The sequence below is a fragment of the Pezoporus wallicus genome, unplaced genomic scaffold (assembly GCF_028554395.1).
Source record: "Pezoporus wallicus isolate ANWC-B61680 ecotype Strahan unplaced genomic scaffold, APGP_CSIRO_Pwel_v1 contig_227, whole genome shotgun sequence".
In the NCBI taxonomy this organism is placed as follows: domain Eukaryota; kingdom Metazoa; phylum Chordata; class Aves; order Psittaciformes; family Psittacidae; genus Pezoporus; species Pezoporus wallicus.
The window spans coordinates 6,488,137-7,024,629 of NW_026635704.1; the positions used below are offsets into that span (position 1 = coordinate 6,488,137).

Here is a 536,493-nt window from a genome sequence, read left to right on the forward strand (position 1 = left end):
TAAAGAACTGGCTGGATGGCCACATGCAAAGTATTGTGGTCAATGGTTCAATGTCCAGCTGGAGTAACGAGTGGTGTCCCTCAGGGATCCGTGCAGGGACTGATGTTGTTCAACATCTTTGTTGCTGACATGGACAGTGGGATTGAGTGTGCCCTCAGCAAGTTTGCCGATGACACCAAGCTGTGTGGTTCCGTTGATATGCTGGAGGGAAGGAATGCCATCCAGAGGGACCTCGACATGCTTGTGAGGTGGGCTGATGCCATCCTTATGAAGTTTAACCATGCCAAGTGCAAGGTCCTACACCTGGGTTAGAGCAATCCCAGGCACAGCTACAGGTTGGGCAGAGAAGAGATTCAGAGCAGCCCTGCAGAGAAGGACTTGGGGGTGTTGGTCGATGGGAAAATGAACATGAGCCAGCTTCAGTGTGTGCTTGCAGCCCAGAAAGCCAACCGTATCCTGGGCTGCATCAAAACGAGCGTGACCAGCAGGTAGAAGGATGTGATCCTGCCCCTCTACTCTGTTCTCGTGAGACCTCACCTGGAGTATTGTGGGCAGTTCCAGTGTCCTCAACATAAAAAGGACATGGAACTGTTGGAACAAGTCCAGAGGAGGGCCACGAGGATGATCAGGGGACTGGAGCACCTCCCATATGAAGTGAGGCTGAGAAAGTTGGGGCTGTTCAGCCTGGAGAAGAGAAGGCTGTGTGGAGACCTCATAGCAGCCTTCCAGTATCTGAAGGGGGACTATAGGGATGCTGGGGAGGGACTCTTCCTTAGGGACTGTAGTGATAGGACAAGGGTTACCAGGTTAAAACTTAAACAGGGGAAGTTTAGATTGGATATAAGGAGGAAATTCTTTCCTGTTAGGGAGGTGAGGCACTGGAATGGGTTGCCCAGGGAGGTTGTGTATGCTCCATCCCTGGCAGTGTTCAAGACCAGGTTGGACGTGGCCTTGGGTGAGATGGTTTAGTGTGAGGTGTCCCTGCCCACGGCAGGGGGATTGGAACGCGATGATCTTAAGGTCCTTTCCAACCCTAACTATTCTATGATTCTATGATTCTCAGATAGCAAGAATGGGTAAACAAAGCTTATTTAGAAGAAAACTGTGCCTACTATGCTCTGGTAAGTCAGAGAAACAGCAATTCTCTATCAAGTAATATTTCTTCATGTCCAGAAGTATGGCATTGTAATACCTTTTTCTAAAATGATTGTTGTTAAAATATGCTTAAAATAAACATGAGCCGAAGTGAAGGCACTTTCATTTCTGGCAAGCTACAGAAAGATATTTTGTCCCTTTGTCTAGGTTTTATGTCATATTGCATTAATTCTTGATTTGTGTCAAAATCTAGTATCAGATATTTTCTAATTTTCCATGTGCACGTTAGGTTCACTGTCTTCATCAAGCATTTTTGGTTTTCCAAACACCAGTATTTTCCATATTGTGGTTCTCTAATGTCTTCAGTGCAGGTTTGAACCTTTAAATTACAGGCTGGTTTAAGCCTTACTTTGGAGTTGGACTTTTTAGTGTTATTGGGCACAATCATTCTAATGTAGTCATTCATGGTGAACTAAAAATAGGATATATCAGTGGTCATCATAAGTAGTTCTATTCCAACATGTGGGATACCTCATGGAGATTCTTGTTTAAAATATCGGTGCCATTTCTAGGTTTCATTAAGGTAGGCCACACATTTACATGGTGATTTTTACGCTTACAGAGCAAAAATACTATTCCGCAATTCAATGTGACTAGATAAAATGCAGTACATAACATAGTTTAGGAAGAATGGAGTTTTTTACAGAAAAAAAAACCAAACCACACACCCCCCCCACACACACACAAAAGAAAGAAACTAAACCATTTCCTTATCTATATTTTCAAAAGAAATAGTATTCTTGCAGTAGCACTGTTTTTCAAGAAACTCATCTTCAGTCTCCCTTTTCACCATCTTAATTAGAATGACTCAAAATGAAATCTGTTGAAATTAGCTAATTAAGCATGTTAACACCTTTGGTTCCATATGCTAAATTGAAGGTCTTCTTGCCCTTGTCTTTGCTAGTCAGGAGGTTTGTTATTATACTTTGCAACCATGAAATGTTTTTCTAACTATTTTTATTTCTTCAAGACTTTGTAGATGCTATTGTCAGTTATGCACATATATTTAACAAAATAATTTTTTTTGGTGGTTTTTTTCAACTAAACACCTCATTTTTTCAATCAACAGGTCAATGTTTTTTATGGGTTAACTTCTCTTCTGCATTGCTCACTCATCTGTTTGTGAGTTTTTAGACTTTCAAGGATATAAAATAGATTTGATCAGCTGGGCTTGTATTTCTAATCTACCAGTTTGCACTTACCCCTTGTATACAGCTAAATGTTACCAAAACCCATCTAAATTTAAATCAACTTTATGTTTTCTCTGAGTTACCCAGTCACGTATCAGCTTCTTCAAAATATTTATGAGCTTTAAAAGAAGGGCGTATAAAGTACTCAGGTGACATAATTTGTTGGGTTGAAGTGTAAAACACTTTCATAATGCAGATCTTAACCCAGAGGGCTTCACTGACTATTGCATAGCATCCTCTTACAAAAGTAGTTTAAGTAGAAAAGGTAATACTGAGAAAACACTTATTTCCAAGCCCTTAACTTCTCTGTTTGTGCTTTTAATCCAATCTCCTATTGGCTACAAACCTTCTTCACTTCTCCCTGTGTTCCTTTTCTTGTTGCCTCCTGAACTCTTCCCTTCATCCTAGATTGTATAATTTAATCTGTGCATCCTTTTCTAAATTTACTCCTGTTTCCAGCTATTGATGCATGGCTCTAAGTTCCAAGTGCTTATTGACAGTTGTTACTTCAAATACCTCTCTCCTAAACCCACTCTGGATACCCTTACCTTTTGCACCTTTCCTTCAAATCAGTGGAATTCTTTTCCTTCTACAAAGAAAAATGCACAAATCATCAGTTCTGTTATCTCCTTTGACCTGCTTCTCTTCTGTGCTTGCATAAGTGAGCATTGTCATGAAACTGTACTTTCCTGGGGTTTTCAGCCTTCTTTAATACACTATTCTCTCTTCTGAAGTTCTTGTTCTGAAGTGCCAGGAAGACACATGCTGTCTTTTCTAAACAGAACTGTCACAAGCTGCCCTTATCTAGGGGAACCACATGGCCTGAGCATTTTGGCTGTTGATGGGTTATGCCATGATCTGCATGTCTTCCAGGTTACAAAAGTTTTCCAGAATTACCACCTAGCCAGGGCTTTCCTAAATCAGGATGAAAAAGAAGGGGGGCTTTTCGTGGGAAATGTTTTGTCTGAGATGCATTGAATGGCCAGAAGTCTATATGAAAATTAATGAAAGCAGTAGAATTTCGAGTGGCAGTTTCTCTCTCTTTGCCTTTGCTTCCAAGCATTTTTCCTGTTTTAAAAATACACTGTGTGAGTCATTGGAAACATTAATGACTACATGATTTACCGTACAGGGAAGATACTCTTGCTCTTTTATGGTGCTATGACTTGGACCCAACAGAGGGAACATTTTTGTTGTCCTTAATAATTAAAAAATGCATTTTAAAAGGTATTATGAAGCTGCCCATAATATCACATCTTTAATATGTTTCAGTACTTTGAATGTGTATATTTTATCAATAATTTCAAATCTGCTAACAAAGTTACTTTTATAAGTCTCCACGCAGCCTTCTAGTATCCGAAGGGGGCCTATAAGGATGCTGGGGAGGGACTCTTCATTAGGGACTGTAGTGATAGGAGAAGGGGTAATGGGTTCAGACTTAGACAGGGGAAGCTTAGATTGGATATAAGGAGGAAGTTCTTTACTGTAAGGGCACTGGAATGGGGTGCCCAAGGAAGTTGTGAATGCTCCATCCCTGGCAGTCTTCAAGGCCAGGCTTGGTTGGGTGACATGGTTTGGTGTGAGGTGTCCCTGCCCATGGCAGGGGTGTTGGAACTAGATGATCTTAAGGTCCTTTCCAACCCTAACTATTCTATGGGTTTATGTTTCTATGATAATTAGCTGATTAAGCTTAGTACAGGGAATTTTTAACATTTAATTATACCTTTCCTAAAATATACCTCCCAAGATAAATGTGATCACAGGTTTCAATTTTTCATAACTCCTTTACCTATTTTCTTACCTTTTAATGCAACACTTTAAGGTACCTGTAACTCAAGGGTTTTGGGTTGTCAGGTACTGATTTTAAGGTTAATTTCCCAAACAAATACATGACTTAATATTGTACAGTAAGAGTCTCCACTAATCCTCTTAGTCATTCAGACAATCTAATCTTTGCCAGAACTCTGCAACAGCACATATAAGAAGAAGAAAGTATTACGTAGGTTGTAAATGACAAGTATTACAAGGAATAAGGAAGAGTAACAGATCACTGAGGAGATTAAGGGATAGCCATTCCAAGCCTCAAATCTATCTTACAGGTGAATTCTAATTCTTTTTCTGACCCAAATATTTATCAACAGAAGTGCGTTAGATAATATGAAACAAAAAAATAAATTGAAGATTAATTTAAACACATTTCCTTTGCTGGAAAATAGAAAGAATGCACATTGCTAGGTACATCTTTCATTTCTAACAAAAGGCTAAGCTTTTCTGTAGGTATTTTGCTTCAGAAAATTCACTAATGTCTTTGATTTCACTCTTGCAAATATGAGCAAAAGCTCATAATATAGCTAATTTTCACATTAGAAATGTGTTCAAACCAGAAAAGGAGTTATGGTCCAATGAAAAATGCTTGCTATTTACAATATTCAGGAGATCTACCTTAAGATATCAGCCATAGCAATTTCAATAGGGAACGTGACTGGAATTTGAGTCAGCTGCATGACTTAATATTTAAATAATAACTCACACTATTGGCATACGCAAGAGAACAAAATACCCTACTATCTCTACACATGAAATATAAAGGAATTTGTGATTATGTCTACTCAGGTATAGAAAATTAGATTATTGTCCAGTAACAGTAGAGAACCTGTGCAGTTCCTATCCACTTTCATGGGATTATCAGCACTTTGTTCCCCACAGAGGAAATCCCAAATGTGACTCTAGATTTCAGGTTCCTTGTGAAATATACGGGAACAGTTTGGGAGAAATCCTTGCATCTTGTGCTTAGATCATGTAAATTAGTCTGACATGTATCAACAGAAATGTTTGAAATCATAAATGGTGTGATGTTTTCAGAATCTAGTTTAAAATTGTAATTGGCAGAACCAATCCTGGTTGCGAAACTCCTAGGCTTAAGTATCATGGATCCAAACTATACCAAGACTGATTATATATAAAATTGAAAATAGCAAGGGAAACTTTACAAAGTTTGAAGGACTACTGGCAGCAGTCTGTGATCCCCAAAGGAAGCCTATTGCTAATAACTAGAACTCACCTGGCACATTCCAGATGTAATACTGATGTAAGTCACCTGCTGGTGTTGTCAGGCCATTTTAAGTAATGTACTAGGCAATATACTTTCAATAGAAGGTGAATGTCAGCTTAAAGACATTTACTTGGGTTCTCAACAGAAAACTTCTCAAATATCTGGAAAACATATTCATTGCACTTTTAAATTAGTTCCCTCTACTTTTCACTATTTTCCATGTTGGCAGAATTCAGAAACAATTCTCTGTGGAAACACATGCAAACAGTACAGGTATACAAGATAAATGGAGTAATGACAAAAATTAAGCACTTTGAAGGTACAGATTTAAGGCAGGTATAGCTTTGCCCCTGTTGCTGCAGCTGCTGCTTCCTTCACCAGCACCACCAACTGACATCACAGGGGGCAGGAGACAGCAAAAGAGGATCTGCAGTTCTGAAAAAGGAGTATCCAAAAGGTATGTGACTGTTTTCTGCTGGGGGCTCTCAAACCTGGGCATTTCTCATTGCTATCAGCCAGTGCTGTGTGTGAACAAGATTCATATGGCAGGTACCTTTACAGAAGCAGAAAAAGTCAGACCCGTATGATAGTGTAAAAGAGAAACCAATGAGTAATTGAGAAACCAGTGAGTAACTAAGTACATACTGAGCTTTAAATATACAAATAGCTTTGATTATTTTTTTTAAATTAATCTAATCACATGTGTGTTTGCAATAGTATGTTTTAAAATAGATATTATGTTTTACTGCTACCTTTGAACATTGGCATGGTATTTATAGTTGCCTTTTAAAATAGAAGCTCTCTAGGATTTAACAAGTGTTAATAGCCAAGTATATAATTAAGGTGATATATGGAACAACACCATCAAGTAGGAGAAGAAACTGTAAATCAAGGAGTGAATTACACAGTATACACTGGACCAACTGAAATCTAATTTTACCAGTTCACAGTCAAACTGAGTCACTGTGAACCTAGAAACGTTGAGTAAGATTTGTACTTCTCAATAAGCAGTTTGATTACAACTAAGAATTTAAAAAACAAGCGAAAAAAATTACCTTTCTGAAACACTTATGGCATTACCTCTCTAAATCAACTTTTGAACTATGGCATTTAATGTTTCTGTTAATGATATGAAAAAAAAAACACAAAAAGTCATTACTGAAGGAGGTGAAAATCACAGTAAGGACAGATCACTAATATAAAGCATACAGGTAACTTGATTCATAGATGCAGGAAACCACTATGTGCTTCAACAGGGGACATATGGTGCAGACAACCGTATATGACAGGAGGCTCTACCCCAGGGAGCAATGACTCTAAATAAGGTATAATGATGATGGTGAGAGCTAACTGTAATTCCAAAGAGAAACTTGGACTAATGTGGATCTTCAGGATGTAAGTTTATGCTACTAATGTAAATGTTACTGAAATATCTTTTGCAATTTGGGTGTCCGTATTTCAAGAAGGATGTTGAGAAATTAAACTACATTTGGAAAAGAGCCCATGCATCATGGAAGAGATGAAAGCTATACCTTACAGGTACAGATTTGAGAATCTCAATCAATTCAGCTTATCAAACAGAAGATTGAGAAGTAGTATTATCAATCTTTTAAGTGTTGCAAATCAGACAAAGGATAATTCTGTTTAGAAAAGAAAAAGCAATAAATAAAATAAATATCTGGAAGTGAGCTTAAACATAATGATCTAGAAATTTCTGCCATAAAACTGACATGAAACTAATGTGCCAATTTCCTAATTCACAGATGTTCCATTGTTTGTGTTCATTAATTAATGCTTGGTGCTGAAGTTAAACTTTTATGCTCTAGAATTTATGAGTCTATGGATATATGGTGTTGTGGTTTAAGCTCAGCCAGTAACTCAGTACTACGCAGGCATTAGCTCACTTCCCCACTTCCTCCACCTGCTCCCAGAGGAATGGGGAGGAGAATTGAAAGAATGTAACTCCCATGGGTTGAGATAAGAACAGTTCAGTAACCGAGGTATAACACAAACCACTACTGCTACCACCAATAATAATAATGATAAGGGAAATAACAAGGGAAGAGAATACAATTGCTCACCACCCACCGACCGATACCTAGCCCAACCGAGTGGTGATCTAACCCTTCTGGGTAACTGCCCCCAGTTTATATAGTGGGCATGATGTGCTGTGGTATGGAATACCTCTTTGGCTAGTTTGGGTCAGGTGTCCTGTCTCTGCTTCCTCCCAGCTTCCCCTCCTCTCTGGCAGAGCACAAGACTCACAAAGTCCTTGGTTAGAATAAACATGACTTAGCAACAACTAAAAACATCGGTGTTATCAGTGCTGTTCTCAGGCCAAAAGTCAAAACCACAGCACTGCACCAGCTACTAAGAAGGAGAAAAACGACTGCTACTGCTGAACCCAGGACATATGGATATATGATCTACTTCTAAAATCTGTGATTCTATTTCCTGAGACTTGTAACTGAGGCCTGTGATGGGCACAGTACAAACAGTAGTTCTGATATCAATATGAGGAGCTTTCCTGGAAGGTTTAACTTCAGATTCAAGCATTAACTAATGAATACGAACAATGGTATATCTGTGAATCAGGAATTTGGAGATTAACTACATTCTCTCAGCCAGTCTTAAAATCAGTGAAAACTGTCATCTTCATTGCTGGTGAGTTGAATCACCCAAACAAATAATAAAATAGAGGGAGAGCTAAAAAAAGACGCAATATGAATTGAAAAAAAACACCTCTTTAAAAGAAACTTTAATTTAGTTTCTGATAAATATAGCACACTAGTTGAATTCTGATTCTTCAGAGGAATGATTCATCAGTGTTCTTCAGTTTGGGGGGGGGGAATAAAAAATTTACCAAGAAGTATGTAATGTCTTTCTGTTTGGACAGAAAACTACATAAAACTTTTGAAAATTTTTCTTCTTAGTTTTCATGAAAAACGATTACAGAAAATTAATGAAATTACTAAATCAGTCTATATGTTTGATTTCTCTGCCCTATTTTTAATCATTAAAAAGAAAAGAATCAGTTAAACTACCTTTTACTGTTGTTTTGTGAAAGCCTATTGTTTTCATTAATTTAATTTGCAATCAAGCTGCCTTCTTTAAGCTGTTGTATTGTAGAATGGAAGTATTCTTAATATAGATATAAACCAGTATGCCAAAACTTATTTTAGATATATAGACGTTAACTCTTGACTTCTCCTGTCCTAATTCTATTATCAATTTATTACATTCCTTTCCCATTTATAAAATGGTGAAGTGAAGTGAAGCAAACAAATGGGTTGACCTAGAAATTCTAGAGTGATTAGTTTCATGCTTGTGTGTATTACTGCATTATTAGACTTTGTTTCAGTTAGTTGCAAACAATTAAAAACACTTGTTGAAAAAAAGCCTTTTTAGAACTCTCCTTGTTGGCTCCTCTATTACTTGCAGAAGGAAGTTGTCTTCCACACATTCGAGGAACCTCCTGGATTGCTTGTGCCGGGCTGTACCGTTCCTGCAACAGATGTCAGGATGGTTGAAGTCCCCTGTGAGAACAGGGGCCTGTGAGCATGAGGCTTTTCCTATCTGTCTGTAGAGTGCTTCATCCACAGATTCTTCTTGATCAGGCAGCCTGTAACAGATCCCCACAGTAATGTGTCCCATCACTGTTGTCCCTTTAACCCTGACCCTCAAACTCTCTGTTGACTGCTCACCTGTCCCCAGACAGAGTTCCATACTCTCCAGCCTATCCCTAACGTAAATAGCAACACCTCCTCCCCACCTGCTGGGCATGTCTTTCTAAAGAGCCTGTAACCTTCCATATGATGGCTAGTCATAGGAGCCATCCCACCATGTTTCTGCGATGCCTATTATATCATACCCCCGTAGATGTGCACACAACTCTAATTCCTCTTGTTTGTTTCCCATGCTACGGGTGTTTGTATAGAGGCATCTGAGCCGAGCTCCAAATGAATCCATCTCATTGGCTGGAGCAGGTGGAATATCATGGGAATACCCATGAGATCAGTGTTGAACAAGGACTGATTTGTTTGTTTCACTTTTTTTTCTAAAAGACCAACAACAAAATGTTCTTGGTCAAAATAATATTCATTATATAGGATGTCATTCAACACACCCTTCCTCTATCACTGTTGCTTTAATCCTGTGTCTGGATGTCAGGATCTAGAATCTCAGTAGAAAGCTATATATATACATTCGTGACATACCCAGCACAAAGTTATCTCTAAAGCTTGCATGGCACTTAGTTATTTAACTGGGATTTGCCCCAGGTATTTTGATTCAGTTAACTCCTGTATGAAGACCTAGAAAACAGACTTGCATATAGACATTCAGAGCAGAAGGTAAAGGCAATTCTTTTTGCCACTGCCACCTAAGGACTTTAGAGCAAATATATCACAGGTATCTCACCTATGAGCTTACTGGCATATTTCCTTTTCAGTAAATGTCCACATTTTTACTGCCTCAAATACCTTCTTTTTCCATGGATGCAGAAGAGATCAAAATTTTGTTTTGCTTTTTTTTTGGGGGGGAGGGGGGGAGGCTTGAGGGTTTGTTTTTTTTTTTTTAATCTGGTCTGAATAATTTATTTCAGAGCTCTTTCTCTCCATGCTTTCTCCCAGAACACAGGGTGGTGTTCACTTTTGGAATAAGGCTAGCTCAGTATGAAACTATCCCTGTTATATTTACATCATGAAATGGTGCCTTATTAAGATACTGATCCAGATCTGGACAACCTAAAACCAAAATATTATTATTAGTCAGAATAGTAGTTGCTATTATTATCATTAATGTTGTTGTTGTTACTGCAAAGACCCCTAACCCAGCAAACTTAATTTTTTTTTTTTTTTTGCTTGCACTCATATTATAGAATTTTGTATGTTACTACATATTGAAATCAGAAAATGGTTTACGTTCTCTCCTTTGAACTTTCTTACTACCTGGAAAAAATAAAGAATAAAAATTCAGATATTTTCAACGCAGGTGAGATGAGTTAGGTTTGGTTGGATACTCAACATTTCTAGGAAAAGTGCAGCTATTTCAAATGCTAACATTGTGTCAAAATGCATTTTAAATAACTTCAGTGTGAAGGGAAACTCCAACTTTTTATTCACTGCCATGAACTACGTTTGCTCAAATCTTTTTCAGATAAGAGCTCTTCAGTGCTCTCTAACTAGGTAAAGACCACCATTGTGCCTGGAAAAATCTTGGAGCAGATTCTCCTGGAAGGCATGCTAAGGCACATGAAAAACAACAAGGTGCTTGGTGACAGCCAGCATGGCTTCACTAAGGGGAAATCCTGCCTGACCAATTTGGTGGCCTTCTATGATGGGGCTACAGAACTGATGGACAGGGGTAGAGCAGTTGATGTCATCTACCTGGACTTGTGTAAAGTGTTCGACACTGTCCCACACAACATCCTTGTCTCTAAATTGGAGAGACATCAATTTGATAGGTGGAGCACTCGGTGGATAAAGAACTGGCTGGATAGCCTCATGCAAAGAGCTGTGGTCAATGGCTCAATGTCTGGCTGGAGACCAGTAACGAGTGGTGTCCCTCAGGGATCGGTGTAGGGACTGATGTTGTTTAACATCTTTGTTGCTGACATGGACAGTGGGATTGAGTGCGCCCTCAGCAAGTTTGCCGATGACACCAAGCTCTGTGGTTCGGTTGATATGCTGGAGGGAAGGAATGCCATCCAGAGGGACCTTGACACACTTGTGAGGTGGGCTGATGCCATCCTTATGAAGTTTAACCGTGCCAGATGCAAGGTCCTACACCTGGGTCAGAGCAATCCCAGGCACAGCTACAGGTTGGGCAGAGAAGAGATTCAGAGCAGCCCTGCAGAGAAGGACTTGGGGGTGTTGGTCGATGGGAAAATGAACATGAGCTGGCTTCAGTGTGCGCTCGCAGTCCAGAAAGCCAACCGTATCCTGGGCTGCATCAAAAGGAGTGTGACCAGCAGGTCGAAGGAGGTGGTCCTGCCCCTCTACTCTGCTCTTGTGAGACCTCACCTGCAGCATTGTGTGCAGTTCTGGTGTCCTCAGCATAAAAAGGACATAGAACTGTGGGAACAAGTCCAGAGAAGGGCCACGAGGAGGATCAGGGGACTGGAGCACCTCCTGTATGAAGACAGGCTGAGAAAGTTGGGGCTGTTCAGCCTGGAGAAGAGAAGGCTGCGTGGAGACCTCATAGCAGCCTTCCAGTATCTGAAGGGGGCCTATGGGGATGCTGGGGATGGACTGTTCCTTAGGGACTGTAGTGACAGGACAAGGGTTACCAGGTTAAAACTTAAACAGGGGAAGTTTAGATTGGATATAAGGAAGAAATTCTTTCCTGTTAGGGTGGTGAGGCACTGGAATGGGTTGCCCAGGGAGGTTGTGAATGCTCCATCCCTGGCAGTGTTTAAGGCCAGTCTGGACAAAGGCTTGGGTGAGATGGTTTAATGTTAGTTGTCCCTGCCCATGGCAGGGGGTTGGAACTAGATGATCTTAAGGTCCTTTCCAACCCTAACGATTCTATGATTCTATGAAAACTTTCTGGTTCACTGAGCAAGCCATCCAGGTCCCAGATACATTGATGTGTTCATTGTACTCATAGACAGGTGACGTTATAAGAACTGATCTGTTTCTCAGAATACTTTACTCAGAACATCTTTTCCTATTCATAACTTGCACATCATCTAGACTCATACATCATGCTATAGTTAATACTATCCAAGTTGAAATTATTTAAGTTCACAGCCATTACATTGAGTAAATCTGCACTTACAAAAATATCTGCTGGAGGCCATCATTAGTTGAACTCTTATAGGCAGAAAGATCATATACAGAATGCCATAATGTTGTGTACGTCAGAGAAATAAGGTGGAGGAATTGTACACCCTGAAATCCAAGAATGGCATAAACAGATGTCAATTTTGTTGGGTTTGTTTGGGCTTTTTTTGGATAGTGGTGGGGTGGGAGTTGGTGGTGCAGATAGCGTTCTTAATTATAGGCAGATAAAGTGAGCAAATGTGAACCTCAGTGTGCCAGAAAATTGCTTTTACAGTAGATATTCTTTCTAAGTATTTCTTCCATTATTGCTATATTTATTAGATAAAAGTTTCTTTTTACCTATATTCTTTCAAATGGACACCTATTGTTCAAATCCCCTAAGAGTCTATGAAAAGCTAAATGTAATTTCAAATATGTTCTGCTACCAGCTTGGGATATATTAATACAACATTTTGATCTAGTAAGTTTAAAAATTAATAAATGTTCAATATGATACTTCCCATTCATTGCATATTTATTTTCCAGTCTAGTTTTTCATACCATGTAAATTTTAGTTTATTAACTATTAGCAACCTTCCTAGTCAATGAATAGTCTGGAAATCATCCTCACATGATTTGTACTAATTCATAACCTTTCAATGTGAAAATGCACTTCTAAAATGTGTGCACATGTAGATCTACTAGCAGAAAATATAGTTAGATGTACTAAGTACACATATAGATGTACTAACAGTGTACTGGAGGTGTATGGGACCTGTTACTCTGTAGCTTCCCCATGCTCTTCTATTGCATGGTTTTAATATGCTTTTTGTAAGTAGTGTGCAGTTAAACTTTAATTTTCTTTCATTTCTAATTTTCTTTCATTGCACAGCTCATTTTTCCCATTGAGTCACTGCTGAATATTCTAATGGTAAAACTGAGAATGGTAACTCCGCATTTTGACTGTAGAGGAAATGCTGTACAGAAGCGCAATTGCACATTTCGTCTTTCCCCTGCAGAGTAGCAACTTTCTAATTTATTCTGCCGTATGGTGGTGGGTGGCTTGGATTTTTTTCCAGATTTAGCAAAAATGCTAATGATGCTTTGCAATGGTATCTTTGTATTTAAATTATAAACTTAGAATAATCTTCCTTATGAGATACCATTAGCTGAAACATTTCTGCAAAGTCAAAAAGCCTACTTCCTGTGCTTGGTTTAAAAAAAAAAAGTAAATTGCATACCTTTTTGTAGCTGTTTACAGACTCAGAGAAAGCTATTCCTCTCTGAATGATTTAAGCTGTTGGGTTTAGCCTACTGGTTTTCAGTACCTGGTGAATATGCATCACTGATCTAGTTTGAATAGAGGTCTGAATAAACTACATAAATGAGCTTTGATGACTCTTCTAAATTATCCCTGATTGCCCTTGTTTCTATTTGCATGGATCTACCACATTTGCTTTCAAACACAGTCTACTAGGGCTTATACTACTGCCTGAATGACAAAACCGTTCTAAAGAAAATGTCTTTTTGACATTAGCAGTGTGAATTTCTCAAATACAAACCAATCGGAAAGATAGATCTTTGCTACATAAACACAAAGACAGTTTTAACATACACCTTTCCTCTGTGTTTGTTAAATACCACTTAAACAAATTACTGAATAATTCTTGCCTGTTTATTTTATACATTGCAAAGACCACTGTAATATTTTAGCACTCCTTGTTCAGTAGAACAAGGAATTGCAGAATTATTACACACAGGATGATTTGTTAAATAATTTTATAATAGGACTCCCCTGTTTAGCCTCCATGCCCCTGTTAGTTATAAAACAAAACTGTTAGAGGTCACTGGCATTAGGAATCATGTCTTTCACAGGAGTGAAAAAATAAATCTGTCTGTGAGGAAACATGTTCATGATATTGTTTCTCTTTCTGCATCTCCCTTTCTTAATTTCAATTGTAACTTTTTTTTTCTGAATAGAATGTTTTTGACATGCTCAAATTCAAGCATTATTATCTCCATCCTAATCATGCAGAACTGTTCTCCACCTTTGCTGCTCCACATGCAGTGGAATGAATGACCCAGAATTTAACAGAGACTGAGATTTGGGTGAAAGCTATCTGGTAGGGCTAAAAATGAAAAACATTAGAATGGAGCCTGAAGTTGAAGAAGGCCACTAGAAGTATGGTATGAGTTATAACATTAGCTTTCCTGAGGATGCAGATTCTTTCTAAAACAGCTAAATAAGTCAGGAGTTCAAAATTTTGTACCAAAGTGCTCTGTTTCAGATAAAGGTATGGAATTTTGTGAGGGACTTCATGTGTTTGTATAGAGTTTTAGGGCTTCACATTACTCTAGTACAGTAGGATTTAGAGTTTTGGTACTAAAGACCTAGAAAGCCATTTACAGTCTAAGTGAATGGAGCATGAGATATGTTGCAAGATTTCAAAGCAGAAGCCATTATTTTCTCCTCTTTCAGTATTGGCTTACTGCAAGAAAGGCCAGTTTAATTTTTTTCTTGGCCCTGGTGGTGTTCATATGGGTATGGAGAAGCAGACCTTGCAGTCTTCACATCAGTTATTGCCAGTAAAAAGAACAGCATTTCTTCCCTCCATCCAATTCAGCACCTTTCAACAGCTCCCTGGAGCAAACATCCTCATGTTTGCTCAAATTGTCACCTTGCTTCCATGGAGGTGACAGCTCCAGTCACCTCCTGAGTTCCTCTGGAATGAGATGTTCTGCACTGCAGATCTAGCCCTGGCCACAGGCACAAGATTTTGGAGGTTCAAAAATACATATTAAGCCTTATGGATAAGTTGCTTAGGTGAGGAGAGGAAATAAGTGTAAAGGTAGCTAAGTATCAAGGAACTCTAGTTATAAGCTAGGATCGTGGAGTATTAGTTATTGTCTAAACATGTGGTAAAAAGACTGTCCTGTTATATTTTTTAAAGTATCTGCATGTGTCCAGAATTACTTAAAAATATGGATTTATCTTCCTACTTTCATTTTATTTCACCTACTTGTTCACCACATGAAAGTTGAATAACATCCATAAAAATTGAAGTGTTAAAAGTGTAAGGGTTAGCACTTCAAAGGTTATTTATTCTCCTCTTTTGACACAGCCTTTTGATATACAGATACACATTTTTGTCTAAGAGAAAATAGAGCTAACAAAGCATCAATGAAGCCAGCTAGGGAATGGCAAGTTGATGAACTATGTTTCGAACAGTGGTGCAAGGATCTTCTCAGAGGGCAGTATTTAAAACCGCAAATACTAAATTGAGAGTGTATGCTCCAGCATAAAGAATAAAAATGTAATTCTATAAACATTTATGTGCATGTTCCATCCTATCCTTCCTATCCTTATGAGTAACCTTGCTAGCTGTCACTGCGCTAGCAGTGTTCCCTTCATCTGGAACACACTGAGCACTGGGTGCTCAGAGCTTCAAACTCTCAGAGAAATAATGGTACTTTATGGGTTGTATTCCTCTTGTATCCACCTAGGAGGGAGACTTGTTTGTGCTTCAGTGTATAACCAAAACATTCTTTTATTGCACAGGAAAATGCTTTTATCACTTTAAAGTAGTGGTATGAAGAAAGCACCTCAGCTTAGGGTAATAAGGTTACATCTAAAATCTTACACAACTTTCTCCCTATCCTGCTACCTCCTGCCTATGTGTCCTCCTCTTGAGCATACACACTATATAGTTTTTACTTTCACCATCACACTTATTATGTGTTATTGACACATTTGAAGATATAGAGAGTTCCCTCCCCAAATATGTGAGTCCCTTTGGGAAAACCTTTCCAGAGAAGGATAAATTTGGCCATATATACCACTTTCTGTTTGCTTTATACTTGATTAATGTGATGCCTGTAAGAGCGTATGCAACCATTAATTCTGATTAATTTTTATTGCACTGCTAGCACATCCTTAACTTTCAAAACTAATTGGCCTCGTTCTTGCATTTACGTGTGTTTTACAAAGCATGGCTGTCCATGACTCTCATTTTAGCCTTTTCAGATGCACGGATGATGTAAAATATTCAGAACAATCAACTAGTCACTTCCCCAGACCAAATTCTTGTTCAACTAGAGAAAATTCTAAGATGCACAGGTTTTTGACACCTTTCCATATAATGCATTTTGTAAATGCATTTTCTAAGCAAATTTTGGATAGTTTCACCCATATTTAGAATCTGGAATGGATGCCCTGAACCTGGTTAACAAATTCTCAATTATAATATTAATAACATGTCTAATATGAAAAGACTCTTCTATTAGTTCAGTGAATAAGTTGGCTTTAAGCCTGCCATCTTTCCACTTAGGTATACAGCTAGTTGCAGAGTTAGGCTGTTGTTGCCTTGGCTAGCTTCAACTTCATTCTTTCCTTGCACTCTCCTACTTGTCTGTGTGCATCTTCTGTTTCTTGTTCTCAGTTTATTAGCTCTCTGAAAGACAGTCTTTTGTTCTGTATTTGCAAAGCACTTGGCAGAGGAGAACTGATGATCCTGAACATGGTTCCTAGGCATTAAAGCAATATGAATATTAAAATCTCTTTTCTTGAAAGTCATCTACTATACTGGGGTGCACTCTATCTGTGCAGAGAGCTGTTCTGATTACACTGGATGCAGAGGGATGAAATTTGCAATATATAGTCCATATTATGTTCACAGAAATGTTAGAAAATAAGCAGGCACAGTATCACAAGCAATTGAGAATATATTTCTCAGGATTCATGCTACCCTAAAGTGGCACTTGTTATCTTATCTTATGGTGTGTAATTCCAGGAGGATGAGAGTGTATGTGTTTTTACTGTCTGCTGACAGCAGGAGATAATTCATCATCCAGTAAAGCTCTTTCCATCCTAGGTCTTGGCCTAAATCCAGATTGTCCTAGGTCCAGAATACACTGGCTTTAGCTAGATCAGCTTGTAATTGGCCTTTGGCTAACTCCTCTATGAGCCCAGTCTGATACTGGGTTGTAACTATTCAAAGCTGGTTTACTTGATGCTGGTTAGGTTAGTTTGTTTTCATGGAAAAGGAGAATAATCATTCATTTCCTAAGCAAGTTTCAAGTGATGTTGATCTTCTTAAAAACTAAATCAAGGTATTAGACCTTGTATAGAAGAAAAAAAAACGTGATAAATAGGAGACCACCTTAACAGCTCTTTTTATCTGTATAACTTTCATCCCTGAATGAAACTCCGTCTACTTCAAATAAGCACTACTTGTTTCTGTCAGTGAAGGTGAGAATATGGTTGCTGTTCCTGGGTTCAGAGTCACCCAAGGGATTTAGAACAGCTCATCTATGATGAACAGTTTAAAGACAGCCTGCTGTTGGTCCTTACAGTCTGCTACTTTTCATTAAAGAATACTGGATAATAATCAGACTACAGGGAGAAAACAAAGTACTAAATTGTGTTGAAGGAGTAACATCATGCCCATCTGCCACAAAAATATTGATAATAGCATTTTACAATCTCTCGAATTTCAGCTTTATTTTAAGGCTGCAAATTTATCCATTTAAATATGAGTGAAAATCAATACCAAAATAATCTTTGTGTATGAATAGGCCAATTTAGCTACTTGGCAAAACAATATAATCTTGAGTGTTTTCTCCAAAAGAGTATTTAAAGATGAAGAAAGGGGACTCTTAGTTTCCCTCAGGAATCTGTTCCAGAGACTAACAGAAACCCAGTACAGGTGAACTAACAGGTCAGATTGGTAACTTTCTTATTTCATCTATTTCCATGTAAACCTTCCTCCCTTCCTTTCCCAGGCCTTTTTTCTGCAGCATTTGTGGCAGAAAATGACATATGATGCAATTAAAACTGTGCCACTTTCTTACAAAAGAATTCATTCTTCAAAACTATGACTCTTATCCTTTTTAAAGACAAAAGCATATATTACCACTTTTTATTCTTGTTAACCCTGCAGAAGCAATGTATCAGTGACAGATAGAAGTGGTTTATGTCTGGCTCAAAGAGCAATATTATTAAATACTAAGTCAGTGACATACTCCTGAGACTTCCTATTCCTCGGTGAAGCAGAAATAACAGCTGGGCACCTGGGTTTCAACCCCAGCTTCAGTTTTTAAAGGAAGGCTGTTCAAAAACTCTTTGAATAAATAAATGGAGAAAGTATTGAGAAGAAATTAACGCAGTACCCTACAATGTTATTGGTAGGAATGTATTTTGACATTTTACCTGTGCTTTGAATATTCTGACCCCATTATTGATCGCTGGTCATGCTGGTGGATTTTGAATCCTCTTGATCACAGCAGTACATCTAATTATCAAATATTTCATGATGTAATTCCTTTATGAACAAATTCAAAACGGCACTTTTTCTTGCCTTCAGTTTTCCCCTGTGGTAGTCAATTTTACCACCTCTCTGGCTGTTCTGTGACACTGAAGCAGTACAGAGAAGCTATACAGCAGAAGGTCCTCCCCAGGGTCCAACTAATCACCAAATTGCTTACTAAGCTGTACTGTGTCACTTTTCGTAAGCTGAGGAATCTTGACTGCTAGTCATCAGCCAAACCCTTTTTCCTTAGAACATGGAGTTGGACACCATGCAATTTGCTAGTCTTGGCTTTGCCAAGGGTTTCTTTCTTCGGAAATGCTGCATTCTGTATGCATAGTGATTTATTTATGGTCGTTTGCTGTCCTTTACTGAATGTCACTTTAACGTTAAAGTGAAATTTAATGGGTATTAAAAAAGGAGCAAATTGGGCTTTTCATTTTTATTTACAAGCTTCTAGAAATGAAATGTCATCAGGTCAGATCAAAGCTTTCAGTGTTGGTGCTCTTTTGTGCAGGAATGATTTATATAAGAATGCTGTCAGTTACACTTTATTGCGGCCTCCAAACAACTTCATAAAACATGCTGAGCTGCACAGCACTTTACAGGCACTTGCAGATTTCCAAGACTGTGCAAGCTCAGCTGAAGACTAATTACAGACTGGTTTGCTGCTTATTAGAAAACAAATTTCTGGATAGCTGGTAGCCTGAATTCTGGAATTGAAGAAGCTCGTAAAGACGACGAGAGGGCTGGAGCACCTCTCCTATGAAGACAGGCGGAGAGAGCTGGGTTTGTTCAGCCTGGAGAAGAGAAAGCTCCAGGCAGACCTTATAGCAGCCTTCCAGTACCTGAAGGGAGCCTACAAGAGAGATGGAGAGGGACTTTTTTACCAGGGCATGGAGTGACAGAACGAGGAGGAATAGCTTTAATAGGAAAGAGGGTAGATTTAGACTAGATATCAGGAAGAAATTCTTTCCTCTGGAAGATATTGGCACAGGTTGCCCAGAGATGTTGTGGCTGATCCATCACTGGCAATGTTCAAGGCCAGGTTAGATGGGGCTTTGAGCAACCTAATCTAGTGGAAGGTGTCCCTGCCCATGGCAGAGGGGTTGGCACTACATGATCTTTAAGGCTGCTTCAAACCCAGACCATTCCATGATTCTATAATTTGCTCTTACAGGAGTTATAAAATTTGTATCTTCCCACACATATTAAAAGTCTATGGGTTTTGTGAATTCCAAAGGCTGCTTCACCTGTTTGGAAATAAGCACGCAGTATCAGAAAAGTACTGACAAAAATAACATTGGATGGCTGCTAGGAATGCGAAAGGATGCTGCCAACAGAATACTGTTCATGGGGACAGCAGCAGTGCCATTCAACAGCTGCTGTCTTTCTGATGAGGAGTAAAATCTCTTTGAGGAGCTTTTATTCAAGCACATTGCATCAGCTGTCCTCCTTGCTTTTGAGGGGTAAACACCACCACCCCAAATACCTGTCAAGAAACTGCCACAGAGAATGCAGAAGAGAGTCACTTGTTGTTAATACATACTTCTTTCCATATTCAGTAATAGAGAACTTTTGAAAGAGGGGTGCATGATCTTTCATAATGCCTGTAGTAACTGCAACTATATATGTATACTTCAACAAAAAAGGACTTTTCTGGAATAGCGCAGGTAGAATTCAATTGATGAAACTCAAAAGTGCGGGGATTTCAAGAGATCTGACAAGTCATCACTTCTTAAATTGCTAATACTAACCCAAAACTTTTATCACAGCCTTCCATACCAGGACCCTGTTTTATGAACTGTTGAATTTTACCACTACCTGAAAACTTTTTTCTACTTGAGAAAGAAGTATGTTGGAATATGTTCTCATACATTTTTTAAAAATATCATGAGTAGCTTCTTCCTGTGTAGTCCTTCATTTGTCTTTATTTTAACTGCAGACCTTCCATAAAAGATGATGCTTAATTATAATTACATTGTAACTGTTATATGCATGCAGTACTTTACAGATCACAAATGGAAAACAGGAAATAGTATTTCCTATAATCTGAGGAGATATCTTATTATCCTACTCTGCTGCTACATCATAACACTCCTGTTGACTTCCATGGGAGGAGAAACAAGCCTGAAATACCCATGTATGCTACCTTCATTGACGTTATCAGCTCTTTATAGTGCCTTAAAATAATTAAAATAATTCCCTTCCCATACTTGACTGACACCTTTATTGATGTAAGTCTTAATTATCAGTCTTTCTGGAATCTAACTGTTAGAAGTTCCTGTTAAAAGCTGTTCTCAGGAACACCCTGTGAGACAGCAGCAGATCTTCCAGGCACAAAGCAAAAAAGAACTGAACACGTTGTAAAAACGTGAGTTTAATCTTGAATTTTGGGACCTTTTGGAAGTTGTGTAGTGCTTACTACTTATTTATTTGGATTTACATGAAAGGATAGTGAAAAAGAGTTAACAAATGAAACTGTTGCCTCTTTTTTCCATAAAGTAAAAAAAAAACAAAAACCAAACCTCACAACAACCACAACAAAAAACACACACAAAAAAAGCCCAAAACAACAACAACAGCAAAACCCTAACAAAAAAAACTCCAAATCTCAGTAAAATTAATAGTTCCATCTCTAAAGCTTTGGCTGTCTTCCCTTTTGCTTTAATGCACATTTTATGCTCAATTCCTCTCACCCTGGGATAGGCTTAATAAGAATGCAGACAACTGCTATCACCCCACCTCTTACCATATAAATTACAAGATTATTGCACATTAAATCTAGAAAAATCTAGCTATCACTCCTTTATATCCAGCCATTGAAGGAGTGAGAGTTGAGCTGTCACATCAGAAAGCCCTGTTGAATGCTTTTAGAACTTCTCTCCAGGACACCAGTGCTTCATGTGAAGGCCTTCATTTTAAAAATCTTTTGGTCACTAAAACGGACCACGCTAGATACAAATGATAACCTTACTGTTAAAATCAAAACCCAGAATATAAGAGTCCAGCTCTTGTTTCTGCTTCTATTGTTACCCAACTTTCCACCTGCAATACAGAAGTGATAAGTTTTCTTTTTTTATCATGCTTCATGCTGTACATTATTAAATCATTAATGAACTTATTTATTAAGAATATTGCTTTCACTAGTCTTTTATCCTCAACAATGTTTGAACTGATAGCGTCATTAGGAAAATGAAGTCATGGTCTCAGTTTTGATCTCAGTTGATTGCTGTGGGCTTTTTGATGTGCAGTTGGTCTGAGTAGAGCAGAGTATCTTCTCCTATTACCTGTTGTAAGAAAGGAGTTCTTACCTGGTTCACATGGTAGAGATTTGTGGTTTCTGTACAAACTAGTTATGGTAGTTTTCAGCTGGCTCTGATTTCTTTGTGCTATTTGTGCTGCCTCTTCAGGAATTAATGCAATTAATAATAATTTTTTATCTAAAAATACCTCACTTAAAATCCTGAGTGAGAGACAGTTTTCTACATAATTACTAGTCTTCTCATTCATATAAAGTTCTTAAAAAGCCTTCCCTGTTTCCCCACTTTTCTGTCAAAAGGAGCAAAAATTCTCCCATGGTTGAATTGCACTCCACTTTAGAACTATACGCTTGTATTTAAAAAACGTGATATCCTAAGTTATTATAACCCTCCTTACTTAACAAATTGAATGTACTTTCTTGATGCAGATGTTTACAAACTGATTTGCACTTTGCTCAGGGCTTTTCTGTATCTCAATGTCTGGAAAAGCATTCTCATTCAACTGAAGGAATTTCATTGGTTTATTGGTTTGAAATATTTTTTTCCTCCTCTCTCTTTATGCTTATCCAGAATACTGCTGTTTATACCAGAAAAATACATCCTGATACCTGAAAATCACAGCTTGTTTCTCATATCAAACAAAGATTTGGCGTGTGGCAGGGAAGATGTCTTCTATTTTACATCTTCTAAAACAGAGTCCCCTTTGAGAAGCCTCCCAAGACTTCTGACTTATTTCCTGATACAGGTTGAAAGTCAAGAGTTTTGTGGAATTGTATTTGATAGCCTAAAGGTCACAAGAATAACCATTAACAAAGTACTTATTTTACTTCGAAATTATAGAAGAATATGTATTAATTGTAAACCCATGAGAATCTTGAAGGGTTTTTTCCTCTGTAGTAAGTAGTTATTCTGGACTTACACTGTATTTGGATTACTTGCTACTCTTTTCCAATTTTTCTGGATGAGTAACCAGTGGCTCTCCAGGCTTTCTTACCATCCATCTTTAAGTGACCAGTCAATAGTCGATGCGGTTATACAAGGTGAGCCTGTTTACATTTTCCTTGGCATACATCTGTCATTTAGGAGTTACTCACTGGGAACAACTCCACTCCATGCCCTATTAATTCCACCATGTTATCCATTAGGCCAGGGAATGGAATTTGCTGCTGTGCTTTTTATAGCAAATAATTAGGCAACATGAAATGAGGCAACCCACACAATTCATCCACCTAGGACATTACTGCTTTCAGTACAACACGATAAAATACTACAAACAGACCTCCAATGGTTGTGGTGGACACTAACCCTTTTCAGTGAAAGACGTTTATAGTATTAGGAAAGCTGAAATATTTTAAATAAAATTTTATAGGCAGATGTCTGCTTTGGGGTACTCCAAGGGGGAGGAAAAAGCACAGGTTAAATGGCTCTGCCATTAATCAGATTAAGGGTAGAAACCACCAAACCTATTATTTGGCCATGCTGAAGATACCCTTACAGTCACATTCAGAATGCTACCTTGAAGCACTAGCTGATGCCACAAGTGAATGAGAAGAGCACTCATTTTACAAGAGTAAATTTGACCTAGATGTGTAGTTAAAAATTAGCATAGAAACTACTGGCACCTACAGCGTAGAAGGCATATTTTGAGTTAGATACCGAAACTTTCTTTACTGTACACTCTGATCAGGCCTGTGCCTTGGCAATATGCGTGCCCGCCCAGCTGGAAAACTCACTGTGTTCCAACAGAAACTGCTCTTGATGTGCATGAGTTGTTGTGGCAGTAGGTGGAGGAAATGGCACATGGGGGAACTGGGAGAATATCACTGCTGTGCTCTCCTTGTTTCAGTTGTTCTGCTGCTGCCCATACTGAGGAAAATGCAAATAAAACAACCCATATATGATAGTCTGGCAGTATTGATATAGACAGTGAAAGGTAAGTAGAGAGGCATGAAAGGCCAGAGTAGGAAAAGGGATGGAGAAAATCTTGTTGCAATGCAATGGAGAATGAACCAAAGGATTTAGATACGAAACTTGATGAGGTTATCTACAAAGTTACAGTCAAATACTATCAAAACAGCACTGCTCAAGATTTTCAGCATATCTGCAATGCCTCTTCCCCAGAAGTTAATGGAAGACATATATTTTAAAATCTTAACCATTGCTCAGTCATCAGTTTTCCTGGGTCAACTGCAGACAGCAGATTGTACGATCAATTATTTGAATTCCCAGAGAAAAAAGAAATTTTCTTATGGACGCTGGCCTTCCACACCTTCACACTTGTAAAGCTCATTCATAGAAAGACGATTCACCAACAAATGAGGACAACTCTAAGTACGTACTAAGACCTCATGGAGCGGTTCTGACCTGCTCTCCAGCAGAGGGCAGTGAGACACAAAACTAACCGAATTTTCAAACTTAAATAAAGGTGGCAAGGTGGTAAATACCAGCATGTGTTAGAAGTTCATGTAAGCATGCATATAGTTTAATTATGTATTAATGACAGACCATATCGTGACCTCTTTCACCATCAGTCAAAGCAAAGAGAACTTCCTCCAACAAGAAAGAGACCAAAGTGTGAGTATAGCATATAATAAGGACATTTGCATTTGGGGCAATTTGATAAATTGCAGATAGTTGAAGATTTTAGTACTGAACCTCATCTCCACTGTTTAAAATGTTCCTTTCTGATTCCTACTTTTCTGATCTAAAACCTATTTTGGAACATTTTTCTTCCAGGCTTTGGCATCTTCTTTATTTCTGGTTCACCTGCATCTGTTTACTGTCCTTACTGAAATCCCCTGCTTCTCAGCCTCCTCTAAGTTTCGATTGTGCCATCTCTCACAGAGGCCATGAAGAATATTTGCTCCCACCCTGGAAATCTCCTCTCCAAGTTGCATGTCTTCTGAAACACCCACAAGTACTAGGACTAACATTACAGACAAGTACTAAGCCTAAGATCAAAATACTTATGGCCCACAAAGACCATCTACGTCATTATGTAAAGCAGCTTGAATTTCTTATTCCTCCAAGATGCAGTTTCCTCCAGATCAGCTGAGAAGAGAATTTATAACGACTTCCCTCTTTTACCCTTGCAGCCCAGTCAGACTGAAGTCAGACAAACAAGGACCGTGCAAGAAAGTGATTAAATGCTTTAGATTTTATTTTGAGGTTGGCTAATTTTATGCACAAATGTCTCATCTTTCCTTCTTATTCTTCAATCTTCAAAGGAAATTCGGTCTACTTCATATTATGGAAGTTTGTATGAAGCCCAAAAAAATACATGTTACATCTTTTCTTTACTATCTTGTTCTACTAAGTAATGTAATCAACCTATTTGGTAAAAATATTTTCACAGAACTATCACAATGACTAAATCTGCTTTACGACTTCACAGGCCTACGGAGGGCAGGCTAAATCTTCACATAATTACATTGGAAAGATTACATAAATTCTAGATGAGGTTTTCACAGATCATCGTATTTTAAACAGCAGATTATACCAGATTTGAAACTAGTTTGAAAGTACAGTTCATGATGACAAATCAAAAAATTCTTGCTAAGAGACAAAGTAATATGCTGCATAGAATAGTGCTGTATATGTAAACACCAGAAAGAATAATAAGCCCTGTACTCTTTAGCTTCTTTACTTGAGTTAGCTGAGATTCAGCATCTCTATTTCAGTTGAAGAACTAAAAGGGTATGTGTATCTTTATTTTATATAAACAAAACAAACATGATATGGCTTTGGGGTGCAGTTTGGTTTTTTTAATGATGTCATGCTGACTTGATTTATACAACTCAGTAGCAACAAATTTGGTCTTTCTGATTTTATGGCAGGACTTTTGGGAAGTCTCAAAATATTTTATCATGAACTGCTAAATCTCAACAAGATGAGCAATCCTTTCAGCTATTTTCCTCTCTACCCTGCCTTTCTAGTTTACAGCTAGAAAAAACTCCCAACAATTATTTTTTAAACAGATTGACCATTTTTTTTCTCCCACTCAATTGGTTGCTTGCTTGCTAATTAATGCAATTATCAGTCATCAGAATTTGCTAGCCTACCTAGCCTGTAGATGTGACCTACATTTGTCATTAAAATGTCAACACTTCCTCTCCTCCTTGTTTTACTCCTGAGACATTAGGTTTACATTGTCCACTACAAAGTAACAAAAATTTAGTATAAGCAGTATACCTGATGTCCCCACTAAAGCTTTTTCCAGCCTTGTCATTTAATAAACCTTTTTCCACTACTAAGAGTAACTTTTGGTCCATAGAGATTATGCATTTTCTACAAAGAGTAAAATATCAAGGGCATCTCACACAAACTTTTGCTGGCTTGGGGCTTAAAGAAATCACATCCTGAAACTTGCTGGCACGGCCTACTAGTTAAATTTAGGACTATAACAGTAATTTGCTCATTTTATTTTAGCTCGTTCATGACTTGTATGTCAAAATCTCATTTATATGCATAGATGTGGCCATATATCCAAAAGTTGGATATAATATTTACTATGTAGCAAATAATTGATTAGAACGTATCACCAAGGCTTAAATACCTTTTAGTCAGTCATATACCGCCATTGAAATTTGAATGTACCTGACTGGACACGCGAGTACCAGGGCATCTGCACTGTGGCACGGCTCAGCACAACCTTTCCCCGCGTTAGCAGTCCCAGTGCCCGCAAACACACTTATTTACAGTTACATCTACAGCTCCCGCAAACCCCCTCCAGACTCACAGCCGTGCTGCCGGGCACCCCCCTCGGACGAGAACAGACCCACGGTCTTTTTGGGGGGATCCGCTCGTCACCTCTCTGCCTCCGGCTGCAGCTGCATCCCCGGGGACACACCGCGTCCCCCCCGCGGTGCTGCCGGCAGCCCCTGTCCCTTCGGGAGGCACGGCTCGGCCTGCCTCCCCCTCGGGATGTGCCGCAGCCCTGGCCCCCTCGGAGGCTGCGGAGACGCGCCGGGCGGTATTTTGAGGGCAGAAACAGGGGGATGTTTTTCTTTCTAACTGCTTCCCGCTTGTCTCGGGCAGCGCGGGTTGCAGAGGGACCCCGGGGACAGAGGCCCTGAGGGGTTTCTCCCGTAGGCACGTCCTTGCTAGCAGGAGGGGAAGGGCAGGCGTGCGGAGCCGGCTCTCTGCGGGGCCCTGCCGCCGCCGTAGTAGCAAGCGGCTCCAGTGGCGGTTGGGCTGGGGAGCACTGGGCTCCTCCTCCTCCCCTCCAGCAGCGCACAGCCGGGCGTGTGACTGACTGACTGACTGGTCTCCCCCCGTCTCCCTTTTTTTTTCTTCCCTGCTCCATGGGTACACACACCGAGATACGCACATGACAGTACTTCGGTGCAAGAGCCGGTGCATCGCCAGGAGGGCTGCGCTTCCACTCCGGGCACACACACACATGCACGCTGCTGCTGCTGCTGGAAGTCTTTCTACACGGGGATTAGCAGCCGCCTCTCGCTCTCTAGATTCCTCTGTCTCTTTCTCCTCCTTTCCTTTCCTGTCTTTTCTTCTCTCCCGCAAGCGCCTGACTGACGGACAGCGGGCATAAAAAGGTAAATGCTTGCGTGCTGTCTGCTGACAATGCCGGTGGGTGATGGTGTTTTGGCAGCGTGCTGCGCCGTACGCCCTCCGCTTGCCAGGCAGGCAGCCTGCCCTCCCGCCGCGTCGGCGGCTGCCGCTCCCCGCGGCTCCCGGGACTGCTCGTCCTCGGAGATCGGGTTCTACCGCGGGAGGTTTGGCTCTCTTCCCCCTCACTTCCCCTTGAGAGGCAGAGAGGTTCCCGTTATTGTGCTCCCAGCAGTTGCCACCGCGGGCTGCGAGCATGTGGGAGCGCTTGGCGAAGGTTTCGCGGGATGAAGGTTGCTATTAATTGCTCTGTGCGCGGAAGAGAGAGAGCGTTCCGCTTCGGCAGGGAACCTGTACAGTGTTAATCAGGGCTGGAGAGTGGCAACCGGAGGACTAGACGCCACCATAAACCCCCCAGCACAGACACAGACACACCGTTGTTTGCTGCATCATTGAAATGAGTAATTTCTAGCTGGCCTGGCATCGTGGGGGCTTTTATCTCCCCCTTCGCTGGTGTTTCAGCAGCCTCCGAGGACTGCGATCCTTCTTCTCCGCCCCGGGGGGCGCCCCGTCTCCGAGGAGCAGGCGAGCGAGCCCTGGGCCCTGCTCCGCGGCCGCCGGCTACCCGGACCGGAGTGAGGAGCGGATTCGCGTTCCGCAGCCTTATGCAGGCTCTGTAACTAGATGTCGCCTGTTGTTCAGGGCGAGTTCGTCCCGTGTCTCTCCTCGGCAGGACAAGAGAAGCGGGGTGAATGTTTGCCCCCTTCATCTCCCCTTCCAGCAAAGCCCGAGTGGCGCGGGGATCCCCGGGAACAGGGAGAAGGTACCGCACCGGGCAGCCTCGCCGAACGGGCCAAGTCCCGCGGGGCTCGCCCAGACCCCTGGCCCAGACTTTCCCCGGAGGCGCGGTGCCTGGGGAAGCGTTTCAGGCCAGCAGCGGATGAGAGGAAGGCGGCATTGCGGAGCCGGGCCCCGGGAGGACGGCTGAGCCTGCCCGGGGCCCAGAGCGGCACAGGTGCGGCCGTTTAGCGGCGAGGTGTCCCGGGGATCGCCTGGGCCAACGGGGGTTTAGGGCGCATCCCGGGAGGTGCAGGCCTCCCCTACCGCGCCGATGCGCAGCGTTTCCCGTGCAGGCGGCCGTGTGTGTGCGGGCGGCCGAGCGGCTGCTGGGTGCGGGGCCGCCGTCCCCACCGTCCCGTTCTCCCTTCCGCTGGGAAGCCGGGAATTTGGCTAGGTCCCTTAGGTAATTGCGACTTTCCTGCTTCTTTCTTGCTGCTGTTACTAAACCCGGCTCAGGATGCCAGCGATGAAGCTGTCACACCACGCTAGTTTCCAAAGGGGGTTGATGGTTTCATTTGATGTCGGAGAAAAATTATGGAGTAATCAATATTTAACAGGGAGCACTTGATTGATTTGGGGTAATCCCGTTTCATGTTGTTTTATACATCTGCCAGAGACATATGTAAATATACTGTTAATCCAGGAAGAAAAAAAAAAAAAAAACAAAAAAACCCACCCCCAAACCCAATCAAAAAACCAACCCCCCAAAAAAAAACAACCAACCAAAGAAAAATAGTAACAGAAGCAAAAAATGGTGAGATATGTAGTGGACAGTATATGAAATTCGTTACTTTTTAAACAAAAAGTAGTTGTTTAACTTATGTAGTCTACTTTCAAATAAAAGGTAGGTGTGCTGGTAGGCATAGTGTATGCTTAGCCGGTTGTGTTGGATTGTATTTCAATGTTAATACACCTTTTAAAAAGGCAACACTAGTTTCTGCTGGTATGTGGGTCCGGTGTGTACAGTTCATGTATTTCCCCTCAGTTAAAAGATGTTTCAAGTTTGGTCTGTGTTCACTGATCCAGAGGATCCAAAAGTCTAAAGGATATATACTTAAAGATAAATTTATCACTGATAATAATGATCACAGGAAAAATGGAAATTGTTAATGGCAACAGTGTAGTTCCTTGTCTTCTGTATAGCTTGTCTATCCGATACTGTGTATTTCAGAGTTTAAGATTAGATAGCATAAATTGCTGAAAGCCTATGGGAAAAAATTATGCTTGGGAGGAAATTACACTGTTTATTAGAGAGGTAATGAAATAGGTCTGAAATCAAGGATTTCAAAATAAAGCTTACAGTAGTGTTCAATTAGATGCATATACACGCTCCTAAATTAAAGTTTTCTTTTTCCTCTTTTTTTTTTTTTTCCACTCTGAATTTTTTTCATCAGAACTGTTAAATATGCTTGTTCAATTCAAGGCTTATTCTGGTCTATGTCTCATGGGATTAATGCTTGCAAGTGTATCAATATAATCTCTTTGCGTTAGATTTTGCAATGTCCATCCTGTAAAGGTGCTGCATCTCTGTACTGTAGAGCTTGGCTAGTGATGTTGCCTCCTGGAAATAGAAAAAGAACTGCATGAATAATTAATAAAATGGTGTAATAAATAAGGGCAATCCTGTACCAAGGAACAGTAGTATGCAGCCTCCATGCAGGGTTTTTTTCTGTTTTAATTTTCACTCCAGTCTTATACCATACAGGATCTCAAGTTCTCACCCAAATTGTAATTGGCAGGTGTAACACCCTCAGGCTGGCATTGCCGTTTTAAGAAGATGGAGCTCAAGGCACTTTAACACGAGATAGTTTATTCAGCCCTTAATCTCTGTAACCAAACTTAATTTTTACCGCCTCTGTTGTATTATCTCTTGAGATTTAATAAGGCTATTTTTGTCCGGAGCACATAATTAATACTTGTTCTCCTCTTATGCCAAATTTTACACTTGTGCACAAAGCTTATCCAAAGAAACCTGAAAAGGGGATCACCATGGTAACGAGAGGGAGAGGATTTTCTCCCTCACCATAGGTCAAGACTAGACGCCTACCCATTCCTTAACTTGTAGCAGCATTTGTTGGCACCTTCCTCTTGGTGGTAATTTTGTCTACTGGGGCGTGCTTTTACTGTTGTCGCATGCTTCCAGAAAGCTGCTATTGAGAATGAGGCTACACTGGATGAGCACAGCCTCTGCGTTTGTCCCCGCTAGCATCCTCCCTTCCGCCTGCATCGTATTTCAGCATTTCTGTACTTACCTGATTTGACTGTGGGATTTCAGGAGATAACTTGTTTTCCACATCAGACTTTTTATTTGAAGACCTCTCTTAGCTCTAACTGTGTGTAAGACCTGACAGAACCTTACTCCTTAATCCATTTCAGACAAGGGTGGTCACTCTTTTCTCTCCCTTTCTTTTATTTGTCTGCACTCTTTTTGGACAATTTCTGTATGGTTTCCCAGAGGTTCTGTAGCAGTAAAAGCTGTGTAGCTTTTCTTGCCAGGGAGCAGCACTTAATTTTTGGGGTCAGTATGTGATACCTAGATTAATGTTTGGAGATGTTAATGATAAAAAGGGTTGTTTTTTTTTTTTTGTCCTGGTTGTGTGATCACAAAGTAGTAACATAGAGCACTGTTCTCTGGGGTAATTGTTGGGTTGTTTGGCTTGGGTTTTTTTTTCCCCTTTCTTTGAAGGCCTGGACGGTATCTCTATCCAAGTTAAGTTGAAGTGAGCACATTTTATTCCAGATGATCCTGTAGTCAGAAACTTAAAACTTCCACTGAGGAATAGAACATATTCCCCTTTTCCTTTCTGTATTCATTTTTTGTAGCTAAGTTTTCATGAGAGTATAGCAAATAGCTTTTAAAATGTCTCCCTTAGGCTGCTGGTGCACCAGCTCTCTCTGGGCGTATTTCCAGTTCTTTTGCCTTTCCCTGTGACATAGCTTGGGATAATTTGAAAACATCTGCTAGAGCAACCATCTTAATATAAGACAGCAGTCATCATTTGTCACTGAGCAGTATGTCATTTGTGACTCTATAATTGGAAGACAGATGCTAATACTGACTTTGGCCTTCTTAACTTGTTGGCAGGTTGTCTATAGAAACATTTTGCAGTGCTTTGAAATCACACAGTGTATTTCTACCTTTCTGTATGTTCATAATCTGGCATACCAAGTGAGCTGGACTTTATGCATTTCTTCAGTGTCTTCTGCTAGATGAGAACCATTTTGAATAGTCACCTGTGAAGCTTTTCCTTTAACCTTTATATATAACAAATTTCTGGTCTCTTCCCACATGATGCCCTGTCCCTATATTGGTATTGTTTCAATCAATCTCCCTCATCTCAGTCGTTTCCCTCCCTTTGAAAATTTTGCCGTCACCTTTAACTAACAAGAGGTTCTTCATCTTCTGGTTTCTCATACCAAGGAAACTAGGGATTTAAGAAATGAAATTCTAACTGTGTGAAAGAAATGCACACTTCTGGATATCTAGGTCCAGGTTTCAGATCTCAGTGGCTGTGGTTCAGATGACAAAAGTGTGTGGCATCAACTCATAACCAAAGATCTCAGTTGCAGGTGATGTCTCATGTCTAGAAGGTGTTTTATTCAAGCTTTGCAGGATGCAGTAGTTTGAGTTGACTTGCAAGAGCTTACAGGTTTCAGCTTCTTAACAGCCTGATGCTGGATCCAGTCAAAGATTCTGTGAGTTTTTCTTCCTTTTGGTGAAAGGAGAGATGAAGGAATGAGGATCTTCCAACATTTTGTCCAAGAATGGTGCTTGAAATCCCATTTCATTTTCTGTGCATAAATCCCCATTGAAGGTAACTTGCGGGGCACGCTGGTAGAATGGTGGCTGAGTTACATTTTCAAATGAAAGGGAGCATTTTTTATTTTTTTTCAGCCAGCTTCCTGAGTGTGACTTCTGTTGCTACTTCTATGCTTGTACACACTTTCTTCCCATATGTCTGTTTAGTTTTGCAGACAAAACAGGATAATATATCTGTCTGACTGGAGATCAATAACAGGAAGAGACAGATTAGTATTCTTGCTCACCTTCACTGAGGTAGCTTCAGTTTTAGAAGTGTACATTCAACATGGAAAGTCAACATTGGGAATTAGTGTCTCACTACTGTCTTGTTTTGTTTTTTCATTAGAAAAAAAAGAAGAAAAATTAAAGAGAAATGGATATGAAACCCAGGCTTCTTAGTTTTTGGTAGTGGTCTAAACTGTATGTATTCATGCAAAACTAGACAACAGGCAGCATGCAGATGCTGTTGTGCAGCCAGAAATATTGAGAGTCAGTGTGCTGTATGGACACACAGTGTCTCACAGATACCCAGAATACCCGAGAATCTCCATCTTCTTTGCATCCTGCAGCTGACAGAATTTCAGAGTCCTTGTGGTATAACATGCAGATAGGGTGAGCTTCGTTCCATGGGTTGTAGGAGGATGCAGCTTCTGGTTTTGTGGTGCTGGAAATGCATTGGTGCAAATGTTTCACAGGTATTCACAAGGAGATTCCTTGTTCTCTTCAGTCTGTGTCTTCTGGCTATGTGTTCATAGGGCATAATGCTTAGGTATGTTTTTGGTCCTTTAAAGTTGTCAATAGCTCTGAATCTGGTTTACCTCCATGATGTTTTGGGGTTTTGTTTTTCTTTTTTTTTGTGACTGTCATGTGGGATGTCACTAAGCTCTATTATTGAATCCCATTTTGTGAGAACATATCATTGGAGATCATCTACCTAGCCATTTTATGCAGTTTTGTAAATGATGAATATCAAAACGTAGCTTTTTAGTGTCAAGGGGGTGACAAAGTAGAATAAGCATGGTGGAAATCACCACAATAAGGAATGAAGGAGGTAGAATTAGGAGAAATTTATTGTTATTTCGCACAAAAGAAGTATTGCAAGGATCATAATGTCAGAACAATATAACATAAAATTGAAAGTTGACTTTTTAATTGTGTTCATGGAAGAACTTTGCAACCTTAAAATGAAATATTTGGGGAGACTATTCAGATGATTTTCTGAGAAAGATAATCACAAATACATGGATTGTGTATGCCATCTAATAGCTACAGTGAAATAGAGGTAGCAATTACAGTATTAGTGGTGCTTTGGAAAGTATGTTACGTACCATCACTGTGTCAAATGAAAGGCTCTAGTGTAAGAGCTAAAGTGTTTATTTGGGAAGCACAGTAACTTTTAGTGAAAAAAAAGAATTTCTTAAAAAGCATAATACAGATATCTACATGAGAAAATAACCTTGAGAGGAATTATAAATTGAAGATGAAAACTTCTGTCTTACACATTTGGGTCTTCACCCTACCTTGGAAAAAGGGGCAATGCAGGACTTTTTCTAGAAAAAAAAAAAAAAGACCCCAAGATACTGATATTGCACTCAGGACAGGCTGCTAATTAGTGTTCAAACCACCTGTCCTTATCTCAGAGAAAAAGTATTTATGGTTTTAGTTCCTTGAAATATTACCAACTTATTAATGTCACAACTATGGGTACCTCTTCCACTTTGTTTTGGTTTAGGGTTTGTTTGGTTTGGGTTTCTTTTTGTTCATTAGTTCATAAAAGCTACTTCAGAGGTAATATTATTTGTAGAGCTGTTTCAATGCTCATGTAATGTCATTTATGGAATTGAAGTGGCATGGTATTTGAACAGCATTCATTTCACCCTGAGTAGAAGTCTGAGTTGATTTTTGTATATAAAATTTAAATTTTTCATTTTTTTTCAACTTGCAAATCTTATGTGGTGTTTCTTACTATACTGTGATGGTGTGTAGTCTGACTTCCAGAATACTTGTTTGATGTTTTATGTGTCTAGAGCATGATATAAATTGCCCACTGGGAATCTTCATGATGTATTTTGCAGAGAGAGTTGTAAAACAGAATTGTATATGAGTAGAAGTATTTATGCATGAAAAAGGATTGGTTGTTTGCTGTGTCATGATAATAATTTTTCAGTCAAGGTGCAAAACCAACAGCATGAAGTATGTGAGACTACTTGCATGTCACAGAAATTCTAATGAGCTCAATATGTGCTATTTATATGTATGGTTAAGTTCTTGCATACTGTTTTTCTTCAAGTAAAGTGTATTTTCAGAAAAATGGGTATCTTCAGAAATCAGGATCAGAACAGATATTAAAAAAAAAAAAAGAATAATAATTTGCACATTTCTAAAACCAGATTTTAATAATTAGCAGCAGTAGATTTAGACAAAGATCAGGAAATGCCATTCTCATTTTTATGAATTCATGCAGAAAAAGCCTTAAACAGTTATCAATGAAATCTTAAATACAGAGAGAGAAAAGCTAAACACAAGGAAGTTCTGCAGTATTAAAGTACTTTGGTCATTTACTAAGCAGATACTATGTAAGATACTTCTAAAATCAGTGCAGTGTGCTGCAAAATAATTAGTCACTCATGTTAAATTGCTTTCTGGAAGTTGTTTTTGACAGATCCAAATCAAAATACAAGAGTATGCTAAAGTTCTTGACCTGATCTTTTGCTCGTTGTGCTGCCTGGCATTTTGAACATGAACTGCATGAGCAGGTTGCCTGCCCTGTAAAAGCCATATGAGTTTTTTAATGTTGAGCACCAACTGGTCAGGGCCATACTGAAGTGGGGGTGTTTATAAGAAGAAATGTTGAAATGCAGTAGCAACACTTTTGCGTCTTACACTTTAATGCTCTTCTGAAGATAAAAATATTTTCTAAGAGATTACTCAAGGATCACAGTATTTCTACAGGGTCTATGAGAAATTAATCACATTGCATGGCTTTATTCTAAATTTCTGGTGCCTCCATGACAATACACAGCAGAACATGATGAGCGAAAGATGAAGGTGCCCGTTTCAGTTTATTTTGGAACTAAAAGGAAAAAATTTACATGCAATTAGAAGGAATTGGAGACTTCAGTTGTGTGTGTCCAATAATATTTTGTTTTTAAGCAGACTTTACAAATCTGCAGAAACTATATCTTTCTGCAGAAACTATAACTTTCCACTATAAAACTTGCCTGTAGTTTGCTTCCTGAAGTACTGTAGAACCCAGAGTAATTAGATCATTTTCACAAGGACTTACAGTCTGTCTAAGAGCAGAGAAACTAGTATGTAAGAAAGCCCATAGATGTAAATCTGATTAGTTAAAAGCTGCAGTGTTATTAATCCGCAATGATGTCATGCTGAAGTTCATCTTCATGTTTAAGATAGTGCATTATTTAGAACAAATCCTGCCAATGTTCTGTGTGCAGCTCCCCATGACCTCTGTGCCAGATATGTCCTTGATGCAGGAAACAGTGCTTGAACCTGAAGCTATTGCAGAAAAGCCCAGTGGTTTTTTATTTTTGCAAATTAAGAGATGCCAATTAATAAATTTGGTGTGGATTTTTACTTGGTTCAACTGTCATTTTTCTTAGTTTATTTGCTTTTATATAGAACTTAATTATTTGTGGCATATTTAATTATTTGATGAGTTTGCCAGATCTAGTTTATCCTCTCTGGCTTCCTTTGGTTTACGGGCTCTAGTCTATTATGCAGAGCCCTTGCAGATGATTTAGACACTGGTTTGAGCAGTTGCTGAACAAAGCACTGTCCTGATCTTGAGCGTTTGGGTTTGGTTTTGGTTTGGATTTTATTGCTTTGTATTAAAAAAGAACATAATGTTGGCTCCAGCATTGTGTGTACATGAGGGCCTTGTGTTATCATAGGATGTAAATTATTTCAATTTCAGATGTGTCTACTGGTTTTGCCTTAACATTCAGTCTAACTGAACACTGCTGCTGTACTCATCTTTCCTTCCATATCCACTTCCTGGTGGCTATTGCCCATGTTAGCAATATGCTTGATAAACATGGAGTACCCCTTCAGGTTTACGGATGCTTTGAATTTACATGTAAGTCAGGACCGATCTTTTGATAGGGATTTTTTTTTTTTTTCCTTAACAACAGGGAGAATAAAAGTAAGAAAGTGAGTTCCCTTTGAACTGGCTTATTCTTGATGCTAATCTCTCCCTACTTCTTGGTCTTGTAAAAGAGGCTGAAGAGAAGTTTAAGATTATCTGTTCAGGTACACAAGGCACTTTAAACAGCTTTTCTTGTCTTTATGGTGGAAGCAGTGAGGAACTTGAAGGAGAACCCTGAATTCTTTTCTAGAAGGTGTTGAAGGCAGCAAGCTCACACCTCAGGGCTGAAACTGCCACTTTAGTTATAGCCATCATGGCCTTGAGAACATGAATTTGTAGAGCTGCTATCTCAAATAAATAGTGGACTCCACCACCCCTAGGTCCTACCTACAGCACACACTGACTTAGCTGCATGCATGTGGTAGAACCGACTAGCCACAAGTCTGCTTCTCAGGAACAATTCACTCAGTGGGTGTAGTATTAGTTCTGCATAGTCAAGGTGACTGTCTGAATTTGTGGATACCAGTAGCACAGTTACACTTCACTCATTTTTTTTTTTTTTTTATTATAATAAACACCCTTTACTGATGGTAAAGGAAACTTATTTTTGAACAATTTGATCTAGGTAGATGTGTGCTCTCACAGATTGTAAATAGTCAATATGTTTAGTATACCATGAAGTATGGCTGAATAAATAAATAGATGACTTCAATAGAGCTGTACTGTAAATTATAATATGATAAAGCTTTTTTCCACTACTAGTGGAGCTCAGTAATTTATTACTACAATTTGGTATTATGTGTATGATTCATTCTGTTTTAGTGGATACGAACAAATTACTTTCCATTTGTGTAGCTGGTTATTACTCAAAGCTGAATGCATACTTTGTATGATACTGAGATACTTGAAATTTTTCAAAATAAGATTTATTTATTTATATGTATTTTTTTTTGGGGGGGGGGGAGTGAATAGTTCAGCACATACTATTTAAACAATTATCAGCCAACATTTAATTTAGCCATCAAGAGAACAGTTCTTGATCCAATTGAATTTCACTGGGAAGTTATCCTGGAGCCAAAGTGGTCCACCTGATATGATGTACTGAAACTTGCATGTAACCTAAATGATCAGGCACTTTCCAGGTTATTTACCTGTAATACGATTTTTTTTTTTCTAAGGTAAGCTGCCTGCTGTGTGTTTTGTGGAAGAAAAGTAAAGCTACAGTATCAGAAAGAAAATGTTTAAATACATTGATCATTATGTGTGCAACACATCTTATCTGTTTAAAGCTAAATAAAGAAAAAAAAATCATTTTGCTTCCCCCTTAGAATTTGCAGATTAGTCATGGATTGTTGCCCACAGTTTTATGGAACCTAATTGTGTAGTCCTTTCTTAATAGATTCCATTATTATCTTTATAATATAACAGCTAAAGTAAGTACATTAATTCAGTGGAGACTCTCTAGAGCTAAGTTTGTGTATGTGCTGGAAAATTAAGCGTGACAAATGTAGTATTAATGGTTGTTTTATTAAGCATTTTTTTAGAGTTTACATGGAGATTTTTTCAAGAAGTAAGATTAAATTAGTTGGATCTATTGTGAGGTCAAATACTTTTTGAAAGTAGGACAAAATTAGTCATGTTTTGTATAATAACTACTTTTAACTAATTCTGCTTGTGTCTAATAAATAAATGTGAAATTAAACCAAAAGTATGCTAAAGAAAATACTCTGGGAAAAAAATCTCAAACCCATATATTTTATCAAAATAGACCAGATCCCATTCCCTTCTGCACACCAACTGGATAGCATTAACAGGAAGCAGAAATGTATTTGCAGTATAGTTTATCTTGATAGATGCAAAATGCAAGAGACTGGCTTTGTGATTGGTGTGTTTACAATGAGGTAAATGGGTTAGAAAGCAGGAATGGATTTGACTTAATTCTTAGTTTCAAGTATGTGTAAATGCAAATACATAAAGCCAAATGAAAACCTGGTTTTGTTATGTAATTAGCATTTTTCAGCTTCTAGTATTTAAAGAGTTCTAAATTGTACCTCACCCTGGACTTTTCTGTTAGAAAAAGAAGATTAAAATTTTATCATTTGGATAATGGAATATATGGCAACTGGAGGGGGTGGATAAAACCTCACAATCAAAGAAAACACCCAAACCAAGAAAAAAAAACCCTAAGGTCACCAGTTACAACAGTTTCCATAGCTAATTAAGGAATGAATTTGAAGACCTTAAGGTTTAGGGCATATGGTGTTGTCTCAGCATAGTCTTTAGATAAAGCAAGAGCAGAATGTGTGGACTTACAGAGTGAATATCACAAGTGGCAAATCATTTGTGTGGTACTGGCCACAGTACTAAATGTGTTCATTGCATCCTCCTCAGTGACTAATGCAATATTGCCATCCTTCTTGTGGTAAAAACATGGTCACTGTTTATTTGGTAGGATGTTGTTGTCAAGGTAGTGAATTTGAAATAAGTCTGTGTTTAGACTCAAGAAGAAAGGAGTTTATACAAAAATTACTGTTTTCAACAGCAGAAAATCGCATCAAACTGAAGTACTACAGATAGTTTCTGAGTTTTCTTTGTCAGCTTAGTTAGAAGTGAACACATAGTTTAAATGACTTTTATAACATAAAGTAATGAAAATGAATTACCAAGGACAAATTTTAAACAATTTAAAATTATGCTTTTAGAGTTTTAGAGTTTTATTTATGACATCAGTTCCAAATGAATTTCCTGTTTCAGAGGTGATAAACAATCCTTTCCTACACTGTAAGACTACATCTGATAATATAAGTGAAAATAACACAGTAATTTGTAATGGTAACATAAGAAAATTACAGTGCCAAACGAATCATAACACTCTTTATATTGCCTAAAGAATTATCTGATAGATGAAGTCAACAGAGCTTAAAATATGCTCATAGTTCTAAATTACAACTAATTCTCCACTATATTTTTTCAACAGTCTGAATTTCAATTTGTTTATGTTAACTTTGCCAAGTATCCCATAAGGTCAAACAGTATTATAGTTACTTTTAATGATAGGATGATTATCTTTTGTGCCTGTCAGAGTTCAGGGAGTGTCTGGATGATGTTCTTACTCATATGATTTAGTCTTTGGTAATCCTGGAAGGAGCAAGGAGTTGAACTTGATGATCCCTATGGGTCCCTTCCAACTTGAGATATTATAATTCAATGATTTTATATTCTGTACCCTTTGAAATAAATAGCAAAAGTCATTGTGACTTAAATAGCTCCAGATTTCAAGATCTTCAGCAACACGTATGTAAAGAAGCATGTCCATAAGCCAGCATAGCCTGGTGAAGCCTCTAACATGTACACATACATTTTTGATTGATATGACATGAGACGTTTAAGAATGTCTGATGGCTTAGCATAGCTAGGATAATCCATAGGAGGCTGATCTGATACTCACTGAAATCTGTGGCTCACACTGTGAGTGTAATAGTTATCATTGCCTTAAGCAGTCATTGGATTGTGTCAGTATATAAGCACAAAGATCACATCTCTCTCTGGGGTTTTTTTGTGTTTTTTTTTTTAAAGGAGGCCTGCTGGGGCACTTAAAAATAGCATTCCCAAAATGCTTTTATTTTCTCTGTGAATTCTTTGAAAGGCAGACTTTATACTGCTACCTGGTCTCATTTGTATTTGGTTAATATCTGTGGGTTTCTTGACATTGTGTATGCACAAAAATGACACTCTCGAAGGGACCAAAAAAGTTATACAGGTTCAGAAGGGTGTGTGTGCCTGTGGATAACTGAAATCCCAGTTCATGCTTGACTTTGTACATTCTAGACAGATACTGCAGGTTTCTTTCAAAGAAAAGCTTAATCCCCACTCAGTAAACCTGCACACAGACTATGTATTATCTTTGCCTCATATTAGATGTATGTTTAGTACTTGACAGAGGTTGAAGTAGTACATGAGTACATAAGTTGACTGCAATTTTACTCAAAGAGAACGGAAACTGGCTGTTAAGCTAAATACTGGAAGATTAAGACACTATTTCTCCCACTAAGGATTTATAGTCGTTAAGACTATCAAATTCATTTGTGTGTCAATTGCAGTTCCAGGGGTGAAAAGTCAGACTGTCTTTCAAGACAAGTTTTTCTAATTAGAGTAATGAGTGATTGATTAATATTCCATTAGTAATATATGATAATTGTACACTGATGGGCTGTCACTTTCACCACATACAGAATAAGATCACAGATAATATTTTTATGTTGTTATGCCTTTGTCAGCTTTTGTTCCTGTCAACAGACAGCTTTATGCAGATGCATGCTGTAATATTTCACAAACACATTTTGTCCATAAGCCCGTTAAATGGTGCTACATGTCTGCTTTGTGGGTCAGTGCCTCTCTCTTGTTTTGTTTAACATTTCATCAGGGTTTTACACTTTGACATTCCCTAGGTTGCAATTGCTGGCAGTAACTTTATTATTTAGGAAGTATAATGTGTGGGGAAAATCCAGATTTGTTGATGGTGAATAAATACAAATCAGGAAATACAGTACCTTAGAATCATAGAATCGTTAGGGTTGGAAAGGACCTTAAGATCATCTAGTTCCAACCCCCTGCTATGGGCAGGGACACCCTACGCTAAATCATATCGCCTCATCCAACCTGGTCTTGAACACTGCCAGGGATGGAGCATTCACAACCTCCCTGGGCAACCCATTCCAGTGCCTCACCACCCTAACAGGAAAGAATTTCCTTCTTATATCCAACCTAAACTTCCCCTGTTTAAGTTTTAACCCGTTACCCCTTGTCCTGTTACTACAGTCTCTAATGAAGAGTCCCTCTCCAGCATCCCTATAGGCCGCCTTCAGATACTGGAAGGCTGCTATGAGGTCTCCACGCAGCCTTCTCTTCTCCAGGCTGAACAGCTCCAACTTTCTCAGCCTGTCTTCATACAGGAGGTGCTCCTGTCCCCTGATCATCCTCGTGGCCCTTCTCTGGACTTGTTCCAACAGTTCCATGTCCTTTTTATGTTGAGGACACCAGAACTGCACACAATACTCCAGGTGAGGTCTCACAAGAGCAGAGTAGAGGGGCAGGATTACCTCCTCCAACCTGCTGGTCACGCTCCTTTTGATGCAGCCCAGGATATGGTTGGCTTTCTGGGCTGCGAGAGCACACTGAAGCCGGCTCATGTTCATTTTCTCATCTACCAGCACCCCCAAGTCCTTCTCTGCAGGGCTGCTCTGAATCTCTTCTCTGCCCAACCTGTAGCTGTGCCTGGGATTGCTCCAACCCAGGTGTAGGACCTTGCACTTGGCATGGTTAAACTTCATGAGGTTGGCATCAGCCCACCTCACAAGTGTGTCAAGGTCCCTCTGGATGGCATTCCTTCCCTGCAGGGTATCAACCAAACCACAGAGCTTGGTGTCATCGGCAAACTTGCTGAGGGCGCACTCAATCCCACTGTCCATGTGTCCTGGGTTCAGCAGTAGCAGTCATGTTTCTCCTCCTTGGTAGCTGGTGCAGTGCAGTGTTTTGACTTTCGGCTCGGGAACAGAGCTGATAGAGATGTTTTGGTTTGGCCAAGGACTTTGTGAGCCTCATGCTCTGCCAGGGAGGAGGGGAAGCCAGGAGGAAGCAGAGACAGGACACCTGACCCAAACTGACCAAAGAGCTATTCCATACCACAGCACGTCATGCCCAGGATGTAACTGGGAGTTAGCCGGAAGGGCTGGGAGACTGCAGGGTTGGAGGAGGTATCGGTCGGAGCTTGGTCGGGCTTGGGGGGCGAGTTATCGGTCAGTGGGTGGTGAGGTGTTGTATTCTGTTCCCTTGTTATTTCCTTTATCATTATTATCATTGGTGGTAGCAGTAGTGATTTGTGTTATACCTTAGTTACTAAACTGTTCTTATCTCAACCCGTGGGAGTTGCATTCTTTTGATTCTCCTCTCCGTCCCTCCGAGAGCAGGGGGAGGGCAAGAAAGGGGGGGAAGTGAGCGAACGAATTACCTGACTGGGTTTAAACCACGACACCATGTCAGTGACAAAGATGTTAAACAAGACCGGTCCCATCACCGATCCCTGAGGGACACCACTCATTACTGGTCTCCAGCCGGACATTGAGCCATTGACCACAACTCTTTGCGTGGACCTTCATAGAACTACAGTGAAAAATGTGCATCTTTTGACTTCTGGAAGTTAAAAATATTTCCTTGGAATAATAGGTATTGTAGAGATCTGCACAATTAACACTCAGAATCCCTGAGGTAATATATCTCCCTGAGAGCTGTTGTTGCATTCAGCTTAGTTTCACGGTTTGAGAGCTTACAGTGTTTTCCAGTGAACGTCATGGTCTTCACCTTCTAAAGCAGTTCTGGAACTTGCTGTTGACTTTGAACATCCTGGTACATAAGGCATATGAAAAGGGATGGGGGAAAAAAATTGTAAGGATTGCATGCATAGCAGAATGGTAGAACAGCAGCCAGGGACTGCCTGGATGCACATTTGACCAGACCTTCCATTTTTTTTCCTTGCACTGTTTTCTGTTCACACTAGCCCAGAAGACAACTTTCTTTGCATTGTAACCTTTACATATGGCAGAAACCATTTGTCAGAATCAGAATGAAGTTTAACTCGCAGTTGGAGAAAGGAAGCATAATTGATGCTGGCATACATGTTTATGTGGGCCATGTGTTAATTACCTGTGATTGCAAAAGAAAAGAGATGTGTGCCAGTTGTGGGTGTGTATGCTACAGTGTATATAGGAACGATTTCAGTATTTGCATATTAATTAATTCTACACTGATTTTTTTTCCCACCTGACACTTTTAATCTTGGAACATTTTTATGGTATTAAATACCATGCTTTTAAACAAAACACAGTTCCTTTTCTGTTTGATAGTATCATATATGTATACCAGGAAGTTATGAACTGTAGCACTAAAGCTATCTGCCTCTTGGCATAGCAAAGGGACAAGTAGCTGTAGAGGACTATTACCCTTTGTGTCCAGCTGTAAATCTGAGAGAAGAGCTTTGCAATTAGCTTTTGTAAATACTAGCTGACAGCAGAGGAGGATTTTGAGACTTCAGTTTTCTGGGCTCCACTCCAAGTTCTGGAATGAAATATACTTCAGTGACTGTGTATCTCCCTGCCCCTGTCTCATCTGTCTCCCCTAGCCTGACTACTTTGCCTCCTCATCTTGACTCATGTTCCTTCTGTGTGCACCACGCTTCTTTCTCCCCTTTTCCTGTGTTACAGTGAGCACCACCTCAGCCTTCTCTTCCATGCTTTCCATAAAATATGGATGGAGGATAGAAGGTACTAGAAACAGTGTTTGTCTCATTTTAAGTATTCATGCCTTTGTGCCCCACTGAACATTAATAAGCAATGACAGAAAGGCTCGTGCTTACCTGCAGGTTGAGGTGTGTTCAGTGGCTGGTGCTGGGGGAGTGTGTTCTGTGGGACTTAGGTACAGAGTGGAGTTTTCTCACAGCTTCTTATGTGCTCTGAGTGAGATGAAATGGCAGTTTGCTAAGGCCATTTCCTGATGACTTTCATGGCTTTCAAGCCAGAATAACCCTGTTGCACTATTTTTAAGAAGGGGAAGAGGTAGCTTTTCAATGAAATAGTTTAAGGAGTTTAACTTAAGCAGAAGTGTTTGTTTTGTTGTTTTTGGGGGTTGGTTTTTTTTTTTTAGTTGATATGATCAGAAGTATCTCAGATGCTCTTGTCACAAAGTTTAAGAACTCTGAACAATTTGGGCATTTTCACTGTTTGTAACTCAGATTATTTAATGTCTTTTATGTGAACAAAGTTAGTTGAATCATTAAATCACATCTAAGATATAGGTTGTCTGTGGCAGTAGCTGGGACTGAAGAAATGAGGGCGGTTGCCATTTAAGGTGGACTTGCTGTTGGTAGGAGAGATTGTTGTACCAGGAACCCTTTGGCAGGATATCATGGATGATGATAAGACACAGTGCCATGCAGTGTCTGCTACTCATGTGGACCTGCTTTCAAAGCCATTCTGCAGAGTCCGTAATTCAGGAGTGGATGGTGCTAACTAGAGCAAACCTTGAATCCAGAGATACTGCTGAAAAAGTGCTTTGATGGGTATGGTAAGAGAAGGAACTGGGCCAGGAAGAGCAAAAGTTTTCAGGTTATTGTTAATGAGAGCTACCAGGATTTTTGATACAAAAACATCCTATGGCAGTGAGTCAAGAAATGAGATCATAACACAAAAGTAATTAATTAGGATTGGTTTTGAGAAAGGATTACATAGTTGTTTTGGAAAGGGCTCTTACAAAGATGAAGATGGCCTGAGAAATCAACTGATGTGCTCAGTTGCATTTCCCAATAAATATAGCTGACAACAGAGATGTTGCTTTAGACATGATAGGTACAATGTATACTCCATGAGATACCAGAAGACTGTACTAGGTATTTACACACTGTTAAGAGTAAATTGACCTGTGATGGAAAGCATTTGTAATTCAAGAGAGGGTTCCATGGACGAATTCTCTCTTTAAAAGATGAAAGAGCTGAACCCTGAATCCCCTCTTGAATTACAAATGCTTCTCTCTTTAAAAGAGAGAACAAATGTTACTAAATACTGCCATTTCTTGGTGGAACCGGTTAGGAAAGACTGCAATAATGCCCAAAACTGTAAAGAAGCAATTGCTTTCAGGTTGTGATACATGCTGGACTTGAATATGATGAATATATTCATCATGGAGTGATATTGCAGCTTCTACATTTTCTTTTTTGGTGCAAGATAATATTTTTGTTTTAATTCCTTCTGAAACACTAGTAATATTTAAACAGTGCTATCTTAAGATTGTTGCAGTAGCTTCATCTCCTGATATATCTCCTAAATTTTCCAGTTTAAAATACCTTTTATATTATAGTTAATTTTCAGAATTTTTGTCCTAATAAATACGTACTTGCAATCTGCTTGAAAATCGGTTTTAAAGAATTTGAAGTCCTCTTTTTTCTTTAATCATCATTAGTAGTTGGACAGGAGCATTCATTAACTCGATTTGGTCGATTGTTGCTCCCTAATGCAATGAAATCAAATATGATATAGCATCAGCTTCTTTATACAGGGTGGGTAATGATATTCAGAGATTGTTTTCACCTGAAGAGAACATAATTTTTTTTACTGTTTTAGCTTCTACTTTCCCATTGGAATTCTTTGTAAAATAATTATGTAAGGTAGTCACGTTTTAGAGACCTCTTGATAGAGAGTACAGTTAATTCTGTTGCTAATAATAAGCTATCTTTTCCTTCCCATCTGCACTATAAAAATGTAATTAATCTTCAGTATCACACCCATACTTCTTAAATTGTGTTCACAATTAAAATACTGTTGTAATGGTGACACCAAACAGTGTTTGTATTTTAGTAACTAAGATAATACTAATGCTATCCGTATGATATTTCCCATGTTCTCAGTTGACTATAGCTCTGGAACTTTGTGTGTTGTGGGGGGGAAACTATTTGTGCTTACAGATATTTTTAATGCTTATCTCTTTATTCTTCATTAGTGCTGCATCTTAAAGACAACAGCTTCAGAAAGAATGCTCCTGCTCGGTTTATAATTCAGGAAGTACGGCTGTCCCTCAGAGACAAGATTAAATTAGGTCTTCTTGTTTAGGCTTTACTTGCATTTCTGTTTTCTGTGGTGCAGGAGAGGATATGGGTATTTTGCTTCTGCGGCAGACAACCCATTAAATGCACCTGATATGATTGAAATAGATGTTCCAAAGAAGAACTAGTTCCTGTCCAGTTAATTAGAGCTTTTTAATGTGTCATTTACTGAAGTGTCTTGCTGCAGCTTCTTGTTTTCTGCAGAGCTCAGAGGTTACCTCTTAATTTGTCTGGTTTTATTAACTGTGGGCGTGGTACATTGCAACAGAGGGAAATCAGTACTCTTTGTTTTCCTTGATGTTAAAAATGTCGCATTACTAACTTCATATTTAAAGAGTATTATCTGGCTATGAACAGATTTTATAGAGGATTAAACTACATTCTTGCTGAGAATAAATGGATTTTAAGCTTTAGCAATTAACATAAAACTAATGCAATTTGACAGACCATAACATGGGTTTCAAACAGACCCAAATCAAGTACCTCTGTGATCATTTTGGTGATTCCTTTGATGGCATTAAAACTATTGTTCTTTGATAATCATAACTTGTTAAAGATCATAAACAAGTTAACACTGATCATTTTATATCACAATAAACTTCAAATATTTAATATTCCTGTGTCTCTTGTGTAGAATCATAGAATAGTTAGGGTTGGAAAAGACCTTAAGATAGTTACTGGAGACTTCTGCAAAAATACTGGGTGAAAGTTCCTGTATTTTAAACAATGGAATTTATGACCTATTTTCATATCCTTTTAAGAGAGATGATAAGATGGGACAAATGTTTTTGGAACTAGTGTAGGAAAGTAGTTTATTAGTTTATCATTGCAGTAGCTGTATAATGCTAAGGCTTGAGGAAAAATCAGTATATGAAAACTTCAGAGATTTGCTGAAATTCAGTGGTTCCCAACTTGTCTGCCATTTTCAGTGATTATATCTTGAACATTCAGGAATGCTTCAATAAGAATAATGGCTTGGAGTTCACATCTGTTATGTGCAGAATCACACCAAGAAAATATGTTGGTTTTTTTTTTTCTACAAATGTATGTTATCAAACATCTGAGACTACTTTGTCTTACAGGAAGCGTTTGACTGTTGGAAATAATTTTTGGTTTGTTGATGTAGTTTACATCTGATGACTTTTTAGGCCCAATAACATAGATACGTTTTGTCAGCTGTGACCTAGATTAAAGCACATCAGAACCTTGTCACTGTCATTATGGACCACTGTGGCCGGAGAATGCTTCCTTGGGAGCATTGTATCTGGTAGCCAGGAGCTCCTGTTTCTCACTCTGAGTATGAAGATTTTGATCTCTTACACTCCTGAGGCATAATCCTGCAAGGTTTCTCCTCAGGGTTGGCAAAAGGAGCTTAGTTTATCTTGTGAATTACTGAATGAAATGTCAGAATGGGAGCTAGCCTCAGATACACTCATTTGGGAAAGGAGAGCTGGCCTCAGACTGCATACGGATACACAGATAGGTAATGATTTTAAAATAAGGACAACAGTATGTGACTTGAAGTCCACATGCAATAAGTAAGTCAGTGCCTTTTATCTGGTTTTAGTGACCCTCTAAATTCACTCCTCATTAGACCATCTGAAATTTTAAAGTGAACAAAATGAAGCATGCAAATTTTGTATATTTGTAAAACTTTATGTTGCAAATTTGCATATGTGTATAAAATAAAAGTTTTGAAATCTGCGTACAGATTGATATATATTGTCTCAATATCTGCATACCTGTGTTTGAATATTTTGGGATAATGTTGGTTCATGAACTCATTTGAGTTTTCGTGCAGCTCCGTATATTTATGTGGTAGTGCTCAGGGATAACATAACTAATGAGTTGCAGGAAGTAAGAAAGGAGGCCAAATTCTTTCTTTGATACTTTGCAGTTCTGTAAATTTTATCTATTTTTAGTTAATACTCATGTCATTGCAGCACAACCACTGAAGACTGATGGTGCCTTCTTGCAGAAAACTATTATTCCGCTTGCCCTTTATTATCACTACCTTGTGAAGTTTAAGTGGGTAAAAAACCAAAATCCAACAAATTATGTGATAAATTTGCTTTTATATACTGGGATGAAAGACAGAATTGTGTTTTACATAGTTATTGCGCATGATGATTTTATTGTCAAACTACACTCCCTTACTTAGGGCTTCTTTAGGCTAGTGCTTAGAATATATTTTATCTTGCTCACAGCCTTGCTGTCCACAGTAGAATACACTGTGCAGATGTTTTTACATATGTAAATGACCGTTTTTAGGATAGTCATGGGCTCTCCATGAAGGCTAGCAACACAGTCCTCTGAATGTTTTCTTCCTCTCTGCTACTCAGGTGTCCTACAGGTAAGAGATACAAGGAAAGTTGTGGAGCTGTTTGATTAGTATCCTAGGTTGTGAGTGACCTTCCTGCAAGCTAGGACTTCGAGGTGCAAAACCCCATTTACTTGCCTGTATCACTTCAGTAGGAGACAATTTTCTGTCAGAGAAAACCGCAGAGAATTTTTGTCTGATCAGGGTTCCTGAAGATATAACTAAGTTCACCTAAGTTTCACCTGTATTTTATGCTATTACGTCTATGTTGCTTATGAAATGCTAGGTGGTGTCTTCTTAGGGGACACATTTTGATAAATTCTGTGGATAGCAGTAGCCTGCAGTAGTATTGTAAAGACAAGTTCATCGTAAGTTTGGCAAAGTTTGGGTTCCTCCATCATGTAACTAGCAGAATTTGGCTTCCTATGGTTTTGAGCTGAAGAAACTGCTCCCCAAAGGTCTTTATGAGCTACTGAACCAGGAATCTCTGCTGCCTTTTGGGTAGTAACTACTGACTTCATGCATTAAGAGAGACATAAATCAAAATGTATATTGACTTGAGAAGTTTGTTGGCTGAAGAATAATCTACTTCAATATTTATTTAAAGCAAAGGTAGAACATATTGTGCAGTAAAATATGGAGGCAAAATTCTGAATGTAAAGGTCCCTCACCACCACCACATGTGCTAAAAGCTTCATTTTCTGCAAGTCTGGATCTGAATCTGGGCGTTGCAAACATAAATTTTCATAAACCATACCACAGAGCTAACTCCCTGGAAGCTCTGAATTTCTCATAGGTAGATTCTGAATTTGGGGACAGCTATTTCACTATTCACTATTTCACTAATTCAGTGAAGTTTTTTCTTTCAGCTATCCACCTACAAATGTATCTTAAAAGAAAGTGCAAATGGAGCTGTATTTGATGCATATCCTATTGTAACAGATGGTCCTAAATTTATTTCCTGATTCCCTGCTTAGGTTTGTTGCTCACCCTCTTTTATTTAATTTTTCTTTTCTGAATAACTTCAAGATATTATGTATATTTATGTTTTAAGTTAATGGTTCTCTTTGAGGAGGAAGGTGCAAGTTTTGTGTTTGATTTTTTGTTTCATTTATTTGTTTTATAGATCTGTGCTCTTATGTTCCCTATATTTAGTGAATATTTTCATACAGTGCTTTAACAAGTAGTGATAGAGAACTTATATTCCTTGTAAGGGAAACAGTGCGCCCTTGAAAAGTTATTTTAGTAATAATTTCTTTCCTGGAGGAGGAAAGAATATGACAATTTATAAGGTGTATGGTCTCCTCTTTATCCTTGTGGTTAATTCTAATTAAGAGATGTTTCTTACATGTATTGTATGGTTCAGTAGTAATTAGCATTTTATTCACACATCCTTCAAGATATTAATATTCTATGGATGCACTACTGTACCATATAAAACCAATTCAAGGTCTTGTATCTGTGCTTATTCTGAAGGTGCTAAAAAGATACCAAGAAACAGTTGTGACACGGATAAATGGAGTTGGGAGGTCAAGTGTGCCCTCCTTAGTTAAGGTGAAAAAAAACATTTTATAGGATGCTGGGGTGCATTTCTGATTGATTTTTTTTTTTTTTTTTTATTACTAGAGTTTATTGCGTCCGTAACTACTTTGAATTGTCTGAGCCATGGCACCAGCTAATAACAAATTCTGCTGGATATTACACCTGTAGCCTTTTGCATAGCTAAATTTTCTTTTTGCCCATGGCAGTAATATGCAGTATCTTCATTAAACATACTGACAGCTCCTTAAAGAGAAAATGATTAATTAATCATGCTTTAGACTTGGAAAAAAGGGGTAGCACAGGTAAAAAAAATGCTGTTAGATCAAAATCCTTTGGGGAAGGATGATAAAAGAGACTGCATTGGTTGGTGAAGAGAGACCTAACTGGATACTCTAGAGACAGGTTTCAGTGTGGATAGAGATTCCTGTAGTGTTATGAACCAAGATAAAACTCACTTGCAGAAATTCAGAGGTGGAGATTGGGGAGCAAATATTGTTATCAGTGTGACAGCCTCAAATGCTTTGCTCTGTAGTTGGCAAATTGTGATTACTAGAGAAATTAATTTTATTTAAAAGAAAAGAGTTGTAAAAACCGCCTTTAATTGAGTGTTCATAAGCTGATTCATTTTGACTTAAATAGAAGCATAGGTGAAAGTGTATCAGTAATATGTTTCAGGTCTTCAATTTCAAAATAGAAAATTTAGAATAACTGGAAAAAACACATAAGGAGGTTCCTGGACAGATGAATTTAGGATTTGTTACATGGCATGGAAAAAGTTATCTGAAACTAGTGGTACACGAAAAACCTGTAAGAGGTGAATAAACTGGGTAAAATGATCACTCTGCAAAATAAATTAGAATTAGGGAGTCTGTTCCATTCCTTCTCAGCTAATCAGGGAGGAAAACCATTAAAAGATAGAATGAAAACTGCTAAAAGCAAGGGTTAGGCAGATATCATAGGAGATGTTTTAATCAACATCTCTTCAAAAAAAACAAGGAAATTAGAAATACTGAGGGAGGACTAAATAGGAATTTTGTAATAGAGATTTGGGTGTGGAGTGTATGTGAGGATTGAAACGCATATTAACATTGTTACTTTTATCAGTAAGGATGGTACAGCTGACTCCGAGAGCAAAGGTGTGGGATAGCTAGGTGAGGTTAAAAGGCAAGGACAAAAATGTTAGTGACTAAGATGTATGAACGTGTCTATTAGATGGAGTGATGTCTTTCACGAGTTATGGAATGGCTGCTGCTATTTTCCCCTTTATTTAAATAATATGAGCAACTGCAAGACTTATATTTTGACTTAACAGTCTGTAAATATGTAGATAAAAATATTGCTAGAGAGAACAATTAGAAATGTGAATAAATAAAAAATTGCATGGAATTTTATATGGACTTGATAGAAGTAGCTGTTGTCAGACAAACTCTACCTTAAAAAAATAACCAGTAAAGTGTTTAATTCAAGAAAACATGGCAGATATAAGCAAAATGAACTTAAATAAAGCACGTTATGGTGCCACATGAGAAATTATTTATTGAAACATGCATATTGAGGAACTGTGAGATGGACAAGATATTGGGCAAGGGAGAGACTACTGACTATGGTGAAAGGGGTAGCACTGGCTAAGGGGAAATGTACACTCCTCAAATATAAATTTCCAGACTTGCTGTGTTTTAATATTTCATTGTTGACCATGGCATAAAGTGTAGGAGTATGCTAAGGAGTGAGTCAATGTTTTAGCGATATCTACAGTTCAGAGAAGGACTGGATTGGCAGAAATGGGAAGGAGTTTAGCTTTACAAAGTGCAAGGGATCAGTGTCCAAGCATTCAATACCTCAGGGGCTAATTCTGACAAGTTCTATGTATAGCTGTGAAATCATTGTTTGAGTAAGAAATCTGGATAAGTAGCTGAGTGTAGAATGACTGTGAAGGCTCATAAGGGTGGTTCAAATTTAGATGAAGGCTGCTTGTAAACACAAAACACGCAAAGACAGACATTTCCTTAGATATAGGCCAAGTATCATGTTTGCCTGAGAAGCCAGCATACAGAGGTAGTGGATGCTGCTGTGCCTGCACTGAAGGCTGGCCGTTACCACAGCTCTTGCCCTGTGTGCAACCAAGTTACTGGTCCCGAAGCTGCCTATTCTCAGAACAGCAGTCTGGGAGGCACAGTCGGTGACGCTGGGATGCACTCTCAGGCTGACAAGTAGATGCTGCAGAAAGGAGGGGGGGGGGATGTTTTAGGGGGAAGGTAGGCTTTATGCCCACGGGGGCAGGGATGAGGGAGGTGGGTAGGTTTCAGTACTGCTTCTGAAGATGAACTTTCTGCCACCTCTCTGTCCCCAAGCTTCACTTTTTGTGCTTGGTTTTTCTGTCTTCCTAGGGAAATACCTAGATTGCCACTGGTAAAGTCTCCCTCAGTGATTGCCAAACCTTGCATCTTTCCTGTAGTCTTGCTCATCATCTTCACTCCCCTGAAAACCCATAATCCCTTTTATCCTTTCCACTAGCGCAGGTGAAATCTCCGTGATTCCCACCACTACCTCATGGCTGCGAAGCTGAGATTTTACCTAAATGGTGAGGATGCTTTCTTTGACATGGAAGAGGGAAAAGCAAAAATTTTATTGCAAAATATTAGTGATTATATTTTTTCTGAAATGCTGTGTAAAACTCTGATCACCTATAGGAGAAAGAAGATTTACATTTGGAGAAAGGCCATATGAAAGGTTGAGAGAGTATTTTGTATGGCTGAAAAAGTTGAACTGTTTTTAAGGCTGGAGGGTGACAGAATTGCTTTCTATATTTGTGTAAGGGACTGAACTGAGCACCAGGGAGGGAACAACTATTTAAGTCAAAGGATAGTGTTGGTATATATGTGGATGACCCATCCATGGAGAGTTATAGGCTGGAAACAGGGTAAAGTGTTACTTCCAGTATTGGGAGGTTTTAGAGCAATGGTCAAGGAATGGTTTTCAGATGAAATTTCCTGCGTGTATCTAAGGGCTTAAATGATGTGGTTATGTGTGATAATGAGGGAGAAAGCTCTGTGAGCCTGGAGGCCTCTTCCAATCTAATAAAAACCTTTTGTATTACATTCATATAACAGATATTAATGATTTTGTAGAGTTAGTCTCAAGAGCATCCTTAAGAGTGGAATTTATTTCCTTTTTTTGTATAACAGAGCTTTTTCAGAAGCCTTATGGTGATTCCCAGGTTTTCTTTACTTTCTGAATTACCCTTCTGCAGTTTTTCAGAGTTCACTCACGTACCATTGTGGTTAACCTAAGAAAATGGATCTTCCACATGTCTGTGATGAAGTACATTGTCAAATATTGACATGCTTGAATTGTCATAACAGGGGAAGAAGTGAAAAAAGGCAATGCTGTAGAAGAAAGACAGCAAATTGAGTGAAGGAAGAATGACCGAAAGATTACTGAGATAGAGACATCTGATCTGTTTCAGAGAAAGAGGTGAACTTTTAGTGGTTATGTGGACCAAGCTGCTGAATATTCTCCCAGCTATCTGTAGGTACCATTCTTTGACGATAAAGGTACACAGGCTTCATATATGTCCTGTCCTCAATTTTAAGATTAAACGTGATAAATTTTTTGTCTACTTTGATTTCCATGTGAGTCTTCCTTTTGTTTTTCAGTGAAATCTGGTTTGGGGACTGTGATGTGAGAAATTATCTCATTTTAAAGCATACACATGAGACTAATTTAAACCAACTTAGTTTGATATCCATAGGTATGATGTTTCAAATCCATACATGAAGTTTCTTACTGTAGCATCTGTTTTTAAAGCCTGAATTCTAGTACATCTCTAAATCCACTAACTCAAATACTTTATGCAACATTTTTATTCCTGAGTACCAAGTTACAGATTGTGAACTGCAGGATCTGCAGTGAAATGCCAACAATTTAACTAGGTTGTACCAGTAGCTATTTTAAGCTTGTTTTCCAAGTACTAAACTATGGTATTTGTACAGCAAATTTATAATTTATAAGTAAATGTATGAATATAGTAGAGTTTTAGAAGCATATTAATTTTAACCAAAAGAGTATTTTTCTCTTTGGTGTTTGTGTATGTTAATTTACTGTTGAATTTACTTTATCCAAACTGTTTATTATTCAGTGTTTTTATTTCTAAGGGCCAAATGTTTCAGTCTTTAGGGAAAACAGTCATTCACTTCAGCAGGAATTTTGGTTGAATGAATGCCATGGGATTTGCCCCTAAAATCTAGACCTACATCAAGCTTTAACAGAGATTTCTGTGTTCCATTAAAGAGCTGCCTTTCTACACTCTGAATTTAGTCCCTTTCCAGACTACAGTACTTGTCTATCAACTTTATTTTTTTTTTCATTATGAACATTCCTCGCTATGTTGTATTTGCCTTATTGTAATTCAGTTGTAATTTAACATTGTAGCACAACATATGAATAAGTTTCACTTAGTCTCAGTATTCTGCCTCTGTTGGCCATGGTGAGTACCTGTGCAAGCACATAAGAACAGCTGAAGTTTATAGTGATGCTTTCTGCGATATACCTCTAAGCTTCTTGAAAACACTGGGGAGAAATGCAGCAGGAGATCTAAAGATTTTCTTGCAAGAAGATTTTCTGTCGTGAATTGTTCTTTAAGATAATTTAAAATTTTTTAGTGACCATGGCAGTAAAAATACTCTGAAGCAACAGTCAGCAACTGGAGCTCTGAGCTCCTTAACATTTGCATCATAGAAAATAATTCATCCTTTGAATAATATTTTTGGCATGTTGTAAGCTCTACAACAGTTTTCCTGATGCAGGGTGAAGACAGTTTCGCAGGTACTTTTCAGGAAAGTAAACCAAGAAAAGATTACTTCAGAGGAAGATCTGAAAACCCCTCCAGGCTGTATTCCATCTTTCTAGAATCTCTTCTGCTTAGGAGCTGCAATGTGGCATTGTATCATCGCACCTCTAGTTACAGATAGATTTTCTGGGCCGTGCACAGAGACGCATCTTGATAAATAATGCTTCTCTTCTTGGGGAGATATTAGCAATAGTACCTTAGTTCAATCATGCACCTAGAGCTTACCAACACAGTCTCATATCCCTCCAAGGGTATAATCCAGAGGCAAATTACCACAGAAATGCAGTACTGGTGGTTTGGGTTTTGGTGGTGTTTTTTTTTTGTTGTTGTTCGTTTGTTTGGTTTTTTTCTGGTTGGTTGTGGGTTCTTTTGGTTAGTTGGTTTTGGTTTTGTTTTTGCTTTTTTTTTCCTTAAGACAATTTTTCACTTGCTTTCTTAATAAGAAAGAAAGGTGTTGTGTTCTGGGTCTTAAGAGGTACACACAATTTAAGCTGCTAGCTTTTCACATCAGATCAGTCACCTGAAAAATCTTGATCGCTTAATCTGTGAAATTGAACACCTGATGTAAATCTGTTGTGAGCCTGTGAGCTTTCTTGCTCCTTACTTTTGAGCAACTTCATTTTTATCATTGTCACCGATTGCCTCATTTGAATCAAGATGCTGCTTGTCACTCCAATGGTAAAGGATGGAAAAGTGGGTAATGGTCAGCAGGCATTCAGTCTTCAAGAAGGAGGAGCTGGGATCTTTTAGAATGGAGATCTCTTCTGAAAAGCTAATCTTTTCTTCATTTGACAGTCCTAATGTGCTTTCTCTTGCCTCTGTCCTCTGTGCCACGTATTTCCCTATGCACTTAAACTGTGTACTTTGCTTAAGGCCTGCACACATCTTGCCTCTTATACATTGATCCTCATGGGAAGAATTTCTGTGCTGTCCTTCAATGTGATTTGAAGGTCATTGCACTTGTCACTTGTGCTGCTTCATGAATAGGTGGCTATGGTGCTAGTTTTGCAGTATGTAACCTGCTTACATACAGAGTATAGTACAGTCCACTGACTGAAGCAGACTTTTAAAAGAGCACTATTTAAGAAAATTGAATGCAATGAAATAAAAAAAAGTGTGCAAGATGCTATCCTCTTCTTACTTCTTTTTTTTTTCAAGCATAAAATGTATTCCTGTCATGACAGTATCAGTTTCTGTAACTTACAATACAAATAAAATGGCAATTCCCTTGGGAGTCTTTAGCTTCATGCAAATTCATGAATCAATGAAAATGAGAACATGCTGTTAAAACTGTACATGAAATATATCAAAGCATATATGCCTCTGAAATTCAAAACGTATTCCAATGAAGTATGTGATTTGCGGGGCAGCAGTAATTTTTATTAGTATCTTATATGTGTGTTACTAATACTTATGCTGTCATGTTCCTACTCATAACTTTATAATTGACTTTTTTGGCATCAAAGACATATAAGAAATCTTTAGTCATTTCCATCCAGTTTAAAGCTCCATGTCTCGCTATAGTGGAGGGAGGTATGATTTACATTGCAGATTTGACTGACCTTAGGAGTGGTGCTGAAGATGAAGACTGTTCTGAGAAACCAGTAAAAATCTCCAAGAGACTGAAACAAGCATGACCAGCAGGCTGAGGGAAGTGACTCTGCCCCCTCTCCTTCTCTCATGAGTGCCCACCCGCAGTGCTGTGTCCAGCCCTGGGTCCGCTGACATAAGAAGGATGTGTACCCATTGAACAGAGTGTGGAGGAGGGCCATGAAAATTTTCAGAGGGCTGGAGCACTTCTCCTATGAAGACAGGCTGGGAGTTGGGCTTGTTCAGCCTGGAGAACTGAAGACTCTGGGGAGACCTTATAGCAGTCTTCCAATACCTAAAGTGGGCCAGCAAAAATCTGGAGAGGGACTTCTTACAAGAGCATATATGGATAAGACAAGGTGTCTTTAAACTGAAAAAGGGGAGATTTAGATTAGATATTAGGAAGGAAATCTTCAGTGTGAGGGTGATGACACACTGGCACAGGTTGCCCAGAGAAGCTGTGGCTGTCCCATCCCTGGCAGTGTTCAAGGCCAGGCTGGATGAGACTTTGAGACACCTGGTTTAGTGGAAGGTGTCCCTGCCCATGGCAGGGAGTTGGATCTAGATGATCTATAATGTCCCTTCCAACCCAAGCCATTCTATTATTATGTGATTCTATATTTCCTAAATATCTTTTCCAAACCTGTGCCAAATATGACATCTTTCCTTGGAGAACTCTTCTAAAACATTTGACAAGAGAAGGTTTGGACACTTTCCCACTGATGACAGATACTAACAATCTCTCATTTAAAAAGCTTATATTCACAGTAGGTTTTGTTTTCTGTATGTATTCATACAGGGATTTTGTCTGTGTATAAACACATAAAGGGTGCAAGTATCCTATTAACATAGGACATAAACCTTCAGTAGTTTCTGTGGTATGAAGTTTAGAGGTTGGACAGGTCTAACTTAACAATACCACTAGGACTTCTTAAAAGCAATCCCGAGTATATGAATTATTTAAAATATATGTCTATATTAATCTTTCTATGGAAGCATAACATTTTCAGTTTATCTTGATGATCTATGTTCTTAACTTTCTTATTTCAGAATAGCATGCAGGGGATTGTATTTTAATGTCTGTTTGGTCCAGGAGAATCTGGCCTGCATGGCATGTGCTTAGCAAGCTTGAAGTGTGATTTATAGATACTCTGCTTGATCCACAGGCAGTAAAGTTATAGAACTTACTTATAGGCTGTGTATTTGAGTATAAAAATATGTTGGAGACCTCCTTGTGCTTGAGATTTTTATTCCCTATTGGACATTTATCCCACCCTCTGGAATTTCAAAGTAGACTTTGCTTGTGCAGTTAAACTGATGCCTGTTTTTTCACATCTGTTTTAGATACCACTCTAATTTTAAGCACTACCACTGATGTACTTAATTGCTTGACTTTCTTATAATTACCTGTAAATGTGGTAGTCAGTACTGTAGCCTTCTATTTTAACAGGCGTTACTGTTGCCTATTGACAAAGCAAAGACACAGACACTCTGATACTACCTCTGTCTTTAGAGGCTGTGAGCTCCCTTTCTGCCTCGGGGTTCTTATTTACTCATTTTTGACACCTCGGTGAACAGCATAAGTCAGTCAGAATAAGCCTCTGGATAATATACAATATAAGAAGCCAGTTCATTTGAATTTTGGGGTTATATTGCATTGTATTAATTTTCTGCTTAAAATAGTTTTCTGCTTAAAAGCAGCTGGAGGGGATCAGATTAGAAAAGGAAAAAACAACACAATCTTTGAGCTGAGACCAAAGGAAGAAAATTTTCTGTTGGAAAAGAACATTTTTCTACAGTTGTGAGACTGTGCGCCAGTGCAGTGAAATAACTGTCCTGACAGAATGTGAACTCTAAAGGGTTTTGGTGTGTGATGCACCCTTCTGACTCATGCTTGACCAGTGCACACCACTACTGCTGATACGATGCCAAAGCGTTTCTCATCTTCTTGTCCTGCCTGCTGAATGCTAAGTGCTTTTAACTCTTTATCTTCCAGAATCTGATTCCATTCACATGCATGAATGCGCATGTTTGATAAATAATATTCTCCGCATATCCTGAAAACATGTGCTATCTGTGCACATAATATCTCCAAAAGGGCTGCAGTCATTTCATATGCAGAATATATTGAAATCGGTAGGAAGAAAGTGTGGCCTTCTGAGTTGAGTCATGTGTAATCTTAGACATTAAATACCGGTGTTGAGATTTTTGTTTTGCCCATTAAAATTAATATCCAGATCCTTTATATGACTTTGAAAAATTGTTTTCACTGTCTCTTACATCTCTTACAACAACAAGGAAAAGTGTGTTGTCAAGTGAAGCCACTAGGTTCAATAGTACTTTGGTGTTTGTAGTTGGTACTGCTTGTGAAAGGTAAGCTAATATAAGCAGTAAAGAATTGCTGGTATATAAAGCTTTATTTTATTATATTTGATATATTATTAAAATTTGTGTAAAATTTTAAGAGGTAGTTGTAGAGCAACAAAAACTCCCATTGACTTTTTTGTTCAGTTTAAATTTGAAATGGTCCAATTATTACAATTTAAATTATCAAAGGAATTTCAATATGCTGTGAATTCTGTTTTCATGCTTTATAATTATGCATGATATTTTTATGGGGTTGTGAATAAAAATGTTAATCTTACAGAAGATAATGACTACTAAACAAGATTGGTATCTGACTATTATCCTCTAAGTGATATTTTCACCCAGTTAGCTTGGGCTTTGCTTGAATGAAAGGTATCTCAGTAAGTCTTGGAGCATCTAGCATTTAAAGTGAGAAATAACTTAGCTAAAGGATTTTAATTCTTTTGTGAAATTCTACTAATGTGGTCATTGTGTAGGTTTTCTAAATGAAAATACATGAAAGATGAGAAAGAGAAATACTGGTTCAGATTGTCTTTGAAAAGAGACTGTTACATTAGCAATCTGAAGGATCATGTTTTTAGGAGGCCTGTCTTATAGACGGAGCTTTTATTTCCTGCTGTTGTCAGTGAGAACTGAGAATTTTCAGGACCTGCAGTGTAACATCCCAAATTAATATGGACATACTCAACCAGTAGATTTGAGACCTTCATAACCAAAAGAGTCTATGCTACTTTATAGATTCACTGGGTCAAATTAATTCCTTGCATATTTGTTTTAAATCGTAGGTTGAATGATTCTGGCCATTGCTTTCACAGACTTGTTTGTTTGTTGGTTTTTCAAACCAGGATATATTAGTAATAACATAAGAAAATTTTGAAGTGATTTGTTTTCAAATACTTTTGTTATTCTGAGGAAATTTTAAAGTAGGTTGTTCAACAGCATCTGGAAAAGTTGGTGTGCTGATTTCTTCCTAGCACACACTGTAGTAATAAGATGAAGTGAACAACTGTGGGGAAGAAAAATAAAATCCAAGCCAAGCAATAAAAATGTTTACTCTTCACTCTTCCTTTTAGACTTCAAAACCGCATGGGTTTACAAAAAAAAAAGATTCACTCTTTTTTATGTCTGCTGCATGTCATTCCCATGTAATTTTTATTTACCCATTATTAAGGTTAGAGAACAAAAAATTTAATGAGGTCTTTATTTCAAATATATTTTGATTTGTTGTCCAATTAATTAGTTTCTAATTGAGTTGAGAAATGGGCAAAGTAAAATATGGGGATCTTAACTTTAAGCTGAAGAATTTAGAGTTCATAGCTGAAGGCTGATAGATGAGTATCCTCCCTCTGTGGGTAGAGGTAAAGGGGAAGTGTAACAGAAACTGACTAATTGGTTACACAGATACTTCAAATAAAAAAATCTACCTGAAGATCGGGATCTAGATATAATGTATTTGTATGCTAGACCCTGCAGCAAAACATAGTCAAGCTTTAGATTAATAAGAGCTGAATCTGAGCTTTCTGCACTGTTTCTGTTTCCCTTTAGCCTGGACTTTTAATCATATATTCAATTTATTATGTCAAATGAAAATTCTTGGATCCTGTCTTCTGTCTGGCAAAATGTACCTTAAGCTGTGTTCAAAGTAATAGAAAAGCCGTAACAAACAGCAGACAATCCTTGAGCACTGATCAAAGTCCTGACGCTTAGCAAAATTGTCTTGCATCTTCCTACCCATGATCTTTCACCATTAGCACGTCTGCTGATGCTGCAGTCTTGTATGTTTTCATATTTTAGTGCAGATTATCAATAGTATATCTGTCTTTACCATGAAGTTATAGGGACTATGTTAATGTGCTATGAAAATGTAAAATAATTTGGATGAATATCTGAACATGAATTTAATTCAGAAACCTTTAAGGGTATATCCTTCTTTCAATGCTAGGTGGTTTATCCTTAATGAGAGGCTTATGCGTAGCTGTCAGTGCAATGAGATGAGAATGCACTCAAAACTTCTTAAACGTGAGAGCTACAAATAATCTATTTAGAGGTCTTATAGTCAAAAGAGCTGGAATTTAAAAAGTAACTAGTTAGCTCTTATTTGCATAAGAAAATTATCTGAAATTCAAGTCTCTGAGGAAACTTCAAAGGGCTTTGACACCTCTATTACACGCTATCTGATCAAATTGTACATGAAGGCAAATAGCCTGATTTTTTTTCTGTTTAAATCTTGCTAAGCACATTTTATAAAATTGATTTAGTTTTTTTTTAAGAATCTTATCAGTAAAGAAAATTGTTTCAAGTGGCATTCTTTCTCTGAGTGGAATTGATCATGATTACATTGCAAACAGATCCATAAAATGTTGATCGTTGTTCTTTTAAATGCAAATGACCATTGTGCTTTTAAACACAAATTGCTAGTTGTATCTGATTTTATTTAGACTTGTCCTCTTAGTGAGTCTGTTTGTACTCAAATAACATAATTTTTATTTCCTGTGGTTTCAGACGTAAAAGCTAATACAAGCCTGACTCGTATTAAAGTACATTTTGAAATTATTTTACTGCCCAGTTTGTAGGAGGGCATGATCCTTTTGATGGGTTCATGATTTAGAAAGTAAGCTGTGGTTCCTCTTGTTCTGGCTTTCTTATCCATGGAAAGCCTCGGTGTACCTCTTGTATCAAGCAAGCAGGTGTCAGTTGTGGCTGGGCAATTGTGCATAATATGGAAGGAGTGTCAACTCTTTATATTGTGTTCGAGGACTCTTCATGCTAATTAAGCTGGCATTTTTACAGTACCTTCTGATGCCTTGCTCTGAACACAACCTGAGAAAACAATTAATTTACTCACAGTTTCAGGTACAGATTTAGTAGGGGAATGTTCTGGTTGACTTTATTGGGCTTAGGAATGCTGCTTTCTTCTGACAGTCTATAAAGAATCAACAGAGAGGCGTATGTGCTTGTTGTCAGTGTGATACGTCCTTTGGCACAGGCTTAATAAAATTCTTATTTCCCATATGGGGCAAATCCAAAGGAGCTCCACACAAAATCCCTGGATTTACACATCTGTTAGCTGCACTCCCAGTGTGCCTCTTTGATTCTCTGAAAGATACTCGGTTTGGGATCTGTCTGTATTCAAAGTGGAGTTTTAGAACTGAAGGGAAAATGCTAGGTCAAGATAATAGTGGAGGTAGTAGAGGAGAACAGGTTTACAAACTAAAAGCATGTGCCAAAAATAACTACTAGCAATAGAGGAGAAAATGTATTTTGAAGTGTTGTGTAGGAGCATCAGTAGTTTAACAGGTGGTTATTGCTTGTGCCTACATGCAGCATTTAAAATAACAGCAGTGTGTGTGCTGAACTTTTTACGCATTAAGTTGATCAGGGGAGTGGTTTAATGAATTTGTTTGTGGTTTAAACCAGACTAGATAGGCCTTATTCTTTACATATTCAGCTATGTAAGATGATGGTGCATGAATTTTCAGATAGCAAATACAGTGCACTTACTATTGCATGAATTGTATTTTGTCAAAGATACAGATTTTAAACTTTTCTAATTGTTTTACTATCTGTTGATTAGTGATAGCTAAATGGATGTAACTACTTTTACAATTTCAGCTGACAAGAGGAATTTTTTTGTTTCTATCTCCAGTGTATTTCTCATCAGTTCAGGTAGAACTCATGTTAATTTTGGAAAAAAACTAGGAAGAATGCTCAGCACTTTAGGAAATCCTCGGGGTTCATACAATGAAAAATACTGCTGACTTCAGGTAATCCTTACTTCAGTTACTCTAAAGGGTTGTTGCTGAGAATAATAATTTTAATAGTCCTATTCCCTTTTGAATAAAAATTAGGATAGTTTGTGAAGTTACAGATTTTATTTTTTTTTCTGCTTATTTTGGCAGCAGGTACTTGATCTAAGTATGTTCTTAAATGCAGTCCTGCAGTTTAAAATATCACATGCCTTTAACAGAAATTGACTTTGACTTTTTCTTTTTTTTTCTCTTTTTAGGGGCAAGTGCTATTATAAAAATAAATTAAAAATTGGGAAATGAAGTGAATCCATTTTGGCTATGAGGTAGGCTAAAAGAAAGGTACAAACAGCAGTCCACAGAGAGCAAGATCCTCCATGATGAGATTGCCTCTGCACAGTTCAGGATGCTTCTGACAACTTAATATGCACATGTAGTCATTAGTTCCTGAACTACAAAGCAGTAAGGCACATGGCTGTAGAGAGTTGGGGTTTGAAGAGCTTCAGCCTCAGGTCTAGACCCTCTACATCAACACTGTAGAAAAGATTCATTTTAAACACTGAAATATATTTGAGCCCAGGTGGAAACTAGACCATATGAGGCATTGCACTGACTTCAGTTTTGCTCTCAGGGAGAGTGATTGTAAGCTGCAACCTGAGGTGCAAGCAACCTGAGTTGCAATATTTGAAATCATTCCTGTGCTGTAATGATTTGCTTTTGTCAGTCAAAGCAGAGACTTCATTGCAACTTGAGACAATCCTCTCTTCTGTTGTTTCATACCCAGATATGTTAGACAAGAGGGAGAAAATACATTCTTGCTCTTGTCATCACTGAGCCTCCCAAGGTCATGATGCTTTCATGCAGGATCATGCCGAAGGCATTAGCTGTTCTAGTAGCTGCAGTCCTGAAATTGTCTTAAACCAATGTAGTCAAAGCTAGAGGCAGGATGACCTGCTAATTTTTACCTGAAGATACAGACCTGTCATATTGCACAGGCATGAAGTACTTTGGGAATGCTTGCTGTAGAAATACACATGCCTTTCTACTCAGATAGGTAAGCCATTTAAAATGCAGAAGATGAATGACAACTAACAGGATGAAGGACTTCATGAACTGCAGAGCAAATGCCTATCTCAAAGAAGTTGTTTAAAGGAGCTCAGGCTTAGCAAGTGATAGGTTCTTTAGCCAGCAAAGCAACTCCCTGGAGGCACTTGGACTGCACTGATTTTGTCCAGATTCAGAAGCAGGTCACACCTGCTTCTGCCATCCCGCTCTCGGGTAGGTCAGTGGTCTTAAAGTTATGCATACTAATGGGTCACCTATATTAAGAGACAGGAGGGAATTTTTTTCTGAAAAAGGCCAGACTCTTTCGGCACCGGAAGAAGTTTTTTGCACCTTCTTCATTGCTTTAGTACCTGGGATGAGAAAGCATAACATTTTATTTTCATACTGTCTTGCAGTTGGAGTATGCAGGCTAACCAATCTTTGTCTTACCAAGCTTCATGGTTCAGAGAGGATGAATGGTCACTGATGTCTGGAAACAATGTGTTTCAGCATCAGAAGATAGTGGGATGCAGCTAAGAACTTTTGAGTATTCAGGGAAGGACGTGTGGATTCAAGGGGAGCAGGTCTTTTTTATCTTTATTTGACAAGGTCAGAGTCAGGTAAAGAGCAGAAGCAAATTGTTTGATAGCAAGCTGGTATCTGAACCGCATCGCCCATTTCTGTGAGAGAGCTGACCTGCTGTGATGTGAGCCAGAGAGCTCTGAGGTTACTGGTTTTGTGCTTCGCTAAGACAGTGAATCAGAGAGGAGTTGCCTTGGGCTACTGGTCTGCAAAAAAAGAAACTGATGTTTAAGTTAACATGACACCTAATGGTTCTGTATTTATTTTGTAGCAGTTTTTTCTAGTGCATCTCTAATGCATTTCTTCTGGAGGTATAGTTACAGGATCTGTTACTCTTGCTCAGTGTTTAAGATTAGTTTTCAGTCACTGGTTTTGAAGTTAGTCTCTTATAATTTAGGTCAGTGTAGGGAGTGTATATTCATTGAACTAACAGCTTTCTCAGCTTCAGCTGAGACTGAAAACAGGATTTGCTAAAGTTTGAATATTTTGAAGGAAGGGGTTGGAAGAAAAGCAGTGAAATATTCAATGTATGTGTAGTCTTAAATAATATAGATGGTGTAGTACAATGTATGTGTTACCTGAAGTGACATAATATAGATGGTATAGTATGCAAGTAGCTTTAGCATCTTTTGGAACCAAAATGGATGTTTGCTGTTTGAATATTTTGAATATTTTCTATATGAGTATTTGCTACTTAGACCATCTGTAGAAGGAAGCTCCTAGTAGGAATATTAAAAGAAAGGCTTCCAGTACCATGTAAGAAATGGCCATGAAACATGTAAGTGCTTTTAGTCATCAGATTCCTGTTTTTGTGAATCGAGAATATATATTAAATCATAATTAAATGTCTTTATTTATAAATTCAAGGAACTTTTAATTTTTGTTCCTACATGAGGGGTAGAAGTGCTTATCAAGACAATTGATGTTTGTGAGAAACATTAAGGTACTGGAAAAGTAAATGTGGGTTTCTGTATCTAGTCAGATAAGGTTTGTAGATCTGATGAATGCTTAGAAATGGTGAGTCCTCAGTTCTCTTTAACTGAAATCACTTATTTCCTCTGTAGAAATGCCATTGTACATTACAGAAAGCATAGGAAAGCATCTATTATTTGCTATTATTTGGTACATTTGTGAGGAAAATAAGTGGTCTGCTGCTTAATAAAGAAATAATTGATAGCACCATACCTGACTGTTTATTTAAAATTAACAGTGTTCCCTTACTGCTAAATAATTTCTCCCTCAGAAACATGCAGGAAGGCTTGCACTTTGTTGAACAGTTAGATAATTCACACTCTATCAGAAAAAGGAAAGAATATGTTATTTTGTTGAAGTACATTTTTGGTGAAGCTACTCTTGCTGGCAGTTGCATCCCACCTAAACCAAGACACTGGCTTCTTGACTGCTTGAGTGGACTCAGTAGTGTGGCACCAAATAGTGAGAAATGAGCAAAAAAGAGATACTGGAGTAAAGGGATTAGAAGAAATGGAGTAGCTAATAAAAATGGGATGTGACGAAGGAGCACAGGGATGCCAGGTTCTGTGGTCAATACAAGTCAATTAATATCGTGTAGGATATTACACAAAATTTGGCTGTAAAGCTGTATTTTTTTTCCACAACTAGTACTGAAAAGAAATCCACAGCAGAAGGGTGAAATGAGTGGAACTAGTAAAAAAAAAAAACTTCAAGAATTTTTCTGTCAGAAAAAAAAAAAGTGAGAAGAGAGAAAAGTAGCATTTTTCTAAAATTTCCAACCATTATCAAGCACAGATGGCTGTTTCCAAATGGTTTGCCTCTAAAATATTGCCTACTTCTATGCTAGCTGAATTTTTCACATATTTTCAAAGTTCAGAGCAGATTGCAGTGATCCAAGGGGAAGGTAAGAAGAGATAGATAGCCTTTGTAATGTCTATGTCTAGAAAAAAACCCTAGCAACATGTCAGCCATACATAGATGGAAATAAATGTTACCGATGCTTTACTGATACCTGGTCATCCAGAAGCAATTCAGCAGCTCCAGTTCAGACCAAATTCCCTAACTAATTGAACTGAAATAAACTCTACAAATATTATCAGTATTACCTCAGTCTTTTGAAAACCCATATTGCATAAAGTGCACGCAAGAAGTCTTCATGCAACCTTAACTCCATTAGGACTGTGAAAATACAGCATTTGAATCCATGTGTATGTGTGTATTGTATTGATACTCTTGTCATCTGTCAGCTAAGTTGGAAAACCTCTGTGTCTGCATGGCAGATAGGTACACAAGGTTCTCCTCCCTCATGTCTTAGTCATATGTGAACATTTGCTGTGTGGTGGTAATGCCAAATGATTAATATATACACACATATATTTTTTCCCTGTTTGAATGACAGCTGGTTTCTTTAATTATGTTATTTACTGTGCACAGATTAACCAGTTCAGTGACATTAAGGATCGTGTTAGTCTTGGACAAAGTTTAGCAGGACACAGACTTTTCAGCTGAAGCAGCAGAGACTGCTGTGAAGAGGCTGGGCTAGAAGAAGGTCAAGAAGCTGGGGAACAAGGCAAGACTTACATGAGAAGGGTTTGCTTGCTTTAGAGAGAAGATAGAAGTGGCTGAGGCACCAATGAGCAGGATCAGTGATACTCAAGTCAGGGTTTCTAGCAGAGAAGCCCTGACCTGTAGAAGCTACCTGCACAAGGGAATGTGTACTGAATAAGAAATAAATTTGAAGAAATAAAAGGACAAATATATGATTGGGGTAGGTGAATAAATTTTAAGAGCTATATTTTATCTCTGACTCTGCCAAGGTGATGGTGTGTCGTATCAATTAAGTGAACTTTTAGGTAGTTGATTGCTTGACTTCAGAATGTTTTGCAATTTACAGAACTGCTAAGTACTCTCAGCTGCTTTGGAACATAAGGCTGCACACAGCAGTAATGACTTTTAGCATTTCCAAACATTTGAATGAGTGACTTTGCCATCATGACATTTTAACAAAGGGATATTTGTGTGTATAATACCTATTAAAAATTTTTAAAAATACCTTATCAGTCAACTGCAGTTAGCAGATTCAGTGAGTAAGCTGGAACATCTTGTACATGCCATTGCTATGAAAATCTGTGAGCCCTTAATATAGCTTGCACAACCTAGATTGCCAAGTGATGCAAAGCAAGATGAGGCCCAGCAAGATTACAGGAGATTCTGGAGTGATAAAAAGAAAGACCTATTGCATATAAAAGACTGCAAGGCAATAAATTTCAACCCACAGAGCCAACATTTGAACCTGTAAGTCAGACAAATGGACACATATCTTTCTGGTTGAAATACGTACAAAATGCTGCTGCAGGACTAAAGAGAGATGTTTAGATCATAGAACCATAGAATAGTTAGGGTTGGAAAGCACCTTAAGGTCATCTAGTTCTAACCTCCCTGCCATGCACAGGGACGCCTCACACTAAACCATGTCACCCAAGGCTCTGTCCAACCTGGCCTTGAACACTGACAGGGATGGAGCATTCACAACTTCCTTGGGCACCCCATTCCAGTGCCTCACTACCCTTATAGTAAAGAATTTCCTCCTTATATCCAATCTAAACTTCCCCTGTTTAAGACTGAACCCCTTACCTCTTGTCCTATCACTACAGTCCCTAATGAAGAATCCATCCCCAGCATTCTTGTAGGCCCCCTCCAGATACTGGAAGGCTGCTATGAGGTCTCCACGCAGCCTTCTCTTCTCCAGGCTGAACAGCCCCAACTTTCTCAGCCTGTCTTCATACGGGAGGTGCTCCAGTCCCCTGATCATCCTCATGGCCCTCCTCTGGACTTGCTCCAACAGCTTCATGTCCTTCTTACATTGAGAACACCAGAACTGCACACAATACTCCAAGTGAGGTCTCACAAGAGCAGAGTAGAGGGGCAGGATCACCTCCTTCAACCTGCTGAAATTTATAGATAGCATATGCAGGTTTAGATATGAAAAACAATTTGCAGCCCCAAACTGGGGACATGTATTTTTGGAAGAGGAATTTATCAGTTAATGATGAACAGAAGGAGCAGACTGACTGATTAGAAGACAAGAAAGTATGTGCTGCCTCTGCCCCAGGGAGAACAAACATGACTAACAATTCCAGACAGATACTCCTTTGGAAGGGGCTGTGTATATTTGATTTTTTAAAGTGTTTCTTTTTTTATTATTTTTTTTTCCCCATTTATGTAGTCTTTTTTCAATTAAAAGCAGGTTTAAAAAAAATAAAATACTTAACAAGTCAACTCAGGTGCACTGGGGGATGGAAAAATAAAAACTGACTCCTGAGATTTTGTGAATGTGATATAAGTGAGTAAATGCAATAAGCTGATATGAAAAAATATTATGAAAAATGTATACTGAATTGATGATCATAAACCTGGCTTCATGTGTGGCTCTCTGGTAGATCAGCACTTTTCCTCTATCTCAGCCCAAGTAGTAACTACATGGACTGAGGAATTTGACTCAGTCTGAGGTACATATGTAGCTGTAAGGATAATTACAGTGTGTTCATATTTTATGCATAAATGTAACCTCTATCCTGTCAGTTGTGGGGAAAACAAAACAAAACAAAACAAAACAAAAACCACCAAAATTCCTCTAAACTAGTTTTGCACCAGGACTACTAGTACAGGGGGACAGTGAAGACAAAATCAAAGCCAGATTGTAAAATGGGTTTGTTAATTGCCTGAAGCTGTTGCTGTGACTCACAATGTGCTGCCTGCTTCCCTGCATGGAGTTAGGGAGAGTGTATTCAGGTGCTCTGGTTGTATGTCTGCCATTCCTCAGCACACCAGAGGCACCTTCTCTGTGCTGTGCTGTAGTAATACACACTGTGGGACATGCGATAGTGTTTGAAATATGTATGGGGAGCAGAGGATGCGTGTGTGAGTCATGGTCCACTTTTGCTTTCCTCCTTTTTTACACAGTTCTATCTATCACAACCCAAACAAGTGGAAAACTCTTGGTTGTTGGGGTTTTTAACGTGGTTTGCTGTGGAAGAGTCATTTTGATAACAGTCTTAAGCAGTTAAAAATCATGTCAGGTTCTATTCCAGTATAGACGCTTAAATGGTTATTACAGGAGACACTTCTGTCTTCTGTTCCCATTATTTCTTGCAAGGCAACTGGAAGAGCAAATGTTTTCCTTTCCTCATGTTTTTATGCAGTCACAAGACCTTTTTCCTTTTCTGAAATCTGAGATTTTAAAGGCCAATGTTTAAAGGAAGATATAAGTACTACTATGGAAATAGTTCTCCTCCCTGTATTCTTTTCACTCTGTGAGATTTCTTTTTTCTGTTCCTCTGAAGTGATCGCACTTGGGGGGAAGGCAAGGGAAGGTGCTTGTTGGCTCTTATTTGACATGGGCTGACCAATGGATCAGCAGTTCCTGAGTTTTATCTTTTATTTTGGGAAAACTGCTATGGAGTCCCAGAGCACTAGGTGATACTGCTATTTTTTTTCTATTAAAATTCTCTAAGGAAATAGTTCCTGAATTTAGATACACCTCAGAAATGGCTCTCTGATGTGCTTCTGAACCAGTTACACTGCCTTGAGAAGTGCACAGCAGGACTAATTAAACTGTGTGTCCAGTCTGCATTCAGGTGTACAGAAACAAATGAGAAAATGCAGATTAAGTAGCTATTTCAGTAAATCTTACAATTTTTGTATACTTCATTCAAAAATCAGTCAACACACTGGCAGGAGCTGGGTGGGACATGACTGTGTTCCATATATTTTGTTTTGATTTGGGAAAGTAGGATGTACCATGGGGCATCAGAAGGGCCTCTGGGCAGAACTGGATACCTGAAGCTGACAGCACTCATGATTGAGGCTGAGACTTCACAAATGAGAAGGAATATTCACAGTTCTTATTTCCTGAACTGAAGTAAATACCTACTGGAAAAGACAAATTCTCACCGATACCTTTGCAGTACGCTTACTCCATTCTCCATGAAACTGCTTATGGAATAACAGAAGCTAGCAGTCAATGGCAGTAGCCTGCAAATAATAGCTCGTTAGTTGCAATTTTTGCTGTCTGCATGCCAGAGGGTTGGGACATTGAGTACTTGCTAAATTGTAATTAGTAAATCTTGCTTCAATTAATAGTTTAAGTCTACATTTAGTTAACATTTTAGGCTTCTTTAAGGATTTCTATTACGTTTGCCGGTGTTAAATTCTGTTCTGATGTAATTTCTTTGGGTTGATAAGGCATCTTATCTTCTCAGCTCAGGTTCATTCACCAAGGGAACTGCTTACATAGCTCAAAGTAGGAAACTGTGCAGATTAGTATGTATGCGATGTGGACGCTGAGAGGCCAAGGGTTGTGCAGTGAAACAGAAAGGGAAATAATTTGACAACATAATATGACAATATTTGACAATGGATTGTCATGTGTGTTGGAGCCAAAAACTCAAAGAAGGCTTTCCCAGGTAGCAGGCTCTTCATCATCCCTGGGAACCCTGGAAAGACAGTGCTTTCCATGGTAGAAAGCTCTGGATTCTCCAGATTTAGGACAGTTTTCAGCCCCAGGGTGTTGAAGAAGCTTGGCTTCTCAGTTACCTGTCCCCAAAAGAGCAAATGTGGTACCCTGAAAGCAGCATGTACAAGCCAGAATACAGTAGACTGCTACTCTAATTTTATAGCAAGTTTATGAAACCTGGCAGGTACTTTATACTAAAAAGTCAGCGAAAAATCAGCTATTTCCGATAAAAGGCAGTTCCAGCACAAAATTCTTAGCCAGTTACAATGTAAAAGACCACTAGTCATATTAATTAAGGCTAGATGATATAGAAATTAAGTTCTGAAAATTAAAGCTAGAATGTTTAAAGGTAGAAATTATGACAATACTTCTGTCCACAGGAATGAAAATAAGTATTTGATCTAAACTCATAACGGGGTTTTTCTTTTTCCTATTATGTTATAAAATAACCACACTTAGTCACAGTTCTTTGGAAGCCACAGATGGGAGTTTTAAAGCCATATATGTAATAATTTAGGTAAATTATAGTAAATTGCAAGAACCTTTTTCAAGTCTGTCAAACTTGATTTTCTGCTCTGTGAAGCACAGTGATTGTGACAGTGAAGCTGAATGACGTTTTACGCTGCATACTGCCAGCTGCCAAAAGCCCATGGTGTTAGATGCATCCACAGTAAACCCACAGACAACTGGCCAAGAAGATGGACTATGTAATTCTCTTTCAGCAGTTGCTTCCAAAGGAGCTTTGGGCATCATTTTGCAGTGCCCACAATGGAAAAGCAGGGGCATTCTTGAGGAGCAGTTTTGACAGTGCTATACCTAGCTATTTCAAATACTGGTTTGGATGCTGAGGAGTGGTTTAAGGTTCATACTTTCTCTGGACCTCTGTGATATGAGAACCTTAGGATCAGTGGTTTGTTTGGCTATAGTCCAGTTATATAATAAAGGGAGTATGTAGCATACTCTCTTTCAAATTAAGTGGTTAGTATTTGAAATCTTATAGGTTGTTCTGCTGTGATAAAATAATTGCCTGTAATATTCAATGCGTTGTTATTTGTTTGTAAAACAGATCCTCATAAAATTATATCTTCCTAAATAAAAAAGAAAAGGCATTATAACAGCAGCAGTCTCTTTATTCTTTTTCTCAAAATTCCCCTTAGTGCCAAGATTATGCTTGAGATGCATTCTGAGGTTTCTTCTATACTTGTATTACAAGTGTTCCTCTGATATTTCATTGTTTTCTGTTGCCTTTTCTGGCTACATCTGTGATGCTTTTCTCTTTGGCTCTTTGCGTATATAGTAATGCCAAAAATTTCAAAATTGCTTTTAGCCACCAGGAGAATCCCTCTCCTTGTACCACATGAGAACCAGAGCAGCATCAGCATGGGTTAAGAGTAGTAATTTTTTCTGTTTCTAAGGGATCTTAAATTCATTTACACTTACAGGGAATTAAGGATTCCCATTATGCCTCCGAAGCCACAGATTTTGTACTCAGTACCTCTGGTAGAAAACTATTTTTACTCCTTCTTTTTAATGTATGCCAGGCTCCTTCGAAATTGAGAGCAAACATGCCAAGACATTAATGGTACCATATTAGACATGACACTGATGCTTCCAGGGTAATTAATAAAATCCATCTTCTGTTTGTTTTTTTCTCCTCTCAAGATCTGAGACTGTAGGTCCTTGGGAGTCTGCAATTTGCACGTTCTTTGAAATATTTTTATAAGCTTTGAGTATTGAGGTAAGGGATGTGCCACTTTTATATAGGAGCTGCAGAGGGAGCTAAGCTGTGTTACAGGTCATCTTATGTCCTACCTTGAGTGGCAGGATGTGAAGTTTGGGAGTTTATCTTCTCGTGAAGATGGCATTAGTGTCATACTTTTCCATGTTTCTGCTACTGAGTATTATCACTGCATATTTTCCTAGTTGGTCATTTACTTCTTTTTTTTTTAGAGCAAATGAAACTTGGAGTTTTCTTTGAAGATAATTTAGGACCTTGCAAACCGTATCAATGAAGTATTCAGTACCATGCTTTACTTTTCCATGTGACACTGGATTGTCGTCATCCGCAAGCCATAGGCAAGCTGCTTTGCCAAAAAGCTAAAAATGCTTTCAACTGCAATCTTCATTTAATCTGAGAAGAAATTAAACATTTGATTTTTTCCTTTCCTTTGAGATACATATATATACATAAAAAATTCCCCTTATATGCCTCTCTGAAATAATTTTCACATGACAACAAAAGGAAGACTAGACACAGAGGTGTGGCTTGTTTATGACAATATCATAAAAAAAACCACCAAAAAACAAACAACAAAAAAAGCCCCCAAAACCAAACACACACCCCACACACCCCCACACCCCTAAACAAAAAAACCCAAAACAAATTTTCAGGTCCACAATATGCTCTTTAACTGAAGTTCTCACAAAATATCTGTTGTAACTAATATCTGCTGTAACTATAAAGGAGCTTAGAATGTACTTTAGCATCTTGGATCCACAGATATGCATTCAGTTTAAAAAAAAAACCACAGAAATCTTTGGTATATGTTTAACAAATAGTTCTCCTAATGTATGACATTTCTGTTGAAAGGTAGCCATGCCTGTCGTATCTCACACTGACTGCATTTGTTAATCATAGTAAACCAGACAGGTAATAGATTTCATTTTGTTTTACTGCAGTCACAAAGCAGTAATGTCTTTCTCATTGCACAACTAACTGTGGGAAGAATTAAGTTGTAGGTAGCTGGTTCAATTCTTAGTGACAGAGCTTCAAAAGAAATACACGAATAAAACATTGTTATAAATATTCTGGCATCAAAGTTACTTTTGAATCATGTAGAGGTTTTTGTGCTGCTAAAATCGACTGTATAAACATAGTATTTTAAAATATTTTTGAAAGGTGAACTTTAGTAGAAAGACTGTTTTTGCTATTGTACTTTCAAACTTTATGTTCACCTACTCAAGACCAAAATTTGGGATTATGCTTAGAGAAAAATGCTGTTTCCTAAAAAAAACACCCCAAAAAGCTAGCCCGCCCACCCAAAATACCCCTGCACAATATCCATCCACAATTATTTCTTTGTGAATTGTATTTTAAAGCAGAGTGAATTATTTAGCTGTATAGAGAGAAGAGACTGACTCCAAAAATTTGTTAAGCAAATACGTTTTTTGGTACCCTAAGCAGTGGGTGGAGGTGAGCATTCCCAGTGTGGTCTGAAAGAAAACATAATATAGTATATGTGGGAGTTCAGATCTTGTAATCGAATTTTAATTCTGCCCCAGCCTCTGGTATGTAGCTTTGGACTTGTCTTTCATTTTCACTTGTGTAACTTTGCCTAAATTAAATTATAATATGGGATTTTTGGTATAGTTGCATTCACGGGGCAGGTAGTAACTCTTTCAGAAGGAGTAATTTCACCAAGTGATTTTTCAGAGACTGTTTTATAAGGTACTAGAAACTGAAGCAAATGTTATGCAAGATCCATTCTAATGTGATAAAATCATCCATACTGAGTGCATGACAAACCAAAATCATCATCATTCCTTTAGGCTAGTTCTACTTTTTAAAGAAGTTTTTGGATATCTCTTGCCACAATTGGGCAATTATTGATTTTGGAGTATAATATGGGAACTATTCTGATGAAGATCTTTAGCCTAGTTTACTCAAAACAATCTGTTCTTTAGTATTTCTTTGCTTTGGAAATACCAGAGTGTGAAAGTGTGCACAGCTGGTCCCTGTGCTGCTATATCTATTCTGAGTCATCTGAAAAAAGTAATTACCCATGTTCTTAGAATAGAATCATAGAGTTGTTTAGGTTAAAAAAGGTCATCAAGTCCAACTGTTAACCCAGCACTGCCAAGTCCAGAACTAAACCATGCTCCTAAGCACCACATCCACACAACTTTTAAATACTTCCTGGGATGGTTACTCAGCAACTTCCCTGGGCATCCTGTTCCTGTGCTTGTAGAGAGTGATAAGGTTACCCCCAAGCCTTCTGTTCTCCAGACTAAACAACCTCAGTTCCCCCAGTTACGTCTCATAAGACTTGTGGTCTTGATTCTTCATCAGCTTTGTTACCCCACACTCCAGCACCTCAATATCTCTTGTAGTGAGGGCCCCAAAGCTGAACACAGTATTCAAGGTGAGGCTTCATTACTGCTAAGTACAGGGCGATGAATGATCACTTACTCCTGATGGTCACACTATTTCTTAGCCACCTGGGCACACTGTTGGCTCATATTCAGCTGGCTGATAACCAACACCACCAGGTTCTTATCTGCTGGGCAGCCTTCCAGCCTTCTCTGCCAGGCAGCCTTCCAGCCACTCTTCCCCAAGCCTGTAGCATTTCATAGGGTCCAAGGGCAGGACCTAGCACTGTACCTTGTTGAGCCTCATGCAATTGGCCTTTGCCCATTGATCCAGCCTGTCCAGATCCCTCTGTAGAGCCGATCCTTCCTACCCTTAGGCAGATCAACACTCCCACCCAACTTGGTGTTGTCCACCACAGCCCTTCTCTTGTCCAGTAAGGGGTTCACCTTGTCATAGAAGGAGATCAGATTAGTCAAGCACGACCTGTCTTTCATAAACTCATGCTGACTGGGCCTGATCGCCTGGTTGCCCTCTATGTGCCTCATAATGACACTCAAGATGATGTGCTCCATAACCTTCCCTAGAACTGAGGTCAGACTGACAGGCCTATAGTTCCCCAGATCCTCCTTCCAACTCTTCCTGCATATGGGAGTCACATTTGCTCACTTCCAGTCAATGGAGACCACCCTGGTTAGCCAGGACAGCTGAGAAATGACTGAAAGTGGCTTGGTGAGCCCTTCTGCAAGCTCCCTCAGTACCCTTGGGTGGATCCCATCTGGCACCATAGAGCTGTGTGTATCTAAGTGTTGTAGCACGTCACCGACCATTTCCCCCTGTATTGTGGGGGCTTCATTCAGCTCCCTGTCTTCGAGCTCAGGGTGCTGGGTACCCCGAGAATTGGACTTGCCATGAAAGACTGAGGCAAAGAAGGCATTAAGTATCTCAGCCTTTTCCTTAATCACTATTAAAAGCAAAATGTAACACGGGCACTCCCACACCCCCAGTGGTAAATGGTTTTATAACAAAATTAAACATGTTCATGAGCTACTAACTCTAATTTATTCAGGGTAGTCCCAACATGAAAGCAGACGAGTTTTTACTTGTGGGATGGAGTCTCATTTGCATTAATATACATTCACATTTCTTGCTAGCAGTAAAGAAATTCAGTACCTATGTGCACTGACTGTGGTCACATGCAAGGAAAGCCCTATATAAATGAGAGCAGGGTCCTGCAGGTTTGGTGTAGTGAAATGTTGGTGTCCCAGGGTTAACGCTGTACCTCCTTTAGGATGATGAGCATGAGCTTGCTGTTCTTTGATTTAGTAAATGCTCTGTGGCAAAGTTGAATTATGTCTTCGTGTTGCTAGAGTATGCAGGTACTTTCTCTTTTTCTGGCAGTCAGCAGTATGACCTATTTTCTTTTTGTGTGTGATCTTTTGTGGTTTTGCGACTTGGTTCACAAAGCCTTAATTTTTAATAAACTGTATCTGTCTCTTGCAAAAAAAAAAATATAAAAAATAAAAGACACCCCACCCCCCCCAAAAAAAAATGAAAACCAAACCACCAAAAAACTCCAAACTGAAAGTATACATTACTTTGAATGAAATCTGAGCTAGGGCAGAAAATTTTCTGAAATATTACAGTTTTATGTCTCTAACTAAGGAATAATTTCCTAACTGAGAGTTTATGTTGTTGTAAATGGTAATGGGTGAGCTGTGAATAGCATATCAAAGTCTATAATGGTTATACTGCCAGGGTCAATGCAGCCTCAGCTGAATCATTTTCATATTAGATTGTCCTAAAATGTCATTAAAGTGCAGTGTAATTTTCTTTCCCCGTTTTGTCACTGCTGTTCCAGAGATGTGTCTGAATAGAAGCTTTTTTAACAATTTGCTAATCAGCTCCATTTATTAAGTGTTTTCATAATCCAGTGCTTGAAACATCTTAATCACTGAAGTGTATTTAATTGTGAGGTCCAGGTGTTTCAGGATATATACTGTTCCAAGACTGAGTGGAGAAACTTGAAGTCCACATAATCCATCAACCAGGCACCATTTTGTGGTCATCTGCACAGGCCAAGGGCACTTATCCTACATGACCCTCAGGGCAGAATGGTGAGCACTCATCTGAGAGCAAAGGCTGCAGCTCCAGCAGAGGGGTCTGCACAATCTACACCATCAGTGTCTGATGCCTCCTTCCAGATGGAGCTTCTGAAGAGAGAAGCTGCAGCACAGACCTCAGACTGCAGGATGGGCAGCAGACCTGCCTGCAAAAGGAGTGCCCAGGTGGAGGACCTCCTGCAGAAGGTGCTGAGCTGCAGGAGGTAGTGAGGAGATAGAGGAGTAGATATCTGGTTGAAAGTGCAATCTGTGGTGGACTCAGAATTCACAGCCACACAGCCAAAATATCTGCCACTGACACACACAGAAGAGAGGGGATCAATAATGCAGAAGAATGGAAGCTTGCAATGACAAGGACCTGTGGGGGGAAAAGACTTCCCCAGAAGCCTAATGTACCTTTGCAGAACCACTTCACCATATTTATATTGATGAATTCTACATTTCTTGGTATTTGCTTAGAGAAAATACAAAGCTGAATTACAGTTGCCATTGGAACAATCCTTATGTTCATTAGGAGTGTGGATAGTGTAATCTCATCAGAAGACCTGAGATATTTTTCAGTCCACTGGCATAAATGCAGAATTTGTGAGTTACTCATTAAGAGTAACTTTACAATGATCAAACTGTGAGGGGTTTTGTAGGTAGGTTTACTTCAACATGATGATTGTAGCTGAACTGTCAGTAAGAGTTTAGATTATAGATTCATGATGGTTATAGAATCATAGAATAGTTAGGGTTGGAAAGGACCTTAAGATCATCAAGTTCCAACCCCCCTGCTGTGGGCAGGGACACCTTATGCTAAATCATATGACCCAAGGCCTCGTCCATTCTGGTCTTCAACACTGCCAGGGATGGAGCATTTACAACCTCCCTGGGCAACCCATTCCAGTGCCTCACCGCCCTAACAGGAAAGAATTTCCTCCTTATATCCAACCTAAACTTCCCCTGTTTAAGTTTTAACCCTTTACCACTTGTCGTAGCACTACAGTTCCTAATGAAGAGTCCCTCCCCAGTATCCCTGTAGGCCCCCTTCAGATACTGGAAGGCTGCTATGAGGTCTCCACGCAGCCTTCTCTTCTCCAGGCTCAACAGCACCAACTTCCTCAGCCTGTCCTCATAGGGGAGGTGCTCCAGTCCCCTGATCATCCTCGTGGCCCTTCTCTGGACTTGTTCCAACAGTTCCATGTCCTTCTTATGTTGAGGACACCAGAACTGCACACAATACTCCAAGTGAGCTCTCACAAGAGCAGAGTAGAGGGGCAGGATCACCTCCTTCGACCTGCTGGTCACGCTCCTTTTGATGCAGCCCAGGATACGGTTGGCTTTCTGGGCTGCGAGCGCACACTGAAGCCGGCTCATGTTCATTTTCTCATCAACCAACACCCCCAAGTCCTTCTCTGCAGGGCTGCTCTGAATCTCTTCTCTGCCCAACCTGTAGCTGTGCCTGGGATTGCTCTGACCCAGGTGTAGGACCTTGCACTTGGCATGGTTAAACTTCATGAGGTTGGCATCAGCCCACCTCACAAGCGTGTCAAGGTCCCTCTGGATGGCATTCCTTCCCTGCAGGGTATCAACCGAACCACACAGCTTGGTGTCATTGGCAAACTTGCTGAGGGCACACTGAATCCCACTGTCCATGTCACCGATGAAGATGTTAAACAAGACTGGTCCCAACACCGATCCCTGAGGGACGCCACTCGTTACTGGTCTCCAGCCGGACATTGAGCCATTGACCACAACTCTTTGCATGCAGCCATCCAGCCAGTTCTTTATCCACCGAGTGGTCCATCCATCAAATTGATGTCCCTCCAATTTAGAGACAGAATAAGGTAATGACATTTGATTTGCCTGGACTTTTGCAGTACACTCTTGCTGGTACCTGCTTCAATATGAGTAAAGTTACAACTGTCACAGATGCTGCAGATTTAATTCTTGTTTTAGTATTAATGCATTCTTAAATGAGTATTTTTTCTTAGTGGATTGGTGGCTGTGAGGTGACGTTAGATGCGTGCTTCTCTGTGGAAAAAGTCTTGAATGCTGCTGTATTTTGATTATGGTCTTGTAGGAATCTGCCAATTATGGTTTGGTAATTTGTCCCCTCTGTGGTATGGAAAGTTAGAGGGTTTTGCCTTTGAAGTTTTGAGGGGCAGCTTTCAACTGCAGTGTTGACTTCAGTGCTTCTATGCAACCTCTTCATAGTTTTTTTCAGATGCTTAGAGATGAGGCTACTTTGAAGGAGAAATGGGACCTTGAGGTCCATATAATCCTCTGTACTCCAGCAGGTACGATCAGCAGGGACTGGAACAGTAGTTTTAAATGAATGTAGTTACTCATGGCATTATCTAGAAGATTTTATTGCAAAGTAATTTTCCATCGTCTCTCAGGCTATTAACACATATAGCTAAGCATATGACCATGATGGTTTTGAAAAATTATATCCTAAGTTTCTTTTGCTGACCCCAATAGTTTGCTTTACATATGGCTGGAAGCTCAGAAGGAATGTGCAGATCTTATTGATTAAAAATGAATTGTGAAAAAATGTGTCAGCATAAGAATTTGGAACACTGTGGTTCTGCTTCTGCTTTTGGTCCCTGCCGCCTTTTTTCTTTTCCTTTTTTCCCTCTTTTCCTGTCTTTTGAAGGAGAGGGCGGAATATAATTAACAAGACTGAACAAGTACTTGTAATTAAAAGCTTCAAATGTGAAACATGCTTTACCAATTCAGTTTGTTGTTAGGGTTCAGTTCTAGTGTTGAAGTGCCTGAGATTACTCCTGCAAATTAACATTACGGTCAGCAGTGGGAAAAGCATTTATGATTCATGTATTTTCTTTAGTGTTCAGTAGCCAGTCTTCAGTGCGGGACCATCACCCAAGCATTCTGTTCCATTCTTCCTTTCCATCCTATTCCTTTTAGTGGAAGTGCATTCACTCTGAAATCATCTTTTAAAGCTTATTGTTTATATGACAGTAGACAGGTAAAATCAAAGGTAAACTTACTGTGACATTATCTGAACTTAGGATGACATTTTATGTTGTCCTTGACAATAGAAAAATGAAATACTTTTAAAAAGTTGGATTATTTTAATGTCACATCCCCCTGAGTGTGTCATCATGGAAGAAAAGGACACAATGGCATGTACTTTTGCATTTGGTTCAATTGTTGACTCCTTTTTCTTTATTTCTGTGGCTTTATCAAATGTATTTTTAAGTGATGGCTAGCCTGTTTCATCTTAATGAACAAAGTATCAGTAAAACTGAGAGAAATTTCATAGGATCATAGAATAGTTAGGGCTGGAAAGGACCTTAAGATCGTCTGGTTCTGATCCCTCTGCCATGGGCAGGGATGCTTCACTCTAGACCATGTCTCCCAAGGCCCTGTCCAGCATGGCCTTGAACACCACCAGGGATGGAGCATTTATCACTTTGGGCAACCTGTTCCAGTGCCTCACAGCCCTCACAATAAAGAACTTCTTCCTTATATCTAACCTGAACTTTCCCTAAGTTTGAACCCATTACCTCTTGTCCTGTCACTACAAATTTGATAATTTATTCCATGTATTTGTCATAGGAATCAGAATTAATACATTCTTAACACATATTTTGATTTTGAGGGTTAGTGGAAATCAGGCCTTTTCTGTTTTTTCTGTTGCCCTGGTATTAATGATTACTGGTATTGGTATCCCCTGTGAAGCAGAAAAAAAGACCGCATTTACCTTAAATTTTCTTGACTCAACCTTGCAGTAGTACTAAGTCAAAACAACAAAGTCTTTGTTGTTTTCTTTGATGCTTTTGAACTTTCCTAAAAATATTTGATTTTGTATCTGCATTCAACAAAATTCATTAGTTTTCATTGAATGTTTTAAACCTGTTGGATCCATATTTTCTTCCATTAAAAGAAAGACAAAAAATTACAAACATCACTGTGCAGTTCCCTTGTAGTTAGCAAACTTTAAGCAAAAGTGGTTTTATTATTTTCCTATTCAATGATTATGTGCTTCCATACTTCTATAATAATAATAAGGATAACAAGAAGCAAACAGAAATGTAAATAGCCGTAACATTCAAGCATGTATACTCAAGTATTGAAGTACGCAAGAAAACCTACCAGAAAGTTTACACTTCAGGAAGGGATCCAAGTATGTGAATTTCGTACTTCATCTCATTTCAAAAGGCTTTTGTCTCTTTCTGACTCTTCAAGTATTAATTCCAGAGAAAATGTTTATGACTGATACATCAAAAAATTAACTAGACTTTTAGCGCAGTTTCCCGTTATACTTGCAGGGAAATACTGTTGTTTTTTTTTTTCCAATTGTTTATAACTTAGTTACATGCCATATATGCATGTAAAGGTAAGGTTATCGCCTATCCTTAAGTCAGAAGATGCATCTGCAAATAGCTGCAGAAACAGAAGCCTAGGCCTCCTTTTGCTTTGAGCATCCTCAAATTGTGATTCTCTCCTTCACTTATTTCAGGGAACTTCTACAGGTTCTGTTCTGAGAAACCTACCCTCTTCAGTGGTGAGAACTGCCCACTCATACATGTACACTCAGTTTCTGGAAGGAAGGACTTTATTTGTTTTTTAAGATTTTATTTTGTGGGAAAGACCAACATACATGTCACAACCTACAAAAAGGTAAACCCAAGTCATGGACTAATTTGGAAAAAGTAGCCATGTTTGGAGGCTTGGATTTGGAGTGTTTTTTCCTTAATAAAAAACATTGGGATTTATGTAGGGATAGTTTTACCAGGCAATCAGATACCATTCACATGGCAGGGGTACTAGATGATGTTAAGGTCCTTTCCAACCCAAACTAATTCATGATTCTGTGAATTGCGCATTTAAGTCTATCCCTTCAGGTCTAAATGTGATGCAGATAATATGCTTCTATTTAAAACTAAATTCCTTATTTTAGGGGTCTTGTACCTACTATCCTCTTTTTCTTAATTCCATAAAAATAGATTTAAAGTCTTAGACAGTCTATGCTGTTCCATTCTCTTAAAACAACAAACAAAACTTCCTGCTATTGATGTACAGATGGCATAGAAATCTCTGCTAACAGCTTTCAAGAATACATCAAGGATGTCCTTGTGCTATCATTTTTCCAGAGAGTAATTAGAAGATTTAGAGATGCCAGCCAGGTGCTTCTAGCTGTGACATCTGGAAGTATAGCTTCCTGCTTAATTCTACTTTCTGCTAATCAAGTGTCTGAAGCTTTTTTTAATTTGTGAACTTTTTCTACAGAGTAAACCTATACTTTCTTCTTTTCCCTTCTTCTTGTCCCCATTCACCTCCAATTAAACAAACAGAACAAACAAAGCCTTGTCCATGAAGGAGAAAAACTTTTATATATGCTATTTTTTTTTTTCTTCATGAAGTTTACTTTGTGCTTCAAGTGAGCAATGTAAGCCTCATCACTTTTCTTCTCCAAGCAGAAGGAGGACCTGCCTTCAAAAGAGCAGTAAATTAAAACCAGAAATTCCCAATGCCATTACTTGCCAAAGCAAATGATACTCTACATGCAGAATTCTCCCTTTAGAGAAGAATCAGAGAAAACAAATATTTTGAGGCAGATATTAGTCATGACAGTTAACATGCCAATAGGAATTGCCAATAAACTGTGATATGATGGCAGTATGAAAGTGCTCATTCAGCTGTATGGTTAAATTCAGTTTATGTGAGCTGAATACGATCACATTCACTGAGACTGTATTATGTTATAATGATGAATAAGACTGCATTGCAAAACTCAAAACTACAAACCTGTTGCAGTCTGAGCCTGGACCAGAACCATCACAAACATTCATGCATTCAGTCTTGAGTCACATTTGAATTACATCATTCTTTAGTGATACTTTTCTTTGACTATGAAATGTCAACAAGACTGCTGGGAAAGTGTTCCATTCTCAAAGGCATCTACCATTTTTCCAGACTTTCAAGATACCATTCCAGACCATGTCTGATTTATCCTGGCACGCCTGTAAACCTCCTCTTCATTCCATGTACCTAGCCTCAAAAGCCCAGCATAAGAGAGATCACCTGCTTTTGCACATTGTTCCCTGCCTGAACAGATCATTCTGGGCACCTGAGGTGCAGCACTCATGCGCAAACCAACTGTATGTTCCATGTGTACTACGGGCTTGACTGAGTGCAGCATGATCAAAGAGGTGTTACAGCTGATGACCCTGATGCTTGAACTGTAGCCACCAGAGTCTGTGGGAAAAATCAGTGTGAACAAACCCCAGTAAGAAGAGTCTGTCTAGGGGCAGGTCTTACCTTGGTGCTGAAGCACATTGGAGGCTCTTTTATTTAGTTCGCTGTATTGCTGTTTATTGGCTGCATTGGGACACCTCACTGGAGCAAAGCTTTTGACCTTGATGTTTATACTACTCACCTCCAGCCATTCCCTGCCAGCTGGGCCCATTGCCGACTGCTCCCACTAGCTGCCTTCTCTGCCAGTTGTTCTGGCTCACTCTGCTGCTTTGCTCTGTCAGCCAGTCTGCCATATCCCGTTTATCTCCCATCTGTTCATTTCCACTCTTGCTGTTCTCTCCTCCCTAGCCACATTTCTTTGCAATCCCTATAGGGTTTCAGTTGTTTTAGAAAGGATACAAGGATACAGTGATATTGGTCAATCCACCTAGAGCCTTCCTTTTTTCCCACTTTGTGAGGTTTGTTTTTTGTTTGTTTGTTTGTTTTTGTTTGTTTTTTTGAGAACAAACGTATCACCCCTTCTCTTTACTTTTTTAGCACAGACATTTTTTACATCAAGGGTATAAGCTACAGCATTCCTGTAGGGTGACTTACCCAGTTCAAGAGAGTGGGCAAGTTAGTTGTTTATGCTTCCCAGATATATATTCCCCAGTTTTACCATTTAGGTGTGTTTAACAGGACTCTTACCAACAGTTGCAAGAATTACCTCATCTGCAGGCAAATCAAGTTTGATCAACTGAAGCTTTTGATCGAATCCAGGCAGCTTTCTGTACTGTCTGACCAGTGTCACCACAGCTGCTGCCTCATGGGATTTCCCACTGCAGTTTCCAGGGAGAGACTGCTAGTGTTTCTCAAGATCTCAGAACAGAAAGTTAGTTCATGTCGCATACACAGAAAACTGATCATACACCCCAGTGGAATGACTGATTGGATTTTTATTATTTAAGGGTATGACCATGGCTGAAACACATTTGTGATAAATTGTAGCCATTAGGTTCCATTTTGTGAAATCTCCAACAGTCAAACCTTTTCTGCCCTGAATTTGTGTATATGAACACTCCTGTATTACTGCAGTTTGTTGTACACATTTGTGAGAGAGCTGCAGCTTTTGGACAGTTTCTTTGTTTTCTCGAGTGCCTTTTAAATGATAATCACAGCCTTCAAAATGCTTGTAATCCCTCCCAGCTTAGTGTGATCTTGAATTTAATAAAACATAGCACCTGTTCAATCATCTAACTCACTGGTAAAAACAATAAATAACACTATACTGAACATGAGCTCTTATGGACTTCACCCGAGTAATCCTTGCATTTGCTGGTGATGAGATGTTATTATCCATAGCTGTAAGCCTATTTTGGTGTGGTTTGCCCTAGACCGTGTTTCCCTAGTTTGTCTATGAGGATATCATGCAGTAGCCGTGGCTTATTTGTACATGCCATTTTTTAGTGAATAAGATCCTTTAATTTCCAAGCATGTTGTTTCACTATTTTGGAATAAAGCCTGTGGTATTGCTTTTTTCTGGACTGTGAGGATTTAGCACTTCCTTCCTTTTACTCCCAAGCTGATATTTTAGTAGATGTGCACTTGTCCTGGCTTGCAGCTGTAGGAACAAGGGTTGCATATGGCACAATGGAGTGCTTCCACCTGTTTGTGTCTTTGATTTGTTTTTAAAATGTAAATTGTTGCTATGTTTAGAAGAGCTGTTCAGCACATCTTAACAATTAAGGTTGACACCACTGTATACAAGTGCCAGAACAGTTCTCTTTAATGTACAGTAAATGAGCTCAGTGTCAGATATAATAGATAGTTATGGTGTACTTGTCAGTGGCATCCTTCTCATTTTGAGTCTAAGTGAAAGTGAGAAGTAGTGAGGAAATGATTGATGAATATGTTTTTCTTTCCTGTTGAGCAGCAGTTTTATTTCAAATGACTTTGGTGATTTGGGCTTTTTTTATTTACACTTTCACGTGAAACTAAAAGTATTTGTAAATTTTTGTTAGCCTTTGTGTCTAGTGATGCTTTGGGTCCAAGAATCTAGTGCCTATACAGCCCTTTGTGAATATTCCCACTTCTGGGGAAACCCTGGAAAGAAATTTTGCTTAGAAGACATGATCTTCTCATTCAGTGTGGTGCTCTTGCTAACTCCCTTTGAAGTGATTTAGTGTTTTCGTACATGTTTGGTTAGCTTCAGTAGTTAAAGATAGATATGGACCAGTACTGCGTTTGGTCAGCTAAGGTGGTTTATTTGATATGGAAGTTAAAAAGGAATACTTCTGAGGTCTTTCAGGCACAGAGACTTCAGTGATCCATAGCCATCTGTGGGAAACACAGAGGGCAGCCTTTCTCAGAGGCACCACAAACCACCGATGAGGCAGTTAAGGAGGTAGTGTGTTTCTTGGTGAAGAAGTTGATATGTCTGTTGTAACAGCAACAAGATTTGATCCAAATCTAATGCAAGAGTGAAGTCCTGCTCTCAGGAAACATGGGAATCACAAATTCATAATGGAGAATGACTAGCTATGCAGCTGGAATAACAGGGTCTGTTTGTTTGCACCTCAAGCTGAATGGAAAGCTGGCAATGTGGTGCAGTTACAAAAAAGGCAGTGTTACTCTTCTGTGAAGCATTGGGAAGTAATTGGTCTACACAACTAAATAAATGTCACTCAGATCTGATGTACTGCTGCATCTAGCTGTGCACACTGCACATAAAAGCAGTGGCTGAAGAAAGCGTTCGGGTAGCAGACGTGTTAGAAATCTAGAAATATATCTACAGGGAGTTTTTTAATTTTAAATTCCATTTTTAATTAGTATTTAAGTGGGGAGTGAAGTTCATATCTGTCATTGTGCAAGGTGTTTCCAGAAAGAGGGCAGGCTAAATTTGTATTCTTCCTCACTGAAGATTTTAAACATCAGATTAGGAAAAAAAAATGTTTTCCGAGATGATCTATATATGTATCCTTCATCGGAACAGAAGAGTCAGCCAGATGTCGTAATATCCCTTCTATGATTTTGCTTTTCATCCTTTTGCAGAAAAATGCCTCTTCTTAACTTCTGGTTTGACTAATTTTTAAAGGGTTCCTAAGACAGGATTTCCACCCTATACTAAAACACACTCTACTACTTGATAACATTTTGCTGAAACAGTTTGACCCGGTATTTGTGCCTTTTTTGCACAGAGACAGATTTAGGGGAAAGACATAAGAATATCCTTAAAGCAAATGCCACTATTTTTCTTCAGCAGAATGAGCAGAATATTAGGTCATCTAAAAATACACTGCACTTTAGGAAGCTTCCATGGATGTTGGGGATGTGGATGTTGAGGACTTTCAATAACATTATACTAGGGTTATCTTTAATTACCTCTAAATGAGAGGCAATATTACCTCTAAATGAGAGATTCTTTCGTATCATCTGTTTTAACTATATTTTACAGTTGGGAGTAAGGGGAAGACTTAAAGCAAATGGGTTCAATTTGCCAAAATACACATTCTCTTCCTGCTGCTTGTATTTACCATTTCTTTGCTAAATTGCCTCAGAATAGGAGAAGGGATGACATCTGCATACTATGTGAGAGAAGACAAAAAAGGTAGCTTAAATCTCAGATAATCTTGTAGAAATTTGGTGCCTGTCATAGGTAACTCAATTAAATATAGTGCATTGTTCACTGTGCGAATACTTGTATTAGAAATACTCTGTGTTGCACTGTGGTTTTGAGAATTATCTGAGATGAGAGAGAAACTGGTTCAGAAACTGGCACATACTATCTCTGCTAAGGAATGAGGCTGTTTTTTTTTCCAGTGTTTCTTCATAAAGCAAAATATGATGGGCAGCAATAAACTGAGCCAAAGAGGTATAAGGAAAAATAATCACGTTCTATACTGCATCCAGACATCTTTGATTGCTTTGTGTCTTATCCATGGCAACATGTTGCCTTCTGCTATGAGGCACAGAAGAAATCAAACAAAAATACCAGCTGTATCCAGATGATTTCAGTTTGGGGAGGTAACAGAAGGCATTCAGTATTCTGTTTTTCTTCTCAAGAATAGGAGAATTCTGTTTGTATAATGCAATGGTATTGGATCCTCCATTTGTTTTGTTTTGTTCTGCTGGGATGAGGCAGAAGGAGGAATAGAGAAGCCAAGGTAGCCAAGTGGATGTGAAGAAGTCTGTACTTTATTTGCCAGTATTTTTGACAAGAAAAATGTACAATTGCTTTCTTACTTGTCTCTAATAAACTCCCGACTTTCTTAGGCATGTGGACTTATAGGATAAACCTGACAAAATATATCCAGTTCACAAAACAGAAAATACTTTCTTTTGGGAACCAGTGTTACAATGCGGCAATTGATACTAAGGTATACTTTCCTGTAAGTATGCTGCCTAAGTCCTTGAAAAGTTCACTGCACAGTATAATGGTTTGGGTGCAAACTGATACCAAGAGTCAGTTTTTATATTTTTCAGTCTAGAGGATCACCATGCATAGCTTGGGTGGTTGTTTTTAATACGTACATTTAGTCTTTTTCAAAATACTTCCACCGGAGTATCTTCAGTAAAGCTGAAGTATGAAGGCTTAAAGCATAAGTTGTAGTTGCTGACTATGTTGCTGATTATGACAGTAATTTGGATGAAAAGGGATAAGAAACAGTTTGGTGGTATTAGCTCTAGGGAGGTCTTGTGTGCCACAGGTTGTCACTGGGATTGTGCAATATCGATATCAAAAGAATCCTGTTCTTTCTCTCTCTCTGCTTCAGGTCATCTACTTGAAGTGAGTAATTTGAAAATTTTAAAGCTCTCAACACTTCCCATCCACTGTTTTCTGAAGAAATTGATTAATTTCTTTCACTAAACCTTGAGAGAAGTTGGTGAAGAAATGGAATGAGCTGGATAGAGTTACAGCGGTGGGGTGTGAGTGCACAAACTGGAGAGGTAATAAAGTGGTAAAAAAAAAAAAGCAAAAAGCTGGTAAGAACAGGACTACAGAGTGCCTCTTCACTTTCTCTAGCCTCTGACTCATTATTCAAGTCAATAACCCTCCCTTTCTGACAAGTAGCTGTGAAACACATAGTCAAGTACTTGCAAGTTAGGAATAATGGGCATATAGTTGAGGCATATAGAATTAATTTAGCACCTCTCTCAGCTATACCTCTGCCCGAAAATTATTCAGTGATGCCAGGAAAATCATGCAGATACAAAAATTCTCAATCAAATCTCCTCACTCCATTATTTTCTGAGGGTTTCACATAACTACAGATTGATTTACTGAAGTTTGGAGCAATTATAGTTGTAGCTGAGGCCAGTTTAAGAGGAACTGTGGTCTGAAGATGATAAGTGTGATAAAACGTGGAGCAGTCTGAAGTAATATGAAAGATCAGGCATAGGCTTCTCAAATTTGGTTGTCCAAAAGGGGCTGACACTTCTGAACATTCTTGTCTTTATCTTTGTGCTTCTGTTTTCAATGTGTCAGATTTGTGAAAGAAAACGTGCTCAGTCAGTTGTAAACAGTGGAGGTAGACAAAACCTTTCATTTGAGTATATAGATGCCCTTAACTAAAAGTAAGTTTACTTGAAATATGTTTAAATCAGTTCCTTTACAATTAAATCAATTAAATTGGTCTTTGCTGATGACAGCAGAATACAGTATTTTCAATGATGACTTGAGGAGAACAGAAATCTTACTTGTGGGTTATTGGGGGTTTTGGGGGCAGAGGGTGCCTTTTTCTTTTTTCTTTTTCCTTTTTTTTTTTTTATATTATAGAATATCGTGATATTACATAGGATAGAGATCCCTGGGAAACACTGAAGGACACTATGGGTGGCAGAGCTGAAGCATTGTTTGTTGGACTCCAAAGCCAGGAAGGAGATGCATAATTGCGCAAAAGGCAATGAAAAGGCACAAAATGGGAACATGTCTGATGTAAGGAACTGATGCTTTTAGGGAGTTTGCATGGCTATCATGACCACTAGCCTCTTCATATCGACAATTATCTGGTTTTGTTCGTTAGTGTTTTGCTCCCCACTGTGCCAGCTCGAAGAGTGTGCGCAGAGGAAGGAAACTACACAACAAAACATGTCAGTTCAGTGAAAAGGCACTTTGTTTCTTTTAACTGCCTTGTACAGCTATTTTGTACTGCAGCAGCAACGGGTGAAATAGAGCAAGAAAGTGGGGGTAAACCTTGGGTTCCCCCTCTGGTCAAATATATGGAAATAGGTACTCATCTCTCTACCTCATTCTTTGAAGGTTCAGTATTATGCCTCCTGGGGACTGTGTTCATTTGTCTTTGTAAGGATGAGCTTTGTGCCAGCATTCCTGGGGTGGAGTGCTTTTTGTTGCTGACCAGCAGCAAATTCCTGCAAAGAAATAATAGGCAAGTGCATTTATAATCATATATTTAATTTAGCCACATCTTGCTTATTTAAAATATTTATTAATTACATTTCAAATACCTCTTCTGACTTGCTAACTTGTTTTTAATTAAATCCTTGTTAAGTTGATTGACTTAATTGAAATAAATGCAACACCCTGATGAGAACTGGGTTATTTTCAATCTAGTTAACCTTCAAATGAAGGTTGTTTTTTTTTTTTGCAGTGCAACTACAATTGAAATTACCTTATTATGCACATAATGAGTGACCTTTCATCTTGTCCAGGGTAAATAAATAAGCAGTTATTTGCTGCATGAGCAGAAAGTACACAACGCTTAATATAAGATACAGACTTACTGTTTTGTCTTTTGGGTCTCTCTTGTTCAGAGGAACATGCTATTTTTGTTTGCAATGTCCTGAAAGACATGAGTCAGGAGAGAGGCTCTCATGTCAGATGCTACTCAGGACCTCAGAAAGAATAAATTCAGCTACTAAATCAGGCTTCATTTCTGACTGTATCTTGTGTTTCCCGGGCTGCCTCTGGATGTCCTTGTGCTATGTCTTGAATAAAAATGAAGCTTCAAAATTGTAGTTTCTCTCTTTTTCTTTTTCCATCAGGCTTGTCAATCCTCCTTAAAAAAGAACCATGAAAAGCCCTAGTGATTGCTGTGTATAGACCTCAAGTGCAGAATCATTCCCATCAAGGCTTCTCTTTGTTTTTCAAGGCCCATTCATTGGGAATACTTCTGTTAATTGTATTGTTATATATCCTCATACTTCATTTAAATGCTGACGTGGGATACAGTACTGCTGTGTTTTAATGAGTGTGATAATGACTTGAGGCTAGCATGCATGTAGAGGGAATAGCAATGAATAATATAATTATAATTTAATTGACAGCATTTGTGTAATATAAAGCATATAGGTAGCATCATGATCTAACAGACATAGATAGCATAAAAATGTGAAGAATCCTGTTTTTACATGAGGATACCCCATGATCTAACAGACATAGATAGCATAAAAATGTGAAGAATCCTGTTTTTACATGAGGATACCCTTTCATAGTAAGTCATAAATTGTCATCCTGGATGACACACAATGGCTCTGTACACTGTTTTTGTCAGGTATTAAATAGGGCATTCTTATTTACTGTTGCAAAGTAACTCAAGTTAAAACTTCTGTGAAAACATCTTGGTACTATTTTTTCCTGTTATTATGGCAGCATGATATTAAATACTGAAAGTAGAGGCCAAAAGGTTATCCTTCATAGAGTTTTGTTAATACCAGTATTATCAACAGCTTTTTGTCATCAACATCCAAGCAAAGGACAGGCTGATGCTCTTCGGTTTGTAACTCCTTATAATCAGTTCCTTTTGTTCCACAAAAAAATCCTGTGTTCTTATTGTATAGTCTGTGGAGTAGTACTAATGTAAATTCTATAATGCCTCTTTTCAGTACTCCTGAAGAACTTCCTCAAAATGCAGAATAATATCCTGCAATACATGCACTATTTTCTCAAGAGTAGTGGGACAGTTTAACAGTCAAATCAAGGCTCCTTTAAGAAGCAATATTTATATTTTACATTATGTAACTATAGCAGGCCTTTTCTTTGGTAGGTAGAAGTTTACTGGATCTTCTTGTTCAGAAGAATGCGGTTTGTGCATATTTAAGGTTCAGAATACACTCATTTGTAATGGTAATGGAATAGTGATTTAGGCCATACACTGGGGAAGTGAAAAGTTTTCATTCATTTGATCCAGGTGCAGACTGTAGCTGATGGATAGGTGATCAAACTGGATTCCATATAAAACATCTTTGCATGGGCTTTTCCTCAAATTCAGAAGCAAGAGTTGTAGGAGGTAATAGTTTCCTTTTGTATTTTAACAGCGTAGTAATGGTCCCACGCACACTAGAATTCATTGCTATTGTCACCTGTCTCTGCTAATCAGATTTTCAGAGTGAGCTGGTATTAAGTTGTTAAGATATCATTCAAAGTCAGATGAAAAAGGTTTTAGGTGCTGATTAAGCTTATGAGATGTCTAAGTCCATAAGAGTTAGTTTGTCTACGAGAAGGATTTAATAATCTAAATCTAGATCTAAAACTTAATAATATAAATATAATATAAAAATCTGCTGATTTCACAAAGTTAGCAGTCAGAATTTAAAAAAAAATTGTGGTATTCAGAATTCATCCAGTGTCTGTGAAGTTGCTCTGGTCTTTTTGATGGACATGTTGGATGACCTGTGAGTTATGAGTTACTTGTATCAGTAACTTCATTTACTTGCATCAGTCCTTCCACTGGACTGAACATAATCAACAGTTGACTGAGGAGGGTAAGAAGTTACGGCTCAGAATGACTTCACATAACTACACATCCCAGCGGTGTGAATGACAGCACCAAGCGGTGATGATTCAGTCCCCCAGCACTGAAATTGCCACTGTTCAGAGGAAAAGGATTACTTTTGAACAAAGAAATGCTTTATCCAACAGAGAGTACAGACATTATAGAGTTATTAATCAGGGCAGTTATCCTGAAAGTAGATTTAACTGCAGGATTTCATGTGGAGGGAAGCTAGAATTACAGTTGGAAGCAATTGAGGACTCAAGGTAGTAGATAGAATTGCATATTTTAAGGGCTCCTTAAATTACACCTGTGGAAAGGTTTAGTCTGTGCATGCTAATGAAATGGTTCCTGTTTGTGTGGTTCAGTGTTTTCTTTGGATGGCATATACCCAGTATGGTAATTGCAGTTGGTTGTAACATAGGAAAACAACCAATTTAATTTGCTCTGTTTTCCACTTCAGTATCACTGCAGGCTGTTTCTTTGCTAAATCTCATATGCAAAGCCAAGTAGCTTCATCATTAGTGAGATGGGAGACTTCAGAGGAAACCCCAGATGTGGCAGGTAACTATACTGGCCATTTTTGGCTTCTAGCAATTTTGGTATCAGTACTGAAGCATGAGCTGGGAATGAAAGATTTTATATCAATGGAGCAGCTACTGTCTTTATGCAACATAAAGCTGAGGTGCTATTCTCCTATGGCCATTGCATAGCAATTCAGATGATTTGGAACTCCCTGCCTCAGCTTCACTTCTACTTGGAAAGTGCCTGAAGTAGAGCAAATTGAATTCCTACCTTGTCTTCTGGATATTCCTGTGGTTCATCTGGGGCAAAGTAGTCTTTGGGCATGATTTCTCCCAAGTATCTGGAAGATGTGCATGTTCAAGGGAAAAAATGTTGTCATGGTATTAATTTTTATTTAAAGACACAAATGTTTCTGTCCTTAGTAATGTGTATTATACTTAAAAGCTTCCATTTCATATACCAAGGTAAAATCATGTGTCAAGCAGTCTGTAAATTCTTGGTCTGCTACTTGAGCAAGTCAGGAGCCAATGTTATTAGCAGCCACAGCACTGGTTGCTCGGGGAGAGGTTTCTATTTGGTCTTAATGGTATGCTTTGTGGTCAGTCCATGTCATCATGGAGCTTGTCCTTTCTTATGTTGATTTATGAGACTATTAATATGGATATCTATTCTTTCTCTGGTTTTACAGTGGAGATTGACACCCTGGTAGTGCTACATTTAGTGAAACAAAGACTGAGGAAATTAGAAATAACTACAGTTACAGAATATGCAGTTTCAAGTAGTCTTTTCTTCCTAGTGCAGGTTTGTTAAAATGCGGTTGAATCTGTAGATGTCTTAACCGCAAACTTAATAAACCATTTTCTGCAAGATTTAAAAGGCAAGTTTTAATAATTTCAGCACCAAATTGTCAACCAATTTCCTGATTGGCATTTTTCCACTAAATTCTTCAAATGCACCTCATTCAGAATATCTGTCTGTTGAAAACATGTTCCAGGCTGGTTACTCATAATAGTGAGAAAAAGGTTTTGCATTTTGTTATCTCCCTTCTGTGATTATGGAATAATATATGCTGTATCTTCAGCTCCTTAGAAGATACGTTGGATTTCAGTAATCTCACTGTATTCTACTATATTTATGTGGACTCACAAATGAGGTGCAGTTGAAAAGGAGTTAAGTACTGAGAAATTCCTTCTGGAATCAGCTGCTGCACCACACTGTTAAAACTGAAGTTGTTCTTCATCTCTTTGCTTTTTTTGATTCTTATTCCTGAGAGTGTGCAGTATCCTCCCTCTCCGTACGTAATGATAAATTTAACTTCCTGCATAATGGAGAGGTGGGAAGATGGAATCCCAATCTTCTCACTGGAGCCTTTTATACTTCTAAACCTGCAGGAAGGAAACTCTTTTGTCATCCGAAGGTGTATTGATGCCCAGTTATACAAAGAAAAAGGCAGCCTAATTCTCTGTCTCAGTTTTTGCAGCAGCTTTGAACAGTCCAGTCCTCAGCTGACAACTTGTTACCGTGCAGTAGTTGTGACCTAGTTTACAGAAGGATCTAGGAAATAATCTATGTGGAGGGAACTGTTACTGCTTTACCAAGGAAGAATAGGCAGTTGTTTTAACTAGCAACATTTCTGTGCCTGGGTTTTCATCCTCACTTCCTTGGAAATTAGTTTGTCCATCTCTACATACGTGCACTTGCTTCTCTGTGTGTGTGTGTGTTGCTCTTACCTGCCTACCCTTCATGATGCTCCTTATGTCCTGGTAAGAGAACAAAACAAAGTGAAATTTCATTTGATTTGCTGAATTTGTATTCATAGCAGTTTCCAATTCATTTTGTTGATTATGCTTTTGGGCATTTTCATGACTGGAAAGAGGTGAGCAGAGAGCTAAAAAATTTTCGAATGCTCCAATTCATGTACCATGGAAGTTGCTTACAACACATTTCAAATACACATTTGTAAGTAATGCTTGTTTGCTGTATTTCCTATAAATGTCACATTCTTTATCACTGATATTATTGAAACAGGGTATCAGATCATAATGCTGCTGCCTCATTCAATGGTCCTTTCTGTTTACTGGAAAACCAAAATGTATACTCTGCTGTTTGCAGTGAAAATGTTTTATTTTTGAGGTCAGGGGCATTTTTTAATCACGTTCCTCACAGATGACTATATCACTTCTTTTTGTGTAAAGCTATTGTGGAGTGGAGACAAGCAAGTGGAGGGATAGTGGTCCTACATTTAATTTTGTGAAAAATGTGAGGAACTAAGTGGAGAGAATGCTCCCTTGTGGAAAGAAAGGCCTTGAATTCAGTTATTTACTTATTTATTTTTAATGAAAATGACACTAGCATGAAAGTTAGCACAAGACACTAATATTTTGAACTGACGTTCTTTTGGGTCTTCTCCTTTTCTGAAAAAGAGAGGAGAATTAGGAAAAATCTTCCCATCTGGGCTTTCTCTTGTAATCTTACATAAACATAAATAGTTCTGTTTCCCTGATTTTTTAACAGTATTTTTTAATTGAGTTCTCATTCATATTTACATTACTTCACACTTATTTCCTCTTATATGAGCTATAATTACTCCTCCATTTTCAAAGAATATTACTTTGAGTTGCTGAATGCCACTGGTTGACATTTATCAAAACGTCTTCTTTTCATTACTTCAATGAGAGTTAACAATTGCTAAAAACCTGACAAGAATCTTTAATGTCTAAATTGTACATTTGTTCTAAGGCATGTTGAATATGCCAACAGCACAACAAAAAGAGATTTAAAATATCAATTGATCATTGAAATGAGAGAGGGGGCAATATATCCACTGTTTGCCTGCCATTGCTGTGGGGTATGTGGTATTAGATAGAGGATATGCATTTATTGGTTGTGTCATTCTTTAAACAAGCAGTTACTGCAGAAACAACTATCCATCTTTATACATAACTTTAGTTAATTAAATGTTTTGTGGTACCTGCTGGCTTTAGGACATTGAGTAGCTGGTGAGTCATAGTTATCTGATTTCACTGTTATTTTCTAAACCCAATTCTGTCTTACTTTGCTGTATGTATTGAACAAAGTGTCTGGGCCCCTTTACTGAGTCCATGTGATTCTCTCCATATTCAGCAACCCTGCTTTCCTTTTTCTTTTGGGAACTTCTAAGAGTGACAGGTTATGCAATTATTAGTTGCAAGTCCAAAGACTAATACCTGCTTACCTCACTCTTAAAAGTTCTGGATTTTCTTCATAGATGTCCACGTTGTCTCCAGTCCTTTAAATTCATCTTTGTTACTAGTAACTTATTTCAATGAAAGTGCTTTTTAGAAAGTTGCCTGTTGGCAAAATGCTCATGTTGCAGATTTTTGACCAGAGCTGCTCTCAAAGAACTTTGTGAAGTTCTGACTAAGAAAGAACCACAGACAGCATGTTCTCCCACTTTTGTGATCTTCTCTATCATTACTTATCTGGGTAGGTGGATAGCTGTGCCCTGGCAGTTTGTCTCCTCTGGCTTGGTCCTGGAAATCTCTGACCATGTCTGTGGCCCAGTAGGCAGAACTGGTTATCTGGCAGCATGCCCAGCAAATGCTATATGTAGTACAGGTTGTGTAGAGGTGGCATACTCTTACTTAAGTCAGAGTTACTATGTAGGTAGGATTTGTTTTACCTGCATCTCCTACTTTGTTAAGTATTCTGGAACATACTAGTTTCTTTTAGCAAAATAATTCCAGCTCACAGATATACACATTTATTGAAGAGGTGATTTTAGTAATTTTAAATGAAATTTCATTAATCAAAACTCTTTTCTCCTCTCCAGCTACCTACATTTGGATTTTGGGTTGTTTTTTTTTTTTTTTGTTGTTGCTTTTTTCTTGGCAGCCTAAAGCATCACAAGGGTCTTATTGTTCAGGATTTTGAAGAGCCATCATTTATCTTTGTGGATACAAGTAAACGGACAATGGTGTCCCAACCATCTGTTCAAGCTGCTTGAGAACAGTCTTCTGTGCAAATGGCATGAAAGGTAATTTAACCTCAGAAGGTGCCCACAGAGCTTCAGTTCTGTTTACCTTTGTCTCTTTGCCAGTCTAAAAATAAATCATGCTGAACAAAAAAAAAAAAAAAAATAAACCCCCTCTTCCTTCCTTCTCCAATTTAAAGAACAGATATTCAGAGGACCTAATTTCAGCTAATTTTACTAGCAAGGGGTTGTTTTTCCTTTCTAGTATTTTTCTAAGTAGCAATGAGCTTTTCTGGGATAAATGGTAGCTGTCTTATAATTGTTGATGTAGGAGGCTGTTGGTTTTCAGAGTACAAAATAGGATATAATCATAGAATAGTACTCAGTGCTGGGTGATAGACACTTCCAGCATGTCAAATGCAATTCTGCCACAACCCTTTTGTTATTTTGCTTTGCCAGACCAAGTGTTCTAATGAGGAAAGCACCTGAGTTGGTAAGCAAGAAGTTTTTTTTCTCAGAGGGGTATTCTGTCCTGAAAATGCTGAGTGCTTTCTTTTGACTGTTCTTTTTCAAAACCTCATTTGGTAGTAGTTTTGCTCTTTGGTCCCAGTGAAACTGTTACAAGGCTTTTAAAGGCTTTCAAAATTTACTGCCAGTCAAAAAAATTGAAATAGCTCTTGTAAAATGAGTGTGTGTGTATATATAGATATTTAAAAAGCCATGAAAGGGAAAAGGAGTTCCTTTCTAAATTTAGATAGCATATTTCAGGATAGAAAAGGACCTGACATTCATTTTACTGTCACTAGTTTTACAGGTCCTAGTGGCTATGGTGGTTAATCTCAGGACTACCAAAAGCAAACTTCAGGTGTTAGCCAAAGCTTTATCTCTGTATTCTCTTCTGCAGTCTACTGTGCTAGTTTCTTCAGTTCCCATCACTACAAATAAAGCAGTTTCTGGCTCCTTCATGCTCTCTTACTGTGAATACTCCATTCCTCCTGCTTTGTGGTCAGACAGGCTTGAGACTGTTTTCTTGCAAAGATCAGAGGTCAGATCAGATGTTGTAGTGTGTACCTGTAGGATGGTGTGGCTCTGCCGTCCTCTTGAATGCTGCTGTGGGAGAAGTAGAAAATACATTTTAGTGGTTGCTTTGTCAGATAGCTTGTTCTGAGGGCACATGGAAATAGCAGCAGCAGCAAGCTAAATATGACCATTCAAGAAATGAACTTTGATGAAAGTAACTGTGTGCGTAAGAGAAGTATGTCTGAGCTTGTTTTGTTGCTGAATTAGACACATTGTTATAGCCAACATAATAAAATGTGTTTTACTGTAATAAATACATTCTGGACATAAAAATGGTCCAAATTCTTGTATTTAATTATGGAAGAGTGTGCAGTCTTCATGGTGGCATAACTTTTGCTCCAACTTAACATTAGCCTGATTTATACCTTTCCTGGATGTTTTCGCTTAGTTTGGGGTTGGTTTTTTTAAGCAGAAGGGGTGGAACATGACAGATATGAAAATGTTTTATATAGCTTTCAACGAGAAGCAATTTATAGCAACTTGAAGTTACATAACTTCTAACTCGACTTTTTTCACGGCATGATTTAGATATATCTGGTGCTTTCACAATAATTCAAAGGAATATGCAATCAGTCAATCCATCTTATCTATTTTAAGCATTTCCAAGGCAGCATCGCTGTAGTTTCTAGGTTCTAAATCTGAATACAAGTGACAGTTTGCCATAAACATGCATTTTGCAAAATATCAGAAAGGAAAATGGCAGTATTCATTTATGAAATGAAGACTTCCTCAAATAAATGTATCCCAACAGTGTTGCTCATTGTATTCCCTACACAGTATTAATTTGTGCAGGTACCTTAGGGCAAACTGCATTTGTCATAGGAAGATGATGAGTTTGTTTTTGAGCAGTAGATATGCTTCTAGGTCTGTAAGACCCCACAATTATCAGAAAGATAATGTAATATTACCTTTTTAGTAACAAATGAACAAAATTTTTCACAGAGAAATGTTTAAGGTAATCTAGGAGGGCATCTAGGAATTCATTAAATGGCTTCAGAATACTTGTAGCCAAAGGTAATTTGAGTAATGCCATAAAATAGTTTATTAAAATAATTTCATTATATTGTTCAAATGAATCGTTGCACTTTTAGTTGAGTGGATAACTAATGAACATTCATTTAAAGGAATTTAATCAAGGCATCTGATGACTATTTTTACAATTCTTTCAGTTTTACCTGAAAAAGGTAAAATACCTCAACCTCAGCTTGCACTTCTCTGTAGTTTGGATGTTTGGGTTTTGTATCATTTCAGTTTGCAAAGAAGCCAGGGAAAATAAGGTTGACAGTATAGGTTGATAGTATATGCTGCTTATATCATTTGAAATGTGGCAGTGTACATGAGACATCCACTTATAATAGATAAATATGACACATGACCTGTAGAAGACCTGCAGCCTCCCTCCTGAAATGGTAGCTGGAGGCCAGGAAGGAATATTCGAGGGTATCTCTGAGGGCAGCTGAAATGGGCCTTAGGTATCTTGGTAATGGCAAATGTAAGCATCATTTTTGCATGTAGACAAAAGATGTTGGGTGTGTTAACCCAAAACTGAACTCCACTATGTGTAACTATGTCTTTATTGTATTTTCTGACAACAGCCTCACTGAGTGGGAATCATGATAAGAATTAGAGTAAGGAGAGTTATCCAGGTTTTGTCTTGTTTGCAGTTCCACATTGGAGTCTAACATTACTGTATTAGAAAGGGAAGCTTTCAAGGGTAGGCCCATGAAGATCTGTCTTCAAGCAGCTGAAACAGCTGCCACTGCAAACTTTGTGGCAGACTGATGTGCAGAGACAGGAACTCAGATTAATGGGCACAAGCAGAAACAGATTTAGACTATATATAAAGAGAAACATTTTCACTCTGAAGGACAGCCAGGTGCTGCATCAGGTTGCCCAAAGATATTGTGCTCCCTCTGTTCTCTGAAGCATTCAAGACCGAACTGGACAAAGCCCTGAGCAACCAAGTCTGATCTCACAGATGCCCTGTTTGGGTCAGGGGTTTCGACTAGAAACTGCCTGATGTCCCTTCTTACCTAAATTTTCCTGTAATCTTAAAACAATATTATTTCAGGAAGTGAAGCCTGTATCTTCTCTGTTCAAGCCCAATGAGACAAAGACAAAAGAACTATTTCCCCTTATCTGAAGGTAAAAGGACAGTAATTTTTCTTTTCTGGTGGGAATGAATATAGACACAGAATCAATTGAATTAACCCTGTTGTACAATGTAAAGGTTGGAATTAAAATGGTTTTTGGAATCCTGTTGCTAGAATCAGTGTTAAAAATTGTGAAGGCACAGAAAAAATAAAAAAAAACAGCAGAAGGATTATGGTAGGGATTTTTCTGGTTTTGTTTTTTAATATTACGCCTTTTTGCTATGAAAAGGTGGGAATATTTTTGTAAAAAATAAATCCTACTTCTTTATAAGTGAAACAAAGCAACACACAAGAAGGAGAAAGAAAAACCAACAGTTAAACTTGCAACTAGATATTTTGCTTTCTTTGAAATTAGAAAAGCTGAAGAAATAGAAATTTCAAGTTATTCTTGTATATTTTTTCTCTTATCTCCCCATCTCAGTGGAGCAAGAACTTACCTATACATATTTAAGGAAACATTGAAATAGCTTTCCTTACCTCCCTAATTGAAGCTATACTTTATTTCTTTAATCATAAGATATGTATTACATATAACCTGGCATATGCTGCTAGCTTTGCCTATGCAAAAACAATTACTTAATTTTGAATTATGACACATTTGCATCGGATGAGACCTGCAGTATGCAAAAAAGATGCTGAACTACTTTTTGCCTTTGCCAGTAGTATAAAATAGCTGGTAAAAATGAAAAGGAAACTAGAAAATCTCAATTTCCCTGACTTGTGAGAAAAAGAAAGGATGTTTCAAAAGTACAGAAAATGGTACATAAATAGAGAACCTGTATTATAGTCACTTTTCAGCTAAAAATCGTGTTTTCAAAGAAAAAAAACAACCCAACTTTGGAAATAAATACAGTAATTATCACAGAACAATAATAAAATCAACAGTAAGTTTGATGTATTTTGTATGAATACTGTGAGTGGGCTCTGGAACACAGGAACTGTGATCTTGCTTTGTTATTTAGTATAAGCAGTTGCATAGAAAGGTATAGAAAAGTGGTTTAGAAAGCTGGCTGTGTGTTTGACTTATGATAGCTCTTACATGTACCAGAGGCTATGTACTGCTGTGCTGGTGACCTCCTTCCTAAAAAAGCCTGATGTGCAGCAAGATTAGATGGGATGCTAGAGCTTGTGGTGCTTCAAGAACAGCCACAAACAATTTAGGGTGTGCTCATAACGCCACAGTTCTTTTCCTACACTTAGAAAAAATATAATTCTAGTGAAGTATGACCAGGACAGGCACCAAATAACTAACAAAGGAACTTAGTTGCATCAAAAACTAAAATTCTGTCTACAAGAAAACTACTTTCAATCATACATACAGGAAAATACAGGACAGTTGGTGTTAATGTCAGAATGAGGTTTTTTGGTGGCATTGACAATGTCCCCAAATTATTTTCATACTTACACTGTTGATGGTCTTTTAACTGCTGCACCATCACCTTATGCTAGTTTATGAGAAGCATGCCATTATAGTTCATAAACATTTGATTACAGCAGTGCTATTATAGAATCATAGAATCATAGAATAGTTAGGGTTGGAAAGGACCTTAAGATCATCTAGTTTCAACCCCCCTGCCATGGGCAGGGACACCTCACACTAAACCATTTCACCCAAGGCTCTGTCCAACCTGGCCTTGAACACTGCCAGGGATGGAGCATTCTCAACTTCCCTGGGCAGCCCATTCCAGTGCCTCACCACCCTTACAGTAAAGAACTTCTTCCTTATATCCAATCTAAACTTCCCCTGTTTAAGGCTGAACCCCTTACCTCTTTTCCTATCACTACAGTCCCTAATGAAGAGTCCCTCCCCAGCATGTTTCAAGTTTTTTCCCTTTAGTAGTAAAGCAATCTGTATGAAATTGGTGATCACTAAAATTTTATAACAAGATATATTTTATTTTGCTGCTTACATATCCAACTCTCATGTTCTTAGCAAGATTATTTTATTTTTGTTTTCTTTTTAGTTCTGTTATTTTCAGGCTACCACCTCTTAAGTTTGTTGTGATTGAATCTTGATGCTATCAAGTATGATGTCAATAGCATAAACTTGCATAAATATACACATCATTATATAGGCTCTGAAGAATGCATGCATGCATGCAGAAGACATTTCGTGTGCTTATAAATGGTTTAATAAATAAAGGAATTATTTATTGACATGTCTAGTGTGTTAGGGTAATTATTTCTGATCTTAAAAGTTTCATTATACACAATCATTAGTTCTACCTGGAGGGTTTTTTTATGTGAACATATATATATTTATATGCACACATTTATTTATACAATAAAATTATTTCTATTTCTTCCTTTACTGCATCTTTCACCTAGTTTTATTTTCTTTCCTCTAATGCATTTTGACATTTGCTTGAAATGTTCTTCAATAGAAACATTGCTGACATTCCTCAGATATTTACAAACACATTACCTTTGAATCTTATATGGTTTATCGTCATAGAAAATAACCTAGACTAGAGATTTGTATATTTAAAAAGAAATCAGTGGTAGTTTTGAGGGGTTTATTTTTTCTGTTTGTTTTTTTTCCCCCAAGGGTAGGCTAAAACTGGTTCGCTGTGGCTGTACTTCCTAGAGAAGATACCATCCTAATGAGAGTGGTATTATGAGCGTGTATTTTGAATTCCTATTAAAAAAATTTGATTTTTGGAAATAAACAATAATTTTGTTGATACTTGCATCAAGTTTTACCAGGCAAAGTATCTTAGGTATGACATTTGCATTGTGATTTGTGTTGTGATACTGAAGGTTTGTTACGTACCTTAGCTGCACAACAGCTATTTTTGCATAACGTACCTGGAAAAGTGCTGTTAGCATTTGGCTTCTTGGTTGGAAATGGTATGGCAAAGACTGTAAGCTTGGGTTTGGGGTTTGGGATTGATTTTTTTTATTTTTTTTTTTGTGCTGTTTCAGAATTATCTTTTGCATCTCTCTAAATTATGAGCAGGAGTTTCCAAGGAAAAGGGGTTAATCCTCATATAGAACAGCTTTTGAGGTAAAAAGACTATAGAGTTTCCATAGTGAAGTCTCACTGCAGGCAAATTTATCAGTCAGAAAGGGACATGGTGCTTTCATGCTTTTTTAGAAAGAAGACTCATTCTTTTTACAGTGTTTACTTGCAAAGTTGCAAGTTGAAATGGACATGAGGTCTTCCACTTCAAAATCTATTAATTTGACAGGTGTTAATTCTTGGGGAAAATACAGCTTTTTAATATGCTTTTGCCATGCCTCCATTTCTGCACTTTAAATCAAGTCATTAAATATTTCTGATGGTTCTAAATTTTTAGAGAAAATATAGGTTAGCAAAGTCACTAAATCATTTTGTCTTTAGGAGTGGTGATGTCTTGAAAAATAATAAAGTGATGAGATTTATTCTTGCTGAATGTGAAAAAAATACATATGTAACTTGATATATCACCTCTGGAATTAATAGTACCTTTGAGTCAGTGATCAGTGCAAAACACAATGAAATTCAAAAAGTAATTTAAGTATCGGAGAGTTAAAATTATAGTAATTCACAGTTTTAATCTTGAAGTAACATTTAGACTAAAAAAACCCCACGACATCACTACAAGAATCATGAAAGGATAGAACATATATGTAAGTGTATGAATGAGAGGTACAAGGGTTTCACAAAGCATTATGGCATAAATGGGTTGCTATCAATATGGTTGCAATGTTAATATGGTTGACCTTGTGTAAGGTCAGTATCATATAAGTTACAATATGCTAATAGGATTTAGGAAGCTTGAATTAAATTATTTAATGATTTTACCATGCTGACGGATTAATATCTGTTTCAGGAACTATATTCATTGCCAATGGAATATCTCTTTTCTAGGCAGCTTAAGTGCAGTTAAGCTTAAGTTAGCAACTGAAAACTCAAAGAAACTAATCCTTCCTTATCTTCTAAAATAAGGGGTTTGACAATGTTGCAGTACATGAGTAAGAACTTAGAGATTTTTTTTCCAATGTTGTGCTTTTTTTGAGCTTAAGAGAACTTCCGTCCAAAGAACTGCAGTGTATGGCTTAATAAGGAAAGAAATGATCCATTGATAGTATTTTCTTCCTTTTTAATTTTTTTTTCCTAACAGTGCAAATATGCTACAGGACTGACTTCTCTGGGGCATCTCAAAATAACAGCAGTTAGGATTTAGGTCTGATTAGGGCTGTTATTCTATGGAGTAGGCTTGAGTCATTCTTTCAGAACAGCTGTTTGCAATGGTAGGAACACCATGAACCTGGACATCAGCACTCTACTGACAAAAAATGCAGTAGAGATAAAAAAGGTGAGTCTTTCCCTTTTTCATGTTCACACATATACTGTCTCTCACAAAGTTGATTGTGAATTATGTTTGGGTTTTTTGGTGGCTTTGTGTTTGGTTTTTTTTTTTATCACCTACAACTTCTTGGTTTGGTTTTGGTGTTGTTTTTTTTTTTCACGTGGGGAGAATATTTTTGCTAAAACAGAGGGGCTGCTTTTCTCAAACAAGTTGTTCTTCATTGGAAGCTACTCCTGAATGTCAACCATGTTTTAGAAAGTGAGAAAAGGAAAATTATATATCTCCTGACTTTTTTTTGGGGGGGATGAGGTTTTTTTTTTTGGTTTGGTTTGGTTTTGATTTTGGTTTTGTTTTGGGTTTTTTTGTATGTGTGTGTTGTTTTCTTTTTTTTTTTTTTAATTTTTTATTTGTGTGCGTTTTGTGTTGGGTTTTAGTTGGGTTGTGTTTTTTTATCTCATATTATCATAAAAAATAACACTCTGAAGTATTTTACTTTAACATTTGCAGCTAATGCTCAACATAAGTTGCAATCTGGAAATTCCAGTTTTATAGATGCATAGACTGCTAGCTATTTATTGGTGGTATGAATTCAGTTTTACAAAGTAGTCACAATAAAGTTAAGATGAACTCGTGTAGCTACTACCATTGCAGGAGAATGTGTAAGGCTCACATCTGAGGCAGAATTACATACACAATATGCAAGTGCATGAGCGCATATATACAGGTCACAATTTGTAATTAGTAAGTTAAAATAATAACAATCTAATGTTACCATGCCTCTGTTAAAGGTACTTAATAAACTATCCCAGGTTTATTTTACACACTAACTGTTCTTGCATTCAGCACCTCATTTATAATTCCTAAATGAAGTCACCCCAGCTTCCTCAGTCACCTGTATTAATGAAACATTATGTACCTCTGTATTCAAGTATTGAAACTGAAAGGAATATAATGAGCTAATAGAAATTGAAAGGAGATTAACAGCTCTGTGTTATGTTCAGTAGCAGTTAAATAGATTTTTTCTTCCTTTATATTCATTTATTCCAAATAACCTCTCTTTTGAGACTGACCTCTGTTGGAAGCTTTACCTTGTTTAACAAATGAGTGTCATCAGAGCTGCTTTAATTATATAAGCTCTCTTCATAGCAAAATGAACTTGAACCTTGATTATGCTTTGAGAATAGAGCTCCAACCTTTTTGAAACACACTGGTGGTTTCTGGGAGAAAGGCTTGCCTAACCATGCTAAAATCATGGAGGTACAAAAAACTTGAAGACTAGAAGGCAAACTGAAATTTGGTAGTTTGGTTTCCCAAGAGTCACATGGGAACTCTTGTGGACCGGCAGGCTCAGAGGAAATCATTTTTGTTTGTTGAAATATGTTGAGATTCATACTTCCATCCAAAATATGTCACTTAAAGAAAAAAACTTTCTAGTTAAATGTCTTTTGACCAAAACTTACCAAGTCATTGAAATATTCTGAGCAGTTCTATTCCAGATTCAATAAGTACCTAAATTTTGTTGACAAACCTTTCTTTTGCCTGTAAGTCTGTCTCTAATATTTACTTGATTGGATGAAGTTGCATGTGTTTTATGAGGCATTAAATATTTTTCAGAAATGAAGATGACTCAGAGCTGCGAGCAGTTTGCAGTCTATTTACAGTTGTGATATATTATTAAAAATTCTGATACTGTAATGTAACTTAATAAAATTCTTACAATTTTATGTAAGTTTAAAAATGTTTGGACAGTTTATAATAAAAACCCAGAGTAATACTGGAGGGCTCACCTGCATGGTTTACAATAGCTGAGGTCTTGAATTTAGATGAGCACATCACCTCTGAAAGTTTATATCCTGGGATTTTAGCGTATTAATGAATGGAACAGCTATGGACAATACTTGGTAAATTATCCCTACTGTTAAAAACGTCTTCCTTTTATTTGAAAGGTGAATTTGCTTGATCTTGGCTGCTAAGAGCTCTTACTATTAAATTTCTATTATTCTGTGGCACCATAAACTGTCAACAGTTTATCCTTTTTATTCTGAGCAAGCTTTTGGTATCAAGCATAGTTGTTGATCAGCTGCTCAATTCTTAGGATTCTTTGCTTCTCCTGGTTTTCAGCATCTCTGTGGCTTTGTGACAGTAAGGTGGGAAGGGAGTTTGGGGGAGGAAAAAGGACATTTCCTTGGAATGCAATAGAATTATGAAAATTACATGAGGAAAATAACAAGATGTGAATTGTAATCCTTGTAAATAACTCAGTCCTCGTTGTAATGCATGATGATGGGAAATAATTTTTTTTTTTTTCTGGTGACTAGATATTTTACTCTTCAGAGGAAATATGAATATCAAAAGTGGCTATTATCATCTTTTCAGTTCAGCAGATAGAATTAGGACCATGAACTAATATACTGCGGATGCCTTGAACTATGCAAAGTTGAGGCTGAATGCTTTATTATTTGTATCTGTGAGGTAGCTGAAAATTGTACTTTAAGAATCACACTTTCTGGTAGCTCATGAAAATATTAGTTCCATAAAAAATGCATAATGTATAGTGCACTCACATAATTTCCAAGGAATTATTATGTGACATATAAAATTCTTTTTTTTTATAATTTAAACTAAGTGATTTTCTACTCCACTGGATACGCTTCTACTGCCTGTAGCGCTGTCTTTGAGCAAGTAATGCAGTGGGAAAGCAGTGAGCATAAATGACAAGATAAAGAGAACATACGTAAAATAAAAATCTGTACTACCTCTGTATTTTTGGGAGTATTCAGATTTATTCCTGCATGCCACTAAAATTCCAGCTCAGGAGTCTGAAGCTGAGTTTTGGTGTTAATATTAATTATTATTAGGGTACCTCAGATCTTTCTTGATAATGTGCCTGCTTATAATTCCTCCTCACTAGGTTAGAGTGCCTTAACGCTCTTGACAGATTGCACAGTTCTAGAAAGCTGAATTGCATTTGAGCATCTGTTGCAGATAATCCCAGATTATTTCTACACGTTTTCCTAGCTTTAAGAATATTGTAATGTAACACTCACTAGAAATTAGTAATGCTAAGCAAATTAATCTCACAGAAGAAAAAGCACCGAAAGAAAAAGTGTAAAAAATACAAAATGCCCAGGTAGATCGTAACAGCATTAATCAATCCTACAGAATTAGTAGGGGAAGTTCTTACTTATGTCTAACAAAATTACAGTCTTCTGAGCCTATACAGTTGCATTTCATATACTCAGCCTGTTCTTAACAGTAAAGAGTTATAGGCTTGTGTGAAGACTGATTTCCTTTTGTATTTACAGGAGTAACAGGGTGCAAAATAGCCACATGAAATGGGAAACTTAGGCAGTTTGTCATTAAAGAGAAAATGACTGCTGCGTTGAAGTCATTGTCTACATGGGCCAGAAATAATTTCATATTTCTTGTCTGACTGAGTCTGTAGAAGAGCATTTTAAAGGACAGAATCATAAGTATTTATTTAGTTCTCCAGTTCTGCCAACCTTCCTGTAAAGCTGGCAGTTTCCAAATAAGCCTTATCTAAATTAAACGTACGACAAAATCTTCCCATGTGAACTGTAGGGGAATTTGGAGAAATACAAAGTCTTTAGGACTAAAACCTCCATCTTTCTTTTCCCCAGATCTCTTCATGTGTCAAATGTACACAACAGCTGCCTTAATATTCATGCAAAACTGCATGCTTCTCTGCTATTGAAATCTTTATGCTGATTCAGCATCTTCCTGGCATATGGAGAATGTGAAGCTCTATGGAAATTAGAAGAGTATTACATATGAAGACTCTTCCAGATCAGCTTTTTTTTTTTTTTTTTAAGCCTTAAACTTTTGAGTGGACAGTGAAATGATGGATATAAGCCAATATAGTGATTCTGTGACTCTGAGCTGCCAAACATCAGCCAAATCCCATGTGACACCCTAGAGAAGCATGAGGGCCTGTCTCTGCTCTTCCTGTGGGTACTTGGTCATTTGGCACAGTATACAAGTTCCCAGATATGATTCACTAGCTCCAGGAGCTCAGGAGGGAGGAGAACAGGGGCTGTTTCATTGTCCCTGGTTTATGTTGTTCTTTTATTTTCCCCTGGCCAGAGTCATTCTGAGTTATTGGATAATTCAATTAAGGGAGGGGTAGAACAGCATAGAGCAGCCTTAGTGAGAAGAAGGCAGTCTCTGTAGGCTGGGGTGTAAAAAGAGGCGTACAATACTTTCTCCGTTAATGAAACAGAGCAACCTAGGCCACTCCAGTTTCCTGAGCAAATGCTTCCTGAGTATTAAAAGTTCCTATTTATCTGCTAATGGATAAATCAAATTATTCAGAAACATGAATACCACAGGAACTGCACAGTGTGCCCCCACAGTACATGCATAGTCTATTACAATGTGTTATTTGCATACTTTATACTATTGCTTTTAATTGGGTCTTTTGGGAAGATGAAGTAAAATATAGGCTGCCTTTTGCTACCATTGTTTGTATACATAAAAGAATAAAATTTGAGCAGGTTTTCAAAAAGAAAAGGAAATTATGTTGACAGCCATTTGTAGTATTTTGTGTATTCTTTGGCCTTAATCAAAGACAGCTGACTTGCTGAGTGTAAAGTCAACATGAGCTGCATCAATAGCTGATGTTCTTACTAGTTGCCACTCGTATGTGGTTGTGAGTAAGGCAAGTAAAATCTGATAATTTATCATTCTGAGACTAGTGATTATTTTTTTCACTGATAAAAATACTTCTGAGACTGTAAAGGAAGCTGCAGTGGCACAAAAATCTTCATATCCTTTAACTTGAAGATAAAGCTGCACAGCAACTTCAGAGAATGTGGTTGTTTTTTACTTTTTCCACCTTTACCACCTTGGTGTGTGATATCAAGGATAGCTGAGAGCTCAAAGTAAAGTAAAAGCTTTCTAGTCTTAATCTTGCAGGTGCCTTTTCCATTTCCTGCCAAGTCTCTTACTCATCTCAATTTCCAAATGGCATCAGGAGCTGGTACCACTGCAGATTCCATGAAGCAGCTCCTGTGAGGAACAAAGGGCTTGCTTTTCTGCTTCAGCTGAGTGCACCCTGAACACTAATGCTTCCAACTTTAAGAAATCTCTCTTTTATGATTGACTATACAGCATTATATAATCTGCATTAGATAGGTTTTAGTTTTATCACCGCTACTGTATTCAGTGTGCATTATTCTCACCCCAGAAGAGCACTCATGTCTTCATTTTCTTTGTCAGTCTTTCTAGCTTGATGGTTGCAATTTTGATTACAGTTTATACCTCATTTAACCTGACTGTCCTGAATATCTTCCAGCAAGCAGTGGCTTATTTTTTATGATATTTTTCTTCATTTGTCATGATGTCACTCTTTGCTGGACAGAACTGTCTTTCAGATTTACATTTTCAGTCTTTGGCTTTCATCTGTAAGGTCTGAGTATCTGTGAAGGGGAAATGTAACTCCCCTCCTTCCTACTATAGGTCTGTGATACCATATACCAGTACACCAGTGAATCTTTCATTTTAAGTATAAAATTTTACTTTGCCTGTTTTCTATCCATTTTAACTAAAGGAGTTAGGGGAGGAGGCATGGGGAGGAGGAGTGACTGTTGGTGTTGAAGAAGGGAAGGAAAAGGAGTTGAAGGGATAAGTCATGAAGATGTGGTTGAGTGTGTTTTAGCAGAATGCAGATACTTCTAGAAAGACATCATCAATGCCAACAGTTGTTGCTAATCTAAAGGTAACAATATCTACATGGAGGCTTCAGCTACATGGGGAAGGATCGGTGCATGAACTTTTATCTTCAGAGCCAGGTAATGTTCTTTAAGCAGCAGCTAGCATCTAAGCCAAGGAGGGACTTTTGCAGCTCGTGTCAAAGGAAGTCTGGTTTATGTCTCTCTTTTATAAGAAGCACTAGTTTGTAATAATATTTACCATAATTTTGGCAACTGCTTCTTGGTAATTCTGTCATCTTGCTGAGCTAGTCTCAGTGAAATAATAAATAAAATGGGTAGTATTGTGATGTAGGCTAGCGGGATAACAGGAAGGTTATCCTGCTACCTTTGAATTCCTTTCATATTGACAGTGCCTCATTTCCAATTTTGTGTAAATAAAGAGAAAAACTTAGTAATAGCAGTCATTTTTCATAATGGAATTAAGCTTCTAAATGTATTAGAGAACCACAGGTGGTTGTATTCCTGCCAGGACAGCATCTCTACTTTGTTACTTGATCACAGCTAGCTCTTCTTTTTTGTTTTTTCAAGGATACTTGTTTTACTTTTATAGGGTTTTCAAAATACAGGGGAAATTACTTTGCAATGACTAGTTTGATTGACTAGTGAAGACAGAATAGTAGCTCATAATTGCTATACAGAAAACCAGTTTAGATGAAGAGCATGAACTTGAAGAACATTCAGCATGAACTTGCTCTGTTTGTATTTAGAGCAATAGTAATGAGTAGAAATTATTAGATAGAAAAGTGTAAAAATCAAGTTTTTTCTAATATTATTTAACTCTAGGGCAGCAAGATAAGTAATTTCTGGCACTTTCTAAGGTAAATAATTTACCCTTTTAAAAACATTACAGACCATCTTTGCAGTATATTTTATACTCTTCTGATTTAAAGGTGGTGCCACTCTTGTAGCTTAGCAGTATGCTACATCACTTTAAACTGCACAAGCCTTCTTAACACCAGTCAGAGATTGTGATTGTGTTGTAAGTAAGTGCAAGCAAGAACTGTTCTGCCTGGTTGGGAGTGGAAGTGGTTTCATCACTCTTCACTGCATTTTGCCAAGAAAAATTCCAATAAAACAATGACAAAGCAAAGAAACTTTGTATTGACTGATACACAGGTTGGTAGCAGGACTGTCCATCCCCAGAACTTGACTCTCATGTCCTAATTACAGAATCATATGAAGAAATTAATTAGGTCATTCACAGGCCTCCTGGTCACTTGTCTGTCTGTAATCAGAATTTATTCTTTAGATACATACCCTAGCAAGAAATTAGGCTGCCAAGTTTTCACAAGTAAAAAGGAAGCTACATAAAAAGAAAAGAATACTGCCACACTCTACTGCAGTACTGCAGTACACTTGATCTGTGTTGTTATTCCACATGTGAATAAAACAGGTGGATAGTACTGGCGTAAAATTCACCCTGCCTGTCTCCCAATGCAGTAATGGAAAGCATACCTGATATTTCCTCTAAAATTAAATATACTCCATAGAGTGTTTCACTGGTATATGATTTAGTATCAATATTTCTTAAATGTCTCTGTAATTTAATATTTTTTTTTCACTTAAGAACAGATACTTTTCAATTGCAGGAATGTATACAGTAAAGTTAATAAAAGCAAAACCAAACAAGTAATGTGGACATAAATTCTTGAGTAGCCGGACTTATACCTGTCTCCTCACTATCTACCCGCTAAGTCTTTCTACACAAGCATTCACTTACCCACAGCAGAGAGGTGATCTGGAAAGTATGTGAATGGCTTCACGCTTGCCTGTGTACTCACCAGTGCAGCAGAGCTAATGAGGCTGGAGACTGCAGCTGTAAGCAGCAAATTTCTGTCCTTGTGCACAAAGGAATTGTGACTTGTTTCTGGGTATTGGAGGAATGCTGTTCCATGCTAATACAGGCTATTCCCTGGAATACAGTCTGGTGTGAAGCAGTCAGCAGGGGAATATGAGAAGTGCTGGGATATGTACCTCAGAACTGCCAAGAACAGTTTTAGTGGGATACTTGAGAAATGTGTGAGTTGTATTGATAACATGACTTAACCATGTTTCATCACATACTTACTTAGCTGATCCATTTTTAAAGCAAAAGCCTGACATCTTATGTAAATGTGCTATTAGATTTCAAGAACGTGTTGGAAAGGTTCCTGATTCTGCTTTTCTGTATCTAGCCCAATTTGCCTTGACAAATCCAACCAATCTGGTATGTTTTTAGCATGCCCTGCCAGAAAAGCAAACACAGGACAGAAGAATATAAGGTGATTGCATCCTGCTAATAGGATATAACAGCACACTAAAGCTCACCATGGCTCAATGAATCAGAGGATAGGCTAACTCATGGTACCCCTTTTGTTAGTAGGCTTTCATAGAGTGTGAGACTGGGTAATTAGTATGATCTTCTGTCTCTGTATGTTGTTAAATTTCATGTAGATGCCTTTGCTTTCTGCCAAATGACTTATTTCAGACTAAATAATTTCCTTCCCTCAGAGACTAAACTTGGGATTCAGAGAAGAGTAAAGATTAAAGTATTTTCCGTGTGCAAAGAAACTGTGTTGGTAAAGAATTAATTAGCTAGGAAAAGCCTAAGTCGTCTTAAGTAGGCAAATAATGTCCTATTCTGCAGGAGATGGCTGAGGAAGTACTAAAAAACCAATAAAGTAGGAATGCCTCTCTGCTGGTTTATGCTTACTGAGGAGCTAACCAGAGATTAAATGATGAGAGAAAACCACAGAAGCTGATGTGACAGGGTTGCACAGTTGTGAGCTGAGACCAGGCTGGCAGGCTATCTGGTTCTAGGTAGGGGTTCTCCCTTTGGTAATTGTATTTTCATTTCTTATTACAAGATGTGATACATCGAAGGAAGAACCTGGATGGCTATACCTGTGTGATTTATGTGCTGAGACATTTTATAATGTTCTGAAAGGAATACAGGCATGAAGCAGTTTGGTTTTGGTTGAGTTCTTTTAAGTCTTAAACAATCAAGTATTTCAAAAGATATGTGTAGGCATAAGACACAAGTGAATGAAGACAATGTAGAGAATAAAAGAGTTCTTATTTTAACCAATGATTATGTTTTAACAGTTTTCTTTTGTTACAGTCTTTGAAAATAAAGTAAGCATAGACAAATACAAATGACTGTACAATGACAATCAAAGACAGGATGTTGTGACTTTGAGTGTGCAAGTATCTTTCTGTTGTACATCTTTTTATTATGTTTATAAATATGCATGCACCTGTTCTGATGCATAGAATTAGATATTCAGAAGTCTTTAATTAGCTGTTCTTACGGTCTCCTATGTAGCAGGCTGCTTAGGTAGGAAAAGTTTAAGCTCAATGGCAAATCACAGAATCATAGAACAGTTAGGATTGGAAGGGACCTTAAGATCGTCTAGTTTCAACCCCCCTGCCATGGGCAGGGACACCTTACACTAAATCATATCACCCAAGGCCTCATCCAACCTGGTCTTGAACACTGCCAGGGATGGAGCATTCACAACCTCCCTGGGCAACCTATTCCAGTGCCTCACCACCCTAACAGGAAAGAATTTTCTCCTCATATCCAATCTAAACTTCCCCTGTTTAAGTCTGAACCCATTACGCCTTGTCCTGTCACTACAGTCCCTAATGAGCAGTCCATCCCCAGCATCCCTATAGCCCCCCTTCAGATACTGGAAGGCTGCTATGAGGTCTCCACGCAGCCTTCTCTTCTCCAGGCTGAACAGCCCCAACTTCCTCAGCCTGTCTTCATACTGAAGGTGCTCCAGTCCCCTGATCATCCTCGTGGCCCTCCTCTGGACTTGTTCCAACAGTTCCATGTCCTTTTTATGTTGAGGACACCAGAACTGCACACAAGTGAGGTCTCACAAGAGCAGAGGAGAGGGGCAGGATCACCTCCTTCAACCTGCTGGTCACGCTCCTTTTGATGCAGCCCAGGATACGGTTGGCTTTCTGGGCTGCGAGCGCACACTGAAGCCGGCTCATGTTTATATTCCCATCAACCAACACCCCCAAGTCCTTCTCTGCAGGGCTGCTCTGAATCTCTTCTCTGCCCAACCTGTAGCTGTGCCTGGTGTAGGACCTTGCACTTGGCATGGTTAAACTTCATAAGGTTGGCATCAGCCCACCTCACAAGTGTGTCAAGGTCCCTCTGGATGGCATTCCTTCCCTCCAGCATATCAACTGAACCACACAGCTTTCTGTCATCGGCAAACTTGCTGAGGGCGCACTGAATCACACAGTCCATGTCAGCGACAAAGATGTTGAACAAAAATGATGATGAAGAATTGAGTAAGAACATGCTTATATAAGGTAGGCTAAAATTTTTATCTAAGCAGTATGAAATACATACAAATTAGCTGAATATTAGTGCTCAAATAGTTACTCAATTAAATTGTGGTTATAGAGATACCCAGACTATAAATACCTTGGCTATAAATGCAGTTGGAGGACACTTGTAATTATTAAAAATACATTGTAAAAGGGCTAACATTTATCTTACTGATGGCTCTCATTCTTATATTTCTTTTGAAATGTCCAAAGTTGTTCTGTACAGCTTCAGAGTTTTTAAAGTCAGTTAAATAATAAATGATTTAGGATCCCTTTGTGTCTTCTGTCTTCAGGAAACTACAAGAAAAAACATACTTGTTTCCTGTCAAACTCTTGTATTAGTTTCACCCCACAATGGAACTTGTGCTCCATAGCATAAGGTCTTTCTGTAGAGCCATTGAGGGAACCCTTCATTTTCAGGTAGTAGAAAAGTCAGCAGCAGTCCTGGTGGCCATAAAGATGAAATCTTTTGAAATGGCTTACATAACTTTCTGTGAGTGCAGAAATGGCTTGGCATACATCTTTAATGGTTTCACCTGTGGTGATGCTTCAGGGCAACCTCCAAGCCTTAATGCTGAACTCTAATTAGTGTAGACAAGATCACAGCACTGGATTTCAAGGGAACGCAAGATAACCTGCAGACAAATTACCACTGAAGTAACATGACAAGTCTTGACAGTATGTTCAAATCATTTGCAGAAAAAATATACATCCATTGAATCCAACATTTTCTAATATTTTGGCTACCAAAACATTCCACATCCAAGAGGTAGTTAGACTTCTAGATAAGTACAGAAGTGGCACTGTATCTGGAGGGTTTATGGTAATTCCATAAGCAGCGAAGTGTCTCTGCACAGGAGAGATAAACAGCTAGTAATCCTCATAATTCCCCACTGATAGCCTATCCATCTCTGCTATAAATTAGAAAGCCCAGAGATTAGGAAGACTAGGCAGGGTGTAGCTCACAGCATTAATCACAGTATTAGGAGAACAGTGTGCTCGACTTCTGTGTCCAAGGGCTGATATTTCTCTCTAGGTTAAAGTGTCATAATGTAGTTTGGAATACATATTGAACAAATTCCCAATGTAGAGGTGATTTTACAGAAGACACTGTTATACATTTAAAACTAAGCTGTCAACTGCAGACTTGGAAATAATGAATTAATTTTCACAATGAGGGCTGTCACGATGATTTTGTAAGCTCCTCAAGTTTCCCAATTAAGATTATTTTTTTTTAAAACTATGTGTTTAACATTATTTAGAGGGAATTCAGGTCAGTTTATCCTCAAACCTCTTCACACTGGGAGATTGTGCAAATACTTCTGATCTTTTGGAATCTGTATGTGGTCATACAAGCTGCACTGGTAACGTAATCATTGTGTGCAAATTCCTATTTAAACATGACATATGGGTGAGCACCTTTAAAAATTAGTAGTTATTAGTTCCCAGACACATGTGGTTGAACTAAATACATTTAATCAGAAATTTTCTTGATAATAACATTTCATTGTGGTGGTAGTCAGACAGAGACTGAAGAACTGTGGTTTGATCTCCATAATAGTTTGGCATATATTCCAAATCCTATACAACTTTCGATTTAAAATACTTAATTCCAAAATTGGATATTTTAGTACTTTGATTTTTATGTGTTGAGATTTCTGCTGCCCATTTCAAAGTCCTTGTGAAGAAAATCACAATAATTGAACTCTGGGAATGTGTGTATTGTTGTCATTTCAGTGAGCTCTCCCTTCAGCGGCTCTAGTTCAGTAAACTATTGCTTGAGGAACTATTTTGAGAAAGAGTAAGGCTTTTCCAAAATTGACAGTGCATCAGCACACTTTTAATCCTTACATGCATAGTAGCAGTGTTTAAGGCTTTTGAGACAGCAGAAGTGTTTCCATCATCTTGTGTGTTCTTGCTTTGGTGTGATAATAGGGTTTCTGGTTTTGTAGTCATGAGAAAGACTGAATGAGAAATTCTAGAGAAAGGAGTTTATTAACTATGATACAAAAAATGTCTGTTCAGCAAAGCGAGAAAAACATTTGAATGCATGTTTTTAGGGACAAAAATCACAATATGTCTAAAAGGGCCAGAATTACCCGGAAAAAGGAAGATTTTGTTTAAGTGCTTGTGTCATTGTGAAGGTATATAAATTGAATCTGACTATTAAAAACTAATAAGAGACAGGAACAGGAACTGGCAAAAGAAACACCATTTATCATCAGCACAGAGTAATTTAAACTCGGCAGATACTGTAACAAAGTTGAAGATTCATGTAACTGTAAATAAATGGCTGCAAGATGATGGCATCAGACAGAAGAGAGTCCTGGAGAGACATTCATGCAAAAGCAATAATGGCAAATACGCCCTAAGTTCATAACTGGGAACTGTAGAAGATGGAAGAAAACACCGAGCCAGAAGGTGGAGAAACTTCCAGCAAAAGGTAAAGCATGTGTGTAAGACATCAGTGGAAAGACATTTTGCAACACAGACAGATCCAAAAGGGAACTTTAGCACTGGATGACAGCAAAGAAAGACATCTTCAACGGCACAGAGAATGTCTTTGTATGCAGGTAACTTCTGGAAAATTTTCACAAAACTTCAAATGTCAGCGTGTTAGTGATAATGGACTGATCTACCCGTACACTGGACAGATGTTTGGGAAGAGTAATGGAGATTTTCAGGCAGCTTTTTTTATCGTATTAATGGAGTCCTCTATAGCGTATCAGTCATTGTGGTTTGTGTCTGGGCTACAGCCAGCAGAGTTTCTAGTGGAAAGTTGAATAAGGACTCTTGAATTTGTAGTAGTTGTTAAGCCTGAACAAAGAGGCCCACCCTAACTGAACATGAAAGAAACTAAATCGAAGGTTGGTGTTGATCCTTTGAGCTGTAGAAAAACTCACAGAAACAATTAAGTAACTATCAAAAGTCTCTAAGTACTTTTAGAAAGTGATCTGCTTCAATCTTTATTATTTTTAACACAACCAGGAGTCAATTGTGTGCATGATAGTGTGGTATGAGAAAGTAAAACTCCACTTTCTTTACTTCCTCAGGGAAACAGCTGTGGAAATATACTTTGGAAAGCTGTTCAGATCCCTCTTTCCCTTCCAAAGAACTTTTAGGGGGGAAAAAAATCAAGTGTAGTATCACATGTGACCACTTCAATGCAGATAAGTGGTATTTAGACCTGTGGATCTGAGGCATAAGGGTTATATTCCAGTTGTGTTTGTATGTCTGTAACAATACTGAAGTGCATGTGTGAATGCTTTGTAGCTCCATTGTGTTCTATATTATTCAGCATTGCATAGTCAAAGCAATACTGCCATTGGTTCCAGGGTGTCCTCAGTTCTAAGCATTTTGACAGCTTATATCAAAAGTCTTGTTCAGGATATTCTTGACATGAGAAGCACTAATGTAGTGACCACCTATAAAAGTTAATTTTATTTGTATTTTGATATCACACAGGAATTCTGTAGCTAGAAAAAATACAGGTTTTTGAGTGGAGCATTTGGTGGTTTTAACGATTAAACAGGCCTTTCTGTAATCTCTTGCCCTGTTCATCCTGCATCTTTCCAAGCTCAAGAAAACATAAAGAAGAGTTACTGTAGACATCATGCTCTTTGCCTGTGCAATTATATTTCACTGACTAGACATCCCCAGGCTGTGATGAACAAGACAGAGTTATTGGGAAAACCTGAGTCCATGTATCTGTAAAGAGGATTATAGTGATCAATAGAGGACACATTAAGCTTACAGAAGCAACAAAATGGTGTTTCGTACCTTTCCAGACCTTGTTTTACTAATCTCTCTGAAGTTATTTTGGGGAGTTCTAGTATTTATTAGTCTCAGTAGCCTCCATGTTTGCTTTTGATTTATTTTTGATGCCTCCATTTGGGCCCTTTATTGCAGTGATGGGTATATATGTTGCTTTTTTTGTTCATGGCAGTATTGCCAGCTCATTTGCGTGTTACGGGTTCCTGCCTGAGGAACTTGTTGGTGATAATTCTTTGTCTTGCTATTCTAGAAAAGCAAAACAAAACAACAAACCCCTTAGTATCTGAAGCTAAATCAATTCTCTCTGTTGGTTAAGAAAGTAGGAGGAAAAGTAGAGACTAACTGATGAAACTTTCTGGAGCAGAGTTACAAACACTGGCTGAGCAGATGCTTAACACTGTCCTGACTGGAAACAGAAATGGTGGTACATGACTTCTTTTGTGCAATTTCGTGACTGAGCTAACAAGTCCTACCAAGTCAGCTAGGCTGCTTCCAGAGACTTCAACCATTGCTTATACAGTGCTGTGCTCTGTGGATTTGTAGCTGAGGTCTGATACAGATACCTTCAGTTCTAGTTATAAATATCAACTTAATTTTCTGATAGCAGTGGTTAAGTTGAAAGGGGTAATATTTGGTGAATTTATGACATATTGAAGATATCCATATGTAGATAACAGTTTGTAAACCTAGGAATGAAAATTCTTGTGCTAGTTCAGATGAAGATGCAAACTTTTCATAAACTTTAAATACGATAAAGCCTGTGTGGCCTTTTATTTTACTGGCCCTCTGGAAGAACAGCTGGAGAACACAGAGTTGACATTTACATTTACACCAAGCTGCAATACTATGCTTAGCTAGATAGTTGGGCTGAATTCTTCAGTGTAGAATGGTTGTGAACTTCACTGTAGCATAACTGCTATCAAGGGAGAGGAGGAAGTGTCAGTAGGCCAGTGGTCAGTACTTGTATGCCAGGAATAAATAAACTGAGCATCCAAAAGGTTTTAGAACATAATAAAAATCTGCAAACATTCATTTATATACCATTATATGTCAGATTGCAGTTGTTGAAATGATGTTTGTACAATGAGAAAGGTTATGTTACTTTCAAGGGGATATGGTAGTGCCTGGCACTGACATGCCTGTGAAAACGAATTGTGTATATTCCTGGGACTGCCTTGAGACTTACACTGTTGAAAATCTTTTGTATATTGTTTTCATTTTGCCTCCTGTCTTGAATATAAAAAAGTATTTTTCTCAGGTAGTATGTCATAACATTTCTTAAAGGACAGTGTGGCTCTGCCCTGCAGAAGGGAAGCCAGCACAACCAGTTTGCATTCTTGGACAATTCAGAACCACACCAAATTTATCTCTTTATGACCAGCATACGGAAAAGCAGGAAAACTGAGATATAAACACATTTACCTCTTGTCCAGTGTGGGATAGCCATTATTTTTACTGAAATGCTTAGACTCTTTCAGTTCCTGTCAGCTGTTTGCCATTTTGAATTTTGCACAATAAAATAGATTTTTTTCAGGAACTGGGAAACTCTTCTTATAGTTGAAAAGAGTTTGATGAAAAAAAAGAGGGGAAATGACCATTTAAATGCCACTTGGTGATATTTTGGTTTAATTTGGGAAAAATCGGTTATTGCACACATTAGAAAACTTTGAGGCTAATTTCAGTTGGGACTTCATGTGTGACATTAGAAGATTGGGGTGGGAGAAATCTTGGTCATTGCTTCCTGGAAGAGCATCATGTTTTGTCTAATTCAGATCTTCATTTTGAGGTGTGAAATTTTTTTCTCTAAAATAACAGCTTTTTATATATATATTTTTAATAGCTGTTAAAAAATTTTAAAAAATAGCAGTTATTTTTCTGAAATAACATCAATACTATCACATTGTCTGTTATTTTGTAAATGCTAAATTCCTTACAAATGTACGATCTGTAAGTAATAAGCTTCAAGGTGCTTGGAAAAAAAGCAAAATGTATTAATAGGTGGTCTGAAATGAAGATGTGTCAAACAGAAAGGATGCTTTAGGTTATAAATATTCTAATTTATCTATGTGTATTCTAAATTATTGTAGTTCAGCTCAGAAAGGCTAATTTTTCATGGTCTAAGACTAGGCAAGTATCAGGTAGTGCTGAATTCTCAGGGCTTCATTCTGCTCAGGATTGTGGATAGGTAGTTCCTGGACAAGTCAGAAAATTGCACATGTGAATCGAGAAGAAGAATATGCCTTTAAGTACAAGGCTTGCTTTAGTCAGTGTCATAGGCGATAGCATTGCACCTCAGGCAAAAAAATGTGACTGTTTAATGTTGGAGACAGATCTCATGCTTAAGCCAAGATCTGAGTATAACTGTTGTTTGTTTTTATTTTAGCAGGGGAAAAGAGCAATAATCCCAACTGGCAGCCCAAAAATAACCAGATTGGAGGGTAGAAGGAAGAAGAAGGAAAAGGGAATAGAAAAATGGAGAGGTAAATTGTTATTCTGTAGCTGCAGTTCCCTTACAAGGAGGAGCAGGGAGGAAGCATTTTATCAGGAGTATGTGCAAATACAGTGTTTTGTGGTATATGGTGACTGCAAATGAGGAGCAGAGGCACCAGTGCTACACCACAACACTTAAAATCGTTAAGGAGATATGCAGGAGAGAAAGGGGAGCACACGATCTCCAGTTCTGTTCTACAGATATTAATATCTTGTGGTCAGTTGTCTTATAAATTTTCTTAAATACCTCCTGAATTTCAGACTACTACTGTTTCTAGTAATTCACTATAATGTTACCTCTCTCAATTACTTTGGTTACTCCTGGTCTTACATAAATAGTTCTAGTCTAGGTGGTTCAGTCATCAGGAAAGATTAATTTTTCACAATTAACGATGTTGGTGCAGATCAGATTCATACTTGTTGTCCCTCTTTCCTTGATCACAACATTTTGGGTCTTGTGGATGCTGTGGAACAATGGCATGCTTATGCTGATACTGTGCAGGGCAAACCTCAAGCCCAATAGAAGGAATATTATGAGTCCTGAGATGGATTCTCTTGGTTTTTTTCTGATTCAGAAGTGAGCTGTGATATGATATCATTTGAGTACTAGAAATGTGAAGGGTGAAAAACAGAAAATGTGAGACTCTAAAAATGCTCTGAATCCATTCTTGATGTCTGTTGCTTTTTTCCTCATGAAAATAAATTTAAATGTTTTCTTCCTGAGCATTTTGAAAATTAAATATATTCTTCCTGGAAAGTACTGTTGCTAGGTATTACACAGGCTGCCTTTTTTAAGGTTTGAACTATAAATAAAGCACAGTGAGATATTTTAGCAATAATGTATTATGTTTCTTTATTTTACTTTAAGTTTACAGCTTTGCTTTATGTTATATGTTTGGAACTTGGAAATCTAGATTTTGTATTAGTGATTGCAGTAAAAGTTCCTAGTTTCTTTTGGCTATTTTTCTCCCCTATGCTGCAAAAGAATAGATGGCAGCATGTAATGATACTCTTCAAAGCTGAGTGGTCTGGAGAAGGCTGAAATAACCCAGATGGCACTCAAAGACTGTAAATACTGCCTCTTGTTTTATCGCAGAAGCAAATGCTGCTGGAAGTATTCATGAACAGCAAGTTGTGCGTGAGTCTGCTGTGTGCCCTTGAAGCAAAGAGGTGAAGTCATGTCCCAGGCAATGTTAGCAAACGTACCCAGCAGGTCTTACTCCTCTATTTGGCACTTGTGAGACCACATTAGGAGAACTACCACCTGTTTGGGGTTCCCCAGCTGAAGAAATACATGCTGAGTTTGAGTCCAACAGAGAACTACCAAAATGGTTATGGGGCTGGAATACTTCTGAGATTGTGCAGAGCGAGACTGAGAGCTGGGTTTGTTCAGCATTAAAAAGAGATGGCTGGTGGGAGGTCTTACTGCTGTCGTCAGGTTCCTGAGGCATACAGAGAAAACAGAGCCAAACCATTTTTAGAGGTGTGTAGTGAAAAATCCATATGCCACTACAACAAAATGAAACACTGGAAATTCCAACTAACTAGTAGGGATAGAGAGCACATGTCCTGAGAGGTTCTGGGATCTCTGTCCTTGACCGTACACAGAACTTGGCTGGACTTGTTTTGGGATGTGTGCTTGGACCATACAAGCTCTAGAGATTGCTGCTAACTTACTTGGGTTTGTGTATACTAGTGAAAGGATAAGGGAGAGATAAACTGATTCTCCAGTAGAGCTATGTAGCTAGCATAGGAGGCATCTCCTTAGTTAGAATTATTTGAATGTTTGTGGGTTAGATTTTCTTGGATTTTTTTTTTTGATGAAACTCTTAACGGCTCTTACTTTTACCTTAACTTACTTGAGGACATTTCTATAATTTCTCATTTTAAGGTAAGTTTACAGTATTTGTATGTTACAGTTGCGATCGTAGCAGTAAATCTTTTTTCTTGTAATAACTCTAGCAACTTATAAGGACCTTAATGATCCAATGTCCCATTTCTTTTTAAGCTTTGATCAGTGAAGTAGATAATAAAATCAATTTCTGAATTACTCTGGTTTGGTTTAAATTTGGATGTTGCCAGTAGATAGTAGAGATTATGTACACTTATCTGTGTCTCAGTTTCTGTTTCAGGCTCTCAGCAAGCCCTAGCAGATATGAAATGGATATGAAAGGCTATAGCAATATTTAGAAGGCTCTTTTCAGAACTATGGTTCTAGAAACTTGTTTTCCGTGCAGTAATTTTAAGTTCTGAAGGACAAGATAAAAAGCTACTAGTTTTCCAAAGGGGTGAGACCCTGAGTAATCCAGTCTCTGATGGCATTACTTTGAAAGAGGAATGCAAAAAATACACTTTTTGTAGCTTTATTTTAAATCCCTCACTTGCTTTGAACCCATTTGCAAGATGTTGTTTACTCTCTGGAGGTTGCTTTCATGGACCTTCTTGAGAGCTGAAGCTGCTCAACAGTTCACCTGCTTTGAGCCCACACAAATTGGGCAGCCATCCAGCTAACAAAATCTCCCAAGTAAGGATTTCCATATACCAATGTGACCTATCTGACACAGATAGCTTCTTTATTGCCACATACTAGTCATCTGGATCTGTGGGGTTTTCACTGTGTTTGGGCTTCTCGGGAAATGTGTTTGGACTGCTCATTCATCCTGTTGTAGTCTCCCAGTATCCATCTTTTCCCAGTAGCCCTCAGAGCAAGGTGTGAGCTGTATGGGCTATTCTGGTGGAGACAGCTCATCTACTGATCCACTAACTCAGGAGCTGTACAGCCCTACTATGCCCCATCAGATCAGACTTTGTCCGTATGTGCACAAATAAGGTGCCAAGAAATACATTGTCACTGCTGAACCATCTTATCCCACTTGCAGTCTGTTCCCTTTGCAGTCTCTGGCAGTCAGAGCACCAGGAATGAATGACAGGGATTAGCCTAGCAGTGGCTGCCCTCCTGTCATGGCAAGTACTGCAACCCAAGTGCATGTGTTATACAGTGCCCACAGATTGGACTTGGCACAGTGTCTATATTTGTGCTTGTTAAACCCCGGGCTTCTTGGGACCACAATTGCAGCTGCGTGAATGGGCATCTGATGTGCGCAGAAGATGCAGTCACTTCACTGATGATGGCCTGGGTAGGCCTTTAGTGTAGCTAGTATTTAGTCAGTTTAGTCAGATGCTCAGAGTAGCTGTGAGGCAACTGCATTCTATGCTGTTTTGTATTCTTTTCCATTAAGTAGCAATAGAAAGTACTCATAGTCTGACTTCCACTCCCGCTAAAGCCTGTCAGTGGTGCTGGAAAAAGAGATAGACTGTTTACCATACTGGTATAATTTGGATTATCCTGAGAGTGGAAGAAAGAAGAGATAATTGAAAAGTGAATGTCATACAAAAGAAAAAAAAATACTTTCTGTGTGATTTTGTAGTCAGTACTTCATTCTCTCCTGTATAAATTTGAATTACAGTTTTTAAATAGTAAATGAAAATTAAGCTAGTATTAAGCTCACATCTAATGGCCCTTAAAAGTATATTAACTAGTATTGCACTCAGAGAAAGGCTAATGAATTGCCAAGTTGCTGAAATGTATATATACCTCTTATGTATATATGTATATATACCTATGAACTACCCAGACTGCTGTAAAAGAATTGTATCATCAGTTTGGCCAGCTGACAAGGCATACGGCAAACGCTTTTTACGATGCCTGTTATCTGTAATGACAGCTGTTTGTGTAGCTGCGCTATTCACTGAGAGTAGAACAGTAGTGCAGCAGTTGCTCTAAGTGGAGCAAACTGCAAAAGGACAAAAAAAAGAAAAAAAGAAAATTGAAGACCAATGTTTTGGAAATGTGAGAAAAAGAAAAGCAGTGCGGTCACCCAGGGGAGTTTCTATAGCAGCAGTAATCTGAAACACCCAGGCAGGTTGCCAAGAGCTCCAGTGGGTTGTTAATCAAAACTTCCAAGCCTCCTGCCAATCCAAGGCTTTCTCAGCATCAGAAGGGAAAACTGTCACATAATGATGTGATATTTAACTTCCATAAATAAATTCTTAATGTTTTTGGTGGGGAGTATTCTTGTCCTAAGCAAATTTTTCATTTTCACCATATAAAAATACCCTTCCCATTGGACTTTCAACTGAAGCAATGTATTTTTATACATTAATGCATTTAATTTTCCATAAACATACAGGATACTTTCTGATACCTCTTTTATTAGCTGCAATTAGGTGTTCCAGTAGTGATATGAAAATCTCATCATTCTTTTTAGTAATGGGGTGAAGTAGCATTGAGAGGACTAAACAGGTGTCTGTGTAAAGCAGACACTAACTGTGATGTTAAGTTTAAGTAAACTCTGTATAAGCACTCCAGTTATCTATATAGTTAACAATAATATATGGCTTTGCTTCAGGCATTTAATTAACTAAAATATAATGTCAGCCACTTCCTGTTTATAGGGGTAGTTGATTTCTTAATAACATCACACAGTAGGCATTTTTTTTCAGCTGTTGCTGACAAATCCCATTATCTAGGGAATGTTTCTACTGCGTAATCTTAGCAACAGTGAAGGCAGTAGTGATTTCAGTCTTCCTCATCTTCTTTTTCTGCATGATGGACTTTTAAGTTCACGCAGGGGAGGAGGGGAAGGCAACAGGACGTAAGAGGGAAGTGTGCTCTTTGGCATGGTTTTCACTTCCTGCTGCTCACCTGGCAGGCCCTTGGTGGTCACGGTGATGATGCTGGAAGAGGCAGAGGGGAGGGCAGGAGGCAGCAGGAGTAACTACTGGCCATTCATACTGAGTGTGTTCTCAGCACCTTGCTGTTTGCTCTGCTGATGGTGGGGTCTGCATTAATTTATACAATCTGCCATGTTGTGAGGGGCAATTTGCTGTTATGGGAATGGCTGAGAGTACACAGGGATGCCAGTGAGCTTGGAGAGCTGTGTTTTTATAGGAGCTGTGCTGCCATAGAAACCAAGAGACTATACATAAGCATTGGCTTTCCATGTAAATAGCCATAATTGCCTTCGGTCTACCAAAATCTTGGGAGAGAGAGAGATTTATGGGGCTCAGAAGAGGAGACTTTCCCTCTCCCATGACCCTATTTCCCAAAAATACTATATGCCAACAGGATTCTTTTAAGGGAACTGTTAAAAGTATTAATGAAATAGAGAGATCATCCTGTGTTTTTTGTAGAGTAACCTATGTCAGTTGATTTGGGGAAGTGCTTTCACTAGTACAGTTTTCTGCCTGTCAAAAAAGGGTAGAGGAATTTGATGTGGAATCATAATTTTGTGTATTTCTTTATAGGTCTCAAATTTCATGTTATAGTTATTATTAGCCCATATATTTCTGCTTACCAGAATTCCAGATATTGACAGTAGAGTCATTATTACCATGAAGATTCCTATGTGACATAAGTCAGTCTGGTTTGGGCCAGAAGGCATACTTAATAGCCTTAAGCAAAATTGATGGAAAGTAATAAACCAAAGATGCCGGTATATATAAACTTAAATTCTTTCACTCTGATAGGGATACTCCTTAACTCAGTAGTTTGGCTTTAGTTTAGTTTGCTACATTTACACTGTAGTTATATAAGAAATGTATGTCTTGTCTTGGATCACTGACTAGTTTAGAGTGCTGACAGAACATACATATTTTAATGCAGACACAGGAGGAATAAAACCAAGGCCAACAACTTTAGATATCTTTGAAAATGAAGCTTTACCCAAGGGTTAATAAATTAATTTCACTGTTTCGCCTATCTGACAGCTCTTCTGAAAGGCACAACTACGCTTCTGTCAAACATGGGGTGACTGTCAGTGTAGGCAGGTGCAAGATGACATTGATCTAGCTAGGTAAAGTGACAGCTTTGAACATCGTGAGTTTCCATGCAGGGTGGAGACCCCTGGTAGATACTCAGAATAGGGAGTAGTCTTGAAAAGTCTGTGGCAGAGCTTGTTTGGCTATGAATGAGTGCAGTGCTCTTAGTAATTGCAAACAAGATTAATTTCCCCATATGACTGGGACATTTTAGCTGTCTGAAAACTGGTCATCCAGAATGAGCTACTGTCTGGGTGCCTTTTCCAGCCACTGGAATAGTGGCGATACATCTTATCTTAATGTGAGTAGATGAAATTACATGTGCTGAATATCAAACTTACTTATTACTAGCTTGAGTATGTTTTTATATACTGCAGTCCATCACAGACCCCCACAAGTGGTATGTGACATCATGTCTTGTGCTTTTGCACAAAGATGATCAAAGATGATCAAGAGATCATGTTCTGAAAGAAAAGTGTAGAACTGGATTGCAATTTTGTTTTCAGGATTGTCTGCAAATTGTAAATTTAACCCCAGATCTATCAGTCATTTATGCAACAGTCAGTTTAAATCATGCTTGTGATACTGTGGCAGTCCATTTGTACAGCCATAAAGTGTTGATCTGCTTCCTGCAAAGGTTTTGCCCTTTCTGAATTATAGTAAAATTATTTACTGTCTCACTCTTTTTCAAATGATTGTGTCATACAGCTGCTTTGCTAAAAATGGTAAAAAGGCTTGTTGAAGGGGTTTGAAAGGTAGAAACTCTGTAAAACTTCAGTTTTCTGGGCAATACTGGGTCAATATATTTATGTCAATTTATGAGGACCACTTCTTAATGGTGATCATCTGCACTTTCACTTCTTCAATGAAACAGAAAAAGAAAATGTACAGAATTCTGCAGTTTTTGTATCCCTTTCAGTAGTGTTTTTCTAGAAGTCCAGTTGCAAAATGATGACAAAGCTATTCTAAAATCTTATTGCTGTAAGGAGATTCTTTCCTTTGTAGCAGTGGATTTTTAATGATGAACGTGCTTCACACTGGACATGTTTTAATAAAATGCAGTAACCCCTGTGAACTTTAAATGTGATTTAAATTGCTGCTTTTTTTTTCTTTTTAATCTGGCAGAAACCGATGTTTTGGTTTTCAGTTTTAAACAGCTGTTCCTTTTATGAGATGTGAAGTGAGTTACAAGTGTAAATTTCATCTAGGAAAAGTACATTATTTTTCTACTGCAATTGGTTCCCTGGCATTCTGCCCCAGAATAGGGATAAACAAGGGCATATAGGCTAAAGGAGGAATGTACCTTTGATATCAAACATGGTTTGGTTTTATTGCCACAGTTATTGCAGACCCTTTAAAGAGCAATCTTACCCGTACAATGCCAGTATTAGGAAGGAGGAGTATGGAAAGGGCTGCAATAATCCTGGGGATCAGGTGCTTCTAGCTCTTTGGTGAGGATGGTAGAAACAAATATGTCACTGCAATCTTGAGCTATAGGAAAAAGTTTTGTTCTGAGACCCACATTTACCATCATCACTGATTCATATCATTGTGTTACACATATCGGCTGGGCTACCATTCCCATAATTTGTACTAACAAGAAAATGAATCTCTTCTCTGAATTGCATTTAATATACCATTTCTGGTTTTCACATTCAGCCCACACGGTACTATGTCTGAATAAAAGCAGATTGGCTTCCTTTTTTATTCAGACACTCTGGCTAACCCTTATATACATAGAAGAACTACATCAAAGTTACCACCCACTGAACATACACATTTTTTTCATGAATCAAGTCCAACTCCTGTTTAAAGGAAGCTGTTTAAGGGATTGGGTAGCTTCTTTGCATGTTACGCAGATTCCATCCCACTTCAGCAGCAGCTATTGTTGGGAGCTAAAGAAGCCATTTTCCTCCCAATTCAAGTGGAATATTAGTCCTGCTATGTAATAAGCTTAGTGAGTATTTACTCAATACTGAGGTAGTAAAGAACCACTAGAGATCTTGAGTGGCATATAAATAGATTACCTTTTATTGGGTCTCAATGAGAGGAAGCTGAGAAATATGCCAGCTGCTTAATTATTAACATTCAGTATAAATCAATAGCAAAATAGGCTTTGATGGTGATCTTCAAAAGGGTTTTAATCATTACTCCCATCGGGTACAGAAAGTAAGCCTGAGCACTGGGGATTTAGCCTGTGTTTCTCTTAACTGTACTGGAAGGTTACCACTGTGATGTTGCACTGACATTAATAGCAATAATTAAGATAGCACCAGTCATTTAAACAGCTTGGCATTTGGGGCTTTATTGTTACCATATGGTACACCTTGGTAATTCCTGAAACACAGGTGACAGACTAATGAGCAATATTCACTTAAATCCCATTGAAATTAATTAAATTGTGTGATAGGACTGTACAATTTGGGCCCATGTGATGCACATACATGACACAGAGTGAAGTCAAACAAGTTTACAATTTTGCTTTAGTGTGGTGCTCCTCTGCCAGGATAATGATGAGCACATGAGGTGCTGGGGATACCTGTAGAGCCTTATTTTTTCACCCGTCAACTTTGACAAGTCCAGTTTGAATTTGCACACTTAATTTTGCATTTTATTTACAGAAACATATGGTATGTAAGCCCCCGGGGAGTGTGTTCCTGAGTTTTAGGGAATTACTGAGAGTTTCTGTAAGTGTAGTGGGGTTGGGAGGAAGCGTGGGATGTAGGGTGGAACGGGAAAAACAGTTTAATGCAGGAGCAAGTGACATTGAGAGAAAAGAATAATTTTATAGTAGAAAATACAGATTAAGGGTTGCCAAACTTTCTGGCACTTGAAGCCATGCCATGAAATGTTCGAGAGCCACAGCTTCCTCATGGATTCCCAATAGCTATCCAAAATAGGATCTTCCGCTATTCTTGCTGTAAGTCCCCACTCCCTCATTCTGTATTTCTGCTTCTTCAAATCCATGTCCTCCCACCTTCCAGCTGCTCTGATTCTGTATTGCCTGCCCTGCTTCTCATCACTACTGTACAAGCTGTACTCATACTGGGTTGCAAATGCTCCAGAACTCCCTCTGCCTCTAAGCACTTCTCTTACAACATGTAAGCTCCTTGCAGAACTCCTTCAACTCATCTCTTATCTCCAAGAACTTGGAGGCTTGGAGATGGATTTTAGGGCTGCAGCTGGAGCTATGCTTCCAATATGTGCAGCTTCTCTGCAGTCATACCTAGTCTCTAGCTCTGAGACCTTGCTTGCTAATGCAGGGTTCTCAGCTTAGTCCGTGGTCTGCCATGCAGGCTCCCAGGATGGAGGGAGGCTGTGCTGTTTGTGCTGTGACCCTGCTGTCAAAATAGCTCTGGTAGAAAGGCACTCCATGAAAGCTATGCCCCAGCACTGCGCTCCCCACTATCCTGCTTTGTATACAGAGACTTCAGGGGGAAAGCAGGCAGAGAAGGGGTGAGAAGCGTAGCAGCTGGTGTCTGTGAACCACTTTGGCTAGTAGGCCATCTGGTTTGCCTCATAGGTCATGTAAAAACATTTATCACCTGCTAAGTTTTCTGATATGTTTTGGGTTTTGTTGTTGGTAGTTTGTTTTTTTTTATAATGATGCAACCTAAACTAAAACAACGTACGTAACTTCATGTAGTCTACCTTTGCAGCTTTGACAAATACTATTTCAGCTATAGGTTACGTTCTTTGGGTGTTAATGCATTTGTTTCAAGGAGTTAGGAAATATTTTCATGAGGTAGTTAAACTGATCCACAAAAATCTTTTTTTTAAGTTCATGGGCTTTATACCATATGTGCAATTTGCTCACCATGATTGCTTTTCCTTTAGTTATTTTCTGGTATATTGATACTTTTCATATTTTCAAAATATTCTTCTTGTAAGTAAGAAAACCGCTAACACTAAAAATGACAGAGTTCATTCTTTTCTTCCTTCCCTTTCCCCCCTGTACACACATTATTGCAGTGCCTCCTTTAATTCAACAAATAAGTGGACCTCTTCCACGGTTCATGCCAGCATGTTAATGGCTCACACTTACTGCTATTTTACTGCCTATTGCAGTCAGTGTGAGCCTGTGCAGACTCTGTCTCAGCAGCTTCAGATTTTGGGTTCTATTACCTGCTTCCAAATGTGTGTCTGCTTCTTGGAAGAACAAAGTACATCTGCCAGGATGACAAGATCTTATACACTGAGCCATCAGATCATCTTACCATAATCTCACAATAATAAATCTTCCAAAGAAATGTTCGTCTAGAAGTCCTGCTAGTCCTGTAGTCCTGTAGATGGTGTTTGCTAAGGAAAATGGTTTAGTGCTATGAATCATTTTATTAGAATTGTATCATTTTTCTACAAGGGAAACTCAGAGAATTGTTCATCAATATGGAATAGCATAAAATGAAATCCAATTTCTTTTTTTTTCTTATCATTAGATAAAATTTCACTGTTTAAAAAAGATGTTTTTCAGTATTTCTGTTCATTGAGTCATACTTGAAGTGACTTATCTTTTCCAGTTTGTGCCCTTCGCTGTTTGCTTTGAGGCATTTTTACCACAGATAATGTCACATTTTAGTTTAACTTTTTAATAGGATGTTATTATGCTGATAGTTACACATCATATTTTTAAATCCCTTACTGGGTCACTAAATTGATGTAGCTCAACAGCAAGTCATTTGGGAGTGCTGGTGTGTTCTTGAAACCTCCCAGACTGAGGAAATGAATTTACAGGTAATTTGCTTTTTCACTTGTATTTCCTAACCAGTACTTTAGACAACGTAGTGTAGTGACTCACCACACACACAGTTTTTCATTTTATATCATTTGATCAGGCAAGCTGCTTTTACTGATAAATAGTATCCAGTGCACTAATTAGCCATATCAGTGAGAGCTGGAGAAGTTCCAGCTGCAGGGGATTGGTATAGCAACTATTTCTTACCTGGAGGATGTCCAAGCAGATCTCGAACTATGTAATACAAATGGTCAAGATCAGTCCATGGAACAGTACAAGTTGATTTTCAGTAAGTGATTGTTAATGGAGCTGTATTTTAGAACCTAAAAATATGGTATTTAAATTGGCCATCATCTGTTATGGAAAAGAACTATTTTTTATATCCTCAAATATTTAACAGTCTGTGACTCAGCCAATTATCATCTGAATCATTTTGTTTCATGTTGTATCCTGGAACTGTAAAACTTAAGGAAAATTGTGCAATTTTAGAAGAAGAATGCAAGAATGCATCTTAGAGGAAGTGCTTCTCTGTGGAATGTGACTCCTCAGTTTGTGCCGTTACATAAACTCTTTGTCTTAAGGACGCTCTGTTCCGTTTATCAGCACACCTGAAAAATTACTTTCATGTGTTGTATCTTCAGAGGTACTTGCCAACATTCAGGATATCATATTGTTCACTGAATATGTTTTATTCTGGTTAAATTAGTCATTATTCACCAGATTCCTTTGTTACTTTTTTTTCCAGTCCATCTCTTTTCCTGGTGCCTGAAGGAGTACAAAAAAGGTATCCCTTTCCTTGGCAATTGCCAGCATTGTATTTACATTACTAAATTGCTATCAGTTTCTGTAGCTGCAGCTCTGGAATGCTGTTATGGCTGTTAAAACAGTATTGATTCATATGCTTGGGGCTTTTCACATGGTTGTGAAAAGGCCTAACTTCTAGCATAGCTTATTTATCCTTTTTTTTAGCTGGTTCTAAACCAGTTGTATCTTGATTAATCCAATGTCCATATCTAAATCTGATGTCTCAAAATAGAAGTGGAGGTTTTATTTAATTTGAGCTTACAGTGTCTCTATAGGCTTTGGTGAGATAGAAACTAGTGAATGGATGCAGTTTCAAAAACAGCCTGGTAGACATTGCCCCATAAGTCTACTCTTATAAATCATATATACCTGCAGTCGTTTTCCATACTATTGTTAAATGTCAGTATTTGTAGTGAGAGGTTAGGGTTAAGTTTTAAACTTGCAACTTTAAACTTCAGGACACTGGCTGCAGTTTGTACTGTTTTCTGTATAATACCTTTTATGTATTTTGGTATTGTGAAATATTAGTAGCAGCTGTTGGAGGTAGGAGAATAGGGCTATCAGCACTGGCAGGTCGTCAAAGATGCTTTGTCATCCCATGCTGTTGGAACAATTGCTTTCTGTCCCTTTGGTTATAACAGGTTGTCTCTGCTACCAAATGAAATGTTTATGGCTCTACTCGGCACATGGTTGGCATGGTTGGCACATATTTACTTTAGTCAGGTGATTTGCCCTGTTGAAATCAGTTAGTGTTTGGATGCTTAAAAGTGACATTGTATGTAAAACCATTTGACAGACTGTTACCTAAGTTAAAACTGCCTGATTGTGAATACATAAGATTGTGGTTAGAAAACCCTTGCTTGTTAAGCTTCTGCATGTACTATTTATTTTGGGTAGCTGCAGCCTATATGTCACTTACCTATACAAAAAAGCTGCACAAAGGCATGCCTAGCTTATTGAGTGAAAAACTGGTGTTTGATATGCTGTATGGTAGGTGGTGTCTTACTGTTGCTGGCCAGATGCAAAAAAAAAAGATGAGTTTGGTACGCTAGAGGCCAAACAGTCTGAGAATGTTGGTTGTCTGTTACCACAGACTGGAACTATGGTAAAAAATATCACTGCTTGCATATTTTCTCAGTAATCTAATTTTCTATGAACTTTAATTATTTAATTTGATTTACGTCATTTAAATAATTGGAAAACATCCTCTTGCTCTCTCCTGTAGATGAAAATTCACATCCTTTTACCCGGTAGCTAAACATATTTTTTTTTTAGTAGAGAATATTTTATATATCTTACTTTGGCTTCTTTATTTGTTCTGTCTATAAGAATCCTATATGCATAATTAGCATCAATTGTATTTCTATATTTCCTTCGATATTTGACATATGCCAAGTATGACCAATGAACAGTAGCTCTGTAAATAAATATTTGTAGAGTATTACCACTTAAAAGCAAAATTTAATATTGATTTTATTGTTTTCTTTATATTTTCTCTTTAAGTTGCATTAGATTATACTACATTTCTTTTTTTTTTTTGTAAATATTTCCTGTACATACAGCCTTTCATGCTTAGGCATGGAAGCATGATGTATTTTTTTCTGATCTGAATACATAACCTTCTTTGATTTCATTGGTAATTGAGCAAGTATCTTTAAAGCTTAGACAATTTTAATCATTTATAGATGTAAGAAGGGACTTTAGGTGACCGTGTCTGAATAAGTGGATCTTGGAAATGCTTTATCAACTTAGTCCACTAAGAAAATACACACATAAATGTAAATATATATCCAATCACAAAAATTATTCACACACAGAGCAATAATCATATGTATTTTCATATGCACATGTATGCATAAATACAGAACATGCAAAAATCATCTGAAAATAGAAGAAAAAGGTAGTTTAGGAGCAGAGGAAGATCTGAAATGGTAGGAATATATGTCATGCCATTTCCTGACTTAAAAAAAAAAATAAAAAACAAAAAAAAATTGAAAACAAACCTCACTAATACCATGATGCAGAATGTATTGATACCCAGATGTGTGATAAACTTTATACTCCTTCTCAAGTACTTGCTACTAGAGCTTACAAAGTGGTTTTTGCAGTAACTTGTCCTGTGTGAACTAGCCACTAGAGGGGGAATGAGACAAGTGTTTTGTCATGAAGTTTTGCAGATACTTGGTTGCAGAAGTCTTGAGATTCTAGAAAATATTCAAAATTTTTAGTCTCTGTAGAGTATGGTCTTGTGGCTGCTCATCTGCAGTCTTGTAACGTTGTGTCCTCAGGGTCTAATCCTTATTGCAAATTCACAGAATCCCAGAACAAGTTAGGTAGGAAAGGACCTCTAGAGGTCAACTGGTCCAAATACCCATGCCCTCAAAATGAGGTCAGCTTCAAAGATAGAGCCAATTTCCAAGACTGAGTAGGTTGCTCAGGCCTTTGCACAGGCAGGGTTTAAGGGTCTCCAAGAATGGATATTCTACAGCCTTTCTAGGCAACCCCTGTTTATATGGAATAGATCAAAATGAATTAATGGAATGTCTCCAGGAGGCTGAGATACACTGTAATGTTATCACAGTATTTATCTTATGTTGTTTTTTTTTTCTGTGCAGAAGTCCACCTACTTCCCTGGTCACAAGGTGAAGTGATACATTTCCCTATTTTCCATTCTGTGTAGTCAAGCAGAACATGTATTTCCAGGCAGTAGGAAATCTACTTAGGGCATAAGTTTGGGCTAATGCAAGAGTTCTCTGGATTTGACACATAAAGGCATATAAAAATGCTGTTATTTAAGCATAATTTCTAAACATGCTTGCAAAAAATTGCTAATATTTCAAATCATGATTCAGTCACATTACATTAGTGATTTCAGTAATTCTGACACATTTCTAAGGTTCTATTGAGATGACCAGATAAATCTTTTAATGTACTTCTCACTTGACAGTCTACGGCATTGAGTCCTGAGCCAGGCTCTTTCAGCACAAAACCTGTTTTGCCCTATAGTCTCAAGAAGATAGAGGATGAGGAAGACAGGCAAAAGAAATTCACTTTTTAAAGTGGTTTAAAAATCCCTTTTAAAAATGAAAATAAAATAAGTAATTGCAGTGATGCAACAGAAAAGTAAAATACTAAAATTGTCATATTCTGCATATACAACAGCTATATTAGTATTGTAGTCTGCAATCCAGAGCTCTGGACACAATTACAAATTAAAAAGTAGGTATAGGAATGGAATTAGGTGGCATCTTTATTCAAGTCTGTAAAACTTGACAATGTGCAGAATAAGGAAGAAATGAAATACTGTAGGTAACTGAGTAAATGTACTTGTCAGCAATGACAGCAGTGAGAGCTAACTTAAGTGATGACATAGGAATGATGCAGAATTATGGGAAAACTATTATGTTAGCACCTATCATTTGTATTTACTGTTACTTCTACAGACATTCCTATGTCAGATGACACCAAGCTGATTGGTGCAGTTGACATGCCTGAGAGATGGAATGCTATCCAGAGAGACCTTGACAAGCTCAAGAAGTGAGCCCATGTGAACCTCATGATGTTCAACAAGGCCAAGTGCAAGGTGCTGCACCTGGGTCAGAGCAACCCCTGGTATCAATACAGTCTGGGAGATGAGGGTATTGAGAGCAGCCCTGCAGAGGAAGAATTGGTTCTGGTGGATGAAAAGCTAGACATGAGCCAGCAGTGTGCACTCACAGCACAGAAAGCCAACTGCATGCTGGGTTGTATCAAAAGGAATGGGTTGAGGGAAGTGATTCTGCCCCTCTACTCCATTCTGGTGATACCCCAGCTGCAGTACTGCATTCAGTTCTGGGGTCCCCAACATAGGAAGGACCTGGACCTGTTGGAGTGAGTCCAGAGGAGAGCCACAAAAATGATCAGAGGGCTGGAGCTTGACAAGCTGAGAGAGCTTGGTTTGTTCAGCCTGGAAAAGAGAAGGCTCAGGGGACACCTTATTGAGGCCTTTCAGTACTTATATGGATCTTATAAGAGAGATGAGGAGGAACCTTTTAGTGGGGTCTGTTGCAACAGGACATGGGGTAATTTTTTAAACTGAGTGTAAATTTAGACTAGCTATAAGGAAGAGAGTTTTTACAATGAGAGTTGTGAAATGCCAGAACAGGTTGCCCAGAAAGGTGGCAGATGTACCATCCCTGGAAACATTCAGAGACAGGCTGGATGTGGTTCTGAGCAACCTGATCTAGTTGTAGATGTCCCTGCTCATTGCAGAAGAGTTGGACCAAATTAAATTTTAAAGGTCCTTTTCAACCCAAAATATTCTATGATTCTATGTTACTGTTGTTCCTGTGAGATACACATGCAGGTAGCTCACATCACTTATATAAGCAGCGTGAGCCCTTCATCTGTGGCTACATTTACTTCTCAATATGTACTTCTATCAGTTTGTACTGTGGGTCCACAAACTTGGCAAAACAAGTCTGAGCTGCAGAGATTTTAATTTTTTACATAAATAGGTTTATGTTGAAATGATGCTGGATTCTTTGCCCTCATAAGATCTAAGATAAATATGATTCGGTATTTTTAAAAAGTTAAATGTGCACATAGTAGTATCTCTCTTCATAAGACTTTCAAGGTTATAGTTTAGGAAAGCATTTATACATCCAAATTCAAAAAAAAAAGAAAAATGGTTAAGGACTTGCTGTAAAGGAAACTTTCTTATCTTAGGGCCATGTCTGCTTTTGCATCTTGAAAGAACTACTGCTCAATACTTCCATTTTTCAAAAAAGGGGTTGTCATTCTATTTTACAGAGGGCAAAAGTGGAGCAGAGAGATGGGAATTAATTTGCACACTCATATAAAATAAGACCTTTACAAAAATAGACTATTAACCCATATTATGTCAGTTCCATTCTTCTAATTTAACAACTAAATGCATTTCCTCTTTTAAAAGGCATTAAACTTGTATAGATTCATCTTTTAAATAAAACTTTTAAAATATTTGTGATAAAATACTTCAATTTACTTTTTTTGTCTCTGGCAAATATTATTATGTTCTTAAGTTCATTTTTTGCATATACTAATATGCTTAATACTATTTCAGCGACAAGCAAAGAGTAATATTGAGCATTGCTAGGCTCCACTTATATAAAGCTTCATATGAAACGTGCAGCGATTAAGAGAGAAAGCACTGTGGGAATTCAGACGTCATACTTAAAAAGTTGTTCAAGAGAGAGAAATCCAGGGAAATCTTGAACTAACATAGTTTTCTCGGTGTCATTCGTGTATTCTAAAGAGCCTTCATTTTACATTGTCTCTGCTGTTTACATAGAACATCTGAATTAAAAATACTGCACCTTTTAGCATGTCAGTTATAGTGAAACTATTTTTACCCCCACAAAAAAAATCATTTGCCACATATAACTCTTAGATATTTTAGGTCAAAACCTCAATTGTTATCAATCAAAATGGAGTTGTAGAAATATATCTCCTGGATGCCTTGAATTTCATCTGGTCAATGTTTTCCATGTGTTAATCAAAGCACAGTATGCAGCTGTTATGCTCATATTATTTCACTAAGTTCTTGTATCACTACAACAGTGATGTCATCAGAACAGAAACTGCTTCTCAGGGTAATATTTCTTACTATGAAGCTGTCCAGATTTATGCTGTTTACTGATTTAGGTAATAAAATTAAAGACTTACAGAGAATATAACATTAAGGTTGAATAAGGAAGTCATATCAATTTTGGAGAAACTTGCTTCTGGGAAGCTGTGATTATATTTCCTGTTTATCATGCCAAGTCTTATGTTCAGTAATGGTCTGTTGCCAAGAAAAAGATGAGCAAAAGTCACTCATACTGAAGAACAAATACTGAAATGTACAGCTCAGATGGTAGTGGTGGCTTGAAGGTGAGGAGCTATAACTGGTAGTAGTATAACTGGTATACAGGAAGGCATTCCAGCTGTGTCCCAGCATCCTGCTGAGTGAGACTAAGGAGTGCATCTTTCCGCCTGCCCATCTTGCTATGTCCTGCTTTCCATGGGAAGAAATCCTCTTGGATGATTGGGTCAGATGGGAGCCATTACTGCTGGTAATAGTAAATGTAACCAGAAGCCCAAAATGGGGAAAATCTGGGGTTCAACCATGCTAGAACTTTGCTTCCTAGATTTTCTTCTGAATCATTTCACAATGAAAATGGAGCTATGACTGATGCCTTTGTTGGCCAATTCCCTTTTGTTGCCATACTAAACCTTCACATGCAGTTCAGGGCTGTTTATTCCTCTTAGTTTAATGTATCCCATCTTGCAAGTTTCCTGAAATAGCCTTGGAAAAGAAATTAAAATCTAGAATGACTTTTTGCAATGTGGAAGGTAATGGCTATTAAAAACTGACTGACAGGGTGCTTTCCTGCCTGTTGTCAAATAGAAATAGAAATTAAATCTAGCAGAGTTCATGAACATTACTACACTAAGGGTCTCTCAATCAGTAGTAAAGTAGATAGGAACTGTCATGCTCATCTGCAACAGACACTGCAATCTGATTATATAAATTTGCTTCAGCCTGCTTTCTGTGAAGCAGTCTAGTCCTCATCAGATTCATGTGCCATTGCACACCTAATAACACAATTGCATTTAAAGACTTTCAAAGTTCAACTTGGGCTTCCATGTTTTAGTATATACTGTCTTCCCTGTTTCAAACTGAACTGAGTTTCATTACGTATTTAAGGTTTTGCTCAGTGTCACTAAAATGCTGGTCTTTGTAATGGTGAAGGAGGTTTAGTGGATCATTTAAAATTACGACATTCTGAAGCATGAAGTTTTCCAAGTTTCTGAATCTTCTGTAAAAAGTCACAGATACATACTTAAGGATGGCAATAAAATCTTCTTTCCCCATCATGAGCATTTAACTCATCACAATTTGTCCTGATCTATGTTCCTAAATGAGAGGCACTCTCTTTTTTCCCTTAATCTCCCATAAAGGAAAGATTTATTTACTGAAGAAGCATATCGGTGAATAAAGAACTGACTGGATGGCCACACACATAGAGCTGTGGTCAATGGCTCAATGTCCGGCTGGAGACCAGTAACAAGTGGTGTCCCTCAGGGATCGGTGTTGGGACCAGTCTTGTTTAACATCTTTGCCACTGACATGGACAGTGGGATTGAGTGCACCCTCAGCAAGTCTGCTGATGACACCAAGCTGTGTGGTTCGGTTGATATGCTGGAGGGAAGGAATGCCATCCAGAGGGACCTTGACACACTTGTGAGGTGGGCTGATGCCAACCTCATGAAGTTTAACCATGCCAAGTGCAAGGTCCTACACCTGGGTCGGAGCAATCCCAGGCACAGCTACAGGTTGGGCAGAGAAGAGATTCAGAGAAGCCCTGCAGAGAAGGACTTGGGGGTTGTTGCTTGATGAGAAAATGAACATGAGTTTGCTTCAGTGTGCGCTCACAGCCCAGAAAGCCAACCATAACCTGGGCTGCATCAAAAGGAGTGTGACCAGCAGGTCGAAGGAGGTGATCCTGCCCCTCTCTGCTCTTGTGAGACCTCACTTGGAGTATTGTATGCAGTTCTGGTATCCTCAACACAAGAAGGACATGGAACTGTTGGAACAAGTCCAGAGGAGGGCCATGAGGATGATCAGGGGAGTGGAGCACCTCCTGTATGAAGACAGGCTGAGAAAGTTGGGCCTGTTCAGCCTAGAGAAGAGAACGTGGAGACCTCATAGCAGCCTTCCAGTATCTGAAGGGGGCCTATAGGGATGCTGGGGATGGACTCTTCATTAGGGACTGTAGTGTGTAGTGATAGGACAAGGGGTAATGGGTTCAAACTTAAAGAGGGGAAGTTCAGATTGGATGTAAGGAAGAAGTTCTTTACTGTGAGGGTGGCGAGGTACTAGAATGGGTTGCCCAGGGAAGCTGCGAATTCTCCATCCCTGGCGGTGTTCAAGGCCAGGTTGGACAGAGCCTTGCGTGAGATGGTTTAGCGTGAGGTGTCCCTGCCCATGGTAGGGGTGTTGGAACTAGATGGTCTTAAGTTTCTTTCCAACCCTAACTATTCTGTGATCCTATGATTCTATATCAACTTGAAATAACGCACTGAAGAACTCACAAATCTATGATAATTTTCAGAAGGTAAAATAAGCAATTTGTCTCCCAGATATTGCTAGATCAAGTGGAATTAGATCCTTTAGGCTATAGTTCCAAGGTGACTGGCAAATATAAAATTTACCATGATTTTAAAAGGGGTTTAAAACTCTTGGGTTGCTTCAGTTTTTGCATAACCAAATTGAGCTAAAGTCTCCACTATCAAATTTTTATCAGGAGATTCTAGGCTAGACTGTCAACATTTCACGTGTATCCTTTCTTTATTTTGGAAACTGTAGTTGTTCATTTCTTTAGTTTTATACCCTGATGTAAACCTTTAGAACTGGGAATTTAATGGTGCTTATTTTAGCAGCCTAATTTCTTTCTCTAGAAGCACTATCAAGCACTTATATTCTTTGCTAACATTAAGCAATAGATTGTTCTGCTTGTTCTGTGGCAACGTGAAACTAAAAAGCAGCTTTACAAGCAGCTGCACCAGTAGATTAAAAGCAAATGATGCAATTTTCTGATGCAGTTTCAATCATGTTGAAAAGCAAACTCTTAGTACTTGTTGTAAAAGCATTTAATATAATTTAAAAGACAGCAAACAGAAATAGTGTGGTTTCTTTCTTCAGGTGAGCTCAGTTCCTGCTTCTGAACAGTGCTAAAAAAATGACCTGAAAATAACTGATTCAGTAAAGCGGAAAAGTCTTATTAGTGACCTGAGCTTCTATGGCAGCTCTGTGCTGGCATTTGATCATTCAACTGTAGTGATCCACACAGCTAATTTAGTGTGTTTCTTCATTCACGTCACAGGAGACTAAGTGAAAGTCTTGACCAGTGCTTGCCTGCATAGGAAGACTGAACTAATCCGTATTCCTTGAGGGCAAAGAATAAGGTCCTGGCTTGTGACCAGCCTTGTTAGCAACAACAGGTAAATTCTCAATGTAATTTGAAATTCAGAAATTTTAGGGATGGGAAGAGGGGAGGTTATAAGAAACATTGTACAGCTTCCTGTTAAATGAGAGGAAGGCATTAGTCCAGTCAAACCCTTCTAGTTCAAGAAACTTTGTATTATATAAAAACATTTATCATCACAGTTTATTTTTACAAGATAAGTTGTCTGGCAGGAACACAATTTTTTTTCAGTGAAGCAAGTGAGTCATTCAGCTTTAAAGACAAATTTAGTTAGGGGAAGAAAGAATTGAAAAGGAAGCTAGGTAACAGCAAGCAATTAAATACAAAGAAAAGTACCTAATAGCAGAGGTTTGAGAATAGTAGTGCAGCTGCCAAATGGCTTTACTAAAACAGTTTCACATTACTACTATTAATAATACAGAAAAAAAAAGGAAAAGATACTCCCATATTGCTTTCTCACATTTCTGTAAATTCTCTAGAGCTGTTGTAAAAGTCTTTTGTGCAAGTAGTTTATTGAAGATAGCCATTTATATAGTAGTTTATTGAAGATAGTCATTTATGGTGACCGTTCAGCTGAACTACTTTGTCGTGCAGTAGTATGCTGCTACAATGATACTTACTGGTCATTAACTAAGGAGACACTGCAAATGTGATAGTAAAAATGCAAGACCCACTGAAAAGTCTAGTGGAAAGTACTGTAAGAGAGAAGAAGAAAAAGAAACAGTTCTTTGTAAAACTTTATCAAGTCCTTGCATTTTTCCTCTTTTCTGCTCATATTTCCAGCCTCAATCCCATGTTTAATGCTTTTTTGTCCATAAATCTTCTTTTTCCTATGTTTCTAGCTGACACGTGGTCACAGTGTGTGTAGACTCTTCCATATGATCACTCCCAAACATTTTGTAAAACAGTGAGAATAAATTGTCCCTCATTTCCTTTTTCCTGACTATAAGAAGGAAAAGGAGAAATAGGTGAAAAGAAAAAATATGAATACTGACATAGAGTTCTCCAAGGAAACTTTGTGACCTGATTGTTGTTGATGTCCTTTTTCTCATTCCTTAAACATTTTGTGTTTAAGATTTCACTACATCATGATGAAATTATACTGGTGTGTTCTTCAGACCAAGAACTATTGCTTGTAATTCTTGGCACATTTGGAGGTAATTTGTTTGAGTGATAGCTGTAGTTGTATTTTGTGTCTAAAAATTGCTTAAATTTGAATCACTGCTTTTGTAGTTTTTACTGTCTAGGGTAACAAAAATGGAACAAACTTCCCTTGATAAGGTGTTCTGTATTAAAACTGTGTCACTGATCTTAAGAAAAAGGTTATTGTTCTTAATAAAGGAGCTTGCAAGTAGTCTGGGAAGTATTTCATTAAGCACATAGCAAAAAGCTATTAATATTCCTTTGTCTTCCTTGACAGGTAAATTTTATGTCACAGCAAGTACAATACTCTTCTTGAGCTTCTTTAATGATAAATATTTTGAGTATTACAGAAAGTTTGGTCATTTGTTCAGATATTTTACCTAGGCTCTGGCCTCTTAACAGATTGAAGGGTAATGAGAGAACCAAAATCTGGCTGAAGCATACTGAATGACATCTTCTTATGGAGAGAGGGGAAAATAAGTGTAAAGCAATCTTCTTTTTAATGATTGTTTAGCCATTTTTCCTGGGATTGAAGCCTAAAAAGAGCAATTTTGGTAATTTATTGATGAAATAGGTTAACAGAACATTTTAATGTGTGCCTGTGCTGTAATAGCTTTGAATGGTAAATGGATGTTTCAAGACTAGATCTGTCAGATGTGGAAACTTGGGCAGATGCGGTGTATACCAAAACCTTTAAAGATGGAAACACTATATAGAGGAGGATTAGCAAATAGACTTTTTATCTCAAACTGCTAGTAGCCTTTCAAAGGTGAATAAAATTCTCTGAGATCAAGCCACAAGACTAATATTAGATTACTTGGTTTTCAGATGGTAAAGATGATTTGATATTATTTATGGAGCATGTGTCTCCTGAATTATTAGGTATAAATGTTAACAAAAGATTCTATTTGTACTGAAAAATCCACATCTTGTCACAATAAGAGTGCCATCCAAAATTCCATATGAATGGATAGAAAACAATTATTTTTGAAGTTGCTGAGCTGCAGAATAAAATAGAATCTTGCTGATACGAGCAAATTCTAAAGATTCTCTACAGAAATTCACATGGAATTTTGGTTTTGTCTTTTTTTAGATGGAACCAAGACAGTTTTCCAAACATGTGTTCCATCATCCAATAAAATACTGGTTTACACCAGTGAAAATGACTTGGAGTAAGAAGCAGGTGGAAGCTATGTTGCTTCTTCCCACAGAAAGCACGTCACTATTCTAAATGAAAGCTTATTTTTTATTTTAATTTTTCCTTTGAGGGGTTAATACCAAATGAAAACTATGAGGAAAAGACACACAGGAACCAGTCTGTAGCAGAATTTCTCAGTCCAGCCTGGAAACCAGGACTCAGCTGCAGCATCATGTCTACAAACCTGATGTTTATGGTGATGTGGTTGTGTGCTGTGAAGGTGTTACTGAGCAGAATTCCTATCACTCATCCAAAATGGTAACATTGAAGGTGAGGAAATGTCCTAAATTGGAAGGACAGACTTACTCAAATGAGTCTTCTTTTCAGAGCCTGAATACTGGAGGGCTTCTCAGATAGCAAGGTTATGCCTTAATGTCTGCCTTAAGAGCATTGTACATAGTAAAGACCTTTGATTTTATGGGTAGTTTCTTTCCAATCCAAGAACTTTTCTTTTCTTTTTTTAGTCAATACTGTATCTGGGCAAGTATCTTCCCTTTTTGTGCTACTGCTTTTTTTTTTTTTTTTTGTGAGGAGCATTTTCAGAAACATTTTGGAAATCCAAGTATAAATTCAGTAGAGTAGTTGAGTGGATCATCCTTATCCACATGGTCATAAAACCCCTTCAAAGAACACATGCTGAATAATGAAGTGTGACTTCCTTTTGCAAAAGCTGTGTTGGCTGTTCCCCAATACTTTATATTTTTTCTTTACATCCACTACTTCAGTTCTTTACAGGTCTGTAAAATTCTCATGCAGCCTTTGAAAGTCGATGTCATATGTGCCATATTCCAGGCACTACCAAGGCCATGCCCCTTGCTGTACATTTCCGTGTTCCTACATCTCTGAAAGTATTTCAGTGAAACCAGTCATTTTTGATGTCTGCAATGCTTCCATAGTAGTCATCTGCCTTCCTGAAAACATGCAGAAATTTCCCTTTCACAAACACTAGCATGATAGTCTGTGCCACTCCACAATTTATTTGTTATCACCAGGTTTCCGGTGTGACACATCACACTGATTTTGCTGTTAAAATATGTCAGCAATGGCTTCTACTCTGTAATTATGTAAAAATTGAGCTATTTACAAAACAGGTTTGTATCTATGTGAGTTTGTGTGCAAAATTAGGATCTTAATTTTCACCGGTGTGTCTAAACCAGTGTTGCTAGGAGAGGGGACGGCAGTAGTTTCCTTCACAGGCACCCTCTTTTGTGTTGACTGAGTTCTTAAAGGGATTCTGGAGAGGGACTCTTCATTAGAGACTGTAGTGACCGGACAAGGCGTAATGGGTTAAAACTTAAACAGGGGAAGTTTAGATTGGATATAAGGAGGAAATTCTTTCCTGTCAGGGTGGTGAGACACTGGAATGGATTGCCCAGGGAGGTTGTGAATGCTCCATCCCTGGCAGTGTTCAAGACCAGGTTGGACGAGGCCTTGGGTGATATGATTTAGCGTAAGGTGTCCCTGCCCATGGCAGGGGGGTTGGAACTAGATGATCTTAAAGTCCTTTCCAATTCTATGATTCTATATTAAAGCAGTCAGTTGTTTGCAGTTGTTTGACATGTACAGGGTTAATAGCGATAGACAAGACAGAAGAAGCCTAACAGCTTAGTAAAGTGTGCATCCAGTTTGTGTTACCGATGGTTGTGGTGGGAGAGGGAATCAGTCGCATCTATACTGGACTTCACTGCAAAAGAATAAACATGGAGTGCTACTGTGCCTGTATTGCTGCACCGGGCAGAGATGTACCAACAGCAGTGATAACAGGTGTAATAAAAACTCAGATTTTCATGAGAATTTGCTAGAACAAAAAATAATTTCCTAGTCATAGCAGCAAAAATTACTCCTGATGAAAAGGGAAGTGTAATTGCAGTTCACTTGCCAGTAGGTGGAGATTTGGGGCACTGTGATGCTTTGATGTTTCTGTATGTCAAAAAATTAGATGAGTATGCTTTGGTCAGGTCATTTCTGTAGCTAGTAAAATCTTATCTACCATAGTAGATCAAAGGGAAACATGCTTGTGCAACTACTGAAAATTTGTGTTTTCTTAGGTAATGATTATGCAGTTATTATATACTGTATTATTTTCTGCCAAATATGTGCTGCAACAATTATAGAATCATAGAATGGTTAGGGTTGGAAAGGACCTTAAGATCATCTAGTTCCAACGCCCCTGCCATGGGTAGGGGCACCTCACACTAAACCAAGTCACCCAAGGCTCTGTCCAACCTGGCCTTGAACACCGCCAGGGATGCAGCATTCATAGCTTCATTGGGCATCCTGTTCCAGTGCCTTGCCACCCTCACATTAAAGAATTTCTTCCTTGTATCCAACCTTAATCTCCCCTGATTTTTAACCCATTGACCCTTGTCCTATCACTACAGTCTCTGAGGAATAGTCCCAGTCCTTGCTATTCAGCTTTACTTAAGGGCTGATCTTTTATAGAAAGTTTTTATTTTCCTGAGTAGTATTTATTACTTTAATCCTGGAAATACTTATTTCTAACTAAAATGAAACCTGGTGAGTTAATTAGTTGATAGCAAGTTTATTTGCTGTCCATTTAAATAAAATGTGCCTTATCAGTTCTTAGTCTTGAGACACACTTTTGAGAGATAAGTGCCTGTGTTTAAATTACAGAAGGCCTCCTAAGGGTGACTTAGGTTATGTAAATACTGACAAGTGTACTCCTCATTACTACAACATTAATGTCTGCCCTTTCCCTCCTTTATCAAACCCCAACATGCTGTCTGCTTTCAGAGGTGTACATTTGCTAAGCACAAAGATGGGTTTGCAGTAACGTTACTTCCCTCTCCATCTGTACTGTCTTATATTTGTTGCTATAAGCAACAGTCCTTTGAATTGCTATATTTATAAAGCTTTGAAATAGGACAGATTGGAGCATACAATCTTTGCAACAGGCCTGTTTTCTTCACCAAGAAAAAAAAAAAAGTGGTCTGTGGAAGGATATGCTCCTTCACCTCAATTTACAGTAGTCTTTTTTTCCCTCCAAAAGCCCAGTGTTTGTTTGCCCTTTCAAGGACAGTCTTTTTAAAACTGGCGAAAGGAGGAGGCTGTATGTTAAAACTCATTAAACGTGTCAGCTGTGATAATCTATTGTAGAGGTCTTTTTAGCTCTGTATCCTCATCATCCATGTTAGAATGTGGGAACATTGGCATTTTTTCTCACATGAAGGAAGTTGAAGTTTCGACAGAGTCCTTATAAATTCAAATTCAGATGCTATTGAGGTAAGATCTCCTTCCATTTAAGTTTTATACTTTCAGGGAAATTATCCTTCCCTGAAGCGCCAGCAGTGAATGTGAATGACTCTTAGGTTTCATTTGTTCATTTAAAAAGGAGTTCAAGAATAGCTGCATTTTCACTGGTGGTTGTGTCAGCTTTTTATGCTATAAACAGGCAATTCAGCTATATTATAAGAAAAACTAAATTTCTGATGGCTTCTGGGGGTTCTTATGAAATTCTTTTGCTTTTCATTATCTTTCAGCTATGGGTCATAAATTGCAATAACAACAGTAGTTTTTAAAAGATGTTTAACCGACTTGTTTATCTAGAGAACAATTTAGGAATTGGGAAGCAGCAGCTGTCTCTTGACTGGAGGTACAATTCAGGAGAATATAAATATCTCAAAATAGTCAGAAAAAACACTTGACTAATTCTATAATGTCCAGAGGATATGATTATCCTGAAACATCTCCAGAAGGTCTATTTATGAAATCATTACATATTTATATTTTTACCCTTTCTTGACTTGTTCCAGATATATTATTTCAATATGAGCAGTACATGCAATTATGAATTTGTAATTTTAAGATTCATATTTATATCTTGAATATGATTATATTTAAAATGATATTGTAAATATTAGTACGTATGTAATTTTCTTTAGAGGGGACACTGGGCTTGAATACAGTAAAAACAGGCATGAATTTTTATTTACTTTGTCATGGAAAGATAATTTGAATTTATTTAAGCACATTGATTTCAATGCAAAGTGCAAAAGAATATAAATGTTACAAAATTATAAAGAGACAGTGAATCATCCCTTTAATAAATTATAAATTACCCATTTTTACTATGGTAGACTGTAAGTTTGTTCAGCCATTATAAAATGTTACACCTGTTCAATACAATGAAAAAACAGCATAGTATTTCAAAGAAGCTTTTCAAAAGACTGTAAGGGGCAATGAATTCAGTTATTTTTACTTCAGAGATTCTATATGTAAAAGAAGACTTTAGCTGAGAGATCATGTTATCTGTAATTGCTTCTTATAAGATAAAACAAGTAGCTAATTCTTTTTCTGATATAGCAGGTTTTCTTTGTCATGCAGAAGAGTGTGTAGTTTGGATGATGTTTAGTAAAATAAAGTCAAATATGCTTATGAATTTTGGCTGCTCCCCAGCCTTTTTCTCTCAAAAAGGCCTGTTTTAAAAACAAAAGAAAATGTCAACAATGAAGAAATAATAAAGAGAAAGGAGCTCAAGCTAAACTGCATTTTGTGGGTAGGATTAGGGAGTGGGTACAGGTGCAACTGAGTTGGCAGGTCCGACAGAAAGGTACTCACACGCTGCTAAGGGGAAGCTGCAGGTGGAAAAGCTCTTCAGCCTCATTGCTACTGCTGGAATGTTCATTTGTGTTCTTAACTGAGGAATCATCTGTTAAATAGCAAGGATAGAAAGACTTTAAAGTGAAGTCTCTAGTAACATTCATGCATTTCTTTGCTGAGGGTGGGTAGGGAAGAGAGAAAGATACATCTATTTCTCACTGCTCTGAGCTTGAAGGAGGGTACAAATGAGTATATCTGAGTGAGCAGTTCCTGACCCGGGCAGATTCCTACTCTGCAAGGCCTTCTTGGAAATTCTGGTACATGAATGATATAGACTTACCTGGTTTTCTTCCCCCGTGAGTTCCCGAAACCATATTTATTGATGCTTTGGTTTCTGATGAAATTAAGATTTTGTGATTGTCCTATCTTGTTGATGAATAGTATGTATAGTATACGTAGAAGGGTCCTTCTGGAATGCTAAGGGATGTATGGGGTACATCACAAAGAATGCACAAGTTGGAAAATAAAATCTCCCATTCTTTCACCTACTGCTCACATCTGACAAAAACATACTTTAGTCAGTGAGCTACAGCAAAGCATTTTCTGTTTTCCTGCAGGGTTCTCCTGAGCAGGATCTTATCTGTTATCACAGGGAATTCTGAAGTGCTTAACATTTTTTCAGGGCTCCTTCCACTAAACCTGATCCAACTGATCCAACATCAGTATAATTTCTCCAACTGCAAATATATGATCGTCTGCTTAAGAACTAACATAAATAAATGTTATCAACATGGAGTTTGGAACATAGCATGTCTAGCTATATCTTGTGTTACCAGGAGTAAACTGCTTACTGTATCCAAACTAGCTCAAAAATACCTCAGTTGTGTTGCAGTCTGTAGCACTGACTGCAATCTAGACAAAACCAGTAGCAAGTTTTTATACAAGTTCTAGAAATTTTGCAGTTAAGCAGTTCTGAAAATATGAGTTTACCCTAAACTCTCTGACCCAGGTGTAGGACCTTGCACTTGGCATGGTTAAACTTCATGAGGTTAGCATCAGCCCACCTCACAAGCGTGTCGAGGTCCCTCCTGATGGCATTCCTTCCCTCCAGCATATCAACCAAACCACACAGTATTCCTGCTATTGTGTTCCATTCTTCTTTTAGTTCCAGCCTTTCTCCCAAAGCCCTATTTTAAGCCAGTTATGTTTCTACTGCCATTTCGTCCCGCATCATTGCTGCTCTTTCAGCTGAAACACAGCACAAATCTTTCCGTCTCAGGGACTCCTTTTTATATTGTTCTCTGCACCAATATTGACATATTGGGCTGTGTACTGGCAAAACAACCAATGGAGGAGAGTATTCTAGGAAATGGATTCAGGTTGGAGGTTTCTTTATGTGTGTGTGTCAAGAAAATATTTGTATATGAAAGCAAATGGCATGCATAGGCAGTTACAGCACTCAAAACATCTCACAACCTTGCTTTGGGCAATATGGTTCCACATGTGTATGCACTTTATGACTCTTTCTGGATATATATTCCTCTGGAAATTGTAAAACCTGCTCCTTCAGCTGCTGTCAGATAACAGAGAGTGTTGCTCTGTCAGTAACTAAATGTTTTTAAAAGGCAAAATAGAGTTACTTTTCAACTGTGAAGACAGAAAGAAGAAAATGGAACTTGGAACTGTGGCATTTGAACTATTGATAGTAGTATTCATGAAGGCGAGTAACGTTCATCATAAAGCACTTAAAATATCTAATATTGCACAGTGAAAGAAGACAAAGTAAAAAGGCATTTGTGTTTTTTCAACAACATTTCCTTTTTCTCCCAGAATAAGTGTAGCTAGGGATGAAGTGGTAGTCAGGTGTTAATGCGTGTTAAGAATTTAGGTTATCTGAATGACAATCTATGTAGACATGCAGGATACTCTAACAATAGTAAGAAGGTTAAGAAAGATTCCACCTCCTTTTCTAGGGAAAGAAAAAGAACTTGCATTTGTTCCTAGAGAGTCATATCATCTGATAGGGTTCTTTTTGTTTTTTTTAAGCTACCAAAAAAGTAGGGAGGAGAGATCAGAAGATGTATCTTTTTTAGGCATTCAAATAAGGCAGCTTTCTAACAGTGATCTCAGTTGAATTCAAGTGGAACGTAAACATTTCATCTCTTTTTGGTACATCTTGGAACATCTTATCCTACTAGTCTTGCATCGGCCTCTAAATTTTTTGAAAGGCTTTCTAGGCATCTAGGCTTTCTGCTAAGAGGATAAAGACATGGTAAAAACAAACCTCTTTCTATAAACCATGATCTATTCTGAAAGTTAACATTATGAAATTACAAACTATCTCAGTGGCAAAGACTTTCTTCTGGCCCATATTCTGTTTAGGCTGGCCATTTATGGACCTTTAAAAGTAAAAGGGGACCACTCTTTTTTAGAACTACCTAAGTACTGTTCTGTGTATAGTGAAGAAATATTTTACAAAATACACTCTGACGTACTGATTTGGTCTAATGATGCAATTTTTCTTGACCTTTTTGTGTGAAATTTATTTTAATAAGGAGCACACGTACACCATTATCTATGTGAAAACCCTACCATCTAACCCACCAAGGACAATAGCTTGGTTGTGCAAAACAAAATTAACTGAAAATATCTGACAAATATTCCTGCAAATCTGATTCAGCCCTGACTGAATTCTGTTTCTTATCCATCCCTTCATCTTGCAGTCAAAGTGAGCTCTGTTAGGAGAGTTCAGCTGCATCTGGTATTAAAGCATTTCCTGCTTCAGTAGCATTTTCCCCTTCATTTTGTGGCTTTCTTTTCTCAAATGCCTATACTGTGAACTGGGGGTTTGTTTCATTAATACATTGCTATCAAAACAGACTCCTCACACTCTTATGGTGCTGCTATTTAATGCAGAGGTCACTGCAGTATGTGGGAAGTCCAATCAGTATTCAGAGACATTGTATAAAAGAGATGGTCTGACCATGGAGAATTGTTAAAGAAATGAAGTCATTAACAGAATCCTTAAAGAGCTGCAGTCCATTCCACCATCCCCAAACCCAGCACATACCTGCCTCCTGTGACAAAAATAAGTATGTATCTTATGAATACATAGACCCATCAGCCAGTTCTGTACAGGTCTCTGGATAGTTAAAAGAAGGTAAGATGAATCAGTAATTGTTTTGTAACCAGTAAGATTAGAATTTCTGACCTCCTTTTGTGTGGCTGTCTGATACTCATAGAAAGTGAGTAATTGTCAAACTGTGTAACATTTGCAAATTGTGAAAACACAAGCAACATGGGAAAGGGAAAAGTAAGAAAATTATTAATCATCCTTCACTGCAAAAATTTGTTCCTTCTGGTGATGGTGGGATGCAAACCACTTGAGTCTGAAGAGTTTCTTAATCTGAGACTACATAAACTGAGAAACATGGAACTGTCCTACTACAGGAGGCTCTATCCCACCAGTATAACCTTTCAGAGGCAAAACTGCAATGTGGTTTTTCCAAATACACAGATTTCAAGGTCAGAGTCATTCATGTACATGCATGTAACTAACTTAAATATTAAAAGGACAGTTAAAATGGAGTGAAAAGAAATTCTTTATAGAATTTAAATAACTGTGATTTGAAGACATACAGGTTGTGCAGATGCTCTGTAGGATATAGAGGACATGAGGGCCCTGCAGCTGACATCAGATTTCAGAGAATCAGTGTTTAACTGGATGGTTAAAAAAAGACTAACTGCTAATATATTTGTGCTTCAGAAAAATTCAAGTTAATGCTATTTTGCATAATAGATGCTTGCTTTTCTTGGAAAAAAAATGAAATATACAGTGTTATTTTTGTTGGCATATTTATAACTTCTGTATCTTATAACATGATTTACTTCATCTGAAAACTGTTTTAACCTTGTCAGTATGGTTGTAGGCAATAATTAAGCATAACAGTATTCCAAGATCACACTGAACAAGTGCACAATGGGAATTCCTTCTTTTTTGCACTGGGGAGAGACCTAACCCACAAATGCATAGAATATTTCTGTCAAGTTTGTTGCAAAGGTGGTACATTTGCTTGCCATGCTGATAAGTGACTTCTGACACAAGCACCAGCCCTATAAACGCCATCCTCCTTGTTATTGTGTATCATTCCCTCAGCTTTTGATTACAGTCTTAATAGCTTTCACTTCAGTATTGCCAATGAAATAGCCAATTATGGCATTTCAGTTCATTTCTAAGTATGGAATGACACATTAATGAATTGGCTTCAAAACAGGTAAAATCCCAGTTCAGTCTTTTTACATGCAAAATCCTTTATCCACCAGGATTTCTGTGTTCTAGTGTTTATGATCTCAAGAAACGAGTCATTTTCAATAGTTTTCTGGCCATCACAAGTTCAAATTTGTCAACCTTTATCTTTTCTGCCTTCAAAAATTGAAGAAAGGGTGGAAAATGTGACTATAGAAAAAGAGCTTTGAATGTTGATAGTGGGCAAAGAAGAGGTATGAAAGATAACAGCTTGCATAAATGGGGTATGTTGGCTGTACATCAGTAGTTCAGTCTCATTTGTTAGCTGGACTTTTGGGAACTGAGGTAAACCATCTTCCTACTGCAAGGTACATGGTAGCTGTTCTGTGACATGGATCTTCTTTGACTTTCTTGGCTTTGATATTTTTGAAGATATGGTACTAGGGTACACTAAGGTGAAAGCAAATCACGGTGAAGTCATTTGGTGAAATTCTATTTTACCAAGTTTGTGCAATTGTAGTAGCTATTTCATTACAAAAGTGATATATAATGCATGCAAATTATACACAGTGATGTCATGACACATCCTTGTTTTATACAAGAATTGCATTAAAAATCTTCAGCTGTCACTCATTCTGGTTGCAAAATCAAAATCAGGCTTACAACTTTACTGCCACAGGTTACTCAGAAAAACTCTAAGAAACTAAAAAAGACATTAAATCATACTTGTTTCTTGAACAGAAAAACAGAATTCATTGTAGTTGCATGAAAAATCAAGGCTTTTTTTCTTTGAAGTTTTGATTTCCTGGTAACATTTTAAATAGCAAGTATTGTCTTCTTTTATAATGCTGCCACAACATTTTTAAGTACCATGTGAAGTAGAACCATGGAATCACAAAATGGTTAGGATTGGAAAGGACCTTAAGATCACCTTGTTCCAACCCACCTGCTATGGGCAGCGATGCCTTTCACTGGACCAGGTTACTCAGAGCCCTGTCCAACCTGGACTTTAATGCTGCCAAGGACGGAGCACTCACAACTTCCTTGGGCAGCCTGTACCAGTGCCTCACCACTCTCACAGTAAAGAATTTCTTCCTTATATCCAACCTAAATCTTCCCTGATTAAGTTTTAACCCATTGACCTTTGTCCTATCACTACAGTCCATGATGAAGAGTCCCTCTCTGGATCCTTGTAGGTCCCCTTCAGATACTGGAAGGCTGCTATGAGGTCTCCATGCAGCCTTCTCTTCTCCAGGCTGAACAGCCCCAATTAGTAGCTCAGTATAATTCATTCAGCATGCAGTGTAGTGATTTGAATTTTCACAAGAACCTTTCGTTTCTTCGAGTCTTTACACTTGAGTCATCACTTTGTGTTTGGCTTTCTATAAGAGGAGCTTCAGTGGAGAAGTCTATGTCAGTTTAAATGAAGGCTTCTCCCATCTGAAGTTTTCTTTGCAAATCACAGGCTAGGTTTTATGAATGGACAGTCATTCTGCTCAAGCCATGTCTATAATATGTCATACTGTGAGTTTTGAGTGCCATCATATTTAACTGAAAACTATCATGCAGTGATGGATTCTGCATGACAGTCAGCTGCTAAATACCTAGACAGTCATAGTTTTTCGAGGAATGTATTTCCCAAAAGCAAGCAAGCACGTGCATTTGAAGTTTGTATTACAAGTGGCTGCTATAACAGAAAGTTATTCAAGTGCTGGAGCACTTAAGCATTATATTGTTCTGGTATTTTGTATTCACTAACCTAGAATGAAAGCATCTCTGATCCAATGTCATCATTGGTAATCTGGCAGACAGAGCAGACAGAAGCCAGTGTTACAAATCAACAGTGCAGACGGCAAAAGAACAAAGTGAACATGTTTAAACATTCAGCCAACATTATATGGAGACAGTGCCAGAGGCATTTATTACATATTTTCCCAGAACATTTATTAATAACTTCCTCAAGAGCTCATGTTAAAAAAAAATCTCTGAATTATCCATCTTTGAATATGTTATTGAATGAATAGAGAGACGTAGACGGACCGATCGACCAGATAGATCATGGTCACAAGAAGATCAAAACCTGTAGTGAGGAATAACGTGGGTACCCAGACTGAGCCTTCCTGCAGACATGCGGCCGTGCAGGTCTCTGGCGGCAGTGAATGCCTGAGCCCGGCACTTGTACTGGAGAGAGCCGGTGACACCGCTTGTGTGCGGTGTGGGCGAATAAATGATCTGCTCAGGCAGGTGGCTGAACTGAGGGAGGACGTAGAAAGGTTGAGAGACATCAGAGAATGTGAAAGTGAAATTGATTGGTGGAGCCACACCCTAAGGCAAGGGCAGAGGGAAGTGGTTGAACAAGTGATGGATCCTCTTCCCTCCTACCATCAGATAGAAGGAGTGAACTTAAGGGACAAGGAGTTATGGAGGGAGGTCCCTCCTCGGAGAGGTAAGCAAAAACCCTCGCAATCCCTTTCTCCCTCCCAGTTGCCCTTGAATAACAGGTACGAGGTCTTGGAACTACAGGGCCAGGTTAATGGAGATGGAGGGGTAGATCCATCTAGTGAGTCACCTAGGGCTTGTCACTCACCCCCATGTCTTAGAACTTCCTCAACGAAGAAGAAAAGAGTGACTCCCTTCTGAGGGGAACAGAAGGTCCCATTTGTCGACCAGATCAATCCCACAGGGAACTCTGATGCCTACCTGGGGCTCAGATTAGAGATGTTAAAAGGAAATTCTCTGATCTGGTGCAGCCCTCTGACTACTATCCGCTGCTGGTTTTTCAGGTTGGCAGTGATGAAATTATTACAAGGAGGGCAAGGGCAATGAAGAGAGACTTCAGGGCCCTGGGATGGCTGGTTAGAGGGTCTGGAGTGCAGGTGGTGTTTGCCTCCATACCTGTTACAAGCAAGGGTGAAGAGATAAATAAGAAGAGTCTGCAGATTAATGTATAGCTACGTGACTGGTGCCAAAGGCAGGGGTTTGGGTTTTTCTGGTTTTCTGGTGGCAGGTGGGATACACTAGTCCCAGAGGGGGAAAAGGTTTTTGGGGCAGGAGTTAGCAGGGCTCATTGACAGGGCTTTAAACTAGATATGAAGGGGGAAGGGGAGATAACTGGGCCTGTTAGGGACAAGCCCAAGAGAAACATGCTAGGGCTTGAAGGATGGTGGACTAGGGAGAACTCTCAATTTATTGTTTCATTTGAGGGAAAGGGTAGTTGTTTAGACCCTGTCCCACAGGGGAAAAAGGGTACCAGGGCAAGAGTTAGCAGAGCTCACTCACAGACCTTTAGGTTAGATTCAAAGTGTGAGGGGGTTGTAGCTGGTTTTGAACTAGTGGGGCAATGTTCTAGTATTAATGAAGACCAGAAGGCCTCCCGCCTCCCAAGGGTGCCACTAGTGTGCTCAGCTCGCTCCCTGAAATGCCTGTACACCAATGCATGCAGCGTGCGGAATAAACAGGAGGAGTTAGAAGTCTGTGTGCAGTCTAAAGGTTATGACCTGGTGGCAATTACAGAGACATGGTGGGACAGCTCACATGACTGGAATGTGGTCATGGATGGCTGTGTCCTTTTTAGGAAAGGTAGGTCAGCAAAGCGAGGTGGTGGAGTTGCTCTTTATGTGAAAGAGCGACTGGAATGTATTGAGTTCTGTCCAGGGGCAGATGAGGAGCAAGTGGAAAGTCTGTGGGTACGAATTAAGGGACAGGCTGGTACGGGTGATACAGTTGTGGGGGTCTGGGGGTCTATTATAGACCTCCTGATCAGGACAAAGGAGTTGATGAGGCTTTCTACAGGCAATTGAAAGCAGCCTCACAACGACATGCCTTGGTCCTTATGGGGGATTTTAACTACACCGATATTTGCTGGAAGATTTACACAGCCAGTCATTCACAGTCTAGGAGGTTCCTCCAGTGCATTGATGATAACTTCTTAATGCAAATGGTGGACGAACCAGCTAGGAGAGGAGCGCTGCTGGATCTGGTACTCACCAACAAGGAGGGTCTGGTTGAAGTGGTGATGGTCAATGGCAGCCTGGGCTGCAGTGACCATGAGATGGTGGAGTTTAGGATCTTGTGTGGGAGGAATAGAATACCTAGCAAGGCCACAATTCTGGATTTCCGAAGGGCCAACTTTGGCCTCTTCAATCAATTGCTAAGGGAAGTATCATGGGAAAGGGTACTAGGTGGTAAAAGGGCTCAAGACAGTTGGTCAGCATTCAAGGACCACTTCTTCCAAGCTCAGGATCAGAGTATCCCAATGGGTAGGAAGTCAAGTAGGGGAGCCAGGAGACCAGCATGGTTAAACAAGGAACTGCTGGGCAAACTCATGCAGAAAAAGAGAATCTATGGATTATGAAAGGGGGGGCTGGCCACTTGGGAGGAATATAGGACAATTGTTAGAGAATGTAGGGAGGCAATTAGGACAGCTAAGGCCTCCTTGGAACTTAATCTGGCAAGTCAGGTTAAGGACAATAGAAAGGGCTTCTTCAAATACATAGCGAATAAAACTAACACAAGAAGCAGTATAGGCCCACAGCTGAATGAGGTGGGTGCCCTGGAGACAGAGGATATAAAGAAGGCAGAGGTGTTGAATGCCTTCTTTGCCTCTGTCTTTCCTCCTGCAGACTCTCCCCGGGGGACCCAGATTCCTATTGCCCCAGAAGGAGTCAGGATAAAGGAGGAGTTTGCTTTGGTGGATGAGGATTGGGTTAGGGATCAGTTAAGCAATCTGGACATCTATAAATTGATGGGTCCGGATGAAATACACCCGTGGGTGCTGAGGGAGCTGGCGGAGGTCATTCCTGGGCCACTCTCCATCATCTTTGGTAAGTCGTGGGAAACAGGTGAGGTGCCTGAGGATTGGAGGATGGCAAATGTCACGCCGGTCTATAAGAAGGGCAAGAAGGAGGACCAGGGTAACTATAGACCGGTCAGCCTTACCTCCATCCCTGGAAAGGTGATGGAACAACTTATTCTTGACACCATCTCTAGGCATATCAAGGATGAGGGGGTCATTAAGAGCAGCCAACATGGCTTTACCAAGGGGAAGTCATGTTTGACCAACCTTATAGCCTTCTATGAGGAAGTAACTAGGTGGATGGATGATGGTAGAGCTGTAGATATGTTTTTTCTTGATTTCAGTAAGGCATTTAATACTGTCTCCCACAGCATCCTCATAGATAAGCTAAGGAAGTGTGGGCTTGATGATCAGGTAGTGAGGTGGATCAAGAACTGGTTGGAAGGAAGAAGGCAGGGAGTTGTGGTCAATGGGGCAGAATCTAGGTGGAGGTCTGTGACTAGTGGAGTCCCTCAGGGGTCGGTGCTGGGACCAGTGCTGTTTAATATTTTCATCAACGACCTGGATGAGGGAACTGAATGTACCCTCAGCAAGTTCGCTGATGATACTAAACTGGGAGGAGTGGCTGACACACCAGAGGGCTGTGTTGCCATTCAGCGAGACCTGGACAGGCTGGAGAGTTGGGCAGGGAGAAACTTGATGAAATTCAACAAGGGCAAGTGTAGAGTCTTGCATCTGGGGAAGAACAACCCCATGTACCAGTACAGGTTGGGGGCTGACCTGCTGGACAGTAGTGAAGGGGAAAGGGACCTGGGGGTCCTGGTGGATAGGAGGATGACCATGAGCCAGCAATGTGCCCTTGTGGCCAAGAAAGCTAATGGCATCCTAGGGTGCATTACAAAGGGTGTGGTTAGTAGGTCAAGAGAGGTTTTCCTCCCCCTCTACTCTGCCTTGGTGAGGCCGCATCTGGAATATTGTGTCCAGTTCTGGGCCCCACAGTTCAAGAAGGACAGGGAATTGCTTGAAAGAGTCCAGCACAGAGCCACAAAGATGATTAAGGGAATGGAACATCTCTCTTATGAGGAGAGGCTGAGGGAGCTGGGACTCTTTAGCTTGGAGAAGAGGAGACTGAGGGGTGACCTCATCAATGTTTACAAATATGTAAAGGGTGAGTGTCAGGATGATGGAGCTAGGTTTTTTTCAGTGATGTCCAGTGACAGGACAAGGGGCAATGGGTGTAAACTGGAGCATAGGAGGTTCCACGTGAACATCAGGAAAATTTTCTTTACTGTGAGAGTGACAGATCACTGGAACAGGTTGCCCGGGGGGGTTGTGGAGTCTCCTACGTCGGAGATATTCAAGGCCCACCTGGATAAGTTCCTGTGTGATGTACTCTAGGTTACCCTGCTCTTGCAGGAGGGTTGGACTAGATGATCTTCTGAGGTCCCTTCCAACCCTTGGGATTCTGTGATTCTGTGAATATTACTACATTTTAAATAGCATTTAAAGAAACGAGGTTAACCTGAAAAATCAGAAGTAAGGAAGTTCCAAAGAGAATTTTTCTTGACAGTTAGGGAGTGTGTTTGCATGGTTGGGAAAATTAAACCAGAAAAAAACCTGTACTCATTCAGAGAATTTGTTGAAAAGAATTTTATCATGTCAACTTGACTTCTCTGTCACAGTAATTTGTGAAATATTAAAAAAAATTGAAAAAGGCAGGAGTCATCTGAAGAAACAACGTTTTGGGAACAGTTTCCCATCCAAAGATTGTCATTTGCTGTTAGTGCAAAATTTACCAAGTACTCTATCAAAACCAAGGTGACTATACTTAGGGTACTTTCAGTACTGAAAGTCTTCATTAGGACTGTGGATCATGTATTGCATAACATCCAACATGTTATTACAAGCATAAATAATACATTTTTTTGTAGTATGCCCTGAAGATTCATGTGTCAGGGGTGTTTTCTGACTTCTGCAGGACTTCTATGAGATTTGCAAGCCTAGAGGCACAAAAATCAGCTGTTCCTGAGCAAACTTAGTAGAAAAATCTGTACTGACTCTTTTCTTTGTGTAGGGGCACAGAAATGCATGATGTGATGAGCAATTTGTATGTCACTTTGTGCGTAAGGTGATCAGTTCATGTCCCACATGGTCGAGTTTTAGTACATGTAGGTGGTTATGTTCAGCTAACAAAACAAAAGATCTGTTGACTATGGACTTTTTCCAGAAGGTAGGAAAAAAAATAAAAAATCAAAACAAACCCTTTTTTTCCCCTTTCACTAAGGCATTCACATACACAATAACAGTCTATTTACAAAACTTGCAATAACTGCAAAAAGGTGCCAACTTGAATAATATGGAGCTTTAAAGTGTGAAGAAACTGGAGATAAGCATTTTGCTGTGTAGCGTTATCATCTTCTGAAAGGATACTGAAACACAAACAAAAGAAAAATAATCCCAAAAGCTTTTAGAAGTAATGCTCAGCTGCATTTACCTAGGAATGCTACAGTGAGCTACCATCCAAAGAGTATTTTCCTTATGCTCAAAATATGATCATGTATGGTCCACTAAGCCTTGCATGCTCAATTTTTTTTAAGGGGGCTTAGATATGCCAGGTGAAGAATGGCTCCTGGAGTCAACTTCAGCTCTCTTCTTGCCTCATCATTTCAGCAGAAACTTGTAATCTCAGCATAAGGCAGATTCTGAGATCCCAAGTTTGGAGGTGACATCTGAGAGGAAGGCAGGGAACAGCCACAGCCACTAATGAAGTGTGTGTCTCCTGTTAGCAGCCTGAGTCTGGGGTGGGCCTCTATTCTGCCAGCGTGGCAAGATTTACTCAGAGCCTTACAAGTTCATGGCTTACAAAATATGACTTGATTGTCATCATAACATGGGAAGTATGTAGCTTTTGTCAGTAAAGTGCAAGCATCAAAAATGCAAACAATGGTGACTGGGACTTTTGGACTGTGGATGCCATGAGCAGTATCTTTGTTCAGAAACTATCAAAGCACAAGAAGATGGGATCAGTGCACTGAAGCACTTGGTGCTGAGGGCCTGGCACTTCCACTGAGGAGTTTCCCCTTATTAAATAATTTTTCCTACATTCCATGACCATTCAGTTAAAACTGCCTCATCTCACTTTAAGGTTCTCCAGGGAAAGAGATTGCTCATAATGCCTTCCAGAATAATACAACTCTGATTCCCAGGTGCTTCCCCTTATTTGGGTAAACAGCATTAAAATACAGAGTACCCAACAACATTCATCTTAAGCACTAGATCTTAAAGATAATTTAATAAGTAATGAAAACAGTGCTAATTCCCCAAATTAATAAAAGTATAATATATAAAAGGATTATTAATGTGTCAGAGCAAATTAATTGAAAATTGCAAATGAACTCTGGACTTTTTGTGCATTAGACAAATTTAACAACACTGTCACAAAATGTTTTTCACTTCTTTATCTCTTAAGATATGCATCCATCAGGTTTTTCAGCATTCTGTATATTTAAAGCCACATTAAAAGAAGTTGTATGTTGTGTTACTGAATGATCTCTGTAGGCTCTTTTACATGTACTGGTGGACTCAAGAAAATAGCCCAATCAAAAAATAAGGAACAGAAAGCCACCTCTTCATGAAGTTATATTAAAAGTATAATACATAAAAATTTTGATATAATAGAAATAATAGTAGTCCTTAAGACTGTGAATATTCTTACCTATGATAATGAATATGTTCATTTGATTTTTCATCACATTCCATTAGTTTGTTCTACCTTTGAATGTCTATCTGTACATTTAAATTCTCATTATTATTCATGTATAACTTTAGCATTGAAAGTCATGGCAGAAGTATTTTAGAAGGGTTTTATTTTCACTTGCAGGATACTTTAGCTTTTTTTTTTATAGAAGTTTACTATCAAGTGGTTGTCTTATGACATACATGGTGTGAAGTTTCTTTTTCTTGTTCTTTTTGGGTGTTTTCATAGAAAGATTGACTTTATTGTTGGAGCAGCAGATCTGTCACTCTCTTCAGCATGTTTCATATTGCTAGACTGTTTATCCTGCTATACCATCACTAGGTACTCTGTTCCATTTGCTTCATCCATTTATGCATGATTTTGAACTTGGAAGAAGTGATAAATGCTGTCTCCCCTTTATCACTCAACTCTTAAGTCATTCTGACAGCAGAAACTGCTGTTCCAGTTAGAGCAGGTTCATTAGGTCATCAGAAAGCGCTAGCAGGAGCACCTTTCCACCTCCAACCTCACTGTACTAAATGCTGGGGCATCAAAAGATCATGAAAAGATTCATGAATTGGTCTATGACAGCATCAACCAGAGCTTATGATGGCACATAGAAGTATTCTGTTACACTGGATGTTGAAATTATTACCTCTTATTTGCAATTCATTGAAACCATCGTTTTTTCTTTCATGCAGTTCTGCTTCTTTTCCACCATATGTTCTCCTTAATAGAAACAGTTGGGCAGTACTTTTAGTAGAATCATAGAATCATAGAACAGTTAGGGTTGGAAAGGACCTTAAGATCATCTAGTTCCAATACCTCTGCCGTGGGCAGGGTCACCTCACACTAAACCATGTCACCCAAGGCCTCGTCCAACCTCGTCTTGAACACTGCCAGGGATGGAGCATTCACAACCTCCCTGGGCAACCTGTTCCAGTGCCTCACCACCCTCACAGAAATTTCCTTCTTATATCCAATCTAAACTTCCCCTGTTTAAGTCTTAACCTGTTACCCCTTGTCCTATCACTACAGTCCCCAATGAAGAGTCCCTCTCCAGCATCCCTATAGGCCCCCTTCAGATACTGGAAGGCTGCTATGAGGTCTCCACGCAGCCTTCTCTTCTCCAAGCTGAGCAGCCCCAACTTCCTCAGCCTGTCTTCATGCGGGAGGTGCTCCAGTCCCCTGATCATCCTCGTGGCCCTTCTCTGGACTTGTTCCAACAGTTCCATGTCCTTCTTATGGTGAGGACACCAGAACTGCACACAATACTCCAGGTGAGGTCTCACAAGAGCAGAGTAAAGGAGCAGGATCACCTCCTTGGACCTGCTGGTCACGCTCCTTTTGATGCAGCCCAGGATACGGTTGGCTTTCTGGGCTGCAAGCGCACACTGCCGGCCCATGTTCAGTTTCTCATCAACCAGCACCCCTAAGTCCTTTTCTGCAGGGCTGCTCTGAATCTCTTCTCTGCCCAACCTGTAGCTGTGCCTGGGATTGCTCCAACCCAGGTGCAGGACCTTGCACTTGGCATGGTTAAACTTCATGAGGTTGGCATCAGCTCACCTCACAAGCATGTCAAGGTCCCTCTGGATGGCATTCCTTCCCTCCAGGGTATCAACTGAACCACACAGCTTGGTGTCATCGGCAAACTTGCTGAGGGCGTACTCAATCCCACTGTCCATGGCACCAACAAAGATGTTAAACAAGACCGGTCCCAACACTGATCCCTGAGGGACACCACTTGTTACTGGTCTCCAGCTGGACATTGAGCCATTGACCACAACTCTTTGTGTGAGGCCATCCAGCCAGTTCTTTATCCACCGAGTGGTCCATCCATCAAATTGATGTCTCTCCAATTTAGAGACAAGGATGTTGTGTTGGACAGTGTCGAGCGCTTTGCGCAAGTCCAGGTAGATGACATCAACTGCTCTGCCCCTGTCCATGAGTTCTGTAGCCCCATCATAGAAGGCCACCAAATTGGTCAGGCAGGATTTCCCCTTAGTGAAGCCATGCTGGCTGTCACCAAGCACCTTGTTGATTTTCATGTGCCTTAGCATGCCTTCCAGGAGAATCTGCACCAAGATTTTGCCAGGCACAGAGGTGACACTGACTGGTCTGTAATTCCCTGGGTCATCCATTTTCCCCTTCTTGAAAATGGGGGTTATATTTCCCTTTTTCCAGTTGTTGGGAACTTCACCTGACTGCCATGATTTCTCAAATATGATGGCCAGTGGCTTCGCAACTTCATTCGCCAGCTCCTTCAGGCCCCACGGATGGATCTCATCAGGACCCACGGACTTGTGCACGTTCAGATTTTTAAGATGGTCTCGAACCAGTTCCTCTCCTACAGTGCCCCCAAGGTCTTCATTCTCACAGTCGGTGCATCTGCCTTCCAATACTTGGGTGGTGCGGTCATAGCCTTTGCCAGTGAAGACTGAGGCAAAGAAGTCATTCAGAACCTCAGCCTTCTCCAAATCCTGTGTAGCCAGTTCTCCCGAGAGCGTCCTGAGGGGGCCTACATTCTCCCTAGTCTGTTTTTTATTTGCTATGTACTTGTTGAATCCCTTCCCGTTATCTTTAATACCTCTAGCTAAGTTTAATTCTAACTGGGCCTTAGCTTTCCTAATCTGGTCCCTAGCTTCCCGGACAACATCCCTATGCTGTTCCCATGCCACCTGTCCTTGCTTCTGCTTATTATAAGTCTCTTTTTTCCTTCGAATTTTCCTCAGGAGCTCCTTATCCATCCAAGGAGGTCTCCTAGCCCTCCTGCTGCACTTCCTTCTGGTTGGGATGCAATTAGTATCATTTATTCACCTCATTTTTTGCTTCTGTCATTCCCTCTGAAACAGGCTTTTTGCATTTCTAGCCTACTGTTTGCTGCCTGTGACTGCTTTCCAGTTCTGTTTTTCCTGATTAAGTTCACCAGCAATGTAGGCTTCTTTCTTCACTGTTATGCAGTTCATATCTTTCTGTAACATTTGTACAATTTGCAGCTGTAGTTGAAAGTTACAGAAATGATTAATTAACACTTATTATTTTTTTATATTTCCTAAGTACTGCACAACTAGTTAATCAAGCAGTTAATAAACTAATTAAGCAAAAACAACATGCAGTTACAGGAGTTGTATACTCTCTTTGTCCTTGTGCAATTTTCTTGCATACTGGTATGCTTTGAAGTCTACAATCAAGAAATACATATAAAAAGTTTTCCTGATGAGGTGATTTCTTCAATTTCTCATTCAAATCAACAGAAATATTGGCAGACAGTGTGAGCAGAGGTAGACCAGCATCAAAATCCTGTGACTATGGTGTCACATTCATGACTCCTTAATGCATCTTGCTTATTAGCACAAAATAAATAGAAAAATGTTTGTTAGGGTCAACATGGAAATATCGTTATTTGGTTAAAAGACAGGTAAACGAACCCTAATTTGTAATTAATAAAGATAAAACTTTCATACTGTAATTTTTCATTTGCTGAGGTGTGGAAAAAGAACCCCAAAACTTCAATGTCTCTGCCAAAAAAAGGGATGTTTATTTGTGCAGGACATAACACATGATCACTAATGTGCCTTGATTAACTGAGACATTTACTCAGTTTGGTGGGGATTCATGCAGGAGTAAACTTTTACCACCTGATGTAGCATTATGGAAACATAATGAATTTCCTGTTGACAGCTCTTTTTTTTCCCATCCAGTGTATTATCCCGAGTTGTGTTTGGCAAGTTTGAAGGCCTGAGTTTAAGTACAGCAAATGGATGGTGACTGAGCAAAAAATCTTGCACGATGTATGGGAAAACCATTACCTAGCCAGATGTTTTAATCATGAAAATTTGCAGTGATAGCCTCTGTTACTTATCCAAAGTGATGTTTAGCTTTGGCTTTGAAGCAAATGCGGAATGACGTGGACCACATTGAAAGGAGACATTTTTTCACCAGGAAATGGTAAAGAGAAATAGAAGTGCTCTTAAATGTTTTGAATGATGGTCTGTTAAGTTGACTGACTGGTGTTACTGGAAATGTAACCTTTGGGGGGGGGGGGGGGGGGGGGGAGGAGGAGGTTAAAACTAGATTATCAATGTACCCCCCTTTGCAGATTCCTAATTGTGCTGCATGAGTAAAGTTCTTTACTATGCAGCACATTTTCAACCAACTGTGTAATTGAGAATTTCTCCCTGCAACAGCTGGATGCTGGTTTTTAACGTGTTCCGTTTCAAAAACTGCTCAAATGCCTCATGATTGCTATTTAGGCTGAAAATAGATTTTTGGCATTGCAAAGTAACGGGAAATTCAATGATGCTGGGAGTAGGACTTCATACAATAAAAGCATGAGCTGGACATGTTTAAAATTCACATGCATATTCTGGAAGACATACTTTCAAACTGTCTATTTTCACTGTGTCCTGTGAAAAACAATACACCTTGGGTTCTATTTCCTACTTTTTACTGCTTATCATACTTTTCTGAGGAAGAGGAGGATCAAAACTTAGAGTGGTTTAAAAGCACTGTAAATCCCGCAGTACTACTGATATACTTGCTTCTGTACATGTTCCCAGGCGTGAGGGTGAACTACTGCAATGTAAATGCTTTGTGAGGAATATGAAGACCAGCATAATTTGGAAAGGATCATTATACATTTGTGGAAATGTAACTTGAGTTACATGGGTTTTTAAAAATTGTCAGTTGTGTTAGAAGCACTTCTATGATGTAACAGATATTTTAGGCATCAATTGCATAGGGTGTATTACAGTATGTGAAAGAAAAAGATTGTAGTTGGGGTTTTTATAACATTTTACTTGACTCCGCGGTTACAATGCAGAAATTTCCACCCTGTATATGGTGCAAATAAATAGCTTATCTATCTATCTATCTATCTATCTATCTATCTATCTATCTATCTATCTAATCTCTCCCCCGATCCCCTTTTCTTTCTAAATTGAATGTAAAGGGGAAATGTGGGCTGGTTTTCCTATCTTGTTTCTTTCCTTAGAAGCAAGGGACAGGCTCACTGACCTGAGCTGTTACTATGCTCTCCAAATTTCGTGAGGCTGTTTTATGTATTCTCTTCCATTGCTCATGTCATTAACACAGTTAAAAGTGGGATGATTTTGCATGTGTTCCAGTTGCCTAGATACTAGGTCTAGATACCTCTCATACTTCGTTTGCCATTTTTGAACAGCGGCCACAATGCTGTTTGGGTTAGCTGCTTGATTCTTCCTCCACAGTCAGTGCGAGACAAGAGTTTCACCTTGCTGGAAGGACTCATATCTACCAGACATGAGCAAGGCAGAGTGAGGAGTTACTGACAGGAGTAATGCAGCATCTGTGAGGAGTGAGCATGACCACACATGTTGCCTGTCTTTCCTTTCTTTCTCCCTTGTTGCATTCAGGTTTTTTTTGCTTTCTCTCATCCCTTTAGGACAGTTTTTAGTTTTGTAACTATTCCTTCTTGGGGTGGTGGTAGGTACAGAAGACTGGGGGTTTGTGATTTTTTTTTTTTTCCTTTGATTTGTCCGTTTTAGTTTTCTGCCTTCTTTTGAGCCTTGTCCTTCACGCACATGCCATGAAAAATCTCCGTGGGGCAGTCCTGGGTGAGGAGCTGTGAAAGCCTCTCCTTATCGCAGAACAGTTTTGGAGATATTAAATCTTTATATAACTGACTCACTTACAATGAAGAGCAAATTAAAACCATTTAACTCCAACTACAACAGATTGCAGAACTTCCTACTCGTGCTGATGCAGGAACATCTCATAGAGAATACTTTATTCCTCCTGTGTATTAACGTTAAATGAAAGCCTGTGCTTGGGATTTTTCCTGTATGTTACATACATACTTACAACTCTGTTTCAAAACCATTTAATATTTATGAAGTTGGGCTGAAAATAATACAACTGCTGTGAGACAGTGAAATGTCTGCCATTCACATGCTGCTATACAGTGGTATAAATGCATATTTAAATTTGAATGAATTAAATTGTATTTAATCCGTTCTCTGTGAGCTTTCTCTGGTAAATAGATACCAACGCATATCAGTACTAGCGTGCATTGTTGGCAAGTGATGTGCTGTCAGCATAATTTTAGACATATTTCGTTTCTTACGTAGTATTTATCTGAAGTTATTACTGATCCCGAATTTTAAACTTTTTCTTATTGATGTGCTAGCTACTGAAATCAGAAGGTTTTCTCAAGGTATGAATTGCTTCCCATTTGAATGCAGAAACAAGGGAATGCCTATAGTGAATGTCTAGTGACTTCTTAAAGTAGCATAATTAAAAATCACACTTTGCAGGGCCCTTTAATTTGCATTGATTTAAATTTCTTTATCATTAAATAGCTTCAGGTTGGCTTCTTTTCAGTTTAGAGTAGTCAAAAGACCATGTCTGTCTAATCGGTTGTAAATACAATCAGGCTAAAAGTGCTTGTCTTCTCTTCCCATCTTTCCCAGCAGGATGATGGAAGGTATGAGCAGCTTATTATTGGTAACTTGGTGCTCCACTTGTCCTGGGGAAAAATAAGCAGTTTGCTCTATGGGCAAAATCTTAATGTGATATTATTACTGTAGATTGGCTGAGCTGTAGACATTGAAGTATTGCATTAATATTTGCTGTGCTTGGATTAGCTGAATTGCAGTGTATTTAAGTAGGAACTTGGGCTTTTTTATTATTTACTTAATCATATTTGTAATTTACTGTGGCTCAGTACTCAGCATGATTTTTAATTGTCTGAGGGAGGCTGTTAATTTTACAAATGAGGTGGAATAAGCATGTGCAATGTTGCAGTCCTGGCTTTATAGGAGAGGGTGTAGTTTTGTGCTCATTGCTAAGCTTTATGGTATTCCCATTACTACTGCACCAGTATGGGTCTAATTAAATTTTTAGAAATTCATTCACCAGTAGTTACTAGGTAGTATTCATTTCTGTAATTATGACTATTTTGCTATAATTTGGGTAGCAAATACATCAGGTTCCTGCCCAGTGCTTAAGGACAGTGATTTACAATGCACTAAGTCATATTCTGAAAGAGACCTCTTCTGAACATCTGAGGTTATCTGCTGTTTGCTCCCCTAGGCACCTTCATAGAAAGGGTTCACTAAATATAAAGCCCCTCTAAGTATGTATTTCTAATGAATCGGGCTTGAGCCATTAAAGTAGGTCAGTGTCCTGATACTGCTTACAGAAAAATGGATAGTCATGCACTTTCACTAAGAGTTACTTTTACTTAATAAAAATATGGTGAAGAGAAAGGGAGGAAACATAAACATGGGGAAAAAAAATGTCAGGTAAAATTTTTATTCATCTCGTTTACACTCTATCTTTGCTAATTCAAAAATCTGCGGGATGGCAGAACCAGAGATATGTAAAAATGCATCATGTAGAAGAAAAATCAAGTGGCTTACTAAGTAATAAAACACTTGCCTTTCACTTTTGCATTGAAATTTAGTTTAATGATAATGCTCATGCTGTGAATTGGTGTTCTGTGCAGGAGTGGAACAGACGTGATTACAGTTTGTTTCTTAGAATTACAGAAATGTAGAAAGGAATTGGAGGTGGTCATCTAGTTAAAGCCCTGCTGAAGCAGGGCTAATGTTAAAATTACATCAAGTTGCTGAATACAAGATGAGACTTGAATGAGTCTCAGTTTTGTTCAACTGAGTGTTCAGTATCTCCCGAGAGGGGGATATCACAGCCTGCCTGGGCACCTGTTCCAGATTATTCTTTTTTCCTGTTCTTCACCACACTTTTTCCAGGTGTCTTTCTGACCAAATCCAGCTAGAACCACATAGTGGCTAGTTAAGTTACTATTTCCCACCTAAAAGATGGGTTTAGAGACTGCTTTTTATAAATGATCTGCCATACAATACCTGGGTAATTTGAGTCACTGTTCTGTGCTAAAACTGAACTGGGGGTTTAAGATAAGTCTGACTCCTGCTGTGTTCATGAGTACTGGCTGTGAAGCAGTTTCAGGTCAGTCTGTTGAGAGAAAAGTCCTAATGTCATCTTATTTCATAAAAAGCAACAGTCTGAAACTAATCAAAGGGACCAGATACCTTACAGTTTGTACTTTTGTACTTCACTTAAATGTCAAAGTGTTGTAAATGTATCAGTCTAAAAAAGTAACACTTGAATCCTCTCTACCTTCTATTTAATTGCCCTCTTTTTCCTGAATGGCAGATAGGGATGTGAATGTGCACTACTTGTTGGTTGTGCCATAAAAAGATCATAAAAATTGCTTCAGTGTCAAGGTCAAAAGTCCTTTTGTCCCATGACCTGTTTCATGCATCAGAGACCAAAAGAAGTAATATAAGAACATGGCAAACAAATGCTCTTAGCCTCCAGGTTTCTTGAACTTTGTGTCTTTCTGAGCTCTATGTTTCTGAACATTTATAGTTAGCCACGTTCAGGAGATTTAATATCCTTTCCCACAGCTGCCCAGACTTGTCTTAAAGGCCTGGTTTGATGTTGATGACCTCCTGTGGCAGCAAGTTCCACAGCACAACTGCACTTTGCAGAAAGAGCCACCTCCCTTTGCTCATTTGTTCTGCTTTCTTCTGTTTTATGACTGTGATTCTTAACCAGCTTCATTTGATGTCCTCTAGTTCTTGCATTGGGAAGAATGAGGCAGTGAAAAAAATAGTTTTGCTAACCCTGTCTATGCCAGTCATGTTTTCATAATGTTCTCCCCTTCATATGGACCAAAGACTCTTAACCTGTTCATTTGTCCCTCATGCAGAAATCATTCTGTACTTTCCATCATCATCTTGCTCTTCTGTGAACTTTTTCTGATTGTATCTCTCTGATTAAATAAAAAATAGAAAAAGTAGTTAGAGAAGGCTAGCATGCATGGACATTCACAAGTAAGAAGGAACAAAAGCAAAAGGGATGAAAAAATAAGCAAATTTTAAAAGTGTTAAACCAATATTGCTTTTGAGCTGTTGATGTGGATAGTGCCCTATGTAGTACAGACCATAAAGCACACTAATCCATGACTGTCCCTGAAAACTGTATTATATAAATTTATAATATATGTTTGCAGAAAGTTCCTGTCAAATTTTGTTTCCCCTTTAACATTTTAGACAGTGGTTTATAGTGTGCTTAACACTTGTGCAATGAAGGTGATACCTTTACATTGCCTGGGCTCAGTGTCTCTGTCATCACTAATCTAACAAGTTAAAATTTCTCTTGTTAAGGTGAATGCTGTCAGCTAAGAGAAACCTATCTGAGCCCAACTTTTGCAAGGTTCTCAAGCAAATCTTCAAAGTTAGGAGTTTCAGTTTGGTTCAGAGAAGTCCTTACAACTGAAGGCTCTGCTTAATGACCTGTCCAGTTTGATCCTTTAGAGATTTATCCTTGAAAGCTCCCTAACAGAATCTTGTATGCACAAACCAATCCAGTTTACTTGATACCATTAAGTGTAACCTGTCAATTTTATACTCTCAAGGAAAATCTGAAATAGTTATGATGTAGTCAATATAGTAATCAAATTAAGGCCTCTCTCAAAAGACATCCTGTTAACTGGAAATCTGTGCATTTCTGAAATTATTTAAAAGTAATTTCTGGTTCTGCACCTCTCTCTTGTTCCCACCACCTGTCTGATGGTTTTACCATTACATTTCCAGCTTTAAACTTACATTTCTCCCTCTCCTGACAAAAAAACCTGCACAACCAAGAAAGGAAAGTGATTTAAAGACCAACTCTACAGAAAGAATTAGAAAGTTAGTTTAAGACTTAAGAATATATACCTCAGGGGTGGTTATATACCTCAGGGAAGAGTCATCCATCAATGCCAGCTATACACAAAGTGCTGTTATTGCAGAACTAGTGAAAGGTGTTTCTATTCTGACACTGATTCCAGAGACTCTGAATGGCATAATTTAGTTCATGTTGGAAACAGGTCTCATAGTAAATGAAAAGATAGTAACAAAAGGCAGGCTGCAGCTTCATGAGGTTAAGGAATTCCCAGAAATAAACCTGTCTTGTGTATGGAGGCTGTTCCTGTCCTCTTAGTGGTTATTTGGAAAAACTTCAATCCAAAGCTTGATACGTTACTAAAATGTGCATCCCATTTCCAAAGGAGTCAATTTAAAGTTTTCTAGCCTATGGGAAGTGAGACATCAGACTCTCTGATTGGGTTCTCTTCTGCCTTTATAAACATGGGTTTGTAATATTTGCAATAAGGCTATTTTTGCTCTGAACATTTTTACTTGCAATTTCTGACAGCTAGTGCCCAATAGTTAGCTGTAGTCTGTGTAAAGGTATTTCTTTGAATAAACGTGAAGGCTGTAAAATAATGTAGGAATTTTCAACACATCAAACAAGTTATTGTACTGATTGTGCTTCACTATAATCTGAGGCTAGTCTCAAAGTTCACTTAGCCATATGCCTTTTCCTCTCTTTTAATTCTTTTCAGGGAAAGTTTGATTGGAGCTGTTAACTGCATTTACAAGAAAAATATTTGTAGTTGTTCTGGCTTGTATTTATGAATTGTTCACATGAAGGAAAAAAAAGCCCCAAACATAAAAACAGGGAAAAATCCAGAATAAAATAGGCTAGACCTTTAAGTGGTAAGAAACAAAACTTGAAATAGTGAGATGACTCATACAGCTCAAATATAAAGCACAGAGGAAAGCTGTTTTCATTAGTCTCAGTAAGTAGTACTGGAGAACTAAAAGGGAGAAACATGTATATCATTTTCCTTACCGGAGAAAGAAAATCACTTGGAAATAACTATTTTCAGTTCATATAATTTTAAAAATTCATATATTTAAATGTGCAGTGATTTGCCATTGCAATTTTGTCCATCAGCAATTGAATGCTGGTGGGGAAGCACCATGTATACATCTGGGTGTTGGGTCAAGTTTATCACCATTCCCAGTTGCTTTGCCAGAGGCAGCAGGACTGTATGGTGCTTATGTAGTGTGAGAAAAGGCTGTAGGATGATGAGACTGCTGGAGAGGTGAGCTTGCAGAAAGTCAATAGATTTACTGAGGCAATCACATGTAACTAGTCTAGTCTACGTATCTTTTTGTAAAAATAATAATAAATGCAACATTATACAATCTAAATATTTGGGGATTTTGTCCTTTTTTTCTTGCAGGGAAGAGAGCGTAGTACCATGTGAAAATTTTGCCATGGACCATTGATATAAAGACTATCAATCAATATTGCTTTGATTTTTAAGTAATAAATAGTTGCTTGCCATGTTATTATTTTTTCCTTGTTTCAGGCTAGTAGTTTTAACTGCTACCCTTTCATTCCATTTCAGAACAGTCAAGCATCCAATATTGGAACTGACATCTGAATTAAAGAGTGTGCAAAAAAACCTCTTCCCACTTTAAATATTGAAACACCTAAAATGGAAAACTGACTAAAGGAGGTGAGTCCTTTCTTCTTATTCTCTGATTGTTCTCCTTGATCTGTCTCTGCATCACTTTCATTCATTTTTTTTCCAGATTTACTTATAATAGGCAGGAAGCCAAATGACTGCAAATTCTGAACTGCTCTAATGGAAATGAAAGTATCCTGATCACTTACTATTTTGGCTTAGAAAATCATACATATGACAACTCATCTTTGTACTTATCTAGATCTGCAGGCTGCAGACAGTGTTAATATCAGATGTCTCTTAACATTGTGAGTCTGACATGAACATAAAAATGTAGCACAGAAACTTAAATGTTGAGTAGATCCTCATATGGCTGGATGTGCCATAGGTACGGAGCAAGTGTAGACAATATGAGAGGACTAATTTGGCCTGAAGAATTATAGAAATAAGAGAGATCAGAGACAAAAATGACAGAATGATAGAAGCAACATTGAAGTTACTTGGAGAAGCTCTAGTAGGGAAACAACTTCTTTTCCACAGCATTCACATTTTTTTTTGACACTAAGAATTGCAGAAAAAGCATGACCTTACTGACTTGGTGCACATACTGAAGATAAACTGACCTTAACCTAGAGCAGCTCTAGCCTCTTGAACACAAATTGAATAGTGGTGAAATATCTATGTATAGTGAATTACAGGTTTTTCACAAAGTTAATCATATTGAAACAAATTAAAATCAACAGTTCTGTATTCTGTTTCTTTGTTACCACATGACAGACTTAAATATAACTGCTCTAGGAACAGGGGAAGTATTTTTTATTTATATTTCTTTTTTAAATGGTGGTCATGCTGCTTATGATTTGGTATGATTTTAAAAGTAATTCTTAGAAGTATGCCATATTCAACTCTTTATAGTTCACTAACAAGCAATTTAGTTATAATGTTAAATTAATATGTTCATTATAAAATTAGTATATCAGGATTAGTTAGGTATGGTACTTGATTTGAACTTGTAAATTTCCCTGTGCATAAGTTTAAGATATTGAGTTAAATGTTTTACATCTCTGGAATAATCTTTGTATTACTCAAGAGTGATCCTTATTAATTGTTTTCTCTTTTATGTAAAATATATCCATGGATAACTCAAAAATTTAATTTCTTACAATAAGGATGTTATGTAATTATCCAGCAATAACAATTGCTTTTTATTTTAGAAAACATACTAGCAGAGGAGAAAATGCCAATGCTGCTTCAACATTTCCATAGCCATAAAACTGTATCTATGGTGATGTATTATATGTAACATATATATATTTATACATGAATCCATCTATTACTTATATAGCATACATATATATCCTTATACATTGTAAGTATATATATCCAAGGTACATGCACGTTAAAAAAAGTGGTGCGTTTTCTTTGCAGAATAGGACTTGGAACTAGAATGTGTTTCTTTTTCACAGTAATATATTTATCTATCACTTACATACGTTTATTTCAATTATTGTGTTCTTTCATTCTCAAAAAAATCTATCCCCTCAGTTCTTTGTGGTTTGGGTAAAACAACTATATCCAGCATTCCCAGCATTCAGTTTCTTACAGCTGCACTTAACTTTGGCTGTTTTATGCACCTGGATCTGGGGATGTGTCTTTTAGAAGAGTCAAAGAAATTAAGAATGATATAGTAAGAATGCTGTTAAGGCTGGGCAGTCATCTCTGAACAATTTAGGAAATACCAAAATGCATGTTGCTAGTTCACACATATCACAAGAGATTCTTTCCAACAACAATCTCATGTATAATTTTTTGCCTCTAATTTTACTCAAAGTTCACCTGGGTATTGGTGGTTTCCTTTCTTAATGGTTAAGAAGTAAATTTGTGATGTAATTATATCATTAAATTTGACCCTTCTTAGGACATTTTATAGAGTCCCCCTATTGAGTTGATCTACCCAGTTTTGGATAGGGTACTTAAAGTTTTGAATAGGGTATTTGTATATATATACCGACACAGACAGTCCTAATAGAGCAACCCTGTGCTTACTCACAAGAAGCAAAGGCACCGCCACTCGCAGGCAAAATAGAGACTTTTTTCACTGAGTATTGGGAGAATAGGTGTCAGGGAATTCTTTCATATAGAGGATTGTATTGAACGATGCAGGAGGTGTTTTGTTTTTTTTAATTGTAAATTCACTGTTAGAACTACACAAAAAATCATACTTTTTAAAATAATTTGAATGGACAAAATGAAAGAACACCATTTCTGTTAGACTTCCTATTAGTTTATTGCCCTTCCTGAAAAGGGGACTTTTTGCTTGATGCAAAAATGCGAAGTAGGGCCATAAGGAATCTCTTAATGAAGAATACAAAAGAAAACATTATGTTACTGAGGAAGGTATTTTGATTAATGATACACTTTGTTAGAAAGAACAGGGCACGGTCCATTTGTTTTCGTAAGGAATGTATGTGTTGTGAATTTTGTTTAAGGGACATGCAGATGGAACTCCAATATGTCATTAAATCAAGACATATTTATCATCAGGAAGAAGATTACTACACTTTGAAAAAGTCAGATAAGGAGAATCTATATGAAATGTGTTAGGGATACAGAAGAAACTGAACTTCAATGAGACCAAACAAAAGGAATATAATTAATTCTCTGCAGGGAGAATGAAAGAAATTTAAAGCTTGTGGTCTCCCTGTCTTAGTGGAGAAATAGGATAGGGAAATACGATGGTGAATGCTTTTGTGTGGTCTAATTAGGCAGCAGTCTCAGGCTCTTCAAAATATTGTTCCTTAGAGAGAAAGAACACAAGACACAAATTATCAGTTAAAAGATACAATGATCTTTGATGCAGTACAAGAGGAAGTGTAAGGTATTTTACTAATAATGCTGGGGTGAAGGTAACTGTAATGAGAAAAATTAAAAGTATTGCCTCAGGTACACTGAAAAGACACAAAAGCTTAGAAGAGACAAAGGTAGTGTAATCAAATATAAAAAGAAAACAGCTTTCAGGTGCTAATTGAAAACTAATCATGACTTGCTTGGGGCTTTTTAAACTTTTTTGAAAGGCAAGAGTTTATGTTAGAGTTTAAATGCTAATTCCTTGATTGGGTATACAAAACCTATAAATAGCAAAAAGAAACTAAAATGGCAGTGAAATAGACAGGTGAATTGTCTTTTAGATAAAAATAAAAGAAGTTTCAAATAAAAATATATTTTATATATTCTACTTCTTTCTCTACTTATGGGAAACCAAGATCAAAATAAAAGATAGGGATAACTCTTTCAAGCAACAATATGTCAGCATCAACCTGATGAGATGTTAAGAGCTAAATGCATTTTTACATCCAGTGGCAAATTGGAAGTCCAGGGAATATCCATAATGTTTTGGGATGAGTTTGGATGCTGAAATTACTCCGGAACATTCCTTAGATTTGAATGCCATAGTGACAACAGTAATGTTATAACTCTGAAAAGTCACCATCTGTGCAGGCTAAGGGAAAATGGAGTTGTAGTATGTAGGTGGACAAAAGATCAAAAACTGCAGAGAGCGGTACTGAGATCTGGAGTAAAATACTGTATCAAAAGTTTCTTTTCTACTGATAAATAAGGAAACAATCATTAATAGCTAGAAACTGTAGAAGCTTATCTTTGAGTAAAAAAAAAAATAGTGATGAATTTGCTTACATGACTTGAATATGTAAGGGATATGTAACTGGGAGCAAAAAAGAACAAAATAAACAGGAAGGTTGATGTTCAGTACAGCTAAGGCCATCCTTTTTTCCTCTATCAGTCTAAAACAAAAAATCACTTCATCACATCTAGCAGAAACAGATAATTCCTCACAGCTACAATCAATTTTGTATCAAAATTTATTTCAGAATGTACCTTTGATCTATGTTTTGACAGTTGATATAATCCAGATATTTATTGGCTGCATTCTAAAAGAAGATGTGGTCCTTCTTCCTTCACTATCCAGACTGATTTTTTTTATTTTTTTTTTTGGTTGGTTGGTTGGTTTTGTGGAAGATGTGAAATTGGTGAAGGAAATTGTCCTAGAGTGCCAGAAGGCTGTTTCCTACAGCCTTCTGTAGAAGTTCTACAGGTGTTCTCTTCTGTAAAAAGAGAGAAATTTTGTAAACTTCAGATCAATTATTTTATTACACTGTCTTTAAAGCATAATTACATTACACCTACTAGATTTTATCAGAAAGTAGTAACGAAATGTGCCTATTTATGATATTGTATAAAGTATTTTAAGGTACCGAAACAGAATCTTCTATTCAATTTTTAAATCATTATGTTGTGGGTTGGGTTTTTTTTCATTTAATTTTATTTAACTAAGAGAGTAAACAGGTTGGTAAACTCAGAAACAGTCTCAGGAAAAGAGAGAGCTAGTAACCCGAAGGGTGCTTCCCAGCCGACCTCCCTTTGCCTTGGTAAGTATGAGGTTGTAGAAGATAGGTAAGGAGGTGATGCTAAATACTTAGCATCTAGTCCCTTGTTACTTATTACACCTTTTCTTCCTATTTAAATTGATCCTAGTTAAATGGGAATGCTAAATGGTTGTTTAATTTTAAAATGACATTTCTTGTGACTTTCTTTTCTTATAGTGAAATTCACAGCCAAAATAAACTTGCCTGTGAGTGCATGACTGTTGAGTGGGAGCCCTGAGGACAGGGGACATTAATATTAGAAATAGGTAACACTCTTATAAGGTCTCTCAAGCCTAAGAAGAAGTCATCTGTAGCTCAGGAAATACCAGAATTATTCAACTTTCTTAGGTTTTTTTATACTTTTGTTTAGGCACCTATTGCCACCATTGTTTATGACAGTGGCTCAATGGGTCTTTGAATTCACCCAGTGTGGCAATTCCTGTAAGTGCACACTACTGGAACTGAATGCATGTAAGAAGGTTGCATGGCAGGACAAAAGTAGTAACACCATTAACTCTGAGAAAGGGAGTATTTCTTGTATTCCCATCATTATCTTCAAGCAAAAAAATTCAAACTGAGCACAGTGGGAAATCCTATTTATTCCTATGATATAAAATCATATCCCTGAAATAATTCACGTATTTTAAAAACAAACTGATCTATGGAACTGGCATTGGTTTTAGGCTGCTAATGCAGGGAGAGATGTCTTTCTTATGTTTGCACTGCACATAATAAGCAGACATAGGCACAATGATACCATCTCCTGATGGTTTCGTGGAATAAGGGGCCCACATTTATCCTAACACTGGAAAGAGTAGAGGAAGCACATCTGTCCTTATATGGTCTATCTTCATATTTTTATCTCTTTATAACAACTAAAGCAGTAACATCATAAAAATCTGATATGGGTGCTCTTTTAAGTTCACTGTTGCTGAGATGGAACCTGCGCCGTGCAAAATAGAAAAATACATTTGTCCTTATAGGATAGTGAAAGTCTGGTGAAGGTACATTAGCAACCTCTTCCAACTCATTGGGTAATACAAAATTATATTCTTCCGGAAGCCTTACTCTATATGAAACTCTTTCTGCCATATGGTTATTACTTTAAACTGTTTCTGCAATCTGTTTTATTTCTATTGTATAATTTCTACTTATGTTTTGGTTTGTTGCCCTTTCCTGTCAGCTCTTCTTGATTCTTTCTACATGCTGCAGGCACAGTTTAAAAAGTACATGGCTAATGTATTGGTGAAGGAGCAGAATAGCAGTGGGTCACAGTGGGGACATACCAAGGAATTCTGGTATTCAGGACTTGAATGCTCAAGAGAGACCACAGTCATGGTTGGATGCAGTGACTGTTTTCAAGATCAAAGGAAAAAAAGCCAGGGAAAACAGTTTAACAAATTACCATTCATCAAGAAGAAAAAGTATAATCATGTATATTATTGAAGCTTTCTAAATTGCCTTTGCTCTTAAAGCATGAATTTATCTGAGCACATTGAAGTCTAAGTAGGCTAGAAACTTCCTGCAAATACTCATCGTACTGTTGTTATTTCAAAAGTGGGAAGAAATATTTCAGTGTTATAAAATCAGTACAATGAAATAATTTGCCCATCTAATGAGCTCACTAGGAAGTTCTTTCAACAACTAAAATTCATATTTTGAAAATCCTGGAAATAGGGAAGATTTCAAGGACTGGGAGAAAATTCTGAAAATTATTTGAGAGCATGGTATGTTTACAGCGCAACAGGATTCTGCAGGTGCCAGGTCCACTAGTTGGGCTTACAGCTTTCTTTTCCAAATATGGCCACTCCAGGACATACTTTATTAAGTTACTCACATTTTAGAAAGTTGTTGAAAACTGGAGAGACTTTGGGAGACAGCACAGGATAGGTTCAAGTGAGACTAAAGAAACCTGGCCAGTTTGGATCAGTGTTTGGGGGTGGGGGGTCTCACTGTGGAAGGCAACAAAGTACTGAACTTCTGAGACTCACAAGTGATGACAAAAAAAAAAAGAGATCCAGTACATGGAAGTTATACCTAGAAATGCAGGCAAATTGTGTGTTTTTAAGCAGAAGTAACTACACATTGAAACAATTTACAAATCAGTGTTGTGGATTCTTATAACTTACAAGATTTCATTTGGAATTAAGGCTAAGATTGCTGAAGCAATTTAGGGAATTAGGTGCTCAGACATCCTTGAAGTGTACTCATTAAATTCATCAAGATCTCTTGGGCTCTTCTAGAAATGCAGTAAAGCTAAAAGCAGTGTGCTGCTTTTGATTCACAAATGGGGCTTGGAGTGCTGTGTAGATGATCTTTGATATGTTGCACAGCAGGTCAAACTGTTCCAGTGGCTTCTTTTGTTCAGAGTCTGTGTTTGCTTATTTGTACCTGAGAACAACAAAAAAATGTTCTGACCTAATAGGAGCTACTTGAGATAACTGTTGAAGTACTTATACCCCATCTGTTTAAGATGTCTGTGATTCACTCATGTTACAGTAGGTTGCTATTTCACCTCCATTCTGCTGCTGCTTTTAGGAAAAAGACTTAAAGACAAGGAGATGTATATAGATGGCATGGAGCCGCTGAGCAACAGCTTGTTTCTCTTAGTTTTTCAGGAGCTGATTTGATAGCCAAAGCATAAACAGTGAGTCATGTCTCAGGACCTCCTCTGTGATCTGAGTGTGTTGACCAGAGGAGGTCCTGAAATATGGCTGGATAGTTTTATTAACTAAGCTTTTCTTGGTTTTATGTAATATTGTCTATGTAAAGAATTCACTTCAAACCATTGTCTCTCACCAGGAAAACTTTGATCTTAAGTGAGTGAGTCTGGTTGCCTTGCTTTTGTCTGTGTGAGAGTTACATTGAGATAGGGGTTACATAGATGTATTAAGCATCCAGTTGTGCACCAGTACAATCATTAATTTTGTTGTCTCTGGACACTACGGCCCCTACTGTAGAAATTATCTATTTTCTTTCTTTGTTACACTTCACTACTTAGGGTCTGCATGGCTAAGCTAATAAAAGATCCTGTAAACCAGACCTGTAATCAGTACAAATACTATTTGCAAGCCAATTTCCTCAGCTTACTTTTCAGAGATATGCATCTGAAACTGGATGGTCACAGGGAAAAAAACTAAAGCTCACCTATGGGAGGGGACAATCACTATACCCCTTGAATCAGGAGCTGGATTCTGTCCTGGGTTTGGCTTACACACAAAGCTGAATTTTGCGAGGCTCTGGAAATTCAAATTCTGCCTGATAGCTACTAAATATAGCGCAGTAATCTAGAACATTGAGGTTGTTTGTTTTGTTTTGTTGCTTTTTTTTTAAGAATGCACAAATTAACAACATGGAAACAGTTAATGAGGAAAACTAATAGTGTTCATGGCTGTTAACACAATGAAATTAAAACTTGTATGTCCCACTCAACAGGTTTTTTAAGTTATCTTTTGTTGCATAACAAAATGGGCATATCTCAGCTGTGTGTTGAAGACTTTGGGTATAAATTATTATAATTTGTATAAAAGTGAATTGAGTTGAATATAAAGTACAAAGAGAAATAAGTGGTTTTGTACTGGTTGATATATCATAGATATTTTGGAAATCTGTTTACCCAAGACATCATTGTGACAAGGTTATAATATTAGGTTCTTGGGGCTGTATCAGTATATGAAAGCTATTTGTCATCTTTATGAACTATATATCATTATCAGAATAAAAGTTATACTGATTGCTGCATTTTTCATCATTATCATGTAGATGTTCCATGTGGTCTATCAACTCCAACAAGGAGATGAAGCAGTATGTATTTCAGACAAATTGTTGATGACAACTGCTGTGTTTTAAAGCTAAAAAGCAGCTATTGTGTTGTCCAGTGCTGGAAAAAGAATTAAGTGTAAGCTAATTTTAAAATCTATTATATTTTCAAGATCAAGACAGTGCAGACAGGTACTTGAGTTGAAGGTGCCCAATGTCCATGCAGTTGATTATGTTGGTGATTGAGAAAATGAAAGGGCAGATGTTAGCAGTTTGGGATTTTTTGTTTCTGTAAGTGAGCAATTAATAATGTAATGTGAACTAAAAAGCCATATATATCCTTATTAACTTCAGTAGCTTTATAATGCAGCTATTCAAATGATATACATTAAATTGCTCCTGTGCTTTCCTGTAAGGCTGTTGAAATTTTAGCTTCAAAGCACTGCATGAAGATGCCCTCTGGTCTGGACAGCGCAATGCTTCCTGATGGAAAGACCTTGTTAAAATTAGGTTTTGAACACAGCAAAAACTGAGTTGTGCTGCTTTATGATAAACTAAGTTCACTCATTGCTTTGGCCAAATGAGTCTAAGAAATGCTTGCGCAGAATAAGTTGTGTAATTATTATACCACATTTCTTTACATTACATATATGTGTGTTTATACATACATGTATATCTAACTTCCTAAAGCATTTTGTAAAAAATATCAAATAAATGTAATTTTTTCTTTCTCTGATTTGAGAATGTAACTCAGAAAGTGTATTCAAGGATATGAGGTAACCTAGCTGTCCCAGGAGGTACTAATTGGACCAATAAGGTCCAAACATATTTTCTTTCATCTGTGATGTGGAATTTGTCCAAAAGCAAAATAGCACCACTGGGTTGAAATATTACTTTAAATAACTATAGGGCTTCTTAGGTTTATGATCAGGAGCAATCTAGGCACATCTAAGCAACTTTATAGGAGATGCAGCTATTTTAATTCACCAGAAATAAGTGAGCTCCATGCAGATGCTATTGAACTGTTGTCAAATCATTCTGGTTTTCAGTGGAAATTTGTAACAAGAATGAACTTTGTCCTGCAGCAAGATTTCTGTTCTGGCTTTGGCTCTTTAATAGTTGGTGACACCAGTCAGTTTTCTTAAAATATCATGACAAGACTTATCATGACTTGTGTCTTAGAGCTACAGTAAGCAAAGCACGTACTGTAGGAAAAGCATGACAGAACCCCATACGACATGACATAGTTTCAGAAATCACCTTATTTGACAGACCATCTAGTTTTGGGTTAGACAAATTAATACCTTGAGACTGGGTAATGAATTGATCTCTTGTTGAGATAGCAGTAGCTTGAGTATCTGAGAAAACAAAATGCTCTATCCTGATATTTACTACAATAATTTATTCATCCTGCATTGCCTGACTATTGTAGCCATCAATTACATGGTAGATTTTTATTTTCAATTGCTAAACTTTACTGCATATGATATTATGGAAACATTGTGTGCTTGTAGCATGTATTATCTGAGTAAATGGTTAGCAGTCAAGGAACAATAAAAATGCAATAATGCCAATATTTTTAGCTCTTAAATTCTAAATCAGATGCCTCTTACATTATGTAGCTCTCACATACAGCTCTGTATGGCTATTTTGTTTTGATTGTATTTATTTTCTCAGTGGCTTCCTCATATTTATACAAAATAATAACAGAATTGTAGTATCATTTAGGTTAGAAAAGTCCTTTAAGATCATTGAGTCCAACTGTTAACCTGACGCTGCTGAGTCCACCACTAAACCATGTCCCTAAAGTGCCTCATCTACATGTCTTTTTAAATAAGCTGACTTAACCTTGGGGGCACCTCCATCCTAGACAAACCAATGCTGTCGTCATCGTTTGGTTCCACTTGCAGAGCCTATTATTACTCACAGGCATGTGAGCAGCTGGGGTAGTCACAAAGTAGATGAACCTGCTGCACCGAGCAATAACTTGTTGCCACTTCCCCCAGTCCCTTAAGTCGCTTTGTTCAGGCAGGAGGAGAGAGACAGGGAATCCTCCATTACCATGCTTCCTGTCTGCCTGTTGGCAGTGTCTCAGGGAAGGCAATTCTAGTAGTTTATCTCTCACTCACTCACTCTCCCCAGTACTCCTAAACCTACTCTCCTCCTCCCAGAGCTCCATCACTAAGTGGAGGAGTTCCTCTGTCTGGACACACTTCCCACAGGTATGCTCATTGCTGCTGTCCCATACTGGCACAAGAGCTGGGAACAGCCCACAGCCTGACACTGGCAGTGTATTCTCACCAGAACTCACTTTGGGCACCTGTGTCAACCATTGGGGGTGCAGAGCTCAGAGAGGCCACGGCTCTCTGCCAGGTGGATACACTTCTCCTTGGTCAAGCTGGCAGGGCTTCAGCACCCCTCCTGCACACCCTTCCACACAAACTGCCCCACCATGCCCTTGCTGATGTGCTGTCTTGTTTGCTCTTCTTGTTGGCAGCACTCATGGTCACTGGTGCACCCTAAGGGCTTCTTTTATACATGTAAGGGGGCCTGGCCACTGGTGCTCCTGGCCCACGCAGGTCCCATCAACTGCTCTAATGCAAGCTGCAGGCTCATGGAGGCTCTCTTGGCTCCCCGTGAGTTTTCTCCGGGTCAGGACATTCCCCCTGTGCACCACACCAGAGAATTCCACTGTGTATTGTGCCAGCACAGGAACTGCTTACCTGGGTGACTGACCCATTATGTTGAACTAGAAGAAAACCTTTTTCTTTCTTTTTCTAAAATGTTAGATTGCTTATTTTCTGGAAACACATACCTGGCATAAAGGGAATTTATCTGGTTTAATCTTAGATTAGGTGCTTGATTTGTAATTAAAATCCAAGTGGTGAAACAAATTGAGAATGACAAATGCAGTTTATTGAATCAGTTGATCACTGTTTTCCTGTGTTACAGCTGTTTTGTCTCCAATGCAGTTCCATTTGATTTGGTAATTGTATGCAAAATATAATTATGTTGTGGTTCTTCATCAGAGATCCTTCTTGGGTAGAATGATTGAAAACGGTTGTTGGAATAATTTGTGTCATAGTTATTGGTAGTTTGTACTGCTAGACAGTCTATCTGACTGTGTTCATTTCATGTCTGTTTGAGAAATTAAAACCTATTTATATTCTTTGAAGAAATCTTGAATAAATTTAATGCTTTGTTTTTTGCAGACATGCAATATAGCGTTCTTTCATAACTTCACAAAATTAAATGCCTTCCATGGGGAGTTGGAACTCTGTGCAAAAGGAGGAAAAAAAATGATTTTGAAATATTACTAGTTTTGGTTATCCTTCTAAATGCATATTATTAGCTTATGGTCTTAGCCATAGCTACAGCAGTACTACAACAAGGGAAGATGTACGAGGTTCAAATGCTATGTTGTCTTCTTTCAGGGAAACAGAATGCAAATTTGTGGCATATTTTTCAAACTTGAATTATTTATATAGCAAACATTAGTATGGCAAATCCTGATTAAACTTATATGAATTCTCTTAATTTTTCCAACAGCGTGCCTTAAGTTTTTGGTAAACCTCCTGGCTCCCCTCAAATCTTTGAAAGCTGGGCCTTTCATATCCCAGTCTAAATAAATATTACTTAGATCCAAAAATCTCTCTAGCTATATTGATATATGTTTCTTTTTTACTCATAAAAAAAAAAATCTACCTCTTTACAGCTAGGAAAATATGGCATTATTTCTGTGCAGAACCTATTTAATCTGTTAATTATACTTTTCTGTTCTTCATGATAGCACTTGATATCCTAACACACATTATTCCTATAGTGTGAGTAATGATCTGAGGGTCCTGAAAGTGAAGGGATCTCCAAGAGGAGATGTACTGTTTATGGCAATTTTAGAGGGCAGGTCTGTCTCAGGAAGGCAGTTTTGTTGGGGATGATGTATCCGGTGCTTGGGTGACCAGTGTGTCTTTGTTGTCAGGGAAGATGCAAGTCTACAGTGTTTGAAACACCTCTGGGCAATGAACTTGGATTTTCACTGGTTACTCTCTAGGGAACAGGGAGAATTTAGTGGGCCACCAGCAGGCTTTGATTATTACCATTAATGCCTTAAATCCAGGTGTTTGAGAACACCCAGCTAATACAGTGGTTTTGCTATGGCTGATTTCTGTTGCCACGATTGACTCCCATGCTGTTACTGTGGGTTCACGGTTGAGTAAGTCTTTTATTTGATAAAGCTAAAGAGGGATTGCTCTACAGTGAGTGGGATTCTCTGGGAAATAAATCTATTGCAGAGCACCATTAATTTTCACCTGCCATCGTCACTTAACCCACAAATAGTTTGTGTCAGCACCAATGTTATCAACTCTGATAGCTGAACTTCTGCTTGGGAGTATAATGTAAAGGCTGGCAGAGGTGTGTACTCACTGGGAAGGTTGTTAGCACAGAAACTATCATCCACTGGTCAACCAAGGATGATCTATTTATCTAAGCGTGAGTGAGTGTTAAATTGGGCTAGAAAAATCAGCAATGTACTTGATGAATGTTATTGCTTAGCATAGCACAGAGTTATTTGGCAATTTAAATTATGTACAGCTACCCAGAGATTGTCATTGATGGGAATATAATAATCACATCTATAAATATTTTTCTTCAATGCATATCATGTTTACCTTTTCCTATAAATGTATTATTTTTTTGTAAAATATAACAGTATTACCTATTCCACCAATTGTGAAATGACTGTTTAATATCAGTGACGAGTTTCTTTTGTCGTGTTACGGATGCTGTCTAATAAATTTATTATTTTACTTTCCATTCCCAATTCTCATTCTCAAATGCTTCTCACAGGTGGTGTTAGCGTGCTCTGGATGAGTACACCTCACCCAAGGTGACCAGTCCGAATTACTGTTTCAGTCCAAGATGGTAGTCTAGGGTCTTGTCTTTAGGCAGTGGGAAAATCACCAGCAAAGAATGCTCTTGATCAAATCCCTAAGTGATTCGGATGGGTTACCCTCCCCTACCCCAGGTGTGCCTCTCTCGCTCTCTGTGGCTCTACAGGAACCACTTGCAAAAAGCTGGAGCTAGGCTAGGTGACTGATTTTTAAAAAAAGTAATCCCACTGGAAATCTTTTAAATCACTGTTATTTAATAATAGGCCTTCTTTTTTTCTTGAGCAGCTGAAAGGAGAACATTTACTTAAGCCCAGAACTTATTTCTGGCTCTCTGTGGCTTTCCAGTTACAGTGTATAATTTTGTCATCCATGTATTCTTGAATGAATAAAGAAATACAACAGCATGAGAAATTACCTGGAAGTGGTCCTGCTTGGTAAAAGAAATCTGTCTTTCATTCCCTTTGGTTGTTCTCAAAACACAATTTAAAAAAGAAACAAAAACACACCTGCAGCATTTATGTATTACACCCTAGATGTTCTTTAGAATAGAAATTTTATTAGGAATGTATTCATTTTTTCAATATTCATATTTCTCAAAACATTTTTTTGTCTGTGTGAAGTACTAGAAGACTTGTATTCTAGTATCTGATGTACATTTGTGAACCCTGGTTTGTGACATTAGATGTCAACATCTAGAAAATATTCTTAAAATGTCTTCTTTCATGTCACTGTAGTTTAAACAACAGGGGGTTTCTCCAATGAGGTATCTCTCCAATGTTTGTTTTTTTCTGCTTTTGAGGACAGGAAAGTGTTTAGTAGGCATTTTATTTATGTACTTTCCCCTTCACCTGAAAGTCTCTAAAATATTTACCTGATCTGCATTCTTTCTCCTTTTTGTCCTCCTGCCTTTTCACGAGTTGAGGAGTATGGACTAAGTGCTAGCAGTCACTCCGGCTCTTTCTGTTCACAGGAGAATCTTCTTGAACTTCTTGTGTCTAGCAGCAGATGCTTTTCGCTACTCACTTTTCACTTCATCCCAGTAGGGATGATGATTCCCCTAGAAAAGGATTGATTGGGTTATGAAATTTATCCTACCTGCATCAGGAAGGTATCCTGGCCTGGATTATAGGAACAGGAGAAATGGGTTTGCAGAAGACCAGAGCATTTGCTGTTGCTTCAGTCTGTTACATAACAGAATTCAGAGTCATCTTTTTATACAAGAAAACAGTCTTTAAATGGAAACCTACATTTCCTGTTTAGCAAGAGAAAATGTAGTTATAATGGAAGAAGAGCTGGAATTCAGGGTGGGGAGAAAGACTACCAGCTATTTTTTAAATATCCTTCTTCATAAAATAAAACTTACTGGACAGAAGTGCAAGTCCAACAGTTTTCAAAATTGCAATGAGCTGTTTCTTAACAGAGAATATTAGCAGGCCAAAGAACCTACAAGGCAGAGTGTGTTCTTCTGGTTGTTTGTAATCATCCCTCTTCTAATTGTTAAAATGACATAATTCATAATTTCACCTTTTAAATTACTGTTATCTCAGACTGAAAAAACTGTTACATGTATTTTTCATAATAACTGTGTAACTGAATTTACAAACCACTAAGTTTTCCAGCAGGAAATATTACTACCAGATACGTGTTGTATGATTTGTTCTGAAAATTGCATAGCTTGACAGGATGTATTATTCAAATTATAGCTGAAGTGGGACCTCAGTGCTTAACAGGACTTGAGATGGATCTGGAGGAGGCTGGGCAGGGCTGTGAAGTTCACTCTGCTTGCACTTAGCAGATTTCTTTTTTTCCTGGACTTTCAAACTAGAAAAAGAGAATATTCATACAAAGTATTTTATCATTGTTAGGGAGCAATTTACATGTGTCTTGGAAAATTAGTTCTGTAGAGTTAGGATTTCATTATTATTATTTTTAAAGTGGGATTTTTCTTACCAGTGCTTTTTCTGTTTCCATTATAGGGCAAAACGTGTGTGGTAACATACTAAACCTGTCATGTATCGATACTCAATACAGAACAATTTATAATTTTGGCCTAAAACCAGAACACCTCAACAGTTGGTGTCCACACTTAGTAACTACTATAACTCTAGACCAACCATCTCAAAATAATCATTTCTGCATAGGTAAAATCATCCTGCTTTTTCATTTTTATCTTGCTATTTTTTTTTTTGTTTGTATCTATTTTTTAAGAACAACTCAAAATCAGATTATTTTTTGTAAACTCCTAACTGCAGAAATGCAGGGGGAAAGGATTTACATGTACTACATAATTTAAACCTGTAACATATGCAGGTATATTATGTATAGTGTCCTACTTAAATTGCAGTGCCTAATCCTTTCTAATCCATTCTCTCCTTCCTATTTTCCATATTATCTCAGTTTGGATACCAAATGTCACACTTCTGCAACGTGCAACCAGACAACATGCCTGCTGCTATATTTAGGCCTTTTCTCAAGTCCTAAATTAAATGCATAGTTATAGAATGTGTTTATTAAAAAAAAAAAAAATCAGGTGAAAATAATTACTGGATAACTACAGTGGATAGAGTGAATGAGGAGTAAGAATCACACAGATCCTTTTCATACTGACTTTCTGTTAGATTAGGATTAAGTACATGACTTTTATTGTTTGCCTGCTCCATTTCCACTGAAGAATCTACTTTTAACTGTTTCACGCAATTGATGATTCTCTTTGATTGTCTTTAAGGAATTAGTTGGACAGCTTGATAACATATATTGGCAGGGTAAAGCCTTCTAACAAATGTAAATATAAATTCTGAGTAAATTATTACTGTTATTTTATCAGTGTTCTTTCAAAAGTCACAAATATTTTAAAGATTATTTTATAATAACTTTTGATTTTGGGGAGATGTTTTGTAGACTCAATCAATTCTTGATTGAATGCATACAATCTTTATACATTGCAGGTTTCTGAGAAAATCCGTCAATTGAAGTATCAGATGTATTCCTTGAGTTCTATCATTGTTCACTGACTTTTATTTTGCTTCTTAAATTGGTTTCTTTACAGTGGTTCTACCTAAAGGGACTAATAAAATTGAGTGTCACTGAATCGTACAAAGCAAGGATGTTTGTGCGTGTGTCATACAGGTTAATAAGCAAGAAAGTTTATATGAGCAAAGACTGTCTTGCTTTATAAGAATGATCAGGGAGCTTTTTCAAAGCACAACTACTTAGTTTACACTTCACAGTAAAACTTACGTCGTGGTTAATCAATCATGAAAGTATTAGATAAATAACTTCTAAGATGGATAATTACTAATTAATAATGCTACTTTGCAACTTCAAATTACTATGCATTGGAAAAACAATTTGGAACATACAGTCAATGAAAATAGCGTTGGGGGAGTTATACTATGCTGCTGTAGACTGGGAACAAAGAACACTCGGGACAGGCAGGAAAATTAAAAACAAGAAAAGAAAACTTCTTGACTTATTAACCGTTTGGCTTATAACTTTTTTTTCCTCAGTAAACATGCAACTTCTGTTTTTGTAAGAAGTGCCTTGTTTAATGACTTTGATAGGTGGATCATACTAACATATGGTAACAGAGCAAATTGTTTGGAGTCTAACTTTTAAGGATGAAATAAGTAAGGTTACTTTAAATGTTCCTTTCAATACAATTTAGGTGGCAATTCTTAACTAGAGCATTTGTTCCTTGGTAACATGTCTTTGCAAACTGAAAACAGATTGGGATAGCCCATTTCCTAGATCAGGGATTGTGGAATCGTAATGTCTGGAATATAAGAAAACAACCTCAGATCCTCATGTAAAAGGAGAATGGCAGAGTCATAGCAAATGTAATGTGGGCTGAACACTGATTAACAGAAACCCTTGTCAGAAGTATTGATTAAAATAGTCAGTCTCCGTGGTTTAATAATTTCACTGCCACCAAATGAAAGGGAATTTGCTCTTAAGCAGCAATCTCTCTTTCTTAAACATTAAAAAAGCCCTGTGCTGACATTCTGCTAGGGCATGAATGTCATTCCATGTCAGTACTTTTTTTTTTTTTTATATAGTTGAATGGCTTAAAAATCAAAGAGTAAGTGAAGGCCATTATAAATTTAGTGTATCTTTGATATTTCTCAGGAGGAAAACAAGTGTCTATCAGAAAGAAGGAACAGAGGCACTAAACATATAAGAAATCCTGGGCATCTTAAAACTCTGAACATTTTTATGTTTCTTAAACAATAACAGTAGGATGCTTGAATTCCACAGTGCAAATATTCAGTTTGTTTCTGACAGAGAGCTAGTAAGGTAAGGAAGAAATTGAAAGAAATTGTTTATAGAATTTACCATAATTAAATTTTCTTATGTGAGAGTCATAAAATTAGTGTACTTGCAGGTGTCATCTGCATTAACTTCCAGGCTTGACCTGCAAACCTGTGAATTTCAGGAGTCTGACCCAGAAAAAAAAAAAAAAAGCCAACAAAACATTTTTTTACAGAAATACATAAAAAAGACCTTTTATTTAAATATTAAACATGCAGTACAACAATTGATAATGCAAATAGGCTATTTGTGTCTTTTATATTTGAAAAACACTGATACAACAGCAGCGGTATGAATCCATAGATATTTTTATTAATAGTTATATTTGTGGTCAGGACTTTAAATTTGAATGTTAAGGGTTGTCAGCTAGTTGCCCAGCTATTGGGAAGTCTTATATCCTACATAAGAAAGACATTGAGATGCTGGAGTGTGTCTGGGTTTCCTGGAGCATCTTGTTCAGTTTCTTCAGGCTAAGAATTTTAGTAGTCTGGGGAAGGACTGGGGCGGTGCACTAAGAATTTTACATATGTAATATTGAGTATTTTTACAAACATAGCACAGATCCTTCGACTACTCATTAGTCTCAGGAGTGGGGCTTTGACTAGGGAGTTGAAGTGATGTCCAGTGAAGATATAGAAAGGCAGGGAGTCAAATGAGTTTAGTTCCCTTGAGCATTCCAGAGGCAGCTGCCTGCTACAAATGTGAAAAGAAACACCTATATGCAAGGAGTGACTTACTCCTCTCTTCCCTGGTGTAAAGCTTTAGATGCACAGTTTTGAAAAAGTGCTAGAGACAGCTAATTCAGTGGTCATTCTCACACAAATTTGTGTGAGATTTTGAGACGACTTTAATGGTTGTGTAACAAGATTGAAAGCTGTGGAAACTTCAGGAGAAACTTTTTGGCCGAATCTCTGAACTGCAGTCTGTTTTTTCTGAGGTTGGCTGACTTAGGGGAGGACAGTGAAAGCTGTTCTGTACCTGCCCATTGGAACCTGAGTTAGATGTTCCTGTGATCTTACAATTTATGAAAAAAAGGCCACCTGGTCTTTACAGGTTTAATCTCATCTCCCTGCACACTGCATTTTCTTTAGTATAAGATTTAAATGTTTCATTGCTCTGAAAAAAAAATTACCATCCGACAGTACAGTTGCCATTGCCTTCTGTGCCCATGCAGTTGTACTGCTGACTAATCCCAGAGTATCAGTGTTTATGGCACTAACACTATATATTTGAACTGCAATGAGGTACAGTTTGAGAAATGCTCATGAAAACCTTTTTAAATACTATGAGTGGTTTTGTGCTTGCTCTTGAGTTGCTTAACCACTACAGCTGTAGAAATGATAGAGAAAAATAAATGAATAAAATCTTGTTTAAAGAGTTTTGCTTTCAAAATGCAGAACTGAAAACCATTAACCATTTTAAGTTACTTTTCTTGCTTGCTTTTTTTTTTTTCTTCTTTTTTTTCTTTTTTTTTTTAATATGAAAGACAAGAAAACCTGACAGGAATTACAAATTCTGTGAAAATTTTATAGTACTGTAATAGCTATTTTTTTACTGTTACTCTTCCACTCTTTGCTACATCCTTTTCTACCCTAAATAATAAAAAATAGAGGCCCCTGTGTGGTAAAAGAAATACTAGCAAATATCAAATGAATGGTGCAGGCATCATTACACCAGAGCCCTAGAGCTGGTGCTTGTAACCTACAGTATGAGGAGTTCTTCTTATGCCAAGCTGGGCCCGGGGGTTGTATCCTTTCTTCCCATCATCCTTCCTATCTCAAAGTCAGGCCCATGTTAGCAGATCTGCACAGATCTTGTTCTGTGGTGGCTGACCTCCATCTGCCTCCATCCACATGTCTGGGAATATCTTTTGCTCTGGTCTGTCTGACCCATCTGAAAACTAGTATTGTGTGGGGCTGAAGCTTCACTCTTTTGAAGAGAGCACCGCAGACTTTCCTGTTATTTTCGCTACTCTTGATGGTCTGGTAAGTTCTAGACAAGTCAGCTTGCCTTTCATGAGTCATTATTCTGTGCACCAGGGCACATTCCTACTAATCAGCAGTGCAGTTGATGTGACAGAGGTCCTGTCTGTAGCTGTAAGTTTTAGTAAAGAACTCATGCCTTTTTTATTTCCCCTGGTTCTCATTATGAAACTTTCTTTCCGTTGAGCTCCTTGAACATGCAGCTGTGGACAAATTTCCTTTAGTTTAGAAAAATACTGGTACCATAAGTGTATGATCTGATGATGGCCTGCAGTTCACACCTGTTTTTAAACTCTTTCACATCTTCTTTTCCCAACTCTTACGATATTTAAGTTACCAGTTCTTTGAGAGATCAGTCTAGTATTTTAAGTCACTTTTCCTTGAACATATGCCCCATATCACCAGTTTGATGTATCTTTAATTTCTTTACTCTTTATGTTAGCTTTAGTTTTCCCTTTTTACCTCTTTATGATACCATGTATAAGAAATAAATGTAAAATACTTTATGTTGGTACATTTAAGGATCTTTGAAACAGTGATAGGTATTGAAAGCTACAGTGTTTCACAAATTAATCAATGCAGCAAAGGAAGACTGCCAGATTCCACCAAATAAAAAAAAAAATAAATTGTATAGTAAAGCCTTTCAAGTCACCTACTGTAGGTCTTAATTAGGAAACCCATATATTCACTGGAAGCATCCTCTGTGATATTAGAATTAAGCTTTTGCCAAAAGTGTATATCCTAGAATGTCTGTCTGCATTTCATATTCTGACCTATGGGAACATCAAAGTAGAATGCTTTTGTTCTTATTGATGCAATAGGTTTCTTAAAGATTCAGATTGATCCTGCACTTCCAGTGAATTGTACCTTATACCACAGGTTGATATTGATGTGAATGAAAATAAATTCTATTACCTGTATTAGTGTAACTTTCATGCTGAACAGATGTATCTATGCAGTTATATATTTGTAGCTGGCTTGTATAGGGACGTACTTCTCAAAGACAAGCCATAATACTGAATTCTTCTTTTTTACTTTTTTTTTTTTCTTGCAGTAGCTAATATGGATTTTATTCTCTCCAAGTAGTGCCTCATAATCACTCCACAGCGTTTATTTTTTTCTCATTTTGAAATCCAGAGCTTAGTGTCCCACGTAGGGTCTGGTGCTTGGAGGTGGGAAGTGTTCTTAATTTTCCATCCATGTAATGGTTCTAAATCTACAAGTCTTCCTCCTCCTGAAAGCTTGTAGCAATATATATGCTCATGAGCGTTATATACTTCTGTTATGCATGGCAATGCACACATTTATTATTTCTGAGTATATTCTAATGTGCCCAAATCATACACAGGGTGTATCTTGCATATCAGACCAAAAATATCAATATTTCAAAGCTTGCAATCTTTCTTAGCAACTCCTTCCTAAAAATAGATATTTTATAGACTAGTCAATCTTAAGTACAGGAAATATTACATTATTACGCTGTGCTGTAGTTTTCAGTGTGACACAGCCAAAGTTCAAACCAATAATCATCTTGGTTTGTTTTGGGCTTGGTTTTTGTTGTTGTTGTTGTGTCTTTTTTTTTATTATAGTAGGTAGAATGAGAAAGCTTCTGAGTGTACTGTTTTAGCAGTGCCTTTATTATAATATGAAAAATATTGATGAGTGAATGAGCAAAGATTTGATTAGATAATTGTGATGAAACAAGATTGCCAGAATTGTGTCTTCTGTTTTGCCTGTGGCCTTTTCCATCAGCAGTTGAACAACAAATCTGGGAAGTGACATAATCAAATCTTTTCAACACAAATTGAGATAGATTGTGTAGTATTAGCTGTTTTTCTGTCTCTGATAATTCACTGCCTGATGGAAGTCAATCAATCAGTCTTCTGGTTTCCAAGACTTTTTAAACCTATGATTGTTAGGTTCTCACAGTCAATAGACAACTCCAAGGAGGTCTAGGAAAGAAAGCTATGAAAAATAGGCTTTATGCCAGCAGGCTATTTACTATATGAAGCACCGTACTCTTCAAAGAAAGATCTAAAGCATAGAGAACCGCTGAAAACCGCAAGTCTAAAAATTAGGAGGAAAAAAACAAAAAATTAAGATGCTGATTATTTAGTTGCTTTTATTTATTTGCTTTATTGTATAATTTTTATTTTTTTTTTACTACCTTGCTTCCAATGAGACACCATATCTGAATCATTGTTTATGTTCTGGAAAGTTCTGCTGTCTCATGGCAAAATTACTCATGCCAGTATTTTGACTCTTGCCAAGCCGCTTATGCTTGAAAGTGAAATGGATTATGAGAGTCAACTATTGCTTAAAGATCTTCCATTTATTAACAAAGAGGGTACAGAAAGCATGTTTTTGTGAATGCAGGAAGAACAAACATCAGGCAAATTCCTTGTCTGAAATGGAATTGCTGCCTTTTCAGCCTGTCCTGTCTATCATGGGTTTATTTTTTAACCTCTGTACAAGGACACATATTTGCACTTCTCCCCTAGTTTCCTGCTTCATGATCCTTGGCTTTTGGTTGCTGGCTAATTCAAAAGGTATGGTTTCATAACATAAGGTGTTCTATAACAGAGTAGTTGAAGGGTTTTCTGCACACCTCAACATGCAGACTTGGTTGTTTCATTGTAATGAAAGTTGTCTTCACTGTGACACAGACTGAGAGGTGTAGGGTGGTTACAGTTGGGAAGTCTTTTAAGATGGGTTTGACACTGAGCAGTTCCATCTGATGGAGCTGTGGCTTGACATTGCTAAGAATATAATGACAGCTGTATCTTATGTGGTCAAAAGTCCACTTAGCTGCATATGCCATATCCTGTCTTCAGCCATGAGGAATAGCAACAGTCATGGGAAAATACAGGACAAGGACAAAGCATGCAGTGAGAGATACTGCTCCAGAATCCCTGTGTCTAACAGTTTACGGATCAGAGACTTGGTGACCTGTAAATTTCATATTCGTGTTGACTAGCCTATAGTTAATCTTTGTTCTGCAGGTGTGCCTAGTTCTCTATTGAAGCAGTATGGGCTTTTAGTATCTTCAACATTGTACAAGAGTACTTCAGTTTTGTACCTATTAAATACTGCTTTAATCTGATGCCTCATATGATTCAGAAAAGACAGTAATCGGTCATTATCTGGTGATCCTCTTCATGCTTTTTCAGATTTGATAAACCTCCATTACATACAAGCTGCAACCAACTCAGCAATGTAGCCTGTATATCACCCTCCCAAAGAAACCATTCCAACCCTTAGGAATCTAGTAGTTGTGTTGGTGCCTCATCAATAAGCATCTGTTGACTTCCCATCTGCAGCTCCATGCTAGACTTTCACTGGGGTATCTACTTAGTCTCAAGTTAGGAAAACAGAAAGCTATCATACAATCACAGACTCCTAGAATTATTTGAGTTGGAAGGGACCTTTAAACATCATCTAGGCCAACCCCCACAGCTGGGAGCAAGGACACCTTCCACTAGATCAAAGCTCTGCCCAGCCTGGCCTGGAACACTGCCAGGGATGGGGCATCCACAACTCTCTGGGCAAACTGTTCTGGTGCCTCACCACTGTAATCATGAAAAATTTCTTCCTTATATTCCATCTCAGCCTACTGTCTTTCAGTTTAAAACTGTTGGTTCTTTTCCTGTCATTACTGGCCCTGCTGACCAACTCCAGCTTTCTCAGCCATTCTCCACAGGGGAGGTCAAACCTGTCTGCTTCAGAAGAGTCTGCGGTTAGCTCTAAATTGTCCTTAACAGGTGTCAGCATTTTTCAATGTGTGTAAATTAAAAGAGTATCCTAATATATACCCTCAACTATCCTTACAGCTCCTTCTTGCTTTTGGGAAGTCTAAGGTGCTATTATTATCTCGTAAGTGCTCTGGGAGTGTTATTTCTTGTTAATATTTCTACCGAAGCTCCAGTATTCTTTAAGCGTGGGACGTCAGTTTTGCGCAGAAGTGTCTCAGGATTTCTTTCTGTTATTTTCCCCTGTCTTTAGTTTAAGAAGTTGCTTTCTTGTATTTGGCTTGCAGTGCTTTCTAGTCCCTGAAAAAATTTCCGGCAATTAAATGAGACCATTTCTTTATCTTATTGTGCTATACCAAGGATGTATATATACTTTCTTTAAAAAAATAAGAAAAAAAAAGTGAGTTCTTTCATGAGTCTTGTTAGCCTTGACATAATCATCTGCTTTCTTTTTAAAATAGCTGCTTAAAATGAGACCAGAAGATTACAGGCCAGTGGTGCTTACCTGTTTCTTTAATTTTCTCATTTCATCAATAAGCACAATAAATTAATATTTCTGATCCATCCTAAGTCTGAGTTTGTCACTTTATTCCCAGAGGTAAGGGTTTAAATTTATTTGTTTTGATCAAAGGCATGCAATATATAAATTGACAAGAGAGCAAAATATTTCTGTTCATTAACAAATATCTTTAAAATATAACCTAAGAGAAAACAGAAAAAAAAATTACATAATTGAAACTGGGAAACAGATGTTGTAAAGCATCCCTTGTGAAATGTTAAAGTTGCTCAAAGGAGCTTCTCTAATTCAGGGATAATAGACTTGAGTCTGTGCTCAGCACCATTGCTACTGATTATTAGGTAGGTATTTAACTGCAACAAACCCTCGTAATAGTATTGTGCTATTGCAATTTGTCTTTAAATTCTATAGAAATTGTAAATTGATATGAGCCTCTGGTGTGATTTAATTGAAATTTCACTCTCCTTTTACTGTGCTTTATTAAGGGTCCCTGAGGTTATGGTGAAGTGTCAAAATATATTATAAAACGTGTTTAGTTTCTGGAGGTGAAGCACAGTTAGTGATTTAATTTGTGATGTAACAGAAAGAAGCATTAGTTTGCCTCAACTGATGATGCAACTAGTCTTTCCTTACCTAAGCAAGAGACTTATGCAGCTTTAGGTTAAAATCAGGTGTTTATGAAGACTGTCACATCTGTCGGTCAACTAATAAACTTCCATGTCCTACCCATTCCCTCATGCTCCCTGCTTTTTTAAGAGACTCAAGTTGGTTCACTAAATAATTACTCTCTTGATTTAGTTGATTTGGGGGGGGGGGAGGAAAAAAAAAAAACCTCTGACATTTCAAAAGGCTTTGAAATTTTTTAAGTAACTTATTTTTTCCTTTTGGAGGAAGCTTCAAGTCTTCCATTTACTCAATCTGTCATTCCATTGCACCCAAGGGCAAAGTGTCATTTCTGTGTGCTTCAATAATTTTGTGCAGCAGAGAGCAAACAAGTATCAAGTGACTGAAGCCAAAGTAGATTTCATAAAGGAAGCTGTCTTTTCTTTTCTTCCTTTTTATCCCCATACATTTTTAATAAAGATTTTCTAAATTGTAAGCTAGGAAGTGCATTTCTGCCTTGGATTTTATAAATGTGTTTGTAATAGCATTTGATAAAAACCATGGGTGAAAAACTGTTCTCAGAATACACTGTTTTTTCACCAACTTACAGACACTGGTTTGATAAATATCTGGATGCAGTGAATGAACTGCCTAGCAAATCAAAAGGATCTTCCATTTCAGTTTTACAAAATGTGACCTTAGCTAATAATATCTGTAGTCAGTTCTCAGTGTTGTTTTATAGCCTTGGCCTGCCCAGCATAATGATATAGAATATCAAAAAGATCTTACAACTCACTCTTATGAATGTTTTATTGGTTTTAAATTTAACCCGATAAGATAGTACAGTATTTTGGTTATTTTAGAGGCTTAAAACATAGCTCTGAATCTGAGCTGAACATACCTTGTTAAATGACATCACATTTCTAATAACCAAGATGCTATGCTGTTTGACTAGAGGCTATAAAACATTTTTAATGAAATAACAGAATTTAGCATGATAAATATTCTAGTAGGATACCACGCTGTCAAAAACTAGTTCTTGGGAGATCTATGATACTAAAATTATCGAGTTTGTTTATTGAACTGGCATTTCATAAATCACTGGTAGTATTAAAACAATGAATGAAATATAGAAGTTCATTTAGCAGAAGGAAATTACAATAATTAAACAGTACAAATCATGTACAGCTTACCACACGAAAAATATAAACAGTTTTATAAGAAAGTCTAGTATCATTTAAAATATGTAGTTAAGACTGCCTTATTCTGGCTTAAACAGATGACAGCCATTTTTTGATCCAGTGTCATATTCTGATTAGGAAAATGTCTCTATGGTATATTTTATGCATCTAAATTTGAAATCAGGAGATAAATTGTGCATGATTTTTACTTAGCTAATATACATAACTGAGCTTATCTTTGTAAAGAATCACTGTATTTAGCAATAGTTAGAAGGTATCTATAAGCAAAATAAACTCTGGAGATTAATTTTTAGCAGCTGTCAACGTTTAAGGTAACTTGATTTAAGACTGGGTTTGACTTGCATTGAAGAACTAGAGCAGTTTAATGATTTAGGATCAAATTTAGTTTCTGGTGTTTGAAGTCTGGGCTACTATCCTTTTAACATTATCTACAGGTATCTCATATTAAGAAAAAAAAGGAGAAAGAAATTGCATAGTTATGATCAAATTGATTTACATTAGCTGACTGTTAAACCCAACATTTGTGTAAGGATCAAGAGCAAACACAATCCAAGCAAACTGAATCAATAGTAACTTATAGTAAACTCAAAACTTCAGCATCTTGGTGCCTAGAATTTTTCTCTAGTTACTTTTGATGGTGAAGACGTCTGTTGAACATGATTTTTAACTACTAGTGTTCTTAAGCCATCTTTACAGCTCTCAGCACAATTGTATCATTGTGGATGTCTCTGTACCTGGTATAGTAACATGCTTTAGAACGATCGAATCATAGAATCAACTAGGTTGGAAAAGGTCTTTAAGATCATCATGTCCAACCTTTAGCTCAGACAGCCAAGTGCGCCACTAAACCATGTCCTTACATGGTGAATACACCATAATGCCCCTGTAGAAAGATTTCTCTGCTTGCTTTTCTAGCAGTAAACTCTTTATGTTTTTGTGAGCTAGGAGCCTATTTTTCTACAGCAGTCTTTGCTCCGCATTTGCATTCTCAAATAAACGTTTCTACTCTTAAGGTTGATTGATTTTTCACTCCATTCTTCTGTACTTGTAATTGTCCTGGTTAGAGATGTCAGCCTAGGAGAAGCTTTCACTTTATCTTTCATTTTATATTTACAGTATTTGCCACTTTAATTCTGCCTAGAAGAAATTCATTAGAGTAGGGGTTTAAAAATATTAAAATCATCTATGCTGGCCCTTTCCACTGTAGAAAATGTTTCCATTAAGTCGATAATTCTGCTGCATATCAAGTATGAGCCATTGAGAGATTACTGTTCATTTGTTCCAGTGAACAAATTAAAAAAATTACCACAGTGTTTTCAAGTACCTTTTGAGATGGACAATCCAGAAAGCATCAACATTCAAAATAGTTCTTTTGAAAGAAAAGAGAATGTGGTGGCATGGTGTGACAGAATGGAGAACAGGATAAAAATATTACAGAAAGGGATTAAATAATATTCATGTGTAAATATACCTATTCTGGGTGTGGGGGGAGGATTCAGCATCAGTTGTTTAATTTGGATTAAAAGATATATCCATCTTGGAGATGACCAACCTCTGGTTCCATTGTAAGAAAAAAAGCTGCAGCCAAGATAGTTTTTCCTCAGAACTACATCTTTGGGCAAATTAAAGTCTGCAGAGATCCTGCCTGTTTTTCAATAGTTTCATCATTCAGTACATTGTTTATAGATTTTCCAGCAAATGATAGCTCAGTCTTTTCTTGTGACCATTTGTTACGTTTTATCACGAATTCAGAATATTTTTGAAGTCCCAGTTCTGTAGCTTGTATTACACAAGTCTACAAATAAGGAAAAATAAGCAACTAGTTTTTTTACACAGTTTATACTGACATCATTGCACACCTATTAATTTTATGATATGATAATAACAGACTTGAAAGTACTACCTGATTTCTTCAGCAACATACAGGATTTGAGGACCAAACAAAAGACAAAGGTACTCTATTGCTCACCAGAAATAATTGGAAGCATAAACCAGACATAATTGAGAACATCTGCTGAATTTCTATCACTTTCTTTCAAAACACAAAAATTATTTTAATGCTTTGAAGATGCGCATTCATGGTGTATCTGTAAAACCAGACATCAAAGTTTAGTCCCAATAAAACCAAAACCAACAAAATTCTATTAGTTACTATGTGTAGTGATAAATACAGTACACAAGATGGTTTGGCCGTGTTACAATCAACATAAATAGCTAAATGTATAAAAGATGCCTCTGAATACTCTATTCTGGAGTTGGCAGTGACTAAAGAAGGAGAAAGAAACAACATAATTAATGTTGATTCAAGCAGAAGATGCAATGGCTCATCTTAAAATATGGTTGATGGGACAGAAACAGTCACTGGGAGATAGAAGAGGATGAAAAAGTGCAGGCTGCAGGATACTATTTTGCAGAAATGAAGCAGAAGTGTCAGTGTCAAAAAAGGCATACCCACACATAAAATGTCTCTAGCTTCAGCACTTCAAAATGTTTAAACTGCAAATTTATGGAATTAGATATTAATTGTGATCAAGTGGAACTGCTGCAATAAATGTTCACTGGATTGCTAATGGGAGGATTTCACATAGGGTATGAGTTGTATTGTTAAAAGTATATTTTGTGGCTGTACATGGATCTCCAGCATTCAGGTCTCTTTCCTGTGAAGCTTTGCAGATTTGCACATTCCGTGCTTTTCAGACAAGAGTTCGATGTGTGAATTCACAACAAATTTAGTGGCAAAGAGGAAATATAGCCAGTTGATAAGCTTGGCTCTTTTTGTCAGCTCCTCACAGCACCTCAGGCGAGCTTAGTAGCCTGTCACATGGTGGAGGAATGCTTTCACCTCCAAAGGGAAAACCAGGATCAGTTTAAAGGCTTGTGACAGCAAGGAGAGAGCAGAGAGCCTGCTCTCAGAGACCTGGGAGCAGGCTCTTCTTTCCATACCACCATGGGGATTTAACAGAGTAATTCATGATTGGCAGAGAAAACCTGATGGCATACTCACTCCTCATTCACAGAGCAGCTTGAGCAGGGTATGAAAAGAGCTTTATTTTAAGTAACTAAATAAAAACTTCAGAAAAATCACAACTATTAACCAAGTGCCATCTCAAGAATGCTTTCAGGTATTGCCAGTTAAAATACAGCATGTTTCTGTGAAGTGAAACGATATGGCACCCTGCTTTTGAGATACAGCATTGTTGACATTGTCACCTTCTTTAGCTTGGGCACTGAGAGCCAGTGAACCTCTTTTCTAGCCCACATCCTCTTCTCCTCCTTGCAGGCTGTGAAAGTGTTGGATGGGCATGGGAGTGAGGCTGAGTACTGTTTTGACCTCCTAATTTCCTTCTCTCGGAAATTTGTTCCCTTATGCCCAAAACACCTTGTGAGAAATGCTCATTATTGCTGGTGAGGGATGCCCTCCTCATCTCATAGCTGGCATTTTTTGTTAAAAATGTGCTTCATGGTCTGTAGGAAGCTCAACGGAGTGCTCTTCCTCTCCATACAAGAGTAAAAAGACGCCCAGAGCGCTTTTTTGTCCACTTCTTGCATCTCAGGTGACTGCCACTGGAGCTTGCTATGGGAAAAGGCAAATATATGCTTTGTTCAAAAAGGATGTGAACTTGTCAGATATTGTAACACTTTTCAGCAGCCAGCATCTTCTGCAGGTAAAGAGATTTTGAAGCCATCTCCTGCGTGGGACCTAAGAGACTAATGGGGTTTTCAAGACAGCCCAAATTTGGACTTCAGTTCTTGGAGTAAAAGATGAGCCTTTACTTTTTAGTTGTATGATTAAGGATCATCAAATAGTGTGCAGTAGTTTTAAGTGGAAAATACTGTTTCTTTCCTCCTTCTCTCCTTATCATTATTATTTGGATCAAATCACATGTACTGGCTTTAGTCCAAGTATGTTCAAAAGGTTTCAGTCAATTAAGCTAAAGGGGATATTTCCAGATGAGTCAAAGAAGTTTTAGAAACTGAAGTCATATTGAGTGCATACTTCAATATCTTTTGTCTGATATTAAAATATATGCTCTGTTACGATGTATTAGTAAATTGTCTTCATATAAGAATATATTAAAAATCTTATCTGAAGAGGGCAAAGATGATTTCAAATATGTTTACTGTTTACTGCTATTTTTCCCAAAGCCACAAAAGCTTTTATTAAGAATTACTATATCTCTTTTCAAGTATATTTATGGAATATGGCTACACCTGCAAAATATAATATTGCACTGATTTAGATCAGTTATGATCAGAATTTAAAATCTTGATGTAATGAGGCCAGGTGGCTGTTCCAAATTGCTCCCAGTCAGTATTTTATGAATTTAATTTGGGAATGCCACAGGGATTCATCCTACTCTTGTATTATTTCTGATCTATCACAGCGTTTGTTGGTGGGTGGCTGTCATCTGTTGACATGACATGTTTGTTTTATGTGGGTCTACTGATGATATGCAACTGTTTGGCAGTTACATTGTCAAAGGAGAAATGATAAAAGACTTGTAAGAAATATTTATTATAACCCTTCCTTTATCATGAAAATATTTCTGTTGCTTTTCTTCCTTATTCTGTAATGATTTTGTGGGATCATATCACATTTTGCATCCTAGAATTCAGGTGCATTTTTTCGTATATCACTTTGTTCAAATGCTTGAGTAATTGTGATTTGAAGTTGTTGTTTATCAACAACCAGTTCTTACAAGTAGTGCAGTATATGTTTACACTTGTATGGGCAGTGGGTGTAAAATCTTAAATATTCCAGTGGTAAAAAAACCATTTAATTTATAATGTTGACCTTGCATACACAAACCCCAAATATTTAGCATAGAAAGCTTATTGATGGAATTCACTTCATGCATGGTACTTAGCTGTGGGAAGTTAAAGCGAAATCAGCTTTTCATAGAGCAACAGACAGCTGTGGTAGAAACACCTGATCACTCAAATACTCGAAAGCTGTTCCTGGAGTAGTGCAATGAATGTGTAGTCCAGTGAATGGGTTTTCCCACACTGCTGACTTGCTGAATTCTAGGACTTTAAACACGGAGATAACTTTTATCTCTATATTTGTTAATAAACCTTACACATGTCAGAAATATGAAATGGAAATCAAGTAGTGCAACTGTGAATATTTGAAATAGTTCAAATATGTACGTTCAAATGTATGGATGTCCAAACAGCTAGTAGTAGTGATACGACAAGGGGGAATGGCTTTAAGCTGAAGGGAGGTAGCTTTATATGAGACAGTGCCAAGAAGTCTTTTTACTGTGAGGATGGTAAGGCACTGGACCAGGTTTCCCAGAGAAGTTGTGGCTGCCTCATCCCTGGGAGTGTTCAAGGCCAGGTTGGATTAAGCTTTGAGCAACCTGGTCTAGTAGTAGGTGTCCCTGCCCGTGGGCAGAGGGGTGTGAATTCGATGATTTTTAAGGTACCTTCCAACTGTAACCATTCTATGATTCTATGATTCTATGTACACCTTTGATCTGGCTGTTCTGTATATGTAATCAGTTAGTGGGCATTCACGTATTTGTACATGAACCAGATGTTTGAACCTATATGGCTGATGCATTTATTATCTACACATATTACTGCAGTTTGCATATACAATATGCATATCTTTAAAAAGGATGCCTTGGACTTTGACATATGACAGCATCCAGTTTGTTGTCTGTCAGTAATGACTGTGTTACTGTCCTAGGACCATCAATATACTGTCTTCATTTTTTTTGTGCTTCAGTAATTGCAGGTGCAATATGATGTTTGTTCAGCTGTGCTTGCCATCTCTAAAGTATGTTAATGTACACTGAGAAGGCAAAGTGACTGGCATCAAAATGAATAATTACATTAATGAATAGTTATTCTAATGAATTGTGAGAAGTATTCTAATTAGCCTCTCAGGAAATGGCTACCTTCTATATAGCTGTTATCTGGTTTTATTCCTGAGGTAGAACACAGTTGATTTAATACTGAATCTTCCACTTCACCTAGAAATAGTGTTGACTCCTATATATACCCATTCTGTAACCATATGCTGAAGTACTACTACTCCTTCTGCCACCAGGCTGTGGCAGCTCCTAGAACAGCCTTAAAAGTGCTGTGGGAAAAGGGGCAGTCTGCAATTCCCCGTGCTGCGAATTAGGAATATTGCTACCCACCCTTTCTACTCCTGTTTCTTGCCCTCAGCTTCCGTTCAGGAACCAGCACCAATGTCCTGCAAAATCTGTGGCAAAATAGATCCTTTTTGGATGAGAATAAGTAATGGTGTTAGCTTGCCTGTGTGAAATAAGGGTACTGTTGAAAAAGAGAATCAGCAAAGATCCAGTGGTATGTACAGGCAGAAGCCTTATTTTGAAAAGTAGAGAGGTAAAGCAAAATGGCAGAGGAAAAGGAGAAGCTGGTTACTGAACTGGAAATGTACTGAAATCTGAGGTGCTGAGTAGCTAAAAGGTACTTCAGTGCAATAACATAAACTATACATAGCTATGACTGGTGAGTTGATTTTGGAAGATATGGTAATGAAAATCAACATGATAAAATAGAACATCTTATTTTATTGCCAGTCTTTAATGTTTTTGATCATTTTTTCCATGGATTTAATGGCATCATTTTCCAATATACATTTCTTTTTCCTGTTTTTTGGAGGTCCAGGGAGAATACAGTTTTATCATTTGCATAAAAAGGGCTGGGAGTTTTTCATCTCCACTTTCATCTGACATGACTTGTTAAGCTTTTACAAGTCTTCGAAGTTTCTCAGATCTTTTTTAGCCCTTATGAACTAGAAACCTCTTTTGTGGCAATCTCAAAATAAGCAAAGTTTGGTAAATTAAGACACACAGGTTTCACCACATTTTTTTTCTACTTGTATTATCTATTTTTATATTGATTGTTTTGATTTATTTGCTATATTGGAAGGATTTTTTGTAGAACTTCTAACAGAAGGGTTAAAAAAGCGGTTTTGGAGGGTTTCAGCTGAAGTACTGATTCTGCTTATAGGCCCTCTGCTTCAGGAAAGATTAAGGACCTGTAGAATAGAGTCCAGGAGAAAGCAATTAAAGTTATATAAGTCTAGGAAACCAATTATTAAGAGGAAAGGCTTCATTAATGATAGTTGCTTAGAAAAAAAAACACATGAAAAGGAGATACTATAACCTTTACTTAACCAGGAAGCTACCACAAAGAGGAAAGGGATTTATATTTCCATTCTGTAAAGGATACGACGAAAGCTAACAGGCCTGGTTCTCAGAAAGGAAGATGCAAAATTATATATGTGTATTCAGTTTTGCTACCAGGGTTGATAAAGTGACAACCTGTATTTTATCCCAGGTTTTTTTTCCTATGATCATGAGGAAGGAAGGGGAATGCAGAATCCAAATGACAGTGTAGAATTGTTTGGGATTTCTTATTCTTTATGGTAATCGTCTGTTAGTAAGTTTTGCAGTTCAGCAATATGCCAGTCCTGAGTCTCTAGTTATCTGGAGGGTGATTCACATTTGACATGTGCATCTGAGCTGTCAGTTTGCAGAAGAAGAGAAGGGCAGGTCTTGTTTCCAGTGTTAATTTAGATTTGACATCTCATTTATACCTTGGTAAGGCTGTTAGAAAATATTAGAGCACAGATAATGCTGGCACAGCAGGGTTTTCCAAAAGAGATTGTGTTAACTTTCTTCCCACAAAGTTAATAAATGCACCTAACATTAGAAATCTCTGTGATAATTATAGGAAGATGCTACACTAGATATGGCATTCTCCAGCCATTGGTTTTCTCCCCAGGGAGAAAGAGACAAGACCTCCTGAAACTGCTTCCACTAACAGAAATCATGTTCTAATTTAGATAAAATTTCTGTGCACACTCAGATACAAAATATTTCAATTTTATTGTTTGAGAAAATAAAAGCAGTCGAAGTGTTACAAGCATCCCTGAACACAATGCATTAAGAAATTGTAATAGCATAACTTGCTTTTAGTGCCCATGTGACTTTATAGAAACTTCTGTTTGAACCTGTAACGTAAAAAAGTCTTTACTGAAACAGAAGTATCTCACCCCAATCTATAAAAATGGGTAACTTTCAATCTTTTCAGTCTGAACTTGTAGGTGTTTCCATAATGGTATGGTTGGGGGTGGAGGGGTGTGTGCTCATTTTACAGAAAACAAAAATAAGTCTGATGTTTTGGTCATACTTTTGTGGGACCAAAGGACACATTTTGAGAGTGTCCATATGGTTTCCTTCAGTGAATTTGAATGATACATTACTGTTTCATAGTACCTGACATTCTGGATCCCCTGTAAGAAAGCAAAAAAGGACAAGGGCAAGTATTTGCATAATTTTGTACCTTTTTGGGGTAACTTAGAATCTGAGGACAAGTGCAGAATTAATTTCCCATGCACTATTTTGAATGCTATAGATTCATCTCAAGCTTTCATGGGATGCTTGAAAGCAAATCACAGAGGGATACAGGAGTAAATGGTGTTAAGACGTCTCCAATCCCCTGAACTCACGTGCTAGATTTGTTCCTTAATTTCTGTTACATCACGATAATTATGAATGCATAATATGGCAAAGTAATGCTATAAAAAAAAATATAATGAAATCCTACCACTGCTGCTGCACTCACAGGTTACTTGCAGCAATTGCACTGTTGTATGTTCTGAATATGCAGTGTTTCAAATACTGGAAACATTAAGGAAAAAAAAAATAGTAAAGATAGATGTCTCTACCATGTATTGGAACAGGAAAAAACATCAGTTCTTTTACTACCAAAAAACCTGAGGAAGTAAAATACATCTTCCAACTTAGTTTTGCTGCTCATTCAAAGTAGAAATGAATGTTCTGTTAACTCCTAGTCAAAATTGTTCCAGGCAACTACGTAAGCTTTAGACACAATACAAGATAGTCACAGTGGATCTACTGTAGTTTAAATTTGTAATAAAGTCAGCAATGTCAAGTCCAGATATTCAAAAACATCCATCAAGCTCCAGAAATCCTTTTGTTTCTTTTTATTCATCTGCTGGTTCCTAAGTTTTTAGGAGTCCCTTGGATCTTGTTTTCACACAGCTGAGATTTAGAAACTTACTTTATTTTTAATGCAGAGTAAGTTTCTCACATACCATAAAATATAACTGTACTGCTAATGCAGACCAGAGCTGCTTCTGGGTGTGCTGAGGTGGTACTGGTTAAGGAAGCTCTATATGTCTAGTAAATGAAACATAATCATGTAGTATAGTTAATTTATAGTTCATCCAAAGATGTCGTGGACCAATGGCTTGATTCATAAAAGGGGATGACAGATGCATTAGCAGTAGATGTAGGATGATGTTTCTCTTAAAAAGGTAAATTACTTACTTCCCCTTTATAGAGATTTTTTTTTGCTTTTCAGAAGTCTTTCAGAAAATTAATAGACTGTATATATTTACTTCTAAAGTAAAAAAAAAAAAAACTTTATAAACTCTTTATAAGAATTTTTACAAGGCCACCTTCTCTAAAAAGCAGATCATTGTAGATACCTGGAAAAACAGTATTTTCCCAGTTTGTCCAGCAGAAAACATTGAAATTTAGAAATTGCTTAGGGAGAAGTTTCTTCACTCCAAGCCACATCTATGTAGACAGCATATACAATATTTTTATAGATAGAGAGGTGTATATATAGGACATTTCTGTAGGCAGAAATGGGGGGTTTGATATATCAATCAAACAACATGAACCTTTCATATCATAGGAAGAACATAGTTACTGATGAAAAGGCAAATTGAAAAAATTAGACTCCTGATTTAAAATCAGAAGGGTCTGAAAAGCAGGGCTGCTGTCTTTTACATTTACAAATAGTCCTTTTTTCTCCGGTTTCCCCAGTCTCTTTGAAAACATTAGTTGAGTGTTAACGATCCTTCTACTTCTCTAACAAGATAAGCAAACAAATAATTACACTGTTGGGGATTTTACAAAGATTGGATCCAGTTATCTTCTTCTCTTTATATCAAAGTTGTTCCTGTCAGGCCTGCAAACTGCTTCTGACTTAACTGCCTGCAAGTGAGAGAATAGGCCATCATGTCTGATGATACTCTTAAGGCACACAAAGTTGACAGAAAAAGGCCTGGAGAATTCCACTCAGAGCTGACATGATTGATCACTTTGATGTGTATTAGCTTTCTTTAAACTACCCTCAGAAAATGACAACTCAAAGTCCAATTTAATACTCTCAGTGCTTGTGATTCCTGTTAACTAAACATCCCTGTTGAGTCTCAGGACATGCTCCTAAACATGTTTTTGCTGATTATAGACTTAGCATGATACTGACATAAAATTCACTCTTAGCAAATTTACTTCCATATAAATTTTTTAAACTATTTCAGTATCATAAGACTTAAATCTCATCCTGAAAAAACTGCAGATAGCTTGACAACTGTCATATTTCCGTATTCTGGTGGAAACAAAATCTAAACACATTTTAGCTGCCATTATCCTAACACTATAAAAAGTCTACACCAGTATTTTCAGGTCTAGCTTTACCCTCAAAATATCAGAAAAAGTAGCTTTGTGGTGGTCCACGTCCCAGTGTCTCAAGTGTTCATTTTGTAAAATAGAGTGTTGCAACTTTATTTCCTGAGAATCAAGTCGGGTTTATTTATTTTCCAGTTATTACCATTAGTGGTTGAGTTTTGCAACAGGAATAATGGTTCATTTAGGCAATGCAAGTCTGCTATTTATCCTTTTTTCTGGTGAGATCCCTTCTAGGAGAAGGGAGAAGCATGTATCACTATGGGAACAATTATGTATTTTTCTCAGTGTTTCTGATTATTTAAGAAGATTAGAAAACTATCTTCAGTGAAATTGTAATCTGATTTATTTTTAAACTGAAGAAATATATTTTGAATCTCCCGTCTTGAAAATATTTCATAGTTACAAAAGGGAAAATCAAACCATCCTGCTTTGGGGAAAAGAAGTAATCTGTGCGCCACTCATTCTGGCTTGGAGCTCCAGATTTTTGTCATTAAATATTCTCAGTTACTGGCATTTATTTCATATACCACATTAAGATAAACACAACAACCAGGGCATATGACTTTATCTGAACCAGAACAACTGCGGAAGAGACACAGACAGTCCCTATTAATATCCCTGTTACTATGTACAAAGATACATTTGATAGGAAGCCCAGAAACCATAAATTTCAGTTCCAACTCTCCTCCTAATTGCTGCTACTATTTCTATTTCCTTCGCATTACACATGGTTCATATTTCTGACTCTGACAGTATCTTTCAGTGGTTCATTTTCACAAATAAAATATTGGACGGCTTCTTCAAGGTCACTTTAAGTAGAGCTGGTAGCAGACTTCAGATTTCTGTTACATTGGCATCAAGACTCGTATGCTTTGCCAGTCTTTCAACAGGATTATTGAAAATAATTTTTATATTGCAAAACATTTGCACTTAGAACTGAATTTGGTTGGTATGATAATGTTCATTTTTACATTTTCAACTGAGGAAAACTATTCCTCTGAAAACAGTGTTGTATTCATCTAAATGTGTATACTCAAAGCCTGTTAGGGAGTATTTTGCCCATTTCTTATAGGCAGGACATCTGCTGATGTAAGCTACAAAAACGTTAAAATTTGAGTTAATAAGCTTGTCTTTCAGCTCATTCTGAAAGACATAACCTAAGTTCTTTAAGGACATAGGATGTCTCAAGCTATTTCTAGTCATGCATAAAGCCATTCCCTTACAGGTCCAGCTTGAATCCTGCACAGCTCAGTGGGTTTTAAGTGCTATTTCTATCTAAGAGATGCTTAGCATCTCTATGCAATGAAGTTTTGGTGAATTTGTGTTGCAGTTCACTGCCCAAGCAGCTTTGTTAGCTCTTCAGTGCAGCAGCTTCCCTTAGCATTTGCTGGGTTCATGGCCCAGCTCAATGGGATCCTGATTCCCTAGGAAGAGCTCATGCCCCTGGAGACATACTAAACTGACTGTGCATTTGCAAGGACTGGCAAAGTGATTATTACTATACTTATATCTGAAATGAGGTGGAGAATTATAAAACAGATACAAGAAATCTGTCCTGACCTTCATGAAAGCCTTCATTATTTTTTTGCCTAAACTCTTGATTATTGGGCCTGACACTTTAGTAATTCTTCTGTTAAAAAAGCACACACAAAAAGTGATCAGGTTCAAAGTTGATGCCATTAATAACATACACATTTGTTACACTACAGCCAGCTTCAGCTCAATCTCGTATAATTCCCTTTTTGTATTACATTATCCCTAATCCATCTTTCAAATTACCTTTAACAATTGCAGAAGCGGCTGTTTCAGGGGCCAACTGTCCTCTGTTTCTCATGTCAGTATGGACAAGCACTGTTTTTGTATACTGGATAACTAAAATTAGGTGGGTTTAATTCAAGTTGTAGAGCTCAACAGTTCCTACTAGAACCAAACCCAAGGAGGTGACTTTCCCATATTCACACAAGAAAATCACAGGGAAGAGAGGCAGAGCTCAAATATCCTGAGGCCCAGACCATTTCTCATTACAAAATAGCTCTTTGTTTTCACAAGAGCCCGCTGCAGATAGGAGGCTTCAAAACAAGAGAGAAGTAAAATTAGCACCATACAAGTGAGAAGGGTCATCAAGACAATTAAAGGGTTGCAACGTGGAGAGGTTGTATTTGCTCAGTGCTGCTCAGAAAAGGGTATAAACATATTGCTGTGTTCATCTCTACCACTTAACAAATTCCGGATTGATACTGGGGAAAATACTTATCAGGTAGGGTGATCAAGCACTGGAGCAGATCTCTGAGAGAGGCTGGGGCATCTCCATCCTTGGAGGTAATCCTAACTTGACTGGACATGGCCCTGAACAACATGACTTTACTTTGAACTTAGCTTTAAATTTGAACTTCTTGCTTTGACCATAGGGTTGGACCAAATGACTTTCAGAGGCCCCTGCCAGCCTAGGTTATTTTAGAGCTCTGTCACCTGAAGCTGTCTGCATTGGCAGAGCGTAGCTGTGCAGCAGCCAAAACAGAGCTGCTGTTGTACAGTACTTCTCTACCTTTCCTACCCTGGGGCACATGCTGGGCTCTCAAGGCTTTTTGCTAAGTGTGGATGGGAGCAGCACACATCAGTTGAGCCACAGTACCCTTCTGCTGCTCCTATGATATGATCAGCTCTGTGGTACGGCCTTATTAGTCTCCCACTACAACAAAGAACTGAATTTGAAAAGTCAATGTCTTTGAATTCATCATAGGAACTTTGATCTTTCTGTTTGAAAGTACTTTGACAATTTCTTTTAAAACACCTAGCAAAAATAGCTAAGTCTGGAAGCAAGCCAGAAGGCATTTAGGCAATTTTAAATGCATATATTAATAAAAGATGAGTCATTTGTGTTAATCTGTGTTAGGCTATTACAGAGAGCTGTTTTGTACTGCATTACGCATTACGGAGATATTAACCAGGAATATTCATCATGTTCATGAGGAGTGCTTTGCTATGTTCAAATACAACATGGCAACATACTTATGTCAATACAGATAAGGGCTTAAAAAAATTTCAGGAAAATTGAATATTGCTTCCAGTGTTCACGCATGGGCATCTGGTGTCAAATAATTAATTGTAGTGAGAAGCAGGACTCTGTGTCCTGAGCTGCCATAGACAGTATAAACAGCCACGGATTTTAGCCCATAGCCTTCAGGAAAAAAAGAAAAATGCTAGTGTAGGTAAAACTTATATAAACAGTTCTGTGAGGTTCTGATTTCTTTTTCTATTACGCCACAAAATGTTGCAACAGGTATGTAGTTCTCTATGGTGCATTTCTGTCTGCTTGTTAGTCCAGCTTTCACTGTGTTTGCTTTGTGTTTGCTGGAGAAAAGGGAGATAAGGATGGGACAGCTAGTGTGAAAGCATCGATTTTTACTTATTTTACTATTTAGAATAGAGAATAAAAAGCTTGCACTTCAAAGGCTAGATGAATTTTGTTTAATGTTATTCAGCCACAGCACAGAATTACGTCAGTACCATGTTTTTCCAGACACTTTGTTGCATTTAGTGTGAATAGGCTGCAGAAAATACATAAGACATTAAGATAAACAACGCTGCTTTCTCTCCGAGCACATCTGTCAGCAGAAGGATGATTTAAGGCCTTTGCCCAGAAAAGCAGGGCCTGTCTGCTTGATGCATCAAGCTTTCTAAGTTACCTCTGCTTTCTAAAGCAGCACAGTCTTTGATTTCCACTCCAAATACCTTGCAGTGTCAAACAGGGAGATTTGGATTTGAGCTCTGTTGCAAGTATTTTGTCTGATCTAGAGTGCTGAAACTAATAGGGACAGATACACACGCATGCATGTGTATACACGCAAAATTGCACTGGCTGCACTTTTTAGTGTTTTGCAATTATTGCAAGATGGAATTTTGTTCTTTTTAGTCCTAGGATGTAATTGATTTATTTTTTTTTATTTAATGTTCTGAAGTCTTTATGTAGGTTCCTTGTGATCAGAGAATAAATGTGCCTCCTAGACTTTGTAACAAAAACCAGGCTTTTCTGGGAGCCCTGAAACCAGCAGAAGAAGGAGTGAAAATCAGTGTAAGAATTATGCATCCCATGTGGTGTAGAGCACAATATGTTTAAGGGAATTTAGAAGAGGTGCATGTGCAGAAGTTGTCATTACCTGGGGATATTACCTGTTTATGCCTCATTTACTTCATGCTTTTCATTCACAGATCTTTTAAATTGGTTTAATAAGAAAGAGATAAACCTGAAAAATGTAATGTGTGGCACATTGCACCATATATGATTATAAAGAGAAGTTTGTGCTTTTTTTTTTTTTGTATTAATTTTCCTAAAAAAACAAAAACAAACAAAAAACCCCAAACCCACATCTTTATTAATGATAATTTCTTTGTAAAATAATGAGTTGAGGAGGTGATTGTAATAGGTAACCAGTCTGTAGAATAAAACCAGGAAACTTGAATTGAATCATTAATATTGCATTATGTTTACAGCTTTTTGTATGATGACCTGATTCTGGCAGCTTACTGGCTTTGCACTACTTTTTGCAACTGGAGCTCAATATAAAACAAAATCAAAAGCTGCAGATTCCTTAGCTTTTCCTGTTTAAAATACTGGAGACTGTTTTCTGTCTCAGGTGTGAATCAAACAGAGGTTGGATTCAGGTTTGGAGAGTTTGCTCCAATTTCACGAAAGGACCTATTATTTCCTTGTTCCTGCTGTTCATCTGCCTTGGCTGATTCAACTGGAAGGTTCTTGTGGAAAGATCTTGGGCTAGCACATACCACAGCTTAGCTCTGATTTCAAGTGGACACCTCTGTTTCTGCAGTAAGCATGGTATTGAATGAGTGAAAAGCTGATGAACCGTTTGGGAAAGGAATTGTTTGTTCTGATATTTGTAGATGAAGCTCTTGGGACCTAAAGTGCCCTAAGCTATAAATGTTAATGCACGCTATGTAGGAGTTATGTGTGCTGATTATTATCAATGTTAGGAATAGTAAGTCAAATACATTTTATGGAAAGTGCTTTCGTATTGCTGAGTACAATGAGAGCAATCTTGGACTTAATTAATACATTAATTTCTAATAAGGAAAAGTTTTAATTAAATAAAGGAAATGCACAATGGTCTTAGTCATTCTGAGTATTTTGACCCTTACTATCTTCACTGAAAGCATTTTTATGTATTTATTGACACTTTTTCAGCTCAACAGTGATACTTCCATTTTGGAAGAGGATAAAAAAGGACATATATTTTTATCAGCCTTGCAAAGTTGTCAAGCCAGTTTACCAGCCTGCATTCAAAGTCTTTTGCCTGCATTCTACTATGATGATTGAAGAAAATGTTGATTTATGTCAGTGTCTCAGTCTACTTCTTTGTAACACAAGCCTTAAACATTGCCACTTAACTTGTAGATATTTTGAGGAAATAGGTGCAGAAGTAGAAGATCTGAAGATCTTCCCATGAAAATGCTACATTTGCCCTCCTAATTATTGTCAGTGCTGTAATTAGTAAGATCTTGGGTCTGAGCTGCGACCTTAAGGTTAAAAGATACTAATTATCAGTCTTTGAAAAATGCTGATTAACCCAGCCAACCATTAAATTGTTTAGATTACATTTGATAGTATTTCATTAATATAAGATATAAACTCAGACTTTGTTAATATATGAAATGCCATTTAAATTGGTGTTTACTCCTAAATAATGTTTCAGGTTCTAAAAAAGTTTTTTCTCACTAATGTAGACATTCCCATATCCTTTAAAAGATGTTTCTGACTTAAGATATTCCATTAAAATCCAAATTCAGCAGAATACTTAGGCATTTCCTTAATTTCAGCTTCTTATTTGCAGGTTAGTTTTTGCTTATTAAGTAGAGATCAGTGTTGAATTCCCATCCAGAACTGTCTGACTGATTTGTTAAAACAATTGGTGTTAGAATTTCTACCTGATGTAAGGAAAGGTGGCCACCCTGTTGTCCTCTGTAGACTTCTGTGTAAGTCCTGGTGCTGGGGGTGGTCTTGGGCAGTATTTGAGTGAAAGGAAAGAGATCTAACATGAGACAAGGTCATGGTTAGGCAGCTGTGCAGTGTGGACCAGCCTAGAGGTACTGCAGACCAGGTATGTGGTCAGTGCAGGTTAAAGACCATTTAAGACTCTGGGACAGATCCCAAACAGAATTCAGCCCACAGAAAGATGGATTAAACCCAGTCTTCATTGTACCTCTGAAAGCTGTGTGCAGTCCATGTCTGTACCACATAATGGGGCAGTAGAGAGCCCTCCTATTGTTTTAAGTAAGTGTACCTAAGAAGAGGCAGAAACTGCTGTGAGTGTTTGTCCTCACAAATAATGACATGCTATGGCTTCCTGATGGAGCCTGAGTTCCTGTAAGGGAGAGAAAAGAAAAAAATAATCTCTTTAAAATGTGTGAAAACATCTAATTGTGGTCCTTTCACTAGTAAGGGTATCATTTACTAAATAAACTGTATTCAGAAATACATAAATTATATATTTTCCTGCCACAGAAGACTGCCGTATTAATTTTAAATTGCTGGAGGAAGTGGTTCATTGTTTGGATGGATTGCTAAGAAGCTTTTCTGTTAGAGGCTGTGTGAAGGAAACCTTACCCGTCAACCTGCAGCACTTAGCCACAGAATTTGGTTAGCCCTTCCCACTGCAGCCAGGAGTCACCAAGCAAAAAGCTTCAGCTAAAGTAGCTTTGTTTGTGCAAGAAAACCTTCATCCTCATAGACTTTGTCCTAAATAAATAAATAAATAAATAAAATGATGCTTGAGCAGTTTAGGCTTCTTAGTTTCTCTTAAAGAGAAATCCAGCTGATTCTCTTCTGCTGATCACTGTGGTCCCTTGCATTAGAAAAGAAATGACATAGAACATGGAGCCTTGTGCTTTGTGGTTCTCATCTCACTGCAAGGCTCATTACACTTGGGGCTGTATATGGGTTGAGATGATCAAAGGAAGGTGTAGATGAAGACACTTCAGCTGAGCAGGACTTTCTGCAGCATCTCTCAGGCAGTCAGGCAACGTCTGCAGTCTGAACACTGTAATTGTGGCTGCCACACCATGACCATGAGAGAAGCATCTGCCTCCCCCTACTTTCCACAGAGCTGACAGACAAACTTAACTAGTCCTTTGATAATTAAGGGGTAAAACCTTCAAATCCCTAGACATAGCCATTAGCATCTTTTATAGTGTCAAGTAAGTCAGTGGTGTGATGGCAATGTGACAAGCTGTGAAAATGTCTTTAGCCCACAGTGCAGGAGGATGGTATGTGGGAGCGCTGGAATGAAGGTTAATGCATGAATGGTAGAACTGAGTGTTCAGTAGAGTATTTCATGCTAAGCAGCCTGGTGTGAGTATCCTTTGACGATAAGCAGTTCCCGAGCTGTCCATATTACCATAAACTATCAATATCCCACTAATACAGCACCCACAGACACAGTTTTTGTCTTTCTGGGGCAGACAGTTTATATTTTTAATTCAATGGAATCTCATTACTTTTATCCTAAAGATTGAGAACTGCTAAAACAAGATGAAGGAAAGCCTTCAGCCCTTTTGCATTAAATGTTATTTTTACATTTCAAAAGAGTTTTAATTGAACAGATGAAATTCAGTTCCAGAAGGTGAGCTACACAGCTGAAAGAAAGCAGGGTGATCCTACATTTGATCAACTTTTCTCTTTTGTTTTCAGCTAAAACTTGTGAAAAGAATGATTTTGCTCTAACAGTATCTTTTTCAGATTATCTGCAGCCTTTTCTATCTGCCTAGGCAAGATCAGCATATTGTAAAGTCACAAATGAAATAAGACATCGTTCAGTAGAAGGAGACAAGCTTGGCAGTAGCCTAGGAATGGGATATTGATGTTGTACTTGGAATCATGAGTGTGACTAGGAAAGGTGGGCTATTTGCAGTCCACTAAACACTGCCGTGAGGGTTGCTGCAAGCAGCTGGATTACATACCTGAAGATAGCAAAGAAGCATGATGCAGATCTGTTGATGTCATTATCTATATTGATACAAATGGTCAAAAATAATAATGATCTGGGCCTTTCCACCAGACTGAGGGCTTTTGTCGTCATGCACCCCAGTAAATGCTGTGGCTTTTCAAGGACTGTTCTTCCATTTTTAAGGCAGGTGAGTAATTAGCCTGATATTTAGTAAGACAGCAGCACAGAACTGCTTAGGAATTTGATCAAGTTATTACTTCGATAGCAACTGACTATGGAAAAGGATTGGATGTTTTTTCTAGTGGCCATTGGTCTTTCATTATAAGCTTGCTTGCTTTTTCAAAGATAATATTTCAGTAATGTAAAATAGTGCACAATGTCATCTGGTCTGAAGAAAATAGCTCTCTAAAGAAACCTGTGTAAGCATTTCACCATTTATGTTCCCTGCTGTCCTTCATCTTTTCATAAAATGATGCATTTCGGATTCCAGGTCTGTCAGCTCTCCTAGGTATCTAAAATTGAAGCTTGAAGCCTTATTGCTGTTTTTCTACGAAGATGTACATTCAGCAATATCTGAACAAGCCAATTTGTTTAGACGTTCCATTTATTTTCTCTTGAATTATATTTAGGCCAAGCCTCACAAAAATAGCTTTAAATGAGTTTTCGTTTCAACCTCTGTAGATCTTGGCTGAGACTGAACTTCTGCTATATATTAGTTTCATTGTTTGCATTGCTGACGATTAGTCTCTGGATTGCGAAGTCCAATGATGCCAGAATTTACTGTGCAGCCTCCTTCACCCATCTCACCCCAAATCAGTTTCTGTAGAGTGCAGACTCAGACCCATTTAGGTACAAATATTTTTAATATTTTGTGAGGATTCTGCTTGTTCCTCTGCAGCTGCTGAGGTAATTATCATATTTATATAAATCAGTCTTGACAAAGGTGTTTGAAAACTGCACAGTTGGAAATCATAACTAATTCAGCCTCACATACTTAGACCTTTTGGTCTCCCTGGTGACCATGTGCACTTCTGTAGTACTGGTTGAAGAGTAATTCAGGGATTTCTCATACTTTTTTTTGCTTGGGAAAAGTGAAATTACATTTTGACTAGGAGAAGTGCACAAAGGCATTTAATAATTTAGAGCTGAAAAAGACCTTCTGTGCCTGTGAGAATCCCTGTTTTCCTTCCACTCTGTCAGCTGGTATAGTAAAATAAAAACATGCAATCTCCATCTGCACCTGCATACTTTTAAAAATCTACTTTTTTTATTTCTCTCAGAGAGGATTTGGTTAGGGTTGTTTTGCTGTTGGGTTTGGTTTTGGACAAAGAAGGACATAAACCTGTTGGAGCAAGTCCAGAGTAGGGCCACAAAGATGATCAGAGGGCCAGAGCACATCTCCTACAAAGACAGGCTTAGAGAGTTGGAATTGTTCAGCCTGGAGAACAGAAGGCTTGAGGGAATCTTATTACTGCCTTTCAATACATAAAGGGTTGTCATGTGAAAGGTGGGGATATTTGCTCAACCCCTAGCGTTTGATCTATCAGCACCCCAGGAAAGCTGAGAGCCTTGTGCCTAACCAGTCTGTCAACATCCCGTTATAGGGATCCTTCACCCAACAGTCCTGCTGGATAGGAGAGCAATTCAACTGACTAGTTCAGGGAAACATGCCAACAGCCTATGGGGGACCCCTCAGCAGGTTTTCCCACTTTATTCAATTAGTCGTTGCTAGCTACTGCTAGCGCCCACAAAGGACTAGCAGTTTATGGAATAACACTCTTTATTAATATAAAATTGTGACAAATTAAGGTTCAGAGATTGCTGGTGATAGAGACTGTCTGCAAAAACAAACTTGAAGCTGTACACAGCCAGGCTATAATAACTATAAACAGCTAGCGTGAGTTAGTTATTTAGCATACATAAGTTAAAGTTCTTACCCAGTAGACATCCATCCCTATGGGGGAGAAGATAGGTTCAGCCTGTCAACTGATCACAGAAGTTACGATGGAGTCTTCCCCACTTTCACTTTCCTAATTTCACATATTTATACAATTTGATTCCGGTTAGTACCTCCCCATAACCTCCCATCATGTATGGAGTGGTCAGTTAATTTCTGTCAGGTTACATCATTTTCATGTAAAGGACACCCTAGTCATGTTTTGCTGACTCGTGAAACCATGTGTTAACAATGTCCATGTGCTTCCAGTGTGGTCCAGGCTTCAGGGATAGTCTTTCCTGATTAGAGATTCATTAGCCCTGTTTCTCAGTCCACCTACACAAGGGCAAAGCTTCCTCTACCGCTATCAGTTCTTTGTTCATCAGTGTTGTTCATCCTGCCCTTGTACGAGGCCCTTGTATCCCTCCAGGCTTCTCCATAGTAACAACAAGGTTTCAACTTTTTAATTATGTGCCTATGGAGCTTTAGGGACTCTACTCGTACTTTGTTACTATTGGGTGTAAAATCCTCTTGCTTTGCTTTTAAAAATGCAAATAATATTTCCTTCTGTGGCATCTGCTGTGCAGTGTCTAAAAAGCATGGTGGCTTCAAGTTCCCACCTCTGCAGAGAGTATAGGAGAGACAGGCTGTCCCGGGTTCAGCAGTAGCAGTCATTTTTCTCCTTCTTAGTAGCTTGTGCAGTGCTGTGTTTTTGACTTTCAGCCTGGGAACAACACTGATAACACCGATGTTTTTAGTTGCTGCTCAGTAATGTTTAGTCTGACCAAGGACTTTGTGAGTCTCATGCTCTGCCAGGGAGGAGGGGAAGCTGGGAGGAAGCAGAGACAGAAGACCTGACCCAAACTGACCAAAGAGGTATTCCATACCACAGCACATCGTGCCCACTGTATAAACTGGGGGAGTTACCCGGAAGGGTTAGATCACTGCTTGGGTCAGGCTGGAGATGAAGAAAGATGGAGAAATACTTTTTACCAAAGCATGTAGTAACAGCACAAGGGGCAAAGGTTTTGAACTGAAAGAGGGTAGATTTAGGTTGGATATAAAGAACTTTTCATGAGGAGGGTGATGAGACACTGGAACAGGTGCCCCAGAGAAGTTACAGATGCCCCATCTCTGGAAGCATTCAAGGTCAGCCCGGGCAGGGCTTTGAGCAACCTCATCTAGTGCCCTTGGCAGGGTGGGGGTTGGACCAGGTCATCTGATCCAAACTATGCTGTAATTATATGATCAAGCACTCAGCACAGAGCAAAGGCAGAGTTACTTTAAATTTTGCGCATTATAACCTGGGGATTTATTTAAGCTCTACAGGAGACTGAGAAAGAAACCAGATAATTGACCAAGAGATGCTATTGGCCTCTGTGCTTATTTTTCTTCTAGCAGTAACATAATATATAGTCAGATTAGGCTGATCATAGATACAGGAGCCTTTAATGTGTGAGTACAACAGGCAACATGCATTTTTGGTATAACATTTCCTTTAAATCTTGTACTGTACAGTTATGAGGTGTATCATCTGCAGTGGGCCAAGGATCACAGTAAGTTTCAATGAAACAATTTCCACTTTTGTAGCTTGAAATAGACCTGATTGTGGTAAAAAAGTCTATTTAGACCTGATAAATGATCTTTTGCCTGACCAATCTATACAATTACTGCATTTTTCCAAATGCTAGTTATCAGGTTGATGTTGCTTAGACCTAAGGGAATTTCCTTCTTGAAATAAAGCAAATTGTTTACATGTTTTCTAAATATCCTCTCTATATATGTCTGAAAAGAGCATTAATACCTTTCAGATGGCATGAGGTAACATCACTTCCTTTTTGCTTCAGGTGATTCAGTCTTACATGCAACATTCTTGAGTTATAAAATAATAATGAGTATAGTACTGAAAATTATCCATAAAACTACTCAAAATAGAAGTTAACCTTGTACTTTGCACATTAGAAATCTTTAAAACGACAAGAAAGGTTTTGCTTATTTTTATTAGTATTTAGGATTTATCTCAGCATCACTGTAAGAAAGTCTAAAGATCACAAAACAGGATTACTAGTGGTAAACCCAAGAAACTAAGGGATAAAAAAGTATATTTATAGAAATTAAAACAAAATAAACAAATGTAAATCCGATCTGCAGAGTGTGACAAATAAGTGCTACTTTGACTTTCACTCTACTTTAATAAAGAATACAAAAACAAAACCAAGTCCCGTTACTGTCACATTGACATTATTAAAACAATACTCTAAGGAAGAAGACGTCTAACATGAGGAGCATACTTTTGCCTTAGACACATTGGTCTTTCTCTAAATTATTTCAATCTTACTAGAAAATTAATTTTACTTTCTGGAATTATGTTCCAGTTACATTATGTATAGCTCCTGCCAGTAGCTAATTCACTGTTATAATATTCCATTTCAATACCTGTTGATTTTAGTCATTTGGCGTGGACCTCAGTAGAGAATAAATGAAATAGCCCTTTGATGGAAAGACTACATTAGTTGTGGCTTTCAGCTTGCTTTGCATAAGTTAAAAGCGTTGAAAGTGTTATGAAGTTAATTTTATACTCAAGTGTATGCTTAAGAGCTTTTTAACTAGATTTTGTTCTTGTCTATACATGCTGTATTTCTTGATCCATTTTTTTCTCTGACATTCAAGTGAAATTCTGAGCTTATGGTACCACCTAATGGGATGTCATCATAACACACCATTTAACATAAAGCAGTGGACATAGACATTATAAACTACACATCTTAAGCCTGCCTGTTTTATCTCAAATTCTTTCTTTTATTTAATTTTTTGGAATCACTAATCAAGTATCTCTATTTGTTTCTAAGTGAACTGACATTTTAATGAGGAAGGTAAAGCAGCCAGTGGAGTCACCATGAATGTTCTTAAGCTGAACCTTCAAACTATTGTTCTGACAATAGAAAAGAGCCCTTTTTTTTTTTTTTTTTTTTATTAAAGCCTTCTTTATGTCATAGCTCTTTATACCTTTGCTCTTTTTATTTCTGTACTGGGTGTCCGTGCCCATGTACTGGCTTCGAGGGGGTAGGGGTTGTGGATGCTGAGACAGTCTCTGTGTGGAGAGGCAGGGGCTGCTCTGTGATGGACACAGATGATTCAAAAAAATCCATTGCAGGGCACAGCTGAGCCCAGCAGTGACACTGGTGGCACCTCTATAATAACATGTTTAATAAAGGACTAAAAAAAAGCTGTTTCAGCAGGTGTGAGTGAGAGGTGTGAGAAAAATGTTAAAGAAACAGCCCTGCAGACATGAATGTCAGATAAAAAGGAGCAGGAGGTTCTCCAGGTGCTGGAGCAGAGATTCCTCTGCAGTCCATGTTGAAGACCATGGTGACTCAGATTGTCCCTCTACAACCCATGGAGAACCACAGTGGAGCAGTCAGTCACACTACAACCTGTGGGGGACCTCACAGTGGAGCAGATGTGTGTACCCTGAAGGCAACTGCAGCTCATGGAGAGCCCACGCAGGAGCAGGTTTTCCACAGGACATGTGGTACGGAGGAGATCCATGCTGGAGCAGTCTGTTCCTGAAAGACTATACTCCATGGATAGGACCCATGTTGGAGCAGTTCTTGTAGAACTTCAGCCCATGGGAAGGACCCACATTGAAGGGGTTCATGAACGATGCCAAGTGCAAGGAACCATGCCAAGTGCAAGGTCCTACACCTGGGTCGGAGCAATCCCAGGCACAGCTGCAAGTAGGGCAAAGAAGAGATTCAGAGCAGCCCTGCAGAGAAGGACTTGGGGGTGTTGGTCAATGAGAAAATGAACATGAGCCGGCTTCAGTGTGCACTCGCAGCCCAGAAAGCCAACCGTATCCTGGGCTGCATCAAAAGGAGCGTGACCAGCAGGTCGAAGGACACGATCCTGTCCCTCTACTCTGCTCTTGTGAGACCTAACTTGGAGTGTTGTGTGCAGTTCTGGTGTCCTCAACATAAAAAAAGACATGGAACTGTTGGAGCAAGTCCAGAGGAGGGCCACGAGAATGATCAGGGGAGTGGAGCACCTCCTGTATGAAGACAGGGTGAGAAAGTTGGGGCTGCTCAGCCTGGAGAAGAGAAGGCTGCATGGAGACCTCATAGCAGCCTTCCAGTATCTGAAGGGGCCTGTAAGGATGGTAAGGAGGGACTCTTTGTTAGGGACTGTAGTGATAGAACAAGGGGTAACAGGTTCAAACTTAAACAGGGTATGTTTAGATTGGATATAAGGAGGAAGTTCTTTACTGTAAGGGTGGTGAGGCGCTGGAATGAGTTGCCCAAGGAAGTTGTGGATGATCCATCCCTGGTGGTGTTCAAGGCCAGGTTGGACAGAGCCTTGTGTGACATGATTTAGTGTGAGGTGTCCTTGCCCATGGCAGGGGGTTTGGAACTAGATGATCTTAAGGTCCTTTCCAACCCTAAGTATTCTATGATTCTATGAAGAGTTGTATCCTAGTGGAAGGATCCTACACTGAAGCCAGAGAGCAGTGTGAGGAGGAAAGAGCAGCAGAGATGAAGCATTATGGCTGTGTTATTGCCCCCATTCCCCATCCCGATTAGTTGCTAGTTGGCACCTTAAAGAGTCATTAATGAAGGAGTGAAGTTGACCCTGGGAAAAAAAGGTAGGGAGGAAGTATTTCTAGGTTTGTCTGTGTTTCTCACCATCCTACTCTATTTATTTTAATTTATTTAGCTATAAATTTTACTAGTATCTCAGGTTGAGTTGGTTTTGCCTATGATGGAGATTGGTGAAAGATGTCCTTGCCTTTATCTCAAACTTTTTCATCTTATTTTGTTCCCCTTTCCTGTTGAGAGAGTGTCTGGGTGAGTGCTAGGCAGTCATCCAAGGTCAAACCCACCACAGTTTCTTACTCCTTCTGCGAACAACTTAAACTGTATCCCACTAGCTGAAATATGCACTACCTAACATAGCTGACTGAAGATTGTATTAGTGTTGGGAAATTTATGTGACTTAAGTCTCTGAAAATTATGTGTATGCTGCTCTATTCCCATGGCACTCGTAAGAAAGCGCACTTGGGACAGATCTGTAAGATGTTTGCACTGGGATATGAAACACTGTCACACACCTAAAATTATTCCCATGTTGCCTTTTCTGACTTTTCTGAAAGTTCATTGAATCTCTGCTTAGGAAAGATTGAGAAGACATTTCAAAACATGCTGCCACTTTTTATTGAAATATCAGCTAGTAAGGCTATGCTCACCATGAAAGTCTTCTGTATACAACCGGTTTCTTTTCAAGTTGAGATATTCTTTGAATTGTGTCCAGGTCACCTGCATTCAGCATTTGGTATAATGCCTGGTGTGTATCCCCCTTCTGGAGCTATTGTCTGGAGCTTAAGCAAGTCTAAGCTTGGCTACAGCAGCACAGTTTTGTTTTGCTTTGCTTTTTGCTTTTCCCACCCAAGGCACTCTGTTTATCAGTGGTGATTTCTTTTCCAGTCTGTGTTGTGCCTTCACCAAGTGTTTTTCTAGCTGTAGGAACTTCCTTTGTATATTCTCCGCTGTCAAAGTGCTTTTGCTAAAATGAAGCATGGTGTTACCTGTTGCTAGGCTAGGGAGTACACTGAACACTGTTTCAGTTAAGCAAAGGAAGCTTAACGTTGACAAAACCGTGTGTGACATATGTTTGTCACAAAAATAGTCACTGTAATTGCTTGGTCATACTCACTGTGGCTCTTAATTTCTACCTGGGCTTATGACGTCCATAATCATGTAATAATGTGGGGCAACTGCGTGTCTGCAAGGGTAAAGTGTAAAGGTAATGTAAAGCCACCTGTGTTTCTCCTTACTTTGCCTGTACCAGTGATTTTGTCTACTGACTTGCACCAAGATGTTCAATGGTAATTTGTACTACTGAACAGCAGAAGTTTCCCAACATTGTAATTACGGGCTCTTGCATGGAAGGCTTGTATGCTGTGAAACTAGCAGGATGTAATTACAACTCATATGTATAAAGTAGTGGAAGTGAATCCATAAGGATATTCTATACTAGGATAAGTGTATGCCAAATTATGCTCACAGCTGACAAGATTTTCAGTGATATAAAATGCTCTGGTTTAAATACACATAGCCAGGACAGTTTTTCCACTGAGTGACTTGACTGTGATCTGCAGCTCCAGTTATTCACAGAGGCTGGCAGGGAAGGAGAAACCAATAGAGCATTCAGTTCAATATTGCTGGTTTAGAATAGGACATGTGATATCTACTGTAATTACCTACAGCATATTGAATAAAATACTGTGCCCTGAAACTGAAAACAAATTGGTAAATTGCAACAATCAGTATGTAGGAGAAAACCTAGAGATAAGGTTAGATTCAATTTCATTAACATTCAAATGTGTGTTGAGGAAATAAAAGTGTATGCTGATGAAATATGCAGATTTTATTAATTAAAAAGATGCTGCAAGCACCACGAGAAGAAACAAATAAATAGATTTAAATGTGTTTCTCAGTCTAGGTGAACTATGAGATGTTCAGCTTGAAAAAAATAAAAAAACTATCAATGTGGAGAAAGGCAGCCAAAAGTATGCAACTTTACGGATGCCAGAACACTTGGAAAGCAGTTTTTGCCATGAGAGTTACATTAGAGGACACGAGATGCATTTTGAACTTGCTGCTCAGTTTGTTAGAAAAAAAAATCAGTGCTACTTGGTTTTGTTAAACCTCCTTTCTTTTTTTTTTTTAATGCCTCCAGTGAATACGTTTAGAATTTTGTATCTGACTCTCAGCAGCTGCAGGCTTGACAGCTGCTGATAAATTTAATGTTCAAGAACCTCTATCAATACAATATATAATAATTTGAGATCTTGCTATTTTTATTTGGTTTAAGTTATGAATAAAGAAATAATCAGTCATAGAACTTTTGCACCCTCCCAAATTAATCAGAGTTACTGGGAGGACTCAAGTTCATTTCAACAGACTTTGGATAAGGATCAAAGAGATTGAAATACATGTCAACAAATTCAATTACTAAAACATCAAAATTGATTGCTAGGCAATAATAAACAAGACTTTTAAAAAAGGAAGGTAACTGAAAATATTGCTGTTGTTTACTCATTAAAAATAGTAGCATTGCTAACTTCTAGGCAGTATTTTCAAGAATCTACTGTTTAGTTTTATAGAATCATAGAATAGTTAGGGTTGGAAAGGACCTCACACTAAACCATCTCACCCAAGATACTTATAAGTCATTTATGTTGAAAAATCTAAATTGCCTTTTTATTACTTCTTCCAACTTCTGAGTAGAAGTCACATCACTTTACATTTTTGTCCCAAAAGGAGATTAAAGATAGTTATATTATGGGAATGCTCTTAATGTTTTATTAGTGGTGCTTGTGAGCAGAGTGTGTCAAAACCTACAGCAGTTTTTTCTTGTTTTTTCAGTGATAACTAAAATGGCTTTCAGTTTTATTTGGGAGTTCAGCATCTGACAATGTTAAAATTACTAATCCATTGAAATATTAATGGTTCTTAATACACCTATAAAGATTTGGTATATGAAATAGGTAAAATAGTATTTTCACTGGATAATTCCTGCCATGCTCCTATGACAGTGAAATTAGTGAATTAAATGTGGTGTTAATCTCAGGGTCATAGCACAGTGTATAAGATGCATTAACAGCAACTGCCACCAAATCACCACTGAGTGTCCCTTAGTATAGGAATTTAACAAAACCCATGTTAATAAGGATTTGTATGGTTATCATCATTCAGGGATGGTAATATCACTGAGAAATGCATGCATGCAAAAATGCAGAATGTAGTAGCTTTCTTTCAATTTCTACCTCACTATAAACCCCTTGCAACAGTTCACTTGTTGTCCTGAATCCTCATTCAGTTGTCTTCTCTTTACCTGCCGCCCTTGTCTATACTTTATATATCTTCTCCAGTATTTGTCTTACCTTTGTGTCTTCATCAGTCCATCCTCCTCTTTCTTGTGGGCTATGAAGGACAAGATGGTATGATCCTTCACTTCTTACCATAAATCACTGAGAGAGCATTAATGGGAAGAGCAAGTCTTTCTTCTCCCAAATGGAAAGAAAACCTTTAGAGTAACTATACCCTACATCTTTTATTTTTCCTGTGGTATGTCATTATATGGGATTCCCACTTAAATGTTTGTCATCCCTAAAGGTTATGCTCAGTTCAGGAAGTATCTTCAATTACTTTTTACTTTGAGAAGAAAGTATTAAATCTGTCACAAGATTATGTATATCGATGCTATGACACACATTGAATTCTTCTCTGAATGTGTTCTGGAAAGCCCTTTCTTGTATTTATAGGAGATACAGATAAAGAACATGTTCTGGAGTGAGGTCATGATTCATGTCTTCCCTCTAAAGAGCTCTCATATTTGATGGATCTCCAATTCTGGTTCTCTTTTGCCTCAAGTTAGCAGCAACTTAACCACCCTGTGTGTGTGTGTTCACTGAATGTAGGCTTGAAAGCCTACATTTGAGTCTGAGCCACTGAGTTAACTGACTTAAGAATATTGGCAGCATTGGAAAAGCCCTGCCTAAGACATTGCATCCTCCTTGGGCTGCACATACCAGGGTATGTAGTGTACTGCACAGTATATTTAGGTCTTACTGTTTTGTTAAGCTGAGCAGCTGCATTTATTTATGTATTTGTTTTTCTTTGTACTGAAGTGTAGAACTTGATTTTCCTTCTAGCCAGAGAGGAGTAAATCAGATAAAGGCAGTAGGAAGCCTACTGTGCTCGCTTGACTTGTTCTATATCCTCACTGGGAAAATTTCAGCTGGACTTCAGCCAGCAGCTCAAGAATTCCTAAGGTGAGGTTGTCACTGGATTCTGTGGAGAGGATTTTTGTGGGAGCTGAAGAAACAAGAGAGACAATGCTTAGGTCTGAATTACTTCAAAAGAATACAGTAACCTCTGACAGAATGAAGGAGATGTCAGGTAGAGATCAGCTTCCTGAAGTATTTTTTGAAGGCTACAGTATTTTGTTCCAAGGACTTCATTATTAAAACCACTGAAATTTATTGGAAGACCACCCAGTTCTTTCAATTATGTATTGAGCAATGAAGAGTTTTGGAAGTTAATTTTGGCTTATTTGCAGGGAAATTTCCCTGTGCAGAATTGCCAGTGACAGTCAACTTATCAGCCTGTCAAACTCTGAAGCAAGAGGAAAGGGTATTAGAGCGTAATATATTGTCATTTTCAGATGAGATACATCAGCAACTTAGACCAGGGTAGCCTTTCCATTTGTGAAATGTGTAGCAGAAATTAATTCTGTCTATTAATGTAGTTCAAGTTATTCTTCTAAAGGGATTTTAAAATGTTTTTCTGCCCACTGCTTTGATGGGCCCAGTGGTCTAACTTCCCCAAGGCTTCTTTTCAACCATACGGCCTGAGATATGATTACTGTTTACTGTGATTAAAAAACATCAAAGCATTGATTGTCTATTTCAAATTCCTTTACCAAGCTAATTTGAATTATCAACTACCCCGCTGAAGTTACTGCTTAGATTGTTTCTTTAGCTTGCTTTTCTATTTTTTCTGCTTTAAGCCATTCTCTTCATTAATTTTTAAGACTCAGTCAAAATGTGATGTGAAATTTAACTGTCAGATTTGATTTTAAAAACCAGTGCTTCTCAAAGGGAATTAGAAATCTCAACAAGACTGTAAAATAATCAAAGCAATAAATAATTTTCCTTGGAGACCCTTAAGTGGGTGCATTAGGGTAATTATTCCTTTTGTAAAAGGTCAGTAAATTGAGACACGGGCATCACCGGGAATGCACTCAGGGTCACATAGCAACCTGGCAGCTTAGCCTAGGTTGAAACGCATTTAGTCTGCTTTCTCTGGAATGAGCTGGCAGATAATGCCAGAATATCTTCCTCTGTCCTTCAGGGCATTTCCAGTTGAGGAAAGTCAATGGAGAGACTGGAATTTCAATTGTGTAATTCTATCAAAAGGATGCATAGTCTTATATTTCATTCATTTTTTTTTCCTGCAATTTTTTGCTTGGAAGCGAAATGTGGAATATGACGGTGAAACCATCTGTCGTCACCTGCTGGATTGATATTTCTATCTTTACTGTGTACTGTACTGATGAACTTGATTTAGTTTTGTCTCCAAAAGAAAGGGAGTTTTGCCCTAACTTGTTTTGTTTTAAAGCCAATTTCATTAACTTAATGAAGAATCTATATATAGGCACCTACTTTTGCTTTCCATCTTCATTTTAGTTTAGTACTAACACGTTTTCCTCTTAATGAAACTAAGAGAATTTTGTCCTGAAGAAAGCAACAGTCATCTAGTTGATGCAGTGGTTGCAATTCCATCAGATCAATCAGATTTAAATTAATAGTTTTGAAAACATGTAAGACAGAGTCTGGCATTTGAAATACTATATAGCTGGGTCTGAGGAATTGCACAGGAAATCCCAGATGTCCAGCAATAACAATCTAAACTCTAAAGTAGAGGTGCTATGTATAGGTAGCTGCTTTTTCAGCTTCTATGGTCAGGTCCATGAGGAGTATGGAAAAACTAGCTTTGCCCCAAACTGCCTTTTAAGGTTAAAGCCAATCATCTGTTGTGTGGATGCAGGACAGAATCACTGATCGACAAAGATATTGCACATAAATATTTTATACTGGAGCTTAGATACTGTAGGGATAACATCATTAAAATGTAGAATTACTGTATGTACCTGTGGGGAACTGACCCAAAATAGAGAGGCAAAGTGCTTCTGCACCTAAGAGAGAAAGGAGAAAACATAAATGCAATGAACCTTTAATAAAAAGGAAAGAAAGACACCTAATGGCCAAAAGGCAATTAACAGAATACAGCAATCATCAGAATGCAAATCTCAAAACAAATGGAGATAATATTCGCTGTCAGTCTTAAGCTGTGCTTCAGTTGTTTGCTTTGTACTGTATATATTTCCTCTACTGCTTGCCACATACTGTGTGAGTATATAATATAAGAGGGCATGTGTGTGTTTATACATATTTTCTGTCCCATACTGCATTTTGGGTTATAACTGAAGCATCAAAAAAGCACAACAAACAGCAAACGCGGTTCTGCTAATCCAAAATGGAAAAATTGAGCTTTAATTTCTCATTCTTGAATAAATCCACCTTCTTTCAGATGATTCAAGTTGTAATATTTATAATACATAATTAGAGCCTACTTTCTCTCCCCTTGCTTCAAATGATACAAGTAATGGATTTTAAAAAAAAAATATTAACTTCTATAAGGTATGATTTGAAATAGTGTTTTCTATGGAGTCAATAACCTGTTAAAAACTAGGTCTAGCTGTATGTGATCCCCCTTCACTAGCTGAGTTTGCCTCCTCAGAAGAACATTTGATAACTAAACAGGCCTTGCCATCTGTCTTGAACTCAAGGGCCTTCACAGTTTTAAGGACAGCGTATAAGTGCAAGAGATGTGTCTAAGAAACAAGAAATTAACTAGGGCTGGAGTTTTAGGATTCCCAAAAATGATGTAAGGAATCTGGAAGTGCCACAGCAGGAACCAAATCAAGAAAGAAATTATAACTTTCAGTTAAAGAACTGGAGAAGTCAATACTGAATGCTTGTGAAAATAGTACCTTCAAACACCTTTTCCCAGAAGACAGTGTGTTACAGCCATCTGGACAGCAAGAAGCTGCATGTACAGTCCCTCCTACATGGCCCTATGCTCTGCTAAACACAGTTCATAATTTTCAGTGCATCTCTTAAAGGATTCCCAAGACTCATAAAACAATGTGATACCTCATGCCATTTAAACTTTTGGTTAATATATGTACTCAGTATAAGACCAAGGAAGCATATATATAATTATGTAATGTCTTACACGTACATTGTCATGGGCATGAAAATAGCCTAGTTGCTGCCGCAGAAGTGTTCTTGTGTGTGCTTGGTTTTGCTCTTCTTGTTGTTGTTATTGTTTTTTTTTCACAAAGGACATGGATGCTACATAGATTGCATTGAAAGGAGCATGAAGCCAATGGGGAATGTTTAATCTTATACTTAGAGCAGAATGGGATAGAATTGGATAGGGTAAGATCGAATGGAATAGAGTACTTTTACAACCTAAGCAGGGACATAATGCTCCTATTTATTTTTTTATTTATTTATTCATAAACTTCTGGCAATTATTTAGGCATATATGCCATTTAACATCAATCAGTTAAACTCTGTGAAGTTCCTAATATTTGATTTGTTGCTCCAGTACTCTGAATTCAGACCAAAATAAGACCTTTTAAAAGACATGAAGCTGCAGAACTGTGGTTCAGGCATTTCTACTGCTTTAATTTTACATCAGGAATCTAAGATCTGTTTTGTTTTCTTGTTTCTGTCACTTATACGTGCATATACTGATACAGAATTGCATGTCTTTAAAGGCTGTTCCATCCTTCAAATACGGGCTTTTAAAGTCCTCCTTCAGCCAGTTTGGTCTACTGTGATGCTTTATCATTTAGCCCTTGATTGCAGGCCTTACTTAATATCCAGTGTAGGAGACTTCCCCTGGTCTTGTTCATGATTTACCACTCCTTCAGCGTCCTGTCTTCAGAATCAGTCTTGTGCTTCAGAGACAGAGAGATGCTCCATCAGCACTTTCAGTTCTGCTTCCATTTTCTGGCCACTCATTTTTTCATTTTCTAGTAACTGTAAGTTAGAGCAATTCTTGGTAGAGAGACAAGTGATTTACAGGCATATTTTATGCTACAGGATGCAGATGAGCCTAGAACATACTGGCAAATCTAAGAAACACTGCATAAATTAATCTGATATTTCTTAGAAAGTGTGATATGTTCCAAGAAGAAGAGTTTGAGTGACTTGAATTAGCAGTGAACAGCAGTAGTGTATGTCTTAGCCCTCTTGAAAAGAATCTATTTTTAAAGAAAACTAGGTATACTTCAGTTGTTAGGCAAGAATATCTGTGGCTGTTCATCTCAAATAAGAGGCCTTCTGCATGTGGTTGGCAGGTATTGGGCTGTCCTGTATTCTAGCTATCATCCACTATATTGGTTATGAGCAAAACTAATTTCACCCACAATAATGATAAACATTTCCTGGCTAGATACTTGGTATGGAGAATTTCATTGTATCATTTGTGAGGGACTGCCTATATGGAGATCATATCATGCAAGAATATTCATATTGTGTAATATCAAAACAGATGGAAAATTAATCTGAAGATATTCTTCCATGTCCTTTAAATGATGTTTCACCACTTATATATCCCTATTGCGAGGATAGTAAAGGGAAAGGGAGAACAAACTTCATCCCATTCTGAAGGCTGTCTTATCTCATGGTATATAAAACTCTCAATTAGAATTACTTATCTAAAAATTAATGTGTTTCCAAATTGAAGTGTTGACTGTACTGTCTTTTTCTTTTTTTTTTTTTTAACTGTTCCAACTAATTGCTAGTGATATTTATGCTGGTGAAATCCATCACTTGGTGTTACTTTCCCCCACACAGGAATTATTCATCCATCCATCAAAAGGTTTGTGTGGGTGATAATGATGCACACAATAACATTAAGCTGCTGTAGCTCACCTTCAGCAATGCTCTTTCCTTAGACTGACAAGCTCCTGGTTTATAAGTATTCATCACAGGCACTGAAACGTTGTTTTCCAAAACTGTGCAGAACATTTTCTAGTCAGGGGGTCTTTACAAGGAAACCCCACTTGTGTGGATGGAACTGCTGCACAGATTAGAAGCCATGCTGCTTCTCAGGTTTCTCCTGAGCCACTCTTAGTGCCGGCTGTGGTAGTCTGTGCTCAGTGCTTCTTACACACAGCATTATCAAAAACATCCCAACCACAGCCAAAGGAGAAGGCAGCATGCAGAATCCATATTTCACAGGGCTCCATCAGAACATGGGGTCTTCCAGCTGTGGCATTCCTTGTGTTTAGTTTTGGGCACTTTATTCTGAAAATGACATCAAGGATTTAGATGAAAGTTTCGGGTTTCTTTTCTTGCTCTGTAAGAGATTTCCTGGGTGACAGTGAGCAAACCTCTGAGTCTGACAAAGTTTCTTTCAAGACATTGCTGATTTGAAGATAATCTCATTTGTGTTTGTGAGAACTGATATGCTGTCCGTGTAAGTAGCAGCATAGGCAATCATGTATTGCAGAACTTAAAGGATGTAAATATAACTACAAGTGAGATGTGTTGCTTGGACTATGAAGGGGATGGGGGGGGAATGCTTTCTTCCCCTTGTTTTTAAGATTTGTATTAAATTCCAGAACATGTAATCCACATTAGCTGCAACATGTATAGGTAATTAATTTTAAGGAAAAAATCTAGGATATTCAGGTAACAATGCTAGGACCATGCTATCTTCTTCATTCTTGAATGTCTAAATGTCCTTGTCACTCAGGCAAAAGCTTACAGCAAATAATCTCTTTCATCTTTGCTTGAAACTGCGTCTCTCCATAGAGCAGAGATTACTACCGTAGAGCCTTCTCATTAGGAAGCGCTATTTAAAATGACTGCTCCAATACATGAGGGAGAGGCCTCCTTTGGAAAAAGTGAAGCAAGCATAAAGGATTTAAATATTACATGCTGCCTAAATTGTCTATTTTGGCTGGTAGAGAAATTGCCAAGGCATTATGACTAAATGCAATTAATCTAAGTTAACTTTAAAGTTTATATTCCAGGGAGGAGTGAAATCTGGCAAGCATCCACAGTGTTCAAAGCTGACAGCATGATCTTTTTAATTCTGAAAACTGAAAAAGCTAGAGCAAGCACTGCAGGTGAACCAAAATACTGCAGGTGAACAAAAATACTCCATCTTCTTCAAAGGATGATAAGTTTTAACTAAACCAATTATTTGGTATGCCATTTAGTGCATGAAGTAGAATACTTTTTCTTGCTTAACACCTTAATTGAGGAGACTAACGTTTAAAATTATCTTTTCCAGAATTCATTAATAAGATAAAAAGGCATTTATTGCAAAAGCAATTCTTGAATCGCTACTTTGAGGACGATGAGCAAAATCCATGGGAGTGATACTGTAGGACTGACACATAGTTACAAAGTCTTAATGCAAATAAGTATAGTTGAATCCTTTTTGCAGGTAGTTGTTTTCTTTCAGTAAGTGAATCAGACAAGCAAAGAACTTGCCATTAATGCGCTTCAAGGACAGATTTTAAGATCAAGAGACACTGTATCCAGCAGTGGACACTTCAAGATTCAGAAGCTGATCTGAGGGATGATGTTGTAAGGCTGTTTTCCACCATATAAAGCCCTGCCTGAATACAGGTGCTGTAAAACTGGCATCAGCTGGTGTGGCAAGGCCAGCTCAGTGAGGCTACTTGGGCCCAGCAAGCCAGTATTTAAGCTTTCAAATTCGACTTCACTTATACAAGGTGTTTCACCAACACTTGGCTCTCTGATCCTCGTACAACTCTATATGCCTCATTGATACAGAACATTGAAATAGAGGAAAAAAATTCAGATCCTAGATTTTCATAATATCTACCTTCAGTTTCCTAAGATACCAGACTCTGTCACAGATTAGGCATCAAAATCAAGATGTAAAAATAGATACTTCTGAAAATAGCTGATCGCATGCATTCCCCTGAAGACAAGATACCTGAGAAATGTGGGTCCATGAATTTCCCTCTCAAGTCATTGTGGACTGCCAGACTAAATGCCCACTGTGCGCTCATATGTCCATCTTCGTCTTTTTTCTTGATATTTTCTCATCTCACTGAAGTGCCACTGTTCAGCATTGACCTCTGATTTCGGAGAAGAACTTCCATGTTGCAATAGTAAGAGGTTTCTTGTAAAGATGCCTCTTCTCACAACAATTTCTTCAAAGCTACTTGTCATCTTATTTAAGTGTCTGCTGATGAAAACTGACAATCATCTGGTCCTCTTAATCATTTAATGTCACATCAAATATCTGTAATTAAGGGAGAAGAAACCCTTACAAACAATGCATGTTTGAGGCTTTTTTTCCCTTGTGTGATTTAAAACCTAATTTGTCACAGTATATGCTGTGTTTTCTTGTAGACTGTTATCTTCCTCACTTTAAGGCTGAGAACTACAATAATAATGTACATTATAGTGTAATTAAATCTCTGTCTCATTCAATTTTTTGCCCTGCCTCTTATTTTTCCCCTTTTTCCAGCCTGAAAATCTGCTCATAAATCACATTGTGTTTTCGTACACTTAGTATGAGTTTATCACTCTCATTTCTCAAAATCAGTCAAAAAATCCATGAAATTTTAAAGAACTCTCATGAATTTTAATGAAGTAACTGACAATATTTTGAATGTCTGAGGTGATGAACTTGCTTTCAAATTGAGTTAATATTGCAAATTATGATATTAAGTGGCTAAAAACATTCTTGGTGTTTTTTTTCTCCCTTCACAAAAAAGGCAGATCCACTATCTGTAAAAGATGAAAAAAAAAAAAGAAATACCAGTCTTAACTTTTCTAAGAATATTTCATTGGTGCCTATTTATCAGTTTATTTTAGAGTACCTAAACACCTTAGTAAATCAGGCCTCCATTATACATGCTCCTGTAAAAACATACAGACTTTAGAAATACCTCTAATGCAAAGACCTTACAATTTAGAAAAAAAGAGTAATAAATTAACCTAGGAGCATATATGCACACTATCAAAAAAATTCAGGATTTTTGCATAAATTAAAAGTGTGCTTAATTCAAAACCACATGCTAACAGGAAATGCATAAGCATAACTTGCTTCCATTGTTAGTTTACTTAACAAAGTTTTCTGTTATGTTACATTTATAAATCAGTACCGTTTTTCTTCCATGGATTTCATGTGATTTTTCTTTATGCACCTATCATGTCCACAAACCACTCTGGAACTTTTTTTTTTTACATAAAATATCAAATCTTACTTGGTCTTCTTCATCAATCATTATTTCTAATTTGTTTTCCTTGCCACGGTAAATTTCGTGATATTTTGTATTCTTGCTGACTCTCTACTAGATAAACTTTGCCTCATATGTTTTCCAAATCATAATGACTCCATGAAGTTTTAGTGTTAAAAGAAAATGACATTATGGAACAGGAGAAACCGAAAAGTAGGCTTATTCCAAACTGAACTTTCTCAGGAGAACTTTTGGTTTCTCAGGTGTATGTAACCTGATCTTAGGATACTGGCACCTAGTGAAGTATTTAGAGGTGAGGAGAAAACAATGTTGTCTGCCTAGAAATTAGAAATTATCTAATTCAAGTTGAATGGCAACTTCCTCTTATTCTTTTCATAAAAAGGTTATGCATGAGAAATAGAATTTTAGAGCAAAATCTTTGCAAAGAAAGTGTAGAGTCCTCACCAAATATAAATCATCTTCCTACATCGATACTTAGTTTTAGAGATAATTTAACTAATAATTTATTTGAAATGTTCAAGCTAGAATTTGAGTACAAATTTGCTGGGAAAAAAAATTATTTTGATGTTTCAACTGATGTTTTCAGCTCACATTCTCGCTGTTGTTAAAAACAACCCACAAATTCCAGTTTCCATAAGAAATAAGTAATGCATGCATAGCAGTAAGAACTCTCAAGCCGAAAAGACTGCCTGTGATGTTTTAGTATTACCTCAGCCTCAGATGTGTATGGTATCCTGCCAGTCCCACAAAGAATAAGAGATTTAAATGAGTCATGTGGATGATTTGACAAGGCAAAGCCAACTGTGTCTTCAGATGTGTGTTATTTCCTTTTATTCTGATACGTTATCTACTAATTTATCAAATGCAAGAGCAAGCTCTTTTTACTGTTCATAGACTTGGAAATATCTCTTCTAAATTCCATAAATAGTAACAGTGGATCAATTTAACACAGAAGAAAGTAGGAGTGTAATTAAGAGTGCATGATAACATTGAAGGAGGAAAAATCTAAGGCTGAGAATTAGGAGAATCATTCTAATGTCAAAATTCAGTAGACAGATAGTAATCTAGTGTGCAAAGTGGCTGAAATGGCTTTCCTTTTTTTTTTTTTTTTTTTGCTATATGACAAAAGAGGAAATACATGGTAAGGAAAAACCTGAATCAGAAAAGACTTTTGCTCAGAATAGGAGACCTCCAACTGAATGTTTAATAGTTAGGTGTGTTGTCTGAGAGCATCACTTTGTCTTGCATTGGGATCAAGGAATGGTGAGACTTGAGAAAGCAGTTCCATGTCAGCTAACTGTCTTAGAGAAGGATAAATCACTCCCTGGAGGAGCTGCACACTCTCAGTAGGCTCTTAACAGAAGCCACCCTGGCAGACCTTTTTTATTTTTCCTGGGTTCACAAAACCAAAGATCAACAGAAACACCTGTGTTACCTGCAAAAGTAAATATGCAAGACTGTTGCTGAAAAAAAGCATGTTTAGCATTTGCATGATTTCAAAATATCAAGCTGCTTAGCTCTATTTTGAGTGTTGCAGTTGAGGAGGGGCAGTATTTTGAGATGTTCGATTAAGCAGCTCTCCTGAGCAGTCTGCCCTACTCACACTGTGTAAACTACTGAGCTTTTTCTTAAGCATCTCCTGCTGCAATTTACAACCTAAAATCAGTTTTGGTTTGCCTGAAAGCATCAGGCTGTTAACTGTAATGGTTTCAGGATATGCTTCATATGTAGTTTGCCCATCCATGCAGTGTCGATGGTAATCAGTTGGAGAGAAGCAGAGCAAACGGCTGAGAATGGTAACTGTTCTCTGCCATACGAGTTTAATTTACCTGCACTAGTGAGACAACACATAAAAGCTTCTAGATTAGTTCCATTCTTTTGTGACAGCTAATCCAATATGCATGTTAAAACACACACTGAAGAGATACAAAGGAGCAGACTGCAAGTTTGTGAACTCTGCTTTTGTAATTGTGTGGGTAGATGAAAAAGTCTTTGGGAATTGATCTGTCTCTGGGCACACAGTGCATGGTCTCATGCTGGTCGTGCTAGGAAGACTCAGTTGAATGTAGACTTTTGACCTGCAGCTAAGGCTACCAGTAAAATGCATGTCTGTCTTATTTGAGGCAAGTAGCATTGTAAGTTTATTACAGATATGAAAATGCACTGTGCTTATATATACGTGTATCAGGTGGAGAGTAAGAAAATGAGTGAGAATGAGAAAGGGAAGTCTTATTGCTGTAGAACCTGTGTTGACTTAAAATTATTGAGTGTGTAAGCTAAGAAGCTGTGATTGTGGTTGGAAATTTTTTGTTGTTATTGCTGTGGGCTTTGACGGTCACTTTTAAAAAATGGACTGCAATCTTTTGGATTTGGTGTGTCTTCATGGGCATTGTTGTGTGTTTTCTGTGTGTGCCCACAGTCATAGCCAGCTTAATCTAAAAAGTCATTTTCCTGTGCCCAGACTCCTGACCCGCAGCTGAGGCAAGCTTCATAAGCATGAACATTTGTTTATGCAAATCCATTCTGTCTTTTTGTCTTTGAAACCCAAATGTGTGGTCCTTTTCCCTTTCCTGAAAAGTTTCTTGTTCTTTATGCTCTTTTCTGCTATTCTTTTCCTTGCATTTGGGCTCAATCCCTTTATAAGATAGAGCCCTAATAGTGAATCTTTACATAATAGTACTCAAATACTGCCCCAGCTATACCTCCGGCTGTTGCACTCCTAAAAGAATTTGCATGTTTGTCACATGGTGCTGTCAGTAGAGCAGGGGATTGCTGGCCAGGTGAGAGCTTGATTCAGATATGGTTTATGAGGATTCAGTCACGGGGATTTTTGCAGGGAGCCTTCTTGAAAGCTCTTGATATGAAGACGGGATGTGCTTAAAAAGTAAGTGGTCGTACTCCATGTGCAATATGAATAATTTTTGCAAAAATATGTGACTTGTGTTTGAATCATAGATGTTGGCAAGAATGAGAGACATACTAGGTGAACAATGTAGTTTATTTTCCCAATGAACAGATGGCATCTGCATCTTTTAATAACAAATTTTGCCCTCTACCTCCTTGATAGAACAATTGAAGTTCTGTGCAAAGATTTTCAATTTGTGACTATTCATTGTTTTGAGATAAAATCTTTTTTAGCTACTGCAGTTTATTCGCTCTTTTTGCAATTACAGAGGAAAGCAGAACAAAAGGAGCATGTTGCAAAGCACCTTCCTTAAAATAATTGATTCCTGAGCAGCAGAACAGATTAGAACAGAAGTTGTTTGTCCATTTGTCATTTCCTTTCATAGGCTCCAAAGCTCAAGAAGTCATTTACACCTTACAAAAGAATAAAATAGCAACTATAAACCCAAAATTCAAAAGTTCATAGATGCATTTGAAATAGAATACAGCAGGATCTGTGGACACTTATTTCCAGCCTGTATGTGTGGGTAGTGGATTTTTTATTTTAGTTTTGCCTAGTTTTACTGGATTTTTTATTTTAGTTTTGTCTAGTTTTACTGGACAGATTTCACTCGATGAGTGGATGGATCACTATAGAACTGATAAACCACCAGTAAGGTAGGTATACTTAATTGTGTGAAACTTTAAGCCCCAAACTTTCATGCACTGATGAAAAAATAATAATTAAAAAAAAGAAAGTAACTAAATACTAAAACAGCAGAAAGTACCTGTAGTTCCTGGATTTTTTCTGTATTGCTTATCATTATGAATATAGGACTTGAGAGGATTTTGGAGGGTAGTCAATTCAAGTCCTTTTCTACTGCAAACAATCATGCCACACAATTCTGTATTAAATGTATCACATATCATTTCAGAAATTATTTTGATAATGTAAGCAAAGGTGTAGAGCACTGCACTTCTGGAACTCTGTTCATAAAGTACTCACAGCTTCTCTGTCTTTGAATGTCTCTGAAAGAAAATAGAACTATTATAAAGCAATTTTAATTTTTAAAGCCCCTTACTACGTCTGTCCTGTCAGTGAGTGATTCATTTTATCTTTCACTGGAGGTCACTGTTGTAATGATGTTGTAGACCTGGTTAATTGTTTAAGCATATGTCTCAGTTTTAATGAATAGAGAACAAGAAGGAATATGTTCATTATTCTTCCTCTTGAAAATCAGGTCAGAATATGTCCAGCTGTGCACAGTAGCCTTCTCTCTAAGCTTTGCCAGTTTTCTGTGAAAAGCAGTTTCTGAGTTTTTCATTTGTTTGTTTGTTTTGTGGGTTGTTGGGTTCTGGGGTGGGGTTTTTTTTCAGTGTCAGGTTTAACCTGAATTGAGAATTTAAAGAAAAATGTACTTAAAGTAGGGATTTCAAATATTGGTTTCTTGGATCCTGTGGCTCTGACTTTCTTAGCTCCTGTGTCAACTGACTTTTCTTGATTGCTTAGAAATTCAAATAGATGATGAAAAACTCTTTAAAATCTGTGCTAAAGTAACTTTGAAAAAGCATGCCCAAGGTGTAGGGACCTTCAAAGATGGACCTGCATAGCATTAGTTACTATCAGACAGATCAGATGCTTTGTTCTCATTATGCATGTGGGGGTATTTCTTCAGTTTCATATGACAGCTGTGAATCTGTGTTCGATTTTTTATTGTATTTAAGATGAAAAGAATTTCTGTGAGAAAGTGGAATGTGAGACTCAGAGGGAAGTCCTGACTTCTCCAGTTCTTCTACTGCCAATAATTATGCTCATAATAAAAAAAAAATATTTAAAAAAGCAAGATTTGAGTGATGGATGAGAACAGCCATGTGGAAAAGGTGTTCTGTTTTATTTTCACTTGTTTTGGTTTGGCTTCTTCCAGAAAGGCATGCCTACCTTGTCTTTTTTTTCTAGATTTGATTAGCTTTCTTAATCACTGGCGAAAAGAAAGGTTTTCCAGTAAATACGAACAGCCATCCTGACAAAAGCAAACTAATCTGTCTCTTCAGATGTTAGCACTGTTCAGCAGTCCTGTGGGGAAAAAACAAAGCTATTATTATTATATTAGTAGAAATAGCGTATTAGTGTCTAAAAGCTGTATCATTTCATATATTTAACCAAGAATCTGTCATGTTTGCCTGGTTTTCTATATTCAGAACCACAGCCTACTGCAAATGATCATTATGTCTCAGTCCATAGTTACAGAGTAAGGAAATTACCTCTGTTTGCTGCTATGGAGATAGCAAGTTTCTGCCATTTCATCATTTTCGTAAAGTTCCTGCACTTCATTCTTGTGCCTGTTGCAGTGTGTTCATTTAACTGTATGATTTAAAATGAAGAGCATTTGGCTAATTAGCAGGCAGCTGTTCACTTAAGTAAATGACTCATAGAGTGATATTTATGGTGCATAACTATTTTTCAAGCCTGGAGAAACTTGGGAAGAAAAAAAAAAAAAAGACACAAAGGCAGATGTTTATGCTTCGACAACCATGACAAATGCTGTGAAAACTGGCTGCTGCTTTCATTTCATGACATTTTTCTCAAAACCTACTTACTGATAAGTAAGCCCAGCTAATATCTTTCAAAATGAATATTTCTGTAAAGAAAATATTCAAAATACTTTATTTACAAATACTATTTGTGTGAGCTGAATATTTAAAATCCATTATCAGACTTCACTTGAAGAGGCCTTGAAGTTTATGATTTGCATAGTCTCAATACTCAGAGTACAGGAATTTGCCAATTGACTAAAGCCCATTTGTTAGAGGTTTTGTGGTTTTTTTTTACTTTCTATTGCAAAATAAACATATATAAAGCAGTCCAATTACAAATTGAAAAATGTAAATCCCTATGAATATCATGCAGATTCAATTTTAAATTGCCATTACTGCAGCAAAATATCTACAATGCTTCATTTGGTCTTCATTTGGTCTGAATACTTAGGGCATACCCCATAAAGAATACCTTGTGCACATGCTTTTCCTCATGAGCTGGTTTTATCAGAACCAGAGACATCATCTTGGTACTTTGGAAATGGGTTGGGTTTTCTCCTCTCTTCCCTCCACTTTTGTTTTCCTGGAATTTGCCTACTGTATCTCTCCCACTGTCAAGTTCTCTTCCACAGTTCCTGTCATCTCTTCTGCCTGCTTTAGTGCATGCTTTTCTAGGTGCCCAGGTCACTCAACCATCACTCAGGTACAATACAAAATCTGTTCTGAACAAAGAGAAAATATAAAAGAGAACATTTTTTTTGTGTTCTCACTCTCATTCTCTTTTTAAACTGGGTAGTGCTAATTTAAGATATCTGAGGCTATACCGAGTTCTGAGTATGAAGTTCCGTATCATTGCTGGGTGGATTAAGCAGGTAGATAGTTTCTTTTCTTTCTTTCTTTGTGGTATTCCTGTATCCTGCTTTCAAATTCTTCTGAAATTGTTTTATAAAAGTTGTTGGTTAAAATGCACAGGCTTTAGTTATTTTGAAAGTTCTTAGTCTTCACGTATAAACGAGGAAAATCTGGGTTTCTAAAAGTGGCATATGTACATTCTAGCACAAAATCTGGATTTAGGGTTTGATTTGTTTTCTTTGAGGCAAAGAGAAAAGACATTTCCTTTACGTAACCAGAATGTAGTAGAAAATCTGAGAAATACTCTTTAAGAAGAAGAACAGAATCCTTGGAGGATAGGTACTCTCTTAAATAATTATTACATCTTTAAAGAGGAGGATGAGTGGTTCAGTGTTTTGTAAGTTCATGTAATTCATGGACAGCATGATATGTTCAGTAGTTCATTTTAGTCAACAAAAAAATATTTTAAGCTAAATTTGATGCTGTTTGGAGAGTCAATAGTAACCATCAAGGGATTTTAAACCAGTCTGTCCAACCTGAGATAAATTGGAACTGCTTTACCATGCTTTGTCATTATGCTGTCTGTGGCTAATCTGGGAAAGCGTATTTCAGTACAGTTTGGAAACAGGAGGTGTACCAAGATGGAATGGAAAAATATGTAAAGCCCAGATTTGCACAACAGAATTGGAGGTTTGTTACTCTTTTATCACCCATTTTACTACCTGTTTCATAAATTACAATCATAGTTCACTGTGTTGTATTTAATTACCTTGACATACAAAAGGACTATCCTGATTTCCTAAATAGAAAGGAAGAAGGCAGCAAAAGATTGGAAAAGCATATGCTATTCTCAAGATAAACCTCTGAGCTAAACTACTAGTCTTCAGAGGCAGAACGACCTCCCTAGCTTGAGAGTATTTTAAGATTTCACTTTTTAGCCCTCTTCACCACTCAACAGCTTTGGAACAATTCCCTAAGTGAGATTTTACAGCTGTTGATATGGCTATTCTGTGCTGTATTTGAAATATAAAGTATGTTCTATATAAAGCAAGATTTCAGCAACCTTAAAGAAAGGTAATAAAAAAAAGACCAGTTTAAAACCATGAAAGCCTCTTATAAAATGCAAGATTGTTTAGTACATAGTTGCTTTCTCATCCCTCTTAATGTTAATTGGCTTGGAAGATTGCCACAAGTTGAGCAGTATTTGAACTGAAAAAAGAAAACCAAAATAAAATCTATTTGATATATGGTTAGGTGAGTGACTATAGCCAACCATATTTTTTTTTTTATCCTTAAATGATAGAACAATATTCTGCTAGATGGCTAATCTATAGAGCTGTTCAAAGTGTCAGAGTCTTCAAAACTTGTGTGAAAAATGTATCTAGACGGTAGTGATTTAAATGGAGAATAAAAAAGACTTCATAGTAGTATTGGAATGGCAGTGTAAATAGCAATGCATCTCTACAGTGTAATGGTAATATATGCTCATGTACACCTCTCTATATGCACATTAGATAAATAGGTAATAGCTCATCCTAATTTATATTATTTTTCTAATATTTAATGTTGTAAATGTTCTGAGAGTCCCTCAGTGTCTTTGTAGTAGTGACCAATCTGTAACCAGAGTGTCGTGGTTTAAACCCAGTCAGGCAACTCGTTCACTCACTTCCCCCCCTTTCTTGCCCTCCCCCTGCTCCCGGAGGGACGGAGAGGAGAATCGAAAAGAATGCAACTCCCACGGGTTGAGATAAGAACAGTTTAGTAACTAAGGTATAACACAGATCACTACTGCTACCACCAGTGATAATAATGATAAAGGAAATAACAAGGGAACAGAATACAACACCTCAGCACCAGCTGACCGATAACTCGACCCCAAGCCTGACCAAGCACCGACCGATACCTCCTCCAACCCTGCAGTCCCCCAGCCCTTCCGGCTAACTCCCAGTTACATCCTGGACATGACGTGCTGTGGTATGGAATACCTCTTTGGTCAGTTTGGGTCAAGTGTCCTGTCTCTGCTTCCTCCTGGCTTCCCCTCCCCCCTGGCAGAGCATGAGGCTCACAAAGTCCTTGGCCAAACCAAAACATCGCTATCAGCTCTGTTCCCAGGCTGAAAGTCAAAACACAGCACTGCATCAGCTACCAAGAAGGGGAAAAATGACTGCTACTGCTGAACCCAGGACACCAGAGTAACAGTAAACTCCAGCTATATTCACAGTGAATTCTGCTGGCATCACTTCTGTGTATTGGTTAATAGAAAAATTTTATATCTTTAAGATTTAATATGGAATACCTCATTTCCATTGCAACACAAAGGTATAATCTTTGCTTAACAATTTCTAATACAGGGTTCATCTTTTTGTTAGAGGGATAAGTGATAAAACTTTCAGAAAGGAAGGAATACTTTTCTCCATCTCACTGGAACTGTTCTGCCTTCATGTAGTACAAGCATGCGTTCAGTAAGCTGGAGCAAGCAGAGTGTTTGGGAACAGCTTTCTCAGATAAATTTGGTTTAATAATGAAATAGATTGAGTTTTAGAAACAAGTACACTTTCAGCTCTTGACACTTGTTGCTTCATTAGTACATACCTAATGATATTAAGATAGGAAGGCACAAAAAAAAAAACAAACTATTTAAAGAAGAAAAAAAATAACCTGGCATTTGTATTTGGCTTTTATGGCTGATGTACTGATTACTGATCAACTCTGCAGCTGAATTTGTTTCTGCTTTTTGTTTGCTAGAAAGTATATTCTTGCTCATACAAGCAAAACAAAAAGCCCCCAGACACTATATAAGTACCTTTGAGATGGTGAATTTAAGCTCACAAGTTCTTTGAAAGTCATCACTAGTATTTGTCAAAGTGAATTTGAATCCAAGTAGATCATGTGCAAAAATAGAAAACTGCAAATAAGGCAGTTGGAAGAGGAAAAAAAAGAATGAGAAGGGGAAAATGAATGACCCAGGGAATTACAGACCAGTCAGTCTCACCTCTGTGCCTGGCAAAATCTTGGAGCAGTTTCTCCTGGAAGGCATGCTAAGGTACATGAAAAACAAGAAGGTGCTTGGTGACAGCCAGCATGGCTTCACTAAGGGGAAATCCTGCCTGACCAATTTGGTGGCCTTCTATGATGGGGCTACAGAACTGATGGACAGGGGTAGAGCAGCTGACGTCATCTACCTGGATTTGTGCAAAGCGTTCGACACTGTGTGGGGCCATCTAGCCATTTTTATATCCGTCAAATGGTCCACCTATCAAACTGATGTCTCTCCAATTTAGAGACGAGGATGTCATGCGGGACAAAGAGTTGTGGTCAATGGCTCAATGTCCAGCTGGAGACCAGTAACGAGTGATGCCCCTCAGGGATCTGTGTTGGGACTGGTCTTGTTCAACATCTTTGTCAGTGACATAGATAGTGGGATTGACTGCATCCTCAGCAAGTTTGCTTCTGTGGTTCAGTTGATATGCGGGAGGAAAGGAATGCCATCCCGAGGGACCTTGACACACCTGTGAAGTGAGCAGATGCCAACCTTATGAAGTTTAACCATGACAAGTGCAAGGTCCTACACCTGGGTCAGGGCAATCCCAGGCACAGCTACAGGGTGGGCAGAGAAGAGATTCAGAGCAGCCCTGCAGAGAAGGACTTGGGGGTGTTGGTCAATGAGAAAATGAGCATGAGCAGGCTTCAGTGTGCGCTCACAGCCCAGAAAGCCAACTGTATCCTGGGCTGCATCAAAAGGAGAGTGACCAGCAGGTCGAAGGAAGTGATCCTGCCCCTCTACTCTGCTCTCATGAGACCTCACCTGGAGTATTGTGTGCAGTTCTGGTGTCTTCAACATAAAAAGGACATGGAACTGTTGGAACAAGTCCAGAGGAGGGCCACGAGGATGATCAGGGCACTGGAGCACCTCCTGTATGAAGATAGGCTGAGAAAGTTAGTGCTGTTCAGCCTGGAGAAGAGAAGGCTGCGTGGAGACCTCATAGCAGCCTTCCAGTATCTGAAGGGGGCCTATAGGGATGCTGGGGAGGGACTCTTCCTTAGGGACTGTAGTGATAGGACAAGGGGTAATGGGTTAAAACTTAAACAGGGGAAGTTTAGATTGGATATGGGGAAGAAGTTCTTTCCTGTTAGGGTGGTGAGGCACTGGAATGGGTTGCCCAGGGAAGTTGTGGATGATCCATCCCTGGTGGTGTTCAAGGCCAGATTGGACAGAGCCTTGTGTGACATGGTTTAGTGTGAGGTATCCTTGCCCATGGCAGGGGGGTTGGACCTTGATGATCTTAAGATCCTTTCCAACCCTAACTAGTCTGTGATTCTATGATTCTATAATTGTTCATGTATTGATGAGGTGAACTGAAAGCATCTGCTCAGCATCTAAACCTATTTTCAATTTTTGAAAGAATAAGCATATTGATATCCAAACACAAACAGAAGACAGGTTCTGATTCTGTTTTACTCATACAGAGGTGCTGAGAATGAGCTGGAGAAGTGTCCTGTTATTAAGAGTTCAATTATATCTTAGGTAAATAGCTTCTAAAACCTGAAGAAGATCCAATGTAAAAAGGGGGCAATGGCCAGATTGAATATACAGAGGTCATGTGAGAACTCTTGTAGCTTGCTTTCTTTGTCAAGCTTCAGTATTTCCCACAAAAACTAAACAAAAGCCAAATTCTAAATCTATTTTTTTAAATCTGCAATTTCGTAACTTTCACTCTTAGTAGAAAAATTCTATGAATTTACCAGTCTTCAGTGAAGTTGCTTAATTGAGAAGCAGTACAGTGAAAGCTGAGTGATTTCAAGTCAGACCAAATGTAATGTCCTTGATTTCAAGAAATACAGTCTTCCACCACTAGATCAGAGGAGTAGCTCTTCTACACTGAGGTGTTTATTTATTTATTTATAGGCTAAGATTAATTAAATATTGATCACTTCAGTAGTGGCTGGTACTAGGTTTGCTAAATATACCATTGCTGATATAGGACAGGTAGAAGGCAGCCAACCATATTTATGTATCTGTCATCCAGCTTTATAAAGGATCATATACATATACATGTACATACACATACATATACAAATCACAGGGCATTATTTCAGTGCACCCATTTCCTTGGTTGTGATTCCCAATATAATGAACTGACAGTTTTTTCTTAATGAATACGCATTCAATCTGCGTCATGCCACCACAAAACAGCAAGAATACTGCTAACAGGCAGCTACCTCTCCTGCCCAAATTGTGTAACACCTCAAGGCAGTCTGTAGAGGAGACATTTCTGCTCATAGGTGGCAAGATTTCTCATAGGAAAAGAGAGTTTTCTAGAACCCATCTTGAATTACCAATTTGAATTTTCATAGACAATGCTACACTTGGCTAGACAGCACACAGACAGTTTCAAGGGTTTGCTCTTGTGGTCATTTGCAGTGGAAAGCAGGTACAGTTTCACTTCACTCAAAGAAGCCTAGGGAGACACCAGTTGATCACTGAAGAGAAATTACTATATTGCCAGAAACCGGTGGAGCTGGGGTTGCCACTGTTTCTTCAGTACCTCTGCCACATGTAGCTACTTGGAAAGTCTGCAATAACGTGAAATGGCTCTTCCCCAAGGAAAGCTTCAGGAGAAGTGGCAATGTTACCTCTGTCTGCTTGGAGAAATTGGAAATGCATAACAGGAGGAGTTTCATTTGCTTTTCCCTGATGGACCTACAAAGTAACTCTAGGGAATAAATGATTTAACACAGTTTCAAGCTATTGCCCAGAGTTCCAGGAAAACTGCATAATTTACTTTAGCTGAAATACATGGCTGATAGATTGACTTCATAAAACTCTGTAAGCATAAATATTTCTTGGTAAATTATTAAAGTGGCGCAGGGGTACGTGTCTCATCCCCATGGCTTGAACGGTAACGAAATTTTTTTTTCACTTTAACTCTGCTCCATGTACTTCAAATGGAATATCGGCTTCCATTATTTTCCATGTCATCCTTCTTTACATTTGTGATAGGAAAAGCATGTGAGTTTTGTGCAGCTTAGATGTAGGTGTTCGTTGTGTGCTTCTGCAGGTCTTTTCTGACATAAATGGTTCTACAGATAAACCTGGCTTCCTCCTTTTAAAATAAACAGTCAGTTTGGCAATCTCTTGCTGAATAACCGTCAATTTTATCTAATTTTAAATAATTTATCTTTTTTTCCCATTATACCTGAAGTGTCAGTCTGAGAAAATAAATGATTTTGCAGACTGTCAGCAAGTAGCCGATACTTCTCCCAGTCATGCATATGGGACTGTGGAAGAGAATTATTTCTATAAGCATTAGACCTTATGAAGCGAGTAATTCCTTTTTATTCAAGAGCAAACAGTGGGAGGCAAGAACTAAAAGAGTTCTGAACCCAGGCTCTGGGGAGGGTGAGAAATTAGTTGCTGACCTTTCTGCTGAATGGGCTGGATTCACACTGGGCCAAGATCTATCAGCTGAAAGGTCACTAGCATTTTCAGCTAAATAGGGACCTTAAGACATGGCTACACTTAGATTCTATGTTGCTCACATTCTGCGAATGTATGTTATTATATGTCTAATGATTACCAGTACTGCTTTGTAAAAAGAAAAATATACTTAAGTGGGAGGGAGTATAAGCTTATGCATAAGTATTCGTGTCACGCAAAGGCTGTGTACAGGAAGGTGTTTCTTTTGATAGCTAAACTGAAAGTTCACTCTAAAAACAGTAAATGACTGCATTTAGGATGTGCTACAGACCAAGAGGCTGTTTTGTCATGGGCATTCAGGTCCTCCAGAATTTTGTGAATGCTGTCTGTTTTAATAATTCTAGATTTATAGTTGTAGGCTTAAGCTGAGATCTTCAAAGTTTTTATAGTTGCTAAGTCTCTATTTTGGAAATTTCTCTATTTTAGAAATTAAAGTCCCCTAGGGAAAAAAAAAAACAACCCAACACAAAAAAAAAAAAAAAAAAAAAAAAAAACCCACAAAAACAACAACAACGACAAAAAAGCTACCAGCATATGTTCCAGTGCAAGGTAAGTGCCTAATTATGTTTGGAATGTTTGGTTTCCACAGATTAGATTTTAGATACCTATTGCATACTGTTTGGGAGTCTACATGGATAACATCTGACATGATTAGAATGTGTTTTATCTGTGTATAGTGTGTGTATATATATGTATTTATATGTGCATATATATTTTTATATATAAGTATATATATATTTATATGTGCACATTTTATCCATTTGGCAATAGTTGGAAGTGTTTATGAAGGTACCAAGTCCCATGCATGTGTAACAAAACACATGGCTTTTTCTTCTTAAGAAGTATAAGAAGTATCTGCTTGTATAGCGCATAATACAGCCTTGTCCTTGTGTAGCATATAGTCTGAAAAAAATAAGAACAAATCCCATTAGAGTTTGCTTTTGGGCCAAATTAGCCTGTTGGTAATTTTCTAACTGAATTTTGAAATGCTGTCTTTACGCTTCCAAAAGAGGACTATATAAGAAGCTAATACAACATATTTAAAAATCAAATTAATTGCTGAATTCAGCATTTTTTAAGCCAGACCTTTTAAAAACAAGATGTTGCCTTAAATATTCTTTTTTAAAGATGTATGTATAAAATTAACTTGGGACACACCTAACTTCACATGGAATGCAGTGAATCCTTAATTTGCTGAGAATCTGGAGGGGACCTGTAAGGATGCTGGGGAGGGACTCTTCATTAGGAACAAGAAGTAATGAGTGTAAACTTAAACAGGAGAAGTTCAGGTTAGATATAAGGAAGAAGTTCTACACTATGAGGGTGGTGAGGCTCTGGAATGGGTTGCCCAGGGAAGTTGTGAATGCTCCATCCCTGGCAGTGTTCAAGGCCGGCTTGGACAGAGCCTTGTGTGACATAGTTTAGTGTGAGGTATCCTTGCCCATGTCAGGGGGGTTGGACCTTGATGATCTTAAGGTCCTTTCCAACCCTAACTATTCTGTGATTCTATGATTTATAGGAAAATAATGATGCTCTTTTTCCACTACCATATTCAATTTTAACTTCAATAAGTTATCACTGTACTGATTGTTTGTGAAATGCTAGAAACACACGCTGCAGGCATTCAAATATTCCTATTTTTTACCCAGAAAATCTGAGTTAATAGACAAGCTAACAATTAAAAATTGAGTTCCCCATCAGAAATTTAATCTTGTCAAAATTAGCAGCCATTACCTCTGAGAGGTCTTTTGCCCAGTGGGTCTTGCCAGAACTGGATAAAGTCATAAGCTCAATTCCTAAGAAATCAGCAGAGAAATAACTTTATTTATCACTAAAATTAAAATAGTAGTGTATCTTGGGTTTTTTATTTACGCTAGCAGAAAACAAGTGGCATAGTGTCACATGACATCATTGTAGGAAAAACTCCAAGAACACATCCTTGAAGTCTTTTTTAGGTATGAGTTGTTTCAGCTTCTTTAGCTGTGATTCCATTGTTGAATTATTCAGGTAATGCTCTTGCTGGCTAGACTTTTTTCACTAATGTCAACATTTAATATGTGCCAGAAAAGTTAACAATTGTTTCTAAAGGGAGAATATGAACTTCCCATATAGCTCGGATGATCAGTGGTCTAGAACATGGTGGTAAGTAAATCTTTTTTAATAACCACTTGTTTTCCACAGTAACATTTCTATTACATGAGAATTTTAGTTTTCCTTTTAGGAAATAGGTTGGGTTTTTCGCCATATGAAGGTAGCAGAAATTTCATTTTATTCAGAACTCTCATAGCAAGGAACAGTAGACATAGCTTAAGTGCTACTGAGGGCCAAGCACAGCTTACGCAACTGGAGCAAAACTCGATTTATATGAATACATAATGCAAGAACAGGTCAAGAGGTACTGTGGGGTGACTCCACATACTCTCAACTCAGAAGAGCAAGTTGAGTGCAAATCCTAGTCAAGCACAGTATAATCACGTTAAACCCAGAAAAGTCCTTACCTACCTGAGAAAGACAGGAAAAGAAAGCAGATGAATTCTTCCTACACAGTCTAGTTGTGTCTTCTTCATAAGGTTAAAACTCACACCTTCGAGGCCATCATTTTGACAAAGAATAAAAGCATCTCCTAGTCCCTGAAACAGCTGGTGGATTGGGCAGCATGAAAACAGTCCTACATCCATGAAAATGCAAAATCTCAATGGAATTAAACTTAGCCTTGATGAAATAAACACAAATACTGGTGTCTGTTTTTTCTCATGCCCTATACCCAGAAAGAACTTTTAGCCCACTTTTGGTGGGGGACTAGTACAGCTTATTAAAACATAGGCATATCATAGGGAAGCCAGCAGAAGCCAGCTCTGTTACCTCAGTCTTGCCAGGACATAATTTCTCTTCCTCAGTACTGTACTTCTTGTCTCTTTACCAAGCCAAGTTTCTTTCAGTTGGGTGCAAAGCCATCCAAAGCATGGATAATCATCTAGCCTTTTAAAATGAACCCTTGGCAGTTTTGCCAAGGCTATCTTTTCTTGTGGTGCTTCTTTCTGTTTAGAGGTGTGTTCAGGTGCACAGATAATATGTATTCAATTTGTGCTGCTCTTTATGTCTTAGTATATAAACTGCTGTCAAATTCAAGGTAGCTGTCAGTTTTTTCCTGAGAGTTTTTTCTGTTAGCAGTTCTGTATGCATGTGTTCTATATGCGGTGGAAGATGTCCCAGCCCATGGCAGGGGGATTGGAACTCCATGATCTTCTAACCCAAACCATTTGGTGATTCTATGATTCTGTGATCTTACATAATTTTGTATTAATAATAGCTCTGGTGACCTGGTAAATTCAGATTTTGTGAGCATATTTTGTCCTCCTGAAGTCTTCCAAAGAATATTCTTTATCTTTCTCAAATACCTATTTTGAGAATTGTTTTGTATTATTGTGTTCAAAACCAGGGAAGCCATGTATTTTGGCTTTCAAATTTATCTCTTCGATTTTTATGGGATTTTTTGGATATTTCTCATTCCTCCCTACCTACTTACCTCTCTCTACAACAGAATTATAGAGTTTCCCTGGAGTCAGCTTGAGTACCTCTTAAAGAAAGATTTGGTGGATACTTTTGTTCTAATTCTTTGTTTGCCACCTTTTTACTTTGTTAAATTTATTACTGAGTAGGATTCTTTTTTGTTCTTCATTTTATTCCATAGGACTCTTTTAAAGGAACCTCATAGGAAACCATTTTTTAAGTTAGTCTTCTGCTGAGCTTTACTTTTGTGCATGGATGTACCATGTAGGTCACAGAGGACAAATATGTATTTTCAAGCTACACCTAATGCTACAGTTACCTTAAAAATACATATATGCATTAAATTCATGGCTCAGAATGCCACATAAAGTATTATAAAAGTATAATGAGACCCGTTCTTTATTCATTCTTATACAACCTCTATTATGTACAAAAGCATAGGAAAGTCCAATTCAAATTGGACTTAAAGGTCCAATTTTAGTACTAATAATGGGCTGGGCACAGCCTGGCTTTGAAAAGCACTTTAACTTTATTCCTTGTGTCTGGCCTAAAACAATAGTTTGGAAAAAAATATTCATTCTCCACTGAAATGTAATTTTAATGTTTCTAAATGTGTGATTCCAATCAGCCATATATCTTAGGGGGAAAAAACTAGGATTTATCTTGCATTCTGGCTTTGCACAAGACTCCAGATGATACAAGTAGAAGTTCATGCCAAGAAAGAAAATAGATAGTTTCCAAATAAAATGCATCTTTGATACAAATCTACAATTTTTTAAAGCTGAGAGGTTAAATGCTTTAGCTCAAGCATCTTGACTTTTTCTGAATCCTCAACAAAAATTTCAAATATGCAAAGGATGCCTTTCTTTTTGCCTTGTCAACACACTGAACAGTGCTAAAAGCATTACTCAAACTTATGTGTGGTATTTTTCTAAGTGGTCGCTTGCCACGCAAAGAAATATGAATTTAGATTACGAGATGTTTGTCTTCTCGCACATATTTTTGCTTAAATTTTTTATGAAATCTGTTCTGCCAGGACAAGAAAATTGCACTTTTGGACTGCACACAATGTTGTTTTCTTATTCTTTAAGCTGTTTTGCATCTCTTAAGTATTAATGGGTGTCTCTCTCCAACTCCACTCAAAAGTTTTTCAGAGCCCTTTTTAATCATATGATATATCATCAAACTGAACACTTGATAGAGTGTCTGGCTCCACTGAAGTTGACAGCAAAATGTCCTTTGACTTCAAGAGACAAAACAGCAGAATTAATCTGATGGGTTCTCAAGTGTAACTTAAGTTCTGTCAGCAAAATAGTGCAGATCCAAGCTGTCTCATTTCTCCTGTTATGATGACTTGTGCAGCTGGAAATTTATCAGGCTTACATGGAGCTGACCATAAGGCTAGATTTTGATTCCTTACATCATCCATCAGGAAGGGCTTATTTCAAATGAAAAGTGAAATTTCCATCTGCATTTCAATCTAAACAGGTTTGTCCTTAGTGCAGTAAATACAGAGGTAAAATAAGATCTGGGACTTTTCAAAGTCTCCAATTGAGATACCTGTCAATTTAAATCTTACATTCTATAAGTAATTTTATTTTTTTTTTTAGCCTCAGGGAATGTAGAATACTAACATCTGTTAGGTTCATAACAGCAACTGACTTCTCAGGATACTTCTTTATTAGTATTTTTCACCTGTCTCATCAAAACCGCAGACTTTGCAGGAGTGAAATGAATCATTGCAAGAAGTAGCAATACAGAGGAATACTGTGGGTTCATACCAGCAATGCAGTATTTTTACATGAGTGCTTTTTATTCCAGATTCAAGCAAAAAGGGCTCCTTTCTTCCAAAACTTGAAATACTATTCAACTTTTGAAGACAAGTATCTTCCTTCGAGCACCTCTGTAGTGGGAATTGGAGAAGATGCAGTAGACAAATCTATACAGTGGATAGGTGCTGGGATTGCAAAAGTAGCAGAGTGGATGAGGCCACTTTTACAGTTACGGCTTTAATAGAAATAGTGAAGCAGCTCATTTTGGAGCTGTTTTCTTCCTTGCAGCATCAAAGCAGTTCAGCTGAAAGCTCATCCCACTTGCAGCAGTCAGTCTCAATGGAGAACCAGACTCTTGAAGTCGCTGCTCATATCAGTGTGACAAAAACAATGTCACTCAAAGTTCTTCACTATACAAGTGCTTTAATTTCTGATCTTTAACAGATTGCAGTATTTTACTTTATGTATCTTATTAAGGCACAGCAAAAGTTCATTTGAGGACTTAATTCGACTGCAAGCATTGAGCCAAAGGTACTAATTATATGCTCTGGTCTTTGGTCAGCTATATCTCTAAATTAAAGGGATTAAGGGAGTTTAGCAGCCAGTAGGAAACTGGAAATTGATAGCAAGATTTTCCTCTGAGCAAAGTATTTCAGCATTAAAACATGCTGGAGCAGTAACATACCTGACCCACAAGGTGCAAGCATACCAAGACATCTGTGCTTACAGTATTCTTTTGGTGTGGTTGCTCTGTTACTTCAAAGATCTGTTCATTCTGTCATGGGCAGCTTTCCACATTTAAAACAGTGTTAGTAAGTGAACTTCCAAGTATATCCTAGTTTTACAAGGGTGAGGGTTAGATCAGCCTTTGGAAGAAGTGAAAACCTTCTAAATTCTCAAAAAAAAACCAAACTCCATGCCATCTTAACACCACAATTACACTTTTGTCAGGTTAGTGGACAGTATAATCTGGTCACTGAATATGCAGTTTTGCAGTCTATGGCTTTTCAAATGCCTGAGGAAGAGGACTATTACAATTACACTTGTACTGCATCTTTAAGAATAGTCTTTCTGCTTTAAAAATTCCCATAATAGAACACTGAAAGCTAGCAAGATAGGAATTTCACACTGAAACTGAATTTTTAATCTTTCCAACTGTGATAATTTTCCTGATTGCAAATTAAAATGTATCTGATTCATTTGCACATAGATTTAATTATGATTTAATTCTTTGATGAGGATAAGAACTTGCTGTATTTTCATAGGAGTAAGTTTTGCAATGCAGAGTCCTGTTACAGCAGTATTTCAGTATAAAGTTATTTGAGGTTTGGCCAAAGTATTTTTTCACTAAATGGCTTGTGTCTGATGTAAAATACAGTGCATAAAATCTAAAGCTTATGTGTCATTACCTGTGTACTGTTAATTATAACTACACCTTTATTACTAAATATATAATGAAAAATCTGTATCTGTGGCATGACTTGTTAGAAACCTTGTCTTTAAATGAATACATTTCAATATGCAGGTAAACTTAAGAATGTTTTCCATTTTCTGATAAATTCATATCCTGAATTGATGTTACCTGTTTCTAATGATACATGCATACAGCTGTATGTGAAAACAGTAGCAAACACCTAGAGCTCACTTAAAGTGTCATGAAAATGAATTACAAAGTTATGTGGCAACAGCTGTGGTACTGAGATGAAAATAATTAGTGTCCGTAAATTTCAGTACTCATTTAACTCTAGTACAGTTTCTTGGTATTCTGTAATCCATTACTCTCAGTGAAGAGATCAGATACTCAAAGTTTTGTGTTCTAAGAACAATTTTAGAAAAAATGTAAGATGCAAGATGGTTCTCAGGCCCTTAAACTGAAGCAAAAGTAGTCAAAGCTCTAGAAAGCAATAGCACGAATGGGCAGTAAAATGCTGCAACACCACCAGTGTCTTGAGTTTCTCACTTAATTTTTTTCACAGGTCTAAACCTGTGTCATACTTTTACACAGTTTGTGCCTTGGCTGGACCAACAATGAGATCGACAAAGTAATCATCTTCTGAAGGTCCTGACCTGATAGGTAGACTCAGAGCATGCTTGAAACAGGCAGGGCTAAGCTGAAAAAAAAAGCCAGACATGCCTAGAGAGGAAGGTAATGGTGGTGGTTTGGAAGATGATGCAAGTTTCTGCCTAGTAGCCTCATTAGAGTATTCACTTCAGAGAGATGGTACTTGGATTCTGGACTTCCCTTAGACCCACTGCGTGTATTGAGTACCCCAACTGCCCAGCACTTCCTGTTCCCTCTTCTGAGCTTACAAGGTCACCGTGCAATCAAGAGTGCAAATTTTGAGGAAGGGGACAGAAAAGAAGCAATTTGGGTTCCCAGCTGGCATATTTTTTGAAAGGGAGAATATAGGTTCTGGAGTTTGCACCTAATTTTGTCAGTGGTTACAGTGAAAGAATTCTCTTTGAACACTTGTCAATACAGTTTAAGTTCAATTGTCTAAATGTCAGTTATCTGAATACTGTTAGATGCCCGTAGTCTCTGAAGAGAATCCTAACCCTAACTAAATGTTAAAAGTGACATGAACAAGCATATTCTAAGGACAAAAATACTGGCTCAGATGAGTGCTGTCAGGAACGAAACTGTATGATGTGCTGCACAGATTCAGTGGTGTTGCTTCACAGAGAATTGTGGCTGCGGCATATTATAGCAACAGTCCAGGTAGATTCTGACATGGTTGAGCTCTTGAGCCTATACAGATCTCCCACATGATGTGTGATAGGAACATGAATGAGGTTGTATATATGAAGAACGAGCTTCTAATTCCTGTTGTTTTCCTGTGCACAAGAAAACTCATCCTTATGAAGCATATCAGTGTGAAGAGTGTGTGCATGTGTGTAATAATAAAGTTTCTTATGGGGATGTGACTAGCCTACTCTAAGCCTCCCTTAGATATGTCCCTAATTAACTTTATGATACAACATTTCTAAGTGAAATCTCAGACTGGCACAGAACTTCTCAAAAGCATAAAAAACTTCTCAAAATCTATGAGATACCATGGATACAGCCTTTGGCTCCCTGTTTGGAAATTGTCTGAAGACGAACTGGACAAGATGTGCCCATAACTCGTTCTAGAAATTGCTCTTTCAGGGTGATGCTGTTCTCTCTCAGCTTAGTGTTATCATTCTTGGTGATAAGAAAGTATACTCTGTGCTCAGAGAGAGTTCCTTTGCTGTGAGAGAAGAGGATTTCTTACAAAATGATCCCTTTCCACTTATGGGTTTTTTTCAGTAAGTTGCTGACTTGGGCTTTTCACAGCAGTGGTCTGATGAAAACCAAGACTTTCTGGGTTATGCACAAGGAGGTGCCAAGTAACTGGAATCCCGTTTGTCATTCCTTACCTGACTAAAACCAATGCTTCTTAGCTTTTTGCTCTTGAATGCAAAAACATTTAGGAAAATCAATATTGAAAGCAGTAAAAAACAAACCAAAACAAAATTGCTATTATTCATGACATCCATATGTTTCAGGACCACATTTATCGCCTAGGCTGAATAAATACAGATTTTTTTTCTCTTATGCTTGGAAAGAAAATCTTTCCTAGATTCAGGAGAATAATTACTGCGTTTTGTGACTTTATTTAAAAATGAACCAGGGAATAAATACTTTCCTCTGCAATTGAGTAAAGTCTAACCTGTTAATATTAAGTTACCATGTCGTTCACAATTCCAAATTTACAGGGACTTTTTGCTTAATCATTTTGCTAGAGGAAGTCATCAGGGATTTTTGTACGGAAAACTCTCTTTATTTTTCCTTTATTCTCTTCGAAGTAGCACGAGTAACACTTTAGAATGTGTTAAAAGTTGTTCTAACTCAGCAATGGGCACTGACCCAGAAATCCAGTGATAATTTACAAATTTAAAGAGAATAGCACTTTCTTTTCATGTGAAATGCTAGCTGCATTCAACTCCTTTGCACAGATTTTCTTCATTTTGCTGTGCTTTTAAAGCACTTACTGCTTTTCCATTGGGAAGAGCATTATCTATTATTTATCTATAGCTTCAAGCAGTCTCTTTGCATGTTTCTTTCAAATATGAAGCAGCGGCACTATTTCAGCTGGAGAGTAACCTTTATGGAACATAAGACTTTATTAAAAAGTTTTCAAGTAACATCTATGTACTTGTACTGACTTATTTATAACCCTAGATTTTCATTTTGTTTTGCATAAGTAAACTGGCTGTGCACCATTTTGGGAAATTACACATGCAAATGCTTTTTTGCTTTTGATGAGAGTACCTGTTCCCTTCCGTATAATAGTGAGAAGATGTGTGTGCTCTCTTGTGACTTGAAACATAAGGAATTCCTTCTCTCTTATAGGCCTTTAAAAACTGAAAACACAGAGTAGTGCTGTAGTCTGTCTGTAACAGTGTGGCAGAATTGCATTTATTGTTTCAGTCTGTTAACGGGTGTTGATCCTCAGAGGAAAAAGTAGATTGGTACATTGACCTCATAGGACAGGGACTTATGCTACTCAGACAGAAAGGGGGGATGACCAGCCACCAGAGAAGAATCTAGGCTATGGCTAAAGCTATGCTTGGTTAAGTCTGATGCAAAAAAAAAAGAAAAACAACAATTTTTAAAAATGATAAACTGAACTGTTGAATACCTCAGTTAACTTGACTCACGATATTTCATCGCTCAAGTGAGGATATTTTAATGTAGAAAGCCTTATCCTTCATATAACACATTATATCTGCAACAACAGTATGTAAAGGAAAGTGTGTGTTGCCCTCTGTTGCAGCTTTACTCCAGCTGTTTACAAATTTCCAAGATTCTGAGCACAGTCAGGTAGCAGCTGTCTCGTATTTTCAGTTCACAGAAATCTGGCTTTGCTTCCTTTTGCTCCCTACATTTGCTACAACTTAGGTTCCAAAATGGACAGTATTTAGTCTCAGTTCAATGGACAGGATCTTGTAGTTTATTGATCTTCTTTGTTGCCTCAAGGTTGATAATTACAGTCCTAGAAACATTTGCATTACTGCATGGAAATACCTGATATATCACTTTAGATTATGATGGGGTTTGGCTGTTTTGTAAATTATATATTTCTACTTCAGTCTGTCTCAATCCCCTAGTGTTACATTTACAGCAAGATACAGAACCTACAAATATGCTTAGAGGAACAGTCAGGTAAAGATTTTAGAAAATGTCATAAACGCAGTAAATATGCCCTTTCACAGTAAATATGACACCAAACTTGCACATTTGAGATATGATTTGGGAGTCTTTGTACACACTTATTTGGAATGTACAGTGTATCTCAGACATGGCTTGGTTGCTCATGAGTCAATTTAATTAAACTTTTCATACAGAGTGAAAAACCCACCGTAACTATTATGCATGTGTAATCCTTGAATCACTCTATTACTTCATTCACATGCAGAATCACGGAGAAGTCAAGGTTGGAAGGAACCTCTGTAAATTATCTGGTCCAGCCTGCTGTGTTGGAACCAGAGTAAGGCTTGGATTAGGCTGTCCAAGGCCAAGTCAAGTGTCTTGAATGTTTCCAATGAAGGAAACCACCACTTCTCTGGGCAGCCAGTTGCAGTGTTTAATTATTCTTGAAATGAGTAATTTCTTTGCATATGTTCAGATGGAATATACCCTGAAGCAGCTTGTGCCCTTTGCCCCTTGTCACTGGGCATCCTTGTGAAGAGAGTGCCTCCATCTGCTCCATGACTGCTTTTTAGACATTGCAAGACTGTCTCTTGTCTAGGCTGAAGACAACCAGTTCCAGCAACCTTTCTTCCTATGTAAAGTTCTCCAAACATCTGATCATCTTGGTGGCTCTCCAGTGGACTCTCTCCAATTTCCCATGTCTTTCCTGAAATGGGGAGACCAGGAGCTGGTAGAGCAGAAGAGATATAGTGTTTTCAGGTTTGGCCTAACAAGTACTGAGCAGTTGAGACAATCCCACATCCGTCCATATGCTGGCTCTACTTCTGTTGATGCATCCTAGGACACATTTGCCTGCTGGTTCATGTTCAGTTTGCTGTGCACCAGGACCCACAGGGCCTTTTCCACACAGTCACACCTCCACACATTTTTCACCTCACAGTCAGAGCCAAGCTCATACTTCTGTGTGCAGTTATTCGGGATGCAGGAGTTTACATTTATCTTCGTTAAACCTCATACAAATCTTCTTGTCCCAATATTCCAGCTGTTTGACATGTTTTTGTGTGGTGACTCTTCTCTCTGGCTTAACCCTCCCTGCTTCCACTTCAGTTCACCCGCAAGTCTGCTTTTCAGTAAAAGATTTGGAAGGAGGTAAAAATTAATCATTTAATACTTTGTGGAGCTTTCATTCAAGTTTCAGTGCAGGTTATTTTCAAAATTTGTGCTTAATTTGCTGAGATTTATCATTTATGGAATTAAGACAAAATATGTTTTACCATGTGTCTGATAGAAATTCCTTATAGATTAGTTATCCCAAAGAAATACCTATTTCTAGAACCTTTTCCTTCTCCCAAAAGTGAACTCTTGAGGCCCTCAATGCATGTAATAAGTATAATTGGAGCGTACATTGGCAATGAAATCAGCAAGTCTATACTCACTGAGGCTATATTCTCATGTTTCCACAGTGGATTTCCTGCCAGAGTGGCATAAAAAAGCTTCCAAGCAGGAACTGAGCTTTGTGTGATGAATGTCCATTTATTTTAAAGTTGCTTATTACCCACCCTGCTTTACTCCTGTTAAGCAGTGGTTTACAATCCAGTTATGCTGACTTGCAAGAAAAATTTTGGTGGCTTATATGGTTATGGCGGCAAGATTCCTGGTGTGGATTACACCTTTTTTTTTTTTCAATTCCAAATGATTTTATGTTTTATTGTTATGACCAGCGCTTAGAATAATGATTGCCTCAGAATCAGGTAACCAAAATCTTAATGCATCTGCATCTTGTTATGATACTCTCATTTTGATAACGTGGTAAGGAACTGGAAGGAAATCTTTCTGGGAAAGTTCTTGTAAGAGGAAAACTGGTTTTGTATGGGTTTTGGTTTTTTTTTTTCAACATATATATATACATATACATGTGATAGCTGAGCAAATAGAGGATTTTCTAGTCAAGTGAGTCTTCAAGACCAACCATTTCCACAAGCTGCACCAGCGCTGACCTTTCTGATGTTTAGCGAGGGTCCATCTGCAAGACACTTGTCTTGTCCAAAGACTTGCTGCAGAAAAATTAATCTATTCAGAGATTGTTGTACTGCTGTTTTATTTACTGGAGAACTTCACTATGTGGCATCAGATGTCTGCACTAGCCTTTATGCTACTTGGTATCTCTGGGTGAAGTCCTGCTTTTCTGGAGGAATAGCGGTGCTGTAAGCATCTGCTCTCTAAGGACAGGTAAGATGCCCATGGGAAGGGTCCCTTTCTAAGGGAAAATGGTCATGTGGGCCCCAATATTACTTAAATTTTCATTCCTTGAAAGATAATCCTCTTTAGAGGAAGATTATTTTGGTATCTAAATGATAAAATTTCTTCTGGCTCTTCACAGTCCTTGTTTTATCCTCCCACTTAAGTTGCATATTTAAGTAAATGTGTGTGAAGGACTTGACTTAGGCCAGACTGAAATCAGACTGAGGTACCTTATGTGCTTCTGACCTGCCATCTAGAAATGTCTTAAATCAAGACCTTGTCTTCCTAAAGTCCTGAGTAGAACCAGACTGAATTCATAACAAATCAATTTTTTTGTTTTGTGACTTTCCAAGAAGGCACTGTGATTATGTAATTTATTTTTTTTTTTAAATCAGTCTTTGAGTAACTCTTCCTTTTACTGTGATTTGTAGATAGCTCATGGTACATTTTTTTGCCAAATGAGGAAGTTAACATTTGCTATAGATCTGAATTTAAACTGAGATATGAACTTACTCTTGTAGAGTACAGTAACATCTGAAAAAAAAGAGAATCTGCTATATTTTCTTAAACTATTATGTATTTTTACATTAAAATATGCTTTTGAACTTGTGAGAAGAATGGAATTTTCTCCTGCTCCGTTTCAACCTCACCTGAATAAATACTATGTAGATTCAAGCTTTATTTTTCAAATCATTTACAATAATATAATGAAGATGCATAAAAAGAATGTGAGGAACAGCTTAGAATGACATCAAAGAAAGCCTTATTTCTACACTCAGAATAAGAATTGCTGCTCTAACTAAATTCCAGACTGCATGAGTGAGAGCTCTTGGAAAACAGCACCATTGACAGAGAGAAAGGAAAATTATCTTTCTTCCATTCAGAGCTCAGATCACTTCTATACCCTTTGCATCAAAATGTTGTATTGGTTTTTTCTAGCAGCTGCCATCTGTGTTTTGGATTTTATTAAGTGAATTTGTTTCCCTGAACAAAATAAAACATCATTTAGTCTACAAAAATGAGTAGACAGGTGGTCTTCATTAAAGATATTTTTCCCATTTTGTTCTATACCACCATTTAGTCTAATTATCCCTATCATCTCACCCCTCATATTGTGATTTTTTTTCCCCCATGGGAAAGAAATAACGACATTTCTTTTTGAGAGCAAAGAATTAACTTGGAAATTGTGCAAAACAGCAAAACTGCCCATTGGTAGCCTTCTAGAAATGCTTTGGCAATAAAGCAAAGCACATAAGAGGGCATTTAAAATTTAGCAAATTTAGGGGGAAAAAATAACTAAATTATTTTCAGGTTCTGCCCCTGTTCTTGAGTTTCTCTGCCAGTTCACATTAGCTTTTTATGTCCGTTTGTGTTAGAAGGCTGAATGAAAGAGGAATGCTCATTCAGTTGGGGGGGGGGGGGGGAAAAACAATGCTCTGTGTAGGACTGTGGGAGCAATGCTGTACTTTAGGAAATGAGAAAGAAATACTATTTTTGTAACTTGGATGGAAAGAGGAAGGTTACTGTGTTGCAATATCATAACTTAGCTTTTGATACTTCTTCACTTCACGCTTCTTTCCTCCCCACCCCATGCCAAGACAACCACAATAATGCATTTAGCACTATCAGTTCCTGGCCAAATTAGAAGTGATCAGCTCCAACAGTGTAATTCTATTAAATATATCCATTACCACATATCCCCAAAGAAAATTTTACAGCCCATTACAGCCCACTCGCTCTCATGAAATGGTGAGAATGCCAAGAGCAGCCACTGAGGTGAATTGTTATCAAGTGTTTCATTTGGCTTTAAAGAAAAGAGAAAATAAATCGTGGGCCAAGTTCTTAGGCATGTGGTATCTTTCAGTTGCCATTAGGTAAAAATAAGCTGAAGTTTCAGGTGCTTCTGTGTCTCAGTCACTAAGTAAAATACACCAGTTTCAATGCATATTGCCATCTGCTCACATTCTAAAAATGTGCTTCCTAGAAGTATTCATGCTTACACTGGTTTTGTGACTGTTAAGAAAGAAAATTCCATCAATTCAATGTTTTAAAAAATGAAAACTTAAAGCATCTAAGCGTTATTAGAATGAGCTGGAATTAGTAAGTGTGTAAATGTACTGCATATATCCAAGTCCACTTGGACATTTTCACCACTAGTAATTAGAACATTATCCCAACTGGGCTCCTCAGTGGAGTGGCTAAGAAATGAGGATGACATTTCAAGCAGAGCGTAGGGTGTTATTATGTGGGAAAACCGAGAAAGAAGCCAGGATTAAAAAGAGAACAATTGCAATGGGAGTTCAATTCCCTTTTTAGTGAATTGATCAGCTTTACAATCTATTCAGTTATATAAATGAAGGAAGAGAGCACAGTCCTTCTGGGCACAGGACGGCCTTCTTCACTGTAGCAGAGGATGAGCTGTTACCTTTGCTTTTGCTAAGAAAAACAAACAAACAAAAACAAAAGCAAAAACCAAGAAACATGGTCCTATGCAAAGAAATGGAGAGAGAAACTGAAATCCTTTTGCTATTAGGTAATTTCAGGTTCTTGCGATGCATAATTAGAAAACCTACAGGTACTATATGAACCCTCCTTCTTCACAGGACATTACGGAGGTTAAATACAATAAAGTTCTGCTTCCAGCATAGCCTGAATTACTCCACAGTTTAGGTACAGTTGCCAGAACAACTGAATTCGACCACAAACTCAATTGAATCTGCACAATGGATCAGAGAATCTGGCTCCAGCGATTGTTGTCTTAGATACTGAGAAACTGGGGAGGGGAATTCTTAATACACAGCATGAAAAATTTATTAGGTGGTGTCACAGCAGGGTTTTGCCTAATTATTTCATTTAGTCTTTATGTCAAAAGATGGCAAACGTGGGAGTATCTGGATATTCATGGGGTTGAAAGCTGTGTTCTGGGAAACATGTAGGGTTAAATTAATAAACTGCATAAAGAAAGGGAAAGCTAGAGAGAAACCAGGGCCAGATCTCGCATGCACACTTTCTATCAGTGACTAAAATTACCCAATAATAGAATGCACTGTACTGCCCTCTAGAAACACCTCTTGAGTACACTATGACTGAAAGCATATTGACTAAGAAAGATGAAGATCAAACACAAACGCACTCCCCTTTCCCTCCCCTTCCCCCCAAAACACTGTTAGCATCTTGGTAGTAATGAGAAAAATGTGAGAGGAACAGACCTGCAGACAGCAGTGTCAGAAAAGAGGAGGGGGAGGAGGTGCTCCAGGCACTGGATAAGAGATTCCCTTGCAGCTCATGGTGAAAGACCACTGTGAGGGAGGTTGCCTTCTGCAGCCCACGGAGGACCACAGTGCAGCTATCTGCCTGCAGCCCAGGGAGGACCCCACACCAGAGCACATGAACGCGCTCTGAGGGAATCTGCAGACCACGGAAAGCCCACACTGGAGCAGGCTCCTGGCAGGAGCTGCAGCCCATGGAGAGGAGCCCACGCAGGAGCGGGTTTTCTGGAGCAGTCTGTTCCCGAAGGACTGTACCCTGCAGAAAGGACCCATGCTGGAGTAGTTCTTGTAGAACTGCAGCCTGTAGGAAGGGCCCACACTGGAGCAGGGGAAGACTGTGAGAAGGAAGAAGTGGCAGGGAAAAGTGTTAACAAACCAACCACAGACCCCATTCCCCTTTCCCCTGAGCTTCTGGTGGGCAAATAGAAGAGTTGGGACTGAAACTGAAGTTGAGCCTCCAAGGCAGAATCGAATACATTTGCAATAGAAGATTAGTAGAAGGCAGGAGGGGAGAAAGTGATTTTAGTTTTGTTTTCATTTCTCACTGTCTACTCTGTTATTAATTGCCAAAAAATTAACTAATTTCTTCAGGTTGGGTCTGTTTTGCCTGTGACAGTAATTGGTGAGTGTCGTGTCCTCTAGAGTAGGGGAAGTGAGAAAGCAGCTTGGTGTACGCCAGACAGTTGACCAATGTTAAGCCATCACATTTATTTATTGCCCTCTTAACTCTGTGTAGATACAGCACACTTGTTCAGTGCCTTTCCATCATTTCTATTATAGTAATTTCATTTCATCCTTACATTGCTAACGCTGAATGGATTTATTGAAATATTTACAGAATTGTCAGGGCTGATTGGCTTCCAAATACTTCCCAGAAACTGTAACATAGTAAAATACTAATCACTTTGACTGTGTCTTTTCTGAAGTACATCTTTTTTATAAACTGATACCCAAATTCTTTCTCCTGGTGTTGTGGTTTAAACCCAGTCAGGTAACTCATTCACTCACTCCCCCCCTTCTTTCCCTCTCCCTACTCCCAGAGGGATGGAGAGGAGAATTGAAAAGAATGCAACTCCCATGGGTTGAGATAAGAACAGTTTAGTAACTAAGGTACAACACAAATCACTAATGATAATGATAAAGGAAATAACAAGGGAAAAGAATACAACACCTCAGCACCAGCTGACTGATAACTCTTCCCCCCCACCAGCCCGACCAAGCACTGACCCATACCTCCTGCAACCCCACAGACTACCAGCCCTTCCGGCTAACTCCCAGTTACATCCTGGGCATGATGTGCTGTGGTATGGAATACCTCTTTGGCTAGCTTGGGTCAGGTGTCCTGTCTCTGCTTCCTCCCGGCTTCCCCTCCTCCCTGGCAGAGCATGAGGCTCACAAAGTCCTTGGCCAAACCAAAACATCATTGTTATCAGCTCTGTTCCCGAGCTGAAAGTCAAAACACTGCACTGCACCTGCTACCAAGAAGGAGAACATGACTGCTACTGCTGAACCCAGGACAGCTGGTAATACAGCATAGTCCCTGAGATGCATTTTCATGTGTATGAATAGATCATTTTTGAAACGTTACTGCATCAGGCAAGTTGTGCAATGTGAGAAAGTTCTACTATGTATACAGCACATCCATATGTTCAAAAAATAACTTTTCAGAGCTAGAATTGCATACATAAGTAAGCCCTAGGGTTGAGGAAATGTGCAAATTTAGTTGCTAAAACTAAAGTCTCACCAATTTCTTTCAAGTCTGGGCAAATACTCACAAGAATAGACAAGTGTCTGGCAAATTTTATATCATTGTTTTAAAATGCAAAGGAGCAGGTGTACATAATTTTCAAACATCACTTTTTTTTTCTAATGGATATTCAATACTCCCGGTGATGGAAAATATCAACTCGTATTCACGGAGATGTGTTAAGGGTCTGAACAGCTGGTAAGGAAGTGTCGTAAGGTATTTGATAGTCTTCATATGAAGTGGTGCCACTAGTCTCATATATAAAAAATACCATTGTGATGCAATCTCTGACAAGATTTTGAACACTGAGAACCTGCTATGTGCTGAAGTTGACAATGTGGAACTGGAATTTGTCTGTGTAGTCTGATAATCATCTTTCAATACCAGAAAAATGTTATTAATGTGTAGTGTCATAATAAGGATCTTGAAACAGTCTGATAGTGCTTTAGGAAAAAAAAAAAAATCAGAATAACAATTTGTCAGTTTATCTGGAGATTTGGATGCATGTTTATAGAAACATTTCCATATTTATCTAATACCATATTAAATATCATGTAGTTTCCCTCATATTACCTACCTGACAAAAATGACATGATGCAAAGCCTGAACTTGAATATGTGTCTTTATCTCTGTAAATATGGGAGTGCTTCATGAATGTCACCACTGTGCATGAGGCACAGATGAGAGCGCATTGCCTCCAATTCTTCCCATGAGCAGTCTGCAAGTAACTGAAAAATTCAGCAGCCTGCTGTTGTCATCTGTCACAGTTCGGTTCTTCCTTTTTTATTCCTCAGTTGCAGCTGATAACGTATCAAGATCTTTTCCTGTTGCACTGCTGGTGCTGATGGCAAACCGTAGATGGTTCTGTGCTATCTCTGAATCCTGCCCTCATCTACTTTGCTGCATTTGAATTCTGATTTATGTGTGAGTGCTTAGGGTTTTACAAAAAGAAAATACCCTTTTCTTGGACAGGGAGCTTGTTGGTGAATGTGCTTGTAGGATAAAGTAAAAAGGGAAGCTTGATATATTCGAAGACCAGACATGAGTGTGGCCAATGTGAATATAAAATCTGAAGGGCAGCACAGCTTGCAAGAATTGTTCTCTGAACCTCACACGAATTTGGCCAAAATGAGGAGAACTTGAATCTGCAGCATGAGATGGTAAAAGAAAGGGTTTGGGCCTGCTGGGCCTTTCAGCTTTAATTTGTGGAATTCTCTGCACTGCTGAAAAATAAAAGAAACAAAAAAAAAACCAAATAAACAAAAAAGCAAAAACAACAAAAAGCACACAGATTTTTTTATGCTGAGTTTTTATATTGATATCACCCTTGGTTTCTTTAGAAAACACTAACTTGTTTATAGGCATTACAAATATGCCTGTGGAAGTCTAGCACTTTTCTGTAGGATGTTGCAGCAATTTGCATGCAAACAGTATTCTAGAGTATTATAAAATGATGAACAGATTCATTTTTAGCCTAATCACATAACGATGATACAAAAATTTTAGTGATATAAGTGTTCTGCAGTAAAAATGTTTTGTGCTTCACTTGGCAGGAAGAGGTTCTTTTTTTTTTCTTTTACACAAAGAATTTTTCAATGAATTCCTTCCCAAAACCACATTAAGTGTAATCTCCAGAGATTGTAAAGAGCAGAAAGCAATCCTTTTTCCCCTTCTTAATTTACATCTGACTTTTTATGTTGCAAATTCTTTCTTATTGCACATTCCAACTATTGAAATGCAATAGTAAATTACAGGCAATGGCACATTTTACTGAACAAGTAACCATAATTGAACAATATATATCTTTTAAGAGGTGGGTTTTTTTTTCCTTGCAGTACAAGGGATGGGAATTTTAATGCAACCTTTCAAAATAGTAGCTGCCAATTCCTGTTAGCCTTCTTCTAATGGGGATGTTCCCCTGTGTCAAGAGTTCATTCACAGGACGCCTGATGGAGTTCCTCATGATTGAATTGCACCACTGCTGTTTGAAAATTGCTATGTCAAGGTTAGGAGGAGGACAGATGGGCAGCAAGGAATGCAATGAACAGCGTGTGAGAAACTGTTAATCATCATTTTGGTTTGCATCCTATCTGTAAATACCTACAAGTCCCTTTGGTATCTCTTAATCCAGTGAAAGAATCTGGTATTTTGTAATTCTGGATTTAGGACAGAAATTAGTGGAGTGGTAAATCCTTACTAAAAAAGAAATCTTCCATAAACATAGAATAACTTTTCAAGGAATTATGAATAGCAATAAGAAAATGCTGAGCTCCTATTTCATTTCACTATTTTTATGCATAGATTATGGTGGTCTTGAATCATAGAAGCATAGACTGGTTAGGGTTGGAAAGTACCTAAGGATCATCTAGTTCCCACCCACCTGCCATGGACAGGGACACCTCACACTAAACCATGCCATCTAGGGCTCTGTCCAGCCTGGCTTTGAACACTGCCAGGGATGGAGCATTTACCACTTCTTTGGGCAACCTGCTCCAGTACCTCACCACCCTCACAATAAAGAACTTCTGTGAAGGATGAAGTTGCAAGTTTCCCTTTTATTCTGGTCACTGACAGCTGTCCAGGGGAAAAAGACTATTTCCATTGCAGAGTGCAAAATTCTCTGAAGGATTATCTAATATTTAGAAGACCTGTACTTCCAAATCAGATGGGTAAATGAATATTCATGAAGAGAATGAGTAAGAACACATGTGAATGTGTTTAATTATCATGAATGTGGCAAGCAGATTTTTTCAAGATAATCCATAAACCACAAATATCTCTGTCTCATGGAAATGCAGTATATGCGTACATTCTTAGTTTGATAATAGTTGTTAAATTTTTAAGAAATAATTTTATAGTAATAGTTTATACTTCTTAGACATTGTAAAACTTCCAGAGGCATCAGTGACATGTTCTTTTATAGGCTCACATCTTCATCCAGTACACCTGAAGATTAGTGTAAATGAACCTTGAAGAAGTTGGCACTGTTGTTATAAACACCATTGTTATAAATGAGAAAATTATGCTTGAGAACATGACGCTCAGCATTGCTAAGAGCTGTTAGGAAAATATGTGTGTACAGTCAGAGGGGTTTTTTTGAAAGTAGCTGCTCAGTCTCTACCAACAGCATCTTTCTATGACCTATTTAAACATACCTATTTTTGTGTACTTAGTCTACAGTGATCCTCATTCCAGTATTTCCTTGTGCAATCAGTGACTATCTTTTGTGTGTAGGAACAGGAGGGATGTGAAGATTTGCCAGAACAGTTAGATTTCTATAATTAATATGTTAAACCCTGAATTTTTATTTTCTGATTTGTAGATGATAGAGAATGTTTCCAGATTATATATTTTAAAAATATTTTACTTGGAATATAGATATAGAATATGGAATATATGATATAGAACTACTAATAGTTGTCAGCATTGAATGATAATTTCAGCAAAGAATGTGATCAGTCTTGCAGAATGCTGTACATGACATTTTTTTTCTTGAAGAGCAAGCCTATATAGTGAATGTATAGTTTCTTTTTCAGCTCTTGCCTGAAGTTCTGTTTCTAAAGTTTATAAGGGAAAAGAGGTAGTTAGAAGTGCTCCTTTATTTAAATTTTATCTGGCTAATAATTATTTTCATTTTAGAGAACCTTTAAGTATGAAGAAAAAATACAGTGATATCTGACATGAAGACTAATTTGGTTTAAAAGGACATTTTTCTATATTAATTGAAACAATATCTGATTACTGGGTAAATTACTAAATGGGTAATAATTTTTTTTGGCCTATAGGATAGCTCACAATAGTAGTATGCCAGAAATAAACATTGCATATGTTTGCCTTTACATTGCAACTAACAAGATTCTTTCCTCTGAGACTCCTCTGGCTCACTGTTAATATTTAAAGAGTTCTTGATCAAATCATTCCTGTATGCTGCCAGGGCAAAAGAGAATTCAATTAATATGCCAAAAAAAAAAATGGAAGACAAGCACTAAAGGAATATTTTTAAAACATTGTATTCAACTTGAGTTTGGCATTAACATTTTGTCCTCTATTCCACAAATATTTAATGTTATTTTTATTTGCAAATAGATTAATTTGCATAGGATTATTTAACTATAATTGATCATGGATGTTTGCAGAATGATGGATATATATGTTAACCAGTATTTCACGTACTATTTAACTTTTTTCCTATTCTATATGCTGCTTCTCGTTTGAAATGGAATAAATGTACAGGTATATGATTGCCACTACTGGATGTGTAGCATATATTTTGGAAACCTTTCTAGACCTCAGAATAGTAATACGGGTTATGTGCTGGGATATAAGTAACCAGGTCAGCTTCAAAAGGAGGAACATTTTATGTAATCATAGTTTTAGTCCATTCATGGCTGATAAAAGCTAGCTACTTAGTCAACTGCAATACAGGATAGTATATTCTGGTTTTTTAGTTTTATCAATATACTATGAAATTTCTGCTGGCATAATCTTCCATAAGGAAAATACATTAAAATGTGCTAAATGGCTTGGTCATTTTGCAATATAGACGATAGCACTGCAGATTATACCAGAATCTGTTTCTAGAGAGGCCAAAGTTAGGTTGTATGTTGTGCTGTTCAGTCTCTAGGGTTTTTATGACTTAGGCTTAATGTTTCTCTAAAGAAAATGAAACTTGAAGCATCCAGTGCCACCGTGTTTGAAGTTCTCTCTTCCAAATGTTACACAGCATTTTTTCACATAAGGCTCTGCGCAGCGTATATCTTTCAGTAAAGCACTCTTGCCTGGGGAGGTCATGGAGAGCAGGCTTTGCACAAATGGCTGCTGTACAGCCTGCATGAGTTGTAACAGAATGAAAATCCCTGGTAGTATCATCTGTTGAAGGGATTTTGTGGAACTGTCAGTCACATTTACTCAGCAGAAGGAAAGAGCTTCACACCTCGGTTCATGGTCTTTGAAGTGTAATTGCAGATCACATGAAGGGTTTCTCTGGGAAGGTACCACGGAACCTGATGCATGCAGAAGGCAGCAGCAGGCTTTTCTGTGGAACTTGCCCAAGAACTAGCCCTTCTTCTTTAAGTCCAGGAGGCTACTTGTACCGGAAATATTTTTTTCCACTGACACAAAGTTAGCCTAGATATGCATGAACCATGTGCTTCGCTGATCTAGTCTAATGGCAGAAAGCCTAAACTATCCGTATGCTCACTGTGGTCTGGCATTGCTGAAGCATGCTGACAATTTGGCGATGGTGACTGTTCCTGTGGGCGTCACTGAGACATTCCTATTTCACTTCATCTCTTCAGTATCATATGATGTTCTGGGAAGCTGTGTACATTCTGTTTCTACATGCTTCACAGAGAACACCATTACAAACCCCAAAATCCAAGAAGTGAAGAAATAAGTACCCTGAGATGTAACTGACCAGGAGGTGGAACAGAAAAGGTGCTCTCTGGCTAGTAGTTTAACACTGCCAGCCAATTCTGCTTGTTATTGTCTCCTCTATTTGTAAAGCAGCCAAGCTCTCTTAGCCATGAGCATTTCATGTTCCTCTCACTCTTTGTGTTTCTTATTATACTTCATTTCATCTTCTCTTTCAACCAGAATATTGCTCTTTAGAACCATAATGCTGCTTATGTCTCCCTGAGCTTGTACTTCTGAGGGCAAATCATCTTAAACCAAAGGGACGTCAGCCGTATGCTGAAGTTACCCATGGAAGCTAAGTGAAGAATGATATTCCTTGCATCAGAAAAGATAAACCTACTGCTTGTGGAGTTCATTTAGGACAGCAGGCAGTTTGAGAAGTCATATCATTAAATGTTTAATGAAAAATATTCAGTTACTGATAATTAGAAACTCATTTGCCAATTATTCTAGCTTCAAAGGGGGCATCTAGTTGGTCATTAGAAGAGCTTTGAAACAGGGACCTTAGTTCCTGAGTGTTCCTGCAGTGGTTTTGCATTCCAGGTAAATTTCATCCATAACATCTTTGGTTTAGCCACACTGTTCATGACTCATGACACGAAAATTGGCAGCTTAGGGATGTAAACATAACCTTATTATACAGTGTATTTTTAACAAAACTCCTTTCTTTGCATTCTTACCCTCATCCTGTGTTCTAATCACAACTAGTTTTGAGGAAAACCAGCACAAACTATTGCTGGGGACTTCAGGCCATGGGAGAATGGTGACCAAAAAATCTGGTAAGAATAGAGGTTCATTGGTTGTGTGAGAAGCAGTAGGTAGAAGCCTGTGATTATCTAAGATTTCCACAGGTTGCATATTGAGAGTGAGTGCAGCCGCACCTAACTAACCAGAGCGAAATACTGCAGCATGATAAAGGGGTAGCGTATCTTCGAGGAGGAGGAGGAGCAGTCTTGTGCTGTGAAACACAGGCATCACCAAGGACACAATCACTTGAGCCTGATCCCAGCAAGAGAATACCACAACTTTCAGAAATTCTCACTATGGCTAAGGTTCAAAGTGTGTGGAAAGCAGATTGATAAATTTTAATGGTTAGTTTTTCCAGATGCCATGGATTGTTTTAGCTACTTATGAGAATATGGGTGTGCTGGAATTGAAGGTATAAAGAACTGTTTTGTTTTGCTACCTGCATGTCTAGGACACCCAGACTTGCTATAATAATTAAGCTTTTTTTCAGGTTAATAAAAGTGTCTCTATTAGTACCATTACAGATTTAGAGCATCCATTAGAAAACCATTACTGCTGAATGCAAATCTAAAAACGTTGGTACTGCATCCCATTCTAGTTTATTGAGCCCCTGTCTAGGAAAAAAAACTGTCAAGAAAAGGAGACAGACATGATGCTTTTTACATTGGTTTAGGCTTAATGTTTTTCTAAAGAAAATTAAACTTGAAATATCCAATTCCATAACTGGCTTAATTGTCATAATTGAAGTCAAATTCTCTATTTATCATTCTGTCTTGTTACTTTCACAAGAATGCCCTATGTGTCCAAATTAGATGTAAAGCACCAGAACAAATTCATATGAAATTGACTGCTTCATCTTTTGGGCTGGTAGGTGGTAAAATCCTTTTATGTTACCATCATTGCATTTAAAAAAGATTAAATCTTATACACTTCAACTACTTTTCCCAATCCAGACTTTAAAATTGTATTAAAATACCTGGAAGATCTACTTTTTCTCTCAAAGTTTTCTGACTTGCTTGGAAGTTGTGTGAAAAAGAGAGTGGCTTTTTACTTGGATATTAATAGATGTTAAGGCTTTCAAAAGTCTAGGAGATAAAAACATTAGAGATGCTTATAGTAGTATGTTCATTATCATAACATAAATCAAGTAGCTGTGTTAGTAAAGCATGTCCGGGAAATGTGGCTTTCTGTAGCTTTGTGTGTGTCAGCTGACTGTATAGTTAATTGAATCATGATAGAGTTTTAGTTACTCCATATGTATCTGTAGCCTTTTCCCATATCTTTTTTTTGGCAGTGGCAGTCAGGTTGTTTTCTTCAACAACAGTCAGACACAGGAATAAAAAGCTATGTGAAGTGAACTTGTAAATGTTCAAACATAGTGTGAGTTCCTATATTTTATGAGACCTGCAAGAGTGTTACGATCTTTACATGCACTATGGTTGCCTCAGCAAGATTTGCGTTGAAAATTTTATGAGAAAATGGCAGAAAACACAGCTTTGCATTGAGTCCAAATTGTCACATAGCCCTTCAGAACTAAAGGGAAAAAATGTTCTTTTGCATGTTTCCAAGTGATAGGAGAATTAACAGAAGACAAGTCAACCTGATCACATGGAGGAAATCTTGGAGGTCTGCTGTAAGAATGAGCAGTAGAATAAAAGGTGCAAGTCAGCTCAGAGGTTTCAAACTGCAGAACCAAGGAAAATTAATTAGCCGGTCACATTTGAACCTGACAGCAGCTCCTGCATAAAGCAAAGATTGAGGGATGATTGTGGGAAACCCAAGGAGAAATCAGTCCGTGGACTCCATGGCTTTCCCGCGTTATCAAGCAGTGTAGTTGGACCAGTGCTTTCTGAAGGAAAAAAAAAAGGAGAGCTTGAAGGATGCATGATGCCCTGTGTGCCTTTTGCTCATATTCTTTGGTCGTAAGATGTCACCATTTCCAGTGCTGTGAATCTTGGAAAGGGTCTGTCTCTGTATGGTGTCCCTGGTGCCATGTACCACTTGAGCCCAAGTCCAAAAATATCAGTTTTTTATCTCTAAGATTCAGGTGCCTTTATGGTTCTTCCCACTGTCAAGATATAGGCAGGATTTGCCTCTCTTTGCTAACATTCAGGGTTGTACAGATCTTGTATTTCAGCCCCTGACAGTTTAAATTTGAAGTACTGAGGCAGGGCAGGAGGGTGGACAGCAGGTGGAAGAATGGATGCAAATGCACAGATAACGGGATTGTATAGACTTTATTACCTCAGGAAACCTGGCAAATAATGCCTAACAGATCATTTTTATTGCTGTCCACCATCTATACCATGGACTTCAAAGGTACGCTGTAGTTGTCTGTGATCACACTCTTAACACTGTATTAAGACCATAAAAAATTCCCTTTAAATCACAGTCTTCTGGAACTAAACCAATGTTAAGAGCTTTAGTAGGCTTGGGTTTTTTTTTCCCTCTTCACTTAGGGTAGGAGAGATCACAGACCTCTTCATGCTGTTTCCAGGGTTTTATTCTGAACTTCCTCTGTGTGTGTCCTTGACCTACAGTCTCTTTCCATTTAGGAAAAGAGAGGAATGACTTTTTTTTAAAGTATGCAGGTCTCTTCCGAACACAGCTTTATCATCAGTCAGTAAAGTACTTATCATCACTTTTTAACATTCTATATATTCACACATGGAAAAAAAAAAAAAACATCTGGCAGATCTACTTGTATGCTCTTATTTGGTGTGTTTTCAGTGATTTTGTGGAGCATACATGTTTTGTTTTGTTTTGTCTTCTATTTCACACTGCTCTACAAAATCATGTTGTAGAAGATGGTGAAATAAAATGATGGGCTTTCCTCTCACCTCTCCTTGACCACATTTTTTCTTAAACCTAAAATAAAATGGAAGGAAGAAACTGGGTAAAAGAAATATATATCCCAGTATTGCTGGAGCCCATCTTATTCCATACAGCTGTTCCAGAATAGAAACAAAAGAATTTAAACTGCAAATGGCTGAATTCTCTGTGGCTGTAGTGTTGCAGATCCCAGGACTCCATGAACTTACAACACAGGTCTCAATCTATGTCTTCATTCACTTGTGTTCTGCAGCTGTTCACTTTCAGTAATTCAGATAACAATGAGGGATTTTATAACCCCTTGCACAACTAAAGTCTACCCTACTCATTGCCTAGAAGTTCTTTAAATACGTACAGAATATCAATGCGTAAACATTATAATTGGATTAAAAATAATAAAATTAGTTTACTAATATCCTTTCAGCAGTTGTCACCTGCAATCTGAGAAAAGTAATTTATTTACCTTTTTTATAATATATTTATTTATTTTTAGTAAGTTTCAAAATGGATAGTTACTGAAACCGGTGCCCTTCATTTATTTTCTGGAAAATATTACTACAGAAATCATACATTTCTGAAAACAACCAGCTATGTCATCCGAAGTTCCTTCCTTAGATCTTCTTCGCAGTGCCTTAAATGGTGAACTCTGAAAATACATTGGATGTTATAGTTGCAGTAGTTCAAGTTTTCTAACAGTGATGTGTCCTGTGTCTTTGCTAGTGGTCATGGGCACTGCTGTTTCAGCAGGGGTTAGCCCAACTGTCAGAGTCAATAATTATCACTAAGTTTGACTTTATTGTGAACTTCCGAAGAAAGATGGTAAACATGAAATTGTAGCTCAGCTACTGTTTTGTAGGGCTAATATCATTTGGCTTCCTTTTCTCCATGCAGTACAGATTTAATGTTGGTAAATACTAATGGCTGAAAATATGAAAGACAAATAAAAGTAGTTTACTCAAACACTGGGTATGACTATGAGTTTCATTTGTGAAAATACAAATTTTAATGTGACTAATCTCAATAGAAATGCTTTTAATTTATCTAATTATTGGTAAAATGTGACTCTGTCTGTATGAGCATGAATTCAAGAATTTGAAAGTTGTTTTTTTCATTTGACACCCCAAATCTAAACCGGAAAGAAACATTATATTATGCGAATTGAAGGCAGCTGGGAATAAGCGCCTTGTATGTTGTTCTGTGTTTGCAGTCCAAACTGGGAAAAAAGCAGGGAAAGCCCCAAACCCGGCTATGACAAGTTTACTCAACATTTTCAGTCAAGTTCTGTCTAGACAAGGAATTCACAAGAATAAATCTGTATTTATTGATAAAGCATAACAGCATTATTTCATATCTGATAAGAACTGTATTTTATAAAGTAGCTAAAGGCTGCATGGGAGGCAGCTTCAGGAGTTACTAGAAGCCTGAAAACCTGCCTTCAAATGTATTTGAGGAAACCCAGTCAATTTAGTTTGTGGGAGAAGGGCATGAAATAACTCTGTTTTATAGCAGCGTGAGGGAACATGGCTCATTGTAAAGCCTTATGAAAAAATCCATTCAAAAAACTCCAGAGCTATTAGGTGGAAGTGCATACCAGATGCATTTAGATGCAGCTATGTATCAGCAGCTAATTGCCAGACAAATTTTCTTGAAAATGTGGCAGATTTTGTTACTTAGTATCTTTAAAATTGGAATTACTATCTTTCTACTAGGTGTACTCTTATGTCAACAAAAAATTGCAGCTCCACAGTTGTGAATGCTTTTTATAACCCTCATATTATGTAGGAGGACAGTGTAGCGACCATGGCTCCTCCTGAGCTTACACAATAATGCTGATGTTTAACATATTATGAACCTCATGGTTTGAAAAGAAAGATGAGATTTCTGTTGAATAGCTAAAATGTAATAAAATGAAAAGGCTGTGTACTTTTCATTCAAATTTAAGGGATTATGCTTCTTTTTAGTTCACAAATTAAAGTAGGTTTTGTGAATCCACTCACCCTTCACCCTGACATGAAATTAAATTAGGAGGAGGAAGTAACAAAGAATTATCAGGATGTTCTGCATATATCACCAGCTTGATATATATAGTGGTCTGCTTATGGTGTTTGTCTTTTAAAGAGCCATTTTCCTGAAGCATTTTCAACGCTATGGAAATGTTTAATGCACATTTACATTATTACTCTGCTGGCAATTTTAACAGAATGTTAGAGCTTAATTTAATAAAAAATAATGTCGAATCCATTACTTAAGTGATTTTTTAAAATACTCATGACAAGATGCTTTGCAGTAGAACATAGAAATAAAGCATTTGACCTTCATGTATGTTATACCAGTACACGTTATCATTTGCCATTAATTGTAAAATAAATTTCAGGAGATCATTGAACTATATTTCATTTATGGTAGTTCTATGTGATGAAACAATGAGTTACTAATACCATTCTCTTCTACAGCGTATTATTAATGGTTTTGAAACTGTGCCTACTAAATATAATGGAATATTCTTTTTCTTTACCATTACTTTAAACTAGCAAGTATTAAAAGCAGAGATTAAATTAATTCCATTCACTTTCATGATATTCCTACTGGTCTCACTCAGGAGTAATTCCGTTGAGGTCTATGAAGTTGTATCAATTGGGGCACTGCTAGAAATAGTAACACACACACAAAAAAAATTAAACTCATACTTCCTTTTCCTTCTTTTCATTTAGTCCTTTTTATTCCACTCTTTCCTTCCCACACTTGGATTTTCCTGTTTCAGTAAATACTCATTAATACAGCGAAGTTCAAGTGAAACAGAAACATTCTTTCCTATATCTTACTTGATTTTGACTTCTTGATTCTATATAGAAAGAAAAATTCTAGTTCTATTTTTTATAATTGTGTTTAATGTCAGCAGTGTGCAACATTCAGTCAAGGCCAGTATAAAATAAGAGAGTCTGGTGCTTTGGTATTCCTTTTGAGCCCCAAAGAGTGAAATGTGAAGTGTATAAATGCCTGATGTGCTTATTAAGTCAGGCATCTTTCAACAGTAAGACTTTCATTTACCATTTTATATATCTCAGCACAGTGATTTGTGATGATGCGTACAGTGAAAAAGAAATCCTCTTCAGATCTGAATTTCTAACATGCAGATGAAGTACACGCATGCATTTTATGTGCCATCTAATGTGAGGGCACCACCACCATGTGTCGAAGCCTCAGAGTGAATCCAGTGTGACCTCACCAAAGTGATAAAAGATCAGACTGTGGAAGCAGAGATCAATCAGTCAGTCAAGTACAAATCACAGTTTAATTCCATGACACTACAAAGCTCACCTGGGCAACTCACGCTATCAGCATATTTATTCATTTTTCCTTTTCAGCTATTCAGCATCAGACAGACTATTATTCCCAATGAGTAGTTAAATAATTATTTTTTCATTCATTTTTGCTTCTTCCTGATTTAAAAGCTATTCTGAAAGCCATTTCTGAAATGTTTAAGGCACGTTCAGTGTTCTGAAAAGTTTATTTCTATGAATAATTTTTCAGTATATTAGCAGGGGTTCATTCAAAATATTCATATTCAGTAATTGAGCTTTCTTTTGATTTTTACCTCCATATTAATAGAATTATTTTCTGGTTCTTAATTGGATAAGCATAATTGTAACAATCAGATTCTTGGCATATTGCCATTTGTCTGTATACCTCAACATACATGAGAAAGTTCAAAATAAACTTTGTAAAAGTATTTTTTAATCTTTAAATTTACTTGTTTCTAGGTATGAGCAGACCACTGAATATATTTATCTATTTTCTGAATAATGCATAGAGAAAAAAAAAAAGGAAAAAGAAAAAAGAAAAAAAAAGAGCACATGAACACAGTGGCAATGGATCACGTGTGCATAAATAATAGCAGAAAAATCTGAGATACTCTTTTTTATTATTTATATTTTCAATCAAAATCATATCCAAATGAATTCAAAGTTACTGTTATGGGTTTTTTGTAAAAGCTTTTAAATTATTGCTGTTGTAAATTTATAGATTAGATGTAGCTAGTGGTTCTGTCATTTAGGTGGAATTGAATGAAGCCTCAAAGCAGAAATTGAGAAGCTGCGTCCTCTGCTCAAGGGCAGAATACCCTCCCAGAGGAGATGCAGCCGCTATCCTGTGCCTTGCTTGGGGAAGAACCTTTTTCTCACAGACTTTCTCTTCTGCACTTAACTTTTGCTGTCACATTGTACTCTATGAGATACTTGATAAATTTAGGTAGCTTTTTGGAAGTACCAGTCATTTTTTCAGACATTCTTCATAAATTGAGGTTTGTTTCCCAAGTACTCTATAGCAACAAACATTTTTCGTGGAATTCTGTGAAAAATAGTCCATTTTCAAAATTGATGCTATTTCAATTTCTTCATAACCAGAGCTGCATGAAAAATATTTCTAGTAAATGTTTTCCCTTGCAAAGACAATTTTTCTTTTATTATTTTTATACCAGTAAAGGTAAGGTGAGACAAGTTGATTTGAACAAGTGGTTAAGACTTCCGCCAAATCTAACTCAATTTTATAGCATTGCTATAAAAACAGAAATTATTTCCGTTCCATCTACTATGTGACAACAAATATTGATCAGTTTCTACAGCTATCAAAAATAAGGTGATTAAATTTCTTAACCTTCATTTATATACCACAGCATAGATGAGGTTTTGGTTTAGTTTTTAGGTTTGGGGTTTCTTTTTTTTAACCTTGAACTCAGAAAGTTCGACGTTACAGCGTTGTTTTAGGGTACAGCTATAAAAGTTCTGTTATTCTCTGTCTTTTAAATAGAATGTTTCATGGTCTATGCCAAATCCAGCTTATGTTTGCTGATTTTTACTTTTAGATTGAGCTGGAAGGAACAAGTTAAAATTACTAAGGTTAAGTTTTGATCTAAACATGACTGTTGTCTTCAAACCTAATGACCTTTCCAACTTGCTTGCTAAGCATTTTTATCTCATACCTTCAGAGAGGGCTTTTGTTTCTTCCAAGAATTCGTTTTCTCCCATGTAGAAGTTCGTTGGCCTTGGATATGAGCAGAACATTCTTGCCACTCCTTGCCTCATACCTTTTCCTACTGCATCACTGGAGAAACCTGGCTTGGGTACACAGGATTTGAAACATATCCATGACCACGCAGGGTGATCATAGCGGCGGTATTTGTTTATACAGTCAAAGCTCCATAATACCAATATGAATATGAAGTGGATTTTCCAAGAAGTTCTTACTTGTAGTTGCAATATGGGATATTTTCACTAAGTTTTTTTTTCTTTCTTGTGGGGCTAGTGTGGGTAGCATATGGGCTGTGAAGATCAATAAGCCCTGTAGTGTCATCCTGTCAAAACTAATATCTTCACAACGCTCCTGTAAGGTTTCCATGAACTAATATCTTCACAATGTTCCTCTAAGGTTTCCATGAAGTTTCTCCATTGAAACACTTGTAATTACTTTCTTCGTTTTGATTAATTTCTGGGGCTGACAACAGATTTTGAGGGGTAACACCATTCAAATAGAGCTACTACTTGAAAGCCAAGATGGGAGACCATCTGCAAGCATAGAGACTGATGCTTATATTTTTTTTGTATCTGTCACTTTTGCTTGGACTTAAAAGATCACAGTGTACTTGGAAGAACATTTTCCAAGGAAATCAATCTCTATTTCTGCTAAATGAGGTCAAGGTCTGTGAGTAAGCTGTAGAAAGAGTCATGTAAAATTATGTTTTATTAAAATGAGTTGGGTGGCTTTTGTGGAGAAAGAAATATTTGAAATAATGTTTATCTTAATTTCTAAACAGTAAGGAATAAAAAGCTTAGAGGCAGTTTGAGTCATGAAAATTGCTGGTCGAGACCATCAAAGTCACATAATCAGACTGTCACTGCCATCACAGAAATAAAAGTATGGATTCTGTCTTGTGATGTGCCTTGACTGGACTTTAATGCATAGGACTAAGAAAAGCCAGTTGCCTGGCTTGACAGTGTATATTGTTATTTCAAGATATGTGTAGAAAACGTCTTGAGATCATGAAAGCCTTTAGCTCAGGCAATAATTTAACTGATTCCTGTCGCAAAAGTACCGTAATGTTGAATTGCAGAGCACTTAAAAAACTGGTTGAAAAAAGTTAGTGAACCATGCAGCTGAGGATTATGTAATAGTGCAACGTCTGACTCAGATTAACAGTTTCTATTAGGTCACTGTCATACAGTCACTAGATGCAATAGTGGCTTTGCTTGGTCACATTATTGTGCCTGCAGTGAGAATAAAGTGCTTCTTTTAGTACAAGGATGTCCATTTTCACAATGTGACCACATTGCAGATCATGAATTTACTTGACTTTCACAGGGAAAGTACAGTGCACACACTGAATGTAGGTTTTATCTTTTGAACATCTCATTCTTACTAGAAAAATAAACCTTTGACATTCATAACTGACTGACTTACAGGAATATATCTATACATACCTGAAATTTCCATATTGTATTAGTCATTTAATGCTATATGTTTTATGCTACTATGTTAGCCCCTCTATTTTTATGAGATATCGCTGCTACACTGAAGTGTGGCCTGTCCCTAATACGTGCTTCCTTTTGTAATCCTGAGTGATATAAGCAGTCTAATTTACATTGATTATCTGTAATTGCTAGAAAGTAGTGACTGTAATCCTTTAATTTTAAGAAATCTTCTGTGAGAAAAGCAAGTAAAAAATCTTCAGAGTCGCAAACTTGGGTGTCGCTGTAGGGTACCCAAAAGAGAGCAACTGAGCTATGTATGTGTTAACCTTGTTCCAAATTTTGGAACTTTCTTTTCATCCCCTTTCACCGTTCTATGCAGACATAACCTCCTGGCTGTTTTCTTTCTGGGAGAAGATGTTGATTGACGGTTCAGAATTTGCAGTGAAATTCACAACAGGCTCTCCAACTGATGTGCTGTACCTCATCAAATCAGAGACAGTCTGTGTTCTGTACCACAGAAAAGGCATGAGCAGTCTAATCACACAGTATATTATTAATCACTGGAGCAGATCAGAATTTTTTAAAAGTTGACTGTTAATCGTGTGTTAATCGTGCAGATGAGGACAGTGAATGAACAGATGATCACAATTTTGTATTTGCACTTATAGAGCCAAGATTTTTGCATGCAATCCTTTGTATTGCCAGTCACATTCTAATTGGACTGAAGAAATCAGACTGTGTCAAAATCTTGTAGACATATTACTGCTAGAATTCTTGCAGACCTTGTAATGTAGATAGATATGACTCAGAGATTAATTATGTGTCAGGTTCCTTTAGTGACTACATTTTTAGTGACACTCCTAGCGAAGAATCAACTTGCTATTAGCCACAGAGATGAAGAAAATAAATCCAAGCCCAAACCCTCAAGGCACATATTGCCCTGGTACTGACCACCACAGTTGCTCACCAATAGTATGTGGATGAAAATAGTAGTCAAATGTAAATGTGAAACTTGCCACCACAAGTATATGCAAATTAAAGAATGTTGGATGCAGACCAAAAAAAAAAGAATCAAAACCCAAAAAAAAAAAAAAAAATTATTTTTATGACATCGTGGGTGTGATGCCTCTCTTCTTGGTTTTTTTTTCCTGTCTGCATACCATTCACAAGGGATTCCTCTTGAGTTTAATTCCTTTTTTTCCCCAGTTACTCTCCCTTATTGGTCTGCCCATGACCCTGGAGTGAGTTTATGTTAGTGGCCAAAACATTTCTTTTATAAATCCCCATCCACTGTTCAAGATTAAATTATACTGTAAATATCACCTTCCTGGTGTGATTGCTGACATGGAAGCAAAAGCCAGACATTCCCTTGAGAGTTTTACCCAAGGCACAGTATCTCTCATATTACATGCCAAAACACATTAGGAATATAATTTGAGACTTCATTTTGTTCTGAACACCTTTAATAAATTATATGGAGACAGGCATTTTAGAATATGTATCCTTTTATCAATGTCAAGATTTTTATTAATGGGAAAGGCCACACAGAATGGCTGTAAAATATCAAGACCTTTGGGATAAAGCAATGTGCTGCATGAGGAGCGTTTGAAAGCTTGATTCTCAGCATCAATGCACCTTCCATGTGTTTGTAAAGTCTGAGATTCAAGGAAAGGAAATTTCCTGGCAACTATACATAGTGGGTGAGTAAATAAATAAGCAAATGCTGAGAATCTTTGGTGTTCAGTATGGGAATTAGAACCTCTCTTTGTTTACCACTGAGCATAAAATGGGAGCACAACCAGAAATAGTACTTCCAGAAAGCACAATTTATGTCCCCTCACTTCAAACAGTAACACAGCATTTCTTTGAAAAGACTGCTGTGGTCTGAGATGTAAGTACCAGTATGGTCCAAATGTGTGTTTCAGTTTGTGTGCATGATTAAATGCCTTCCTGTCTCAAAGCTGTACATACATGACATCATGTCTTCACATTGCCATTCACCTGTGTGCCAGCCCTGCAGTTTGTGGTCCTGGCACAAAACCAAGGATTCAGAAGTATCCTCTTAACTCACTGAATGGAACCATGTTCACCGAATGAAAACAAAAAGTCAACATCATTCACTGCTTTTTTTCTGAGCAGACATGGATATTAGACTTAAGGTGCTGTAGTAATGATGATGCTTAATTAGGGCATCTCTGTTAGGGTTAGGATTGGGTATTACAGTGTCTCTGTTGGTAACTACACATAATGTAATTGCATTGCCTTCCTTCTATATATATCTAATATGAATTCCAAGCACATGTTTGGCTGTTTCTCATATATGCCTTACTTGCATTTTTATAGTTAAGTTGCACACCTTGGCATAGATATCATGGCCATTCTGTCACTTATCTTAGCAGTTATTTACCTTACACTCCACATCATTACACATTATGTTGTGCTTTTTGCGTTGCTCTGAACATTGCACTTCTACAACATAACCAGATTATTGAAAAAAAAGAGAAAATTATAAATGTTGACTCTTCATACTGATCCCATAAGACACTTCAATTATGAAAGTTTGTAAGTCGCTAATGGCCATAAACTTTTTATTAGTCATTCTGAGTTATTAATTATCCATTTTGTACTACCTGATACATTCTCCTGTATTATTTGCTTAGTGTCTATATTCCTATGTATACATTATTTTATTGAAAGCATTTGTTAACTAATTGTTTTTCACAGCTTCCTGTAAAAACATAAGAAACTTAATTCTGCAGTCTAGTAAAATAAAATTGGAGAGGCTATGTTGCATATCAGTACATCTTTTGTAAGAGAGAAGTTTTCACATATATCTGAGGGAAAGAATATATTTCTTGGATATGTGTTTTATGAATAAATTTGGAACACATGAGTAGACAATATAGGGAAATTGAGCTTGTAAAGTGTGGGTAATTTATGCATTCAGGTTTGTTATTTTGCATGCATTTTGACTTTAATTACGTAAGAGTTAATTACACACTTTTCTAACCACTAAATTATTTCAGCAAATTGTTGTGCATTAAGGACACCATGCTAGCAGCAAGGATGAGTATATTCATATCCTTCAGGGCATCCTCAAAAACAAAAAAGCAAATGCAACATGAATGTTGAAAGTAATAAGAATTATTCAGCCTAATAATGCTGTGTCTATTTAACATCTCATTCTTATTGCATCAAGTGGGTTTGGTCTGCTGTCCACAGAATTGCCAATTCCACTGTTTATTAATAGGCAGTATGTTCATCAATTGTCTTGCTTTATTTCCTAGTATGGCCAAAAAATATCAATTGTCTTCCTCAGCTATTCATTGCATGATCAGATAGCCTTGTCTCCAGCTGTTAATTGCACTAAACATTGATCATCACTAAACACTGATAGGTTCAGCCAACACAATCATGGTAAAAAAAATGAAAATTTAAAAAAAATACTGATGGAACTAGAGGCTGTGTAGGGTGGTGTGTTGGGTTTTTTTCCTAGACATATATGAACATATTAAAGCAGGATTGAGCTATGAAAGTGATTTAGGAATTGCATTGGGCTTTTTCTGTGCAGAATTGTCCACTAAATATTAAAAAAAACACCACTCCTTTCTTTAGTAAGCACATATTGTATTCTTCCCTTCCTGGAGGGTGCAGTATGGCACGTTCTTGGGGATTTTTTCTAATTCATTATGCTTTCAATAATGTAGCAGCAGTAATATAGTTATGGTAAAATCAAGCTGTAGTCTCATTAATACTCGTGACTTTTATCACAATTGACATATGATAAAATAAATGTTTTCAATGCTCTTGCAGCAGAAAAAAAAAACTCATAATGCATACAGAAGTCTGAGAGTTGTGAATAAACATTTATTTACTCTGAACTTCAATCTCTCACAGGTTTTAGAGCCTTTACTATTACTCCTTTTTGTTACACAGGTGGTTGTGCCCTTTTGTTTTGGGTTTTTCTGTAATTTTCTGGTCTTCGCTACTTCTTTTTTCCCTCCTCTTTCAAATCTGCTGCTCCTGCAAAGATTTATCCTCATCTTTTTGTGATTTTGTGATCTTTTGCTCTCACAAGCATGTTTTTTTCTGTTACTCTCTGTATCTGCTCATCTGATTCCTCTCAGGCAGATCAGCCTATCCATTTTCTTCTTTTTTCTCCAGTACTTCCTCATGGAAGATTTCTTGACAGCTCAGACTCAAAATGGGTGTAGAACTAAATGTTATCTTTTCTCCTAAACATTACCACCATCCTACTTGCCATTCAAGCTCTTATAGGAGTGCTTAACCAGTCTTCCTCCACAATTTATGGAAAACATGTCCCTTTCTCTCTGTACAGACAAATGACACTTTTCATAAGCTTTACCACTTTTTAAGACTGTTTGAGCATTCTCTTTAGCATCTATATTGCCAGTCCATCCAAAACACAGCTGGTAACATTGCTGCTATCATTGGTCAAACCATATCTGCATCTTTTAAGTTCATCTTTGTTTTCTAAATGTTCCACACTATTCTGTTCCGGCCTATCTGTCATAGAATCATAGAATCATGGAATCTTAAGGAAAAGATCTTAAGATCATCAAGTTCCAAGCCCCCTGCCATGGGCAGGGAAACCTCCCGCTAAACCATGTCACCCAAGGTTCTGTCCAGCCCAGCCTTGAACACTGCCAGGGATGGAGCATTCACAGCTTCCCTGGGCAACCCATTCCAGTGCCTCACCACCCTTACAGTAAAGAACTTCTTCCTTATATCCAACCTGAACTTCCCCTGTTTACGTTTTAACCCCTTACCCCTTGTCCTACCATACAGTCTCTAATGAAGAGTCCCTCCCCAGAATTCTTTTGGTCTCCCTTCGGATACTGGAAGGCTGCTATGAAGTCAGATCAAGTGTTTCCTCATCCAAGACATTCTGCTCTAACAATATATTAAGACTGCATATTCTTAATAATTCCATGTCATCTGCTGTGCATGTTATGACCTCATTATTCTGTAAATGCTTGGTGCTTTCAGTTCTTTGTCTGTCTACATGTACTCTTTTTCCACAGCATGATAAAATAAAAAATTCATAGCTATTCAGATAATAAAAAAAAATGAAAATAAATCACTGGTTCTGTGCATGTCCCACTGTATTGTACTTCTCCATTTCTTTCTCGTATCTATGGGGCAAGGTTTCACTGCTTTTATCTTACATGGTGCACTAATCTATTGTTAGTCCTAAGATAATTTATCAACCATCTTGTGGACTGTTGCATGATTATGGATTTAAATACATTTAAATGAAAATTAACTGGCTGAAAGTTTGTTTTCACAAGCCTTTAAGTGTGAAAGATATTCATAGACACCAGAGACACAAGGACTTTTATTTGGTCATTATACCCTTTACTGGTATTCCTCTTGATGGGATATTGTTGGTCAAATCACATTTTCAACGATTTAAGTAATAGATCTACATCCCTTTGGGTTTTTCACTGTGACATAGTCTAATAGATCATACTTTTAAAGGAGTTTGTAGGGATGTAAAATGCTCTTTAGAAATGATACGGATTGTCACTACAGTATAACTGACAAATCAGCTCTTTGAACATATTATTTTGTTCTTTTAAAAGTGCCTTTGGCCATTCTTCAGGTAAGCCAGTGAGCTCATCCATTTGGAATATTTCAAGTGCCTTTTGTGGTATTTTGAAAACTTTTCTTTTGGAATTCAGAGTCTCCTGAGAATGAACATTTTCTGCATTCCAGGGATCCAGTGAGGGAGAACGAAATGCAGGACATCCACAGTAGCTTTGAGATGTATTTAAAAAAAAACCCTCCATTTCAGCTCATCACAGATTCAGAAGAAAATATAAAACCTGTTGTGATGAAATGCAGAACATGCTTTTCCAGACTGACATTAACTTAGTGCTATTTCAGAAAACTTCATTGTTCCCAATTTGCCAGCATGTACATTGTCCACAACATGTTAAAACATGAAATTTATCTGAGAGAACGCTGGAGGAACATAGTGGAAAACCTTGGATACATGTCTATTCATATTCAAAAAAAGATCTCAAGGGTGACATTTCCAAAAGTATTATGCGACTATCCACGCTGGAAAGGAATAAAGTAGTTGAGTGACTCCCATTTCAGTTGTGTGCAGCATAAGAGAGCATCCTCTAAGGGGTCCTCTGCCCATCAGGAGCTGAGACAGCACCATGGGAATGTTTTGCCGCATGTAAAACCACAGAATTTATGCATTAACATCTTAGAGGTTGCAGTAGCAGTTGCATCTAGACTTTTGCTAATGATGAGAGCTGAAATGAGGACATCTGGCCTCAAACAGAGTGGTGGTTATATCAGATTATATGAATGATATATGAAGATTTCCTTTTCAAATTGTTGCAACCATAACACTGTGAGTCACTTCAAGGCCAAATAACTGCAGTCAAGTGTTGAGTGTTGAAATCCCTTACACTGTTACAGCAGTGTGCAAGTTTTGGCTATACTAATTCCCCTAATGGTAGCAGGAGTAGGTAGGGATATTTAAACACTGCTTGGTACTCTGAAAATTTATGGAAAATTAAACCAAGCCATGCATTATCAGAATAAGATTTATTTTTTTAATAGGAGTGAGTAAACTGTAACTACAACAACCCTGATTACATAGGTTATTAAACAGTTTGGTTTAATTTTGACAGAGTTAGTGCCATGTATTATTATTTTATTCTTAATTTGAAAAAAGCTTACCGAAATAATGTTTTCATATAGTCTTGAGATGCTTAGGGTCTAGGCAGACAACATGGAGATCAAGTAAATTGCACTTTTATCATGAACAGATGTGGATTTAAGACAAGGAACAGTTTTACCTTAACTGAACCACACTTAGTATTTGGTCCACAGTAACCCGGGAAGTGATCCATTAGGGGCACAATCTTTTTTAATGCATTTATTTGGTTCTGAAAACATGCAGATGAGCAGTTAAGGCTTCCAGGGAGTCCCCCACCCATGAATGTTTTCAGGACTGAAGTTTTACAGTATAGGTGGTGATACTTACCTTGTTGTGAATTCATGAACAATAGTGAATTTCATATCAGAAAATGTTCTTGCATGTTTTCCAGCTGGTGAAAAAAATATTTTTGCTGTGTATTGCTTAGGTATCCCCTATCACTCTGTTGGACATGGCAAATATTAAGGGATAAAAATAGTCAGAGAATGATTATTACAAGTACTGTAAGAAACAATGCTAAACATGCACATGCTGATTTTCCTCTTATCTTGAATATCTTATAGCTTCTGTTGTATTTCATTTTTTTAGGCCTTTCTCTGAGATCTGCCTGTTGCATAGCCATACGTATTAGATGACTTTGGGACTTGCTTTACATCAACAATGAAGGGATTATCTAGCAGCCGTAGTCATCATCATGGGGTTGCCTGTGACCCTCCGTGTGACAGTCTGCCACACCACCCAGACAGGAAGCCATATTTGTTAAACCCGGTGGACCCCCATCCTGCAGACCACCCTTACTACACTCAAAGGAACTCTTTTCAAGCAGAGTGCATGGTGCCCTACAACGATCAGATTGCCAGCAGCACGTTTCCCCGGAGGCATTATAGTTCCCACCATGAACTCAAGGATGAGTGTGCTCTGGTTCCGCATGGAACTGCCAACAAGACAAACCGCATTCCTGCCAACCTTTTGGACCAGTTTGAGCGGCAGCTGCCTCTGAATCGGGATGGCTACCACACTCTGCAGTACAAGCGGACTGCCATTGAGCACCGCAGTGACAGCCCAGGGAGGATCAGGCATCTGGTTCATTCTGTCCAAAAGCTCTTTACTAAGTCACATTCACTGGAGGGACCATCCAAGGGGAGTGTCAATGGGAGCAAAGCAAGTCCAGAGGAGTCACAGACGATGAGGTATGGGAAGCGCAGCAAGAGTAAAGAAAGGCGATCAGAAGGTAAGCCTAGATCCAATGCATCAGGATGGTGGAGTTCAGATGACAACTTGGACAATGATGTCTGCATTTATCATGGTCCCAGTGGGGTCATGACCATGGGAAGATGCCCTGATCGTTCTTCTTCCCAATACTTTATGGAAGCCTATAACACTATTAGCGAACATACTGTGAAGTCATCCAGAAGCAATAATGATGTCAAATGCTCTACCTGTGCAAACCTGCCTGTGAATTTGGACTCCCAGTTAATGAAGAAAAGCTCATGGTCCTCTACATTAACAGTGAGCAGAGCCCGTGAAGTTTACCAGAAAGCATCAGTTAACATGGACCAGACAGTGGTGAAAGCAGAGACGTGTCAACAGGAACGGTCATGTCAGTACCTCCAGGTACAGTGTGGAGAACTGATTACTGTTAACTGTGCTCTGCCTTGTCTAAGGTGTTTGTGGGGGATGGAGGTTTACTCTGATATTTCAGCTTTCCCAAGAGGTCACTGATCATCAGACAAGGGGTAAAGCTGCTGAAATTAAAAATAAACCTGCTTTTTCTTTCCTTTTTTTTCTTTTTTTTTTTTTCTGAGCATTCAGTATTTCAAAGAAACAGTTCATGTTGGAACAGGCTTATAATTTTTTCCTGTGGGAAAAATAAGACCTTTCTGCATACTTTTTGACTTTATAAGGCAGTCACAGTAGGGGTATAGGGAATTTGATGTTGTAGTGCTTGCACTTAGCATTACAATGTCAATTAACTGAATGTAACCAGGATACAAATTCTTTGATTTCTGTAATTTCAAGATTTGACTTCATTTACTGCTTATTTCATTATGAAAGCTTTTGAGACCCTTTTAAGAAATTTTGATGTACCTTAACGCTTTCTCCATCAGGAAAACAGCCTACTTTCCTTTTTGCCATAGAATATAAATTCTCATAAAACAGTTATTGTAATGGGTCCAGATTTTTTTGTCTGGCTATTCCTCTTCCTCATGGCTTTGAGTCAAAAATAAAAAATCAAAAGGTTGAAATTATTACTTGTTCTGATTATACATTTTAGGAGTACATCACCTACTCCCTCACAAGCTGTTTGCAGTTAATACAGCGTCACTATTTTCACCAGTATTGTATCTTTAAATGTCAAGAATCAGATGTCTGCTCTTGGAGCTATCATACTGCCGGTGAATGTTTGTGGCAGGAACATGGATCAGAAAATATTAAAACTGTTTCATTCTTAGGAGAGCTGTGAATAGCTTTTATGCACTTTAAATGAAGCACTTATGGCACATCTAAGTGTGTGTGTAAGATGGAACAACGTTGCTCAGAGAAGAGAGAAGACCATGAGGAAAAAAGAGGTTTGCTAAAATGATTTGGTTTCATTTTAATGTAGTGGGACTCTTGTCTATTTGTATAGAAACTGTAGCAAGTTTTCTCATATGGGTGCTTTAATGAGGCAGTCAGCTTCCACGTTCTGTTGTTTAAGTCAGTATGCAGAGAGAGCGTAGGACTGAGGCATCCACATTTAAAAATTGATGTTAAAAGGTTTTATTGAATGGCATGCAAAATAGTTTTGAATGCCAGCCCCTGGTATTCTAAGTTTTAAATGTAAAGAAATGGATCTCTGTATTTTCTATTAGTTGTTGGGAGAATAGGTTAGGGGGAGAGGGGGCAATATGAATGCTTGGTGTGTTTGCAGCTGTGCGTGTGGACTCGGGGGTGGGGGGATGTTCAAAATAGCTTCGGGTTGCAACCTTTTGAGTTTTAGGGGTTTTTTTTCTCTTAAGTCTCATTTGTCTGAAATTTGTGAGTAGGAAGAAATTGCAATTTAGCCTTGATTGTTTTGGTTACTTTAGACCCTGAGATTGCTTTTTGTTGATGTTTTTGTTTACTCTTTCAGTCTTCCTCTCAGGTTTAGAGAAAATAGCTGACAATTCAGTATGTGACCAGATGGCTAGAAAAGAGCGAAAAACTGTGCCAGCATCAGCTTTAAATGAACACCTCCATAGGGACTTTTAGATAATGTTTAACTGTCAGGAATAGACTCTTGAAGTGGAATTAGAGGACATTATCTGTGTCTATGTGAAAATATGTCCAACAATTGAGAAGGGCAGGAATTCAAGTAACTAAATTCTTGCTGTGTTTTCCATTCTCCCTGGTAGTTCTCTTTTGGGTTTCATTTCATTTAATTTCTTTTTTTCTAACTGTATGATTGTTTGTAAAAGCCAGAGAAATATAACTCTTTTGAAATCATCTATAAATAAATAAATAAATAAATAAATCAATCAATCAATCAATCAATAAATAAAAGGAAAACCTTAGCCAGACTTTGATTAATGTTGGAAATAATATTCATAGTAGGGTAGATTTGAGAAAGCAGGTCAGGATTACTCTTCTCTATTGGCAGCTTGAAAGGATGACACATGGATATAGGTATTAAAAAGTCAGTCTATTTTGAATGCATCAGACTGCCTTTCTCTTCACTGTATCACTAATCTTTTTACACTACAAGCCCTTTGGGGCTTGGACTTTGTTCCCTTTTGTGTTTTCACAGTGCCTAGAAAAATGGGGCTCAGAACCTAACTGAGGCCTTTTGGCTGTCCTTCAGTATGACTGGACCAGAGTATTACTCCATTAGTAGGCTGCAGAAGTATTCCGTATATCTGTTATTTTCCTGATGACCTTCTCATCATTGTACCAAAAAGCTGGTGTCCTACGTTGGAACCATTAGAAATGTACTAAATGAAATTAAAGCTTCAAATTCTTCACAAAACTGGACAACTCTAATAATTTAATTTTGCTATTATGATGCTGCTTTGTTGCTTTATTTAACTCACTAATTGTTAAATGGATGCTTTTATCAACTCGCTTTTAATTTAAGCTGTTGTTTATAGTCCAGGACAAAAACTCTCTGATCCTTGAAAGAGGCAACTATTTTGTTCATGAGAAACTCTTCTTGTTATGGTATCTGAATTCAATGAAGGAGTGACTTTCTTTCAACTCTGGGTATTCGGGATAATTTTCTTTATCCTGGTAGATCTATCAGAGATCACAGATGATATTGACTTCACATTTGCTTGTGAAGGCTTTTATCACCAAAGTATCTGGATAAATTCTCAGTGTAAAGACATAGAAATAACAAACAATTATCTCACTCAGTGTGGTATTTTCCACATAACCGTTCTGTGGAAGGAGTTGGCAGTAGTTTGTGTTACAGATGGGCTTATTTCTCATAGTTTGGAATTTGGATTGAGTGCACAGCTCTCCTGCATTGCACAGTCTTCCTTTACCCTGGCAGGCTCCACTTCCAGCTTGGGTGCTGAGGTACAGTGTCTGTCCTTGGCGGTCTAGGGGAGGCTTGTCTCAACATCTCCAGAAAGAAATACTAGCTCCCAAACTAGTCTAAAGACTGTCAAGCAAACCTTTTCCTCTCACCTGCATTTTGGGAATGAAGCTGTATTTTTCTCTTTTCTTGTATTTCTCCTTTCAAGAATGAGGAGCTGCATAGTAGAAAGATAAAGTCTTTAGTTTTGAGCTGCTTCTTACTTCAGGAAAGTTGTTTTATTTTATGCAGGTTTACAGTTGGACTAATTTGAAGGAAGGTGAGAAGGTATTGTTTGTGTTTTCTTAAAATTCTTCAAAATGGTTTCGGACCCTTGAGAGAATAATTTATGAAGCAGTGGACAACCTCTCTTTCTCTGGTGTCTTCTCTGGAAGAAAATAAAATGAAACAAAACTATTGAAGACAAAATGCAGTCTTTTTCTGCAAACAATAAGGTCTAATACACAGGTAGATATTTTTGACACTCTTGTTTTCTATGAATTCATGATTGTTGAAGCTAATAGAGTATACAATACACTGCAGAGTTTGTTTCAAATTATAGTTCTGCCATTCAGTGTTCCCTGATAATTACTGTTCTGATTGTCCTTGGTCCATTTGTGAAAAAAATGGATAAAAATAAAAGGATGACATTTTTTGTATTATTCCTCTTCTTTTGTGGGTCAGTCATATGTTTTCTTTTGATCCCATCTGATGAGGCTCAAGTCAATTGTGTCAGAGGATGAAAGGCTGAGATTTTACTTCTGAAAACAGAAGAGCAGTAGGTGAGGGTGCTGGTGCAGTCATCCGAGTTCCATATTTCCATCACTTGTCTGTTGGTGGGAGAATGAGAAATACTATAAAAAAAAAAATATAAGCCAAGTTTCTGGGTGTAATAAACATTTTCTGGTGTAGAAGGGCTCTGTTCATACTGTGCTCATTTTCCTGTGCAAAGATTGTCTGTAATACGCATTACTGTATAATGTGTGGTGTCAAGAGACACAATAGTTCAAGTGACTTGTTTTCCACCCTGAAGACAAGGCATGTCCACAGGTTCTGAGGAGATACTGCTCAATCCTAACCTCTTTCTGTTGCTTGTGTCCATGGACAGATAAATAGAGGGCATCACCCTGTGTCAGAGTGCTAATAAGGACCAGTATCTGTCATATGATTGTTTTAAATGTAGTATAGCAATTACAAAGTGTTTATCCTTATGGCACAGCAATTTATGTTAGATCAGTTATTCTGGGCTTATGTACGCAAGTCTATCTGCATTTTCAGTTTATCTTTACTTTTTCCTCATTTGTAGTGTTTGCATTTCTGTCACAACTACCATATTCATATTAGATTTTTAGTATCTCCCTGTATATGTATTTATATATAAGTTGTATTTTAATATTAATTAATATTGATCTTCCATTTTTCATATACCAAAGGACTTGCCTTTTTTTCCTCTTACTTCATTATGAATTGCAATTGAATGAAGCATACATTATTTTACCTTATTTTTTCTAGTCAGAACTACAAAGTATATTGAAGTGAAAGTTTAACATTAATTTACTGAGCTCATATGAAACATACTTCTCAGTAAAGCTAACAAACCAATTTGAACAATTCTGAAATAAAATGTCAAATGTTAAAATGTATTCTAGGCCAGCTTCCAGGTATGGAATAATACTAAAAATGTTTGGAAATTTGTAAATTTTCATTAATTTTAAAATAAACTAATGTCTAAGAACATTAAAATTGAAAAAGTGTCACTTGCAACTCACTTCAGCTTTAAAATTGCAAGGTGGGTAATATGAATAATGAATAAAGTTACGAAATGTGTGTGCACTTGAAAAATAGAATGAAACACAAAATAGCTTATTTACAAAAAATAGATTAATCACAAATAATGCCATTGAACCTACATCTTGGTTATTTAGCCTACCTGCAAATCTACCCATTGCTACATTAAGAATCCTACCCTTGATATATTAAGACAAATATGTAGGAGAGTATTTCCATATAGCCACCCTCCTCATCTTTGCAGTCCTTTGATTTACTTTTTTTTTTAAAAAAGAATTGTCAGCTGAATTGATGAGCATGATCTTGCCACGCATTTCGCTGTGTTCTCATTCACTTAGTTGAAACCTGGACTGACCTTTGGTGTCTGAGTAATGCAGTAATGAGGGCCACCTAAGCCCTAAGAGCTGTTCTACAGCAGTAGCAGTACTTAACATTTAGCTGCAATTTTATCTGCCCATATTCCTTAGGTAATAATTTTCTATGCTTTAGTTTTATAACCATTCTGTAACTTCTTAGTATTGAGTATACCAGCACTATATTTTTTTTAGTTTTTTGGATTAACTTGAATTCCTGTTGGTTCATTATGTTAACGTCCCTACATTCTAATAGCGCATCCATTAATGAACCTAATTCTAGCAGCTGGATCCCTGTTTTATGTTGCTAGCATACAAACCCACATATAGGATCCAGCAGCATACTTAGGTGACACTATGCTACATATACTGTTATGTCAGAAATGTTTATGAAAATTATGGCTGCACATAATTTGGTATAGATTTCAGTTCCTTTTTGGATTAGATTTGACTCAGTCCTTGATCTGACTCCTTTCTAAAGCCTTAAGTATCTGGAGTGTTCTAATCTTATTCTTTTCAGTAATTTCACTGAAAAAAAAAAATCTTCAAGGCAAATCAAGCCCAGCAAAGAGGATGATTTCAGTCTGCATCCAAGTCTGAAATCCTTAGCTTTTATTATGGAGATATGCAAAGTAGGTGGGGAAAAAAATACTGAGCGGTGATATGTTTTCCTCAGTCAGTGCAAAGTCATAAGTAGTTTTTCCCCTATATCCAGTTATTGGGTTGGTTTTGCTTGTTTGCTTTTGTTTCAAGAATGGAATTTGCAGTACAGATCTTGAGTGAGGACATACTACAGTGCCGGAAGAGTGGTTTGAGCTGGGGGCAGCTGCCCACAGTTTCTGTTCTGCCTTACAAATGCTCTTGTGCTTTGCTTTTTGCACAACTGAGCTTCTGTCATTAGTGAATTAAGCAACAAGAACATGAATTTATTGTGTACTGTTTGTCCTTTCAGCCTGTGCAATGGACTGTCTCATTTGAGCTTCTGATGTATAATGTATTTCTCTCATCAAAGGCTAAGCAATGTTCATTGCAGTTGAATAAGACACTGTGACAGTTCTGGTGGAGGGCTTCCAGAGACAGTTTCTGAATTATCTCTGAGTGTTCTATGCAAATAAGTTTGTGTTTAATTTTGCTTTAGTGACATAACCCCAGCCTGTCAATCACCTTGGTAGGAAATCTGTGAGATTTCCTGGTCTCTAGCAATTCAGTTTCCAGCAGATGAAAGGCAAGACCATGACCTTGATTTGATATCCAGTGGGACACTACTGTAGAGCAGAGGTGACAATTTGGAGTCACTGAGAAGGCATGCTATAATGTTCTGAAACCAGGAAAGTTTCCTTAAGGCTGAATGAAAGCTTCTCACCCAGGTGTATTTCATTGTTGTATTCCAAAAGAAAGTATTGTGGAAGTTCCAGTGAAATCTGTCCACTGTCCAATAAATTTGACAGAAGCTAATAGCCAGCTGGAAATGGTAACTTAACTGCATTACTTAACAGCTGCTCTTTGTGAAAGCACAACATTAGCAAAGCACCAGAGATCATCCAGTTACAGTCAACCAACAGAAACAGTATAAGGGCTGTTTCTCAAAATGCTCTCCCCACCATCAAAAACATCAGTTTTCTCCCAAGGATGCAGGTTCTCCATCCATAAGCCAGTTTCCTGCTGGCTGATTGATAATGGGTTTATGGTCATGTGTAGTGAAAGAAAGGTAAAATGACATCTTATTTATCAATACTGGGATGTGATGCTAACTAGTCACTGTATACAGCTGCTGAAGCCATTAGGGAGAGAGCTGATTCACCCCAAAATAAGGTACCTAGAAGTGAGGGAACATTTCTCCATTACTAGTGAAGGAAAGTGTCCTTTCAAGGATTGGTATTCATGTTAACAATCATCCTGTCATCCTTACTTGGGCAAGGAGCCATATCTCATTATAGTCCACTGCACTGAAAGCTTCAAGGGAATTGAGAAAGATGAGATTAAATGTCTGCCCTCTGCCACAGAGAGATCATCCATGAGTACTGCTGAAGCAGTTCTGGTTTGAGGTCCTGACCGGGAGTCCTGCTACTATATGACCTTCAGTTATGTTTCCTTCAACTAATAGATGTGGTAATTGCTGTTTGACTTCCTTTCTGCGGAATGCGTTTGGGGGTGGCAAACTTGCAAGACCCTTGGCTGGAATCATTGTATCCACATGGTCCTTTTTATGGTTGGTTGGATTTTTATGAGTAAAGCAGGAGAAGAAAATTTATCTGGAATCAAGATGTGGTTGTTTTGTGTAGGAGATGCACATTCCTCTTCGTAAAACAGGATGTGAATCAGATTGCCAAACTAGTGGTCAGGGCACCTTTTGATGAATGAAAATCATAAACTGGAGCAGTATTTGAAGAACTTTTGTCTATTGACTTGCTATATGAGAATTTTTACTGTTTTAGCAGACTTTCCAAACTCTTGTTATGTGAAGGAAGATTGCAGTTCTTCGAACTGCTTGTTCAGGTATGATGCAAGGTGCAGGCATTTTGAATTGAGGAAATAATGTTCCATCTTGGAAGGGGTCTTTTGGCTGTTAATGCTGTTCATGTATAAAAAATATAGAGTCAGCTAAATGAAATTAATTTATAATAGAACTTGATTGCTGAAATAGTACAAGCTAAAACAAGTGGTGCTGCAGATACTAAGCATATTAAGTTTGTCCTAAATAGAAGCAACCTTCCTATCTGCCTTTTTGCAAACTCATAAGGTTTATTAAACATATAGTTCTTTAAGATTTCTAAGGCTTCCCCTTTTTTTGCATACTTCAATGATTCTTAACACATGCACACTGATAGAATGAGATGCTGCTCATCTTTATTGGTCTGATTAATTCAGTATTCATGAATGCTAGGAATAGGCTTGGTGAGTGGAAGATGGCAATTGAAACTTCCTTAACAGCACGCAGAAGAGGCATAATAACGACTAAGAAAACCAAATTACATGGGTTTGAAAATCTGCACTGAGCAGTCATTAAGCATTGTTCTTCAGTTGTGTGATTTCATTTCATTAAGTATTTGCATACTAATAGAAAGCTAAAGTTACAAGTCTACTGCTGTGAGCGATGGTTAGCCACTCCTTCCAGTCCTTGTGTTTACTTCTGTAGTCATCCACATTGCTTTGGCAAAGCACAGGGAGAAGCTTTAATGATTTCAGCTGCAATAAACCAAATCAAACTAGAGATCAGTAATGAACTTAATTTGCTATAGAGACAGTCTGTTTGCTATTTCATCCAGTAAGGTAAGTAAGTTAAACAATTTTTGGGGAAAAAAAGAAGGAAACTAGATATTCTAATTTTATTGTTTAGAAATGGAATAAAAAATGGGGGTTTACTTTTGTCTTTACATTCTGGGTTTATTTCACATACCACTATGTGTGAGCTTTTGAAATGAATGTTTGAAAAGTGGGGAGACAGTATGCCTGTTTACTTAGTTTCTTTATTTGGGGACCTAGACTATCTATTAGAAAAATCCAGTTCCTTCATATCAAAAAATGTATTAAAGGAATTGACAAGACACTCCAGCCTGGATAGTGATGAAGTGCAAGCACTTCCAGAGCAACATAAATTTAAAAGTCAGGACAGGTAATCTATACACTAAATGAACCTGAATCTAGATAAAATGTTGGCTGGTGGCAGTATGTTATCTGTTTAGCCTGTTCTGTTTGCAAAAGAATCCCATATCTACCATTTAATCAGAAGAAAGAATCTATAGTCAGGCTTAGCTTTCATACTTGTAACGAACATTTTACTAATGTGTATGCTGAAGTCTCAAGTTTCAGTAAATCGCCTGGCTCAGGGGCCTTTGCTGAGTATTTTTTGTGTATTTTCAAGCAATAATGTGTTCTATTTCACTGTGCTTTTTTGTGTAAGTGAAGTGCACTCTTGATTTTTATGCTTGTAAAGAATTGTACATGATCTTAAAGATCATTTGCAGAATGAAATAATTCCAGGATCTCTATTATTTCAATAGTGTGAATAATAATAGCTCTATTTTAATGAAAAAAAAAAAAAAGTTCATTGTTAGATCTGAGTTTAGCTCTTCCCCTTTTTCTTGAGAGTAAAAAAAATCAGGCATGTGATGTTCCTGCCTGATGATCTGATACTGTTACAATGGTATTGCTAAGGTTATTGGATAATATGATTTTCTTAAAAGCATGAAACAGCTTTATCTCAGGTATGTCCATCTTAATGCCATTAATCCTCTAAGGCAGCAGATACTGTACATATGCACTTGAGTGCAGTATAGTACGTGACCCTGCAAGACATAATAGTGGTGATTCAAACAAAGTAAGAGCCTGTGGGGAAAACCTGTGCAGACCTCCTGACTGAAAAAAATAAAAGAGATGGAGGTTCACATAGACCTTTTTCCCAGCATTTTCCAAATCAACAGAAGGAAACACTGCAGAGTGTTTAGTACCACATGTATAGAAAATGAATGCATAAAATAATGAGATCAATTTTATTTTCACAGTTTGTGGTTTTGAGAAGGCTTTATGTTTTATTTTTTTCCCATGATATGAAGCACTGTATGTGACAGTAAATTGCATTGTCTGCATGAGTTGTTTCAGCCATTTCTTTTAGGAACCAGAGAAAGCTCTCTGAAAATCAGGTCACTTCTTTTAGTAGATATTGCTTGAGGTATTTGACTGTAGGCACATAAATATTAAAATGTTGACATTATTGTATCTGGCTATATTTTTTAAACAGCAAAATAGGTACAATGAAAGGAAATGCTAAGCCCTAAGACTTGTTTGTCTTACTCAAATAATACAGACAGTGCCCTGAGATCCTTTCATGAAAAGTATTATAACTGTTAATAGCCAAAGCAAAAATCTACTTCTAAAGTAGTTCTGCAATTGCTCTCTACAAGTTACATGATGTCTTACTGATCTCTCCTACTCCAATTTCTGAAATCAGGGTTTATGACTCTTGTAAAAATGAAATAAGATAAAAGGGAACTGGACCCAAATTTCTTTCCCTACTATTCTCTTAAATACTGAAACCTTACTGAAAAGGAAAAGGAGAGAAAAAAAAAAAAAGAGAGAGTCCCACTCTCTCTCCCTTAAATATCTGCAAGAAAACTGGTAAAATTGTTTAACTAAAATAGCCTTTTAACAAATATCCATTACGTTCTTCCACTTCAGCTATGTCTAGGCAGTCAAGAGAATTTGTACAAGCACTCTGACTTCCTCAACGTGTTAACTGAAATTAGAAGCATATCTGGGTAGATATTTTAGTCAGTTCTCTGAATCTGAATGTTTTTTCTAACCATAACCGTAGACATCCTTTTCTCTTTGGCTTGTACAAGGTTTACCCTTAAAACCATAATATGGTAATGGAACTTGGATTACATTTATATTATTTCCTTTGGGTTTGGGCATGAAAGTAACTTCCAGTACAAAAAACACCCAGTAGGTTTGTGGCACTCCCTGAGACTGCTTTGTTCCTGGTGTGTATGTGACCAGTTCAGCTTTCTATTTCTTCTAGAGTGTTTAAAAGGTGGAAGAGCTGCTAAAAAGTTAGCATGCTGGTTTTCAGTGGTTGCTCACTTCACAGACAGAGCAGAGCTCAAACTGGAAACTTTCTTCCAATCACATCTTACGTAGTGAGGCTAGAACAATGCATTCAAAGCGTATCATGGCGCACAGTGTTTGTGTGAATAAATAGGAAGTTTTGTGCAAAATTCATGGCAACCAGCTTTCAAAACCTAGCCTATTGTATCTAAATTATTTTGAGGAGTTTTGGGATAAAAAAGATATTGTACATATGTATGGACTTACTCATAACAGAACTTAAGAATTCCAGGGTTATGGTACCTACAGCAACTATAGCTCATCACTTGTCACCTATAAACTACAGCATTACATCTGACAGTATGTCTGTTATTTCATCAAGCCACAAGTGTTCAACTTGACTGAACTATGGGTGCTGTATGAGCATTGTAACTTTAACAACTTTTTTCTCAAAGACACCAACTTTAATATTATACTAACATATCCTATTTAGTGCATGAAAGATTGATTCACTGATTTATTTTCATGAGAAAAAGCACTGATCTTGAACTAGTTAAAGTATAACAAATAAAATATTAAACAGATTATAGTGCATGTCCTCAGAGAATTTACAGATTCCCTACATAATGTGACTTAGCTGTCTAGTATCTGCCTGAAAACTTATGGGAAATACACTATTGCAGGTATTAAACTCCTGACCGAAGGCCTGAGCATGTCATCAAAATGTCATCAGAGCTTGATTTTACTAAGCATGTGTTTTCTTTTTTGTATGTCAGTGATTTGAAAAGTTGAGGTTTTACAGCTGAGAAGCAGGAGCTGTAGGTTCCAAAATATATGTGAGAAGTGGTATGAATATAGAATTGTATTTCCACTGCTTGATGGTGCTGTTGGCCTAGAGACATTGCAAGAATAAAAGATGAAAAAAAAATTATCCGCTGGCTGTCATAAATGGCTACAGGAGGAGTATAAAATTCCCCATACTCTTCTATGTCACAAATGGCATCAAACCCACTACCAAATACTATCTTCATTTGTATACAGATGTATACACACCAAGAAAGCATTAATTTTCCAGATCTGAGGTCTAAGCATAAACTTAGAAACCATGGAATTGGAACTGCTTTTTGTTTGCTTGTTTGTTCGTTCATTTGTTTTTTATTGCACACAGAAATTTGTCAGAGTCCTATATTCAGTGGGTTCTGTTATTACTCTCAGTCTGTAATACTGCAGTTCTTAGAGTCCTAACCTTTTCTAGAAGAAGATTTTAAGTGTTTTAAGTGTATTTCTTCAATTACTTTCTATAGATACATGAAGTAGAATACAATGCCAGGATTAAATCCTGAGTCCTCTGAAGAAAATGTCAAAGCTTCAAGTGAGTTTACCAAGGCCAGACTTAACCAAGAGAGAGGGCTTAGACTGAGTACAAGAGGAAGTGACTTGTTTGAGCCATGAAGTTCAAGGAAGGACCTAAATCATGATGCAGTAAAAAGAAGAGTAAATGAAAGAAGAAAGTTGGCAAGGTCTTGGGTTTGAAATCAGCAGGAAACAAAACAGTGACATAGTTTATGAATAGTTTCTTTAATTAATTATGATTATCAATAAGTCCATGAATGCTTAGGACCATTAAATGTCTTCATTTCATTTGTGTAGCCCAGTGGCTTTTTGGATTACAGTTTATATCAGTGTAGATGGATAAAATGCCATAAAAATTTGACCTACATTGACAGTAACGTTTGAAAGGCCTTAAAACATCTGGACTTAGGTTAAGTTTGCAGTGGGAATCAACAGCTAAGCTGTTAGCAAACAATCCAGTGTTTCAGTTTTGGTTCTCTAAACAAGCTGGCATGTAAATACTATGGCTGTAGTCTGTGAAGCAATGGATACACAAGATATTCAGCAGAAGATAGATGTTGTTGAAGAACAAAATTTCCATAGGAAAGAGGCACTCTGTGATTATCCTTGTAGATTCTATTATTCATACGCTGCAGGAAAAATTTTAGCAACTTAGATATGAGACTCCTTTCTTAATATGGCTTGTAGGGGGGGTTGAGCATCGTAGCTACAGCTTGCTGTGGAGAGTGATTCACTAAAAATCAGAAAAGTAGCAAACTGAAAGTTCACAACTACTTTTATTTAAATCAAACACAAAATATGTGTAACTAAAAAGCGTTTTTGCAGTTTCACCTTTGTTAGAAAAATATGCTTTCTGAAAAATAACTTTCAGACAACTCCTTCAAGGACCCTTCTCCACCGCATGTTGTTTCTGCTGTTACATGAAGGAGAAGGGTGTTGGTTTACAATGACCAGAAGCTCCAAGAGCAGAGGAGAGGACAGGATGAGTGGGCAAGAGCACCGTGCTCTTGAGCTGTCCTCTTGCTATGTTCCAAAATCTCATGAACGCACATTCCCAGTGGTCCAGATTTCTGGTGCAAGGAACAGATAGCACTTACTTCAAGAGAAATGGTGTACATCAAGAAGAAAAAGAAGGGAATAGAGTTGTATGACTCAGACGTTCAGGCTAACATAATTCAAAAGGAGGATCCCTGCAAGCTGGCAGGTGTTCAGTGGTGCTAATTATGCTGTAGAAGCAATAATAGTATAATTTCACACTTGCAAACCTACTTTTGTGATGATTAGTGCATAGCTCCATTAATCTATCTTGAACCAAAGTCATCCTGGTCTGTGTAGCATTGCACACTCTGTCTGAAAAGACTATGCTATAGAGATTTGTATTTAATTTTTTCTGCCTCACCAGAGGTGTTTGATTTGTTAAGCTAAACCAAAAATACCCTGATCTGGTTTGCAAATGCTTCTAATGAAAACCACTAAAGAAACAGGTTTGTCCAGCCCAGTATCAGACCTAACTGAGGCTTCTGTGTCAGCACATTAGCTAGAACTTCCCAGATAAGTAGTGGAAAATAACGAACTCCAGAGATGCTTGTGACTCTTCAGGGGGAGAAGTGGGCCTCCACTACAAGCAACAACCCATGGCCAGATGGGATTAAGAATAGGCCCTTGGCCATGAGAGGTTTTGTTATGGCTCTGTTGTTGCTTAGCACATTCAAATCTTTCTGTGCAATTACATCAGGGAGGGATGTATTAACAAGAGAATTGTGCTTATCACTTTAGGTCCCTCAAGATGAATGGACTGGATACACTCCACGAGGTAAAGATGATGAGATTCCCTGCCGACGAATGCGTAGTGGCAGTTACATCAAAGCCATGGGGGATGATGACAGTGGAGACTCAGACACAAGTCCAAAGCCATCTCCAAAGATCGCTGCACGGAGAGAGAGTTATCTCAAGGCCACCCAGCCATCCCTCACAGAGCTCACCACCCTCAAGTAAGTCAGTGCTCTACTATGTCATATAGAGTTCTTCATTAAGACGTGCAGTTTCTGTTGCTATTTGTTTCTATTCTTTGCTTCTGGGTACCAGTTAAGGAAAGTATTTAAATAAGAATGTTTGGTCATGCTTATTTTCGGTTGGGATTTTTTTTTTCTGAACAAGAGTAGATTTAGGAATGTATTTCAATGTTATTCTGAAGAGAGACCCTACTACCTGTGCTTTGAATTTGCAAAGTATTTCAGCCTTTCAGTGTTAAGTGAGTATTCAGGTATGTACAATAGATCTGTTCTTTAAATATTTTGCTGAATTATAGTTTTGCCCTGCAAAAGCTTTGCATGATTGTGTATTTATTTATATTCAACATGTGAATTTAGCCCTAAAATAGTCTTTGCAACTCAACAAAGAACATCTGACATTTAATTGAAAAGAACAATGTCTGAAAATAAGCAAATCCATCGTTTCCACCCTTTACTTCACTCAGAATTGCCCCGTATTTTGTGGAGAAATAGAACCAAAACTGGGGGGAGAAGGAGCAAATCATTTATGGAAGAGGAATTATTGTTTCTTTTTTTTTTCTTTGTTCTTAAATGTCAGTTTGTGTTGTTTTTATTTGGGCCTTTTAAAAGAGCCACCTAAATTCTCATGAAAGTTACACAAATGGATAATTTTGGTTTTAGTGTTGTATTCTAAATGATTCTAAAATTGAGAGGTCCCCTACAGCAAAAGAATAAATTATATCCATAAAAGAAAGTAGTGTGAATTTAAATCAACAGTTGTTTCTGTCTGTCTTCTGCAAAATTCAAAGCTATAATAGTGAATCATAGTTCACAGAACCAAAAATAACTTGATTTTAGTATAACTTGCCTAAGGCTGTAGTTTTAAAACGAATTAAAAAAAAAAGTCTCTGTATCTCTCTTCTAGTACGTGTGATTAGTGACAGAAGACTCCTTATGCATTACCCTCATTAATTTCCTCTCCTTCCTTCCTTGTCCTTCTCTACCCCATTTTTTCCCAGATATCTTATCTGAAAAATAGATTTTAGAAAGAAGCGTTTGATCCTTGTTAAGAATGTCATGGTCTTGACATCAGTGATGAATAGACCAGCAGAAAAAAAAAAAAAACAAAACAGACTTATTGCAGCTCCCCATAACAGCCTGCTTGACTTTGTCTCTGGGGAAGCCACAAATTGTTTCTGTTCTGGCTTTCCATCAGTGTCCAAAGGAGAGAGCAGTCTCATTTTCTACAGGGATTTTCATAAGCTAGATGGTGCTTGCTCAAGGGATCCAATGATTCCTCTCATCATCCAGCAGAATTTACCGCATCCTTTCCTGAGCCAAAACTCCTCCTCTGAGATCAGTTATTACATCCTCTGCAAGGTGAACATGAATGTTATGTACCATCACAAATTCCATAAAGCCACGCTTTATGCATGGACACACTGTCAGGCACAGAGTTTATTCTTTCTGAGACTTTAGAAACATATGTTCCATAGTTCTGTAATATATATGTGAAGTACAATCTATCACAGTGAGTTTATTTGCTCTTGGTCATTCCTGTTCTCTGTAAAAATATGATTTTCAAAAGAATATCGAATTATTATTGAAAATAAAAAGTCCTGCATGTCATTGTTCACCCACAGAGGATGTTAGATCAGAGGGCTTTGGCAGAAGAAGCTTTTTGAGTTTGGCTTTGAAGTCATTGTTATTCATCAAAGTGCTTGTGCAAATACTTCATTTTATATATATTTTTTAATTCCTTCCTATTTGGGAAAGCTCTTAGGAATGTGCTTGATTTTAAGCTGTGCTCTATAAAATTCATGTACATTTTGAAGCTATGCAGAAGTAGAATGTAAATCACTGGGTAGGGGAAGGAAGGAGAAAATGATAAATGGTAGTAAAACACGAAAGAGGACAAAATATGAGATAACTTTTCTTTTTTAATGACTTTTCATCAAGAATTGGGATGGAGTAAAAGTATTTGTTTTAATCCATGGTGATACTTTGTAGAAATATTTCTTCCTCGGGAACCTTTCCACTTTCAGAGACAAATTGTATAATACATAGTTATGCATTGCTTTTATTCTTTTCTGCTGACCATCATAATTTGGGGTTTTTTTGGTGAGAACTAGCCAAGTACTTGCTCTGGGAATTGAAGGCTTCTGTTAAGCTCAGTCTTTTTTGCAGACTTCTTCATACTTCCTTAGTTGCATGAATTGACCTTGACCATGACATTGCTTGTTCATCCCAGGGCTACCTTGATTACTCTGAGAGTGAGTTGTGATAGAGTTTCTCTGGCATGTCAGCCAGAGTCTAAATTAGGGCCCCTAACTCACTGAATATAGGTCGTCAAGCAATTGTGTAATGTGTGATAACAAATTATTTCCTTGGCTTACTATTGACTTGAGTTCAATTTGCACCTGAATAAGAGCTTTGTGGAAATGAGCCAACAGCCACTCTCGTCAGCAAGCAGCCTTTTAGTGACACTAGTGGACTTCCTAGCTGTCCTTGTGGGACACTATTAACACCTTAAAGCTGAGTGGTATTTCACTCCTCTAATTATGTTATTTTCTGTCACTGAAGAACAAGGCACCTTCGAAAGTGGTGATTCTTCAGTAGTAATTGTCAGGAATCTCCTGCACTTCTTTCTGCTGTTCTGTTTTCTATATGCAGGCTTTAGTTGGCTTCACTTTCATCTTTGGCAGAGCAAACAACTTAAAAACAAGTTCCCCTTTGCTTTCACTGTTTTTGAAAGGATTTTTCATCTTATGGGACTTTTCCTCTCTGAGTACTTTAAGTCTAATATTGGTCTCACAACCCACGCTGTTCCTCCCACCTACCTACAATTGCTCATGCGCCTACTGTTCTAAGGCAGGATTTTCATTATTGCCAATGTTTCTTTTTATATAAGGACTAATTTTTGAACAGCACAACTGTGTCATATCTCCTTTACGTAATGCAAATTTATTTTCCTGTTTTTGCTGAGGTATTTTTCTTGCTATACCTTACAATCTCCCTCCTACAACATTCCTCCCATGCCATGGTTTCCATGTGGTTACAGCACATGTGTCAAATGCTGTGGTACCATTCTGAACAAAGCACATCTTGTTGTGATCTTGTAATGCACACCTCCGCTGCTGCACTCTCATTATTCTACCAGGAAGTAAGCAGCTTTTTCAGTCTTTGCTGGCAGTATCCTCTTGGTGTTTAATCTTTCACAGTCCAGATAAACTGACCCAGCTGGAAAACAAACAAAAAAATATCTGGTGTTTTCTTGCCCATTCCTGAAAAGTGGCAAAAGTTTATCTTGCACTTATAAGCAGATGGAAAATAGGTTAGCTAACTTCTAAAGAAGGTGCAGACAACAGGTAACTGACATTTCCAGCTCAGCTTGGTTCAGGACATATTCCTTCACTATCTATATGTTCCCTGGTTATGTTTAGCCTGATTTTCATTGGGGAAAAAAGTATGCAATTACATTGCCTGTCCACACACCGACCTGTCACCTCCACCTCCCAGTAACTTTTGAACTTGTTGACCAGCTTTAACTAAGTTTGCTAGAGAGAATGAAGTCTGGAAGATATGAAGTTCCAGCAAACGTTATGAAGATCTCTCTGGACAAGGCAGAGAATGATCTGCAGCTGTCCCTTGCAGTCTCTTGAAGTGGGCGAAGTAGCTGGTGAGTCAGCACAAGATATTACTTGATGGCAGCATTTTCCCAGCCTGAAAGATGAGGAATGTGGAAAGGACTGAAAATGTCTGTGGAGGATAAGAGGTCTAAGATCCTGTTACCATAACTTTCCTACTTCGTTCTACCCCTTTCCTCTTCTCACTACATCCACACTCATTGCTTAAAATACAGGTTCAGATTATGGCTCCTAACTCAATATTACTTCTACTTTGGGGGCTCAGCCACTTCAGTCTTCTGCAGTTCTATTTTTATTTTTCCTAAAATATTACAGTGCTGAAGTACAGTATTCCATTTGTGGACATTTTACATGGATTTTGGGGTATATGCAGTTGCAGTATTGTACCTTTGAACTCATATTTGATTATATAAATCTTTTTCAGAGTTGTTCTCTCTGATTACCAGTGTATTGACAGTTTCAATGATCTTGATACTTTGGAGATGCACTGGTGTAATTCATGTAAAAAGAAGAGAAAGGAGAACAGAAATTAGGTTTTTTCTTTAAAAATCTTTATTTTCAAGATATTCTCATCATAGCTGCATGTATTCCTGTCATTTATTGCATAGGTGAGTAATACTTGCAATCAGTTCCTAACTTTATCAGGGACATTCCAACAATAATATCTCAAAAGATATGCATGTTATTTGTGTACACCCAGGCTTATATATCTTATGTGCTAACAGAAATAGCATAAGTACTTTCTACTTGTATATTTATGGGAATCTAAAGATAATATTGTTTTGGAAAACTCTGTGCCATTTTTCTCAATATTCTATAAAATCACAGTAAACAATCAAGCTCAATTACATGGCAGAATCTGGCAGGAAACTTAACAATAGTGACAAAAGCAAGAAGAAGGAGGTAGATCTGATTTATCTCTCCTGAATTCCAACATTCCATCACCTGTCTGAGAATTGACCAGATCAGTTCATGGCAGACAAGCCTTCAAGCTAGGGTCAACCTATATTACAAATCAAAGCTTAACAGAGTTGCAGGAGCCGCTCTGGTAGGGTGACTTGCCAAAAAAATCCAACTATCCCATTGTTACATTGCGTGATTCAGATAGAAATCCCCTAATCCTTGCAAAAGTTAAAGAAATTATGATCAAAATAGTTCCTTTAGTCTGCAAAGCTCCCAAACAGTTTTGTCTGGTGGTAACTTGTGGTGATCAGGAGAAAAGTGATATGCACACATGGGCACATCCATATAGACTGTTAGGAAGGTAAAGTGCATCATCTGCATTGAGCGGATTAATCATAGAATCATAGAATCACAGAATAGTTTGGGTTGGAAGGGACCTTAAAAATCGTGTAGTTTCAACCCCCTTGCTGTGGGCAGGGACACCTTCCACTAGACCAGCTTGCTCAAAGCCGCATCCCACCTGGATTGAGCACTTCTATGGGGCATTAATGGTGAAATTAATGGCAAAATTGCATACTGTCTGTTTTCAAACATGTCACTGGGACTGATGTGAATGAAAGGATGAGCAAAGGTCCAAAACCTTTTTACAATAAAGACACAGCAAATTAAATATCACATGGCAAGGATGTTGTAAACATTAAGTGCAAAACTGGAGATCATTATAGCTTTGATTTTCCTATAGTGATGAAACACACGTTTGTTTGTGTATGTACGAATCTTCATCGGTCACCAAACTGAAATATGCAGCTCTCAGAAAACTATGGAACAATATAAACTCTGGAGATGGTTCTCCCGCTTTCTCAGCTTTTCTGAAATGTTGTTCTTGGGAAATATCTGCACTGAAGTAAATGATAAGGGATGTCAGGATAATTGTAGCCTCACAGACTGGCTAGACTCTTCTGGCATTTGAGCAGTTGAGGCTGATATCCTTACATTGCACTAGCATACATCTTTAGGTATGAAAGCCATCTTGGTCTTAGGAATAAGGTCCTTTACTTTAAGGTTTTTCTGTATTACGAAAACATGCTCCGAAAGATCTCCAGGAAAAAATAAAGGTGTCATTTAAACAAAAGCATACTTTTTTGTCCTCTTTCTGCTAAAATTAATGAAAATGTCCCTTTAACTTCACTGGACCAGATCACAGATAGGGGGAAGGGAGAGGGAAGATACAAGGTGATGCAATACCTCATCTTCCTTCTGGTGAGTATTTTTAGACATATGCAGGGAAGCTTGTTAATTTCTTTTTCTTGTTGAGTGACTTCCAATTAGGGAACAATGATTTTCCTAATTAGTACAAAAGCAATAAGATTGATTAATCTTTTATTTGTGTTTTACAGTATGCTTCCAGTACAGTGTTTCCCTGTTTCATGTTACAGTCTCTTTCATTTTCATCAAATCTTTAGCTACTGAAACTATTGTTTCCATTTTCCTTAGGTGTTGTTTGTTTGTTTGCTTGAAGAGTGAGGTTTTTGAATTTCCCATGAAAGAGAATAGAGCATCACTCTGAGCTTTGGACGTGCAGATGAAGGAATAGTATTCTGGAACAATTGTTGGCTTGGCCCAGCCTGCAGTCACTGATGCGTGATATATTACTTAGCTTTATATTACTCTAATCCCTTCTCTCTTCTCTCTGAAAGCTAGGGAGAAACTGTTGGACAGGTTTCTCACTTTTCAGGCTCATATATCAGGTATGATTAAGTTCAGTGAATAAGTTGTAAGTCAGAAGAAAATTTGAAAGGCAAGACAATAAAAAATACATTTCTTTTGAGGTAGTAGCTGGTCATATATTTGGTTTCTTTATGGCAGCTGACATCTGTTTTGTGTACATGATACTTAAGGAGCAGAGGATATTGATTTATTAAAGGAACTTAGATCTTGGGGTTTTCAAAACAGTTGCAGCTTTCCAGTGATGGATATATAAAGCATGTTCAGTCAGTTAATGCTTAACGTCACTGATGGTTATGTGAGAAAGCTTGTGCCCCATTGCAGCTTCCCTTCTGGGCTTTGTGTGCCCTCACACAAAGGTATGTATAATTTGCAGCACAGAAATGAACCCACTTATCTCACTGCACAATCCTCTGTGGAGAAAAAGCATTCTTACAGTTCACTGCATAGTACATAGGTTGGACAGGCACCCCTCCTCTCTACTTCTGTGATAGAATCATGGAATAGAATGATCCTCACCAGTTTGTCTTGCAGTGGAATTGAGATACCTGAGCTATTACAGTCTCACTGCTAGCAGACATTGCTTATCCTATCATAAAATTTACCCTTGTGTCAAGCCACACCTAGCTCCATGAGCCCTTATGCCCTGTTATGCTGCTATTGTCACCTTTGTGTAAATAATAGTATTTTTTGTTTCTCTAAGATAAGAAATCAGAATTGTGTTGTGATATGTGACCTATACTACTGTTGTTGTCTCACTTGTACTTTTACTTGCTGAAATTTAATGCAATTAAACTGTTACAATTAACTTACACATGAAAAAACATCAGCCAAAAAAAAAACACTTCAACTTTGCTAGTCAAAGTGCGATTCTTTGGTAATACTGGAGGAGAGTTTTGGAAGTTGATAGTTTGTTAACTAAAAGCTGCAACCTCATTTAGATTATTGTCTGACCTGCTGAAATCACTAGATACATGACCCCTTGCCCTCTATTTAGTCATCTGCCCCAACTTTGCATAATATCTAGCTTTATGTAAAACATAGCTACAGATGAAAGGGAGGATTTCTAACTTTTTAACTTCTTTCAGTAAAATTCTCTAAACATTTATTCATTTTGCAGCAAATTACTTCGATGAATTCAAGTCCATCCCATTGTCTGATTTAAAAAGCAAGGTTTATTGCTGTAAGGGGCACTTCCAGGGTTTGCTTTAAGAAACAATTATAATCACTGAACCGAGATGTGGTTTTCAGCCATCTCTTTCAGGGTATAGTTTTTTACACAGCCAACCTGCATGCCTGTGTGCAAAACTGGTCTTGTTTATTTTTAGCCCTACTTCTGCCTACCTACTTAAAAGGCTGCCTCAGAAAGGAAGTTAATAATGTCCAGTGGGGACAGGAGAAGAAATACTGCCTTAGACTGCAAGGACATACACAGTGTATATGTTAGGAAAAATTTCCTAATGGTAATGATAGTTACGTGTAGGAGTGGATTGCCAAGAGAAATCACTTCACTGGATATTTTCAAGAAAAGGGTAGAAAACGTCTGTCAGGACAAATTTAAGTATTGCTGATCCTGCTTTAGGGTAGGAGGAGGGAACAAATGACCTCATAAAGACCCCTCCAGACCTATTTTTTATGATTCTCTGTCTTTCTCAGGCTATTGAAAATACCCACTATCACTGTTCTTACTTCCTTTTCTTAACTTATTTTTTAAATACAAAACCAAAATTCTCATCTGGACCAAATTATTCCTGAAGGCCTAATGTTGAATAGTAACTACAGATATCCCACCCACAGCACTGCTGCACAGTTCTTTCATGTATTTTAAATGTTATTTCATTGCTAGCATTTTGAAATTATGTTCTGGCTTCTGCCAGCAATACCATGCTTGACTCTTGGTATGTGATCTTGTACTATCTGCTTTAGTTTGCTAAGGGGAGCTCAGTTGATGTATTAAATCTGCCATGCAGAAAATTCACAGGCATAAAAAGAGATGTGCATTTGCACAAAATTCAGTCTAGAGTCCTTAGTGTCCAGCGTAACAAGACAAGCAAGCAGGCAACAATAATTAAGTTCATTATTCACAGCGATTTTCTGTGCTGATCAGCTAGAAGTGCAGTATTCTTTCACTGTGAAATGCTGGATCCCTTTTAGATTAAAAATGAAAAAAACCCTGTATTTTGCTTTAGTTTTAATGTGAATCACAGGACACTTTCTGTAGACATGCTTTGGGATCTTCTGTTAATTTATATCATGTTAAAGTGGAGAGAGAGAGAGACGTGAAAGTAATTGTTCTGTCCTTACAAAAAGATACTTTTAATATCCAAGTCATGTTGATGCACAGTCATTATTTTCTTGCATTTTCTTGTGTCTGTATTATTGCTAAGATGGACTGACTTTCAACTTATTTTAGTAATTCTCTGCTGGCTTTGCTGCAGTATGAGATAAAGGTTAGGGGCAGGGGGAAACAACGCCTAAGGCCCCTGGTGGCAGAGGTGCTAAAATAGGGCAGCATCAAATACCACCCTGTTTCCAGTGATACACATGGATGGAACTTCATCCTATCAGACCTGACTTCTTAAAATCTCCCCTCTTCTAAAGAAGTTATGAATCTGTTCAGGAGGGGAGAAACTAGGGAAAATCCTTAAAGATTTTTTTACATTGTGCCTGTTTTCTTGTTCATTGTATACCACAAAAAGAGAAGTGTCATACAATTGCTTGTGTTATTTGCTGGTGTGGAAAAAAACTATTTTGGTTTAAAACACCTTTGCTGCAGCTACTGAGTTCCTGTGAGACATTTCTGTGGTTGCATCTGTAGCTGAGTTGCATGGCAATTTCCCATTCCCCTTTAAAAGGGCTGTGCTGTCTGACCAGCTTCTGCCCTGGCTGCCCTGCAGCAAGCCCAGGAGCTGCAAAAAGCGGTAACTGGTTTTGTCATCCCCAAATGCCAGCAGCCACATACAGAGCACCCAAATCCTTCCCTTTCTTTAGGTGTCGTTGGGATGGCAGCCATGCTTGAGTTGTGTCTGTGCAGCTCTGCACTGTGACAGTGATGTGTCATGCTGAAGGCAAGCTCTGGATCTTTCAGGACTAGTATATAAATCTCCCGTTTCATATCTGACAATGGCTATTGCAAATCTGTGCTAAGCCTTTGTTACACTTGAAAGGAAACATTGAAAAACTTCTTTCGGAAGGTAGTCCTCCTTGAGCTAGTCCTAAAAATGTTCACAGTTATTACTTCTTACTTTATCAAACCTAACTAGGCATAGTATTGACATTTATTAAAACTCTTCCTTGTAATAATCAATATTTGTTACTGCCTGCATAACAAAAATTGGAAAATGTACTAGAATGCACGGTTCTTACATAATTTAGTACTTTTACTTTTTTATGAAACTTAAAACTGCTACTTGTTTTTTTATCACATTAGAGAAACAATTTGATTCTGAACTTTACATAAATCTCAAAATCTAGGATACATACATAATGCAGAAAGCTTACAACTACTCTGGGTGAAATGGCGTCAATGACAACACCGAGTCATGACTTCATCTCGTAATATTTATAGCAGTGATAGAAATTACATTTATAAAAGCTGGATTGGGGGAGGGGGCCATTTTCTGACTTTGAAAAGGTCTCTTTTCATTATTCTAGTGGGATGCAGCCAACATGTCATTCAACCATCCTTGTGAAGTTGCAGTTAAAAGATGTTTGAATCTCAGAAACGTTGGCACTCTCTAGTCAATAGGGTCCAATCTAAATGTCTAGCCATGGATTTCAGACTGCTGCAGGATCTGTTGGACTCATCTCAGTCATGTGCCTGTAAGAGCTGTGAGACAACAGGGCTTTGGCAGAGATTTGTTGCTCAAAGTTCTTTGAAATGCTAGTGAGTCAGGCTGTGCCACTGCAGTTGTTCAGTCATTTACTGTTGGGTAGAATGTCATTTCTGGCAGAGCAGTCACTCTCAGTCTATTACTACTTCCCCCACTCCCACCCCTCCCCCCTCTCCCTTAGAGATCATTTTATTTGGGGCACAAATTAATTGCTGGTTACCTGTGATGAAAAAATGTGAATTGAGAGAGCATGGATGATGCCTTATTCAAACAAGATGTTAGACTGACAGTGGCTGGTATGAATGTCAGCACTATGTCACTATTTCTGTTGTCCGTTTCTCTTTTCTCTCTCTTTTTCTTCTTTTTTAAGCGATTCCTTAATATTAATCAGTAATCAGAGAATCATAGAACAGCTTGGGTTGGAAGGGACCTTAAATTCATGTAGTTCCACCCCCTTGCCATGGACAGGGACACCTTCCACTAGACCAGGTTTCTCAAAGCCCCATCCAACCTGGCCTTGAACACTTCCAGGGATGGGGCATCCACAACTTCTCTGGGCAACCTGTGCCAGTGTCTCACCATCCTCACAGTGAAGAATTTCTTCCTAATATGTAATCTAAACCTACCCTCTCTCACTTTAAAGCCACGTCTCCCTGGCATCTTCTCTGTTCCAGGCTGAACAAGCCCAACTCTCAGACTGTCTTCATGAAAGAGTTGCTCCAGCCTCCAATCATCTTCATGTCCCTCCTCTGGACTCACTCAAGCAGATCCACATCTTTCTTGTGTGTCCCAAATAATCCTCAGTGCTTAGCTAAACATCGTTTCTCCATTAAAGGGGCCAAGATTTGAGAAAGTGACAGAATGACCTTCTGACTATCAACTATTTGTATATTTCCACCTCCCTAGTGCTTATTTTATTTCCTTTTTCAATGAATTTCACACCTCTGAAAATAATGAGTATGTAGCATTATCGTCTGCTTTCATTTATTACAGTCCCAATCGTAACACACTCTTAAGATTTTCATCGGTGGTGATATAATTATTAACATTTTTCACTAGTCCTGTTACTAAGTTCATCCTTGTGAGTCTTTCAGAGTGCATTTATCCCACAGTTCCTACTCCCAGCTAGAGCTGTTCTGTTGCTCCTGGATCATTCTCTTTTCTCGTGGGGGAGGCATGCAGATTGTGTTGGAAAATGGCTATGCCTTCCTTCGTTTTGGTTCTCCATTGCCACCACCGTACATGTGATGGTTAGTTGCACCCAGTCATGCTTCAAGCTATTTTTGGAGTGATTTCATGGGCAACTGGGTGTGCTCTCTGTTCCAGTTTTCCCAAAAGGAGTTGCTGGGGAGGCTCACAATCACAGCCTGGAAGCCAAGGTGCCCTTGCCATCAACCAGTGATCATGCAGCCTTTGTGCACTGCTCCCTATGCAAACATGCATGCACCCCAAAGTGGCTTTATACTATCAGCTCTAATTGTCCCTTCTCCAGGGAAGTTAATCAGATTCATTATATCTCTGTGATGACTCCAGTATCTACCTGAATGTTTTGCCTCTGGCAGAAGATTGACAAGCCCTCATTTTCTATAGAAATTGCATGTTATGACTATATTTCCTTCCCCTGTTCTCAGAATCAGTATGTCCATATAATGAAAGCTTGTTATTTAATGTAACTAGTTCCCTTAAGGGCAACAGCTCACAGAATAATAAAATAATCCATTTGACGTTCATACAAATGATGAATCACCTGAACAGCTGTCTCTAAAACCAGGGCTGTAGCTTGACATTGATGTCACAAAGATTCTTCATCTTTCGAATGTTTTCAGATTATCTGTTTTATTTCATGTACCTCCTTTAAATTATGTAGTCAATAAATAATACATAGAGAAAGAATCCTTATTTCTAAGGAATATTTTTAAAGTGAAATAGACGTGAAGTAATACTTAAAACATTGATCTTAGAGCATCTTGATTATTTGCAAGCTTGTTTTACAATATTTTCGATATTAAAAAATATATAATCCCTTCTCATAAATAGAATATTTATGTTTCTAGAGAAGAAAAGTAAAATTAGTCTCTTTTGTAGCCAAAAAAAGAACCCAAACCCAGCAAGGTAAAAGCTTGCTTCTGAGCTGAATCTTACAGTTTTTATCATGCTATATTATATTTCACCATTACTCCCTCAGAATTTCTATCATGGGCACCACTGAAGCCAGCCAGAATGGGAAGTTTAGATCTGGTCCAGTTTAGATCTGAGGTTAATGTAAATCCCGTGCCCTGCTCCCGGGATTACCCACTGCACCCCGTACAGGCCTGATATAGCCATTGGGAGGGCATTCCACTCCATGGGGAGGTATGCACTCTACTTGAAATCAACACTGGGGTTTTTCACTAAGGCATGAGACTTAGTGGGAATAAGGCAGAGAAAAATGATTGTAAACTTTTTCTCTTAAAGTCCTTGGGAATACTATGCAATTGGGATCTGGGTCCTCACCACTGGATTCTGCAGTGAGTTGTTTACAAGTCTCAAGTGTAGCGTTTAAAATCTGAGCTGTGGAAGTTTTTTCTCCCCCCTGACAAAGTACATACTAAGTTTTAGATGTTGGCCTTCTACCCAGCACAATGGGATGATAACCTCTGCCATGAATTAATCAAGCTGCTTGTTAAAAAACATTATCTTGCCACTATTCTTCCAAGTTCTTTTGAATTCAGACAAATTTAACAGCTTTCTCTTCCATAAAATGATACACTGAGGTTAATTACAGTTCAGGAGCACTCTAAGGTATGATTTGGCTGCTCTGTGTTTCTCAGGTCTAAAAAGAGCATAAAGAGGTGCCCCTGGAATGAGTGCCTGGCTTGCATTGTTCCCATAGGGAGGAGGAGGATCAGTCAAGCAATTAAAATGAAGGACTGAATTGCAAAACCCTTAGCTGTGCTACTCCTTTTTTGTAGCAGGGGAAAGCAGGGGAGGGGTGGGGAATCTGGCCCCCACACCTACATGCTATGTCCCCATGTCAGGTAAGCTGTGGCCTCGGAAGGAGGGTACATAGAAGGAGTGCTGGGCACTTCACCACTGCTGCTCCCTGCCTGGCCCCTTACCAGTCACAGCTAAAGGTGTGCCTCCAGTTCTGGGTAAAAAGGGATTATAATGCTCACTTCCTGCACATTGGAATGTCACAAAGATTGATTGATTACAGTTAGTGCAGCAATCCTTGAGCCTTCTAAAGAGGTTGCAGAAATGCTTATACCATCATTAGTCACTGACCCCTTGCTTTTAGCTCCTGCTTTGCATTTCCTGGTGCTCATTGAGATGCCTGGGAAGAGCTCCGCTGCACTGCATCAGCAGCAAGGCACAGTGTGGGGAAGAAGTTAAATCATCCTCATACTTCCATGCTGGAGGAGATGCTTCAGAGGCTTGCGAGACCTCAGCCAGAGATAAAAGGGTCGGTTCCTGTAGTTCCTCCTCAACTGTGCTTCCCACATGCATCCTGCTGCCAGGATACTCTCTTCTCTCTTTCCACCTGCTGTATGTATTTGCTCACCCTGTCATGTGTGAAAGCCCGCAGGGAAGTGTACTACTCCTAGGAGTAACAGTAACTCATGTTGCATTTTTCTGTGTCTGTTGAAATTCATAGGTATGATATATCATAACTTGACACATCTCCCCCTCTCTTACTGCTGTGCAGCCCACACCCATTGCTAACATATGTCCTAGAGGTGGTTCAGCTACTTTCGCAGGGGGTAAATGATAGATAGGCATGCTTCCCTTCAGCTATTCCTACATCCCCTCTTCCCTCTATGACCTGCCTACATACACTAACGCATGGCTTCCCACTCCCATCTCTATAAATTTTCTTTGTATTTGTTACCCTTCACACTATAGCAGAAGGGAACCTCAAAATGCTTTTTTTTTCCCCCATAGGGAAGGACTTCAGAGCTAGGAAAAGATATTTTAATACATCTCAGAGCCTGAGCTGCCATGGTATGTGCTGCACAGAGAAGCAAACACACCACACGCACTGAAAATCACAGTTTGGTTGAGTGAGGGGGTTCCCACTGTATGCTCTGTGCATGCCTATTCTTGGAAAAGCTGTGAACTTTCTGATGAAAAGCCATTTGGAGGGCTGCAAGAAACATTTTTCTGTTATTGTCTCCTTATTTCTCTCCTTTGGGGAGGGTAGACAGCAGCACCCGTGGTCCTGTACTAATGGCAGCCCAGTCACCCATTAAAAGCATGGTGCTGGCAGGGACAGTAAAACCTACAAGACCTAGTGGAGGGGCGGTTTTCTACTTATATCCCAAGTCCTTAGTATACTCACGACAGAGATTATTCATGACCTTTCTACACTCTTTTTGTGAAGAATATTGATCCATTTTCTTCTGCTGAGTTTAAGCTTGGTTTCTTCCTGTTTGGAAAGGCAGTACTGGGCCTGTTAACTTAAGCAGAATTTGTTGAAGGAAGAAACATGACTCAGAATTTCCAGTCAATTTAAGATCCCTTCCAGCCCAGACCATTCTACAATTCTATGATGATTGATAAACCCTCAGCAAAACTCCCAAGATTTGACCTGCTAAACATCCAGCAATTACCTAATGAACTACTTGCTTATCTTCAGGTAAAAACAACTTTATAATTTTATTTAGCATTTTCCTGTTACTAAAAATCTTCTCCTCTGTGAGTAGCGAATAGCTGTACACACAAAAAGCTGCCTTCACTTACCCAAATTGCTTCTTTCCTGCTATAAATGGATAGTTAGCATAGTTATCCATGGTGAAAAGAGCATGGTAATGCAGCCATTGAAAGTGTATTATTATGTTGGGTTTTTCTTTGGTTTCTACTTTCAAATAGCTTTATTCTTAAAGAATATAGAAGTAACATTTTTACCATGTTACTAGTTTCTGTACAGAAACTTTTTTCAACACCAGAGTGGTGACCTGCCCTTTCTAGTCACCAAGAAAAATACTTTTGTTCATTTAAAGCACATAAAAAAAGCTTTAAATCCTACAATTTTTGTAATGATATGCTGAATGCTATGAAAGCAAATTGCCTTATGAATGCTGATTAATTGGAAATCAGGTCCATAATTCATCTGGGCTGTACAGATCAGAATATATTCTAAGATACAATAGGTGTGCAGTACGTATTTTTGAGTCCTTGTACTTTGTTCTTGTGTGCATTCTTCGCCAACTGTGGAAACTCAAGGGTTTTTCCTTTAACTGGAAAGGTTTTGCAAGCCTCATGAGATGAGCTTTGGGAAAAACATAATGCATTGCAGATGCATAATAAATAGCAGTGATTGGAAGCACTAGATTCTTCCTCCCTCTAGTGGCTGGTTGGCTCCAGTGAGAATAAATGGAGCTCTTTATTAACATCTCAAGGAATTATTCCATTAGTTTAGCTACTAGAAACTTTACTTTTATCAGGTTAGCATCCTCCAGCATCCTTCACCTCCTGCCTGCTTGGTAATCCCTTGTGCCTCTGTGTACACATAAGTGACTATGTTATGATTCTATGTGACCAGCCTTCCAGTTTTTCAAGGCCACCTCTCTACAGTGTTCTCAAGCTTTCCCAGTCTCTTCTATACATTATATTACATGATTCCCAGTAGCTGTCATGTAAAGAAGGTTGCCCCATTTCTGTTTTGTTTCTGTGCTTCCTCATCACACATTACAACAAATCCAGGTAATATATCACAGCTGATCTCTGATGTGTGTGCTAAACTGAAAAAGTGATGAATTTGAATCAGCTTAGTTTGCTAGTCATGTACAATACATGACAATAAGAAGTAGATTAATAGATTATCATAATGTTGCTGTTTTCCTAATCAAGGTGACAAAAAATCTGAGCAGTAAAAAAATCTGAGCAATAGAATAGCCAGTATATATACATAGGTACAACAGCCATTTAAGGAAAAGGTCATCTAAGGAAGAGGATACTTAGTAATACTAAACAATTAAATTATGTAACTTCAGGGCAAAACTGCAGGCCCCTTCCCCCCCAGTAAATGCTGTGAGGCTCAAGAAAGTAATTTAGGTTTCATTATGCTTAAAATTGACATTTAGGCATTAAAGTTTTCCATATAGCTCACTGAAGTTTTATTAGGCTGGAGATCTTTGCAAGGAGTTCTGTCTTAACTCAGTAAAACCATTGACCTGAAATGGTATCGTAAATCTCCATCCATAGTCAATAATGGTTTTAATCGAATAATGCATTTCTTCTGAAGTGCCTTTTGATCATCACACCAAACTTTCATTAGCCTTTATTAACCAGATATTGCGCTTTATGTACAATAACTATCCCTGGGGCTGAAGTTCATTATTTCAGTCATCCTGTCACCTTTGCCTCCAATAATATAACAAAAATACATTCTCTTCCATCAAAGAACCTCAGTCATGTTTTCTAACTTGAATGCAGCACCACAAAGCCGCCTGAGCTGCGCTGTAGAGAAGATTTAACATACCTGTTTTCTGAGCCTGAGAGTTTATATGACTTCTATAGGTCACACAGCAAATTTCTGTCAACAATGAAATCCAAACCCATGAGCCACAGTCCATTTCCTGTGGTTTTAAATGCCAGGTAGACATTATTTATCCAGAAAAACCTAAAGATTTTTTTTTCCCCCTGTTATGATGTTTTAAGCAAAAGCATGGGTATCCAGATATTTTGATTTTCCCAGTAAGACAGAAGGCCATTTTCAGCTTCACCATGTATCCTGTACTTATATTCTGAAAAGGAGAGGAGGTTTTCTTAATTCGTTCACAAGTGGTTGGTGGTTTTGTGATTTATATGGGCTAGACAGCACACTATTAATCAGCCTTCTATAAGGAACTAGCTTTATTCCTTTCAATATGCAAACACAGACATTTGGGCATTTTATCTTTTTTATCTGACCTTAATGGATTTTTTTTTTTTATTATTATTTTTTTGCTTTAGTTTTCACTGGACAAGAGCAGTGTCCCAGTTCCGTAAACCACATGCTTTAATTCTGAGTATGATAATGAAATTCAAATAAATATTTGGAAAATCTTCAGGAGTTAAAGCTTTCTTCCTTTAAAATGAGGTGCAAAGCCTATTTGACGATCCTCAAACCTGAAGAGTATCTACTCTTCAGAAATGTTTTTAGATTCTCATTGTCTCCATCTGAATCATTGCACTTGACACTAACAGCATGTTGAATGGCATGTCAACTAGTTGTCCATTCCTTTACTCCCACACCCAAATAAATGTTTCAGGGTATTTCTGTTCCATGGGATTAAAAGTTACCTATTTATGATAATTGCAATAAAACTTCCCTTTTAGTCCCCAGCAGGATTTTGTATTATTATCCAGGGCTCTTAAGAGATGTTTTTCTTTATTCTCTCATACTTCAAAATATAATTAGTTCTGCTTTATCAGGATTCATTCTGTACAAGTTAGGCCCAGTGATAGCCTATAACACAGAATGAGTCTGCTTTTAAAAAAAAGAAAAAAAAATCTAAAAAATGTGTGTTAAGCATAATTTTACATCTTCTGCACAAACATTATTTATCAGAAAAGTTTTCATAATGGAAATCAAGTGCAGACTTCCACCTTAAGGTATTCCGTGCTTTTGCCCTGTTTATAAAAGCATTGACAAGCCAACTTGCCCATATTACAATACATATATATATATATACACCTGAAATAACAGGGTATCACTTCATGCTGTGTCTCAGTACAGGTGAGAAAATAAGACTGGAAAGACTTTGGAGTGGAAAGAGAACTATAAAATACACACAGATAACTAAGTTTGGGGAATTAACTGGATTTGTTTTGAGGATTCCCTTTGATGTAAAAGCAGCTAAAAGGAAAGTGGTAGCAGCTCCTTTTTTTTCTGAGGAATAACTCTGGTAAAGGTACATGGAGGGAATGTCTTCTTCTCTCTGAGTATAACTTTTGCTGCGCAAGATCAGTGATAAAAGAGAAACTCCCCCAAAGCAGCAGACTGCTGCCTGGAGAATCAGTAAAAAATTTGCCAGAAAGCCTACTGCACACCATTATTTTTCAATTTACTTACATTCTAGACATTACTTTAAATAAAAATGTAGGAAAAAGAAGTTGTTATTATTTCTAACTTCTTTGGTAGTACAGGAGAAGTTGCAGGGTTTTTATCTTAGTCAGTGATAAATCCCAGTTGAACAGTTTCCCCCAGAATCTTTCATTTTTATCAGGAAGAGACAGCTGCAAGTCATATCTGAGCTCCAAGCTACACTTACCCAGACACAGCTTGAGAAACTGGCTGTAGAGCTATCCAGGTCATTACTGTTGTCTTATCACCCTCCTCTCAACTCTCTGCGCCAGCAGGAGGAGCTGGTTCCCATTGCAAATCACCGGTTCCCAGGTATCCACAGGAAAACAAAACGTAGAAAGAAGTACTTGCTTAGACTAGAAGAAAAAGCAGTCTTCTCTTCAGGGATTTTAAACTGCTTAGCAGTCTTCAAATATAAACCAGCTAAAATAGAGAATACTGAAATAGCCATTTAGTAAGAGTGCACAGATGATGTTTCAAAATGAACCCATCAGGAGAGGGGAAAGAAAATCCACAGTCGCTATCAGCATGTATTGTATTGTCCAGGTCAACAATTTGCAGTTGTTATCAAGAAATAATATGTGCCCACAGTGGGTGAGGGGATATTCACAGTATTTGTCAGGTAGCAATGTATTGACTCTCGCTTTTTCAAACATTCATTCAGAGTCAGTGCTGTTACTCAGAGATATGAAAATGTGAGCTCAGCCCCTTTAGCTCAGTTGGATGTGGTATTTTTCCCTCCTCGTTGCTTTAAAATGTACTTGCTTTTCAGAGTTTCTGCAGTAGTTTGGTTTGTGTTGCACATCTGTACAGATGTTGAATCTGCTTTTTTTTTTTTAAGTAGGTAACTGAAATTTTTGAAATGGTAGAAGACTGAATAGGAAGTGAAAAAATGCTGCATATGTAAAATTCATTTTTGGAAAATGCAGGTGGCTGCTTATCTATGTGAAGGTTTTGGAGTAATGGCGTTGATTTTCAAAACTGAAGATGTGTCCCTAATCTCACTGTATAGACTTATATAGACGTTGCCTGGAGGGCTGGAAATGGCTTTCTCTACCAGGTGACACAGAAACAGGCACGTGGCAGGACTGCAGGCTCATGGCCATGCAGTATGTGAGTGGCCGTCACCTGGTTTCAGTTCCATGTGGAGCTGAAGACACTGATCACTGAAAATGGATTGCAAATTGTCAGGAAAAATTGCTCTTAAACACTGCAGTGACATTAAACAGCAAATACGGTTTTAGTACTTACCTAGAAAACATGATTTGTAGATAAATACTGCCCGATATTGTAACTTGGTATAGCACAGAAGGACCTTAAGTTATGGGAAGCCTGCCCAGAAGATGCTGTTTAACTGAGCTAGAGTGCTACCCTCCCACTCCCGGGAGCAAGCCAGAGCTCCTGCATAAATCACAGTACTAAGCAGGGAGGGCTGGTTGTGCAGCCAGCTCAGCACATGGCCAGGTGACATTCCTGAAAAGTAACCGCTTTCCTCCTGCAGTTTGGCAGAGAGCTGTGACTCTTGGTTCTTCCCACTGGCAGAATTATGTATGAATGGGGTAGACCTAAAAATTAAATCAAGCAGGTGAGGTCCGAGCTTGTTGAACTGTGATTTTTTAGTAGAATAGCATAAGGACTGCAATGGGGACTATCTTGATGCCAGATACCCTGATGTCAATATTGTGAGTAGGATTAAGCTTAATATTAGGACATAGACTGAGACTCGAAGTTCTCACCATGAATGCATCAGGAAGTGCAGCTCTGCAGGTGTGCAAGAGGATGTTTTGAGTGTGTTACCAGAGACCTGAGAGGAGGAAAATGAAGTGTGATTTGATTCACTTGTTATAATAGCAGCAACTGGAAGTGGTGGTGAAGCAATCCCTGTGCCTGAGCAGACCTGGAGGCATCTCCTTCCCTCCTTCTCAGGGGCTTGCCCTCAAACACAACAGTTGGCTGGCACACCAAAATGCTTGGAGTGTGTCACACATTTGATCTAGGTTCAGACATATTTTCCTCAGCAAGGACCTGCAAAAACCCATTTGAGTATGTACTTAGTAGGATTGGCAAGAGGGAGGGGGGACATTAAGACCCACAGCTTTCCTCAGAGGGTCTTCTGAAAGGAAAGCTACTCTTCTCAAGGTGGGCACTCTCGACAGTGCTAGGTGTGACAAGAAAGGATGGATTTCTCTTCTAGCATAAACAAAAAATGTGTGGTTTTCTACAGAAACAGCTTACCTGGCATCACCAGGTTGAGCTGGTTCATCCGGGCTGAACTGCTTCTATGTTTCAGCATCTCTTTTCACTCTCCAGGGTGGAACAGAAGAGTGCTCACAACTATTCCCCACACACACACCCCCACATAGGAATCAGCACCAGCATGTAGACCAGATTTCTGACTAAAGAGAATTGTATAATGTCTGTCTGCATCATCTCCCATCTGTTTCTCTTACCAGCTCAATTTCATATGGCATTATGTCCCCCTTCCATACTGTGCTCTGTTCTTTCACCATGTCTAGAAAGCAGGTAGAAGATGTGGCATGTCAGGGGCAAGGGAAATATTCCTTCAGCTCATTAGACTATGGTTTTTGATTATGCACAGCACCCGAGGGGACCTTTGAGATAAAGGGGAGGCTTTGTTTTAATGTATATAGTGGTTTTTATACAGTAGTCATCTTTGCTAACGCTTTGACACCTAGAGATTGCTCTTACAACTGGGTCATATAACCTCAACACCTCCACAGCCCAAAGGAAAAAAATATAAAAAACAATCAACTCCAAGCTTCTGTGTCCCTTGAGAAAGCAGGTTTGTAATAAAATCACAAAGAGGAGGCTTCTAGGCAGATTCTGAAGCTCGCAGTAGCCAGACTTGGAGAGTTTTAAAAGGAAGTGGGATTTTTTGAAGCATTTACTACTGGAAACATTAAACCAGTTCCTGCTGCCCTCTATCAAACTAACAGGAGCTCTCTGGCAGGACAAATTGTGCTTACTCAAAAAGCCCACAACAGCTGGAGATAGACACGTTAGGGAGCTGCGTGACACCAAACTGTGTAGGCTTCTGGATTTATATATATTTTTTAAGTGCTTTCCTCTGCAGCCCTACCAGAATCTGAAAAATACACCCCGTACTGCCTCTTCTCACTGCACAGCAAATCCTGTGACACAGGCATGCCCCATACAGTTTCATTGTGTGTCTTGGCTGGTCCGTGCAGTGAAGACAATTTATAATCTGATGGTTGTATCTTTTACAATGCAAAAGGAAGCAAATGTCAATTTTTTGCTGATTAATATATTAATAATAATTAATTGCTCTTCAGAAGTTGAGCTTTTTCTGGCTGTCTCCAAGTTTTGGATATTTCTTTCTCTGACTCGACTCTAGCAACACATTAAGAACTTGAAGAGAGGTTTTATGTTTTATTTTTTTTTTTTAGCTTTAAGATAGGAAAGCCCTATGACAAAGTTCACTTGATTGTAAACAAAACCAGAAAAGGAGATCTTCAAAACCCAAAAAAATCCCTAATGAGTGGGAAGAATGCTCAAAACTGTAGATGTGCTGCCCTTGTCTCTGTCAGTTGCATGACAGCTTTATGTTCATTGCACTGAAAAAGCATGTGCCAGCATGATCAAATTACCCAAGCCTGGTGACCCATATCATGACCAGGATCAGACAGATGCACTTGAATGACTTTGTTCTATATGTGTTCCTCCCTGATGTCCTTCAGTGTTTTCCTTGTGTCAGACTGTGCTGGCTTCTAGCAACACAAAAATGCAAATAAAATTAAGCGCAGAAATGTTCATTGGATGTGCCCATGAGCCATGCTGGAGGTGGGGCATTCAGCCAAGGATAATTAAGCCCCAGGGAACTAAGCTGTCCGTTGTAGGCTACTGAAGTGAGAGCTGAAATATTTAGCAACAGTGGTGGTTTTGAGGTTTATTTTGTCTTGGGTTTGAGTTGTGTGTGGTGTGGTGTTGGATTCTTCCTGTTTGTTTGAAGGCAAATTTTAGCATATTCCTCTACTGGCTTACGGGAGTATTCAGGGCATGTTTCTGGACTTTCACTTTATTCTGCTTTGTCATTTTCTGTTGGCAGGGCATAGTACCCATCTGGCACAACACTGGGCTTTGTACTATGAGTCTGAATGCTGAACTTGCGGAAGACAATACTGTCTTTGGACTACTTTTCATTGTAACACTTTTTTATACTGTGTCTGGTCTAAAGGGGTACCTCAAACTGCCCTGAGGCACAGTGTGTATCAGAGGCACTTGCCTTTCTTTACCCAGCAGAGCTTTTATTTCTCTGCTGGGTCTTGGCAGACTCCTTTTCAACCTATCTCAGCTCTGGCTCCTTTTCTGGTTAAGTCCCCTTGGATTTGCCCAAGGGTATTGGCCTCAGAGTGGCAGAAACCTAAAGGCCTCACCTTCTCCTCTTGCCATGACTCTTGCCTGTGGTTTTCGGAATCACAGCTAGCATGCTACTCCAGCCCCATGCATTATCAACGTGTTGCTGTTGTGGCTATGCTGTCATACTCTGGGGTGAGGCCTGGGACAAGGGCAGCAGCGATACGGGGAAAAAGGATGGTGCAGCTGGTTTGGGGACACACCTCTTGTGAATGCAGCATGCTACCTTTGGGGACAGCCCAGCCCCAAAGCACATTTGGCTTCCCATGCCTGCTGCAAGCTCCATGAATGCTGCTTCAACCAACATGATGTATCCACAAGGGACTAACTGTTACACATCCCAAACAAAATCTCTCTTTTATCATAGCAGTAAGGAAGAACTATGTATAAGCTTCTCTGAAGGAGCTCTGGCACTGAGCTCAGGACTACCTTACAGTACTCATGCCATGTCATACTGTCAGTCACTGCAGCACAGAAATGATGCAGTATGCTTAAGGAGTTCATTCAAGATCTTTAATAATATGCATCCTCCTTCTGCCAGTTAACATATCCAGTGCAGTGAGTGGAGCTAACAGATCATTTTGGATTAGCCAAAGAGCTGTCTCAAAGTCTCAGTCCCCTGTTGTATTTAGTTGTGGAAATCATGATGGCACAAAAAGAAGTTTAAGTAATGCAGGATAAGAAGATGTAGTTGAACCCTTAAGGAAGAAAAGAATACTTTCATTTACAGGTTAATGGTAATAGCAACTCTGAGAAAATAAATTAGACATTCAGCTCTTCCCTGTCATACATAGTCAGATTTATTCCTAAACTGAATGTTTTAAAAATTTCCAGTGGCATTACAGCTGTTCATTGAGGTATACTGTAGCACACAGTGACAATTTATTACACAGCTATAAAAGCAGTAGCATAAATGCAAAACTTCAGATATTTCTTTGTCTAGGCTTTAAAATCTCTCTTTTCCTTTCCTTTTCTCTTTTCTTTTCTTTCCTTTTCTTTTCTTTCTTTTCTTTTCTTTTCTTTTCTTTTTTCTTTTCTTTTCCTTTTCTTTTCTTTTCTTTTTTTTCTTTTCTTTTTCTTGTTTTCTCTTTTCTTTTCTTTTTTCTTTTTTCTTTCCTTTTCTTTTTTTTCTTTTTTCTTTCCTTTCCTTTCCTTTCTTTTCCTTTCCTTTTCTTCCCCATCATTACTTGTAGTGAAGCAGTGATTGTAGCAATCAGTAAGCAAGGAGCCACCTCCTCCAACAGCTGCCAATACCCTATCAGTTTTATACAATGGATGGGAGGCTAAGATAAGTGGACACCTGTAAAATGTGGTTCTAGATGTGTGCCAAGCTGGACAGTTGTACAGTCACGAACAAAAAGAAAAAGAAGGCAGCTGTGCTGACCACCCACATCTGTAACAAGAGGGAAACATTTGACCTCATGGGTGGAGGCCCTTGTTTCCAAAGCTGGGAAAAAGTTGTGCAACACTAATGCATATTGAAAATGACTTTTATACCTTTTGTGGTGGCTTTCTATGACACTTAGAGCATCTGATCTGATCTGTACTCTGGCTGCTACAGCAAAATCTTGCTGCTGTGGGTAGCTGCAGCTTATTATATTGGTTCCAGTATTTAAAAAGTGCTTGCCTCAGCACTTGCAAATTTCTGTCTGGCAATATCTGTGCACTGAATTTCATGATGTGCTGCATTCTCCTTGTGAGCTCAGCTAATCAGTGAACAGCAACAAGCCCCAGGTGACGTATTTGACTGGCTGCTTATCAAGCATATGTGAATTTTGTATGTCACATACTGGCAGCAAACTGTTTAGAACATATTCATAAAATACATCTTGAATTAATTCAAGAAATGCATTTCAGTCAATGCTGATCAGTTTACAGATCTGCAGGGTGGTGAAGTTGCTTGGATGCATCTGAAACATTATGGTTTTTGAATTATTCATTCTATCTTATCTTCTTTTTTATTTATTTCTGTATATTTTTATCCAATAACAGACAAGGCGAAGTTTTGGGTTTTTTCCGAGAGTTTCATGGTTAATGTTATTTACCAAAAGGCTGTAGCTAACCATTAGTAATGGTTGCTTTTTCATCACTTTCTCTTTCTTTTTTTGAGTTGTTCGGAACACTGTTAATAATGATATCTAAAAACCTACTTTTGTCATGTGGAATCAAATGGCATAAGGAGTCAGAGTGTATGAATATGGCTGCTGTGAGTATTGCACCGTACACATAGTGAAAATGGCAGGAAAAGGCTCTGTCTTCATCTTGTGACAAGAATATCAAGTAATCAGCATAAGTTTACATATTTTTATTAGGCAGATAATTAGCAGCCAGAGTATTGTATGATTGGTATTGTAGAGATGCCCTAGATTTTATTACTGTATTGTACCATTCAGAAACAGCCCCAGTTTCTGAACTACTTACTTAGGTGTGCAATTACACAATGGAATTGTCCTCCTAAAATACATTGACAATTACCAGAATTGTGCATGCCACTGGGAAATTACTCATACTAATTACCATCATTAGCTACTTCAATACAAAATGTCTGCAAATGCTTAAGGAATTAGACATAAAATGAATTCTCTTCTTTCAGGTCAGCTGTGTATGTATTGCTAAAACTAGGGGACCAAGATTAGGCTTGTAATTAGGTTACAGATTTTTCTTTCATATACCAACACACATCTGTACGAGATCTACATTTTAAAATGTAAAATTTCGTTAATATTTTAAATTTTTGCTTTATAATATTTAGCGAATATTAAGGATATTTCATTAAATATATTGAAGAACCACCCTTTCAATACTTTATCCACTAATTGTTTCAAAAGGAATATCCCCAAAATTAATTATATTGCATAAAAGGCATTACATGGATCACTTTTTGTGATTCACATCTTTATAGGATGCCTGTGACTATGACGACAGCACCTAGCCAGCATTTTCAGGTGACAAACCATCCCACAGGTGGAGGATTGTTTCTACACATTACAACCTTTGCTAGCTGACTCTTAAGTATACGTGGCAGGAGTACTGCAGTTTGTACACTTCACCTATGCAGCAGTTTGGTTTGTTTGGGACTACTTGTACATCTTATCTGTCAGTTGTGTTGGAAAGATGGAGAAAGTAATCACTTCAGAAACACAACTGTGGTTTTTAAACTTCTAAGTTGACATCAGTCTTGTAAAGCTACTTCCCCAGCTTACATTTTCTCAACTTACAGCTTAAGGCAGGAATAAAATTTTAGATCACGTCAAACCTCACCAGGTGCCCCAAGTTCTTGGAGTGGTTTCCCAGCTTAAAATGTTCTATGAGTGCATTTTGCATGTTGTGTATAATCTGCCTCCCCTATTGGCCCATACACCCTTTAAAGCTCCCTAAGAAGCATTCCCATGAGAGAGGTACATACATGGGTGTCAGAGTCACAGCACCATCAGGTCTGTTCAGAGAAATAACCCCTTAGAGGAATAGAGCCCCTACCATTCCCACCAACTGCATTGCAAGACGTGGATTTTCAGCTGGTGTGTTTGGGATCACTCAGCCTATATTAGTATCAGGCTTCTTTCTGTAACCGCCTCCCAGCTGTTTTGGTGGTTGCTACATTCAACTCTGTAAGGACAGAGGGCTTTCCTCCACTGCAATCACCTCAATGGCTCCGTTTACTCTTTTAAAACCAACACGTGAAGTCGTTTCAGTGTTGTCATTTCGAAAGTCCCACACAGTGAGGGGTGTTGCTGGAGCTGATTGCTGCTGCTGTCAGTAAAGTGTAAAATTTTTCCATGCAGCTGTCTCTAAATAAAATGGAAGTTATTTTGCCATTCTGCTTAGGCACAGTTTACCAAAAACAAGGTTTACAAAAAGTAAGTCCTTTCCTTCCTTTTCTCTTCCTCCCACCAAATAAACAGGTGTGGCAATCCAAATAATAGCACTGACATTATCCTTACTTTATAAATATACAGAGACTGTGTAATGATTTGTTCAGGTCTCGCTAATCCAGTGAAAAATGCCTGGTTGTTCTTGCTCTTGGTGAGGCCATTTGGATTTCATGAAATACCTTTTTTCTTTCTTCTTCCCCACATCTCCCAGGATATCCAGTGAACACTCACCGAAGCTTCAGATCCGGAGCCACAGTTACCTGAGAGCAGTGAGTGAAGTCTCCATCAACAGGAGCCTGGACAGCCTGGACCCAGCAGGGCTGCTGACATCCCCCAAGTTCCGCTCCCGCAACGAGAGCTACATGAGAGCCATGAGCACCATCAGTCAGGTGGGTGACAGGCACCCATTGTGGCCTGGAGAGCAGCCACTGACAGAGCCTTTGCAATAGGAGAAACTTGATTTTGCTTGATATTGAATCAGGCCATTCCATGCCACACATTTTCATAATGTATTGAAGAAATTGCATGTGTTTTCACTCAGTCTTGTTTGTGCGAGGGTAACATTTGATAATGGCATAACCTGCCCTTTGCAAATAGATGAGTGGCACAACATGCAGTTTCTTTGAAGGAGCAGTCTAATTTTTTATTTTTCTTTATCCAAAGCAGGTGTTCAACAACAATGTCTTTAAAGAGGGTTCTTTTAAGGATCTTGTGCCTGGTACCTCTAATCAATTTTTTTGGAATGCCTCCAAAAAAACCCAGTTCACAAGCTAAAAAAAAAATAAGTCTGTAGTATTCTGTATTTCACAACTCTATTAGTATTTCTTTAGACATTTTAGAGCTTTCTTTATGCTATTGTGTACATTCTTAACCTTGGGCACCTCTGAACTTTTCACCTGTATATTACAAATTTTGCAGTACACGAAGTGCAACTATCTGTATTTTTTGCTCTGAAATCCTATGAGACCTCTTCATGTTCATTCTAAACTAGAGGAAAAAATAAGCCTGCTGTGACACATTCAGTTTATGAGCTTGTAACACATTCAGTTTATGAGCTTTAGCACCATAAAATAGCCTGTCCTTGCATAGATGTTTGTACAATTGAGTTGGGCAGGAATCTGGATCTGGAAGAAATGCAGGAGTGCCAGTACTACACAGGGCAGTGGGCCAGTAGGTAATCTGCTAAATTCTGTAGCTCCCTGGTATGAGTTTTGGCTTGTTTCCTTAAGTAAGTGGATCATTTGGATTAATCATTTGGATAAAAGTACTTTCTTTCACTAGTCCAGAAGTGCAGCAGGCAGGATTTGTGCTGCCAGATACTGCCCCCTTATTACTGGCATGTCAAGTCACTACAATGTCAAAAAAAGTGTGTGGCATCTTTGATGCCAGGACTTTAGCTATAGCCATAACAAATATATGTGCCATTCAGAATGGATCTGTAGTTTGAATTTCTGTAGTATCCTATATTTGGACACTGAAACTTCAGAATATTTACCTATGTATTTTATAGTGAGGCACTTTGCATAGGCTATGGGCTGATGCTCTAGAAAGAGGGTCAGGATGTATCTAGGAGGAAGACCAATAAAATTCAAGTCTTCAAGGCAACTATATGAACATTAAGTTAGGTGACTTAGTTTACACTTAACACTTATACAAAGCTGTCTGCCAAAGAGTGAGCATCATTTGACAATGTGAAAAAGTTTGTTGTTTGGGTTTTTTTTTTTTAAAAAAAAGCATTAATTCAGAGGTCTTTATTTGGGGATATGGCTATTCTGCACCATAGTAAGATTGTTCTGTATGATATATTATCTATTAGTTTTCCATGCTCTTTTAAGTAGTGTCCATTTAAAAACTGTGCTCTACCCTGAGATTTCCCTTTTCAGTTATGCATGCAAATGCTCAGCATAACATTTTTCTTGATAAAGTTAATCTGGGAAAAGAATTTCTAAGTTTTTTTCTACCACTGTAACATAGCCTTATCTTCTGCTATCTTGGCCTTTGGCATGCTTGAAAACTAACAAAATCCTCAAGTGGCGGTTTCTGTGTGCACATTTCATACAGTGATAATTATTGTGCTTTCATGCCAAGCTCAATTTAGAAACATGTGCATCCATTACCAGTGAAGCTGAGGTAAATGGTTCCCAGGTTTGTAAGACCTGCAGCAAGGCCACATGCTTTGGAATGTTTTATAACTTGCGTGAGTGCCAGTCTTTGTCACCACCTACTGTCTGCTCCAGAGGGCCTAAGGATTCCATTGCATCTCTTGCTTTCAGTCAGAGACGTAATTACACATTTTGCCCCTGCAGCAAACTTGGTCCCTTCTCAGCCTTCCTTTCCCAACTGTTTGTTATCACTTCTACCCTTGAGTTTCTCAGGCCTTCAGGTTTATCACTGTGATTGCCTGTGGGTTGCATTGATTGTGTACTGGTTAAACTGACCTTTGGGTTTTTTTCCTCATTCCTCAAAGAAAGTATGAATGATGTGGTTTTTTTTTTCAATGTAACGATCATAATGGCCAAAGGTTCAACTATTGCTGTGGTCCTAGGGTAAAAAACCAGATGCTGTTCATCAGACACTGTTCATGAGGAATCCCAGATTCCCACCAGTCTCAGGAGAAACCGAGAGCCTGAAGCCTGCTGAATCTCTGGCTAAGACCTTTGTCTCCTCTTTTTTTTTCCCCTAACAATTGTTGCTTTGCACAATGGAATGTGGCATTCACCCTTTCTTCATGTGTGAAGGGATCTTCTAGCTGATGCTGGCCATTGTGCCACCATAGCTTGTGAGAGTATGAGATTTACTGAACCTGCTCTGTGTTTGCCTGCAGGTGAGTGAGATGGAGGTGAACGGTCAGTTCGAATCCGTCTGTGAGTCGGTGTTCAGTGAACTCGAGTCTCAGGCAGTGGAGGCGCTGGATCTGCCCATGCCGGGCTGCTTCCGCATGAGGAGCCACAGCTACGTCAGGGCCATTGAGAAGGGCTGTTCTCAGGATGATGAGTGTATATCACTGCGGTCCTCATCTCCCCCACGTACAACCACCACGGTGAGGACCATCCAGAGCAGCACTGGTGAGTAACAAAAGGAACATCCAGAGGGGTGGTGGAAGGCGAAGGTACCTTTCTGTGAAGTTCCATCAGATCAACAATTAGCTCCTCAGCCCACAAGAGAGTCTGTTTTTCACTAGGAACTGGACAGACTAATCAGCCTAAAACTATGCGCTGATCAAGTCTGATGCAGTTCAGGTGCCTCCTACATTCAATCTTATGTATTCTAAGCTAAAAGCATATAGAAGGGAAGTCCAAGGTCATGTGTCCTCTTATTCTCCTCCCCAAAAGAGCAAATCACAGTTCGACAAGGCTGAACAAGAATGCTCTGGGTTAACATCTCTGCTGGCTCTTACCAGAGTACAGGTCCCTCTGCTGTGTTTTTCTGCAAAGATGAGGTGATCTTTATCTTTTCTAAAAATTACAAGTTATCAAATGTGTTGTTTAATGTCTCAAAGAGACTGTTACAGCTCTTTAGGCCATATCTCAGAGGTGAGAATGAGGAAGGGAAGAAGAGGTCTGTAGGTCAAAAGCTGCATGTTCACCTCCTGCTGTTATTCTTTCTGCAGTTGAAATTATTCAAGCCTTGCAAGAGAGAGAGGTTTTGCTCTAAATATGAGACTTAGAAACCTTCCTTTTAATGTTTGAGGTTGCTTTTCTTCTGGAAATAACCATAATGAATTACAGATTCTGTCACCAAAAGCAGTGCTTAAGGGGAAGGAAAACCAAGTCGGAAACCCAAATCCAAATCTGCCTCGTCATTCAGGAAAGCAAGAGGCAGGAACCATTACATGTGCGTGCTTTTCCCTGTGGGAGGGTGAGAAAGAGCCTCTTTCTTTTGACTTCTCTGCATCCATTCTACTTCTTTACACAAGCTTCATTGACTATTCATGTACTATTCATATTCATGACTAATATTAACTATTATAAGTATTTCACTACACCTACTATTTCTTTTCCCAGTTACTTCTTTAATTTCTGTTTTCTATACACTAAAAACTTTTGCCTTTTTGTGTGTTATCTCAGAGGTGCAGTTGTTTATACCTTGTAAGTCCTTATCTCTCACTCCAGTCTTTTCTAAAGATGCTTGCCAGTTGCTTTATGTCATCAAAGGACACTTTCAATCCTTTCACCAAAAATGTGCAGCTTAAGTCATGATTTTTCTAAAAGTAACAAGTTTAAATACAATACATTGTCAGTACATCACAAACATCAAAGCTTTTTCAACAAATGATGCAGAGCAGTTCTCATCGAAATCACTAACCTTTAAGAAACAGTATTCATATGACAACATTTCTGCTACAAAAGTAGTTTTTGAGTGCATGCAAGGTTTGCACCACACCACAAAGACAGGATTTACATAAGGTGTGTGTTACTTCATGTATGGTATTAGCTTGTGTCAAACGTATTCTGAGGAGAAGCTGAAGGATGGGAATTCTCAGGGATTTTTCAGTGTTCATTCACCTTTGTTAGATCAATTTGGGTATCCCAGAGTGGTTTATCAATTCTATGAGAGTGGATTTGTTAACACTTTTCCTTTATAAAAATAACTTTAATCTTTAATTAATTAATACAAAAGAGAGGGTTTTTTTTCTTATTTTCATATAAGATGTTGTTTCTGACACTCAGAAAAATTATGCCTGTGTTTGGGGATGATGCTGTATAAATAGAGAAGGTTGGCTGTATCTATCAGCCAAAACCACTGGAAAACTCAGAAGAGGAAAATCGTTATTGTAAACTGTCTCCTGTTTATGTTCCTTTTATGTAGTACAACCACAAACAGAGGCGTGGTCTCTTCTCTGGATTGCTGGCTTTATTAAAAAATCACATGAACAAAGCTATGTTATTCAATAATGTAATCCAGTGGGTCTGTCTTGGGTTACTGTTCCTGTAGTCAACCCCTATATAAAATGCAGATAGCAAAGTTATTTGCAGCCGTCTCTATGGACATCCATAGAGGCATTTAAAGACTGCTGTAGGCATATATTTTCTGCCATGGGAATTTTACAGAATTATCTTTCTCATTTTTTAATTCTCAGGCTCCCAAGGGCCTATCTCTTACACTGTTAGAGTTTCAGACAGCTTGTCTCTTTTACTACCTGACTTACATACCAGTATCCATTTAATGGGGATTAGAGCTGACTTAACTCCATCCAAAAGCATCTATATTGACTACCTTGCTGTTGACTGTGGCTGGCTCGCAGAAGAGAAACATGAAAGGTATCATTGATGGTTTCTGTTAATATCTGCTTCAATAAAATTGGAAATGGCACAACAGCTAGGAAGATGTGTAGACAGGAGAACAGTATATCATACTTCTCTCCACTGAGGTGGTATTTCAAATGTTTCATGGGAGACATAAAGGCAGTTATGATCTAAACTGTGGATTTAATGTCCCCAAATGAGAGAGCTGTTCTCCTGCTCCTAAAACACCTTTGCCTGTTTAACCAAGCAAGATTCCTTTCATAAACATTAGCAATTCCCTCTGCGACCTGGCTTTTTATTCACTAATGTACAAATCTGTGATCATACACTGATACTGGCAATTTCTTTCACCTGGGGTAGAAGTCCAGGAAAAAGACATCTTGATGATGATGCAAAAGACAAGACAGCTGCCTGTCCACTGGATTCAGAATTATTCCTCCAGAGCAATGATCCACAGCTTTCCAAGGCATCTGGGTAAAAATATTGAGCGCGGACTATGGAGAAAAATCACGCTTACCTCTGCCTGTCAGCCTATGCTACAGTGGTTGCAGCCTCAGGTTTTAATTTCCTTTTTGCCACATAGTTTTGGAGGTTTGGTTCTGAAATTAGGATACATCTCTAGTGACATAGGTGCTCAGTTCCTGGGAATGTTCTCAATATAACTATAAATCCAGTGCTAATATACTAGCTGTGGCACAGAGCTCAGCCACGGATGATTGCCCAACTGGTGGCCTCAGCATATGGTTGAAACCAAGCCCGAGTGTAAAAATGGGGTTGTAGGCACAAACCTGTTGTGATGAGTGGGATAAAATGTTATACTGAGTGGGAAGAAAAATCCTAACCTCGCCAAAGTGACGTTTCTGCACGTAGCTGGAAGGTGAGTATTTAGGCAATCTTGTCTGTGAAATCATGTCTTATCATCTTTTAAAATGAAGGATTTTGAAAAGAAGGAGAGACAATACAATCTTACCACTTCATATAGAAATAGAAATTAAGTGCTATGTCACAATTTCATTATGACTTGAAAGCTAAGCAATTGAAGTTACATTCCCCCTTGTATTTGCTCACTCAGCATCATACCTTCAGAGGCAGGTGCACCCTGCACTGGCCAGAGCCCATTCCTGGGATCAGACTGTGCAGGCTGTGAGCTACAGAAGCTCTGAAGTGCTGTCATATGTTACGCACCATAGTCTGCACTAAAAATTACCACCCATGTCATTTGGTCTCTTCAGAGGAATTTAGTGAGCTGTGAGTTATTACATGATGTGATTCCAGGTTATTTACAGATGCAACCATTATAGCTGAAATGCTTCAGTCAACAGATTCAGTCACTAAACAGATAGCCTTTTAACAGTTTTAGAAGTCTGTAAATAATTTCAATGAACTTAAAACAGTAATTAGGAAGAAATGAAATTTTAATGTAGTCTAAGGAACATTTCTCCTACATTTCTTGTGTCTGTGTTTCTAAACCATATCTGTGGAGCCATGCACATTTCTGTGCTGCAAACAGACCTTATCACATTATGAAGACTCACGCATTATTAGCATATGCAGATACAAATGTATAACTGAGGTTGGATATGTTTAATTTGAAAATGGCATCTCTGTAAAAGAACTTGAGTAGTAACATCAGTAAAAACTTTGCACTAGATTTCAGTATTTTCTCTGTATCTATCCTCTGTACAGTCAGGTAAGCAGAAATATCAAAGTTATCTGCAGCAATGCCATCTGGTGATTTTCAGTAATATTACACTTCTGCTTAAAGCAAACCAAACAAAAATCCCAAGGAAATCGTGCTGTGTAGCCAGCAGGTTAGAGAAGGGCCGAGAGTTATCACAGTATATGCTAATTATGGTGCTTCTGCTGAGCAAGCTCTTTTCCTTCTATTTGCTGGAACATCTGACTGAGAGAGGTCAGGTATTTTATGGAAAATCTCTAAGGGGCTGCCTAGCCAGCATATATATATATCTTTAAAAAAGGAGGAGGAAAGAAAATGCAAACAGCTTTAAAAATAGACTCATGCCTGGCAGAATTCAAAAATAAAATCAAATCCTGTGGAGAAGGGGAAGCTGTAACTGACTGTATGCCAGCTGTGTCTAAGCTCTTTTGAACTCCTCAGAGTTGTCCTTTCAGTGACTGCTCTGTCCAAAAAGAAACAAGTAATTAGGATTTCAAATTTGATTTCCTGTTGAAGCTAGCGTTGGTTTCTGGACCTGTACCAAAATTACTATATTTCCGCAGAAGATCTGAAGAAATATAACTAAGTTAAGGCTTTCATGCAGATGTTGAACCTTAAAATAGAATTGAAGAGTGTAAAAAAAAATGTTTGACAAAGAATTTACATGGTTCATTTCCTCTGTTTCCTTGAGTAATCCTGAAATGTAGTCCAGCTTTGGATCTGCTTTCAAATTGCTTAAGCCAGCACTTAAAAATGTTTTGCTTTACTAATGAGGAGCTGACCTTGGAGAGCACTGTTTCCAATTTCAGAGGCATCTGACTGTAGATAAAACAAGTTTCACCTTGTCTATCCCAGAAGTCAGCTTTGACTATGAATGTTAAGCTCCACATCACACACAAAAATAAAAACATGTTTATGAAGCCAGAGGAAGTTTTTAATGAGAGAAATTCACAACAGAGTTCTTGCTGAAACATTTCTGACTTAAAGCGTGATGCGAGGCACTCATGGAAATGGCTCCAAGTGGGTCAGGAGCAGGACTCAGGTGTGAAAAAGAGTTGGACATGGAAAGACTACCCAGACATTTGGTGGGTTGCATCAGGTTCATTTATCTGCGGTATAGTTTATGCCAACTGAGAACAGGAATTGAAATATTTGATAAAATCCATTTTACCTTTTGGATGTAAAGTCTCTATGTCCTGAAGACATGTGGAACTCTGTGGCCTGAAAGACAGGGATTGCTGGAAGAAATGCCCCATCCCCAGAAGTTTTCAAGGCCAGGCTGAATCAGGTTGGTCTAGTGGAAGTTGTCCCTGCCCATGGCAGGGTGTTGGAGCCAAATGATTTTTAAGGTCCCTTCCCCAACCCAAACCATTCAATAATTCTATGTAATATTACAGAGACCCTACTTTAAGAATACTTGGTAGTTACAGCTGATTCACTTAAGTGAAATATATTACACCAATTTTTTGTCATCTTCCCTGGTACTGCTTTTTTTTCTCTGTGTGATTATGAATATGAATTTAAACTGTTCCTATCTGAGACACTGCTCAGATCCCGAGAGAGACAACCTGTGGAATTCAGCCTGGAGCTTGGTGATTTTGATATCTTTATGACAAGTCCACTTTCCCTCATAGCACTTCAGGAAAGTGCTCAGCCCTTGCAATTTCAGGTAAGGCTCGAGGTGAGTTGCTGAGCACAGTGAAAGCTCAGAACTTTCTAAGGAGAAGAGGTGAGACAAGGACTTTGTTTTGTAGGGTATGGCCAATTTTTTTATTTCTACCTCTAAGAACATAAAGCTTAGAGGAGTTAAAAGTGCTCACCAAAGTTATAAATGTGTTTCAAAAGCAGGAAATTAAAAACTTGTAATACCCCTTGGTATTCGATCTTTGGTTACTATTCTCATTCTTCATTTGCTTGATATGCTTCTAAATTTTTGGACTGAAACTTTTAGTGAGGTAAGAATATGAGAAAGATCTTAATCATTCAAAACTGTGATTTTAAAATGTTTTGAAGGAATGTGTTGTGTTACTTTGTCAATATTTCTAGAACAGAACAACTCCGCTATTTTGTTCAGATATAGCATTTGTGTGGTTGGCTTCACCAGCCGTCCAAATGATTTGGACATTTCCAAGACTAAATATGGGTACATCACACTCTAGCCCTACTAACTCTGTCAATGTCCATGTGTCTCCCATGCTGGGAGTGCCACTCTGGACACAGACTGGAGATGGGGTCTTAACAGAAATACACTTGCCTCAAACTGCCAGCTGTGCTTTGGCAGAGACTGCCTGGCATGCAGTCAGCAGTCTTCAGTGCCACAGTACACTGCTGACTGCTGCTCAGCCTGCTGCTCTGCAGGACCCCACAAGCCTTTTCTGATGCTGGGAATAGGATGGCCATTAGAGCTGTAAATCTGACACTCTGAAATGGAGCAGGAAATAACATGACTTTTCAGGAGAAGCTGATCTTTAACAGAAATCTATAGCATTCTATGAAAAGAACTTTTAAGTAGATTGCTTGTCTAGTGGCAGCACAAATAAAGAGGATGCAATGATTAGTTACATAAAATGTAATGTTTCATTATTTGTTAGTCTCTTAATTTCTTTACGGGGATGAAACCTTTTTCATATATATGTATGGAATGTGCTTAAATACAGTCAACCATTAATTAATTTCTTTTGATTATACTGCACAAACTAAAGTGATAATCATTTCAGACTTATATAGCTCTCCCTAAAGGATCATGTTTGGAGTTGCACTATGCTTTTGGTCCAGACTAGGCACATGTGTTTTCGAATGCACCACTACCTGGACGTTGTTGTAGGAGTGTCCAGGGACCCAGTTAGGTTGAGACCACTGCTGCAAGCAAGGCAATGCTTACTGCTGCAAGCAAGGCAAGTCTACCTTTTTGTTACCTTTTGTGACTTCAACAGCTCTGGTTCAGCAGACTTCTTTATCTGCGTTTCTGGGGACAATGTTTTCTGATTTCAGGCAGGAGTAGGAACCAACCCCTTTTGAAATATGCTTGCAATCACACTGCAAGGAAGCAGATTTCTTGTAGCAACACCAGCTTATAATTGCAAAATAATGGGTAGGATGTGGAGCAGAATATAATATAAAACCATGGTCTGCTTCCACTTTCAAATTGTGGGAGGACAGCACAACCTTTATCCAAAATGTTGTTCTCGAGGACTGGTCATGTCTCTAAAGCAACAGAAGTCTCATCATTAGGGATACATTGTTCCTTAGCTGAGATGCCAATAACAAATGAAGGGCAAATAATTCAGTTTTCATACTATGAAGAAATACAACAGACGTGAATCTTTTCTTTGTTCTGGCTTATTTCCAATGCAGTGTTTTTGTGATAGTGGTGACAGAAATGAGCTGAATCAGTAAGCTGAAGACATGCCCCAATTTATATAATGTGATCACATTTTCAGTAATAATTCCTGCCATTTTCCTAAAATAGACTAATGTGGTGGCTTTTAACTACAGTTCTCTTTTGGGAAGCAAGACTTAGGGCTCTTTCCTAAAGGGGCTATGACTAATTAATACATCCAGCGTGTGAAAATAACTTGTGTTGTTCTTTTTACAGTATGCTACTGTCCAGTCTCTGCAGTGTGTTGCCACCCACCTGCAGTAAATTCTATGTCATTCCTTTAAGACAAACCTGAATATTGTGGTTGTTCTCAGATACAATAATTACAAAGCTCTCTTGAACCATAGTGTATTCCAAGAAGTTACAGATAAGGTAATTGGTGATGATGGGCTTTTTAAAGTGACTGTGATTTTGGATTTAAAAATAAAAAACTAAGTGAGACTTTTTAATAAGTGGGTTTAATGAGTAGAGCTCTGCAGGGTCCTTCTTGCACTACAGCAATTTGTTTGGAGCTGTTATATTTCATCATGTCAGTAATTCCCATTTCAGAGCTCAGATATGATGTATTAGGTACTGGATCCAGTAAATAATTACACATTTTCATGCTTCCTAAATATGTGTTTATGCAATGGTCTAACAGTAACTGGCTCTTTGAAGCTATGGTAGACTATGGGGTGCATATATTTTTAACCACTTCTTGAAACAGAGACTGCCATTTTTCTCTAGTAATGCCACAGATAAACCCAATGGAAATGTAGCAGCAAAGACATCTGTAGATTAAAAAAAAAAATTACAGAAGCTCTGAAGTATACACATAAATGTGATTTACCCTTTATTTCTTGATATTACACCAGTCTTACTGCACTGCTCTTTACAATGCTCAATAACAAAGCACAATGCAAGTCAAATACTGGAATCTGAAAAACACCTAATTTTATTTTGCAGAGAGGGACAGTCTAGCTGCCATCACAGTCTAATACTCCTTTTTATCAGAAGCACACTGTAGGCAGATGCTCATAATCTGTTCTAATGCCACAACCTTTGTCTGGCCTCTCAAGGGGGAAATGGATGTGTTGCTCTTTGGAAATTGTTTTCCCTTACTGAATTTGGCTTTGGTCAGACAGGAGAGCACTAAATTGCATTCCACTTAAAATGCAGTAAGCCATCTGAGCAGAGCAATTCCTAGTTGCTTTGATCAAGGATTTGAGCTAAGCTATCAGAGGAGGGATACAAAAAAAAAACCCAATAAATAATATCACAGAACCCTCTATTGTGACAGATCTCTTGCTTGTTCTGTTGAGAAAGACACCTACTTTTTGTCTCTGCGCAGTTCAGATGATGGCAGGTTGATAACTGTTCTGTTTGCTATAATGATTTTTGAATTAATTCTGTCCTTACCTGAAGTAAAATGTAGATCTGAATCCCTCTGGAAAGGTTTAAATGGAAGTCAGAACATTGTAATAGTATAACAAAATAAATTCTGGCAGAATCTTGTTTAAATTTCTGTTTTGAAATTCCTTTTTCTCAATTTAATTCTCTTCTCCTGAACTTCATTAAGAGTCAAATAAAATTATGTACATCTGTGGCAGAAAAAAAGCCAGGGTCTTAGTAGACCAAAAATATACAAGCAATGAATAAAACCCAACCCATCCGTGAACTACTAGCCCCAGTCTGACTGCCTGGGAACTCTTGAGAAAATCTGCTGCTTTCTATTTTGCATGAAAGGTAATTTACACCCAAGTGACAAAATTAGTCACCTGGTGCCGTGGCCTTACTCTGTCTTATCTCACACAGTTCCCTGAACTTTTATGTGATGTTTTAACATTTTCCTCTTTTTAATATTTTTATATATATATAAATATTATATAATTTTATATATATATATATAAAGCATGGGAAGAAGGTATTTGGAGAGATGGAGGTGGGGTGAAAGGAAGAATTGCATCTGTGTAGCAAGCGCTGATGCTGAAGTTTGCAAGGCTGCATGCTGTCTTCTAGGTGAAGTGAGTTACTGTCTTGTTATGTATTTCAGAGAGAGCTGGCTCTGTCCGTACACATATTGCTTTATGCCATCTCTTTCCCTCTTTGGGATGTTGTTATGGGGGAAGTCAGATCCTGTTAAAAGAGATGCTAATGCACTGCTAAGACTGAAATGCTTATTCTCTTTCAGAAAAAGGGAGATAAGTAAGGGCAAGAAGTTGTTAGTTAAGTTTTCCAGTACCAACATTCACCCTTCCCAAATCTTCCTCTAGGACTTTATCCCCACTCAAAAAGCTGCATCATGTTCACCTAAAAGTGTACAGTGTTATTTTGTGTAAATAGGTGGTTGTGTTTAATCATCTCACATCAGCTACTTGCTGGGCTAATGCAGGTTAGGTTCTCCTTGTCTGCACAGTCTATGCAGCCTGCAGCACATCACATCTGTTCTGGTGTCATGTACTTCAACAGGTTACACATGGCATTATGAATAAGAACACCCTCCCATAATGTGATTTACCTTCCCAGTCATCATCCTTTCTGGACTTCAAATATGTGCTGCGGTCCTGAGACCCTTTTTCTGTTTCTGTCAGTGCTTACTGAGAATGTATGTATGTCTCTTACAGAGTATGTACAACCAGGTTAGTTAAGAAGACTCATGCTGGGTACAAAGATTGGTTTTACATGCTGTGAGCTTGAGTGGGATGGTTAAGTAATAGCTGTAGGTTGAAGCAGTACTGAGTCTGATTCAAAGTATGTGGGTTGATACATGTGTTCTCCATTGGTGCATGCCATCATGCACCAATGGAGAAAACAGATATCTGTAAAAAAATAGGAGTTAAAGCAGTTTTTACTCTTAATAATATACTTTTTTCCCTAGTTCAACATACATCCTTTCATTGAAGGGCAAAGAGTTTGATGGTTAACAAACAAAAGGTGAGAAGTGACAAAAGGAAAAGAAGGACAAGAAAGAAACTGATTTTAATGAGCAAAGTGGGTCCAGAATAGTTTCATAAAACAGAAATGTGCCCTCCACTCCAAAAATCATTAATTTCAACAAAATGTAGAATCAGTAACACCTTTCGCTGTGTGAAAGTTGATGGTAAGAAACAGATGCATGGAGCTTTTAACCTGAATTTTTCCAAAATGCTTTGTCTTCTCTTTATTCCTCCATCACATATGACTTGGTGTGCTATCTAGCACATTCTGTTGATGTGATTTGATTCCCCAGTGTGGCCAGATTTTGACACATATTTTAGAACCTGTTTTGTGGTTGTGAAGAGTCTCCGGTTTCCCTGCAGGCATGTAGATATAGAAGGATATGAGGTGGTCATCAAATTAATGACATCCAGAATCCCTTTATTTCATTCAAAACGCTGGCAAAACTACTGAATGGAAAATAATGAACATGACTGATAAGGGTAGGCAATGGATAGAAAGTTTAAATAGCTGTGGGAATTTGTGAGACTGCAGCGGCAATGTTGGAATTTCATCAAGTGAAGAGTAATGCTTTCCCCCATCTGGTTTTCAGATACATTTTTTAATATTTTAAGTACAATATTGCAGATCAGAGCAGTCTGTTAAGCTGCAAAAGTAAGACAGATCTTTCTTTTCCTGCAGACTTTGCTCATCAAGGGTCTAACTGTAAAAGGTGCTGAGTGTCCTCAGCTGCCAGCATCAAAATCAGCTCAAAATTTCCATATGCCTGTTGTCACAAAAACATCTGGCTCCCTTGTTTCACTGCAGGTGCCTTTACAACCAGAAGAGTCTGGGTCAGGAGCACGAATCTGTTGGAATCCAGTTTATGGTATTTTTTTAAAAGATATACATTTAAGAGTTTTTTATCCTTTTTCTGTTGGAAGCTTAAATCATGCAACCAAATCCTGGGGAATAATACAGAAATGGCTTGCAAAACATAATTTCTGGGGAAACTTTTCAAATGATGCATTTTTTTTTTCATTCTGCTGCTAGAAAAGATGAGATCCTGGGAAATGTCAGTGGAGTAAATATTTACACTTTCCCTATGCTGTAGTAGCAGGCAAATTTGCACAAGAAAGAAAGATTTTTACCCAATGTCAAGAATTTTTCTGCCACATTCATAAATGGAAGAGACAGAATGGGTGGCTGTATCTTTCTTTTGACCCTCACAGTTAGCAATGAGATCATGCTCATCAGATTTAGATGGAGCAATACTGGGTGTCTCACATCTGTTGCCTATAACATCATAATGTGAATTGACCACTGGCACTGTATTTCATATACATCTGCTAAACATTGATTAAAAGAAGACCACCCATCACAAAACTAGTATGACCCCATTAAAGAGATTATTTCTATTTGCACTGCAATCATGTGCACTTCCCTCAAACCATCTGTGTTTTCTCCTCCTCAACACATTAAGTTTGGTACATGTGTGTTCTTTGCAGTGTCACCTTTAAAGAAGTGGCAAAAAACTAACTCTACCAGCTACTGCTGAGGAGGAGAGGAAGCCTTACTCCATCTTCAGCAGGCACGGAGAGGAGTCAGGGACTCTCCTAGGGTTACATTCTGGCCACTGCCTATGCAGAAGCACAAGGAAGAAAATCTTTTTATCCCAAACCAGAACCTGTGTAATTGCAGAATGTTGCCAATTACTATTACTAATCTCCAAAAATAAGCATTGTGGTTGTAGAACAACATCAGTGTGGTAATTTGCAACATGTGACATTAATCATGGGTGCAAGATTAAGCATACCCACCTGGTGTAGACTTCCTGTTTCAAAAAAAACACTTTTTCTCACTTTCAATGTAATATGAACCTTTTGGGGGCTTGAGGCATTGTCAGCTTCTGCTACTGCAGTGCTCTGGCTGCATTGGCAGCATCTGGCATCATCTTTTACATCTGATTTTTTTCTCCTGAAGAGTCCATTATTGTTATTGGAGCATGACATTATGCTTCTTAGGAGAGAGAAAGAAGCCTAGGGAAATTATTAATTCAAGCTGTCAGCAATATCTAGCTCATTCATACTGTTATGAAAAACATTTTACTTGTAAAATAAAACCGGTGCATGTTTGCTTTTTGATAACGTAGCAGGAATAAGTTGGTATCTTTCTACAGAGGCAGTTTGTAGAGATTTTGCAAAATTGAAATTAGCATACATCTTCCTTAAAGTGCAGTAAGTGACAAAGTCATGGCTTTTCACCAAATAGGAGGAAGTTTCATTACTCAAAATAGCTTAAGTGAAAAGAAGTTCACATTGCAAAAGTGGTAATGTCATTAACTAGTTTTGTAGAACAAGGCCTGCAAATGCTTTATGTGCTGCTGATGCACAAGTTGTCTGCCAGTCAGCTTTCCACTATTCACTTCAGCTGCTTTGTTGATTCTTATTGGTTTGTCTGCTTAAGATGTTGGTTGTTGGTTTTCTTTTTTTTATAAAGAACTTTTAATTTCATGCACTTTGATTCATTTTTATGCTCACTACAAATTTCCTATTCTATCTCCAATAAATCTGTATTTTAATACTTGCTGATATTGAAGGCAACTGGCATGTCTTCTTCTAGACTTGTATTTACACAGTGATTTCTCTGGCTGATTCCCTGATGACTCCCCACAAAAATCAAACCTATGCTGTTTGCTATGGAGTGATTGGTTAATGAGGATTTGTTTGGGGACAAGTTGAAGTTAATGGGATAGCTCATTTCTTCAATGAGAACTGTCTTTTAGTAAACTGTATCTGATGAGCTCATGACACTCATGTCAGTCACCATTTTTCACAGATAACTGCTCTCCAGCCATTCTGTGCTACTGCTTTGGAGAAAAAAAAAAAAAGATGTATCCATACTTATTTTTATCCTATAGATTTTTATCTTTCACCTTTTCCTGCCTATGAAAAATGTAGCTGATTTGTCAGCCAGCAACACTTCCAGCAGTGAGTCAACAGACTTTTCAGTTGGCATTTTCACAAAAGTTGAGGAACTACCATCCCGTAGTGCATAACTATATATTCTGAGACAAACTAAAGATGTTCTGTTATCTGTCTCCGTCTTAAAGATGTGGTGTGAGGAGTTGGGGGGGAGTGAGCAAGCGGCTGTGTGGTTCTGAGTTGCTGGCTGGGCTTAAGCCACAACAGTTCTTTGAAAGGGAAAGGTGTCCTGTCTCTGCTTCCTCCCAGCTTCCCCTCCTCCCTGGCAGAGCATGAAACTCAGAAAGCCCTTGGCCAGAGTAAACATTACTGAGCAACAATTAAAAACATCGGTGTTATCAGCGCTGTTCCCAGCCTGAAAGTCAAAACCACAGCACTGCACCAGCTACTAAGAAGGAGAAAAATGACTGCTACTGCTGAACCCAGGACAATAAGAATATCTAAAAATTATGTGGCATAAAAGTATTTGCTGCATCTGGGCTGGTGATGTGTACAGAATAAATGAAGGTGTTTGTAGGGAAGAACTCCCAGACAGTGTCCCAGATGTCCTTTACCCATCGGTTATGAGATATACATAGCTAGAGCTGGTGCTGTCTGAAGGCCTTTAATTGAACTTACGCCTCTACAGACACCTCTTGAATAGACCTGCTTTCTCTGGAATAGCATCCATTAAAGCCGTGTTTTATATCTGCTAAAAGCATATGTTACTGGCCTGCAGCTCTCCCCACTGTGCAAATACATATTAATCACTCAATGCTGTAACAGTCATTTCCTCTAAAGTTTGCCTATATGTTAATTTTCTGGTTTTTTTCCCAATTGCACCCTTCTGGTTAGCATGAAGTGGAACTCTCTGCATTCACAGTCAAAAATGCTTTTGGACAAACTGGGCAACTCTAGCAGACAAGCGTCATTCCTGGCTGAAGAAAGGGAATGGGTTACATGTGAGGCTGCAGGAAGCAAAGACATGACAGTGTTATAGCTCTGACAACTTGAAAGATTTTTCTGGGTCCCTACTCATAAATCTGATTTTCTTTTTCCTTCTTTTCCTTTTTGTGTTTTAATTAGCAATTATTTTAGCAGTTAGAATTATAGTGAGGCCATGTCAGCAGACTGGATATGAGTGGCTTACAGCAACATTGCAGCTAAGATCACCCCACCCAGTCATGAAATATAAAACCATTGCTCTTGCAACATCTATAATAAAAGAAGTGGGGAGAATTAGCAGAGCAGACTGCATTTAAGGGAAGATCATTGCTCATCTAGAGGCATACTAAACAGTGTTTCTTACTCTTTTTAGCAGTATATAATTATCTTTCAGACAAGCTGTCCCTTTTCATAGCTTCTTGCTTTTGTTTTCTTTTTCTTGGATTCTGTTTCATGTTGCTAATTTAAATAATTATGTAACAGTTTCTGATTTTTAGAAAGAGAGAAGTTTGCCACTTGTATAGCTGTTCTCACTGTTCCTCTGATACCTAACTCAGCTGTTTGCCCCGGGGCCAGCAATGCCAACCTGTCACAATTTCATTGTTGCTTTTTCACTGCACTCAGTAACATTAAGGGCTGTCCCACCTCCTCATTAGGCTACATAGCCTATTCCCTGCTTGTGTTAATGAGTCATTTCTATCTTCTCCAGGTTATTATTTCATATTATTAGTACCATCTCCGCTTGAATTAGGTAGCAACAAGAAAGCTGTGCTCCAAGCCATGGTTTTCTTGCATAAACAGAAGCATGCAATTAGAAAAGTCCATTTGTGTTAGTAAAAACACAAGAATTTGATTAACGACAATGTGATTGCTTTGGTTACAGAGCAGAGTTCAGGTCATGCTAGCAATGAAAGAGTCTGCCTTGCAAGAACAACATTTGAGATACAGAAGCTTTTTGCATTGCAGCTTGCCAGGGGTGAACGCACGGGTGAAATTCAATCATTTTACTTCTTGAAATGAAAACTTCTGTTGAACAGAAGCTAGTGGGCTATTGGAGAAGTGCTTGTAAGGTAATCCCAATACATCCTTTCACTGTCTACCCTTTAGGGAGAAAAATTGCCAGGTTTATAGAACTTGGTCAACCACACTTCCATTTTTCTTAACAGGATCTTCATTTTGCATTGACTAGATCTAAAAATCAGATTATGCAAGAATGTTCCTTCTGGCCACTTGGGGAATTTAACAGTAGAATAATACATAATTCCTCATCCTGCATATAATTAAGGCAAATTCTGCTGAGAGGATCAATTTTCTCCAGTCTCCATTTTCCCTTTATCCTAATCATATTCAGCAGGAAACTTTGCCAGTAATCTGACTGGCCCAGTTCCACTTCATGACTGTTCTTTTACAGAAATTTCTTTTTGAACAAGTTGCTACAAAAACAGTACAATTACAATATATTGTGTTCCTTCAATTTATAGATTAAAAACTGTAAAATTTATGGGCAAAAGTAAGGCCTGTATTTCATTCAGATGCATGGACTGTGTAGCACCTGGTCAAGATTTTAATAACTGCATATGCATATGCTGATTTATCGCATTTGATGCTTTTAGGGAGCCTTTTTCTCATTAATGGATCAAAACGGGCCATAAAGATCTTCTGTGCAAAACTCTTAACTAGGTTTAAACTAAATACAACTCCCTTTACAAATATTAGGTGGTAATAACAGCAGTAGTATGAATTAAGCCTAGTTCTGATATCTGAAACATTCTGAGCTAATCCCTTTTTGCTTTTTCTGTACTCTAATTGAAACATTTAAAGTTCTTCCTGAACATCGAAGGCAGTAGTGTTTCCATAGCCAAAGTGAATTTTGCCCTGAAATAAAAACATCCTAGATTATCCTCAGTGGATATCAGAAGTAAATCCATTATTTCATGTCTTTTGAATTTGAGCAGGTGAGGATATTTGTGAAAGCTCAATAAGTTGTGCAGGTGTGCTTAGTGCTAGTTCCTTTGTAGCCTGAGTGCTTGACGGGCTGTGATGTGTGACCGTGCCATGCTGTAGCTAGCAGCAGCCAAGGCTCAGCTTTGAATTTCACAGCTGCAGCGAGTGCTGAGGACGGACAGTTCGAGGAGTAAAGTTCATGTAGGTGCAAACTGCAGAGTAAAGTTCATGTAGGTGCAAACTGCAGCACAGCACAAACCTCTCCAGGGTGCCCTTCATCTTTCCCTTTTCTGGAAATAGTGCAACTGCCATGATACCATCATTCCCCCCATTTGCAAAAGTGAAAACTGTTCTCACAACATTTAGAATAATAAAAAAGCACACTTGGAAAGTAACAACTAGCGAGCACTGACAAACATATAACAGAGGGCATCATCTGCTTCACCTCTTGCTTCCAAGGAGACTGACATCTGATCCTGGAAACAAGGAATGAGAAATGACGTTTTTGATTTGGAAGGCTAATAAAACACTGCAACAGGTGGTCTACTTGAAATGCTCCCATTCTGTTGCAGAGGTTTATTACTAAACAATGCTTATTTTTTGAAAGCTGCTGTTGTGCCTTGGTTTTGTTAATTTTTAGTTTGTCAGCTTTATTCAATCTTGAAAGATTTTTAAGTGGATTTTCCTGTTTACATTACTTTCATTAGTAAGTTCCATTGCTTTTACCCCTAATTTAGGGTACAAATTGGTCCCAGGCAGAAAGTTGCAGTATGAATTCACATTCCCCTGAAGGACACCTGCTTGTGCTTTTGACAAAGGATCATTTCAAACTGAAAATGAATAAATGACAAGTTTCTGGAGGGCAACTGCAAATGTAGGTCTTAGCTTTCTAACAGACTGATGACAAAAATGAGATGTGGCTGTTTCCTTCTCTGATGTGATTGTTCCTCATTAGCATCAGCAGTAAGCCCTACTGAGCTGTGCTGCAGCTCTCTGACCTTTCACAGATGGAGATCGCTTTTGCAAGACCTGAAAACAACTGGTTTTACTTATGCATATATTCTCTTGTTGGAACAAAGGGAATCACATAAAGCAAACAGCTAATGATTTCTTCCAGAGATCTTCACTTAATGTATGGATGCCTCATTCCCTTGAAGTCATTTTGTAGCAAGCATTGCTTCCTAATAAAGAGATTAAAGCAGAATGGAAACACAATCTGCTATAGTCATTTTTAAAAAAGAAAGATAATGCATAACATGTTCAACAAGATATATTTTTCCAAAGCTAAAGCTTTCTCACATGCTGAGGGAAAAAAAATCCTCAAGCACCACACCACGGCACTGTATTCTGTTTAAAAAAACAAATGTGTTGACATTTTCACACAAAACTTAGGAAGACAGATGTTCAACCCCAAGGCCAAATGTCTGCCTAAGCAAACCCTCTTGGGGAGCTGCAAGAGTAAATGTCAGGAGATGAAGCAATCATCTCTTAGGATACCTATAAATTACTGATGACTCTGAGATGGATGATGAGCCTGGTGTTTCAGCCAGCAGTGAGGTGGGTTTCGGTCTCATTTAGTAATGCTCATGATTTTCAGTATAATGCTTCACAATAAGACTTTCTCTTTTACTTTGTTTTCTTGTTGCTTTTCTATAAACATTGGGAATTATACACCCAAAAATTGCTTTAAAAGAACATGCTTAAAGTCATCAAGTGAAACATCCATAAAGTAGAAAATCTTAGTCTTCAGCTTCCATGCACAGTCTTATTTTGGCTCCATTGGACACCTGTTGTATGACACAATCCTTAATTACAAGGATGTTTTCCTGAAGATGTCTGCCTGACTCCTGACTGGTCTCTGCTCAGGAGGTGATCCAGGTTTGTCTAGGAATAATAAATAAGGGAAACTGTTCTCCTCTGAGCCCAGGATTCATCTGTTGGAGAAGCACGGTCTGTACCAAACAAGACCAGGGAACTGCAGCAATAAAAATGATGGGGTCACAGTTAAATCTGTGGAAAGCTGATGTGGAGAGCTGGATTCTGCCCGGCTTCTGACACAAAGCCCCTCTGTAATGTCAAATAAGTAATTTCCTGCAGATCATAGAATCACAGAATGGATTGGTTTGGAAAGGACTTTTAGAGATCAGCTAGTTCTCAACTCCTCTGCCTCTCTGGCTGGAGATACAGACTTGATGGGTGGAAGTGCTGACTTAGAACTGAAGTCACAGGGTACTCTCCCTTGCATGTAGGAGGTGGTGCAATCGGAAAATTAGCATCTCATCTTGGGCACTCAGAATTGTAGGCAGTCTAAAATTTGACTGTTCTCCTTCTCATCTCCTCACCTCTGAAATGGGAGTAATTGACCTCTCTTTTCCTCAGACGGGTGATTTTAAATAAATAATTATTTTTCTAAAAGAAAAGATTAGCCACCAAGCAAAATAGTAATTCTGTCTTCTGGGTGTAATATGAGGTGTGTTTAGTAGACCTATGTTAGGACTGCACATTGAACAAGAAGGAAAACCCAATGTATGGCAATGTTGCTCCTGAGTACTGCTTTTTCTGTGCATGGAATTAGTCGCTATTTTGTGAAGGAACAGCCAACAGAGCTAAGATAAGGCTTATAAGGGCTGTCAGATTTTACATTTTTAGTACAGAGCAATAGGCAGAATGTTCTTGCAGCACCTTCTAGGAAAGCCTTATGTGTTATGTGTAGGTGTATGGCTATATTGATTATACAGAAAAAAGTATAGTATATGTGTTATAACTAATCTTCTGTCCTCTGATTTCTCCCCGGCTTCGATCTAGTTTAAATAGTAGCTTATGCCCTTCTGTGTGCTTTTCCCTGGGATCTCCAGTATATTTTTATTGTAACCATTCATGTTCATAATGCTCTTAAATCATTTCAGCTATCATATGGAGTTATTCTATAGACAGAAGGTACAAATGAAACTAAGTATTGCTGGGGATCCTATAGCACCTCTAAGAGAACCCCCAGTTTTTGCAGAATTCAGTGTCAATGGATGTAGAGCAATTCTGTATGCTCCCTGTGCAGTATTTAAGTGTCTACAGATCTGATGAATTATCTTTTAAAATCTACAAATATAATAAAGGCTATTTTTACAAATAAATTTGCAGAGACTGAAAAATGCTAGAAGAAAGTGATCCCACAGCCTGTTACCGTTTTGCCTTTGGGTTTTAAGAGTCATTGCACACAAATACACTAGAACATAGTGTAATCAAGGCTAAAAATCAAGTATTTCAGAAACGGTAAATGTAACAACAATTAATGCTTAGAAGGAAGATGTCTACTATGCTGTTTCAAACATGTTTGCCATTTCAAGGAGTTTCCAGCGTTAGCCTTAATACAGTCACAGAATGTTTCCTCTTTAAATTTGGCTTTACCCCCAGAAATAATTTCCTTTCTTGAAACAAAAAACAGCAGTGACAGCTCTTTTGCATGTTAAGACGTCACTACTTAAAATCTGATATCTCATATCCCTGCAGGCTCAGAAACTGGAGCTTTATGTCACTGCAGAAGGTTGATCTCCAGCTGCCTAATCGTTCTGTGCAGCTGCTTCTTTCAAATCCTGTAAGGACCTGATGTATCAAAGTTGAAATTATCAATTTCTGGCATGAAAAGCTTTCATAAGTTTTATACGTATATTTGGTTTTATGATTTCAAAGTGTGAGCCACATAGAATTGGGCACAGAATAACTATATAAGAAATCATTCTTTGAAAACTGAAACTCTAAATATTTTTTGGTTGTTCTCATAATAGGTCTTCATTCAGGAAAGACGCAGCTACAGAAGACGAGCCAGTGAAAACTTACACCTTCTGACACTCATTGTGTGCTTTTGGTAGTATAATGTAATACAATATGGTGTTGGCTACAAAATATGTTTCTTGCACAGCTGCCCTTCGCATTCAGTTACTTGGTTTCAGTAATAATGAAAAATCCCCCATCCAAAGTAGTGTTTCATAGCACACTGTAAACATATAATTTGATCTCAGCACCATTAAGATGGTCAATTAAACAGAAAGTCAAGCAGCCAGCCACCTGTTAAATCCTTTCACTGTCCATCCATCATCAAGAAAGCTTACCTTGTGCTCAAGCTCACACGGAGTTTTAGAGAGACTGAAAGCTTATAAGGTCACCCCAGGGGACTTCAGTTACAGAGGGACAGAGAACACTGGAGCCCTCCCAGGGAGGCAGCCTGACCTGGTCCTGCTGCGGGCTCTGCTAGAGGCAGCCAACTACCAGCTACCAAGTTGGTGCTACTGTATTTAGTATCTGCCAAAGTTGTTGAGTTTTGACAAATCTGACAATACTGATTATGTTTGGTGTTAAAAGCTTGGGATTTGACATAATGATATGCCTGCATGTCTTAACTGAAGGTTTTAAAGCTACTTTGAAATTACAAAGGATGATGAGGAAATCCATGCATGAGGAAAAGGCTGAGGTACTTAATGCCTCAGTCTTTAGCAGTATGACCAGTTGCACTTGGGGTACCCAGCCCCCTGAGCTGGAACACAGGGACAGGGAGCAGAATGAAGTCCCATAATCCAAGGAGAAATAGTGACCTGCTACAATGCTTAGACATGCAAAACTCTATGGGGCCAGATGGGATCCACCCAAGGGTACTGAGGGAGCTGGCAGAAGGGCTCACTGAGCCGCTTTCCATCATTTCTCATCAGTCCTGGCTAACTGGGGAGGTCCCAGCTGAATGGAAATTAGCAAATGTGACTCCCATCTACAAGCAGGGCCAGAAGGAGGATCTGGGGAGCTACCGGCCTGTCAAGCCTGACCTCAGAACTAGGGAAGACTATGGAACAGATCATGTTGAATGCCATCACATGGCAACCAGGTGATTAGGCCCAGTCAGCATGGGGTAAGGAAAGGCCGTGGATATTGTCTACCCAGACTTAAGTGAAGCCTTTGATACCATTCTGTGATTCTGTGATTTATCACAGCATTCCCCGGAGAAACTGGCTGCCCATGGCTTGGGCGTGTGTACTGTTTGCTGTGTAAAAATCTGCCTGGCTGATGGGCCCAAGGAGTGGTGGTGAACAGAGTTAAATCCAGTTGGTTGTCAGCCACAAGCGGTATACCAGGGCTCAGTAATGGGGGCAGTTCTGTTGATTATCAATGATCTGGACAAGGGGATTGAGTGCACCCTCAGTAAGTTTGCAGAAAATACATGGGGAGTTGCATGGTAGTGTTGTTGTGCTGGAGGGTAGGAAGGGTCAGCAGAGGAACCTGCACAGCCTTGATTGATGTGCCAAGGCCAATGGTATGAGGTTCAACAAGGCAAAGTGCCACATCCTGCACCTGGGCCACAACAACCCCATGCAACACTACAGGCCTGGGGAAGAGGTGGGGGTGTTGGTCAGCAGTATGAATATGTCCTAGCCGTGAGCCCAGGTGGTGAAGAAGGTCAGCAGCATCCTGGTTTATATCAGAGACTGTGGCCAGCAGGATTAGGGAAGCAATTGTCCCCCTGTACTTGGCACTGGTAAAGCTGGACCTTGAATGCTGTGTTCAGTTCTGGGCCCCTCACTACAAGACGGAAGTGCCGAAGAAGGGCAACAAAGCTGGTGTAGGATCTAGAGCACAAGTCTTGTGAGGAGCAGCGGAGGGAATTTGGGTTGTTTAGTCTGGAGAAAAGAAGGCTCAGGGGAGACCTTATCGCTGTCTACAACTACCTGAAAGGAGGTTGTGGGGAGGTGGGAGTCAGTCTCTTCTCCCAAGTAAGAAGTGACAGGATGGGAGGAAATGGCCTCAAGTTGCACCAGAAGAAGTTTAGACTGGATATTTGGGAAAATTTCTTCCCTGAAAAGGTTGTCAAGCCTGGAACAGGCTGCCCAGGGAAATGGTTGAGTCACCATCCCTGGAGGTATTTAAAAGACGTGTAGATGTGTCACTGAGGGACATGATTTAATGGTGTACTTGGCAGTGCTGGGTTAATGGTTGGACTCAATGATTTTCAAGGTCTTTTCTAACTTAAGCAAATCTATGATTTTATGACAGCTAAATGACATCATACATTCTTCCTCATTTTTATGTGGAAATTGCCTATCGAGACCAACATCTATCATTAAACTATTTCTCTTTAGATAACTGTCATATTAACCATGAATGCAATTAATAAAGTATTCATTTTCTGCAGAAAAACAAAGCATGTTTATGATATCGTAATGTTGTACTTTTGATGTCATGTTGGTTCACTTTAAAATTATTCTGGGTTTTATTCAATCAAAACAGAATGGTGTAGCACCATGAAGGTAAGGGTGTCAGCATGCAAAATATAATAGTTTACAGTCACTTCTAAAATTTGTCATTTGGGTCTCATATTAACATTAAACAGTATACAGTATACAGTGTACAGATGTACCCTCAGGTCATAAAAAGTACTGACTTCTCCATAGCAAGTAACAATGTGGCAAGGTAGACCTTTGCATACACCTTGCTGTAGGTTATCTGTGTTCTATTCCTGATTCACTTAATTGCTCCTAAAGTTTTTTTAGAAAGGAGAATAAGATGACTTAGAGTTTGGTTTTGAAAACTAACTGAATCAGTTCCTAGTCCTGCAACCCAAACAAACGAATTTTTACCAAAAATTACATTGGACCCTAAGCATGTGTATTGACGTAGAACTGCCTAGAAGCATGAAGTGGGTTGGAATTTCCATGTTTCAGTCAGAAATGTAAATGTAAGACTTGAGTTTTGACTGTCTATTCTGAAAGGAAACATGCCAGTGTCCACTAAATAACATTGTTTTGAATGATAAGCAGGTGCTTGTTTGAATGATAAACAGGTGTGAAGTTTTGCTGAGATTAGGAGTAAAAAAGTTAAAGGGCAAATTTTCCAAAGCATTTCACTCCCACATTTATCAGTGGAGTAAGCCCTGAAAATCTACTGCAGGGAAGAAGTAACCAGGCGATGCCCATGATGTGAAGAAGGGAGTCAGAGTGTATCTGATATACAGCAACACACCTTTTAAGGCAGTATAGCTAAACTAGTTTACAAGCAACTGATCAATTCCTGTAACTTGTAACGTTTGTCATCTGTCTTGTTCTACTGACTGCCTGGAAAAGTGTTAAGCCGATTATGTTTGTCATGTGCTATCTTAAACTCTGATGGCATTAATTTGAATATTTTACTGAGATTTTTTTTTCCCCCTTCTATAGTTAGTCACACTGTTATGCTATTTATGTTCTCTATGAATTCTCCAAGTGGGAGGGGTTATTTTTTTTTTAATACAGTTGGGTTGTTGAATTGGGCTTTGAAGTTTCTCTTTTTTTTTTTTTTTGTATCTCTAGGTGTTTTGGAATCCACTTAACAATATTTTACTAGTTCCCCACTCGTGTTCTTTGTCTGTACAACCACTCTTCTATAAAGTAAAAATCTTAGACTGTGCCCATACATACATCAAGAGATACTTACACCTGTAATAGGTTCAGCTCTCAAAAAATTTCTGAATGGACCTCTTTAGTGGGAAATACATGGGAAAAAAGTCATATGGTGATTTCTGAAATTCCGTTTTGTTGCCAATGAAAAGGAAATATTCATTTCTTTTCCTCATCAGACTGTTACTATTTCTTGACAAACTCAGTGTGGTGCATTTATGGTTTCAAATTCTCTATATCTTTAGGCTTATGATACATCTTCATTATTTCATTCATACTTTTAAAACAACTTATGGTAACGCTCAACACTGACACTATATTTTTCATCCTTGAAACAATCTATGAATGAGAAAAGTAAGGATTATTAGCCCCTTATTACTGATGAGAAAGCTGAATAAAAAGTGAATTAGAGCCTGAATTTTAAACTGGATATTTTGATCCCTGTCTTATAAATGCTGATAACATTGAGCTTCTCATCTGAATTCTAAAGTTTTCTTTTTCTTTTGGTAAGAACACCTATGCAGTGGGTTTCCACTAGCTTCCTCTTCTAATTCCTGTTTCATTTAATCTCATTTCAATTAAGAATCAAGATGAAAGAAAAATAGTATTAATTATAACTATTAGCTCTTACCTCAATAATTTGTTTCGCAATAACAGATATTAAAGCAGTGATTTAGGAGCGATTAAGCTGATCTTAAAGTTCAGAAACTGAACAAGGCAACATATTTCATAACTGAAAAGTTGTAGTTTTCTAATGAATACACTGATAACAAAGTTTGGCAAAGTAATTACTTAATTAAGCTTTGGCAAACTGAAGCTGCTGAAAAAAAACCTGCCCCAGGGAGCGCAAGCGACCAGGAGTGCGGCGAACAGAGCGGGCAAACAGAGCGGGTCGAGGCAGTGTGCACGGCAGTTGGCGGGCAGGCGAGCGGGATGGTGAGCACTCGTCGTATGACCAGGGCCAGCTCTGGGAGCTCTGCTCTGGCTGCCCCGGAGGTGGCCAGCGTAGGCACCCAGACATGGCCGATGAGAGGGGAGGCTGCAGGGCAGAGCTCGGGGTGTAGAGAGTGCCTGCACTGGTCTGGTGAGGGGAGAGTGCACAACGGGCAGGGCTGCACTCGGTGCTCCCTGGTGGAGGTGCTCCTGCAGCAGGGGCTGAGCTGCGGGATGCTGTCAATAGGCTGCGAGATGTCAGGGAAGCTGAGAGGAAGCAGGAATGCTTGCTCCATGCCCAAACTGTGCAGGGGCCTTGAGCTTCACCTCTACCTCATGAAGGAAAGAAGGAGGTCGTTATCCCAGGAAGCTGGGAATTAGTGACCAAAAAAAAAAAAAAACCAAAAAAAAAAGAGGAAAAGGACAATTAAAAGCAAGGGGCTTCATCCTAAATCTGTTGTCCCCACGCAGAAACTCTTTGCTGTCCTGCAGGGGGCTGATGAGGAAACGCACTCGAGCCAGAAACAGCCGGCTGATGCCCTGGTAAAGAAGATCTCTACTGGTGCTGCTGGGAAAAAGCGGCGGGTCGTAGTAGTAGGGGACTCTGCACTGAAAGGGACAGAAGCACTTGTCTGCCGGCCAGACCCAGTGTCAAGGGAGGTGTGTTGCCTACCGGGGGCATGGAAAAGGGATGTGACAGAAAGGCTGCCTGCTCTAGTAAGTCTCATGGACTATTACCCACTCCTGATGATACATGTGGGTGCTAGGGATATAGATAGTAGTAGCCTGGGGAACATAAAGAAGGACTACAGAGCCCTGGGGGAGGTGGTTAGGGGCTCTGGAGCTCAGATTGTCTTTTCATCAATTCTCCAGGATACAGGGGAGGACTTTAAAAAAGCTAGGAGGATTAGCCAGGTTAATAAATGGTTAAAAGGGTGGTGTCATAGTCAGGGGTTTGGGTGCCTTGAACACGGGACCCAAGTTTGTAGGCCAGGTATAGTGGGGGCTGGTGGAGCTGGTCTGATGATAAAGAAGGGAAAGAGCAGTTTTGGTAGGAGGCTTGCCAGGCTGGTCAAGGAGGCTTTAAACTAGATGTGTTGGGGGAGGGGGGCATCATTCCATCTCAACACACCCAGTCAATTGCCAGAACCTATAATAAATGCTTGGAGCAATGTAGAGATATCCCAGCCAATGAGCCGGCTTCAGTTGGAGCTCGGCTCAGATGCCTCTATACAAATGCCCATAGCATGGGGAACAAACAAGAGGAATTAGAGATGTGTGCACGTCTACAGGGGTATGATATAATAGGCACCACAGAAACATGGTGGGATGGCTCCTACGACTGGAGTGTTGGAATGGAAGGTTACAGGCTCTTTAGAAAAGACAGGCCTGGGAGGTGGGGAGGGGGAGATGCCGTTTATGTTAGGGATATGCTGGAGAATACGGAACTCTGTCTGGGGACAGGTGAGCAGTCCACAGAGAGTTTGTGGGTCAGGGTTAAAGGGAATATAGCTATGGGAGACATTACTGTGGGGATCTGTTACAGACTGCCTGATCAAGGAGAACCTGCGGAGGAAGCACTCCATAGACAGATAGGAAAAGCCACACACTCGCAGGCCCTTGTTCTGATGGGTGACTTCAACCACCCTGACATCTGTTGCAGGAACAGTAAGGCCCGGCACAAGCAATCCAAGAGGTTCCTCGATTGCGTGGAAGACAACTTCCTTCTGCAAGTAATAGAGGAGCCGACAAGGAGAGGTGCCATGCTTGACCTCGTGCTCACAAACAGGGAAGGGCTCGTTGGAAATGTGATGCTCCAGGGCAGCCTTGGATGCAGCGATCATGAGATGCTCGAATTCGAGATCCTCAGGACAGTGAGAAGAGCGTGGAGCAAGCTCACTGCCCTGGACTTCCAAAGACCAGACTTTGGCTCTTGTGCCTCTCTGAGGCACAGATGTGCCTCAGTCTTCTGGTTTACTGTCTATTAAACAGGTGTGCAAACAGCAGTGCCCTTGCATCTCACACAACTGCAACGCAAAGCACAGGTGTAGGCACATCCAAGCAGACCTGAGACTCACAGCTGCAGCCCCTGAACTCCCCACACAGAGGTGCAGTACTTGATTTGGCTTGGTAGAGTTGTTATTCTCTTTACCATGCACTTCTTTCCTTACTTTATGGAGCTCCTGAGGAAAATTCAAATGAAAAAAGAGGCTTATAATAAGTGGAAGCAAGGACAGGTGGCCTGGGAAGAGTACAGGGATGTTGTCTGGGAAGCTAGGGACCAGGTTAGGAAAGCTAAGGCCCAGTTAGAATTAAACTTGGCTCGGGATGTTAAGGATAACAGGAAGGGATTCTACAGGTACATAGAAAATAAAAAACAGACTAGGGAGAACATAGGCTCCCTCAGAAAGCTCTCGGGAGAACTGGCTACACAGGATTTGGAGAAGGCTGAGGTTCTGAATGACTTCTTTGCCTCAGTCTTCACTGGCAAAGGCTATGACCGCACCACCCGAGTCTTGGAAGGCAGACACAGGGACTGTGAGAATGAAGACCTTGGGCCCACTGTTGGAGAGGAACTGGTTCGAGACCATCTTAAAAATCTGAACGTGCACAAGTCCATGGGTCCTGATGAGATCCATTCGTGGGTCCTGAAGGAGCTGGCAAATGAAGTTGTGAAGCCACTGGCCATCATATTTGAAAAATCATGGCAGTCAGGTGAAGTTCCCAATGACTGGAAAAAGGGAAATATAACCCCCATTTTCAAGAAGGGGAAAATGGATGACCCGGGGAATTACAGACCAGTCAGTCTCACCTCTGTGCTTGGCAAAATCTTGGAGCAAATTCTGCTGGAAGGCATGCTAAGGCACATGAAAATCAACAAGGTGCTTGGTGACAGCCATCATGGCTTCACTAAGGGGAAATCCTGCCTGACCAATTTGGTGGCCTTCTATGACGGGGCTACAGAACTGATGGACAGGGGTAGAGCAGCTGATGTCATCTACCTGGACTTGTGTAAAGCATTTGACACTGTCCCACACGACATCCTTGTCTCTAACTTGGAGAGACATCAATTTGATGGATGGACCACTCGGTGGATAAAGAACTGGCTGGATGGCCGCACGCAAAGAGTTGTGGTCAATGGCTGAATGTCTGGCTGGAGACCAGTAACGAGTGGTGTCCCTCAGGGATCAGTGTTGGGACCGGTCTTGTTCAACATCTTCATCGCTGACATGGACAGTGGGATTGGGTGCGCCCTCAGCAAGTTTGCTGATGACACCAAGCTGTGTGGTTCAGTTTATACCCTGGAGGGAAGGAATGCCATCCAGAGGGACCTCGACATGCTTGTGAGGTGGGCCGATGCCAACCCCATGAAGTTTAACTATGCCAAGTGCAAGGTCCTACACCTGGGTCAGAGCAATCCCAGGCACAGCTACAGGTTGGGCAGAGAAGAGATTCAGAGCAGCCCTGCGGAGGACTTGGGGGTGTTGGTTGATGAGAAAATGAACATGAGCCGGCTTCAGTGTGTGCTTGCAGCCCAGAAAGCCAACTGTATCCTGGGCTGCATCAAAAGGAGCGTGACCAGCAGGTCGAAGGAGGTGATCCTGCCCCTCTACTCTGCTCTTGTGAGACCTCACCTGGAGTATTGTGTGCAGTTCCGGTGTCCTCAACATAAAAAGGACATGGAACTGTTGGAACAAGTCCAGAGGAGGGCCACGATGATGATCAGGGGACTGGAGCACCTCCCGTATGAAGTGAGGCTGAGAAAGTTGGGGCTGCTCAGCCTGGAGAAGAGAAGGCTGCGTGGAGACCTCAGAGCAGCCTTCCAGTATCTGAAGGGGGCCTATAAGGATGCTGGGGAGGGACTCTTCATTAGGGACTGTAGTGATAGGACAAGGGGTAACGGGTTCAAACTTAAACAGGGGAAGTTTAGACTGGATATAAGGAGGAAATTTTTTCCTGTTAGGGTGGTGAGGCACTGGAATGGGTTGCCCAGGGAGGTTGTGAATGCTCCATCCCTGGCAGTGTTCAAGACCAGGTTGGACATGGTTTAGTGTGAGGTGTCCCTGCTCATGGCAGGGGGTTGGAACTTGATGATCTTAAGGTCCTTTCCAACCCTAACTATTCTATGATTCTATGATCACCTAGATAAAGACAAGAAAGCATGCTCCCTGTGGCAGCTGGACTTCTAATCCTCCTTAGGGAGAGGAATGGAGGAGATGAGGTTACTTCTTTTATATGCCTTGATGCATCCACGTGAAAAATTTTGTTTAGCATCTTCTTAGGGGTCTTTCTTGTAACCTTGCTGTTTGAGATCATTTTTTCTGCTCACCAAATTAAAACTGGTTCCTTTTGATAGTTATTTGCCTTCAATGTTTAATGTTTAAATCTTCTTGCAGTCAAGTTACCAAGTTTTAGATCTATATGGAGTTTGTAGACTTTCATGTGGGATGGGAAGATTAGCACTTGGAGTTGATAAGTTAACTTTATTTCCTAAAACTGGATTAAATCCTTGATTTTTTTTTTTTTTTTCAGCACAAATGTTTGCAGTCATGAGAAAATTCAGCTGACTTAATTTTGGCAAATCAAGGAAATGGCGAAAACAGCTGTAAAGAAATTAATATTTGGCTATTTTGCTTGGAGTACAGCAAATTTCTCAGTGAGAGTAGAGTTTCTCCCTGCTAGAACCATTAATTTTGCTGATTTACTGTAAACATTTGAAATGGCATAAGAGAGCCTAATTTCCTGCCTTTCTTTTAGAAACAGTACTGCCTGATTCCCACATGCAGCCTACTTCAGCTTGGAGTGTTTATCAGTACTGTTTATTGTTCTTGTTGCGACTGGGTAGCAGTCTTTGAGCTATGGCACTACTATGAGCTATGTGCTACTACACACTTCACTGGAAAGAGGGACCTGCGGGCTTGCAGGGCATTCCTAAACCTCCAACAAGGTTCAAAGCTGCTTAGGCTGAGAGACCATCAAGATCCCATCCCTCAAACTCTCAAAATGGAGGAGTTTGCATTTTCAGTTTGTGACTCATGAGGTATAGGCTATAATCTAAATGAATTAAATGCAAAGTAATTTTGATTTTGTACAAGGATGAGAGTTTCACAGAGAAGGAGAAACTCTAAGACTCTTGTAGTCACAAGATTAAATTAAAAACACTGTGAAATGTTAACTCAGGATGCCAGAGAGTTGTGCTGTTTAGCTCAGGTCTACTTAGCCACCATCTCCAGGGCAGCTGCCATGAGTCAGCAGCTGACCCAGAGCCCATGGCTTGTCACTTGCTGTGTTGGACAGACCAAAGCAGAGGGGATGTGGATGGGTGATCCCCATGCCCGATCCCCATGCCCAGGGGTGGTGGGGAAAAGGAATAAAATGCCCCTAAACCTCAGCAGACCCTGTCCTCCATAAAAAACAAACCTGGAGAAATTTCTGCACTTCATCCTTCAGGGAGTGAGGGAGTGAAGCAAGCTGGCTGGGCTTAGACAGGGAAGATGAGATGGTCTCATCAGCAGGTTGTGCTGTTGTATCACTGGAAACTGTACCTCAGCACTCCTAGCTTGCCACAAATTCCTCACGACAATATGCACATTTGTCAGCAAATACAATTATTTTTTTAACTCTTAGGCTAATATTCATCAAGTCCTGCAGTAAATGCAGCTTGTGACACTTAAGATCTTACATTTGACCTGATGAGACCCACATTAAAGTCATCATCAGTTGTCATGATTGGATCATTTAAATAAATACGCTGATCTGATGAAGTAATTTTAGTCTCAGCTTCTACCTCTGACGTGAGATGGCAATATCTAAAAACATTTAATCCTGCAGCAATGAAACTTCGAGTAACTGGTAGCACAGTTGGAAATGTCCAGGTGTCAGTGTCAGGGGACTTGATTATTACTGCTGAGGTGGGAATTTTTCTTTTACCAGCTTGTTTTAGTAGTCCAGGAGGAGATATTTTTTAATTTTTCTAGGCAGCTAAATCTGATTCTCTTTCTGTTTTACAACCCAAATAGAAAACGTCATCCTACTTGTTTCTTTTTGACTCTCCCAGACATGTTGTGCCTCTGCCTTGACCAAACAAAAAGTAGGCATGCTACTGTTCTCCTGGACAGCTGAAAGTTGTTTACTCATTTTGTTAATCCAGTTCCAACCAAGCAGTGAATGTGGAATCTGAAAAATTCAGGCTGCAGAAGAATCAGGTTTTCTGTAATATCTAGTTGCAAGTAGCCAGAAAATGGATATGAACAATTTCCAAAGGAAAGGCCTTAAAAAGCATATGTGATTTTGAGGATTACCATATGCAAGAGGATTATTGTTTGAGAGACAAAGGGCATAAGAGATTACAGCACATTAAAGGGGAGTTGGTTTACATCAAAGGTGCAGTATGGTTACACACTTTTTATAATATGGGGCACTGGCCAAGGAGCCAGACAGTCAGGATTTACTATGAGCTTTCAGGCTCTTTTAACTTCTCTGATTTCAGCTTTATACACCAGTGTTTGAAATATGCATAGATGTTTGCATTCAGAAGTGAATTAACAGCAACAATAATCAGCTTACAGATTCCTGTTCTGTGATATGCTGAAGGGAAAGAAAAATAAACCACCAATGAACTCCAGACATTTAGGTCAAATATAAAAAGCCTGTGGGCTGTTTGGAGAGAGCACTCAGCTGAATGATTGCATGATTCTTTGGAAGGAATTTCTATTCAGCGGCCCAGCAAAATAGCCTCTTCTCTTTAGCAAAATGACTATCTCAAACATTTAGTTTCCTTCATCTTGTCTTGCAGATTTGTTTTTGTCGTCTGGTTACAGCAAAAATCTGAAAAAAAAATTATTGGGTGTTTACTTATAAATGATTATGTTGTATATATTTAGCATTAAAAGTTTAGATTTTTTTGTAAATTTCAAATTAAAGAAATTGACAATCAGCATTACTATGGCAACAGATAGGCAAGGTCTAGCCAGAAGGACAGGAGCTTAATCTTCTTGCATCTCATTTTGCTTCCCCTGCCTGCATCGATAGCTTGAAACTGACTTGTAGGTCAGATTTGAGCCTTAAAGCTGTGACAGCATTCCTGTAAATTTGCAACTGAATGACAGTTCCACATTTTTTGTCCCAAGAGCAGAGCTCAGCAACTTGTTAACTCCGAACTATCCAGCTTGACATATCCCTATATGTATCCTAACCCTCTCAGGACTAGGTTGTACTGGTAAGTTCCAGGAGTAATCAAATAAAGCATCCAGACCAGCCTACTGGTTGTGTAATTAAATAAATACAGGGAGCATGTTAATGAGCCTTTGGCACCACGAGTCACTCAGCAGCAGCGGAGTTTGGCAATCCACTTTTCATGGTGCGAGATGTCCATTCACTTGCAGGCATGAATCCTCCGAGGCCGGCGTCTGCCCGATGGGTGCATGCTGTCCTCTCTGTCCAAAGCCGAAAATACCATCGACCAAGGAATGAAAGTTTATAGTACGAACATCATCAGGCAGGGCTGTGGCTGAGGCAGTAACAATAGCAGGCAAACACCAGAGGGAGTTATTGTTCTACTGGAGATCTGGGAGAGGAAAGCCTCGGGATACAGGACTTGTAATAGCGTGAGTGAGGTTTCTAACCAAAGAATAAAGTTCAGATGACGTGACTGTACAAAAACATAAATAGTGAAACGATTAATTCTGGTAATGTTTGAAAGAGTTTGTGTTCTTTGCCATTTTTCAGTGCTGACTCCATGGTACTGATTCTTTGTATCAAGGAGTTGCTGCATAACACTCACCTACTGTCCACTAAGATGTGTTAATGATACTAGAGGCTTGCAGCTCAGTGTCCAGAGCCAGATGAGCAGGAAATAAAAAATAAGTTTTTTCACCTGTTTATTGAGTCTTTTCTCCTGGTCCATCCACACATGCCCTCGCTCTATCAGAGTGCCTGTGTCTGAACAGTTAAAGTCCTTGGACTCTCAGAGTCCTGGTCCCCAAGTATGCTGCATGCTGGAAAGGGACCAGGATGCAATCATCTCCACAGGTGCCTTGGTGTTCCATGGAAGCACATCTGGGTACACAGATAGGAAAGAAGCGAGTGGGTTATCTACTCACTGAAAATGAGCTGCTCTTTCAGCAGCTATACTTGTGTTTTGTGCCTGCTAAAAGTCTGTTCTTCTGCCCACAAAGTTTTATCTGGCCTGGACCAGGAACATTGAATCTGCTGGGCTCTCCATAGAGAGGCTCTCTCAACTGCTTCATTTGCAGTAACTGATAGGAAGAAAACACACCGTCAGTCCCAAGGTGAATCTATGCCAGTAGAACAAACTGACCCAACAGCATTATAGTTCACACAATGCTGGAGCAGGTGGGAAGCTTCTCCAGTTCACTGCTGAATGTTTGAGACAATAGACTGAAGTGGAGACTCACTCTCTGCTTTATCTGGACTTGTAATTATTGCTTCTGCACTGACTGCTTTTAGTTTCTATTATTGACACGGTGCTTAAATTTCCACAGCCATTACACTGAGTTTCACCTGTGGAACATGAAGCAAAGATCAGCTCATTACACAATTCAGCTGTCTTTTCAGCAGAACTTCAAAGTTATCTTCTATTCTCAGAGGGGTATTCTGTAAATATCACCCTTTCATTGTCAAATATCAAAGTAAATCCAGGCTAAGCCAAATGTTAAATCGTACACCCTGGCTTTCACAGTGTGCCAAGGTGAAGGATTCTGCAACAACATTATTTTATTTTTGTAATAGTTTTATTGCAGGTGTGTAAGATCAAATGGAGATGAGACTATCCTCTTCTTAGGTGTGTCAGCTTTACAGAGCTCACCAGCACAAAAAGAGAATCTTAGCATTGTTATAGTGGTGAACATAGAAGATGCTTCATACATTCAGGTGGATGACTTGTATTGTAGAGATCTTTTAAAAGATCTGGGCGTTATTAGAGGTGGATGTTTAAGTGTTGATTCATTAAATCATATCCATACATGAATTATCCAAACAGTAAACTTTTTCTTTCAGTAGGTAAAAGAAACCTGAGAATCAAACGCTCATCTCAATTACACCAATGTGAACATAGAAGAAGCAAAATGTAGTTACATATTTAATAATGTGGATAGGCGCCTAGTTAAATTTACAGAAACCCCTATGCAGATCAGGTGTTTAAGTAAGTTTGGTTTTGTAAATGATTAAATATCAGTATTTCTGTGACTTCAGCTCTGATTCCTTGGCTGGAAGGTAATACATTGCTCCTCCTCATTTTGAAGCTAAAAATCCGTGTACAAATTTGAGTCTTCCTACAATATGGAGAGAAGTAAAGGTTATATATAAAGGCCAACTTCAGATGAGGAAAATAACTCTTCCTAGGCTGTTCTCACAGTCAGGGTAAAGACAGGGGCTTCTCCATGCATCTAAAATTAGGCTGCAGTGATAGCACACTGTCTTCAGAAGTGATGTTGTCGTGCAGCATCTCTGTCCCTATTTCCCAGTTTCTTGTTCCCCCCAACTCTGTTAATATGGCTGTTCTCTGAAACTGTCCTGTAAATCTGGCTGCTTGTATTTTAATACTTTTTAAAATAAATAAATAGATAAATTGAATGTAAAAGCAGCATTGTGTGTCATGTACCTGATCTGGTTGACAGCACCATCCAACTGATGTGTTTTAGTACAGGTGAGGATGTAGTGATACAGAATTGACAGTCATCTAGTCATCTAGAAGGCTAAGTCATCTGCATTGGTACTGCCACTGAAGACATCTGCCACCAAACCATGTCCTTAACACATGCTCTGAAAGGAGCTGAAATGATCCTTTGTGAACAGTTCATTCACAGGTGGCATTTTCATTATAGACTTTCAAATATTTCCTTGTGACATTTCTGTGAGGCTAAAACATTTCTGTGTGACTTGCCCACAACTCCTGAGTAGTGCAGTTGTTTCTCCTGCAACAGTATTGTAGAACTGAGGTGAAGGGAAATAACATTTTTTTTAAGTAGCTTTTATGATGAATCCTGCTGGTTGGTCTGGAGAACATTGGCTTGCTGGGGAATAGGGAGAATCTGCACATGAGCTTGTGGGTCCAGCACCTGTCCTCCATTGACTGCAGATACACAAAACAAGCTATTTTATAGTCCTGAAGCAAATGCTATCATCACCCAAAACATAAAAACATGGTGAATATCTCATAAGACCAAAGCTCTGTAGCAAACACAGGAGCTGGGGTATTGGTTTTTGAGCTGTACTTACTGGTGCATGACAGAAACAACAGAAATTCACATGGGTACATGAAAAAAGCTAGATACACCACAGAAAACCTCAGGACATGGCACTGGGGGTGGGCAGGAAAATGAAGTGACTATTTTTGGTTAAAGCATGTGCTGATAGCAGCTTAGATTTGCAAGACATCTCACATGTCTCTGATGCTTCCAGTGTTGAAGTAAGTCAGAATCCCTTTATTCTTTGTTAGCAAGGATTCAAAGATTGATGCTTACTCCATCACAACAGTCCTTTCCTAGCAATAGCAACCATCTGATCGAAATTTGATTGGCATCTCGAGTCAAAAAGGAATAGCACTACCATGTTGTTGGACAAGGCAGACATGAAGGAACATCACATGCTTATGAATGTTAAATTTACTCATCATATAAGCATGCCTAAGTAAAGGACAACTCCTCTAAACTACTGGAAATATTGTATTTGTGTAAAATCAGAGCACCACAAACAGTTAAAATTTGCAATGCCAAGCATGGCTTACATTCAAAAGCAAACATTGTGATGTTACCTTACAGCTCAGAAGGTTTTGCCAGGCAAAGCATGTAGGGACAGCAGAGGAGGCATTTGTAACATGAAGAATCATTTCTCACCAGGATCTTCCAGGATCTGTGTCTGTGAAAAGAAATCCCATACCTCAGGGATAAGAACAAAGGAAAAAAGGTCAGCTTGTCCTTGGGAAAATATGACATGCAAAGCTCATACAGTTCTTTAATAACATTTTTAGAAACCTGTTCTTTTAAATGCCTACTATGAACAACAGTCGCCCTTTGGGGCCATGTCATGAGGACATGAAACCTACAATTAAATTATTCTTAATCACAGCAGTGTGTGCCTGCATATGTCAGACTGCGAACAGGGAAGAGGCACTGGACAGTAGTCCCAGTGAGAACACAGGGACTGATCTCCAAGAGTGAAACTCATGTATCACTCTAACACCCATCTTTTAATTTTCTTCATTTCTATCTGAAGTTTTTACGTCAAGGTATTAGGACACTTCATTTGGTGTTTGTGGTCTGTAGCCCTTCCACCTCATCTGAAATACCGTGCCTACATAAAATTTTTCCTAGCTCATCTACAGCCAAACTCATTTACCAAGGTAGTGTAATGTCTGATTCCAAAGAGTTTACATATTAAAAAACTCATCACTCCTTTGAGTCCCCTGAACAGTTTACCCCTCTAATTTTAGTAAGGAATATTTGTTGATTTGTTGGGTGTCTTTGGAGCTGAATGTAATTTTATCACTGGTAGTCTGTCAGGATTAGTCAGCAAAGCATTTCACCAATACCTAGCAATACTGAGCTGTTAGCATGCTCTTATCTCCCTTGCTACAACATCTTAGTTTCATTTATGCAGCTGAATTTTCTTCAGACAAGTTGCATAGGCGCCAGCTCAGGATTTGTCCAAGGCTACTAACTGAAACCATGTTCAGGTTAGCCAGGAGCAGCCCCAGAGGTAATTCTGCTTTGCCTCTGCTGTGTCCAGTCTAATCTGTCACTCACTGGAGCCTGGATCTACGCTGGATCCTCTTGGGAACCCAAAACTGTCTAGCTCCTTTTGCCAAATTAGGCAAGTGAAAGTCTAAGCAGTACATCCTGAATCCACTCTTACTTCCACTGTCTGGGATCACTAGGGAGTTTCTTTCTCACCCTAGCTCTGGTGTGGGCTAGAGGAGAAACAAAATGTAATCAGAATGTACTTATGTAAATAAGTTTGAGGGACCTTTTCATAGTAAGGTGATGGGATATCGCAGTAACGATCTCCATTTTAGTCAGTCTGTTTTCCTTCATCCCTAAAATGACATAACTAAACACCCACACTCCAGAATGTAGCATGATTCATATGAAAGTCTACCCTTGGCCAAGCCTGTACTTGACAGTTCTTATGCTTTGCAGAGTATTATTTCACGGAGCAGTCAGGGAGAGAACAACTGGAGACTGAAACTATCTGTGTACACACAGATGTGTATTCCTGGGATAGCATTTCCCTGCCTGACCTCAGGAAGACTAGACGAAACACAGCACTAGCTGCTGAGCCAATGAGACTCTTTGAACTGATAACCATGGCATGTTCTGTGATGTGGTTTGCCTGGAAACCTATTTGTTTCGTTTGAAAATCCAAAATGCCAAAATGACATCGGTTGTAGTGTGCACTGAAAAACCTAGGCTGAGATGGCAGACTGTTCTGTTCCATAAATGATTGCAGATGTTTGGGTGAAGGCTGCAAAGCATGAGGCTTTTCAAACATGTAGATGTGGGGAAGGAAATTAGGGACATACATAAACATGAGCATATTTGTTATATATTACAGCCAGTCAACTGGTCCCATTTCAGGTTGGCAATTATTAAAGATGTGCAAAAATAAGTGGAAACTATGATAGCTGGAATACATCTGGTTCAGTGAATGTTTTTTATTTCTGACTCTATAGGCTTACCTCTCTTTGTCTGATGCCAGTTACATACTAGACACATAGAATTGTCAGCAGTCTGAAGAAGAGGCTTAGGCGATATACTGCTGGTTTTTATTACCACCAGATTGCAAAAGCATGTAGCCTAAACTGGTTTTCCGACAGGCTGTGTCCCAGCTCTCTATCCCAGGAGTCTGCTATGCTAAGTAAGATCTGGCTGGTACCAATTTAGGAAGCTGTCTTAGTATGTGGTACCCTTTAAGTGTCTTGAGTCATTTGCCAGAGTCACAGGCATGGGAAAAGGATGGAAAGAAGAGCTACTAGCTGAAGGATTGCTGGCATTAGTTCTCCCTCCTGATCTCCAGATTTGGGCTCTGGTGCCGAATTCCAGAAGGAAGGTGCTAATAGTTCTTGTTGATGCTACATCAAGAAGGTGAGTGACAAGGGCTGTTGCAGGCCATGGCCACCTGCTTCCCAGCCATAGGAAAATCCAAGTCATCATGGGCCTTCAGTTTCAAAACACCAATGTCAAGCAAAATCTGTTACAGAAAACTGGTTAAATGGTTTTTGTGTCATCTCTTTGGGCCAAATTCCAGCTTATTAATACATTGCCATATGCAAATTCTGATAAGTCCTTCAGCTGACTTGTCTCTATGCAGCTGTGGACAGAAAGTGAAGAGGGCTTAGCTGCTGTATGCTTCCAGTTGTTCTGCAGTGTCCTGTCTAGTTATATTAGTGTTACATTCCTATAAACCCAGCTGACATGTCTACACTTGTGTGTTTGTTGGTGATAAATTAAAAATGAAGCTTCAAGTATTTATGTAGCAGAAAATCTCATTGTTCCTTAAAAATTAATGGGCCAACTGCTTTTTCAGAGGTGTCCTTTTTAACAAACTGTATCTTTTGCAATGTATAGTTGGAAGATGGAAAACATAATTTCTTTCCTGATTGGTGCTGCTCTTTTCCATTTAACAAGAGATTTTAAGTGTTTCCACATCTGCGAATGTCCCCTTTCTGTATGCACCTCCGTCTGCATCAATGAATGTTATCACCAGTAAAGTGAACAATTACAGGTAGAGAAAAGCAACAAGGAAATCGCGCACGTGATATATTGATACGAGTGTGCCATAAAAGCTGATACTGAATTGCATATGGGTAGGGAAAAAAATTCACTGCTTTTATGAAATGTGCAAAACTATTCAGATGTTTTGTTGTTACTGGATGGGTTCAAGAAGCAACCATACAAAGAAGTTAAATAAAATCCACTAAGAGATTGTGAAGGATAGAACATTGGGCTAGGGAAATTGCTGGACTGCAAGTCACTGTAGCTGGGAGAGTGGCTCAGAGAGAACGTTACTTTGCCTTATTCTTCTCTTGAGCAGTCTGCCTTAGCCACTGTCCAAGATGCCTGTAATGAGGTGGAGGTTTGGATGCTGTTGCAGAGTTTAAGTGAGCAAAATAACTCCTTAAAATTAATAGAAATTCTAATTATAGCACAGGTTTACGCCACCTAAGATTCTACCAATGTGTTTTGCCTTATTCTCAAGTAATTGCATACAACTGAGACTGTGTCTCAAGTGGAAAAAAATCAGGTTTCAGATGGATAGGTTCAAAAAGAACACTATAAAAGTTGATTGTGTGTGCTAGAAGGCAAAACTTAGCCAATGATTTCAAAACTTGTTCCTCATACTCTGTGGTTTATCCTTTCCTCAATACACCCAACTTTGTAAATGAGTTTGTGTTTCAAATGTTTTCTTATGTGTAGCAATGTCTGGTAGGTTCAGTAAAACTTAGCAGCTGGTGGGGGGGGAAAAACGCAAAATCTTTACAGATTCTGTCCACATGAAAATCAGCAGACAGCATCACAGATTGAAACTGGTGCCCCAAGTAGCAGCAGGGACTAAGGGTTTCATCAAGACCAAGTTGAGGTCAGTATGCTAATGGCTGGAGACAGGACCTGACCCAAATATCAAGGCTCCAGCTGACTTCAGCAGAGCTGAACATGGTGAAAACAGAAGACTTGGTACAATTGTTAGTTCACAGTGTTAAGGTCTGACCTGCGAAAGAGAGCTAATACAGAGCCACCCAGTGCATCTTGCAGGGGACACACCTGAGAGAAGCTGCCACTGCTGTGCAAATAACATTGATAAAGAGCAGCAAGTACCTGAAAGCAAAATGCAAGTGTACTAAGGGAATAAAAGTGCTTGGCTGAGTTAACTGTGGGACCATCCAAACTCCTGAGCCAGTACTCAGCATCTTGCAAGGTTGTATTCTCAGTAGTGAGGGTAAACATCAAAAGGAAGGGAACACAATGGTAGAAAAGATGTTGTGTTGCAAGGAAGGTAAAGTGACTTTTTGGTTATGTCATTCAAAAATGTATGATTCAGCTTCATTAGAAATAGAACATAGCATGTTTCTGTGCTTTAGGTGATGAGACTTTTAAATCCTGTCTGGTTCTGGGGTAAGAGGTAAGCCTGGATCGCATCCAAGCAGAATTTACCTGCAGTGATGGCAATAGCATGTTATGCTGATAAGTACTCAAAGCATGCTGGTGCTGGAGGAAATTCTATTATACTCTGGTTGTTCTGGTATCAGAACTGAGCAGCACAGCTGCCTTCATGTTCCTCTTTCTTGGGCAAAATGACAAATCAAGCAAGCTGAGCCTTACATCACTAAATTTATACTAAAAGTTGTTGGCAATTATTTTGAAACAGCTCATTCTTTAGTAAGTGCTATCTTGACATCATTTGAGATATAGTTCTGGAAGCCGTATTGCTATTTGAATCTCCCAACCACAACAGGTAAGAGCACACCAAGATCTGAGGGAGTGTTTGCTTGGCCAGGGTGCTATGCAGGAATAATAGTTCAGCTGTAGAGCTAGTGTGTTAGTTTAATTCACCAGTACACTTAAAGGGGTTTTTATGAGGCTTTGCAAGATGTAATCCAGTGGACCTCGTGGTTTCTTTCTTATTTTTTTTTCCACCTTGGACAAGAAGATAATTTCAGACTGAGGCATCTGTAACATATGTTTTCTGCAAAGCTGGTGATAATAGAAACATTTTAGTGAGGTCCCTAAACGAGTTACGTCACTTGTTTTTTGACTCGGCAGTCAGAGAGAAACTAGAGAGGAAGCCTGCTGTCACTGCTGGAGAAAGGATATAGGTCCTGGCGGCAAGCCCAGGCCTGCTCAGCAGATCAAAGGCTCTTCCCTTGGCTCCCAGAGCAGCCGGAAAAGCAGCTGCCCAGTACTCTTTCAGCATCCTTCGTTCCTTTCCCCTGTGCCAGCAAATAACAACTTCTTTTTGCTCCCCACCTTGGAAATAGTCTCATTTTTTTTCCCCTCAGTATCCTGCCAAGCAAGGTCCTTTTAGGGAGAGCACTTGTGTTTACTACCTGCAGATCCCAGGGCCAGCCAGTGGAAACGCGCTGGGGATGCTGTGGTTCTTATACACTCCTCCCTCCTCCCAGAGATGCTCGCGGTTGCTGACTTTGACATGGAAGAGGAAGCAAAGCCGAAAAGAGCAAGCTGTGGCTATAAACCACATGCTGTTTTCCAGGCCAGCCCAATGGAAGATTTCAATTTGGAAAAGTACTTTTTGTGCCAGAACAGCATAACATCCATGCTTTGAAAGTCTTCCCACTCACCTCCCTGAAAAAATAAATAATGTGGCTTTTTTGTGGGCTTCTTTGTGGTGATTTTTTCCTTTCTAAATACATGACTGCCTTCCTCCAGAGCCGCTGCTTGTCAGTGCTGCTCATTGCTGTCCCTGTTAACTGGTTCGTGCCAGGAGGTTTGACTGCTGTGAGACTCAAGCGGACCTGGGGGAGAACTGCAGACTCTGCAAAAAGAATATTATGTCTGCTATTAGGATGCCATTTCTTCTGAAGTTACACAATGGGCTGGTTGATGGGAGCCTTTAAAAATAACTGCACTGTGCTTCAAAGGCACATGCAGCTCTTAGCTACCAAGTTACTGCTAAAAAGGAGGAGATGACCTGACCCTTGGCTGCCCTGCAGGCACCGTCTACATCACCAGCACCTTTCCTCCTCCCTGGTTTTACAAGTCCATCTTACTAGTAGTGATGGGTGAATAAACTGTCCTGCCTGGGTTTGCTAAAGTTTTGAAAATGCTTGTGAAATTGCTTTTGTTAGCACTGCGAGGCACTCCAGCTTGCAGTCCCAGCTGCAGCTGTGGATATGAGGTTTTCCTTGCTCAATAAGCAGTCCCTGAGCATGGGTTTGCTGACTAATGATCTGCCATAATGAAAATTACTGTGGGAGCACTGTTTTAAAAGATCTTTGTTCCCAGTGTGAGCTTCTAAGGGCTATTAAAGCTGTGAGCCTTTTGGGAGCTCCTCTGGGGAGCAGAAGCTCTTCTCCCTGTGTTCTCAGACTGCTAATAAGGCCTTCATATGGGTTTGCCTACTACAAATTGCCAGTAATTAATAATATTCTTTATGGAAACATCAGAAATACTAAAAGCATGTGACTGTGAACTGGCCCAATGCCTAGCCCAGCTGCTTGGTAGGTCCCTATTTGTAGGCAAGTTATTCTATGCCTCAGTTTCTCCTTCAGTAAAATGAAGAGAAAATGAGAATTAGTGATGCTTTTAAAATGTGTAATGTCTATGGGAGGGTGGTGGAAACCATTGGAAATGACAGATGCATAAGCAGTAAAGGAAGAGAGAGGATATTTTCCATAGCTTTGCTTATTGTACGTGATAATATAATAATGGAGTCTAACTTTGCGTAAATATCTTATGTTAAACAGCAGTGGCACTGCAGGGGGAATTGGAATAAGTGGAGAGAGTAACTGCAGGATCATTATCACCAGAAATACATATCATTGTTTATTATCATAAAGTACCTCTAACGAGGCACAATTATGCCTGTAATTTATTTTTTTTCTCATTGTTGTTCTTGATTGTTCTTCTCCATGTGTCTTCTAACACTGTTTCTTTATTATGTGTATTGGAAAACTCCTCAGGGGTCCCAGAGAGGCACCGCTGTCACAGAAAGACAAGGGAGCCCCCAGAGTATGTACAGTCATTTCTTTCTTTCTCCCTTATCTCTCTTTTCTGCCTTTATTGGCATCTTCCCACTTGCCTTTTCCTTCCACCCTGTGAGTCTGCTTTTGTCTTTGCTACAACTGAAACAAATTATTTTGACAAAATTAATATGAAAAAGGAGGGCAAAACACTCTCTTGTGCTTTGTTTAGTAGAAAAATGTGCACATTAGAAAATATTGAAACGCTAATGACTTCGTAGGAAAATTCAGGTCGCAAATAAGACAAATGGATACCCAAAGCAAACGTGTGGATGCATCAGACGGGATTTAATCCAAGACCATGCTGTGTCTTTATCCCAGGAGAGGTGGGCAGTAGTCATGGGCCCTGATCTTCAACAGATTTTAGAATTCTGGAAAATTAATCATTACAAGAAGCTCTTAAAGGATTTCAGGGAGTGGGTGAAGAAAGTATTTTGTCTTGAGAGGCCAGCTCAGCGCTTTCTTGATCTTTTTACTGTCCTGGTAAATCATTTATTAGGGCAAACTTTCAAGAAACTCTCACACAAACTATACTAGGCAGAGTCTGCCAAAAGTAATATTAGTCTGTGTTTATGCTTTCCGGACCTAAAAAAATAGAGGTTGTAATACCGGGGTGGTACAGGCCCCTGCCTGATAGTGGGAGAACTGGAAAGCTTCCCTTTTCAGAAAAAATATTTAGTGAATTGTTGAGGACTATAAGGCTATTCATTTCTCATTTAACCTTGCTTTTGTGCTTTATTTCGGTGATACCCGATACAAAATTCCAAGTAGTGCCACAGTGTGAGATCATAAAGTGCTACATCTTTTCTCTTTTGAATAACCAAAGTGAAACATAAAGTGATTTGGGTGGGTTTTTTTTCCCCCTGTAAATTGCTCTGTTTGACTTCGGTAGCTTAGAGCAAAGGCGAGGTTTGAAAGGCTTGGATTTTAAAATATTATGAGGAAAAAAAGAAAAGCAAGAATGGTGTGAGTTCTATTCTCCCTGCCATAAATGGCTCCCAGAAAACCTGGGATCACTACACATGGCTTCTGGAAGAACACATTTTAACTTGTGTTCACCAGTTACGAGGTTTTTCCTGATCTAAAATATCACAAACCATTCACTGTCATTTGTATGCAGCATCAACTCCAAATCTGGAAGTATGATGAGTACCTAAATACAATGATATGTAAAAAAAAAAAAAAAAAAGTATTTCTACTTATATTCTGATTTTCAAACCGTTCAGGTACAATTGATTTATTACAGGAATATTCCCCTAATTCGAGAACCTGTAATTTGAGAAAGGTATTTTAACAAAATGTTTATTATTTTTCAGCAAGAGAAACAGAAACAGGTGTTGAAAAAGGTTTGTGTAAATGAAAAGTACCTGCACAGAGAACCTAGATACACATACAAATGGAATACAGCTTTTTTTCATTGTGGTTTGCACGTAACGTGAACTGATAGATTTTAGTGAAAGTCCTACATCCAACATGTGTAATTAGCCACATTTCACTGCAAGATCCGAATGGTGGTAGTTGCTAATGTTTATTAAAATGTAAGCCTCAGGTGACTGACTCAGTTCCTCATGGTAGCTCCTAGCAGTGAGTTTTGCAGGAATATATCCTTGTATTCTCATGAATGAAAAAGTGTGTGTCCTGACTGCCATTACAAAACTTACTGCCTGAATAGGAATGATTTTCTGACAATGCACAAGCAAAGACAGTTCAGGAGTTCAGGGATAACAGTTCATGAGAAGCGAGTACTTCCAGAGCTGCCTATGTCCAATATTTCTGTCATAAGCAGCATTAATGACACAGTGCTACCTCCAGATGTTTCAGGCTTCACATCGTCATCTCACAGCAAAATTATGAATTGGCTACTACTGAATAAAGTTCTTCCTTTCAAAAGAAACAACTACCTCTGCCTGCAGGTGAGCAGAGACAAATAACCCATGCCACCTTGAATAATTTTTTAACCTGTTGTTCCATTTCAACTAAATTTAAATAAGGAGCAGTGCTTAGGATTGCTTACGTTCTGCTGGGTTTTGTGAACATCAGTGGCGGGGTAGGAAAGCCAGGAAACTCAGGTTTGCATGGCAAGCCTGGCAGCTCCCAAGGCGTGTGAGCCAGATACCAAAAATAGGTGAAGCAACAGGGCAATTGGCAAAGGGGAGATGGAGAGAGCAGGGGCTGAAGTGGGAAAGACATAATCCAGGGGAAAACCAGCTTCACCTGCTCTGGAAAAATTGTCCTCACCTGGAAAAATTCTCATGGAAAAATTGTCCTCACCTGTGGCAGCCCTCAATCTTGGAGGCTGTAATTGTGGCCTCAGAACAAGTTTGTGTTTTTTTCATACAGATGAGCTCTCTCTGCCTACCCACAACATCTGTGGAGCAACTGTTGGTTTTAAGGTCTTCAAAACTTACAATTTTAGGTCTAGTTTTCTGGCAGAGCTAATTAAAATCAAATGACAAAGGCCTATATTAAAAGCTATCTAACATGTAACTTCACAAGTGTGAAACATGATATTTAAATATCCCCCCATATCTGCCCATCCTCCAGTTCATCAAGAAAATCCAATTCCCCTAGCCCCAGATAGTATTACCTGGTGCACAAATCTGCTCCTTGTGTCTTTACTCATTTCTGTGCCTGCCCCTGCTGCTCCAGACCCACATGTGCCTCTTTTACCTCCATGTTTCACAAAGACAATGTTAGCTGTTTGCCAGAATTAAAGCAAATGTGGCTGCAAAAGCACTCACACACGGCAGCTGTTTTGAACATGCTGCTGTGAAGGAATTTCTGCTAAAAACAGAGGAGAAAAAAAAAATGAGCTGGTGTCTCAAAATACTTTCCTCACTGCAGCAGTCTGCTGAGGAGGAAGGTCAGGAAAGAACAACATTAACACTGTTTGCAGCTAACCCGGGGGTAAGGAGGGGAGGGCAGAAGGCACTGAAATGTGTTCATAAAGGAGTGAAGGAAGCCTCTGGAAGCACAAAGAAGAGGAGAAGCTAATGTGCCTTTAAAGTACATTTAATGCGGGATTGCTGACATGTCATCACAAGCACCAGCATAGAGCTATTACATGGGTCACTGCAGGGACAGGGTTATGGTGCCCTTCTACAATCTTGTTGGATTTATTTTATATTTAACTTTGCTGTTGAATTTCACCTTGTATAATGTTTGGTGCAGGAATAGGTACTACAGCATTCCATGGTTTTAATTCTGACCCGGCAATAAGGACTTTTAACCCCAACTGCCTTATGTAATTTTTGTCTGGAAAGTAATGTAAAGTCTCTTTGAACAGTATCCTTTGCTCTTTCCAGGTATTTTTCATGGAAAGTTCAAAGAGCACGTTTCATTTTTCAGATACTTGAATTGGTTTTGCTGGCATTTTTACCAGTCTTTCTGCCCTTTACTAAAGTTTCCATTAACAGAGAACAGTAACAGTCAGGTGTGATGAAAATGGCTCAGCCACATACCATAAACACTGAATATGCTAAGATACAGTTGAAGTGAGTTGTTTATAAACAAGTGCTAAAACCTGACCTAGATCCATAAGAGGTGTCATAGAATGACTCTGCATAACAAAAATTACCAAATAACTTTTTGCAAGCTTTGTGAGTAGGAAAAGGAATGGCTACATCCATAATTGGCTATATAGCCCAGGCTTCTTAATATAGTTTCACTGGCACAGTCACAGCCTTCATTCCAAAATGTAAAGCCATCCTCATTCTTCCTTAACACAAAAATGTGTTTTGAACAGCAAGCAGAACGGAAGGAAAAAGTGGCAGCACCTCAAATATGTTACTGATGTTTGAAAACCTGTGGCAAGAAAACAGCACACCTTCAAACTTCCAGCTCTCATAGCTGGACTTCGGTGTGGAAGTGGAAGGCAGGTGTTGAGACAAGGTGAGAGTCTAAATTGTATGTGTGCCAAGCATTTGCATGGAAGCTTGTGAGCCCCAGCTTGCCTGGGGTCCTGGGAAGCAAGACTTGCTAGGGATGCTGCCACTGAAGGAAGAAACAGCATCAGCAGGCCAATAGCCCTGTTTGTTGAAGATTCCTGGCTAGGAGCAGTCAAGTCCTGCCCATCATACCCCCTTTCATGGCAGTAGGAAGAGCATCCCAAAAATACCTGTGCCTGAGCTCTGCCTCTTTTATCTGGGTCCCTCATATATGAGGTCACAACACTGAGTTTTGCAGGTGGCTGTTGGAAAGGTTGTGTTAGCGGTACAACATACGCCCTGAGACACACAAACTACACTTGCCAAGCACAGAAGGGATCCTGAGTGATCCATGTATTTGACAGCAGTGACCTTAACAACAACTTGCATTGGCTCAGAATCTATATACTTCCTCAGAAATGTTCTGTTACTAATTTTGAAATTAGTAAAAGTAGTGGTTTTGCTTTCTGCTTATTGCTTATTGATAAAAGATAGAAGATTGTGAACAAAATGCAGACAAAATGCATACAGTGGTTGGTGCAGAAAGCGTTACACTTGCAGAAGTCCTTGGCATCTTCTGGAACAGGAGGTAGCTTGCTGTTTTTAGTCTTTATTTTTAATATGACAGATCCATGAAGGGAGGGATTTATTTACAAACCTATCTGAACAAATAGTTCTAAAGACTAAAGGTAATTGCCTAATGCTCACCACTGTGGTAGCAACAAAGGCTTTAATTATTAATGGGAAGACTTCATCTCCACCATTGCAGACTATTATGCCTTGTGGGATAGGGAATGTGCTTCATTAGGGACTTCTCTTAAAAAACGAATGTAAACCATATGCACATTCATCTCAAGGTCTTTACCTCAGAAATAACTATGTCCATATCTACACACTGCCTGTTGGCTAATGTCATTCAAGGTCTTCCTTGAAATATTAGAACCATAAGTAATACCAGATTAACAAAGTTCCTGAAAAGTATTTTGGGAGTTATTCTTTAAAGCAGTAAGACTGTAGGACACAGCTCAGGGCAGAGAGAAAAACCAAAGGAATCAAGCACTTCCCTCTTTATGTTTACTGCAGGGTTGTCTGTGTTCTTATAAGCTTTTGCATGCGATTAAAAGCCACATGTACATGCAAAGAGAGTGAAAAAATGAAATGGGTGTGGGGAAATTAGCTCAAATGGTGCCAAATGGGATGTCTAAGGTCGAGGGTAGTAAAAAAGTACAGGCTAAGGTCCAAATTTCAAATCAGACACGCGGATCACAATATTCAGAAATTCAGCATTTCAGCTGATAGAAAATAAAATACAGAGGCGTACGTATAATGTTATAGGATTCCTTTAAAACAGTTGCTAGTAAAAGGGGTTTTCTACTACAAGGAAAGAACTGTATCTTTAGTCAGTCCTTCGGCAATTTAGCTACTCTCAATTTCATAAGATAGAAGTGATATCCCTAGGAATCCCTCAGGCAACAGGCTCCCCCAGAGCCAGGGGCATTATCCTACTGCAGTTTAAATAAATTTTGAGCAAGGATGACTGTGTAAAGACACAAATCTTTGAGAGTGTTAGTATGAGAAACAAAAAGAGTGAGGGAGCAGTGTGTGGGAGAGTGAGCTTCTCTTTCTCATATGAGTAAAACTGGAAGAATTATACCTGTCCTTAGGTTTTGTGGTGAGTGGAGCCCAGTATTTGGTCTGGATCTGCTTGTTTTACTTCCTTTCTTCTCTTCTTCTGCTTCTCAATCCTGTCGTGCAGATTCCGTATTTAGATAAAAATTTGCATTGATTAGTATGGAAGCTTGTTAGGTTTATATCCGTTAACAGAAAGGGACTCTTAACTGAAAGGCTCTGTCTGGGGCAGGAGCAGCAGAGAATAAATGGCTGCTGTTAATCTGGGCTGACCCAGGGGAGTGGTAGATGGCTCCTTCTCCCAGGAAGGCAAGGGATGTGCCATAGAGCCATTGCCTTGGAAATCGACGCAGACCAGGCACATCTAGAGCTACCAGCACTTGCTAGCTATCTCTAGATGCCAACAGTTGTCCACAGAGGGAGACTGTATTGCCACACCTGGAAGGGGATCTCTGTTGATGCATCTCCACCCTATGTCCTTTACAGTTTAATGCCAACTCACAAGTGGCCCAGGAGAGTGTGCAATTGATTCAGAAGCATCTGACACTGGCTATGATCAGTGTTTACTACTCTTCATAGATAACAGCTCCCACGAAGCTCACCCTTAGGCAGGGCTGAACAAACCACACTGTTTAACCCTTGCAGCTTTGGATCTTTCTGTTCCAGCCAGCATGGCCTTGAGTCAGTGGAGTGTAACAAGCTAGCAGCTCTGCATTATGGTGTAGCACAGTCCCATATTAGATCACCCAACATACAGGGCAATGCTTTTCAGAGACTTTGCTGTTTGTAAGTTAAATGTTGATTTAAGTCACGTTATATAGGCCTGCCATCCTCCTAGAGCTCTAGCATTCTTTGGGCAGGCTTGAAAAATCCATATTTGAGCTGTCCTCAGTTAAAATAGGTGTGTTATCCATCACAAGATGCCTACTGTCTTGCCACGGTGACCTCCCATTCCCAGCAGAGCACCTGCACGTGTGTTGGTGTGGCTGTTGTTCCCTGTGGATGTGCGCTCTTGAACAGGCTGAACTATGTTTTACGACATGTAAATATACGACATGTATATTTACGACATGTACATTTCAATATGCATGTTTTGCCACCTTACTACATGATATCCAAGTACACAAAAACAGTTCTGGATCTGTTTCTTTCCAATTTATACCTGCGTTGTTCTGTTGGCCTTCAAGAATTTATCCAGGTGTGTATCAGGCCAGAATCAAAGCCTCTGCTCTGTCAGGGAAATGGGAGTCAGGAGCTGTGCTGGTGTGCTAAACAAAACACATGATTAACAGGAGAAATGACTTGGCAGCGGTTGAAGCACCAGACATACAGAAAATGTTTGCTTTGAAATTCCAGAGACTTGACCGTCCCTCTGGTTTTTTGGAATGCTTTGATTTAGTCATGTGGGGTGGGAGCAGGCTGTAACCTCACAAGGGCACTGGGAACAGTACCTCTTGTGCAGGAGATGTGAAGGGAATTAACCATCAGAGAGCTTCAGGGAGACATCAGATATACACGTGGTTAGGAGAAGTTTGGCTGGCTTATAACATTTATTTCCACCACAGGATCAAATGCAATTATGTGTATAAAGTATACAGTCCTTGGATGTGTAATGTATAACAGGACATAGCATTATAAGTGAGGGAACAGCAAATTAATTGCATGCAAATAGTTGAACAGTTTCACTTTTAATTACTTGACAGCAGGAGAAAAGAAGGCTCCTACAGTTTCCCTGAGTGCAAATTATACATGCCCATAAGGAAATTGGGATTTTGTGCATTTAAAATAACACATTTTATGATTCATTTTTAGAAGTAAACATTCCAAAACAACTCTGCTTGCATTTGGGTGCATCTTACAGGACAGCCCTTGTATCAGCAGAATGAACTGTTAATGCAAATCTACTTGCTGCACTTGAGCATCCATTTGATTTACTCATGCGGCCACCAGTTAAAGGTAGCTTGCTTACATTTTCTGACTCTACTTATATCAGTAGCCCAAGTGTGAGTGTAGTTTGTACGTCCCAAAATAAATCTTAGTCTCAGAAAAACAGCAGTGCTGCTAGATGCTGTTTCTGTGTTGCTAGGGGGCTTCTGCTAGACTCCTACCCCATTACACGTTGTATACATTGTTAACATACACACTATGCATTGTTAGTGGGGCTTCACAAGGGGAAAGAGAAAAAAAAACTAGTTGAAATTTCCTTGTAATTACTCCAGTAATTCAGTCATCTTCTGTGGCTTTTATATATTGTTAGTAAGTGTTAAAATGTTAAATGTTAAAAGATATTTTGTTTCTAGGATGATAATAAAAGTTGGATGCGGGAAAAACACTGATTGGAAGCTTTACAACTGAATGCAACAAAAGGAAGGAACAATGAATAATGCCATAAAGATGTGCTCAGGTTTCAAATTCTTAATAACCCAACTACAGAGAAATGTTCTGATTAGGATTTTAAGAATACATCTTTTGAAACTCTGAGAAATCAGCTGATTCTTTCTGATCTACTTGTGGGCTGCAAAACTTCCAGAGCCATACTAAGATAGTTCAAATTCCACTTTAATCCCTGAGACTAGTCACATGAATAAAGCTCACAGAAGGTCTCTGATGATTGAAAAAGAAGGCACAAGAAATGTGCTGAGCACAAGTTAGGTTTTCTCTGTATGGGACTTGTTATATGAGATCACTCTTCTGATGCAATCTGGGAGATGTTTACTGAAGTAAGTTTTGCTTGATGGGAAAAAGAATAGGTACTCTATAGCAATTGTTGATTTCATGACCCTAGGCTTGCTAGTAAGGCATTTGCCCTTACTTCTGAATCTCCCTTGGATGTTTTTTAAACCGGCTTCCTAGGGAGGTGGCTGATGCCCCAAGCCTGTCAGTGTTTAAGAGGCATTTGGACAGTGCCCTGAATAATCATAGGCTCAACTAGGTTGGAAGAGACCTTCAAGATCAAGTCCAACTGTTAATCTAGTACTGCTGAGTCCACCACTAAACCATGTCACTAAGGGACTCATCTACACTGGTTTTGGACACTTCCAGGGAGAGTGATTCCACCACTGCTCTGGGCAGCCTGTCCTTTCAGTGAGGAAATTTTTCCCAATATCCAGTCTGAAACTCCCGTGGTGCAGCTTGAGGCCCTTTCCTCTTGTCTGATTAAATAAGATGCTTTTACTTTTGGTCAGCCCTGAAGTAGTCAGGCAGTTGTACTAGATGATTGTTTGTAGGACTCTCCCAACTGAAATGTTCTGTTCTGTTCTTATTACATTTTACCTTTAAGCACATATTGAACCCTTGGCAGAATAAAACACGGACTTTTAAAAGATTTTAGACTGTGTTAGGAAGTGGGACAGGAGTTATGACATGTTGCTTGCTGGGAGGATTTTAGAAATTAAAAGGGAAATCTTTTTAACTGAAAATTAACGGATTATTTTGGGTGAGTTAGGTTGCCTTAGCTGTGTCTCTGGAGAAACTGTGAGCCCTCTGACAATAGGTACTACAAACAGCACAGCTAAACTTGTTCACAACAGATGAGGAAATTGCATTTCATACATGATTCACAGTATGCTACAGTGATTCTATAAGGTCAATATCTGTTGTTAACTAGGAGGAAATCAGAGAGGAAAGAAAGGAGTGTTTGCTCTTGCTGATCTTTGAAAGCTGTCTACAAACTGCCGATTTCCATTGCACAGCACTACACAAACAGCAAAGTGGAGCCCTTCTCCACATTTGCAAGCACCGTGTCTGAGACAGATAAACTCTGCAGCTAGAATAGTGTCTGTCTCCAGATTTTCATCTTGGAGCTTAACGAAAATGGAGAAAATGGACTAAATACAATTAGGGGCAACCTTGTGAAGCAAAGTGCTGGAATTGTTTAGCATTGGGATTCCTGTTGCCTAATTAGCCATCCAAAATTAGTCATCTGGGCCTGCTATTCAGTACAGGGAGGGGGGCAAACACTGCTAAAGGGCAGTTCATCACCTTCAAACACAGTAGTTGTAAGGAAGGTAGGGTAAGTTACTTTCCCAGAGTGCCTGTGTTTTTCAGGCATTTATAGCCATTTATGCAGGTTCTTCTGTATTTTTCTTCTTTTTGTTTTCTGGAAATGCTTGCTAAGTGGATTGTGAGTGTGCTTTGTATTTGCTCTGGATTTCCTTCACAGCAGGGAACTGAAAATGGCCAGGTTGAAATTACCCAGCGTACAGGAGTCAGGTCATAACTGGAATTTACAGAAAGACAGTGCCTCACTCAACAGGGCATAAACAGCATGCTGGAAAACTTGAGACATTTTGTGCATGCACTGTGTAGTGAGCAGGCACTTACACAGGAATTTTATCCTTCTGTACAAAGAATGTAACATTTACTGCATTGTCCTAGAAAGCAAAATAGCAGATGCACTATAGGCCATGCTATGAACTATAGGCATGATGCTTTGAACTACCGAGCAGAAATACAATGTCCTGGGAGTCTGTAAAGAGAGAGAAATTCAGCTGTAATCACACTGGTTTGTGAGAAGCAGCGAGACTTGGGAAGAGCATCCAAAAAGATGCAATGTGAGGCAGGGCTGAGGTAGGTGTGGAAAGCTTGGAAAGCAGCCACAGCAGAAAACACAGTGAATGTTTGTCCTATGGAGAAATAGACACGGACCTTTCAAGGTAAAGGGCATTTCCTATAGGTGGCAGGTTTTTGTTTGCCTAGATGCTTGTTTGAACGGAAAATCATTAATGAAATCATGACAAAGTCAGGAGAATGACATGCGTGTTTGTGTGTGAGCAACAGAGAAGAGAGTAGTGTTTCTGTGGGTGGTACTCATGTGGCCACATGCAGGCTAACAAAAACTGGAAAGGCAGGTATTCTTTCTCTGGATGTAATTTGCAAACCATCATTAACAAGTGCTGTCCTTTTTTGTCCAGACTAGCTTAAGCTGTAGCAGGGTGTAATCTCTTGAATAATAAATATCCTTGTGTTTCACAGAATGTTCTTTTACTACATAATGATGCATGTCAAGAAAAAATCTGTGGTTCTCCTTGAATATCTCCAAAGTTGTTTATATTTGCCTTTTTAAGAAGCTTTTAATATAATTACTGCAGAGGAGTATCATAAGGCAATGTTTCCCAAATGGTGTGAGCTGCCAGGTGCTGTAGCTGGTTTGCAAATGGTCTGGAGACCTTATTGAAATAATAAAATCATAAACCAGCGAGTTAAAACACAGGCGATAACAGTGCCCAGCAGGCCACAAATGTGTGTCAGGAACTTGATTTACAGACATACGGGATGGGCCACAAATGTGTGTCAGGAACTTGATTTACAGACATAAGGGATGGGCCACAAAGGCTGCTCACCAGTGGAAGGACCTGTGACTTTTTACAGACTTCTCCCACGTTCTGAGTCAGTCAGCTTTCGCACCAACCAAAAACCTTTTGTAAGTTGCAAATGGCAACATGTGGGGCTGCCTTCTTTATGCCATTGTGTAGAGCAAAGGGTGAATACATTTGAGCAAAACCAGATTTCCATCATCATTGGACAAGTGAAGCCAGCAAGCCACTGGGGCTGCTTCTGACCTGCTTCGCCATGTGCGGTGTATCAGCTTCCACATAAAAAAGCCAAGCATTTGCATGTGCTCTATTACCTATATACTTGAATGGACAGGAGAGTGGACTCACCTGCCTGCTTTGCCTGCAGTTCTGTCAGCACGAGAGAGCTGTGAAGCTGAGAGAAGCTGCCCATTAGGCTGGGTTTATGGGTGCTTGGTAGCGCTGGAATTACAGCATAGTGAGTATTTCTGAACACACACAGTTCAATGTTCACACTATAAATAGTCTGCAAACAACAAATATCCCCAAATGCTGGTTCTTATTTCAAATTGAAACCTGTTACGTTTCCAAAGGGAAATGTTTACTCTGTGCATATTACCTTTTTAACACATAAACAACTAATAAAATACTTTTAATCTTTGCATTCTATTCAATAGTACATCAAAAGTGACAGGGATATGTGTGTTGTTCCTCTCCAAGGCTGTGCACTAAAATGAACACAAAATGGCTACTTTCCATTACTGCGCTAGCATCCTTAGTGACTAATGCATTCAGTCTACAATAGAAAACAGGTCTGTATCTGCATTCTGCAAACAACACCTCTCTTCTGAGCAGCCAGACAAAACGCCCAAATCTGCATACCTTGAAATGCTGGGATATGAAAACTAGGGGTTAAATTTTATTTTATGAAAGAAGCTAACCTGCAAAAATTTTCTGTTCTTTTTACCTTGTGTTAGGCACAGATGATTAGTCTGAAAGGTAAAGAAAATTCTCTTCAAGTAAATGAACCTATTCATAGTTAGATGAGCTATTCTTCTGCTTTGGCAACCTGTGGAAATGGTAATCTAATCATGCCACAGTACTAGTATCCAATATGCTGAAAGCTTGTAATTCACAGCTCAAGGGGAATGTGGAAGATAGTTGAGAATGCAGTAATTATAGGCCTGGTGCTAGAATGAGCAGTGAAATAATGTGTATTATTTTGCTCATAAGCAGAATTTTTTTAGCCCACAGCAAGCAGGTTGTGTGAGCAACCAAGCTGCAAGTTTTTTGTCTTTGACACAAAGCCATGGGACATCTGGTGCTATTAACTATAATTCCCTCTGTGTCCCAGTAACACCTTTATACAAATACATGCACATGCACATATACTTACCTTAAAGCTGAAGAAAACTATTTACAGAAAAACAATTTCTGAGTATCTCTTCAAAGGGTGTTCTGTAAAGAACTGGTGGGGAACCAAGTTCCATTTGGATCCAAACCAATTAATGCTGGGGATACCAACCTCTTAACTCCAATCTGTGGTAACAAATAATGTAGTTTACCTGTAGGTAAGGATCACCTAGGAAGCTTCACCCTCATCTAGGGAGGCCCGTGACACTGGTTGAGCCCTTGAAGCTCTTCTGGTCTCTTCCAGTAGATTATAGTTTTTAGCATGTTTTTCCTGCAAGATCTATGTGTTTTCATTTAGGTTGCGGGTGGTTTGTGGTTTTAGTCAGAATGGTTAGTGTTACAAGATACTTTGGGACTTAACATGTATTGTGTGGAAGCTGTGTATAGACCAAATAATCCCTCCCAGTGTCAGATGCTGAAGAAGCTAAAAATGCTATCCAAAATGAATATCCTGAAAGAAACCAAAGATACAAGTCAAAGCTCAGGAGAAAAACATGCCTTGAAATTTGTTGCATCATATAAGATGAGAACAAAAGCAAAACTCTAAGACAGAGTTCAAGATGAATGTAGTTTTGTATGTGTGTGCATGGGTGGCTCTATTTGTGTGTTCAGGCAAGTACATACACACAGGTATTTGTTATACTCATGGACTCCTCTTTCTAACTTCACATACACTTCCAGCTCCTTGCCTACCTGTCACCCTAATGTGTATTATACAATGTAAAGTAAGATTTTCCAAATGCATTTCCAAGAATAATAATGCCTATTGTTTTTTTTTTAGAAATTTGCACGTGCACAGTAACAATTCATCTTGGATATGCCTCATCTGGCAAAGTGCAAAACAAACATTGTGCAGACAGGAGCGTGTGTTAACAATGCAACTGATGTTAAAATTGTCACATAGGAGGAATTTCACACATGGCAGGCTGTGGAAGGTCACAAGAAGCTCAGTTCTTGACCAAGTGGCATGCAGCAGTCTGAAGAATGTGAAACGCAGCCTTTTTAGCACAATTTTTGTTTTGACAACGTATAATTTAGGGGGGAGGAGAAGTACCATTGGCTCAGTTCTCCTTAGTGAGGCTAATAATGATCTTACTTTTAACTTGTACCAGTGGAAATTAGGAAAACAAAGCTCTGCAACATTTCAAAGTAGCTTAGGAAATTTTAAAAACTGAAAGCTCTTTGACTGTAATGCTAACTTAAATAGGAGAGCACAGAGACTTCCATCCTGAAGGACTCAAACATGCTCAGGTCCATTCTGTTGTGTGAACATGGTGAGGTAAGAAATGACTGTCTTCTCACTTCTGTCATGACAGGTTTTGCACTTTTCCCATTATCATCATAGGTTTGTTCATAAATATAGATATTTATTTTCCATTTTAAGACTCTAAATTCTATTGCATGTGCTTAAGACATACACAAAGAGGTTCCACACAGACATATATAAAGAACACTAAGTGTATGCTTTTTCCAATTTTACAATTTAAGCTTTTATATAAAGAGAACTGTTCCTTTTTTTCTTTTTTTTCTTGAATTACATACAGATGTTAGAAAAGAAGAAGGGGAAAAAAAGTCCTTTAGGCCAGTGACCTTTTACTTGGCTCTAGGGAGTTAAAAAGAAATTGCTCACAAGAGGAAAACAGGGAGGAAAAATATGAAACAATCTTGTCCTGTTGAGATTACACTTTTCTCTTGATAAACAGGTCAAATCAGCAGGTTCCCAAACTCAAGTAAAACTGCTATGGTGACCTACTTGGCTATTAATACATAGCACATTCAAGACATGTATAGAAAAGTCAACTGAATGGAAAATATGATTCATCCACAGTATGATGCATTAAATTCAGGAAAACTTAAGAAAGTTCCTTTTTATTTTATGAGTAGATTTCACTCCTGGTGTACATGGATAAAACAGTGATTTCATGTGCAAAGGAATGACATTGTGGATGTAACAAGCTGCCTTTGAAATTACCAAGTTCTAATAGTTCACTTTTTTTCTAATCATTCTGCAGGTAGGGAAGTCTCTGCCTTGAGAAATCTTACGTAGAGGAGAGTTCATTCACATGCTTTCTTGCTGTTTTCTTCACCCAAGTCCGGCAAAGTACCTTGAATATTGCCCTTTTTAGTCTTTAAAAGTTGAAGGGAATCAGAACTGCCAGGACTTTGACAGAGTCTGAAGAAAACAAATGTCATGGGAGGAGACTGCTGGCTCAGTGTGCTGCACTCCTCTCTGCAGAAAGTCTCCCTAACCCTGGAAGTTCTCCAAAAGTACTGTGGTTATTCCAGAATAACTCTTCATCTGGATACCCTTAATCCCAAATAAAAAGTGGGGGTGTAGTGATTCAGTTTAAACCACTTCCAAAATGTATAATTACCCCAGAGTAATAACTCTTCTGGAAAACATCCAACTAGCTTCAAACCATCCTCTCAGCTCAGTGCAGTGCAACCATGAATGGTGCTGCTGTGACCCACAGCTATGCACAGTCTGTATATCCTCTTAGATCCTCTGTGATAAAAAATAAACAATATTAATATCACTGGTAACAACAGCTGACTTACTTCCTCACTGGAACTGATTTTAATCTTGAATCTATAATTTTCCCTAGTTCCCAAGTTGTTTGCAAACAGTCCTCATGATTACATGTGAATTTGTTTATCATTTGTTAACAGACAATTTATGAAAAGCATAAATGGTTTGTGGATTATTCATCACCTGTCCATTTTAATTATTAGCTTTTTGTGCTGGGTGATTGACATTTGAGAGTGATACTGCTCAAACTCCATAATCTGATGACAATAACAAATCATGAATAACCACATAGTCTCAGCCATGTTAACCAGGCAGATAAAGGTGCTGGTATTAAGACGGAAATTCTTCAGACATCTGTGCAAACAGAAATCAAGGTCATATAAAGGAGGTTTTCAAGCAAAGCAGAGCCAGACTCAACAGCCTAAATTGAACTGGGTTGTGGGTTGCTCTGCTGAGCATCCTTTTTGACAAACATTCACAGTACTTTGTATTAGTGTGTTTATTTATCTATTTATTTGTTTATCTATTTATCTATTTATTTATTTATAACTGTTTGATTTGGACAAGAAGATCCAGACTTGATTCTTCCCCTTTCTTTCACATCTTGTTTGCCCATGGGATCATCTTCGGTTAGAGGTTTGGGTTAGACTTATGATTCAGCATGAGCCAGTGAAGTCTCAGAGACAAATTTTTGTTCCAAAAAAACACCAAGTTTGGAGGAGGAATAGGAAAAGGTCTTATTAGAGGGGTGACTAAGAAGAGGAAGTTTCAGGCTGGGGCAAAAAAAGGTAGGAGAAAACTGAAATATTGGAGCTTTGGTTAAAAACCTGATCTTTCCTGCAACTCATGCACAAGGAGGTGTGGAGTATTTCCATGTGCATGTAAAATTGTACAGATCTGTAGGATTCACTTTGCTGGCATTGGCAAAGTTTGTATTGGCCACATGATCTTCATAAAGCATTTCTATATTCTAGGGATTCAAAAAGTCTGATACTTTGAAGTGTCAAAATTCCTTTGGGTGTGTTTGCTTTCTCTTCTTATGTAGTAACTAGATGTCCTAGGTCTACCTTTTGACTCTAGCCAGCACAAAGGTCTGGATTTATCTTTTAACTAAGCCAGTACAAAACGTAACGTTCATTTTTATAATATGCAAAACTGAGAAATGCTAATATTATCTTGCTGTCTAGGGGTTAGAGAAAAGGGAGGTTTATCCCAGGCTGAGACCATGAGCATTTATTCCAAAATCTCTGGCTAAAGAGATTAGTGGAAAATAAATACTTTGGGAAAGAAAAGTTGGATCTTTACTGTGACAATACTTCTTGTCCTTGTGGAAATAAAACTTCGATTTTTGCTACTGGAATGATATGACATGAATTCAGCCATCAGGTTTCATGATGTTGTTGGCAAGATTTAAAATTTCTACCTCTAGTGAACTGGGTTATTTTAAGTAAAATAGAAACAAAATAAACAAACAAACAAAAATAAAAATTAAAAATAAAAATAAGCTTTCAGACTATCATCTATGCAGCTGATGTCCCCAAGGAAGTTATGGGAGTTTGTGTCTAAAGTCTCCTACAAACTGTGAATCTGAATTTCTTCAAGGCCTGTCTTACAGGCATTTCTTTAATAAATGGAGAAAAATATGAAAAGAAATGAGAATGTCTTTCATTCAAATCTTGCTTAAAAGTAACATGACTGGTCTGTCCTCTTTCATGTGTACCAGGGCTACCATCTTTCTTTGCCTAAATGTCTTCTGGGAATTGTTGATGTTCTCTTGCTAGTTGAGGACTCCCAGCAAGAAGTGACTTCTGTGCTCCGATTTGTTGAAATGTTCTTACGTGTACACTATGGTGACAGTAAATGAGATGTCAGTATTTTTTGTGCTCAGGACACTCGGGATGATCATTAGGAATTTCTCACGCCAAGCCAGTATCTTCAGCTGATGTGTTGAATTATTAAGTAGGACTTTTGTCATAATAACAAGCAAATAGATAAAGGAATAAGGTCACTCACAGCAACATCAAACATGTCACTGAGCAAGGATGTAACTTGTTCATTTGAATGTTAAATGGGAAGATAGAAATAGGATTTTGGTGTAGATTTTAATACCTCAAAACATATTTCATTCACATTTTTCATATGCCTCATTCACCAAACAACTCCACTTTCTCTCGGTTTTGAAAAATGATAATGTTCTCAAGCTTGGGTCAGTTTTGCAGTTTTACCTGGTTTCAGGCCAAAGAGAAGTATAATTTCTTGTGTAAACCCTTTGTCTCCATTTCCCCCATTTGAGAGGGGACTGGATTTTCCCCCACAGCACTAGTGGATCTGCCCTGACAGGTGACTTTTAACAGGTCATCTGATAACCTTATGCGGGGAGGCAGAACTTTTAAGTGGGGCTGTAATTCTCTCTCTCAGGTGACAGCCTGGAGCATGGATTTAGTCATAATTTTCCTTATTCCCTTCCTTCTTCCTGCTGCAAGCAGCCCTTGCTTTTGGTTTTGGTTTGGGTTTGTTTTCTTAGGAAATACAAGAGCATAACTTGCTTGTTTTAGAGATTCCTGCTTGGACTGGAACAGCCCAAAAGCGGTAAGTGTACTGATAAATGCAGTACTGGCTGCTTAAAAACAAGTCAGTACTTTCCCAACTGAACTTCCCTGTTCTTGCTCAATACCCATATGATACTTTCCTTCCGGAATGATGGCTTTGTACATTTATGTTTATTAATAATTATATATGAGAATAATTCAGTGTGTGGTTGTACTCATTTGAATTATAGGGAACTACACTGAAACTGATAGTAAAATGATATAAATCAATTCTTGTGGTGCTTCATAGCAATTTGTAGCAGCTAAGAAGTTGTTCATGTTGTTTTTAACAATCACATTCTTTTTTAAGTAAGTTTGTGTTGGCTTTTATTTTCTTGTCTTTGGCATTTGTACAGTTTCTTCCCAACATATATCTGATTAAAACACAGCAGCCCTTCATCATAGATGTCATTTGAATAACTTTTAACTCTTAGCCAAACTATTTAATATAATCTGAGATATCAAGTAGCATAAAATAAAATTCTCAAAATAAATTGAAAGATAGACTTTCGAGATGATATGAAAGCAGTAAAGCCTTGATGCCACTGGGGACTGAGCAAAAAAGCTTGAGTATGTACTTTCTTTTAAGAATTTAAAAAGAGTGAGTTGAGTCCTTTACTGGATCAGGTGACAAAGTGCTTTCTGATGTGAGGAAACACAGCCTGTACTCATCAGTATCATGAAGAAGTTTGATTAGCACAGTAGGTGGCTACTGTACTGAAAATAGGAAATGCTATCTCATATAGGTTGTGTTAAACACATTTGAATGGTCTACGTCAGAGCAACGACTTTCTTGATTGCTTAAAAGCTTCTGAACAGCCTTAGGGTTAAATAACATGCAAAACTGGTACCTACATTTCAGTACTTGCTGTGTATACCAGTCCCCTGATGACTGGAGGAATATAACTGTCACATATGTATATGTGTACATTTCTCATAGTACAGGACTTCTCCAGTGCAGGTCAGCTTTGAAAAGTTCATTAGTAACAATGCTGCTCACTGTGTTCCGTGTTTTATTTTAGCTTTTAAAAAATCACAGATGTAAAAGTAACCAAATCATGTAGGCACAAACTAAGTCAAAAAGAGCAACCCTGAGAACTGATTTTGACCCAGAAAATTAAAAAGGGCTCTTAATCTTCACAAATTGTCATTGGGTTAAATTATACCTCTACAGTTTGCAGTGGATTCAAATGGATGTAACTGATAACAATGTACAGCTTGTTTGCACACCGTGGCATAGAAGGAAGTAAGTTTAAAATCACTGAACTGATACAGTTAATTGGAATAAACTCTTTGAGGGAATCACTCTTATTTCCATTTATGGAATGTGTTTATGAATGCATTTTCATTTAAGTTATAGAAAAGACCTTATCAGTCATTATGCACTTCTAAATGTGTCCACATCAGGGGTGGGTTTGCAGCAATTTAAACTAATTGATTTCTAAACCAATTTAAATGCATCACTAATCAAATTCTGTGGGACCAGCTTGATGCCAATGTGTGCAATGATACAGAATTCTCTTTACCCTACCTTAAGTTTATTAAGTATTCAGAAAACCACTGGGAGTAAAAACCAGTAGAAACTTGTTTTCTTGCCAACATCAGCAGCAAACAAAGGTACATTTCCAGACTGAAGAAAAGGGAGCAACTTTTACAGTTATGTTTTTCTTATGCAGAAATCACACTTTGAAGTGTCAATAGCCCAGCCAAGTATTTCCTTTTGAAAGCTGGTTGTGGTGAAAAGCTTAAAAATAAAATGCTTGCATTAATGTTGAAAAAAGTGATGTCCAACTACATTAATACTTAGCTAACTTAAAGGCTAGATGATCAGGTTACTCAGAGATAATTGGCTTGCTTAAGTCTCCTCTAGGTTCACAGGTTAATTTCTGGGATTCACAGGTTTAGAAGAGGAGAATCCTAATTATTCTCTAGCCCAACCTGCTATGTGACAAAAGCTCCACTATTTCCACCTGCAGTTTCTCCATCAAATTCATGACAAACTCCTAAAATGACTGAGTGCCAAACTTGCTCTATCATCACTTAACTCCATTAGCACTGAGGGAGGATGACAGATTGGCAGCACAGGCTCAGGAAGGACAAAATGCAGTTCTTAATGAACTATGAAGGAGGGCACAACCCACGGTACTTGCTGCAGGAGAGCTTTAGTAACATGTGGCCTTAGTTCTGACCCCACATCTGCAATGATGTATCTTCAGGTTTGATAGGGTTCAAGACTCCTATGTATTGGCTGCCCAGATATTAAATATTCCATCTGTAACTGAAGGCAAACCATGCACACAAGAGTATATTAATATGTCCAGCACCAGTTACATGATAATTTTGAGAAATAGCACCTACGGTAATGGGTCCAAACAGATTGGCAAGTGTGGGCTTCACTTTTGGCATGTTGAAAGAGCTGCTGGTATAGTCTGGAAATTAGGTTGTGTATTCACAGTTCAGGTTTTCAAGAATCCACATCGAGATCAGAAATGTAAATAAGAGGTTTTCAAGTGATTAGCACCAAGGATTTGCAATGTACCTTCGTAGCCAAAGTCTTTAAATTCAACCTTTCCTTAGTAGCCAAAAAAATAAGTATCTTTTTGGAGTATATATTTTGGATTTGAAATTGCTTAAATACATCTTCCTGCCTAAGGTGGCTTGATACTTGCAACCCCTTGTGTTTCTGAAAATCCAGGCATTGGATCTTGCACTGTGTTTTTACTTAAATAGCTGCTTACATATATGTGTCCCTATTTGGTTAGCACAACTCCACATTAAAAAAAGAAATTCCCATTTTGTTTTATTAACGGTATTGCCAGAGGGGAAAGGATGCAAATTTTGGAATTTGAGAGTGCTGCAGTAACGCATAAAGAAGTGTTAAAGTGCCAGTGAAGTTACTTCCTGTAAAATAGATAGGAAAAGGGTCTAATTTCATCAACCTGCATATTATTACATTTATTTACTTGTACATTTTTGGTCTAAGTAGGATAAACTACCATATTTTACCAGGTTTCCTCTGTTTTCCATAAATGTATTTTATAATATTCATGTATTGATATTCAGAAAGCTCATCCATTTCTTACTATGGTGATTTTAAGACATGTAAATTCTGAACAATAAATGGTATTTTAAAGTGTCCTTTTTTTATCTGAAATTATAATGTTTCCTGTTATCCATGATTGCTCCAAAATGGGGCAGAAGTGTGAAGGACTTAGTGAAGTATTTAAGTGAAGAAAGCATTTGAATGGTTCACTAGATTTTGTTTAATCTATAGATAAACCACTGTTTCCCTGATTTTCTCAGGAAAAAAAAAATGCTGTACAGATGAAAAGACATGATAAATAATTCACCTGCTAACTAAAAAAGACCACACTGCTGTATTGGTTATTTTCTTCTTTTCATTCTTCTCCCACATGCTTCATTGAACGTAGAGGCTGATGTTCTGTATCAGATACCTTCCACCGTGACTGTTCTAAAGAAGTTTGAACCTTCAGACTCTTGGGGAGCATCTGCCCAGAAGAGATTCACATCCTCATCCCTGCAGTTCTTGGTGGTGTTTATCCAGGTGTTTTGTTGGTAGCCAGAGTTTAAGGGCAAGGCCAGAATAGTCTCACATCTGACTTCACACTCAGCCCGACTGAATTTCAGTTATTCATATATTGTCTGTGGGTACATAGCTTCATCATGTCCCATGGGCCAATGGACAGGATCAAACCACCTGTAAAGCACCATATCCTCAGGTACAGTGCAGTTCAGCCCCATAGAGACAGCTGCTGGCAAGCGAATGGCAGAAGCAAATGCTACTGCTGTCACCTCCAACTATTCACTCAGGTATTTCATTTGCATTAATTTCACTCATTAAGGCATTTCATATGCATTAATTGGAATTAAGTCTAGGGCTTGCAAATGGTCCCATTCTTACCTATTTTATCTCTTCAGGAAAGATAAAGCCAAGTCCTAATTGCTTGACACCAGTAAAGATCACAGGTTTCAGTAGTTAAGTATTATAAACCATCCTAGCAAGGATCCACTTTGGGTAATGACTTTCAGTTTATGTGAAATCTTTTTTCCAGAGTTACAGTTGTCTATAGATGTCTTGGTTTTCAGGCTAAATGAGTTGAATTGCTTAGTTGTGTGCTGCAAACATACTGGTAATTCTTATGTTTAGAGAAGTCCAGATATGTCTATATAGTACAAGGAGTGAAATAGTTCTCATAGGAAGCCTGTTATTTGCTTGCATTTGCACTGAATTTGTCTGTGCATCCAAAATTTATGGTGATATCCTAGTCATAAACTGCATCTAGCAGAAATCTTTGACTATCTCACCTGTTCTCTGTACACTAATTCACCTTCCCTGGGATAGCAATTAAACTTCTGACTGGAATCAGCAGTCTCCATCAGCTGGAGAAATATTCACCTGTCATCCACTGACTCTGCACGTGCAGATTTTCTAACTCAGTCCATCTGAGGTGCACGATGAACCATTTTTAGTCTCATCTCTCTCCTAGTTTTCAGGAAATCCTTTACTGTATCCATCTGGGCAGCTAGAGGCACCCTACTTGCAAACAGAAATGTCCAAACTTATGAAAAGGTCACCAGGACCAGCTTTTAGACCTCAGAGTGCATGGAATATTAAATCTTGGTGGTGCTACTGTGTGCAGTGAAGATAGTTTAGGTACTCTGCGTAGGTTTCTGCAGGATTTTAGTTAGCAGTTATGCCTGTTTCTTAACGCAGTGTGGCTTAGGGTTTTGTCGGATAAGGTACATGGCTTGGCAGTGTGGGGGTGTGGAAAAATCATGCTGTTGGCAGAAGTCCTGATGGTGTAGTACATAGATTTCAGTAGTTCTCATTTGGGATAATGATATCCATAACTCACTGTGGTATTATTCCCTTGGGCAGTTTAGAACTTCTTATAAAAATCTTTATTTCAGTTTTGTAATAGTAAATCTCTACATCCTCAGAAGCCATCTGCTATATGAAAATAGGTTTTTATTAGGAAAACACATGCTCTCCTTTCATACCAGTTTTTTGCATGTATAAATAACAATACAGGATCTGAAACCCTATTTCCAAACATTCCCCCCCAAATGATAGAATCATAGAATAGTTAGGGTTGGAAAGGACTTTAAGATCATCAAGTTCCAACCCCCCTGCCATGGGTAAGGACACCTCACACTAAACCGTATCACCGAAGGACTCATCCAACCTGGTCTTGAACACTGCCAGGGATGGAGAATTCACACCTTCCCTGGGCAACCTATTCCAGTGCCTCACCACCCTAACAGGAAAAAATTTCCTCCTTACATCCAATCTAAACTTCCCCTGTTTAAGTTTTAACCCATTATCCTTTGTCCTATCACTACAGTCCCTAATGAAGAGTCCCTCCCCAGCATCCCTATAGGCCCCCTTCAGATACTGGAAGGCTGCTATGAGGTCTCCACGCAGCCTTCTCTTCTCCAGGCTGAACAGCCCCAACTTCCTCAGCCTATCTTCATACAGGAGGTGCTCCAGTCCCCTGATCATCCTCGTGGCCCTTCTCTGGACTTGTTCCAACAGTTCCGTGTCCTTCTTATGGTGAGGACACCAGAACTGCACACAATACTCCAAGTGAGGTCTCACAAGAGCAGAGTAGAGGGGCAGGATCACCTCCTTCGACCTGCTGGTCACGCTCCTTTTGATGCAGCCCAGGATACGGTTGACTTTCTGGGCTGCAAGCACACACTGAAGCCGGCTCATGTTCATTTTCTCATCAACCAACACCCCCAAGTCCTCCGCAGGGCTGCTCTGAATCTCTTCTCTGCCCAACCTGTAGCTGTGCCTGGGATTGCTCCAACCCATGTGTAGGACCTTGCACTTGCATGGTTAAACTTCATGAGGTTGGCATCAGCCCACCTCACAAGCGTGTCGAGGTCCCTCTGGATGGCATTCCTTCCCTCCAGCTTATCAACTGAACCACACAGCTTGGTGTCATCGGCAAACTTGCTGAAGGCGCACTCAATCCCACTGTCCATGTCAGCAACAAAGATATTGAACAAGACTGGTCCCAACACCGATCCCTGAGGGACGCCACTCGTTACTGGTCTCCAGCCAGACCTTGAGCCATTGACGACAACTCTTTGTGTGCAGCCATCCAGCCAGTTCTTTATCCACTGAGTGGTCCATCCATCAAATTGATGTCGCTCCAATTTAGAGACAAGGACAGTGTCCAACGCTTTACACAAGTCCAGGTAGATGACAACAACTGCTCTGCCCCTGTCCATCAGTTCTGTAGCCCCATCATAGAAGGCCACCAAATTGGTCAGGCAGGATTTCCCCTTAGTGAAGCCATGCTGGCTGTCACCAAGCACCTTGTTGATTTTCATGTGCCCTATCATGCCTTCCAGGAGAATCTGCTCCAAGATTTTGCCAGGCACAGAGGTGAGACTGACTGGTCTGTAGTTCTCTGGGTCATCCATTTTCCCCTTCTTGAAAATGGGGGTTATATTTCCCTTTTTCCAGTCGTTGGGAACTTCACCTGACTGCCATGATTTCTCAAATATGATGGCCAGTGGCTTAGCAACTTCATTCACCAGCTCCTTCAGGACCCGTGGATGGATCTCATCAGGACCCACGGACTTGTGCACGTTCAGATTTTTAAGATGGTCTCGAACCAGATCCTCTCCTACAGTGGGCCCAAGGTCTTCATTCTCACAGTCCCCGCGTCTGCCTTCCAAGACTTGGGTGGTGCAGTCAGAGCATTGGCCAGTGAAGACTGAGGCAAAGAAGTCATTCAGAACCTCAGCCTTCTCCAAATCCTGTGTAGCCAGTTCTCCCGAGAGCTTTCTGAGGGGGCCTACATTCTCCGTTTTGTATTTGCTATGTACCTGTACAATCTCTTCCTGTTATCCTTAACATCCCTAGCCAAGTTTAATTCTAACTGGGCCTTAGCTTTCCTAACCTGGTCCCTAGCTTCCCACACAACATCCCTGTACTCTTCCCAGGCCACCTGTCCTTGCTTCCACTTATTATAAGCCTCTTTTTTCATTTGAATTTTCCTCAGGAGCTCCATAAAGTAAGGAAAGAAGTGCATGGTAAAGAGAATAACAACTCTACCAAACCAAATCAAGCACTGCACCTCTGTGTGGGGAGTTCAGGAGCTGCAGCTGTGAGTCTCAGGTCTGCTTGGATGTGCCTACACCTGTGCTTTGCGTTGCAGTTGTGTGAGATGCAAGGGCACTGCTGTTTACACACCTGTTTAATAGACAGTAAATCAGAAGACTGAGGCATATCTGTGTGGAGTAGAAGAACTCCTGCCTTGTATCTTAAATCTTACTTGTGCTCAAGTTGTCCTTTGCTGCTTCTTTCAAGCTGTGGAATTAGTCCTTTTTCTCAAGAGGAACACTATTATGTAAATTAAGTTTACATTTGCACTTTCATTTATTCCTGTATTTGTTAACTAAGTCAACAATTTAATATGAGGCTGCCAAATTAGGAAGATATTGCTTACATATCTCATCACTTGAACTGTTCAAAGTAGTGCATGAATTTGATCTCTTCACAAACATTAATCTGCATTGGGGTTCTCCTGAGCACCCATTCACTGAGCTAAAACTTTGTGTTTGCATGCTGATGTTTGCTCCTGAGGGCTCATATCCCTAGTGAGCATGTTTAAACAACTGAAGTGCTCTTACAATGAAACGTTCAAATTCAAGCCTTTATTAGTATGCAATCTGGGATTATTTTTTTTTTTATCATTAGACTTCCTTCTGAACTGGGTGGTTGACACTCCCTGTTCCAAATTCCTGTCCCATGAGCTAGTTGTTTGGAAATACTGGCTAGGAAGACAAGCACCATGACTGGGTTTTTTTTTATTCTCAATCTGGAGAAAGTGCTTTTTCACTAGGTCTTTAGGATTAGACTGTAACCAGAAGGCAGGCTACAGAAGAAGGATAAAGATCAAAAGGAAAAGGAGAGCATTACTTGGTAGATTGATACATCTGGAAACGGTGGGCCCAATTCAAGGTGCTTTAGGAGTCGGAAGATTCTTGTGCATGACTGAACTAGTTTCTGGATTAAGCCTTGCTTATGCCCTAGGAGAGGAATGCATACTTGGTCCAGCAGCATGTGTGCTCTAAGCGCTACAAAAAGCTAGTCTATATTGTGACAAACTGGGGGTTCATACACACATTTGCTATTCAAAAAGATATTTCTGATAAACTCCATGTCTAAACAATTTTAATGGAAAACAAGACTACTTTGACTTGACTCTCCAGTCAGTTCACTTTCCGTACAGAACTTCGCTCTTTGATCCATGTCCAAGAACATATTTATCAAGGAATTTATATAGCCGTTTAAATTCACTTCCTGATGTGAATTAAAACGACTTTCATGTGCAAAACCCCTTGAAAGTTCCTTGTGTGTGAAGTGAAGATTTCTCCATCTTTTTCATGTGTCCCGTGATCTTGTGATCTTCTCCCTCTGAGTCGTCCTGCTGGGCAGCCCATCTCTGCTGCAGGAGAGCTGGATGGATGAGCTTCCCCTTTGCCCACAGGGACAGAGCACATGAAGTGCTCTTCCCAAGCACTGACTGAACACTCAGGCTCTCTTGGCTGCACAAGGAGAACGCCAGGGTTTTGTCATTTTTCTTGGGGAGTACTTGTTTTGTTTTTCAAGCATCTTGGCATTTAAAATACCATAGCCACTTGAACGGTGGGCAGATCCTTCAGGTTGCCATGTCGCAAGTTGCCAGGTTCTTGAAAGCACCCAGAGAAAAACTGATGCACCAAATCCCTCCCATCATTGTGCTTCAGCTGTTTGGAGGGCTCAGCCAGCTACAGCATTGAGAGCGCAGCTGCCTCCAACAGCGACGGTGGCCTGAGCATTGTTTTGTTGTCGTTTCTGCAGAGGAGCGGCAGGAGCTTACATCATTTCCAGTAATGAAGTGCCTGGGGTTCTTTTATGACTTGCACACTCTGCTTCTCCAGAGCTGTACAGTATGTGCTGCATGACTCCAGGAAACTGAGGATTTGTTTTGACTTGCTAAAAGAACGTTTGCCGTTTCTCTTTACAATTTCACCATATGACTTGTCAATTCTCTCCCCCTCTTAAGAATAACTTCAGATTTAATTAGCTGAGTGCAAACATCTTTCATTGCAGTGTGGATTAGACTCCTCATTGAGTACATTTACCAACAGAATGAAAGACATTTTAATCAGGCATTTCTGTATTTGTACTGCTGCGTCCAGAGTGCATGGTAACAGTTGATAGACAGTTGCTATTGACTCCCTTTCTAGTGGGGGATGACCAGTGATGTGTGGACAAGTCTTGTTAAGGCTTGCATTTTGGTTTTGATGCTGTCTCCTACCTAAGAGCACTTTCTGAGTGTGTTTCATTATCATTTCCCTATCTGCTATGTAGGAAAAATGATACTTATGTGCCTTGCTGGGATGTCCTGAAATAGCTGGCTTGTCCCCATTCCACAATGACCTTGCCTAGCATATTCTAAAAGGTGCAATTTATACTTTGCTGAATTGCAAAGTAACACTGCACACCAATCTCTATTAGACAAGTTTGGCACCAGCTTCCCAAAGCATTACCCAGATATATGCATGTGTATGTGCTTTGAATTTTCAGCAGTGAATTTCAGTTTGCATTTCCACCACTCAGAGAACATTCTCCAGACCATGAACCACCTGGGCTGTTTCTGGGATATCATCACCCAAGCAGCAGCCTCCACAACTCTCTATAAGTCCCAGAGTAAATGCTTGTTCTGCAGCAACAGCAGCTGATTTACCCAAATGTGCAGTCACACCGAATGCTTTTTGGCACCATCAAAACCAGTAAAGAACAGCACAAAATTCACAGTCCCCTTTGTAAACTTGTCATCCTTTCTGTTAGTTCCAGATATTGATCTTGTCATAAGCACTTTAAAAAACACCTTTAACCCCTAATGCACTAGTCACTTCCGCACAGTTAAAATTTGACAAGTTCATTTTTAGCCATCTCTCCTCTCAAAGGTGCTGTGGTTTCTGTTTGATTTTTCAGAAGTGAATCATAGTTTCAAAACCCTCACTGCCTTAGTGAAACACTTTTTTTCCCTTAGCATTCAACATGTTTAACATGGGTTCAGACATGTTATCAGAAACTTACACTACAATCCCTAAAAAAAATCCTGTGTGATTTCATGCCCTGGAAACACCTTTTATATTGTAACTATTCCTACAGCTATCTGGAGATGAGGCATATGGATCTGAGCTAGTCAAATTAATTCCATAATGGCTTCTGGCTTAACAAGCATGTACAGTACATCAGAAAGCAGAACAGCTGTAGCAGAGTTACCTTTTATGTGGGTGGCATAGACGTCTGCCAATTAAAATGATCTGATGATTCATTTCTTGCCATATGATTACTGTTAATAAGAATTTATGTTAACATGTTTGTGTCTGAACTTTGCACAGGTTCATGCCTGCATTTATTTTCTTAAAGAATAGAGTGTATCATGGTTGTTTTTTTGTTCTTAATGGACTTTTCTTTCCTCATTTGAAAGCATTCCAAGACTTCAGTAACGCAAAGATGCCAACTATCCCTTAAAGGAAGATGTTTCTATCTCCATGTAGTGCTTTCTGCATGTGATTATATGTATAGAGGCCAATAGGTTTTAACCTGGGAATGTCAAGCTAAGCTTCTAAATCCATATACCAGCACTTAAAAAGAGAGCACGGCCTTCAAAATAGAAAAAGAGGAGTTCTCATAAACTTCTATTAAAGCTTCTTGTTATAAGCATTTATACTTACTCTTTCTTTTAAGTAGTCCCACTCACTTACAGGCTTTAGCCGTTGACCTCATTACACTAACTCCCTGTGTATAAAATCAAGCATTTTTTCTCCAGAACTGATATCTTCTATTTATGGTGAGAAATTTAGGCGTGGCAAAGTGCTGTTTTCAATATCTTCAGAGGCTTACAGAGCATTTCAAAGTATTTGAGGTCTGTGCAACTAGTGAGATGTTTTATAGCAAGAAATACACAGGTTTAAGGGTCCATCTCTGAGCAGAGAAATGTAGTTTAAAATTCCAAATAAGCTTGGTAAATACAGTAGGACAGGGCAGAGACAGAAAACAATTGCAATAAGGCTGTGTGAAGTACAGTTCAGCTAGGATAAGTGGTGAGAGACTCATCATTCTTGTGAATCTCATTTGGAAGCCATAGCAGAACAAACATTTTGATGCAAGAACTTCTTCCCATGGGACTTAGAACACTTAGTAGACAATATACTGAAGAAAGCAATCCTAAAGAGACTAAGGAAGAAATTGGCAAATAGATAATTTCTTTCCCTCTGCTGGCAATTCTGCCACTCACATTAGTAGGAACAGAGGACACCAATAAGCAAGGTATTTTTGTGGCCCTTACACTGGAGCTTTTGAGGGTTCTGTGGCTGACAGTGTGCTTCTTACATCTGCTCTTTCCATGCGCACTGATGCTTTGTAATCCTATCTGCATCCATTTTCCTGGCAGCCTTGATAAATCAAGAACTCTCATATGTTTTTTTCCAGTGTCATCCTGCATTACCACCTATAAGAAGACACCTCCTCCAGTCCCACCAAGAACTACCACGAAACCATTTATTTCTATCACAGCCCAGAGCAGCACAGAATCTGCCCAAGATGCATATATGGATGGTCATGGACAGAGGGGAGATATCATCAGTCAGTCTGGACTTAGCAACTCCACAGAGAGCTTGGACAGTATGAAGGCTCTGACAGCTGCTATTGAAGCTGCCAATGCACAGATCCACGGCCCTGCAAGCCAACATGTAGGGAACAACACTGCCACCGTCACCACCACCACAACCATTGCCACCGTTGCAGTAGAAGATAGGAAGAAGGACCACTTCAAGAAAAACAGATGCTTGTCTATTGGAATACAGGTACAGTACAGTACATGGATTATTGCCTGCCATTGTTTTGGATCTCTACATCTGGTTTACTGCTTGTTATGCAATGTTTTGTGTATTTTTCTTTTTTTCCTGACAGGTACTTATGTAGAAATTGCAGCAGCATAATCATTCTGCATGGTACTAATGATGTTTTCCTAATTTATCGTAAAAACATCAGATGCAATGATTTGTTTAAGTCTCCTTGCTGTTTGTTATTCAGCTTTGTTAAATTACACACATGAGCACTAATCTATGAATCATAACACAGCGGGGGTCAGAAAGGCATGAATTAAATCACTGAAAGGGAATGTGTAAAACAATGATTTACATTACACTATCACCCAAAAAATATTTTCGTCCAGCCTCAGTGAATTAATTGTTACTGCTTATTCATGCATTTCATAATGACTGGTAGCCACTTGAATGAGGCAGCGTTGTTGCTATCTCAGCCTCAAGAGCAGAGGGTAAATTTCTTCTAAGTTGCCCTTGTGAAAGAAAATTACATTTTGTTACCTCTAGTGGAAGGGAACAAGAAAACTAACCCTCCCAAAGTTCACTCCTATTTAGAGAAGGAAGAAGAGCAAATAAACCAGACCAATGTAATCTGCTTTCTTAATTAATCTTTTCCATACCTCTACCCCCCCCCAAAAAAAGAGTCAAAAAATAAAAAAATAAAGAAAAGAAGAACGTGCATAGGACTCCAGCTATCTGCCTGCAAGATTAACATTTGCAATGAAGCGCTTGAACTTACAATCAACTGAGAATCAACATGGGTTTTGATGGGAGATGAACCCCAAGCAAATAGAATAGCAATCTACATCTTATCAGCCTGAAGACATGATGTTTTTCTTGCAGATGGAGGTTGTACGCACAGCTCTATGTGCCTGGACAAGCTTGTCTGATTAGCAAAGCCTAAGAATTTACCATGAAATCTCTGCATCAGCCTGGTGAGATGAAAGGTGCTGTGTAGAAGTATGCCATCCCAGGGGCAGCTCTGGAGTAGCTGCGAGTTTTCTCTTACTTCTTCTTGGAAGGGCAGTAATTACTATTGCCTGTGGGTTCGGTTCTCTGCCTTGGTTGTAGCCTTTTTCTGTTTCACGGATGTTTGTTTGGGATATATTCTGAAAGAAGGGCCGATGTTCAGTTTTAAACACAGGTGCATGATCCAGGTGGGACAGGGATAGGGAAAGCTCTTCTATTACTTATTCCCATTCTCAGCCAAGTCTAACATTGTAATTCCTCATTTCACTGACCAAGGCAACAAAGACTCCTTAGCAGGCAAACACCCTGCAAATGATAGGCAGAAAGAAATCATTTCCACGTTTGCAGAAGCCAAAATGAACAACTGTAATGTGAGTCATGGCTCTTGAGACACCATCTCCCTGATGTCTCTTCTTCAGGTAGTGTTTCTGCAAGTAACAAATGTTGCTTTTGGAAGTATAGGGGCCTCAGTTTCTTGAGATCTGAGGCAAATAGAGCTCCAAATGCTATTCAGGTCTCTGAAACTTTGAAATTTACAGATGACCAATATAATCACATGTGAAAGCTGCCTGGGGATTGTCATGAGACTCTGCCAGGGTAATTTTTGTGTACAAACTAATGGAGATGCCAAAAACTGGGATTACATGAAACAAAGCCTTCAGCAGTGATACAGTCTTACAGGATTCCTGCCCATGCACTGTTCCACCCTCCCAGTTATGCCCATCAGTGAGATTTTGAGTCAGACAGGCTTCACAAATAAAACTACTAGTCTGCTATCTGGTCCATTTTGCAGCATCATTGCACAACCAATCATGATGGTGGTACAGCTGAAGAGGTAGTGTGGGAGTGGAAATACCATAAAATAGCTGTTACTGCTAGAAATTACTTCCTTTAGAAACAACTGCCCTAAAATAGGTAGGTATGCTGTCAGCCCTCAAACTGGCAGTGTGGAGTCAGTCTCTCTCCACTGACTGTAAAGAGAACCTAGTTTAGGCTTATACTCTACTCAGACCAGGTATGCACCTTAATTATAGCTTGGCCCATCACTGCAGAGCAAGGCAAGCTGAAGAGGCATAGTCTTGGTTTGCTTCCTCCTCTAACAAACAATGCTAATATGTATTCATGATGAACCTCCATGTGTGTCCTCTGCACCCCTCAGTCACTTTTGGGCACTTGGGGCTGCACCCCAAGCCTTTGCTGTAAATCTGTTTGGCAAAAAACAACGTAAAGCAAAAAAAAACCCTTCCATCAGAAGGCTCCTTCTCTCTCTCAGTTATAGGATTTAAGGCAGTTATCTCCCCAAAAGCCTCAGTACCAGGTAAGTACCTCAATTCTTTGAGCAGGTCTGTAACTTTTCATCCCTCCTTGAGCACTTTTCCTGCATAGGCTGTTCAAGTGGCTCTCAACAAGCTTATTTACTGGTGGAAGAGATGCTAACTACAACAGAAGGTACATCCAGAATCAGAGTGAATCCCCAGGTCACTTTGTAACCCTGCTGTGGTCCAAAAATTCTGTGTGCCAGAAATCATTTTTCTTGTATGACTACTAATCTCATATATAGCATTGGCAATTAACAACTGCACTGACTGGACCCACAATTTTTTGATTTTTCTCAAAGACATATCTTAAATGTGACTTAAATCTTAACTTTACACCATTGGTATGTATCTCCTCAAAGAGATGGGGAGGTGATATAAAGTTCCTGCCTCTGCTCCTGGGGACCACCTATTTGCATAATGAAGCAGTAAAGAAAATGCATCCAAAAGCAGCATCTGTTTTCTTTAAGTCTTATCCGTACAGTGCTCTGATATAAACACTGAAAATAAACACATAATTTTGACATGAGTTCATGTATGCGCACATATACAGACTAACAGGTAAAATCAAACAAACAGAGCACAGTAAGTGGAGTTACAGCTGCTCAGAGATTTGCTCAGGCAAACGGTAACACCCAGACTCCGGAAAACATTGGATAAAATCCATCTACATTTTGCAGGCTGAATGTTGTCTTACTAGAAATTATTTGTAGATTAACAAGAATAATGAATGTCCACTAATAACATCAGAAATGGGCACAGCACAGGTAAACTATCTGACTAGATGAAGGTACTTACAGTACAAGTTATATGTGCAGACACTTATTTTGCATAGAAATTGTAAGCAGCTGGGCTATATCTCTGTTAAAATATGTTATAAGTAGCTGGATTTCTTTTTTTTTTTAAGGTTGATGGTGCTGAAGAGTCCAATAAATCAGTTGAAAATAAAGCAACCAGTAAGTTCCAGTCCATAGGAGTTCAAGTAGAGGAGGAAAAGTGGTGAGTAAAAGTTAATAATGTTTTTCTAAAGTAAATAATTATGCCACAACTAATTTTTAAGAGCCCTAGTTCCTGCACACATGACCATATTAACCTGCTTCCTGGATGAATTGTTAGATCACCCAACTGAAAAGCTGAGTCTTGTAAATGCTGTAGCTCTTATTTCTCAGAGGGGATTTTTCCAGACCACTGGCAGAAGTGGAAGAAAAGTGCCACATATTTTAAAGGTCAATGTACTTTTAATAAGCTCTTTTTCCCCAGAAAATCTACCTAAGCAGCAAAAGGTGATGCAGATGGAATATTAGTCTTGGGGTGGCTGCAGCAGCATGGAGTTGATGGGGAAGTTTACCTTGTTTTTCAGCAGAATAATTCCAGCCACGTGGAGCAGTGCAGTGGCAGAGCCAAACTGATTGCTTTTGCTCAGGTATCTCACACAGACATCTCTGCATTACAACTGCTTCCTTGTGAAAAAATGTTGAGATTAAAAAGCAAGCTTGTAAAACTCAGTTGTCTCACCAGTCTGCAGTGCAACCTGAATTAGTAAACAAACATGCTTCAATTAATATATATATAATAGTTGTTGTCTTTAAGGGTTGTATTTCTTTCTGGTGACAAACTGCAATTAAGTTGTAGGGAAGCATAAGCGTGCATAGCATTTCCCAGACAAAGTTTTTGAGTGCTTGACCACAACTGTAAATCTTAATTCCTGCCCAAAACTGGACTTGGCTGAAGAAAAACTAGACTCTCCCCTCACCTCTGAGCATGCAGGCCTGCCCAGTGATGCTGTGGCTGCATGCACCCACCCAAGTCTGTTAGTTTTTCATTTTGTTTGGCAGCAGCATAACTTTTGGCTTCTGGAGCCATTTTGCTGATGGATTCTGGAGCCATTTTGCTCCTTGTACTGCATCATGGGAGAAGCTTCAGGGTTTGTCACTGAGGGAAGAGTCACCCTTGCAATCTCTCCAGAGAAAACCTAGTCACAGTAAATCTAAACTGACAAAATTAGGGTCCTCTACCCTCCTCTGGCCCGCCAACGGCAGTAATGAATAGAAATGTCCATTTCACACTGGGTTTTGACTATCACTGCTAAAAATACCCTAAAAAAGAACGTTACCTACACTATTTTCAATTCAACAAAATCTCCCCATGAAGTAGCAGAGTATTTTCCTGTGGTTTTAAAAGGCTGAAGTGATTTCAGCAAAAAGAAACATGGTTTTGCAATGACCTTACTAGGCTGTTACCAAGTTCCTCATTAACCTGCTAAAACGTCTTTTGCTGACAGACATTTCTTTATGTGTTAGACCTTATCCCCATTTGCCCACAACTCTTCCAGCACTATATATATGAGCACATTAGAATAGATAAATAGATGCTGAGGACTATTTCCCTTCAGCCTGAGCACAAAGGAAGTTAGTACCCCAAAAGCCCAATCTTCCCCCTCCCCTGAAAAAAAACCCAAAACAACTCAAACCAAAACACATTAAAACAATGAAAGAAAGAAAGGTCTGTTTGTAAATACCTTACTTCCAAAGTCCACTTTCAATTGCAGTTTTTATTGCTCCAGATAAAAAAAGTAAGATTTGCCTGTGAGGGTCTGCCCTGAGAAAGCAGTATTTCTGCTTTACCTCCTCCCCTGACAGATGTGTTTGGGGGTTTCCTTGATGATAAAGTTGAGGTTGCTGCTCCTTGGAGCAGACGGGCAAGCAGCAGTCTATCATGGACTTTCAGAAGTGAACTGGCTGATAAAGGACAGCCCCTAATCTCCAGAAAATGAGTGCACTCTAAGACACAAAGGATTTATAATCACAGTTTGGCACCATATTCGTTTTTTTTCTTTAAACACAGAAGAGCACAATGTATTGATTATCTGTTACAGAAATAGAATTGTAAATACAGTGCATTCTTCCCTGTCCCTGCACCATAACATCTGCAGCTCCGAAGAAAAACCCTTTTGAGTTGAATCTTTGACAAATGAATTTTTTTTTAAATAAGCTTTCAGGCTTCAGAAATATTACATAAATATAAAACAAGAAGAGAAGAATGACACAGCAAAGAGAATAAGTATAGTAAATTGATTGTGTTTCCTTGTCAGTTTAAGCTACTAAGTGCAGTGTTATAAAAGAAAGCTCTCTGCTTAATGCACCAAAAGCCTACCATACAAAATTTGTTTCAGTCCTCTTTGCTTCCTGCTCTTTCCTCCCCAATTTCCCTCACCTCAAATGACTGTCATTCTCACACTAAGGAGTCTTACCTCCTCATGTTCTTTTAAATATTCCTGCTTCTGTGCTTGAACCAAATAAGCAAAAGATTTTGCTTCCTTTTCTTGATCTAAGGTAGCTCAAGAACCAAGCATCTTCAGAGGACAGCTCTATCTCTTCCATCTTCCATCTTCCATGTCGACTCAGATCTTTCATTAGTCCTTCACTCTCTGTAATCTGGACTTCCTGCCAAGATCTGAGTCCTGCTCCTCCTCTTGTACAGCTCAAAGAATAAATGCTCCTACCACTACCTGACCATTTTACAACTAGATCCATCACCGCTATTCATATTATCCTCAGTCCTTTATGCTGCCTGCTCTCAATAATATTTTACGCACCCATTCCCTTAGTGCAGCTCTACAATTTCTGGCATCTATAGAGGACCTCTGTCCAATCCTTCTTGCAGAAAAAAAAAAAAAAAAATTGGTATGCATTTATTTCAACTGTTACTTTCTTATCTCTCACCTGATCTCCCCCATGATGCTAACAAAACCCAAGCCAAATCTTCCTTCCCTTTCCTCACATGACCCACCCTTTCCCGGACTTTTTCAAAACATTTATCTACTGAAGCTGATCAGTTCAATTGCAGGGCACTTCCATTTCCATCCATTTCTGTTTGTCCTTTCTCTCTACCTGCAACTTTTTGACCTCAAGGCAGCACCTTCCATTCCTCACTTACAGAAGATAATTGCGTTGTTAGAAGTCAACCAGTTCTACTGAACTAGAAAAGAAGTTATACACTGTGCCAGACTGATTAGCACACATGCTTATTGAACAAGGGGCTCTCATTTTTAGTTTCTCTTGCTTCTTGATGTTGTCTGCCTTAAGATGTCCTCCCCCAAAATTGTCTTGCTTATTGCTCTAGTCACACCATCAGCTGGTAATTTTACTTGGTTTGCCATCACAAGAACTTCTGAATGCTGAAACAATGGTAGTTTCTGAAGTAAGAACACTGCCATGGGAGACTAAAACCATAGACAGATGGTCCTTCACCATTTTCTTTGGCTTCTGTGTGGCCAGGGAAGGTGCCTGCACCTCTTGCTGTGATATAAAGTGTGGCTTACCACACCATACCTCTTGGTGTGGTATAAAGTGAAAGGATTTAGAATGGTGGTGGAGCTAATATTTCCACTTATGCCAAGCATAAGTATAAACTGGGAGAGGAGTGGCTGGTGAGAGGCTCTGCAGAAAGGGGCCTGGAGCTGCTGGTCGGCAGCAGGATCAATAGGAATTAGTAGTGAGCCCTGGCAGCCCAGAGGGCAAACCTCACCCTGGGGTGCATCACATACAGCATCACCAGCCAGTCAAAAGAGGTGATAGTCCTACTGTACTCAGAGCTGGTGGGGCCTCACCTCAAGTGCTGTGTGCAGTGTTGGGCCCCACCGTTTAAGAAGGATGTGAAAGTCCTTAAATGTGTCCAGAGGAGGACAACAAAACTGGTGAAAGGGCTGGAGGGAATGTCCTGTGAGGAGTGGCTGAGGGCTGAGGACTTTGGGCTTGTCTAGCCTGGGGAAAAGGAAGCTGAAGGAGACCTCATTGCTTTCTACAGGTTCTTGAGGAGGGGAAGGGGAGAGGGAGGTGCTGATCTCTTTTCCCTGGTATCCAGTCACAGAACACGTGGGAATGGTTCAAAGCTGCACTAGAGAAAGTTTAGACTGGACATTAGGAAGCATTTATTACCAAGAAGGTGGTCAAACCCTGAAACAGGCTTCCTGGAGAGGTGGTCAATCATTGTAGGTCCCTTCTAACTGAAACAGTCTATTCTAAAATTGCCATAAAGGATTAGCTTCTCTGCTAAGACTCTTAGTGATGAAAAGACTATGTGAATCGGAGAAGGAGAGGGATAGAGCAAAGCACACAAGACTGTACAGTTTGAAGATACATGGCTGAAGATCCTGCCATTAGAAGACATAGTACTGTATCTCCTAGCTCCTGCAGTTTTTGTTCTGCTGACAGCGGCTGCAACCTTAGCAGAGAAGCCCACAAACAAGGCACAGTACAGCCAATGGCTAAAGTGAGTCAGGCTGAATTTAATGTAAGTGCCTCTGAGGCTCACCATGCATCAGTTGCTTTGAAACCTAGATCTTCTCTGGGGTTTGGGTTGGGTCTCTTTTAGGAAAGAAAGAAGTTCTCTGAGTTGAAATGAAAACATGTTTTTCAAAAGAAAGCAAGAGATGACTTAGAAGCAGAGAGTTGAATGCTAACAAGTGACCGTGTTGTTGCTGTTCAAAACACATCATGCTGTTGTTCTCCATACTGGTTTATCCAGTCTGAGGTTTCATGGCTTTCTGCACCTTAGGCCACATATCTGCTGCAGTTCTTTGAATCTGTAATTATTTTGCCTTGTGCCTGCAGGGCACAACTGAGTACGAAAGGGCCAGGCCTGAAAGCAAAGGAAGAAGCAAATCTCGGGTTTTAACAAATACAAGCAATTCTTCTTTTTCTTTTTTTTTTTTTATATAGACCTGTGAATGTTTTGTAGGTGTAAAAACAGTGAAAACTTAGGCAACGTCTTCATCTGGTCTCCTGTGGCACGGAGTTTTAACTGACAGCAAAACAAAAAAGGCTCATGTGGGACACAAATGGTATTTTGTAAGAGAAAAACATCCTGGAAGTGAGTGAGGAAGCAATGTCAGAGACTAAAATTACCATCTATTAGGCATTTGATATAGATGTGCTGGAGGCAGGCAGATAGTGGGTGCCTTCCTGTATTTCCATTTCATTCAACATACATTTCCTTGGGAGTATTTTTTTAATTTTGAACTGATGCTATATTCTACTGCCAAGTTGGTTTTCTTTTGAAGACAGATAGGTTACACAATCTGGTGCCAAGAATCTGTCAAGCCAGCCTGCAGCATACCATTTTATAGATAAAACAAAGGAAAAAAAAAAAATCGGGTCATTCTGTTTAATTTTTTGAGCAGTCTGGTTTTGGTGGTTGTAGCTCATAGGAAACCCAGTAAAAATACACTCCTGAGAGCTTTGAAACGTAGTGTCTCCAGCAATACGTCCTCTTGGCAAGAAGACCTTAATGTTTTTCACATTTGGGATTTGATGCACACTGAAAAGCCAGGGTGTTAACTGAAACAAGTATATCAGAGTTCTAGGGCACTGAGGCAAGCAGAAGGTGGCTGTGATGTTTAGGTAGGGGCACAGAGAAGAAGGAGCCTGAATTAAGGCATTTGCTTTTCTCTCTGTACCATGGAAGGTGTGGAAGAGTACACTGTGTACTAATGCCTTGGCTCTTGGTGAACCCTGACTAAATAACTATAAGAAACCCTCTGTGAGCATGTGCTTGTGAAACACAAGGATTTCTCTGTGTGTGTATGCATGCACACACTTCATCACAGATAAAGTCATTTGTCAGGTTGGTGGCCAAATTAAAGCAATATTTTTTAAAACTAAATAAATAGAACTGAAAGATATTCATTGTAATGTCGGCCTAAAGCTAAAGTCTTTCTAACAACTAATAACAGTCTAACAGCTCTTCTCTGCCAAGGGACAGTAGGAAATACTTGGGAGAGTGTATAAAGGAAAAGTATAAAGGGTGTGTATAAAGTACTACTTCTCCCAGTGGACATTCCCAATTTAGCAGTCTGTTGTTCAGGGACTTCCTAAGCCAGATATGACATCTGTGTAATAGCTCTTCCTGGACCTATCTGCTGTGAATCTGATTAGGTTCTCTTTGAACCTATTTTTATTTTTGGTTTTCCCAAGATCCTGTGGCAATTTAATTACACATTGTGTGAAGAAATGCTTCCTTTTGATAGATGTAAATCTTCAGACTTCTAAGCCATGCAACTGGCTGCCTTCCTCCTCACAGTTCTTGCACTCTCAGAAATGTTGAAACATCACCTAGTCAAGATTTCATAGGTCTCTCATATCTCTCCTCAGCTACCTGTTTTCTCAACGAAGAAATGTCTTTTGTCCTGTGGAAGCCGTACCATATCTCCAATGATCCTTGTCCTCCCTTTTGAACTTTTCTGGCTGTATCAATGCGTAGCAAAATGCTTTGCTCTGCTTGTCAAAGAATAAATACTGCCAAGCTGAAGAGTTCTCGCTCATTTTTTTCGGTTTGCTGGTGCTTATCATGCAAAATTCAGGTGGATTTTCCATTCTTTAACAACACCTGTTTCGAAAGAATTGCAAGCATCAGACGCTACTGAAAATGTTTGCATTCTAGGCCATTATAAAAAAATATGCATACAGTCTGTTATTAACGTTTTCTAGGGGTTGATGTGACTGAAAAGTTAATTTAAGCTTTCTTCTGTGGAGGAATTGCCCATTTCTTTTTTAATTGGATAACCCTTCTTAACTCCTGGTTTGCTTTGCTCTACTCCTTTCAAAGACCCAGATCAACAGCCATTAATTTCCTCTATCAGTATGACCTAGTACAGTCCTTCTTGAAGTCAGTGGCACTCCTCCTGAGGTATCTGGGTGCATCAAGCATATAGGACATGAAATTCTCCCTCAGCATCCTTCATCTGCTCCCTCCCCAGCTGCAGACTAAATACAGCTGATGAAGTTTTGCTGTTAGTTGCACTTGTCTAATCAGCTATTGCTCTTCAGTGGAAGGTGGAATATAAATGGAGTGAAATGGTGCCCAGCATCCACTGTCTCCTCGGCATTTTCCAAGCTGCTTGAGCTTAAACTAAAAATAGAACTGGTAAAGGCAAAACAGCCAAAATATCAGAGGGAAATAGGTCTTATTACTGGTTTCAAGAGTAAATGTGAGGTAGTGAACAAATTAGAAGTGAACTACCTACTGCATGAGTGCACAGGCATCCTGGATTACTAAGAAGGAGTGGGAATCTGTCCCTGTTCAGTTGAAAACTATGTTAATTTTGAACCCTAAATATTACTAATGTAAGTAACATCTATGTTAACTGCTTTACAGTTCTATCTTCTCTATCATCATGAGGGAAGACAGATGTCTGTTTTGCTCGTTTTCCTGTGTTCCTCAGTGAATCAGTTTCTAGAGTTACCTCGACTCTGTGATTATTTGTCTGCATATTTTCCACTCATTCCCTCCACAATTTACTGCTTGTTGTATCTACTCACTACCACCCGCTGCAACAGCATGAGATGTGTCTTAACTCCATACGCTTCCCTCTGCTCCTTCCCCATCAGCCTCTTCACCTCAGATGCCTTGGACTGCAGAATTTGGAGTGTGTTTACATAAAGAAAACCCACTCAGACCCAAAGCCCCAGACCACCTCTCTCCCCTGCTTTTGCCCTTACCCTTGAGGTTTATTCTCTGCTCTCAGAGGATCTAACATAGGGAAACTATGCAAGGTGAAAGGAAGCTACCCTCAGGGTGGCAGCCATCCCAATGACGGTAACGCAGGCAGTGACTGAGAATGATATCTTTGGTGTAGAAAAGAATACTGCTTTGAAACAAGATTGAATGTGAAAAACAAAATGCCTGAACACTGGGAATGAGCACTGAAACTGTGAGATATGGCAGTGGCATTAGCAGGTATGTAATTATGAAGAGCAATTATGAAGAAGCAACACAAAATACTTATCTGGGTTAAAAATACTTCTTTATAAATGGAATGTATAGCATTATGTAGATAGTGGACTCATTGGTATTACTATCTTATCAGTCTCACATGTATGATTTTTGAATGTGGCTTGTGAGTTTGAGTGTGTAACTTCAAAGGGGTGTAAGTTTTACAAGTTGAAAGATAAGCCACTTCTTAAAATTAGGCCCCTTTAACTTCATCAATCATTAACCTAAAATACTGAGCTACTGACACCATTAGCTGTCTCTTGGGCTAGCCTCTGGTTTTGTTAAGCCACACAATAATTAAGGGTACTTCCTTCAATAAACAATAAGCCTGCATGGAAAAAAAGAGAGCCTTGTTTGCTGGCTTGCAATGAGAAAAGAAGTTTATGCTGATATTTCAAGAAAAAGCACCCCAGTATGACTGCCAGTCTTAGGAGGAGTGGCAGAATCTCAGAAAGTCTTTTCTTACCGAGTTACCTAGAAAAAGCTTTCTAAACATTTTATGTTTGTGGTCTCCAAAGCTTTCGCAGGTTTACGCGATCTAATAGTGTAACAGCAGCTGTGCAAGCAGACCTGGATTTCCATGAGAACTTTGAAATAATCGACCCTCAAGAGGACAATACGTGTTCTGGACAAATATCAAGACAATTTTCCCGAGATGCAAGCACCTCCACCGTTAGCATACAAGGGTCAGGAAACCATTACCATGCATGTGCAGTGGATGATGACTTTGATACAGATTTTGATCCATCAATTTTACCTCCTCCTGACCCCTGGATTGACTCTATTACTGAAGATCACCTGGAAGCTGTTCAAAGGTCAGTGTGCCCACGAGATGGCCACTGGTTTCTGAAGCTACTACAGGCAGAGAGAGATCGTATGGAGGGCTGGTGCCAACAGATGGAGAGAGAAGAACGGGAAAACAACTTACCTGAAGACAGTAAGTAACTAAGTACAATAATATTGCAACTACAAAGAAGTATTTAATATAGGTCAAATTTACTCCAGTGAATTCTGTATCATGCCCTTTCTTATTTGGCTAATGAAGCTATGGAAGTGATTCTCAAAAGGACTATATGTATGTATATAATAATCCTCATTAAAGTTGACAGGGAATGCAAATGTTCAGCACTTCTGAAGCTGCAAGGGTATTAGCTTTTGGGATTGCATAGTTCAACAGCTAATTAGGAGAGCATGGTTAGGGATCTTGTAGTATTAATGTTTCTTAACTCTTTCATTTGAAATCTCTTCTCATTACCTCAGAATATAATTGAACAGAAACTAGTTCCTTTTCATTAAATTCATATTTTAGTTGCCTTCTTAGATGGCGATTGGCAGCAGGGTATTCAGATGCTTCTCCCAGCTGAAAGAGATTTCAGTGGTGCTTCCAAGTTGTTCGCCCTCTCTTACTCTGTCCAGCCTCCCATCATCTCCCTTGCAGTTCTCATTCCTCTTTGATCTTCCTGATAAAAGAAGCTCTCCATATTCTGTGATAAAAACCACACACATGAAAACTACATCTCAGCTGTCACCACTGCCAGAATTATTACCCCACCTGTAAGGTAATGGAAATGTATAGCAAGGCTTTATTAGGAAGAAGGGTTTGGTCTTATTCATTCAATCTAATTAGGGAAGAAAATTTAAACACATGCCTCCCTGTCCAGAATTTAGTTCCCCAGGTCATGCTTTTTTCTTCTTTTTAAAAACAGAATCATAGAATAATTAGGGTTGGAAAGGACCTTAAGATCATCTAGTTCCAACCCCCCTGCCGTGGGCAGGGACACCTTACGCTAAATCATATCACCCAAGGCCTCATCCAACCTGGTCTTGAACACTGCCAGGGATGGAGGATTCACAGCTTCCCTGGGCAACGCATTCCAGTGCCTCACCACCGTAACAGGAACGAATTTCCTCCTTATACCCAATCTAAACTTCCTCTGTTTAAGTTTTAACCCATTACCCCTTGTCCTATCACTACAGTCTCTAATGAAGAGTCCCTCTCCAGCATCCCTATAGGCCCCCTTCAGATACTGGAAGGCTGCTCTGAGGTCTCCACGCAGCCTTCTCTTCTCTAGGCTGAACAGCCCCAACTTCCTCAGCCTGTCTTCATATGGGAGGTGCCCTGATCATCCTCATGGCCCTCCTCTGGACTTGTTCCAACAGTTCCATGTCCTTTTTACGTTGAGGACCCCAGAACTGCACACAATACTCCAAGTGAGGTCTCACGAGAGCAGAGTAGAGGGGCAGGATCACCTCCTTCGACCTGCTGGTCGCGCTCCTAAATGGAGGTCAGTCAGTGGTAACTTCACCAGACTGCCACAGCTTCTCAAACATGATAGATAGTGGCTTAGCCACTTCATTTCCCCCCTTCCCTCAGGACCCATGGATGTATCTCTTCAGGCCCCATGGACTTGTGACCTTCAGGTTCCTTAGATATTCTCAACCCTTACCCTCTACAGAAGGCAGTTCTTCATTCTCCCAGTCCCTGCCTTTGCCTTCTGTGCCTTTGGCAGTGTGGCTAGAGCACTTGCTGGTGAAGACCAAATCAAAAAAGTCATTGAATACCTCAGCCTTCTCCATATCCCAGGTAATCAGGTCTCCCATTTCCTTCCAGAGAAGGGTCCACATTTTCCTGTCTTCCTTTTGTCACCAGTGTATCTACAAAAACTTTTCCTGTTTCCCTTGACAACCCTGGCTGGATTTAATTCTCCCAGGGCTTTAGTTTTCCTAATCTGGCTGTTCTGACAATTTCTCTGTATTCCTCCCGGGCTACCTCTTCTTACTTCTACCCTCTGTAGGCTTCCTTTTTGTGTTTGAATTTGTCCAGGAGCTCCTTATTTGCCTATGCAGGCTCCCTGGCATTTTTGCCTGGCTTTCTCACTGTTCAGGTGCATCGCTCTGATGTGAAGGTTTTGATTTATGGAAGAAAAAGAAATAACACTGGCAAAAATGATATTTTTTAAAATTCTTAAAAATGCATAAGCTGTTTCTCCTGGAACTTTCCATTCAACCCAATGAAAGACATAACCATAGAGAAGTTTGATCTAGATAGATACTATTGTAAGCAACTGGAAATTAACATCTAATGGAAAGTACGAGAGAACATCAAAGTATATTAAGGTTTTCTATTACTACAAAAGTTCTGTTATATAACAGGCTAACAGTTTCTTCTGAGGCAATAATACAGAAGGATAGGCCCTCAAAGCAAATACAGATTCCCCAAGTTTTAGAATATTTGAACCTCATTTTTAATTTACATCAGTACATTCAAAAATCTCTTTGAACATGTATCAGAATGCAAATGCTTTCTCTTGTTAGTATGCAAGAAATAAGCTTCATGAAGTAAGAGATTTTAGTCTGAAAAACAAGTGTGAACACGTAACAAATAATAGGAAGCATGCAACATATGTAAGTCCAATCAACAAAGCCCACTTGCTTTCTTTTTTCCACAACAACTGGACAAAGGAAGACATTTTCTATGATGAGGGTGGTAAGATCCTGGGAGAGGCTCCCCAGAGAAGTTGTGTCTGCCCCATCCCTGGCAGTGTTCAAGGCCAGGTTGAATGGGGCTTTGAGCAACCTGGTCTAGTGGAAGGTGTCCCTGTCTGTGGCAGGGGGTTGGAACTAAACCATTCTGAGAGTCTACGATTCTATGAGCTGATATTCTATGAGCAAATATTTTATTTGTACACCAAAGTAGTTGTTCACTTTGGGAAAAAACATGAAGTGAATTTTTACAAGGCTGATACATGCAGAAAGCGTATAGAATTTTCTGTCAGTGTCTTGGTGTCTTTGAGATAGGATAGTTTTAAAGGGCCCTTCTTTTGAGCAGTTGGTGAGAGAAGTCAGTTATGGGGAAGATAAATGAGTGGTTCAGCAGTCTATTCCAAATGCCTTCTTACAGCACACATGGCATGTGTCCTTTGGGTTATTCCTCCTCTTCATTTTTCTGACTGGCATTTTTTGTGATCACTGGCAATGGGAAGGGAAAAGGGGTCACCCGGATTTTGTGGTCAGCAGTGAAATACTGATTTTGGTGTGATGCCACCGGCCGCTCCAGCACGTGGCAGCTGCCTCCCGCAGAAGCTGCACGGGGGCTTTCTGCTGCTGCTCAGCATGCCCCACTCTACCTGGTGCCAAGGAAAAGCATATGGCCAGAGCTGCTCTGCCCACTCAGCAGTGCCCAAAACAAAAGCTTGGCTGTTACAAATCCTGCCCCCAAATATGTCTGTTTTAGTGTGTTTATAAACTTCAAAGAGAAGGAGGAAAAGCATAGACGAGGTGTGTTCTCTTTGGTTTTCCTAACGAAATACAACCAGAGCAGGGAACACATCCTTTGTTTTCAACCTGACATCCCCAGCATGTGTTTGGCCAGATAACAAAATAACGAGGACGTGTGATGAGCGAGGTTTTCTCGATGCCATGGCAGCTGACAGAGGGCTCGTCCCCCCAGCGCTCCGCGAAAAATGATCCATGCTTCCTCCAGACAATGCCGCCCTTGTGCGAAACAGCTGTCTCGGGGAGACGGCTCGCTGCTGTTTGACAGTAGCTTGTATGTTACAGAGATACGTTGGGTATTATCTAGCTGGGAATGAATCTACCAGATGGGATTGAATGTTTCTAGCTGGGAAATGGAGTCTGCTGCTGTGTATAAAAACAAGCTGTGGTTCAGTGGCTGCACGATGAAATGCCAATATAGAGAGAAATGGGGCTCCCCTTCAGCCATGAATTATGTATTGTATAGTATATTCTGGTTTTATCTGAAATCATTTTTGGATAGAACTGTGGAGTGTGTAACAGGCAGGTGAACACCACTCACACTTTAAGGTAGGATAATTGAAATCGTTTCCATGTATTTTGCTGTTACCGGGACATTGGCTACAAACTGTAGGGCTCTCATAAATATTCTTAGATATATGAATATATATCTAAGAATATTTATGTATTTATATATTTATATATATTAAAAAAAAATTCTTAGATATATGAGGCTGAATCCCTTGTGACAAATGATTGACACTTTGGATCAGGCGTCAAGTGCAATCAGTTGTTTACCTTCTTTTGTTTTCTTTTACCTCTTGCCTCAAACTTGCAAAATTTCATATAGTCAGAGTCTCGTGACTGGTGGTGACTTTTGGTTCAGGACTCTGGAGTAACCATTTACACATAGTATTAGCAGCGACAGGCCTGGCTGCCACCACATTGATGTTAGTGAGCAGCCTCTAATCACTTTATTTCCCAGGTGTAATGCGGGTTTAGTGGCAAGATAAGTCAGGCCAATCAAGTAAAAACTAAAATAGAAAACCACGGTTATGACAAGACATGTCATTATAACTGTCTTGTGTGTATACTACACTCCTCTGGGCTAGTCTGTGAGCAAAGGTTGACCTCAAATGTGCAATAACCTCACTGCTCAGGACCAGAGTCTCTGCAAATTCAGCCAGGGCTGGCAAATTATGCAATACTTGCACACTTTGTGCTGGTTTAGTGTGTTTTAATTGTTTCAAAAGGAAACTTAAAGAGTGAAAGCTAAACAAAAAAAGAATGAAGTTAAGGAAAAGATGTAATTTTTTGTAATAGTTGTGCATGGCAAAAGAAAAGCGGACCCATGAGACCTCTCTCAGCCGCAAGCAAGGAAAACCATTTGCCAGTCCTCTGCAGGGCTCCCCCAAGCTTCGTGGTCCCTGCCGCTTGGAGGAGTAAGGCAGCCTCATCCTGCAGCGGGCTGATGCAGACTTGCAAAGGGACAGTCACCAGACTGACATGTGGCCAGAGTCCTGCTGGAATCCCCCTGGCTACGTTCCTCTGGCCGTATGCCCGAGGCATCCTTTTCTTGGTCTGGTTTTCTTTTCTCCCCAGAAGGGACTTCTCCGTACACAAGGGTTTCTCCGAGGAAAGTCAGCTCCTGGCTGGAAGCCCTGCCAGTGTCCAAAGGCTAGCAAGGGAAAAAAGAGAAATCCACAAGCAAGGAAACAATCTAGTTAGGGAAAAAAAAACATGAAGTGTGGTAATAAATGCCAAGTAAGTCAGAGAACACATGGAAACTGCTTTACCCCCAGTGAACAGCATTTACTCATGCAGACAGCCCTATTAATTTCAATGAGATCACTCCTGTAAGTATATATATTACTCAAAGCAAGGACTGCTTCTTCATACTTTGCTCCATTTGACTGTTTTTTTTCCTTAATAGTCCAGCTTAAGACCTGAGCAGTAGTTTTAACTTTGAATTTCCTGGCTTTTGTCATGTTTGGCGTTATTTAAATGTAGGTCTGTCAACATGAATAGGCTAAAATGCTGGTCCATCCTGGCTTGGAAATGGATTGTGACAGCTCTATGGCAGGATTGCTTCATATGCATTGTGCCTAGCCAACATCTGCAAAGCAAATGTCAGGCTGTGTCCCTGTAATTTCGGCTATTGTTCCTACCACTTGCTCCTGGGGCAACGAGCAAGTCGCTGTTTTTCTGTTCCCCAGCTTGGGCCCTGCTACCAATCAGCTGTACATACATTAAGGGCATTTGATAGTCACAGTCCTTAAGTGCCTTCTTCCTCACTTGTTAGACCCTGGAGCCTGTCAAAGTTGAAATGCAAAGAGATTGGTTGGTGTTTAGGGCCAAGTAATGCTGCTGCTTCTCAAAACTTCCATGGCTTCTATGTGATTTTTGTTCTTGTTTTCTTGTATTTTGATATCCTTGTCACACACAGTCTCTTTCCAAGATGACAGTATCACCATTTTTTCCTTGTGTTTGCAATTCCTTTTTTGGTTTGGGTTTTTTGTTGGTTTTTTTTTTCATTTCTTTTCCCATGAAGACATGGATGGGGGAGATACACAGAGCTTTACAATCCCAAAGTAGGTCCCATGCAGTTCTTAGAACCACAAGAAGCAAGAACATACTGCTTGAACAGCGCTAATTTAAGTCTGTATTTAAGAACATTTTAAAAGGAGAATGGGCTGGGGAGATGGGCACACAAGAAAATCCACTGGTATGTGTCTACCTTGGAATAACATTCTGTGTTCCCTGGTGAAGAACAGTAATAGTGAAGAGGCACTCCACAGTAGCTGAATTATATCAAGCTATCTATATGAAACCAGTTTTTTCCAGAATAGGCATGTCTATTTCTTAAAAGTCATCACAGGAGAAAACTGGATATGCAAGGAACAGAGGTCAAAGCAAGGAGGGGGGTAAGGAAAAATTCAGACTATCAAAACAAAACACTGCAGTACACACACTTCTCCCCCTGGGGAAGGGGTGACAGCAAAGCATATGATGGATGTTAATAATGTTGCTTAATGCATTACTGGAAGGCATTCAGATCCAACAGTGCTGAGTGTGCTATATAACCCTGTATGGAATAGAAAGCAGGCATGAATAATATTATATAGGTGTTTAAATCCATTATGATTGTATCTTGATGGGTCAGTATTTTTTGTTGTTGCTTGGTTTTATACATTCTGTTTGCATCCTATTAACTGAACACATCAATTTGAATGTTTATATGTTTTTCTCCTGATTCTTTTCTGATGTGTTTTGGCTATAATCTCTGCAATTCCATTTATTTTCTTGGTACTTCAAACATTGCAGGCTTTTCACCTAAGAAAGTATCAGTCTATTTTCACTTTTAGTTTTTTTTACTATACCTTGGCCTTTCTCTTTGACATCCAAGGTTTTGACTGAGTAAGCAAAATGAGCACTCTGCCTTGAAACACCAAAGCAATGTGCGTTTGTAAGCAAAACTTAGGCTATTGATAAGGCTTTGTGCCTTCTGGAGAGATTCCTTTCAGACTTTTGCATGCTTTGTCTTTTTTTTTCCCCTAACTTCCGTGACAGTGTTGGCTGTTGACGGGTTCCACATTAACAGACCACTTGCTTTTGAGGGGCAAGGAATCAGTGACACTTGACTAGATACAGCCACAGCTACAGCAGAAGTGGCAACAATAGAGAACAGCATCAGCATGCATCCCACAGTCAGCTGGGATGATGGTTTTTAGGCAAATAGCCAGTCACTAGGCAGCCAAGGACAAGGACTTCCTTTTCCCTCTGCTGAGATCTCTGAATTTTAAGCTCTTCTTCCCTCAAAGAAAGGGGCGCATTCCCATCCATCACCAACAAGGTGTATTTACATTTCTTCGTGCTTGGGATGTGATTTCCAGCTTGGGTGGTGCAGGTTTCCAGGAAGAGCTCTCCTCATCTTGGTTTTCTGTCCCAAGAAGTTGAGAGACTGTTTTTTCTTTCCTCCTCAAGTCTTGGGAAGCGTCAGAGTGGCCGAGCTCCAGATGAGGCAGCTGTTCCGAAATACACTCAGTGGGAAGAGTTTTCATAACAATGGGAACCACATGAAAGCTCCTGGAGTAGCTCCTCCCACTATTGAAAAGTCCTTTCAGTTGAGTGGTTTGCATATTGGGTTGCATAAATGACTAGACACACCAAGGGGTCCATTTTCAGCACTGTGCGCATAGAATTAGACACGCAAGCCTTGCTAACAATAATGAGAGTTGTGTGCAAAACTCCCTGCGCAATATGCTGAAAATATTCTGCTTAGTGAATCTTCCAGCTCATGGCTATTTCCTGGCAGTGCTGAGCTGAGTTCTGGGAACAAAATGAAAGTCTGGGCTCTGTGTGTGTTCACAGAGCTCTCTCCTATAGTTTCTGGAAAGAAAATGTGTAAAGACTCCCTCCCATTTCCCCTTTCTATGTCTGAAGTATAAATGAACTCTGCATCCCACTTTTTCTTCAGCAGCCTTAACAAGCAAGCTTGAAGGCTGCTGAAGGAAAAGCTATATGCCTTGAAGGAGCAGAACACAGACTTCATCATATTTGTTACCGTGTGGCTACGCAAGTGAATCCCTGGGAGAATGCATAGTGACATTCAGGGCACAAGCCATGGATATGCACTGTAGCCTATCACAGGACCCTGAGGCCCTAAAAAAGTTGTCAGAAGGGGCTACAGCAAAGTTGTATTTATTTCTTTATTTATCTGTTTATTGATTTTTCATTGCGGTAAGTCAAAATACTTAGCAGTATTTTCCCAGTGGAGCTCTGCTACTGTTGTGTTAGGTTTTACACAAAAAGCGACTGCCCAGGGGATGGTACAGAGGATGGCAGCTTAGGACTAGTATCTCTTCTAGGCTCTGCCAACAATTCACTCACCTTCAGGTGAGCAGGCCACTTCATCTCTTTGGTTTTCCTGCTTCTGCCTCGCCTGCCTTATGTATCCAGAGTGTGAATTTGTCATGGAAAAGTTGCTGTGTTTATTTGAGGGCTAGAACAATGCAAATACCCATGAATAGAAGTGCTAGTGAAAATTGTGGCACAGTGGCTGCCATTAATGTTTTTCATTAATGAAGTGTTAAAATTTTTTAACTAATTTAAATTAGTTTTTAAGTCAATATTTAACGAGAGAATTGGGGGATAATAAGTTGTTTCAGCCAAAAGGGAAAACTAATGCTTGAGCCAGATACATCCACAGTGCCAACCTGTTTATTTAAAGACTGTGCATATAGCAGGGTTGTTGGGTTTTTTTTCCTGAGCATTGAAAGTCTCAGACAAACTGGTAGCTGCTTTCTTGCTCATAGCATCAATTTTCTTTCAACCAGCAGACCCCAAAATCACACTCTCTTCTTTAGATTCTCTGTCCTAATACCAGTTGTCTGTCTTTCTGCTCTGTTTCTGCTTTGCTTGATTCTTTTATCATATATACACACGAATTTACACACACACATACTCCCCCTGGACCAGAACTCAACAAAAGCTCTAGGGAAATGCAGGTCTCTGAATGCACCAGTTTTGCCACTTGTTTTTAGTAGTGTGTTCCCAACTACCCCTTGCAGCAGTAAAACCCCACCATTTCAGTGAGGTTGAATGCAATCAAAACAGTATGAGCTCCTGTTTTATTCAGAGGCATTCACTATGGGCTGTCTTCTGGTTCACTGCAGCCCTTCACAGCATGCAGTCAGTCCAAAGACACCATAAGTACCCAGCTGTCTATACAAAGGAGTCCCCAAACAGCACGGGAGCTGGGCTAGGACTCTTTGACATCTCCTTCCAGGTCACCAGCAAGGAAGAGAGGCCAGGATGTGACTGCTCCCTGAAGTATGCCTCAGTACCTGCATTCAAAGGCAGAAGCCGCCTCAAGATTATGCTCACTGGAAAATACTCAGAGGGTGCAACTGAGATTCATTGGCGTGCATTAAAATCACCATTCCCTTTCTGGGGTTCTGATTGAACAACACTCAGCTAAACCTGAAAACAAGGCTCTGAGTTGCTAAGCAAGGTGGCAGAAATGCTGGTAGACGCAGCGTAGAAGGCATCACGGGGATTGAAAGCTATGTGTCCTTGTGCAGGGAGCTGGCTTGCATTCAAAGCCTGAGCCTGGGTCACAGTGATGATGAGAGGTGTCACTCCTGGTGAGCTTTCTATGCAGGTTGCAAAAGCTTTTAGTTAGCCACATTTATACTGCCATGGAAGTGCTCTTTGCTGGTTATAGCTGGTCTCATGGGAGGAATGAGTAAGATGCAGCAGCAGATTAGTATTTTTGCCTACTGCAGATTTGGCCTTAGATTTATCAGCTTCTTTCTAATCCATGAATAAGAGATAACATACTTTTTGAAAGCCAGAGATGACTACTGGGCAGCTTTCTCCTCTCTTTTTATAGGCTTTCAGTTGCCTGCCACACAGAAAGCGTCGTGACTTACATTTCTTCTCCTCTCAGTTCTAGGGAAAATTCGAACTGCAGTGGGCAGTGCCCAGCTTCTCATGGCCCAGAAATTTTACCAGTTCAGAGAACTTTGCGAAGAAAACCTGGTATGTAAGTTTTCTGCTAGACACTGTTGTGTGCCTTTTACTAACCCTGTAAACAATAATGCCTAGACTAGACAGATTTTCTGATTAATATGGTATTTTTTCTTGTAAAGGCCTTGATATGAATTTGGGAGTATCTCTGTGAAACTTAGCAGTGTCAGCATGAGCTTCACAACGGCTTTAGAGCCGTAAGATAGCAACAAGCAAAAAGCTTTGGGTGAAATAACACTGAGTCTCTGCTACTGACTTCAGAAGAGTAAGAACCTGTCCCTTGCTCTCTGAGTTCAGTTTGCATGGGCACAGAGATGTTTGGGTAAAACAACTTAAAGTCTTTCAAGGTGGACCAGAAGTCTCATGAGTGGGGCTTTCCTATGTAATCTGTACTAAACAAGATAGAAATACAAGAAAGTCAACCACTGAAAACTGGTGCTTCATGTTCCACAACCCTAATAAGTGAAAAAAGAAATAATTTTCCAGAGGGTTAAAAGGGCAAAGAATGATATTCCTGTTGGTAAATAAAAATACATTTTACACCTTGTATCCAAAGCACTATTCTTCTGCATGTTCTCTTGCGAGCTTTTCACCCTGCAGAGGTCATTCTTGGTTAAACCTTAGGTTATCAGAATATAGAAAGGACATTCACGCATTGATATATCACTATTTGCACATGCAGCAAATGAATATATGCACAGGTATCAGTCTTTTTTGCAAGTGTGAACATGGCAGGGAACCCTCCCTCACGAAAGTGAAGATGAGGCTAGTGATTCATTTCACTGGGGTTAGGATATAACCAGTTGTGCCCAGGAACATCCCTAGGCAGATCCTGCCACAGGGGACCTGCCACGTGCCCTTTCCCCATGGTCCACAGGGGGTAACCACTGCCTTCAGTGAGTGGGGATTTGTGGGGGCACAGCAGCTCAACGCCCAGCCAGACTCCTTGAAAAACCCCTGCCAGTAAGTAGTGCTCCATTTTGGTTCTCTCCCTGTGTCTCACCGATTGCTTGGATCTGCTGAAACTGCTTTGCTAGCAAGATTCCTAACCATTCACACAAATGCTTTACATTAAGGCGTACTAAAGCCAATGTGTTTTTCTTTCTTCTATTGCACAGAATCCTAATGCACATCCACGGCCGACCTCCCAGGATTTAGCAGGGTTTTGGGATATGCTGCAGTTGTCCATAGAAAATATTAGTATGAAATTTGATGAACTTCATCAGTTAAAGGCCAATAATTGGAAACAGATGGATCCTCATGACAAGAAGGTAGAACACTGTAGATTTTGTATGCTTCATTTAAAACCCTGCACAAATACTGGACAGATTAAATAGGCCTCTGTGTTACAGCGTTGACGTTTAAAATGTTAAATGAAGCTCATATCAAATTAATTTCATTGTATTAACAATGTTTACATAATAATCATCTGGGATATTATCTGTAATATGTTTCAGGCATATTTTTAAACCAAATCTGTCTTTGTGAATCGGATAATGGGAATGTGGTACTTTGTTAAGCTTTACATTTAATCATATTAGACGATCAATCGTTGGAAGGAACTGCCTTATATATTGATTCTTAAAATTAAATAAATCACATTTACGGTCCATATTATTGCATATAGCAAGAGTTCTAGGTTGTGTTACTGAAAAAATAGGAAAGCACTGTAACCATCACTGACTTTGGTAACCAGATTGCAAACAAAGCAATATCAAAAATATGCCTTCCAAAATGTCACATGGAAGAACTACTTTTTTTTTTTTTTTGTCCATTTGTTTCATTTTTTAATTTATTTTGGTTTGGTTTTTGGTTTTTTTAATGGGTGATTTCATAAAGAGGTTCACTTTGCTGGTAACGTTGTTTACCCAAAGTAGCACAAAAATCATAGGGAGTTTTGGTCTTCTTTTATTTTTTTTAAATGTAGTTGTCTTCTGTCACCATGAAAAACTACCATCTCCAACTGTGAGCCACATTTCACTTTCCATTCTCATTTGGCACCATTGCCTTATTATTCCTCTCACTATCTGTATCAAGACAAACAGCACTTGGGTGAGCCAAAATACACAAATGTTTCAAAAAAATCCTTAAAAGCCAGACCCATTCCTAGAGGAATCATCAGTCTAATGTCGCGCTCCTATAGGTATGTAATTTGATGGCTGAATTTCCACCATGGCTGCTCTGGTAGGAGCGAATACAGCCGACACGTAGGGTCACCAGAAGGAGGGGGAACATGACGTACAGGTACAGTGGCTCAGACAGGAGTCCGGGCTGCCCCAACTGATGATCAGATGGCTGCTGATGACCAAAGTGGTGTTTTCTTTTGGACAAATAACCGTAATAATATCAAACCCCATTAATCTTGCAGCAGGAAGCTTGCAAAGGCAGTGCTGGTAGCACTCTCCCTCCTCCTCCAATCAAGACTAAATACTCATTCCTGACTTAGGAGTGCCATGCTCACACCACTTGTGCACACCTAGTGTGTTTTGTAGGGGAATGAATGGGAATGTGTTTTCCTAGCCCAAGGTACTGAAGGCAAGTCATTTTCTTATCTTCTTTTTTTTTTTTCCAGTTTCTATCAAAAAAAGGAAGTTAAAACCGTCAGACATGCATGCACAGAAACGCTGGTATCTGGTCTTTCATTAGCTTTTACAGTAAAGCGGGTAGGACAAGTGTTTGCAATTGCAGTGAGAAATGAGAGCTTTCCTTAAAAAAAAAAAAACAACGTGCCTTTTCTTTGCTTCTGAAAAAAAACACTTCAAAGAGTTTCCAACAAAAAGAAGACTATAATGGGTTAAAGGAAGTTAAGTAGTGCTGAAGAAAGGGACCTACAGTAGGAAGGTAAAAGATTTTAACGAGTTGCATTGTGTTCCTGTTTCAACAGCATTTGTCTATGATTTTTAAATGAAACAGATCATCTATCTTAAAAAGGATTAAAAAAAAAAAGAAAGAAGAAAACACTTTCTGTGGAATTGATATTTGCAGTTGCCTTTGGCCTTTGCCACTGGTCCCTTTTTAAGCAGCACAGATTTATCCCTGGATGGAGAAAAAAAGCAAAGTATGAATAAGTGTAACTAAGCACCTTTATATTTCGAGCCATGGAAGCTGTGAGCAGCATGAGAGAAAACGAAAGGGCAGAATGGGACCTTTGTAGTGCGATAAAATCCCTTCACTCAGAGACCATGTTCACAGTTGGAAGGGGATGTAACTTAAAAGACAATCTAATTAACTTGACAAAGTCTTTGTGGCCGCCTGAAATTCAGACCTGAATACACTTTTCTTTCTGGGGAGAGATCCTTCTCTGAGGGGGGTTTTTTGTTGGGTTTTTGTGTGTGTGTGTACATGCACCAGGATACGCATAAAAGTCCTCCTTGTTGATCGCATATCTGGAGCTAGCTGCCACCGTGATGATTAATGCATGTTCCCTTAATGGTTCTTAAACTTTTCCTACCAGTTTTTTTTTTCTGTTTCTATCTGATTGTAGTTTGTCATGCCTATTTAGCAGGAGGCTAGAGTTTATGAGCTTGCACAGTGAGCCCCAAAGTGCGGGATTTTTGAGCAGTCATGAAGCCACTACAAAATACATAAATATATGGTGTTTCTTAACAGCACTTACTCCGATGCACCAGCTGCAGGCAGCTAGTTCCCATCTGCATTTGGGAACGCCAAAGCCACGGTATCTCCGTGTTGCAAGAGCACCTGGTGTGTTATGCACGTATAGAAGAGGGTGGCTCAGGAGTCGGGGCTCTCCAGAGCTCCTCTGCTGAGAGTGGCGCTGGCTCCCCAGCCGCTCACGACTGTGCTGGTGGCGGGAGGCCGTGTCTGATGCTCTCCTTTCTAGCCCCTGGCACCAGGAGGAGACGCCTGGATCCCCCCTGCCCCGGGGAGCCGCACTAAGCGGTTAGCGGTGGGTGCCTCGGCCCCAAGGAGAAGTAGCCCTTTGCCCTTGCCCTGTGCTTATGAAACCTTGAGCACAAAAACCAGTTCACTGAAGACAGAAAGGCAGATAAGAGCTAACAAACCTTAGGTAAAATGTGTGTTCTAACTACTGACATATCCTAGTTTTTCCCGCCTTTCCCTGAGAAGCTGTATAATGCCATTAACCTTCTGCTTTGATCAGGAGAGAAGGGTCCCTCCTCCAGTGCCAAAGAAGCCATCGAAAGGTCAGGTGCCACTCATACGAGAACGCTCTCTGGAAAGCTCGCAGCGTCAAGAGGCCCGGAAACGGCTGATGGCTGCCAAGCGCGCTGCATCGGTCCGCCAGAACTCAGCTACCGAGAGCGCCGAAAGCATTGAGATATACATCCCCGAAGCCCAGACCAGGCTATGAAGGGATCCAACCAGGAGGACTCTCTCTGGCAAGACAAGCCTCATGTATAATCTGCCCCTCTAGGCTCCTGCTCAAGGTCACCACAAAGTATTTGTACCTCCTCCTCTCTCTCTCGCTCTCTGCCACCTCCTCTCCCCCTCCCCTCTCTCTATATGCAGCCGCCCCGATGCTCCCAGTGAACTCCACTGCCGTGGCGTAGTTGTCGGTCCTCCGAGAGATGTCCTCTAATCACCCTTGCTTTCTGAAGGTTCGCCCATGCCACCACGATGCTTTGTCACATGTACTGATGCTGCCACTTTGCCTCATGTAAACGAGTACGATCCGTCTTTATTTTTCCGTTTCTGTTTCAAACAAATAAACGCAGCGCTCAGACTTCCACACACCTGCCACCTGTACAGTAGATGCTCCGTTTCACTTACTCATGATCTTTAGTTGACCTAAAGCTAGTCTGTTACCCAGTGTACAGCAATATCAAACTGTAGGGGACTTTGGAAATATCAGTCATGCAGGGTGATCCTTTCGGACTCTGCCGTCTTCCTCACAAAAGATGAAAGGAACTAAGACTCGGATTCCCTTCTTTTTATTACTGTTTTTTTTTAAAGCAGATGGCGCACTTTAAACCTCCAAATCACACCTTCTCACCTGAATTTAAGGAGTCACATATGGGGAGGGGGCTGGGGTGGGCATAGGGAAGTGGGGGAGAAAATAAAACACAGCTCTGCAAGGTGAAAAAGTGGAAGTATATCCCGCAGGTGAGATGGCGAGGGATAGAAAAGTTCCTGTGGAAAGATACCTGCACACTCTGCTGCACAAACTGCCTCATTTTTATTTCATCAATCACTACTTAAACATTTCAATCAGCAGAAGATTGTAAATTCGATCTTCCAGGGAAATAATCTATTTTGAAAGGCAATAAAAGAGTGAAAAGGAAGGAGATAAGAAGCAATGACAGTTGAAGAGATAACATAAAAGAAGGATTTTCTTGTCCAAGTATTAAGAATTTTTAAAATTGTACTGTATTGTCAATTCCTCTTGTATTGTATTGTATGGATTATATTGGTTAAAAAAAAAAAAAAAAGAAAAAAAGAAGTTTGGTTTTGTTGATGTCTTAATCTCGGTGGGACCATCCGCTCTCACACGTCCACGCAGCCACACACAGACACCTGTAGGCGAATTGCTGTACATGGAGCCTCTGATGCTTTCTTTCCCAGACCAGGCTTGCTTTGCTCTATCCACAGCCAGCTGTATGCTACAGTTCAGACTGCTTATCACCAAACAGTCCGTATCTAGCAGTAAATTTCTCACTCAGGCTCCTCTTAGCAGTATAAAATACCCATTTGAACAAGAACAATAAAGTATGTTTCACAAGTTATGGGATCAATATGAACTTAATTTTTTTCACAACAAGCCTTCCTCCCAATGGCTTCTGCCATTGTTTTGCAATCACGAAAAGTATGCATCCCAAGTAGCTCATTAATAGTGGGGGTAACTGGCAGACAATAGGGCTGGAGAGGAGCCTGAGAGGTCAGCCCCTGCATGTCTGTTTCCCCGTGTCACCCTGGCTGAGGCAGGAGCTTGTCCTCCAGCTCCTCTGGAGCAGTGCTGACCATGACGCTACCAGGGTCTCTTGTGCCAACATTAGGAAAGTTATGTCAGGCATGTTGCTGAAAGCAAGTTGTGTGCGTGCATGTGAGTGTGTGTGCGTGCATATGTGTGCCTAGCTGGCATGTGCTGCTGAAAGCAGAATTACTGTGATCTGGTTTGGATGACAGGGCTGGTCCAGGGCAGATGAACACTGTGTGGCCCCTGGTGTTGTGTGCAGCCCCATGGTGATGCTTTTTGGACCCCTCCACTGGTCCCTGTGAGCTTTTCGCCCCAGCTGCCAGGGCAGGGCTACATGGGAGAGGAAGGCAGGCTGCTTTCCATTCCTAATGGGAACAGGCAGAGGGACAAGCCCCCATGGAGGGGCACAGGGTGCCAGCGCTGTCTGTCTGTGCCCATAACTGTTAAACTTGTACAGATGATCTGACCCATGAAAAATCCCACTGCGCAGGGTGGTGTAATTCTGCAGCTTGCACTTAAAAAGCATTCAAAATCGTCATCAAAAACTTAAGGTCTTGCTAAAACTATCCATCAAGATCACGGCAGACAGCTTCTTTTCCTACGACATCATAGCCAGGTGCTAATTTAATTTTATTCAAGAAAATAAGAGAGGTAATAGGTTCTGGCACCAAGTATTTTCATGAGAGCATATTAAAACCACTAGAGAATTTGCTACCTCTCAAAGCCATTGATATCTGAGCTATGTCTTTATAAACAGGGCACAAATATTTACTGCTGTGGTTTACAAGATAAGGGCTAATAATTTAATATATAAATGACTTTTAACTAGAGTAATCAGAAATCCAGTGTAACCCTAGAGTGCTTTGTGTTACAGGAGCTTCAAACGGTTTGACCCTCTAGGTGTTTGAATAGCAGTGTATTTGCTAGTTTTGAAACACTGCGTTTAACTTTTAGCAGCAATGAAACATCACCGTGTTTGCAGTATGTAATAGTGCCAACTGCCACTTTTGAGCATATATAGTCATAGGAAGTATTAACTATTTGGAACTCATTTGTACTGAAATATTCAAAGCAGTATCCAGGTGAGAGTCCACATTCACAACTGTGTTGCAGACTTAACTTAGTTTTGTGAACGTTTTATGAAAGATGAGTTAAGACTTTGGTTGACAAGTGGCTGCAGAAATTTATACCCAGCAAGTTCCCACCTAAAAATGCAGAAAAGCAAAGACTATCTCGTCCTGTACATTACAAATTACTGTATTTGTATGTCATAGAATATTTTTCATATCTAATTTAGATGAATTTATTCTTAGCAGGATGCCTGTTAGTTCATTTGGCACTGGAGAGGTTATTATAATGTTTGCTTAGTTTTTTAGCAAAGTATTAACAGTAGAGCCAAGACCAGAAAGTATAAAATAGAATAATTCTGCCCCTAGAATGCCACTAGTTAACCACTTGACTCATTTACTGACTCTAATGCTAGTATATTTGCTCGATCATCTGTTTTAGTATAATTTGTAACTATTTGTTTTTAGTCTAACCTGCCCAGTGTATATTAAAAATGCCTATATTCTGTTTCACTTTGGGACTAAACTATTGCTCCTTTTTTTTTTTTCTTGGGGGAAATTTTAGAAAAGGTTGTTTTTGTCTCCTGCTTCAAAAGTTTAAAAAGAAAAAAAAAAAGTATTTATTATATTTTTTGCAGATGTTTCCATAAAATTCTCATAATCTTTTTGTAAAGAAAGATGAAGAAATGGATTAAAGATTTTTAATATTTGAAAAGGTAAATAGAAATAATTTATTTGTAATATATTTCAGTTTATTTATTGGTGTTCCCTTAATGCTTTTATGTGCACTATCACTTTAATTTAAACTGTATCTTTGTGAATTTATTGGGTTTTTTGTTTGTTTGGGGTTTTTTTAAGGAAAATGGTCAAATGCATATTTTAAGTAACTGGAATGTAAATCACTGACCTACCTGCATTCCCAAATGTGATTTTAAAAATGTTTTTGATTTGAAACAAAAGACACAAATGTGAAAGCCTTTAGAGAGAGAAGAGTGGTTTTATGGCTTAATGATTTGGGTTTCCATAGGATTATCTATCTGGTTTGTGTGTGGACAGAAAAATGTAAATAGATGAATGTTTCCCATAATGTAAAAAGAGCAAATTAATAAAATAATTAATGCACTGCTTGTAAGAGCTGTGGGTTTTCAATGCAAAATCGCTCTTCCAGGACTGCCAAGGTGTTACATTTGATGTGGTCAAGGATAAAAGCACGACAAGCAGAATGTTTCTCTCAAGCACTTACTGCTTAAGACCAATCCTGCAAAGCCTCATGTGCAGCGTCCCGCTGTGACCACTGAAGTGCTCATCTGCACAGAGTTACTCACAGGTGTAAATATTGCCATGATCAAGGCCTTGAGCCTTAGAAAAATCTTCAAAGCCACTTCTGCACGGAGCCTGGCCAAACCCTGCTTAAGATGACAGGAGTTACACTGGTGATTTCAAAAGGAGCAGCAAGAAACCTCCGCCTGTTTCTTTTTCCCCTCACTGGTCCACTTCATCTCACGCTTATCTCCAGTGATGGATGAAACATGGGGGGGCAAAGAGATCCCTGGCAGAGATGGCTTCCTTCACTTGGAATCCTGCTTCTAGACAGGGTTTTTCATAGTATGTGAAATAAAGACAGTCGCTAAATACCATAGAAATACAACCTGGGTGATGTTGCTCATGGCCATGTGAGCATTTAAACAAGTTCTGATTCAATCTGTAGAGCCTAATAGTTATATCAATAGCATGCCAATGCTGCACCACATACCGTCTGCCCATGCTTTAACCCCCAGCACAGGAAGATCAGAAGGACTTGCGCCAGGGATTTATATGCAGGGAAACTTCTGTTTAAAGGTTTATTTACCACCAAGAGGAAGGGATTTCTCCTCATCTGCTGGAATTTATGTTCTCATTGGTCACTGATAAACCGAGGCACCAGGGATAGGAAAAAAAAAAAAAACATTTTATTATTTAAAAACCTTTCTGAGGTGGCTGGTATCTTTTCGTAATGAGAATGGAGCAGAGGGCATAAAATAACAGATACGTTTCAAGCTGTTCTTTGGCAGAAGAATGAAGAAATCCAAACCATGGCTCATAGTCCTGCCTTTCATGGATGCTTCAGGAAAACTTTATCCCTATTTATTGTCAGTGTTCCCTTCCAGATCAAATCATGAGCCTTCCCCACAAGTATAGCTTGTTGTCAATCTGTTGAGATTTGGCGTTGACTTTGAGTTGACATTTTTTATAGCAATTAATAATACAAATATTGGCTGCTCTGCTGCTGTTGGCATCTGTCACTGTAGTCTTAGGTTTATTCATGATTGGGAGTGCAGTCAGCACATGAAGTTCTCCTTTCCCATTATGTGTCAACCAATGGGGCTGGCTCAACCCCACCAGCCTGTGATGCACAGGATGGCTTCACCTGGGACCAGCACCCACACTTGGAACATACTCATCCCCCTTCCCTTTAGACTGATGCTATTCCAGTGACCTAAGAACACTTGCTCTCCTGCCATGGCAAGCTCATTCACAACCATCTTCCCTTTCCCATGCTTTTGTACACAGTGGGGAAGTTTTTACATCCTGTCTTCTGCGCTGCTGCTCAGCTGCTGTTGTGGCAGGAGAAGGTAGCTGCTATCACTTGATTCATCAGGACGCTTTTGCATGTCAGCCGCAAAACATGATGTGACTGGCTTTTCCAGCCAGCGGTCAGGCTTTCCCACGCTTAGGTCCCATTGGCAGGTAGCACCCTTTTCAGTAGTGCAGGCGAATACAGCTCTGTGAGTCACACGCCCGATCTGCAGTGAGACAAAGGGATGAGGAAAGGAAAAGGGCTTCCTGGTAATTGTGTTTTTCATGGTTCTCTTCGCTGATCCGGTAATAACATAATCATAGAAATTAGAGACAGAAAAGCTCTGCTGGGGCATTGTGTTAACACTCTGCCAGTTCCAGATTGCGATCTACCGAGCTATGGTAGGTAAGTCATCACCTTCCCAATTGTGCTCCACCCAGGGGGAAAGAAAACACCAGATGAAAGGAGAAAATAAAGAGATATATTAAAAAACAAACTGAGCTGTGACATTGCCACCGCCTATTACGGGTGACTCCTGGTTCAGAGGCCTTCATCATAGCAACTCTGCACTGAACCATCTCTGTGGCGGCATGCAGGGTTTTTCCTCATTTTTAGCCAAGTGGAATGGAAGCAATTATGGATTTTGCCAGCTCCATTCAAAGAGGAGAACTACTAGAGCATTGCAGAGCCCCGAGAGAAGGCAATCGCTGCCCAGCCCCTGAGCTGCACTGACAACAACACTCTGCCATGTTTCAAAGCTATCAAAAGGTTTGGGGAAAGGGACAGGCCTTGCCTGGAGTTAAAGAAAAGCAGTAGAACAGAGCGTGGTGGATGTTTTATGGGTATGAAATGTCTTACTAAGGTAAGATAAGTCACTTGTGTGAACAAACATGCTGAAACAATTGTCATAGTTTGCAGATGGTACCAGGACTAGGGATCCAAGATGTTGAATGGCAAAAGTAACCCCTTCTGATGTAACTAACCTATTTCCCCAGTAGGAATGCCCAGCCTACCACTTGTCCCTGGCTCTTAAGTAGAGAATTATCAAAGTCATGTCCTTAAACTAGTATGGCTTATTTTTCCCTATTGTACTGGCTATCGGTGCTCAGAATTGCAATCTGGAATCACTTTGTAAGCATACGCTCAAGACTGGATTGCTGCAGTCCTTGAACCAGAACTGTGATTGCCCCTGCTTTTGCTGTGCACGCTCCACAAAGTATGTAGCACTGAAATGTTAATGCATTGCATGAGTTGGGCTATGTTATTTGTCATCTTACAGCACGTTTTTTCTGGTTTTTTTTAATAAGTGGTTGTAATAATAACTCACTGCTCACCAGTTGCTTTGTCAGTCTTGGGAAGAAGTCTTTCCTACCGCCTGAAAAAAAAATTACTGAAACTTCTTCAATTTCTAGATAGTTCTGGCAAATCATGGCTAGCTTAGGTATAAAGGGAAGGAAATGGAGATAACTGATGCACTTAAATATGTGTCATTCCTCATGTCTCCACTCAATAATTGACAACAAAAGGGAAAAAAGTTGGTATCAGTCAGGCAGTTCACAGGTCATGTACCACAACTGAAATGCATTTTACCATGCTGTGGTACCAGGCCAAAACTGAGAGCATGGGCCTTGGTACCAAGAGCCAAATCAGGGAGTGCCATGAGCAGCCCTAGGGAAGGAGAAAAGCAGGAGGAAGGAGAGAGACTTGGCAGAAGAGCCTGGATACCACCAAGTTAATCCGTGACCAAAGCGTTTGCTGTCCCAATCTGCAGCAACAGCTGAAGGGGAAAATTCCTTCCCATCTTGGAGTGATGTTTCATTAAATATCCAACATCCCTTCCCAGTGTATCAGTGCCACCACAACCACAATTTCCACCGTGCTATTTGCAAGCCCCAGATGTGGCAGGGCAGAATCATGCTCTCAAGGAGCCCCTGGGTGGCCACATGAGGGCAGGGGAGATGCAAGTCCCTGAGCAATTTTGGGGCTTCCACGGGGCAGGGCTGTCACAGGCTACAGAAATGATGCCAGCTCTGGGGGAACATGGCATGGACTTGACACAAATAACATGACCCAAAAGTAATCCAGGTCAGTTCACGGCTGTTACTTCAATGAAGTAAGCTTTCATGAGTTTGAAAGAGTGAGTCTTGTTTTCATCTCACTAGCAACTGTTTTAATCTAGCATAAACACCAGTGTTGGATTTTTAGTGAGGTTACACACTTGTATCTGCAGTGTTGGGACAGAAAGGAGACTTCACCCCAGGCTAATTGCCAGCTGTGATGTTTAGTGGAGGCATAAAGACAAACCATTAGCATCTTCAATAGAAACATGCCCATTTGCCAGTCTCTGAGTGAACCCAGAAGAGCTATGCCTGAAACACCTGAATTTTGACCCATGATGCTGTGAAGGAAGATCCTATGGCCTTGCTCAATGCCCTGTGTTACCGCATAGTAAATCCTTCTGTGATTCTAAACCACTTAAAATACGGTGACTTACATCAGTGAAGATGTATGACTACATATAACATCTTTGATAAACAGATACCGTGTATCAATCTGAGAGACTCTATGAAGTACTCTTTTGTATTACTAACCTAACTGGCAACCAGAGGTTTCCTTTTGTTTACATCTTTCCTGGCAATAGCATCATGACAACTGTAGCCTGTCTGCAAGAATGTGCATGGACCTGGGAACCCAGCCATATGTTAGCAAACCGTGGTGTTCTCCACACATTTCTTGTCTTTTGCTTAATAGCCCTGTGCTTGTACACAAAAGGGGAAAAAAGCTACTTGTGTGTAGTACTGCATTCATTGCGATGATTCATATTGATCAGCTTCTCCCAGGCAATGCTGAGATCTCAGGTAGGAAGCAGACAACCCTCCATAGCTGTCCTCTTTAAGCTGAAAAATTTCTTCATAGAAGGTGAGGAATAAAATCAGGAAACGAAGCCAAAACAAAGAAAACCTGTTGAAGCATGCAGAGTTTGTCACTGAAGTGTAATCCAGGCAGGTTTTGTTTGTCGACAGTTGCATGAGCAAATATAACGACATTCTGAAATGATTTTTGACTGGAAGTGTTTTCATGTCAACTAGCGCGTGTGAACTTAACACTAAAGGCACAAGGCCTTCCCAAGTGTCAACTGAGTGCGATGCGAGCACTGTCACAGTATCCCTGCCACATGCGTTAGCTGTAGCTGCCACTGCCAGGGTTTGTCTGCTGAGACGCTGCTGTCTGGGAACCTTTCCTTGTGGCATGTCACTCACACGGTAAGAGGACATTGTGCTATAGGAGCCAAATGTTTTCTGCTTTACCTTGCACTGATGCCAAGTCAGAAATCCCACCCGAGGAGGGTGAATGAATCTCCTTAAACACCAATAATTACACTGAAACACCAATAATTACACCCACCTGGGACAGAGGTTAAGCTTTCAACTCATCTGGTCTTTGTTCAATTATTTACACCTTCGAGCTCTCTCTCTCTGATTTTTCAATAGACAATATGAAACTGCTCTCACACCTCAGGAGCCAGTGTATTATATTCGCCCTGGGCTTTCAGCATTATAACTGGGAGCTGAAGCTGGATCCATTTTTTTATTCCTCTCCCAAAAGGTCAAGGAAACATGAAACTGCAAAAGCCTAATTCTTCTCTGTGTCACATTTGTGTAAGCCCAGAGGGAAACGTGGCAATGGTATTTTTAATGCTTCTCCCTCCCCACCACACACACACCTTTTCAATCCACAGTCCTTGGCACATCTGGTGACAGCTCACACAGTAACACACTCACTCTCACATCGCCCCTTCTAAGAAGTGGTTTCTGATTTATATTGGCAGCACCAGAAAGGGTCCCAGCCACTGCAACACGTGTGATAAGCAGGGGGAAGAGTGGGAGGCCATATTGCAACACTTGGCCTCATCATGGGTTTTGTGGTTCTGCTGTTTAATGGTCACAACCCACTGGACTGGGCGCACACATGCACAATTATTGTTAGATTGTATATATTGTAAGAAGGGTTTCAGTGTGATTTAATAGTCCTATTAGCATGACTCTTAACACTCCCTCTAGAGAATCTGCGCTGGGCTGGGCTGAACATTGTGCAAATATTGATGGTTTGTCTTGCAGTGTTTACAGTTCGAGAAGGAGCCTGCACCAGAGCTCTCTCCTACGATTTTGCTATTTGTCTTTGGAAATGAATTGTGTGATTTAGAGCATCATAAATGAGCATGTCCTTTCTCTTGCCACTACTAGGAGAGCAATTACTTTACAAAGAGAGCTGTGAAGGAAAAGTCCCAGATCTAAAGATTTTATCATCCTCACCAAGATATAAACCCCAAATCCAGTACTTTTTTTTGCAGCTGCAATATACTACAATAAAATATAATCTCATGGTTCCCAAACTCTTGCCAGGTAATGATTCAGCATCAGCAGGGCAAGGCATTGTTTTGCTGCTCCTGAAGTGGGACATGTTGTCAGGTAAACTTAATGGAAAAGGCTGTTCCCAAAGCCACCACACTGATAAGACAGGGATATGCGGTAGCGGTTGTGGAGAAACCCACAGCAGGAATCAGGTAAGTTAACGTTACACGTGTATATAGTATGAGCAGATGCTATAGGAATGGCTTCTGGCCTGACACCAAGTGTGCAAGGTGGCTGCAAGCACCTTGCTGAAGGTGCTGGTGTTTGGAAAGGAAATGGCAGTTTCCACACTGCCTGATTCAGCACCAGCACACAGCTTGGCTGCACCTATTCTTCATGTCAGGATAAAAACTATGCAAGGGAGTCAGAAGCTGCACTGCCCCTCAGAGTACAGCTGGGCACCACCACCACCCACCATCCATCATAACTCCTTCAGAGTTCAAAGGCAAAGTTGCAAAAGACTTGTCATTTCTCAGAGAGCTCTGAGGATTTACGTGCTGTCACCTACCTGTGCACTGGGAGGTGTTTACCAGTCTCCTGTGTCAGCTGAGCTCATAGAGAAGTAATGTGATTACAACACTTGTGTGATCAGAAATGCTTTCTGGTTTTTCATGTCTCCTCACCTGATCTCCAGGACAGCTCACCAGTGTTAGAAAAAAGAAGCCAACATCAAAACACCACCCAGGTCCAAATCATCTGAGGTGTGGGCCCTGAAGCATCTCTGTCGTTCCCCTTTTTCCTTGCCACTGCAGCCTGCCATTTCTTAGAATCATAGAATGGTTTGGGTTGGAAAGGACCTTAGAGATTATTTCGTTCCAACTCCCCACCTTCCTCTAGACCAGGTTGCTCAAAGCACCGTCCAACTTGGCCTTGAACATCGCCAGGGATGGTATTTGTTCTTCCAATACCCTTACCTCAGCTGAGGTCAGAGGAAAGCTTAGAGTCAGGGGTTTCACCCCCACGCAGGTTATACATGCAAACATGGGAATGCATGTGGAAGGATGGCCTCACACCACCACCACCACATTGCTTGCCAGAGAACTTCAACAAGAGCCAGAAACTGAAATTTAAGCTCTCGACCTCTCCTTCTTCCCCACATGGGGAAGCTCATACCTTTTTATTGCTGCCCCACTGCCCTACACACAAAGCCTCAGGGCCACCGCCCCACTTCTGTCCGCGCTGTGCAAACACTGCTGCACCCTTTCTCTGCACAGACTAGTAATAGTGCAGTCCTCATTCTCCGCTCCCAGGGCCGATGGCATGGGCACCAAGCGGCAACTACAGACGGTGTCCCAAGGTCTGGTTAATGTTTCAGCACTTGCCCATCACAGTTTGCACTTTGAGCTGTATACAGCACATTATTGGCAATCCTGGAGTTTATAGGTTTGATTCAACCGACCAGTTGGGTGCCTTCTCTTTTTTAAGAGATTTCTGACACTAGAAATCACATCATGTCAAAGTGCCTGCTCTCCATCCACACTGATGAAAAAGCAGAAAGCATTCTGACATCAGTGTAGCCTTGATTTGCAGAGATTCTGGAGGCTTCTGCATGTGAGAAAAGGCTGCAACATCACTAGACGGCCTGTGAACAGCCGACAGGGCAAAGTTCTTGTTTCCTTTGTAGTGAAAAAGTTCAGGGCCGGATTTTGATTATCACAAGGAGTAGTAAAGTACATAGAGCAGAGATCACACATTGGGTAAGAATTATCACCGAGGTGAAAAAACCAAACAGAAACAGCAAAACAAACTCATGCCCAGCTGAGGCAGCACTGCCCCACATTCTGGTGTGTGCAGCCCTGCACCTGCATGGCACAAACGGCTTACAAAAAATGCCACTATGTGCCCTGGACACAGCACAGCCTCCCCTGGCATGGCATGGCACTGCAGCATGGCTGCCAGGGGAGTCCTGCCAGGGCAGCTGAGCAATGGAGGGCTCATCCTGCCCTTTTGACACCTTTCTTCAACATGCAAATTGAAATAAATCAGGTGAAGTACCAAAGTCCAGTGTCATGTCACTTGGCTTATATAGCAAAAAAAAAAAAAAAAAGAGGAAAAAAAGAAGAATAGAGACAGGATGAAGGGATCAAAGGATCTCTATTCTGTATTTTTAGCAGGATCTGCTACCCTAAGCCAGGGTTAGGATGTAAAGCACATCTTTCGAATGAGGTGATGGATAGTCTGACCCTGCACCCATCCCGCCACTTTATAAGGGTTTGAGTATTCTTCCACAAGTCTGAGAAAAATTCACATTTTACACAAAACTGAAGTCCTGCCTGCTTGCTCCCCAGCTGCGGGCTGTGCCCCCGCTGTGCTGTTGCTGTCCTGCCTTGGTTGGGCTCTGGTACATTCCTGGTTCCCCTCAAAGTTCCCAAAGAAATCGTTTTGTCTTGTAACATTGGATTCACCCACTCTCATGTAAATATTCCCCACCGACAAAGGTTACGGGGATTTAGATGTGAAACACGAACACTGCAGTCACTGCGGCTGTCTGGAAAAAAAACACAGCTGAAGGACCACGTTTGTAGACTCTGTTTGTAAATGCCACCAGCATACACGGCAAAGAGCTCTGACAAACCTCACCGCTCCAGGCTTGCACAACTGGGCGGTGACCAGTGAGAGGTAGAAGCCGTGGGAACTGGCAGCAGGGTGACATAGGAGAGCATCGGGACTGCCAAAATATTCAGCTGCAATCCAGAAACTGAGTTGCAGCAAGAGCCATCTTCTCTCCCCCCCTCCAGTCCTGCAGAACATTCCCTCTACTAGAAATTTGCATAAGCCTGTGTCCGTTTCCTGCAGTCCCAGAGCAACAGATATGAGTTGCGGTTCAGTAATTTACGGGATCAAAGGCATTTATGATCCTGTCGCTGGTGCAGTTACGTTTTTACACGTGGGCTTTTTAGATAGCATTTCTTAAAGATCAAACTCTGGTGCATCCCAGGGAAGTAAATTCAGGCAGACCACACAGCTGAGGAGTGGGAAGGATTATTCACTTTTTCTTATGCATAACGGAAAGATTTACAGGGGGTTTGTCAAAACTCATAGCTCCCATCCGTACCCAGCCACCGCCGACCGGCCGCAGTTTAAACTCCCCAAAGTGGGTCTCCCGGGCTGCCTTGCGGCAGGGGATTTCCCAAGGCAGGCAGTGCGTCCCGTGGGGAGGGAGGCTCAGCCAGCTCTTCCTTCCATGGTAGACAGCGCCGAGGGCCGGGCTGCAGCTTTCACAGGCGCCGCATGCCATTTCCCCGCTCACCGTCCAGGCCCCTGGCAGCTGGAGCGGAAGCGGCACGTAATGAGACTCAGGCGGAGGGAGCAGCTCCAGCTCCAGCTCCGCAATGGCAGCTCCTCGCACGCTCTGCCAAGGCAGCCCGCAGGCGCTGGGGAAGGCGTCCGGAGCTGCCCGTTTTAGCCCAGACCCTCCAGCAAACGCGGAAGAGGGCTGGAGTAAGACAAGGATTAAAGGCAGATCTCCAGTGAAACAAGGTATCTCCAGGAAATAGATACCAGGGAAATAGAGGATCTGAAGTCAAACGGCCCCTGAGCACAACAGGCATCAGGGAGCAGCAGGGTCATGCCACCGATGAGTCACTTCTCCAGACAGGAAAAGCCTGGCTGATACGGGCATGAGCTGGTCCACGCTCCGCTCCTTGGCTCCTCCCACCCCGTGGAAGAAAAGCTGAGCTGCTGTATCACTGCATTTGAAAGGAAAGGAAATTGCTCACACTGGAAATACCTGTTGTTTAGCAGTGTAAAGGGGGGGGGGGGGGGGGGGAGGAATGATGCCACCCTCCAAACCTCTGTGTGGCTTACATAAATTCAAATTGCCGCATCAGAAGAAGCTCAGAGAGCAGTCCTGGCGGTTGGAATGCTCCCCAGCCAGGCTCCACATGCTGCCCACCCTGAAACCACCAGCGCCCTTCTGACCCTAGGGACCCGCACTGCTTCCATGGCTCCCACAGTCACACCCAGAAGGAGTGAAGGTGCTGCATGACTCAGTGGGAACTTGTCCACCACAAGACCTGTATGCCCTCATTCCCACCATCTCTTCCTAGGGTCCAAAGAGATGGATGCCACTCTCTAGAAGCTGACTGGAACATTCCCTCTGCTTCGAGTGTTACGGACATAGTAGGTGGTGGGAAATGAGACCAGATGTCTCTGGAAGACCCAGAGCACATCTTTTGTTTTACAGACCAGGCAATGAAGGCAGCTTTCTGCGTTTAAGCAGCCTCCAGAAACTTGGGAACAGCTGCCAGGGCAGCTGATACGGTTACAAGTCCCAGCAGGCAAGGAGATGAATTTGGCTGAAGCTGCCTCTAGCCAGGAGGGAAGGAGCAGGGGGTCAAGAAGGCCTGGTTTGGTAGAGGAAGGGAGGTGGAGGGACTGGAAGCTTTACAACAGACAGTATGCACTTTGCAGATGTAACACTCTGCACTAAAAGGAGATATTTACAGGAGTTTTTTCTAGGTATCACCAGCTAAGGAAGACTTTTGAGGAAGCCCTTGGAGAAAGTTGGCAGCACATCACTGGAAATACCTTGGCTGAATGCAAGCCAGCAGAATTTAACATGAAGAATGAGTTACAGCAGCAACTGCCTAAGTAGCACTTCATACAATAACCTGAACTAACCTTTTAGTTGAGGTTGGCAAAGGAATGTCTGCTTCACACCTCACCTAGTGGGACATCCACCTCGGGAAGAAGGCTTGTGGCAGCAGTCAGGACTGTGTGCTGAAACCAGAAACACCGTTGACTCCAACCTAAAAACATTCCGTCTGTTTCTGAAAATGTCCAGTGGATTTTAATGCTAATTGCTTCTCTCTTTGGCTTACCCCAGTCACAGCACAGAAAGCAGAAGTTACAAGAAAGCAAAGCTATCTACACAGGGAAGATGTGCTTTCTCTCATGAAGAGAAGTTGTTCTCATGAGAGCAAGATTTGCTGTTGTGGTTGGGATAGCAGGGTAGCAAGGATCGGATAACTTACAAAACAGTATGAAACTAGTCAAAATAACTTCTAGTTAAATGAAATATGCATGATATTATGTAAGCACTCTCAAGTCACACAGGGAGAGAGATGAGAGTTCAAACAAGGATTGAGACTAGAAGTACAAAAGAAAACAACATAACACATTTGACACAAGGTCGGGCAATCAGAACATTGCAGGCTAGAAAAGGAAGTGAAATTACAGGCTCTGGCAAAACAGCTGAAGACTTACTCAGGAAAATTACAGAACTATTGTGATCCTTACCATCAGTTATGTGTTTGCTATCCAGAACAATTTCCAAGACAGGCTACACTAATTCATAAAAGCAAGCTGAAGGACATCACATTCTTCCCAAAATTGGTCAAGAGATTTTGTGGGGTTTTTTAATATAAATACCAGGAGCCATATAAGGACACCATACCAGGTGTCCTTACTAGGAGATCATAGAATCATAGAATGGTTAGTTAGAAGGGATCTTAAAGCTCATCTAGTTCCAATACCCCTGCCACTGGCCAGGACACCTTCCACTAGACCAGATTGCTCAAAGCCCGGTCCAACCTGCCCCTGAACACTGCCAGGGATGGGGCCGTGTCCTGGTAAAATCTATAGGCTGGTGGCAAATCATGACCAAGATTGTCTTCTGAATCAACAGCTTCTAAAGGAGACATCAAAAGGCCAAAAGGCCCCAGCCAAGCACTAAAATCTGTTCACCAATTAACAGAAAACAATTTTGCTCCCACAAAAAGAGCTAGGACACTAGAGGCAAAGTTGAGATAGGAAAGAATACTTGTTTCATGATGAAAATAGGACACATCAGTTAAAGAGTCCAAATGGTTTATCCCCAGTCTAAGCCACCCTGGCCCTAAGTGTTTGTAGGGGAAAAAGCAGCAACATGCTTTAAGTGTATGACACATTGTTTCCCAAAGAGCTATTAGACTGTAGGAACTTCAGAGGCAGGACCAAACATTTTCTGTATTCCGTATTGAAAACTGTACTGGTAAAATTACAGGCCTTGCAGTTCGGGATTATTTCTTTACTACTGATAAAAATGAATATTCTCAAAAAGAAACAGAGCCCTGCCAACCTGTGAAACATCACTGATGGAGGAACTCCAGGAACACTTGCCAGGATAGTATTTCCCCAGCAGTGGTGCAGAGAGGGAAAGACTCAGAGAAGCCATGCAAATATAGATACCTGCTGCAAAAACACAGCACTGAGATTGACCTGCTCTCGCTGGAGTCAGGTCAGTCCTATTCATCAGCAGCTGAATGATGTGATGAAAGGCTCACTACAGAAACCATGTGCAGGATTTATATATGCCCATACAAGGGTTCTTTACCCTGAGAGGGTTACGTTGTTACACACCTACAGACAAGGCTCATTGCCCAGGGCAGGCACTGGCTCAGCTGCAATTAGAGAAAGAGGCCACAGCCCTGGTCTGTGGTTGCAGAGAAGCCGTCCAAGAATAAACAGGGTTAGATAGTTGTCAGCTGCACTCATTCGACACACAAGTTGCCACCAGTCCCCCGAGGCTATGTCACTAATTCAAAGCACTGCTACCTATGTACATGTTTACAGGTTTATTACACGTTGATGTAAGCACCTGAAAGATCAACACTTTGTCAATAGAAATGTATTAAATTTGGCAGGAACCCTGCTCTGCAGTAGAACTGGGATTAGCTTGGAGGCAGATGTGACTTATTCATGTCTGCATCAGCTTCAGGAACTGTGATTCATATTACACAGCAAGGCAGCACTGCAGTGCTATAAAGGGCTGTGAGGTTTATCTGTTGTTGGAAGCTACCCTGGTCTGCTAGCAAGACTTGTGATACTTGCCAGTTTTAGTCCCAGACCTGATGCCTCAGAGCTGAAGGTGCTAGAAAGCTTTAGAAGGAAAAGGGAGTTTTTTTAAGGCAGCTAAAGCCAGTTTCAGTGAAAAAGGTGAGCAAAATGGCTAAATGCCATGGATTTGAGCTGTAAGCAGAAATGAATGCAAAATTTAGAGGTAGAAAATAGTCTGAGTTTTGACTTTATAGTCTAGCTAGTATCACTTTGTGTTATTTTCTGTGTGTACAGAAATCCAGGCACTCACTTTTACGATACGGGCCAGAATAGACACTGAACTGCATACAACACACGTGGATGCAATTATTATGTCTGGAACAGCAGCAGCTTTAAGTGACGTTCTGCTAGAGAGAGTAGCTAATCTAATCTCTTTTCCTTCAGTCTTAACACTGGAACTCATGGCAGAAGAGCACGCTGAACCAGTGAAACAGGATAGAGATGTAACAACTCCAGCAGTTGGTGAACAAGAGACTTAAAACAAGTAATGTCCTGAAAAGTGAACAGGAGCTGTATTCATGCCAGTAATCCCTATCTGGCAGAAGCCAGGAGGGAAGCTGACAACTGCAAGATGCCAAAAAGAAAAAAAAAAAAGAAAACCCAGATCAGCTTTAAGAGAACTATGAAGCACTCCAGGAATATGTTCTAAGCATTAACAAGAAAACTGCATGACCGCTGTGAGAAAAATGACGAATGAAAATGGACTTTGACAGGCAGCACACAGTTAACTGCAAATGGCCCAAATACCACAGGTATAAATGTGGCACTTAACAGGGTCATGGTGCACCTGGGCTTCCAGCTGCACAGCACCTTCTTCTGGCTGGGCTTCCCTCCTCTCCAAGGGGAATACCGTGGGCATTCACCACCACCCACACTCTCTCTCCCTGGTTTCTGCTCACTTTCTCCTGCTGCCCGTTTTCCAGTAAGGTTATTACCTGGGCTCCTCCCCAGGTAGCAGCATCCCTCTGGCCACAGAACCGGCATTGCCTGGGAGCGTACAGGACTGTACTGCCCTCCTCCTGAAAAGAGTTATCCCAGCTTCGTGCGCTGTGGGTGTCCCTTCCCTCCCCCATAGCACATGAGGCCAGCTGTTACAGCTTCAATGGTTTTATAGACGTGTACACTGACCTCATGGCAGAAGCTGGGAGACATGTGGGATACCACAACCAACCCCCCCAAACAGGCAGAGACACCCCCCCCCCCCCATGCACACAGGCGGCGACGCCAGTCCCAAGGTTCCCTCTCTGTTGTAATTCTTTTTGCTCTGTGCAGAGATTTATCACATGCAGCTGCCACAACTTGTTTACAAGACACAAAAGCCATGAAAACAAGTCTGCATGTGAGCCGTTTTCCCTGCATAGATTTGTCATACTTCTTAGTTCACTTACACCCTGTCTGGCCACGTGGTCTTCAGTAACGCACGGCAATGCCTTCCCTTCATCTTCAGAGTCAGCCTAAGAGTGTATTTTCAGTCAGAGGTTAGGTTTTGACACAGCTGCCTTGCAATTAGGTTTATCATTGCTGCAAGAACAGAAAAGCTGCCCATTTTGTCTCATCGTTTCTTTCTACTGCCTTTTTTTTTTCCCTATTCCATGGTAAACCAAGTTTCCAGAAATAAACTTTTCCTTTGCCCTACCAGGGATGAGTGACCAGCCCATGAAACCTCTGGCTTGTTACTACGACTCCTGCTCAATTCTGGATCCTAGCTCCACCTCATGCCCTACATCTACCTGCCTTTGATAATTTTATCTGGATTTACTGCAAGTTTCTGCTCTGAAAGAGTAGGTTCAGGCAAACTTCAATAACCTGCACTGAAACTATCGGTGCTACATTACAGGAAAGCAGAAACTCCCCTTTGGTACTACTTTAGTGGGTACTCATATGAGTAATTGTCTTCCTCCAAGTTAAGTAACACCTCAGGGTGAGGAAAAGCTTTTACACGGTGTGCCAGGTGCTACTCAGCCAAAGTGGTTTGGCTTGTGACTACAGCTGAACTTCTAGGTGTAACCTTGACACAAATAATAATGAAAAGACCTCAAGCAAAACTGGTCACAAGTGAAGTCCCCAGGGTAAGTCAGTCAGCAAAATGGAAATGCAGTGCTCATCACACAGCCAGGACTTCGGTGGTGTTACACTAATGCCATTTTGTATGGCTTACTGGTAAATGAAAACAGCACAGAGACCACAGGCTTTTACTTTCAATGACAACTGTTAACCTGAATAGCAACAGTTTTCTTAGTCATCCTATTTTCATTTTCAGTACTGCAGCTGCTCTAATGGAATTACAGAAACGCTCAGCTCAGCCAGCAGAGCTCAAGTTTGGGGTTTTAAACTTGTTGACATTTTTTAAGGGCAGAGAAATGAAGATCTCTGAGAACGCTCTTTAGCGATCCAAGTCCCCCACTTTATGTCACAGTACAGCAGCAACCTGCTTTGGAAAAAAAAAAAGGTGCGGGGAGGGAAGGAGAAAAAAGTCAAAGCACTTAAACAATGCATGTATTTGCATGAGGTTGGTTTTCCTTGTTAGCGCTTGAGGCATGGGTGTAAGGAGTGTTGCCATAAAGTTCCTTCCTGCATGTGGAAAAGGAAGCATCTTCCAAATCTTCACCAAAGATGACACTCTTCGTTGGGTGCCTAACACTCTTTGAGAGCAACCATCTATGCCACAAAGGATGTCTACTGAGCAATTTTTCCCTCAACCTCATGATTTTCACAAAAGTGTACTCCCATTTTATTATAAAATTAGCCACTAAAAACAAGCCACCACCACCAAAAAACTAAAAACCCCATACATAGGCATGCCAAGAAAAATAGACTAGACATACAAAGTACAGTGTGTCTAGAGACAAGACACAAGGCTCTTTCTAGATTCACATGCTATCTTTGAAGACAAAAGCGTACAGCCACCTCTGGCTATGTTAAAAAATTGTTTTTTCTAGCTTTACTTCAATAGAAAGTACATATATAAAGAAAAAAATCTATATTCACGTCATGGTTTAAGCCCAGCTGGCAACACAGAACCACACAGCTGGTACTGAACCAGCTGAACCCAGGACAATTCATACAGTAGATTAGGATGACTCTGTGTTACTGAAGCTGACAGAGATAATAAGTAAACCAGTGTTTACTATTTGCCTTCATTTTTTCAAATATAAACATTGATTTGAAACTTCAAGAAAGGCAGAAGTTCAGTAGAATTCCAGAGTACTCCAGAGAACAAATAATCTTTCCAGACACTACAAAAAGATAAAAGGCCACAGCAAAATGAAATGCATATGCATTGCAGCCTTCTACTCATAATGATATCCTTACACTCATCAGCTCTCCTGCTCCACAAAGCCCTCTCCCAGCCTCCCAGACAACTGGTTTGTTTTTAAGGATTAGCCAGAACTGATTTTTTCCCCTTGAAGTCTCTTATTTCACTGTTGTTGGAAGGACAAGGGTAGGTGACTGACATTCAAGTAAGTTGAGATGTGACCTGCAAGTCTTCACATTACTTAGTAATATTGATAGCCAAGTCTTTTTCTGAAAGGTAACTTTAAATTCTGTTGGCCAAAAACATCCTAAACAAGAGGAATCTCTTTGAAATCTTAGTCAACCACCGGTTTAAGTATCTCACCAAGACCTGGCTCCCAAAACTCAGGATTTCAACTCAATACAGTCTCTTCTATTTCAGTCTACTAGAATTACTGAGTCAAAACCTTGTTATTGGTAGTCCAAGGGTAAGAGTGGGAGCCCTTGCCTGCCCCCTGAAAATCTGTCACTAGCGATGTTGAGGAACTGCATCACAAAGACGCTTTCTCCAAACCCCCTTCTGGCCTTCCCATTTAATCTTCAGAACTTCCCCATGTGCTGTCACATCTCCCAACCCTGAAGTATTTCTAGGAACCAAAACATGAAAACTTAGAGAGGCCTAAGATATCCCCTTGGAATTTAATGAGCTATGCCTACACAGTTCCCTTTGGCCCCTTTAGAAAAAATTCAACACAGTAGAACACACTCAGGTACTTCTGGCCCACTTTCCTGCATTCCTTTAAATACCTGGTTAACAATAACTGCTTGTGCAGCTCTGTAAAACCGAAGTCAGTATGAGCTAAAAAATATTTCTCACTTCCATTTATTTCAAGAGTACAACTGTGTTTTCTGCAAAGCTCATATTCAACAAAATACTCTGTAGGCATCTATTTGTAAAGAAAATATTTTATTACATTATGGGAAAAAAAAGCATAATCATCCAAAGTTCATATTGTTAAAAAAATTGAAAATTTATTTTAAACAGCATGTCGGTATATTCTGTTCCACATGGGAATGATAAGAAGACTCTATATCATTACTAGATATTGCACAGTCTGAAAGAAAAAAAAACAAATCACATGATCTTGGGAACTATCTCACATTATGAAAAACCTATGAAGAAAACATTAAAAACAAAACAAAAAAAAAAACAAAACCAACACACAGTCCTTTCTTTCTACAGTAGCTTTAAGTTTATAATTCTTGGAATGACCATATTCCACTGAAAACCAACTCAGTGACAGGAAGCTTCATTTCAGCAATCCCTTGTGCAAATAAGATTAATAAAAAAAAATAATAATAATGCTGAAGTCTTTTGATATCATGTGGGTGGCAATAACCACACAGCTGTTAGATCCCTGCCTGGAAAAACAAAATGGGAAGGAGAACAGAGGGAATTTAAGCCATAAGTTTTGCCTGCAACTCCATCTCTGCCGCCCTTTTGAGTGCAACATCCACCAGTAGCTGAAATCCGCTAAAATCCTGGTTAAGGTCTGGTGGGGTTGGAGGAGGAGTGTTAAAGAGCCCACTTTGTGCATTAGCACCAGGTCCCAGTTTAGATGCGTCCTCATGGTAGGAGAGAGAGTTGTCTGTGAAGCCGTTGGTGGGGGGCTGCTGCAGGTCCGTGGTCTGGCCTACATCAGCTGGCTGGCAAAAGTGGAAAGGGGCATCTTTCAATGCAGTCACAGTCGTGTGGCAAATCACCGATGGCCGAGCCAGGACTGATCCTGGGGAAGCTGGCTTGGAAGAGGACATAGTCTTGCCAAGCGGTGCTGCAGAGGGAAGGAAGGCAGTCTCCTCCAGCAGGGGAATGTAGTTCTTTGTGCTGATGGAAGACTCTACCAGGCCACCCTCAGGGAGCTTGGTCCCTCGTCGTGAGATAGTGAACTGATTTGGGTCTTTGCCATCCTTCCTCAGCATGTCAGGTAAAAGCCTGCGGCGTGCATTGATAAACCAGTTGCAGACCTAGGAATATAATGACATCTTAATTTCTATCTTCATTCATTTCCAACTATGTGCCATTTGAATAGTTGGATTACATTAATGAATCCCTCCAAGCAGTTTCCTTAACTGCAGAACAAAAGAGAGGCCTACTGACAAGTTCTGACACGCCTGGCAAAAGCCCTTCCCTTGTCCCGGCTCTACCGTCAGCTCCCCACTCCTGTTACAGAAAGCCTGTGGACATCTGGAGACTTCTAACCTGAACTAAAGGGTTTAGCTTTTAACTCTGTGCACACACATTAACCTATTGGCTATTGTTCCCTATGCTTAGGTTAATTAACAACAGGAAAACATTTTCTCTCTGAAGAGAGTCACTCCTCCCACAAACAGTTACTGATTTTCCTTGTTCAACTGACTGTGTCGACAGACATAACATGAATTACCTCATTTAAGTTTGTCCTCGTTTAAATATCAAACCAGTTTCCTGGGCGATACAGGATAGTTTATAGTTTAACGTCTTTTTTTCTGTTTACTACATAAAGGAAGTTTTATGATGTTACACTAAGAAAATCTTACTTTATTGCCAATTACAAAATTTGAACTAAAGAATTCATCTGAAAAAATAAAGTCCAGAACTCAGCAGGAGCATATCTGTATTTAGCACCTTGCAAAACCAAACCAGGGTCAACCCACATTTTCATGCAGCCACCTTCTCAAGAGGTGGGAAGCAGCAGCTGTCAACAGCTATTACACCAAAGATGATCACAGAAGGCAAGAATGATGCATCCAAGGGACCCTGCAGCTGTTAGTGGTATCCCAGGATGAGAATCCAAACTAACCACACAAAAATCTCATCATACCTATACTAACACGCTTGAGTAGCTCTATTCCATACAGATTGCTCCACTAATGTTAATGGAAGCCATCAGCCATGTAATAATGTATGTACATGTTCTGCAGAAACAAGCCTCAAGTTGCAGTTTTAGTAGTGAGGAGTTCTAGGTTAAGTGGTGAATCTATCACCATAAAACCTCTGTTGACAAGTAAATACCTACCACTTTCTCACAACAATTTCCTTTATACAGACACTTTGTGTCTTTTGGGGCCCAATTCTGCACAAGTTAGCATGCATGCTCAAATTCATGACTCTCTGTTCTCCCAGAGAAGTAATTTTATCCCCAGTAAACAAAAGATCATCATAACACACAACTGACTTGTGTTTCTCCTTAGAATTGCCATCAGAATGAGAGTGAGTAACAGTAAGAAAGAAAATCTCACATGCAGTGTAAACATTTGCAATAGTGTCTAGTCCACAGGTAAATTAAGAAGAAAACAATTCCTTTTGAAGCCAGTACTACTGTTTTTAATACCTGTAGTGTGGAAAGGTGTGTTTGTCGGGACAACAGGGCTTTTTCTTGCTCTGAAGGATAAGCATTGTATCGGTGCTCATACAGCCAGTCCCGAAGAATCTGCACAGATTCCTTGGGCAGGTTGCCACGTCTTCTCCGTTTGCCTGAGCCAGCAGATGAGGAAAGATCCAATGGGACATCCATAGTGTCATCATCCTCCGTTTCACTGCCCGATATTGCAACTACACCTACAATTACAAGACAAGAACAATCAGCCATCTAAATCTGTAAACTACTCAGCTCCAGCATTCTGTGGTTCACACATTTTTATTACATTAACTGTCTTTACTATGAATCATGGTACGTATAGCCTCCTATATAAGATTTGTCCTGTAGTGTTAACTTGACAAGCTGTAGCTTTTCTGTCAGTTGAACAAAAAGTAGCACCAATGCTCTGTTCCTAAAGGAATTCTCTTCAAACCCTCATTTTCTTGCTCCTCTAGCAACCTTTTATCTGCTGCACGTTACTAGATAGCTTCTATATAATACCAACATTGTCCAAATTTGCTTGCTATGGTATGCATCCAACACTTTTCTTAAGGGATAACTATCCAGCTGCTGGGCAAAAGGTCAATAAGCAAGAACTTATAACACCCAACTCAAGCAATGGGTTATTTAATTTCTTCTTAACAGGCTGATGCTTCCCTCCTGGGAGAGACAGCTTGAAGATTTTGTATATTTATAGCTCATTCAAAATACACTAATAAAAACTAATAGCACAAGAAAATAAAGGGGGAAATTGTGCCTGCCCCTACCAGAGTGGATTTTCACTTAGGAAGGAAACAAAAAGTGTAGGCAAAGAAAAGAATCACTTGCTTAAGAGTCCATCAGTTTACTGGGAGATTAACTTAATTAATGTTTGGGTGGGTTCGTTTGTTTCTTTAAGTACCATTTTGCATCCTGATTATTTTTTCAACTTCATGGTTTTCATCTGGTATTTTAATCTGTGGAAATGTGTGTTCTATGCTACACTTACTACAAAGGCTCCAGATTTACAAGTTAACTACATACCTTTTTCCTTCAACACAAAGCAAAGCACAGATTTCAGAATTTGATTATCCCTTTCTATATACACCACACAACTAGTAACATGAAGCTATGGTATGTAAATAAAATTAGGACAAACAAAAGTACAGTTAGGAAGACTACAATTCTACTTCTTTGGTAGGATATACAAGTAGTACTGCACAATACAAAGAAAACCATACTTTAAATACTCACCAGGTTAAGCTTATCAGAAATGTTAGTAATCTGACAAACTGTATGTCAACCCAAGTAAGATATCACCCATTTTCAAACAGCAGAATACTAATTTCAATTGAAATTATACTGGTTTCCAGAAGCCCTTTCTAGAAACTATGTAAGGAAAGCAAGCCCTTAATCTGTGTTTTGAATTTAGATTGGGAGTGGGGGTGGAGGAAACCTGCTCATTCATAACATCAAAACTAAATACCTTAACAGTAAAAGCAAGTTAAATGTCAAAAGTAATTGTTTTATGTAGGCAACCCACCCATAATTCAAGAATTCTGTTTAAGGAAACAAAGTCAGCTCTGAAATAAAAGAAACATGTCTGTGAAAATATGAAACTATATAAAGCTATAATTATAAGCATAAGCAAAGAAACAGAAGGAATTAATGTCATTTAAGAAAAAAAAAACAAAACCAAACCAAACAAACAAACAAAAAAAACACAACCAAACAACCCCCATAAAAGAAACCCCGAACTCAAAAAACAAACCAAAACACAAATGTGTGAGTGTGCAAGCTTTACTTAATACTTGGGGGACGGGGAGTGGAGCAGAGGAGGACCTTTCCCCACGCATCTAAACTTTAGCCAAAGCTGACATGGTGAATTATTCTCTCCTTCCCCTATTTATGAATAGTGCCAACATCCTTAAATGCAGCTTAAGTTGTCTGAATTTCAATGCACATTTTTGATAGGCAAGCATTCCCAGCAGGATCATCAATCTGCAATTTGCCTGGCATAGTTACTTCAGTAACTTACTTAGTATTGTTTTCATTCTCCCAACTGCTGATTTATGTAACCGACAAACACCAAACTGACATACCAAATTTTTCCAGTGATGATTAGCTACAGAAATTATCCAGTCACGGAACAGGAACAATAGGACAATATTTAAGTAGCCAACACAAGATAAACTCTGAATTATGTAAACAGGTTTTTAACTCATGTAGAAACTATGTCAAGTTTACTTTAAAATGATTCTGAGCAAACCACTTTGTATTTGTCATAGCTTCACAGAAAGTGTTGCCATGCCTGCAACCTAACCTGAGAACATGCCATGCACAATGGGCTCCTGGAGCCATGCAGAGCACTTCTTGGAACAAAGATCCTGCACAGACAACATGATGTCTCTGCAAAGGAGCTCATCCCTTTTAAATTGAACTTTAAAACTAGCCTACACTGTTCAGACAATGTTTTCAAGTGCAGTGTTCTTTTCTTGCTCGTCAGAAACCGTATGCGTTGCAGCACTTCAGTGGGTCGGGTTTTTTGTTTGTTTTCAAGTATAATAGGCAGCAAGTCAGGACTTTGTAAAACAGGGAGAGGCCAACAGCAAGGGCTAGAAATAAGAGAGAAGCCAAAGAAGCTTCTCCTATGAGAAAGTTAGGTGTCTAATGCTTTGAGAGCCATGTTTAAGCAGCATAACAAAAAAAAAAACCTCCAGGCACACACCACCCTGTCTGGAGTAACCTCTCCAAGATCTAACCCACAGCTAAAAGACTCCACAGACATCTCTCTGAATTTGAGAAAACTGACTTGACAGGCACAACTTCTAGAAGTGTTGCTCTTTTTCACTCAGAAGTGGCAAAATACTGTGCGAATGCCAGCAGCACAAAAATTTTTTTTTCTATTTTGCAAACAAGATCTTTTGCTAAAGTAAAAATTGCCGTCTGACTAACTGTAACCTACCTAGCAAGAAATGAGTCAACAGCAGAGCCTGCCCTTTGACCTGCTCGCTTAGTGTGATATTAATTGACACAGTAAGTTAGTGACACAAAGCAGGTTTTGGCTAAGCAGGAAACTCAGTGTAGTACAACTTCTCATTTAAATGAGCTCATTTAAATAGATCATCAGCCCTCTGAACTTGCGGGAGATCTCTCTGGCACGGTACAGAATGAGCAGCAACAGGAAGTCGTGACTAGAAATCTCACACTACCTCAGCTGATATATTTTTTTTTACTGGAGCAGGAGCCACGTTGTTGCTGTCAAGGCTCTGTTTTCATTAAAGCATTTCTGCTGATCACAACCCAGCTTTGTTTTTCTGTCTTGTTAGTAATCAGGCTATTTGCTGCTGGTTTCCTGTTTTAACAGGGCCCAACTGAAAAGGCTTCTGGCCAGGCTCCACAACTGGACCATCGGCTTACTGTTATTTACACCCAGAATAAAGGCTTGTGGACACAACGTGTAGCCCCAGCTGACCTACTAATTTATTTTGTCTTAATAGCAGGCTAGCACCAGCTTATTTTTGATTAAATGTATTCTGGGGAAAACAAACAGAAAAATTGCTTCTACAGGACTAAAGCACCACAAGTTAAATTTGCAGAGGTCTGGGAAACAATACAAAATCCCAGTTCTCCATTCCTGCTCACTCAGATGAGCAGTCCATGCTGTTAATGACCCAAGAACTACATGATCAGCATTCCTTCTTTATAAATTACTTTATCCTCCTGGCTTCCCAGCTGAAGTCATATACATGATTGAATGTGTTGTTGCACTGTATCACAGCCCAAAGACTTTACAGGTCCTCCTGTAATCAGCTCAGGGAAGATTACACCTAGGATCTCGAGTCTAGGCTCAACACTCAACCGTTAACAACTTGAAACAACTCGAGTAGAAGTAGTAGGCAGTGATGACTAAAGCTGATTTCAAAATAATCTACTGCTGCTTAAAATGACATGCTGAAATACTTTGAGGAGGAGGACAAAGTATTTGGAGAGACTGAGACAAATGAAAAAAAATTTAGTCAGAGTATCAGGAAAAAAAAAAACAACAACTGTCCCATTGTGTCGAGGAAGAGCTTCACAGAGGAAGTGGCAGAATCCAATTGTTATTCAAAATAGGACAAAGTATACCACAAGGAACAATCTCTGCCCTCGTTAAGACTGGATGGACAAAAATCACCTATGGAAAATCTCCCGCCCCCTTAGGGTTCTCTGAATTTCTTAAGCACAGATAAACAAAACCAGTTCCCATCTAAGGCCCCAATCCTGTTGTAACCAAGTTCAGTAGGATTCCTCACATGTAGAAACTTGAGCACATGCCTGTGTCTCTGCGAGACTGTATTCTAGATCAGCTAATTAACAAGTATGATTGCTATCACGCTATTATTTGTAAATGAAACTATCCACAAGAGTCCTGAGGGTTTTCATACACAGCCTGTTAGCAAAAAAAAAAAAAAAAAAAGCCCCACAACAAAAACACCCCCCAAACAATAACAAAATCCAACACACAAAAAAAACCTAAAATTTAATGCGAGTTTAAAATCCAACAAAAATAAATTAGCTTAGAATTACTCATAAGTAACCAAGACCTACAAAGCTACAAGGATGCAAAAGGGAATTTCCACAATATTAAAAAAAAAAAAAAGCCAAGCAACTTTTTCCTCTTAAGTTTCAGAACTGAGGAACCAGTTTATTTGTTTTCCTCTGCATTTCACAGCTTATGCTCTATCACTTCTAAAGCGGCCAGATTTGGCTGTGCAATACTTTTTTCGTACACACACCCCCCCCCCCCCCTTGAAACGAGACTTTTATAGGAGTGTAACCAAGAAAGCTCTAACAAAGTCACTCTTTGAAACTTCCTGAATGTGCCTCAAATGCCAGGAGGTCACAACTAACTACAAGCCCAACCTTTAGTAAAACAAAGGCACTCTAGCCGTCACATCTTTTTTTAAAAGTTTTGGTCTTTGTCTCCTCACCTTTTAATTTCTGCCACGCAAACCCCAGGCCCATGGCCCCTCTCAAAAGTTCTCCCTCCTGCCTGTCACCTTTCATTGTTTCTATTGTTTCAGCCCAGGACTTGCAATCCTCAAAGCAGATCTCTCCCCCTCTCACACACAGATACACACACAAAGCCCTCCACATGCATACCTAGAAACTACGTCAGCGTTTTTCGCACGCATTTATTTCGGCGGGGGGAGGGGGGCTGGTAAGAACAACAGTTGAAAGTGCGGAGAGTTTGGTATTTCACCAACCAGCAGCTGCCCTCGGGGACAGAAGTCTGAACAATGGAAGCAACAGCAGACAGGAAACCAGCTCACCACTGCTGTGCAAATAGGGAGCATAGGAATGTCCTAAAAATAACTGGGCTAAATTAATTCAGTGAAACCAAGAAAAAAAAAAACACAACAGTAAAATCCCAACCAAACCCCCCTGCTAGCAATAGGGTTAACAATCTCAGCCTGCCTCGGGCGAGCGGAGGGCTCCGGAGCTCCTGCGGTTAGTGTCTCCAAGCACAGCAGCCCCACGCTACAATCCCGGACAGGCGCCCGGCTCCTGTCCTGCGGGAGCTCCGCTCGCGCCAGTACCACCCGCTCCTTAAACTTCGTCTTTGTGGCTTAATTCCCTTTGTGTGCTCGCCTCTCAGCTGAATGGCGCTTCCAAAACTTCTTAAAAGGGTCTATGAACCATACTAGTACACTGTGTTTCCAAAAGCCCTATGATTTCACGAACTGTATATGCATTAATTGCTCTAAGGATACTAACAATGAGAGAGGCTGCTCTACTATCGAGCCGCAGGAATGCGTAGTAGGAGAAAAACAGAACAACTCTGGAGTACTGAACATGCGCACTGCTGCCCTCTAACCCTCCACTTCGGGTAATTTAATGGTCTTCGAATACAAAACACCCTTCGTCCCACACTACCGACTGGCAAATCGCAACTGAAGAGACACTGCGTTGCTATAAACTTCTTTCCACCTAGCGCAGATGTGCTAAACCTGAAAGCACGTTCCCCGCCTTTGTGGCCAAACTCTCATTTAAAGACACCTATAGCACCACAAGCGTAATGAGCAACAATCCTCTAACTGTAAAGTTTGTCTGATTGAAAATTAACACAAAGAAAACTTAAAAAGCCTTGGCTTTATGAGGAAAAAACAAGTCTTTCTCCTTTTAACCCTACCTGTACCGAAACTTTTGTACTTTTTTCTTTCTCTTTTCCCCATTTAAAGGAATGAAAAAGCAGTAACTTCCAGCAAAACACCGCAACCGAGGGTGCGGATGGGGTCTGGTACCCTCAGGCCGACCCCCCCCCCCCCCCCCCGCCGGCCCCCAGACCCACGCTGCCGCGAACAAAGAGCTGCCGGGCACCGACAGGTCCCGGTGCCAGGAGTTGCGGACGGCACCGCTTCCCTCACACCAAGTTGGGAAAAACGACCCGCACCTTCGTTCCCCCCTTGCCGGACTGCTGGCTCGGAGCAGAAAATCGACAGAAAAGGTTTTAATGGAAAGAAGGGGATCGGCGAAGGGAGCGAAAACAAAACTTCGCGGAGGCAAAAGGCGGGCGGCTGAACATGTTTCTGACAGGGAGCCAGCGGAGCGGAGAGGCGGCCGCCTCCAAACAGCCGCCCTGCATGTTTTGTCTGGGAGCGAAGCATCCACTGCCATCTTCCACAGGAGCTCGGCCAAGGGTAGGGGGTGCCACTGGGGTGAAAACGGCCGAGAGGAAAAACAGACTTCGTCTAGCTTGGCAACAGCCCCCCCCTCCACCTCCATCCCCCGAACCCCGTCCCCGCAAGACGGCTGCCTAGCACGTCGCACCACCGCTACCTTTTTTACTTTTCATCTTGATCACGAGGACCACCGGACACTCCGCACACCAACCCAAGTTTCTCTCCCTTTGCCGGACGCCGCTCCCCTTTTAAACTCGGCACGGAGGAGGAGAAAGACGACGACGAAGAAAGAAGAAACACCGCAGCGTAGCCAGGCGCCCAGTCCGGGGCCGCGCTGCTGTCACCAGGAGCCTCAGGGCTCTGCCTCCCCGGGGGTTTTCTGGTGCGGCCGCTGCCGGGGTGGGCTTTCCTTCCCCCGTCCCTTTGTTCCCTTCTGCTGGCTATTGGCCCCGGCTTGTTAAAGTGAGGAAAGGCACGGGAGGAAAAGGTACACAGCGCCCGCCCTCCCCCTCCTCCCCGCAGCGAGTACGGGAGAGTAACCGAGCGCTGCACTGGCACTCGCGGCTGCCTCCTCCTCCTTTCTCCTCCCCTCCCGGGCTGCTGTGGCTCTGTCAGACGGCAGGGGAGGGACGGGCCGGGGAGGGGGGGACACGTACCCGCTTGCTCATGCACACACAAGAGCACTCCGTGCCTCCCGCTCCCTCGCCTTTCTTCCAGGCAGACGTTTGATCATTAAACTGGAAGGAGATAGGGGGCGGGGGAGGGAGATTTTGACAGCTGCCCTTGACTAGCTTCCTCCTGTTGCTGCCGGACGAACCACCCACTCCTTCGCCTGAATAGAGAGAAGAAAAAGAGGACGGTACCGCAGGAGAAGGAGCCTTCCAAAGACCAACGGGCCCCGCCGACTCCCCTATCCGGTGTCCCCTGAAGGGCCTGGCGGCGGGTGCTTCGCACCCCAGCCGCAATCCCCCGATGGCACCGAACGAGCCCCGTCCTTCTGGCGGTCCCTTGCCTCTCCCGTGGGGAAGGCGAGCCCCGTTTCTGGGGTTATTTATACAGCAGCTCGTAAAGCTTGTTTTTCTTTCCCTCAAGCTCCCAGCCCGGTGGATGTTGCTGTGACGCACGCTCATAGCTGTGAAAGCGCACAGCTTCCCATCCTGACTCGTCCCTGAGAGGCGAGCACGCGTTGCAGCAACAGTTCATTTTCCTCCGGGATGGGAAACGCGGGGCCGGCGAGTCGATCCCCGCCGCCCCCCGCCCCAGCGAAGGGGAGATATGACGGGGAACCCTTCGGCGCCGGGCTCAGACTTCAAAGTGCTGAGCTCTGGGCTGACGGGCGACACGGGAAGGTTTCGGAATGGAAAACAAAACAAACTGCCGTGCCCCACAAACGCGTTTGTATCGGTCCCACACCGCCACGTGCTGGGCCGTTGGCGGGCGAGGAGGAGCTCGGGGTGGGGGGAAAGCAAGCAAACGCTTTAAACGGCTGATGAAATAATGAATCCCTACAACAGCGCAGAGCTCCCTCCCTCCCTCCTTCCTTCCCCCGCTCTCCCGCCCTGGCGGCGCGGGCATCCACACAAACACGCATTCACAGCCGAAGGGGAAGCAACAGCATTTTAACAGCCCCCTCCCCCCCAGTACCTTGTAACTATTTTTATGTGCCGCAATCACCGCTACCTTGCTGGAGATAAAACAGCTGTTACATCCTGAACGGGGAACGTGGTAGGGGGAGCGGCTGGCGCGTCACGGCAGTTGACAAGGCCCCGGTGTGGGGCCGCTGGCTACGTTGTGTTAGGGCTGCCAGTTGCCGTGCTGGGCACACTGACTCACGGCGCCGCGGCCCCTCGCTGAGCTGACGCGAGGTGTTGTTCCGCCCGGCGCTGAACTGAGCGCCCCGGCGGTGAGCGCGAGCCGGGCCGTTACCGGCCGCCCAACCGCTTTCCGCGGGGATGAGGTAGGGGCGCGCACTCGCCCTCCCTCAGGGTTCACCTTCCCGCCGCGTTGCCGGCATCGGCCCTTCGGTTGTGTGCGGTGCGGTTCGGTTCGCGCCCGTGCAGCTGTGAGGGACAGGCTGGTGAAGGGCGGGTGTTTTTAACGTGACAAGAAGCGAGCCGGGTCTCTGAGGGACCGGTGACTCGGGGGGGGGGGGGTGTGCGCACACGCCGCCGTGTTTTGATGAGGGTTTCTTTCCTGGTTTGTTGTTGTTTAAAGTCCTGGTGCCCAGCTGCGAGGGCTGACTCTTCCAGCGGGGCGCTTGAGCGTTCAGGCACGGTCACGGGGAAAAAAAAAAAAAGTAATTACGGGAAGTTGACAAAAAGCACGTTAAGGGTTTTAAGAGATTTCCCTTTCTCCGCACCGCCCGAGCTGCCTGACGCTTGCTCGTTGTCCTAGGGACTGCTGGCAGATTGGGAAACAAACTCACTCTCCACCCCCGCCTTTTTTTTTTTTCCTGTTTGTTTTTTAGGTTTGGGTTGAGGTTTTTTGTTTGGTTTTGGCAAGGTCACTTGGGGGGGGGGGGGGGGGGGATAATTTTATTTTAATACTGAGATCCAGCCCGCTTTTAAAAGTGTTAGAAACAGCCTTTCTAGCTCTGTTGGAATGTGGGTTCCTAGGAATTTTCTCAAGGGATGATAGAAAACTGGTTTTGACTTCAGGTGGCAGATTTTTAGCTAGGAGGAGCAGCCAGTGGGTCAGGCGTGTTCGTGTGTAGCTCCCCAGGTACAAAAGGCAGAGAGAGGCTTTTTTCAACCGACATTCTTCATGGATTTGAGTATGGAGGGGCGTGTCCATAGTTGGGACCGCTGGTAAGGACAGAAAGTGGGCTTGTGCAGCGCGCCTTTCAGTTGTTGCCTAGGACAGTACCACGGGTCTGCCTACAAATTCTGTCACTTGAAGGCTGATGTGTTTGAGGTGGTAAGGTGGATAAGGTTTGCAAAAATGTAGGACGGGCAAAAGAAAACCCCTGCAACCTTCTTTACCAGTTAGAGTTGTCTCAGGTGTGCTGAGGCTTTCACCATTTTGCGAAACCCTCAACACACCTGAAACAAGTTTGCATCTAAAGAGAGCACAGGTGATGCTCTTTAGGAAATATCTTGGGTTTAGTATACTAAACTTTAGCCTAGGCATTTAAAACCCTTATAAGTTAATAATAGCTTACAGTATTAGATCCAGAAATTTTCCTTCTGGACGAAAATCAGAGTATCGCATGGGTTTGGGTGTGGTAGAGTTTTCAGTGACCACTACCTTGAACTAAGTTCAGACTTCAAAGCTGAGAAGACATGGTCCTTAAGGAGTCAATTTATTGCTATATGTGAAAATACCTAGAAAACAGATAGATTGAAGTGTATAATCTGTTTTTTGTTTAAGTATGACAAGGAAATTTCCTGATCTCAAATCTAAGGAACAGAGCAACTTGATTTTTAGAATGAATGCAGTAAGATGGTGGTCCGTAAGTTGTGGTGGGTGTTGGTATGGGCTGTTGCTTGCAGGTTATTATGATAAGTAACTTCCCACAGTTTTTCTTTTCCCTTGGCATGCTGGTGAAGTTGTGTTTCTTAGTGTTATCTAATCTGCTGGAGCTGCATCATCAGCACTAATAATTGTATCTCACAAGAAGCTCACGCTGCTCACTGAGCAACTTCGGTATCTGTGCAGCTCCTTGGATAAGTAGGGGTATACACATGCATCAAGATGCATCTGTGCCAACAGGTTTGAACAGATTGGTTTAGTCAGAGCAAGTTCAGCTCTGTCTGGAACCTGTCTGCATAGACATGCTGTTAAGTATTTGTAAAACTGGATTTCAAAAAGGGAGAAATAAAACTGGAGGGGCTAGATTTTGAATTGCTTGATGATTGTTCATATCATAGGTTTATCAGTGTTCTGTTTCTCTGTCCTGTCATGCTTTCATGTATGACATCTTGCACAACTAATTTCATGTTTCTTACAAGTGCTTTGCTTTAAGATGTTGGGATTATGTTTGCCTAGCTATTACTAACATTTCCAAAGCCATGTTTTTAGCATAGAAATTGTTAAAGGAAGTACTCTGGAAAACTGAGACCTAGGCATCTCAGGCTTGTGGATTTTCGTTATACTGTTTGTTCCAGTTTCTTATTTATAAACTGCAGAGTATATCTCTCCCCCTGCACTTTATAGGATATTATGAAAATAAACTCATTGATATTTGTGGAGCACTCAAATGCCATTGAAATGTTTCTGAGAAAATTTATTCCTTTATATTCAGAACAGAATGAAGCAGCATGCAGAAAATTAAGCAGGCCATACCTTCAGCAGTGAAAATAAAGCAGTGTAACAAATAACCAGTTTTCCAGTGGAAAAAAAAAAATCTGTCCTATGCATGAAAACCCAGGAATTGCTACTGTGGGTCACAGCCATTCTTCACCTGTTCTTATCAATGATGTTGACTCGTCTCAGATGTGTCTGAGGAAAAGGAGAGGCTATAGAAGGCAGATGTGAGGTAATACTATCCCACAGATGTCCCGTCCAAATCTTAAATAGCTGAATACAAGCACTGGAGCAATAGTTAAATATAACTTTGAATTTTGTGACTCAGATAGCTGGGTGGTCTTTATACTGGTATAAAAGTTTAATATCTCTATAGCATTAAAACCCTGTAATGGCAGTTGGTTGCAGAGTACCATTGTGAGTTACATAAAAACGCATCTTTAGATTTTTTTCTTATGTATTTACTTTATTGATTATCCTCTTGTGTTTTGACACAATGAAAACAAGTTCCTACTTCCTGCTTTCTCTGTACCATTCATTATTTTATATACTTCCATCATGTCTGCTTCCTGAGGTAAAATTTTTCACTCTTTTCAATCTCTTTTCCTATGAGAATTATTTCCAGCTTTTGATCATTGCCTTGCTTCTCTCTCAGGTCTGTTTAGTTCTACAATATTCTATTTTTTGGCAAAGGTGACTTATGCTGCATGCAGTATTCCAAGCAAGGTTATGCCTCTGATTACAATATATATGTATTTGATATTACTCCCTGACCTATTTCTTATGGAATCCAGCATGTTAGGCTTTATCTTTTGCTGCTGCTACATACTGAGTACAGGGCTCTATCGACTTTGGAGGTTATATAGCTTGTTTGAAGTTTGTCTTGTGCACAATTGAATCTCAGTGCCGAATGTCTTTTGTCATTGCACTGTTCATTCATTTAACAGAAGTCATACTGAAGTTACTCACAAATCCTCCTTTTCCCAAATATGTTTTTCATAGTTTCAGGCTCTGGCACCTCACTATTCTTCACCTGGTCCTATTTCTTCCTTTCTTGGTTGTCTGAGCTAATGTATTAACACTGGACTGAGCATAAGGCCTGGAAGCACCGTGCTGTTAACGTTGTAATAAAAACCAACTTGGATTCTCTTGCTTGAACCAGATACTAATTCATGACAATAATTTGCCTTTTTGCCCTAGCATCTTACTTGTTCCTTCGGTAGCTCTTTGCATGGAATCTTGTCAAATACCCTTTGGAAGTCTAAATAAATTGTGCCAACCAGCTGTGCTCCCATATTTGGATTTCATGTTTCCCTTGCAAAAAGGATAAATCAAAGTCATGAAAACAATCCTAAGATTTCAGAACTTCTACATGAGAGACTTTGCAACTAGAACATACTTTTCACTTTTTTTTATATGAGCATTCTTGTGGTTATTAATGATCAAACAAGAACAAAAGCCCCAGGAATTCTTTATGGAGAATCACACAGGCTCCTCTCTGATATAGCATCAGGTTTACAAGCTTTTCATTCTCGGCATGGACTTCAGTACCATCTCTAAGAGGCAGCAGTTACCATTCCTGATGAGGATCAGCTGCTGGAGTGCTCTGTACTTGTTGCTGGGGTTTTCAGGCCTTTACTGGCAAAGGGGAGTTATGGCTTCTCTAGCAGGTTCTAGTGCAGTCTTTCTCTGGGGCCTCATTCAGCTCTTCCCTGTGCCAGCCCATGCTGCCTCAGCTCCACATCGTCATGCCCCATATCTGTGCCTCTGTATAAGCCTACAGAAAGATAATACTCTGATTACTGTAGGGACAACTTAAGTACATACAGTAATGTTAGCTATTAGAAGACAATGCATAAACTTTGTAAGTGACATAATCACACACTGAGACTAAAAGCTGTACAGCTACTCTGGGGAGTCACTTATGAAACTTGCATTAACGTAAAAGCAATTTCTTCTTCATAGCTTTAAGTCAGATCACTGTGTAAAATTAAAAAAAAAGTGAATTGTAGGTTTAATCTTGCTTGGAGTAATAGTGTTCACTTTCAGGTTTGGACTTAAAAATTTGACAAGGAACAGACCTTGTATTCCTTCCACTTATTCAGAAATTATAGTTTTTGTCCACCCCAGGCACATCTCATAACGGCTTTGTCCTCTTGCCTTGGAGGTGGGGCTTTGGCTCTGTTTTCCTTTGTGGTATGCAAGTGAGCATATCAAAATCAGCATGACAAATGGCATGATCATTGACAGTCTCAGTTTAGCTCAAGAACTTGGGGCATGCAAGGAAACAGATCCCTCTTTCCTGAAATTTGAAACTGTGGGTGCAATTTTGTAATTTGTGCAATCAGTTTTTGCTTATCTGTAAGAAGTTAAGCAAGTAAAGCGGGTATGGCTGACAAAAGAAAATATGTGGGTTTAGGGCTTTTTTGTCTAGTTTTTTTTAATAGTGGGATGACTAACTTGTTTTTACCACAGACTGGTTAGTGCATAGCAAGGGCAAGGCGGGAGGTTTACTGCAGGTGCCCTAAGCAAGAGTGACCTCGCTTATCTGACCTTGTCTAACTAAATACTGAAATGTCTATCTCCACTTAAGTTTTTGCATCAGCAAACTGTATCTAGCTATACAAAAATCACTGTATAAATCAACAACAACAAAACAAAAGCCTAAGAGATGTTTACACTTGATAGCTGATCTATTTTCAGGGCAGAATGTTAAATAACTCTTCATAACTATGTCTGGGCACTTTTATTCTGTTTAATGTAGTCTACTCTAAACAAAATAACTTAATGATCAGCCAAGTATTTTCTTAGTTGAGTCTATGCTAAAAGTTTGGTTTGTTTTTTATATTTAAGGAGCAGTGTCTCAAATTATTTCTGTCCTTGGAAGACAAGGTTAACTTTGCCTTGCAGAAGTACAAGCAATGCAATCATAATGAATGAAATATACTAATTCCACTAAACATTATTTGGTGTAACAGTAAATAACATATTTAGTTTTTGTATGATGAAAAACCTAACTTGTAGTACTTGTTACAGCTGTGAACTAAGGAAATAATGGTACCGTATCTTAATATTTTGGAAATAGAAACTTCTTGCTAAGGATGCTCTGTCACCATTCCCTGCCATAAGGGGGGAAGGCTTGTGTAGGAAATGCTGCCTTCTGGGACTGCAGATTTTTCCATGCCTTTTTAGCTGAATGTAAATGTGAATGTTGGTTATTAGGTATAACAGTACAGAAAATAAAAATATTTAGGTCTACAACCTTGTGTTCAACAAAGATTGAAAAGGATGTAGACTTGTTAAAAGTAGTGGGATTTTATGACAGGCCACAATTAAACACTGTGTACTGAATGTAGAAAAGCATTTACTGTATGCTAAAAACTCTCTGCTGTACCTGCTCTGAATATATGTTGGGAGCTTTGTTTTGAAAGCTGTCAGCTTTTTATTTTCATAGGTATTGCATCCACTTTATTATTTTTACTACTGCAATTGTTTTGTTAATCCTCAGTGTTACACAATTTAAAATACACAAATTAATTATTCTAAGCTGGGTGTAATTTTTACATATTTAACTGCAAACGGGATACTCTTTTCAATATTGTAGATGCATTACAGAGATTTTGAGTGACTAATCAAATTTACAGCTTTATGGCATAGGTTCATCAATTGAGCATATAAGCAGGCTATTAATGTTATCTTATTTACTAAGCATTTATGTACATACTAAGCTAAACAGATTCAGTGACTGAGATGCAAGTGTGTAAAATTAGGGACTATGCATTCATCTTGCAGGTGACACTGGTGAGCTGATCTTTTCACCTGGGATCCACCATGAAAAGATGTCTGATGATTAAGGAAGAGTTGGATTTTCACTGCTCAAAAAGGTGTGTAAGGTTTTTAAAGTGACAGGTAATGGGTGTTGACTAACTTTCTCTAAAATCCTAGACATAGCCTGAGGCCCTAGTCTTCTCAAGACAAATGCACCTTGTGATGATTTGGGACTGTGTCTGTCTGCAGTTATAATGTAGGGCATCAAGAAAGATTGCTAAACCTGCATGTGGCCCATCCAGGTGTGAGTATTAGGAGGCAATGAGAGTGCTACACTCTAAGAAAATTAATTTAAACAAGATTTTGTTGGTTTTAGGGAGGATCACAGGAATTGGATTGGTGCTTCTGCTCTCCCACACTGAGTACTTCTGTACTAGGAAGAATAAGTCACATGTTGGTGCTTGATTTTAAGACCCAAATCCTGAAGGTTTGCAGATAAAAGAGGATTGAGCAGGGGAGAGATACAGGAGTGCATGCTCTCTGTCTTCAGTAGTGCTGACACTTCTGATGTCTGCATGGGGCTTTCTCCTTTCACTGCTTTCACTTTCACGTGCTCTTTCTGCATGTGATCATCAGGATGTTTCTTACGAATTTTGAAGTAAAATAATGCACCCTACAGAATTGTTGGTTTGGTTTTGTGTTGGGGATTTTTTTGTGGTTTTATTTTTTTTTTTTCTTTTTGTTTTTTTTTTGTTGGTTGATTTGTTGTGTGGTTGGTTTTGGGGCTTTATTTATTTATTTTTTTTTTGTTAAACTATGATGTGTTGGTGGAGTTTAAACTGTAACCTAGGAGCATCCCCAGGATTGGATTTTTGGCACATTGCGCTTAGATAAGGGTATTCTCTGGGCAGTCCATGAGCAGCTTGAGACAGCTAGTTTATTTTGTGAAGGCCTGAGGCAGCCTGTCACCAAGTAATCTTTCACAATGTCCAAAATGAATGTAAGGGATCATGGATCTCGAAACACAGTGACCCTATGAATATCTGTCTTGGGCACAGCATGGGACCTGTGACAACCCTTAACTGTAAATAGTGTGAGAAGCCTTATGTAAAGCAAGTGACATTCTGGCAGGCAGTCCCTAAAACTGTGTTATAAGCATTTGCTTTTGTGGGATTTGGGCACTTGGATGTTTTTAGAGTGTAAATACTCCAACAGTCCTTCATGTAAATATTTTTGTGATAGTCTTTGCGATTTTGGAAGTCTTTGGGAGTCTTTAAATCAACTTTATATAAAATAACTTTAAATAAAGTTATCTCAAAATCCAGAAATCTTGGGGAACATTCTCAGGACTTCTTAGGTGCTCTGTGGCCTGCATGATTAGCTGTGTGGTAGGAGTCATAGCCAAGGGGGGGCAGGGTAACTGCCCTGGGGGCTCAGGGAAATTGTGGTTATGTATTAGGAGATGCTTAAGGTAGAAGCAGTTGAGCTTGGATCCTCAGTGTAAAGTTAGTATATAACAGCCTAAACTTTTAGTGTGAATGTTTCATGTCTTGATAAGAAGCAGTCTCTGGACACTTAAGTGAAACTACATAAGCTGTACATCCTCATGGAGCAAACATAAATCTTTACACAGCTGTTAATCATATGTTGATCTGTTAACTATTAAGACACTAAAAAGTGTTCTTCCACCTTCCATTGCAGTTAAAAGATGTAGTAAGAGCTACTATAACAGCATATATAACTAATAACAGCAAGTATTAGAATCTCTTGTACCTGCCCCACCTCTGTACCCATTATGAGATGTAACAAAACCTGAGTCTGAGTCATTAGTCTCCTGAGGAGCTGGAATTTAATCACCTGGATGCTTAACAGTCTTATGTGGGATCATCAAATGGCTAAGGATCTGACTTCAGCTGTTCAGAGATAAACTTCAGGTGTGGAGATATTTGATTAACTGGTTAGTCCTGAAAAGTGGAAGGAAGAAGGCTACACCGAGTTCGAATGACTTTCAGTCTTTGTGTTGGGTTGTTTACATCTTTACAAGGTGCTAATTGTCTCTTACCTGTGTGTAGTTAAGGCAGATGATTGGCATCTATTTCAGTCTCTTGCAAGTGTGTCTGCAGACGCAAGATCTAAGCAAGCTGCATATAGTTAGGTCCTGGTTAGCACTTCTTTTCTTAAATCACATTAGTTTAAGACTGAGTAACTTCTCCTTGAAGACAGAACCTTTTAGCCTTAAATATGAAATGGAAATGTTGAAAGTTTAAAAAAAAAACTGTATTTTTGACTTTTCAATGGAAAACTAATTGATATTGAACCAATGCATGTGTTCTCACTAATTTCTCTGAAAAGAAACTGCTGCAGGTTTAATACTAGATAAATAATATATACCTGCAATAAACTCTAGTGGATGCAAAGCACTCTGTAACTGTGTGCTGTCGAATTGTTCACCCATACCTATTCATGGTTAACATGTCTAATTCATGATAAAATATAGACGTACTCAACTGTGTGTGATTATGTCATGTGGTTAGTAGGAGCCATGTTGCCATGAGCAGTGCTGCTCAGGAGGGCAGTAGAGCAATAGCTGCTACTATTGAATCTAATTTCTTCTAGAATAAAGAGTGTTTTAATCAGCAGTGATAACTGGATAGACACCATGTTGTAAGTGGTGTACAATGTTGAAATGGATATGACAACTACGGCCAAAGTGGTGATCAGTACTTACCCTTACTGAGGGTTTGGAAGATTTTTTGGGAAAAGAGGGGGTTTACGCAATGCATAGGCTTACGAACTGTTTTATAATTAGAGAAGTTGGAAATGCTGAAATAAATTTAGCACACACCCTATTTTTTTTCTGTTTTAGTTTCCCCATTTAAATTGAAGTTTTAATCTGCTTCTTTAACACAAACACTGAACCACATACTTGAGACAGACAAAGATAAGGATTATGTAGGAGAGTAGGAGGCAACAATCATTGCTTGTTAATTAATTTGTTGTCAGTAAATGTCATCTTCCAAAACATGGTTTCTCAAATTCTTCAGTTTTTAGAAGTGGAATAGCTTTATATTTGTATAAAGGTTAAAACTCTGAGAGCTATTATTCATGCTGAATAGGGGATGTTGTATTAGACAGAATTTTGTTAAATGCAGAAGTTTAAATAAAGCTTGTTTACAGAGGTAAACACTTAGAGAAAACTATTACTTTCTTAGAGTGCTGTACTGTTGTTTTTTTTTTTTTTGTAGTAATACAGTTAATGTATTGCTAGTTCTAGTATGAAAACGTGAACATTGCTAATAAAACAGTGTAATTTCATGGGTGTTATAAATCTAAGGAAAAGAACAATAACAGAATGTGTTTATTTAATATTTTTGCTGCCTCATATTAATATACAGAACACTTCAGACTGATATTCTGTTCTATATATATGGATGTGTCCTGGGCTTACAGAAATGTATGTGCTTATGAACATAGTTGTTCAGTGTAGTAACCTGTCCTGACTTTCACTGTTGGTGTGAATCTTAGAAGAAAGCACAAAGCAGAGAACATTTGCATACAAAGCTTTGCATGCATCCCCGTGTGTGTCTATATGCACACAGTGCTGTTAGTTATATAACGGATTATTGACAATGGTATTTTATCAAAGTTCCTTGTTGTCTTGCAGCACTAACTGTAATAATGCATGTACAGATGGAAGATACTATATTGCAAATTTGGTAACAATATTACTTTTGGAAGGCTTAGTGAATGGAATGCCTAGCAGAAACGATCATTCTGGTGTGCATGTTGTGCCAGCATCTGCTGGGAAATGAGATGCCTCTGCAAAAGTTCTCTGTAGACTGGCCAAAATCTAAGTCTGTCCAAGTGACATGTATCACAGTAAATTAGTTTTGAGCACTGCTAACAGTCTGATCTTGTCATTGTGGTGTTCCTGCTTCACTAATTAGCTGAGATGTAAGGCTTACTATTGATGAAATACCACAGGAATATAGCCATACTACTTCTCACTCTCAAAGTTAGCTTCAGTCTTTCATGTCTGTGTAGCACAGTGTTACTCATGACAACTGCTAAGAAAGTCATGCTAATGATTATCTTCCACAATGCACTTTCCCTGAAGTGGCTGAACAACTTGCTATAGAGCATCCCTGTCAGGAATGCCAGTTATACTTCAAAAGTGTAAAATTTTGTACAAATAAGATAAGGTTTGTTGGTGGCCCAGTGTCAAGAGTAGCTTAAGGCAGCAGAAAGGCAACCAGGTGTTGGTGGAGACAGAGACACAAGACTACCTGGAACTACAGACTGCATGGACAAGTAAGCTGCTTTGAGTGGGAGGCTAGTATTACTCAAGCAGCCACACTTTGGTGTTCAGATGGTCTTGGAGCTCAGTAGTGAGACTTTGGCCTAGTTCAGATTTATGGAAGGACTTCAGTGAGGCAAGGTGCTATAACTTCTAGTTCCGCTAGCATTCAAACTGCTGCACTTCTCAGTTGTTTAATTTCAGCAATATAAATGGACCTGATCAGCAAATTAATAAAGTGTAACTTGCTTTGACAGAGCCAGAGGGAGTTATAAAAGAGATATACTGGAGACAGAAGAACGAGACATGCTGCAGAAGAAGCAGTGAGGCTCCCATGAGTGCCTGGTGATGTCATATTGTGCTTTGCTGTCAGTCTGTTGACTCGCATACACTTCAAAAGAGCTCTCTGGGGAGCCAGTTATACGAATCACTGGCTGATGCATTGTGAATCACGACGGTACGTTTTTTTGTTTGGATGGGCCTTGAGTGTGCCTAACGCTGCTTTGAAACCTCATCTAATGCCATAGGAGCTTGGGGATTTCAATAAAAGTGGGGCAGTAGGGAAAACCTGCTTTCACAGATGTGATCAGTCAGAGCTGCTTCTGGATTGGCTGGTCATCTGTTCTTTAGTATCATGTAGTGCTCCTGCTCAAAGCTGTGGAAGCAGCAAGAGCCATGAGTGTCATGTAAGCCAAATAGAGAAGAAACCAAAAACTGAGTGAGTGTTCTGTCTTCATGGCTTGTCTGAGGGAAGCTGCACTCCAAAGATCTGGCCAGGGCAAAGGCTTCTGGGGATTAGGGTAGGGGCTGCCAGGTGCTGCTTTGGCATGAAGTTTTCACTTAGGAATAAATGATTGCTGCTTCTTTAAGGAGCAGGCAGTAAAGGGTACCCAGTAGCACTGAATGAACCTTGAAATGTTACACTCATAACAAAGAAGAACTAGATGAGGAGTTTTATCTGGAATTCCTAAGGAAAGGAGGTTTACATAATTATGCTGCCCTTGTCTGCTGATCTGCCTGGGTTCCTCAGTAACTTGAGAAGTTGTAGGACAGTTTCAGGTGAATTTTTATGGAATTCAAATATCTTAAAGATGCTTTGTTCTTGATGATAGTGATTAAGTGGGTTAAGTAAGGCCTGAATCTCTGCATAGAAGGAAAGGCTTTGAAAGGAGTTCAGTTATGTTGTTAGACAGTGACACACGCACAAGGGGAAGATACTGAATGCCCCAAGCACAACAGAAAAGGTGGTGACAGTTTGTATCTCAGCTGAAATGGGACAGTACAAACAAAACTGCAGGTAAACATGAAGAGCATTTCACTCCCTGTGAAACTATTTGGGCCTTTTAAAGTTTTGATGAATCGTTTGTGGGTTTAAAGCCGAAGTTAGACTTACAGTTACAAACCCTCAGGCATAACTATGGTGGTTGCACAGATGATGAGTGACTTATCAACACCAAATCTGATGTCTACTTGACTCCTCTCCTTAAAAAAAAAACCAAACCACTACACCAAAACAAATATTCATCTTGGTGAAGTTAGTTCTGTGCAAAGATGTTAAACCAATAGCTTGGCTTGTCTGTTCCTCATCAGAGTTCAGTTTCTAGGGTCCAGCACACAGAAGTCAGTAATATGTTCAGTTGTCTTCCTCTTCTTTTTAATTACAGTATATCACCAGTGGAATTTAAACAATGGGCAACTGATGACTTTTATTTAAATTGCTGATAATAGAATAATGCTTTCAACTATGTTGTCAGAAGTATTTCTTTTTAATTTTTAATAACTAATGGAAATCAGTTCTCTCTTAAATTAGTTGAAGCAGTGGTTGTTCCTGTACTTTGAAAGTATAGAACTGCCTATTTAAAGACTTGCAGATCAAAGAGGATATGGTTATGAAGCATTAAAACAAACTGCAACATCCAGGTCAGAGATTATCTATGAACATGCTGACAATTCAGGAGTTACCAGAGCTGTGCGGGTTTGCCTCTTGCTTTCATGCTGAGAATGGAGGAAATCCCCCTTCTCCTGAGGAGAAGCCAAGGAGATAATTTTTGTGTATTTTAAAATTAATAGGGGTGAACATTTGCAAGGAAGTTAGGGTATTCAACTTCTCATGTTTCTTCACAAAAACCAGGAGGGTTATTTTTGATGTCCTTACTTAATTCAGAGATGTTGTGATTTCTGCCTACTTCCTGAGGACAAAACAGGTTCTGATCTCTGACTCCCAATTTACTGACTCATTCTTTCATGGCTATCAAAGATTGTAGAGTCGATCCTGTTTTGTCAATAGCAGTGATCACAGCAGTTACAGCTTGAAAAAAAATATGTTCAGCTGTGAAGATGCAACATAATCATTACTGTCCAAACCTCCGATTTTAACTTGTTTCTAAGCTTTTTCTGGTATTTGCAGTGTCGAATTGCAATACTTTTACTTAATAATTTACAAAACACATAAAATACATTTTAAGTATGTGGATAACTTTTATCATTAGAATAGGGGAGTTAAAAGCCAAGGGACCTGACTTCTGTATCTGACACTGAAGGGCTTGGCACAGGGAACCAGCAGTGGTTTTTCCATATCTGTAAAACCAGGACGGCTCTTACTGCTGAGCAAATACTGGGGAAAAGGTTCTCTCCAGTTAACATGATGCCATTTGCATTGCCACAAATATGACCAAGTTCACAAGATTATTTTGTGCTGTTTTGGTATGTATCCTTTGCCTTCTTGTGAAGTTACTGTATATGCTGTAATATTTTCTGGGCATTACTACAGGTCAGTCAGTCTCGCTTCTGTGCGCAGCAAGATCATGGAGCAGATCCTCCTGGAAACTATGCTAAGGCACATGGAGATCAAGGAGGTGATTGGTGATGGCCACCATGGCTTCACTAAGGGCAAATTTACTTACCAAATTTGGTGGTGTTCTCCAATGGGAGTACAGCACTGGTGGATAAGAGAAAAGCAACTGGCACATCTACTTAAACTTGTGCAAAGCATTTGACACTGTCCTGTGCAACATCCATCTCCATTCTAAAATGGAGAGGCATGGGTTTGATGGATGGGTCACTTGCCCTAGAAAATGAACATGGGGGTTTCTCTGTGTGTGGCCATATAATTTGCATGTATACATGATTCTGAGCTCACTACCTATTGTCAGTTGTCTCTGCTGGTGTACCTTCTATAATATGGCTAAGTTATGGTTTACTCGAGTGGTTTTGCAGGTGGTAGTTTAATGTAGGACTTGCTGCAGAGGCAGAACTATAACTTCTTTTTATGATTGTGCTATCTGGTCCTCCTCTGAGTCAGATATGGATGTCCTAGCCAAAAAAAAAAAAAGCCTATTATCAGAGCTGTGGCTTCTCTGATTAGTATATAAGGGGAGCTGGACTAGTAATGAATTGCATATCTGAGTTCTAGAAAGGCAGGTGCTGTCTGCTAAATGTGTGCCAAAAACTCCAGTGTCAACAGTAAGGGTGAATGATGTAATGCCACCTTACAGCCAGAACCACCCTGAGATCATGAGCTCATTTCATATTAAATAATAATGATCAGTTGGAATTCTTTATCATTGCTAATCTGCCAACAGATTTACTAGTCAATTTTGTCTTGAACATGGCAAGGAGATTGGGGCAGCTCTTTCTGCTAGAGCCTCTGTTGGGCCAAAACCATCAAATCAGGTATTTTGGCTGTGCTGCTGCCAGTATCTAACATAAAAGTAATTTTTAACTGTTTGTAGAATGAACATTGAAAACCCCAGTGCAGATGTAATGATTCTAGCAGGAGAAAGGAGTGGGAGGCAGTAAGCTGCTAGGAAGGGAGTTTTGGCAAAGATCCCTGTGTGCTACTTGCATCTTTAGCTGTATTTTCCAAGCTCTTCTAGCTGTTACAGTGAATGATAGTCTTGGGAGACCTCAGAATTCTCAAGCCTTTCATGACAAACTTGGGTAATTCTCCTTTTAGGAAATATTACACTATTTTGAAGTAATAAAATTCTGCAGAGATGTATGTAAGTGGGTCCATAAAGATAATCATGGTGAATTTTATGGGTCTGGGAAATACATTGCCTTTGCCACCTCTCCCTGCCATGTCTATAGAACTTAGTAGGTCTCTAGGTTAGTGGTGGGGTGGAAAAATAATTTTCCTCCCTTTTTCTCCCTTTCACCCCTTGCTACTATTTCCCTCTTGCTATTATGTATACAAAACCATCTGTTTTATAAGAAACATAGTTGTCACTGCTATTTATACTGTAACATGAAAAGAATAAAATAGAGTGTAAAGTAAAATTTCAGAGTTTGGGTGTCTGGTTTTGGGATTTGTTTTTGGTTTTAAGCATCAGGTTATTTACCAGAGGCATGGATGTTTTCTAGCCTAAGTGCGTGTTGTTTTTCTGCTACGGAGACATCAGTGCTAAGTAATTGCTGTAATCTTTTTCATTTTTCTTTTTATTTTCACTTGGCCTTCACAGACTTTGAAGTTTGGTTCAGGTAAAATTGTACATTCGTCTTTTAAAGCATCTGAAGCGATAACCTCAGTTTGTCCTTTAGATCCTGAAAGCTTATATTTCTGCCCAGCTTTAATTCAGCTCTTTATTGTCTGTGCTGAAATTATTAGAGCTACCAAGTGATTTCTTTTTAATGAAAAATAAAAGGCATGCATCAAGCATTGCACAGACTTTGAAAGAATATCTTAGAAAAAAGCTTTTGGGTTTTGCTGCAATGGTCACTGGTCAGTTTGGTTTCTAACAATCCTGATTTATGGAGATGAAAACAGGACCCTTGAAAGCTGCCTGTCCAGTGAGAACAATTTATTAATTAGCACTTCTTCACTCGTGATTACAAGCAATATAACCTTATGTCCTGGAATTTCCTTTTTGCCCCCCGAGAGTCTAATCAGTATAACACACCTGTACCTCTACATATGGTTATATGCACCAGGGTAAAAAAAAACTGTTGTAGATACTTTACAAAATTACATACTTCACAAAGATTTACATTTTCTGCATCAGCATTATAATCTATCTGGCAGATTTCTATCATCATTCTGCCAGGGAATTTTGCACTCTTCAAGATGGAGACCACACTAGGACATCCATTTTGAGTTAGACATCATAGAGAACAGCCATGGTATGACAATTATTTTTTTTATCTCAGAACTGACAGAGTAGGCCCTTGAAGTAGAGGGCTCTAGATTATTTTTTATTTTTAATTTTTAATTTTTAATTTTTACTTTTTGCTTTGTTTTACAGAAGGGAATTGTCATAGCTGACCGACATGGTGCTTCTCAGCTGGAGCAAATAAATGGAGGGAGAGCCTGCTTGTCTGAAGAGACAGGTAGGAGGCAGACCTGGATTCTCTGTGAACAGGGGTGCTTGGAGAGAGTGGAAGCAGAAAATCTTTGCCTGGCTTAGAACACTGACAAAACTTAGACTACGGTGGTGGCAAGGGCAAGCTTTACAGAACTCCGTGTCTTTGCAGTACTCCTTAGCAATAATGCAACTGATTGAGAAATTCCTTTATGAAGCCTAAGTACCACGTGGTTTTGGTTGGTTGTTTTGTTTTGTTTTTTTTTTGGGGGGGGGGGGGGTGGGCGAGATGGTATCTGGATGCATTAAAGTAGAATTACAACACTGAGGAGGAGTTCTGAGAAAAGATTACTGAATGGGAAGAGGAAATCTTGGATGTATGTAAGACTGCAGTTCAAAGCTCTGTGATAGCTGGGTCAGGAAGTAGTGTGGCTCAGGGAAACCTTTACACAAGGAATCTGGGCCTGCGTGAGAGCAACGCTGATCCAAAGCTAGAAACAGTAACCAAGTCCGTTTAAAGATAGTTGGTTTTGAATTCAGCTGACTCTTACAGCAGGTTAGCTACTATCCCAGGCTGGTAGCTCAGCCTTAGAGTTCAGTGAAGAGTTGCAGCAACCTTTGATCCTGCAGCTATTAATGCCATGAATAATCTTGCTTTTCAGAAGAGCAAAATTTGCAGAAACACCTCCTGTTGTGTTCCATGGCAGCTTTTGAGCACTTCTAGTCTGGCAGTGTTTGCGGAAGGGGAACAATGTGATGTTCGGCTCTTTGTGAGACTTAATTTGCTGTGTTATTGTGGGCAAGGCAGGATCCATGTTTAAGAATGGAAAATGGGGATACTAATGGGGGAATTGGACCAAATGTTAATGTTCCAGAACCTATATTTAGGTACTGTGCCTTACTAGGAGGTGACGTGTCCTGCCTAATGAACACTGAGACCTGATGACAGTCTGATGGTATTTTATCATGAGTTTAGCTTTGACAGCAGTGACATTATTGTTCACAGGTCTTATCTTTTGAAGCAGAAGAATTAGGGTTTTGCATCTTGTCTGACTCTGGGGAGACCTTGACCCTGGTTGTAGTCTTCTTGGTTGTAGTTGTTCTGTGTAGCCTCACCTCTGAGTGATAGTACTGAGATACTTCTGAAGCTTAATTATAAAGCAGCTTTTACAGAATCTGCTACTAAGATAATGAAGTAGCTGCCAAAGTTCAGGTTTGTTAAGAATCACTCCCTTTTTCTGCAATTAACAGAATGCCTTTGCAAATACAGGCATATAGACTCAGTTCTAAAGCATTGTGATAAGGCTGTAATGATCATGAACCAATTTGTAGCAGATGAGTAAAACTTTTCTTTCACTGTTTACAGAAAAAAAAAACCAAAACAACAAAACAAGTAAAAGAGAAAACTTTTACTGGAAATAAGTACATTAGCTTTTCTGAGAAGTGTCCTGTGTAAGAGACTGGAACTTTGGAGATACGTGTGAAGGCATCGCATTTGAAATTCTTTACTCAGAGAGTTACTGCAGTAACAAGCGATAGGATGAGAGAAAATGGCATTAAGCTGCACCAGGGAAGGTTTAGATTGGATATTAAGAAAAATTTCTACACTGAAAGGGTTGTGAAGCATTGGAACAGGCTGCCCAGGGAAGTGGTAGAGTGACCATCCCAGGACGTATTTAAAAGGTGCGTAGATGTGGCACTTAGGAATATGGTTTAGTGGTGGACTTGGCAGTGGGTTAACAGTTGGACTTGCTAATTTTAAAGGTCTCTTCCAATCTAAATAATTCTGTGATTCTGTGTCTACTGTGTTTTGTGATAACTGCCATTGCGTATGTACTGCTAGGCTATAGGAAGCCTATGGTAAAATGTGTTGGCATGAACTCCCAGGAAAAAGGTTTAATCTAAATCGTCCTGTCTCCTTTTGATAAGTTGAAAGCAGCCACATACTGCATTCTTGCAGCACCCTGTAAAGTGTCATAATTCAGCCATACATCAGGATCCTGGGGTGGAGCTGCCCTGAAAAAGTAATTAAAACCTGGATCTACAATGTTTCTTCTTTGGTGGCACTACCATTTGTTTTCAACACAATGGATTAAGTAAGGAAGGTTTCGGTCAGATAGAGTTATCCCATTAGCAATTTTGAAAGTATTTTGGGACCTGTGACCTGAGTTCTTGCTGCTGGTCATCCCTGCATTTACTGAAGTGCAAAGTCTAGCTTTGTAAATGGCATTTGTTTGACTGGGCAGTCAGCCCTGGCTTAGTCCCTAACACTGACTGTCCAAGGAAGGCTTGGACTGAATTGACTTTAAGGAATGAATACATGCAATGATATGCTTGCACTCTGTGTCCTTTTCCCTCATTCATACCAAGGAAGAAACTGGACAGTGTGTACACCAGCTCCTGCCTGGCTGTCCCAAATGAAAGGAAAAGCATAGGGAATGATGAGTCTTGTCAGATCTCATGCTGGTGGGACTCAGTTTGTGTGTAATGTTGCTGGAATGGTTTACCCTTTTACAGTCAAATTTAAAATACATCTAACTTGACTGTTACTATCCCTCTTACCCCATATATTTATTTGTATGTGTTTGTTTACAGAAAGCTGTTTACATTGTGCTAACTGTCTCTGATACCTTGTGATCAACTCTCACCTACAGGTCAATTGATAAAAATCAGTGATCCAGAGGTCTGGGTCAGACATGCCTTTTTGTGGTACGTCATTTTCTCCTTGATCTGTGACCTAGAGATCATATTAAAAAGGCCATAATTTAGAAGAACTAAAATTGGGTAAATTTGATTTTCACATAGTCAGAGGCAGAATTCACTGTTTCAGGAGTTTATATCCAACATCGCAGGAGAGCGGCAAGGAAAACCAAAGTGATTGTTAGAAACTTCTGTATTTTCAGACCATCTTGCTACTGTCCTTTACTTGAATTTAAACACTTTAAATTCTAGGGAGTTTAATTTTTGAATATTTCACCTCTGCCACTTGCTTAACTCTGTCAAGTATTCGGTTTCACGTTTGTCTCTGTGACTGTTATGAGACATGTTCCTTCTCTTCAGTCCACTGTATGTTTTTTTCAGTTTCAGTTCAGACCATTGGGTCGCTCCACCTGTGAGTAGATAGCTGTTTGTGATGTCTTGCCCTTGCATTTAAAACCTCTTTTGGAAGGCTTGCTGTTTTTCCAGGTCACTATATAAAGCTGGCTGGGCAAACAGCAGGGTGAACTGGAACAGCTGTGATTTCCAGTATGTTCAAGTCCTCCTTAAGGCTTAAGGTTGTGATCTTTCTCTCTCTGTCATCATCCTCTCCTGAAGCTCTTTCCCAACCACACTGTGGAAACTTTTTTTAAAGCTGTGATCTTTAAATCTGGCGAGTCATTCTGCCAGTCATTAGCTAGAACAAGCATATGCTGCTTAGTCACGAAGTAACACACATCCCAAGGGAATGTTCCAGCTCCCGGATTCCTGTGGGCTCGATAACAGATCTCTCCCAGTCTCTTATAACTAAATATTTATCAAGTCACAGAGAGAGAATTACTTCCTCTCTCACTCAGCTGTGTTGTCACCGAATGTGGTTTGTGTCTTCACTTTAATGGATATGTAGTTATTTATACAAAGCTCTATAAAGTTATTTAAACAACTTACCTAACAGAGACTTACCCAACAGTCAGTGTTACACAGAGTTAGAGACCCTTGGTTTAAAGTCCAGTTTAAGAGCCTGAAACAAGATCTTCCATGGTAGCTGTAAATAACTGCTAAGCTAATAGGAGAAGTGCTATACATACATACAGGGAGAAAGGTCTTGTTTTGCCTTTTGTGAGCATTACGTGTAGCTTAGGGATGTTCAGAGCTGACCTCCAGTTGTCCCTGTGAACATGCTGGAGGAAGAACCTGCTTGAAGGTTTCTGCTTTGAGACTCCAGGGGTTTGTTTCAGTCAGTGATATACCTATGGAGTAATGCTAGGAGGGGTTTGAGAACATCAGATCATGAAAGTGGACTTACCTGCAGGGTTGGAAAGCAGCCTTTGCAGAAATCAGTAGTGCTTATAGTGGACTTAGTCATCAAGTATCTCTCGATGTTGGATTTTTAATATTGTGTTTATATATTGTCTAAGTTGGAGTTACTGATACAGGGAAGCATTAGTTATATATGTCCCCGTATTGTAATTTTAGAATGAAAACAAAAAAAAGTAGGATTGTCCTTGAAGCATTCATGAAAGTATCTCTATTTCTTACGGAACAGATCTAAATAACTATTTGTATATCTTTAGGTTCTTGTTACAAAGAAAGAAATATTTATTCTTGTTCCTAGATGCTTCTTGACCCATTTGAAAATGTAACTAGGAAAAGGACTGAGTGACTGCATTTCAACTAAAGATATGATCATAGTAGGCTTGGGGGAACACCTACCCCCTCCTTTCCAACAGGAAGGATTTAACAGTCCGGATTTCTTGCTTTCAGGATCATTTTCATAGACTCTGGAAGACAGGAAAATATATAGGCTTTACATCATGGGCAGATCAGTAAAACAATTGCTTTATTTCAGTCTTGGCAGGCAGTGGGATGCTGAGCAACCTTTCTGGAGAAACCCAGAAAACTATACTTGCAGCCTGGTAGATTCAATGGCCGCACAGAGCTCTCTAGAGCAAAACCAACTACTTAAATTCAGTCTGCTACTGAATAAGTAACCCATGCAGACTCAATGAACAAACCTTTGGTGCTTGTAAAAACTAAGTTCCTGTAATTAAGGAGCTGCTCAACTCTGCGATAGTTTCAGTGCCTGGATATGTTTAAAATGCAATGTGACATGAAGGAAGGGGAAGAACAGTTTTTGAGATCATACTTTCATTTGTGCTTCTAAGCCTAACCATTAATTTAGTACCAGGTTTTATTTCATTCCAGGTTTTCATTTTCTCAGTTACCTGGGGTAAATGTGAAGTGGGTTTAAGCGCCACTTAAGCAGCATTGTTTCAGGCTTGTGCTGAATTAAATCAGGATGTGAAATCAGGATGTGGCCTAAACTGTAGCAAGTACAACATATTTTTCCAGGGTTCTGTTTTCAGTGCTTATGTCAGTTTATGCTGACAAATACTTCATGCTTTATCTACTTATCTTTTTTTGCACTGTTGTTTTGAAAAAAGTATGGTTGATATTTAGGCCTGACTTAACGAATTGAGTTTGAAGGGTTTTTTTTCCTTGTCTCAGCAGAAGCAAAGTAGTTAGGACAGGATTAAGATACATAATTACGTGTAAAAATAAATCAGTTCAGTCACTCTTTTGTGAAGGCACTGCATTCTGCTCCTTATTATTTTTATGCACATGAAGTTATCATAGTTTCTAACATGAATGCTCACAAGCAGTCTCCTTCCTTCTGATGGCACTTTTGAGCAGTGAGACTGCGCAGCCATGCTGCTCTGGTACATCAGGTAAAGGCTAAGACAACGCATTTTTCAGTTAAACCTTAAAAGAGCCCTACAGCATCCTTCATTTATGCTATATGCATGTAGAAGTCATATCTGCAGTTGCGGTTTGGGGAAGGGCTTCTTTATCAGTCTGTGAGCGGGGCATTTTTCCTGGGGGGTAGGCAGCAAGGCTGGATGAGATGTTTACAGAACGGGGGCTGAAACTGTCACAGACCAATGACCATGCCTTTTGCATGGAAGTCAAAACCTTACAAGCAGTGTGCCACTCCTCCTCTGCAGCAGATCTATTGCTCTGTGAGAGCTCGGAGAGCCAAGTGGGAGCACCTCACATGCAGCCTGGCAAAGGGAGGGTATGTACCTCCTGGTAGAGGGAGCAGGTTTGGGAGAAACCTGCCTAGCCAGGGCTTTCCCTTCATCTGGCACACTGAGCTCTCCTTCACCAGTAGTGGTCTTGTCAGTGGTTCCTCGTCTGTGCAAAGGGCAAAGTACAGTGGCATTTCAATGGGGAAATTTCTTCATCTACCAAAGGGGAGAGAGAATAATAGGGCCTGAACTGCTGAGTCCATGTAAGAAAGACAGGTGTTATAAGCACGGCTCTGCTTTAGAGTTACATTGGGTGTTTGGCCTGGTGATCGTGAAGGGTCTTACCTTCCCTGGTGGGACGCTTTTGGTGATGTAGGAGGTCCAGCCAAAGCAACAAATCCAGCAGCACTCCATTTGACATGTGTGTCCCCTTTGCCCAGCACACCCAGCTCCACCAGTGAAAGTAACCTTGTCAGTAGTTTAGTTTGTGAGATGACTCCGGTCATGTGGCATTGCAATAGATTCAAGACCTTAGTTCCTTTGAGTTCTCTGTTCTGAACCTGGGTCTTCCCCAGTATTCAAGGCAGCAGCCTTCATGGTGCAAATCGAACCTTGTGACCACCATGCCTCAGCTGACTATGGAAGAGAGGGTGGTTTTGTCAATGTGAGACCTGTGCCAGCAGCTCTCACAGAGGAGGGCTTCTCACCCTGATATAATGAGTACCGGGCATTTCCAGATCAGAAGGTGCCACTCATGATCCCTGTTTAACCAGATATGCCTCCGAGGTACCAGATTTGATGTGGCTGTTCTAATTTCCAGTTCTGTGTGAAAAACTTTGTTTTATTAAAGAACCCTTGTCTGCTTAAAATGGTAATTAGCTGCCTACCACCACCAAGATTTTGATGGAGAACTTTTAAGTAAATATTATGGAAAAAGTGTTTGCGTAGGTTCAGAATGCTAGTTTAGTAGAATGGCAGTGTAATATATTAAAGAGGTTTTGCCCAGGAATGCTGGATGCATTAAAGATTACTTTGATAAGTTGTTAAGCTAGATGTCTGTGGAAAGAGAAGCAAATTCTGTGTTTGGTACCTTGGTCTTTGCTGTACAGTGCATCCAGTAACACGAATATTTACCTTGTACATTATTTTGTCTGGCTTGAGAATTCAAATATGTACTTACAGCTACACTTACAGCTGTATAGCTGATCATGTTAATATTATAAGGACATTCAGTTTACCCAGTCTTGCAACTAGACTGTTGCCAAGGTTGTGACTTAGAGTCAAAGAGGAGAAAACAGGACTCCAGTGAGATTGGTCAAATACATAGTAGGTGAGGCCTTAGTGAGTCAGAATGATTTGGTAAGTGACATGTTTTTCATGATGCCTGTATAACAGAATGACTAAAAAAGAAACTCAAACTCCAGTATGAGTATGAAAATGAAATGGGAAAACTCTTTGCTCATATCCTGGCCAGTCCAGGTCCAGTATTTGAATCCCCGTTTTGCCAGCCCTTCCTCTAATGTTCAGGGATCTGCACCAAAATAAATGGTATTCTATGGGTCTGTTCCAGGCTGTCATCCACAACATCTGAGATTAAAGAACAGCAGGAACATTGACAGCAACAAAATACTTCCAGTTTGAGATAGAAATAACTTTTAAACAAAAGGAGGAAAAATATTTCTCCCTGGAACTCAGCCCACAAATGGGACATCTCAAGTACATGAAGTCAGAGTTTAAAATGAAGATCTGCAAATAATTTTAGCTATACGGCTTTTGCCGCACATGTTCTAACACAGAGTGCTTGCTGCAACAATAGTGCTGTGCAATAAGTACTTGCAAATATGACTTCTGTCTCTGTTCACATTCATAAGTCATCATTAAAAGGCTCCTGTAACGTTAAGTGCAAGTCTGCTGTTAAAGTGGTGGTTGTAATGAGAAAAGGAAAAGATACAGGGTTAACATTTAAACAAACAGGAGGAGGTGATCCATGAATGATCAATCAAGATTATTTTCACCCATCATTGATTTAATGTGCAAGTCAAAAGTTTTCTTAGTAAAGAGAAAGCAGCTTTGGGAGATGATTGAACTTGCAGTGAAATGTCATTTTAATATTTGGCTAAGCAGAAAAGCCTTATTTTAAGTTTGGAGGGGGGTAGCAACCTATTTTGCTGCTACTGTTTCCGCTCAGGCAGACTTTCAAAGTGTAATCAAAACCGTATCTATCATATAGTGTGTCTTTACCATGCTCTTGCCAAAAATATTTCTATGTAAATCAAATGTTTTTCTTTCTAATGGGAAAGAGTGCTATGACCTCCAGAGGGCACACAGCCAGAAACTCTTCAGTTTTAATCTCAGCTCCTGTGTGGTTTTTTAGCTGGTTTCCCTTCTCTGAAGAGCAGCAATAGCTGCCTACATAACTTCTCATCTCTCAGGATGGGTCCTGGTTGTTATCTGGAATGTGGAAGGGAGCAGGGAACCATCAGGGCCCATTAGGTCCAATATTTGGTCATCAGTGGAGGAAGGAGGAGGAGCTGTCCTATTGAAGCTCCACTGTGTCAGGTTCTCTGCACATCAACGCTGCCAAGCAGTACCTGATTCAGACCTCAGTATTATTCTTTTCTGGACTTGGTTATATATTATTTGAATATGGGAGGATTTCTGCCTGAATGTCTCCAGTGGATCTGCTTGCCAGCTACCTTCAGCATTTTCTTCACTGGTAGTAGCATTTGGCCTCTCCTGAGCCCTGATAGTTTACTCAATATCTATATAAAGCTGTCTGCTGTAAGTATAGGCCTCTCTGCCAGTGAAAGCCCGTGCAGGATAGCAAAATAGTCGCAATCAGCCCGAAGTCCTGATCTTAGTCACTCAATGATGTTGCAGCACAGCCTTGACAACAAAAGCTATATGCAGAAAGGTATTTTGTGGAGTGAATGTTTATCTTGCATATTACTTTTAGGTCACTATTTCACCTTTAAATGCTCTGTATGACACATTTGTGTCTGTACATTTAGTATCAGTATTGAAATCTGTAAGGTCACTTCCAGGGAAAGAATGAATCTGCTTGAGTAAGGATGACAGATGGCTTCAAAAAATTCAAAAGGCAAAACAAGAGAAGATTAGAAACAGGGCAGTGCTGCCCCTTGTCAGGTGAGTCTGTCACCTCTCACCAGCTGCAGAATTTTCCAGCTGGTTCCCAGCCTACATGCCCTGGCTGCAGCCCATAAGCTGTGTTCACCTGGTCCCTCCACAGTACTTGTGCCCTGTGCAGCACTGTTGATCGAGGCTGTTGCTTCTTGTAGTGCCAAACCATGAGCTCCACTGGCTCTTTCTCTCTCCTCATCTGCTGGCACCCTCCAGTTCATAATACCCCCTTTCCTGCAAACCTTTGCCTTTAGCTTTCCCAGCCTCCATCCCCTGTCCGGGGGCAGCACACAGAGGACAGTGCTCATTAGAGGGAAAACAGGAGTCTTGATCTATACACCTCTTTCCCAGGTAGAAAAAGCAGGGGGGGCACAGAAGACAATAAAATTTGAACTTGATGGTGTTACTTCAGTTTATTTTTTTCGTGTATGTTCTGTACACATCTGAATGGATTGTGCCAGGTGTATCAATAGCAAGATCTCTGATTTCCAGGAAGTTTCCTATTTTTGCTTTAAAATGGCTGTCAGAGTTCTGGGGTTACATTATTAAAACTGACTATGGAGGAGTGGAATCAATGCAAACTCTTGATTTCTACATGAAATATTAAGTGAACTTCTTGATGAAGCAAATCAGCAGAACTTGAAGTGTGGTTTGATCTGAATTTTCCTTCGGGTATATTTTTTTCTTTTATTTTTTTTTTTTTTTGGTCTCAGTCTGATTACACTCGGTACGGTCAGTTCTGTCTTGCCCTCACTGGGAATGATTCTTTGCTTGTCTCCTAGAATTGCTGCTGACCTCAGCTACCTGATGCTCCTTCGTTCTGTATGGTTTTCCATCATCTCATCACTCAGCAAATGAGCAGCCAGTGCCTTTCTGAACATACTGTTCCTATTTCAGCCAGATTTCACCATCTTGTTCCACCTGTTACTAACCTTTCTCCTCTAGCTATTATGAACATGAGCAGTTATATTTGGCCTATTGGTATCTTCTTTCAAGACCGGGAACTTTCTCCATGTCTCAAAGAATTGCAGCACAAAGTAATTTGGGATTCTAAAGTAGAAAATACACAGATAATAGCTTTCCTCATCTGTCAGATATACTGATGCCACCGTATTCTACACTGCTGTCAGCAGCACACTGATTTATGTCATTCACTGCTATCAGAAGACACTAATAATCTGTACTCCATTTTTAAAACTAGTAGCTTTCATCTCTCTAGTCAGTTTGTTTTCTCCATTTGGCCTTTGCCCTGAGCCCAAAGCAAAGAATTTCGATCTTTGTATTAACGTAAATTCTCTCCTTCCTTCAAACACCTCCCCCCTTTCTCCCCAACTTCTATTACTATTAGTTTGCCTCCTTCTAACTCATACCAGTAAGCTCTTAATTCTTCTCATCACTTAAGAAACCCCCTATAACCTTTGGTCTGGGCTCTCCGTCCTCACTATTATTGCCCATCGCACAGATTTCCTGCGCTTGCTCTGTAGCGGGAGCCCCTCTGCACTCTCCTCTGATCAATCGCTCCTTTCATGTTGACAGTCCGACTGCTTCCTGTTAAATCTCAAAAGCTCCCTTTTCAGTGAGTGAATCATGAAAGCACTGTTGTTTCATCTTCCTAGGTTTTTCACCAAATACAGTTGAAATTTTAATCTTTATTAATCTTTTTCACTGAGTAATTAATAACACAATTACTAATGCTTTCCTTTCTTTTGATAGTTTTTTGTGTGTCTTGAACTTGGTACCATCTTGTGTACTAATTACTGCTTATATACTAGTTATGCAGGCATTTTCCCTGTTAGGATTCTTGCTTCCTTTAGTCGATAGTGATTCCCTTTCAGTACCATTATTTCTCTTCCATGGCAGCCCAGAAAGATTGAATCAGACAGTGATGTTTGGTCCCAATTCCTTCTGCTCTGCAATGGTGTCAGCTTGGACCAAAATTATTTCAGTTGGGTATATTCTGACTGGATCAGGAGCTGTGAACAGATTGTCTTGTGCTGTTCTTGGATTCATGGAGCTTAGATAGAAACTGGGACTAGAAAGGTGTGGAATGTAGCACAGGCTGACATTGCTGAAATTGGCTTAGAAAGCTGAGAAGAGGCAGGCTTGTACAGAAATGTGCCAGGAGAAAGGGAATGTGCTGACTTGCATAGCCCCAAAGCTAAGAGCAGGATGTCTTGGGATGCAGCAGATACACAAAGGGTTGCCTGGGTCAGACAGCTTAAAACGGACCTATCTGGAGTGTGGAATAGGCTCTGTTCCAGACAATTTAAAACAAGAGTTGCAAACAAGCAGGCTTGTTGCATAACTTACGCACATCAGAGAATGAGCCACTGGATCAATGCCTTGCCACTGATGGAACCACAGATGTGCAGCCAGAGCCAGTTCGCTTTCATGACTTGCCATACCAATGCTAATTCTGCCAGGATCTGGGGTAGGGACAGATGAATCCTCCCACAGGATGCTGTAAAAACATCGACAGAGCTACACAGCTTACTGCAGTGTTATAAACCCTAAGCACTACATCTGGAGAAAATGAAAGAGTGTAAATGCATGACTTCACTCATGCAGGCACTTGTATGCTCCCTTTCTCCCCATGCTTGACCATTATGCTGTCATTCTCCATTATGGTAAGCAAAAACAATGGGAGTGTATTGAAGGTGCCCTTCCGTCAAATTAATCCTACACCAGAGAGCCAGTCTGGCTGCGAGCTGAGGGCAGGGAAAATCCATGCCTGGAAAAGTAGCACTATTTAAAGGCGTGGAGGTCTGTTTGTTGGCATGCTTGGGCTGTGGCATAACAGCTCTGCTGAGAGGGAGCTAAAAATTGGCGAGACTGGTATTTGAGGGTAGGGTCGGGCAGGAACCTAAGCAGGAGCAGTCCTAATGTGTAGTGCAGATTTGGTATGTTTTATGTACCACCTAAGCAGGAGCAGTCCTAATGGGTAGTGCAGATTCGGTATGTTCCTATGTACTACCCCTACTCCCCCTACCTTCTACAGTTACTTAGGTTTGGCAAATGCTAAACCTCTAAATTAGGCTTAAAACTTGAAACATTGCTTTGGGTGCTTTGGCACTGAAGAGCATTCTATGGAGCCCAAGGAGCTCTTCCGCGATTCTCCACATGTCATAGGCCTAGGCTATACATGCTATGTAGGGCTTTTATGTACAGCCATCTTTCTGTTGAATATTTAAAGACTGTTAAAGAGGGGGCAGGTCAAGAGAGAGAATGCATAAAAGTTGTACATTGCAGGTGTTTCACCAGGAATGGCAGGTCCAGATTTGTCCTATGACCTTTCCCCAGCTGGGGGAATTTTGATGTGCAGTTGCTTCCTGAGTTACACAGTGAAGGAGTTCATTCCTTGCCTGCACACACTGCAGCCCCATCAGCGACTAGTTATAGCTGTAATGGAGGTTATACTTGTGCTCTACTGGATGTATAGTGGAAGAGCCTGTAGATGAAGGGCAGAAAAGAGCCTCATTGCCTATGTGTTCTCAAAACCTACAGAAATTCACCAGCTAGAAGTTTAGACCCAAGTGGAACTGGAGAGTGTAGACAAACTCTCTTAGCTATGTCCTTGCAGAACACAGTACCCAAACCTAATCAACAGGAAATCAGGAAACCAGCAGTTTAACTCTGAGTTTCCATTAAATACAGATACAACAGTTGCTCTATTAAGAAAAAAAAAATAATAAATGCAATAATCCTTAATAACTCAGGCCCATTACAACTAATGCAGCAGATGAAGTCCCATCACCCAGTTTGTGTCTGCAGTTCACCAGTAGTATATCCAATAAAAAGATAAAATTTTGTATACAAAAATGAGACTGATGTCAACCATCATACTAGGAAGGGAAACCTCTTAACTGGGCAAAAAGAAACACCAATAATAAAGGTATGTACAAAATATAAAAGGAGGTGGAAAAAAGAAAATACTGAACCCAGTTTTACAGTTCAGTAAGAACACTTCCTAAGAGAAAAGGCAGGCCTGGCTTCTTCTGAGGAATTTTTTGCTTTACCAAAATGCGCAAAGTGCATTGGGCCTTACACTGAAGGAGCCTGTTGTCAAGTGCTTCAGAAACATTTGAGTTACAGAGCCAGGCACACATGCTGTCTCCTTCTGTCTTTCCTTGTCCTTCCATGAATCTGACCCTCCTTTAGAAGTCCAGCTTCAACAGGAAGAGCAGAAAAAGGTCTCAGTCTAGAACAGCTTCTGCTGCAAGAGCCTTCAGCTTTCTCAAGCTCAAAAAGAAATTGCACGCAGGTCTCTACTTGCTGTATGTAAGCTCTACGTACTGAGATGGAATGCAAAAGGCATGAATCTTATCAGACATGATTCTGCACTAGTTGCCACTGTGCTTGTGCTTAATTCAGTGCTGTCCACCTTTGCTAAACATGTTCAGCAGCTGGAATCAGGCTGTGAAGGAGTGAGACAAAAGTGAGGCCCAAAGACATCATCACAATGTAGACCACATATGACTTTAGGTTGGAAATAACAATGAAGCTGTTAAGCTTAGCCTAGAACATTAGCTATGGTATGTATCTTCTAGGGAAAAAAAAAAAAAAGATAATAAAAGGCCACTTCAGAAATCAGGCACGTAAGCACTTAGGACAGTAAAAATACAGTTCACTCTGTAAAGAAGCCCAAGTTCAGGATGGATTGAAACATGGAAGTTTTTGCAAAACCTGTGCACCCTTGCTTATAGGACATTGGTAGATGATGAAGTCATTTGTTACCTTAGTTATCTCATGTTCTCAAAAACAGAAGTTCCTTTCAAACACTTTAGGATGGAAACAGATCTTCGCTTGTTAAAAACTGAGTTGCAGGCATGGAGCCAAAGTTTCCCTGTCAAACTTGTATGAGTACTGGATTTACTTGTATGGATGTAGACTGGGATTTGGCCAATACAACTTGTCATAGTCCCAGGTGTTTCAAATGGCAATAATGTGCTTTAACTCTGGCTAGCCATTAGGGTGAGGACTGTCTTGGCAGTAAGGTCAATATAATGTCACTGAACTCAGTTCCTAGGCTTATAAAACCAGTCTTGCTGAGTCTTTGACACTACTTTCACCTATGTGATTCATGCTTACACGGGCACCTGCAGCTATAATTACCTGGGTTGAGAAGCTCTTTGGGAACTTCTCTGAGGGCTCTTAGTAGCTCACTAATTTGTGCTACTCTAGGAATTGATTCAGACTTCATTTCCGCTTTCTCTGTGTGGAAGAACTTAGCCTGCTGACACATTTAACCCAGTCACTTCCAGCAAAGTGCGTGTGTCGGTTCTGTCCTTTCACGCATGGTGCCAAAGCAAGAGTCCAACGTAGAATGGACTTCTTTTGCAAGACATATTAAAAGCTGCATAAGATGAGCTCATTTAAGCCACAGTTTCAGACATCCAAATACAAGACAAGTTCTCTGAGGGAGCATTATAGCTGCAGACACCAGCGTACAGAGCTGTAGGCTGTGCAGCACGACTGATGCGGAACAGCTAGCTTACTTATTCATCTGTGTCTGGGAGGGTCAGCAGAAATTCCAGCACTTCCATAAGGGAACAAAATCCTTCTGGTACTTTAAGAGAGGATTTCCCTGATTCTCCTCACAACACAGCAGTGTGGAAGCCTTACTGCTGCTAAGGCAGACCACTACTGAGGCTGGAAGCTAGCAATCTCACCTGACTGCTTAGAGGGTTCTACTGGATGTGCATAACTCAGCTCTAGTCAGAAGCATGCAGACCATATGGTGCCCAGATGATGCATAATAGCATTTATTTAGTGGCCTGGAGATATGATGCACTGACTGGCAAAAGGAACAACTTTGCTCTAAACAACAGTTATGCTTGTGTTTGCTCTTTTGCGATACCATGCCTGGGTAATGCAGCCAAGAGGTGCACGGAGGAGCTGTGCATACTGTGTCACAGAATGGTGATTAGCAACTTGGTGACAACATAAGCCAAAATGCAAGATAGAGCACAGCATGTAGTTAGCAAACAAGGCACAGTTGTCTCCTTTTGTCATTAGGCTGTGGGATAAGAAAGGATGGGATGGCCATGGAATATTCTGTTTGCCACTTGTTATCTAGAACACTGCTAACAGAAAGCTGCTAAATCAGCTTAGCCAAATCCAGAGGTGAAAATGATGTTCTGATGAATTAGAGAGGGCCCAGCAAAAGCTGTTCAAACAGAGCTTTTGTCACCCCCACTGGAAAAGTGCTTATTACTTTTATTATGGAAATGCCTTAAGACATTATAATTTCACATGCACACAACCGCTGCCTGTTTTGCTAGACACTGTACAAACACTGAGAGAGAGACCTACTCACCTGTCTGGAGCCCTGGGAGCATTGTGAGCATTGGCACAGAAGTTGCTCTTCAGGCAGCTTTTCGCAATGTAGTAGTAGGAAATACGTCAGCCTAATAGCAAAATTCTTACTGAAGTCAACTCAGGAGTCTCTCTCCCAATAAAGACATAGCTTATTTTAGGAGTCCACACTACTTCTGACTATGTATTATAGGACAGACTGGCTTTGCCCAAAGTTTCTATCTTAACTCTGCTTTTACTTATTAGTTGGCTATGGAAATAGCATATTGTATAAGATTATATAAAACAAGATTGTACTGTGCAAAGGGCCCCAATTTATTTACTCAATATGTCTCATGGTGTCTGGATGATTACATACAAAAGCCAGGGGCAAAAAAAGCAATAAAAGCCACAAGACAGTAGAAGTATTGTTCAGATAGCTGTGTAATAATATTAAGCAATTTAATTTTCTGTGTTGAAAGTTAATTACTTACTTTAGGGAAAGGCCAATTTAACATCTTCAATCACCTAAGTGGCATAGATTCATTAAAAGGAACCCATATTAGAAATAACTTCATGCCGCACTGCTTTTATTTCCAGGGATAAAACTTCTTGCCCCCTACCCCTAGCCAACTTTTGTTCTAAACAGATTTTTTGCTGTCCTTTTCTCCATAGCTTCTGGGAGGTGAAAAAAAAAGCCTGAAACAAACCTTTGTGGACCGTGTAAGGACATGCCCAGATATTACAGGTGTCTGACATCAGCCACAGATAGCAGATAAATGCAAGGAGATTCACCAGATGAACATTTCAACTGCCACAGAAATAAAGTGGGGCAAACTGTATAGGAAAGTCACTAATGTAATAGTGATTAGAGGCTGAAACTCAACGAAATTGTACCTTTAAAAAACTACAAAAGTTAAAAAAATAAACAAATGAAAGACCAAAAGAAAACTAAGAACAGCAGAGTCAGGAAATGAGCCAGAATTACTATTGGTATGTTGGAAACTCACATAATGTTGCTGAAATGACCTTTTTTAGGTGAGCCTCACTGAATTCAGTACAATGCTCCTGTAAAAGGAAAGCCTGTGAATAGGCTTAAGGGAGGCATGGAGGGATTGGAATAAGAATAAATAACTAAAATAAACACACCCTAACCTGTTCATAATAACAGCATCTCCCAAATGCTTTCCCTGCTTTTATAGTCACTTTCAAAACCACCAGTAGGTAACAAAAACATTCCTGTAAAGGGTGTGTGCGAGCACTAAATCTGTCACAGGTAAGAATAATCCAGAATCAGTCACATATGTGTAAAGTACCCTTGGAGTCTGGAAAGTGTTTGTGAAAATAAGCAGCCAGCACCCCTTTGTTTGATATTTGCTCTCTCATAGTAGTACTTGAGATCAGTGGTGGAAGAGGCACAATTGCCAGCCCTGAAACCCTGGTGTAGGGTAAGATCTTCCAGGTGTTGCCAATAAGAGTATCAGCCAAAACAGTCTCCTATTTTCCTAGCCTCCTTACCTACTGCCCTCAGCTGACAGTTTTGTCATATGCTGCCCTACTGCCCTGCATCCAGCGATGTGCACAAGAATCTGGTTTGAGCCAAGAGCCTGAAATCTATGAGGTACTGATGTCCCATTTAGATACTGCCAGCATTTTCAAAGCACTGAATTGCTCCTTAATCCTGGAGGTGCTTGAATTTTTACTCATCAAAATTTGCAAAGCCTGCCTTACAGCTTATTAGCTGCTTTGAATCTTATCTCAAGCTGAGGCCCAAGGTGTGGTACACAAAGCAGGGAAGGGAATGCCTTTCTCACTTCAGGGCCCCAACCCTTAGGCATGTGTAAAGCTTGTAATAGAAGGGGTTAGACCCCTGTCCCGGCCCCTGGACATGTGGAAGGCATTTGAGTGTTTGCATAAAGGACAGGAGGAAAGGGGGGTGAGAAGGGGAGTGGGTGAAACATCACATATAAAACAACCCTGGAAGAGCTATTGTGCATTGCTAAAGTAAGGAGCTACCTAAAGAGTTGCCTAGACATTGGTGTCCAGCCCCTGTAGAAGGCAGACTACTGGGATCTCAACAGACAGTCATGTCTCTGATCAGCTGCATCAGGAAATACTTCAGTGCTTCAGCCCTTATCTTCTCTTGTCTTTCTGGTATTTTAATACTCATCAGTTTAGATGGCTCCTCAGTTACCAAAATTCTGTGTCTGGAGTTTGGGGCAGAAAATGTTAGGGGCTGCAGGCTACATGCATTTCAACAGGAACAAAGTACACTCAAGTACTTCCTACAAGCCTCATCCCTGTCTTCTGATGGCTGGCCCATCCATCCACATTGTAACTTACCTCCAAATTTGGCTCTAGTTGCTACCAGGTTGGGTTTCTGATAATCACGCAGTTTTAACCAGCACTCCATGGCAACAGTTTATCCTCCTCTTTGCAGTTCAGGTGGCCTACAGTCATCTTCCGGTAAGTGAATCAGAGTTTGGCATTTTTGCAGTATATTCCTCACCATTTCATTCAAGTTTGACAATTTCTTTGCCGTAGGTCTACCATGTAGTAGGACTTCCCCAAATACAGTTGTAACAGTGCTGCTGTTCTCTGCCCCACCTATGTAAAGAGGCAATGTACATACTAAAAAGCAACAATAACAAACACTGGTAAGACCAATGCAGTGTGTGTACCTACACCTATTATAGCAGAGAAACAAGTTAAATTCTAAGATTGTGTTGAATTAGTTAAAAAAAAAAACCAAACAAACAGGTCTGAAAGAAATGTTGTCTTCTGACAACAGAATTACATTACTACCTTTTTTAATTAGCAGAGGAGGGGGCAAGCAAAGTTGAAGGGTTTAGATTCATAGCCAAGTTCCCCTGTTTGCCAACCGGACAGCAATAACTGTCATCACTGATGCTTTGCACAACATGTGTCTCAGGTTCTAATACATATACAATACCTTATCCCCTGAATCAGTAAAAGAAACAGGCAAGAACCAACTATAAGTAATTTTGTTCCATTTAATTCTCTTCAAAATATGTACCACAAAGTTCACGAGCTTATCTTTCTAACATGAAGCTTGTCAACTCCCCTTTTAACTGACTCCAGCCCTGTAGCTTTGAAGCTCCCTAAGGCTGTGGGGCACAGAGCTCAGCAGATTTCTCAGGAAACCTTGTATATATGGGGGGGGGGGGGGGGGGGGTATGCAGCAGCATGCAATGATTGTGGTCTCACTGTAGCTTTTAGCAACCATTTCCAGTGTCACAGTGACCTGCTGTTATTTGAAAAGGAAGTTTCCAGCTGCAAGTATCTTTAATTTGCAACTCCTACCTCCTCACTGAAAGAAGCCTGCTGGGACTGGTATGCATCCCTGTTAAAGTTGTGTGGACACTTTTTTACATTCTTAAACACTCAGGTTACATGAGACCTCTGATCTCATGGTGATTACAGAGGAACTCTAGTTAGGTTTGTCTTCCACAGCTAATGAGTGCTGCTGAAACAAGTTTTATACTTTGGCAGTGGGATCTGTTGAGTGGAACTAGCGATGAGTCAGCAATTAGCTAAGGTTGTTTGAATAGCGATATAAACCATGCCTGCAAACAGTCCACAAAGGTCATACCAAGCGCCTAGCATTTAGACACCACTGCCCTGGTGATAGGAATTCTCGTAAGACGCTCACATTTTTTAGACCAAGTATCATTCTATTTGACATTTGGATATCCTCATATTAAATACCCCCTACTTGGTATCTGGGTGACAGGAAAGAACGCTTGACATCATTGGTACTATTCACAGTGAGGCATGCCTGCCAGATTGACAGATGCTGCTCTCTCCCCATCTAGGGGAGTTAGGCACTAAAATTAGTAACTATTAAAGCAAGCGCACTGAGTAAGGATCTGCTGAATCTCACCAACAAGAAGTACTGAGGCAGAGGTAAGGAGTCACCACTGCTCTTTCTACGTGAGCTTGGGCTGTAACTCACAAGCAGGGACAGCACAGCTTACAAAATGACTGCCCCTAGGGTGGAGGTGGACGAGTTGCTCAAGAATAACAAGGTGCTGAGCCATGGCAGCTCACAGCACACCCCATTAAAGCAGAGGAAAGGCAGGGACAACCTTCGCTTGTTTTGACCTGCGCTGACAGCTGGGGGGCGGGGGGGGCGCGTTAGGCCAGATACAGGATGTGCGAGACAGTTCCCTGGTGATTCCCAGGCACTGCTTCTCACAAATAGCCCTAAAGAGGAAGACGTTTACAAACAGCCCGGGAGAGGAAACGGTTTATAAGCTAAAACTCATTTAGGGTTCAGCTCTGTTGCCTCTGCAACCACAGGAAACAAACATACTAGCCCTGCTTGTGAATCACAGCTTTTGGGAACTTCACCTTGAAGAACAGGAAAGAGTCTTTCTTCAGGTAGAATTGATCGCTTTAATCCCTTCTGCTGGGATCATTGCCCAAGATCCTTCATTTGCCAAAAAAAAAAAAAGGGGGGGGGGAAGAATCACAATTAGAAACAGCCGCTTGTGATGGTTCCACCCTCCCTCCTTCAATTGTTCAGTGCTTTAACATTCAGCCTGAATGCTGCAGACCTACTTTTAATTCTCTCTTCTAGCTGAGAGGATTGAAGGCCACATTGTTTCAGCCCTCCACTCAAGTGGCCTAGCTACAAAACAACTGAATTAATAATAATAAAAAGAGAAAGGCATCCCCCCACAAACGCCTTCACGTTCTGCTGACCCACTTCAATGAGAACATTTGGAGAATGTGTGGCTCTTAGGGTTTTGCCAGGAGTGAGAACTGCAATTAGTCTCTAAAACCAGTGTTACTGGTTCCAGGCAGACACAGACTTCAAGGCACCTTCTGCATCAGAGGTGAGTGGGGGTTTAAAATGTCTTCGCAAGAGAAATCCCAGGCCTCTGAACTACCTACCAGAAGTCAGTTTTTATCAGTCTCCGTGACATGTTTTTATGAGCATTAAATGCCACTAAACTTGGGAGAGTAAAACAAAGATTGTCCCCAAGGCAAGGGGAAGAATAGCATTAGTGAATTACCATTCATCATCGCAAGACCAAACGGCATATAGGCGTTGCTATATGGCAACATCATCGCCCTGGCCCAGAAGCGAGAACTGGGGTTTTAACAACTGCCTTTTATTGCTGTAGATAAATACCAGCTGCCTCACTCCCAGCATCAACAGTTTAGTTTGTATCACAAGTTTTAGTCTTTCATATGTAAACAAAGCTATGCAAACATATAAATTTGAATGGGGAGGGGGTAGTTTTTCAAAGCTGATCTTACAGAACAAGAAAGGTGCTTACAGAGATGCTGAGAAATGAAATGTACGAATGTGTATCTGGTTTGAGTTACAAGGAAGGCCTTACATCCCTTTGAAACCCAATCTTTTCCAAACATACACCACATGTGCATTTGTACATCCATGACTGTAACAACGGCTGGCAGATAACCTCTTTTTACTCACTTCTGTAATGAATGAATTCGATTACTGCCATACAAAAGCTGCAGTTTGAAAACTTCCGGCAGCACTAGTCCTTGTTGTGGTAGGAGGAGAACTTCTGTGGGAACTGAACTGCTCTTTTTTATCTCTGTACACGGCAACAAGCGAGCTCTTCGGGAGTCAACGACAAACTTGTTCTGGGAACCGTTTACCCTTCAGCCAAGCCAGCGCCGGGAGCTGCGATGCCACCTACCGATGGCGCTGGGAACTGGCCTCAGGCCCCCGGCTGGCTCCCTGGGGAGCAAAGCCAAGCCCAGGCTTCCGAGCCGAAACTGCACAGCTTTTTCTTACTGGTACCAGTGAACGGCTTCTACAGCACTGTCCTCAAAAGACGACAGCCCTCGTAGGTTACTCATGGAAGAACAGTGTGTTTCTAAAATAACCACTGTCCTCTAACGAAGTTTAATACAAGTTCAGTTCAGAAAAGCAGCCTAGCAAGAAACTCAGCACTCTCTCCACCAAGTGACATTTATCCTGAAGGGTAACAATGTAATTCCTCGAAGTGACAGAAGCAGCATTGATCACCCTTTCTCTCAAGGCCAGAACACTAAAACCACAAGTATTCTGATCACGGCAAAGTTGCTTTCTGGAGCCAATATGCTACGCATCCCTACCACAGGAACTGGAGGATATAATTATGAGAAATAGAACAAAAAGGAATGCCTCCTTTTCACACACCCAAAGCACCACTCTCAGCAGAAGCTCTTAAAAATATATTGTACATTGTTTCATTTAGAAAGCAATAGTGTAATTTTCAGACAGAGAGAGAGCACCTCCCCTCTTTATCCAGACCCATCCTCATTGTGATTTGAAAAAAGGAAGAGAAAAGAAAGGAAAAAAAAAGAGGCTGCAACAAAATGTAATGAAATCTATATTGTTAGTCCTGCAGATCTGGTAAGAGGCATCACTCAAGCATTCTACTTGTATATGGTATGTTTCTAAAGACAAAACCAGGATTTACTACAGAAGTTTTTAATAGCAGTATTTATATTGTGCTCAGTGTCATCAAGAAAGGGAGGCGCCAAGGTGGTAAAATAACCCCTCGTTTATATCCATAGGATTTAAAATGTTTAATGTGCAAGTCCTGGACAGAAATTATTAATTTACAACATAGTAGAATTTGAAGGACAGGGTTTCTTCATTGTATGTGCTCACAGTAGTAAGTGAAGTTGCTGAAGTACAAACATCAGTATACTTAAGTGACTTATGCTTCATTTTTAAGGCAAAAATAGGTAACAACACAACTGCATATAGTTGCAAAAATATTTACAGATGATTAGAGTCCACTTCTAGCATGAAAATTTTAATGATGAGCTTAATATAGCAGTGTTTTATTTGAAAAGCTACCATCAAAACTGTGAAATGAATCTACCTAGGGTGAGTAGCACTGACATTTTTACCTGGGCCTGTACACTCACTGATCTTTGTCCCTGAACCTCTATCACTGTAAGCTGTCCTCCCTCCCTGGTCCATGTACAATCTTACTACAAAGGCACAGGTGTGCCTGAGCAGGCCCAGAGTCCACAGAGGTAAAAAGCTGGAACGCTAAAAATGTATGCAAAAGGTCCCAACAGAAAAAAAGAGAAAACAGATCCTGAGAAATAAAACTAATGGGGGGGGGAAGGGAGAGGGGGGGAAAGCTATCTGCAGTTATCGGAGGATCTGCTCAGTCATCCTTGTCTTTTGCTCCATGTTTCAGGATGCGTGTGAACTCGATGTAGTTGAAGTTCCCCTTTTTGTCGATGGGAGCCTCCCTATACAACTCATCTACCTCCTCATCCGTGAACCTGTCTCCCATTGTGGTGAGCAGCTCTCGCAGGTAGTCTTCTTGGATGAACCCTAGAAAGAAACACAAAGGGGAAGCTGTTTCTTAGCCAAGCCTTCCAAAGCAGTAGAACAGACATACTGGCAGACCTGCAATTAACTAATACGTGTTTGCACCAAGAGTCCAAAATATTTTCTTACTGGATTCTAAAGAAACTCCTTGAATGCAAAGGGGAGGAGAGGGACGTTTAATGCAATTCATACAGATTTTTGAAATGAGGGCCTGATCTGCTGTGATCCGGTAAACACCTATTTCCACCCACTGATCTTTAACAGCTGAAAGTGGAAAAACAAGTTCCTGCCACTACTAGTCTTCTTTACACAAGCTGTTCTCTTAATTCAATTATATTTTTCTTGACTTAATTAGATATATTTGTGTATCCTCTATAAACTAGTTTCCTCTGGGGACTAAATAACCATTGGCTGGCTCTTCACTCTACACAATACTGTTACTGGAGGCGGTTTACGTGGATACAGAGCTGCTGGCAAGTGTCCAGGGACAGTTTATAACAGAAAAGACTTTCAGATGGGATTGAGCAAGTTAACTCAGAAGGGAGGAAGAATGTTTACTTGTTGAGATGTAGAGGCAGAGAAGCTAGTAAAGAAAAAGGTACAATATATCAAGTTATTTATGCAAAACTATTAGCAGATGATTTTGGAAGAAAGCAGTTGCTAAGTATGTCCTGTTAATTCAATTTCAGTAGATGGGTAGAACCACCAGTTGCCAAACAATTCCAGGAAAGTTTTGAGATGAAAAAACGGAATGCGAGTAGTAAATAGTAGACAGAAGAATGCAGAAACCAATTAATGTTGAAATAAGACCAACCATGCTTTTAAATGCACAATAGTTGCTTCATTTGATAAAGAAATTGGTTACTGAACTTCAGTTGGAGAAATATCAATAATGGAATAGAGGAGGTAGAAGTATGTTCCAAAAAAGAATGTGTAAACTGTGCAGAACAGCTGGAAATCATATCCAGACACCCACATCAACTGATGTAGATTCAATGAGAATGTGACAAAAAGAAAAAAAAAAAAAAAGTAGCTCTGTTTTGGAAAGAGAGTTGAATAACTTAAGCAAACAGAATTCATTTGAGAGACAAAACCAAAGAGGGAATCGGGACTGAAAGGCAGTGAACATGGCAAATTATCATGGGGTTGGTGTATGCTGCAGGGAAGGGAAAAACGTGTTTCAACATATGCTAATTAAACCAGCATCATATCCCAGTGTAGGCAAACCCTTGACTGCTGACTCCAAATGAAGAAGGCTAACAGCCATGTTCTACTTCAAAAATTCGGGGAATGTTCAATTAGCCAGACTCAATCAGGTCAAACTCTGGAGTTGTCTCTTAGCCGATGTGCATAAAGAAGGGGGAAAAGCAGCGAGACAGATTAGGTTTTCTATTTCTGCAGTTCTACAGAGACCAAGTGCTGAGAGATGACAAAAGGATTAGTATTCAAAGAATGCAAAGCCTTTGGTGCTCCAAGTTTAGCCTCAAGGAGACAGATTGCTCCTGTTTGAGCAGCTAGGTGTTTAAACACTGAACTAGGCTGCTAGACTAGGAATACACTAAAAGTTTTAGCAGCACCAAATTGTAAAGCAAATAGCAAACCCACTCTCCCTCACACACAGATTCGGTGTAGATGGGGAGTAACAAATTAATGAAGCAAAAATTAAGATGCAGGCAACACAAAACAGATGACAATGCAGGATCAAAGATCAGACATAACAAATGCAGACAGATATAACTTTTATAGTTATCATTTATAGTTATATACTATAATACTATAGAATAATTTCATAGTACTACACATGATTGTAATGCTAAAGCAATATACTCAACTAGATTTGCAATACAGGAAATGTAAGTAAAAACCAGCAAGTAAAACTGCCTTATCCTCATCAAGAGGATCTGATTTGTATTATACTCTTTCAAAAGAACTACACTGAGGTAGAGCTAGAAAGTCAGGCCAGTAACACACACACACTCATGGAGAGTACAAAGTGGAAAAACAAAACCAAAAAGGTTTGACATAACTGGAAACCCTTTTGTTTATGTTTAAAAAGAACAAACTTATCAGAAGGCAACTCAGAGAATAAAATGAATAAAAGGCAAACATGACATGGGTTCTACAAATACATCACGTTATTTTGAAGACTGTATTTTGACTGCTATGAACTGAAAATCAATAAAACAGCATAACTATCTAACACGTTTTCTGGTTAACGTTTCAGGATGGCGGTGGAACCATTATCCTCAAATCATCCTAGGACTAGACTAAAACATTTACCACACAGAGTTGAAAGATAATAAGATCAATCTTATCAGTACCTGTGGGCCTGAACTAGTAACTTATTATTTACATAGACGTAGAAAGTTACTGTTCAAAAGAACTGTTAGCACAATAGTTTTCTTTATATGGTAATTCGCAGGCTCTTGTTTTGGTGCACACAAAAAAAAAACCTGTAGCACAGTGAGTCAGACTACCTGTGGAGAGAAGATAATTAACCTATTAACAAAACTTCCTTCTCTAGGAGATGGTAAAGAGATCTTCGTTCACAGGGAGGAAGTCAATTAACATTTGAAAAGGCCTTACCAACAGAAGGCCTGTTTACCTACACCTCAGCAGGAAGGGATGCTCTTTGAAAAGGCAAAAGGTGCTAAAAATACACAGACTGAAAATAGCTGTTTGAAATGGAATAATATCATTTGAAAGGTTCAGAGCACATATCCACAGGTTAGACTGAAATACTGTGGAGAGTTGTGAGGTAAGTTATAGGTACGGTGACATCTCTAGTACAGATGCTACCTAATTTTCGCATGCACTAGCAAGTCGTTCACAGCATGTCAAAGCGCTGATATCCTGTGATTCCACAGAACTGCCCTAAGGATTCACCCTCACTTGCTACACACTTCTCCCGAATCTTAGCCTACATGAATAATAAATAAGCTCTACCCTCTAGATTACAGGTGCAACATTTTAAGTGTGACACAGTAAAACAGATCTGCCTTTTCCTTTCTCCCCATCTTGCTACGCAAGTCAGTTCAACCTGTAATTTCTGTCTTCTAGATGCCACCTGGTTTTTATCTTCAGATCACTAAAGTACAGCCTTTCCTGCAACCTGGAAACAAACTGAGCTGCAGGTGAGGGCATGACACATGGCATTTGCCATGAGAGCTGTAACATACACAAGGCAAAATGAGGTTTCAAAAGAGTTTATGTAGCCTGGACACCTTGTCTTGAAATATTAGAAACATTGAAGAATTTGGATGCATCTCAGACCTCCTGCAGGGACTGGACACACTCAGCTGTAATACAGATTTCACATCTGTTACCTTTTTAATGCTGTAGAAAATCACATATTTTTCCAGTTTGAATTCCTCATATCCTTAGAGCAAACATATCTCATTTTGCACTCAGATGAAAATACATGCTGTCCAGTTAAAACACTTTTATTCAAATACTCACAGAACAACGTTGCTAATAGACCTCAGTACTCACACAGAACAGCCAGACAGTTTTTACTCACACTCAGTAAAAGTCAAATTCTTACTACTTGGTAGAATGTGCCATCTAGAATTACTGTGTCATACCTCACTTATAATGGTCCAAAAATCAGCATACTTTTTAGAAATCCAAATAACACAAAAGTACCATCTCCCTCCTCCCTCCCCCCCCAAGTGTCTGAGTTTCACCTATGTACCTGTTGCTTCTTCATCGAAGCAAGCAAAAGCATTCCTGATTACGTCTTCTGGGTCGGTGCCATTCAATTTCTCACCAAACATTGTCAGGAACATTGTGAAATTTATAGGGCCTGGAGCCTCATTCATCATGGCATCTAGGTATTCATCTGTTGGATTCTTTCCTACAAATAAAGGGATTCATAGTCAGTTTAGCTTTCAAACTAAAAGTAACCTGAAGAGCATATCCCAGACTCCATTATTCTAACTGCACAAATTTGCCTGTCAACCACAAACAGAAAAGTGACGTTACCAAGAGAGGCGAGCATATCATGCAAGTCCTCTTTGTCAATGAAGCCATCCCTGTTCTGGTCAATCATGTTGAAGGCCTCCTTGAATTCCTGAATCTGCGACTGATCAAACATCGCAAATACATTGGAAGTGGCACGCTGAGGGCGCTTCTTGGTGGTCTTTGTCTTTGCCTTTTTGCTGGACATGTTGGCTATTGGATACTAAGGAGAAAAATAAATAGTGTAAATACAGTAAAACCAGGACTTCTTAAAAAATGTACTATAGTTTAACATGAAAGTTCACAGAAAACACCTCTTACACACTTCTTTTCCTCTCATCAATATATTTCCCTAATGAAGAAGGAAAAAATTGAAGTAGAAAATGCAAACAAATGAAAGATAGACTCCTAAATAAAAAAGTCACTAAAATAAGACATAAGTTAATCTTGAATTTCAGTCTTCAAAATGATAGCTTTTGTGTGGGATCCCTTCTTGATACATGCACCTGCAAGAAGGAAACTACATGAAGAAAGTGAGGTTTTGAAAGCTGTTGTTAAGCCTGTGAAAGAGCACTGTATGGATATACAGATGGGCGGACAATAAATGCGTGCAATATTAAATAGGGAAAGGAGAAACACAACTCAGTTGACCTGAACAAACTCTGAAGTGCCTATACTTGGCACCTGACAGTTAGTTGCTATTTTGTATGACGATGGGTTTCTTCCTTGCCTTGTCTTGCATTATTTAAAACCACCCTAAAGCTACGAGAAAATCAATGCAAGCTATTTTTCTGTTCATGCCAGTAAGTTCTGTCTGACCTCCATTTACTATTATGTATTTAATTTTACCCAAAATATTCTACAGGTCTGTTGTACCTGAAAGCTCACGTCTGCTGCCTACTCCTTTAAGCAAAAAGGGAAAGCAACCAACTCATGCCTCTTCTGCTCATCTCCCTAGAAAAAAAACTACTCAGAAAAAGCCACCTTCAGCTGCAGCACTCGGGCTGTGCTCGGGTCTGAACAACACAGAGCAATGGCCACACTTTGGTCCATTATATTGCTACCACTGTCATTTAATTTACCTGTTGCTGAGCCTGCTAATGTTTCCATCACACAGAGCTGAGGAGCAGGCTCTTAAGATTTTATAACACGAACCGGGGCAGACTGCCTTATGCTTTTAGTTTGGGTGGGAGGCATTGACGGGGGAAAACCTACAGGCAGCCCCTCTGAGCTTTAACCACACAATGCTGTGCCTGGAAAACAACCCGGCAGCCACCTCTTGCCCTAAGCTTCGGCGTGTGGGGAGAATCAAGCTCGGCCGACACGCTCAGCTCTCCAGCGAGCACAACACTCAGGAGATTTAATTAAAAAATAAATACTCTTTATTTCTGCCCCCAGAAGGCTGATCTCTGTTCTGAAGCAGCATCCCGCCCTGGGCTATAAGGGCGCATGGAGCCTAAAAGCTCTCGCCCTCCCTACGAAGAGACGACGCCATCGGTTCCCCTCAGCAGCAGCTGCCCCAACGGCTGCCGCGAACAGTCGCTGGTTCGAACGCGTCTCCCAACGGTCACTCTCCACAGCTCGTCCCCGCCCCCTCACCGGCAGCACCCGGACCCTCCCGGCCTCACCCCAACGCTCTCCGCGGTGGCCCAGTACGAGGGTGACGCGGAAGGGAGGAAGCGGCGGCAGCACACCGGGTGCTTCCCGGAGAAACCATCGTGCTCCGGAGCGGCGGGTGGGGACCAGCGGCGGAAGGAAAGCGGGTGGCGGCGAGAGAAGCGACGGAGGGCAGCGAAACGGCACTGAGGCCTTTGTCCTAACAACCATAGGGCCCCTCACCCTCCCGGGGCGGCTGGCTCGGGGCGTCTCCGCAACGGCTCCCCCCCTCGGACAGCGTTGGCGCAGCCCGCGGGAAGTGGCCGCTGCCGATGCGGAGCCCTAGGCGCCGCCCGCAGGTGCTGGGCAGCGGGGAGGGAGGGAGGGAGCCAGCCCCAAGCGCTGATGGGAAAGGGTAATCCCGCACCCGAGCCAGGCAGCGGTGGTGGGGTGTTGCGGTCTGTGTTTGTGTCTGGAGAGGTGGTAGCGTAGCTCCAAAGGGCTGTTGCCGGTCAGCGAGTTTTTCTCGTGTGCTTGTTTTTCATGGGTCACGTTGAAGACGGAGCTTCGGTCCGTGTGTCTGAAGCCTCTACAGGCGACCGCGGGGTTAACAGGTTGGTGATGTGCTAGCAGTGGGGTAAATGAAGCCTCGGGAGGTGGTAACATACTGAATTGACTAGTGTAAGGTGTTATCCTTACAGTATTCCTCGTGTTTCGTTTAAGGGATCAGAAAAACGTCTAGTTCGCATCTTTTAAGTCTTGTAAATGCGCGCACCTCTCACAGAGTAACAGACCCCTTGCAGGATTTATTCTTCCTTACGTTTTTTTAATAAACGCTGTGCAGAAAATAATACTGGGTGTCCCCCCCCCCCCCCCCCCCCCCCCCCATTTATTCGTATAGGATCTCGAATTGAAGTATAAGGTCTTTTTCCTTCTCACTGGAGAATGGAGTCTGAAATGAAGTCAGAAACTGCTTGATTTTAGCCTGACTGCTTCTGCATTTTTGAAATTCCTCTGAACAGAATGCTTATTCCCATTTTGTATATTGAAGTACCATATAAGTCACTTGGGCTTCAAGAAGCAGTTGTTTAGTACACAATAATTATGTTGTGAAGAAAGCTACAGTTCATCATTCTTTTAACTAATTTTCTGCCTGTTACAAGTTTTGTTCATACACAGTCAGTATCTTGGTAAACGATGCTGAAGTTAGCATGAATTATTTAAGGAGGAAAGGAAAAAAGTAGGTGAACAGGCTTTTGCTGAAATTACCAATTATATTTACAAATGTAAATGGTTACATTTAGACACTGTACAATTTAGAAGTTGCAGGCCCAAATTTGAAGGAAAACACTTTAATTGCTAAAAGGCCCAACTTTCTTTCTCCCCCTCCCTCAAACTAGAAGAGTTTTCATGAGGTCTGAGAGTTTGGCTTAATTAGCTATAGGAATGATCTGGACAGGGCTTTTAGCAGCCTGGTCTAGTGGAAGGTGTCCTTTCCCATGGCAGGGGGGTTGGAACTAGATGATCTTTAAGGTCTTTTCCAACCCAAAAGTGTTTCCCTGATGAATATTGCTCTTCTAAAATGTGCCTGAAATTGCAATTGGGAAAAATTAAAAACACAAACTTTGCTGAATTGAGAGCATCCTTATGGAAAAAGTCTGGAGAAAAGTGCTCTGTACTTGCCAGAAATGGCACGTAGTTTCCAGATAATCATATGCAAAGCATGAGTGGGCAGAAAAGCAGTAGAAACACCAAGGTAGTAATAGAGTTATTAAAATGCTTTGTGATAATGCTGAACAACTGAATTGCGAGTTGAAATTTAATTATTAAAATGGTTATTTGATAATTTAAAATCCTTTCATCAGTTACTATACATTGAACCACACTGCAAACACGCTACTTTATGTTTTATTGTTTCTTATGCTATTAAAAAGGTTATATGAAACCTGCCACTGTGGATGTTGTTCCTAGTGTTTAACTTCCAAAGATGTGAGAAATAGGTACAGTAATATACTAACCCAGTATGAGATCAGTTCTTACTGCAAATTGTGTATCTCTTAAAGCTTTTGTCTCCAGTTTGTCACATCATAATGAATTGGGAAGCAGTTGCTAAATGCAAACCATTTTCTGCGCTATTCAAATCTGTATAATGCCTTTACAAATGGTTCCATTTTACTTGATTGCAGCATTTACAATGCCACCAAAGAAATTTAAAAGGGACAGAATTTGTTTTGCCTCTTAAAATATTATATACGTAATATTTTTTTTCCCATTGACATCAGTCTTGAAAAGGGAAAAAAAATAAAGGTCTTTTTGGTGACTGTATTAGCTTGTGCTTCATCTCTTACTTAAGAAGAATTGTTGTGATGGTCTCTCAAGTAAACAGGACTTTGTTTCTGCTGTGTAAACTTCACTCTGGAGATGATACTGCTTGAGGATGGTACCTGAGAGCTGCCCGCAGCCTTGAACAGCTGTGACTGGGCATCCTTGGCTGATGCTGAAAAGCGCACTGTAATCCTATTCCCTGCTGCTTTACAGGCTGGTTTTGAGAGTATAATGAAGCCACATGCTCCTTTCTTGAGTGTGCATGCTCCTCTGTGCTCGGGTGGTGCTCCTTGACTGCAGGGAGAGCTGTGCTTGCAGATCGCTATCTGATGGGACAGCAGGCCTCGTCATGAAGATGGCCTTCGGGCTCTTCTCAAGAAAACAGTCCAGGTACATCCTAGGGAGAGCGTGTTCTGGAAAGCCCAAGGTTGTAGTTCTGCTAAGTACTTCATTCAGCCTTTTGCCATCACATGGTGCAGAGTAGAAATGCTTCGCTCCAGACATAAAATTGCTGTGCAGAAGGGGTACCCCACAGCTAGCCCGCGCAGGTCGGGCGCCGCGGGAGCGTTTGGTTTGTGTGCCGGGGGTTCTCCCTATGGCTGTGGTGCTGGGAGGGTGCTTTGGGTAGCTGGTGGTGCTGTACCACCAAATAGTGCCTCCTAGTGATGGACTTCAGTTTCGCACAGCGTTTGTTTTGCGGGCTGCCACGTGCAAGAATGTAGCAAGAAATGTTTATTTCTCGGTACCGCATAATTTCTTGCATAAACCGTACAGAACAGGAATTTATCCATTCTGAAAAACATTTTTTTCTTTTTAATGCTGATCTCTTAACTCTTTCCATTTTCTCATTTCTACTTTTTCCTTCGTAACTCCCACCTTCTTTCTCATTTATGTCAGTCTTGTTTAAGAAAAAAACCTTTTAAGCGAAATGTATAAAGTTTTTCCATTCTTTCCATCAAAAATACTCAAATACTTTTGTGCTGTTGGAATGTTTTCCTAGGCTTGTTTTCTTTGGATTGTGTAAGAGCCTTCAAAATCACGTTTCATGCTGAAGTTCTACAGCTGTTACAGACAGCAAGCAATTTATAGTAAACCTTTTCCGTCATTTAATTTAATTTTCTGTGTTTCCTCACCTCTGCTGAGTTATGATGACTATGCAAACATTTGCGATTAACTTGGTTGCTTAATGAAGCAGAGTCAGTCTGTGTCATTTGACGTTTCTTTGGGAATCTAATTAATGTCACAGGAACAGCTGCACTGGCTCACAGTTAAAGTCTGCCTAGTGCCCTAGCTGTAAAGAGATGTGTGTTCTGGATGTGGGAAGTGGGGAGTCTTGGCCATCCTTTGGTGAGCTCCTGTTCGCAAAGGCTGTGTCTGCACTCTCTGCTCCACAAAGGCAACTGCCCTGCATGAGTGGTGGCCAGAGAATTGGTCTGTTTGAGGTCACGGTGTACTGCTTGCTCACTGCGAGACCAGAAAAAATACCAGGATCATCCGCAGCACCTCTCTTTGGCCCTATAAAACAGTGAGGAGCAGAGCAGGCATGTCGGGATTCCTCAGGCTGGAGTTTTGTGCAGCATTCAGATCTTGCTGCCTCCTAAGGAGGTGAGAACCATGACGTGGGGATTAAATGAGGATGTCCATGTCTCATCCTGAGTTTTCAGCAAGTCAAAATTAGGCATGAGAGTGGGGAAGGGGAAGCCCAGCAGCTGCGTCCTCTTCCTGCTTCTTGCATTTCTTAGTGGAGCACCCCTGGGATGTGTCTGCTGGTTTCTTGGATGCCCTCAACAGTGCTGTGAGGTCTCTCCTACCAGGTGTCTGGAGAGTTTTATTGTGTTTTGTTGTGTATTTTTCTTTTTTATGTCCCATGAAACTTGGAATCATCAGGTGTTTTTAAAATATCTTTCTGTACACTTCCTCTTCTTTTTTTGAGGAGAGAGCACACTGTGTACTTTTATCCTATTTTTAAGGGGAGAGCAGCAGCAGTGGCCATATGTAGGTATTTAGGGCAGAATAAGAATCACGGTAGCCTGTGATATCTTCTCAGAATTCTTTCCCAACCTCTGCAGGTGTTAGCTCATGGAGGAGTAAGCCATCCTGAGCCAGATGTATTTGGTAACCTTTGATGAACTTCTTTCATGAGTTTGCCTAATATGTCATCCTTAAATTGATGTAAATTTAGCATCTACAATACCCTTCGCAGGTGGTTTTGAATTCCTTTGCAAGGTTGTTATTTGTTACATGAAGAACTTCACTTTACTAATTTTGAACCTACCTAATCCTATTTTTATTTGATGCTCTCAGCTTTGTACTGGCAGAAATGCTAAGGTTGAACTGTGTGTCCACCTTTTTGGTGTTACTTTTCCTTCTAGAGAGTGCTTGCATATTCTGCCAGCTGTAACAGAGTCCTGCTTAGGTAATTTTTCTTGTGCAAAAGCTATTCCATACTTATGGTCATTGTAGAAGTAAGACTAAAGATACGCATAGGAAACAAAAGAGTCTAAAAAAGAGACACTAAATGAAAAAGTATATTTGTGATTTTCACATTGAATTACAAATTAAAAACGTGTCAAAGTTGGGTGGAACTTTTTGTCAGTTAAGAGATTTTTTCCTGATCATATTATGACTGTTCAACAAAAGTTGCAAATGCTAATTGCAGAGGTTAAGTATTGACAGCACAATCAAAATCAAATATATCTATTGAAGACAGGTCTACTTCAACAGTCATTTAACAAAATCATTTTGACTGCCTATTGCTTCACCTGGTATTTTGGCTCATCTCTGCCTTTCTATCCCTTCTTCCCTGATGACAGCTGGCATCTGTTGTGTTTGTCAAGCTATCCCAAGGGCAGCATTGTATCAGTCAGAGTGACAGTCGTTCTTTTTGTGATGCTGCAAGTGTCACAGAACTGTTCTGGAATTTCTCCAAAAATAGCTTTAGCACTGTGATCCAAAGGGAAAAAAAAAGTTTGAGAAGTCGTGAGGTAAAGAAGGGTTCTGAATGCATGTCCTCACTTGGGTCTCTTGGAGGGCCTCAGAGCAAGGCTTCTAACCATCTGTGGGGTATTCCCTGCTTTCATTCACAGACCTCATGAATAGAAGTGGTGAGTTACTGGTAACTTCTTATGTGCACAGGTGAGGAGAAGGAGAGAACGTTTAAGTTCTCTTGAGCATTGTATGACAACGATATGACAGGGCCAAGGGCAAGGCAGAGAAATTTAATGCAACTTAAATAAAACAGTCAGTCTCCCAAGTGTTGTAAAACAGGAAAAAAACCAAAACACCTCAATATAATGATCTAAATCTGCAGCTCAGTCACTCTATGAATAAGCGCTGAAATGTGTTTGATGGACTATGGATGGACTGGACCCAGCAGAGAAGGTGCTCCTTGCATTTTGCATTCCCAAGTTCAAAGTCCATTATACGTAACATTTATATTTAAGAATACAAATTATTTAAAAAAAATATTGAAAAGTATGTCTTGGGCTCCTTCTCCTAGGAATTTGTGCCTTGGTACCTGTTCTCTGTGATAAAGAAGTCACTACACTGCCACTTGTGTTGTATGTCTGTCACTTGTTTTTTGTCCCAGCTGGTAAGTTGCAGTAATTTTAGCCAAATCTTTGTGTGTTTCTCTCACCCTTTTTGCACTAGTTTTAAGCAGAAACATTGCCAGACACCATGATTCCACAATGTTTATGAGTGAAATGCAAAAGTAAGTGTTAATAAGGCGTTCTTAGAAAAGGGTGATGTCTCTGGTCTTTCAAACACATGTAAGTAATTCTGCTAACCTAAGAACATACCTCTTCGCCCTCTCCTTCCATGTTAAATTAGCGTTTGTATCTCTCTGACAGTGTGTATATATAAATAATAAAATGAAATGTGCTCAATGTTTGGCTGAAGGTCTAAAATGGTATTTTAAAACATACTCGGAAAACAAGAGGGAGCGTATTCAGTCAGGTGTTCGGCATATAGAAGGTAAGCTGTTACCAGTTTTCTTTAGCTGATACCAATGCAAGTTTGGTTGGTGGAGCAATTTCAAAGTGAGCATGCTTCTTGTGAGATGGTAAGATGCTGCCAGTATAAATCCTATTGCGTTAGAGGTGGTTAGCTCACAATAAAGGAGGAGGAATGTGAGAAAAGTAAAAAACCCAGTGTCTGTAAGATACAACGCTAAGTCAAGGCTCAAGTTACTTGATTCTCATGCCAGCTCTATTTCAGCACATACTAAGGCAGGGCCTTGCAGACCTCATTTTACACCCACTCACTAGAATATGCTAGACGAAGGCTGGAAATTCTTGCAAAATGCTGCCTTTTAATTCCCAAGGAGCTATGCATTCACAAAGAAAAAACCCAAAACATAGTTCAGTATTTAGTGAGGTTGCACTCACTGATACCCTGAAATAGTCAAAGTGAGGAAATTACTAACCGAGGATTAAATAAACCTTGCAAAAATTGAGCAGTGATGGTGTATAAGAATACTAAATGAATGCTGCTGTCACATACCACATACTCCTTTAGGTGCATGTCTTGTAGTCTTGACCTGCCTAACCCTGTAGTATTTGCAAGTGATTTTCAGTCTTTATCAAAGCGCAAGGCTGCCTTACTAGGGGGTGGAATCATGGCTGCATGGCAGAGGAATCTGCATGCAGCCAGTTGTTGGGATTTTCCAGGAGGCAGTTTGATTTCCTGTTCATTACCTGCTTCCAAGAAACACATGAACATCTTCCCTTAGATTTATTACATTGATACAAACTGCATGACTCCTTATGCCCTGTGATGCAGTGTATGTATCTATTATATATGATCTGTTCTCTAGGGAATATCGTGCATTTGGTCTGAAAACATTCCTCGGCAATGTTTTTTCTGTGATGTTGAAATTTGAAATAGAAGTTATTTTTTGCAAGGTCCAGTGCAGCAGTTCCCAAAGGGTGTGCTGCCACATCAGCCCACCTGCTTTGTTTGCCCACAGCAATGGAACTTTCTCCTATATACCCAAAGTGGGTGGTCCTGGGGAAGGATGTGTGCATGGGCCTACAGGCTGCAGATTTAAGCAGGAAGAGCAGCCATTGCCCCCCACTTTTCTTTTTAAAGATGAAATATATTCTATCTAATATATCAAAAGTTTAGGAAAACGGTGATCTCTGTGGAATTGCTGCTCAGAGCACATCAAAACCGAGCTGTGTGGAATCTCCTTCTTTCCACCCTCCCCGTATTGCTTTTCAGCATTTCACGGTAACTTACTTCTAAGCTGCATTTTGAGAGGCATTTACCGATTTCATTTTGCCTCTGTATTTTTCCTGGTTCTGTAATTCTGTTTCTGAGTTATTGTCATCCTAAGTAACTTTTCCTCAGGAGGAGGTTATCTAAAAATATCAGTCAAGTGTGAAAAATGAGGCAAGCCAGCCAAAATAGGAGCATGGGTACACAGGCAATACCAACTGCAGATTAACTGCTGATACCTAAAATGTTCCTGACTCTGCTTTGATTGTTATTCATCCGGTATTTGGACTTGGATTGCCTGAATGTCTTCACTGTGGTAAAAGAGCTATTTGCAGCCCTTTGAAACTCCCCAGGAACATGCCAAATAATGGGTTAGTATTATTCAAGACATAAAAAGGCCACAAGGAACATGATGACAGGATTTCAGATACTTTTCAGCTTTTTGGAACAAATACGCTGGGCAGGACACAAAGACGTACTGTTACTGATGTCTTCTGCCAGGATGGGGCCCCTTGTGGTGTATTTTGTTTCTCAACACACGCTGGTGATCCTAGAAACAAGTGGTCTAAAGATAGTTCTTAGGTCAGTGGGGAAACAGATCCTCACTTCAAAAATGTACAGACACCATCTCTGTGACATCAGTTAGCTGCTGACCTAGCATGTTAAGCTGCCTTCATGTTGTGAAATGCTTCAGTCATCTGATCACTGTGTGATAAAATATGGTTTTATTTCCTTAAACACAGATAAAGAGCCAAATCAAGTGTATCCTGAGTGTTAAAATGTTGCGTGTTACCAGTATCTCCAGGAGCATTTATGGGGGGAAGCAGCAGACAAGCATATACTGGCTGCATGTCAAAAAGACACCCATTCTGGAGGTTTCTCATGCAGCTGCAGTAGCTCCTTGGCTTCAGTTTGGCCTCTGCGGATGCAGCCTTAGAACAGGGTAAATGGGTCATGCAAAATAAATCACCACTTTTCAGTAGTGCTTCACAGGGCACTATATATCACTATAGATGTAGGGCTATTAAATGCGTGCATCTGCTGTGTAAATAGTTTTTCATTGTAAGCTTAGTCTGGTGTGGAGCTTGGAGACCATTATATATGAACCCCAAGGGAGAAAAGATTAGGCTCCAAGATCTTGACTGTAAACTGCAAAGCTAAATCATCAGAATCTTAAGCTGTTTCAGTGACCAAAGTTATTTTTATTTTTGGAAGTGGATTATTGATGACACATCCCTACAGCCTCGGCATGCAGCCTCAGCTGTCTGGACGTCCCTTGTGGCTTAGCCACAAAGTGCATCTGATGCTCTTATATGGACTCTTGGCTGGCTCTGTTGGCTGTGTAGCCTTCCCTTGCTAAGGGGTCTGTGTCTGCCTGCAGGTTAACTGGTCATCTATGTTACAACACCAATACTAGGAAAACTGGCACTTGGAAGGGTGTCATTAGTTGTACTTGAACAACCTTGGAAGTTTTTTCGCAGCAACATGTCTTCCTGAGCAGGTATCTGTATATTAATGTGGTTCCCCATCCCTACCCCCTCATCAGAGGAAGCAGCTGAGACTGTAGCACCCACATGGTGCAACAAGGAATCCAGTGGCTATATCCCAGTTTTCAGCTGGCTGCTCAGAAGTAGAGAGAGAGCAACAGTACAGAAGGTTTCCAAGTGGTCAACTTCCTCTCAAGGAGTATCCCGTATTTTCTTTTAAGTAACTCATTTATGTTTAAAAATCACTACTTCAATACTTCCAGCAAGAAAAATCTATCTGGCATCTGTGCCAATTACTCTAAGTAACATACCAACACCTAAAATTTACTGAGAAGATGGGATCAGGGAAAGACTGGTTTGGGGATCCAGTGTTCATAACAGAAGGAAACTGACCCTCTGAATCTTGCACCATTTAGACATTCAAAGGGAAAAAAGAATCAAGACAGTCCAACATCTATCTTTTGTGAGGGCTACTTGCACGTACACAATATTGAATTGCAGAGAGGTGACAAAATTAGTCAAGAAGTGACAGCATAACTGTTCTTTGGCTTAATGTTACATAGCAATGGTACAACAAGACAAGCGTTTCCTAGATCTACACACTGTTGTCTGTGTCACATGGGCACTGAAGGTGAAAAAGCTTCCCTCCATACTTGTAAGCTACCTTCCAAAAAAAAAGAAACAAAAAAAACCTGTTGCTAGAACCTTGAAGGCAGCCCATGGAGAAACACCTCAGCAACCACATTGAAGATCACCGAGACAGTTTAAAAGCAAACACTTGAGAAAAGAAGTAGGTGCAGCAGCCTGAAGACATGCACCAAAGAAAATGGTCTGTGTGGGAGAAAGAAAAATTGAGGCTAAAAGCTCCAGCTAACAGCCCAAAACTGGAAGAACAGCTGAAAACTTGTTTTAAGTAAGCCCAGAAGGGGAAGAAAGCACCCAGGAATACCAGAACATGCCTACTAAGTACACTTTGTAAAGTTAACTTATTTACAGAGCTAAAGGCAGAACATCTTCAGGAGCTGCCACACTAGGAACGTAAGCGAGATTAGCAAACCAAGCCTCCATAGTACCATATGGAAAAATGAGACAACCCCTCTGTACAGTTTGAGCTGCCCCAGCCTTTACAAGGGTAAACTTAAGACCCCTCTTCCTTGGGATCTGAAGTAATGTGAAGTGGCTGAGGGCATAGTTTCTGGACAAGAGGTCATCACTTAAATATCCTCCTTGCACTTTTCAGCTTGCAGTAACCAAGAGAACGAGACCTATTGTAGGAAACAATCCTGCTCAGAACTCAGAGAACAACCTTCCTCTTTTCTTGGTATTTGAGACAATAGCATCAGCACAGCTGTTCCTCAATTAACAATTCTTGCTTGGTTAAAAGCCATTTTATCAATGTAGTAAGGAATATTTGTGATCTCTTAAAAAAAATTGAGAGGGACTTCATCTATATATAGGTATTTACCAAGTTAATTCTCATAACTTCAGTGTCATTCTTATCTGCAGAACAATGAAGCTTTAGGTAGGTTTTCTGCCACGTACTCCTGTTAGTGCTAGGACAGATGCTGTAAGCTCAGATTCCTTTGCACAGGCGTCCTTTAGCAGAAGGGAAAAAAATATGTCCAATCCCCTGCTAAAAATCTGGCAATTGCCAACTTTTCATGCTGGCTAACAGGAATGCAAATTTTGACACAAAAGTATTGCTAAAACCCTATCAGTATTAAAAGGAAATAAAAGCTGGGCATGGTATCTGTTGGCAATGAGGCAATTGTAACAACCTTCCCCAGCCGTTTTTTCTAGTGAACACGTAAAAAACCCAAGGTAAGAGATTTCTACAGCTGCATTTTTAAAGTCACAAGCACACACTGCAAGGAGCATTTCAGAACTGTGACACCAAACATTATATAAATGAGTTTTCCAGCTTGATTTGCAACTGCAAGTAGAATTCAATTTCTATTACAACAGCATAATAGAAATATTCTTCACAGAAGACTCTGAGGTATCTATATAGCAATCTTTATTTCAAAATGGCATTTATTACAAAAATGTAAAAATCCAGCTAAACCAGAAACATTGAGATTAATTATTCTGGACTAAAAGTCCAGGGATCTTTGTCCCAGTATCCTTTTCCTCACAATCTTTTCCCCTCTTCCAGTTTGATTACACAGGTGCAAATGTGCCTAAATGGCCTGGAATAGATAAATACATTGAGAAAGGCAAAAGCTGTAAAGCTAAATGCATGCAACAAGTTCTATCAGGAAGAAACCCTCAAAAATAAACGTAAGTGTAAAGTAGAGATAATCTGCAGGTATCCAGGGATCCACTCAGTCATCCTTGTCTTTTGCTCCGTGTTTCAGGATGCGTGTGAATTCGATATAGTTGAAGTTCCCCTTTTTGTCAATGGGTGCCTCCCTGTACAACTCATCTACCTCCTCATCTGTGAACCTGTCTCCCATTGTGGTGAGCAGCTCTCGCAGGTAGTCTTCTTGGATGAACCCTGGAATACAATGTACAAGGACATAAGAAAAAGGAGTTTTTATATTTATCTGCTAACAGATGGATGATAATATATTTCCCTGAATTCTTTCAGTTAAAGACAGCTACAGTCTTTGTTGCCAAATGAAAACAAAGACATTAAAGCCCATTACTACAGTTGCAAATTAATTACAAGCATCTAATTAAGTCAAGCCTTTTAGTGGATTTGCCTGGTATCACTACTTCAAGTAAAGGCCATCTTATGATTTGCCCGTGTTGTTTCAGAGAATATACAAATTTGTCAGTATATGCACTGGACCTTCTTCCCAACAGCCAAGCTATACTCCTAGCAGTACCAAAAGCCTTTAACAGTTGTGTATCCCACAAAAGGGATGTTTGTCTTGAATATTCCTAATGAAAATCACTAAAAAAAAATAATTACAGAACGTGGCAACTACCAATGTTCACCAAGTGCATGAAAACACAGTTTGAAATACTTCAAACCTTTGAAATTGATCTTAAATCAGTGGCAAGACTCAGATTTACTAGACTGGTTGCGAAGAACACATCTGGGCATTGTTTATAAAACAAGCAGCCTTATATAATTTCTGACTTCTATTAGCACTCTTGTGAGTCACACAGATCTTGTATTTGGTTTCTTCTCCTTTAAGTGCAGTTCAACAAAGAGAAGGTGGGTACAAGTTGCCAACAGAAAACAAGTTCTTCATAAAAGCACAATGGCTTTGAAGGCAAGAATTCCCCTCACAAAAGTTGCCTTGAAGCTGAATTTTAAGTTAGGAAAAATTTAAGACCCTGGTTCCCAAATCAACATTTTTTATTACTTTTCCTTTTTACCTTCTGCTGTCCTGAATACTAACAAAGGGCCAGAAGTTTGGGATCTTAAGTTTTATAGTGTTTGAAAAAGTAATTTCAGCTGATGGGGACACAGGCATGATTTTTAGTTATTACACCTACGTACCTGTTGCTTCTTCATCGAAGCAAGCAAAAGCATTCCTGATTACGTCTTCCGGGTCAGTGCCATTTAACTTCTCACCAAACATTGTGAGGAACATTGTGAAGTTTATAGGGCCTGGAGCCTCATTCATCATGGAATCTAGGTATTCATCTGTTGGATTCTTTCCTACAAAGAATGGGATTCACAGTCAGTTTAACTTTCAAACTAAAAGTAACCTGAAGAGCATATCCCAGACTCCATTATTCTAACTGCACAAATTTGCCTGTCAACCACAAACAGAAAAGTGACATTACCAAGGGAGGCGAGCATATCATGCAAGTCCTCTTTGTCAATGAAGCCATCCCTGTTCTGGTCAATCATGTTGAAGGCCTCCTTGAATTCCTGAATCTGTGACTGATCAAACATCGCAAATACATTGGAAGTGGCACGCTGAGGGCGCTTCTTGGTGGTCTTTGTCTTTGCTCTTTTGCTGGACATGTTGACTGTTGGTTCTAGGGAAACAGAAACATACCCAAGATTTAGCCTTATTAAATCAGATTGCAAGTCCTTGGGAGAGGGGTGGATAAAGGAATATCAAATTCCATGTTGTATATGTGAATTTGCTTATAACAATTGGTTATAAACATATTACTTAGTATCTCTGGCTTTATTTTCTTTCACTTGCTACTAAGCACATTTTCCAGACTCAAGGACTGGCACTGCAGGCCAGTAGCAGGCTACATTAGGAAACCAAATCAAATAATAAATTCGCAAAGTGAAGCTCACACAGTGCTTTTGTTGCTGATTCAATACTTTATCTGTGCCTTCTGCAAATTACTTACTTAGCAGTTAAGGAGTCACTGCGGACTTATCATGTGGAAGGATATGGGCTGCTAACCTAGTATAGTGTGTTGTGGTTAACTAAAGCAGTATGCTAAACTAACATTTGTCAGGAGAAGTGTATTTTAGGCTCTGAATAACATTTTGTTAGAATAGCTGCCATTAAAAGAGCAGCAAGTCTCAGGACACAGAATGACCGTGGCAAGAGGCTGTGGTTTTTGTGCAGATTTCTGCATGGCGCTGGGACAGAGATCTGCCAAAGAACTCCTACTACAGTTCTTTCATCACAGTCAACTAGGGGATTGTGTGTGGTGGAGAAAGGACACTGACTTGGTTCAAAAGAACTACTTTGCTGTTCTGTTACACAGTGGAACTATTACACAACACATATGCAAATGCAAGCACACTCTCTTTAAAAATAAATTCACATAATAGTTCTAGAAATCTGAAGATTGTTTCTTTTAAATTATGAACCTTTCAAAACATTTATAAATTCTTACAGAATCTTTATATAGTTCTATGTATCAAATATACTGATTTAATTGTTTTTCTTGAGCTGTCAAATGAAGAAATAAACGTGGCATTTCACTTGTTATAACACCGAGATAATTAGGATAGAAGAGAGGCTTTCAAGTTAACTCTTTCTATTTGACTGGAAAGATATGATTTAACCATCAACTATGGTTGACAGAACAAACAGGAAAAGCTGAGTCATTGACCGAAGTGCAAACACAAAAGACCTCAACATCACTATTAGATCAGAAGAAGATAAGACACTGCTTAATGCTATTTCCAAAAGTCTTCTTTCACCTCTGCACTTTAGTTTTACCTAGTGCAAGCAATCCATGCTGCTGTCATCCTTTATTATGCCCAAACCAAGTGTTATGCAAACACGTTCTTTCTGTCCTCTGTTGACTTTTACAAGGAGCACTGCATCAACTGTGTCCTGAAATAGGACAAATTTAAACTTCACCTCCAGTCACAAGAATACCAACAGTCTGAAATTTACAACAAGTATTAATTTTGTAACTTAAAAATTATCTGGTCAGAAAAGCAGTTTAATCAGTCACAGTACACTTCTATTTCTTGGACAGTTTGCTCAAAGTTACAGTATTTTCTGTTAGACTCCTGGCAAGAAAGACTGAGGTCACTAACTGTGATTGATTCTTAAAAAAGGGAGTAAATTAAAGTAACTCCCATACATGGTTAATCAATCCAACATTCAGGCAAAAAGCAGTTAGCCTGTTTTTTCTTTGTTTGCTTGTTTTTGTTTTTAATTAAAAGAAAATACATTTTACCTTGCTTTTTATCAGGTACCTGAGACGCTGTACCAAGCATTTGGATCATAAAAGGATATTCCATGGTTATGTCCTTCTCAGTCTGTCTACAAAGAGCGTTACTGATCTCCCCAGCTAATTCCATGCTTTTAAATCCTACGTGCATATACAACGTTCCTCTGACGTATAAAACAAACCATTATGTCCCAAACTAAAAATAGCTTACGAAATGCAACCACACATCCTTCAGCAATGAAGTTGTCTTCATTGCATTCACAAACCACAAGCTATCAGAGATGTCTACTCTCCAACAAATACTTCAACAAATAAACATGAACTCCTGACATCTAGATACTTATGAAGACAATAAGGTACCCTGCTTTCAAGCTGCAGTCAAGTTGGGCATACCTTCAGCATTTTTCTTACCTCAATAAAAATACTCATGCAAATTACTGTTAAACTCCAAATTATTTATAAAGTTCCACTACCCAAAAATAAGAGTCAGACAGTTTTCAAGGATGTGGCCTGAGTTCACTTTGCATGTACTGCCAGGCAGCACTCCCAACAGGCTGCTACCTGCAATTCTCTCATGTACAATTCCATCTTAGTCAAGAGCCTGCAACAGAAGCAGACTGCTGCCAACTGTACCTGCACATGGCAGGAGAGCCTCTTTTTAATTGTTCAGAGGATTGCCATACCAGAACACTGTATTAGAGAAGAGAAAAAATTTGCTGGTGTTTGCATTATTATTCCCCCAAGTTTCTCTCCAGCAGGCTCAGGAGGCAGCTGTATGGAATACATGACACAGCTCCTTCACTTTGAGAGACCTGTCAGCCTACATGTAGAGAAACATTAAGTCTCAAGAGACTGTGGTGCCTTTCAGCACAAGTTTGGTGCAGCTGTGCCATTTGGTGCACTCCACTCTGGGCAACTCTATCAGAAAAAGGGTGATAAATTTTAAAGTCCTCAGACAAATGAGGACATCAATCCAGTAGGCCAAAGAGATCCATTCATGATGAAAAGGTTCCGAGTGTTTACATGCAGTATACCTCTCTGTGTACAACAGTGACTGATGTAGTTAACCAGAACTAACTTGAGTCAAGCACTGGGCCCACTAATTTTAGAAAAAATAATATTTTACCTAATAAATCCAACAGGTCATTTATATATAAAACCCCCCAATGCTTTTATAATTGTAATATGGTAAATATAGGCTGAAAATAGAAGAATCTCAGTAGATGTAAAGTGGAAATACTTCACATAAGATAGTACAAGTCATGACAGGCAAGTTTAGTCTGCTTGAAACTGTGATGCACTGAATGGTCTGGGACTTGTTTTGGAAACAGTTCAAGAAACTTCTAATGCAAAACCTTGCCTGTAAAACTTACCATAATATATTTCCAAAACCATAACCTTTACTTGGGAAGATTTTAACATATTAAAAAAAGAAATAAATAATAGAAAGGTAGTAATAGTATGTACTGCACGCTGTTGCTTGCACAAGTACATTCATTTCCTTTGTTAAGCAACAGCAATGGATATCAGACACAGCACACACAAACACGGAAGCACAGAAAGTCATCCTATGGCCCTTATCTCTGGGCAAAGGATAAACCCCAGGAGGAGACAAAACTGAGCAACTAAAGAGCCTGAGCCAGCCAGTAAGATATGAAATTTTATAATCCACCAACAGTGCTGCAGGCTGGATCTGTTTAGAGGTAGTGACCAAAAGTTATGCCTTAGAAAATACCCTCATGTTTCAACATTTTTTTTATAATGATTTGGGATGCCTATAATGCAAGATTTGTTCCAGTATTAAAGGGCGACTACAGAGAAAATGCAGACTCCCTTTTTACAAGGAGTCATATGGAAAAGACAGAGGTAATGGCCACAAGTTACTCCTGTAGATATTCTAATTGGACACAACAGGAAATTTTTTCCACAAAGAGAAATCAGCCACTGGAATAATTCCCAGGGAAGTGGTGGATTTCCCACTTAAATATTGGACACTTTAAATATTCAGCTGAACAGGGGGCTGGGACATCTACTCTAGGTTATGGTTTGTCTGGAAAGGTTGGATCAGATGATCCTTGAGGTCCCTTCCAACCTGGGATTCTATGAGTCTATGACTGAAATAAAAAACCAAACATCCCACAAACAAAACAGCCACATAATAAAGCCCCACATCCCACACTCAGGAAAGCCTCTACATGACCTAAGATAACAGTCATCTTCCTTTCAATCACCATATTCAAAAGTCAGCCTCAAAGCTAAGTCCCAAGTTCTGTCCACATAATCAATTACAGCATCAGGTACAACCATGCATCCATCACAGTACGGTGGTAGCAGGAAGCCATAAGACTAGGGCACTCTGAGCTGATCTGTAGCAAGGTTCAATAAAGAGCAGATTGCATTTTGAAAAAAAGGGAAATAAAGACCATGCCCTCTCAGTCTTGAAAGTCATTTTAATGCACTCCTCACGAATAAGCTCTCCTAAACCTTTGTACAGGAGTCAAACTTGCCTTAAAATCCATTGTCTGATTCAACAGGGCCTCTGCGATTCAGCGGGAACCACTACGGGCTGCCCCTCAGAGCTCTGTCGCTGCCATGGTTATTTCAAAATGTACGCAAGAAAGAGGAGACTCACGGCCTCTCCTCCTATCTCTGCCTCTTCAGCAATGGCAGCTTTCACACTGGCCCTCCTCCTGCTCTAACTTACGGTGAGGAAACGGCTGCAGAGGGTCGATGCGGCCGGAAGGCAGCCGGTCACTTCCCACGGGGCCCTTGTGCCGGCGGGCATATCCACGGTAACGGCCCCACCGACACATTCACAGGGCCGCACTGAGAAAGCCGCGGGGCCGACGCAACACAGAGCTCCAGCGAGGCCCGGCAGCACCGATGCGAGAGCAGAGAGAGGCTGTCCCCGAGGCGGGCAACGCCGCAAGCGATCCCCACCCGGTTCCTCAGGCGGCCTGGCCCGCCGCACCCCAGCTCCAGACCCCGCAGGTGGACGCTGCAGCACCCACCCAGCGCCAGCCCCACCTCACCTGGCGGCTGCGAGTGAGAATCCTCGTCCTAGCGCGGCAGGAGCAGCGGCAACAACAGCACTTCCGGAGAACCCGCGGCCACCGCCCCGCCGGCGCAAAGGAAGGAAGACGTGGGCGAGACCATCGGCGCGAAGAGGCGGAGGGGTGGCGGCGACGCCCGTCGCTTCGGTGTCAAGGTTATACAAGCCGTGCCAAGAAGAGGCCCCAGCGCTGACTGTGTGTTTCGCCCTTCCTCTTGGGAGTCTCTAGCCTCCCCGGGAGCATAGAGTCAAGGCCCGTGCTCAGCCTCTGTACCATCATGTCTCCCCCCGACGGAACGCAGCACTGGTACAGCGCTGTGCAGTCACCGCATTCCTCGGACAGGGAGGCGGAGGAAGTGCCGCGTCTGCCCTTATAAGGCAACGGCGGGAGTTTCCTGAGTGTCCGGCTCGCGGCGGCGGGCGGAGCCCCATCCCCTCGCCCTGCCTCCCCGGCAGCGCGCGGGCGCGGGCCCGGGGCGGGGCGGGCGTTACCTCAGTGTCGTATCCGCCCCGCCCATCCCGGCCCCTCAGGGCCTGCCCCGCCTGGCTCCGCGCATCCCTCCCGCTTTCCCTGATAGCGCCAGCCGCGAAACGCCCTTCCCAGCCTCGTGTGCTGCCTTTACGGGACCCTCTTAGGGAGGGTTGCGGTGGCCTCAGGGCATCACGGACCTCGACTGCTCCCCTTTTCTGGCAGAAAACCAGAGTATCTTCCCAGCTGTCTTTCGCCTTACAGGAGCGGGGGAGCCGGGAACCGGCCCAATAAAAGATCAAAGTGCGTTTTATAGTGCTGTCGTGCTTGCTAGGGAGGGGCTGTGTCGGAAGAAATTCCTAAGAAATAGGGCTTATGCCGGTTTGTTGTCTGTATGTCAGCCCATCTTCGAATAGTATTTGCTGCCTCAGCTGATGGTGGCAATAAAACAGGCGGCCTGAGGCCTTGGGTGTATTCAGTTCTCCCATGGTCTGTGAAAACAGTGACGGATTACACCAGTTTCTGACTTTTTTTTGAGGGAAATAAAATAGAAGGTTCCAGGGAGACCTTAGAGCAGCTTTCTAATGCTTAAAACGGCCTACAAGAAGTGTGGAGAGGGACTTTTTACATGGCATATAGTGAAAGGACAAGGGGGAATGGCTTTGAACTGAAAAGAGGAGAGTCAGTGGCAAAATTGACATGTGATTTATCAGAGTTAGCCCTGACAAGAGCAGGAATGAGAATATCTATCTGTATTAGAGGTATTTTTGTCCAATGAAATAAATAATATCCAGTAACAATGAATTCCAGGTTTTTTTTCCTTCAGAAATTGATGCAATACTAACTCAGTGACTTATATTTATTTTCATTACGTACTCCAAAATAATTTTTTGGCATACCCAAAACTGGAATAATCAAAAATGCATGATTAAAAGAGCAATCAAAATGTGAATAATGAATATGTAGGTACACCTGTCAGAAGAGGCCTTCATACCTGGTATCTGTGTTTGAAGTGTCTGGCTATGAGCAGCTGCCGGGTTTAATATTAACATAATGAATAATATGTAATACATTGACTAACCACAGAGGACTTCAGCCTGTATTACTAAATCACCACAGGTGAGTTTACCTTATTGCCCTTTGAACTTTTGCAAGATTTTTTTCTTCTGAATAATTTCTTAATGGGAAAAGGTGTGCAACCTTTTATTTCGGAAAGTAGGGAGAAATTTAAAGACTCAGTATATTTCAGGCATCTTTAAGAAACACAGATGGCAGTAATATTGATTCGGGAACAGCAATTGTGCTTCCAGAAAAAAATTATCAGCCAGTTATAAAAAAATATGCATGATTCATTTGTAACATTCTTCATTAGCTCTCACTAAACTTCTTCAGACTGTATAAAAGCTTCGTGAATTCCACTTTACAGATGGTGACACTGAAGCACAGGTGGGCTAAAACAATAATACATAAATGCTAAAGATGTGGTTTGGAATGTAAAAGGATTTTCAGTCAGGTGAGAAGTTTCTGAGTTTTACTTCATTCAGATTTGGAAGCTTGCACACTTCCAAAACTCCTGTGAGTCTTTGAACACCTAAATTACTCTAGAATCCACCTGAAAGTGACTTATATGCTACTTCCTCAGAGGCCAGGGTTCCCTAAAGGAGGAAGTTTTCCAAGGCTGCTTTTAAACTCTTGAATACATCGTAGAATCACAGAATGGTTTGGGTTGGAAGGGAAAAATTACCAAGTAAATAATAACAATAACAAAATATAACAGCAAGAAGAAGAAGCAGCTTAACACATTTGCAACAAAGGTCAAGAGAATATATTATGGTATTCAGTTATATAAACAATAGTATAGTCAGACTATTAAATAAAATAAACCAGTGAAGCTGGAATACAGTTACAATCCGGGAGTCGCCAGTACTGACAGCCAGGAAAGAAGGAACATGCTTGGACTTGTTACCATCTCCAGCAATCAGCACACATCTTCCACACTACATTGAATAACAGAAGTTTACTTAAACAGTGCAATTCCTGCTGGTATCAGCCTGTGGAAGGTGAGTGCCACATGACAGGCCTGGTAGTGCCATTCCTAGAGCATTCCTGGCATGAGAATATGGCCCTGCACCTCCCTGACCTGGGAAGACATGCCTTTGGAGAAGCCAGAGGTGCTGCCTCTTGCTCACTCTGTGCAAGCTGAGCTGTTTTAGCCTTACTATCCATTTGCTTCTTCCACAACTCAGGTGTCCCACTCACAGTTGAAGTAAAGGAGCATTTTGAAAACGCAAAGCAATGTCAATACACTTAAGAACAAACTAAACAAAAGCACTGGCTAAGCCAAGCTGCCATTCCGTACCACGAGGCCATGAGCAATAGCATGTGAAAGAAAGAGAAGTGGCCACCATGTCTAAAGTGTTAAAAAAGGGGACTTGGGTGGGCTCTCCAGCTGTATCTGTGCACTGAGATAGTCCTCTGGTTTGCTGAAGAGCTAGTAACTGCAAACTAATGACTAAAAATACAGTTACCTTTGATTACAGTGTACTGGATGACATCAAATCTTACCTTTCTTGCTCTTTCCAGAGACTTCTATCACGTAGGCTATATCACTTTTTTCCAGCTGTGGTTAGTACTACAGGAACTGTTTTTAGTTTGAACAACTCTGCATTCTCTTTAATTTCAGAAACACATCTCTCTTATTTGGTACTGTTGCATTATGTACAAAGTAGAATTGTCCTTCCCTTTTGGGGCAAAAACTGGTTTGTCGTTCCTCTTTGGGACAAAACCTGGCTCCAATGCTGAATGCGAGGAGTCAAGCCATGCACTGGGCATTGCAAGCACTGGAAGCCAAAGGAACAGTGGCTCATCCATCCTCATAGCCCATTCTGCTCTGTGACAACTTCTGCCCCACCCTACCTACCTGTGGGTAAGTTATGCATGTTGTGCAGAATGTGCACAAACTCAACACAGATGCTGTGTAAGCAGGCCAGGTGTGGGAGCAGCACAGCCACATTACCACAGCATTGACTGTGAGGACTCCAGGTCCTCTCTGTTTGACAGGTGAGATACCCTCCTCTGCTTAGCAGCATTCCGTCACTTATTAAGCCCTTATTGTAATCCTTATCCTGGAGTTTATATATGTGTTATACTAGAAATGGTTTTTGTTGTTGTTGGATTTATTTTTCTCCAGGTTCTTTCCCTGACTGCTGTGGGTGTACTACAGATGAAATAACTCTCAGATTGTATGACTGTGAGGGTGGTGAGGCACTGGCACAAGTTGCCCAGAGAAGCTTTGTCTCCCCCATCCCTGGCAGTGCTCAAGGCCAGCCTGAACGGGGCTTTGAGCAACCTGGTCTAGTGGAAGGTTGTCCCTGCCCATGCCAGGGGGGTTGGATGAGCTTTAAGGTCCCTTCCAACCCAAACCATTCTGTGATTCTATGATTGTGCTTTGCTCCAGGAGGAAGATGACTGATTTATTTACAGCAGTAGTCATTTGCCTTCCTGTACTGTCCTGACCCAGCCTGGGACAGCACAGCCATACAGACACTGTGTACCCGGACCCAGAGTCCATCCCCACGGCAGCTTCCTCTCGCCCCAGTGCCAGAAACCCGCACTGGAGCCCTGCTGCTGCCCGCTTCCAGGCTCCGTGGAGACTGCTGAGGGAGAGTTACTCCCTTTGAACTCTCGAGCTGGAGACGCTGGTGTCACTGCAAGCCGCCCAGGCTGCTGGCGGCGGGCGGGAGCTCCGGTACCGGCTGTCACCAGCAAGGGGAGCTCCTCATTTGGGTAGGGACCGAGAGACAGGAGGGGCCGGGTACGGCCACAGGCAGGAGAGGACCCTGCAAAATGGCATCAAATCCTGCTGTGGCCTGGAAGAGAAAGCGGAAAGACCCTATCAGTGCCACGGGCTGCGGGGTGACACTTGGGGTGCGTCCGAACTCATTCTCCTGTAGCAAGCACCTGCCTACCTCCGCCGAGAGAGGTATCTTACAAAGTGAGGATCTGCCTTGCTGTCCTAGCCCCTCTTTGCCCTGATTCAGCGCTGCTAATTGCGTTTTCCCAGTCACCAGAAACATACAGAAGTTTCTCCAAGCTCTGGCAGCTCCAGCAGCTTTCCCAGCTAAAGCTCTGTGAAAGCTGACATCACAGTTTCACCTGTGGTGAAACCCCAAGCAGCCTTTCTGGTTTCAGTACAGACTGGGAATCAGTGTGTTCCTTTTATGAAAAGCTCAAATACGTTTTTCTGGGATGGAAAACATTTTGTTTTATGGTATTGCAATTAAAGTTACAAATGCAATAAGAAGCACAACATCAGTAATCAACAACACCTGGGGTAAATACGCTTTCTGCTTGTAAGCAAAATTACTTTCCTTGTTTTCAGCAGAGATACCCTATGTGAGCATGACAAGCCAGAGCTAATCTAGCACTCAGACAAGATTTGCAAATCTTCCTCTGAAACTGGATTGAATTTAGAAGAGGCTTGAAGGAAATTTTTAATAAAGCTGGGTTGAATAAAATACCCAAATGCTTGGAAAGTATACAAAAACAAATAGTCTAGAGAAGGCCAACAGCTGGAAGAAAAGAGTTTTGGGGGGAGTTTCATTCAAACCTGAAAGCCAATGAAGAACTCATAGTTTATGAATCCTTTCCAGTGAGAATTGAGGAAATAAGCAATGGACAGCAGTGAACAAACAGATAAGTTACAATGGCAAAATGAGCAAACACAGCAAATTAAACCCACGCTCACAAGGCTCTAAGTACACCTTCCTTCTCTAGCTGTGCTTCCTAGTTCAAGTCTACCTGGATAGCCCACAGGAACATATTAATTTTGAATTTAGGAAGAACGTTTTGTCTCCCTTGTGTAGCACAGGAAAAATAATGAAGACTTAATGAGGACTGTTAAAAATTCATGAAAAACAGAAATACTTTTAAAATCAAATATGTTGAATTTTTCCTATTTCTAAGCCTGTCCCACTGAACCTTCTCTGGATGTTCTGCTTGCCCCCAGGACTCCACTGGCTGCATTGCCACCTATGGGAGGAGATACCATTTTTTCTGTTGATGAGCAGGGAAGATGCCTCTCACTTGGGCTTTGCCAACAGACAGAACTGTTCCCATCTTCCCTAGCAACCCAGCAGCAAAAGTAATGTAATTGCTCCACCGGGAATTTCTGGAGCTCATCAGCAGCTTTTATTAACCCTCTTGCAGTCATTACTCAGATGTGCTTGGTCGTCAGTCCCTGCTGGCATTACCAAAGGGAAGGGACATATTCCCTCTGTATTTACTCTGTCAGCTAGTGTAACAGTCCCTTGAGAGCTGTAACGAAAGAGTACAGTTTTAAGCAGATGCAGGAGGGTAAGCAGAAAATCAGCCCTGTGTCCAGAAGCCACTAATACCTTTGGCAGGGCTGTTCTCAGCTGTGCCCTGCACTTGCAGCTAGTGGCTGAGGATTCATCTTTCAGCTGTCTGCCCACCATCATGGCCTGAGCAGCACACACCCTTCCACTCTGAAACCCAACTTGGGCCTTCTGTTAGTGGGAAACATAAAGTACTGCAGTGCACTTAATAAGTACATTTTTTCTATAGGCAGAATAAGACGAACCTGATATCAGCTGAAAAATGTTCATTGTGCACTTTAGTTTCATGACACTTTCAGACCTGCAGATGTAATGATAAAGAGATGTACTAAAAATTTCAAGGTGTCTCTGAATGGCTTGATGAAAACTGTTTCTTCACCATATAGAGATAAATACAAGACAGTACTAGCAAAAATCTTTAATAAAAATAATATGTTTCTTGTCCTGAAATATTCCCGTTTCTCCCCAGTGTGAACTAATTGCACAGATTTTCCCCAAAATCCTGTTGGAATCTGAAACTTTCAAGAAGTTCAGCTTCTGCAAGTTAAGTAACCTAAAACTTTAATTCATAAAGCCATAGAATGTGAAAATAGGCTTGAACTGTCCAGTTTGATCTTTCCCTTGTAGTTAACTTTAATTTTCTTTGGCATTTGGCCCGAGTAAAATGATGTTTAAATAGCTTGGAGTTTCTTTTTGCAAGAGCAAATACAGTAACTGTGGCTAAACTTCAAAGAATTGCCAGGAGGTGATAAAATCAGCAGATGGGCTCAAATTTGGACTATCTCATAGTAAGACACATCAAATGGACAAATGCTTCCCCTCTGCTTTTCACGCAACTATAAATAGTAAACAAAGATATGCCCTGTATTTTTGCTGTGCATATCTAGTCCTTGGGTTGGTATCAGCTTTATAACACATCAAATCATATGAACTCCACACTCTTCTAACTTTATCTAATAACTGTGAGTGTCATGGGTCTGTATCGCTGTTCTAATTATTATGCTTATGATATTAAGCATATGATTATGCTGTTATCTATAGGAATGTTTCTAGTTAATCCAAAGTGTGTGTGTGTGTGTGTGTGTAGAGAGAGATGATAATTCCAGAGGCTATCTCTCTTCCACTGTTTTTCCTTTGATAGATATAAAGATTAGGAATCGTATCCATTGGGGTTAGCAGTGTAATGGGCCATGGAGAGTGGAGTCTCTTGCAATAAAGAGATTGCATTGCAATTATGTTAGTAGGCATTTTGGGATCATGTACTATGCATGCCTATCCAGAAAGAGTACAGCCCTCTGTGTGTAGTTCTCTAAATTACTCATCTAGCCCATGTTAACACAGAGGGGATGCATGCTGGAGGAACTGTTAGGAGCAGCACAGAAACAAAAAGTACCTGGGCAAAAGAGGGTTTTCCACCCCATTGACAGCTCACTGCCAGCAACAGTGAGATCAAGTAGCAAGGGCATGAGCTGACAAAGTTTTTTATAGTACATTTATCAGAATAGTTCAGAAACTTACAGAAAGACAAACCCCAAGATGCTGGTATCATTCCAGCTTCTTGAACTGGAGACAGCTAACATTAATTACAACAGAAATGTACATAAGGACACTAGAACCAAAGACATTCAGTAACAAAAAACGCAGAATTATTAGTGCCAGATCCCAGGCAGGTTTCAAATGGCTGCCACGCTGCCCATGAAGCACGTTTACTAGGTGAGCAGGAGAAACCCAGGCAAAGCAAGATCACCTGCCTTCCGTGTTATTGCTGAGAATTAGATTGTAACATCTTCCTTGGCCAGTGAAGTTAATACTGGCACTCAGTAGGGGTGGTATCTGTTCTTCTGAACAAACTCTCAGAGAAACTGCAAGACATAACTGTGCAGCAACAAAGTGATTGTAACTCAACAGGCTGAGAAAATTGAGCCTGGAGAAGAGAAGGCTGCATGGAGACCTCATAGCAGTCTTCCAGTATCTGAAGGGGGCCTACAAAGATGCCGAAGAGGGACTCTTCATCAGAGACTGTAGTGATAGGACAAGGGGTAATGGGTTTAAACTTAAATAGGGAAAGTTCAGGTTAGATATAAGGAAGAAGTTCTTTACTGTGAGGGTGGTGAGGCACTGGGACAAGTTGCCCAAAGAAGTTGTGAATGCTCCATCCCTGGCAGTGTTCAAGGCCAGATTGGACCGTCTGGGGCAACATGGTCTAATGTGAGGCGTCCCTGCCCATGGCAGGGGGGTTGGAATTAGATGACCTTAAGGTCCTTTCCAACCCAAACCATTCTATGATTCTGTGATTCTGTGAAACAATTCAGAGATGAACTTCGGAAACAGATCTCCATTTAATTGTACTACAAGGAAAAGAGAGAAAAAGAAAGGAAAAGTTACAAAGCCAATTATGTGGCAGAATTTTAATGTCTGTAAATTTGACTTGGATGACTGGAGTTTGAAATACATCTCTAGTGCTATATTCTCTGGTTAGTCTTGCACATATTTGGTTCTTATGTTGTACCTCCTTGTTGCCTTCCACCTCCATGGGTAGACTGAAAAGCCAGAGATCACAGAGCAGAAAAGCCAGGGAGAGAATAGTCCCCCGTGTGCCCAGGCCCCATCAGTGCCATTCCCTGAGATTGTATTCAGATTTGTCAACCCTACATCTGCCTGCCCAGGTTCAGAGTGATAAAGGTGAATGAATCTTTAGTTTCCCATGAACCCTTAAGTCCGCTGTTATTAAAACCTGGATGTTAATAGGCATATATGCAGCTCACCCAGTGAGTGCTGTTCACAAGCTCCCTGAATACTGTATCTTACATAGTAGTGCAAACCCTGATTTATCTTTCTTCCTTGAAGTATTTTGGGATTCTTGATAGGTGTTTTTCCCAGGTAATTGCTTCTCCTAAGTAAAATTATTTGAATTCCAAAATCAGTTTGACATTACAAGCTTGCTTTAGGAACTGGTGCTGAGAAGGGACTGAAACTAAAGAGCTTTGTGAATTGTACAGCTGGTTTCTGTTTGCTCATTACTTCAAAGTTATTTTCAGTGAAATAATGTTATGGTTGTATCTGACACTTGGAAAGAAAAACTAGAAAACAAATAAGGCTTTGCTATGTTTGCTAGAGATTGTGAATATCAATATTGCTTTTAGCAGTTTCCACTGATCTATGCAAATAACCATGTGGTTGATTAGCTAGTCTGAGCTTGCATTTAGAATACTGATCTATTAATTATACACATAATTTCATGTCTGTACACATGTATACACAGTATTTCAAGATCAGTCTGCTAGACTGATCTTTGATGCTTTTGAAGGAAAGACTATTTAAAATAAATTTAATTTATATTTGCAGTCTTCCTGCCTGTTTTCCCATCTGGTAATAAAATAATTCTTTATGGGCCAACATTCAGATTTTTTTGTATTTAAATATTCAGTACATAGGTAAAAAAAAAACCCAACTGTTCTTTCAAATGGAAAGGGGTCCAGTTTAAAACATATAGCGATTTACCTTTTAGCTGAGACGGCCACGAGAGATACTATACGTAAAAGTTTTGACACAAGAATATAAGAACTGATGAAACATTTAAAATATATATAAGTATATATATAAATACATAAAATATATTTTAAATATGTAAATATAAAATTATTTTTTATATTTTATTATTATTATTTATAATTTAAATATATGTCTGTTTCATTTATAAATAAAAGTTAAATGAAGTAATACTTAAAATATAAAATATCTATAATATCTTAAATCTAAAAAGGCAATTCTTTTGAAAGCACATCAGCATTTGGAAGATTTTTGACAAATGACTTCATATGGGAAGCTTGAATCTTGTATCTCTACAGCTCTGCTGTGATTCATGCAAAGAAATTGTAATCATCATCTGTCAGGAAAAAAAGAGAGCAAGAGAATGTTTCCCCCTTAAATTTGCATATTCTAAATAAATTTGTTTTACATATGCCTGTCAGACTTACAACCGCACATAAAATCTTCGTACAGTTTCCACACAGAGATTGAGCAGTGACAAGATGTGGAAAGACTCAAAGAAGCTGGTGTGAATCAATGCAAAGATTTTTAATAGAAAGATTTTCAGCTCAATTGGACAATGATTTGTTTTCAACATCTGTTTGAAATGACTGAAGCCCTAAATGAAGATGAGAAGCTGAGTATGCAGAATGGGCCAGGCTGTACGTTCAACAGTGCTACAACCTGTGCTTTGCACAAAAGAATAGGTCTGTGTGTCAATTGTTTCTGCCATATGTCATATCTCTGCCTTTTAAGACCTTATTTAAGGTCTCAGAAATTGTGCTCCTGGGAAACCATTTATCTGTTTGACAGCATGTAGAATGGCAACTTTATATATATATTTCTAAGACTAAATAAAGCATGCCAAACCATAAAATTACAGAATGGTTTGGGTTGGAAGAGACCTTAAAAATCACCCAGTTCCATCCCCTCTGCCACAGGCAGGGACAGCTTCCACTAGACCAAGTTGCTCAAAGCCCTGTCCAACCTGGCCTTGAACACTGCCGGGGATGGGGCAGCCACAGCTTCTCTTGGCAACCTGTGCCAGTGCCTCACCACCCTCATAGTGAGGAACATACGTCATTCATAAAATATAAACATATGTCTTATTTTGGCTGATGCTGATCCCTTTTGTCAAGACTCCAAACCTGAACTTGAACAGAAACACAAGAAACTTGTCCTACAGAATGGATGGAGAAACAAGAGCACTGGCTCACCACATAAAAATCAGAATTGATCCATTTCAAAGTTAAATACACTGCTGCCCTCGTGGAATATGACTGCACTGCAGCCTGCAGCCACCAGCTATATAGCAGATGGTTTAAGTGACTGGAAAAAAAACAACTATTAAAATAATGTGATTAACGCTCTAAATGCTTATAAAAAAATCCTGGTGGGTTTGGCGATTGTTTCAAAATAATTTGCTGCTGCAGCTTACGCTGATGATATTTGAGCTACTTCATTTAAAGCTAAATCACACATGGTGAGTAAGCACCAGGATGATCTCTGACTTGTGCCTTCACCCATCAGATCCTTCTAATCTCAGTTCCTTCTTCTCTTCAGTGCATCTCCTTCTCTTCTGCAAATACTAAGCTCCAGCCTACTTTTCCCTCTTTGTCTTCACCAGGTCTTTTTGCATCATGGTCCCAAATTCTGGAATAGTTTTTAGTTTGTAATTTATGTTTTAAATTCGATGGCTCTGTCCATTTTTTTTATTACTTTTTTTTTTTTTCTATTAAGACATTGCCACTAGCCTTTCATTGAATGGAAACATTCGATTGATTCATAAGTATTTCATCAATCAGCATGAGGATGAGTAAAATGAAAGCTGTTATTCCATACTGGGTGGTAAGTTTGTGTTAGCTATCTGAATGATTGTGTTAATGATTATTGTAACACCTGAGGCAATTGCTTCCTATTATTGCAACAGTGGCTTAAATCTCAGCAAGATGATAGCAGGATTTTTTAAATAGTGATGAAATAGTGTGGTTAAAAAGATTTTTGATAAGGAAAGGGGAAGACAATCATTACAGAGTCCCTGTTTAAGTGTCTAGGCACCCATGAGGGACAGAGGGGCTGCCCATGGAGTACATCAGGGCAGGTCCTGGCAGCCAGGGCCGGTCCTGTCACTCCAGGCAGGAGCAGGGCACTGGGGCAGCCCCAGCCCCAGGAATCAGGCACCAATATCCTGCCCAAATTACTTCACTCATATTTTGAAGTGTATTATCTGCTTCTAAAAGCTGCTTAACTAAATGGCAAGAGCTCAAATATTATACCTTAGTCAAGTTTTCTGCCAGTGGGTTGTCTGTGGTTGGAGGGACTCTCTGGTCCTTCAGCAGTCATGTGTCAAGGCATCTTGTCCAGTCTTTCCAAGGTGCAAAACCAAATACAGTGAGGGTAACAGAAACTATCCAACAATATTGGATTAAAAGTAGCAGAAACTATCCATTGTTACCGAAATAAAGGTTTTGAAGGATCTGTGGTGTTTAGGAAAGATTGACAGATACAATATGAGACAACATTTAACAATCTGTTTTGATATGTAATTTAAAATGACAGGAGATACTATGGATTGTAAAACCATGTAAGTGCCAAAGGCATTTAAAGAAATGCTAAGGATTTTCTGTGGAATAGCTCCAGGAGTCTGCCATAGGCTCTCAGGGTGAGGTTTTAATATGAAAAGGAACTTTTAAAGTGTTATGAAGGAAAATAAATAGTGCCAGCAGTGAGCTTGTTACGGACACTTCCAGTTCCAGAGAGGCACTGTGGAATAAATGTTACTAATAATGGTAAGGCAAATATTTCTAAAATTTATGAAAAAATATTTTCCATCAATGTGTGTTGGCAGGCAGAAGGAAGCAGCATAGACTGGTCTCTTCTGTGTGTGCGCTGGTAGTGAGGAAGCTGAGACAGGAGGTGGAACTGTGCAGTCCTCCTAACCACAGACATCTGTACATGGAAGAGTCAGTGATCAACGCAGTAGTTAACCTGAGCGCACCCAGTCCTGTGCAGTGATGTGCTGAGCTGCAGGTATGGGGTGGCCTTCAAGGCTGTGTTGCAAAAATGAGAACGTATAAGCCCAATATGGGATGCTTGAATAGCCTATCAACTATAAGCCTTGTTACATTCAAAAGAGCCAGTCAGGTTCAAGAATATTAGTTTATTCATATGCAAAATATGCAGTTCTTTTGGATTGCTGGCAATAAATGCATCAACTGCAGAATAGCGGTACAGCACTTAACAATATGATTGCAATCAGAAGCTCAATTTCCTGGGTCAAAACACTCTGTATAGCCAAGGATGTGAGTCTTAATAAAAGGCATCTCTTCTAGGGAAGGCAAGGAGGACAAACCTCTCTGTCCCTATGATTTGGTGTTGAATTCTCATTCCCCAGCTAGGTACAAAATCAGGGTACTTTTATACCTCATTAACCATTATTGCACAAAGCACTGTGGGTGGGGCTGCTGTCAAACCTCCTGTGCTTGCTGTTGTGTTGTATAGAGCAGCTGTACTTGGGAGCAGTTGCTGGTAACCATTTCTTGCATGATTTTGCAACATGAGTGATGACACAGATAACGTTTGTGTGTTTTCAGTTATCAAGAGGAAGAATGAGGCCACATGGCTTCCACCTCTCTTCATGCTCCTCCCTGGTGCCACAGCAACACAAACAACCAGACCTCCATCTGGTTTCCATGTCTGCTGTGGTTACCCTGGGCTCCGTCACCCACCCTGAGCTTTTGATTTTACACTGTTCTCACACTTCCAATATGCTGCCCACATCCCTTGGCTGCAGGTTTAGCCTTGCCATGTAATTGCACAGAGGAGCTTGCAGGCAGCTCCCACTTGGTACCATCACACTCACACCACTTACACCACCTGCGTAGCTTTGAGTGTGTCCAACAGTGCAAACAGAAGGTCTCTGTGAACATCCCTTCTGTTTGACAGCAGAAATTATAAATAGAGTTGGGTGGTTTTTTTTGTAAGAAACTGCTGTAATAGCTTAAATGGCTTCAGCAGAGAATCTTCTCCTCCTGACAGGGTCAGTATGGTGTGCTGCATGAGTTGGAGTCCTGCTTGATGCTACACTGCTTGGGTTTCCCAGCATATAAGGGAATGTAAACTTTTCTATACTATTTTCTTCTTATAGTGTTAGCAGTAATACTTTATGTTTTGACTAATACCTTACAGAGCGTGAGTGCCATTATTACTGGGAAAATAGTGGACAAGCATCTCCTGATGGAAAACAAGTGGTAACATTTAGTACTCCTAGTGAAAAACTTGCACCAGTGTTGGTTCATTTCATACCTATTTCCCCCTACTTTTGTATGCTAAATAAAATCTGAGAAATACCTTTCTTATTTAATCTTTGTTTTAATGTAAAGCAGCAAGGGGAGGGCTAGAATCAGAGACTGGCAGTGCAGGAAATGGCAATGTCCTCCTTTTTATCCAGCCCAGCCTCCACATCAGTGAGGAGAATCTCTCTGATCAGGAAACCCTGAATGGAATTTCTATCCATATCAAGGAGATAGCGGTCTTGTACTTGTTCTTCCAGGTGTGTGGCCAGACTCTCAAGCTGCAGTAGGCTGCTCCTAATCCCTTCTGACTCCATGTGAAATACATGTACTGAGAGTGACACAGATAATAAACAGAAACAAAGATTGAATTCATCTGGAGATTAAGAGCTTCTCATGGGTGAAGGTAAGGGAACACAGATCTTCCATGTGTTCAGTGGGTTATGAAGACAGCTAGTTAGGGTATAATAGAGAATAGCACATCTTCCCAAAGGGATATTTTTTTTAAAATGGGAATCTATTCAGAAAATTTGACTCAAGTTTGAAATAAATTCCAGAAGACAACACACATAATCAAAAACTCTGTTCCTCAAAAAATGCTTTGCTAGTTTTATTTAGGATTCCACTCTAGTGAAAGAGATTGACTTGGATGCTGTGGAATTTGACTAATACCCACTGCTAGAGGATGCTGTGGTTCTTAAAACTTCAATGGGCAGTCTAAAAAGCTACTTTTTTTTTCCCCAATATGTAAGGTTCTAAATTAATCTTCCAGCTATCCCATTCAAAAAGGCAAACTGGTCACCGGCACTGTGTAATTCTAATTAGCAGAAGACAGAACTAACATTTCCAGTCTCTCTCCCAGGACCAATGTAACTAACTACATGTGGAGGCACA

General features: G+C 39.4%; 4 protein-coding genes and 1 long non-coding RNA gene across 15 annotated transcripts; 1 reads left to right on the forward strand and 4 right to left on the reverse strand.

The window, feature by feature from the left end:
• The first annotated feature begins 27,147 nt into the window (after window positions 1-27,147).
• DLGAP1 (DLG associated protein 1) lies at window positions 27,148-432,709 on the forward strand. 5 transcript variants are annotated; one of them, XM_057397548.1, is made up of 14 exons: window positions 27,149-27,284; window positions 95,744-95,885; window positions 96,282-96,315; window positions 170,966-171,076; window positions 286,966-287,991; window positions 301,726-301,940; window positions 328,574-328,751; window positions 331,187-331,427; window positions 402,381-402,754; window positions 405,968-406,059; window positions 414,351-414,769; window positions 424,538-424,629; window positions 425,736-425,888; window positions 428,738-432,709. In XM_057397548.1, the coding sequence occupies exons 5-14, from the start codon at window positions 287,038-287,040 to the stop codon at window positions 428,945-428,947; spliced, it is 2,928 nt and encodes a 975-aa protein (XP_057253531.1). In that variant the 5' UTR covers window positions 27,149-27,284; window positions 95,744-95,885; window positions 96,282-96,315; window positions 170,966-171,076; window positions 286,966-287,037; the 3' UTR covers window positions 428,948-432,709. The 5 variants fall into 5 exon arrangements, with proteins under 5 accessions (XP_057253530.1, XP_057253531.1, XP_057253532.1 ...); XM_057397549.1 differs by lacking the exon at window positions 96,282-96,315; XM_057397547.1 differs by lacking the exons at window positions 95,744-95,885; window positions 96,282-96,315 and having other exon boundaries at window positions 27,148-27,284.
• Window positions 403,784-408,638, reverse strand: LOC130592878 (uncharacterized). 2 transcript variants are annotated; one of them, XR_008970687.1, is made up of 3 exons: window positions 408,311-408,638; window positions 406,409-406,520; window positions 403,784-403,884 (listed from the first exon to the last, which is right to left on the reverse strand). It is a non-coding gene; the product is annotated as an uncharacterized LOC130592878 (long non-coding RNA). The 2 variants fall into 2 exon arrangements; XR_008970688.1 differs by lacking the exon at window positions 408,311-408,638 and adding an exon at window positions 407,579-407,877.
• A 16,840-nt stretch (window positions 432,710-449,549) lies between the features above and the next one.
• On the reverse strand, window positions 449,550-460,308 carry TGIF1 (TGFB induced factor homeobox 1). Of its 5 annotated transcripts, none has more exons than XM_057397555.1 (3): window positions 460,286-460,308; window positions 451,971-452,197; window positions 449,550-450,624 (listed from the first exon to the last, which is right to left on the reverse strand). In XM_057397555.1, the coding sequence occupies exons 2-3, from the start codon at window positions 452,151-452,153 to the stop codon at window positions 450,058-450,060; spliced, it is 750 nt and encodes a 249-aa protein (XP_057253538.1). In that variant the 5' UTR covers window positions 452,154-452,197; window positions 460,286-460,308; the 3' UTR covers window positions 449,550-450,057. The 5 variants fall into 5 exon arrangements, with proteins under 5 accessions (XP_057253538.1, XP_057253537.1, XP_057253536.1 ...); XM_057397554.1 differs by lacking the exon at window positions 460,286-460,308 and adding an exon at window positions 459,298-459,477; XM_057397553.1 differs by lacking the exon at window positions 460,286-460,308 and adding an exon at window positions 458,799-459,233.
• A 37,563-nt stretch (window positions 460,309-497,871) lies between these two features.
• Window positions 497,872-504,522, reverse strand: LOC130592882 (myosin regulatory light chain 2, smooth muscle minor isoform). Of its 2 annotated transcripts, none has more exons than XM_057397560.1 (4): window positions 504,340-504,522; window positions 502,736-502,934; window positions 502,446-502,607; window positions 497,872-498,754 (listed from the first exon to the last, which is right to left on the reverse strand). In XM_057397560.1, the coding sequence occupies exons 2-4, from the start codon at window positions 502,917-502,919 to the stop codon at window positions 498,582-498,584; spliced, it is 519 nt and encodes a 172-aa protein (XP_057253543.1). In that variant the 5' UTR covers window positions 502,920-502,934; window positions 504,340-504,522; the 3' UTR covers window positions 497,872-498,581. The 2 variants fall into 2 exon arrangements, with proteins under 2 accessions (XP_057253543.1, XP_057253542.1); XM_057397559.1 differs by lacking the exon at window positions 504,340-504,522 and adding an exon at window positions 503,794-503,909.
• Window positions 504,523-515,339: 10,817 nt separating this feature from the next.
• On the reverse strand, window positions 515,340-519,067 carry LOC130592881 (myosin regulatory light chain 2, smooth muscle minor isoform-like). Its single transcript, XM_057397558.1, has 4 exons — window positions 518,908-519,067; window positions 517,084-517,281; window positions 516,794-516,955; window positions 515,340-515,836 (listed from the first exon to the last, which is right to left on the reverse strand). The coding sequence occupies exons 1-4, from the start codon at window positions 519,050-519,052 to the stop codon at window positions 515,664-515,666; spliced, it is 678 nt and encodes a 225-aa protein (XP_057253541.1). The 5' UTR covers window positions 519,053-519,067; the 3' UTR covers window positions 515,340-515,663.
• Window positions 519,068-536,493: the final 17,426 nt, after the last annotated feature.

Excerpts from the sequence above, each read along its gene's own strand:
- LOC130592881 (XM_057397558.1), bottom strand. The coding sequence starts at position 519,052 with ATGCACGTAGGATTTAAAAGCATGGAATTAGCTGGGGAGATCAGTAAC. Across the intron at positions 517,282-518,907 it reads GGTACCTGATAAAAAGCAAG|AACCAACAGTCAACATGTCC; the intron begins GTAAAATGTATT and ends CTGTTTCCCTAG. Across the intron at positions 515,837-516,793 it reads CTTCGATGAAGAAGCAACAG|GGTTCATCCAAGAAGACTAC; the intron begins GTACGTAGGTGT and ends ATTGTATTCCAG.
- LOC130592882 (XM_057397560.1), bottom strand. The coding sequence starts at position 502,919 with ATGTCCAGCAAAAAGGCAAAGACAAAGACCACCAAGAAGCGCCCTCAG. Across the intron at positions 502,608-502,735 it reads TGATATGCTCGCCTCTCTTG|GAAAGAATCCAACAGATGAA; the intron begins GTAACGTCACTT and ends CTTTATTTGTAG. Across the intron at positions 498,755-502,445 it reads CTTCGATGAAGAAGCAACAG|GGTTCATCCAAGAAGACTAC; the intron begins GTACATAGGTGA and ends GTTTCTTTCTAG.
- DLGAP1 (XM_057397547.1), top strand. The coding sequence starts at position 287,038 with ATGAAGGGATTATCTAGCAGCCGTAGTCATCATCATGGGGTTGCCTGT. Across the intron at positions 402,755-405,967 it reads GCTTGTCTATTGGAATACAG|GTTGATGGTGCTGAAGAGTC; the intron begins GTACAGTACAGT and ends TTTTTTTTTAAG. Across the intron at positions 424,630-425,735 it reads AACTTTGCGAAGAAAACCTG|AATCCTAATGCACATCCACG; the intron begins GTATGTAAGTTT and ends TCTATTGCACAG.
- TGIF1 (XM_057397552.1), bottom strand. The coding sequence starts at position 458,626 with ATGCTTCGCTCCCAGACAAAACATGCAGGGCGGCTGTTTGGAGGCGGC. Across the intron at positions 452,198-458,412 it reads CCGGCAAGGGGGGAACGAAG|GTGTAGTTGCAATATCGGGC; the intron begins GTGCGGGTCGTT and ends TTGTAATTGTAG. Across the intron at positions 450,625-451,970 it reads CACACCTTTCCACACTACAG|GTCTGCAACTGGTTTATCAA; the intron begins GTATTAAAAACA and ends TTATATTCCTAG.